At 43.2% G+C, this 518,221-nt stretch overlaps 7 protein-coding genes and 5 long non-coding RNA genes across 39 annotated transcripts; 8 read left to right on the top strand and 4 right to left on the bottom strand.

Moving 5' to 3' along the window:
- Positions 1 to 41,147: 41,147 nt before the first annotated feature.
- On the top strand, positions 41,148 to 106,591 carry LOC309350855 (uncharacterized protein). Of its 2 annotated transcripts, none has more exons than XM_081878154.1 (5): positions 41,148 to 41,161; positions 42,327 to 42,454; positions 87,255 to 87,380; positions 95,748 to 95,802; positions 96,605 to 97,076. In XM_081878154.1, exons 2-5 carry the CDS (start codon positions 42,431 to 42,433, stop codon positions 96,679 to 96,681), a joined length of 282 nt encoding a protein of 93 aa, XP_081734280.1. In that variant the 5' UTR covers positions 41,148 to 41,161; positions 42,327 to 42,430; the 3' UTR covers positions 96,682 to 97,076. The 2 variants fall into 2 exon arrangements, with proteins under 2 accessions (XP_081734280.1, XP_081734279.1); XM_081878153.1 differs by lacking the exons at positions 41,148 to 41,161; positions 96,605 to 97,076 and adding exons at positions 42,156 to 42,187; positions 106,035 to 106,591.
- LOC309350874 lies at positions 52,834 to 145,062 on the bottom strand. The gene is made up of 4 exons (XR_014160541.1): positions 144,968 to 145,062; positions 144,006 to 144,484; positions 143,869 to 143,973; positions 52,834 to 52,998 (listed from the first exon to the last, which is right to left on the bottom strand). It is a non-coding gene; the product is annotated as an uncharacterized lncRNA (long non-coding RNA).
- On the bottom strand, positions 112,282 to 121,887 carry ALG10 (ALG10 alpha-1,2-glucosyltransferase; the record flags this gene model as incomplete). Of its 2 annotated transcripts, none has more annotated exons than XM_081878040.1 (3): positions 112,282 to 114,840; positions 117,983 to 118,177; positions 121,723 to 121,887. In XM_081878040.1, the coding sequence occupies 3 exons, from the start codon at positions 121,885 to 121,887 to the stop codon at positions 113,785 to 113,787; spliced, it is 1,416 nt and encodes a 471-aa protein (XP_081734166.1). In that variant the 3' UTR covers positions 112,282 to 113,784. The 2 variants fall into 2 exon arrangements, with proteins under 2 accessions (XP_081734166.1, XP_081734167.1); XM_081878041.1 differs by lacking the exon at positions 121,723 to 121,887 and adding an exon at positions 118,470 to 118,543.
- On the top strand, positions 121,890 to 129,518 carry TPRKB (TP53RK binding protein). The gene is made up of 6 exons (XM_081878138.1): positions 121,890 to 121,969; positions 123,824 to 123,895; positions 124,914 to 125,097; positions 126,227 to 126,349; positions 127,589 to 127,765; positions 129,097 to 129,518. Exons 3-6 carry the CDS (start codon positions 124,954 to 124,956, stop codon positions 129,181 to 129,183), a joined length of 531 nt encoding a protein of 176 aa, XP_081734264.1. The 5' UTR covers positions 121,890 to 121,969; positions 123,824 to 123,895; positions 124,914 to 124,953; the 3' UTR covers positions 129,184 to 129,518.
- Positions 132,061 to 141,883, top strand: LOC309350876. 7 transcript variants are annotated; one of them, XR_014160545.1, is made up of 6 exons: positions 132,061 to 133,140; positions 135,409 to 135,656; positions 136,766 to 136,856; positions 137,588 to 137,781; positions 139,259 to 139,875; positions 140,347 to 140,961. It is a non-coding gene; the product is annotated as an uncharacterized lncRNA (long non-coding RNA). The 7 variants fall into 7 exon arrangements; XR_014160548.1 differs by adding an exon at positions 137,917 to 137,984 and having other exon boundaries at positions 136,766 to 137,781; XR_014160544.1 differs by lacking the exon at positions 136,766 to 136,856.
- On the bottom strand, positions 137,767 to 139,379 carry LOC309350894. The gene is made up of 2 exons (XR_014160570.1): positions 139,252 to 139,379; positions 137,767 to 138,254 (listed from the first exon to the last, which is right to left on the bottom strand). It is a non-coding gene; the product is annotated as an uncharacterized lncRNA (long non-coding RNA).
- Positions 145,063 to 150,731: 5,669 nt separating the features above from the next.
- On the top strand, positions 150,732 to 163,581 carry GTSE1 (G2 and S-phase expressed 1). 3 transcript variants are annotated; one of them, XM_081877928.1, is made up of 12 exons: positions 150,732 to 150,924; positions 153,231 to 153,316; positions 154,686 to 154,743; positions 154,826 to 155,444; positions 156,885 to 157,055; positions 157,586 to 157,724; positions 159,336 to 159,674; positions 159,845 to 159,914; positions 161,273 to 161,524; positions 161,614 to 161,791; positions 162,694 to 162,822; positions 163,200 to 163,581. In XM_081877928.1, exons 2-12 carry the CDS (start codon positions 153,238 to 153,240, stop codon positions 163,281 to 163,283), a joined length of 2,118 nt encoding a protein of 705 aa, XP_081734054.1. In that variant the 5' UTR covers positions 150,732 to 150,924; positions 153,231 to 153,237; the 3' UTR covers positions 163,284 to 163,581. The 3 variants fall into 3 exon arrangements, with proteins under 3 accessions (XP_081734054.1, XP_081734055.1, XP_081734056.1); XM_081877929.1 differs by having other exon boundaries at positions 150,732 to 150,929; XM_081877930.1 differs by lacking the exon at positions 150,732 to 150,924 and adding an exon at positions 151,018 to 151,108.
- A 3,182-nt stretch (positions 163,582 to 166,763) lies between these two features.
- Positions 166,764 to 192,310, top strand: TRMU (tRNA mitochondrial 2-thiouridylase). 11 transcript variants are annotated; one of them, XM_081878017.1, is made up of 15 exons: positions 166,764 to 166,961; positions 168,263 to 168,428; positions 170,301 to 170,407; positions 170,959 to 171,081; positions 172,107 to 172,279; positions 173,706 to 173,759; positions 173,909 to 173,975; positions 176,180 to 176,280; positions 178,457 to 178,601; positions 179,282 to 179,364; positions 181,267 to 181,395; positions 183,946 to 184,092; positions 188,586 to 188,692; positions 189,661 to 191,159; positions 191,501 to 192,310. In XM_081878017.1, exons 1-13 carry the CDS (start codon positions 166,874 to 166,876, stop codon positions 188,649 to 188,651), a joined length of 1,449 nt encoding a protein of 482 aa, XP_081734143.1. In that variant the 5' UTR covers positions 166,764 to 166,873; the 3' UTR covers positions 188,652 to 188,692; positions 189,661 to 191,159; positions 191,501 to 192,310. The 11 variants fall into 11 exon arrangements, with proteins under 11 accessions (XP_081734143.1, XP_081734138.1, XP_081734140.1 ...); XM_081878012.1 differs by having other exon boundaries at positions 188,550 to 188,692; XM_081878014.1 differs by having other exon boundaries at positions 188,550 to 188,696.
- CELSR1 (cadherin EGF LAG seven-pass G-type receptor 1) lies at positions 192,072 to 347,176 on the bottom strand. Of its 3 annotated transcripts, none has more exons than XM_081877753.1 (35): positions 343,267 to 347,176; positions 284,791 to 285,429; positions 272,312 to 272,534; positions 270,938 to 271,053; positions 264,789 to 264,877; positions 238,374 to 238,531; positions 237,553 to 237,716; positions 236,637 to 236,762; positions 234,692 to 234,858; positions 234,032 to 234,217; positions 232,884 to 232,997; positions 232,246 to 232,420; positions 231,034 to 231,175; positions 230,531 to 230,651; positions 229,525 to 229,708; positions 228,798 to 228,899; positions 227,705 to 227,799; positions 226,717 to 226,926; positions 225,699 to 225,882; positions 224,962 to 225,105; positions 223,930 to 224,131; positions 222,670 to 222,837; positions 219,696 to 219,822; positions 217,717 to 217,917; positions 214,959 to 215,133; positions 208,315 to 208,427; positions 204,607 to 204,686; positions 201,923 to 202,049; positions 201,566 to 201,691; positions 200,380 to 200,516; positions 199,936 to 200,039; positions 197,937 to 198,104; positions 196,012 to 196,254; positions 194,670 to 194,934; positions 192,072 to 194,122 (listed from the first exon to the last, which is right to left on the bottom strand). In XM_081877753.1, exons 1-35 carry the CDS (start codon positions 346,892 to 346,894, stop codon positions 194,098 to 194,100), a joined length of 9,228 nt encoding a protein of 3,075 aa, XP_081733879.1. In that variant the 5' UTR covers positions 346,895 to 347,176; the 3' UTR covers positions 192,072 to 194,097. The 3 variants fall into 3 exon arrangements, with proteins under 3 accessions (XP_081733879.1, XP_081733880.1, XP_081733881.1); XM_081877754.1 differs by having other exon boundaries at positions 192,072 to 194,089; XM_081877755.1 differs by having other exon boundaries at positions 200,422 to 200,516.
- Positions 347,177 to 347,226: 50 nt separating this feature from the next.
- LOC309350884 lies at positions 347,227 to 388,578 on the top strand. The gene is made up of 3 exons (XR_014160558.1): positions 347,227 to 347,553; positions 362,422 to 362,487; positions 388,205 to 388,578. It is a non-coding gene; the product is annotated as an uncharacterized lncRNA (long non-coding RNA).
- Positions 368,282 to 377,047, top strand: LOC309350895. Its single transcript, XR_014160571.1, has 2 exons — positions 368,282 to 368,778; positions 376,599 to 377,047. It is a non-coding gene; the product is annotated as an uncharacterized lncRNA (long non-coding RNA).
- A 3,661-nt stretch (positions 388,579 to 392,239) lies between the features above and the next one.
- On the top strand, positions 392,240 to 506,258 carry GRAMD4 (GRAM domain containing 4). Of its 6 annotated transcripts, none has more exons than XM_081877964.1 (20): positions 392,240 to 392,259; positions 424,308 to 424,518; positions 437,556 to 437,676; positions 460,429 to 460,549; positions 472,227 to 472,288; positions 476,158 to 476,290; positions 477,748 to 477,773; positions 479,738 to 479,829; positions 481,216 to 481,307; positions 484,415 to 484,463; positions 485,290 to 485,361; positions 487,036 to 487,079; positions 487,182 to 487,291; positions 488,758 to 488,912; positions 493,180 to 493,197; positions 497,582 to 497,729; positions 498,246 to 498,339; positions 501,114 to 501,198; positions 502,475 to 502,543; positions 504,310 to 506,258. In XM_081877964.1, the coding sequence occupies exons 1-20, from the start codon at positions 392,255 to 392,257 to the stop codon at positions 504,409 to 504,411; spliced, it is 1,809 nt and encodes a 602-aa protein (XP_081734090.1). In that variant the 5' UTR covers positions 392,240 to 392,254; the 3' UTR covers positions 504,412 to 506,258. The 6 variants fall into 6 exon arrangements, with proteins under 6 accessions (XP_081734090.1, XP_081734088.1, XP_081734091.1 ...); XM_081877962.1 differs by lacking the exon at positions 392,240 to 392,259 and adding an exon at positions 393,086 to 393,228; XM_081877965.1 differs by lacking the exon at positions 392,240 to 392,259 and adding an exon at positions 393,181 to 393,401.
- Positions 506,259 to 518,221: the final 11,963 nt, after the last annotated feature.

Below are 518,221 nucleotides of genomic sequence, written 5' to 3'. Positions count from 1 at the left end.
AGGGGATGTCTCTTTATTTTCATCAGTGAAATGTTGGAGTGTGTGGAACAAGATGTCCCTTTCTTCACTGGAAAAATATTGGAGGGTAAGAGCTACAGAAAACTAGTCAACTACTAAACAGGAGGCCTGACCGAGGAAATTGAATTGTTCTAGATCACGGTCACTACGCTCCCCTTGGCCCTCAAGCCATGCCTGGGGTTGCCAAGCCGTATTGTTACTGACCTTGTGGCTTTGGGCGTCAAGGCAGCTTACAATGAAACATTCTGTATTTCCTTCTGCTTCAGCTTTTGGCATCTCAAGGTTTGCCTGTCCCTAAATATTCATTGCAGCAACATTTTCCCGACGAAAATAGGGATGTCCTAAACAAGCTATTCCAATTGCCATTTCCTAGTCTCAGCCGTTGCCCTTTATGGAGTACTTAAATGATGATGATTGTAATGAAAGCATAATGGTTGTAATCACCAGGATCCTCATTATCTGTGTCTATTAGGAATAATGCAGCAGCAGGGGAAGGAAAAAGCCCACAGTCTGGTTCACATTAATCCTGCTCTAAATAACAGGGCCAGTTTCATTAGGAGTCCCGAATGCTTGCGGATAAAATCCTGATTCCTTTCCTCCCTCCATCCTGGCACATCCTGATGTCACATTTCAGGCCTGCCACAATCGACAGACCACATAGGTCTCGAATGAATGACTGCGCTCCATCAGTAAGTTTTGCTCCATTTTGCAGTGACAATACTGCTCTCAGCTGGTCCAGGATCCTGAGAAGTAAAGCTGTCGAAACAAAGCCTGGAAGATTCTTTCTCCCCTAGGAAGGGAACATTTCCTGTGTATTTTCTGCACAATTACAGTGGTACCTCAGGTTAAGAACTTAATTTGTTCCGGAGGTCCGTTCTTAACCTGAAACTGCTCTTAACCTGAGGTACCACTTTAGCTAATGGGGCCTCCTGCTGCCACCGCGCGATTTCTGTTCTCATCCTGAAGCAAAGTTCTTAACCTGAGGTAATATTTCTGGGTTAGCGGAGTCTCAAACCTGAAGCGTCTGTAACCCGAGGTACCACTGTATAATGATATTAAAAAAGAGAAGGTCTAGGAGTTTGGGACCAGTTCTGGGCACAGGTAGAAGAAGAAGAAGAAGAAGAAGAAGAAGAAGAAGAAGAAGAAGAAGAAGAGGAGGAGGAGGAGTTTGGATTTGATATCCTGCCTTTCACTCCCTTTAAGGAGTCTCAAAGCGGCTAACATTCTCCTTTCCCTTCCTCCCCCACAACAAACACTCTGTGAGGTGAGTGGGGCTGAGAGACGTCAGAGAAGTGTGACTGGCCCAAAGTCACCAGGCAGCTGCATGTGGAGGAGTGGAGATGTGAACCTGCTTCCCCAGATTACGAGTCCACCGCTCTTAACAACTACACCACACTGGCTCTCATTATTTAGGAGTGCTCCTAGTTCCATCTCTGTCACAAGGCTCAGGTGTCCTCTGTAGCGAAGATTGCCGTTATCAACTTGGGGTGGTATACCAACATAACCCCCAACATTCCTCAGATGAAAATAGGGACATTTTTCACTTCCAGCCAACTGACCCTCCTCAACCCTCCACCCCATTTTTTCCCTGCGTAGCATTTCCTATCAGAAGAAGGAGAGGTGCAGCCATCACCTCACCAATGGGACACGGAACGCATGCCCTCCACTGTCCCGAAAAAACAACCTTGAGCTCAATGTTACTATATTTTATTATTTGATAGAGTTACAGAAAGAAAAAGACACGGCATTTTAGAAAGTGGCAAGATTAAGACGTGGACACACAAATCGTACTTAAAAAAAAATCAAGACTCATTGCGCTCTGCTCCACTCCCCCTTTCTTCCCACGCAGGGCTGTCCTACTCTCTGCCTGCACCTCAGAGCAAGTGCGTCACACGGGGCTAGACCTTGGTAGCAGTAGCAGCCTCCCCCCCTCCTCCTCCTCCTCCCCCTCTTCCCTCGCACTCCAGCAGTTGCTATGAGCTCCCCGAGGGTTGAGGCTGGCAGCAATGGTCATGAAAAGGCCATGGAGAGGCAACGGGATGCATAGCTGTCAACTTACAGATTTGAAAATAAAAGACCAGCAGCCTCGAAAATAAGGGATCAGCAGCCAAAATAAGGGATTTTAGTCAACCAGCTGAAATACGAAGTTAAAAGGGACCAGATAATTTGGGAGAGCAGCGCCGGTTTTTAGCCCTTCGTTTCCAGAGGTTGCTGCTCAAGACACCAGCTGATGAAACACTGCAATTAAATAACTACAAGCAGCAACTACTTTTCACGCAAAACGAAGTCCAAGCTACGAAGATGCTGCTGCAGTTCTTTTCTCTTGTGCTCCATCTGCAGCTCTCAGTTCCATCAGGCGGGGTGGGAGGAAGAGACCGGGGGGAAATAGTGCCCGAAGTAAACTTGCAGATCAGACCATCTATGCTAGTCTACCACTACAAATCTATGGGAGAAGCGCTTGAGGACCTTCCTCCGCTTTCCTCCTCTATGGTTAGCCCTTGGAACACCTGCCTCCTCCTCTTCTCTCTGAACTGCTTTCTCTATGGTTGCCCTCGCTCTCCTCTCAAGGCTCCTCATGAATTCATAGACCATGCCAGGCTGCCCATCTCATCCGGGTCCTTTGGTGGCGCAGCCGCAGTACGGCCTAGCGGGAGCGGTGGCGGCGGCGGCGATGGGCAGAGGGGAGGCCCCAGGCAGAGATGCTCAATTTGGTGGCCGCGAGGAGGATGGCCGCCAGTCCCGGCGGGGAGGGGCTCCCAGGGGCCGAGGTTGGTGAAAGGAGGCCGGAGGGGGGCAGGCCGAACAGCCAAGCAACACAGTTGGAGCCTCCCTCCTCCCTGGCTGGCAGGGAGGGAGGGAGAGGAGCTGCTTCCTTTGAAACCCGGGAAATTTAAGCGACATCATCAATAAGGGACAGCAGCGGGACACGGCGCTGGGATAAGGGAGTTTCCCACCAAATAAGGGACGGTTGACAGCTATGACGGGATGCTCCCTTGGAACAAGCACCAGTTCATCCTCCCTGAGCTTGGCTCTGCGGGTGCTGGCAGGGGGTGGGTTACGGACGTTCTGGGATCAAATCCGAAGCTGGGCTGGCTTTCATCATTCTGAGACTGCCCCTAGAAAATTGGGACACTTGGAGGCTGTGTCCCCTTTCGATGGCAGGGTAGCTTAGCCGCTGTGATGGATGCACTGGTGACTTCAACACTGAACTACTGTACACCTCTCTCTGTCTCCCATTCAGGTAAGCAAGGATGCCTGGTAAGGGGTGTGGCCTAGGGAGAGGGGGTGTAGCCGAGGATAGTCTCAAGGGACAGGCTGAGAAATCTGGCTTATCTTCTTTGGCCCCCAAGCCTGAGGTTCCCCAACCAGCATTGGACATCTTTAAATCTAAGGTGGATGCAGATGTCTACTTATCCGATAAACAATTGAACCAGAAATAGCCTAAAAACAAAACCTTGTGGAGAACGTTCCATTTGTGTTCCCAAAAGTAACTCTGCTCGAGGAAAATAATATTGAGCTCAGACAAGAAAATCCCGCCTTTTAAGTCAACTCCACCCTTGGGAAAGGTTGTTCACTACAGCTGATATTATAGCCAAGCTACACTCCAGCCTTTGTCGGTGTTCTCAGTTGGCCGTGTTAAATGCTATGGCTTATGAACACTGGCAGGTGTGCAGAAATCCCGTTAGAAACCGTCTTGAGAAGCACTGAGTGTGGAATTGCTTCACCAGCTCAGTAGAAAATAATAAAGATGCTTTTCCTTTCTCTATAAGGGAGGAGGCAAGACAGTATTTCTTTTTTTAAAAGTGTTACTTCTTAAACAGAAACTCTTCGTTTTTATTTAGGGAGCCTCAAAACACCTCCTTGTGATGTTACCAGGTTCTAACTTAAGTTTTACTCATATTGAATGAATGAACCTAAGTTAATCATGTCTTTTAATTTCAGTGGGCCTACTCTGAGTAGGATTAACCTTGGCTACAATCCGCTGTATGTATCAGGTGACTGTTAATAAGTTTACTGGATAAAACCGATCACTTTACAGGAAGAATATTTTGCTATATTAAAAAAAATACGAAGAAAGTGTAACAAAAATGTATTGATTGGGAGGTAAAGATGGGAGAGAAATTCTGCAGAGTTCACATTTAAAGTCAAATGCACCCAATTCTTGCTTTCCAAAACAGCAAACTGTTTCCTACATATGTGGGAACCCCTGACCCATAATACTTTTTCTACAAGAGTCACAAAATCCTTGCACATGGAGAAAATCAGAGCTGAGTGAGTTGATGAAACCTGATATAAACTTACCTTAAATAGGTTTTCATATCTGTGGGCTGGCAGGTAATAGGGGCATTAAATGGACAGATTTCATGATGGGTGGGTTTAATAAAGTTAAGGAACACCCTCCCTTCAGATGTGACGGAAATAAGCAGCTATCCTATCTTTAAAAGACATCTGAAGGCAGCCCTGTTCAGGGAAGTTTTTAATATTTAATGCTGTACTGTTTTTAACATTTGATTAGGAGCCATCCAGAGTGGCTGAGGAAACTCAGCCAGATGGGCGGGGTATAAATAATAAATTATTATTATTATTATTATTATTATTATTATTATTATTATTATTATTATTATTAGAGGGATAGCTTAGTTTTGACCTGACAGGTATTAGTGGTCAACTGTACTTCAGGGTGATCATCTTTCTGAAATGATCCTTTGAATTTGATGCCCACCAATTTCATATTATTTCCTGGTCTGACAGGTTACCTGAGATGAGTTTCTATCATTCTGCTCATCCTTATGATTAACACCTCAATGGTACCCAAAGAGAGCTTGCATCCTTAGGTCAAAGACACAACGTCTCTACATTTGGCAATCTTGTGCAGTCAAATCATTATCGACATTATCAGACTGACAGATTTGCCTAGCCACTACAGGAAGCGTTCGGCAAACTAATGAATCTTTCACCAAAATTAGCTGCTACAGCAGCTCTGGCTCTTTTTCAGACAGGAACCGTTTCAGTTGTTTTATGATGAACATGCAGAAACTGGGAGCTGATCTTGAGTTGTGCACACTTGACTGTGCAGGAAGCATGCAAGGGAAGAGCTCCATCTGTTTTAGCAAAAAGAGACATCTAAGAAGCCATGCTTCTTACTTCGTACTAAGCTACCTGGCCAAGGCATAAATACAATATGTATCAAAGGGGCACACTCTGCTGAACTCACAAACGTGACAAAGGAAGGATAATATCTAATACGCAAAAATATTCTCTTATAAAATCTAATCGCATCCATACACATTTTTGGACATTGATCTTTAAAAAAATAAAATAAAATAAAAATTATTTTCACGTTTTACAATAGAATCACAAATCTGATTTTACAGATCCAATTTTAAAATCCTATCTTTGAGTCCCCTACCCACTTTCTGCGGTTACTTATGTTATATCTTTCTCCACTGTCTATCCAGTTCATATCTATCTATCAGTCATCCTTTCTATTAAATAGTGGGTGGACATAGTAGACAACACAGATAGATATATATCTATCAAGGGCATTATCAACACCTACCAACTGAATGTGGGCCTTTTGATCCATAATCTATAGCTCTGCAGCAGAGAAATAAGAAATCTCCTTTCCAGTGCTCATGGTGTTTTGCCCTCTTATTACAATGACATTCTTGCCACTTCCAGCCCGATGATCAGGTCACCCCTTGCTGTTCTGGAGGCTGGGTCAACGTCTGAGTCTTTAGTCATTCCTCTGAAAGAGAGCGTTGTACTTCTGTATGTCACAGACCAAACGCGTGGGCCGTGAATGCCAACAATGGCCTTCCTATTTCAGGGTGTGCATTTCTTCCTTTTCTTTCTGTTCTGCGTTCCACTCCCACCAGCCAAGAGCGCTCAAATCATTATGTAAACAGCCTATTTAGCCTATGGACAATCTGTTCTAGGAAAAGCGGCAAAAGTAATAACCCTTCTTTTCCTGCCCTCCGCCTCCTAGAACAGTCGACTGTACTTAAAGTCAGCCTCAGCAGGGTAACGCCGCTTTGTGGCTCACAATGGAAAGTTCTATTTTTGGTATTTCCTTCATTATTTCCTTCTGGCGTCGACGAGGGAGGCTGTGCTAGGTGGAATCCCACCGCGAAGTCCTGCGTCGGCTCCACCACTCTGCAGAACGCACCACCAGCAAGCTGAGAAGGTTGTGCGTCTTGCAGGCTTGCTCGTCAATCAATCAGTCTGGACCGCAGACAGGTCTACACCCCATGATTCGTTGGCGATTCGTTGCTCGCTTGACCTACCTTGCCCTGAGCTGCTGCTGCTGCCAATCTGGGAAGAGAGGGGCAAGGTGGCGGGGAAGCTACTCCACAGTCTCCCAGGACCAGGTGAGGAGTGAAAAGGAAGGAGCAGAAGCAGGTCACACAGGCGTAGTCTCTGCCTGAGGTCAGGGATAGGGGCTCACTGTTGTGGCAACTGCCTCATCAGGTGCACACTAACAACAACAACAACAATTTATTATTTATATCCCACCCATCTGGCTGGGTTTCCCCAGCCACTCTGGGCGGCTCCCAACAGAATATTAAAACATGATGAATCATTAAACATTAAAAACTTCCCTGAACATGTCTTCTGAAAGTCAGATAGTTGTTTATTTCCTTGACCTCTGATGGGAGGGCGTTCCACAGGGCTGGTGCCACTACTGAGAAGGCCCTATGCCTGATTCCCTGTAACCTCACTTCTCGCAAGGAGGGAACCACCAGAAGGCCCTCGATGCTGGACCTCAGTGTCCGGGCTGAACGATGGGGGTGGAGACACTTCTTCAGGTATACAGGACAGAGGCCGTTTAGGGCTTTAAAGGACAGTACCAACACTTTGAATTGTGCTCAGAAACGTATTGGGAGCCAATGTAGGTCTTTCAGGACCAGTATTCTATGGTCTCAGCGGCCACTCCCAGTCACCAGTCTAGCTACCGCATTCTGGATTAACTGTAATTTCCACGTCACTGTAGTGCCGTTGTCCGCCACTACAGCAGCGAGCGTATTGACAGCACAAAACTGGAAAGGAGACCAAATTGCAACGAAGAGGAACTGGCAAGTGAAGTTGATGGACTACGCAGAGTTGGACAAGCTGACAGGGCAGTTAAGAGAACAAGAGTACCAAAAATTCAACAACAATTGGAGTAAAATAAAAAAATATCTAGAAGACTACTGCGGCGATTTAAAATTTTTGACTGGACTAGAATGCCTCTTGTAAAGACAACTAGTAGAAACTGTGGAAAAGATGGTAAACAGAATAGATACAATTGGAAAGGTATACAACATAGAATTCTATGGACCCAAGTAAGAGATGGAAGGAAGTCCGTTGCAGACAAAGTAACAACACAACAAGTAGATAAGCAACATAATTTTTATTTTTGGTTTACGCATACATGTTCATTGGTGTAATGTTGAGAGATTTCAAATATTTATTGTAAATGTTGACGTGCATGAAAAAGATGGCTGTAAATCAATTGAAAAACCAAAACATATGGACAATGGAGGGAAAAAGTAATTTCCGGGTCACCTTCAAAGGTAGCCCCACGTAGAGGGCATTGCAGTAGTCCAAGCGGGAGACAAGGAGCTGAGAGACGTAGGATTGGTGGACATGCCTTTTCCAGACTTGTAAGTGCACTTGTGACAGTTAAGAGTTGGTTCCTCACTCTGGACATTCCAGGCCTGCCAGCTCTATGACAAATGAGATCTCAAGAGATCTCACTAGAAATCGGTACCTATTCCAGTGCTGCTTTTGTGCCAGTGGCAGAGCCAGACCCCCAAAAGGTCCCTGTTTTCCAGGTATGTCCCTTATTTAGAGAAGCTGTCCTGCTGATCACCAGTATTGATTGAAACAAAAATAACTTTCTCAGTAATATATTAATCTTTCTGATTGACACTCTGCCCAGCAACGAAAGTTTCATTCTATTTGCAAATTTCTTTGAATATCCTCCCAGGTTTTCAAATAATTATCTTTAAGATTTATATTCTTCGCTGTTAACCTTACACCTAAATACTTAATCTTCTTTTCAATCTTTAGACCTGATAGTATTTTTTTACTCTCCTCATTTGTGTTTTTTTACTAGAAGCTTGGTTTTATCTTTGTTGATTTTAAGACCTGCTATTTCTCAAAAAAAAAAAAAAAAAAAACAACCTCTCCTAATGCTTTCGGAATTGGTGAAATCGGCGCCTATTTTAGTGCTGCTATTGTGCCAGTGGCAGAGACAGACCCTCCAAGTGTCCCTATTTTCCAGGGGTATCCCTTATTTAGAGAAGCCGTCCTGATTTCTGATTTGATCCTGGAATATCCCACTTTTCCTTAAAGGTAAAAGGACCCTGACCGTTAGGTCCAGTCACGGATGACTCTGGAGTTGCGGCGCTCATCTCGCTTTACTGGTCAAGGGAGCCGGCGTACAGCTTCTGGGTCATGTGGCCAGCATGACTAAGCCGCTTCTGGCGAACCAGAGCAGCGCACGGAAACGCCGTTTACTTTCCCGCCAGAGTCGTACCTATTTATCTACTTGCACTTTGAGGTGTTTTCGAACTGCTAGGTTGGCAGGAGCAGGGACTGAGCAAAGGGAGCTCACCCCGTCGCGGGGATTCGAAATGCCGACCTTCCGATCGGCAAGCCCTAGGCTCAGTGGTTTAGACCACAGTGCCACTTTTCCTTAGGATGTCTCTATTTTCATTGGAGAAATGTTGGTGCCCTTGGGGGTGCTGCCTCGGGGGTGCTGCCCCTTGGGGGTGCTGCCTCGGGGGTTTCAGCCGCCTGAGGCAGCTGCTTCATTCCGCTTCATGGGTGGACCACCCCTGCCTAACAATAATAATAATAATGGGCATCACAAGGCAAAACCAAACCAACATACAGGCTAATTTAATTTGGGTGAATGTAAGAGAGCAGAACAGGGCCATTCACACTGTCCTGCTTTTGTCAAGTTGTCGGTCAACTTTCAAATAGCACCGAAATGAATGATTTCAGAACTACATGGAATGAATCCAGCCCAGTTTCCCACCTGCCTGCCAATTGAGCTACAGACGTAAAATAGAGTAGCCAAATAGGTCATGGTCAACAATTAAGTGTTTTCCCCCTAGCAACAATAACTCTGTATGAATTCTCTGCGTGCCTGCTTTGTTCAACAAGGAGGCGTGGCTCTGGGCTGGGAAGGGATCTATTTAGTAATGTTAATCTGCAGAGGCCGGTAGCTTATCTGAATTTCCACACCTGCCCAAAATTTGCTACTTGGTGTCTTCTTAGGGTTTGCTCTTATTTATTCCACATTTACTGTGGTTTCTTTTTAAAAAAACAACAACAAAAAACCTGGTTGATTGTGAATGCAGAGGCTAATAAGGAATTGGCTAGACAGAAATTAGGCCTCTCTCAGTGATGAGAGGGTTGGCTGGTTAGAGGAGGGGTGGAAGGCCACAGACATATGGAAATAATGACCCCAATTACAGTTGCAGAAGAGTTCAAATAATAGTTAATGATAATGGGCAGACAATATGATTATGCTAAACTAGGAAGGCCAAAATACAGCACTCAGAGAGGAAGAAGATCCAAGCAGGATGGTTCTGCTGGATGGCTTGGGAGGAAAATTTGATTTGGTACAGCAAACAGCTGCTCAACTGGGGAGCTCAGCCGCTGGATTTGGCCCAGAAAATTTTGTCTGGATGCAGAGAACCTGCCTGTCAAGGGCTGGACTGAGGAGGAATGGTGGGGGCTGCCCCCCTTCTCCTGAACCTTCTCGAAAACAGGAGAACAGTATAGATTTAGAACAGTGGTTTGCAGAAGGACATAGTTCAGAGGCTGCAGAGGGGAGAAGCTGGGAAATATTGGGAGAGGAACAGCAGGAAGGAGAAGACCAGGGGAGAGACAGCTAACAGACTCAGTGTCCTTGCAAAGCATTCCTGACCCCGCCCCTTCTCCCAGGACCAGGCGTGCATTGAGGGTAGTAGAACAGAAAGCTCAGAGGCCGCAAGCTCAGATTAGCTGATGCAGGAGTGACGTTGAATAGGAGAGACGGAGGGGGTGGGATTTTACTTGGAGCAACGCCATTATTTAGGGAAGGCTGCATTCCTTCGTCTCTCGCTTTGAATATTGAATAAATTGATTGGTAAGAACTTCTATTGTCTATCTGCTTCTTGGCTGCCACCATCGGAGGGATCAAATTCCCCAAAGCCTGCCACTGCCACAGAACATGTGGAACTGCTTGCCCCGAGCAGTAGGGTGTAAATTCCTCAAACACTGAGCCTAATAGATTACAAATGTTGGCCATCCCGGGATGCAAGGTATGCTATGGCATACCCTCCATCATTTCTCAGATGAAAATAGGGATGTCTTATTCTGTATTATTATTTTTATACCCCACCCATCTGACTGGGTTGCCCCAGCCGCTCTGAGCAGCTTTCAACGTATATAAAAACATAATAAAACTATACAGGGTTGCCTTCAGATGTCTTCTAACAGTGGCGTAGTTATTTATCTCCTTGCCTCAGGGGTTGCATAACTGCATACTCTCCAACATTTATTTGATTAGAATAGGAATGTCCTAAGGAAAAGTGGGGCATTCTAGGATCAAATCAGAAACCGGAACGGCTTCTGTAAATCTGGGACTGTCCCCGGAAAATAGGGATACTTGGAGGGTCTTATGTGGGGGAAAGACCTACATTGGCTCCCAGTACATTTCCGAGCACAATTCAAAGTGTTGGTGCTGACCTTTAAAGTCCTAAACGGCCTTGGCTCAGTATACCTGAAGGACCATCTCCACTCCCCTCGTTCAGCCCGGCCACTGAGGTCCCGCGCCGAGGGCCTTCTGGCAGTTCCCTCACTGCAAGATGTGAGTTTGCAGGAAACTAGACAGAGAGCCTTCTTGGTGGTGGCGCCAGCCCTGTGGAACGCACCCTCATCAGATGTCAAGGAAATAAACAACTATCTGACTTTTAGAAGGCATCTGAAGGTAGCCCTGTTTAGGGAAGTTTTTGATGTTTGATGTTTTATTCTGTTTTTAATCTGTTGGGAGCCGTCCAGAGTGGCTGGGGAAACACAGCTGGATGGACTGTGCTTAATTTACTACTATAAATTAGTAGTATTAGTAGTACTGGGACGTGGGTGGTGCTGTGGGTTAAACCACAGAGCCTAGGACTTGCCGATCAGAAGGTCGGCGGTTCGAATCCCCACAATGGGGTGAGCTCCCGTTGCTCGGTCCCTGCTCCTGCCCACTTGCATGTCAAAGTGCAAGTAGATAAATAGGTACCGCTCCAGCGGGAAGGTAAACGGCGTTTCCGTGTGCTGCTCTGGTTCGCCAGAAGCGGCTTAGTCATGCTGGCCACATGACCCGGAAGCTGTGTGTCGGCTCCCTTGGCCTATAGAACGCAACCCCAGAGTTGACCACGACTGGACCTAATGGTCAGGGGTCCCTTTACCTTTACCTTAGTAGTAGTATTACATGCACCAGTGCTGAGACTCCGCTTGGGCCTCAGTCCCTGGCAGAGTGAGGTAGCTTTCATGAACGTGACTAACCCTGGCTTGGATATTCTGCACTTTGCATGCAGTTGTTCTGCCTCAGGCAGCAAAATGTCATGGGCAGACCTTTGTGGTCACTGTGGTTGTGGTTATTACTAGAGGGGGGAAAGAAGTGGACAGTAGGACATTGAGGTTGAAAGATGAGCAGTGGAAGAGAGGGATTCAGGACCCTAGAAATGTTGCAGGTTTTGCACTGGGTAACGGACCTTGCAATTTACAAATACAATTCTGAAATGTTGGTTTAACAGCAGAAAGGCTCTTTCTTCCGGTGAGATGAGATTACCCAGGCTGACTGAACGCCAAGGGTGCTGTTGGAGCACACTGACCATTAAAAGCAACAGATTTACTTCCTTCCACAGATAGCAGAATATTCTCGGAGCAGATGGTATCTCTGTTTGCCAACTCAGTGAAATGTTGGCAGCTGAGCATTTCTTTAATAGCAACATCAACATCAGTTTTAGAGGTGAGTCCTTTTTTGCTTCCTTGTTCGTTGGTTTCCATGACGTCTAGAAAGCTATGACAACCAGAAAGATAGAGCAATGGCTATCATTATTTCCCTGTGACATTCTTCAAGCAGATTAAAGTTAGGGGAAGTGGAATTATTAGCTTGCGTCTATATTTAAGGCAGGGGTTGTATTATTGCGTAGACTGCTTCGTACAAAAAGCTGCAATTGTGGAATTACTCATAAACAAAGTTTACAAAATAAAATACGGATAACACACAACACTGCATATATTTAGAAAATGAAAATAACTACTGCCCAAAATCTTATATGTATATGTGTGTATTCTGTCAGTGTTCTTCAAAAGTTGTTGGACTACCACTCCCATCATCTCCAGCCAGTTTAGCCAATGGTCAAGGATGATGGGAGCTGAACTCCAATGACATCTAGAGGGCCAAGGTTGAAAAGCACGGCTTTAAAGTGACCAGGAAGCAGAAACCCAGGTGTAGGTATTAGCAAGCCTGATCTCCAGTGGCTGAAACTACCTGGAGGTGGAACATTGGTTGGTTGGTTTACTGAAAGCAGGGGCTTATCTAGGAGTTGGCCAGCTTGGCCCCCACCAAAAATGCAGGCCCAGGATGGCACAAAAATCATGCCTCTCCACTCCGACTCAGAGTGGCTAGGAGCCCAGTCTCTCATCTGCACGCTCCCTGGGCTGCTCTTCTGTAGCTCTGGGCGGCTGGGTGAGGAATTTGGTTGCTGGTGTGGACCACTGCAGGCTCCGCTTTCCAATTGGTTGGCAGCGCTATCATACCATCCAATAAAACCACTCTGTTCTGCCTTAGTCAGACCATACCTGGAACACAGTGGTACCTCGGGTTAAGTACTTTATTCGTTCTGGAGGTCCGTTCTTAACCTGAAACTGTTCTTAACCTGAAGCACCACTTTAGCTAATGGGGCCTCCCGCTGCTGTTGCGCCGCCCGAGCACGATTTCTGTTCTTATCCTGAAGCAAAGTTCTTAACCTGAAGCACTATTTCTGGGTTAGCGGAGTCTGTAACCTGAAGCGTATGTGACCCGAGGTACCACTGTACTATGCCCACAATTTAAGAAGCACGTTGACAAGCTGAAACATGTGCAGAGGAGGGCAACCAAGATGATCAAGGGTCTGGAAACCGAGTCTTATGAGGAACGGTTGAAGGATTTAGGTCTGTTTATCCTGGAAAAGGGGAGACTGAGAAGAGATAGAATAGCCCCCCTCAGATCTGCCACTGCCACACCCCGTGCGACCACACAGCTTGTTCCCCGCCTGCTCAGGGCTGCAACAGCCTGCCATTGCTGCCAAACGCACCCACCCCACTGCCTTATCTTTGCCGGCTGGACTCCCTCCTCCTCCTCTTCCTCCGCTGTTGCCACCTCCGCCACCATGACAAGGCCACTGCCGCTCCAGGTTAAAGAAGGGGGAATTTGAAAAAGCTACTCTAAACTGGACCTTGATTTTTCTCAACCCACCAACGGACGTTGGCCCCATCACTTACAAAGTAAGATCTCTGAGAGCGAACTGTCAGAGTGCAAAGATAGACTAGGCTGAAATATTTCCCACTGATTACTTACACAAGCATCAAGAAGCCAATATCTGGGTCCTTTCCAATCTTATCTTTTAAGAAGTTGGAGCTACAGTGGTTGAAAAGGTATTTGCTGGGGGAACCAGCAGCATTTATTCCAGTGAACCTGTCAAGTTCTCTGCAATTATTAGCCGAAATGAGAGCAAAGGTTTCCTCCCCCCTGGCATGTGGAAGATTGTTAGGAGTAGAGGCTAAGAGTTATCCTTTTTGAGGCTTGAGAAGGAAACAAGCCACTGGAACTGATAAACCCCTTGTCAGGGATTAGCTTGCAATGCTGGCAGATAACGTTTCCTTGCCTTGCTTCCAAGGATCACTGCATTTCATTGGTCTAAGCTTGCCAGACTTAGCAAATAACAACTCTTCTTTTTTTTTTAAAAAAAATAATATTTATTAAGATTTCAAAAAAGTTACAATAATAAAAAAGAAAAGAAAAAGAAGGGGAAAATACAAAACACAAAAAGGTAAAAAACAATTAAAAACAAATCAACCTTTCCATAACTTGACTTTCATTTACTTATTTCCCTGACCTCCTCGCGCCTCCCTTTTTTGTATTCTAGTTCAATTAGTTATTTCAGCAAATCCTTTCCATTTTTGCTTTTATCTTAATAGTTTATCTTAATATATTATAACTTTACATTCTCACCTGTTAACAATCCATCTTTAAATACTCCTTTATAACATTACTGCTAAAACCACATAACTTCATTCCAACATCCTTCTAACATTCCTTAATTTTACAATATTTCTGTAAATAGTCTTTAAATTTCTTCCAATCTTCTTCTACTGGCAAATAACAACTCTTCTTGCCCTGAACTCCATTTTTTAATGGGGGGGGGGTGTTACAGAAGAGTGACAGCAAAATACGCAAAAGCAGAGATGTTGTAGTGGACCCTGAGAACAATATTGGTACGGGGTAGCCATATGATAATAAATAATAATATTTTTTTTATTATTTATACTCCTCCCTTCCCGGTTCAAAAACCGGGCTTAGGGCAGCTAACAACAAATTTAAAACACTTAATTATAAAAGCAGCATAAAGTGCAGTATAAAAACATGAATAATAATAAAAATCAAAAATCAATTTGAGGGAAATAAGCATTAGATAATCCTCAGGGCTAGCTGGCTGAATTGGTCCTACTTGGGCCAGCGAGGAGGCCAGGGGAGAATTAGCTGTGGGGTCTCAAAGCAGGTGATCTTCATAAAAGGGGAGGGGGAGGGAAGAGAAGGGAAATAAAGGATCATGCTGAATTCAAATTAAAGGCCAGGCAGAATAGCTCTGTCTTACAGGTCCGACGGAAGAAGGTTAAATCCTGAAGGGCCCTGGTCTCATGGGACAGAGCATTCCACCAGGTCAGAGCCATCACTGAAAAGGCCCTGGCCCTGGTGGAGGATAGTCTGACTTCCTTAGGGCCCAGGACCTCTAAACTATGGTTATTCATGGACCTTAAGGTCCTCTGCGGGGCCCTCCATGGAATTGCTGCTGGGTTACAATGCCAATTGTCCTTGGCAACTGGCCGTTCCATATGGGACTGATGGCAGTTGTGTAGTCTGACAATACCTGGAGGGCACCTTGTTGCCTTAATACCTGCTTGGCATAAGCAAAGCTTCTCTCCACCATTACTCTATTGCCAGAGACAATTGCTGGGACCTTCAGGCAGAGAGTGCTATGGTAGGACGCGGGTGGCGCTGTGGTCTAAAACCACTGAGCCTCTTGGGCTTGCCAGTCGGAAGGTTGGCGGTTCGTATCCCTGCAATGGGTTCCCGTTGCTCTGCCCCAACTCCTGCCAACCTAGCAGTTCAAAAGCACGTCAAAGTGCAAGTAGATAAATAGGTACCACTCCGGCGGGAAGGTAAACAGCGTTTCCATGCGCTCTGGTTTCCATTATAGTGTCCTGTTGCACCAGAAGCGGTTTAGTCATGCTGGCCTGGAAAGCTGTGTGATCGCCACAGGGGGGTGTTAGAAAGCAATAAAGAGAGAGGGAAAATGAGAGAGAGAGAGAGAGAGAGAGAGAGAGAGAGAGAGAGAGAGAGAGAATGAATTCAGAAGGTAAGGTAACCTTTGTTGGGTGTCATACTGGTGTGGATGAAGTTTATATAGAGAGGACCGACGAAAAATCAGATGTCCTTTACCTTCTATTTCTGTCTCACAGATTTCTGGCGTTAATTGAGCATTCAATGAGTGGCCTCCCTCCCCGCCCCCCATTACATTCTCCTGTGGTCAAACCTGGGGGCTTTAGCAAGTTACAACTATATAAGATGTCCTTTTCGTTTCATTTCAGCTAATTGATGCAATAAATTACAGAGTCTTTACATTGACCAGGTGCCAACTACTAATGTAATTAGGTGTGGGAATTCCAAGCACTTTCGAGCATTAATGTGTCACCATAAATAATGCAGAATTGGAGGCTCCTTGGATTTTTGCTGCATCCAGATACGTTCAATATTGCATAGATTAGTCCCAAGATTGTATTGATTGTGCAGCGTTCCTGGTACCAGCAGAGCCAAGCAATGTTCCCATTTTCTTGGCCAGCGTCCACAGAAAAGCACTGGGATTTTATCATCTAGATGTTTGGTGACACAGTTCTGATTGCATTCAACTTATGTAAATAACCAGGCAGCTTGCAAGCCTTTTCGCTCTAAGGATGGTAACCATAGTATTACCTATAATTTGCAAGCTTAAAATATAAATAATTTCATGTTTCTACAGAGGGAATAGGGAGCGTTGACAGGCAAAGACCGAAAGGTCAGAGAGAAGATCTTGTCTTAGTTTTTAATTAATGAATGTGTGTTCAGATTTATTAATTTATTTGAGTATTTTCATTCTGCCTTTTAGGGCAAAAAAAAAAAAAAAACAGCTATCGGGGAGGCCCAGAGATACAATAAAAATATAGAATACATATTAGTTGAAATCCCAGCATAAGAGCACTTGTCTCTACAACAATACAATACAATACAATACAATACAATACAATACAATACAATACAATACAATACAATACAAGTATAATACAAGAATTCAAGTAAAAATCAGGAGTGGCAAAACCACAGCCTGCAAGATATAGACCAAGATCAATTTTCTTTTTTTTTAATATAATTTTTTATTAGTTTTTTTTTAACATATCATTTTCAACAGTAATTAAACATACTTTTACATCTTATTCAAATTTTTTACTTCCATCAACCCTGTCTGAAAATTTTCCAATCTAATCTCCCAGACCTAGATCAATTTTCAATTAATTGAAACATTTAAGGTTTTTAAGACCTGTTTGAAGCCATTTAGTGAAGAAGCCAAACAAATCAATCTATAAAGGAATGACTCCTAAAAACATCTGGTCTCCTGTGGTCACCAATATGTCGGCTGGGGCTGATGGGAATTGTCGTCCAAAACATCTGGATGACACCAGACGGCAAAGACTGGGATGGGCCATGATGGTGGTAACCATTCTTAAGGCCTAGGTAGGTCCGTAGTGGAGAGTCTTCAAATAACCTGTTTCCGAACCATTTGTGGCTTTGAAGAAAACCCCTAGCACTTTAAACTGGGCCTAGAGCAGAAATGAATTGGTAACCAGTACAGCTGATACCAAGGGACGCAGGTGGCACTGTGAGTTAAACCACAGAGTCTAGGGCTTGCCTATCAGAAGGTCAGCGGTTCGAATCCCTGCAACGGGGTGAGCTCCCGTTGCTTGGTCCCAGCTCCTGCCAACCTAGCATTTCGAAAGCACATCAAAGTGCAAGTAGATAAATAGGTACCGCTCCGGCGGGAAGGTAAACGGCGTTTCCGTGCGCTGCTCTGGTTCGCCAGATGCGGCTTAGTCATGCTGGCCACATGACCCGGAAGCTGTACGCTGGCTCCCTCGGCCAGTAAAGCGAGATGAGTGCTGCAACCCCAGAGTCAGCCAAGACTGGACCTAATGGTCAGGGGTCCCTTTACCTTTACCTTTACAGCTGGTACCCAATCCATTTTAGATGCTCTGACCCAGGCATAGGCCAGGTGTCAGCATCCTAAGAACCATGGGCCAGAAGCGGTCTGCGGAGGTCATTTGACCGGCCCACAAGCCGCCCCCGAAGCAAGCTGCCCACTTGCGCACTGCACTAAACTGGCGTGGTACAGCACGGGGACTCGCTTTCGCAGCACTGGAAACCGCATCTGTGCATGCACAGACACCAAAAATAGTGTCTGCGCAGACGCAGATGCCAAAAATTGTGGGCATGCGCACTCACACGCACCCACAATCTGGCCCAAGGAGGGATCTCGGTGGGACCAATCCGGCCCAGGCAAGATAAACCTTGCAGACCCCTGGCATAGGCAAACTCGGCCCTCCAGATGTTTTGGGACTACAACTCCCATCATCCCTAGCTAACAGGACCAGTGGTTGGGGATGATGGGAGTTGTAGTCCCAAAACATCTGGAGGGCCAAGTTTGCCTATGCCTGCATCCCTTCAGCTCCCATGGGAAACTTAGCCGCTGCATTCTACACCACTTGAAACCAATATATCATCTTCAAAAGCAGTTGCCTGTAGATACTTTATTCACATGGGCCTCATTTGAAGCAAGTTGTTGTTGTTTTGCTGAACATAGCTTGCAGACCCTCCAAGTGTCCTCATTTCTCATTTTCCAGGGACGGCCACAGATTTACAGAAGCCGCCCCGGTTTCTGATTTGATCCCAGAATGTCCCGCTTTTTCTTACGACGTCCCTATTTTCTTTGGAGAAATGTTGGAGGGTATGGAATTACACGACCCAAAAGCCAAGGAGATAAGTAACTATACAACTTTTAGAAGACATCTGAAGGCAGCCCTGTATAGGGAAGGTTTTTTTAATGTTTAATGTTTTATTATTTTTTATATACAGTGGTACCTCGGGTTACAGACGCTTCAGGTTACAGACACTTCAGGTTACAGAGTCTGCTAACCCAGAAATATTACCTTGGGTTAAGAACTTTGCTTCAGGATGAGAACAGAAATTGCGCGGCGGCAGCGGGAGGCCCCATTAGCTAAAGTGGTACCTCAGGTTAAGAACAGTTTCAGGTTAAGAACGGACCTCCGGAACGAATCAAGTTCTTAACCCGAGGTACCACTGTATTGTTGGAAGCCATCCAGAGTAGCTGGGGCAACCCAGTCAGATGAGCAGGGTAGAAACAATAACAATATTATTATTATTATTATTATTATTATTATTATTATCCCTCTTTTCATCAGAAATGTTGGAGGGTATGAGCTCGGCCACTGTTGATTTCTTGCAGGGTTTTGAGCTCCACTCTGATCCCTTCTGTTTCTGTACTTGCCCCACCAAAATGCCAGAATGGGTTCCTAATTGTAGTCTAGGAACATACTGGCTGCAATTTCAGAGAACCATACACAGAGAAATCTTTGTGTGCAGCTGGTGCTTTTGTTTACATTGGCGTGGCCACACCCCCCCCCCCGGGCCACTGCCAAATGCAACCCCTATTTTACACACAGGGGACTGGAAATGTGGCTTTTTTATTGGAAGAGACATCTAGAGAGCATGTGTGGTTCAGTTTGCAAACTCAGGTGAGCATAGGCGCTCGAGACCCAGCGATGCTCAGTTGTTAAAGAAGAGTTTCCAGAGCTTAAACCTGCGGAAAAGCTCTCAATTAAGATGTGTGGGGACTAAATGTGATTACTGAGAGCTTTGGCAAATGAACTCTACACATGCTCAAGAATATGACATATAAAATGCATTATATCATAGGAAAATTGCTGTGCAAATAGATGCATTTTAGGCAAAATTGCATACAAAAAGTATGTCTACTTCCCCCGATAATAATTTATTAGTTTTCAGTTACAATGATCCAATAATAACCTAATTATAGCAATGGCAAATTATAATACAATTACTAATGCCAATCATTCAGTTGCCAAATTATACAATTTAGGTGGCACGCACCACCAACACCCCACCCCCGCATGCTAGAATTGATGGTTTGGTTTACTTTATTTCTGCGCTCCAAAATCTTAAAGGTAAAGGTAAAGGTACCCCTGCCCGTACGGGCCAGTCGTGTCCAACTCTAGGGTTGCATGCTCATCTCGCTCTAGAGGCCGTGAGCTGGCGCCGTCCGAAGACACTTCTGGGTCACGTGGCCAGCGTGACGAAGCTGCAGCTGGCGAGCCAGCACCAGCGCAGCACACGGAAACGCCGTTTACCTTCCCGCTATAAAGCGGTCCCTATTTATCTACTTGCACTTAAGGGTGCTTTTGAACTGCTAGGTGGGCAGGAGCTGGGACCGAATGGCGGGAGCTCACCCCGCCGCGGGGATTCGAACCGCCGACCATACGATCAGCAAGTCCTAGGCACTGAGGTTTTACCCACAGCGCCACCCGCGTCCCTGCTCCAAAATCTTACTAATTTCAATTACATTCCAGTAAAAATAACAATCCCTTTTACAACAACTGCAGTTTTAATGACTTCCATTCGTATTGACACATTAAATGATTTATGAAACTACAGGTGAAGCATTCAACAGGGGCGAAGGAAGGCTAACCAGAACCTGGTGCAGGGTGTCGGGGGGCAGGACATGCGCCATGGGGTGGTTTGCTGATGGCACCAATCAAGTGCCGTATGGATGGCGGTGGGATCCCTTCACCGCTGCTGTAGCCGCAAGTGGAGGATCCCCCGCAGGCAGCTGTGACAGCGCAATGGCGGCGGGGCGAGCCCCCCATGGGGTGCCTTCTTGTCACCCCCCCCCCTTAGAGATGAACCCAGGGCAGCCCCCCTTCCTCCAGCACTGGCATTCAAACTACAGGAGACAGTAAAGGCAAAGGGACCCCTGATTGTTAGGTCCAGTCGCGGACAACTCTGGGGTTGCGGCGCTCATCTCGCTTTATTGGCCGAGGGAGCCGACGTACAGCTTCCGGGTCATGTGGCCAGCATGACTAAGCCGCTTCTGGCGAACCAGAGCAGCGCACAGAAACACCATTTACCTTCCGACCAGAGTGGTACTTATTTATCTACTTGTACTTTGGCGCGCTTTCGAAACTGCTAGGTTTGCAGGAGCAGAGACTGAGCAACAGGAGCTCATCCCGTTGCGGGAATTCGAACCGCCAACCTTCTGAGCAGCAAGTCCTAGGCTCAGTGGTTTAACCCACAGCGCCGCCCGCGTCCCCCTAAAGATTATTAACCTTATAAATGTTTGTGGATTGCAATCCAGCTACAATCTACACTATATGCAATTTAAATATATGGATCCCTATGGGTAACCAAAAGATTACGTTCAAATAAATTTAAATAAATAAATAAGAATTTATGCTCTCCTTTGTATAACACATAACTGATATGTGGAATTCACTGTCACAAGGTGTTGTGATGACCACCAGCTTAAAGGGAAAGGGAAAGGTACCCCTGACTGTTAAGTCCAGTTGCGGACGACTCTGGGGTTGTGGTGCTCATCTTGCTTTACTGGCCGAGGGACCCAGCGTTTGTCCGCAGTTTTTCCCGGTCTTGTGGCCAGAATGACTAAGCCACCAGAGCAGTGCATGGAAACACCATTTACCTTCCCGCCAGAGCGGTACCTATTTATCTACTTGCACTCCCTGTCGCGGGGATTCTAAAGGTTGTGTTCTTCATGGAAGGGATGGGGCTAAATTTCTTACAGCTTGATGCCTTCCACCTCATTTTTGCCTGCATTCCAAGCTCAGGTGTAAATACGTGAATAAATCATATTTCTCAAAGCTACGACAATCTCTGCAGTCTCTTCAATTCTCCAGACCCTGGGTAAGTGTCTGGGGATAGAACCCAATTTTTCTAACCGTATGTTCTGGTGCTGTGTGTCTTCGTTTTAGGGTTTTGATTTGATTTACCAGGCAACACGCAGAGGTTTAGCATGTTTTGCTGGAGTTATCACAAAGGATAAAGACTATGGTTCCAACCTTGGCATTTGTTACTCCTGAGTAATATGATTGGTGGAGATTGTGCACGAGCTTGTATGCTACGTAACAGTTTAATTGACATCTATATAATTTTATGACAATTTATAGTGAATGGAATTGAAGAAATGAAGCAGCAAATTCATACCATGTCACATTGGCATTGTTTTGTTATTTTCTTAAAACGCTAAGTTCAAAGAAAGGAAGCGAAAGCATTTTTCAATGCCATTAGCTGTTAACCTGAACTGCCGCATGGGCTCCAGACCTTGAGCAATGCCTGCTAATGCACATTTCTCTTCTTGACATTTAAGGAATATACTAGGGGGTAAATTAAATCTTAACTCACTTTCACAATTAATGCTTTCAGAGAATGAATGTCAACAGGTGAAAAAAAATAGCTTCCATATATATATATATATATATATATATATATGCTTTCGTAGATTTTCACGGGTACAATAGAAAATTGTAAGTTTCATAATCGACACATAGGCCCAGTTCAGACATAGTTTGAAATGATGGTCCTCTGCTTTGTGGGGAAGACTGCATAAGCCCAGGCTCTCACACTCCCCACGCCTGTCAGAAGCACCCATTTTGCTTTAAACTAACCACTGTTTCCCATGATTTCCCAGCCAAGGGAACTGTGGTTTGTTTCATAGAATCATAGAATCATAGAGTTGGAAGAGACCACAAGGGCCAAGCAGGAAACACCATCAGAGCACTCCTGACATATGGTTGTCAAGCCTCTGCTTAAAGACCTCCAAAGAAGGAGACTCCACCACACTCCTTGGCAGCAAATTCCACTGTCAAACAGCTCTTACTGTCAGGAAGTTCTTCCTAATGTTTAGGTGGAATCTTCTTTCTTGTAGTTTGGAACCATTGCTCCATGTCCGCTTCTCTGGAGCAGCAGAAAACAACCTTTCTCCCTCCTCTATGTGACATCCTTTTATATATTTGAACATGGCTATCATATCACCCCTTAACCTCCTCTTCTCCAGGCTAAACATGCCCAGCTCCCTTAGCCGTTCCTCATAAGGCATTGTTTCCAGGCCTTTGACCATTTTGGTTGCCCTCCTCTGGACACGTTCCAGTTCGTCAGTGTCCTTCTTGAACTGTGGTGCCCAGAACTGGACACAGTACTCCAGGTGAGGTCTGACCAGAGCAGAATACAGTGGCACTATTACTTCCCTTGATCTAGATGCTATACTCCTATTGATGCAGCCCAGAATTGCATTGGCTTTTTTAGCTGCCGTGTCACACTGTTGGCTCATGTCAAGTTTGTGGTCAACCAAGACTCCTAGATCCTTTTCACATGTACTGCTCTCAAGCCAGGTGTCACCCATCTTGTATTTGTGCCTCTCTTTTTTTTTGCCCAAGTGCAATACTTTACATTTCTCCATGTTAAAATTCATCTTGTTTGTTTTGGCCCAGTTCTCTAATCTGTCAAGGTCGTTTTGAAGTGTGATCCTGTCCTCTGGGGTGTTAGTCACCCCTCCCAGTTTGGTGTCGTCTGCAAATTTGATCAGGATGCCCTTGAGTCCATCATCCAAGTCGTTGATAAAGATGTTGAATAAGACCGGGCCCTGTGGCACCCCACTAGTCACTCTTCTCCAGGATGAAGAGGAACCATTGATGAGCACCCTTTGGGTTCGGTCAGTCAGCCAGTTACAAATCCACTGAGTGGTAGCATAGTCAAGACCGCATTTTACCAGCTTATTTACAAGAATATCATGGGGCACCTTGTCAAATGCCTTGCTGAAATCAAGGTAGGCTACATCCACTGCGTTCCCTTCATCTACCAGGCTTGTAATTCTGTCAAAAAACGAGATCAGGTTAGTCTGACATGACTTAATTTTCAGAAATCCATGCTGACTATTGGTGATCACAGCATTCCTTTCTAGGTGCTCACAGACTGTTTGCTTAATGATCTGCTCCAGAATCTTCCCTGGTATTGATGTCAGACTGACTGGGCAGTAATTATTTGGGTCCTCTCTTTCCCCCTTTTTGAAAATAGGGACAACGATGGTTGTTTAAACGATGGTTGGAGAACAATCCAAGACCTCAAGGAATGATTTGACCCTGACTTGTTCTCATTAATCATACTTTAAGCAAACAACCGTTTCATGAATTCCGATGTCACAGGGAGCTGTGGTTAGTTTAAAAGCAGCATTGGCGTGTGATAAGGTCAGTGAAGGAGAACACGCTAGCTTGGGGATCCCTGCAGCATACTCAAGGAGCAGGAAACCATGCTTTCTCCCATCCAGAAAAGCGCAAGGAGAAAGCAAGACACTGATGGGTGATGGAGAGAGGGTAGTATTTGCCCAGAGAGGTCTCACGTTTGAATTTCTTGAATTTCTTGAATTTGTTAAATGAAAGGGGAATTCCATTTGAGCATTCTCCTGCACAGTCAACATTACACAGAGGAAGAGAGCAGGGTATATCATGTACCCCCTGTCCACATGTTTAGAAAGGTCTGCCGCAGAGAGACTATTCTATGTGCGCAGGCTGTCCCTGTGATTGAAAAACCTGGTGGTGCCACGTTCTCAATGAGGGAGGGGAGCCTATGCATGTTGAGCAGGCCCCACACTTCAGGCCTCCCCTCGATGTGTGTGCAATGGGAGGTGGGGCTCACAGACACAGCCCTGCCCTCTTTCTTCCAACCATGTTCGCGAGGTGGAGGTCAATGACTAAAAGAGGGATCTAGAAGCCAGAACACCCAGCCAATTAATGTAAACCTGTATCTGGGATACCATTTCCCCTAAGCAATCTCTTTCATGTTGTGATAAATGGAGGGTTAACCTGGCCCACCCGAAGGCAATCAGAAGCAGCTTGCGGGAGGTATCATTTTAATTACAGCTCTTGAGCATCATTTCAGTGCTCTAGTTGCATTGCCGAGGGGGTTGTTTGTCATATTCTTTTTTTAATGAAAGATGTGATTAAAGTTTGTTGGTCAGAGAACATTATCAGAATTTTAAAGCAGACTCAGGAAGATGGCAAAGGAAGGAGATTGTGGATTCAGTCTCATACACACTTCATTAACAGCAAAGCCCATGGAACTATTTACAGTGGTACCTCGGGTTACATACGCTTCAGGTTACAGACTCCGCTAACCCAGAAATAGTGCTTCAGGTTAAGAACTTTGCTTCAGGATGAGTACAGAAATCGTGCTCCGGCGGCACGGTGGCAGCAGGAGGCCCCATTAGCTAAAGTGGTGCTTCAGGTTAAGAACAGTTTCAGGTTAAGAACAGACCTCCGGAACGAATTAAGTACTTAACCCACTGTATTATTGTTTATTAAATTTTATCATAAGATCTCAGGGAGGTCACAGAATAAACTACAAGGTAAAAACACAAGGAAATAACAAATTAAGTTCTTAACCCGAGGTACCACCGTAAGCATAATGGTCACAAATCCAATACATTCAGGATTGGCACTGGCCATAAGAAATCCAGTTGCAGGAGACTTAACTTAAACTTACAATAACTTATAATAAGTCTAAACCTTAACACTAAACATACCATGTACACCAGAAGGAAGAGAGATAGAAAGTGAAATCCTTCTGGCCTATTTTTATAGTCAGCATGGCCTTGACAGAAAGAGATAAGAGAACCAGTTTAAGCCAGCTGTATTCAGCTTCTCTGAAGGAATAACCCAAACATCATGAACCTTCTGCTTGTTTCTTTCACACGGAGAAGCTTCCAGAACCCTCCTGAATTAATTAGAATAGGAAAGATCTCTACACATCTGAAACTGTTCTTAAACTGAGGTACCACTTTAGCTAATGGGGCCTCCCGCTGCCGCCGCACGATTTCTGTTCTCATCCTGAAGCAAAGTTCTTAAATTCCAGGTTCGCAGAGTCTGTAACCTGAAGCGTCTGTAACCCGAGGTACCACTGTACTAAGAAATGCAAACTGACATGCCCAACATTTCTCTGCTTCCCACCCAGAGTCCATCAACCATCTACCACCCCCATCAGTGTAGAACCCCAGACCTAAAAAATACTGTTCTTCTGATACATGGGCTAAATATGAAATCATCTCCAGAAAATGTCCAGTCTGACTGCATGGTTATTTGAAAATCTAGAGATATGCCAGCCTTCTCTGTGTTGGGCTGAGCCTGCCTGAATGAGAGAAGGGCTTCTGCCAGAGCTGGCAATGAGTAGAAGGAACAGAACTTAAAAAAAGAGGACCAGGTCCCTGGAAAACCCCAACATGGAGCTTCAGTAAATGAGCTAGTCACCATCATTGTGTTACCAAGAGATCTCCCTGCAGAGATTTATGAATCAAGGGAGAACTGCAGATTATCGTGCCAGGGACATCTTGAAGGAGGAATCTGAGGATGACTCAAACACCCTCAAACAACCTTATACTGAATTAGACCTTTGATGCTCCTAGCTTAGTACTCTCTCTCCCTCTTCTGGCTGGCACCATGCTAACTGGGTTCCATTTAAGTCGGCACAGGTGGAATTGTGGTAGGGACTGAACCCAGGATCATTCATATGCAAAGCATATATTGAGCAAGAAGATAGATACATATTTAAGTTACAGTGAACCAGGAAGAGGGCCTTCTCGGTAGTGGCACCTACCAGATGTCAAAGAGAACAACAACTACCAGACTTTTAGAAGACATCTGAAAGCGGCCCTGTTTAGGGAAGCTTTTAATGTTTGATGCATTACTGCATTTTAATATTTTGTTGAAAGCCGCCCAGAGTGGCTGGGGAAGCCCAGCCAGATTGGTGGGGTATAAATAAATTATTATTATTATTAGTAGTAGTAGTAGTAGTGTAGACCAATCAATGCTCTTGGAGGTGTTGAATGGACGCTACGGCAAAGTACAGTGGTGCCTCGCAAGACGAAATTAATCCGTTCCGTGAGGCTCTTCGTATAGCGGTTTTTTCGTCTTGCAAAGCAAGCCCATTAACAGCTTAGCGGATTAGCGCTATTAGTGGTTTAGCGGCTTTTAGCAGATCAGCTGATAAGCGGCTTATCAGCGGATCAGCTGATAAGCGGCTTAGGGCTTAGGAAAAGGGGGGAGGGGAAAAAACCCGCAGGAACTCGCAATACATTTTCGTCTTGCGAAGCAAGCCCATAGGGAAATTCGTTTTGCGAAGCGCCTCCAAAACGGAAAACCCTTTCGTCTAGCGGGTTTTCCATCTTGCGAGGCGTTCGTCTTGCGCGGCACCACTGTACATTATGAAGAGAGACTTTGTCTGTGTGGGCAACCCTGTGTGGAGGATCTGTGCCACAATTTATTGCAGTGCCTGTTATATATAGACCCAAGAGACCAATTCATAAAACCCCTGTTTCTGAATGGAACTCACTTGAATAGGGTGGAAAGGGTGAAACGGCTGCTGAGCGATACTGATGACTTTGTAACTTATAAAGTAGCACTCTATGCATTGGCAGCTAAGATCAGGAGGAAAGAACTAGATAAAATAGTGGTCAACTGCAAAGGGAATTCGGATATTTAATTTGGCACATTTTACTAGAGAATCTTCTGCTATTCTATTTTATGCAACAAACAATCTTAGCAGTTGTGACCGTGGTTTATATTGTATGTGTGGGGCCTGATGGTTTTTATAGTTATTGCTGTTTTTCCTTTTGTTATTTTTCTGAATGATGCCATGGCCTATGGCTAGCGCAATAAAAGTCTATGATGATGACGATTTATGTGAGAGACACAGTGCTGCGCATGGGATATGGCACAGTGTGGTCTACTTTACCTTACTCATCGTTCGACAGATCACTCTTTTTCCCAGGCTGAGAAAGAGCACCCTAAAAGAAAACAGCCCTTCATGGATCACTGCCTTGCCGTGGCGAAGGGGCTTGAATAACTCAGAGAAGCTGGAGGAAAGCAATGACAAACCTAGACAGCATCTTAAAAAGCAGACACATCACCTTACCAACAAAGGTCCATATAGTTAAAGCTATGGTTTTCCCAGTAGTGATGTATGGAAGTGAAAGCTGGACCATAAAGAAGGCTGATCGCCGAAGAATTGATGCTTTTGAATTATGGTGCTGAAGGAGACTCTTGAGAGTCCCTTGGACTGCAAAAAGATCAAATCTATCCATTCTGAAGGATATCAGCCCTGAGTGCTCATTGGAAGGACAGATCCTGAAGCTGAGGCTCCAATACTTTGGCCACCTCATGAGAAGAGAAGACTCCCTGGAAAAGACCCTGATGTTGGGAAAGATGGAGGGCACAAGGAGAAGGGGACGACAGAGGATAAGATGGTTGGACAGTGTTCTCGAAGCTACCAGCATGAGTTTGACCAAACTGTGGGAGGCAGTGGAAGACAGAAGTACCTGGCGTGCTCTGGTCCATGGGGTCACGAAGAATAGGAAAAGACTAAACAACTAAACAACAACAACAAAAAAGAAAACATGGTTGGTTATCCTGAAGAGGATGCACTCCACACTAAGACATTTTGCTGCAAGCCAGACTGGTCGTTAATTACTACTGTCTGTGTACATGTTTCACTGCAAAGGAACATAAGCAAAAAGGAGAGGTTCCTTTCCCTAGGAATTAGCAATCTAAAGCTTGATAGGACAGGGAGACAGGAAATAGAGGGGAGGAGAGAAATAGAGGCAAGAGGTTGCTGTTGTTGTTTAAAGGGATGATTTAACTCAAAACATTCATCTGCAAATTAGTGCTGTGTGGTTAAGTTAAATGAAAAGCAGTGGTATTTAATACATTTTTTAAAAAAAATATATTTATACTTTTCAAATATATTTATACTCTTCACTGCTTTTACAATCATTTTGACATTTTAAAACTTGACTTCCTTCCCCCCCTTTCTGCGGTTCCTTAAATGTATTTTTAATATCTTCTGCATATCCAAATTAACTTCTCATTTATTTCTCTTCTTTATATGCTTACTCTTATATAGTTGCAGGTGATTCCTGCCAGTGTTTTTATTTGTTTACAATTTATCTGTAAATATTCAATAAACCATTTCCATTCTTTTATATAAAAAAATTTGTTAACTTGATTTCTTATTCTTCCGGTAAGTTTTGCCATTTCTGCATATTCCATAAGTTTTTGTATCCTTTGCCGGGACTTCTTCTTCTTTCCATTTTTGGGCAAGTAACATTCTTGCCGCTGTAGTCGCATACATGAATAAATTTCTATACAATTTAGGTAGTTCCATCCCTATCATTTCCCAAACAAAGGTTTCTGGGTTGTTTTTTACAAACGTTATTTTAAACATCCTTTTCATTCCACTGTATATGGTATTTAATACATGTCCTTCTTTTTGAAGGCGGAATAAATGATAGTCTTACACTGTGCATTCTGTGACATTTTATCACAAGAAGACACAATTCTGCAGGGAGCCGGGTGCAAAGGGTATTTCAGAATTGGTGTAATTGGGGTTGGAGCTATATTATACTTTCTTCTTACCAGGCTTTCTTAATAAATCGGGGACTTGGGAAGCAGGCAGCCATTGTCAGATAACGAGCGTGAGCGGCAATAATTTAGGATCCAAATTAATCGTACTGTAAATGTTAACGCTAGAAGGAGACAGAAGAAATGAACTCCTGCTGTGCCTTATCGTGCAGTCTTCCCAGCTGACATCATACTGGGGAAGTGATGTGCTAAATCTCCAGGCTGACTCAGTGCTACCACGCTTGCAAAAAAACAAAATACAAAACCCTCCCCAAAAAGCCAGATTGATCCTAGAGATAAGTAGGTGCACTCAGAATGATGTAGAGCAGGGGTAGGCAACCTAAGGCCCTGGGGCCGGATCCGGCCCAATCGCCTTCTCAATCTGGCCCGCAGATGGTCCGGGAATCAGCATGTTTCTACATGAGTCAAATGTGTCCTTTTATTTAAGATGCATTTCTGGGTTATTTGTTGGGCACAGGAATTCATTCATCCCCCCCCAAAAAATATATAGTCCAGCCCCCCACATCGTCTGAGGGACGGTGGACCAGCCCATGGCTGAAAATGGTTGCTGACCCCTGATGTAGAGCGAGGACAATTATTCCCTCTATTTGTGAAATTAAACATGCCTCTCCAGCCCTCTGTCTGACCATTCTGAACTCTCTGAACACCCCATCGTCCCCATAAATTCTCTGCCACGTGAACCTTGATGGTTCCTTGTTGTTGTTTCTTAGAAAACAAACGGATGGCGAGAGGGTCCCTTTAACGGTCAAAGTTGTTGTTGGTCTTTTTACAGCACACCTGTGTAGCAGTGGCATTTTTAGAATGGTTTCCCCCAAGAAATTAGGAAGCTTTCCAGGCAATCATGAAGTCTTGTGGCACTTTGAAGCCTAGAAAATGCACACTGTCCTAGGTTTTTGTGGACTCTTGCCATGATATATATATCTGTTAGCCTTCAAGGTGCCATTATTTTTATTCTTAATAATAATAATAATAATAATAATAATAATAATAATAATAATTTATTATTTATACCCCGTCTATCTGGCTGGGTTTCCCCAGCCACTCTAGGCAGCTTCCAACAAAATATTAAAATACAGTAATCCATCAAACATTAAAAACTTCCCTAAACAGGGCTGCCTTCAAATGTCATCTAAAAGTCTGGTAGTTGTTTTTCTCTTTGACATCTGGTGGGAGGACGTTCCACAGGGCAGGTGCCACCACCGAGAAGGCCCTCTGCCTGGTTCCCTGTAACTTGGCTTCTCGCAATTAGGGAACCGCCAGAAGGCCCTCGGTGCTGGACCTCAGCGTCCGGGCAGAATGATGGGGGTGGAGACGCTCCTTCAGGTATACTGGGCCGAGGCCATTTAGGGCTTTAGCACCAACACTTTGAATTGTGCTCGGAAACGTACTGGGAGCCAATGTAGGTCTTTCAAGACCGGTGTTATATGGTCTCAGCGGCCACCCCCAGTCACCAGTCTAGCTGCCGCATTCTGGATTAGTTGTAGTTTCCGGGTCACTTTCAAAGGTAGCCCCACATAGAGCGCATTGCAGTAGTTATTAGATTTGCTTTTGCTGCAACAGGCAAACATGGATACAGTTCACGTGAACAACAATGAGTCGAATCAAGTCTGTGAATGTGAGCATCAGGAGATAACAGCATCTGCAGAGGAGGAACCCCAAGCTTTTCAGAAGCACAAATAACAGAACTGAAGTCAACCTACCGCAGATATATGGAAGTATGAACCATTACCGTAGGGAAAAACTCAGGAAGAAAAGAGAGATTGTGTTTCAAGTACTGTACTACTGAATCCTCTCTCTCTCTCTCTCTCTCTCTCTCTCTCTCTGTGTGTGTGTGTGTGTCAGAGAGAGAGAAGTTGGGCACCCGCGGCATTAAAAAGTAGATAAAGTTACAGCATAAAAATCAGCAATAATTTCTTTAAAAATCCAAAGTTGATAATATACTCCAGAGAAAAAGCTTTTTCAGTGAATTAAAATCGCCCTCCATGGGAAATGCAGGAACGAGAAGTTATAGAATGGCAGTGAATTGGTTTCCACTTCCATCTGAATACTAATCTTCCTGCTCTGCAAAGGAAGAAATGAGACTGATGGAGAATAACATTCTATAGTTACTAGCGAGAGTCAGGCTGGTGGGATTTCAATCATAAAATGAACTCTACTGGAACAGACAGAATTTAAATGTGAAAGCACCTCTCACCCACAAAGACTGCCATTTCTGCAGTTTTCAATTGGGAATTTCTCTGTGCTGCTCTCAGTTGATGCTGTGCTCTTCTCAGTTTAAAACTTCTCACCCTCCCAATTTTAAAACATCTGGTTTCAGATCATTTGTTGTGCTCACATGAGAAGAACTGGGACTCAGAATGGTTGGTGCCACACCTCTTCACGTAGGACTCAGCTGTTGTTGTTGTTTAGTCGTTTAGTCGTGTCCGACTCTTCGTGACCCCATGGACCAGAGCACGCCAGGCACTTCTGTCTTCCACTGCCTCCCGCAGTTTGGTCAAACTCATGCTGGTAGCTTCGAGAACACTGTCCAACCATCTCATCCTCTGTCGTCCCTTCCTCCTTGTGCCCTCCATCTTTCCCAACACCAGGGTCTTTTCCAAGGAGTCTTCTCTTCTCATGAGGTGGCCAAAGTATTGGAGCCTCAGCTTCAGGATCTGTCCTTCCAGTGATCACTCAGGGCTGATTTCCTTAAGAATGGATAGGTTTGATCTTCTTGCAGTCCATGGGACTCTCCAGAGTCTCCTCCAGCACCATAATTCAAAAGCATCAATTCTTTGGCGATCAGCCTTCTTTGTGGTCCAGTTTTCACTTCCATACATCACTATTGGGAAAACCATAGCTTTTACTATACGGACCTTTGTTGGCAAGGTGATGTCTCTGCTTTTTAAGATGCTATCTAGGTTTGTCATTGCTTTTCTCCCAAGAAGCAGGCGTCTCTTAATTTCGTGGCTGCTGTCACCACCTGCAGTGATCACGGAGCCCAAGAAAGTAAAATCTCTCACTGCCTCCATTTCTTCCCCTTCTATTTGCCAGGAGGTGATGGGCCCAGTGGCCATGATCTTCGTTTTTTTGATGTTGAGCTTCAGACCATATTTTGCGCTCTCCTCTTTCACCCTCAATAAAAGGTTCTTTAATTCCTCCTTACTTTCTGCCATCAAGGACACAGCTATACAGCTACAAATATAACTTTTAAGTGCATTATACAAATGTGACACTAGATGGTGATGGTGAGCTAATGGCAAATTCAATATATGTTTTTAAAACTTTTTTTTTTTTTTTAAAAGCATTTTCACAGCATTTTTTATATGTCTCTAGATTCCACCTGAGTTTAAGCAATATGTTAAATCGCTTCTCCACTTGGAATGACTAGGCAGCCTTGCAAAATACCTGATGAGAGGAAATTCTGCTTGTGTGTTAGCAAACTAGGCCCCAAATCATCCATAATGTAGAGCACCGCCAAGCAGAATTGAACCCTCTCCATTTCCATAACCGAGTACAGTCAAACCTTGGTTGTAGAACGTAACCCATTCCGGAAGCCTGTTCATTTTCAAAATATTCGACAACTAAGGTGCAGCTTCTGATTAGATGCAAGAGCTTCCTGCTAGCAAACGGAAGCTGTGTCGGATGTTCAGCTTCTGAAAAATGTTCAAAAACCAGAGCATTTCCGTCTGCGTTTTTGACATTCAGGAGCCAAAACGTTCCAAAACGGAGGCGTTCGAGAGACGAGGTTTGACTGTACACCCACCCAGCTAGACTCACTTCAGGTATTGGAGCCCAATGGAGGGGGGAGAGGAGTTGAAATATCAGTATGTAGGAAGCTCCCGGTCTGGCTCTGGGTTTTAGAGGCTCACTGTCCTCTGCTGGGTATATTTTTATGTTGAGGAATCTCTAGTTGCAGAATTACCTGGTATCAGTTGCAGGCGACAACAAACCACCATTGACAATTCCCCCACTTTTCTTGCTGGGTAGCATTGTGGGAAATTAAAGTAGTGCTCCTCATGGGGCTACTCTGGGAAAATTTAAAATGGCGACTCACAGAGCAAGTGTTATCGCCAGTGAGCTCTGCTGTGGCCCGGCAACTTCCAGAGGATGCCACATGGCGATGCCGCACATCACCTACAAGAAAAATGGGGTGCAGCTTTCTGTGCCAGTTTTGCTCCTTAACTAAACTATAAGGGTAAGGGTAAAGGTAAAGGTAAGGGGACCCCTGACAGTTAGGTCCAGTCGTGGCCGACTCTGGGGTTGCGGCGCTCATCTTGCTTTACTGGCTGAGGGAGCCAGGGTACAGCTTCTGGGTCATGTGGCCAGCATGACTAAGCCGCATCTGGCGAACCAGAGCAGCGCACGGAAATGCCGTTTGCCTTCCCGCTGGAGTGGTATCTATTTATCTATTTGCACTTTGACGTGCTTTCGAACTGCTAAAACTATAAGGGTAGACCAAGGTTTAAACAAACTGGTCTGTCGGAGTCATGTCCAGTTTCAGCCTTAAATTCAGTTCTCTACATTCCTGCAGCAATCTGCAAGCTTTCTTTAAAAAAGTAATAATAATAGAAATTCATCCACATTTTACTGCAGATTTCTCATCATGTGCCTAATGTACCCATTTCTGCCATTCCCCTAGCATAGTGCGTCTTCAATTATTGTCACAAAGTACATGTGCGTTTTTTATGCGTGTGTTTTTGTACATATTTTGTACACATTGGCTAGAGTACCACGCTGCAAAATTCAGAGACGTGCCCTTTTCAAAGGAAGGCTGTGTTTTGGTTTGCGTAGCCTTTAAGGAAGTGTGGATTTGGTTCTCCTTTAAAAGTGAACTTAATCAAATCTCTCTCCTTCATTCCTTGCTGTGCTCCTAGCAAGAATTTTGAAGGGGATTGCTTAAACCTTCACCTCCATGTTTTGCTTCCTGAAAAATAGCTGGCAACCTGACCTCTTGGTGGCTCTGTTTAATACTATTATCCACCGCTGGGTAGGGTTGTTGCTGTTGTTGTTGTTATTATTATTATTATTATTATTATTATTATTATTATTATTATTACAGTGATACCTCAGGTTACATATGCTTCAGGTTACATACGCTTCAGGTTACAGACTCCACTAACCCAGAAATATTACCTCAGGTTAAGAACTTTGCTTCAGGATGAGAAAAGAAATTGTGCTCTGGCGGTGCGGCAGCAGCAGGAGGCCCCATTAGCTAAAGTGGTGATTCAGGTTAAGAACAGTTTCAGGTTAAGAACGGACCTCCGGAACGAATTAAGTATTTAACCCGAGGTACCACTGTATTCTTTAGATATTCTTCTTTTTTAGAAGACATCTGTAGGCAGCCCTGTATAGGGAAGTTTTTAATGTTTCGTGTATTACTATGTTTCTGTATACAGTGGTGCCTCGCAAGACGAAAATAATCCGTTCCGCGAGTCTCTTCGTCTAGCGGTTTTTTCGTCTTGCGAAGCATCCCTATTAGCGGCTTAGCGGATTAGCGCTATTAGCGGCTTAGCGGCTATTAGCGGCTTAGCGGCTTAGAAAAAAGGGGGGAAGGGAAAAAACTCGCAAGACTCATAGCAAGCCCATAGGGAAATTCGTCTTGCGAAGCGCCTCAAAAAACAGAAAACCCTTTCGTCTAGCGGGTTTTTCGTCTTGCGAGGCATTCGTCTTGCGGGGCACCACTGTATACTGGAAGCCACTGGGGAAACCCAGTCAGATGGGTGGAGTACAAATAATAAAGTTGTTGTTGTTGTTGTTGTTGTTATGGTTTGTAAAACTGCACAAAGAGCACAACAAATTCCAGCCATCGCAGCCTCCCCCATTGCTGCGTCTCCACACAGATTTCACCTCTAGAATTTCTTCTTGGCATGCAATTGTTTAAGGAGCAGGCATCTCAAGTGGAACAACGCTACGTATGTGAAAGTGAGCTTTTGCTTTCAAACCTCCAGACTTCAACACAATGTTTCCCACTCAGTTTTGTCTCTGCTTCACCTTGAGAGGAAGCAGATACGCAAAGATTGCCGCCGAACTAAAGTAAAAGATGAGGGACTGTCAAGGCAACAAAGCAGGTGTCAGCGTTGAGAATGTATTGCCAGAAAATGCTGTTGTTTTAAGTGACAAGTTCTTTTGAGGCATCATATTGAATGATTTGGAAAACCTGCTTTATCTCTGACAATTACACCATTCCCCCCCTTTTTCTCCCCCTTACCTTTTCCTCACCGCTTGCCTTTCAAACAATTTGGCGTCTTCCCAGATTCCTCCGCAGGAGCCTCTTTCCTTCCTCAATCTGTGTGTGCAGGGGGCTTATGATAATGCAGTGAAAATTCACCAGCAACTCATGGAACGAGCCGTACATTCAAATCTCCTGATGTTTCCACTTCAAGCACTGATAACTTCTTTCCTTATTTTTCCTCCTCCACCTTTCTTTCTCCCCCCATTTTAATGAGCCTTATTTCAGTCTTTTGTGTTAAATTATAAAAGATTTGCCTCTGAAAAGGAAGCCATTAATAGTGCTATTGTGCGACACCAGGAAGACCTGCCACGCTTCGGTTCTATCAATAGAAAACGCAGAAATCTAGTGAGGTCCCCAAGAGAGATTGCTTCATTTATGGCCCGAGCCCAAGATTGGAAGCCACAGTTTTTTCAACATCCGGTGACTGACTGCAAGAGTAACAGGAATCATGTAGCAATGACAATAACTTTACACATTATAGTGGTACCTCAGAAGTTGAATGGAATCCATTCCAGAAGTCCGTTCGACTTCCAAAATGTTCGGAACCCAAAGCGTGGCTTCCAATTGGCTGCAGGAAGTCACGTTGGACGTTCGGGTTCCAAAGAACGTTTGCAAACCGGAACACTCACTTCCAGGTTTGCGGCGTTCGGGAGCCAAAACGTTTGACTCGCAAGGCGTTCAGGATCCAAGGTACGACTGTACTTGGAGCCTTTCCAGACATCATTTTATCATGCATTCATATTGGTTTGTGCTCATAATGTGGTGGTTATAAATAATCTTGCTTTCAATACTGCTTGCACCTGCAAAAGTATTGGGGTGGACATACTGCTTCAATACCCTTTCTGGGAACCTACATTTAAATTCTTATTCACACACCTCCTTGCTGGCCCTAGTAGGACCAACTTGGCCAGTTAGCCCTGGTCATCTTTTGATGTCTACTGACTGGGGTCCCCCCCCGAAAAATGACCAGAGGAGGGCAACCAAAATGGTCAAAGGCCTGGAAACGATGCCTTATGAGGAACGGCTAAGGGAGCTGGGCATGTTTAGCCTGGAGAAGAGGAGGTTAAGGGGTGATATGATAGCCATGTTCAAATATATAAAAGGATGTCACATAGAGGAGGGAGAAAGGTTGTTTTCTGCTGCTCCAGAGAAGCGGACACGGAGCAATGGATCCAAACTACAAGAAAGAAGATTCCACCTAAACATTAGGAAGAACTTCCTGACAGTAAGAGCTGTTTGACAGTGGAATTTGCTGCCAAGGAGTGTGGTGGAGTCTCCTTCTTTGGAGGTCTTTAAGCAGAGGCTTGACAACCATATGTCAGGAGTGCTCTGATGGTGTTTCCTGCTTGGCAGGGGGTTGGACTTGATGGCCCTTGTGGTCTCTTCCAACTCTATGATTCTATGATTCTATGATTCTATGACCCCTGAGTTTTTGAATTTTATTGATGCTGCATTTTATGTTGTATTCTATGCTGTTTTATAGTCGCATTTTAATCAGTGTGTTATGTTTGCTGTTAGCTGCCCTGAGCCCAGTTTTTCAACCATGAAGGGCAGGGTATAAATAAAAAATTATTATTATTATTATTATTATTATTATTATTATTTCCGATCAGTGCGTATGCTGTAGCTTATTGCTAAAATCATGTAACTTTTCATAATGCAAATGTTAGGTGGGTGGGTGTGTCCCGCTTTTGTTGCACCTCCAAATGGCAATAATGCTGCCTCAAAGCATCACAGACTTACCTCTAAGTAAATATGCATAGGATTGTATTATTAATATATTGCTCAATTGCTGCTGAATAAGCAGAGGATGGTGTTGATACAGTGGTACCTCAGGTTCAGAACTTAATTCGTTCTGGAGGTCCGTTCTTAACCTGAAACAGTTCTTAACCTGAGGTACCACTTTAGCTAATGGGGCCTCCTGCTGCCACTGTGCTGCCGCCTCGCGATTTCTGTTCTCATCCTGAAGCAAAGTTCTTAACCTGAGGTACTATTTCTGGGTTAGCGGAGTCTGTAACCTGAAGCGTCTGTAACCTGAAGCATCTGTAACCCAAGGTACCACTGTACAAGGTTAGGTAATGTGTCTGAAGAGACCCATAAGACCAAGCTGTCAATTATGGATATGCCCATCTTCTGGCTTATGTCGACTCTTGCAGCTTTGCCAAAGATGGAATTTGCCTATATTAAGAAGAAACTCAAGACGACTATGTTAAACTACCAAATCAGTGCTGCTTCTAATAAACTCTACATAATTCTTCATTTCCACAGCAATAATGGCTGCATAAAGACTATTGAATCATTTCTCATTCTGAATCAGTGTTCATTCTCTTCCAGCTCTGTAACCAATCATACAATTTACTTATTGAAATTTCTGCTGTCCTAGACAATGTACAAAATACATTTTTGTGTATGTGCGGAAGAGCAAATATGCCTGTGCTTGCAACTTTAAATGAATAATCTCTTACATTCCTAAGTGGCAACGTTCCACATGTCGCCTTCCTTCCCTATGAAAACGTGGCCTTTAATAATGGGGAAGAACAAACAAAGGCACAGAAGATTCGGTTATTCACAGTATTGTTTAGATTAGGTCTACGGAGATGCTTTCTGAGAGAGGCATCTGGGCTGTTTCCTCCATATGTATAAATCAGGAGCAACCGGAACTTAATGGGAGCCAAGATTTGGCTTTGGGATACCATACCCTCCAACATTCCTCAGATGAAAATGGGACAATTCTCACTCCTCCCTAACCCTCATTTTTTGGTCATGTCCGCCAAACATTTCCTGTCAGAAGATGGACGAGTGCCACCAACAACACACCAACGGGACACGGCACACACACCTTCCATCGTCCTGAGAAACTCCCAATCCCAATTGTATTTTATTTTTTGGTAGATTTACAAAAATTAAAAAGACTCACACTAATAAATAAATTTTAGAAAGAGCCAAGATTATTTCCCCCCAAATTATTTCTATTAATTTTCCAAATTATTACAAAACTAACCAAATTACTTAAATTTAATACAATTTCTTAAAATCAGGTTTTCAGCTCCTGTTGCAAACATATGTCGACCATTTCCTCCCATAGCCACATCATCTCTTGTTTAATGTCCAGTTGTCATCCTTCACTAGTCGTTGTCCATTCTTGCAGCTGACCACATTTTTTACCTCCTTACAAACAGCACCTCTGTTACATCTTATAAATATAAAATCCATTTCCCATGTGCAGTCCTTCATATACATTGTTGTTTCGGACCTGGTGTGCTGGGAGAATTAATTACTACCTTCCGTTGTTCAGTTCTTTGCAGTGTTTATCTGGATGGGACAAGGTCACATTCCATTCCTTCCACTGTTTACTGACTAGCGCAGGGGTTGGCAACCTAAGGCCCATGGGCCAGAAGCGGCCTACGGAGGCTATTTAACTGGCCCACAAGCCACGAGTCCCCATGCGCTGCGCTAAACCAGCGCAGCGAGGTGCGGGGACTCTCCCACGGCTCTGGAAATAGCTTCTGCGCATGTCCAGATGCCGGAAATCATGTCTGTTCATGTCTGTGGTGCTGGAAATCACTTCCCCGCTTGCCCAGGCACCAAAAATTGCTTCTGCACAGGCGCGGTTTTCGGTGTCTGGGCATGCGCAGAAGCAATTTCCGGTGCCACAGACATGCGCAGATGCGATTTTCGGCATCACGCTGCACCAGTCCTCGGAAGTGATCCAGCCCATGCTCACTAAGCCTTGCTGACCCCTGGACTAGCGTACGAGCTGCAGCCATAAATAACTCATGTCCAGTCTCCGCCATTAAAATTCTACTCCGGAGTTCTTCCTCGGCACACAGTTGAAAGCAAAATCTCTTCTCAGATTCGGCCTCTTGCCAGATCGAAAGAGCCAAGATTAGATGTGGATGCACAAAACATTTAAAATAAATAAATCAAAGACTCCTTGCGCTCCGATCTACTTTTCTTTCTTCCAGCCCAGGGCGGCCCTGCCCTCTGCCTGCCCCTCAGAGCCAGTGGGTCATGCAGGGTTGGGCCTCAGCAGTGGCAGCCGCTGCTCCTCCTTGCTACCAGCTGCCCAAGGGAAGAGGCCCACAGCAGTGGCCACAGAGAGGCCACGCTGGAGGATGCTTCCTTACGGCCACCACTCATCCTCCTCTCTGAGCTTGTTGGCGGTGGCTCTGGCAGGGGAAATATTTGTTTATTTACTTTATTTTGTATACCACCCTTCATCACAAGATCGCAGGGCAGATCGCAGGGACATTCCGGGATCAAATCAAAAACCATAATTGCTTTCTCAGTTCCGGGACTGTCCCTGCAAAACTGGGAGGGTGTGGGATACATGGAGTCAAGAAACACAGCAATGTTCCTGGAAATCTACCTTCTCACTGTGTAGCCAGCTACATTTTATCAGTTTCTTGCTATTCTCCTAATAGATCAATGCTTGAAATAGTTGATAATATTGCAATATTTGAATATATGTTTTTAAGTTGGTCAGATCCCAGTGATCCCTATGCAAGTCTGATCTCTTGTTGACCCCTTTTGGTTTCCGCATGTGACAGGAAGCATGTCTATTTCTCAATGTGCATCGTTTCCCCCGGCAATATGAATAGCAGAAGGACCATATGTTGAAATAAAAGAAGCTTGTCCATATTATTCCCTCTCTGATAGCTAATCTGTCTACCCTTTCCAATGCTTGTGCGCTCTCTCTCTCTCTCTCTCTCTGTCATAGTTTTATATTCTGCTAATTGCTTCCAGCCCTTTAGGGGGTTGTCATGAAGATGTACAAAGCATTGATAGCTTAACTGTTAATTAATGTGGTAGAATAACGGTTGAGGTGAGGCACTGAACTGTCGGAAAGAAGAGGTTAAGTTGGGTGCATAAAAGCCACAAGAAGATAAAGACGGGACAGTTATCACTCCTGATTTATGGCTTCTGTTGTGACGTGGGGTTTGTGATTTCAGCTCTCTTGACATAATATGCTGGAGACAGTTCTCTAGTAACACTTCTTTATTAACGCAACAAGACTCAGACTTGAGGAGGGGAGCGCTACATTTATAGGGACAGGGAACTAGCTAGAAAGGATACATTTTGGAGGGAACAATATCAGGCAATCACAGTCCTGCCTTTTGGAGGCAACCAATAAGACAGAGGATCCAAATACAGCAGCTTAAATGAACCAATAGTAGCTGTACCCTCTGGAACCAAAAGGCAGTTACTTTACCCTAAAGCAAATACAGACAGTAATAATACAGATATAAATCCTTTGACTCAATACACAACAGCTTCATCTTAAGAAAAATGAACGGCACTGCCGGATTTCAAACATGAAGCAACCAAAATGCAGTGGTGCCTCGCAAGACGAAAATAATCCGTTCCGCAAGTCTCTTTGTCTAGCGGTTTTTTCGTCTTGCAAAGCATCCCTATTAGTGGCTTAGCGGCTATTAGCGGCTTAGCGGCTATTAGCGGCTTAGAAAAAGGGGAGGAGGGAAAAAACTCGCAAGACTCGCAAGACGTTTTCGTCTTGCGAAGCAAGCCCATAGGGAAATTCGTCTTGCGAAGCGCCTCGAAAAATGGAAAACCCTTTCGTCTAGCGGGTTTTTCGTCTTGCGAGGCATTCGTCTTGCGGGGCACCACTGTGCCTATGCTCATCACACAGTTGCTTCCTAAATGAGGGTACTGACTCTTCCTGGCGCCACAAGCGGGCAAAACAGGGCACCACCACTGCCACTGTCCCGCGCGCTCCACTTTGGGGGGCAGCAGAGGCTTTTTGGAGGGGGATTGGGGCCCGAAGGGGGTGCACGGGACAGGCAGCGGCCTTGGCAGGCCTCCCCAGCGGCCCGGAAAGTCGGCCTATGTGAAGAAATTGAGACTAGGCCCGAGTAGATTAGGCCTGGCCTTGGCCCCGCCCCCAACCCAGCTGGCCAATCAGCTGCGTGCAGCAGGCAAGGCGAAGGCAAGGCAAGGCCTGGTCTATTTGGCCTAGTCTCATTTTCCTCACACAGGCCGACTTGCCGGGACCCAGGAAACCCAGCCACCTCTCAGAGGGTAGGGCAGTAATTGTTCTTGATAATTTTGTCGCCCACCCCCCCTCTGCGATGGCACCTGGGGCAGATCGCCCCCCCCTTCGTTCGCCCCTGAAGGCAGACTGGATTCTCTGGATATTTCCCCTTTGCTTTTGCTTTTTTTTAAATACAGTGGTGCCTCGCAAGACGGAATTAATCCGTTCCGTGAGGCTCTTCGTCTAGCGGTTTTTTTGTCTTGCAAAGCAAGCCCATTGACAGATTAGCGGATTAGTGCTATTAGCGGTTTAGCGGCTTTTAGCGGATCAGCTGATAAGCGGCTTAGCGGCTTAGGAAAAGGGGGGGGAGGGGAAAAAACCCGCAGGAACTCACAAGACATTTTCGTCTTGCGAAGCAAGCCCAGAGGGAAATTCGTTTTGCGAAGCGCCTCCAAAACGGAAAACCCTTTCGTCTAGCGGGTTTTCCGTCTTGCGAGGCGTTCGTCTTGTGGGGCACCACTGTAAATTTTTATTAAGATTTTAAAGGTTACAAAAAAAAGATATAAAAAAACAAAACACAACAAATAATAACAAAAAAACAGAACAATACATAAAAACAAACATCATCAAAAAGCAAAAAAGAAGCAAATCAAACCTTTACATCACTTACTTTCATTCGCTTACTTCCTTGACCTCCTCACACCTCCCATTTTTGTATTCTAGTTCAGTTAGATATTTCAGCAAATCCTTTCCATCTTTGTTTTTAGCTTAATAATTTATCTTAGCATACTATAATTTTGCATTCTCTTCTTTCACCAATTCCTTTTTGCTTAATCCTTTATATCTTTTCTGCTAAAACCACATCATTTTATTCCAACATCTTTCTAACAATCCTTAATTTTACAATATTTCTGAAGATAAACTTTAATTTTTTTCCAATCGTCTTCCACCGACTCTTCTCCTTGGTCCCGGATTCTGCCAGTCATCTCAGCCAGTTCCATGTAGTCCATCACCTTCACTGATATTTCCCCTTTTCTTCCCCATGAAACAACACTCACACCATCTTGCAAACGGTTAAAAAAATAAGATTTACTCACTCGGAATACTGGCTGAAGAGTAACGAGTGCAGCAGCTTTAAGGCAGGCTTAAAATGGTAATTCACTTACCAAGACCTACCTTAATACAGTTTTTTTTTTGTTTTTTTATTATTAGATTTTCCACCTTAATACAGTTTAAAATGGGGTCTGAGGACTGGCATGCAAATTCTTCTTCACATTTCTGGTTCGGTGATCCGATGAAGATGAGGAAGAGAAGAAATGGGCTGGGATGTGCCCAGGCAGGTAAGAGAATATATCTGTGTCTCTCACAGAGTTCTCTCTAGCAAATTTACAAGAAAATTCCAATCATGTGCCTATCGAGCAAAACATGAATCGTTGGTTTGTCTGCATTGTAAATATCCCACAATATCTACATGCTTCTGGGAAGATTAAGATTGTGAGCAACTGGGTTCTTTGCAGTACCCCCAGCTGCTTTGGTGGGGGGGGGGGAGAAAAGATTTTTAAAATAATTAAAAGGGATGAAAGGGGGCAGATCTGGGGTTGGCACAAAAGACCCAGGATTTAGCCTTTCTGGGCCCTTACGGTTGCCCCTTTCTTAAGACAATTTCCTTTCTAAAGCTTAGGGAAAGCCTATATCTGTGGCTGGCTTGGGAGCTATCAAATTGTATGTGGGAACTATTGCGTATAATCCATTTCACTAATAAATAATACAGAGCTCCACATGGTTCTCCAGAATGAATTATGCTGTAGTATCAGAAGCTATTTCCCCAAAGGTCATTTAACAAACTGTTGAAATAAGCATCTGCGGCCGAGTGGATGAATTTCATGCAATTTGCAGTTGCACAAATACGAATTAGAGTTGTTTGTCAAAGGGACTGGCTATTCAGAAACGGGCTATTCAGAAACGATTTGTGAATCTGAAAAGCAGGGATTGCTTTTGGTCTAAGTTAAGGAAATCATTGAAAACCAGCGGCCACCTCTTGCAGGATCTGCGCATGGGGAAATGCATAGAGCATGATCTGGTTCACATGAAGCACTTTTAAATCTCACCAATTTCCATGGGGGACTGTAAGAGCTTCAACTTGGCTAAGGCAATGGTTTTGTACAACAGATTTCCTTTCCGGGGACAGTCCTGGATTTAAAGAAGCCGCCCTGGTTTCTTACTTGATCCTAGACTTTTCCACAGGACGTCCCTATTTTCATCTGAGAAATGTTGGAGAGTATGGAGTTATCCGACCCCTGAGCCATCTAATGGCAGGCGTCTATACGGAAATTTGTTAATGGTCAATGTTTTATTATGCTTTTATGTATGTTGGAAGCTGCCCAGAGTGGCTGAGGCAACCCAGTCAAATGAGTGGGGTATAAACAGTAAAATTATTATTATTATTATTATTTATTAATTAAATAGGACACCCCTATTTTCATTGGAGGAGTGTTGGAGGGTATGGCTTTCTTTGGGAGTACTCAAACAAAAAAAGGTAAAGGACATGGGTGGCGCTGTGGTCTAAACCACTGAGCCTCTTGGACTTGCTGATCAGAAGGTCAGCAGTTTGAATCCCCCAAAGGAGTGAGTTCCTGTTGCTCTGTCCCAGCTCCTGCCAACCTAGCAGTTCAAAAACACACCAGTGCAAGTAGATAAATAGGCACCGCTGCGGCAGGAAGGTAAACAGCGTTTTCACTCCATCTGGCTTCTGTCACGGTGTCCCGTTGCTCCAGAAGTGGTTTAGTCATGCTGGCCACATGACCCAGAAAGCTGTCTGTGGACAAACACCGGCTCCCTCGGCCTGAAAGTGAGATGAGTGCTGCAACCCCATAGTTGCCTTTGACTGGACTTAACCGTCCAGGGGTCCTTTACTCCCCCCCCCTTACTCAAATCAGATTTTGCTAGTGCTTCCTTTGCCTTACAACATAGTTTTTGCATATAGAAATATATACAGTGGTACCTCGGGTTACATACGCTTCAGGTTACAGACTCCGCTAACACAGAAATAATGCTTCAGGTTAAGAACTTTGCTTCAGGATGAGAACAGAAATTGTGCTCCGGCGGCGCGGCAGCAGCGGGAGGCCCCATTAGCTAAAGTGGTGCTTCAGGTTAAGAACAGTTTCAGGTTAAGTACGGACCTCCGGAACGAATGAAGTACTTAACCCGAGGTACCACTGTATCATCTTCTTTGGCGATCACTCGTAGCCGAGTAAGATTGTCTTCCATAAACATGGTTTTAACAATGAGTCCGTAAGTGACGATGGAGGCCAATTCTGGATCCACACGTCCTTCCACAGTGGGGTTTCCAGGCGGAAGTTGATCACGGTGTGGATTTGCCAAGCGTGCCTTCCTCTCAGCACGTTTCTCCCTTGCGTCCTGAATTCGAGTGTTTTCAAAGCCCATGACACCTTTGGTAAAGGCTGTTCTCCAACTGAAGCGCTCGCAGGTCAGTGTTTCCCTGTTGTTTCTACATTTTTTAAGATTTGCCTTGAGAGAGTATTTAAACCTCTTTTGTTGACCACCAGCATTACACTTTCCATTTTTAAGTTTGGAATACAGTAGTTGCTTTGGAAGACGACAATCAGGCACCCACACAACATGACCAGTCCAACAAAGTTGATGTTGCAGCATCATTGCTTCAACACTGGTGATCTTTGCTTCTTCCAGTACACTGGTATTAGTTCACCTGTCTTCCCAAGTGATGTGTAAAGTTTTTCAGAGACACTGTTGATGGAATCTTTCAAGGAGTTGGAGATGGCGTTTATAAGTGGTCCATGTTTCACAAGCATATAGTATACCCTGAGGTGCACATATAGAAATATCTATATATACCCTGAAGAAATTTGCCTTTTTGGTGTAGGGGTCAAAAATCGTCAAGAACCAAAAAATGCCACCGGCCTCTTTATGTAGCAGAAGGTGCATTGTCACAGAAATGACATCTGTAGTGTATCAAATTCCAAGCCACTGCCCTAATGTGTCATTAACATTCAGATGCCTGCATTGTGTAGTCTTTTAGAAACGGGGGCGAGGGGGGGCTGAAACGATCCAATCTTTAAGGCTACATTTGGAGCACAGTGCTCTGTAATAACTTGTGCTTTTCAAAACCCCTTTCCCCACTCAGTCAAAAGAGGGTGGTGAAGGCTGTTGTTTGAGCCACAGCTGCTCTGATATTTTGAGAAAAATGAAAAGTGCCATTATGCTGTGAGATCAGCATTCTTTTCCCCCATGCACACACTCACATCCCCATTGTATATTTCGGTTTTTTTTATATATAAGTTCTGCTCTGTTTTCCTGGCTAGTAATTATATAGGATTGCCAGGTGACTCAAATTTTAATGGGTTTTCTTTCCTCGTGTTTACTCCTCACTTGGTTTAGGTTTAAGTTACGGGGAAAACATTTGAAACAATGGAAATTAAAATAAAACAATGGAAATTAAAATAATTTTCAGGAACACAACAGTTCTTGGTTGTTACACTGCTTTTTGTTTTGCTCACAGCAACTAGCCTTATGGTACAGAAGGCAAAATGAGGTATAAATTTAAGAATAAGAAATAAGGAGCATTCAACTATGTATGTATGTGTATGTGTACAGGTATGTATGTATATATACATATACATACACATGGCGTTTTGGTGGTTTGTCACAGCCTTTTCTGTTCTGCTGCCAACCAGATGTTTTTGATTCCAACTCCCAGCAACCCCAGTCAGTATGGTCATGATGGGAGTTGATTTCCAAGCAGCTGGATGGCATCAAACTAGGAAGGCAGGGAGAAGTGTATTTTCCCATTGATCAAGTGAAATCGCGTACCCAAAATCTTGTCCCCACCTTATCATCACTTCTTTAATCTGTTCTTCTTTAAGTTCCCATTCAAGTAATAAATTATACATTTTTGACAAATTAATTTGGAATTATTTAGAAGTTCTAGCTTGAGTTTTGATTCTTTATGAAAGCCAATTTTATTATCGGGATTAAATTTATCATATAGTTGATGATATTGTAACCAAGTAGTATAAACCTGTTGGAGTTCTTCATACGGTTTCAATTTTAATTGTCCTTGTTCTTCTTTTAAAAGTTGTTTATACGTAACTCCAATTTTTTTCATGTTTTTCTTTTTATTGAGATAATTTCAGATTCAATTGTTTTTGCCTCATCTACTACTTTACTTTATCAAACCTTTATTAGGCATTATGGAAATAAAACCTTAAAAGAGAAAATAACATATAAAAGCCTTGAAATATATATAAAAAGGCAGCAGTTTGCTAAATGCATATATATATATACACATAGAGTCAGTGGTTTTCCTTGTTAACCTGCTCCTTGGAGGACTGCTACCAAAAACTCGGCTACCCCCGCCGTTACCCTTTGGTCAACGTCGGATAGGTAGAATCCCACACATTCACCTTGCTGCGGTTCCAGACCACCCAAAAGAGGGGACAGCACGCGTTGACGGAGCGTACTGTACAATGGGCAATGAAGGAGAATATGCTCTACAGTGTCCGGGACATTCATAGAGCATCTGCAGAGTCTCTTGTTTCTAGGAATGTTTTGATATCTTCCCCTGACAAATGCTGAGGGAAAAACATTCAAACGGGCCAGCATAAAAGCCCTACGTTGGGCTGGGATTATTAGTTTAGTGACGTAATTGGCTCTGCTATCTAAGATATTTAATTCATAGAATATGGGGGAGCAAATTTTGTTTACAGCTGCCATAATATTTTGTCTCTCGACATCCTTTAGTCTAGTTAGGATATTATGGGAAATATATTGCTCATTAGAATTGTACAGGGGCTCCAGCTCGATGCCTAAAGATTCAATCTTTTTTTCGAGGTGCTGATACCATCTTGATTTATAGGAGTCTTTGAGCAAATCAGCGAGCAGACTTGATGGAGGGCAGCGAAAGTGGCAGCGTAACCAATACTTTATTGAGGTGGACCATGCCCAATATTCCATTGTGTGTATGCCTATTTCTGCACACATTGTTTCATATTTGATCGTAGCTGGGAGTCCAAGAATACGTCTCAGAAAGCTAGAGTGAATCTTTTTTAAATCATTGTTATATGCTTGGACCCATAGCGGGATTCCATAAAATATCTGGGATTGCACTTTTGTTTGAAATATCTGATTTGCCGCAGGAATAAATTGATTACCTTTCTGATAATGAAAACGGGCAACTGCTGATGAGATGCACTTTGCCTGTTTTATGGCATTTGTGCGATGGGTTGCCCACCCTAAATTGCTCTGGAATAAGATTCCCAGATACCTATAGATTTTCACTTGTTGGATTTCTTGCCCTCTTATTTTCCATTTCTCTAATTTCCAACCATTCGAGAAGACCAAAATTTTTGTCTTCTCATAGTTTATAGAGAGTTTGTTACATTCGCAATAGAGGATCAGTGAAGATATAAGACGTTTCAGACCCAGGCTCGTTAAGGATAGTAGGACAGCATCGTCTGCGTATAATAAGAGAGGAACTGGTTTCTGATTAAGTTTAGGGGCATGTGATTCTATTTTTTGAAGGTAATCTGGCAAGTCTGATAAAAATAAATTAAATAGAAAGGGGGCAAGAATACACCCTTGTTTTACCCCTTTCGAGATTGGGATGTCTGATGAAAGGTGACCTTTGATGTTAAGTTTGACTTGACAGGTATTGGAAGAGTGTAGATTTTGCATTAGAATCAATAGGCGCTGATCAATTTTTAATTCTGCGAGTTTCCTCCACAACTTTGGGCGGTCAATTGAGTCGAATGCACCACGAAAATCTACAAAAGCAGCGTATATCTTAGATTGCCTTTGGGATCTGTATTTTTCAACCAGATGCATAAGTATAAGACAGTGGTCTAGTGTGGAGCAACCTTTGGAGAAACCTATTTGTTCTTTCCCTGGTAAATTTAGATTTTTCATCCAGGTAAAGAGTTTAGATAAGAGGTGCTTAGCGTAGATTTTCCCTATCACTGATAGAAGGCTTATCGGTCTATAATTCCTTGGTTCTTTTGGGTCGCCATTTTTAAAGATTGGAATAATTATTGATCTTAGCCATGTCTCAGGTATGATCCCATATTTATCTATAAGCGTAAACAGTTGGGCTAAGGGTTCTGCCCACCAATCTATATAGGTCTTAAATAATTCTATTGGTAGACCGTCTGGCCCAGGAGATTTCCCCGATTTGAAATTTTTAACTATCTCTCTAATTTCCTCTTCCTCTACCCTTGGCCACTCCTGGAGTTTAATAATTTTTTTTTTTTTTTTTTAGTGGTTTCATTTCCTTTAAGTTCACTGTGTAGATTGTTAAATACAGATGTAAAGTATTGGGACCATTTGGATTCTGCAATTGGTGGTAGAGTTAGTTGATTTTCGGCTTTCAATCCTCCATACACTAGGTTCCAGAACGCTTTGTTGTTTTTACTCTGAATTGAGTCAAATAATTGTAGCCATTTTTGGGTTGCGTATTTCTGTTTCTTTTCAGCCAGAATGTAATGATATTTTCTTTTTTCATCAAGATAAGAGGGCTCTAGTTTGGTGCGATTATTTTTAAATGTTTGGCGCAGTTTTCTTTTTAGCTGGAAACATTCATCATCAAACCAAGGGCTAGCGGTATGTTTAAGTACCCAAACTTTAGGTGGAGTACTAAGCTCTACAAACATTTGGAAGATTTCATTATAAATTTTCGGAATATCACTATAGAAATTAGTGATCTTTAAGTTGGATAATACTTGTTTTCTCAGGTTGGCTGTAAGTTTTTGCCCCACTGCTACACTCATTTCCTGGGACCATTTTAATTGGGTCATTTGTTTGTATTGAGAAGGTTCTATGGTATTGTACTTAGTTATTTTGGTTTCGTCCTTTAAGTTAATAGACAACGATAATGGCTGATGGTCGCTTTCAGTGCGCGTTCCAATTTTGAAGTCCATGATCGAATTTATAATATTATAAGGGACAAGAATATAGTCGATGACACTACATCCTCGGGGGGAGAAGTATGTAAACTCCCCGCTTCTATCGCCTTTTGTTGAACCATTCACAATCTGCAAATTAAAGTTGTTACATAATTCAAGTAGGCGTAAGCCTTCGTTGTTAACAACCCTGTCTCTGGAGAATCGTCCTATTTTCAGGGCATGTGCGATATCATTATCAGTATTCCAATTTAGTTTGCTACATAGTTGTTCATTGTTGGTTCCTACTCTGGCATTAAAATCACCTGCTATTATCAGTGAGGCATTTGGGTATTTATCGATCAAATTTTCTATATAAGAGGTTAGTTGTGACCAGTTTTCACTGCTGCTGTTGTTTTTAGTTGGGGGGATATAGACATTTACAAGTAGCAAGGGATCTTTGTTTTGGGTTAAAAGTAGAGCTTGTGCAAGTGGTAAGCATTCTTCTAGTTGCTTGATTTCAAACCCTAAGTTGTCTTTGATCATACAACAGAACCCTGCTTTCGGCCGGCCTTTCGTGTTTGTTTTCAATGCGGGTTTCGTATAGGAGGTGAATCCATTGATTTTGATATCTCTAGTTGACCATGTTTCTTGTAGAAGTATTAATTCAAAATCTTTAAAGAAGTTCATTAGGTCTGGGTCTCCGCCTTTGTTTCCCCACCCTGCGATATTCCAGGACAGCAAGCGTAGGGTCCGTTTTTGAGTTGGTGGCTGGTTGACAGCATTTAGTCATTCTAGTTCTGTTATTAAGTCTAGCGAGGGATTTTGTCTTGTGCAGATACAGCCATTTGTCGCTGCTTTCGGTGGGGAACATAGTGGTGGATCTTTTAGATTCTTTTTTAAAGTGCGGGAAATTGAAATTTCCTCCCTTTCTTGATTTTCTTCCTTAACTGTTCCTTGTTCCTGAGAAATTTCTGTGGCTGGTGGGCTGTTATGGACAGTTGGACTGTTTTTAGTCTCTACTTCCATTTCTTTGGCCTCATTTGGTGTTGAGCTCAGTGTGTCAGGTCTGTTGGAGGTCATCTTTTGTTCGGCAATGTTAAGGTCCTTTGTAGTACTTAAAGTAGGGGTACCTATTTCGTCTGAAGCTAATATTTGATATCTCAGCCAGGAATTTGTGGTTTCATTACTGGAGTTTTTCCTTGCCATTTCATATTCTAAAGGCGGCTGGATTTGAAGCTCTGCATCTATACATTTGAAAGTTCCATTAGTAGCTCTCTTTTTGACTATGCATTTTGGGGAAAAAGCTGGTAAGTGTAAAGTTTGATTGTGTGTTGTTTCTGCTGCATTTTGTTGACCCTGTTGGTGAATTTCGGTCAATCTGGCCTGTAGTTTCGTCAATTTACTGAGTATGTTTATTTGTTCTTTATCTGGTAGCTTGGTAAAGTTACTCAGCAGATCTTCTTCTTCTGGGACTGTCCAGTCTATTGTGTCAAGGGCGAGGTTGTTATTTGATGCTACAGTCGCATGGTTTGGGAGCTTGGATTTTTCTTGCGTGATTTTCCGGGTAGCTGGCTGCGGTTTCTCCCATCTACTGGGTTCTTCCACGGGAGTAGGGCAGATGTCGGCTTCTGGTGGAATGGCCTTGTTCATCTTGTTCTGTCTTTTAGATGCAATCAATGGTCTGGGTGATATATCTTCAAAGTGTCGGCGCGGGATAATTCCTTTCTGGGCTAAATGAGCCTTTTCCCTTAAGAGTTTGGTTGGAATTCTATGGCTACCAAATCTTAGTAGTACTTTTTTGGAATATCCATCGTTAGTAAGCCTCTTGACTGCTTTTAAGTCAATACTTCCACCCTCAAGGCTAAGGAGCAAATTTAGATGATGTCTGGCCCAGAAAGGTGACTCCCAATAAGGTAGGGGCCCTCTATATGGAAAAATGTGGAGAACAATCTCACATGGCCTCAGTATCAGGTTGATTGAGTGAGGGGGGCTTCCTCTAGTTTTTGGCTGGTTTAGAGACATAAATTTGTATTTGTTCTGTTTATCTCCAGGGCTTGTTAAGGATGGCAAAAAGGGAGTGAGTTGCCTCCTTTCATCTGGGTTGTCCAACTTCTTGGAGATGTTTTGTAATTGTTCAAAGATTTTTTGAACTGTTTGAGCAGTCAGTAGGCAGCATTCCTCTAGCAGCTCCACCTTTCTATCAATTAGTGCTTGTGCCTCTGTTATGGGAGTAGTAGCCTTGTCCTCATTTATTCCTAGGGATATCTCTTCAATTGTCTTTTCATGCGAAGAGTTGAGGAAGGTTTTGGGAGGAGATACGTGCTGTTTTTGAGGTAGCAGGTAATTATCTAGATTACTCTGTTTGAAACCAGAGGACTCTGTGTCAGTTTCTGTATCAAGACACCTGAGTCTTTTTGCTCTTCTCATTGCCTCATCTCCAAAAGGGCTATATTGTCCAACATCTCTTCTTGCGTCTTATTAATTTCTATGACCTCTCCTCCAACCCGTTCTGTCTCCCTCTTTGTCTCCTTCAATTCTTTCTGTGTGCGTTTCATTGAGTCTTCCACAGCCTTGGATCTCACTGCAAGTTCTTTTACTTTGCCTGACAATTCCCCCACGACTGCTTCTAGTTTTTTATCTAATGTTTCCTGTACCTTCAATAATATTTTCTCCATATATTGTTCATTCCGCTTAAATTCTTTCCTTATTTCCACCATTAAACTTTCCTAGTCTCTGATCTCCTTCCCCTCTTTCCCTTTCTCCTGCCTAGAGGGGTGTCTTTCCCCAGGGGTGCCTATTCCCTTTTCCTCATTTTTCCCAGACATGATGTTTATTTTGCCCCAAAATACTGTTTGGGTCTTAAATTGTTTTGTGTAATTTTTTGACAACCTCCAGGGGTCGTAAGTCCAATCTTTCTATTTTTAGGTCAAATTCCCTCCCGTCCCACACAATGGCAGCAAACAAAGAAAGTTACTTTCGTTTTCCTTGTCTATTACACCGTCGCGTCCAAAGAAAGCCCACAGGAAACAAAGAGCAGAAAAACCAAACTACTGTATATGAGGAATAATAATAATAACAATAATAATAAATAAAAATAAATTTTATTTATACCCCGCCCTCCCCAGCCAAGGACGGACCGGGGCGGCCAACAGCCAATAATAAAAGCAAGTTGAATGAATACAACTGAAAAAACAAGATATAAATACATTAAAACATTAAAACATTAAAAGGAAGATATTTGTAATCCAATTTGCATTATTCTTTTTCCGCCGGCTTAATCCACTGGTGACTCTGAAAAGCGCCACAAACTCCAGCAACAATAGCGAACAGGGTTTCCAATGTCTTCTTCCTCACAAAAGGATGCTGGTAAGGGGGTGAATTTTATAAGTCCCAGCGCCAAAATCTCCTCCAACACTGTCTTAAAATCCCCCAACAAAGTCCGCTGATCGGCTTAGTCCACTGAAAGCCTCAAGAAAACGCCACGTACTCCAAAAGCAATAAGGAACGGGCTTTCGGATGTCTTCCTCCTCACGAAGTAATTCCTTGCTCCTCCTGCAACCTTCCGCCATATGCCATCTTCTCCCAGCTGCCGGGATGGACTCCCTTTCTGTGCCCTGCAGTTCTCCGAATTTTAATAAGTTCACTTTTGATGCAATGGTACAATAGACTCCGCCAATTCCAATTCCAATTTGTTTTTAATTTTTGAAAGCTCGCTGCTTTCATTAGAAGCCTGAGACTGTGCAGCGCGGGGTTAGAGCTGCTCCCCTTCGTGCCCGCCGTTCGATCCCATCTCCGGGTTTATTCAAGATCTTCGACAATGATGTATTCTGGAAGAGAATGAAAAAGAGAGACTGAATTAACAGCCTCTCTCAACAACGCCTGCCAAACAATACCCAAATCCAAGGGTTCAGCCACCTCAGCTTTTGTAGCTGGAGTCAGGGCTCTGCCTACTGAGGTGAAGTGAAAAAGGCCTGCAGGGGCACAGCAAGAAGGCCTGGGAGGTCTTTCTCAGGAATGAACCATAAGGCTACTAAGTGAAAAGTCACCAGGGTGTGGAGATTGGTTTACCTTCTTTGGGTGCTGGATGAACGCGGGACCGGTGTCGGGCCATTGCCTTCTGCAGAGGAAAGAGAAAGCTGGATGAGACGCCTTTTGTGACACTACAAAACCCACCATTGACGGGTGCAAGGGAGCCCACAAGCAGGCCCAAGCCAGGAAAGAGTGGTCTCCCTCAGGCTTGGGCCCAATCCCTTGCCCCAGAGGACCTCCATGGGCCCTGCAGCCTCCTGGGCAGAGGTGGAAGGACAGCACCAGGGAAGAGGGCAGGACATGCCTCTGGCATCATCCTGACACCCCAAGAACCCATGCCACTGCAGAATTGGGGGCAAAGACCACAGTCAGCAGGCAGAGGGTCTGGGGGATCCAGTCCCTCCTCTTTTGTTTCCCCCAGTACTAACCTCAAGTTCCGGGAAGATCTGGGATAGCTTTGTCACAACTGCAACAAGAGAAGGACATTAGTTCATCCCTTTGCAGCTTCCACGATTGTTGCAATAATCTTCTCCTCGATTCGCCTGCTTCTACACTCCTCCTACAGGGGTACCAAACCCCAGGCCTTGGGGGCCAGTCTTGGCCTGCAGCCCCCCCCCCAAATGCGGCTCACAAGAGAATGTGGCCCTCTAGCTGACCACGGTCCCCTAGCCCTGTCCTATCAGCTGCCTCGGCCTCCTGCCAGATCCAGCAGTCTGGCTCTTTCGACTTTTTTTTCTTACTAGCTTTCCCTCCCCCACAAATCCTATACCCTGCGCTGCCCCCCTAGCCTATTCCTGCCCTGCCCTTCCGAAAATGGCGCGGGGTTTTTTACTTCCTCACCTGGAGTCTCAGAAGATTCCTCCTTGTGGTCCAGCGCGGCCACTTTATTGTTCTTTTTTATGCTCATGAAGGTTCTCAGTCTCCTGAGCCTAGAAGAGGTGATGCAGAACAGAAATACCTTTAGCCTAATAGAGAATTGCCAGCACATCCCTCCCAATTCCTTCCCTCTTTCTGCAGTTGAATGAACTGTAGGACTTCATAACAGCTGCAGAGAGGCAGCCAAGAGCATTCAGGGCTTGGAGAGAAAGGAGGTACCAGCTCCTGCCATTCCAGGACCGAGAGAGCCTGGCTACCATAGTTCATGCCCTGATTGCTTCAAGACTGGATTACTGCCTTGCACTGTACGTGGGGAAGCCCAGCCAGATGGGCGGGGTATAAAGAAATTATTATTATTATTATTATTATTATTATTATTATTATTATTATTATGCTTGACCTGGAAGCTGCAATTAGTGCAAGATGCTGCAGCGTGAGTGCTTACAGGAACAAGGCCTTGTCAACATACAACACCTACATTGTTTTACCTTCTTGGAAACTGCTTCACCGACAACCTTTCAGTGTATGGCCACTAACTCCCATATACAAACCCCTTTAAGAGGGGACCCTGGAATCGCCACCGTGGGGGGTGTCACCACTTCAGCCCCCCCCCCCCATTTAGGGAAGATAGATTCAAGTATTCTGCGGGCACTGCAGCTGTCCCATTCAGGGACCGAGCCTGCAACCTTGGCATTATCAGCACCACATGATAATGACCCTACGGGAATTGTTCTGGGGAGAAGGACATGGGGCAAAGAATAGGATGGGGCCCCACAAACTTACCATTCTGTCCCGCGAAGGACCAGTCCACTAAGCCTGCCTTCCTTCTGCATTTCGGTTATTGATCGCATTGCTACAGATGTCTCTGCCTCCCAATGCCTCTAAATCTCCTGCTCTCTCACCTCTCTCTCTACTGCTCCTCACTATCCCACAATGGACACCTGTAGTTGGTGGCTTTTAAGGGAGAAGCAGGAGATGTCACAAAGGAGGGCAGGTCATTGTTCCCATGGCAACCCACCCACCTGGACCCTGGGCCAAACTTGCCCCCCCCCCAATGTTTCTTCAGAACTTGGAAGCACTTGCTGTTCCATCTGCAGGTGAATCTTCTCTTTTGGAGTTCATGTTTTTATATCAGATCATTCTTCATTCAGCCCCATTTCCAAAGGGAGACAATCCCAATGTCCCTTGAAATGCAGTAGAAGACTCCCAAGTCTAGGGGTGTCCATAGCACAGGATTAGACAATCTGTTTTGCATTATCCCCATCCTCACACATAATCCTGGATGACATCTCCAGGTGGGGCAGAGAAGGTTCCCTGTCTGAAACCTGGGAGAGATGCTGCCGGTCAGTGTAGACGATGCTGAGGTAGATGGGTCAATGCCTGACACTGTCCAAGGCAGTTTCCTATGAATATTCCTCTTAAGTCATTTACCCTGAAGACAAGCATGCTAACTTCTCCACAAGACCAACAATCAATTTCTCCATTTAAAAGACAATATGGAAAAGTCCCCGATTTATATACAACAATGCAAGTACAAAAATATTGAATATGAGAGGATTCTGACCTCTGTAATGAAGCAATAGGCAAAGGGTCCTGAAGCAGAGCAATTGGATTGGGCATCTGTCAGGGACTCTTCAGCTGTGATTCCTGCATTGCAGGGGGTTGGGCTAGATGGCCTTTGGTGTGGCCCCCAGTTCCACTGTACTGGGTCCTGTTATATTTATGCACCATCACTTTTCTATATGCCTGCTTCAGTCCTTGGAGACCTAGTTCATTCACCCTTCAAAAGCATGTCTTTAATGTGGTACCTAGTTGAAGGTGCACACCTCATTCCTGGCATTTATCTACCCTGTGCGCACTACAAACACATTTGTACTACAAACAACAACAACAACAAACAAACAAACAGCAAACCACCAATCCTGCAATGAACATATATAATTTTCAGTAAATTTTCTGTTTTGCAATTTAGAATATTCATTTAAACATCCTTAAAATAGCAATGACTTCCCTTTTCTTTCCATGGTTCATTTTACATGACACAAATCCTTGCATATTTTACAGAAACGAAACCATTCAGTATTTTTTTATTGCATCCATCAAAACTTATTTATACTGTTGAATTTATCTTAATCCTGCCAGCGTTTTCAGTTGTGCACAGTTATTTCCCATATATTCAATAAACGTTTTCCAATCTCTAAACGTATGTTCTTCTTATATGTTAAGTCTGCAAGCTGCGCATATTCTGTTAACTTAAGTTTCCATTCTTCTTTGGTTGGGACCTCGCTCGTTTTCCATTTTGGGGCTAACAAAGCATGGGCCACAATAGTGGCATACATAAATAACCTCTTTTGACACCTGGGAATTTCAGTCTGAATTCTCCCCAACAGAAAGGACTCTTTATTTTTTGGGGAAAGTACTTTAGAACATTTTTTTTCAATTCATTATGTATCATTTCTCAATATTCTCTTACACCTTTACAAGTCAACCACATATGAAAGAATGTTCCCTCAACCTTTTTGAATCTCCAGCACTTATCTAATTCATACTTATACATCTTAGCAAGCCTACTTGGAGTTAAATACCATCTGTACATTATTTTCATGTAGTTCTCCTTCAAAGAATGTTGTTGTTGTTTAGTCGTTTAGTTGTGTCCGACTCTTCGTGACCCCATGGACCAGAGCACGCCAGGCACTTCTGTCTTCCACTGCCTCCCGCAGTTTGGTCAGACTCATGTTTGTAGCTTCGAAGACACTATCCAACCATCTCGTCCTCTGTCGTCCCCTTCTCCTTGTGCCCTCCATCTTTCCCAACATCAGGGTCTTTTCCAGGGAGTCTTCTCTTCTCATGAGGTGGCCAAAGTATTGGAGCCTCAGCTTCACGATCTGTCCTTCCAGTGAGCACTCAGGGCTGATTTCCTTAAGAATGGATCGGTTTGTTCTTCTTGCAGTCCATGGGACTCTCAAAAGTCTCCTCCAGCACCATAATTCAAAAGAATCAATTCTTCGGCGATCTGCCTTCTTTATGGTCCAGCTCTCACTTCCATACATCACTACTGGGAAGACCATAGCTTTTACTATACGGCAGTGGCGTAGCGTGGGTTGTCAGCACCCGGGGCAACGCAAGTAATTTGCGCCCCCTAACCCATGGATTTGCGCCCCCTAACCCGTGGATTTGCGCCGCCTAACCCTAACCCCCAGATGTTGCGCCCGGTGCGGCCGGCCCCCCCTGCACCCCCCACGCTACGCCACTGCTATACGGACCTTTGTTGGCAAGGTGATGTCTCTACTTTTTAAGATGCTGTCTAGGTTTGTCATTGCTTTCCTCCCAAGAAGCAGGCGTCTCTTAATTTTGTGGCTGCTGTCACCATCTGCAGTGATCATGGAGCCCAAGAAGGTAAAATCTTTCACTGCCTCCATTTCTTCTCCTTCTATTTGCCAGGAGGTGATGGGACCAGTGGCCATGATCTTCGTTTTTTTGATGTTGAGCTTCAGACCATATTTTGCGCTCTCCTCTTTCACCCTCAATAAAAGGTTCTTTAATTCCTCCTCACTTTCTGCCATCAATGTTGTGTCATCTGCATATCTGAGGTTGTTGATATTTCTTCCGGCAATCTTAATTCCGGCTTCGGATTCATCCAGCCCAGCCTTTCGCATGATGAATTCTGCATATAAGTTAAATAAGCAGGGAGACAATATACAGCCTTGGCGTACTCCTTTCCCAATTTTGAACCAATCAGTTGTTCCATATCCAGTTCTAACTGTAGCTTCTTGTCCCACATAGAGATTTCTCAGGAGACAGATGAGGTGATCAGGCACTCCCATTTCTTTAAGAGCTTGCCATAGTTTGCTGTGGTCGACACAGTCAAAGGCTTTTGCATAGTCAATGAAGCAGAAGTAGATGTCTTTCTGGAACTCTCTAGCTTTCTCCATAATCCAGCGCATGTTTGCAATACTTCAAAGAATAGCATACTATTAACTTCAATAGTATACGAATAGCATACTATACAATAGTATAAGAATAGCATACTATTAACTTCATGTTTGCAATACTTCAAAGAATAGCATACTATTAACTTCAAATCACTTTTCCAGATCTTTTCCCAGAGGTTAAAAATCGATATTGTGACCTATATCTATTGCCCAGTGTGTCATTGAGGCTTTAACAAACTCATCTTTTGTTTCCCAATCTAATAACAGACTTTACATTTTGGAGAAAAGTTTCTCTTTGTTTTTGTAATAGTTCTTTTGAATTGTGAGCTTTGGTCCAGAAAACCACTTTTTCCTATCTAATTTAAACATTTTATGTAACTGATGGTATTGTAACCAATCCGTGACAGGGCTCTGTACATTTTGAATGTGTTATAAACATGCAATGCCAGATGGTACTGGAGAGCAAATCAATTTTCTATGCAATTTGTACATAGCGATTTTTTCTTTTCTTATAAAGATTTAATTTCTTATCTATAGCGGGGGGTTCCCTGGTCTCGCATTCTGCCCTAACTTCCGCTTCTGGATCGAGTACAAGGGAAGCCCCATATAGACTGCATGGCAGTAGTCCAGTCCTAAGGAGTTGTAATGGGTTTTTTTGCGGGGGGTGGGGGATTGTGATTTTATTAATTTCTTGTAACCAACCTTGGAAGGATTTGTATCCTGAAAGGCGTGGTGATGGCGATGGAAGATAAATGAGAGAAGACAGGATGGCAGCTGAACTTGCATCCTTCTAATTAAAAGGTTTTTGATTGTGATGGATGGAAAACAGTTGGCAATTTCATAGCGATGCCTCTTATCAGAAAGGTGCCGGGAGGAAGATCTGTTCATGTTCTATCAGCAGTGCTGCAGCTTCTGAGACAGAAAAATTTGCCATGCCATATGTATAATCAAATGTGGCATCTGCCCCTGTGTGTGTGTGTAGCTGGTTCACCTCAGCAAGAGAGAGGAAAGGCATATTGTATTCTTCTCGTTATGAAAGCTTTGCCTTTATTATTAAGGTCAAAAAGCAGAATCTTGGAGACAACTGTGCAATAGCTATTTCAGTCTGTCAGTGCCGAAATGAATTGCTTCAAATTAATTACCCTGAAAGCAAGCCATTGGTTGTTTTAGGAGCCAGCATGTTTCATGTCTGCAGTAGGGCCTGAAGTGGGCTTAAAAAATTTGCCACAATTTTTCCTCATTTGTGATATACTGGGGGGGGGGGTTAATAGAAAAAAATGACTGAGGAGAAGCAGCCTTGACCCCGTACAAGTGGGAGTCAAGAGAAATCTTACGTGTTCAAGTGTTTAATGCATGCAGGAAATGTATGTGCTCAAAACTGTAAGTGTATGGAAGGCAAGTGCATTTTCTGAAATACAAGTCGGGCCTACAACAAAATGTTGCAGCGTGAAGTGTTTCTGTTGAGGTTTCCACCCACTCTATTCCATTGTCCCTCCTGCCCAACTTTCTGTGTCCCCCTCTCCTTCATCAGTCAGTCAGTATTCCATGGCCGCTAAACCCACATGGTCTTCACTGAGGTATTGGCAATGGACAGCATTGAGGTATTTAGGGTTTTTCCTCTTAAAAAAGATGTACTTCCTTCTACCTTTGGGTCTTCTTAACCCTGATGATACCCCCCTTGTGGTGCTGTTTTAGCAATTACATTTAAGTCCTGAACTTTAGGGTTAGATAGAATCACACTGCTAGAGGTCCTCAGTTCCGCAGAGAATTCTGTTGTTTGTTCCTATCAGAGACGGCCAGCTCTGTTTTATTTTATGTAGTGCAGCTAGGAAATGGATGAATTTGTCCATTTCAGTTCTCTACGTTTCTCATTCTTCCAATCTTCAACTTGCTTACAGTCTGCAGCAATTTCTGATTTGCTTTTTTAACCCTCATGAAGATTCATTACCATTTTGGTGCAAATTTCTCCTAATGAGCACTTCTGTCTATGCAGTTAGGCCAACGTGCATATTCCTTTAACCTAGTATATGCATTTTTCAAACTGGAGGGCCGAGTTTGGGGATGCCTGATCTAAAGCAATTCAAGTAATTCTGGCCACTGAGGCAGGAGATCCCACAGCCCCTCTTCCTTCAGTAAAAATAAAACAACAATAAGTTAAATTTTCAACAAGTCACTGTCCTTTAAAGGAACCCTGAATCACAGTCTGCCTAATGGTAGGGCCATCCCTATAAAAGTTGGTTAACCGCTGCTGATCTTCTCCTGGAATGCACAGAAGGATGTTGAGAGTTTAAGGAACTGGGGAAGAGATTCGATTCAGTTTGTATTTCAATAAAAATCTTTCAAATCCACAGTTTCCAAAACTAGATGAGACCCTGAACTCGGCCATCCTTTGGAATTCACCCTCATCCACATTTTGAAATGCAGTTCCTCTGATCAAACAAGGTTTGCAAAAATACACATAATAGGAAAAGTTTGCATTCCAATGGATTTGTTAGTAACAACAAATTCATACAACATTGCCATATTTTTAGGGAAACTGTTTGCAAAATGTGGACATAGGTTGAAGTGACAGACAAAACCATGTTTATTAGGGTAAATTTTCACTAAAATGCAGATGAATTTATATGAGGAATTTTTTTAAAAAAAAAACAAAACCCTGCAATTTGCTGTAGAAATGTGAAGAACTAAATTTAAGATTTGGAAAATGAGAAAATAAGAAGCCCCAATTGGCAGGTCCATCTGTCCCTAACTGGGATTCACTTATGGTTCACCTTGGGGCTACAGTGAAGCCAAAATGGCCCACTCAACACCTTAATTTGGAAAAGAGATGTAGAACATTCCTCAAAATGCTATGCAATATTCAGGAATTCTGTGGCAGATGAAAAGGAGCTCCTTAGCAGACAAATGAGTCTAGAAAAAGAAAGAGACCACTGTTGTAAATAGCGTGTTCCTTCTTGTGGTTTAACTGTAGCATCATCATTAAATATTTTATACACTGCTGTCATACGTCATGTACAAATGGCCACTCTTTTTTCCAATTTAATATCGTCGCCACGGTAAATCAATCTTGACAAGTTTTCTTCAGCTCGGAGGAGATATATGGCTCTCATATGTATTTTTGGAAACTACCAATTACAGCTTGACAGAAGCAGACAGCCTTCCCTCACCGCAGACTGCTGACCAAAGAGCTGCGAGGTTCAGGAGGCAAAAAGAATATTGAACACTTTAAATTGGTTTTCAACTCGGAGCACGTTGAATGGCTTTGTGCTGACATGGCGAGGTCAAAAGTTGTCACGGTCTCTCAATAACTGTGTTCAGATTCTTCCATCTTAGCTCGTGGAAACACAATAAATCACCTGAATATAAGAAAAACAACAACAACCCCAAAAGCCTTTTAGTACAGAATCGGCAAATAAGCAGGAACCTACTGAATCAGTATCATTGTGGTCAGAAAAAGAGAGGGAAAAAACCTTTTCCATTCATCGTGGTTTGCTAAGTTTTTTATTTGAATTCAATGAACTTAAATAACAAAATGTGATTATTTTTAAGCATTCTTGCTGTACTTCAGTTTTACTTTAATATCCTTGTTGCTTTACCATCCTCGCTGTGCTCTTCCTGACAACAAGCCTGGAATATAGATCACTGTTATTGCAATGCAAGACAGCTGACACTGAAAGATGGGGATTTGCTAGGTATGTTGAGCTTGAATCTGTTGATGCAAGGAAAAAAATAGGTATATAGAAAGGAGAAATTCTGGATGCCCAGATCCAAGTTTGGAACAAATACTCTTTGGTGAGAGAACGCCAGCACAGATTTAAAATCACAAAATATGCAACAAAGTAGAAGGTGGAAATAGAGGCTGTTAGACCTTTAAAATATGCATGTCCAAGTGAGTTCCAAAATAGTCCTCTCTTCCCCAAGCATTGGGGGGGGGGGGGATGGACCCAGATTTAGTACAGTAGAAGTGGTTTACTAACAAACTCTCCAAAGGTCGGATTCATGTGCTTTTCCATACATCAGTCAGAAAGGTTGCACAGGAGGGTAGTAAAACTTAGCATAAGTTCCAAAGTTGTGAAAGTTCCTAAATTATTGGTATAGGAATACAAAAATGGCTGGTGCGAGACATTAGGCTAAACTGGAGCAACCAGCTTAGCCTCTTCACATGGTAAATTTATCAAGTAGACTGAAAGGGGAACAAATGCTTGATTACCTAGTTTCCTCTCAAGGTGCATAGGAGTGGATTTAGCTAAGCCTGTTCAGACAGCTTACTCTATGGTATTAACCCCTTCATGTATTAATTAATTAGAAGTAAGTGTGTTGGTTATATGAGACTGGGTATCCCACAGAACCCACCACCCCCTGATGGAAAACACATTAATCTACTGAAATGCAGTTTAGCGTGGTTAGTTTATCTGCCCCCAAGAAGCTTCTATTGAATGAATGTATAATAGCATAGGAAGCAAGTATTAGTGACTTTACTAGACTACCCAAAGGCAACATAGCAACCACCCCAGGCGTATCAAAGAGGAAATATTCTAAGGGACAACAAAACAAGCCTTGAGCAGATGTTCAGCAAAGGGGGAGATAAACTGGGCTGATTTTGAGATATCTGAAAGCATCTTTCTTGAGAGATTTGTGCAGAAGGAACAGGAAGTAGAGAAGCAGTAGGGTGAGAACAGAATGCTACTGGGCATTATTTTAATGAGCCATGAACAAAAAACCCCCCAACCCTTTTGTTTCCTTAGTTATGGTGCTCATAAGAATTATGAATTATTAGCAGCATTGATTTTATTGTTGCTTTCAGCTGGAAGGATGCTGCAGTGTGATCTATAAACAAAACCATCTGGCTTCCATAAAAATGTGCATTAAATTAAAATGGGATTGAGAAACTAATGGGATTACTCTTCCACATACTGATAGTTGGTATCACAACAAACACTTGTGTGCATTAACAAGAGGAAGTCCTGGCTCACTTGTGTATTTAATTTAACGCCCTAATACATGAGTAGGCAAACTAAGGTCTGGGGCCTGATCCGGCCCAATCGCCTTCTAAATCCGGCCCGCGGATGATCCGGGAATCAGCATGTTTTTACATGAGTAGAATGTGTCCTTTTATTTAAAATGCATCTCTGGGTTATTTGTGGGGCATAGGAATTCTTCATATATATTTTTCAAAATATAGTCCGGCCCCCCGCAGTGTCTGAGGGACAGTGGACCGGCTCCCTGCTGAAACTTTTTTGCTGTCCCCTGTGCTAAAGAATGAAGGGAAAAGCTGGAAGCATGGGAACTTTACACGACACTCCAGAAAATAGAGAGAAATAAAGGGTTTATCCACACTTCCTCTTCTCCCAGTGCTTTCCCTTGGAAAGCTCAATTGGAACAAACAGCAATTTGGGTTATCCTTTGTTCCGATTTAGAACTAAAGAGCAGGTTTTCCCTGGGAAAGGAGTGGGACAAGGGGAAAACCCACTCTAAAGGTTTACTTATCCATAGCCCAGTGCAGAGGGGACGCGGGTGGTGCTGTGGGTTAAACCACAGAGCCTAGGACTTGCTGATCAGAAGGTTGGCGGTTCGAATCCCCGCGACGGGGTGAGCTCCCGTTGCTCGGTCCCTGCTCCTGCCAACCTAGCAGTTTGAAAGCACGTCAAATGCAAGTAGATAAATAGGTACCGCTCCTGCGGGAAGGTAAACGGCGTTTCCGTGTGCTGCTCTGGTTCGCCAGAAGCAGCTTAGTCATGCTGGCCACATGACCCGGAAGCTGTACGCCGACTCCCTCGGCCAATAAAGCGAGATGAGGGCCGCAACCCCAGAGTCAATCATGACTGGACCTAATGGTCAGGGGTCTCTTTACCTTTAGCCCAGTGCAGCTGTTAATTGGTAAGGACACAATGAGTGTATGTGTGTATTTTGAAGCCAGAAGCCAGAAGCCGAAGGATAGGTCAGGAACCCTATGCCTAAGACGGGGTTGACAACCTGGCACCCCCAGGCACCACAAAGGCTTTTCTGGTATCCCTGGGTAGGTGCCCCAGACTCTAAGCTTTATTTTTTTTTAAAGCCCTCCTAGAAAGAAAGTTGGAGGGAGAAATGTGCAGGTATGTTCTAGATAATTTCTGTGAAGTGAGTGTGATTTGCCACCTTATAGGTATTTCCTGGAATTGTGGGGTGGGTGCTGCTCCCTGTTGCTATTATACAGCAACTCTCTCTCTCTCTCTCTCTCTCTCTCTCTCTCTCTCTCTCTCTGTGTGTGTGTGTGTGTGTGTGTGTGTGTGTGAGAGAGAGAGAGAGAGAGAGAGAGAGAGAGAGAGAGAGAAATTTACTGTAGGAAGGAAAATCTGAAAACTGCCTTGCCTTGGGTTTGTTTAAGCATTGCCCATTATCCATCTCATCTCTATTTCACTTTAGCTGAAGATTTAAAATTGGGGTAGGGGTGGAATGTATTAGGAATACCGAAGGGCCTTGTCTTGTGTGTGTGTTGCTGTTTTGTGCCCAGTCCCTATGAATCGACACATCTAATTAGCTGACAATGCGAACTGTCTCTGTGGGCTTTGCATCAGTGCATGTTGTGTGCAATGTTTTATTCAGACACTAAATGCTTCCCCCATGGACCATTGAACAAGTGCAGATAATGAGAACTCTGCTTTATAGGGCCGCTTTAAAATGTCTGCCTAGTAAACCCAGGACAGGAAGAATAATGCCGAACTGTGGGAATTGCGGGGCTTACGGCAACCAGAAGACAATTTATGGTTCTTTTAAAATATATAAACAAATAGTTTGTGTACAGATAAACGGGACCCCCTGATCCATACAAGACAGCAGAGATGAAAGACTCGGTCTTAAGGGGGCCACTAGGGGGCGCATTGGAAGATGCCCGACAATACGATCTCTCCGACCCACACGGGGTAATTAAGAGGCTGTTATGGGAGTAGGCAGCCTCCCTTGTTGCCCCAAGGAAATGGGGAACACTGCCCTTGCCTGCTGTGCCCATAAATCACCCCCTAATTCGAAAGAAGGGGGTGAGGGCCCTAGGCAGAATGCCCCCGTGTGGACCTCGGCTCTCCTGGACGCTGTCTCTGATCGCGCACTAGTTGCAGCAATTTGGAATAATTAATTACAAAAGAAGCAAATGCACATATTTCAAGTGAAGACGGGGAGTGAAGTCTGCTAATTTAAGTGACCTCTGCGAAAGAAGACGACGGGATGGAGAAACAGGAATATTTTACGATGAAGATACACCAAAGGCTGGGTATGTTGACAACGGGACTGAAGGGGGGGGGACCTTTTTTACTTTCCTTTTATGTGATTTACAAGAACCCCTCCTCATTAGAGTCGTCGGTTGAACTGACCCAAGCAGGATGATTAAGGTCTGTGTGGAGATAAACTTTAACCAAAAGTATGCTTTATGGAGATAGAGAAGCAATAAGAGCTTTTGGAATGGCGCAGCAATTAATTTGGAGTCGCCATCTTGCCAAAGGATTTATAGCCGAGAGGAGAAATGGACTTGTTTTCAGACTGCATTCCTGGTGAATCTCCTCAGAAGTTTTGAGAAAGGAGGCAGATTGGTGAAGATTAATGACGCTAAGACTGTTTTGATGTATGGAAGTGATGTTATATGGAAAACGTCTGGATATGGTTGTTGGATAAAAAAAATAATATCCATGCAGGATTACAAACTGTTCTAACCAGCTTGTGGAGACTATCAGAGGTCACAAAGAGAAAGGAAAAATATATGAAAATAACAACAAGAGATGTGGAAAAACAATAAGAAAGGACTGGATAGTACTGTGAACGTCATAAGGTTAGATTTGTGGACATTAAAACAGCAGCAAGAAGCAAGAAGTTGATTGGATCCCCTTCGGAACTTGAAATATGGGTACCGCCAACAAAAATTTAAAATTCGGCTGTGTAATTTGGAATTTATGTAATTTGGTTTGATTTGATGTGTTTGGTCGGTTAATAAAAAATTATTCTTAAAAAAAAGAAAGACTCGGTCTTAAAAGAGTTTTGCTAAAAAGTAATGTGAGTCACGTGGTTAGGTAATTTTAGACTCTGGACTTAATGCATAATCTCCAACATTTCTCTGATGAAAACAGGGGTGTCCTACTCTATTGTTGTTGTTGTTGTTGTACCCCATCTATCTGACTGGGTTGCTTCAGCCATTCTGGGTGGCTTCCAAGACATAATAAAACATTAAACATTAAAAAACTTCCCTATACAGGGCTGCCTTCAGATGTCTTCTAAAGGTTGTATAGTTACTTATCTCCTTGGCTTGGGGGTTTGCATGACTCCGTACCCTCCAACATTTCTCTGATGAAAATAGGGACGTCGCAAGGAAAAGCAGGACATCCCTGGATCAAATCGAAAACCAAAATGGCTTCTGTAAATCTGGGACTTCTGTAAACCTGGAAAATAGGGACACTTGAAGGGTCCGTTAATGGTCTTATATGGGCCTTCCTCTTTAGTTGATAATGTGTATTACTCCAAAATGTATAAAGGCAGCTTTGCTGAGTTTGGGGGCCTTCCTGCTTGTTCTGCTGAGTTGGGGTTTGTACTTCTGCTGCAAAGTTCTGCACCACTCAGTGAAACAATAGTTCTTGTTGTTGTTTAATATGTATGGGGAAGGAAACCTTTGGCTCTCCAGATGCTGTTGGACTCCAAATCCCATCAGCGGCAGCCAGCAAAGCCAACAGTCCAGGACGATGGGAGTCGGGAGTCCAGCAACATCTGGGGGTCCACAGTTCCTCCATCACTGCATTTTTGCACATGGCCATTTCTCATCAAATCAGTATACAGTGGTACCTCAGGTTAATTACTTAATTCGTTCCGGAGGTCCGTACTTAACCTGAAACTTTTCTTAACTTGAAGCACCACTTTAGCTAATGGGGCCTCCTGCTGCCGCCGCGCTGCCGGAGCACGATTTCTGTTCTCATCCTGAAGCAAAGTTCTTAACCTGAAGCACTATTTCTGGATTAGCGGAGTCTGTAACCTGAAGCATATGTAACCTGAAGCGTATGTAACCTGAGGTACCACTGTACATAACTAACTACAAAGCTGCTTGCAGACTGTTGCTATTTTCAGGCGGAATTCAATCACGTGCCAACAAATTCAGGTTGTGTAGTTATAGCTGATTGGAGGGTCTAGCACACGTGTGCAGGCACCCAAAGTTTATACACTGCCCTTCCTGAAGAAACCAGAGGCCTTTCTCCTGGGCATGGTCGGCCAATTGGTGCCAAAGAAGGATAGAACATTTTTTATGTATGCAACAACAGCAGCAAGAATACTCATCGCAAAGTATTGGAAGACTCAAGATTTACCCACCCGGGAAGAGTGGCAGTTGAAGTTGATGGACTACATGGAATTGGTGGAAATCACTGGCAGAATCCGAGACCAGGGAGAAGAGATGGTGGAAGAAGATTGGAAGAAATTTAAAGATTATCTACAGAAATATTGTAAAATTAAGGAATGTTAGAAAGATGTTGGAATGAAGTTACATGGCTTTAGCAGAAATGCTATAAAGAATTAAGTACAATAGATTGTAAATGGATTAAAGGAAAAAATAATGTTAGAATTTGTTAAGTTAAATGATAGGACAGAAAATTGAGGAAGATGGAAAGGATTTGCTGAAACAATTAATCGAAGTGGAGTACAAAAAAAGGGAGGTGTGAGGAGGTCGCTGAAACAAGTAAATGAAAGTTAACAACATTGAAAGTATTGGATGTGTTGTTTTTTAATTGTTTTTGTTTTACTTTTGTTATGTATATGTAGTATTTTTGTCTGTATTGTATTGTATTGTATTGTATTGTATTGTATTGTATTGTATGTTTAACTCTTTTTCTTTTCTTTCTGTAACTTTTAAAACTTTAATAAATATTATTTGTTAAAAAAAACAAAGTTTATACACTGCCTACTTATTTCAAAATGTTGCTATGTCCAATGACCTATCTTCTGGGATTTATATCTGTATTTCAAACTATTTACAAACGCAGAGTGAAAGAGACAGAATGCTGTATCCAAAAGACAGCAGCTGGAGGTAGCTTCCTACTTACCTTGAGGTAACTACTGAAATGCCTAGATGAGGTTCTGCTTACCCGGCAGTAAATGGGCAATCGCCCCATGGAAGCAAGACATCCCGTGTGTCAGAACACATTGATGTTTTTGAGATTTGATCATGTCCCTGATTTTTTTTCCTGAAAATGCAGCACTCTAAAGAGGCTATTTGGGTTTTTTTCATCTGAAACCAATTGCAAACCAAGAATTAGGCATGATCAGTCTTGAGTTGGGCAGCTCCTTTGATGAAATCAGGATGAAACAGTCCAATAATATATATATATTAAAAAATCTCTTTCTCCACTTATTCACAGCCATTCCGTACAGTGTACTTTGGGGGATATCATGCCTTCTTGCACATCTTAGCTAGTAAAAGAGTAGATCTTTCTTATTACCCCTTGCATTTGGAATCTTTCAACCAACATTTTGATCGATATTATATGTATCAAAGGGGAAAGTATTTGACAGACAGCTGTTCCTGAACTTTGATTTATTTCACTTTTCCCAGAGACATCTTCTTTTGTAGTGATGAATACTTAGTTCCTGGGTCGTAGCTGTCCTTCTAATTATCTTCAGGAATAGATGTGACTGATGTATATAGTGCATTTGGATGTTTTCTGTTCGCTAAATAATTAAGCCTTCTGTTCGCTAAATAATTAAGCCTTTTTCCCTTGCTTACGGAACCGTACTATAGCTTGCATATATATATGGGATGCTGCATATAAATTCTCCCTTAACATTGCATGTGTGCTGGAGAAATGTCCTCTGCAAAAAGAAATGTATTTTAACAAGCTAGCAGAGTTTTAAATCACAGGTGGTCCCCAGATATCAGAAAGAAAGAAAAAGGGCCCAGTTCAAAGCATCAAGGTTTTTGTTTCTTTCCATTTGCTTTTTTGCCTTAAAAAAAATCAACGACAAATCCTTTCCGGGCAGAGCTTTGAAACAAAACAAAAAAAGCTTTTTTTGAGACCTTCAACCTCGTGAGCCAGGCAGAAACAACTAATCATATGATTTGAAGTGCCCTCCACAGATGTAACCAGAGGCGAGGACCCACTTCTTGTACAAACCTTCTGCCCAGCATTGAAAATAAGATTTATAAATAAGATTTATTTTGCCCCCTAGCAGAACCGATTCCTCAACGACCATAATATATTACAGTGGTACCTCAGGTTACATACGCTTCAGGTTACAGACTCCGCTAACCCAGAAATAGTGCTTCAGGTTAAGAACTTTGCTTCAGGATGAGAACAGAAATCATGCTCTGGCGCACGGCAGCAGCAGGAGGCCCCATTAGCTAAAGTGGTGCTTCAGGTTAAGTACAGTTTCTGGTTAAGTACGGACCTCCGGAACGAATTAAGTACTTAACCCGAGGTACCACTGTCCTAAATTAACTTGGGCAATACACAAAACCCTGAAGAATGATGTGCAGATAAGACATGTACTAGTTAGTACCTCTGCAGCCTGAATGTCTCAATAGGGTATTCCTGGGGCAGCAAAGATTCCATGGTGGCCCATCGTAATGTGTTCTATCCTGAGACTTGAGGGAGGGGGAAGTATGCATGGCAAAGAGAGGAGAAATGTTTGTGTGGCTGTTCACATGTGGAGTGTCTATGTGCATGTGAGAAGCAGGTACAGGTGTGTCTGCTCTGTAGGGCCCAATCCAAAGTGCTGGTTTTGACCTATAAAGCCTTAAACAGCTCAGGACTGCAATACCTCAAGGACCGCCTCTTTCCATATGAACCTACCCGGACCCTGAGATCATCTTCTGTGGCCCTCCTCCGTATGCCTCTCGTGGCAACACGAGAACAGGGCCTTCTCTGCATTGGCTCCCTGTTTGTGGAATGCTCTCCCCAGGGATGTTCGCCAGGCGCCTTCATTATACACCTTTAGGTGCCAGGCAAAAACGTTCCTTTTTAAGCAGGCCTTTGGTTGATCTGACTAGATTGAAGATTAAGGTATAATTATAATGGAGAACTAGATATATATAATAATTTTGTCATTTATTATTATTATTATTATTATTATTATTATTATTATTATTATTAATTTGGTGTTATTATTATTCTTTTAATTAATTAAATTTTCTGTTTTACCATTTAGAATATTCATTTAGACAACCTTAAAATATCAATGACTTCCCTTCTTCTCTTTCCATGGTTCATTTTGCATAACATAAATCCCTGCATATTTTATATAAACTAAACCATTCAGTATTCCATTATTACTTCCATCAGAACTAATTTACACTGTTGAATTTATCTTAATGCTGCCAGTATTCTCAAGTGTACACAATTTCCCCCACCAATATATTCAATAAACATTTTCCAATCTCCTTTAAACAAATGCTCTTCTTGTTATCTTATTCTGTAAGTTAGATCTGCAAGCTGCGCATATTCCATAAGTTCAAGTTGCCATTCTTCTTTGGTTGGGATCTCACTCACTTTCCATTTCGGGGCTTACAAAACATGGGCTTCTTCCTGCTATTATTGGTGTTGTTCTTAATGTTCTTTATCTCTCTGCTTCCTCTTCCTCTTCTTATTCCTCTGGATCTTTTCTGGATCTTTTCTTTCCTTTTCGTATTTTTGACTTCATTTGTTCTAGATATTACTTTGCTGTACAGTGGTATCTCAGGTTACATACGCTTCAGGTTACAGGTTACAGGTTACAGGTTACAGGTTACAGGTTACAGACTCCACTAACCCAGAAATAGTGCTATAGGTTAAGAACTTTGCTCCAGGATGAGAACAGAAATTGGGCTTCGGCGGCCCGGCGGCAGCAGGAGGCCCCATTAGCTATAGTGGTGCTTCAGCTTAAAGAACAGTTTCAGGTTAAGTACGGACCTCCGGAACGAATTAAGTACTTAACCTGAGGTACCACTGTATTGTGAAAACTTTAATAAAACTGTTTGGGGGGGGGGGAATCCACGAGACACTGTTTGCTTTTTCTGTTCTGCTTCTGCCAGGATTGGACACTCATCCACTCCTCTGTACTGAACAGAGGAGAAATGTCAAGATACGAGAGTGAACATGGCAGGGGCTGATCTAGGTGCATTCCCCCCCCCCGCCCCACTGATAGGACAACTTCAGAGTAGTGGGCCCACACCATCTTGTGTTCTTTTCCCTTTTTCTGCTCTTTTGAATATGGCAGCCATTACGCCACCCACCCACCCAGCCGCCATGTTGTGTTACGCCACCAGGTTTCCCTTCTGCCTTCTGAAGCAATAACATCCTAGGATGTCCTCACCGGGTTATTTTTGTACATCATCTGCTCTTCGGCGTACACAATATTACGGAGGACATGGGTGGCATATCTCCACACTCTCCGACGCTTTGAACTTGCAAGCAAGTGATAAGCTGTTAGCGCAGAAGCATCTCCAACTGAGCTGTGGGTGTCAGACGGATGTCAAGGTCAATTGGGGCTAATACGTGAGGCAGAAGAAACCGAAGGTGGTGGCGTGGCAGTCTGACATACAGCTCGGTTAATGGCATCAAATGGCCTAGAAAAGAGGAGAGGTGGAACTGTTAAGTGAGGCATAACAACTAAACCTGCCGTTTAATAAGCCGCAGCGGAGATCAAAAAGAGCTCCTTCCCTCTTCCCAACCGGGTCACACTTAATCCCAAAAGGCTTGTGATTTGTTGAAACATGCATTTCAAAGCTGATTACATTTTGGGGGGTGCTCCCCAATGGAGGGGATTTCAGGTGAGGCACACCTGGAGTCAACATGCTTCAAATTCTGAGGTAGAATCTCTGTTCAGTGTACAGTATCTGACACTAGATGTTCATATTTGATATCCAGATCAGAAATGGGCACTATTTCACAGCTATGGCAAGCAGATGTTGGAGAATCCAAAAGCATCACACTGCTGAGAGAATACCTTCCCATTCCTGAGTTGGGCAAAGGGGAGGTTCAGTGGTGCAAACTTCTGTGGTGTGCAATATGGAAATTTTATGTCTATTTTTTTTGTCTAAAATAGTATGTATAATTTCACTTCCTTCAATATATGGTAAGGCAGTCCTGCTGCATTTGGGGACCCTTCTGCTTATTCTCTGAGCAAGATCCTGGACTTCTGCCCCCCAAAACATGACCTGGTTGCATCACTGGGGAGGATGTGACGAAAGATCAAAAATTATTTTTTTCATATGTGGTAAAAGAGTATTGGGAAATGATCCATAATAATTAAAAAAAAAATGTTTAAAAGCACCCCCCCAAAAAAAAACCCAGAGTCCTTTTCGTTGGGGGTAATTCAGACAGAAATTCGCATGTGTCAAAAATGGTTATTTATGTATGCCACTACTGCGGCCTGTGTTTTGTTAGCTCAAAAATGGAAAACGAGTGAGATCCCAACGAAAGAAGAATGGCAACTAAAGTTGACGGAATATGCACATAAGATAAAAAGAACATTTAAAGAAGATTGGAAAACGTTTATTGAATATATGGGGGGGAATTGTGTACACTTGAAAATGCTGGCAGGATTAAGATAAATTCAACAGTGTAAATTAGTTTTGATGGATGTAATAATGGAATACTGAATGGTTTACTTTACGTAAAATATGCAGGGGTTTATGATATGAGGATCGTGGGTGTGCTGTGGGTTAAACCACTGTGCTGCTTGGGCTTGCCGATTGAAAGGTTGGCAGTTTGAATCCCCGCAACGAGGTGAACTCCCATTGCACGGTCCCAGCTCCTGCCAACCTAGCAGTTCAAAAGCACGTCAAAGTGCAAGTAGATAAAAAGGTACCACTCCAGCGAAAGGTAAACAGCATTTCTGTGCGCTGCTCTGGTTTCGCCAGAAGTGGCTTAGTCATGTTGGCCACATGACCCGGAAAAAATGTCTGCAGAAGCAGACAAACACCAGCTCCCTCAGCCTGTAAAGCGAGATGAGCGCTGCAACCCCAGAGTCATTTGCGCCTGGACTTAATTGTCAGGGATCCCTTTAACTTTTACTTTATGATATGTAATGAACTATGGAAAGAGAAGAAGGGAAGTCTCTCTCTCTCTCTCTCTCTCTCTCTCTCTCTCTCTCTCTCTCTCTCTCTCTCAAGGTAAAGGTACCCCTGACAGTTAAGTCCAGTTGCAAACGACTCGGGTTGCGATGCCCATCTTACTTTACAGGCCAAGGGAGCCGGTGTTTTTCTGGGTCATGTGGTCAGCATGACTAAACTGCTTCTGGCGAAACCAGAGCAGCGCACGGAAATGCCAATTACCTTCCTGCTGGAGCGGTACTTATTTATCTACTTGCACTTTGGCGTGTTTTCAAACTGCTAGGTTGGCAGAAGCAGGGACCGAGCAACGGGAGCTAACCCCGTCACGGGGATTCGAACCGCCAACCTTCTGATCAGCAAGTCCTAGGTTCAGTTGGTTTAGACCACAGCGCCACCCACGTCCCTATCTATCTATATCTATATATATATCTGAGTTCCTGGTGTTGCAAGGAGGCTGCCTGCCCATTGTTCTTGAAGTGGAGTGTGTGAGAGACTGATATCTTTCTGAGCGTGCGAATGAAGTAGCTATGTCTTCTAACTGAATCCAAGTTGTGTGGGAGAAACATTTCAAGTGTCTCATATATTCAGAGTTTATAATCACTGGGACACAAGAAGGTCCCCCCCCCCCCTTAAGCAGAATGCAAACTCTGACAGTTGACAGAGGTCTGTTGGGTGACTTCTGCACGTCTAGCTTTCTTTCAGATGTTGATATTTTCATACAGGATTAATGTAGAAATGAATTTGCTAGAGGACAGCATTTGACTTCGGTGAGCTAATCTAACTGAAAATTGTTTAGTACTTTCTTTTTGTGCTCCCCGGCTTCCCTTGCCCCCCTCCTCGTTGTTTTTATGCGTCTTCCCACTCTGCTTGACAGGTAGTGTCGTTAATAATTAGCATTTTTATAGAGCTTCATCTCCGAAGCATATCGTAAACATTAGCCAATTTAATCCAAGGAGCTATTTGTGTTGTTGCGCAGGGAGAAGAATGAGGCTCACCACATGTCTGACAGTTGTATAATTGGAATCAATAGCACAGAAGCCCACTCCTCTCTGAGTGGGGGGGGGGTTGCCTTGGTTTTAGAGTTATAGCCCAGCTCTCTTTAAAGGTGTGTCAAAACAGTGGGTTTTTTCTACTACTACATTCTACAACTTAGAACGACCCCAGAAGTGTGAGGAATGGCGCCCAGGGTTTGGGGGGGGGGCAGCAGAGCGATCTTCTGTAATTATTCAGATTATGCTCAGCGCGTCAGTCTTCCTCATCTCTTGGCCTGGGATTTGCACATCGGTGAGGGGGGGGGGAGGAGGATCAACATATTCCCTAAGAATTGCCGGTGTTGCTTATACTGAAAACAGAAGCAAGCAGCGACAGGAGCCCATTTGTCGGGGAGGGAGTTGTGGTGGTGGGGAGAAATGTCTGCAGGGCTCACTGTTGTAATAGGAATTTTATGGGCTTAGATATGTGGTAATATTCATAAGTGTACCAACCAAGCACAAACATAGATCAGCACAGGAAGGCCAACCTGGAACCATTTTGATTCCTAAACTGACCAAATGTTTTCTCTGCAAGGTCAAAGTGGAAAAGCCTCCCCATTGTCTTTTCCTTCACAAATCCTGTCTTAAGGGTCTTTGAATAAGGTGTGAGCCTGTGACGTGGTCCAGGAACTAAGTATTTATCACTACAAAAGAATGGCCAGGCTTCCCAGGCAATCCAATCAAGTTACCTGCCAGACAGGAGATAAACAAAGACAAGAGAAAAACATTTAAATTTCTGTTTAGACCGCCTTTTTCTGTTATGTATGTAGATGTTTCTGGGGGTGGTCTTGATCTACAGGATGGGAATTTCAAAAGTCTTTATAAGGCCTTGCATGCCATTTTTCTGGGTCTCTCCTCCTCTCCTGCGGTTGAGGGGAGCACCCTGTTGCAACAGATCAATAAAGATCAAGCTTACTAGCTGCTTTGCTTCTCAATATTCTCTGGTTGGCCTCTGTTATTTTCTCCTACCAATAGGGAACCTATGTAAGGACTCTATATGGGCTCTTGGATACCCCATAAGAGAAAAGGGAATTTTTTTATTTACAACACAGTCTTGAATTATCAAGCCTACATTTGATTTGAGTTTTCTGCCATATATTTGGGAAGGGCCATAGCTCATCTGTTTTACATGCAGAAGGTCTCAGGTTCAATCCTTCTTGGGAACGTGTTTTGAGTGGGTGGTCACAGATGGGATCTAGGCTTGGGCTAGGCAACCTAAGGCCCAGGGGCTGGATGCAACCCAATCGCCTTCTCAATCCGGCCCGCGGACAGCCTGGGAATCAGCGTGTTTTTACATGACAGGGGGTTTGGACTGGGTGTCCATCAATATACAGATGATACCCAGCTCTACCTCTCTTTCAAATCAGAACCAGTGAAGGCGGTGAAGGTCCTGTGTGAGTGCCTGGAGGTGGTTGGAGGATGGATGGTGGCTAATGGATTGAGAATGAATCCTGACAAGACAGAAGTACTGTTCTTGGGCAACAGGGGGCGGGCTGGTGTGGAGGACTCCCTGGTCCTGAATGGGGTAACTGTGCCCCTGAAGGACCAGGTGCGCAGCCTGGGAGTCATTTTGGACTCATAGCTGTCCATGGAGGCGCAGGTCAATTCTGTGTCCAGGGCAGCTGTCTACCAGCTCCATCTAGTATGCAGGCTGAGACCCTACCTACCCGCAGACTGTCTCACCAAAGCGGTGCATGCTCTAGTTATCTCCCGCTTGGACTACTGCAATATGCTCTACGTGGGGCTACCTTTCAAGGTGACCTGGAAACTACAAACTAATCCAGAATGTGGCAGCTAGACTGGTGACTGGGGGCGGCCCCCGAGACCACATAACACCGGTCTTGAAAGACCTACATTGGCTCCCAGTACGTTTCTGAGCACAATTCAAAGTGTGGTGTTGACCTTTAAAGCCCTAAACGGCCTTGGCCCAGTATACCTGAAGGAGCGTCTCTACCCCCATCGTTCTGCCCGGACGCAGAACCCAGAGGTCCAGCTCCGAGGGCCTTCTGGCGGTTCCCTCACTGCGAGAAGCAAAGCTACAAGAACCAGGCAGAGGCCCTTCTCGGCAGTGGCACCCGCCCTGTGGAACTCCCTCCCATCAGATGTCAAAGAGATAAACAACTACCTGACATTCAGAAGACATCTTAAGGCAGCCCTATTCAGGGAAGTTTTTAATGTGTGACATTTTATTGTATTTTTAATCTTTGTTGGAAGCCGCCCAGAGTGGCTGAGGAAACCCAGCCAGATGGGTGGGGTACAAATAATAAATTATTATTATTATGAGTAGAATGTGTCCTTTTACTTAAAATGCATCTCTGGGTTATTTGTGGGGCATAGGAATTCATTCATATTTTTCCCCCAAGGTCAGAGGGACAGTGGACCGGCCCACGGCTGAAAAAGGTTGCTGACCCCTGATCTAGTCCTCCAGGCAGGGTGATCTCCAGCAGGGAAGGTACAGTAGTGCCGCGCAAGACGAACGCCTTGCAAGACGGAAAACCCGCTAGATGAAAGGGTTTTCCGTTTTGGAGGCGCTTCGCTAAACGAATTTCTCTATGGGGTTGCTTTGCAAAACGAAAAAATCTTGCGAGTTCCCGCGGGTTTTTTTCGCTTTTTTCGCCCTTTTCCTAAGCGCTAAGCCGCTTAACAGCTGATCCGCTGATAAGCCGCTTCTCAGCTGATCGCTAAAAGCCGCTAGACCGCTAATAGCGCTAATCCGCTAAACTGTCAATGGGCTTGCTTCGCAAGACGAAAAAACCACTAGACGCAGAGAATCGCGGAACGGATTCTTTTCGCCTTGCGAGGCACCACTATACAGAGGTGAAAGCTGTTTCTGGATTCTGCTGGATCTCTCCGCGGCTTTTGATACCTTTATCCATGGTCTCCTTCTGGACTGCCTAGGGCGGCTGGGTCCCTCAGGACTCTTCCCCATGCTTTTTAACATCTGCACGAAGGTGCTTGGATGATTTGAATGGCCTGCTTTGCATTGAGGCTGTCGTGGGCTAGCTTGTTTTTAATTGTGGCACAGTTTTAGTCTATAGATCATGCTGTGATCCATGAGGCTGGGAGCGCTGGCACCAATTAGGGATGGCAGCCGTTTGGTGGCAGGAGACCTGGAAGCACATGCAGTAGCTCCATGTGTTAGATGGAGCATATTCGATGTGTTAGATGGAGCATATTCTCAGCCCCAAGGGATCCATAGGCTGTGCCATCAGGTGTGCTCAGGTGCAACCTTTGGCTCTCACTGCCAAATATATAAATATATCTATTTAAAACTGGCTTCCTGAGGTGAGTGGGGTAGGATACGTATGCAGTGGCAGAGCCTGTGAGTCCCTTGCAGCAGACTCCACAAAAAACAGCCTGCTCCTCTTTCAGATGGCCTCTTTACTGAGCATTCCTCTTGCTTTGTTTCTGGAGAGATTACACGACCTTGGCTATTTATCGAGTATCCATTCCATTATTATTTATTTATAATAATTTTTATTAGTTTTCAGTTACAGTCCAATGATAGCCTCGTTGTAACAATGCCAAATTATAATACAGTTGCTAATACCCATCATTCAGATACCAGATTATATAATTTAGGTGGCCGCCCCATGTACTAGAATTGATGGTTTGATGATTTGCTTTATTTCTGCTTTCCAAAACCTTATTAATTTCAATTACATTCCAGTCAAGATACAACAACTACAATATTAACAACTTCTATTCGTATTGACACATTAAATCAGGGGTCAGCAAACTTTTTCAGCAGGGGGCCGGTCCACTGTCCCTCAGACCTTGGGGGGGGGCAGACTATATTTTGAAAAACAAATATGAACAAATGCCCCACAAATAACGCAGAGATGCATTTTAAATAAAGGGACACATTCTACTCATGTAAAAACACACTGATTCCTGGATCATCCACGGACCGGATTTAGAATGCGATTGGCCGGATCCGGCCCCCGGGCCTTAGTTTGCCTACCCATGCATTAAATGATTTATGAAGCTACAAGTGAGGCATTCAATCTATATCCTTATTCTTCCTGTGTGTGGCAATTATTCTGTCCGTGATGTTTCTTCCTATCCTTGTAAAATGTTATTTCTATCTTTTCCCATTTATTGCTGTTCTCCATCATGCCTTGGGCAGAGAAATATCCCACTGTTGTTTCAGAGATTCTCCATTGCTCTGCCCCAGGCTTCATTGTTTTGCAACTCTAACAGCAGCTGCAAAAATCACACTGTCCAGCATCCATTCCAATTCATTTGTGAGGGGATTATTTTTTAAAAAAAATAACTTATTAATTTTAACATATAAATTATAATACATACCACAAAACTTCACCACTTATACAATCTTTTTTGGACTTCCATCAGCACCTCTGATGATCTACTGTTTTTATCACTTCTTATGCATTTCTTAAATTCATATTGCCTTTAATTATCTTAACTAACCATCCTCCCCTTTATTCATTTTTGCAATCGTTCCAATAATTCACCTCACAAAACTTCTTGCAAACCTATAGACGTAATTTGATCATCACAATTACTTTTCAAATAGTCTGTAAATTTAGACCAGTCTTCTGTGAATCTCTGGTCCCACAGATTTCGAATCCTTCCTGTTAGTTTGTCTAGTTCTGCATAGTCCATTAATTTCATCCTCCATTCTTCTTTCGTCAGTAATTTTTCTTGCTTCCATTTTTGTGCCAATAATATTCTTGCTGCCGTCATTGCATATAAAAACAGCTTACAGTCTTTTCTATTTATGTCACTTCCTACAATGCCCAGTAAAAATGCTTCTGGTTTCTTTATAAGTGTATATTTCAACATTTTTTTTCATCTCATTATTAATCATTTCCCAGGAGCTTTTCACCTTCTTACATTCCCACAACATGTGATAAAATGTTCCTTCTTTTTCTTTACATTTCCAACATTTATTACTACCTTTATACATTTTAGCTAATTTAACGGGTGTAATATACCATCTATACATCATTTTCATCACATTTTCCTTTTAAGGCATTTCATGCAGTAAACTTTAAACCTTCTTTCCATAGTTTGCCCCAATCACTCAGCTGTATATTATACCCAAAATCTTTAGCCCAATGAATCATAACCGACTTTACCTCCTCATCCTTCAAATGCTATTCAGTCTAAATTTATACATTTTAGACAAAAAAAATACAATTATTACTTAGTATCTCTAATTAAACTTTGATTTATTTTCATCAAATCCTTTTTCTTTAAAATCCTGTTTAAACATTTCATTGACCTGACGGTAATGCAGCCAATCTTTCACTTATTCTTCAATTTCCTCATATGGTTTCATCTTCCATTTACTTCCTTCTTTTTGTATTAATTTCCCGTAAGTTATCCATTTCCCACACATATTGATCTTTTTCACACTCATTGCTTCTAATGGAGATAACCAATGTGGTGTTTTACGTTCCAATAGGTTTTTATACCTATCCCATATTTTTATTAAAGATCTTCGAAATATGTGGCTTCCAAATCCTTTATGGACTTTTGTTTTATTATGCTATAATTATACGTGCCAACCAAATCTATTGTCATAACCTTCCAAATCTAACAGATCTGTATTTTCTAGTAACATCCATTCCTTTAACCAACAGAGGCAAGATGCTTCATAATACAATTTCAAATCTGGCAGAGTGAAGCTTCCTCTTTCTTTAACATCTGTTCATTTGTGAGGGGATTAAACAATAATGCATCAAGCAAATGCTATCCCACACATCCCAGTGCATTAATCCGTCACATTCCATATTTCAAAAAGTCCATGATTGACGGGGGGGGGGGGGGAGTGGATTTGTGGCACCAGAGCACCAAATAAGCTGGATTTGCTGGAGTGTTTGGAACCTGCCCCGAAATTATTTATTTATTTGTTTAGAAAATTTGTGCCCTGCTCTTCAGCCAAAAAAGGCTCCCGGAGCAACTTACACATGATCCAAACAAGGCAATCCTTACTCGCAGGCTTACCATCTTTAAAAAGAAAAACCAATGAAACACGACACACGAGGAAAAGGGACACGGGGGGATGAGGAAAATAAAAACCTGGGTGCCAATTTCTAAACAGTTGTTCCTTTAGCAACTGGCCGGTCCAGTTCAGGGGCAGGAGCTGCCTGATGGCACTGGACCTCCGGGAAAGGTGATGAAAGGAGCCCTGCTTCCTTTCCAGTCCACTGTGGCAGCCTGATAACTGTTAGCTGCCCCCAGGTAACAGTTGAGGAAAGAGGATACCTAATGGAGTGAGCCCTGCTTTCCATCTCTCCCACTGAGCCAGCCTGGGGAAATGGCTAGTAGTGACAGCACCCTCAGTTAGCAATGCTAATAATAATAATAATAATAATAATAAATAAATAAATAAATAAATAAATAAATAAATAATTTTATTTGTACTTTACTTTAACATTGTACAGGGACGCAGGTGGTGCTGTGGGTTAAACCACAGAGCCCAGGACTTGCTGATCAGAAGGTCTGCGGTTCGAATCCTCACGACGGGGTGAGCTCCCATCGCTCAGTCCCTGCTCCTGCCAACCTAGCAGTTCGAAAGCACATCAACGTGCAAGTAGATAAATAGGTACCACTCCGGCGGGAAGGTAAACGGCATTTCCATGCGCTGCTCTGGTTCGCCAGAAGCGGCTTCGTCATGCTGGCCACATGACCCGGAAGCTGTACGCCGGCTCCCTCGGCCAAAAAACCGAGATGAACGCTGCAACCCCAGAGTTGGTCACGACTGGACCTAATGGTCAGGGGTCCCTTTACCTTTACCTTTAACATTGTACGATGGACGCTCGGATTGTGAACGCGATCCGTGCAGGAAGCACGTTCGCAACCTGCAGCGGTGCACCTGTGCACGTGCGGGTTGCGATTCGGCGCTTCTGCACATGTGCAAAGCCCGATTTAGCGATTCTGTGCATGCATGACCGCCGAAACCTGGAAGTAACCCGTTCCAGTACTTCCAGGTTTCGGCGCGTCCATAACCTGAAAAAACGCAACCTGAAGCGTCTAACCCAAGGTATGACTGTATTTGATGCCTCATGACTGCCTGCACACGCACACACTCCCTCTCCAGATGTTGTTAAAAAGCCTTTCAGAGATGTGTGGTTCCCTCACCTCCAGCAAAATGCCTAAGAGCATTAACAAAGGTGGGTTTATGTGAGCAGAAACACTTGCCAGTTTTTGAATTCAAGCTGGCGTTACTCATGTGTGGAGATTGTTGGAGCGGAAAAGACGTCTTACTGGAGGATTTTCTTCTCTTTGCCTCTGTTGCCTTTGGCACGCTGCGTTAGAGTCACGGTTTTGTATTAACTCCTTTTCCCCACCCCAGAACTTCAAAGATCCCTTAAAAAACATCTTTCTATCTATCTATCTATCTATCTATCTATCTATCTATCTATCTATCTATCATCTATCTATCTATTGTGTTAAATATAAGGATGTGATAAAACAGCAAAAGAAGCGGGTTTGATGAGTGTCCAAAATGATATAAAAATAATAATGAGAAAGGTAACACTTTAAAAAGAGGATGGGACAAAGAAAACTGGGTAACTCGAAGCAGGGCTGAATTTAGGTTTGATGAGGCCCTAAGCTGCTGAAGGTAATGGGGCCTTTTATATGTCCAGCTGTCCTTTGTCAACAAAAAATTGCCGCTGTTTTGTGTTAAATATATGCTATATGGTAATTTATGGACCTAATAGGTATGTAAAGCCATTTGCTCATTCAGAATGTAGGCACCCTATATATAGAAATGAGCAAAGCAGTGATGTTTTAGGGAGCAGGCTAGCAGGCGGGGCCCATTACTTACATCATAGGAGCCTACAAAACACAAAACACTGTTGCTGTATGTAGGTTTTCTTTTATTTGTTTTTAATCTTACATTTTGGAAATGTACATCCAGGTTTTTTTCCTTTAATTATTTGTTGGGTCCCCAAGAGAGTAGGGCCCCAAGCTATAGCTAGAAGGCAGTAGTAGCCCAAGAAAGTAAAACTGGAATGAACAATGAGTAACAGTGGTGTTATTAGCAGCAGCTCAAGGGGCAGTACTGCAGCCAGCCTGCCACTGGCCCATTGCACAGGCAGGCTACAATCTATTTCCCGGGCCTGGGAGAAGCAGGGTTCACCCAAGCCTGGGAAAACCCCGTGTCTCCAGCACAGCTGCTGAATCTTGGGGCTGGCGTTGTCGCCATCCCGCAATGGTGCCCGACTTAAAAGGTAAGCATCATTGGAAGACAAGCTGTTGTCTGTGTGGCACACACACAGTTAAAGGGTGCCTGGGATGTGGCAAAGCCCAACACAGAAATAAAATTGTGCGTTTGTGATGAAATTAGTGTCCTCATAAAAAATTGAAACGGCTCGCTGAAAACCAGCCTTTTTCAGTGGGAGCTCTCTTGAATATTTCATCCCAAAAGCCTCCCACTGTTTTGCAAGGATGGCGTTTCCAAAGTATTTAAGGCGGAGACTGAAATGACCTGCTAAGTATAATGCCAATGTAGTTCGGAGACTGCCTACAACTCAATTCCTATAGGTCTTCCCCCCCATGAAGCAGTTGCTGGAACTGAAGGTCCCTGACTCATCTCTGCCTCTTGGTCTCTCTCCTCCCACCTTTCTTGCTTCAGCTTCTGCCTCTGATTCTGGGCTTCTCTCTGCCACAGATTCTCCCAGCTCACTTAAGCCCTGTTACCTCTTCAGCTTCTGACTGCTTCCCAGTCTTCTCCCTCTGACCTCTTATTGTCATCCCACCACCAATCCCCTGGCTCTGAGCCTTCTTCCCTTGGGGGTCGCCGGCTGGTTCCTCCAACCATTCATCTGCATCCAACCAGTCCATGACATTCAAGTTGGCTTCACATTTGAGGATTCTCCTTCACATAAGACACATAAGAAGCTGCCTGCCATAAACCATTGGTCACCTTGCTCAGCACTGACAGGCAATGGCTCCTCCTGATTTCAGATGCCTGAGATTGAACCACGGATGTTCTACCTGCAAAATAGATGCTCTACTGCTGAACCACAGTCCTTCCACGTTGAAGATTAAGGAATGGAAGGTTGCCATTTTGAAGGCTGAGAATAAAATTTCACTCAGATTAGAAAACATTGGTTTCTAATAGTTACTGCAAAGTTTGGAGCAGTGGGGAGCATGTTTTGCTTTCTCTTGTTGGGATGTGACTTGTTCCTTTTTCTGGAGATGTCCAGATTGGTGCGTTAAGCCATTCTTGGGCGTCTAGCACAGCTTGTTCTATTTCATTCTGATTTCTGCTTGTGAGACATTGTCATCTGGCTGTTGAGGGGTTAATCTCAAGACCACCATATGGTGTGTATGTAGGTTAATAGGAGTAGTATTTTGCCTTGAGGCAGAGGTTAGACCAGATTCTTTAACTAGGTCATAGTGCAAGGCCACAAATAAATTAGAGTAAAAATTGAGGCGTTTTCCAGTATTGAACTGTGAGTTAAATGGAAAGGGAAGAAGGCATTGCTTGTTTTACATCTATAAGTAAGTAAAATGCTATTGCATATTGCCAAAGACCTTTGTGAAACCTCTCACTCCATCCAATTCCATCATATATACGCAGTCAAAAGTAACGTGTTAACTATATTCACAAAAATCAACTACCATTTAAATCCACATTGCTTCATCTTAATCAATTCAGTTCAAACTACTGTTAAAACACTTGCATGTCATTTTCTAGCTGCTGTGGCAAGCAGTGCCACCATATAATTAATATGAAACCAATTATTTGTTAATAATCTAGTCACAGGATCCTGAGCTGTTTCCCCCCCCAGAATCCTGTGATAAAATATATGGCTTGAAAAAGAAAAATGACATAGTCATGGTGGGAGGCAATTTTGTCTAACTGGATTTCACCATAACCAGCAGCCTTTCTGTTGATGCTGAGCAGTGCAGGTATGTTGGCAAGGCAGCTATGGCAATGGCTCACGTCTCCAAAAGGGTATGGGAGAATGTGATGCTGGTAGACGAAGGTCTACCAGGCTTGTGTGTTGAGCCCGCTGCTTTATGGAAGTGAGTAGTTGTCAAGGACTGGGCAGAGGAGGAATGGTGGAGACCACCTTCCCAGCTTGACCCCTCCAGGGAGGAGGAAGACAGTTTAGATCTACAACAGGGGTTTGAGGGAGATCACAGCTCAGAGGAAGATGAGGAGGAAAGTTGGGAAATAATGGGAGAGGAGAAGGAAGAAGCACCAGGGAGGTGACAGCTGATGGACACAGTGTCTTTAGAAAGCATTCCAGATCCCCACCTATCCCAGAACCTGGTGAGCCTTGAAAGCAGGAGAGTAAAGAGCTCAAAGGCAGAGGGCACTTAGCAGGAGAGACAATGAGATTGACGAATGAGGAAGTAGGAGAGACGGAGGCTGGAGATTCACTCGGGACAATGCCATTATCCAAGAGGCTGGGTTCTATAGCCTCTCTCTGTAAATATAAATATAAAAAGCGGACGATAAAAATCATTTCCTTAGATAGATAGATAATACTTTATTCGGCTATAAGCCCACAAGGTAAAACAAATCAATAGATAAAAATAGCATTTTACAATCTAAAATATCAACTAAAATATTTCAACGCATAATCTCCATCACACTACTTACAATCTCTAGATGTACCGTATTATGGCCTTGAAGATAAAGATGGTGCATAGAGTTTACTAGATTTTTAGTAGTCATGCAGCATTCCATGAAGTCTTTTATATGAAAGAACTGAAATCAGGAATCTGGCAACCTGTAATGTTCTATAAGAGTCAATGTCCTGGAGTAGATAAGCTAGATGTAATTCAGGTGGTTTAGCAACAATTTCCAGAATGATTGAACTCAGAATACTTGATCGGGGAACAATGTATAAGGGGCAATTAAACAAGATATGATAAAGGGATTCTATTGATTTGTTGTCACATGCACATAAAACAGAGGTTTTACCGTTAGAAAATCTATTGCTCAGCACATTTGAGGGGAACACATTAAATCTGGCTCTAACAAATGCGAATCTATGCGACGCAGCCGATAAGGTAGACAGATATTGAGGTATCTGGGACATAGATGTAATGCCCTGATTTCCTTGTCTTTGTATGTTTCTGGCAACCAGCCGGGAGTCGCTGGCAGCAGCCTGGCAGTCGTGGGCGACTAAAACCATCAGGAGCGATGCCTCAGTGCCTTCCAGGAAGTTTTTGTGTCAGGAAGATTTTGGGTATCACATAGCAGGACAGTGTTTCAGACAAACACATTGCCTATGTTTGCATGCCTGTCTCAGTGATGTCTGTGCTGGCTTCGTCATGCCCACGGCATGGAAGATGGCAAAATCCCCAAAGATATGCTTTTATGGGAAGCTGGAGCTCTCCAAAGAAGAGAATTCCTATCCTTCCAGACTGTTTCCAGATGCAAATGGTAACACTTTGCATTATGGAAATAACATTGACTCCGTTCTGAAGCACAGATAATAAACGAAGTGCTTCCCTTTGATAAAACTCAATAGATTGTAGTTTAACCATCAGGGACATTTGTTGGTCCTGTTTGGCATCAGTGGAGATCATATCATCATCCCATTGAAGTATAGCAGATAGCATTGCACAATTTATTTCAAAGTGTGCCAAACTTGAGAAGCTTCCTCCCTCTCACTCCCCACCCTTCCCTGCTCCTGAGCCTTCAAGAAGCCTGCAGTCTTCTTTGAATATTTTCCCTTCACAGGAGAAAGTCATTAGTGCACAGCGGAGCGTTTTAGAACTTCTGTGCAATGTTTTATAGGTGTAAATTGGAAGCTAAGTGATGCATCTCGAGATTTTTTGTGGTTTCTTTTAAGCTGAAATCGGAGGTCATCTCTATCAGAAACGAGGGGAATCATCATTTTAATAGGTAATCTCCATGTTGTCCTACAGGCGATGTTATTTTGCTACCCTCCTGTCGTTGTTTAAGAATTACGCTTTGGACTCAGCAATGCAGCGGCAAATAAAATGTTTTATGTGTACTTTAAGTGCAATATAAAATGTGACACTAGATGGCAATGATGAGCCTTATGGAAAATTCAATGTATTTTTAAAAACGCTCTTTAAAAAAGCTTTTTCAAAATTGAACATTTGAAGTATAAAAAGTTACAAGATTTCAGTAGGAAGCTACGGGCTGAATCCCTCATTCCCTGTTCTGCTTTCTGACTTCTGTCTTGTCTGGATTAAACTTCATCAGTTCACCCTCATCCTAAACAGGCCTGAAACCAGATTGAAATGGATCTAGATGATCAGTCTCCTCCAGGGACATGCACATATTGGAAATGAAGAAGTATGGCTACCCTGAAAATAATAATAATAATAATAATAATAATAATAATAATAATAATAATTCAATGAACATTGTAGATAAGGCGGAAAGAGAGAGAGATTGTCTTGACAGAAACGATCTTTAGGAAGTTCATGAATGCTGCATGTGCATCAAAATGTAGCAAGCCAGTCCTGTTGCATTTTATTTTTGGGACCCTGCAGCTCATTCTGCTAAGGGGGCTTCTGTTCCAAAATTCTTCCCTGATGGGACCCACGGTCCCAGGTGCCAGGACAACCAATCAGGGAGCCTGGTATCTGTGGATCTGCTTGTTTTGTAGCCCACAAAGAACTAAACATTGCACATGTGATGGCCACACCTAAGGGTAAATTGCTGGACCACAAAGCGATTTATAGGGGCTTGTTTGCAAGGAAGGCTGCAGGATGTGGGAGATTGTTCCGCCAACACAGACTGCTGCTCTTTTAAGAACCCTCCCCCTGCCAAATCCTTTGCTCCCCGAAATACTTTTGGGTCTGTTGATTTACAGAAAAATTTGCATTTTTCTGTAAATCAGAAGGGACAGAGGAAAAAGGCACAGTCTAATGTGCAGGATATGCAAATGATCGCAGTTTAACTATGCAAAGCCTATTTGCTTTGGAGCAGCTCATTGGTTGCAAGCCGACACAGGATAAAATGTGGTCATTGGGTTTACAGAGACTACTGTAAAATAAATTAACTGCAAATTAATCTCTCTCTTTCTCTTCCCCCCTGAGAGATACATTTTGCACATTTCACACCTGTTAGGAGGAACAACATTTTCTTAGGAAGTTACTGACATTAAAACTGATGAATCTGAGCATATTTTAAACACAGTTTAAAATAGGTGTGCAGGTGGTGGGGGATTTGGTCGTGATTTGTAAGTTTTTCGTAAACAGCAGCGACGTCAAAGTTGCTGTTTTACAGCACATATTTTTGGCTCGAGGAGGAGAGGAAAGCTACCTAGTCTGGCAATAGCAACTATCTTGGCCCAAAATAACCACATCACTTTTTCATTTTTAATAGTGGCATCTGTTTTCCCTTTTAGACTCGCCTACTCAAAGAACAGCTTAATGCCAAAAGTTCCCCCGGCACATGGTCTCTGGGGGCTCTGAGAGAGTCAGCCAACAGACTGCTACAAGTGAAGAAGGAATCTACTGGGGGATGTGAAATTGTAAGTAAGGATAGCACATCTGCCCTAACATTTACGGTTTTCTAATTCAAACAACGCCATGGCGTTTGTCATTGCCAATGACAATATACCATGATGCAAACATCTTGACTGATCTCAAGCTGATTGCAGGCAATGGACTTAGCAAAATGGGACTTGCATACCCTCCAACATTTCTCCGATGAAAAGAAAGGTACAGGGACCCCTGACCATTAGGTCCAGTCGTGACTGACTCTGGGGTTGCGGCGCTCATCTCGCTTTATTGGCCGAGGGAGCCGGCGTACAGCTTCCAGGTCATGTGGCCAACATGACTAAGCCGCTTCTGGCGAACCAGAGCAGTCTATGGTAATGCCGTTTACCTTCCTGCCGGAGCGGTACCTATTTATCTACTTGCACTTTGGCATGCTTTAGAACTGCTAGGTTGGCAAGAGCAGAGATCGAGCAACTGGAGCTCACCCTATTGTGGGGATCCGAACCGCCGACCTTCTGATCGGCAAACCCTAGGCTCTGTGGTTTAACCCATAGTGCCACCCACGTCCTGATGAAAATAGGAACGTCCTATTCCGTAATGATGATGATGATGATATTATTATTATTATTATTATTATATACCCTGCCCAACTGACTGGGTTGTCCCAGCCACTCTGGGAGGCTTCCAACAGATATAAAAACATAATAAAACATTAAAGATAGAAAAAACTTCCCTATACAGGGCTGCCTTCAGCTATCTTCTAAAGGTTGTATATTTACTTATCTCCTTGGCTCGGGGGGTCACATAACTCCTTTGAAAATAGAGATGTCCTAAGGAAAAGCGGGACATTCCAGGGTCAAATTAGAAACCAGGATGGCTTCTGTAAATCTAGGAATGTTCCTGGAAAATAGGGATACTTGGAGGGTCTATACTTGACTGCCATTTCGAAGAGATGACCTTCAGTGTATCTAAAGATGCTATTATTACTGGTATTTTATTTATTAAATCTCTATACCGCCCTTTCATCTGAGCATCACAGGGCAGTTTACAGTATAAAATCACAAAAAGGAACAACAAAGTAACAAGCAAAAACAATACCCACCCAGAATTTAAAAGGCCATAGATCATTTATTTAGCCAAAGCCCTAGGAGCCCGGTACCTAAAGAGATGTAACAACGGTGCCTGGTGAACCTCCTTGGAGAGAGCATTCCACAAGTGGGGAGCCACCACAGAAAAGGCCCTGTTCTTGCATTGCCACCCTCTGGGCGTCTTGTGGCGGAAGCACACCAAAAAGGACCTAAGATGATCATAACAAGGTTGGGGGAGGTTCTTATGGGGAGAGGTGGTCCTATTCATTTCAGCCTGTAGGACTCTAGAACCCAGTTTAGCAGAATGAACAGAAGGCATCCCAAACACAGCAGGGGTGGCTTAATGCCATTTTAATACACATTGCCATCTAAAGTGGGCAGTCCCTGTAAGGTCATTCAGCCCAGAGGCTAACATTACCTAAACTGCATCGCTGCTTCAGGTTTTCTCCTTAGGTACTACTATACATTTAAAGCACCTTCAAACTGATAGAGCACTAGATCAATAGAACACTTTCATCTACTTTAGTTGCAGAAACATTTCCAGTATGGTGACTGAACCACGAAATACTGACAACCTGGAGGCAACCCCTAACTGTCTCATTGAAATCCCAACATAAGGTTGTCTCAGCGTATATAATCATTATTAAGCACAGGTTGGCTCATGCTCAGGAACAGATGCTGAAAAGATGCATAATTTATTTTTCAAATCCCTAAATGGAGAGGAGGGGAGAGCCATCTAGATTTGTATTGTGATGCTCCTATCATTTCCCTAAATCCCTCGATAAAACCATCTTCTATTGTTATTCTTTTGGAAGAAGGAACCAATGAGAGTATTTAGCAGAGATTGGATGCTTTTCTTAGTGTTCCCCCCCCCCCCCAATAATTCATGCCTTCGTTTGTTTCCCAAGTGTTTTGACAGGAAAACCTTAAAACGTCCTTGTCTCATCATTCTTACTCATCCAGTTATTGGGTTTTTCTGGGTTGTTTTTTTAAATGTTCTCCTCTGCTTGATTTTAAACAGCATCTTTCCACAGAAACCCTAAGTATTTTTACAGCCAGGGTTTTTAAAAGCTCTGAGCTCTTGAGAATTTCCTTTTCCTGACAGTTATGTTAATGATGCCATTTTAAATAGCTCACTAATTTTGTTTACAAAGGCACATACTGTAACGTCAGCCTCCCGGTTTAATATCTTCCAATATCATCATTGTACTGATTTGCTCAATTACCCTGCTTAAGTATGTTCTCTTTGTCTGCAAACGCAGCTCGGCCCACACGTTTCGCGGCACATGCCAAGGAGAAGCAAGCAAATGTTTCTCTTTTTCCTTTTAGAATAATGAAGTCTGGGGGGAATAGGCCAAAAGCTGTCATCTGAAATACAGGGATGCAGAAACAATCTGTCCTGGAGTGTCAACACAAGGGGGCTTGTGAAGAAGGCGCAGCAGAGACTGTACTTTTTAAGAATCCTAAGGAAAAACCATCTTCCGCAGAAACTGCTGCTTGCCTTCTATCACTGTGCCATTGAGAGCGTGCTCACTTATGGCTTATGTGTGTGGTACGGAAGCTGTACTACCCAGGACAGGATGGGGTTGTGCAGAGTTGTTAAGGCAGCAGAGAGCATTGTTGGCTGCCCACTCTCCACCTTAGAGCAGATTTATGCCACAAGGTGCCATAGGAAGGCACTGGACATAGTAAAAGATCCATTGCATCCTGGTCACTGTCTCTTCGAGCTCCTGCCGTCGGGACGGAGATACAGGACGATGATGACAAGAACGAGCCGTCTCAAGAACAGCTTCTTCTCCAGAGCGATCTCGGCCCTGAATGGGAAACCTGGACTTTGAAAGTCATCTAATCTTCCTTGCTGTATTATATTATATTGTTTTAATTAGTGTTTTTATAGTTGTTCTGATTTTGAGTGGAGTGCCCTATCTGGGTGGATGGAGCAGCCAAGTAATTTCGTTGTCCCTGAGAGGGGGCAATGACAATAAAGATATTATTGTTATTATTATTACAATGGCAGAAAATAGAATTTTTAAAAAAAGAAAAAAGGAGAAAAGGCACAAGTGAGTTTACAAAGATGGGCTAAGCAGCTTTAAAATAATATATTTCCCAGTAGTCAACAGACTACAATCCCATCCTGTTGGAAGTTTAAAGGTAAAAATGTTGAGTGATGTTGTTTCTGCAAGGCTGAATCTACACACACATATTAAAAAAACTGTGAAAATGCTTTTTTAAAAAATGTTTTGAAATATATGTGGAATTTGTCATTAGCTCACCAGCGCCATCTAGTGTCACATTTGTAGAATGCACTGAAAACACACTTAAAATGTTATCTTTGCAGCTGTATAGCTGAGTCCCAAGTTAATATTCAGGTTAGATCCTTGTTTAGGGAAGAAAATGGCTCAATTATTAGATTCTGTCTGCTTTGTAGGCAGCAGTTTTATGTTGTCAATTGCCCTGAGATTTATGGATGAGGGTCGGTATTTAAATTTAAATACTAATACTAATATACTAATACTAACGATACCTGTCTGGGGACATGATTCATGCCATTGTATAAAGAGTGTATAATGTTCATTTTTTATAATATATTTATTAAGGTTTTAGAAAAATAAATGGGTTACAAAATAGATGTCAAAAGAAAAAAAAAGAAAATAAATAGAAAAAATACAGAATTACAGAAATACAAGAAAAAAAGATTACAGAATACAAAATAGGAAAAAACAAACAGTTAAAAACAAGTCCATACTTCATTTACTTATTTCCCTGACCCCCTCACACCTCCCTTTTCTGTATTCCAGTTCACATATTTAGTTCAGCAAATCCTTTCCCTCTTTGTTTTATTCTTAATCCAATATCTTAACACATTGTAACTTTATATTTTCATCTATTATCAATCTATTTTTGCGAAATCATTCTAACCTTATTGCTAAAACCAGTTCGTTTCAATCCAACATCATTTTAACTTTCATTAATTTTACAATATTTCTGCAAGTAGTCTTTGAATTTTTTCCAATCTTCTTCCACCGACTCTTCTCCCTGGTCTCAGATTCTGCCAGTCATTTCCGCCAATTCCATGTAGTCCATTACTTTCATCTGCCATTCTTCCAGGGTGGGTAGATCTTGTGTCTTCCAGTACTTTGCGATGAGTATTCTTGCTGCTGTTGTGGTGTACATAAAGAAAGTTCTATCCCTTTTTGGCGCCAATTGGCCGACCATGCCCAGGAGAAAGGCCTCTGGTTTCTTCAGGAAAGTATACTTAAATACCTTTTTCATTTCATTATATATCATCTCCCAGAAAGCCTTAATCCTTGGGCACGTCCGCCAAAGGTGAAAGAATGTACCTTCATTTTCTTTACATTTCCAACACTTATTGTCGGGCAAGTGATATATTTTTGCAAGCTTGGCTGGTGTCATGTACCACCTGTATATCATTTTCATAATATTCTCTTAAAGAGTGTATAATGTTCAAACAAGATCTTATGGGAAGATCTTGGGAAGGCGCCATGTATCAAGTCAGACTATTGGCTCACCCAATTCAGTACCATCTTCTTTGAAGATGGCTGCGGTCCTCCTTGATGGTTCTCAACCCTACCTGGAGAGGCCAGGGAATAAACCTGCATTTTGCATACAAAGTACGCCGCAGAGCTGCTGTGGTTTTCCAAAGGCACCTACAGTAGCTGCCATTGATGAGCAGAATCAGGCAGAGTGGGTTATTTGAGGCTGCTGCTGAAAACATCCCACAAATACCTCATGCTTCTTGAACCCCGTAACATGACATGACCCTGCCCTGACCAGTGACAGCCAATGATGCAGCATAGCAGTGGGGAAACTCACAGTATGGTGTGGTCAAATTATGCTGCTGGTTCATGAGCCATTACTGGGGGTGGGGGATAATATGGTTTTCGGCAAAAGTCCAAAGTCTCCCATTCTGGCATGTTTTGCTCATCCGTGGCAGTAAAAAGCAGCCTTGAAGTGTGCTACGCAAGACTTTGAAATGTATTTCCAGAATTCCTTGCCACAGTTCACCCGACTTTTATTTAAAACCTCTGTATATAATGTCCTGTTTCCCCACGTACCACTTCTGTTCTCTCTCATTGGTCCCACCTGCCTCAGATAGCGAAGTTAGCAGGTGAGAGCTGTTATCTAAGAAACCTGGGACCTTCCACCTCTGAGCTTCTCTCTTCAAAGGAGGACAGTTGTGAGGGGAACAAAGCTATATAATCTGCATATGCAGGTTTCAAGGTCTTTATGATATGGTTGCAGACCAATACCCTCCTTGCTCCCACACCTATTGGCGTGGTTATAATCCCTCCACCTCTAACCTGGGTGTTCAAGGCGATAACAGAAATCACTGGGTTACAGCTGACCGAAAGTCCAGAAGTAGCATTATTATCAACTTACGATGAGGTGGAAGGTTCACAGGCTATGAAGGACCTGCTCACAAATTCATTGACAGATGCACAAATTATGATAGCTAGGAATTGGAAGGGGCAAGCAGAATATAAAATGGAAGAATGGTATAAAGAGGTGTGGGATATAGCTATTAATGATAAATTAACATGTGCCATTAAGGTAAGACAGGGAGTATGCAGGAGAAATGGTTTTGAGGAGATATGGAGGGTGTTTGTAGAATTTGTACTGTTAAAACGGAAAGGGGTCAAACCATCGCAAGAGGTGTTGAAATTTTGGGAGGTTGGATAGTAACAATGGAATGGTCTCAGTGGTGGGGTGCACATTTTTATTTTTATTTTTTTATGACTATTAAAGGTAAAGGGACCCCTGACCATTAGGTCCAGTCGTGGCCGATTCTGGGGTTGCGACGCTCATCTCGCTTTACTGGCCGAGGGAGCCGGCGTACAGCTTCCGGGTCATGTGGCCAGCATGACTAAGCCGTTTCTGGTGAACCAGAGCAGTGCACGGAAATGCCGTTTACCTTCCCGCCAGAGCAGTACCTATTTATCTACTTTCACTTTGATGTGCTTTCAAACTGCTAGGTTGGCAGGAGCAGGGACCGAGCAACGGGAGCTCACCCCGTTGCAGGGATTCGAACCGCCGACCTTCTGATCGGCAAGCCCTAGGCTCTGTGGTTTAGAGCACAGTGCCACCCACGTCCCCTTTTATGATTATTACTTTGTTAAAATAAAATTAAAGAAGAAACTAAGCAGACACTGTTCATTCCATGCTGCTATTTCCCAAATACGTCTTGCTGCTGCTGACGGCCTTGTACCACGGCCTTGTACCTCGGCCAAACCTATAGGCATTTTCTGGGCCTTAAGAATCATTCTGCAGCAATCGGGGCGAAATTCCCCGTTCTGCAATTCTCACATTTAGAGGGCAAATGCACCCCCAAAAGCATCCAGAACCTATATTAGGGGAAACAGCAGTCAAACACAAGCTGGGCATCTATGCTAATGAGAGAGAGCAACAAAGACACAAGCGAGCATTTCACCACAGGCAATGCAAGGCATATCAAAAGGAAAGGAAATAAAAGAGCACAGCAGAGGACAGAGATGCTTTCGGAGGATGGTTGAAAATAGGAAAAGGCAATCAAAACAAGTAGCTAAGACGGCAACTGTACATGTTCCCACCGTATGAAAGCACCTCATATCAGCAATGAGAATAAAGAGCTAATTTATTGGACCTGTATACAAAAAGCTGCCACAGTCTGATCAAACCATCCAGTGCTGATTATGAGGTAGGAAGGTTTCCGTGAAAGACCAGAGAGGTTATATGTGATGATTATAATTGTGTTCAGATCTGGTGGTTCCTTGTTTTCCACTTACATTTTGCAATCAAAAGGTAGCTGTTCCAGAAAAACGTACAAGCAAAACCAATTAACTGTGAGCGTTTCATATAGCAGGCCTCACAAGCTGACCTTTTTTAATTGTCAACTCTCATAATGCAGATTTCCTTGCTGCCAAACGAGCAAGTAATAAAATGCTGCCAGATTACATCATTCCTTCTCTTTCTGATGTTTGGGCGGTGAGCGACATTTCTTAGGAAGCTGAAACGACGTCACACATGCAGAAGACAGAAGCATTTAGCAGGATCGAGGGACCCCTAGATTCTTAAAAGTACAAAAACGTAAGGGAGGGAAAGCATTTAATTCCCATTTAATCTACCCTGTGAGGTAGGTTAGGCTGAGAGGCATTGACTTGACCAAGGTCAGCTTCATGGCTGAGTGGGGATTTGAAACCAGATCCAATGGGACGCAGGTGGCGCTGTGGGTTAAACCACAGAGCCTAGGACTTGCCGATCAGAAGGTCGGCGGTTCGAATCCCCGCAATGGGGTGAGCTCCCATTTCTCAGTCCCTGCTCCTGCCAACCTAGCAGTTCGAAAGCACGTCAAAGTGCAAGTAGATAAATAGGTACCACTCTGGCAGGAAGGTAAACGGCGTTTCCGTGCCTTGCTCTGGCTCGCCAGAAGTAGCTTAGTCATGCTGGCCACATGACCCGGAAGCTGTATGCCGGTTCCCTCGGCCAATAAAGCGAGATGAGCGCTGCAACCCCAGAGTCGGCCACGACTGGACCTAATGGTCAGGGGTCCCTTTACCTTTACCTCCCAGATCCAAGTTAAACACTCTTAACCACCACACAAATACTAGCTCTGCGGGAAGTGAAGCAGTGTGACTGCCTCAAAATTTTTGTGGACACAAATAACTTAGAACGGCCATAGGCAAACTTGGCCCTCCAGATATTTGGGACTACAACTCCCATCATCCCTGACCACTGGTCCAGTTAGCTAGGGATGATGCGAGTTTTAGTCCCAAAACATCTGGAGGGCCGAGTTTGCCTCTGCCTGATTTAGAAAGTGAGATCACATGTGACTGCCCCACTAGCATCAAGAGCCCAAATCATCATGGATGTGGAATAAAAAGGAAGCCCGTGTGTGTGTGTGTGTGTGTGTGTGTGTGTGTGTGTGTGTGTAGGTAAGTAGGTAGGTAGGTGTAGAATTCAGTGCTATTTTTGTAGAAAAAGAGGTGCCGAATCTCACCGTGAACATTCTCATAGAATGGCAATGATGTCCATCTGAAAGGTGCCGGAACTGAGTTCCTGAGAGTTCCGCCTGAAAAAAAGCCCTGGAGATGTATTTCAATATGAGTAGGAAAATGAGAGTACCCATAAACATTTTTTAGAAAAAAATGTACCTGGATGTACCTGTTCTTACACAAGCAGTTAATGGAGGGAATGTTTTCTGTACTGTCTGTGATGAACTCCTGGATCCTAGGAGTTGGCTGTATCATTTAATGTTAAAGCTACCGATTGGGTTCTATGGTTATGGCTAACATGCCTTTCTTGCTATCATTCTAGGAGCTGATTAACGGGACTTTTCAATGTTTTCATGGAGTTACTAAAGCTACAAAAGGTAGGATGCTTGTTTTACAGTTTCATAATATATTGAGATGGCCTGCCGGTTCCCGTCTCATAAAGTGAGCATGCAACTATTTCTTGCTTCAGGAAAGGAAAGCAATGCCCAAGAAGGCAGCAGCATGCTTGAGAACATTTCCAATATAATTTTCATTTTGAGTGACAGTCTGCTGCGAACCATCACATTATAATCCTCGCCTACAGACTGGGACGAGTTACTGTCACTTTCTTTAGGTGTCACTGTTTGGAATGGCGTTGCTTACACCTCGTCCAAATCCAAAAGCAAATTGTTTTGGATAGTTTGATAAAGACCTTTCTAGGGATTGTGTTCGGTTCCCAAAGTGTCGGGGAATCAATTTAATCCTGTGAAAATCAGTATTTCACATTCTACCCATGCGAATAAAGCAGAATGCCTCTGACTAAATTTTGATGTAGCTCCTCTCAAGGGTCTATGATGTGGTGAAATGCCAGAATAACAGCATGTCACCCAATTGACCCTGAAGCGTCCAGCTGTCCTGGGGGACATTAAGGGAATTTATAGTTTATATCAGTGTTGTGGGCGAAACGTGTCACATTAATTTAGATGGAGGGAGGTTGATTTCTGCAGATAACCTGGGGAATGGCTTCATCCTGAAGCAAGAAGGCAGCGTCTGCTGAAATTTCCATTTTCTAGTCCCTCAAAGCTGGCTACCTCCAACCTGTTTGCATATTATGCGAATTCTTTGCTACTTATGCAAATAAAGTGGAGGTTTGAAGAATTCCCTTTATTTATTTAACACATTTCTAGCCCTGCCCTCCAGGGAGGACCCTCACAACAGAAGGATCTGCAGCTTTTAGAAGGCCAGTCCTAGCAGCTGCAGATGATGGTGATGATTAACTCCAGCTGTTTTCGATCTGAGTCCATGCTTACAACATCTGAAACGGGGTCCTAATTCTGCATCCTCATAGGTGGGAACTTTGGGGAGTAATCCACTGGAGCAGTCAAGTACAACATTACCTGTTTTGCTAGAGTGGACATGTAGGAGCTGTTGGTCCATCCAGTTGCAACTTCCTGTTACACCTGGCTGGAGCATCCTTTCTTTGCATGTGACTAGTAGGTGGGCATGACCTTTCCAGGCCTGGTAAAAGGCCAAGTCACATAGCCATCTTCCCTTTCTCCTTTTTCTGCTTCCTGCTTCACCTGGACTGCACTGCTGGCTATGGGTTATCTCCCATATGGGGTAAACCTATTTGTACAAATTTGTAACATCAAGTCTTAAGCCTGCCTTCAGGGATCACACTGTGCTCTGCCTGATTGTGAGTAAAACGTCTTGTTGTTACTTATGAACAGTGCTTTTTTTCTATTTAAAAAAATGCTTAGGGGCACTCTCATTTTCCTACTCATATGGAAAAACTGCCCTTCAATGAGGCCAAACTTAGATTCACAAAATGTTTAGGAGTATGTGTACCTCTGCGTCCCCCCAGAAAAATAGCACTGCTTATGAATAAGACTGTTGTGTCCTTATTATTTTATGAGGGAATCAAAGAGGTCTTACCAGGAACATACTCCAATCTGGGCAAGCCAGATTGGATTGCTTATTATCTTAAGAGATTCTAGCGAGTCTGCAACCAACTTCCTGCTGTGTGATAGGGGAACGCACTGTGCTATATGAATAAACTTGCTAGCACGAGTTAGGAAGGATAATATTAATCAATATATCCTCTCCTGTTATCCACAACATTCCCACAAGAACATAGGGTGCAGTAGGGTGGTCCTTCACATCTACTTCCCAGGGCAATTATGCAGACCACCCTAAATTCCATGGAGGGAGGCCAGGATGATGTTGGTGGTTTAATATATTCCAAAACTGAGCCTTCTTTGGGTAGAGCTCAGTGGCAGATAATGTCCTGTGCATGCAAAACGTCCCCAATTCAATCCCTGGTCTCTCCAGGTACAGGTGGAGAAGATCCCTGCCTGAAATCCTGGACAGCTGCTGCCAGTCAATTCCAGACCCTCCAAGTATCCCTACTTTCTAGGGACAGCCCCAGATTTACAGAAGCCATCCTGGTTTCTGATTTGATCCTGGAATGTCCCGCTTTTCCTTAGGACATCTCTATTTTCATCGGAGAAATGTTGGAGGCTGTAGAGTTATGCAACCCTCGAGCCAAGGAGACAAGTAACTATACAATCTTTAGAAGACATCTGAAGGCAACCCAGTATAGGGATTTCTTTAAATGTTGAATGTTGTATTGTTGTTGTTTAGTCGTTTAGTCGTGTCTGACTCTTTGTGACCCCGTGGACCAGAGCATGCCAGGCACTCCTGTCTTCCACTGCCTCCCGCAGTTTGGTCAAACTCATGCTGGTAGCTTCGAGAACACTGTCCAACCATCTCATCCTCTGTCGTCCCCTTCTCCTTCTGCCCTCAATCTTTCCCAACATCAGGGTCTTTTCCAGGGAGTCTTCTCTTCTCATGAGGTGGTCAAAGTACTGGAGTCTCAGCTTCAGGATCTGACCTTCCAGTGAGCACTCAGGGCTGATTTCCTTAAGAATGGATAGGTTTGATCTTCTTGCAGTCCATGGGACTCTCAAGAGTCTCCTCCAGCACCATGTTGTATTATGTTTTTTAAAAGTTGGAAGCCACCCATGATGGCTGAGGCAACCTACTCAGATGGGTGATGATGATCATTATCATTATTATTAAATAAGATGCCTCTCTTTACATTGGAGAAATGTTGGAGGGTATGCAGTGCTGTATAGACAACACCAACACAGGTCCTTGATAAAAGGCATCTGTCAATGTGTCCTAGCACCAAAACAAATACTCCTGGAAGTAAGTAGGCTGTATATTTAAGACAGGGAATTTCTATTTAATAGTGATAATAAAACAAAAGCCTGGGTTACTCATTCACATCTTGGTAGGCATGAATGTTGAGAGCAATTAAGAAAAGGGGAAAAAACACCTAGCTGCATCCTGTATCTTCCTACAGAGAATTTTTTAAAAAAAGAAATAGACCTCTACACGGATTTAAAAATAATTCTAAAATGGCTTCCCCCACAAGGCAATTGTGACAATTCAATGCAATACCCCCCTTTTCTTCCACCCTGCCCTCATCTCCCTCTCCACTTGTGCTGTATTTTGCAAGGGATAAGAATAGAACGATTAAGGCGCTCTTTGGTATAATCTTAACCTCCCACACATGGATTGTTTGCCTCTTTCCACCCCCGCGTAAATGCTAGGTCTTGTTTCTAAAACTGTGAATCAATTGTTGGAGCTGGAGTCATTGACAACTTCCAGCCTCTGTTCTGTGCCATGGAGACTGGTATGCCCTTTATGTAGTTCCACAGAGACACTTGAGTTGGCCAACAGGCTGCCCTCCCAAGAGTTTTTGAATACAGCTCCCATCAGATCCAGCTAATAGGACTGTCAGGGGTGATGAGAGATGTAGTCTGCAGCATCTGCCAGGTACCACATTGGTTACCCCTAGTGTGGTCCTTAAGGTAGAAATGGGAGTCACGCCTACCACAGAGAATCATTTGGAAGGGGTCCCACAGGCAGTCTATTCCAAACCTTTTACTCTAGGGCAGTGGTGTAGCGTGGGTTGCCAGTGACCCGGGCTGTGCAAAGGCAGGGAAACGGATGGATTATACATGCGCATTAAACTGCCTAACGGCGTCTGCGTCACCCAGGAGATCACAGCTGCAGAAATAAGAAGAGTCGTTCCGTTGTCTGGAGAGGTCACTTCCTGGTTCGCACAGAGAAGCTGTTTTCAACGGAGCCCAGTCAGGTGTTGAAATGTTGTGCTCCCTAACCAGTTTGTGCCCGGGGCAACTGCCCCTATGCCTCCCCCATGCTACTTCACTGTTCTAGGGCAGGATCGTTTCCTCCGATATCTGATGGTAGAAATTAGGGCGGAGAGAGAGAGAACCAGTCCACGCCAAAAGCCATTGTGCTATACCGACTGAAAATTACCATATGCTTCACCTGGAATAGCTACTTGGGAAAGAACAGTGAGCAGGCACAATCTAATATGCTTAATCCTAATAAGTGCTGTTGCAAATGATGATCTTTAAATGGTTATAAACTAAGCTTCTAACGGAGACAGAGACATCTAATCCAAATTCAGGATATTCGTTACTAAACATTTCCATCCCCCACCCTGTTTAGTGGCAGCTCTAGTGAATCCTGTCTCGGTTTATAGAGATTGAACTAAATGCTCTTTTGTTCTCATCTATTTTCTGTGATTCCGAGAAGCTGTGACGGGGAAACAATAACCTGTGGGTGGCAGTTAACAGTAGAGTATCCCTGCACTCTGGCTGACAAGGCGCTTTGACTACAGTATAATTTAAAATAATTATTGGCAGCTAAAAGCTGTGAGAGGACAAGGGAGGAGCTGCCGGAAACCACAGCCCTGCCCTGATTATTGCAAAGCTGCATTGCATTAGCATCCCTCTCCATTTCCGCACATCAGAGCAAAATAATGCTAAAGGGTCCATGGAAATCTTTACCATGGAATCTGCCAGCCAACTTGTTCAAATTGTTGCAAAGAGTAATGTTTGCCACTTGAACATAAAAACATCTCTGAAATATCCTGTGATAAAAACAAACACTGCTATTCTTTTTTAAAAAAGGGAGAAAATCAGGGGTGGGGGATTTTGCCCTTTGAGATATATATATATTTGATCCCGATTAATAATGATGCTGGGATAGTCAATCCATTTTTATTTTAAATAGTTGCCTGCTTGCTATTTCTGCGATGAACCTGATGTTCACTTTTCTGCTTGCCCCAAGAAATAATAGGTCAAGATTTTCATTGAATGTGGCATGCGCTGTGATAAGTCATAGTTTTTCCATGTGTATCTGTGCTACAGCTAGGCAGTACCTGAGGCATATTATTAGACAGTTAGAAAGAATTGGTTAGACTAGGGTTAAAGTCAAAGAGAAGCAGAGATTCTCAGGGGGTGCTTGTTCTAAGGCTCTTGGTTGCTCTTTTTGTCCCAGCCAGGCAGAGAAACATGACAAGAGGCAGACAGCAAGGAGTAAATCTTTGCAAGAAGAAGAAAGCATACAGAGGCATGTCCAAAGTCCGTTTTGGGCGCCTAATCCGGCCCTCCAGTCAGTTTAATCCAGCCCCTGTGGCAGTTTATTAGTATTTCCTGGGGTAAATCCTAAAAAAAGCTCAACAACTTTGAGCCCTCTTTGAAAAAACCACGGGGTTCAAGAGAGCTTGTCTCTGTGAAAAGAGATAATATGATGCTTGTTCCAGCCTTGCCAATCACAATCCTGCTGTCACTGCAACAACTTTCTCTGTGCTTAATAGGCTGGAATTAGATGATATAAAAGTAGCCAGGGAGTGCCTGGCACTGCCTGGAAATTTTTAGGAACCAAAAAAATTGTCATCGCTAAATAGATAGTGTAATTTGTGAATTTAGGCCTGTCATGCCAAAAACCGGGCAAGCCACACCCAAGTCACATTTTGGTCCACTGTAATGATTCAAAATGGCATTGGCATCCAAACCACACACCTTTTGACCTTAGAAGTGACCCAAGTTATAGGTACTTTCCCTTCAAAGATTTGCTGTTTCTTTTCATTGCTCAAACAAAAGTTGTGGGCTTTCCTTGCTACAGAATTTTAGATACCCTGATGATGAATTGGTTCAACTGTCTTCTCATATGACTCCTAGGAGTTATCTGTTCCTCCCAAGTGAGGATTGGTTCTTACAATATTCTCTTACAGCTACTTCACATGCTACAGACCCTCCAAGTGTCCCTATTTTACATGGACGGTCCCAGTGCAGCAATTTCAAAACAAGGGTTTATGTAAGTTTTAAATGGAACCCCAGTAATCTGGTTGCTCCATTTTTTTTTTAATAATATTTTTATTAAGTTTCTTTTCTTATAGTCAAAGATATACAGAATAAAGAAAAAAGAAAGAAAACAAAAAAAAAAAGAGAAAGTATAAAGAGTCCAACTTTCCTTAATATTTTTTAACAAACCAACTGGACTTCCCCACATCCTCCAAACCCTGCATTCTTTGTAGTACAAACATCAGCAATTTGTTACCTTGTTTCATAACTTACTATATCTTTCGGTTTATCATGTTTCTAGATTCACAATGTTATGTCCCAATTCTTATGTATTTAAATTAAACATAATAAAGTTATTTCATAATTCCACCTCTTATTTCTTGTACCTTAGTTTTCATTTCACCTAATCAAGTTGCTGAAGCTAGAGTTTCCTAAATCGTGCAATTTCTTAACATTCATACAGCTTATAATGTTTTTGCAAATAGTCCTTAAATTTTTTCCAGTCCTCTTCCATTGTTTCTTCTCCCAAGTCTCGGATTCTGCCAGTCATTTCAGCCAGTTCCATATAGTCCATCAACTGCGTCTGCCATTCCTCCAGCGTGGGTAAATCTTGTGTCTTCCAATACTTTGCGATAAGAATTCTTGCTGCTGTGGTAGCGTACATAAAGAGATTTCTATCCTTCTTTAACACTTTCTGGTCCACAATGCTCCATTTTTGACCAGCTGAAGTTTCTGAGTCGTCTTCAAGGATATAGAGCACATAACTCCATACCCTCCAACATTCCTCTGATAAAAATGCGATGTCCTCAAGAAAAGAGGGGCATTCCGGGATCAAATCAGAAACCGGGACAACTAAATCTGGGATTGGTCCTGGAAAATATATACACGGAAGGGCTGCACTGTGATAATCGAATCTGGAAATTACCAGCATGGCCAAGTCATGTCTGTGAGAAGGGGCCTGTGACTATGACCCCCTCTTCCACTACCCAATTTGTCCAGCTTAGGGTTTTGACACCTAGCATTGACAGGAACCTGCGACATCTTGGTGTCCCCAGAGTTTAAAACTCTTCCCTCACATATGATTCCACTATTCATTAGGAAGGGTTTAAATATCTTTTAACAGTGCCCACATAAAAGCCGTTGGGCGTGTATATACCACCCACATTTTTTTAAAAAAGGAAAAGCAATTCTTTGAAGGGAAAGCACGTATAACTTCAGTCAGTTTTAAGATCAAAATGTGTGCTTCAGAGAGACAGCTTTAAAAAGCCATCAGAGAGAATCAGTCACAGGAAAGCCATCGCGCCGAATGCAGTCACAAATCCTTTAAACCTATTTGTGGAAAAGAAGAATGCTGACTACAAGAACCAACTTTTGATATCCCATTTTCAGACAGCTGCCGTCATCACAGATATGCACAGATACAACTGGAAAGGTTTCAGGTCTTGACAGGCAAGGGTTTGGCAGGGAATCTGAACACAAATGCATTCTGACTGCTGTGATGGGTTTCCATTTTTACATATGCCATTTATACGCTACGCATTGAAGCACATACTTTCCTGCCCAGGGTCCAGGGTTCTTGTGAGACTTCCGCCGCTGCCAGGGGAAGCTGGAGGTGGCAGCGGCGGCTGAGGAGGCAGCCTGAGGGAGGAGGAAGAGGAGGGGATGGGGAGGGATGCAGAAGGGCGGCGCTTTAGTGGCCGCGGCAGCGCTGCAACCGCCTCATGCCAGGCTCGAGGGCAGTGTGGGTGAGAGCCTCTCTCCCTCCCAGGTGGGGAAGGGCCGATGGAATTCCTCGCGCCAGGATGACGGCAGCCCCGACGTGCTGTTTAGCATCCCCTCCAACCAGTGCAGCATCTTAATGAAGTGATTTCCCCCTCTGCATCCCTTTCATAACTCTATTTTTAACAATCATTTGTCCATCCATAGTTCAAATTTTTACTACAAGTTTTCTGTCAATCCTACCAATGTATGTAACTCTTTACAATAGCTTTTCAAATGAATTATAAACTTTCCCCATTCTTTATTAAAGAGGTCCTCTTCCTGGTTCCTAATTCTGCCTGTAAGCTTTGCCATCTCAACGCTGTTCATCAGTTTTGTCTGCCCCTCTTCTTTGGTCGGAGTTGTAGACCCTTAGGATCATCTAGTCCAACCCCCTGCAAAACACTGTCAGTCACAGCCAAAGCAGCATGGCTCCATCAGTAGCGGATGTATGTATAAGCTAAGCCAAAATCCCTTATTTTGGCTGCTGATCCCTTATTTTTGAGGCCGCTGGTCCCTTATTTTCAAATCTGTAAGTTGACAGCTATGTACAGGAGGCTCTCGCTCAACGTTTGAAGTGACCTGAAGCCAAGGCGACTGCATAAGGAAGTGTACTTCACACTTTGAGAAGCGTAGACCTGAGGGATTGTGCAGGTAAAGAGGAGCATTTGTTACATTCCCAGAGAATGTAGGTTTAAAGCTAAACACGAGAAGGAAAAGAAAGTACTTTCTGGAAGAGCCAACCAAAAAGGATCATGCAAGGCTGGACTGAGGGGAGTTGTCTAAGGGGAAAGCAGGTTGGCAGGAACAGTCCTTCCTTGACCCTAATGGCAATTTCATTTGTTCCAGGGCTTGCCTGGAAACAAAACAAACCAGCAGTCTAAAATGCCATGTACTTGGGGTTAAGTGTAATCCCTAATTGCTCCCATTTTTCAACATTACACAGAAAGCCTAAAATCTTTCTCTGGGGCTTTTGAACCGACAGAGTCTGTTTTTTCTTTGTTGCTTCATAAAATAGGAGTGTGACCAAAATTCTCTTCTCCTTAGAGGCTAAATAGAATTCATTGCTGCTTGGAATACGTCTACAAACATTATTTATTTATTCATTCATTTTTAAAAACAGCTTTTCTCGGCAGATTTGTTTGGCTCTGCCAGCCAGCTGCATATGTGTTGTGTATGTGTGCAAGAAGTAAACAAAGGGAACAAAGCAGAAGGTCTTCTCGGCTGTGGTACCCTCCCTTCAGATGTCAAGGAGATAAAGAACTACACATTTTTTAGAAGACATATGAAGGCAGCCCTGCATTGGGTAGTTTCTAATGTTTGACGTTTTATTATGTCTTTATATGTGCAGGGTATTTTTATTTTTATATTTTGATTTCTACGAGCCCACTATGAACACAGGGCAGAGGTAACTGGCTCAAGGAAACGCAGCACAGGCATAGTAAGAGCATTCAGCATAAGCCTTTAAATGGGGAACTTCTTATGGTCTTTGTATTAGCAGTTTAGGGGATCTAAGCTAGAAAAAATCCAGCATCTTACTGATCCCAGTTGCTCCTGATGTTTACGTCCCATAATTCTGCATGCAGTTTTGAGCTTGTTCACACAGGGCGGGACTCAACTAAGTTTTACTCAAGAGTCGACCCACTGAAACTAATGGACCTATCTTGGTAATGTTCATTAATTTCTCATGTGTGTGTGTGTGTGTGTGTGTGTGTGTGTGTGTGTGTGTATCTCTATATATATTTGTGTGTGTGTGTAATTTTTATTAAGTTTTTTTAAATATATATATATATATAAAACATAGCGATTTCAAACATTAAAATACAGAGTTCTTTCGAACCCTTAGACCTCCTTCTCTCCTTCCATGGGTTCCATCTTTAAGATTAAATTTACTGCATCTTTTACGCGGGTGGCGCTGTGGGTTAAACCACAGAGCCTAGGACTTGCTGATCAGAAGGTCGGCAGTTCAAATCCCCGCAATGGGATGAGGTCCCGTTACTCGGTCCCTGCTCCTGCCATCCTAGCAGTTTGAAAGCACATCAAAGTGTAAATAGAGAAGTTACCTTCTCTGGTGAGAAGGTAAACAGAGTTTCCATGCGTTGCTCTGGTTCGCCAGAAGCAGCTTAGTCATGCTGGCCACATGACCAGGAAGCTGCAGACAAACGCCAGCTCCCTCGGCCAGTAAAGCGAGATGAGCGCCGCAAGCCCAGAGTTGGTAACGACTGGACCTAATGGTCAGGGGTCCCTTTACCTTTAACTATTGTATAACCATAATTACCATTAAAACAATTCCACATTACAAATGTCTTTATATCCCTGCCAAAGACTTTAACTGTTTACAGTGGTCTTTTAAGTAAATGACAAATTTACTCCAGTCTTTGGGAAATACTTGATATTCCCGGTTTCGGATCCGCCCCGTCAGTTTTGCCATTTCCACATACTCCATCAGTTTCATCTGTCATTCTTTAGTTGGTATTTCTTCTTCCTTCCATCCCTGAGCTAGTAGCCTTCTCGCTGCCGTTGTTGCATACATAAAAAGTATTTAATCTTCTCTTGGAAACTCTTCACCTATAATACCTAGGGGAAAGGCTTCAATGTTCATTAGTTTCACTGAGTTGACTGTGAGTAAAACTTATTCGAATTCACCCACAAATTGCCCTGTACCTTCTCTTTGTGTGCCTTTGCAGGGAGAAAGGAATATGAGAACTGGTTGACTGTAGTTATAAATAGCATCAGTTCCTGCAAATCCTGTGGCTGGAAGAATTGCTGCCATGCCTTACATTTGCCAGTGGATTTAATTCCTTTTATCTGCTACTTCATATATTACATATCCTTGCACGGACAGAAAATATACTTTGTATGAAACATCACCAGCTCCCAGCTTCCTGGAAGATTTTTGGACAAAGGGCTGACGCTTCAATGAATGAACGTAGTTAAGATTTCCTTTCATTTCTCCCAATGAAAATGCTCCTGTCCAGTTTGCAAGAAGATGCCACAAAATGCTGGGGAGGCAGTGACAGACAGACAATGTTCAGAGAAAGGTGCAGGTATTGGTAGGGATTAAATTTGCATTTAGAGGCAAACCTACCAAATTCAGACCTTCCAAAACAATATGCAAACTGAAGCACAGCCATACCTCAAAATTTACACTTCTCTGAATTTAGAAATGTCATTCTACAGCCATGGAACGTGCCCAAAATGCACATACTAGGATAAAGTATGCAAATTGCTGAAAAATGCATTACACTGGTACCTCGCAAGACGAATGCCTCGTAAGACGAAAAACGCGCAAGACGAAAGGGTTTTTCGATTTTTGAGTTGCTTCGCAAGACGATTTTCCCTATGGGCTTGCTTCGCAAGACGAAAACGTCTTGCGAGTTTGTTTCCTTTTTCTTATGTCCCAGGCACCGGGCGGCCGCACGGATGGGTCGGCGCTGGCGGGAGCCTCGTTTGTGGGCGCCGCTGCTGCTGCCGCTGCCTCGTCACCTCTCCCTTCCAAATCCTGCGCCCAGCGCCCGGACAGGATAGCCAGCACCAGCAGCGCCAAGAGCAGCGCGGCCGACTTTTTGCCCACGTAGAAGCCCGAGCGCAACTTGACTGTCATGGTGGCCGGTTGAAAGCGAGGGGGGAGCCTGAGTGACTGAGGAAGAAATTCAGCACAGGATCCGTGCTTCGCAAGACTAAACAACTCGCGGAACGAATTAATTTCGTCTTGCGAGGCACCACTGTATACTGGGGGAAATGGCTTTTCAAAAATGACTCCGTTAGGGAAAATCTTCTTAGGAGAAATCAGCTGATGGGTTTAAAGAATTTCCACGAGGACTTTAAAAACAATTCACAAACTGATGTGGAAATGGGAACAGAACTTATGGTTGGAAAAATGAGAAACCAAGAGAAACCAAAACTGATTGATTCACCCAACCCTGGATTCAGGACATATCCTCCATGCGGCACTAGAAATATGCCCAGAGATAATTGTGAGATTAAAAAAGAAATATATGCAACAAAATAGGAATGGGGAATGCTGGGTGAGAAAGTGAAGGCTTGATGATAAGTGGGACATCTGCTTACAGTGTTTCCTAACACTGGCCAAACTTTATGGCCAAATAACCAGATTGCTTACCCAAGCCTTCACTCAGTCACAGGCCAGCAACACAAAAGATGGTCTGTCGAAAGTAATAACATATCACAGTTAAAAGCTGTAAGGGGATACAAGGACAAGGCAGTGTTAAGCATTTCATAGATTCCACCAATTAAATATGACAGCTAATCAAAGACAAAATCAGGAAAGCTGCAGGTTTAGACAGAGCAAAAGGCACCTAATCAGTGAAAACACTGAAGGTGACAGATGTAGAAATATGAACTGTAAAACTGTAATATTCCGCGATCAATCCATTCGATTCAGACATATGGTGCATACAATGCCGAAGAATGCTACTACATTAATTTAGTAATCAAATAGCATGTAAATGAAAGATGCTCACTACAAGCCGCCTTAGTGAAATTCTTTATTATAACATCGCACCCACAATAATGCGGGTGTTCCAAAATTATTAAGGGAAAGCACACGTATAATGTAACAAAAAGACACAAGGTTACAATTTTAAAAACCAACAATTTTCCTAAAAATGAAGAGGCAGTTGCTTTATTTTATATACTCACAAACAATAGCAGTCTTGATTTGGCATCTTTAACATGAAAGTGATTCCTTCATGTTTCATATATCGTGTATTTAGATCATTCTCATAATTGAGACCAGCTACCTAGTCCCAGAGCCACTTTTTTTTCTATAAAGGGACATCTCCAGTGGCTTGCCTTGCAATTTATATGGCATCCTAAACTATCCAAAAAAGCAGCATCTTAAACCAGTGATTGTGTACGCAGTACAGTCACAGCAATAAATATACAAGGGCGTCCCCTTTCACAATACACCCCTTTGCACACACAGAGCTGCCCTCTCCACTGAAGTAAATGCAGCAGCCAAGACACACAGGACTCTCTATACTGAAGGTTAATGTACAACAAGCCACTAAGAACACAACTATTTCTTTCTCGGCACACAATAGAGAAGTTGGGTCTTTCATCGCATGGTAGCTCCACATAACATTATAGCCATTCTATAACGTTCTGTAGAACTCGTTCCAAACATTTCCGTGGAAAAGAAACCTTATGGTCAGTTTGTTCAGCCACTTTGGCCTTTAGTGGTTAGGGATCAGGCATACCCATTGGTCAAAATGGGTTCATACTTAGTGCAAACTTTATTGACCTGGTCATATCACTATTCACAGTCTGCAGGCACAATTCATAGCATCTCTCCAAACCCACTCTTTTACTTTTTTTGTTTCCTCTTGTGCCCAGCAGAGAGAAACATATTCGCCTTCTCTTCCAAGACAGAAAAGAGGCGAGTACAAAAAGTCCTGGCCCATAATCCCAGGACAGTTTTCTTATCTTTGCATTTTTTGACAGGAAGCTCCCAGGACATTGGTCCATGTAGCTCGGTATTGTCTAGAACGGGTTGCAGAAATTTATCGTCTGCTTTACCAAGCCTAAATGCCAGTAGGTGGGAGTTAGTAAAGGTAAAGGGACCCCTGACCATTAGGTCCAGTCATAGCCGACTCTGGGGTTGCGGCACTCATCTCGCTTTATTGGCCGAGGGAGCCGGCGTACAGCTTCCGGGTCATGTGGCCAGCATGACTAAGCCGCTTCTGGCGAACCAGAGCAGCGCACGGAAACGCCGTTTACCTTCCCGCTGGAGCGGTACCTATTTATCTACTTGCACTTTGACGTGCTTTCGAACTGCTAGGTTGGCAGGAGCAGGGACCGTGCAACAGGAGCTCACCCTGTCGCAGGAATTCGAACCGCCGACCTTCTGATCGGCAAGTCCTAGGCTCTGTGGTTTAACCCGCTGCACCACCCGCGTCCCTCCCAAGGTGGGAGTTAGTTGACTGCAAAACCAAGTTGACTATCTATAGATAAGACGGACCTGCACCTAGCCTTTCCATTCTGCGATCGTCCCAATGATAACTTTTCCACTTCACATACTGGGAACCTACTGCTATGTGATATGTTGGCAAAAGGAAACTATCTAGAGAAAGAAAAGGTGGTTGTGGTTGTCGAGAATTAAGGAAATGTGACAGATGTACATATTCTGGGAAGCAGACCTCCTTGGTTCTGCACGCCTCAGCAGAATGTAGGTGACATTTAACACACAAAGTCAAACTAGCAGATGGCTCCAAGCCCTCTGAGGATACATCTTTTTTAAGCCCAACTTACTCCACCGTTAAAAAATAATTAATATTTTAGAGAGAGGCCTTCTGCTCTAGTTGAACAATACGGTGCTCTTCCTTTCCGTAACAGAACTAGATGAATCCTGTCATAGCGAAAGAATGATTATCCTAAGTATAAAGTACAGGAATTTTCTAGAAATTCAACAGGATTTCTACTGCTTTAAACACTGCAGTCTACAAATACTATTAAAAAAAAAATTCACAATGCATTAAGAAAAGCTGATTTTTGAAACACACCGTTAGACTAAGATAAACACAAATTACTGGGGGGGGGGGGGGAATCACAGAACGTGATGGTCTTCAAATGTTTTAACCTCATTAACTCTAGAAGTGACATAAAATTTCTAAAAAGATTAATAAAACCCTGCTAGACAGATGAATAGGAAAGACAGCTCAACAGTGCCACCTTGTGAATTTAGTTAACCAGTATTTCTTCCTTGCTGTTTAAAGAATTTAGGGTTATGTTGGTTTTTTTATGGAATGCGTATCTTAAATCTAATCTATTTAAAACCACTGACAATAAACATCTGGAAGAGGGGGCATCTCTAATTAGCAAGTACTTCATTTGTTAAAGGGTTAGGGAAAAGGTATAAAAATTCAGTTATTCCTCTGAAAATAGCCACAAGTCCAGCCCTTAGAAACACTGATCATTCTTCTCATGCTAAACACTGAATAAAATGATAAATTCTGAATAAATATGTCTCCCTGTTTTGCAAAACAGGGCAAAACAATTAAATTGATCCTGGGGGATTTCTCAACTAGGGGTTATGCAGATAGTCCTAGCTCTGGTTAGATTATGGTTCTGGTAACACCAAGGTTGCAGGTTTGATCCCCGTGTGGGACAAAGTCTCTGATTACTTTTGGGTTGAATTTCCCGCACGTTGTGCTGCAGGGTAATTGCATCACACAAAAATGGCAAGCCTTGCTACCAAAAGTGCACAATACCTCTTACATAGTCATTCATGTCCACATTTCGCAGTGCAATACTGTCACAGTGCAGCAGGGGAAGAATTTGCCACAAAGAAGGGACTGGTGTGACACAACCTTCGGTTAAGAAACTCTGCCCAGGTTGCATGTTTTGAGAGATGAGAGATTTATGCCAATGTGCAGCTTGGTTTAGGACAAAAAACTGTAGCCTGAAATAGATTTCTTAAGACATTATTGTATGCTATAAGTCTTTCCAATTGCATTTTCTGATATAAAACTTATGTAAAGTTATAGAGAAGTTTGCTGCAAAATCATAGTAAACATAAGGTACTTCAGCCATGCCTTATTATCCACAGCTTCTGTCTGTGTCTTCAACATGTCAGGTAGAAAAAAATCAGGTGCAGTTCTTTCTAGAATGCAGATAATACATACGGACTCATTCACCTCCTGGATTTCTGCTTTCAAAAAAGCTAGTTAACATGGGGAACTGTTTTAGCTTACTTATTAACCTAACCTAGATTTATAGCCTGCTTTTAAAGTCCAAAGAAAGTGTCCCAAAGGGACTACTCTGAATGGCAACAGCTCTCAAAGGTTATCTTCTGGAACCTCTTCCCAACACTGCTCCAAAAGGATCCTTAACTGGAGGTGTAAGAAAGTGAACCTGAGACTTGCATGTATAATATGCACTTTTCCACTGAGCTATGAGTCTTTCCCAGAGGTGAAAACTCCTCCAAAATGAAGGAAACTGAAGTCAATATGCGAAAGTTACTCTACACGCAACTATTGAAAGAGATTTCCCTAGCACTCGAAGCTGCAAGTTCGGTGTTGTATTTCTGCAGAACGGAGAGATGCTCTGTGCCAGCAGTGCCTATTCCTAGTGGTGGCTGGAATGGGAATAAAGAAGTAGGAATCAAAACTTTGTATTAACCACAAGTGGCAGTTATACTGGCACGCTGAAGAACAGTAAATTTAAAAGGTTCGTGATAATAAGGAAGATTCTCGTTTTGAAATCTTTTGTAAGTTGTGCGCATCATTTCAGAAGCCCTGCGGATTTCATTTACAATTAATAGAAGCCATGAACAATACCAGTTATCTTTGTACTATTGCCTTTTGAGTTTCTGAACTGCGTTTCCAAAAGACTCCAATCAAACCCACAAGACCCATCTCAAAAACACGATTAGTGCTATTAACCATTAATGCTAGCTGAAAGCAATAACAAACAGCTCATTATTGCTTTGTTTATTTCTCCAAGAACCTTGATTAGGAAACTTCAGCTGCATCTTATTTTTATTAAACCAGTAAGCGAAGTACCGTATTTTTTGCTCTATAAGACTCACTTTTTCCCTCCTAAAAAGTCCCTAAAAAGGGGAAATGTGTGTGCGTCTTATGGAGCGAATCCAGGCTGCGCAGCTATCCCAGAAGCCAGAATAGCAAGAGGGATCGCTGCTTTCGCTGCGCAGCTGTTCTGGCTTCTGGGATTAAGAACATTTTTTTTCTTGTTTTCATCCTCCAAAAACTAGGTGCGTCTTGTGGTCTGGTGCGTCTTATAGAGCGAAAAATACAGTAATTTATTCTTTTTGGCCTGTGTTTCAATTTAAAATGTTCACATCCTGCATAGCGTAAGATGTTCCTGTTAAACCAATAAGGAAAATTCATGTTGTATTCTGAAGCCCTGTACTCTGGACATCAGCCACTAAAGTTAATCAGATTTTTTGAAATATTTTTAGTATTATTTATTATTTAGATATCTAATGGCATTTGCCTGGAAATGCTTTGAAGTTCAAACTCTTTCATTGCTAAATTTCATCCTGTTATTTCACATAAGAACTACTTGGAGCCCATTTGACTAGAAGATAACAAGAACGCCATCAGAATGGACTGGCAAATGTATATACCCTGCTCTATCTTAGGGGAGAGATGGGGAACCTGTGATTTTATTTTTAAAAGAAACCATACATTTCCAGCTGCCATAATTACAAAATAACAGCAAAAGCAAGCACAGAAACAATAAGGAAGATAATTCTACAACGTTTTGGGAGCTGGCATACACTGAAAGCGAACAAATGGAGACAGCCTTTGGAAATTCTTGCCTGTTTATCCTCAATGGATACAAAATTCTCAAAACATTGCAGAATCAATGCAATGGGTGCAAAAGTTGGGCAAGGCATTGAAACAAGGAAGGTTGAACCACTCAAGTCTTAAGGGTGTTTATGCTAAAAAAACAACAACTCTACTGGGTTCACTGGAACTTTCTGATAAGTTATTACACTTAAAACCTTGTAGCATAATCCTATGCATGCTCAGAAGGAAGACCCACTGTGTTCAGTGGGGCTTACTTAGGAAAGTGTGCATAGGAACGCAACCTTAAAATACTCAGCTATACTTTAAACTTCATTGCTTTCATCAGAACGTCTTAAAGATACGGAATGTGTTGAATGTGCTAACCTGCTGTAGTCTGGCATTCAGCATGTTAAGGGACATGCAGATTAGGTTAATTGCATGATGTGTAAATCAATTGTGGTCCGCAAGCCCACAGTATATTTCAGTCCTCTTTATTCTTGCCATTTTATTCCTGAGGCCCCATTTTCAGGTTCATTTGGGTTGCAGTAAAGGTCATCGTCATCCACTAACTTTCACGCGTAAATTTCTCCATGGTGAACAGTTCCTGCAAATGAGCTTCAACGTATTGATATGTGAGACTCAGCCCATTTTGGAGAAGACATGCTTTCCAAGTAGTAAAATCTGAATTCTTGATAGCACAAGTGCAGTAACAAGGCATCCTCACCAAGCAAAAACTATGTTTAGGAGCCGCATTGCAGTAAACGAACCATATCGAAAATTAACCTATTGGACATAAGCTACGCCACTGTTTTCCATCTTTTTGTTGCATATGGCTAGGAACACACATAGATATATTGAAAACATCCCAGATTTATAGCCCCTGCAACATAGCAAGCATGATGTAAACAAATTTATTCACATTAGTTTTTTGTGGTTTAATTTCCCTGCTCTTTATTATTAATATATTTATTAATTCCCAGGATTTTAACTGTATAAAAATGGCTTTTCAATATCTGCAAAAAACAGTGCATCAGATTTCACATTCACTGCCAGTTACAAACATCCAGAATGTTTCTTTTTTTCCTTGGTAGAGTTTCAAAGCCTGCAGACTTTTATTTGCTGCAGGAAAAGTCCTAGAATTTAGTCATCCCATTGCCCAAAATTACCACATAAACCTTTGGATTTCCTCGCTGTTCGGCCATTGGAAAGGTTTGTTCAAAAAGATATGGAAAGTCACCACGTTCACCAAAATATAAAAAGCCAATTCCAGGAAAAGTTTAGAAAGCGATGGCACAGGAATATTCAGCCTGTATATGATATATGGCAAAATGAAGTAACGGAACTCTAATAGCTTCTGGGGAACTGTGACAACAAACAAACATAAAAAATATACCAAATTCCAGAAAACAGATTTTGATTTCAGTGCATCTGTGAAACTCCAACCAGCAAATATATAGACTGGAACTAATATGTACTTCACCAGTTCGTGTCTTTGAAAGATCTTTCTCCATATGTAAAATGTGTAATGCCTGTTGTCTGCAAGCAAGTATTTGTGAGCAAACGTAAACTTCCAGACGAGGAATAGAGAGACGGTGGTGAGGATGCTGTATCGCAAAAAATGCTTCTGGACGGAACGGAGAAAATTGACCATTTTGCCAGGGGTTACTAGGTGAGGAAAGGAAAAAACAAGAGTAAAAGAAAGGAAGTAGAAAAGCTGGGGGAAATGCAGACAGGCTTCATGGCTGCTCCTGTCGCCAACAACAATGCCATCATTGAGGACCACAAAAGTGAAGAAAACCAGCACCATCATGATGTATGGCCATGTCAAGAGAAAGAGAGTGGTTAGGTTTTTAAGTGACATGAGGTAGGCCTGGAGAAACCTGAAGAGTCTGATGAGTTCTGAAAAGGATCCCTTTGCAGGAGAGTTCTTCTGCTCTTTGCTTTTCGACAGCTCTGCCTTCCAGGCCTCGCTTAGTTTTTGTGCAACGACACTTCCTCCGCAGAACACAGTCCATACAATGTTGGTCTGACGAAACATGAAGCCGCAGAACCCAAGCAGGGCCGACGTTTTATGATTGCCGTAGAGGCACATTAAATAAGCAAAGAGAGTGAAGAAGGTTGAGCCTGTGTCGGTATAATAAAGGAATGTAAAAAAATAAAGAGTTGGAAATGCTGCGAGCGTCAAGGTTGACAGAATTCTCTGGAATCCAGAGGCAGCCTAGAAAGGGCGACGAAAAAGAAGAATTAGGACTGCTGCTTCCGTTATGAATTAATAACAAAATGGACAACCACTGGAAACTTCGTTTGCGCAAGCACCACCGAATTGGACAGGCATCTCAAATCATTTGTCGCAAACCATTTTGTTTTAAGGTAACTTCCAGGATTTCAACTGCTAAAAACAGAACTGCCAACTGATTAAATAAGTTAAATTATCTTTAATCAAGTGCATTTCACTTGATTAATGTTCTGATTAAAATCATGCATTGATAAAAACAATACTTCTGAAGCAAGAAGCATGCTATTTTGTTTTTAAGTGATGCACCACTCCTCCTCCTCCTCTGAATTTATATACTGTCCTAAGGATTTCCTTTTCTCTCACAGGCAAAAAGAATCCCTGTTCTAAGAGGGTGTTTGTAATTTGCAGTTTATATAAGCATTTGTATTTTAAAAATAATGGCCTAAATCTAACAGAGAATTGGGTGTGCTTAATCCCACTGACTTCAATGAGTTTAAAATTTAGAACCATATTTTTTCTTTTAAAAAATACATTGCCTGATTAATGGAAGGGGATAACTTTTTTGCTTACTATTATTTTTTAACTGGTTAATCCTAACCAATTAATCTACCAAGCACTGCAACCCTAGTAAAACCACATTTCTGACCAAATGACCCATCAAGAGTAAGACTGGATTCCCATAAACACTTACCTGGGACTACATGGCTCTTACTTCTGAGTAGACTTATATAGGATTGCACCCAAAATGAATATTGCTAAGATCCTGAACGTAACATAGTGTAAACCATCGCAAAATCCTTAAAAAGTCCTTATGACTGCATTACAAGCCTATGAAAGACCAATGTGACTTGTAGTCACAGGTGTAATATTAAGCAGATGCATAAGTCTTTGCTTGCTACGTGCGCAAAAAGCTTCTAAAAGTACAGTGGTGCCCCGCAAGACGAATGCCTCGCAAAACGAAAAACCCGCTAGACGAAAGGGTTTTCCGTTTTTCGAGGCGCTTCGCAAGACAAATTTCCCTATGGGCTTGCTTCGCAAGACGAAAACGTCTTGTGAGTCTTGCGAGTTTTTTCCCTCCCCCCCCTTTTTCTAAGCCGCTAAGCCGCTAATAGCGCTAATCCGCTAATAGGGATGCTTCGCAAGACAAAGAAACCGCTAGACGAAGAGACTCGCGGAACGGATTATTTTCGTCTTGCGAGGCACCACTGTACTTGCTTTTAGAAAAAACAGGAAGGCAACATGGTCTAAGACAGTGTTTCCCAACCTTTTTTGGGCAAAGGCACACTTGTTTCATGAAAAAAATCTCGAGGCACACCACCATTAGAAAATGTTAAAAAATTTAACTCTGTGCCTATATTGACTATTGTCAGGGGTTCAGGGAGAGAGGCGCAGAGGAGGGAGGAGACCGAGAGTGAGGGAGAAGGATTCCAGGCTGACGAGGAAGAGGACGACAATGACCCGAGATGGTCCATGAGTCCGTCCAGTGAATCGGAGGATTCCCAAAAGGGAGCCCCCCTGGTCAAGCCAAGGGGAGCCCAAGGGGGAAGCAGTCAGGAGCAGGGGAACGTAGGGGGAACCGCCAGTGGGAGTTGGAGATCGGGACCGGCTTCTCCACCGGAACGGAGTGAAGAGGGTGGAGTTACCAGTGTGTCGGGAGGAACAGAACAAGGAGCAGAGGGGGGAAGGAGATCGGGGCAAGACGTCCTGCCGGAAGGGGCGGAAAGCAGTACCGGGAGCAGTGTGGCTGTTGAAAGGAAGGTCAGGAGCAACGTACGCGCGCCAAGTTCAAATGTGGAGGCGCGCGGAAGTGGGGAGAGCTCTGGGGAGGAGCCTGGTGCCAAAGCACGAAGGAGGGGGGAGCAGGCAGGAGAAGACTCAGCCTCTGGGGAGTCCCGGAAGGAAGGAACACAGGGGGGCAGGAAGACCCTGCGGAAAAGGAAAGAGAGGAAAAGGTGGAGCAGCACAAGCCTCTTAAATTGGTGCAGGGGAGGGACGGACTCAGAGGGGACTTCTAACATCTAAGGGTAACAGATGCGGAGCCACGGAGTTTGGATGTAATGACGACAATGATCTTCAATAAAACCTTTTGTATATAGCTTGGACTGGACTTTGGTCTCTTGTGAGCTGGGACCCAGGGTGGCTCTGACAACTATATATAAAGTAACTCTCTTTAATAGGCATCAAATAAACACAAAGAAAGTATTTTATAATTACTTTATTATGAAATAGTAAGTACCGTATTTTTCGTCCCATAGGACGCTCCGTCCCATAGGACGCACCTACTTTTTTGGGGGGGGAAATAAAGGAAAAAATTTTTTCCTTTATTTCCCCCCCCCCCAAAACCAGGTCGGGGAACAGTGGGATGGCGGTGCTGCGCCTCCCCGCTGTCCCCCGAGCTTGTGGGGCTGGCCCATGTCTGCCTGGCGCGAGGGGCGCTCTGCGAAGGGCGCCCCGTGCGTCGGGCGGCAGGCTACAGTCCGCAGCATGGGGAACCCTCTGTTTCAGGGCGCCCCACGCGCGCGCAAGGCTTGCCAACACGAGCGCGGAGCACGGGGCGTCCTCCGAAGGGCGCCCCGTGCTCCGCGCTGCCGCCCGCAAGCCTTGCGCTCTCGGGGGGAGATCCCCCGGGTGCGCAAGGCTGGCCAACACCAGCGCGGAGCACGGGGCGGCCTCCGAAGGGCGCCCCGTGCTCCGCGCTGCCGGCTTCCGCCCGCAAGCCTTGCGCTCTCGGGGGGAGATCCCCCAGGTGCGCAAGGCTGGCCAACACCAGCGCGGAGCACGGGGCGGCCGACCGAAGCGAGCGGCGATGGGATGTGGGAGGGAGCTCGCTCGCCGCCCCGCGTGTGCTCGCCGCCGCCGCCCCGCCTCTCGCCGCCCGACTCGCCCGCCTCCCTCCCACGGCACACCAGGCAACGTCTCGCGGCACACTAGTGTGCCGCGGAACACCGGTTGGGAAACACTGGTCTAAGATGCTGGGAAGATCCAAATGTTATTGCAGAAACAGAATAAAATGCAGCTACATCATAATGAAAGAGTTCAGAGTTTTGCCAAGCCTCTGACACATTAATGGTGCTACTGTGTATAGGAATGACACTCTTTTAAGTGTGATACATTTGCACTGTACCTTTTTATGGTGCATCCTGCAAAAAAGCAAATATAGTAAATAGAAGTTCCCAATGCTGAACAGAAGATTAATGAATCTGAGCATTCCTGTAGAGCAGACTATGCTTCCAGACCACCCAAAGAGCCACGCTGCAGGTTTCACAATTCCAACTGACACCAAATATAAACCAGGAAGTGTAGTAATCATGGGGTCCCACTGCAAAAAGAGAGAACAGAAAGACAATAAAATTAAACAGCTCAGAAATGTGTTTTTATAATTAGAAAAACAGAATGCAAAATTAATGAATTCAATTAAACTCCTGCTTCCTCTTTCTGTTATTCCCATGTATATTTATTATTACTATTATTATTACTATTATTATTACTATTATTATTATTATTATTAGAAACAGAGATTTGTACATCTCTCTGTGCAGAAATTAGTGTTCCAGGTATATGGGAAATTTAATCATCTTGGGAGAGAGATGAAAATCCCTGATTCACATTACATTGGCAGTTTCGAAAATGAAATGCATGTCATTTGTGTCACTTTTTTTTTTTTTTTGCTAGGGACGCAGTCTGCCAAAGTAATGTTCTAGAATTTTTGTTTTAACAGAAGACGAAGTTCCATCTTAACTGAATTCCATTTAACTGATTCTTATACAGTGGTACCTCGGGTTAAGTACTTAATTCGTTCCGGAGGTCCGTTCTTAACCTGAAACCGTTCTTAACCTGAAGCACCACTTTAGCTAATGGGGCCTCCCGCTGCCGCCACGCCGCCGGAGCACGATTTCTGTTCTCATACTGAAGGAAAGTTCTTAACCCGAGGTACTATTTCTGGGTTAGCAGAGTCTGTAACCTGAAGTGTCTGTAACCTGAAGAATATGTAACCCGAGGTACCACTGTATGCTATACAATTTGATATGTCAATATTCGACTATATGAGTCGGCTAACCCTTAATGCCAAACAGCGCTGGGTACAAGCTGGGAAATTACAAAGTAAGGCTTGTTTCCAAATCATGATCTAGTGTTATGGATGAACTGGCCCTTGCATCCTCTTAGCTGTCTCATATAGTCAACTGGGTTTCATCTCTGAAATGTCTCTGATAGCTCATTCTGAACTGCTAGCCAAGAATCTGGTGGTTTTTTTCCTGACATATTATAAAAATTTGTCCCTTTCTGACTATCCCAACTGCTAAGTCCATGTAAAGCCGATCTCTGCATCACTGCATGCTTACTGCCAAACAGTTGCAACAGGCTAGAAAAGTTATATGTGCTAATCCCTGCATAAAAGCTATTTGGGCAGCAATGGGGAACTTCCAGCCAGCTGGCCTAACTAGGCTGGCACAGGTCCGAATTTGACACTTGAGGCCAGTTCCCACAAGCTGCCACTCTGCCCCACAGCCGCAGCTAGCAACTGGCTGCATAAGGTGAGGCCCTCATTGTTCCTTTGCAAGCAGGGTTCCCTCTCAGTACTGATCAACTGATCACCATTGATCATAACAGGTAGGAATGGGCCAATATATATGTAGACTGTCCCTGGATAAAGTGAATTTTCTTCTTTCAAGTTCCCAAAGTTCTTAACCTAGCTCAAGGTTTCATCAGAACTAGCCAGATGCTTAACGGATCGCAGTCAGCCAATCTTTTGCAAAATATGACTTTAGAGCTGTCTTGCCCCAAAATGGCAATTAGACATTCTGTTTTGGTGAGAAGAACTTGTGCAGTCTAACGATTATTCTATTGCTACTTATATCAGGAAAGTGGTAAATTGCGTGGTAATAGTCACTGGATGTGAAGCAAGATCTGAGTGATGTTTCATATTCCATTTATTGAAAGTACATACCATTTTTAAGTGCATATACCTTTTTATAAGTAAGCTGCCACTGAAATTATGCTATTATTTCTGAAGGAAGGCTTGTAGGTGGAGCCTATGTATAAATTGTGGGTCTTTGAAATAACTGTAGGCAGGAATTTTGCCTCATACAACAAACCTGTATCACTTACTTTGGAGTAAGCCCAATTGAACTCAATGGGATTTACTTCTGAATACCCATGTATAGAATTGTGTTGTTAATGCACTCTGCTTCGATGTTCATGTATGATGTGCACAGATTGCTGCTGCAGACTTACTGGGGACAGTTGAGGGGGAGAGTAAAGTGGACAGGGAAGGATTTAGAAAGATTAGGACTGTAATCCCTTGGGCTGCACAAATAAAGGGGGGAAATGGAGTTTCTAAGGAACTGCAATTGCAGCACCGATGCAGCTCCAGAATCTGTTTCCCATGCCACGGCTCAGACGGGAAACATGTAAATTGATTTTTACAAAGGGAGGAGTCTCTGAACATGAGCAGATCGCATTGTACAATTCCTCACCAATTAGGGCTGGAATTGGGGGTGGACTTTCAGTGTCAAAAGGTACAGTTTAGGGGCACTTTGAGCCCCAGCGCTTACCTTAAAAATCAGAATTATGGGACACAACTGGGCACCATCAAGACCTTGCGGTGCCGTTGGGAAAGTGAAACACATGAAGAGCTTTGCAGACTGAAAGCAGCCCTTTTACGCACATGATTTAGTTCTTATAGCTGTATATCAGAAGTTGTCCTTCGCCACCTGTCTTGTATAGTATAGGATTGCCCCATATTTCAAGGTTTTTACTTCCTGTATCGGTAACAGTTTTGTCCTGCATTTCAGGTCTTCCCCTCTGTTTGCCAAGTTAGAGATCCTCTCCCAAGGCACATGTTTGAAAAGCTGTGCATTTAAGCACGGACAGATCTACAAATTCATGTGTATGTGTGTGCATGCGACAAATTCCAGACAGGCCACCCTAAAAGGCTGCAATAGATGGCAATGGATTGCTTTGAAGTCACTTGGGGGAGGAAAATCATCATCATCACCAGTGATTTTTTCTGGGGGGACGCATACCCCTAAACATTTTGTGAATCTAAGTTTGGCCTCATTGAGGGGCAATATTTCAATATGAGTAGGAAAATGAGAGTATCCCTAAACATTTTTAAGGGGGAAAAGCACTGATAATCACCCAACAGCCCCACCCCGCCCTGTATTTTGCCAGAACATAAGTGGCAACCCTAGTTCTAAACCCTGATGGCCAAATTCAGATTTGCAGGGCTTGAGTAGTAATAATAATGATAATAATAATAATTTATACCCTGCCCATCTGGCTGGGTTTCCCCAGCCACTCTGGGCGGCTTCCAACAAAACACTAAAATACAATAACCTATTAAACATTAAAAGCAACCCTGTATCAGGAAATTTTTAATATCTAATGCTTGACAATTTTTTAATGTGCTGTAAGCCGCCCAGAGCGGCTGAGGAAACCTAGCCAGATGGGCGGGGTATAAATAATGAAATTATTATTATTATTTAGCATAGGCTTCCCTGCACCCCTTGACAGACGCCCTGCAAATCATAAATGGAAAGGTACGTGCGTGAGGTTTAAAACCTACAAGATCCGACAAACTACCCCTCAGCTTTGACTCAAGGCGGGGTCTTAAGAGCAGGTGGAAATGGACTCCATCTCCCATCAACCCCCGCCATCAAGAGCCACGCCGAGGGATGATGGGAGTTGTAGTCCACCCGATGCCCGGCGAGTTCCCCCTGGACCTAGCCGCCCCTGAACAAACCCTTCTAGTCGCCTGGGATAAAAGAGGGCGAGGAAGGCGGCCGGGGCAAAGAGAGGCGGCTTGGTTATCCCCTCAGCCCGAGCGGCTTGCCGCCGGCCCGCCTGGCCTACCTACCTACCTACCTGCTGGAAGCGCCCCTGGCAGTAGGCGTGCGCCTGAGGGACGTGAAAGGCCTCGTCCATGTAGGGCGAGCGTTGCTGTCGGTTGAGCGCCGAGAAGAGCAGGCAGGAGGCGAGGAAGGCGCAGCTGAGCGCCGCCGAGAAGTAGTAGGCCTCGGAGCGCTCCATTGCTGGCGCCGGAGGTCGGGAGGGGAACCGGGCAAGAAACGCGAGGCCCGCCCGCCCGCCGCCTCAGGATAAGGCGAGCCCGGTAAGCCTGAGGCGCTGCTGCCTCGCGCGGCCGCCCAACTCCCTCTCAGGCGGGGGAAGCCGCTGCTTCAAGCCGAGCCTTGCGGCGGGGAAGGGGCTGCCGGGGACCCTCTCCGCCCCTCCTCCGAGAGCCAGGCCGGGCGCTTGGCGAAGAGCTCCCTTTTTTGTCAAGCTCGCCTTGAAAGGCGCTTTTTGTGTGTGTGTGTGTGTGTGTGTGTGTGTGTTGCCACACTTTGTGCAACGGCTTCCGTGTCGCGTGTGAGCTTTAAAAAAATATATTTTTTTTTTTAAAAAACACCTTTCAAGTTTACGCATTTCACCCATTTTTATACCTTTCACTCATTTTACAATCATTTCCTCCTTTTAAAAAAATTATTTATACTTTCAAGTTTATGCATTTCACCAGTTTTATACATTTCACTCATTTTACAGTCCTTTTGACATTTCAAAACTTGGACTTCCTTCCCCTTCTTTCTGCGGCTCCATAACTTTATTTTTAATACCTTCCGCGTATTGCAAATTAACTCAATGTCCTCATTTATTCATCTTTAAATATATACTCTTATGAAATGGCAGGTTATTACAATAATCCTGGCAAATGTTTTTATCTGTTACCCAGTCAGATGGATGGGGTATAAATAATAAAAAAATATTATTACAGTATTAATAATCTGTAAATATTCAGTAAACCATTTCCATTCCTTTTTTTTTTAATGTTATCTCGATTTCTTATTGTTCCAGTAAGTTTCACCCCATTTCTGCATATTCCATAAGTTTTTGTGTCCATTTTTCCTTTGCTGGGACTTGTCACCCGTGAGCTCCCTGTGTGCAGATTGCAGACCCTCCTGATATAGGCAAAAATAGGGGTGGTTGGCTTTTGCTGCCCAACTCCTAAGTCCAGGATCGGTCAGAGATGAATGGATAGAGGCAGGATCTAGTGGAAACCAAGGCGAATCTAGCAAGGAGGCGAAAGAGACCCAAAACATCTCTTTTCAGGGTTTGCATTTTGGCTGGAGAAGGACATGCCCTCTACAAACAGTCAGAAATTACATCCCACCCAAGGTGGGGTTACTGTGGCAAATCCTCAGGATTTGACAAGTTTTACATAGTTCCAGTTTACACAAAAACATTAGCATTTTATAAGACCATCAGGAGGCCTGTCAGGCATCCCTCAATCTGGGCAAACAATGACAATTAATAAAAAGGAGGTTCATAGATAGAGGAGATGAATCCTTTCAGGAACTTCCCTTGATGACTATCTGATTACCTGTTCTCAGGCAAGGGGGATTAAGGAAGCAGAGGAAATATTTGCAGTCTTTAGGAGAGCCAAGATGGCTTTTGGATTGCTCTCCTGTACTATTTTAGACATGTGGTTCGTATACTTATGTATGTGTGTTTATCTTGTGCAATCATCAACATTTATTCTATATTTGAGATCTTAGAATTCCTATAGCACTCCCAAAGGTTCCTATTTTCAAGGGATTTACAGAAGCCATTGCACTTTTCAATTTGAGCCCTGAATGCCCCGCTTTTACTTACTTAGGACATCCCTAAGGAGGTTTGAGACTGAACATCTTTTTCCTGTCATCAGCCAGCCAGTCACTTTATTCAGAGGTAGACTGTCCCTGAATCTTGAGGTTCCATGCATTTTGATCTGATGTGCAAGGGGCGGAGGAGTTGCAGAAATTGTTAAATGCCAGAATATAAACAAGGGTCTAAATTTGAGGCCCCCTGTGAGGCCACAGGCCAAAAGACCCTCCTGCCCCACCCCTTGGCTGTGCACACATACATAGAAGAAAGATAATTGTCTATTAAGATCTTATTTGGTTGTTTTTGCTTATCTGCTTCTGCACAGGACCAACTGTGACTCACTGATCCTACTCACAGGATCATCTTGGAAAAATTAATTGGATCACAAGTGCTAAAGGTATTCATTTATAGAATTTATTTAAAAAGTGACCCCATTGACAGCAAAGATTGCATCAGAATCATCCCTTTGTCAAGTGAAAAGTTCAAGAACACATTTGGAAACATTTTTTTAAGCTTGCAAATGGGATGTGTGTGTGAGAGAGAGACAGAGACAGAAACAAACAGAGAGACAGAGGGCAGGAAGAGCATATTTCATTTGACCCATCACTCCTGAACTCTCTTTCCGTAATGAATGTCTCTTATTCTAAGCAATAACATTTCTACGGAATTTTGTAGATTTTTTTTTTAAGAAACACTATGCACCAGTTCACTCTGTGAACAGACTCTGTCCAGCACAAAAGTCACGGCACATTGCAGAGAACTCGGGGGGATAGATCTGCTGTCACTTTGTGTATGGTTTGGAAAATAAAAAAAGCAGTGATAACAACTCAGGCTGCCTTTTGCAAAAACACAGTATTGCTGTTGGAATCCATGATCTGCAGGGTTTTCCAGAGAATGGGTCAACGACAACTCCAGATAATGACTGGCTGATCCAAAATGTATAAACACTGAAAGCAACGTATTTTTAAATGTTGGTTTGGCCGTGAAAGTCATGTATGTATTGTACTTCTGCACAATGAGAGGGTACGAGTCTTACATTGTTGTTTGAAGCAAAAAAGCTCAATATAACTATAAAAATTCGTATGAGCAATATTCCCAAAGCTGATGCACGTCTTGCATTTTTGCACTGTGTCTTTGTCGAAGAATGGCAGGCCACATGTGTACTTAACAAGATCAGACTGCTTAAATCAGAATAAATTTAGAGCATAAACTTTTCAAAGTAGTTCAGTTTTTCCAGCTGCTGACATGGAACACGGTCACTAGGCCAAGTTCATACTAATCTTGTGCAGACGTGACAACTTTTGAAACGTCTCTATGGAATGTAGCCTTAAGCTTAATTAAGTAAAACTTCTAGGCAAAGAGCAAACACAGAAGTATCAACAATACCCATTGGTCACTTTTTAGAAATGTTCCAGGTTTGACTGATTCAGAATCAGCGTACTGCTGTGTTGCAAGATGCAGTGTTTAACACATCGCCTGGAACTGTTTCCTGACTGCCTTGTTACTCTTATCCTGTTTAATGATGTGAAAAATGCTGCCACGCTAAGAAAAAAAGCAATGGAAGGAGCTATTGATGGAGCATTAATTAATCCTGCAATGGTGAGCAAATAATTTTTTTGTGTATTCATTACTGTGGTAACGTAAGGTTTGCAAAACTCACAGAGCTATTGCAATCCTGCCTGTGTGAAATTCTGAGTTTCAGGAGCTGTGTTAGATTTGAAGGAGAAGGCAATAGATTTCTATTCAGGTAGGAGCAGGTCAGCGAGAATGTTAACTGTGCCCAGTTGGACAAAGGTACAGATTTTTCAGGAAACTTGTGAAAGGTTGTATGAGAGAATGGATGGAACATTTACCGGGGCGCTCTGCCCTTTCTGTAGCAACTTTCCTGCATCCAAGAAACATTGTGTTTTGCTGAACACAGAGTAAAATGAAAGGGGACTTTAATGGGTGTGTTCGTTCTCTATCCATCCTTGGTTCAAGCCAACCGTGTTTGATCTCTATGGCTCCCTCTGTCTCCCAGATGTCTTTGCAGGGAACTGCTGTGCTGGCATGGCTAGTGAGTAGAGCAGACAAATGAGGAAATACTGGATATGTTTTGATGCTGATGGCTGCCTGAAAGTGGCCCAAAACCACTGTTTGAGAAGCACTGCCCTACTGGCTGTATTTTTGCTTCTTATTTGGACTTTGGTTTATTTGTCCTCATATTAAACCATTTTGAATATGCTAGATCAGTTTCTCATTTTTTAAAAAAACTGCAAAATAGAAATTTCACATCTGGGTGAGAGAAGAGCTTTAGAAAAGTTTTCACTTTCCTCAGGATTTTAAAATGTTTATCCACATTTTCTCATGATTTTTTCTTCTTTGTTTCTTCTCAATATTCTTCTCAATATACTGCTATACTCTCTGCAAAAGGCTTTTTTTCTGGTTCTTTACAAGATAGTGAGAGCTGTATTAATAGGATTCCAGTTTCCCCAGGTAGAAATGTGATGTGTGAATTTAATTTTCATTTAAATATCTACTTGTACTGTTACTACTGTATGTTTAGACCTCAGACATGGTTTTATTGATAGACCAAAGTGCCCCTCCTTGCTGCTTGTTTCAACATTTAATTGATGGCATAACTGGCCACTTCTAAAGTATATTTTTCCTTGTTGAGCTAAGGAAAGCAGTGGGTCTATTTTGAGGCCTACCCATGGAAACCAAACTTTATTCTGTATTTTTTTGGCAGATTGTTGATCCATTTCAGTTACTCGTGGCAACGAATAAAGCTGTACATCTCTACAAGATCAATAAAATGAAGACAAGAACTCTTAACGCTGAAATAATATTCAACCTTTCCCCGAACAATAATGTAAGATGGCTGCTTACAGCATGCTCTGAATTCTTTTTTTCTTTTTCTTTTTTTGCAATAATAGCACAATAAGAGCCCTGCTAGATCAAGCCAAAAGGCACATTTAGTCCAGTATTCTGGCCTCATAGGGAAGAATTTGAGCAGGACCTCCTGACTGTAACAGTGAAATAAGATTTGCTTGTCCTCGAAGAAGGCTGCTAATTGAAAGGTGTCATGTATATTATTCACCACACAAAATATTTCCTGACCATCAGTTTGCCTGCACACATAGCCTTTATTAAGCCACCCTCGTCTGTGCAAGACTGAAACAAGGTCTTAACAAAGCATTCAGTCTTAGGCTTCACAACTGCTGCCCTTGTACTGAGTTCATAAAATATGTAATCTGGATACTCATTTTATGAGATACTATTTTTTTTTCGTTCCCATTCAGGAATTGCCTCTGATTGTCCACTATAATCTGCCCCTACCCTGGTAAATAAGCACTGTAGGAAACAGTGTTTTTGGTTCTCTGGCTTTTCTTTTGGCTTGAGAATCCTCACAGAGGTCTGACCTATAAGAAGGCAGGCTTTCCTGTACAGGCCTGGACACTTTGTGAAACCCCTATCATCCCAGGAAAACATAACCCAGCCATGTATTTTGCCTTGTTGGCTCCCTTTCTTGTTCTTACAGACCTGGGTGGGTAGCAAAAACACTGGAGAATTGAGTTTCTGGTTGATAGTATTTTGTTTGATTGCTTACAAGTTGTGCAAGTCTGCTCTACAGCCCACACATGCAATGTGTCCTGGGCTTCCTCCAGACTCTTCCTGCAGTAATATTAGAAAGAACAAAAACCAACCAGAGGTTATCATGTACAGTATTTACACCACAAGGATACCTACATAGAATGTGTCAACTAAGGGTCTTAGAAGTCCCATAACCGTACAGGAAGTTTATACCACTCCTGCCTATCCCTTGCTTTGACACAGCTTATCATTCTTTAAATCTGACATTAAAAGCCTTTGCATGTCCCTCATATAGTGACTTGAAAACACATGAATGAATATTAAACTGCCTATGATAAAATATGCCCACATTTGTTGTAAGTATTTATCTTGTGAGATAGTTAACATTTCACTTAACAACTAATTTAATCTTTTCAGAGCTTTGGAACCAAATCAATGGGAAAATATATTTTGTGAGATGCTCTGGGTTGCTAGGATGTGACTGATGTACATAAGAGCACACAATTCTGTGTTTTAGATTTCAGATGCCTTCAGAAAGTTTGGCATTTCCGACAGTGACACTGCCGTACTTGTTGTTCTGGTTGAAGACCAAGAGAAAACCGTGAATCTGGACGACGTAATACATCAAGTGGAAGGCCAGCAAGTCCCCTTAGCAGATCTCCCCAAAATAACAGACCTACAGAAAGTTAAAAAGGTTTGTACAAGGTTGTCCTGGGTTAAGGGTTGAGATGAGGCAAAATATAGCATTTTTTTTTTGCTTTGTAATTACAATTTGCAATTGTAATTTTGCAATTACTTTTAATACAGAGCGGGGGAGGGGGGTGACCTGTGACTCTCTAGATTCCCACAGCCCCAACTAAAAGGACTGTGGCAAATGGGAGTTGAAATTCAATTTGTACTGTGCCACAGGGTGTTCATTTCTGAGATAGATGGACATACCTTAAACACATTTATTTAGCTCTCTAAAGCCAGTGGGATTTCCCCCCACCTAAGCATGGGATGCGGGTGGCGCTGTGATCTAAACCACTGAGCCTCTTGGGCTTGCCAATCAGAAGGTCAGCGATTCGAATCCCCGCAATGGGGTGAGCTCCCGTTGCTCTTGCCAACCTAGCAGTTCGAAAGCATGCCCCAAAAGTGCAAGTAGATAAATAGGTACTGCTCTGGCGGGAAGGTACGCTGCTCTGGTTTCGGTGTTCTGTTGCGCCAGAAGCGGCTTAGTCATGACCCGGAAAAACTGTCTGCGGAAGCGGACAAACGGCGGCTCCCTCGGCCTGTAAAGCGAAATGAGTGCCGCAACCCCAGAGTCGTCTGCGACTGGACTTAACTGTCAGGGGTCCTTTACCTTTACCTTTAAGCATCCTTAGCAATGCAAGCATACCCCTACATTTTCTTAATCTTCTTTTGTGTCTTACATTTTTCCCACTCTGTATTGAGTGTTTTGACTGCAAAGTACATAAGGGTGCAGTCCCATGGTCCCTGGAGAGGACATCCCAGCAGCCATTGATGTTGCCATTTTTTGTGGATGTAGAGGGAGGTCCAGAAGTAGAAAAGTAGGTCCACCCCTGGAAATCTTCTCAATTCAACCATGGAGACTTCTGAAACCATCCCTCCTCCACTGTTGGCGCTGGGGGGATAGAGAGAGAGAGAAGGAGCAAGTTGGGGCTGAATCAAGGGAGATTTTGGATTCATAGAATCAAAAGTCACTCCATTAACCTAAGAAGTGTGCGAAAAAATATGGCAGCCTTGGAGCTGCCATATTATTTCCGCTCTAGCTATCTCCTCCCCAGCTTTGATTCCTGCATTGCAGGAGATTGGACTAGATGATCCTCATGGTCCCTTCCAACTTCACAACTCTGTAAGATTTTATTATTTGCTCTAGCAGGGCATTGGAAGTTATAGTAGCTATGCTTTGAATTCTCACTTCTGCCTGCCATGGGATTGCTTGTGCCCATTTTTTCAACTTGACCTATAAAGCTGGACAATCTTTTGCTCCTCCAGAAAGTGACTATTCCATTTTCTTTGCAGTTGTACAAGCTAACCCCACAGGAGGAAAAAATAGGCACGCTGCTGGATGGCATCATTTGTAGAATGGCAACTAAAGATGTTTCATGAAAAAAAAAGTTAGGACATTGGAACAGTTTTAGCCTGAAACAAATGTTTATTTCAATTTTTCTGTTTGGTCAAACCAGTGTTAAAATGCCCTGAAGTCTAACTCTTATTTTGTTTGAAAACGGAAGCTGTCACAATTTTATTACAAACATGGAAGGATGTTTGGGTATTGTGATTATTTTATAATCAAGAAGTAAAAGTTTATTGTTCACTGTATTTTTGCATATTGCCCTTCTGGCAATGTACGGCAGGTGGTGCACAATTTAAAAGACTAAAAGAGAGAGAGAGTAAAAGATACAAAAAGCAAAACAATAAAATGACAGCATTCTCTCATGTTATTGGTCTTGCTAGGTGCGAATGGTATGGGCATTGTGGCCTGGCCTTCTCCTTCCCCCTTGGTTAACACAGTTCTTTAAAGTAACCCTTGGGGTGTGGTGGAGCTAGTAGCACTCCTCACCGTTTCCGCTGGCACCCATGCATTTTCCGACTCAGGCTCCCCCTCCCAAGCCACTAGATACTCCACCTGTCTTCCCTTCCACCTTGAATCTAGTATCTCCGCTACGTGACTGCTGCGCTCCCTCTCCTCTACCTGTGGGTGTACAGGAACCTCTCCTTCTCGTCCCTGAAATTTCCTCCCTGCCCGGTATGGTGAGAGTAATGACCTATGGAACACTGGGTGTAGTTTCATGTTGTCAGGCAGTTTGAGCCTAAAGGCCACCGGGTTCACCTGCTGTGTTACCTCGAAGGGTCCCAGTCGCTTAGGCCTTAATTTCTTGCAACCTCCCTTGAACGGTAACCCTTGGGTTGACAACCACACCCGGTCCCCCACCCTTATGGTCTCTCCTTCCCTCCTGCTCCTATCTGCCTGCCTTTTGTACACTTCCTTAGCCCTCTCCAAGTTCATCTTAAGCTGCTGGTGCAGGGCTTCCATCTCTTCCACAAACTGTTCAGCTGCGGGCACACTCCATCTCTCCTCCCCTTCCCCTGGGAATGCCCTGGGGTGACAGCCATAATTGGCCATGAACGGGCTCATCCCTGTGGACACATGCTCCGCGTTATTGTAGGCAAATTCGGCCAAGGCCAATTTCTCTACCCAGTCATTCTCCCTCTCGCTGACGTAGCACCCTAAGTATTGTTGGAGTATACTGTTCGCTCTTTCCGCCTGCCCGTTGGTCTCCGGGTGCCTGGCCGTCGAGAAATTGACCTCTACATGTAGTAGGCTCATGAGCTTCCTCCAGAACCTGGAAGTGAATTGTTTCCCTCGGTCTGATAAAACCCTCAAGGGGGCGCCATGCTGCCTGAAAATGTGTTCCACAAACAGCTTGGCGGTTTCCTCCGCCGTCACCGCATGCGAGCAAGCGATGAAATGGCACATCTTAGTTAACAAGTCGACTACTACCATGACGGCTGTCTTGACTTGGGCAAATCGGTCATAAAATCTATGGACACTGCCTCCCATGGTCTTTCTGGTGTGGGTAATGGTTCCAGTAACCCCGCGGGTGCCGCCCTCTCCCCTTTGGCTCTCTGGCAGCGGTCGCACCCCCTTATATATTCTCATACATCTTCCCTCACCTTTGGCCACCAGAACTGCCTGGTGACTAACAACATGGTTTTGTGTTGCCCAAAATGTCCCGCCGTGGGGCTGTCGTGCAGTTGTTTGAGTACTCTACTCCTCAAGTCCCCCTCTGGTATATACAATGCCCCCCTGTAATACAGTGCCCCATCCTTTTCCTCAAAACCCCCCGGGTTTCCTCCTGCCCCCCTGAGTTCCCTGATCTTGCTTTGGGCGTACTCGTCGTCTGCTGTCCCCTCTGCAAGCTCCCGTTGCCTCGGGTATCACATGTCGTTCTTCCGGCGCTCCCTCTCCTTCCAGATACTCTGGCTTCCAGGAGAGGGCGCCTGCTCTGACGTTTTCCTCCCCCGGTACGTAACGAATCTCAAAATGGAATTTGGAAAACTCCTGAGCCCACCGCACCTATCTCTGATTGAGTACCCTCGCCGTTCTCCAGTATTCCAGGTCCTTATGGTCCGTGCACACCTGGATCTTGTGCTGCGCCCCTATCAGCAAATGTCTCCAGCGTCGAAACGCTTCGTAGATAGCCAGCAGCTCCCGGTCATACACCGTGTAGTTCTGCTCCGACTTGTTCAACTTCCTGGAGAAAAAGGCACACGGTCTCCAATCGGACTGGTTCCCCCCCGGCTGGAGCAGTACGGCCCCCACCGCTCTGTCTGATGCGTCGGTCTCCAGCCTCATTGGCTTCTGCAGATCCACGTGCAAGAGCTGCTCTTCCGAAGCGAACGCCTTCTTTAGCCTTTCAAAAGATTGCTGCGCTTCCTCCGTCCAGACAAACTTCTTGCTACTGAGGCAATCTGTGATGGGTGCCGTTAAGTGGGCAAAGTTTTTGATGAACTTCCGATAGAAGTTCCCAAACCCCAGGAACCTCTGCACGTCCTTCCTGGTCTTGGGTGTCTTCCATTCCAGTACCGCTTGTACCTTGCCCGGATCCATAGCTAGGCTCTTGTCTGACAATCGGTACCCCAGGAACTCGACCTCTCGGGTGTGGAACTGGCACTTCTCCAGTTTGACCCACAGCTGGTGCTCCTGTAACCTCTTAAGCAGTTCCTGGACATATCTGATGTGTTGCTCCTCGTCCTCCGAATAGATCAACACGTCATCTAAAAAGGCCACGCAGTTCTTGTACAGCAAGGGTCCCAGAACGTGATGCATGAAAGATTGGAAACACGCTGAACCCGCTTGTAGTCCGAAGGGCATAACGAGATACTTGAAGGCCCCCAGAGGGGTGAACATGGTGGCTTTCCATTCATCTCCCTCCCTCATCCACCCCCCTGAGCTCCGATGGCAGTTCCCTGACAATGGATATTACAAAAAATCATATGAATGTTACAAGGGAAGAGCATTAAGAGGAGTTTAGGATATACAGTTGTACCTTGGTTGTTGAAGGCCTTGGTACTCGTACGTTTTGGATCCCAAATGATCGAAACCCGGAAGTGGGTGTTCCAGATTCTGAAGGTTTTTTTGGAAGCCCAACATCTGATGCGGCTTCTGCTATTGTTTCCGGCGCGCTTGCGCAATCGGAAGCCACACCTTGGTTTCCAAATGTTTCGGAGGTCAGACGGCCTTCTGGAACGCATTCTATTCTAAAACCAAGGTACAGCTGTATAATTTATATCTTTTGTAGCTTATAGATTCTGAGAATGTCAGCCTGTGCAACTTGGACAGTGTGCTGAGTCTTCATTTTTCTCCCATAGTTGTACAAGAAGCTAAGGGTAAACAGATTTGCATATGCTGTAGTATTTTGATAAAGAATGTCCTCTCATACTTGGCCTTAATGCCAAGTTTGCTCCTGGAACGTGATAGTATTATAACTGGATAGATCTGATGCACAGGTTTTTTTACAATGACATCAGCAAAATGGCCCAGAGATCATTTAAGCTTTGGATCCAACACTTTATAATGTATACAGTGCTTGTATTTTGATTAACAAGGGAAAGTTAGACATCTTTCGTATATTCCTAGGAAGTTAGGTTGTTTTGAAATCAGAAAGGCAGCTGTATATGCAACAAAACCCACATGCTTGTACAAATCATAACAAGATGATGATCTGCAGATGCTTCTTCTCAGAGGGTATTAGAAAGCTGGAAAGTACCAAAATTTTGGGCTACCATTTAGTACCCTACCCTCCATTAACCCCTGTTGCATCCCCCACCCTGCAAAAACCAAGCCTGTCCAAATCTGGCCACACAGCAAAGATGCACATTGTACAATAATTGCTCCCAACAACTTTTGCAATGGGCTGTGCTTACACACTACAGGAAAAGAGGAAAAAAACCATGAGGACACTTGCCAGTCTGGCCCAATGAAAAATGCCATCTTTGTTTGCCTGAAAAGGAATATTGGATCTTGAACGCAAACAAACACCTTCCACCAATGGTCTCAAGGTAAATTCACCTGGTTATTAAATGCCCCCTTGCCCCTGATTATTACTGTTTCTGGTGTCCCAGGAAAAATGGAAGGGAGCACATGTTAGCTCTTTGAGTGGTGTAAGTAACTGGCAGCTTGCACACATTTAAGTTGGGCACATTCAGCTTTATGCATTTGGCAAATATATATATTTCAATATAGATATATATAGAACCCAATGAGTTTCTACTATACACCATTTGGGCATTATGCGATATCCCCGAAACGTAATCCCAGCATAAGCCGAGAGTCACCTGTATTTATTATACAACACCGTTATGTATATATTTGCATATAAGCCCTGAAATAGGCCTGGCTCCAGCCTCCATATGAGCGCAGCAGCTGTGAGTGCTATTTAGTTTGCGCATGCCCCTTGATCCTACCACAGTTCATCTGATCCAGTCAGGGACGCTTGCATGGCACTGATCAGGGAGAGGATAGAGCTTGCTGGCCTCTGGTTTGGCATTCTCTCAGCTTTGAGGTCATGAGGAATGTGAAGCCAGCCACAAGCCAGTCATAGTATTAGATCAGGGTTTCCCAAACTTGGGTCTCCAGCTGTTTTTGGACTGCAATTCCCATCATCCCTGGTCCTGCTGGCAAGGGATGATGGGGAGTTGTAGTCCAAAATCAGCTGGAGACCCAAGTTTGCAAAACCCTGTATTCGATGGAGAAGTAAACAGAAGGAAGATTAACTGACATGTTGCAGGGATGTTAATAGTCATCATTTGAATGAATTTGGCAAAAGGGATTGAGAAACTTAGAATCTGTCCTATTATTAAGGTGTCAATATATTTTCTCAAACAAATAAATCTCTGGTCTTATTATAAGCTTCCCTTACCCCCTAAACATTGGAAATACTGATGGGAGCTGGCGTTGAAAAATACCTAGAAAGCCATATGCTCCACATCTCTGTCCTGTAAGATATCATGCCCTCTTCTTTATTTGTTAAAGATTGCTGGTTTAACCTTAATACAATAAACATATTACATTAGGTATATGCAATGCTAGACGAGGAACTAATGGTTCCTCTTTTTTCTGGATTGCAGCACACTATACAGTAGTTTGCAGTTACGTCCAAACTAACATGGACCGTGAACCATAATTGCAGACTTGGGTTTAAACGTGGTTTCCAAGGCAAATACAAACCATCATTTACTACTTGGAGGTGATGTTTTGTGAGGGTTTGGTGCTGAGATCACACCTACTCCAAATTTAATATTAATAATAATAATAGTATTAGTATTAATAATAATTTATTTATTTATACCCTGCCCTTCCCAGTTCAGAAAACCGGGCTCAGGGCGGCTAACAACAAATTTAAAACACTTAATTGTGATACCAAAAAAACCCCACAGCATAAAATACAACATAAAAGCGTGAATAACAATAAATTCAAAGTTCAAAAATCAGTTTTGGGGGAAATCCATCCAGTAAGCATTAGATGGTCACCAGGGCTAGCTGGTTAAATTAGTCCTATTTGGGCCAGCGAGGAGGCCAGGGGAGAATTAGCTGTGGGGTCCTAGAGCAGGTAATCTTTATAAAAAGGGGAGGGAAGGGAGGGGAATAAAAGATCAGGCTAAATCCAAACTGAAAGCCAGGCGGAATAGCTCGGTCTTACAGGCCCTGCAGAAGGAGGTTAAATCCTGCAGGGCCCTAGTCTCATGGGACAGAGCATTGCACCAGGTCAGAGCCATCACTGAAAAGGCCCTGGCCCTTGTGGAGGATAGTCTGACTTCCTTAGGGCCTGGGACCTTTAAACTATGGTTATTCATGGACCTTAAGGTCCTCTGTGGGGCATACCAGGAGAGGCGGTCCGATAAATACCACAACTTTGCCACTTTAGGCTCCTTCAGGCAGGAGGGTGTGATGAAAATCTAACAATACTAATAATAATGCTAATAACAATAACTTTGAAGAGCAGAAGCCCTAAATTTGACTTATGAGGAGAGTAACTTGGTATTTAAATGGAGAGCTGGTCTAGGAAAGATGTTCATTTATAAGTGTTCCCTAATTAGGAATCGTTTAGTGATCGGTTCTTAAAATAAAAGTCACTTAATTATTTGGCAAGCCTAGCAGCCTTCCCCTAAGCTCCTGTGTTTGCCAAACTTAAAAGAAATAATACATTAACGCTAGAAGAGAATTCTTGCAAATTGGGACCTCATGCTAAAGATTATGCTAGCTGCAATATTTTCCTTTGAAAGGGATTGGAAGAAATGGTAGTGCCAACAATTTCGTTGTTTTCACAGGTTTTCAGGATAATCTGTCTTTTCAAAAGCTGGACCGGTGTGGGGGTGTGGGATCTGTAGGATAATATCTAGAGCTGGAAGAGGGAAGGATCTGAAGCTTCTGAAACAACACTTCAGCAGTATTATCATGGAAAATTAAAGGCTTGTTTTCATTGCCTGACAAAGCAAATGGCACATGGAATATATCATCCAACTTCTTGGCTGGAGAGCAGACACTATTTTTGGTAGTTTGAACTAACGGCAAGCAGGTACGTTTTAAGTCATATCCTTTTTTGAACATGTGTGAAAAATCACTCCAGCCCAGTTAGCATAAACAGAAGGGATCGTAAAACCGTTCCTTTTCACCGCTTGTGCCCCTAGAGTTGAAACACACCAACAGTACCTTAGGGTTTGCATGAATGCTTTTGCTGCCCTTTAAGTAATACACCAGCTATGCTTTGCTCATGTCTCTTTTGTTAGAAGGATGCTGTCAAGAGAGCTGTGCGGATCATTTTATCCTTCTAAAGGGAAGATAACTTTTATTGCTTTGAAGCTGAGCTGATGGTATCTGAGGCAGTGGTACCAAACTATCCACCTGTAATGAATGCTTTTCACATCGCCTTATCTGGTGATGAATGCCTGTATTTTGACAGAAAATCCTGACACATGCAACCTGGGGTCTTCCAGATGTCTTGGGCCACAGCTCCCAGCTGCCTCAGCCAGCATGCCAAATGGTCAGCAATGGTGGGAGTGGCAGCCCCCAACATCTTGAATGGGCAACAGGTTGTGGAAATTTGCTGGAGGGGACACATTAACCCATGCTAATAGTGCAGGGGATGACTTTCAAGTTGTTTAGCACCTAGTGAAGGCCTATGGGGAGTGAGGGAAAATGTTTTCTCCTTCCACAACTGACCCCCTCCACCCCACCCCTGGAGGTTTGTGCAGGGCTACAGGACTCTTCTCCCAGGGGGGCTGGAGCTATAAACAGGAGCTGTCCTCTTGGGGGTTTGTGATCCACTGCAGTATTTTGTTTCAGGTCTCACACAGATCTTCAGGTTTATATCCCCTATTGTTATTGACATAAGTCTATACGGTGCAGCCAGCCCCCACAAATTAAAATGAGAGGCAATAAACGAAGTGTTGACCTTCTAGGAAAGAAGTAACATTACAGTCATAGCATATTTAAACATAACCTTTAACACAGAAGCTCGGCGCTTTGGTAATGTTAATTAATTCACCTCTCCAAAAACCCAGCAAGATGAGCAAGTATTACACATTGACGTTACAGATAAAATAAAGAGGTTAAGGGCTTTCTAAATGCCAGCTACTGAGTCAGCAGCGTAACTGATATGTAGATGCAACTTCGCCTTTCCCACAGCACCAACGTCTTCCACTACAGAATTGAGTGCATAGTCTAAATGCAGCAACCTTGTGGAAACTAAGCAGGTCTGGATCTCATCTACATCTGGGTGAGGAACTAGCAATATATGGACGAGCTCTCCTTGCGTGATTCTCCTCTTCATTTGTGCTCCTGCTCTCTCACATCATGCAAGAGGATCAGATAATAATATCAGTGGTACTCAGTAGCAGGTGTAACCAACGTGGTTCCTTCCAGATGTGTTGGACTACAGCTCCCAACAGGTCTAGTCAGCATTGTCAACAGGTACTCGGGGGTGATGGGAGTTGTAGTCCACAACAATCAAAGAGTTTTATGATGGTTACCCTTGTTCAATAGCATCGCTGGAATTTGTTCATGATGTTTGGGCCTGATGGGTGATCTGTTCTGTTCCACACTGCGTGCACACCCCACAAGAGATGGAACAGTTCTAACTGGAAAACGCTGCGCGTTATGCACACACACTTTCAACATGCCCAGGGGTCGCCTGAACAACTTAGCTGCCCTATAGATACCTAATGAAATGTTCTTTCCTATGGCTCAATGCATGTGTGGTTTGTTCAGCAAATTGCTTGGTTATGAGAAAGAAGACCATCTAATTTCGGTGGGGTGGGTGTGTTCCACTAAGGCAGAGATTCACATGGTCTATGTGCTGTGCCCAGAGAGAGCCTGATTTGCACCTGCAACTTGCAGCCAAAGCATCACACAATGAATTAAATGACAGCAACATCAAGTCTAGTTCTCTTATTACCATTGTGCAGCAGAAAGAGCAGTCACATCCTTGTTGCCATTGTCCTATTTTAGGGATTGACAAAATGTTGACGTGAGTTATTAGATAATGAACCAGGTCTACTGAGATCCAATGAAATGATTAACCACACCGTTTCCACTCTTTCTGGATGACCCCGCCCAAGTTTGGTTCTACGAAACTGGGAGCCTGTTAAATCAAAGACGAAATTACACCAAGCGAAAACACTGACCCAGCCTTCTTAAAATAGGTATGTTTTATATTTATATTTTACATACTTTACATTTACAGGATTTACAGAGCTGCATCATTTTACGATCATCATTATACAAAGCAGTCTCGAAAGAATCATCACTTTGCATTCTTTTCTCTCTTGAATTTTGAGCGTTGCCAGAAAAAGGGGCAGAGAGAGACTTTGCATCCATCAGCAATTGTCCTTCGATAACAGTTCCGGTGTGTATAAGCCGAGCGTTTTGCCCTTCCTGTCCCTAAGAGGGTCTCTCTGAGCTTTTGATATTGAACATCTTCCTTCAGCATACTCAGAAATCTTTCCTGGCCCAGACTCCCCAAATTGCAATTAGGATGACCATGACAATGAGTGTGTAGAGTGTACCGACGGTAGTTTGCTCATTTCGACACCACTGTTTGCACCCACAAGAATTCTGCACTGCCTCTCCGGTGGTAGCAGCAGGTTTTGGCCTGTGAGCACGAAGGCAGTGTATTCTGCCAAAAAAAAAAAAAAGAAAATAGATTTAGCCTGTTGCCACTACTAAAGTTTAAGGCGTTACTTTACAGAGAGCCTCTCCTAGCTCTACCTAAAGATGCTAAAGATTAAAGCCTAAGCCTAATCTTCTGCATGCAAAGTAGATGCTCTCTTACAAAACTATGGCCCTTCCTTCCCCCAGGAAGTGTCCTAACTGTGCTACTTGCGTCTTAACAATGTTGTATGAAGACACTCTTAGTTCCTTCCATTGCATTGTTCCCGACACACACACACAAAACCAAACCCCATGTCAGCAGCCTCGTTATTTATTCCCTAGTAGGTCTTTCAGCACAGTAGTCTGAAGCTGCATATAAAATATAGCACCATCCCGATCTTATGTAATTTGTAGCCCCATCTCAGCTGGAATCCAATATGGGTATGACTTTCAGATATCCTCATACCTTAGGAATTTGTCTGTACCTACCTATCAGTGTTTATTTACCAAAGCCAGACTAAACGTATTTCCCTCAGAATTTCTAAATGGCAGACTGAGAGGCATCCCCTATCAGAACAGGCTTTGGTTATGTTCCCAGGACATTCATTGCATGAAGCAGATCTTTCTGTATCGTGGGCAATATGAGCAAGCAAGGTATCGTCTGATCAAACCCTCACTGGCAAATTTGCCGGGAAAATCCAAAGCCTCCCATATTAAATATCTTTTGGAAGACAGGTTAGATGATAGTACACTGGCCATGGCAAAGTTTCTTTTGGAGATGATAAGAAACAAAGATCATTATGCCCTAGATAAAACAAAATGACTGCCTTTGTTTCTTCCTTCTGTCTGTCTGGTCGTTTTAACCGTATCTAGTTTTGAAATTGTTTGGTGGGTCTTTGGACCGCAATAAAGTTTTGCTTTGAATTTAGCACCAGCATCCGTAACATTTGCCTGTCATGATGGAAAGCTCTGCATGACGTGCTCTCCTTCTGCTTTCCCTTTTACCAACGTGTTTCACCTACCTTCTAGAGGCATGCATTCTTTTTCCTTGGTGGATTGCTCTTGCAACTCTTCCCTGAAAGCCCGAAACCAGCCGAGATCCCGTCAATCAGTGACCTGAAAGCCCTCAGTCGGTAGCAGTGATGCTGACTTTGCACAGCTGAAGGAGGAGCGGAGAATTGAGATCCTCCAGAATACAACTTTGGAGCTGCTGCTGCTGCTGCTGCTGCAAATCATGAACTAACTAAACTAATAGCAAGTTCTCTCCCCTCGCTGACTGCTTGGGCCTTTATAAACAGAAGCAGCTAAGTCTCTGCCAAATGTGGAGCAACGAAAGAAGCCCTCCCCGTTTGTAGCATGCGTGCGTGCAAAAGGGAGATGTGCGAGAAGTGGGGGAGACACTTGACTGACAAAATAGACCGCTCTGTTTTCATGCCGCCCCTTATGCACGACCCAGACACCTTTCCACGATTCTTCTCTTGCGATACGAGCACGGGAATTTCTCAAACTGAGATCTCACGGGTACCCCAAGGGCTCGCAATAGCCAGTCTGAGTGGGAGGCTTATTGAAAGTCACTTCTCGGAAGTTAACTTCGGAATCTACACAATGGCACGTTTCTACTGGCAATGTACCACTTTGAATGACAGGTGTTGTTGTTGTTGTTTAGTCGTGTCCGACTCTTCGTGACCCCATGGACCAGAGCACGCCAGGCACTCCTGTCTTCCACTGCCTCCCGCAGTTTGGTCAGACTCATGTTTGTAGCTTCGAGAACACTGTCCAACCATCTTGTCCTCTGTCGTCCCCTTCTCCTTGTGCCCTCCATCTTTCCCAACATCAGGGTCTTTTCCAGGGAGTCTTCTCTTCTCATGAGGTGGCCAAAGTATTGGAGCCTCAGCTTCACGATCTGTCCTTTCAGTGAGCACTCAGGGCTGATTTCCTTCAGAATGGATAGGTTTGATCTTCTTGCAGTCCATGGGACTCTCCAGAGTCTCCTCCAGCACCATAATTCAAAAGCATCAATTCTTCGGCGATCAGCCTTCTTGATGGTCCAGCTCTCACTTCCATACATCACTACTGGGAAAACCATGGCTTTAACTATACGGACCTTTGAATGACAGGTGTGTGCCCCTAAATCAGGGTAGGCAACCTAAGGCCCATGGGCCGAACGCGGCCCAGTCGCCTTCTCAATCCGGCCTGCGGACGATCCGGGAATCAGCGTGTTTTTACATGAGTAGAATGTGTCCTTTTATTTAAAATGCATCTCTGGGTTATTTGTGGGGCATAGGAATTTGTTCATTTTTCCCCCCTCCAAAATATAGTCCGGCCCACCACATGGTCTGAGGGATGGTGGACCGGCCCATGGCTGAAAAAGGTTGCTGACCCCTGCCCTAAATAAACAAACTCCAGCAGTCCTTCCCCAATCCTCACACAGTACGCTGCCCAACAAACATATACAGCTTTATACCAGCAGGTTTGGAATAAAAGGAGTACGATTTCCTACATTACCTGCTCAGATCTTCAGTACAGTAAGGCTTCTTTATTTAAATCAGGGGTATACAAGTTGCGACCTACCAAACTGATACCCGCCAACATTTCTCTGATGAAAATAGGGACATCCAATTCAATAATAATTATAATAATAATAATAATTTATTTATACCCCACTGGGTTGCCTCAGTCACTCTGGGCAGCTTCCAACAGATATAAAAACATAATAAAACATTAAACATAAAAAAAAAAACTTCCCTATACAGGGCTGCCTTCAGATGTCTTCTAAAGGTTTTATCTCCTTGGCTCGGGTTGCAGAACTTCATACCCTCCAACATTTCTCTGATGAAAATAGGGACGTCCTAAGTAAAAGCAGGACATTCCAGGATCAAATCAGAAACCGGGACAGCTTCTGTAAATCTGGGACTGTTGTTGGAAAATATGAACACATGGAGAGCCACCTTCCTGGTTCCTTCATCCTGTACTTTCTAAATGTTCAGTGTGAAAATCCAGCTATTCTGGCTGGCCACAGATAGGAGAGAGAACAGAAGAGGGAGAGCGACATCAGAGACAGCGCTTTCACTCAAATCTTTTTCTGAGGGGTGGGGAACGTATGTCAAGTTTGCCTCTCCGCTGCCAAAAGCAAAAATAGAAAGATGGATTTTCTTTCTCTCCAACAGAAGTTCAAAAGCCATTGTTATGCTCTTTGTCATAGTTTTTCTTGGCTTGTGCAAATGTGAGCCGGCAGCTCTGACACATTTTGAAAAGCCCTGACATTTCTGTAGCATACATTTTCTGAGCCAAAACAAATTATACTTCACCCACAGCTAATAATGTGAATAGGAGCAGCCATCAAGAGATTATTTTTTTAAAAAAAAAATGTAAACAAACAAACAAAAACTGGTGTGAAGGGTCTTTAGGGCTTGAAATTTATGGAGAAACTTTAAAATGATTCACACAACCTATAAAAAGCACTGTGCATTTAAACTCAAAGTGAGACTTGCCTGGAAAACTTTCATGAAAGCAATCCATCATCTGCTCTTCTTTTCTAGCGCTCGTAAGTGGAAAAGGAATCGTAAAAACCAACAGTAAAAATCGGGAGAAGGTTGCAGAAATGGAACCGAGGTCCCAAGATGAAACTGATAAGATATTTATGAAATCATCTCCGCACATATTATTCCTAATTGCAATGTATGAAACAGGACAAATTGTGCTATGGCTTCAGTGACGCACTAAACATGCTTCATCGTTCCGGACTGAAAGCCAGAATAAGTATCGTGACTAAATTTATGGGCTGAAAGCTCATAGCTGAAAGCTCGGTCCAGCCCCAAATTTGCTAGATGGCCTTATGAGAGCCTTTACCTCAGCCTTGCGCCCCTTGCTCCATGTGCAATGCTGGAATAACAGTCAAATCTGCATTTAGAGCACATGGTTTGCCCCAGTTCAGGATCCAAGGTGCCACAGGCTAGCTTACCCACAGAAATCCCTGTTTTGGGGAATGCTGTTGGCGGCTGCCACCAGGGACCCTGTTCCCACACATTCAGCAAGTGGAATAGTGGAGCACAACACTGGCATCACAGAAGGCAGCAGAACAGGGCCCTGATCCAGGGCCGGCCCTCCCAAGAGGCAAGGTGAAGCCTCAGGTGGCATGATCTACAGAGGCAACAGATACCAATGTAGACCCTGGGCAGTTATCTTTCCACAAGGACCGACACTGATGCCAAAATCCAGCATTGGCTCAGCTCTGCGAGTGCAGCTTTCTCCCAATTGAAGTGCAGAGTGTTTGAGGACTGGGACATTTGCAGGGAACCCCAAATGCTTGTTTACAAAGCTATTGTACTACCAACCTTACTGTATGCTTGTGAAACATGGACCACTTAGACACACCAGCTCCAGCTGCTCGAAAGATTCCATCAGTGGTGTCTCTGAAATTTTTTACACATCACTTGGGAAGACAGGCGAACTAATTACCAGTGTACTGGAAGAAGCTAAGATCATGTTGATTGCTTCAACATCAACTTTGTTGGACTGGTCGTGTTGTTCGGATGCCTGATTATTGTCTTCCGAAGCAACTACTCTATTCTGAACTTAAAAGTGGAAAGCGTAATGCTGGTGGTCAACAAAAGAGGCTTAAAGAATGTCTCAAGGCAAATCTTTAAAAATGTAGTATAAACACCAACAATTGGGAAACACTTGCCTGCAAGCGCTCCAATTGGAGAACAGCCTTTACCAAACATGTCATGGGCTTTGAAGGCACTTGAACTCAGGACACAAGGGAACCAATGTCCCCACTGTGGAAGGACGTGTGGATCCAGAATTGGCCTCCACAGTCACTTATGGACTCATTGTTAAAACCGTGTTTATGGAAGACAATCTTACTCGGCTACAAGGGATCGCCAAAGAAGAAGAGGTATCGTGCTATCCCTGGACTCCAGATTCCTTCCCTGCTTGTTTATATGGTGGATGAAATTTGGCAGTGAGATACTAAGACCCTCCACATCATAAAGCCACTATGATACCAACTTATGATACATTCTGAGGTTTAGAGTTCTAAATAGACTTCATCCCCAAAAGGACTAATTTTTTTTGTTGTTTCCGGTTTCTTCCTGTCACAGTAAGGGTGAGTCAGCAGTCAGCATTTGTCCCCACCATTTTCACCTCTCTTCAATCCTTTCTCCCTCCTTCCCTGTCTTCATTTGCCTTCCTGCGTTTCTCTCCTCCCAACTCTCAAGGCAATCTCACGTCGTCTTGCCTCTCCCTCTCCTGGCTCTTCTCAATCTCATCGCTCTCGTTCTCCCCTAACTCCCTTTTTCCGCGATAGGGTGTGCTCCACCATAGCAGAGCACCTTCCCTCGACCCGTCTCTGAGCGCAGCACACCAGAAGCTCATTCTAGGTCTTCAATAAGGAGGTCCTCTGGAAGAGAATGAAAAAGAGAGACTTTCTGTATCCAAGAAAGGTATAACAGTTCTCCAAATCAAAGTCATTCTATATCTTCGACAATGATGTCCTCTGAAAGAGAATGAAAAAGAGAGATTGAATTGACAGCCTCTCTCAATTAAGCATTCTAAACAATACCCAAACCCAAGAGTTCAGCCACCTCACCTTTTGTAGCTGGAGTCAGTCGGGGCCCTGCCTACTGAGTGAAAAAGGCCTGCAAGGCACAGCAAATACAGCAAGAAGGCCTGGGAGGTCTTTCTCGGGCACGAACCATAATGCTACTAAGTGAAAAGTCCCTAAGGTGTGCAGATTCATTTACCTTCTTTGGGTTCTGGCAGCTGATTCATTTACCTTCTTTGGGTTCTGGCAGCTGATGTTCGGCTGTTGTTTTCTGCAGAGGAAAGAGAAAGCTGGATCAGACACCTTTTGTGACATTACAAAACCCACCACGAACGGGTGCAAGAGAGCCCACAAGCAGGCCCAAGCCAGGAAAGAGTGGCCTCCCTCAGGCCTGGGCCCAATCCCTTGCCCCAGAGGACCTCCATGGGCCCTGCAGCCTCCTGGGCAGAGGTGGAAGGGCAGCACCAGGGAAGAGGGCAAGACATGCCTCTGGCATCATCCTGACACCCCAGGGACACAAGCCACATTAGTTGCATTATTTGCTTTGGGAGCCTCTTGGAGGGTGGGGGTGGAAGGATTCAGAGACTGCAGAACTGGGGGCAAAGACCACAGTCAGCAGGCAGAGGGTCTGGGGGATCCAGTCCCTCCTCTTTTGTTTCCCCCAGTACTAACCTCAGGCTTCGGAAGAGTCTCGAAGAGCTTGGGCACAACTGCAACAAGAGAAGGACATGGGGTCAGGTTAGTTCGTCCCTTTGCAGCTTCCAAGATTATTCCAATAATCTTCTTGATTTCCCTGCTTCTACACTCCTCCTAAAGGGGTGGCAAACCCCAGGCCTTGGGGGCCAATCTTGGCCTGCAGCCCCCTGAATGTGACTCACAAGAGAATGTGGTCCTCTAGCTGACTGCTGTCCCCCTGCTCTGTCCTACCAGCTGCCTCAGCCTCCAGCTTCCACTAGAAATGCTTCCTCTCCTCTCTCAGTCAATAGCATCTTCATCAACCCCACAAAAGTGGCTGGCCACTGGGGTGGGTTTCCAAATGCTGGACCAGATGAGCCTTGGGTCAGATCCAGCAGTCTGGCTCTTTTGGGTTTGTTTCTTACTAGCTTCCCCTCCCCCACAAATACTATACCCTGTGCTGCCACCCTAGCCTATTCCTGCCCTTCCAAAAATGGCTCAGGGGGGAACTTCCTCACCTGGAGGCATAAGCTTCTTCTCGCGCTACAGCAGGGCCACTTTTCTGTTCTTTCTGAGGCGATGGCACCTCTTAGAGCATTGGGCACCCCCGATGGCACCCCTAGGAGGGCGAATTGCTCCGTCACAGTGGGCAGATCGCCCCTCCTCTGGGTGCCCGTCTTCTTTGATGTTCTGGCTTCCTCTGCCACTGGCCACAGGCTGTTCCTTGTGCTGGAGCGGGGCCACTTCATTGTTCCTTTCTGGCTTCATGAAGCTTCTCAGTCACTTGAACCTAGAAGAGATGATGCAGAACAGAAATACATTTAGCCTAATAGAGAATTGCCAGCACATCCCTCCCAATTCCTTCCCTCCTCCTGCAGTTGAATGAACTGTAGGACTTCATGACAGCTTCAGAGAGGCAGCCAAGAGCATTCAGGGCTTGGAGAGAAAGGAGGTACCAGCTCCTGCCATTCCAGGACCGAGAGAGCCTGGCTACCCTAGTTCAGGCCCTGATTGCTTCAAGACTAGATGCCATGCACTATACACCGGGCTTCCCTTTTGTTTGACCTGGAAGCTGCAGTTAGTGCAGGATACTGCAGCATGATTGCTGACAGGAACGAGGCCTTGTCGACATTGTTTTACCTTCTTGTAAACCGCTTCGAGGTGTGAGATGTATATATACACAATGAAGTGGTATATAGATTTTATGAAACAAACATGGGAGAGATTTTTGCCCCATCGAATAGCAGAGCTTTGGGTCATTCATTAACATCAATGGGCACTTCTTCACATAACACTTACTTGGTTTGTGAAATTGGCAGCCAAAAGATGTGCAAAGGACGACTGCCTTGCAAGGTTGGAAAGAGGGGGGGGGGTCACACCTATTCATTGAGGAAGAGGAGGAGAGTATTTGCGATTATGATCTGAAATAGCTGCAGTATGTAGAACTTCCAGGTTTAGAGGCAGTCTACCACTGAAGCCACCTGTTAGAGGACAATCAACAGGATTGGGCTATTCCTTGTGGGCTTCCTGGAGACATCTGGTTGGCCACTGGACCAAACAGGCTTTTGCTCTCCTTTTCCTGCTATGCTATATCCCATGAGGGATTGCAACACTCCACCCCAAAGGAAAGAGAAGCATTGCCAGCATTTAAAGGCTGCCTCTGCCTAGTCTTTGAAGGACAGCCCTGCCCAGAGAGGGAGGAGACCGTTAGGTGGGTCCTCCAAGCATCAATGGGTCCAAGAAGAGGAGCAGAAAAACACTGGGCGTCTGAGAGAGGAAGGTGGTGGAGTCTTGCTTGCAGACCCACAGAAAGGGCTTGACGGAGAGATGGAAGTGGGGAGACATGTAGTAGTTAGAGTGCTGGACTAGGGGGACCTGGAAGACCAGGGTTCAAATCTTCATGAAGCTCACTGATTGACCTTCAGCCAGTCTTTCCCCCCTCAGCCTAGCCTACTTTGCAGGGTTGATGTGAGGGTAAAAACTGGTGCCGGGGAGAACCAGGTATGCCATCTTGAGCTCCTGGGAGGATAGCTGGCCTATGAATGTAAACAATGAATGTAATTGATGAGATGGGAGAGGAGAGGAAATAGGAAGGCAGGGAAAGAGTGTGGAGGAGCTGAGCTCTTTGGGAGGGGAGTGACTGGTCAAGACAATTTCAGGGGGCTGAGGCTGTGCAGGGGATTCCAGGATCCCACCCCAGGAGACATAGAGAAGGGGAAGAAATACTACTTACAGTTTGAAGTTGAACATGGTATACAGAAAAAGTCCCTCCTTCCTGGCTGTACTACCTACGCCAAACCGTACCTCTCCAACCACCTCTCCTTCTGCCAATCACACACACTCCTCTCTCTCCTGATCTCCTCACTAACCCACAATGGACACCTGTAGTTGGTGGCTTTTAAAAGGGAAGCAAGACATGTCACAAAGGAGGGCAGGTCATTGTTCCCATGGCAACCCACCCACCTGGGCCAAACTCCCCCCCCCCCCCGCAATGTTTCTTCAGAACTTGGAAGCTGCTGTTCCGTCTGCAGGTGAATCTTCTCTTTTGGAGTTCATGTTTATATGTCAGATCATTCTTCATTCAGCCCCATTTCCAAAGGGAGACAATCCCAACATCCCTTGAAATGCTGTAGAAGACCCCCAAGTCTAGGGGTGTCCATAGCACAGGATTAGACAATCTGCTTTGCATTATCCCCATCCTCATAGATAATCCTGAATGACATCTCTAGGTGGGGCAGAGAATGTTCCCTGTCTGAAACCCGGGAGAGATGCTGCCGGTCAGTGTAGACGATGCTGAGGTGGATGGGTCAATGCCTGACTCTTCCCAAGGCAGTTTCCTACGAATATTCCTCTTAAGTCATTTACCCTGAAGACAAGCAAGCTAACTTCTCCAGAAGACCAACAATCAATTTCTCCATTTAGAAGACGATATGAAAAAGTCCCTGTTTTATATACAACAATGCAAGTACAAAAATCTTGAATATGAGAGGAAGCAAAATTCTGGCCTCTGTAATAAAGCAATAGGCAAAGGGTCCTGAAGCAGAGCAAGTTGGGGGGGGGAATGTATCTGTCAGAGACTCTTCTGCTATTCTTCCTGCAGGGGGTTGGGCTAGATGGCCTTTGGTGTGGCCCCCAGTTCCACGATTCTGTAATTCTAGGTTTGTACTCTGTACTAAGTCCTGTTATATTTATGCACCATCACTTTTCTATATGCCTACTTCAGTCCCTGGAGACCTAGTACATTCACCCTTCGAAAGCATGTCTTTAATGTGGTACCTCATCGAAGGTACACACCTCATTCCCGTGCACACCTCTACCTTGTGCACACTACAAACAACAACAACAGAAACAAACAGCAAACCACCAATCCTGCATTGAATACACACACACACACATACATAATTTTCATTAAGTTTTACTTCCCTTTTTCTCTTTCCATGCTTCATTTTGCATAGCATAAATTCCTTCATCTTTTACATAAACTCAACTATTCTGTATTCTGTATTACATCCATCAAAATTTATTTACATTGTTGAATTTATCTTAAAGCTGCCAATGTTTTCAAGTATACACAATCCCCCCCCATATATTCAATAAACATTTTCCAATCTTCTTTAAACGTATGTTCTTCTTGTTCTCTTATTCTATATGTAAGGTCTGCAAACTGCATATTCCATCAGTTGAAGTTGCCATTCTTTAGTTAGATGTTAGCCCTACCCCATAAATCTGTTGAGTGAAATTCTGTTCCTCAATTTAAAAAAAAACACCCTGTTTATTTCCCCCCCAATGTGTTCCCTTGGGTGTAACCAGTGTGTGGTGATCTTGTGGGAGTGGCCCAAAGAGCCACAATAAATGTGATAATGTGTACTCCTTTAAATCCTTGAGTGTGCTTCTAATAGAGAAATTATAGTAGCCTGTTACTTTATGAAACTGATGATTTTTCAACATGTGCCGCCCTCATTGGGGGCAGAAATACAACTAATATGTAAATCACAAAGATACAGCGCAAAGCTAGAACATAAGTTGCTACATGATGCAAATGGCTACACGTGATACAGGTTCCCAACATGCACACTAACACAATGTATTCCTGCAAGGTCATCACAGAACACGGTGGGAATCAGAGCTTAGTCAGCAGAAACAGCCAATGCTTATGCATATGATTGGTCTATCAACTTAAATGAGGCAATGATGTATGATTGGTGGAAATTGAAATGCTTTGTTTGAAACTTTAGGACCACTGGGCTGAGTTGCAACTTTTGCAAAGCTATCCCATTGTAACCTATAGTTTTGCAATAAACAACATTGGATTTCTACCCTGCAGTCTCCTGAGTTTTCTTCATTGGCATAACGCAGGAGATAAGGCATTATTTGCTTACAACAATCTGAGTGTGCGTTTGTGTGCATGTGTGCATTTGTTGTTGTTTAGTCGTTTAGTCGTGTCCGACTCTTCATGACCCCATGGACCAGAGCACGCCAGGCACTTCTGTCTTCCACTGCCTCCCGCAGTTTGGTCAGACTCATGTTTATAGCTTCGAAGACACTATCCAACCACTTCTTCATGGATCACTGCCTTACCGTGGCGAAGGGGCTTGAAGAACTCAGAGAAGCTATGAACTATGCCGAGCAGGGCACCCAAGATGTGTGCATATGGGCCAATAAATCATGGCATATGCCCCCTACACTCAGCAGACGGTACCACACTTCTAAAAGATAAAGAAGCTATTGCACCGCGCTGGAAAGAACATTTCCAACATCTCTTTAACCACAACTTCCCCGTAGCTGCTGAGGTCCTCTCACAAATTTTGCAAAAACAAGTTAGAGATGAGCTTGCAGTATCTCCAAATCTGGGAGAGTTGTGTACTGCTATTAACCAAATGAAAAACAACAAAGCCTGAACTTTAAAATGGAAAGCGTAATGCTGGTGGTCAACAAAAGAGGTTTAAAGACTCTCTCAAGGCAAATGTAAAAAAATGTAGTATAAACACTGACAACTGGGAAACACTGGCCTGCAAGCACACCAATTGGAGAACAGCCTTGACCAAAAGTGTCATGGGCTTTGAAGACGTTCTAACACAGGACACAAGGGAGAAACGTTCTAAGAGGAAGGCACGCTTGGCAAATCCACACCGTGATCAACTCCCGCTCGGAAACCTATGTCCCCACTGTAGAAGGATGTATGGATCTAGAATTGGCCTCCATGGTCACTTACAGACTCACTATTAAGACTGCGTTCATGGAAGACAATCATACTCGGCTACGAGTGATTGTCAAAGAAGAAGATAGATCTTTATTCCCCTTTGTTTCTGATGTCAATCTTCACTCCTCTCCTTCTTCCCCTGGCAGTGAAAGGGACCCCATTTCATGGTCCGCCAGGTGCCAAAATGCATTGGGTCTGCCCTGCCCTAATCCATACACACTTGCAGCCCCATACATGTTTGCAGTCTTAGGCTTCAGCCCTATATACACCCTTGCTAGGAAGAAACCCTCATGAAATTCAATGGGACAGACTTCAGAGTAAATGCACATAGGATTGAGCTGCAAAGTGGCAAACCAAAGCACGCTTACTAAGGAAAAAGCCCATTGAACACCATGGGACATTCTCCTGAGATAGCTAGCATAGATTGACAGTGTCATTCACAGGCAATCTGGGCTGTGATTCTATCAGCTTCTCTGCTAACCCAATCTGTTTGAAAAACACGAATCTAGACACAAAACACAAAACAGCAGCTCATGGATTTAAGAGATTGCTAACATGCACAATTATTGAATCATGCATTAGCACTTATCTTGCTGACAGCAGAGAGGAACACGTATTTATTTCCTGAATTTATACGATTGTTACTTTGCACCGTTATGCATAAGAACCTTTATTTCTCACGACAGAGAGTAACACGGATCTCTCCCCTGGATTTATTTCACTCGTTTCCTGACAAAAGTGTGCAAACTTAGTTCAGTTTTTCACATATCTATTGACCCCAAATAGTGAGCCCCACTGAATCATTTGAACCCAACGCTGTTTGTATCCTGTTGGCCTTTCACAAGCAATCGGGTCACAGAACACGCGTCGACTTTCAGCTGGGCGAAAGCCGGCAGGGGGCGCTGCGAGCGGTCTTTGCCGGGACTAAGCACCAAGACAACGGCCTCTCTGGGAATTCAAATCTCCAGTTCTCCACGGAACGTCGGGCGACGGGGAGAAAAAAATAAAGTCGTTTTCCTAGAGCGGCCGTTTCACGCTGACGACGTTTCTTAACGGGGGGGAAGGACGTGAACTACAACTCCCATCTATGCCTCAGATGAGAGTTGATTGCGGGGCGGAGTCCGCGGCTTGGTTGCTCTGCAATTGGCCGCGGTCGGTGAGCGTCGCTTAAATCCGCCAATCAGGAGCCGGGCAGGGCGGGGCTGTCGTTTCAAATGCAGCCGCGAGAAGCTGCACCGAGCGGACTCATTCCCCTCAGCGTGTCGCTTCGGCCAGGTGAGGTGAGGCGGCGCTTCAGGGACGGACCTAGGCCCCAGGCCCCAGGCCCCGGGGGTGGGCGTAGCTCGGCGTCGCCGGCGCTTGGAAGGGGAGAAGCGGCCGAGGCGCCTTCTCCTGGGTGTTTGTGCGTGTGGAGTTTTGACGCTCATGCGGCTAGTCCATAAGGAGGTCCCGCCCGGCGGTGAGATTCGGGGTGGCGCAGACTCAGGCCTGTGGGAGGGCAGGCCTGCTACAGTTCAATGAAGAGGGAAACTTAAGGGTTTTTATTTTTATTTTTATTTTTATTTTTTGCAAAAGGGATGGTTTGGAAGTAGAGTCGCCCCCTTTGTTATGGGGGTGGGCGGTGATGTTTCTTTTTAAAATTTCAAATTAAATACAGTGGTACCTCAGGTTACATATGCTTCAGGTTACAGACTCCGCTAACCCAGAAATAGTGCTTCAGGTTAAGAACTTTGCTTCAGGATGAGAACAGAAATCATGCTCTGGTGGCACGGCGGCAGCGGGAGGCCCCATTAGCTAAAGTGGTGCTTCAGGTTAAGAACGGACCTCCGGAACGAATTAAGTACTTAACCCGAGGTACCACTGTACCTTTATTGCCATCACAACATAAAATGTTTCAGATCACTGGGATAATAAAAAGGACAAGGGTGGAGCTGTCAAGGGTTATAGGGTCACACTGTGGTCGTGTGCACTAGGTGTGGAAGTGACTTCAAAGCAGGTAAGGTGAAAGGTAAAGGACCCCTGGACGGTTAAGTTCAGTCGAAGGCAACTGCAGTGGTACCTCTGGATACGAACGGGATCCGTTCCGGAGCCCCGTTCGCATCCAGAAGCAAACATAACTAGCGGCGGCACGTCTGCGCACACGCGTGTTGCTTTTCGCCCCTTCTGCGCATGCGTGTGACGTCATTTTGGGTGTCTACGGCAAAACCTGGAAGTAACACGCTCCGTTACTTCCGGGTTGCCATGGAGCGCAGCTCAAACGTGCTCAACCCGAAGCACATTCAACACGAGGTATGACTGTATGGGGTTTCGGCACTCATTTCGCTTTGAGGCCGAGGGAGCCGGCGTTTGTCCACAGACAGCTTTCTGTGTCATGCGGCAGCCAGACTGATGACTGGGAGTGGCCACCGAAACCACATAATACCCGTCCTGAAAGAACTACATTGGCTCCCAGTACATTTCCGAGCGCAATTCGAAGTGTTGGTGCTGACCTCTAAAGCCCTAAACGGTCTTGGCCCTGTATACCTGAAGGAACGTCTCCACCCCCATTGTTCGGCCCAGCCACTGAAGTCCAGCTCCAAGGGCCTTCTGGTGGTTCCCTCACTGCAAGAAGTGAGGTTACAGGGAACCAGGCAGAGGGCCTTCTCGGTAGTGGCGCCCGCCCTGTGGAACGCCCTCCCATCAGATGTCAAGGAAACAACTACCCAACTTTTAGAAGACATCTGAAGGCAGCCCTGTTTAGGGAGGTTTTTAATGTTTGAAGTTTTGTTCTGTTTTTAGTGTTCTGCTGGGTGGCTGGGGAAACCCAGCCAAATGGGCGGGGTATAAATAATAAAATAATAACCACCACCACCATCATCTTATCTGACTCCAAAAGGCAAAATAACCAAATAATCCTCACAAGAAGAATGCAAGTAAGGTCAATGCACAGCTGACTTGCAAGCTTTTCCTTTCTACTGTTCAAAGCCTTGAGCTTCATAATGCTATTATATCCTTAAAACTGAATGCTTGCAAAATGCATTTTTAGATACATTTGCAAGGAACACAAGTCTGCTGCAATTTCCCCCTCTGTATCTTGTTGAGTAAAGAACCGCAACTGCAAACTTTGCACAGCAGCCACTATTCTCCCCCCCCCCCCCGCCCCAGATGAAATCTGGCTGATGGGTTACATTCAGCCATTGGGCTCCCCCCACCCCCCTTTTTACTGTGTGCAATAGCTGCTTTATGTACAGCTGAAGTTGTAAGACCCTACTGCAACAAGCAGCAAATATTGCTTGTGGGATTTGACACTCTACCAAAAGGCAGTGTACTTCTCTGTAAATTAACCTGTCGAATCCGGATTGTTTGCCATAAGTGGATATGAGGAATGATGGTGTAGTTCAGTCCATGTGTATCTGATGCCAAGTACTGGCCAACATTTTACCACTGTTCTGTTAGTATAGAAAAGATTCTGGTATAGATACGTATGGGTGTGCAATGGTGGTGACTGTAGTGAAGCAGCTCTTTGAAACGGGAATAAACATAACTGGTGCTGGATTTTTAAAAATATAATATTGAGCTGGTTTACCTAATGTGTTTTGCAGTCGCATCATGGATGACAAAGGGAAAACAACCTTGCATTCAGAATGTAAAATGACAGAAGCCAAACCCTATGAGTGTGTGAATAATGGTAGGTGATAAAAACAACATTGCGGTAAGATATGAAGCACATTTGTAAATTACTGTCTTGTTTGTCATGAGACACCTCTAAAATAGAGTGCTCTTGAGTGGGAGGAGTAATTCAAGAGACTGGTGGTATTCCTATTGGGATAAAAAAGTCAGGCAGCACAGTGCTATGCTCAGGACTTGTAAGGCCACCCTCTACCTATGGCCTACACCCACGATAGCCAACATGGTGCCCTCCAGGATTTCTGGACTACAGTTCCATGACTTGGCCATGTTGGCTGAGGGTGACGACGGGTGTTGTAGCCCAAAACATCTGAACAGCACCAGTTGTCTGCCCCTAGCCTACACTATCTAATCTGCAGGCAAAAAAACTTGCAGGGTGTTCAAGCTTGTGGCAATCCTGCTTTTAATACTGCTGAATATTCTGCACACACAATTTGCTGTAGAATAAAGTTACAAAAAAAGGATAACTATAGGCTGCTTTAATGATGACTTACCTGTCATTAGGGATATGTAGTTTTAGGAATAATACTTGATCAAATGATTCTAATGACTTCTGACTTTATAGCTATTCTGTTTTGAAATGGGTGCCTGAAATTTCTTATCAGAAATACTGATCATATTGTTACATTGTATCCAAAGATAAAGACACACTGCAAGAATCTGATAACAATCTGCATAACAAATAGGCTCTGATTTAAGTTTATATTATAAACGTCTTCATTCTGGATTACTTGCAACTGTTTACCAGGAATAATGCTAGAAATAACTGCTATAGTGTTTAACTCTGCGCTCACTATCAAAGGTGATATGAAGAGCTTGCATTGAACTGTCCCTTGTGACCAGTTCGGTAATGCTTTGGCTTTACTCAGCTTAAGTACAGTTTAATGCTGGCTGGGCTCTAGCCCTGATCTAAAAACCTTCAGATAACAGTGGGCTACATATGAGCAGTGTCTGCCCCAAGGAAAACTCTCCATCAATATGATCATTGCTGTCAGCTTTTAAGGAGCCAGTTTTGTGGGGGAAGAAAGGGAAATGTGGGTCCCGTCCATCAGTACCCTAGCCTTAGTGCTGGTTATGGGATCCAATATTTGTATGAATACATGTACTCACACAGCATCTGATTCAGAAGGGTATCTGTACATAGAACCCTTTACGCACAGACCATCCTTTCTGGATTGGGGCACGTGTTCCACGCTGTATTAGAAATTAATTCTCTGTTCTGTCTTGCGTAGACTAGAATAATTTGAAACCAAAAGTAGTAGCAGAAGCTGAAATATCCGCAAGGCAAAGTGGAATACGGTAATATATCTACCATAAAAAGGTCAGCCATGATTAGTATAATAACAACTGATGCTCTGTTATGATTCCAGATTTTCGCCACCTGTCTGATGAAAAATTTGACTTTGACTTTTCGCTGTCTCCTATAAGGTAAACAAAGTATCTAAAGCAAACTGTATTTTTAAAAGAGCAAGCGATTTGGAGGTGTCTGACTAATTTGTCTTTATTCTAGTGAAAACGAGGATGAAGTTTTTGTCGGGCCCATGGGCCATAAAGAAAAATGCATTGCGACGACCCTTGAAGCCCTTGAAGCAACGAAAGACACAATTCCCCCATCACCACTTGTGGATGAACTAACATGGAGCCCCGTTTCTGAGGAGAAATTTGTGGAGATTTTTAAGGAAGCTCACCAGATAGCAGTCCAGATACAAAGTGGAACCAAAGCAAAAAGGAACAACGGTCGCCAGCTGGAAGAACGAAAGACAGAGGCTGTAGAAAAATTTGTGCAAGAATCTAAATCAAAACTGAAACTCCTTGAGAAAGGAATAGTGATGGATAAAACCCCAAAGGAAGTTAGGAGAGAGACTTACTGTGTGTACGAAAGTCCAGTCTCCCCACGGCCACCTTCGTTTCAGAAACATTTAAGGCAACCGATCGCGGGGATGGACAGCTCTCGTTCTCCACAAATTCCTCTAAATACTTCTAGTCCTGCCAGAATGGGCAAATTGCCCCACACACCGCTTGCATCTTTAGCGCAAGGGAAGAGTGACAAAACAAATAACAAACTGAGCACAGTTCAGACTGTAAAAAATGCATCTGCATTTGGAAATAGTCTCTTGTCAGCGGGACAGGTAAAGTTTCCCCCCCTCTGGATAGATTAAAGCATAAAGGGCAGTCATCTTGCCACATAAGAATGGTAACTCCCTGCTAGTTCCCAATCATTACCGTTTCCCCCCTTGTTTTTGGAGTTTCTTACATAGAGAACAAATAGCTGCATGGTTGTGATCTTATTTAAATTTGTTGACCCGAGTGCATAATGCACTCTTGACATTTCTGACTTTTATAGCTAGCGAACTCTATTCATACGCCTTTCAATAAAACTATAGTGGTATTGGTTGCTAAATATGACTTGAGGCTAATGAGAAATTGGTGGTCACCTCAATGCCTATCAGTGCTGCTGCTTCTGGAGTGTAGTCAGCTAGAAACGTCTAACCAGGTGCTGTGTGTCTCTTGCCTCGTTTGCGTGTCATATTGAGTTGCCAACAATAGCCATGGTTTATTCTTGGCTAATTGTTCAGGGGTGCAAACCCTGAGGCTGGTTTTAGATTTCACCACAAGCCAGACCATGGCTTAATTTCCCAGGAGGAGGGAGCAGAGAAGGCTATGCGCATCCACGTTGAACCGTAGCTTGTTTTTAACTGATTTAATGTGACATACAAATTGTTGTGAGGTGTGTTAATATTAGAATGCTGCTTTGTTTGTCGCCTTGACTTCCAGCAGATGGTTCTTCTAAACTTAACTACTACTACTATTATTATTATTATTATTATTATTATTATTATTATTATTATTAAATTTATATACTGCCTTTCATCAAAAGATCTCAGGGTGGTTCACAGACTAAAATATCATATAAAACACAGTAAATAATTAAACCCCAAGCAACATAACAATAACTCCGCCTTCCCACAAATGCATTTCAAAGGCTGTAGAATATTAATCAGCCAAAGGCCTGGTTGAAGAGGAACGTTTCTGCCTGGTGCCTAAAAATATATAATGGAGACACCAGGCAAAGCTCCCTGGGGAGAGCATTCCGTTTGCTTAAAGGCTCTTTGAAATCCACTTGCAGGCATGGAATCAAACCACCGCTGCAGAAGGAAACGCTTCTCCCGCCGAGGAAAAATATCCATTTGCAAGTGTAGTTTGAATCCATGTCACACCTGTAAATGGACTTCAAAGGTGGGTGCTCTCAGTACCCATCAGCTGATTGCTCTTGAGGGAAAACCTCATTGGCTGCACTAGGGAGTCCCTGATGAGGCGGCCAATCCTAACCACATGTTTGCAGACCCCTCACTTGCTGTCGAATATGTCAGTTTCAGGGCAGTTGGGTGTGCTTTGGTGGAAATGGCCTTGCAGGCTTTATCGGGGACCTGTGCTGGGCCTGTGGGAAATTAAAGTGTTGGTTAGAACCAGTTTATTGAAAGGATATTTTAGTTTAATGGGCAAACACTACAATAACATTACTGTTGACATTCTTTGGTTTACAAATGTTTGAAATCTGAACCTTGCAGCCAAAACAAGGGAAGCTGCCCAGTATTTCCAGCTGGAATAATTTGAGCAGTATGGAGTCGTCAGAAGATTTACTCTCTGACAAATCAAGTTTTGCTTCAGATGCGGGAGATGCATCCTTCTCTAACAGTTCAACGGGGAAAGACAAGAGAACTCTTTCAACTTCCAGCAAGGTAAATGCTCTTAATGAATAACTTCTGCCTTTGTAATTCTTGGTGACATCTGAAACCAGATGTTCTAGATTTGTGATACTGGATTAGCGATCCTTGGACCCAGTGTACTCTGTGGTACATGAGGAAATAGGCTTAGCAAAGAATCCAGTGATGCATATGAGTGATTTATTGAAGTAACAAACTCATGGTCTGAATCGACTTGACCCTTGCTGCCAAATTGAACGGGGAGGGTTCTATATGCTGTTGTGGAATGGAGTGGATGAGGAGGGTATAAAGCTCTTCATGAGCACACATAATGGAAATAATTTCCCAGGAAAACTTAAGGGTTTGAAATCACTGATCTGCAAAGATGTAGTATCTTAATTTGAAGGAAAAAAATGTTTAAACCCTTATTGCAGGAGCATTAGGGCTGGATATGCTTTCTTGTAGCCACACAGATGTGAACATAAGGAATATCGGTATTTCAGTAGGATAAAGTCTGTTAGATGTTCTTAGGGGTACCTAAATGACCTCTGCTACTGTCTTTACAGTTGGGGATCAAGGCAACGCAGCTGAAACGTCCTAGTAATATCCGTATGCGAAAGAACACTTCAACTTCTTCTTCTTCGTCCTCTTTTTCCAGCATAAGCCTGAATTCAAGTCTGTCCATCTCTCCTAAGATAGGGAAAGGTAACAAGTCCAATGTGGTTTGATTCTGGTTGGCTCTAACCAGAATTGGAATAAACAGTTGCAAAATGGTGGCCACTTGTCAAAATGGCCTGCTGAGTTGCGGGGAAACCTAGGTTCTACACACACACATGCTTCTTTCTTCTTCTTCTTTGGTGATCACGCATAGCTGAGTAAGATTGTCTTCCATGAACACTGTCTTAACAGTGAGTCCGTAAGTGACTGTGGAGGCCAATTCTGTTTTTGTTTTTTTTAAATAATATTTTATTAATTTTACAAAAAAGAAGAATTACAATAAAACAATAAACATCAAAACATCAACAAACACCAACATTCAAGCAACAAAAACAAACAATCAAAAAACAGAAAAAAGAAAAGTATTACAAACCTAAAAGAACTTAAGAAAAGTTTAACATAAAAAGGAAAAAAGAGCTCTTTTCAAATTCATATCCTTCATAACCTTATTTTCCTGACTTCCACCGCCCTCCTTTCTTGTATTCCACTTTAAAATTCATTTAGCAAGTTCATTTTTATTAGTTTTATCCTTTAAAAGTTCCTTCACATATTGTATTGTTCAAATTTTCGTCCAATATCTATCCCTTCTTTCATACTCTTATTTATCTTATTCACTAGAACCCCTTCATTTCATTTCAATGTCCTCAACATTCAAAAATTTTACAATGTTTTTGTAGGTAGTTTTTAAACTTCTTCCAATCTTCTTCCACCTGCTCTTCTCCTTGATCTCGTATTCTGCCAGTCATTTCTGCCATTTCCATGTAGTCCATTACTTGCATCTGCCATTCTTCCAAGGTGGGTAGATCTTGTGTCTTCCAGTGCTTTGCAATGAGAATTCTTGCTGCTGCTGTAGCATACAAAAAGAAAGTTCTATCCTTCTTTGGCACCAATTGGCCAACCATGCCCAGGAGAAAGGCTGTGGAGGCCAATTCTGGATCTACACATCCTTCCATAGTGGAGACAACACACACACACATACATTTTGCTCCTAAGAATACGGAATCCAAGCCCCAAATATTAAGTGATAGCAACAGTGGCTGAAATGCATAACTGCTGAGTTCTTTTGAAGCACAAGTGAGAAACTGATTTAATAAAATTGGTGCTCACTAACTTAAATAGTAATAGTCTAGTAATTATACAATTTGCATATTAATGAATATTTTTCATACAGAGTTCTAACCTTTGCAAAGACAATTATTCTGAGACATTGCACCTGTTGCAGTTAAGTACACACTTATGAATGTGGTCACCATAGACCAAATTGAATAATTGCATTATGCGATGGCTGTAACAACACCCTTTAAATAGTTCAGTCTCTTCTCCCTTGTTGGCTCCTGTGCTTCATACTTGTCCCAAGCACCTGCACTTTTCAAAACCCATGTCTCTTTGTCCTTATCAGTTAATTCAAATGTGTGTAACGCATCTCCACATCCATGCTGAATGTCTCTTCTCTCATTCTCTTACCCTCTCTCCCAGCATTGGGAATTAGTTGCTCAAGTTTGTTGCCTTTGCTTTCCCAACACTAAAGCATTAGGTGCGTTGATAGCAGTGCATACGTATATAAACAATAGATATAAAATTTCTTTTTTCCTCTCCCAGGTAAAATAGGTGTTGCTACTAAAGTTTCTGCACGTGGCTCCCGGCTGTCCTCTACTGCAAGCAAGATTGCGATTGTTAAACCTATGAAGGGGTTGTCTGTGCAGGCTTCCCATTCTGATGCATCTGGAAAGCAACATGGGTCCACAAGTGCTCCAAAAACAAATCCTCCAATAAATGCACCCAAATACAGAGTTGCTGATAAGTCTGAGGTGGCCGGTGAGATTTTGAAAGAGGATTCAGATCCTAGTTTTCAGAAACCATTGCAGAAAAGTATATTGGGAAACAGAACAGCAACTTCAAGTCCCAAGCCCAAAGCAGTATCTGCATTCTCAAAGGAAGGTAAGAACATTGGTCTTACCCATGTGATAATTTTTTACAGTTTATCTAACTTTTAGTGTGCCTGCCCTTATTTCTATTCTAAACATTGCATTGTATGGGGGGGGGGGGAGAATAAGAACTGAGCTGAGGATCAGTTAGCTGATTAAGTCCTGTAATTGTTTTCTCCCTAGGTGTATCTGAGAATTTTGTTGCCAAAGTGTTACAACCAATTACATCACTGTCTTGTGATCATGTTGGAAGGTAATGTTCTATATTTTAATTCATACTTGTTTTCCTCTAAGCTTCTGTCATCTTGAACTGACTTGCAGGTGCTGACAGGCTTATCAAGGTGGTTTAGAACTGGGTTTTTGTATATGGGGTGTGTGAAATTACTTGTGGAGAGACCTGAAGATGCTTCATACTACTTTAACAGTAGCATGTAAAGCAAAAAAGGCTGTCCAGTGGGATTGGCAGTCCTCAATATTCGAAGTCTTAGATGAGTTCTGTCCCTTGCTGTAGCAGTCAGGAGAGGGCTGGGTTACGTTGCCGATTCAGATTTTTGCTTGGCAATAATGAAGTCTTGTGTTTCAACAGTGTCTGTGAAACTACCTACAGTGGTGCCCCGCAAGACGAATGCCTCACAAGACGAAAAACCCGCAAGACGAAAGGGTTTTCCGTTTTTCGAGGCGCTTTGCAAGACGAATTTCCCTATGGGCTTGCTTCGCAAGACGAAAACGTCTTGCGAGTTTTTTCCCTCCCCCCCCCCCTTTTCTAAGCTGCTAATAGCCGCTAAGCCGCTAATAGCGCTAAGCCGCTAATAGGGATGCTTCGCAAGACGAAAAAACCGCTAGACAAAGAGACTCGCGGAACGGATTATTTTCGTCTTGCGAGGCACCACTGTATTTGGGTTCTGATTTGCACATCAGCAGTGAACATGAGATTGGGAATTTAACGTTGCCAAAAGTCCAAGTTTTACCCTTGTATCTCTTTTCAAAGTGTGCACCCAAAAGCTTGGTTCAGAGCAAGCCAAAACATGGCTTAGACTTCAAACATACATACAAACTATAGCTTGCAATTTCTTGCTTTCATTTGTTTTCCTTTTGCTCAGCAGTCCAGTCTTGAGGTACTGGGGCATCTGGAGGTAGAGCAGCTACTAATAAATTTGTCAAATCAGACATCACAACAAGCTGTAGTTAAGTTTAATTAACTATTGTTTGCTACAATCTCTGAAATGGACTGATGAGAATTTCAGCCTGGATTACATGTGGTACCTAAGCACTTCTATAATCTCCCAAAAGATGTTTTATCTGCTGCTATATCACTTCTCTTGGTTTGAAAAACCACAGTCTGCTATTCCGAACACCGACTTGCGTTTCAGAAAAAGCCTCAGTTTGGGATAAAATCAAATATTTCAGTGGCCTGCATACAGCCTAATAAAAAAGCTGAATTGGTTTAAAATGTATCACATTGCAATTCTTAAATTGGGTTGCTGGTCGCTCTTGACTGCATTACTGAAAAGTATTCGGGATACCCTACATTTTTGAGTATGCACTTAAACTTAGAGGAATGCTTCAGTTGTGATGCATTATCGGCTTCTAACTCTTCGTGTATCCTTCTAGCAATGTTGCAGTTACTCCACCTCGCAAACTATCAGAAGACGGATTGGTATTAAATACCTGTTCTGCTGCCAAGTCTGCCTTATGGACTCCATCCAACAGAAGGCATTCTGCATTGCCTACTCCCATTGGCCGGCGTACGTCGGGAATTCCATCACTAACCCCTAGAACTGTGCCCAAAGCAAGGTCTTCTCCCGATCTTGTGTCTCTGCGGCAAGTCTCGAGTGTGTCATCCAAAAAGACTCTAGAAGCTAGGTAAATCTAGACATAACCCAAACTGACCATCTTACACCGTTTTCAAGACGGGTTCTTAGATGAAATTCTTTGTGTCTCTTCCTTTCCAGTTTCAAATGGGCCAGAGAGCGCAAGACCCGTGGGGCCTATAGCTCATCTTCAGCAGAAGGATCTCCCCCACCAGTTGCACCTATTGCACTGGATTTTTCAACAGAGAAGTCTTCTGAAGAAACAGAACAGGACCTTTCTGAGCAGGAGAAACCAGCAGAAAGAACACCCACTGTGGAGGTAGGCTCCCGCTTTGTCTCCTTTTTTGTGTATATAGAGCAGCCGTCCCAGGCAGCTTTAAAATGTGAAGCATCTCTTCTTTCAGAAATTACCACTGCTGCAGACAGTGTCTATGTTGAAAAGGAGCTGAAAGGTGTTTAGTTATATCTAGCACCCTTAATTTTCTTGGTCACTTTCCCAATGAGCCACTGCTTGTTGTGAAGTTTGTGTAAAGCAGGATTTCTCCGGTCTTTTTTTAAGTTTTTTGCTTTGCAGACGATTGTCTGCTGAAACAACATAAAGTAAATTTATCCACGTGCCAATTGTTAATGGCTGCTTCCAAATAATATCATGGGTAATTACAAATATATGGAGACTCCTGAGTCAATAGGTAAAGGTAAAGGGACCGCTGACCATTAGGTCCAGTTGTGACCAACTCTGGGGTTGCTGCGCTCATCTCTCTTTACTGGCCGAGGGAGCCGGCGTACAGCTTCCGGGTCATGTGGCCAGCATGACTAAGCCGCTTCTGGCGAACCAGAGCAGCGCACGGTAATGCCGTTTACCTTCCTGCCGGAGCAGTACCTATTTATCTACTTGCACTTTGACATGCTTTTGAACTGCTAGGTGGGAAGGAGCTGGGACCAAGCAACGGGAGCTCACCCTGTCGTGGGGGTTCGAACCGCCAACCTTCTGATCGGCAAGTCCTAGGCTCCGTGATTTAATCCATAGCGCCACCCGCGTCAATAGGAGGCTAACCCAAACCAGTTCTTGGAGAAAGAACGTATTAAGTACCGTGGATTTTTAGGGTAGCAAATAGGTTTATTAAACAGTTTTGTTCTCATGGGCAGTTCTTTTGTAATTAACTTTATTTCAGGAAACACAATAGGCAGTCAACAACTTATAAATTACTATTTTTTCCCTAGACTTTACTGATAGACATTGGAATAGATAAAACACCACTTGCCACCCAGGAATGTGAAAATAAACCCCTTATTGATCTTTTTAATACTCCTGAAATAATTCCAGTTCCTCTGTTGAAGCCTGTAGGACAGGTAAGATACCCCGTTTTATATTTCCCTTTTTAATACTGCTAGCATGCAAGGATATTGTTTCAATATGAATGTCAGTGCAGCTGTATGGCTTCTCATGCGACATAAGCTGGAAAATGTACAGAGGACAAACTGCCATTCACAGCATATTGCATATGTGACATTCAGGAACTTAGCAAGGGAATTCTGACCTTGTATAGTGACATTGATTGGTTGTTGCAATATAAATATTTGAATTTATGGCTGTGTACTGGTGTCAAAGAATGCCATTATAAGACTTGTTAGCAAAGGAGAAGTTTGCTATTGTAATGGTTCAAATATTGTTTTAGTCAATGTCTTAACTGTATTTATCTGTCTCTCCTTCCCTTCCCTCCTTCTAGCCAATAGATCTGAGCTCTCCTCTCATCAGTTTTACACCGGAAGGAAATAAAGAGAACCTGGATTCTCCTCTTCTGAAGTTTTGATTTCCTGAGCAAATCTCTTAACTTGGAAGAGTTTGAGTGCAAAAACTGATGTTTCACTAAGCAGGGTGTGAGTGGGTAACAGGCTAGTAAAATAGAAATGAAGTTTTTAAACTGAGCACTTGACAAGTGTATTGTTGATGTGTTGTTAAGGGATAATAATAATAAAGATGGCTTAAATATTGATTACTCAGTACTTTCAGGAACTGATCTCAGATGCCTTGTGTGTTAAAATATCTAGTTTGTTTTGCACAAATTTGTCAAATATCATGAATTAAAATAAAGCGAAGGCATTCTAAAATGTATATTTTCATTAAAATATAGTGGAAGCCTTTCTGAATGCTTCCACCATTTCAAGTTTACAGTTCAAAGCGCCTACTAGGATTTATAATGTGCACACTGTACACTTAGGCATTTTGGTCTGTAATTTGTGACTGGAAACTCTGCAGTAACGTGAACAATTTGGTGAGTGATTATTGAGATTTACAGTATTTGAAGCAGAACTGATTTGCTGTATTATGATTAGGATGCATTTGTACTGTTCAATTTTCATAATGTGAATTTTAGTTGCATCATAGCCATATGGATCAGAAATCTGAACAAGCTGAGAGCTTTTATGCCCAGTGAGCTCTTGCTGCTCCTGTGCATCATGCTATCAAATGAAGAAAAGGGAATGATGGATCTGCCTCTGACATCTCAGTTCCAAACATTTCTGTGAAAATGAATTTACCCGAACAGATCAATTCAAGCAAGGGGGCGGGGGAATGGGTGACTTCACTGATAGTTTGCCTTAACTGGATGCAACGATGGACAAATACTAGGCTGGTCTTCCCTTGCAGCTCGAAATGTAGTTCAAAGAACAAGTAAGTGGTAGTGACTTGGGAAGTATGGGAAAGACTTTGGCTTCAGTAAGCATATTAAAGCATACATAGTTCTAATTCAGCCTTAGCACAAAGCTCTCTTTACTGCCACTACGGAAAGTCCTTCTCTGTGAAGGAGAAATCTGTTCCCTCTCCTGCAAGCCTTCTCACATGAATTCCTTGCTGCGTTTGGCTAACAGACTGTTAAATACAAAGCTCTGGTTTATTTATTTAATCCCTACAGTCCAAGTGGCTTAAAAATAGATGAAGACTCTTGTAGCATATACACTGAAACTAATATGTATCTTTCAGAATCTAGGTGGAGAAACTGTGTGTGTGTGTGTGTGTGTGTGTGTGTGTGTGTATAACACAATTAGTATTTTCTTTTCCAACTAAGAAAAAATGTAAGAATTTATTTAGGCAAACAGGAACCAAAACATATGGTTACAGGGTCCAGCAGAGATCTATAGGTTACTATATTATTTCTAATGGTTGTTTCATAGTTTAGGTTTAATATATTATTGACAGATTCATATCAATAACTGATTCTAGACTAAATGTGAACTTAACGTAATTTAACTAGCAGAATCAAATTAAATACTGGATTGAAACTCACTGTGTCAAGTCATTGCCCCTTGCTGGGTTAAGCCATTATAAATCAGATGTTATTGTTCCACACAATATTTGGAAGAAGTTGCTACAAAGATAAGCTGGAAGTCCTGCAGAATGCAGTGAAAGTCTGCTCAATATATGCACTTTATTGTCAGAAATTGAGGTTCAGTCATTCGCAGTGCACGCTTAAGAGGGAATTATGTGAAACTTTAGTCAAGGTGCTATGTTCTTGTGTTTTGAGATATGAAACCTTTAGAGTTCTTGGTGTTTAACACGTCATTGCTTGATACATAGTTAAGCAATGAATGTTTGTGAGAGAACTGGCCTCTCAGACTAATCTGAAGGGTATGAGAGATGGCATACCTCATTTGCCTGGGCCAGACTTCCCCAAACTTGGCCCTCTAGCTGTTTTGAGACTACAATTCCCATCATCCCTGACCACTGGTCCTGTTAGCTAGGGATGATGGGAGTTGTAGTCCCAAAACAGCTGGAGGGCCGAGTTTCGGGATGCCTGGCCTGGGCTATGTCAGCCTTTTCCTTTTCAAAAGCTTGCAGCAAGCAGAAAAGCAAACCGTCTCACCTAAAGGCAGAGCTCAACCCTGTAATCTGTTCAGTGAGCACTTGCCTCAAGAAGCATCTGCTGGGATAAGAAAGTGGGGGTTCTCTGCTCACTTTAATAGCGGAGCAACTGCTGTTGGACCCCAGTTCCCATTAGCCTCCCCCCCCCCACTGGAGAAAGGCTGTTTTCCAAGACCTGCTTTGTAAGTCACTCACTTTGGCATCAAGACAACAAAACTTTATAAAAGAAACGGTTTATTGCATATTTACAAATAAACAGTGAACGGATAACATTGGCAGGATTATTGTAACTGCAGTTTTATAAGCGTATATATTTAAAGTAGACGAACAAATGAGCAAATTAAGTTAATTTGGAATATGCAGAAAATATAAAAACATAAATGTAAGGAACTGCAGAAAGGGAGAAGGAAGGAAGTCAAGCTTTGAAATGGTAAAACGAGTGTGCAATTATTGAAATGTATAAAACTGAAAATCATGAATGTTTCTGGTCAACGTGGGACTCAAAGCCATAACACCAAGATGAAGCATCTCATGCTCTAACCAACTCAGGTATGCTACCCATGTATTTAAAGGGTACACCGGCTCTCTCGGCCAATAAAGTGAGATGAGCGCTGCAGCCCCAGAGTCGGTCACGACTGGACCTAATGGTCAGGGATCCTTTTACCTTTCACATGACCCTTTACATACACATGCATTTGGAGAGGATTTCTTAACTTGGCAGAAAGAAAGAGAGAGACGACCTGAAATCAGGGCCGGATTTAACTTTGAAGAGGCCCTAAGCTATTGAAGGTAATGGGGCCCTTTCTATGTCCAGCTGTCCTTTGTCAACAACAACAAATTGTTGCTGTTTTTTGTATTGAATATATGCTATATGGTAATTTATGGACCTAATAGGTATCTAAAGCCATTTGCACATAGCAAAATATGTATTTTATCAAAGTAATTGTTGAACTGAAATACAATTAAGAAGTATATTAATAGTGAATTTTTTGGGGGGGAGGCCCCAAGAAGAGTGGGGCCCTAAGCTTTGTTTAGTTTATACGCAAATCCGGCACTACCTGAAATACAGAACAAACTATCAACACAGGACGTGGCATTTTAAGCCGAAATAAGGGGCCACCTGTTAACAGGACAGGTGGCCACCCTAAGGCTATTTAAAGCGGCGCGGTGACGTCACAGTGCAACGTGCGCTTGCTTGCTCCGAGGCGCCAATCCCCACTGGGCCCGGTGAGCCTAGGACTCGCGCTCATGAGACTCTCAAGGGGTCGCGGGTTCGAATCCCGCGTTGGGCGAAAGGTTCTCAACTCCGCCGCTAGGCCGACCTTCGCGGGCCTTTTCCAACTCGGCCAATTCTGCGACTCGTCGTCAGAAAGACCTCTCTGGTGGTGGTGGTGGTGGGGGAAATAAAAACAAAAGACCGACAAGACCGGGGCCTGCGGTGGTTGGTCTCGCGCGGCCTAGCGGAAAGCGCCGCTTCCCCGCCCTCGGCGAGCCGGGCTCCGCCCCGCGGAAGGGAGCCGAGCCGGGTCCGTGAGGGGAAAGATGTTGGGCGCCGCTCGGCGGCATGTGGCCTGCGCTTTGTCGGGCGGCGTGGACAGCGCCGTGGCGGCCCTGCTGCTGCGGCGGAGAGGTGAGGCAGCAGCCACCTGGGCGGCGGGGTTCGGACGCGGCCCGGCGCCTCGGCCTTCCCCTCACGCGAGCTCCGCTTTTTCCCTCACGGGCCGCGGGAACAGAGCCATCCTCCTTCCCCTGACGCCGCCTCACGGCCGCCGCTCCGTCGCCTATCCGCTTCTCAGCCGGGGGGGGGGGGCGGTTTGTAGGTGTTTTGCTCGCGAGTAAGCCCGAGGTTTTACTCCCGGGTCTTGAGGGTGGCGGCAGGCCTTCTTCCCACAGCCTTCACACGTGTCTCGTCGTCAACGCACACGCGAGTCTCTCTCTCTCCCCCCCCCCCCATTATTCTCCTCAGGGAGCCGTTTTCCTGGGTGGGATTTATCTTGTTTTATTTATTTATACAGGCTCGCCCTATTCATACGCAAAGACGCCCTCAAGAGAGGGTTTTGTAAGCGAAAAGACAATGGGAAAGCTTTCCAAACCATTTGCTTCTTCCCTTACTGCAGAGGAATATTTGAGGTCATTGGGAGAGTCAAAATGGCTCTCCCGTACTATTTCAGACACATGGTTTATATATTTAGATATGTGGGAGTTTATGGATATTCTGTATTTGAGACCTTAGAATTAGAACACCACAAAGTTTCTTGCAGGGAGAACAAATGAGAAAACCCTCTCAAGTCTGCCTGTGCGCCTCTGTGCAAGATCGATAAATGCATTAGTAGTATGTCTCCTTCTTGCAAGAAAGGGGCTTTTGTATCTACCGTAAAAGCCTTGTGTCACCCTCATCTTTCCACGGACATTATACTAATACACAGTGCTGTTTTTATGGGGAAAGAGGTGCTGGAATTCCCCATGAACGGCTCCCTCGTTCTCTTAGAATGGCAGTGGCACCCACCTAAAAAGTTCCAGCTGAAAAACCCCCTGCTAATAAAGCCTTTTGACTACAATTCCCACCATCCTTAACTATTGGTTAGGGTTAGTAGGAGTTGTAGTCCCAAGATACCTGGAGCGCAGGAGTTTGGGAACTGCCCGTGACCTTCATTCGTCCAGTTCCACTTTCCTTGGCGATTCCAAGCTCTGAAATGCTTCACTATGAAGCTCTACTATGAAGCCAAAATAACATGTATTCCTAATCTGAGTATACCTTGGTTTTGTTGGTTTTTTGCTTTGAAGCAGTGTTCTGTTACAGCGTGAGGCTTCGCAAAAAAAAAAAAAAGGCTTGCTGAGAATGACACAACTATTTTTGACAGCTTGCTTAATTTGCAAGGTTAGTCTTGAGTGATTCTTCATGCAAAATATTTTATTTCTTGTCCTCTCTAGGGTACCAAGTGACTGGAGTGTTTATGAAGAACTGGGACATTGTGGATGAACAAGGAATCTGTTCTGCTGACAAAGACTGTGAAGATGCTTACAGAGTTTGTCAGATACTAGACATTCCATTTCACCAGGTTTTCTATGTAAAAGAATATTGGAATGAAGTCTTTAGGTAAGAGAGTTTTCATTAAAGATTTGCCAAGATAAAGCTTTGCATGGCTGTATGCAGTAATGAAGTAAGGGAGGTTGGTATCCCCAAAGTCAGCTTAGGTCTGTGCTGTAATGCAAACCTTTCCGCATATGCACAGATGCTCTGAATGACTGACTACATTTTCCTCCACCTGCAGTGGATATTGGTGGGGTTGCAACTTTAATCTTGCTGTTTTCATCAAAATAGGACTTGTAGAGCTCCTGTTTAGGAAAACATGCCGTTATTCATGTGCAGAGTGATCATTAAAAACATCAATTACTCTTTGCAAATCTGTAGACAGGGGAAAAGGTTCTATGTAAGAGGCCCATTTTGGGGATGGGGTGCAACCAGGTCCCCCACAAAGGCCCCTTCTCTACAGGGCTGCATGCAGCCCAGCCCTGACCCAGAGAGCAGAGAGAAGGAGCAGGTAGCGTTGGTGCCCCTTTCCTCCACTTGCACCAGGCTGGGCCAGGTGCAGGGGTTCCCCTCAGAATTTCCAAATTTTATGTTTGACTTGGGGCAAAATCATTCTCCCCCCACCCATCTCCCCCAAATCTTCGCATTTCTACACCTTTGACATTTTTATTGTTATAGCCCATTTTAATCTAATAGGACTGTCTTCTTCTCCAGCAAATGCTCCTGAGGTATTTTCCATTTCTTTTAGGGCATCTTGGAGGTATAACGAATAGAGAATGCATGATGGATGTCATGGCCTTGCATCCTTGTAAAATTTCCTTAGGGGAGACTCTGTGAATGAATTTTTCATGTACTAAAGGCTCTGATGGATCACTGTGTCTGGGATGAGAAAGGGTGTGTGTGTGTGTGTGTGTGTGTGTGTGTGTGTGTGTGTAAAAAACAAGGTTTCATTTCCTTGTAGCTGATAGGTTGTTTGCTTGATACATCTGGAGATATATGCTGTAGGGCAGTATAGAGTGCTGCGAATGGTCATTTTTCTTTTATAGAAATTTGTTTTATGATTTTGTGGGTTCATTTTTTTTTGATGGGAGGAGTGGAGTGTGCCAAATCTGAGCAAGTGCCATATGCTGCTTCTCCAGATAAAGAGCTTGGCTCAACCTCTACTGAGGATTCAACCTCTCACTTTGTAGTCATAATTTATTTACAGCTGATGGTCGAGTCCATGCAGAACATTTTATTGTTGTTTGCAGTGATGGGCTCATAAGGCACTTTGAGCACCTTATGAGCTCAAAAAGCAGGACAGATGTTTAAAATACATGAAGGCACAAGATGAAGAAGTCAGTTTTCAAACCAGGTTCAGCAGAATTACCTTTGGAGGCTGATTCCTGTTCTACAATGCAAAGAAGAAGTGAGAGAAACCTTTGCAAGAGCTAGTGAATATCCTCTTATGGCACTGCTTGATGGAATAGGGCATAAATCCCCGCTGATTAACATGCATATTCATAACTGTAGACTTCATAGCTAATTATATTGCATATGTGAACATCTTTGAATTGTACAGCCATGGTTTACAAATATACAGTTTGTATTTGAAAGTTGTTGAAAGCATGCCTGCAGATTGATCTTAGTAGTAGTTCTTAATCATGGTTGAATATAATAAACACTGAACTTCATAATAAGTGCTAAATACAAGAAGAACTGCCATGTTAACCTCAGAGTTTCTGAGCATAAGAAGAAACAACTTCAGTGAAATCCAGACAGAGGAAAGCTTGTTTAGTTCTAGTCCTCTTACTGGGATGAAAAAACGAATTAGATACTTGTTTTTACATAAAATGTGTAAGATTCCTGGTAAGCCCATGTGGTTAGATTTAGGTTAAACCTTGGCAAACATGGCTCTGAATTTCCAAATGTTCATAATCATTCTAGTTTTCTTTACAGCTACCTCTTAAATGAATATGAATTGGGAAGGACCCCTAATCCTGATATTATATGCAATAAGTACATCAAATTCAATTATTTCCTGGATTATGCTGTGAATAACCTTGGTAAGTTGCTTGCAGCTTATCTACAACTTAACCAAAGGACTGTAGCTTAGTAGAGCACATGCTTCGATTGCAGAAATTATCTGGTTCCATCCCTGGCATCTTCAGGTAGGGCTGAAAAAGCCCCGTTTGAAACCATGGAAAGGCATAAAAATATTTAACTTCTTTATTTCCTGATATCCTGTATCTATTCTACCCGAGGTGGCATAAATATAGTTCCCAGGGGTCCCATCCAGGCAAGCAGTGACTTGTCTAACTTCAGCTAGGCGGTGGCCTCATAAGCATTCATACCAGTTGTCTGACTCTGTATGAGCCAGCTTCTTGTGTTTCATTCCTAAATGCCAATAAAGAAACTGCAACCAAAATCAGGAGCAAGCCCTTGAGAAAGTGATACAGATTTTAAGACTGGCCTCTTGTTTTTTCAGGATTTAGGTGTTCCATAGAAACTAGCATTGTTACATAATATGTTGGATCTTTTGTTAACATAACAGCATGTTCTAAGCTTCTCTCTGAAGAATCTCCCATAACATGCACATATTTTTTAAACCTGCCAGGAGCAGATGCAATTGCCACTGGACATTATGCAAGAACTTCTTTGGAAGACAATGAAGTATTTCAGCAAAAATACATACGCAGGCCAGAAGGACTTTTCAGGAATAGATTTGAAGTAAGAAATGGTAAGTGGCCTACTGCTGAAATCCAAATCTTATATTTAATATAATTTATTATGCTGAGAATTGGGATGAGTGGGGCATATGTAACCTACACATTTTTGCCCATAACATGTATTTTGCAAACGATCTCTTAGGATAGGATAGGGAAGGAAAAGCTAAAGCAGAGCAGACAATTGATGCAAGGTTACATTATTTGGTGAAGAAATTCTGGAAAAGCTACTATATAGTGCTGCTCATTGTAGACCCCATAATCAGGATGCTTGCCTTTGAGTATTGCCTGAACAAAAGTTGGGTTATTTACTGTTTTGGGTTGCCTTGTGTATGTTTTAGGGCTGTTGATTGCCCGGATGTACCTTATTGTTTCAGCTACTTTGTAATGGCCCATGGGTGAAATAAATGAATCAGACTTTACTTGACTGCATAGCACATACAGAAAGCATTATATTCTGAAGGACAATGTGCAGTGAATTCTGATGCAAAGTTTTCTATATTTGTTCACCCGCAGTTTATGTTCCATAGCATCTGGAATAATTCACAGGAATAGCTTCTTGCTGGGTTGGGCTAAAATCAAATGAAAGGTTTATTGCAGCTCTAGCTTGAGTTTCTCTTTGGTTGGTTATGGAATAGTTTGTTCTTCCATGGAGCTTCCTTTATTAACCATGAAGCAAACTGCACATATTTCCATAGGCTCACACTGAGGAGCTCCATGTATATAGCATCCGTTCAATGGAAGTGAGTGGGAGGGCATCATAGTTGGCAGATGAAGTGTGTACATCAGCACTTATTTTGTCTGCAAACAATTGCTGCTTTGTGCAAAGAGTGTTTTCTTAACATTTCCTTAAAATATGCATCACATTTTTTTGTAATGAGAAAATTTGGATAGTTTTCTTATTAAACTTGATATCTTTTATAATATTCTTTTTAAGTAATAGTCAGAAATACAGCGAAGGAAACATGCGAGTGAAATGGGCTGTGTATAGTCAATGTAATTTTATTTTATATCTTTTCCTTCGCCTCCCTTTTCACAGCTGTAAAACTTCTTCAGGGAGCTGATCATTTTAAAGACCAGACATTCTTTCTCAGTCAGATCTCACAAGAAGCCTTGCGGAGAACCATTTTTCCTCTAGGAGAGCTAACAAAAGACTTTGTAAAGAAGATAGCTGCTGAACATCACCTTCACCATGTACTGCAGAGAAAAGAGGCATGGTAACTCTTACTGTCTTATCATCAAAGCGCTTAGAGGGGCAGTGCTCACTGAATGGGTCTTCTGTGCCACCATCAAAAAATGAGTGCAGCAGTAGAATTCTGTCATCCTCAAATTGTTTTTGTCACCCCATTGTTCTCCTGATAAGAGCTTGTTTTGCACACTATGATTGAAATAGAGATGATTGTAACAGTTCATTATGGTTGTTCCCTGGACAAAGAAGCCACTTGTGGAGAAGGGGGAAGTTGCCTGGCTTTGCTGGGTCCACCTTCTGTGTTATGGCCCTGTTCCTGGGCATTCATGCATTGGTACTGAAATGTGCGTTGGAAAAGTCTGTGCCATGTGAGTGGGGCCGATACCAGCCATGGTATCGCGGGCATGATCACCGGTCCTGTTCTCCATGCACAGCTGAATTGGGGTCTTCATTACTTCTGGAAAACATTTCATGGTCCCAACTTGTGACGTTTTTTGTTTGAACTATTGGTATTGCTCACTGAAAAAAACTAGCTTTTGTAATGTGTTTAAAGCATGAGTAGTTAGTGAAGTGTATATTTACAACTCTTGTAATCCACACACTGAAGTACAGTGTTTAAACAAGCCTCCCAAAACATTGATATGATCGTTGCTCTGTGTCTCCATTTTAATATACCAATTTGTGGCAGTAGTTCCGAGGAAGACGAATAGAAAGGGTTTGCCAAAAAGTGCTTTAGCTTTTACCACATTTCACATTCCTTGTCCAGTAGAAGTTGAATCTGCATGACATGTCACCAGAAGGTGTTGCATGGTAGAATCAGGCATGAGATGACCATGAATATATTATAGTATTCTTGCCATAGGGTGGTCAAAGAGTGATTCTTTCTGTGATTATGTGTTTCCTGGAAGAGTTGATCAGGACGAATGTGGTTTTCCTCTTGTGAATTAAGACCCTAGTTGGTGGAGTAGGGAAGGTGTTTGGGGATCGACCCATTAATCTGGTAAGGGTTGCCATGGTTTTGTGTGATGGTTTTCTGGATATAATTAGCAATAAAGAGGTGTATTGGAATTGCAGTAATTAACAGGTGAGGTGATAATGTTCAGGGAATTAGCTTCCAGAGCAGGTATAGTGGAGAGACTTCTGCTTAACTGCTCTTTTTCATCTGAACTACACGGAATTTCACTTTCCTGCCTTTTTTAAACCAGCTGTTAGTTACTGAGATCTTTTGTAGGAGAGACCAGATATAAATGTTTTAATAAATTAATATTAGATTTTTATTTATGTACTTCAGGGAAGGATGTTGTATTTGATGGAAATTGAATTTTGCTCTTTGCTCTGCATGTTTCTAGCTATATCTTCTGTGCTGTTAAAACTTTTAAAATATCCATGCTTTTTTATTTGTTGTTTGGTCATGATAGTCAGAGTTTCTGTTCCCTTGTTTTATTTTAGAGCATGGGAATCTGTTTTATCGGTGAAAGGAATTTTGAAAAGTTCCTTCTGGAGGTAAGTAATTACGGATTCACCACATTTGTAGATAACTTGTTTCAGGTGTCTTTAAAAAATAAAGTATGCTGTTGTTTTGTTTTGCTTTGGTTTAATTTTCAGATTGTGGCCTGGGAGTGGGTTTTTACACACAGTTGTTTTCCTTGCAGTATTTGGAGCCCCGTCCAGGCAACTTTGTTTCCATTGAAGACAACAAGGTCATTGGAACACACAAAGGTCAGCTGGTATTTTGTTACTATGCTAACGTCCCTTGTGTTTGGAAAAAAATGGACTGCTCTTTTGTAATTTATTTGCATTTCACAGCACGGTTATATATAAAAAGCAAGGTTTATATCTCTGTTTTCTGGCTCTCTGACCCCGTATCTCATGAACAGGAAGGATGCAGAGGCATCAGAAACGACTTTTTTGAGTTCTGTCTTTCCTGAGTTGGCCCAACTAACAGTAGATTAAATGTTGAGCCCCGGTGCTTGTAGAACGCAATTTGTGTCAAAAGCATCTGGTTGTAAACGCTTCAGATTTGGTAGTTAGCTATTCTACTGCTGTGTTCTGCTTCTGTTTTATTAGCTGATAAATTGTAGGGAAATGAGCCTTTTTTTAGGCTGACAAAATTTTGATCCTTTAATCTCTTTAAAGTAAATGGTAAAGCAATATAAACATAAACATGCTTAAGGAAGGAATCTGTTAATGCTTGAAATTAGACCAGACATGTAAAGGGAGAACAATCATTTTCACAAAGAAAGGAATTGTAATAATTGCTGGGCTTGGCCTTGGCCTTCAGCAGCGTGAGACTTTGTGGAGGCTTTTCAACAGGATAGTTTTGCTATGCATTTCTCATTAAATGCAAAGGAAGCTGTGGGTTTTGATTCCCCAAAGTTAAGCCTAAGGTTTGGGAATGGGGTTGTGGGACTAGAATGTTCATTTCTCTGGAGGCGACTGGTCTGGGGTCTTGCACACCCTTCATTCCCTTAATACAGAGATATAGAGGTGGTTCCAGTCCTTCACGGTGCTTCTCTTCTTCATAGTTAGGTAAAGGTAAAGGGACCCCTGACCATTAAGTCCAGTCGCGAACGACTCTGGGGTTGTGGCGCTCATCTCGCTTTACTGGCCGAGGGAGCTGGCGTTTGTCCACAGACAGCTTCCGGGTCATGTGGCCAGCATGACTAAGCCGCTTCTGGTGAACCAGAGCAGTGCACGGAAACGCCATTTACCTTGCAAGATGGAATATATAGTTTCAAAAGAATTGTAAAGAGGAAGAGGCTTACCCATTCGATGGCAAAACTGTTGCATATTTATATTCTCATTTTGGTATCTATCTAAAAATTACACATTTCACATTTTTGCATGTAACATGTAAATGTGCACTTTTATTGGCTTTTGGCTATTTATATGATTTAATGCAATCAAACATATGTTCATCGAGAAATGCTGGTGTAATAAAATAGAAATGAATGTGAGTTATGAGCCATAATTCTCACTTGCAGAGCCCCACCTCTACCTTCCACTCATTAGGTGGCCTTTTTCATGCCACGATTGTTGACTTTCCAATCTGTAGCTTATAGACATTCACTTATCTTACAGGGCTTCTGTGAGAATTACTGAAATAATAGTGCTTCAAGCAGTAGAAATCTGCCATACAACCCCAGTTTGAATGTGCCCATTGGTTCAAAAGGGTTGGCAACCCCTGTTCTGTTGTCTAGCTTGTGATTTAATTGGCCCCTCAGTGCAGTTTTGAAGGCAAATGTTACAAATAACCGTTGCTGTAAATACATCTACAAATGGGTGGCTTAAATTTGTAATCTCTATAGGATAGTGGCATGATCAAACTCAGTAAGTTTTTAAATTGTAAGACAAAATGTTGGTAGAATTCTTGTCTTTGTAAGTTTTAGGTAGTTGAACTTTCTTTCATAATAACTGAGAACATTTTTTTGTTTCCTTGGTGAAGTAGAGCAATACCCTCAATTATAACAGTTTCACAAAATATGCTCATATCTCCTCTAATGCCTGCTTATTTGCCAATTTGTTATCTGCTACTTTTCTTGATAAATACTGTTCCAAAGGCCTAGAAGGGAACTTGTGCCTGATCCTAGCTAATGAAGTGTATAAATATGGAGCACTTTTTTGGCATTTGAGGCGGGTGTGGCAGATGATTGTCAGCATATTTTGCATTGTTGAATCACACTTTTAGAAAAGGTTTTTGACTTTATAGACTCAGGCTTACTTTTTTAAAAAATGAAAATGAAAATGCAACAGTTGATGAGTGTTCCCTAAGTTTTCATGAGTTACTCATTCAGAAACTATGTTTTTAATCCGTAGGATTCTGTTCTCTGTTGAAATGGTAGGTTGCGATTTCTGGAGGAACAAAAGGATTAAGCAGTGTTAACAATGTGAAATATATATTTTATTTTATTTTTTATTTTTAGGTTGTTTCCTGTATACATATGGCCAGAGAGCCAGGCTAGGAGGCCTCAAAGATGCTTGGTTTGTTGTAGATAAAAATATTGCCTCTAGGGATATCTTTGTGGTAAGTTTTCTAATTCTGTGTACCGTTTGTAATTCCTGCCAAAAAGAATGCGGTTATTATTGGCCTAAGATTCTTGGCTTTTCCATTGAAAAGAAAAAGAAAAGCCGTTAAGTTAGCTGGTGTCAAGTTTTATTACATCCTGTTCAAACTGGCTTTTGATTAACAAGATTAACAAGATTCTTTGATTAACAAAGATTGAAAAGGATGTTGGCATCAGGAATCTAATGGCATGCACTGAAAGAAATTGTTGAGTTTTACCTTAGAACTAATATAAGTTAGTCTTACCAAATATATTACTATATCTTTGATTAATAATGTTTGTCCAGTGCAGTGTAGGTAGTGTTTATCATGGTATATTGCCTAAAACCTGTTTAAAATCCCAAATTCCATAATAAAACCATGGTTTAGTTTGCATAGCTAAGCTTTGCCTACACACACACCTAGACATGTACCTTGGTTTAAGAACAGCTTAGTTTATGAACAACTTGGATTAAGAATGCTGCAAACCCAGAAGGAGGTGTTTTGGTTTGTGAACTTTGCCTTGGAAGCAGAACATGTTCCGCTTCCTGTTGAGTGTGTTCCATTTGTAAATTGAGTCCCCCGCTGCTATGGGAAAGCACGCCTTGGTTTAAGAGCACTTTGGTTTAAGAACGGACTTCTGGAATGGGTTAAGTTCGTAAACCAAGGCACCACTGTAAAAGGAGACACCCAGTAAACCTGCTTGTCATTTTGCAAAATGAGGGGCTGGAAAGGTGAGGAAAACTGCAAAACTGTTTTAGCTGTTTTAGTCATGCTGGCCAGACGCCGGCTCCCTTGCCCTGAAGCGGGATGAACACCGCACCCCATAGTCGCCTTGGACTGGACTTAACTGTCCAGGGATTCTTTAGTTTTACCTTTACCTGCTATTTACAGATGTTGCACTAAACTGTGATAGGTGCCCATAACACACACCCACTTCAAATAATCATTTCACACCCTGTTTTTTTGCCATTCTTTAGCCATTCTTAGACAAGAGGTTGCTAACCTGTGACCCTCTAGATCTGAGTTTTCCAAACTTGGGTCTCCAGCTGTTTTTGGACTACAACTCCCATCAACGCTAGCTAGCAAGACCAGTCGTCCAGGGTGATGAGAACTGTAGTCCAGCAACATCTGGAGGATTGCAGGCTAGGCATCCTTGCTTGAGATTCAGAAATCATGCTTAAAAGCAAGCAAGCCAGTTTTTATGTTTGTTGCCATCCCTTTTGTAGAAAATGTAAGTACTGAAATCTACAAACAAGATAAACCACTGTCCTTGTGATCCCAAGGTATTTTGTGCCATCTTGTCCTATAGGAAACCTTGAATCTTACAGGAATTTTCATGGTTTAACGGATGTAGTTTCTCTCTTCCTGAAAGAAATATTTGAAGCAGTGACATCATTAAACATCAGACTTTTTAAAAAAATTGAGATCGGTCCAACACAGTCTTCTTCTTTGGCGATCACTCGTAGCCGAGTATGATTGTCTTCCATGAACACAGTTTTAACAGTGAGTCCATAAGTGACTGTGGCGGCCAAGTCTTGATCCACACGTCCTTCCACAGTGAGGACATTGGTTTCCGGGTGGGAGTTGAGCATGGTGAAGGTTTACCAAGCGTGCCTTCCTCTTAGCACGTTTCTCCCTTGCATCCTGAGTTCGAGTGTCTTCAAAGCCCATGACACCTTTGGTAAAGGCTGTTCTCCAGTTGGAGCACTCGCAGGCCAGTTTTTCCCAGTTGTCGGTGTTGATACTACATTTTAAAAGATTTGCCTTGAGACAGTCTTTATACTTTTTTTATTGACCACCAGCATTACACTTTTCATTTTTAAGTTCGGAACAGAGTAGTCGCTTTGGAAGACGATCATCAGGCATCCGACCAACAGGACCAGTCCAACGAAGTTGATGTTGAAGCATCATTGCTTTGACACTATTGATCTTTGCTTCTTCCAGTGCACTGGCATTAGTTCACCCGTCTTCCCAAGTGATGTGTAAAATGTGTAGTCAAAAACCACAGTATTGCAAATGTGGCTGTGAAGTTACTAATCCGTAATAAAAGAGTGGTTTTGTAACTGTTTTCCTTACCCAAATGCTGCTTTTATTCATAATGATCAGCCATGTGATCAGCTAGTTTTAAATTAAAGTTGTTGTACCCACTTCCAAGGCACCCTCTACAGACCATCCTGCACTTTACAGAGATCTCTTGCGGACAAACAGGGTACACTGGATCGCAGAGGAACCTCCCGCAGAGCTGATTCGGGACAAAATGATGGAGTGTCATTTCCGCTTCCAACACCAGATGGCACTAGGTGACTAGACTTCATTCATTCGTTCATTTTACTTCTGTGGGGAAGGCGTTTGGTATTACAGTGGTACCTCGGGTTAAATACTTACTGTATTTTTCGCTCTATAAGACGCACCAGACCATAAGACACACCTAGTTTTTGGAGGAGGAAAACAAGAAAAAAAATATTCTGAATCTCAGAAGCCAGAGCAGCAAGAGGGATCGATGCGCAGCAAAAGCAGCGATCCCTCTTCCTGTTCTGGCTTCTGGGATATCTGCGCAGCCTGCATTCGCTCCATAAGATGCACACACATTCCCCCTTACTTTTTAGGAGGGAAAAAGTGAGTCTTATAGAGCAAAAAATACGGTAATTCATTCTGGAGGTCCGTTCTTAACCTGAAACTGTTCTTAACCTGAAACACCACTTTAGCTAATGGGGCCTCCTGCTTCTGCCGCGCTGCCGGAGCACGATTTCTGTTCTCATCCTGAAGCAAAGTTCTTAACCCGAGATACTATTTCTGGGTTAGCAGAGTCTGTAACCTGAAGCATATATAACCTGAAGCATATGTAACCTGAGGTACCACTGTACTAGGAAAAGAGCCAGTATTACTGCACAATGACATTTATTTGGATTAGGAGATAGCATTCAAATTTGATGAGAATGCGAAAGCTAGTTCTTTAACTTTTATTTTATTTTGTGTTTAGAGCCTTGCACCTTAACTCTAAATCAGGATGGGACTGTATGGGTGACAATGGTCAAGCCAATCAGGGCTCTTACCCCAGGCCAGGTAGGTACTGAAGATGCTTTTGGTTTCTTCCTGTGTGTTAAATTTACAGCCTATCAGTCAACTGGGACTTCCTTCTTGGGTGGGGAAAAATATGCTTAGGATTACAGCCTTAAGCATCTCGCCGTTTGAATACAAGAGTCCTGGACAGGTAAAAAGCTTCGTCAAAATATGTTTGAATTTCTTTATTTCTTCGGTCTGAATTGATCACAGTTTGAACTTTTAAAGTTGATCTTACATAAATTGTGCCCCACAATAAGTCTCCTTGGATTTTTTTCCTGAGACATAATGACTTCTTCTGTCAATAAGTTGCAACGTATTTTCAGTGCAGCAGTCTTATGCAGTTACCTGAGAGCAGGCCTCTCTGCATATATCGGGACATATTCTTTCATTAACCTGAGTAGGATTGAGCTGTAAGTCTGGATCTCTCACTCGGAGGCAAACATTTTCTTTTCCATCCTAGTGTGCAGACTCCTCTGTAGGCTTGTTAAGTGAGTATTTCAATATACCTATTAGAATATCTCCCGCCCGGAGGGAAATACTGTTTCTAATGGAATTTTCTTTCCTTGTTGCACAACTTTCTGATCCCTTGCAGTTTCATTTTACTAATTAGCATTTATTGGGTACTATAAATTCAGTCGTCCCTATTTCTTTTTTTAAAGAAAGTTGTAGAATGTGTATAATGGACTGCTAATTATAGTGAAAGAGGCAACACTAAGCTCTACTTCTTTCATTTTCCGTGACTCAGTGCCAGATCCTGTGGACGTCTGCTTGGAAGTGGGACCCACTGAGTTCAGCAAAGCTCACTTCCAAGTAAATGATGAGAAGGGATGAGCTGTAGCTCAGTGAAAAAGCATCTGCATTGTATGGAGAAGGTCTCGTGTTGAACTCTTGGCTTCTGTAAGAGCAAAACTGGGAATGACCTGTGCTTGAGATCTTGGGAAACAGTTGCCAGCTGTAAAAGACAGTGCTTGGCCATTATGGGCCAGTGGTCTAATGTAAAGTAGTACAGTGTTTTGAGAGGGTGCAATACCTTTTTTAAAACGGATGAATAAATGAGAACTGTAGCTGTTGCCCACTTCCTTCTGTTCCATTTTCATCTCACACTATCCTAGAAGAAATGGGTTGCGTTTTGGAAAGCAGCATAATGGCTTCAACAACCGATGTGAAAACGCTCAGAGCGCTTTCTAAACTGCAGCCTCGCATCAAGGACTCAAGCAAGTCCTAATGAAATCTTGAGAGGGTGATGCGAATAGCCAAGCGCAGGTTGTGTCCACAAAATAGTGAGACTTAAGAACACTTAACTTTTCAGAAGAGTCTTGCCATCGAATTCTCATACACAGCTGAGTAGTTTGTTTTATTTGGACCTAGCGATGTCTTGAGTCACCACCCTCCAAAACTGCAGGATGGCTTTCAAATCCTGCAAATTTAACAAAAAAGGATCTACAATACAACATAAAAATGTGTGTATGTGTCCTGGTGTGCAGATTAATTGATGCTATGGGCTGTGTGCTTGTGGTCTATTGATGGGTGTGCTAGATAGTAAAGATTAAGTTCAGATGTCAGTCTCCTAGTGAAGAGAATTTTTATAGGCACCTTTTGAGTGGTATATCAAAGGAAAAGCGTTTAACATACTTGCCATGGAATGCAACACTTGCCTTTTTGTTTATTTAGAAGATTGCTTCTTTACAACTGTATATTGTATATATATCTGTGCAGTTTTTTTATATATTGAGTTTCACACATACCAATAACTTTGATGCCCTTGCCTATTTTTTCACATTGCCATGTTCAAAACAGGAGAGCTTACATGTGACTTTGGTTCTCTGTGTTCAGTTATCTATTCCTTGCAGTTACACATAACTCTCTGTGTGCTGTAAACATTGTTGCCATTTGTCTTTTCAGTTTGCTGTTTTCTACAAGGGTGATGAATGTCTTGGCAGCGGAAAGATTTTGAGACTGGGTCCCTCGGTGTATACTTTGCAACAGGGCAGAAACAGAGAAAAGACGGCTGAGAATGGGCCTGCTGATGAGGTCAAGGTAGAACCAGCCACGTGACTGCTTTCTTTCATGCAAAGACTTTGTTACTTGAAGATGTTGAATTAAAAGAGAGAGATCAAATGGCCTTATAGTTACAAGAAGACATATGAATACACACATTGACGTATTTGTTGGGATATTTTCACGAGGTGAATTATGATAATACTTTAGAGGTTTTTTTAAAAAATGAAATATTTTTGACATGATGAATGACCTATGGTGTTGAGAAACAGAAGAAGATTTACTGTTCCTAAGTCGCTGCGGTCGTCTGCAAGGAATTCCCACACAGCAGGGTTGATGTTACCAGCCTTCATGTCACGTTTTCAGACATTTTTGTAATCCAGAGTTGGTTTTCCAATGGCCCTGGTGCCTGAAGCCAGCTCCCCACAGAGCACGTCTTTGGGGATCCATCTTCCATTCTGTGGTCATGACCAAGCCAGCAGTTGGGAAAACTCCATAGCACCTGGAAAACTAGGAAATGTGGAATAATGTTCCTTCCGGCTGTTTGCTGAATCTCCTAGATTTCTCTAACCTTGAAAGAGCTGCCTTTCCTGATCAGCTTGTGTAGCGTTCCCTGCGATAGAAGGAAATACAGCCATTTAAGCATTTTGCTTGATGTTGTTGTTGTTTAGTCGTTTAGTCGTGTCCGACTCTTCGTGACCCCATGGACCAGAGCACGCCAGGCACTTCTGTCTTCCACTGCCTCCCGCAGTTTGGTCAGACTCATGTTTGTAGCTTCGAAGACACTATCCAACCATCTTGTCCTCTGTCGTCCCCTTCTCCTTGTGCCCTCCGTCTTTCCCAACATCAGGGTCTTTTCCAGGGAGTCTTCTCTTCTCATGAGGTGGCCAAAGTATTGGAGCCTCAGCTTCACGATCTGTCCTTCCAGTGAGCACTCAGGGATGATTTCCTTAAGAATGGATCGGTTTGTTCTTCTTGCAGTCCATGGGACTCTCAAGAGTCTCCTCCAGCACCATAATTCAAAATTGATGTAGAGGTGACAATTTGGAACACAGGAAGCCCCTTATACTGAGTCCAATCATTGTTCCATCTAGCCACAGCACTGGTGATTAGCTGTGGTTTTCCAATTGCCCTGTGTAAGAGCAACATAAATAATTCTATTTATATTGTAAACTGTCCTGTGATCCTCAGATGAACATCGGTATACAAAATGAACCGATTAATTACTTAATTAAAAGACAATGAGCAAAACCTCCTGGCAACATCTGGGGAAAAGCCTTCTGTTAGTACGGCACCTCTTTCGTCTAATGAGGCTTGTGCAGGAAAGATTCTCCATGAATTCTCTCCGAAGTCTGAGATTGTAAACTTTATTAAGCTTTTTCCAACAGTGTGTTTCTTCTATGGATCAAAATTGCGCCTCTGTGAGGAAAGGTGCTAAAGCTTTTCAGGTTCAAAATTCTGTATTATTGAAGAACAGTTTCCATTTTCCACACTTGTTAAATAACTCATTTGTGAGTTCCTATGCCAACTATAAATAAAAAGCTTATGAGTTAGTATACATCCAGGAATCTAAGAATATGAACAAATGATTGAATCATGTGTCTGGTTATTTGAAATATTTTGATATGATGAGAGCATATACAAATCCCCACCCCTTATGAGGTAAATGTGGGTTTGTTTGTTTTTTTAGAGTTTTCCTTATAGTTTTGCATGTACCTCAGGGCAGCTTTTTCTGAAGTGCTGGGGATCTTGTTAGGGCTTATAAAACAACGTCTGAACCAATACGCTTTAACCATTTTCTCTATGTATGGTACATACACATTTGGGGAGAGGTGGCTGTGAGCAATGTAGGAGTGTCGAGTTAGAACAAGCTGTCCTAATAGAAAGACCACCTAAGATGATTTTGTAGCTGCTTCCTCATAGCAACGAGTTTCCAAGGTAACGAAGTTATTCTGTCAACATTTGCTTTATAAAGCACCTGCTACGAGCATACAGTTATGCCAGCTGTAGATTTAACAGCAAACGCTTTTATTTTTTTCCTTGCTCTCCCTAGCCCAGGAAATGTTTGAAAGCTTACAATAATGGTGGCTATATTGATGAATGAAGTCCCACTTTGTGTGTCTGGTGTGTAGTTGGGAATAGGTCTTGGGCATGCAAGCTCATTATCTTGCTCTTCAGGAGCGTGGGCAATTGAAATGGAAGGTGTATTTGCATGTGGGATTTTACTTGACCCTGTGTGAGTAACCTTGGCAGAAAGTAGGAGTGTTAAGGATCATCTAGACCAACCCCCTTCAATGCAGGAATCTCAACTAAAGCATCCATGACAGATGGCCATCCAACTTCTGCTTAAAAACTTCCAAGGCAGGAGAATCCACAGTTTCCCGAGGGAGACTACTCCACTATCAAACAGCTCTTACGATCAGAAAGTGCTTCCTGATGTTTAGTTGGGATCTCCTTTTTTTGTAAGTTAAAGCCCTTGGTTTGAGTCCTACCCTCCAGAGCAGGAAAAAGCAAGCTTGTTTTCTCTTCCATGTGGCAACCCTTGAGATACTGAAGATTGCTATCATATCTCCTCTTATCCAGGCTAAACATACCCAGCTCCCTCAACCATTCTTCATAAGGCTTGGTTTCCAGACCCTGGATCTTCTTGGTTGTTTTCTGCTACACATATTCCAGCTTGTCAACATCCTTCTTAAATTGTGGTACCCAGAACTGGACACAGCACTCCAGGTGGGTCTGACCAAGGCAGAATAGAATGGTACTATTGTCAGAAATCAAGCCTTTATCGGGAGAAACTGGCAACTCTCCCAGGCACCCGGCATGATTCCCTGTTGACCTCCCTGGCTGCATTCCCCAGCAAGATCCAGGCTAGGTCTCGATAGGCGATTCTTCTCAAATGTGAGAAGAACACCCCCCCCCTCTTTCCTGCCCCCTGGCAGGGAAAGAGATAGACAGAAACGTATTTACATGCCTTTATTTCTGTCTTTGCAGCGTTACAAAAAACATGGCTGCTCTCTTCAAACTCCAGCAGTGTAGAGACAAACACTTCCTGCACTTCCTGGACAGGAATATACGGAAGAGCTCATATTACACTCTGAGCTAATTCCGGTGCTTTGCACTGTGAATTGACTGTCCCTCTGTTTCCCACGGACAGTCCCAACATTCCCATTATGTTTTGCTTTCAAGCTAGTAGTTTGCAGCTGCATTGCTTCTATATCGTAACAGCTATACCTTCCTTTGATCTGGACACTATACTCCTGTTGATGCAGCCTAGAATAGCATTAGCTCTTTTTGCTGCTGCATCACTGTTGACTCACATTAAGCTTGTGGTCCACCAAGACCCCTAGATGCTTTTCACATGTACTGATAGTAAGCCAGGTGTCTCACATCTTAACCTTTGTGCATCTGGTTCTTCCTGCCTAAGTGCAGAATCTTACATTTGTCCCTATTGAAAATTGTTTAGTTAGCTTCAGCCCTGTTCTCCAATCTGTTAAGGTCATTTTGAATCTCGATTCTGCCTTCCGCAGCATTGGCTACCCCTCCCAGTTTGGTGCCACCTGCAAATCTGATGAGCATCCCCTCAATTCCTTCATCCAAGTCGTTTATAAAGACATTGAACAACAACGGGCCCAGGACAGAACCCTGTGACACCTCGGTTGTCACTTTCCCCCCACAATGATGAGGAGCCATACTCTTTGGGTTCAGTCAGTCAACCAGCTACAAATCCACCTAACAGAGAGAGAGAGAGTGAAAGCTTTAAACTACTGAATGTGAATTAAAAACTCTTCATGCAACCAAATATTTAAAGAGTATGGTTGCACCGCAGGGACGCGGGTGGCGCTGTGGGCTAAAACATGGAGCCTAGGACTTGCTGATCAGAAGATCGGCGGTTCGAATGGGGTGAGCTCCCATTGCTCGGTCCCTGCTCCTGCCAACCTAGCAGTTTAAAAGCACCTCAAAGTGCAAGTAGATAAATAGGTACTGCTCCGGCGAGAAGGTAAACGGTGTTTCCGTGCGCTGCTCTGGTTCGCTAGAAGCGGCTTAGTCATGCTGGCCACATGACCCGGAAGCTGTACGCCGGCTCCCTTGGCCAATAAAGCGAGATGAGCACCGCAACCCTAGAGTCGGCCACAACTGGACCTAATGGTCAGGGGTCCCTTTACCCTTTACCTTTACTATGCACCGTTAAATGGTGATTGTTCCGTCTTACAGCAACATCAATTTTCCCCCAGCAACATCCCATTTTAAAGGGATCAGAAAAGGTTAACCTTGATTTTGTTTTTAAATGGCTTGTGAATTAACAAAAAGGGAATGTTTATTGCATTAAGTAAAACGGCAGGTGTCAAAACTGCCCTTGTGCTGGTCATGCAAGATATTTCACTTTTTCTCTAATCCACGTATGACGTGCAACAGTGTCCTTTGCCGCTTCCCTTCTGAAGATGGTGCTTTCCTTGTGAATGGAGCAGCTGTGACACCAGCAATGGTTTAATGATTTTTGGTTTCTCATTGAGCACAGGACTTCTATGAAGCTCATTATCTGCCATGCGGGCCTCTTGGATCCACTTGAGTTGCCAACTGTTTTCATAGCCTTCCTTTATTTCCTGCTAAGCCTTTATGTGACTCTGGCTGAGAGTAAGTGAGGCTCTTGGCTGCTTCAGTTTTGCACAGAAATGACCTGCTTGGACTCTTTTCAATATACCAAAGTCCAAGCTGCTCTTTCTGAAATAATCACATTTCCCCTGTCGTGTGTTTACTAAACAGAGAAGAAAAATGTTTTGTTTTATGTTCAATAGGACTTGTTGAACGTTGCCAAAATCCTGAGAGCTGGTTGGATTCTCACACTTGATTTTGTATTTTTGTTGAAATTTGTCCTCTAGATTATATATTCTCAAAGCAGTAGGCAAGTTTTATCAGAAAAAAAGTTTTTTTTATATATTTAGACTACTTGTGCCTCAGGTTCATATAAATGCAGTTCAGAATCTTCTCCTACTACTTAATTAGATTTCAGTGGTTTTAGTGGGTCTTTTGTTTTTGGCGTCGTTCTCTGTTGTGTCTTCTGGACTGATCTGTAGCCAAAATTGATCTCAAATCTTTTACTCCAAGCAACATTTTGGAGGGAAGGGTGGTGATTATAAACATTGATTCTGAAAACCTGTGTCCCTGAAAAGATAAGAAAAATGCATGGGCGTGATTTGGCCAAGACCACTTGGTGAGTCCATGATCGTATTGGCGTCAAAGCTATGTAGTTCTTGAGACTTTTGAGAATACAGAAATTTGCTTGAGTGCTCTGAAAACAACTATATTTCCTGCCCGGGATGGCTTCCTGTTTGGTTCTACTACTTAAACACCTCTAACATACCTGCATACAGATTTTTTCTTCTGGGGATACTCTAGGGTACACCGTACCGGCACCAAGAAGAAAAGCACTGTCTGCATATATGGTCGCAGGGTTTGTTTTGCAAACCCCATCATGCAGCTTCAATATTAAAACAGGGTGTGTGTGTTTACTTGTGCCAGGTTTGAGTACTATGCCATGATATTGGCATATCTTGATTTTGAAAAATGTGTGCAAGAAGACGCTTCATTTCTGATTCATCGTAGGGATGGAAATTTTAAGCCAGGCAGATTACAGACAAGCCTGCCATTGACCCCTGGATATATTCTCCCTATACAGTGGTACCTCGGGTTAAGTACTTAATTCGTTCCGGAGGTCCGTTCTTAACCTGAAACTGTTCTTAACCTGAAGCACCACTTTAGCTAATGGGGCCTCCTGCTGCTGCCGCGCTGCCAGAGCATGATTTTTGTTCTCATCCTGAAGCAAAGTTCTTAACCTGAAGCACTATTTCTGGGTTAGCGGAGTCTGTAACCTGAAGCGTATGTAACCCGAGGTACCACTGTATATACATATATATAGTAACAATTGTTAAATGTAGAGTTGATAAACAAGTCTCTAATAGAAAATGGTCATTATTAGGACTGGGTGATATATCATTCTATCATCCAAAACTGGTTTGAAGTCTATATCATGATATCGGTTTCATAATTTTTGACCTGGAAATATATTGCAAATCACGACGTGTGTGTGCTATGCAAAAATCACAATGTGGGGAAAACCTTGAAGTCAGCCAATGCTTCTACATAGCTCCATCCTTATTACAGACATCGTGATATATTGGTATATTGTGATGTTTAGCTGGTGATATATTGTAATGTTGAAAACCAGATGTCACCCAACCCTATTATATCCCCTTATTATCCTGTTCAGCAGATTTGATTTCAGAGTGATGACAAACAAAACGCTATGTTCTATAAAACATACCCTTAGGGGGTGTTTTAAGAGCATAATTCTTGTGGCTTATTGTATCTTCTAAAAGCTCATTTTTCCACAAGCATGTATATGAAATTTAAGTCAGCACTGATAGAAATTGTTGTGCACTTCACCTTCATAGAAAAAATGAATAGATTCTATCCATTGGGGGGGGGGGACCTTAAAATTGGCCATACTCCCAAAATAGGAGGAAGCCTTTAAACAATTATGGATTGGTTTAGTCTTGATTTAGAGATGTGGTCTGTTATTGTTAGGTGTTATTTTTTTTGTAATGGAAAATGACTACTGTACTTGCTCAGTTAAGTTGGGTGGTAAATATTCTTTTCACTTCAAGGGATTAGGATTGTTCCTGGAGTAATTCACAAGGGCCATTAAGAGTAATTGCTTTTGCCAATTCTTTGCTTAGCGTTTCAGCTGATTCCTTAATTAATCAATTAAAACAAAAGTTATTCTGGCATGTTAAAATGCACATGTCAGTTTGGGAATAATTTAGTTAGTGGATGTGTATCCGTTCCCTCTACTGGACATCAGGGCTGGGAAAATCCAAAGAGGTCAAGGAATTTGAAATACTTCCCCATGCTATTTTCTGCCATTGATAGGCTAGGGGCTGGATATAACGCTAACCAAATACAAATGTTACGTGGTGCTTGGTGAGAAGCTGTAACCTGTCAGTCCCAGTTTGTGCTAGAATAGTTATTTAAGCCCAGACTCCTAAGCATGAGGGGGCGGGGGAGGGTTTAGCATACCTTGGTGTAAATAGAGTTTGCATTGAGTTCTAAAATGTTCTGTGAAAAGACAGTGACATATTTATTGGTATACGTACTTGATTATAAGCAGTAGCACATGCCTCCATCTGCAGGTGTCCTGCTCCTTCACCATTTTCACTGCCTTCCAGAACTCCAGTGTGACATCACCTTCCAGAGTTCCTTCAGCTCCTCCTCAAGACCTACCTGTTCCTTGACACCTTTAGTACAACCACGTAATTCGCTAATCTAAGATAAGGCAGGTGTGACCAGAAAAAAACACAAGCTTTTCCCTTTTCTCTCTGCCCCCATTTCCCTCCCCATTATCTCCTTTGTTGAATTTTAGACAGTAAGCTTCATTGGGCCAAATCCTGTCCTCTTGTACTTTGCATAGGTAGCAGCATTGATGCAGTCCTTTGAAAAATAATAGCGCCCCTTGTTCCTTACCCTTGTAATTTGACTTTCATGAAGTGCTACATGCCATGATTTGCATGTGAATTGGCTCATACCCTATGATTCCTGATTTATTTTCATACCTTTGGACTGTGTTGCTACTATGAGTCACCTATATATCGACTCTTAAGATTGGCATTCTTAATTTCTGTAGTAAGTGCAACTAACTGAAGGTTTGTGTATAGGCCAAATGGGCCACATAAATACTTCCACCAACAGTATATTCGTCCAACGAGCAGGTGTGTTTAATGTCAGATCACAGCCTTAGCTCTTAATTTTTATTTTTAAACCACGGCTGATAAAAGGGTTGATATCAACCCTTTGTATTTATCCACCACGTCTAAGTGCCAAAGGAAATTCTTGTCCTGGACCATTGAAATTTATATTCACACTCTGAATATAAGGTCTGCCTCATTCAAAGTTTTTAAAATAGGCTATTTGTCCAGGAACTGTATCTTACTAGGGCTGATGCCAATACTTAGGTAGATGTCTCGATTTTGCTTAGAGCTTCTCTGCTTCCCCTTCCCTGGAAGCATTTAAACTTTACTTCCAGGAGGAGAGGGTGTCTGTAAACACTTTACAAATACAAGGTAGGGGCTTGCTCTTAATACTGAACACTCAGGAAACTGAAAAGCTGGCAGGGGAGGAACTTTCTACTGCATATCTTGTTGAGCTAGAAATACAATCTGCAATCTTTTTGGCTTTCTTACTTCACTGAGTGGGGTAGAGAGATTAGAACAGAACAATTTGAAAAGCTCCATTTCACTTGTACAGATGGATTCTGAACGTCTCAGATGTGCTTACAATTGGAGAGCTTTCACCAGAGGAGGAGGGCGGCGAGAGCCAAGTCCCTGGCTGCTTAGCAACTCTTCATTGGTTATTCAGAGAAGCTGAAACCTACTCTCCGCAGGAAGGTTTGAGCTGTGTGCATGTAATTGAAATATGCATTGGTAAGTCAATGGCTGTGTTTTAGTTTGTGGGGCGTCGCATCCAATGGAATTGGTGTTCACCCTGTCACGAGACATTAGACAGGAGCAAAGACTTGTGGGAAGTAGGCGGCACTCCCTCGGTTAAATCTTTCATCTCGTCATCTGGTCCCCCCAGGAGGGAGATGCCCAACTCCGGAACGTGACATGACAGGAGGCTGGAGTTTGCTCCATGTAAAATTCATGAAGCAGCTGCCCTTAAGAGCTTCCTGTGTTGCTTCATCATGTGCCCAAGCATGCATTGTGTGGCTTGAGGACTTATTGCAATCTCCCCTCCAAGATGTGGCCCGTCAACACCAAATTCTGACTAAGCTAAAGGCTTGGGCTTTCGTGATGCCTCTATGGATTCTGTTCAGTTTTCAGCAAGAGCAGGGCATCCCAGATAACGGCTAGACGCACCTTGTGGCTAAAGAGCCAAAATGCAGATGCAGCATCTTAAGGTGGACTTTTCTACCGTTCCCTTTTCTGGCGGTCACCTTTTTGGAGAAGGGGCATTGAAAGATATCCTTATTGAATCAAAGGGTAAAAGGAAAATTCTGCTAACCCAGAGAGATGACAAGCGACCAGCTAGTCGTTTCGCACCACACGCTTCTCAGTCTCAATCCTTTTGCCCCTTTCGAACCCCAAATAGGCAAAGGGACTTTATATTCCAGTCCGAGCCCTTTTGTCAATGTTTTCAAGGGAGGCGAGTGTCCCAGTGGTTCCAGCTTCCTCAAATGCAAAGACAACCAAGCAGACTAGTCTGTGTCCCTTGTGGGGAGATCGTCTTTCCAGCTTGCTTCCTGTCTGGGAAAGGTCTGAGGTATGTTCCATTCCAATGGATACAATGCCCCACAAACTAAAAAGAACAATTGGTCTTACCCATGGGTAGGCAAACTAAGACCCGGGGGCCGGATCCAGCCCAATCACCTTCTAAATCTGGCCCGCGGACAGTCCAGGAATCAGTGTGTTTTTACATGAGTAGAATGTGTCCTTTTATTTAAAATGCATCTCTGGGTTATTTGTGGGACATAGGAATTCTTCATTTTTCCCCTTCAAAATATAGTCTGCCCCCAAGGGCTGAGGGACAGTGGACCGGCCCCCTGCTGAAAAAGTTTGCTGACCCCTGGTCTTACCTGAAGTTTTGGGAGTATTTACTGTATAGCTCTACTATACACTGTTTGGGGGAGTATGGCCTATCTTGAGTGCTAGTTTGTCATGTTCCTTGTGTTGCGTTTCCTGGCCTTTCAGATATTTAGCAATTTAGAGATTTTATTACAGAAATTTCCAGAGCCGGGGAAGGGGGAAGTCGGCAGGTACAGTGGTGCCCCGCAAGACGAATGCCTCGCAAGACGAAAAACCCGCTAGACGAAAGGGTTTTCCGTTTTGGAGGCGCTTTGCAAAACAAATTTCCTATGGGCTTGCTTCGCAAGACGAAAATGTCTTGCGAGTTCCTGCGGGGTTTTTTTCCTCCCCCCCCCCCCTTTTTCTAAGCTGCTAAGCCGCTTATCTGCTCATCCGCTAAGCCGATAAGCTTCTAAAAGCCGCTAATAGCACTAATCCGCTAAGCCGTCAATGGGCTTGCTTCGCAAGACGAAAAAACCGCTAGACGAAGAGACTTGCGGAACGGATTACTTTCGTCTTGCGAGGCACCACTGTATTTTTTCTCACTTTAGGTACTTTAGGCTTGGCGAATCCGGAAAACTGAGGGAGCGCCGCCTACTGCCCAAAAGTCTTTGCTCCTGTCTAGTGTCTCGCGACAGGGTGAACACCCACTCCATTGGATACGGCGCCCCACTCCCAGAATGACACTTCAGGTAAGACCAGTTGTTCTTTCTGCCTGCACTGTCGGAGACAGTATGCCTGTGAATGCTAATTGCAAGTAATTGCAGGTGAGGAAAGCTGAGCATCTGCTTCCTGTGGGCATCTCCTTGGCCACTGTGAGAACAGCGTGCTGGACTAGGTGGGCCCTTTGCCCAATCCAGCAGGGATCTTAAGTCACAGGAGTGGAAGAGGAAAAGAATGCCACCTTCACTGTGGTTGGTTCTGGCTTATCGAAAGAAACCCAAACACTGTGGATGTGAGCAACAGAAGGAATACCCCCTGGGAGTTGGAGGCTCTTGGGAGAGCAGCAGTTACGGGTAAATGAGGTTCTCTGCCTTCTCTTGGCATTGTTTACCAAGAGGAGACCAATGGATAATAAATGGCTGGAAGCATGAATACAAATCCACAAACTTAATTTATTGTTAGGTTCTCTCATCTGTGCTTCAATTCCAGTGTTCTGCACATTAATAAATATACATTTGTTTAAAAAACCCCTCCAGTGTCTAATCTGCCATAAACTAACAAAAAAACCACCCCAGGATTTCACCCCCCACCCCCAGGCTTAGCACAGCTGACACACTTTAACAGTTCTGATAAAAAAATTAACTAACTACATTTCATTGGGACAAAATATACACATAGATGTGAAACAGCTGTAACATCATTTAGCACATCCCCAGGTATGATAGGCAGATACGTTCACATTTAAAACTTTCTTTTTTTTACATCAGATTTTCATACAGCATGAAAGCAATACTTTTTAAAGAGCCATACTCTTTCCCGGTTCTCTGATCTTGACAGTGGAGTTGGTTTAAAAATAAAATAAAATTGAACAAAACAATTTCTGATTTGCTCTTGAAATCCAGTTATCAGGTATCCCTTAAATAAGGTAGTTTTGCAATATCTGAATGCAATCTAAATATTAAAGGGCTGCGTTCATAATCTCTTAAAACTGAATCGCTGACCTTATCAAAGCACTTATAAGGCGACTTGATTTCAAAGGGAGAAAGAACTTAGCAAATGCTCAAGTTTGTCACTGAAATCTGGGGGGCTTAACTAGGCTGCATCATGCAGACTGACTTAAAAGTTTCCCTTTTTGGGTAAATGAACAAACGAGGCAGCTTTGTGCATTCTGAGACCAAGTATCAGAAATACAAGTTACACATTTATTATTTTGATAAATTGTGAATTTGTTGTCGGCTACCCTCCCCGACCCCTGGGAGTCTAAAAGGGATTTCCACATTATGGAGAAATGCTGTCCAGCCCATTAACTAAAGGCCTTTACTTCTGGAAAGGCACTTCTGGGCATTCAGGTTATCAATTCTGCTTACAGTCCTTAACTGTGCGACACAAAAATAGTTAATTTCACATTTCCCCCCCTAAGCAAGTATAAATTTTGTAGTGCAGAAAAATAATGAAAATGTTTACATGTAGATGGAATAGTGGGGGAAAGGGCAGACTTCCTTAAAAATCACCCACAAATACTTCTGTTGTTACTGAATGATTGGCTGGCGTAGAGGAGTACAAAAATACACACTGAATCCTTTAAAATATTTCAGATTATTCTGACAAATTCTGTTCCTGAATTTAAGTTTCCAGAGATAAGTGGCAGCCTTTTTAAAAAAGACTATTACAGTTAGGCGTGATGCAGACATTAGTTATATTTCCCCACCCTGAAATGCCAAATTCAAGTACACTTGTGCAATTCTTTTTAATATAAAAAATATCAAAGCTCTTTCACAATTACTCTCCTGCTATCAAATTTTTAAGAAAACCGTCATATTACATGAAATGTACAAAAAGAAACTTTTAAAGAATCACCATATAAAATATATAAAAAATATCTACAGCTATATATATATATATATATATTTATATTTTTATATATTTATATCAAAATGATGGTATTTTAAGACAAAAGTGTCCACCACAAGCTGGCGTGGAAGCTGGCAAAGGAATTGAAAGGGCACTTGGTGTGGTTATGTTTTTCTCCTGAGTTCACAGATCCTATTGGATCCCCAGATCCCCAGCGTAGGCCGAGAGTGAGAGCAGGTAGGGCTTGGTTGAAGCCGGTATGTCTACCATACTATGGACCATTTATTCCTCAAGGATATCCTTGCAGCATTGCTATGGCTCTGTCCACTTTCCCCAAAGGCATTGCTCTCCGGTAGCGACTTCCATTCATCAGCCTCCACTTGTTTTGGCACAACTGATGCAGTCAGGCAGACCCTGAAGGTACCATAAGCTGCCTTACTGTGTAGTTTGCGGGAAATGAGGCATGGCCATGGGGTGCCGCCATGAGAAACTTTCCCCAGATGCAACATCCCTTGGCGAAGGCAGAATCAAAAGGTCCCTGGGACATGGCATCACCGGCAGAGTCGTCTCTCGCAAGTTGCAGCAGGTGTCACCATTTCCTGATGATTCAAATTGAAGTTTCATTACTGCCTCTGTTCATGAAGAGAAGCAATCATGCAACTTGGGGTTAAAATAGAGGCAGGCTGACAAATCCTTTCAGTGAAACTACCGAGCTCATTTTAATATATTAGCATGGAGAGAGACAGACAGGCGTCAGCAGCTTCACGCAGTAGGAAAGTTAAAAAGTGGGTGAAATTAATGACAGGATGTTTTCGGGCAAGGTAATTGGTAAAAAGCAAGTATTCTGTTAACTCGGGTTATGCTGGTAGGGGATATTGTGATTAATTAGGTTCCAGTATATGACTCTGGCTTACTATCCTGATGAGTCAACTGACGTTAAACCAGAGTTCCCCGTTTCAGAAGGAACAGAGAACTTTGGTTTAAAATAAAGCAGGATTGAAGCACTGAAATTGGTGCAGACGAAAAGGAGGAGCAAAGAGCCCTGACGTTTATAAGAACAAACGTCTGCAATTTGGGCCATTGAAGTGTTAAAAAGTATGGAGAGGAGCAGGCGTCAGAAACCCGAGAGAGGCAACACCACGCGACAGAGAGAAGCAATTCACAAAGAGTCACACTCACTCCGAATCAGAAGTCTCCGCAGTTACGGTTCCCACATGGACGTTCATGGCCAAACCGTTGATCTGTTCTGGAGGCTGATCTCTTCTGGGGTTTTTTATTGTTACTCCAGAATCTGAAGTGGCACGGATGCCATTGTTAGTCCCAATGGAAGTCATTCTTGGCGAGATAGTGGTTTGATTATAATCTGACAGTTTTTCCCTTAGTCTGTTCTTCATGTTCTTGTCCACCAGTGGCGGTGGGTAGGTGACTTTGTTCTTCAGTATGCCTTCCATGGAAAGAAACAGGAAGTGATGAGTGGAGAAATTCAGTATAATGAAATGGAGACAAATTCAAAACCCGTATTTAAGGAAGACTCGATGCTCCATGTATTCTTAGATTGGAAATAAGTACCGTATTTTCCGTCCCATAGGACGCTCCATCCCATAGGACGCACCTAGCTTTTTGGGGGGAAATAAAGGAAAAAAAATTCCCCTTTATTTCCCCCCCAAAACCAGGTCGGGGAAACTGAACCAGGTCAAGGAACAGCGGGATGGCGGCGCTGCGCCTCCCTGCTGTCCCCCGAGCTTGTGGGGCTGGCTGATGCGCGGGGCGCTCTGCTTCAGGGCGCCCCTCGCGCCGGGCGGCTATCCGCAGCGAGGGGAGCCCTGCGGGGAACTCCTGCAGGGCTCCCCACCCTGCGGATGTCTGCCCGGCGTGAGGGGCGCTCTGCTTCAGGGCGCCCCTCACACCGGGCGGCAGGCTGCCAATGTGTTCCCGAAGCGCCGGGTGCTCTACTTTCAGTGTGACCGGCGCTCCGTTCCGCGAGTCTCTTCATCTTGTGGTTTTTTTGTCTTGCGAAGCACGGCTATTGGCGGCTATTAACGGCTTAGCGGCTTTAAGAAAAAGGAAACAAACTCGCAAGAACTCGCAAGACGTTTCGTCTTGCGAAGCAAGCCCATAGGGAAATTCGTCTTGCGAAGCACCTCAAAAAACGGAAAACTCTTTCGTCTAGTGAGTTTTTCGTCTTGGGAGGCATTCGTCTTGCGGGGCACCACTGTACTCCATCTGAAAGGGTAGGGGGAAAGGCAGAACCACAAAATGGAGCAGGCATCATTTCTCATTGATGGGAAAAAGGCACTGTGCTTGCCTGAAGCAAAGCTCTCTGCACCTCTCCTTTGTTCAGAATGGATGGGAGGATGTCCAATTGTGACATCCAGTGAAATGTGGGTATGTTTAAGGTGGTGTGCTCAACGCAGGAGAAGCTGAAACAACGCAAACAGGGAGAGCTAACGGTCTCTCGAGCATTGTGGATTTCTGGGGATATATTTCTGGAGATATATTTATGGAGACCTTTCTCCATTACCTTTCCTCTGTTCTGGCTGCTGGTGGTTCTGTTGCACAAGCAGCTTGTTCTCCTTCTGCTGCCCTTCGTTCTCTTTATCCTGAGGTGCTTCGCTGCTGTGGTTGGTGTGGTTTTCCCGGTGAAGTTCCACATTCACCTTGGTTTCCACCTTCAGCTTTTGCTTTGCACTTGGCTCCTCGCCGTCACTTGCCGTTACACCCTCAGAAGGCCAGTAGGGTTTCACGTGATTGGGAACAGAATCTACTGCAGGACACAGGAAAATAAAACCCCAAACCAGTTAAAAACAAAAAGCGGCACACAACATTAGAGCTTCTCTCTGCAGCTTCCTCTGTTCTTGGAAGCAGCTTTGGCAACTATCTACAACACAGAATACGCCCATTAGCAATGACACATCTTTGGCCAAAGCGAACTAGTTTCAGTCTGCAGTATCTCCTGCTTGAAAACCTGGAGAGTTGCTGTCAATCAGTGTCAACAATGCCGAGCCCAGTGGACCAATGATCTGACTCGGGATGAGGCAGCTTCCTTTGCAGTCCTTTGACTCAAATCTGGTTTGTGTATAATTTCAGGTTTAGGTTCATGGTTGCTTCTTTTCTCCTTATTTGCAGCCACCCTGCTGGCAACCTTCGCTCCACAAATGAATTGGAAGCTCAGCAATGTAATCTGGGGTTGGGAAGCATATTTTTCTCACCACTGAGCATTTATTGGGCCACCACATACACACAATCCAAAATTCATTCTTCTAAATGAATGAAATGTTCTCACTTAAAAATAAAACTAGGGCACAAGAAACTTAAGGGGGGGGGGAATAGGTGATTTCTTGATCACAGCCAGGGACCAAGAACTAACTGGATTCTGAGTGATTCCCTTTTACAATAAAGGGTTTGGCGATTACTTGAGTTTCGAGTATGCCACTTTCTGAGCCCCCATTTTCAGCCAAATAAAGTGACTTGTACATTTTGCAAATGATTTTTTATAAATGAAATTAAGCCTCACTAGGTGATGTTGGGGGGGGGCAGAGATCTACTCTGCTCAGTCTGCTTGTCACTGCCTCTCCACTGACTTTCCTGTCATGGAGAGGGTGATTTGCAAGCCAGGGCAGTCCTGCTGCATTAGGAAACACTGCACTCTTGCTCTTGCTGAAATGCCACAAGAGACACAAGGCAGAGAAAATGCTCCACATTCCTGAAGAGAACAAGGAGCTGTTTTCTCTTTTGGTGGCTTCACGTGCTGCCCTGCCCTTTACTCACCATGGACCTGTTGCCTAGATTGTGTCAGCTGATTGGAGCGGCATTCCGGTGCCTGCTAACTGAGAGGTTTCTTCTTTCTTGTCCTTTCATGCTGTTCTGGGTAACACCCAAGTGTGGCCAGGGATATTTTTGGCTTTCTCTGAATTTACTGGTGCCGCAGCTTCGCAACCAACGAAGGAAGCCATTGCCCCATTCGCCTAAGTAACTGCGACAGTAGAAGACCTTTCTAGACTAAGAATCCTCTTGCGCAGTAAATGCTCATTTTGACTATGGCTCATCTCTCCTGCCCTTTTAACTTTTAAAATGATGTTTGTCTGTCCTTACAACTGGCGCGTGAGTCAGGTGGGGAATGTGAAATAACAATCCAGTTGTTCCAGGGGTGGGCAACCTGTGGCCTGAGATTCTCCATCTAATTTCATGCGCGTGAACAGAAGGGGTGGGGGATGGAAAACAGGATAGAGTAAGTACTGTAGTACTTTTGGGTCTGGTTCTGCTGGCTTCCCCATCCACTGTCAGCAAGAAGGGTCCCCCAGCCCTGTCTTAGGCCAAACCCATCAGATTTGCGGTGCATCTTCCAAGGGCAAGACCCTGCTAACTCTCTGAAGCAGACCAGCCCTTTCAAAGTGACCTTTAAGGACCCTACAGGAGGAAGCACAGTTTTAGCTGTTGCTCTCTTACCTTTGGGAGTGCTGTGGAGTGGACCCTGGTCATTGTTTTTTGAGCTGGCTGCATTCCATTTTTTCCCTGCTTCTACCCCATCTTCCTCACTATCTGACGAGTGTGAAGAGGCATAGGAGCTGCTGTGTTCGTCAAGGGACAACTCGCTGTCCGAGTCAGAATCGTTCTCTGTAGAAGTAAACGAATGAAAGTGTTGAAGCAACGCAGGCATACGGTTTACTATATGCAAGAACCGAGGGAAACAGCAAGTGCATTAACTTATCACATCCTTCAAGCGTTCTTTAGTCACAGGTGTTTGGTCTAGTCCGCTCTATCATTCCTCTTTGTGCAGTCACAGAGGACAGGGCTCTCGATGGCTACTAGCTGCAACAGTTATGCTCTGCTTCCAGTGCTTGATGCCTCTATAAATGCAAGTTGTTGGGAATCCCAAGTGGGAAGAGACCTGTGGCACTCATGTCCTGCTTCCTGGTTGGCTTCTGTGCCCTAGAGAAGCCTCAGAGGAGGAAGGATAAAAGCCAGGGGAGTGGTGGTAGGACACGATGAGGCAGGGGGCCGGATGGTTGGATGCTGAACAAGCAACAGGCTTGAGTGAGAGAGGAAGGAGAGGCAGCTGAGAGGGAGGTGGGGGCTGAGGCTGCAACAGGAGCCTGCCGGTCCCACTGTATTCAGCTCCAGTCCTCCCTTGTCTCCAAGGGCACAGAGAGCTTTGCATGGAGCAGAGAAAAGAGCACAGAAAACGGACTGAGTTTAAGATGGCTGGGAAAACAGCTGGATGGGGAGGCTGAGGGGAAAGTGGGAGAGACAGTTCTGGCAACTGCTTGAACCCCGGGGCCAGTCCTGCCTGTAGGTTTATCAGTTTGTATTCTGTTTCTTTGAATAAAGAATCAATTTTACTGCTCATCTCTGTGTCTCTGAGCTGACCTGCAGCTGAACCAGCCCTGACACCTTTGCACGAGTAACTGTACAAAACGCAGCTTTGTATCTTGCTATATTATGCATTGTGGAGGATCTCTTGTTGCCCTTTTCAACACAGTAGTACACTTACGGCTCCTGACATTTCCTATTACTACAAATATTGATTTGGTCCTGATGCAATATGGAAATTACTGTATTTTTCAGTCTATAAGACTATTTTGGGGGCCTCAAAATTTAGAAAATAGGGGGGTTGATCTTTGGGGGGGGGATTATTTGGGGGGAATGCCGAAAACCACTCACCCACCAGAATGCAGCACACAACTGCTTGCGTCGCAACTGCCTGATTGCCTCTATTAGCCCTCCTGATTGCTGCTGCGGCAGCCAATATACAGCTGCCCTCGTCGCAGCAAGTGGGAGCGTGATTGGCGGCCGCTGGCGGCAATCAGGGAGCTGATAGGTGGTTTCCACTAAGTTGCAGAAATCACCTATCAGCTCCCTGTCTATTGGCTGCCGCAGTGCCACAACAATCAAGTGGCCAATTCTCAGAATCCCTCACTCACCGGAACGAAGTGCAAGCCTGAGTTTTTAAGCGGTGATTGGCTATTTGATTTTTTTTTTGGGGGGGGGGAGATGCTGAAAATCGCTCACCCGTCAGAACGAAGTACAAGCCCAAGATTGTAAGCGGCGATTGTAAGTGACGCGAGCGGTTGTGTACTGTATAAGGTGAACCTAAATTTCGAACCTTATTTTGGGGTCAAAAAAGCTTGTCATACACGGAAAAATATGGTAGTTACTGTTGCTGCTGCTACTTAAGCCTGCCCTAATCAATGGCACCTGACAATGAGACAAACGCCCTGTAGTTTACTGAAACTGAGAAAAGCACTGATTGTCTTAATACATGGTGCTGGTTGGTGGGGACTAGAGGAGATAATAATAATAATAATAAATTTTATTTATATCCCGCCCTCCCCAGCCGACGCCGGGCTCAGGGCGGCTAACAACACTAAAACAGTACAACATTATAAAACATTATAAAAATGAATTATGTTTGTCATATACGGTTTTGAGAAGAAAGACCTCTTACCATTGGGTTTTGATGGCTTCTTGTGGAAGATGGAGGAATCGCCTTCTGTATGACCAGCTCTTGCTTGGCTGGATGACACACTAAGCTTCTGGGCGGCTTCATCTCTAAGAAGAAGAAAAGGGGGATGATAGCAAGCAACCCCACAGAGACACCTGAAATTCTAGTTTGCTGCTTCAAATGCAATGTTTGCCTGGCAGACTGTATGACATTAGTATAGCCACTGCAATGGGCATTCAGCCTATACTTAAATGGTGAAATCAAATGATGCAAACAACGTGTGCACAGGTAAGGTGCAAGATGCATATTGCACAAAAACGAATCTACAGAAGCATAAGGGAAGCACAACTTGCGCAAAAGCAGCAATGCATTTTATTTCATTTTTGCAAAAGCAACACAAAAGAGAAAAGGGAGAGGCCTGAAAGCCATGCGCCGCCACCAGATTACCTGAGAATATAAGCAAGGTAGCTATTGTGACTCTTGGCTGACCTGACGGTGCTGTCTAAGGAGACGGTGGATTCTCCAATATTGGTGCGATACATATTTGGCTCTTCTACATACGTGTCGTTACAGTTCAGAGACCGCTGGGAGAAGGGGAAAAATAAGAGGTGTTGACCAGTAAACACATACGTTTATTTTAGAAACCACCCATCAAACTGAAAGGTCAATATTATTAAAGCTGATCTATACATACAGGCCAAATCCTGCGGTGAAGCTCTTGCTGGGCTGTACCATTTCATAGTGAAATTAGGGAGGGTGCATACTTAACTACTCCTCCAATGCCCCTGAACACAGAAAAACTGGATCTCATGGAGACTTGCTAGCTTTCTTCCTGACATGCTAGTTTACTGTGTTTTTTTGGGGGCGGGGTGGGGGTTAATATGATGAGCAATCGGTAACAGGTGACACACATCTTTTTTGTAGTGGTACATCCAATCAACAGCCACATCATGTGGTTATCCTGATCATGAGCTTTGGTAGTCAAATGAGCCATACATTTTTTGTTTGGAGGAAGCTTAACTTTTAAGTTATTTGTCCAGAGAAAGGATTGGTCTCACTAATCTTTTTCTTGGGCCATCCAAAATTTGACTTTTAGGAAACGGCAAGCTTATAGCAGGAGAAACTGTGCTCCTGAAAGTCAACGTTTGAGCGGCCAAAGGTTTCCGATGATCCCTCATTTGATTAATAAAATCGGATAATAAATGTAAATTTGGGAGCTAAAAATATCACACAGGATAGAAATAACACTAAATGTTTCCTTAAAATGAGTTTCTGCCCTTAAACACTAACAAGAAAACTAGTGAGTTGCAGTAGGGTTATATCCAACTAAGTCTTACGCAGAGGAGACCCAACAAAATCAATGGACTTAAGTCAACTCCAATCACTTAAATAGTTTAATAGGAATATGGCATATATCCCAATGCATATACTTCCATTTGCATTCTAAAAAAACCAAAGCTGAATGCAGCTCTGTTTTATGTTGGTAAGAGAGGATATGTCCTAAAATAAAGAGTTCTAGGCCAACTGCTGATGGCAGGGAATCCAGACAAAATTTGGCATTAGCAATTTTGTCAGGATACAGAATTATTATGCGTCACTGCTGGGAAATGCTTCTTGCAGAATGGCTCCTTACTGTTAACAATGTAGCTCTTGTGGTGGTGGTGTCATCATTGAGCGGCTTCTTTCCAGTGAAAGTATTCTTCAAATGTTTCCTCACTTCTTTATTGAATATACAGTGGAAGAAGAAGATGAACAGGCCCTAGTTTTTTTTTAGAGGGATGAAGAGAGAAAAGGACAAAAGAAGAATATGTTTTAAAAAATAGAAAAAAGTTTGCAGGAAGGGGATCATTTAACGATTAAAGGAAGGGGAATTCACTAAGTTTGCTATTTTTACCTATGAAGCCCTGACTCGGCACTGCATAATCAGAGAAGCGATAATCCAAAGAAGTGGATCTGAAGGCACACCATAAAGACATTTTATCAAACTCACCTGTAAGCAGCTGAAGATAGCAAACAGGTAGTGAAATGTCATTACATCACTGTTCACCGCCATCAGACCAAGTAACCAGGTAGCGCTGATCAACAGTAGCAATAGGAAAGCAGTCCGCAGTACAGAGCTAGATGAAAACCACAAAATAATTTGTATTAGGCATGAAATATGGCAGTCCCTGGAGCACACACACTGCTATTCCCAATTCCGCCCCAGGAAAGAAATAAATTCTCAAAGCTCTGGCTGAAATGCAGAAGTTCAGAATGAAACACAAGTAAAGTCAAACGCTAGTTTTGTCTCGTTTGCTTCGTGACGTTGTAAAAAATGAGTTTTTGTGACTCGTCCACCAAATACACTCTAGGCAGAGATACTAACTACTGATCTGTGAATTCCAGTTTGCTGTCTCCTAGGTAGCCAGACCCCAGAGGCTTGGCTTATGGCCTAAGTAACACTCACTGCTAAAGCAGGTGATAGGTAAAGGGGATTTATTCTGTAAAGGTAAAGGACTCCTGGACGGTTAAGTCCAGTCAAAGATGACTATGGGGTTGGGGCGCTCAGCTTGCTTTCAGGCCAAAGGATCCGGCATTTGTCTACAGACAGCTTTCTGGGTCATGTAGCCAGCAGGATTAAACTGCTTCTGGTGCAATAGGACACCGTGCTGGAAGCCAGAGTGCACTGAAACGCCATTTACCTTCCTGCTGCAGCCGTATCTATTTATCTACTTGCACTGGTGTGCTTTTGAACTGCTAGGTTGGCAGAAGCTGGGACAGCAATGGGAGCTCACCCCGTCACGGAGATTCAAGCCGCTGACCTTCTGATTGGCAAGCCAGGAGGCTTGGTGGTTTAGACCACAGCACCACCTGCATCATGTGCTAGCTGTCCATGGAGGCGCAGGTTAATTCTGTGTCCAGGGCGGCTGTCTACCAGCTCCATCTGGTACGCAGGCTGAGACCCTACCTGCCTGCGGACTGTCTTGCCAGAGTGGTGCATGCTCTAGTTATCTCCCGCTTGGACTACTGCAATGCGCTCTACATGGGGCTACCTTTGAAGGTGACCCGGAAACTACAACTAATCCAGAATGCAGCAGCTAGACTGGTGACTGGGAGTGGCCGCCGGGACCACATAACACTAGTCCGGAGAGATCTGCATTGGCTCCCAGTACGTTTCCGAGCACAATTCAAAGTGTTGGTGCTGACCTTTAAAGCCCTAAACGGCCTCAGTCCTGTATGCCTGAAGGAGCGTGTCCACCTCCATCGTTCAGCCCGGACACTGAGATCCAGCACCGAGGGCCTTCTGGCGGTTCCCTCATTGCGAGAAGTGAGGTTACAGGGAACCAGACAGAGGGCCTTCTCGGTAGTAGCGCCCGCCCTGTGGAACGCTCTCCCTTCAGATGTGAAGGAAATAAGTAACTATCTTCTCTTTAAAAGGCATATGAAGGCAGCTCTGTTTAGGGAAGTTTTTAATATTTAATGCTGTATTGTTTTTAACACTTGATTGGAAGCCGCCCAGAGTGGCTGGGGAAGCTCAGCCAGATGGGTGGGATATAAATAATAAATTATTATTATTATTATTATTATTATTACTATTATTATTATTAGCAAGTGTTTTCCTCATCATGTGGTATGCTTCCACTGACACCAACTCCTCTCTCTGTCACACACACTCACAGTATTTTACTGAGCACACCAGAAGTGCCTTCCTCTATAGTGATTCAGAAAACTACAACAATCTCCAGAAACCAGATGATATGTCTTACCCTTGTTCATCACTGGGCGGTGGCAATACCTGCCTGTTATGTACACCGTTAATAAAATGGTAAGGGACTGCCTTGCCTCTAACTTGTACATATTTGAGGGTGGGACTCCTCAGGAGACAATGAGGCAAACTCCCGAACTGTACAAGCAGGGGGTGGGGGAGATTTGTGTGCAGATCAACAGAAGAGCTGCTTCTGTGCATTGGAATCTTTATCATCACCTGATCCACCTGAAGTTCATTCTAGCCCTATCCCTGCAAAGGGAAGATCCTGGAACCTGGATTAGGTCATCAATTACCTGGGACCTAATGGTAATGTCACAGGCTAGGAAGAGCCAAGATGGTCCCCTCCAGATGTTAGTAGACTACAACTCCCATCAGTCCTGATCAATGGTCATGCTAACTGGGGCTGATGAGTTGTAGACTCATTAGGTCAACACACTGACTACCCATGTTTCCTTAATATATTATGCAAAAGTGTTGAATTTTAGTATGTTGTAAGCAGCTCCGTGGGTAAATTCTGGCAGGGTATAGATAACGTTTTTAAAAATTAACATTTTATTCTCCTTGCTTACATCTTAGCAGAAGCATGCTGTCACAGGGTGTAGGCACCTTCTGGCCTGAAGGCAATTCTTTTACCTTTAGCAGCTGCTTTCAGGGAGTGCATCACTGTAATTATGCTATGGGAGAATGTGTCTCAAGATGGGGATCACAAGCAAGAGAAAACTGAAAGGGGACAAGGGAGGGAGTGGCGGAGCAAGAGCTGACAGAAGGGAAACGAAAGATTCATCAAATAGTAAAAAGAACAATGGCACTAAACAACGTTTCGAAGGAAGAGGTGTCCCAGTTTCAGTCTGGGAGCAAGAACAACGTGTCTCTCTGTCTTACCACTTCTCATGATTAGTTTCTTTCAGTCACGGTTACAAACTTACACAACTCCAGTTTTTTCCAGTGAACGCTGCCGTCGTCTGCAGGATGCTTTAACTGCTAGTATGAAGATCACAACGTTGATCTGGAGGGGGGAAGTATGGATCAGAATAGTGATGAGCAGGTGTTTTCCTTCCATGAATTCACCAAAACACAAATTTCTACCCAGCTAAGAGCCCCCAGCTAAGATCAAACGTATCCATTCTTAAGGAAATCAGCCCTGAGTGCTCACTGGAAGGACAGATCCTGAAGCTGAGGCTCCAATACTTTGGCCACCTCATGAGAAGAGAAGACTCCCTGGAGGACTTCCGGGTTGGCGCCATCGCCGAATGGCGGACTCCCTCCGAGCTCCGGAGGGAGCCTGCTCGGCAGGGGCTGGGTTCTACCGCGTCGGCGTCGCGGGGACCCTCAAAAACCATGGGCGCTGAAACCCATGGGCATGGTGACTCGGCGGGCACCGTTTGCGCCCCCCCGACCCGCGAAGGAGCCTTTTTAAAGGCTAATGAGCGGGTGCCGGGGGGGGTGCTATGAGTCCTCCGCTTCCCCTACCGAGCGAAGCCGCATGCCATTTGGCGGAGAGCGCTGACTTCTTCCATTGAAAATTCGGATTAAAAGAACAACCCGTGAGTAATTGGAAACTGGACTTAAAAAAGGAAAAAAAAATTAAATTTTAAATTCGGAGCGAGCGGGGGAGGTGCAAAAAGGAAGTCAGTCTCCCCCCGTCGTAGAGGATTTAAAGCAAAGGATTTAACAACTAAGATCGAGTGCTACCTAAGTTTGATAAAGCTACTAATTTCACGATGGAAAATTATAAGACTGGGCTGGAGGAGAAAAGTAGAATGTGAGCTAAAATGCAACCCCCCCCCGGGAACCGGGAGCGATCCGCGAGAGCGCCGGGAGAGGAGAACTAGAGGCTTTGACAGCTGTCAAAGGAGCTGTCAAAGCTGAAGAGTAAAAAGAGAACTTTGTTATGAGGACTTTGTCGGTTACATTTGTTACAAATTAGATATAAATTGTTTAAAACAAGGAATAACAAGTTACTTTGACTGTTGGGTGTGATCTGGAAGGAAACTGAGTTACCATAATCCCTCTAGAGGGGCTGTGGGACACTACAAGTATTGCTGGCATGGAATTTGAATTGGACTTTTTATCTCCTGGGAAACTGCAGAAATGGAACACTATTTTGTCTACAGAGGTCTCTACACTAAAGGAGACAATAGACTTATCTATTGAAGAATGGAAGGGACTTGACGTAAAGTTTTGTTCCTGAATAACAAAGCCTCTGTAGGGGATTTAGAAGCTTTTGGAATTGGAACATTTTTGCAGAAGAGCAGGAAAAGAAACTAGAGAAAAGTGAGGAGAGAGAATAATAAGAACAACATGAACAACAAGAATTGGATAAAGCTGGAAGTGGGAACATTTGGGACATCCAGATTTGAAAGGTCTAAAGAAACAAAATTGGAGTTTTTACTCTTAAATACAGAGATCTGGATGGAAAAAAAATAGACCTTTTTGAGATAGAGTTTTTCCAAGATTGGACGCTCGAAACTAAAGATGATCAAAAAGACGGCAAAGACTATTAAAAGACGGCAAAGTGGACTTGTGAAGGATTTCGGCCTAGATGTGGGATCTCCAGGATGACAACAGGCATTGATGGACATTGGGGAACGCAACCGGGAAAGGGGGGAGGGAAATTTGGAATCCAAAGGGTGTTAAATTATACTTTATTCTTTTTTCTATTTTCTTTTATTTTAATCTGTTCTGCATATTAAAGAGGGGAACTCGTGGAAGGGAGCAGGGTCGATTTTAGGGGAGGGAAAAACATTATTAACATTGGGTTAATTGTAATAAGTTTAAAATTTGGGGTAAGAACTTGTTGAATCTATTTGAAGGAACTGGAATACAAGAGGGGGTGGGGTGGGGAAGTCCTGGAAAGATGCTAATGAAAATAAGGTTATAAAATGGATGTTTTATTTCTTTTCTTTTTTTGTTATATTTGAAAATGTTCAATAAATATTATTAAAAAGAAAAGAAAAGAAGAAGACTCCCTGGAAAAGAAAAGACCCTGATGTTGGGAAAGATGGAGGGCACAAGGAGAAGGGGACAACAGAGGACGAGATGGTTGGACAGTGTTCTCGAAGCTCCCAGCATGTGTCTGGCCAGACTGAGGGAGACAGCGGAAGACAGGAGTGCCTGGCGTGCTCTGGTCCATGGGGTCACGAAGAATCGGACACGACTAAACGACTAAACAACAACAACAAGAGCCCCTCACTTCATGTTATGCTTTGCTTTCTTAATTCAAGAAACTTTGGCTCAGTTGTCCTGAAGATTCTGCTCTGCAAGGTTTGAAGTAAAACAAAGCTTCTGGAGCCAGCATAGCAAGAACAAGCAAGATTTTGGCCTTACAAATTGTACTTGCGAAAGGTATATACTACTGCAAATGCACAGGTACCATTATCATGGACAAGAATGCTTGTAACTGTTGCAAAAACAGCATGCCGGATAAACTAGTCTACGTCAAAGTATGGGACAGGCTTGAGGCCAGGAAGGATTCACGCAGTACGTGGGAGGAACAAACAACCAGGAAATCCCTTGGGGCACAATAAGTGTGAGACTGCTGAGCTCTGGGGCTTGGTTAATAATGTTACTGCACGCCAGTGCTGAACTCAACTGTCAAGTACTGTAGTGCAATTGCTTTATAACACAGGAGTGCTGAGGTTTGGGGGCTCATCTAGCCCTGAACATGATCAGTTTTATGCAAGAGGCCTTTTTTAAGCTATATGCCGGTGACGGTGGGGTGACAGTTCAACTCATTATGATGTGCATCCCCCAACTGGACTTCCATCCTCCCCAGGCCAGAATACTTTAGGCTGATGGATGTTTTGTCCATTTTGCAGCTGAAAGGGTCCTTAGAGAGGGGATTTGTTAGGATAAGAGGAAATGATTTCTCTTCCCCAAATACATTTTGTTCTTCAAAGAAGACCTTACAAGCTTACAGTATTCCAGAATGAGAAAGGAAAAGAGAATTCAGGGGTGAGTGATGCATATCCACAATACTATGTGAGGAGGCCCAACAGGCCAGTTGCTTCCAATTAAAACTTTTTTGGGTAATAAATGTTATTACACTTTCAAAAAGTTGACATATATACTTAAATACATAATTTTTGTTATCCTTTCCCAACTTCCCACCCCATTTTCCATGGTGTCTGAATTTCTCCCCCTCTGCTCTGCAATACCTTCCATCTCTGATACCATCACATCACTACTGTGTTCTCCAATTCCTTCTGTTGCTCATATTTCAAATCCTGCTTGCAAGTTCATTCCCAATTACAACTTCTAAGTGGGTGCAAGCCACACACATCATGATACTTAGGGGCATAATTGTTCTCTAGATTTGATTCCTAGCCAGGAAAACACACAAAAATAAATATCCAAACCTTTTAGTTACAAAAATAAGTTACAAAAAAGTTTCCTACTGTGCAGAAAGGGATGCCAAGTTTTGATTGAAATTTGTAAGAACTGATGTTGCTATCAAGGCTTTTTTATAGTTTTAGGATTTGTTATTGGAGCCCATGTCTTTTGTACATTTGATTTGAATTTAGGAATGTATACGACAGATGAATTTTTAGGAATGTTCTACAGTCAGAGTGCTTGGCAGTAATAAATTCAGCTTGGACGCATTTCACGCTGTTGGCTGATCCTGCAATACTTACAACCACAACGATCACAATAGGTCCTGCAAAGCTCCAAATCAGGGTGTCGTGAACGGAGAGCCAGCAGAAATCTGGGTTCCCATAGCCCTGTGGATCCAGCCCCACTGCAAGACCTGTATCGAAACAAAAAAGTAGAAGGAATTTCTGATGTGGAATGCCCATCAAAATAGTTCACACTCGCAATCCATCCATATCACGAGTATTGGGTAACCATTGCCGGAGAGGTATGGTCTTTCCCTCTCAGAGCAGTTAATTTGGCAGAAATAGTCTGCTTCTCAAGACTGAATATTCATTTGTGGCATTTGCACCAAAGTGGCCAAACATCTGAATCCAATATTCGCTGGCAGTTTTATTTTCTGCACATTGCCTTAACATTTTACGAAATTAAAATAGACCCAATTCTTGCCCTTATATGTGCAGTTCACCTACTATGAAAATTAACAGGAATTATAGTATTTTTCTTACGTTTGGGGCTTGTTTTAGGGCTGCTCAGAATCATATACAATGCAATGCAATAAAATACACAAGTCCCAATGGGCTTTATCCACTGGAGGATTAAATACTTTTGTAATGTCTGAAAAGTGCCAGAGAGCCTTTCTACATTTTTAGAACTCAAAAACTGTGTGCTTCAAATAAATACAAAAATAACACAACTAAAAACACAGCAACCATGCCTGTTGGTATAGAGTATGGTTGAATGGCTTGGCTCCTGAACAAACCAGCTCCCAAACGCCGCAAACTCGGAAGTAAGTGTTCTGTTTTGCAAATGTTTTTCAGAAGCCGAACATCTGATCCGGCTTCCAATTGAGTGCAGGAAGCTCCTGCAGCCAATCAGAAGCCTTGCCTTGGTTTTTGAAAGGTTTCGGGAGTCGAACAGGCTCCGAGAACAGATTAAGTTTGACAACCAAGGTACCACTGTATTCATTTTATAGAATGAGGCACAATGCAGACAACTGGATAAGTATCAAATAACATGCATTTTCTAGAGTTTAGTTACTTTTCTCAAGGAATACATCTGCAGAGAAACAAACTTGGTGGAAAAATTAGCTTTTCAGCATCAAAACAACTCAGTATAGGCTTAGATCACGAATTGATGCAAGCAATTCCCACAGTTTGAAGCAGAAGGGAAACTTCAAACACATCCTGGAGAATATTCAAGAAAAATGTTTAGAGATGTTATGCTGCTAGAGTTAAAACTTTCCGATATTTTCTCCAGTCATTTATCTTTCTCTATCAGGACGGCTCAATATTTTCAGAATATTTGTGAGTGGAAATAATCCCTTTACCCTTCACTGCCTCAGTTTTTGCCAAGGGTACCCATTTTACTGAACACCTCAAGCTTGGGCAAAAAACATTAGACTATATAATTGTCAATAATTTAATTTGACTGCAGATTATGAGGCCCTTTCTGTTGCATGAGTTTTTGTATGTGCAAAGGATTGTAATTTTACTTGTCTGTCAGCTACCAATGGAGAACAATGCATTGTTTTCTAAGGAGCCTACTTCTGAACTTTTCAAGTCCTGACTTCCTGGGAAACCATGCATGACTCACAATAAGCTGTCAGCAAACCTTATCGTCTGCTTTGTTCTGCTACTGCTGATCATTTGCAACAAATGTTTGGCTTGCATTATTAATTATTGTGCAAACATACATAAGGAGTGGGACCAGTCAAACTGTAATTTATAGTTTTGCACTAGGAAAGCAGACAATACACACACACACACACACAGTTGAAAAGTTTATATTTTATAAAGCAAAAGCTGCTGACTGCTTTGGGCCAGTGGACACATTTTGAATTTTGAGGAACTGTTTGGGGCACCAGTCACAAAATGGCTCTATTTTGGGTGTGCAGTATTACACCAAATGGCTCCATTGGTATGTGGCATGACAACAAATGAGAAAGAGTACAGTTATTTCTCCTACTGCCCTGCTGCACAACCTCATGTTTAATACAGGAGTTCCTGTTGGTCCTGATTGTGGAAATAACACGATAATGATTCCCCCCCCCCCCGCGACTCGGCAGAGTCAAAGGGAATGTATGGTGCTATTACAATTTGTTGGAAAAGAATATATAAGGAAAACAATAAAAATTCACTTGGGGAAAAAAGATAATGATTTCCCCCCAAACAATGTTGCTGTTGCTGTCGAATAACAATAGGGGACATCGCCTGGTACTAGAAAAAGTACCGCCCCGCAGCCCCACCAGGGATGTGTGGCAGGACCTGCGAAGTGGTGGCAGGTTCTGGCGAGATCTTGCAGCACACAAAAGATATTGCAGCATCTCACCAAAAGCCACCACTACTGCTGCCTCTCCAAGTGGCTGCCTCAGCCTGCCTTGTGGGTGGGCCGGCCCTATTTATTGAACTTACATACCACCCTATACCCAGATGTCTCAGGACAGTTCACAGAAAAGATCAACATAAAAATCACAATATATTTTATCAAAATAAAAACAACAACCCCCCCCCCCAAAAAAGTCCACATTTTAAAAGGTATGTCAGTCAGATCAACCAAAGGCCTGGTTAAAAACGAACGTTTCTGCTGGGCGCCTAAAGGTGTATCATGAAGGCGCCAGGCGAACTTCCCTGGGGAGAGCATTCCATCAACAGGGAGCCACTACAGAGAAGGCCTGTTCTCGTGTTGCCACCCTCTGGACCTCTCGAGGAGAAGATATATGAAGGAGGGCCTCAGAAGATCTCAGGGTCCGGGTAGGTTCATATGGAAAGAGGCGGTCCTTGAGGTATTGCAGTCCTGAGCTGTTTAAGGCTTTATAGGTCAAAACCAGCACTTTGGATTGGGCCCTACAGAGCAGACACACCTGTACCTGCTTCTCACATGCACACAGACACTCCACATGTGAACAGCCACACGAAGATTTCTCCTCTCTATGCCATGCATACTTCCCCCTCCCTCAACCCCTCTTTTCTACAGGCCTTCCATACACACAGACCACACATACAGCTCTACCCCTCTCTGACCAAATTCACCCCTCCCTCTCTTTCACAGGCCACACATGCATAGAGACCACAGATACAGGCTCCCTTCCTCTTCACTCTCATACACACATGCACATACACACAGAAAAGGGCCACACATGCACCTCCCTCCTTCTCTGCCCTCCACAACCTGTCCCAGCATCCTTGAATGAACACCCACCACCCCACATACCTGTACATACAGAAAAGCGCCTCCATGGGTGAAGGAAGTACTTGCCATCAGCTCCAAGTGGCTGGTGAGCAACAAACAGCTGAGCAAATTGGACAATCCCTGCTGCTCCTTTCTTACCCCAGACAAAGAGCTCCTTCATGGGACTGAGGCAACTTCCGGCTGCCAGCTCCATATTTAGTTTAATGGATTAAATTGATCCATTTTAAAGGATATTCCACATTAATCAGGCAGGAATTGTTTTTTTTTTTTAAAGTATGACCTAAGCACATACAAAATCGGAGGTGGCAGTGAGCAGCTTAAAAGCATTCCGCTTCCCTCGCGTAGAAGGAAATGCCTTGTGTAAAATCTCGCTTGCTGTGCATACTCTTAAAAACAAAGATTGTTTTACTCTGGTTTTATTCACATTACAGCACAGTCCTATGCTCAGAAGAGTTCCACAGAATTTATTCCCAGATAGGTGTGCACAGGACTGCAGCTTTAACTAACTGATTAAAAGTCATGCAATTAATTGGCTACCATTTTAAAAACTGCACGACAGCTCTATCAGCTATATTTATTTGAGCCTGCGGTGCACCACTAAGGATTTTTTTTATTAATGATTGCTATTTCATTAGCAGAAAAATATAGAACAAGTAGAAACCCAGAAAGTTTAATTTAAATTGTTTTTGGCTTCAAACACTGCATACTTAGTCTTTCACACCCTGTTCTCCACTCCCCCCCCCCCAAATAAACCTTACGAGGAATACATCTCACAACTCACTAATGAGACCTTTTAAACAGGAGCACAGAGGCACAAGGTAGCTTTCTTTCAGCCCCAAGCACTGAAAATCCCTGGATGCTGAACAGAACAAAGTAAAAAAAAGCCAGTGTTCCACATAGTCCAGCATCCTCTCACAGTGGCTAACCAGATGCACAAGAAACAGGTTTTCTTCTGCAGTGCTCTCCTCACCACGGAACATAATTTTGGTGGAAGTTGGGCAAACTCTGGCTCTTCTTTCTTTTAAATGAGCTTTAAAGACACCTTATTTTTTTTTAAAAAAAAGGGGGGGAAGGGGTTTGGACACAAAAATGTCATACAGGATGCTGGGTTAGAATAATCATGCTATTTGTCCAGTGCTGGTTTTTCTTTTTGTTATTGTTGAATGTAAATGTTTTTTTTTTAATTGTTTTACAACATTTTACTGATTGTTTATTTGATGCATTGTATTAAGTATCAACAGCTATGCAAGGTGATGGTCCTTAAAATGCAGCAAAGAAATCTTCTAAGTAAAGAAAATTAAAATATGCATAACTTAAAAATATGGTGAGGTAGGTAGCAACCAAGGAGAGGGTGGGTTTTTTTTGTTTTTGTTTTTTTGGTGTAGTGGAAACTCAGCTAAGGAGAACAGCTTCCTTGCAGAGAGGCTTGCTTGGTGCCTCTTCTGTGGCCTTTTGGCACCAAATAGAGACCTTTTCATTCATCCAGTCTTTTAAACTGTTTGAAACCAGGGCTGCAAGTGATTTATGCTGTCTCTGTTGTACGGAAGCTTCTGTCTTCTTTTGTTGTTGAATTGTTGGTTTTAATTGTTATACATTGCACCTCTAATGTTGTTTGTTATAAGACACCGGGGGAATATTTACTGATGGGTGGCAATACAGATGTAATTAAATAGTAAACAAAATAATAAATAATCGTCTGCAGGGTCACATTTTCTGTGCGCCTGAGGGAATATTTCTACCAGCGTAAGTGAAATCTAGAGCATGTCCGCCTCTTTCTCTTCTCAGAATATGAAAAACACTGCAAGCAACCAAGTAATTATAATAAAGTGAATGAAGTTATTCCTGAGGTATGTGTGCGATTCTTGTTCCAACTTGAATGCAGTTATGTTTTAAGTCCCTTTATCTGCACAGAAGTTACTTTAAGTAGGGCAAGAGGCACTCAGTACAAATGTGTGTCTCGTCTTCATTTTGTGCCTGGAACTGCTCCTAATATCTAAAGCAGTGGTTTTCAACTAACGCTGGCCTCTGTCCCTCTTTCCTTCCTTCCCTTCCTCTGATGCCCTCCTGTATCTCTGCCTCCCAAAGGCTTGCACAGCTGTTTGTTGCAGCAGCCCTGGCTACAAGCTCCGCAGGCGAATGGTGACTCTGGGGCTGGCCAGGGGATGCTGGTTGCTGAGAGCTATGGCGGCCTCAGAGTAAGCAGGAGAGGGACCCCAGTCAGTCCTTGCTGTTGGGAATGAACAGACAAGTGGGAGGCCGGGCAGGCAAGCAGGCAGGTACTGCGCTGGCCTTTCTTGTGCTTGCTGTGTGCAAGGCCTGCCTGGGAGCTGAGTGCCCAGTGCCAAAGGGGAGCCTTTCTGCCATGAGGGGCTGGCAGCACCCGCTGCTGCCTCCCAAGGTAAGGTGCTGGCCTCACATTCACCTTTGGCCAGTCTCTGTTTGGCCACTAAGGCTGGAAGCATCCTCTTCCCAGGCCCCTGTGGTGTGGTGTGAGGAGGCACCTCTCTTTGGGACAGGAGGGGGAGTAGCTCAGAGACCAGAGGCAGCAGTAGCGGCTGCCCAGAGAACTCGCAAGAGGGGAAATGAGAAGAGGCCGAAGGAACACTCCACAAGGGAGGGTGTTCCAAAAAGGGTGAGAGGTTGCTAGCTTTACAGGCAAGGGGCAACATAACTGGACTCCTAAGCCCCACAGGGGTGCCACAAAAAGAATATAGTTGGTCAAGGGAGCCGTGGACTTAAAAAGGTTGAAAACCTCTGATCTAAAGGCACCACTGATAAGTATAATCCTAAGGATGCAACTACTTCTTGAATTAGGCCCAGCACGAGGAAAGGGGAGTGATTATAGGGCCTATATCCATTGATTTAAAAACAGTGTCTCTCCAGAGGGAACTGGAAGTCCGTATGGAAGTGTTTCAGATATGGGGCATTATTGAACAGTTCAAAGTAAAGGTAAAGGGACCCCTGACCATTAGATCCAGTTGTGGCCGACTCTGGGGTTGCGGTGCTCATCTCGCTTTATTGACTGAGGGAGCCGGCGTACAGCTTCCAGGTCATGTGGCCAGCATGACTAAGCCCGCTTCTGGCGAACCAGAGCAGCGCATGGAAACGCTGTTAACCTGGAGCGGTACCTATTTATCTACTTGCACTTTGACGTGCTTTCGAACTGCTAGGTTGGCAGGAGCAAGGACCGAGCAACGGGAGCTCACCCCATCGAGGGGATTCGAACCGCCAACCTTCCGATCGGCAAGTCCTAGGCTCTGTGGCTTAACCCACAGCGCTACCCGCGTCCCGAAAAGTTCAAAAGCCAGAGCTAAATAGCAAAACTTAAAATGTCAGGCATCTCAAGTAGAGAACATGCAGCGATGTCACCAGGTTCCCATGACTCTTTGAAAGGAAGCCATGACAACCATACTGATAGAAGACAGTTGTAAGTTTGTAGTGTAGATATCTCCCCACCATATTAAGTTTTCCTCCTTCATCATCTAATTTTTCTTACCTGTTATAATGGCAGGAATCCCCCAGCCCATGACGTAGTAGAACCTCATGTGTCCAAAGTTGATGTTTCTCACTTCCGTCAGCATCCGGTAAATGTGAAGCTGTTCGACGAACATCCAAGCGAAGGTGCTCATGTAGAAGTAGTGCAAAAGAATGGCTATCACCGTGCACACAAACTAGAGAAAGAAAGAGGCCATGAAATTAGAAAGGCCTCTGCTGAGCCACAAAATAATCTGGCACATGAGATGGACTTCCATTAGACATAAACAAGTATCTAAACTTAGAGGTAGCCTTTAGCAATCACAACTTCCCTAATTACAGAAAGTTTATCCTAATGTAGTAGTGCTCTTTTAGAAATACTTGCACGACATCTGCCTTGCCAAGATGAATGCAGCCTCCTAGCCATGTACAGTTGCAATCGAACTGTAATCGAACCCCATTGCAAATCAGGTTTATTATCAAAATTTACAGACCTCCAGCTGTTTGCAATGAGCAAATCAAACGAAAGCAATTGAAATAGATTAACATGAATGGATGCTTCAAGTGGTTCCCCCAAATTCAGCTGAAATTGCAATTTAGCGCTTTGTTCAAGCCTAGAGAAACTGCAGCTAGCCTAAAGGGTGGTTTACTACATAGGTGGGGAACCTGTGGGCCTCCAGATTCCAACTCCCCATCAGCCCCAGAAAGCATACGGATAATAGGAGTTGTAGTCCAGAAACATCTGGAGGGACACACGCTCACTTCCCTTAGTTAAGATCAATGACAGTTTAGGGTTTGGATGTAACTCAAAGCTGATTAATCAGAAAATGGAAGCTGAAGCTTCTGATCTCCTCCGTGCAGCCATAATGGAGGAGTTGGTGGTAATATACCAGATCAAGACACCTAGGTTCATCCCTGTAACAATAAAGCCTAGTTTATCATTCCATCTGAACGCAGTCACCATCTCTTACACTGGACTACTGGGGAAGGGTGAGTAGACTGGCACTTGGCTGCCTCCTCTAATCAAGGCATTCGCAAAGGAGTCGGTGAGGAACCGAACCTCCCCTGGCAGCCCTACAGACCTGCCTCACACTTTGAGAACTATGGTTTTAGTTGCTCTGGCTAGTTCTTTAAACAAAACTAAAAATATGCCCCACAAAATGAAAAAAAAATTTTTACTGCTCTAAACCTGTGTGTGTGTGTGTGTGTGTGTGTGTGTGTGTTGGCTTCTAAAAATATTAGTTTTGTACAGGTCACCATGATGAAAACTATTATTTCAGGTATGCAACAAAGAAAATATATCATTTTTTTCCCCCACCAATCATCCACGGATGATTGAAACCTCTCCCTGCCATGTTACTGTTGCTTTACAGAAACTTGTAAAAGCTAAACCAAATGACGAGGAATTCCATTTCATGTGTGCTCCCACATTCTTTGACTTTTCATGCTCATCCGCGTGTGACTCCTTGGACAATTCTTATTCCACAAGGAAGGATTAATAGTTGCCTGAAACACAGTCACTGCTTCAAGGAGTGGCCCTTTACTGTGCAATACGTAGCTTGCTAAAGAAAATACCTTAACAAATGGTTTAAGGAACAGAAACAGGTAGTAGTATATTGTTAACTGAGGTAAAAGAGGGGCAGAAGACTGCTGTTCTCATGCTAACATAAAGGAAATTGGTTTCTGGAAATTCTATCAAACAGAAATACGGGTTTATAAAACACAAACAGGCCCTTTGAAGTGACTTGTTGAAAACGAAGGATGGGCACAATAATTTTTAAAGAACCACCCGCAAGAAAGATGATGCAGCACTTACAGCTACGGTGAAGATTGAAATCCTAAACACAAACTAATTTCCCCTGTATTAGTAATAGAGCCTTCAACCTCTGAGACCTCCTGCTGACAGAGCAACAGACCGCCAGGCACCAGAGATATTAGGTCAGGGGTAGGCAACCTAAGGCCCAATCGCCTTCTAAATGCGGCCCTTGGACGGTCCGGGAATCAGCATGTTTTTACATGAGTAGAATGTGTGCTTTTATTTAAAATGCATCTCTGGGTTATTTGTGGGGCATAGGAATTCGTTCATTCCCCCCCCCCCCAAATATAGTCTGGCCCACCACATGGTCTGAGGGACGGTGGACCGGCCCACGGCTGAAAAAGGTTGCTGGCCCTTGTATTAGGTGGAAATAAGATGGCAGCCACTGTGCCTGGTACTTCTTTCAACTCTGAAAGATGAAGAAGAAATAGTGCCAGCACCATTATTTCCCCAAAGCGCAAACACAGCTTTATTCTCCCTTTTCTTTTAAGGGCCTAGCGCTGAGAGGAGCAGCTATAACAGCCTGTCCCTGCTGCTTATTCCTGCCAACGCTCACCCCAAACCGCTGGCAAACTTACTGGGGGTCCTGATGGGATGATGCTTTGGGGTGGGGTGGGGTGAGACCTATCAAACCTGGCACGGGGCCTGGTAACAGGTACGGGACTTTTTTCCCAGTAAGCGTGCAGAGGACTGGAGCCATGAGCAACGCAGTCTTGCGCCCTCTTAACAATCTGTTAGCAGTTCTGTGTCTGCCTACGTTTGTCACAGGAACAGGGTAGGGTTCCTGCTTAAAGCCAAACCATCTGCCAGGGTTCTGCTTGTCCCAAACGGTGCTAAATTGAATGTGGGTTGGGGCCAGCACAGCCTCAGCACCAAGCATTGCTTCTGTGTTCTGTTTCGTTTGGTGCCCGGTTAAAAGCTAGCAGGAGCCTGTCATGCGAAAGGCACTGAAATTAACTCTTACCGGATTTTCTGTCTGGTTGATTCCTATCAGGAAGACTAACTCTGAGAAGAAGAGGGCAGCCACCAGGTTTTTGTGGATACTGTGCAGGTTGGAGCGCAGGGTTCGGATGAGCACAAGGAGGACAAAGGTGAGCAGCAAAGCTACCAGTGAGATGGAGACCGTTGTGTAAGTGATAATCTTCAGGGGAAGTGCCTCGCCGTTCTGTGGAGTTAAGAAGAACCATTTTTGCTACATGCCCTTTCTATGTGCTATATATAAAAAATGTTACTTAATTTCACATACACCCAATCACATAGTGTAAGGAAGTAGGAACTGTAGTGACTCCAAAGAGTGATAAAAATGTCAGGTACCTTCAACTCACTTGATGGTTTTTCTTAATAATAAAAAGAAAACCACAATTAAATTGGTTTCAAACCACCAAGTAAGTTTTTGCTATTTTTTCCTTCCAAATTTATAGCTTCCTGAGGCACAGTGGAACCTCGGTTGTCAAACAAAATCTGTTCCGGAAGACAGTTTGACTTCCAAAACGTTCAACAACTGAGGTGCAAAGGGCTGTTGGCAAATTCAATTGAGAAAATTGAAAAACATGCAGCGGAAGCCGTTTGACTTCCAAGGCATGTTTGAAAACGGAAGCATTTACTTCCAGGATTTTGGCATTCGGGTTCTGAAACGTTAGTCAATGGAGACGTTCAAGAACAGAGGTTCAACTTTATATCTGGACCAATAGGAAAGAGCATCCTCTAAATTAGTAAACTCAAGTAAACCTTTTGTGAGCCTTTATGAAGATACAATCTTTCAAGAGGCAGGGGTAATTCCATGCACTGAATACTATGCTATTTATAGGTAGAGTGCAGATTCACTCAGCTACAGCTAACCTTGCCTATAATCAGATTTTTGTGTAGAATCTGTGGCCTGAAATATGAGACTTTCAGGCTTACTTATTTCAATGTTTCTAGCCCTCATAGTTTTGGAGATAAGAACGCAATTTTGCCTTGCCGGAACATGATCAGCAATTGGCTCTTACAGTCACTTACAGAAAGCTACAGAGCAGTGTGTGCATATAAACATAAGTGTATATAAACTGGCCTGCAGAGACCTGAGCAACCATCTTGGCTATGAAGGCAATAAGCAGGGCTTATTGCCAGGGATCCGTAGTAAGGAATGGCCTATATTCGCACCACCCTGCAGCTTACTGTCTTCTCCTTGATCATGGGTTAGCGGCAGGGCAATGTCATTCTTCTCTGCATTTGGAAACATGTGGGTAACTTCCGAAGCAGCTCTCAATTCTGACAAGTTGATTATTCAGCCAGGTGCAGGGCCTGTGACTTCCCTCCACCAAGATATCCAAGGACTTAAAATGGGTAAGCATGGACTGAAGTGCAGGGTAATGGTGCCCAGGCACAACTCTGCTTATATTTGGGAAGCCAAGGTTTCCTGCCCAGTTTTTATGGCTGTCTATTCAATGGCCATTTTCATCCAGTTGGTTGTATCGGAAAAGAATCATGTCAGCTCCCAGAAGGTATGCTGCGGAGCCTCCTCATCTGTAAAATGGGAGTCACAGCAGTTCCCCTCTCAAGCTTAGGGTGAATTAAAGCTGCAGAGCAACTTGGAAATTGGAAGGGTGAAAAACTGATATTAAGGGGTGAAAATTCCGGGTACTAGTTCTGTATATAATTAGCCATCCTGCCGCCTTGTATGGGCCTTCAGGGAACGTGATGGAGATGAACACATTCAACAGGAATGTGGTGGTGATGTAACTTGTTTCAGAGAAATCTACAGTGTAAGATGGTAGCAAGCAAAATAAATTAGTAAAAACAAGCAAACTAACTGTAACAGGAATCGGTGTCAAGGCACGCCGTTCTGATAAACTGGTGATTTGCCTTTCAAGATAAACACAAAACACTGATGGAGGTCTAATCAAACCTGCTTAATTTCATAACTTTAGCAAACCATAAAAATACCCACGAAACTGCACTTACTTCACGTTTTGAAATATCCATTAGGACAGCAAAACTGGTCATATGGTTGCACTGGCAAACAATTCGGCTCTGGCTTCTAGAGAACAGCTCACATCCCTTTGAGGACCAGCCCCCAGTTTCTCCAATTCTAATCAATGGGAAATGAAGCAAAAAAACCAAGATCCAATGACATTTGTATGACTGGCTGACAGATGGAACTATTTCAATGACGAATTGCTATTTTCCTTAAATAGCCGCCTCTCCTTCACTCACCGACTATTAAGTAGCAATGCATCTGTTCTGCCAATTTCCATGTACAGAACTTTGTGAGAAAATACAGACAGGAATACAGTGGTGCCCCGCAAGACGAATGCCTCGCAAGACGAAAAACCCACTAGATGAAAGGGTTTTCCGTTTTGGAGGCGCTTCGCAAAACAAATTTCCCTATGGGCTTGCTTTGCAAGACGAAATGTCTTGCGAGTTTTTCCGACTCCCCCCCCTTTCCCCCTTTTTCTAAGCCACTTATCCGCTTATCTGCTTATCCGCTAAGCTGATAAGCTGCTAAAAGCCGCTAAAAGCAGCTAAACCGCTAATAGCGCTAATCCGTCAATGGGCTTGCTTCGCAAGACGAAAAAACCGCTAGACGAAGAGAATCGCGGAACGGATTCTTTTAGTCTTGCGAGGCACCACTGTAACCTGAATAAATTTGGTGCTCTCCATGTCTTCCAAAGAAGGGCAGCCATGTGTTCTACCATGACAGCTCCATAAGGCAAAAACAGGTAGTAGTAGCAGCAGCAGCAGCAGCAGTAAATAATAATAATGATTTATTATGTATACCTTGCCCATGTGACTGGGTTGCCCCTGCCACTCTGGATAGTTAGGGAAGCACAAGAAGCAGATGCTTAAAATAGCAAGATTGCTGCTTCTTTAAACCTTGCCTCAACATGATAAATGTCCAAATTATATGCAGGTAGCCTAAATAAACTACGTAACCCATTCTTACTACTTTATTAGGCTTAGCTGTCTCTTTGATCTTCAAATAGTATTGAATCTTCTCTTGGTTAACACACTGCAGTAAAACTCATTATTATATGTCTTTTTCTTTATTTGATATGTGTATATTTTTATGCTCTTCTATTGATTGCATAAGTGTATAGCTAGTGAAAGAGCCTGCGTTTCCCATGCTTTCAATATGCCATTTTGATGTATGGCATATTTTTTTGCAGAGGCGGTAATAGTTGTAATCTTAGCATACAGGAATGAAGGGCATGATCCAGAGAAAAGTGGGCACTTTAGGTCTCACTGACTGCACCTGGAGAGCAAAGCATGTGCTCAAATTTCTTCTGTTGAAATTATCAATTTCCTACCGAACTTAATAGCCCTCTTATCAAATGTATAGTTGCTGCTGCTCTTGTTCCCAGGCTGGTAAGAGACTGTCTAAAGTCAAGATCAGAAACTGATTGAATCAAAACTAAATTTGGCCCCAGAAGAAGTGCCACTTAGCTGCCAAATTTGTCCATCAAGTAGAGAACTGGAGGGCTGTGATGGGAACTGTGTTTCTGGTAACAGACCTGCCAGCACACAACTGAGAGAGATGTGAGTTGGCGCCTTGATTCTCCATCCTTTACTTCAAACTCAAAGTGGGCTTCCAAGAAAACTAACTGCTCACCAGGAGTCTAAAATTTACACCCATGTGAGCTGCAGAGCACTGGCACTGCAGGCAGAAGGCTCAGGTTCCGTCTCTGGCATCTGGAAGGAGCACTGGGAATGTCCCCGGTCTGAAACCCTGCAGAGCTGCTACCAGTCAGTGGAGACAATACTGATGGACCTTGATGGACCCAGTATAAGGCAGCTTCCTATGATCCTGTCACAGTTAGCAAAGATGTAGGTGACATATGACTCCCCCTTAGATGTAAAAATATATGGATAGGAAACCTTAGCTGCACACAACATATTACTCGGCTTATAGCCAAATCAAGAGATATTTAAAAATGGTCTTAGGTATGAGCCCCATGATTTTCATCACCACTACAGCAAGCAGGGGACCACGGCCCCGTTCCCTCCAGAGCTGTGATCCCAATGGTATTCGCCTGTCTTCCAGGTGCAATTAGCAATGGAAAAAAGCTGCCATTGGCACCAATTGGATTGCAAATTGCAGGGCCGGGAGCAGATTTCCATTGGGACGGTGGCTGGAGAGAGAGAGAGAGGGAAGTTCCCTGCATGCTGCGGTCAGCATGGAAATCACAAACATACCCCTTACATTTTTAAAGCCCCTGGTTTGTCTACAAGTCATGCAGTTAAAATTACACATAGGCAGTCCCTTGCTGACATCGGAGCTCCAGCAGAACAACCCTCTGCTGGGCCGCGTGAGCACAACATATATCGCAGATATAGGTATTTTATGCAAACTCCCCCCCCCTTTTTTTTTCTTGCAAGGAAATCCTTAGAATAAACTACAATCCCACCCATAATATGGATTTGGAAGATGAAATATAGAGAGGTCAGAGGTCTCACAGAATCCACTTCATTTCCGCCCACAGGCATGTATTTTTGAGCTTTTTTCATTACAACCAATGAAGATAACTAATGAGAGCAACAGCAAGTTACTGATAAAGACTTGCAGGACTGCCTTTGGGCCAACTTGCATCTTCTCCACTTGGACAGTGTGTGTGCTGTCTCTTCGTGTGCTCCCTTTAGACTCACATGATACTTGTTACAAGGCGAGACACACATTTCTTCCTAATAAGCAGCCTGCCTTTATTTTAGCCTGTCTGGACCTTGAGCAGAAATGTAATGGGGCATGAAAAACCTCCCCTCTCTCTCAGGACCAGGGCTAAACACTGCTCTAAGATTTACCCTTCCTGATAGAAAGTGGCAGCACGCAAGATTATCACTGACTCCTTTCTCAGACTAGCTGTATGAAGAAGACCCATTAACGTTAACATGTCCACATGCAATAGCAAATTTCCAAAATAATACAGATTGTGAAACATACGCAGTTGAGTGGTTCCAGAACACACAGACCGGTTTTGTTCTCTCCTCTGTTTCCAGCAATGCATGATCAATCATAATGGGGCTGTCCAGAAAATTTGGTAAAGATTCCCCATCTCTGTAAATTATTGCACTGGTTATTGGGGTGTTTATGATGGGACGATTGGGTAATCTGGAAAAAAAAACAACCAGGGAAAAAACATACCATTACAGATGTGAAAACAAAGCTATGGTATTTTGCCCAGTTTCAGATCAGAGCTCTCCACTGAATTTAGATGGGTGTCGGGAAAAAGTCTGAAGGGGTAGTTTAAATGTGTAAAGGTAAAAGGTAAAGGACCCCTGGTTGGTTAAGTCCAGTCAAAAGCGACTATGGGGTTGTGGCGCTCATCTCACTTTCAAGCCAAGGGATCTTGTGTTTGTCCACAGACAGCTTTCCAGTTCATGTGGCCAGCAGGACTAAACCACTTCTGGCGCAACGGGACACCGTGACAGAAACCAGAGTGCACAGAAACGCTATTTACCTATCTGCCATAGCGGCACCTATTTATCTACTTGCACTGGCATGTTTTTGAACTGCTAGGTTGGCAGGAGCTGGGACTGAGCAATGGGAGCTCACCCCATAGTGGGGATTCAAACTGCCAACCTTCTGATCGGCAAGCCCAAGAGGCTCAGTGCTTCAGACCACAGTGCCACCCACTGTGCATGTTTATCACATGTATGCTTATCATGTGATGACTGCAAGAATCAAGTGACAGCTTATGCATGTTACTGAGCCGTCATAAATCAGAAACCGCAGATAGAACAATAGCCCGACATAACCTTAAACACAATATTTTTAAATGGAGTCAGGTCATATATTCTACTGCGAGACAATGAGTCATTAGAAATCAGGTGATGTACAAGCATGTGTGAAACTACCCTAAGAAATCTAACAGCTTCTTACCAAAATGATATCTCTTTTAACACAAATTAATTAGATTATAATTTAGAACAACAGAGGCAGCCTTGTGGATGAATAGAGTTATGGTCAATATTGGTCCCACTGAGAGTAAACCCCCTAAAATAATGGCCAGGAATAACTTAAGTCTATTAATTTCAGTGGGTCTACTCTGAGAATTAACTTTGTTAGCTACAACCAGTACGTTTTGAAGACATATAGTATTAAAATCGCAACACATGATTGCTCTCAGGTAGCAAGACCTTCCCATTCCAGAATACAATAGACAAATGCTACCCAAAGCAAATGCATGAAGCTCAGTTTTACCTCAGGCTCCTTCGGTCAGGATCATAGCTTTCAGGCAGAAACTGCCCCAGGGTTCGATATACAATCACGATAGCAACCGCATGCTGCGCAGTGTCCTCTGGATGCCGACGTTTTCTTTTTGCAAGCACATTTTTGTTCTTCAAAAGCTCATCTTCTATTTTAGAAGGCAACCTAAGGTTTGAAGGCTTCATCGTAGGAATGGCTGAAGATAAAATCAATGCCAAATTTTACTATCATCCAATGCTGGGGTTATGCTTTAAAGACCTATTTCTGAGCTTGCTAAATATGAAGTGATTTTAAAAGGACCCATTTATTTTTGCCTTATGGATATTGTAATTTACATAAAAACAAAACATGACTGGATTTTTTTTTCTCCTCTTCAGTTTTTCATATCAAGAAGATGGCCTTATGCTGAGCCAAACCTGGGATGAGTTGGTACAAATGGACATGGTGGTACTCAGTTAATGGACAGGCAGGGGAAAACTGCTTCTTCTGTTTGTTGAATGAACATTACCCATTCTCCAACCCCATATTGGGTTGTATCCAGACCTAGTCATGTTTGAAGTAGATACATTGGCTAGCTTAAATCCTATTTACTTCACTGGGCCTCTCCTTGGGGAGGATTTTTGTTGTGAGGTGTTGTTTTGTTTTGTTCTTGTTTTTTATTATGTGTGTTTTGTTTTACTTATTTATTATTATTTATTTGATTTATATACTGCCCTTCATCGTAAGATCTCAGGGCAGTTCACAAAGTAAAATACAGGATAAAAACATAAAAGTAAGTAAAACCAAACAGCAAAACAACCCCCCTCCTTCCCACAGACACATTTAAAAGGCTGCATTTTTTCCTTGTGAACTGTCCTGAGATCTATGGATGAAGGGCTGTATACAAAGTTAACAACAACAACAACAACAACAACAACAACAACAACAACAACAACAACAACAACTGGATCCAACTGCCTTTGTCTCATAGCTGATCTGAGAATTCACATTACAGGTTTCCAAATGCCTGTAGAATAAGAATCCTACCTTTTCTATCGGAAGCTCTGAACAAAGTATCAGGAAACAAAACAGACGATTCCAAATCTCTAGGATAATCTTCTTTAATCGCATCAAACTGTGGTACTTTAGCTCCCGTAAAATTAGACTTTTCAAAGATGTCAACAGCAATAACTAAACAGATAAAAAGAGCTTGCCGTAACACATATTTCTGCCACATACAAGTCAAACATCCAGTGGTGTTTTAGTAAATGTGAGGCTTTGCTTTGTAAACTACATGGATGTTGAGAAGAAATCTGGATCTATTATTGTACATCATTCACACAATCTTAATAATATAAGCCTTGGCATTAAGATAAATGACTAAGGCTGCAGTGCCTTATTCTATGCTAGTCCTACTCAGAGTAAACCCATTAGTTAATATACATTTACTTCACTGGCTCTACTCTAAGTAGAACTTAGTTGAATGCAACCCACTGAATTCAATGGGAGGAATTCAATCATCATCATCATCATCATCATCATACCCTGTCCATCTGGGCGGCTTACAGTGTTGCCTTCAAGGAGATTGCTCTGCTAGTGCAAGCATTTCTGTTTGCCTGATGGAACAATCTACCACTCACATTGTTCTGGGGGTTCTGCTGACCTCCCCAGACCCAAAGCCTTTTTAAAAATTAATTAATCTAGCCAATGAATCAAATAAACATTGCAGGCCTAGGCCTGAAGCATTAGGAAGTCATATCTGATCAAGAACAACAGCTACTTACTCATGTTTGTGGTAACAGTTATGAAAGGTTTCATGTAGGTTTTTTTCATGTTCTTGGCTACGTTACTGAAATATTCCTCATAGTGTTTCAGCAAGTGTGCTGCGCCCCCCTCTGTCCTCTGGATGTGTTCCCAGTGCTCTTTGGCACGAGGGTCCAGTAGAGCACTACCTGCTTTTATGATGTTCTAGGAGAAAGAAAGGGGGAAATGCTAGACACAAAATGGAAGAACAATACTTCCTGTCCCCCCCAAAAATATTGTTGCTACAGGTAAACATGCATATGAAACAATGCAGACACATCCTGCTGTAGTCTTGCTTAAAGATTTTTTTTGGGGGGGGGAGGGTACCGAGGCTGTTTTATTTTAAGTACCGTATTTTTCGCTCTATAAGTGGCACCGGACCACAAGACGCACCTAGTTTTTGGAGGAGGAAAACAAGAAAAAAAATATTTTGAATCTCAGAACCCAGAATAGCAAGAGGGATCGCTGTGCAGTGAAAGCAGCAATCCCTCTTGCTGTTTTGGCTTCTGGGATATCTGTGCAGCCTGCATTCGCTCCATAAGACGCACACACATTTCCGCTTACTTTTTAGGAGGGAAAAAGGGAGTCTTATAGAGCAAAAAATACGGTATTTCACATGATCCAAGATTTATAAAAGCAACAATAGAAAAATAACATAAAATCCCAGGCTCTATAAAATAGGGAAATAGCTATCTGCATTTGTTTTCAAGTGAAATGCATTTACAAGAGATTTGTCTGTTCCATGACTTTTCCGCACGGCAGTTATTTTGGGGACTAGACGATGCATGCATTCAGTACATCCTATTCAAAGCCTTCGCAAAGTCTCACTCTTCAGAAACACTAAAAGGATCACCGTATGCTGTGCAGTTTCCGCAGCCAGCTTTGTGATGTCTCCCTGCAGGACGTGGATAGGACTGTGGTATGGAACCCATCTGCGCTATTTCTGGAGCTAAAGTGGCGCAGCCCAAGTTTTCTCAGTATCGTTCCAGCATTTCTTACCTCATTGAAATCCACATCCCTCGTTGCAGCTAGATCAAACCCCTGCTGCTCGCTTTCATACTGCAGCACCCTGAGCATCATCTGGTAGGCGGTCCGAATGTCATTCCCATAGAAGGAGCCTGTGTGGTTGGTGGCATTCTGGAGCACTTTGGCTATGTGCACTGACTTATCGCCGTCCATGTTGGTCTCGTTACGGATAAGCTTTTCATTCTGAAGACCCAAAACAACAAAGGCTCCAACTTAGCAAGCAAACTCCACCTATCTTCCATGTCAAAGGGTTTAATGGAATGCTGATTGCCCAAGTGTGTAGATCTACATGCAGCGCAGTGAGAAACTGACTCCTGGACTTGGGTATCTTGAAACACACTCCGCTCACAGCACATGCAGACTGTCATGTGATCAGGTATATGTGTGTGGTTGTGTGTGCACATCTGTATACATGTAAGAGGATACTTATGAGCCCAACACTTATTCCTGTGTTCCACCATATGCACTGCCTGCCTAAACACTGAAAGACGGTGTGAACCAGCTCTTGGCGGCCTCTGCACAATCTCAGATACAGAATCTGCACATACACAACCCAACAATCAAAAGCTTAAACTCCACCAGAGGAAATACTAGTGTTCCTTCCCGGTTTACATAATTAATGCTCTGAGCATATTCTGTGTGGCAGAGAAACTGATTGGTTCCAGTTTGAATAAGAGCGCTAAAAGTTTCTGCAGCAGTAGCAGCGGGCAGGACATGTGAATGCTCAGAGAACTCTAAAGCGAGTAACAGTCATAGGTAAGGAATTGGGTTTTCTCTCTCTTTGTGACATACCTGTAATCCAATGTAGGAATGAGCAGTTCTTACCCTGTGAGCATAGCAGTTACACGGCAATGGTTTAATGTCACAGCAACTTTTCCAGCGATATTAAAGTGCGACTATGACTACAACACAATGCACGAGTCAGCAGACATTCGGTTCTTTCAAAGCACCCTGTACTTACCATGATTTTCAGATCCACAAAGGCAAGGGTAGTACAGTTGAAAAGTTCGGGAGGGAGCCAGCCTTTCTCGCTGTTACAGTGACGAACAGCATTTCCTTTAAAAGAAAATGTGTTTGTGACAGAGACAATGGTTGACGGCCATATGCCACATTTAATTGATAAGAAAACTACAAATGTTTAGCTTTGGGTAATCTTAAAGAAGAGTATTTATTGTAACTTAGAAGGCAGAATGGGCAGGGACACAGAGGGGCAGATCTAGCAGATCCACAGCCAGGCCTGCCCTGTGTCCAAACATCCAGCAGAAGCCTCTGCTGGTGGAAACTCCACCAACAGAACCTGGTGGAGCGACACTTCCACTGAATCCAACTCCTACCAGCAGCACAGATCAAGGGTTAGGACTGCTGTGTCTAGAACAAAAACTTGGGTATCAGGAACTGTTAGAAATATTACAGGTGTTCTAAGGCATAATTCTCTATCAGTGACCAGGGGTTTGTCTGTTCATTATTTACCATTTAAAGTACATACACATCACAATGGAAAACATGCAGTGATATTGCAGAATGAAAGAGAATATATCAGCTATATTTTCAGTACAAGGTTCCCCCCCCCCCCATATTGCAGGGGTGGCTAACTCCCAAGAGACTGCGATCTACTCACAGAGTTAAAAACTGGCAGTGATCTACCCCCTTTTTTGGGGGTTGGGTCAAAGTTGTTGAGTTTTTTCAGGGAGGAGGTAAAATGTTGAGCCACAGTTGTTCAGCTTCTTTGGGAGAAGCCAATGATCTACCAGTGATCTGCCGCAGACGTCCAGTGATCTACCAGTAGATCACGATCTACCTGTTGGACATGCCTGCCATATTACAACCATTTCATGATTTTTAACGTTCTACCTCCCATTGTGTTACCTTTTTTTAAAAAAATGTATTCTTAATAGTTTCATGTTGATTAAACTTTCTGTCTATGCTATGCAGTTTCTTGTCTTCAGGCTCTAAGAATGCATTACTCTCTGTGTGTACAGCAAAGTTTTAAAATCTCACTCCCCCACCCCCTGATGCTATGATAACACTTTCAACATGTTAGCGGAAGTATTCACCTGTTGATCCTTTGGGACAGGGCACTGCAGCAGGCAGTCCAAATTTGGTCTGTGGCCACCATATGCCAGCTTCAAATGCTTTGGGGCATCCATTGTAAACCACTATGTAAGGTGGAAGGGAAAGAAAACATTTCTTTTTCTGATAATATAATAGCGCTTAAGTTATAACAGAAGGGATTCTGCTTTGCTGAGGACAAACATTTAGACATTCTTAGTTCTATTCTGGACTTTGAAAGTAGGATGAGAGGGTATTCATAAAACATGTCAATCGTCAGTTTTCAGTTTCAGTAGAAGCAAAGGATAAAGCAGCTTCTCATAAGATGCTGTAAGGTTTGTACATGCTTAAACTAGCAAGCTCATCTAAGAGGTTTCTACAAGAGATGTAGAAGGAGAGCTGAACAAAGCAGCGGGCAATTTGTTCTGCAGAAAAAGCCTCCGTTGGAAAGGCAGTTAGTCACAGCTATTTGGAATATTCTGTTTACATTAAATTTGCCCACTGCCAGGATTCTCTTTTCTCTGAAATTCCGTTTAACAATTTATTTATTTATTACAGAAATCTTTCTATTGCCCTTCAATTAAAAAAATAATTATAGGGTGCTTTACATAAGAGGAAAACATAGCAAGAATGAAAATGCAGGTGAGACAAATCAAAACAACAAAAAGAAGCAAAGATGTCGGCGTTAAAATTAAGTCTAAAATGGTCTGGTGTTGAAGTATGTATAGGTACCTTCACAGCCATGAACAGTAACTTCAGCAAAGGGATTATCACAGCGATTGCACTGTCGCCCAATCACTCCTGGCTTACAGGGACACTGCCCTGTTTCTAGGTCACAGGTGCGAGTGTGGGAACCAGAAGGGAAACAATCACACGGGTAACAGCGGTCACTGCTCTGTGGTCTGTAATGGTTTGCCTGGAAAAAGAGAGAGGCTTGAGAGGTGCTTGCAAATCAAGGATATGAGCAGTGGGTAGAATGCACACTTCAATGCGATTTAAAGATTATCTCAGGTAAAGGAACATTCATCTTCAGTAAAAGGATGCTTAAAGTTGAGCGGAGAAAACTTGCCAAACAATCTGGACCTGAGAAGGTTGGTTTCAAAATACAGAGATGCACTTCTGAACCACAGTTTCCCCTCAAGTGTGAATGACTACTTAACAGCTTTGGACAAAACAAGGGCTGTCAAGTACTCTGCATGTTTCATCCCTTTTAAATGAAATATTCCCTTTCTATGTGTGTATTGGAGGCTGAAACGTGTATGAAGTGAACAACATTTCTGAAGTAACTACATGTTTTTACTTCAACAAATTATATACACGTGGCAAGAAGTTGTGACTAGTTCAAGCATGTGTATGCATGTATATGCAAAAGAGCTTGTGAGAGACCCAACTGGAGAAATTCTTCAAAGCTTATTCTGCATACTCTTAATTAATAATGTGCAGGAGGTGCTAAGGTTATTGCCGACTGAAAGTAGGTGTACGCAGCTTGTCACAGCCAGCCCAAACAAAAATATAACCCTGTACAAGTTCATTTGGCCAATTCTCAGGTTGGCCAAATGTTTTTCTTCTTTTCCTTCTTGAAATGTAGCTATTGAAGCCAGGTTCATGGAAAGCAATGTAGAAGGCTTGCAGAAATGATAGATAACATCAACACAACTGCTTCATTTTGAATTGCAGTTATTTGTTATGCTTTAGCTTGAACTATAGTTCCACATGAAGTGAGCAATCTTTTGCTTACCTTACACCGACATATTCCATTAGTCTTATTGCAGTCAGGATCAAATCCCTTGCTGATCTCACAGTTACATGGCCCGCAAATGGGATTTCCCCACCAACCTCTAGGACAAGGCAAATCAATTCTACAAAGAAGGTGGAAAATATATTTAATGTTCAGCTTTGGAGCTACAAAAAACTAAAAGATCTACTGAAACCATTGAGGCATAGTTTGCCAAGTTATAGAAAATGGGAGAGGTGGGTGAAAAAAATTATTATTGAATAAAAATTATGGTGGCACTCGTTATATAGCACTTGATGTGGAATTTGTTACAAATATGCACATTTTGCACATTTTCTACATGATAAAAAGAATAAAGGATAATTCTGTTTTGAATAAGGCAGGCCCTTGATTGGACTGAGCATAAGGTAGCCCCTCCTCATTTCTTTATATGAATACAAGGGATTTGGGGGAGAGAGACAGAGTAGGAAAGGAAGGCTAAGAATGAGCCAGTGTCATTTGCTTACTTGCTTTCACAATATTGCCCATAATAGCTTTGCCCACATTCACAGGTGTATCCATGAGAAGAGCTTGGCTTATGGACACAGGTAGAGACATGCTCACATGGGTTCAGGCTGCACACGTCAACACATTCTGTCCCAAAGTACCCTGAGGAGACAAGGTTATAGACATATAGCAACTGCTTTGTAATTTATGACCTGCGCATCTCAGGAAAGCAATCTATTTTATTCTTATGCACTAATAGCACCTCTTTGGTTATCAGGAAATTTATCTCCTCCTGCAATACACTGTCTAGAGAGATTACTGTTAACAGCACTGTAAGGTTATACTTTTCTAAAAAGTTGGGATCATATTTAGGAGCAATTTCCACCTACACACACATTTTTTTTTCTTTTTTTGCTTAAGGCATTAATTAAAAATATAGGGTTGGGCAGAGGAACCCTTTTGCCCAATTCAACACATACACACCCCAGTGCAAGAGAGTTTGGGTTGCAGTCTTACCTCTGAAGTAAATGTGCATTAACTCAATATCATTCTGTAGGTTGAGGGCAGAGGAACACCTCTGCCTAGTCTAATGTCCCACCTAGCCCAGTGCAAAAATGGTGTGGAATTCAGCCTTATTTCTGAAGTAAGCACACCTTGGCTCAGATTCAGTTATGTAGTTTGAACTTCAAAGTCAAACCCAGTTTGAAAGAAACTGGCTTGCATAAAGACAGGGAGGATATTAAAACATTTTGAAAATTGAAACCATTTTTTTTTAATCTAAACAAATCAAATTCTGTTTTGCTTTTCCATCACATATTTAACTCTCTGATTATTTTCAAGCTCGTGTCAATCTTTCGTTTTTCTCCTGAAAATCCCGTTCTGCAGCAAGGAGAAACCTTTAAAAATTCTGCAAACTAAAACAAATGGACATTTAACAGGTCCTTTAAAATGCAGCTTTTTTAAAAATGACGTTGCAGAAGAATTTGCATTTCGGGTAGGATGCTTTTCTCCTCCAAGAGAAGGCATTCAAAATGAGTTCACGAAGATAATGGAGAGCAACAGGGTACCATCCACAACTATGATGGGTGCTTGCTATTCTTGTTTTTTATGGGATTATGAGCATGAATTTCTGCAACTGTTGCCAAGTTCTTTAAGAACTTTCATAACCACAGAATTCTATAATCCCCCCAGGCTCTCATTATTATGAATAGTGTGCTTGAAGCCATTATTACCTGGATCACAGACACATGAATAGCTGTCCCAGTCATCACTACAATAGCTGTGCTGGGGACAAGGGTTAGAATCACAGGGATTGTCCACTTCACAGCCTTCCTTGACATTAATCTTGATTGCCTGCTTCATGTTCAAAGTCGCTACATTGGTGGACGTTTCCCCCATTCTCACTCCCTGAAAAAGGAGTGAAGGAACATAAACAATGGTAACATCCAACTAGTGCCCCAGCTTTAACAGTGTTAAAATGGCAGAACAGTATGCCTCCCCCCACCCTAAAAAAAATACTTCCAGATCAGTCATGGAGAGCTAATGAACCGGAAACCATACTTCTTAAAAGCTGGTGTTAAAAGCAATCAAAACCAACAAACCACTGGATGCCATCCTGACACAATACACTTAATTAAAATCAAACGGATCTGGGGACACAGTTATGTGCTTAAAGTCTCATTAATTTAAATGGGACTTCTGCCCATTGTCCTCATAATTGCCAACTAAGTGTTCAGTGTTTAAAAGAGATGCAGAAAAACAAATGAATACCACCCCTTTCTGCCCTCTACCCCAAATCGGCCCATTCCCAGAGGAGATGAGAATGCTTCTCATGGGTAAACATCCCATCGTTACTTATTTCAGCTTTCACCTGGAGACAACCGTAGAAGCCTTGCTGAACAGAGACTTGATCTCTGGAGACGCCTCCTACAATAATGCTTTTCATTTTAAGTCCAGGCAGCTGATTTCCAATCTGTACAGTGCTCTGAAATGAAGAACATAGCAAAGGAGATTGCCACTTCTTTATATATTCTTGGTTACAATATTTCATTGATAGAGGGGACGTAATCAACCATAAACCTAAAGAGGTAATGGAAGCTGTTTTGTGTTCTGCTTCAACAAGGAAGCATTTCCAAGAGGGAAAATGCCTTTTCTCCATCAATTCAACTACAGGACAGCCAGTTCAGTCAGTCTTCTCTCTCTCTCTCTCTCTCTCTCTCTCTCTCTCTCTCTCTCCCCCCCCCCTCTCTCTCTGTGTGTGTGTGTTCTGCAGCCAGGAAGGGATAAAAATCATTTGGTGCTAAAAATTTCTTATGGGCTCCGATGTGTGATATGTGGGTTTTGGAAAAGTTGCAAAATCTAGCTTATTATAACTACAGAGACCATATTATCCTTCATGCACCATTGGAGGAAAATGGGTTCTTTTGAACAATTATTTTTATTGAAAGGTTTTCATGGATAACAAAGGTACAGTGGTACCTCAGAAGTCGAACGGAATCCATTCCGGAAGTCCGTTCAACTTCCAAAACGTTCAGAAACCAAGGTGCGGCTTCCAATTGGCCACAGGAAGCTCCTGCAGCCAACTGGAAGCTGCGGAAGCCACGTCGGACATTTGGGTTCCAAATAACGTTTGCAAACTGGAATACTCACTTCCGTGTTTGCAGTGTTTGGGAGCCAAAATGTTTGACTCGCAAGGCGTTCGGGATCCAAGGTCCAATTGTACATATAACATCTCTGTTTTCAGTTCATGCAGTCCAATCTGCAGGCGAGTTACATTTGGTGTGAGACATTGCTATCATAGGCTTTGCGAGGTTGGGGGTGAGGAGAAAGATATGGGGAATGAGAAGTGGGGCAAGGAAGTGGGTAATGATGGAAAAACAGGTTCTTGAACCCATTACAGACGTACGGTAGAACAACTTGGCCTTGGTATAGTTCACAGTTATGCCGCCATATTGTATTACTAACAGTTGCTCATTCTGGTCTCATGTTTATGCTGAAATGTTACTGATGCCACCTCACCTGATACATCCCATAATCCAAGGATACAACAGCCAGGTACTTGATGTCTTTGCCGTCTTTTGCACTCTTCAGTTCTATTAGCACATGATGCCACTCGCCATCACTGATTCGGGACTGAGTCATCCGCAAACTAGCCACCTGGTTCAATCCATCGTAGACTTCAAATACCACATATTTGTTCAGTATCTGTTGAAAACATTAACTTCGGTTCATTGCTGGAAAAAACGGGTTCTATTTCAATCCCTTGTCATGTACTAGTAACGATACCTGCAGTCTGCACTGTCTGCACGTTCACCTGGGCTGTAAAGTCTGCAGCAAACCAAAGGTTGTGCATTCCAGACTATCCTATTATTTGTTTTTAAATATATATTGAGAAATATTTGTATCAATAGTCTGCCTTCCATTTGAATGCAATCTATTATTTTCTATCAGAAACGTCTGTTTATGGCAAATGGATTGATCAGTGCTGTAGCATTTAATTTCTCCTACCTGTTTGTTCTAGACTTATGAACATAAACTGCTATCTGGAGTAAACATACTAGGGAATAAGCCTCACTAGACGCTGTTGGAGCTGCTTCTGAGCAAACATGTATTGGACTGTGCTTTATGACTAAGTACAGTATACATATTTAAGTTTGGTGCTGTGTTGAACCAGTCTACCTGAATGTTGATCTTGGATGAGACCCCTGCATTTGCTTGCATCAACATGCCATTAACCTTGCGCGTTCTAAACATGAGACCAATGTACCATGGCACAGAAATAGTGATATCAAGATCACTCCAGATGATGATGCTTTCTCCGGTGAAACGTTGAGGGAAAGGCATTACTGCAACATTGGATAAAAAGAAAACAAAACAAAGGCACAATTTTTATTGAAAGTTTTGAAATGGAGTGGGAGGACACACACACCACATAATTATTTTTCAGGACATTCTCAGTTGCACTGGCATAAATCAAAGCATGTCACTCCTAAGTGTGGCTGGCTGAGACTGTGCTCAGGACAACTCTTCCATGGAAAGTGGGATGTGGATAGACATGCTAGTGGATATTTGCCTGGAAGCACACAAAGTGGGCTTTGTTGAGTAAATTAAGGGCAAGTTGCAGTACTCAAGTGGTTCAGCTCTGGCAAAGAATCAGTGTCTACACTTTAAAGATGGCGAACTAATGGTCTTCACATGTTGAATTATGGCTTCCAAGAAACCAGTGATCTATCATGGGGCTTTAAATGTATGTGCCATGATAGCCAACACTTCCCTCAGTTTGGAGAAACACAATGCATCAACTACCAGTGAAAATCAATTATCAACTAAGAAAGAGCAGATACAGCAGGCGCTTGTATGGCAGTATATAGATTGCAACCCTTTCTGAGCAGCTGATCTGTATATCGTCCTTAAATCCACATAAATGTTTAAAAGCATTCACCAGTCTGAAGCAACAAACCCTACAGCAAGCTTGTCACAGAATAGATTCGTTCACTGCATAACAGGCATGCTGAGCTCAGCTATATGTGTAAAAAAAAAGCATCATTTCTAATATCAACTTTATAAACACAAGGTAACTAAACCCAGCTTGAATTTTATGGTTCAGATTTTCAACAGCAATATGGGTCTGTCAAGCTCTACTCTCTAGGCTGTAGTAGACATGCCATCTTATGTATCAAGGCCTACCAGATGGTTAATAAACTTCATTTTCATGGCCCCAAGTGAGCTTCAAAAAGGTGTGTGTGTTTTTTTATAAAAGACCTGGTAGACTAAAACACATGGTTGGTGTGTCATGAACATCCCAGGGCCTATATATTTGACAGCCCTCTTATAAATACAAGTGTTTCTCCAAAGTATTTGGCATTCAGCAGCCATCGTCCCCCCGCACACTTCCAATGTTTGCTTCACCTTGGTCATAAATTGCTAAGAGTTCCCTTTTATTGACATTACTTATTTCCCCTTATGCATATTTCTCCCCACAGATACGTTACGGGAAATAAGTAATTGATCTGGGGCCTCCTGACAATAAAATGAATCCAATGTTTTTCTAAGGAGATTTTTTTCCCCGCAGGAAAATCGGTTTACACAGGAATACAGAGCTATGTCTCTGCTCCAAGTGCATTTTATGGGAACGTAACGCAAAAGGGGACTAATAACCTGCTACTTAACATGAGTCAAATAGGTTCTGACTCAAATCGTGATTAGATATTAACACACCATCAAAATGTATTTTTGAGTTCATTAGTTTTACAGGAGGAAACCTGTGGTTTAATGTTCTTTTTTTTTAAAAAAAAAAAAAAGATTATTGCAACAAAGCTCTAGATCCTTTTTCCTAAGTTTGAAAAAAAGGTGTGGTTGTACACAGATTTGCTTATACTAGGACAATATAACAGAACCACACACACTACCCACCCTATTACATGCATTTGTGGACTCTCCTTCCTCGGAGGTTTTTAAGCAGAGGTTGGCTAGCCACCTGTCATGGATGCTATGATTCTACGAAAGCACCGAATGGGCCAAAATACAAGGCTGAGGGCCCAGAAGCTGCCCTGTAGCAATTCATATTTGTTCATATATTATGAGATGTTTTACATGTTAAAGGGAAAACGGACAAATTGCTCACCTTGCTCACAGTTCTTCCCTCCATACTGTAGGGGACACTCACAGGCGTAGGTATTCCATTTGTTCACACAGGTGCCTCCATTCTGGCACCAGTTGGTGGTGCAGTAATTCTTCTGAGCTAAACAGCCTGGCATTCCAAAAGAATCGGTTTAGCCCTCCACTTGTTTAGCATTCTACCGACCCCCATGCTAATAACAAGCTATGATTAATCTCATTGTTAGCTTTCTGAATGGCTGCAACTATACACAGTAATCCAGGGAGGCGGGTGGGCTGCTGCTATGAGTTATGCAGATACTGGGCAGCTTCTTTACCCCTAACTGTAGCACTGCTGGACAATTTTGAAACTTCTGGGGAGTTTTTAAAAAGCAGTTTATTTGCGCAGAAAACAAACTGCCGCTGGAAGCTCCGCAGCTTGCACACAAGCCCTTGCGGGCACCCAAAAGTTTGTCTGGAGTGTGACTCTTGGAAGTTAAGGAACTCAGAGATCATCAGCGAGTGCATTAAATAATTCACGGCGTGACATGACCTCCCCTTCTTTTCAGTGCAGGGGGTCTACCCAGGATACAGACTCTTCCTTCTCAAATTACTGAAACTGTATTGCAACAAAGGTCACCTTTGAAATCCAGTTCTTGTACATGTGACCCTTCAGACATTGTTGGACTCCAGTTCCCGTCAGTCCCAGTCGGCATAGCCAATGGTCAGGAATGAAGGGAGTTATCATCCAACAAGTGCCGGTACTCACCAGCAATCAGAGGGAGAGGGCAGCGCATAGGGGAGGGGCCTGACACCAAGGCTGGGCAGTAAGGGTGGGTTAGCTGCTCGACGCTCCCTTACCCACCCACCTACTGGGATATTTCTTCTCAATGAAACAAAACCACATTTGTTCTGTTTTCGTCCCTGCAATATCGAGTTTATACCTGCAAGAGTGCCATTGTTGGCTATGAAACTGGCCATGTCAATTGGCTTGCTGTCAATGGAGAGGTTCCTCATACATCCAACAAACTGTCTGTTGTGCACAGGAAAATCTTCAGGCAAGTTTGGAACTCCTCCAAGGAGCAAAGGGCCAGTTAGATCCAAAGACCTTAAGAAATCAGAAATCCAAAGACGTTTAGAAATCAGGTATCAGAAAATCCCCCCACAATGGCTTTTGAGTGGTGGGCAGGGGCTACCCACCTGTCAGTCACACAATATTGAATTTGGCTTGCAAGGCTGCTCATGATAAGGACTGAAATTTTAGCCTGTAAGCCTGCAGGGCTACGTTCTGTCCCCCACCCGTGTATTTTCTTTTAGATTCTATTGTTTTATACCCTACAATGCTTTTTAGGTACGTAATAAACCACGATAACAACAGTTGTCTGGCCAATAGGAGAGACTGCATCTAAAATAATTATTCTCTCCAATCTCAAATTTACTTAGAAGAAATCATCTAGTGAATTCAACACAAATGATAATAATAATAATAATTTATTATTGTTTATTATTTATACCCCGCCCATCTGGCTGGGTTTCCCCAGCCACTCTGGGTGACTTCCAACAAAACACTAAAATACAATAACCTATTAAACATTAAAAGCTTCCCTAAACAGGAAAAACCCTTTCTTAACACAGTCACATTTGAAAGTGCACTCGCATATGACAGTGACCCATCTTAAGCACACCTAAGAGATAAGGAGAAGGTCTTTCAAGGTAAGTGGTTTATATCATTTGTGAACATTAACATTTTTTTAAAGCGTCTTACTTTTTGGAGCCTGTCTGCGTTCCCTGAGCAGCACACGAGTAGTTTCCAATAAAACTTCCGAAACGAACAGCGACTGTAGTATCGCAGTCATCCACGGTTACGACTGCCACCTTCTCCCCTGAAGGTCCATGAGGAATACCTAATCTTCCTATGTTGGGCTTCGGAACCAAACAGATAACAACAACAACAGTGAGAAAGGAACTGTCAGCAAACCTGCAAACATTTAATGCAAGGGGGGGGAGCTATTAATGCAATAATTTCCCAAATACTTTTGCGAGAGATAAAATGACCAGCATAAGCAATTAGATACTTTTCCCAAAACAGCTCTGCCAAAGCAAAAACATTTAAGCAGTTTTAAAAATGAACACCCCCCCCCAATGAATATAATTCACAGCTATCTCCTAGCCAACAGCCTGGAATTGTGCTTGGGAGAAGAGGAGGAAGATTTCCAATAAAATTCTTGATTACTGTCTCCTTGATTGTGGACAACATCCCAAACCAAAAAGCCCAATTGGGTCTACCAATAAGTTGTCTCTTGAGCTCACCAATGTTGCTGTAAAACTGCTATAGTCAGCCCTACAGAGAAGTTAAGACGATTGCTGGTGGCATGGAAGGGCAGTTCAACAGAAAGGAAGTATAATCTCAATGACTGGTTTACCAATCCCAAATTTCATAGAATCATAGAATCATAGAATTTGCTTGCTTCCTTGGGAGAAAATGCCACTGAGGCTCAATGACATAACAGGAACTGCAGGAAATGTATTACTGCACCATCATTATAAATAAAAAAATTCCTTCCAGTAGCACCTTAAAGACCAACTGAGTTAGTTCTAGGTATGAGCTTTCGTGTGCATGCACACTTCTTCAGATACACTGAAACAGAAGTCAGAAAGGTCCGGTGACTTCTGTTTCAGTGTATCTGAAGAAGTGTGCATGCACACGAAAGCTCATACCTAGAACTAACTCAGTTGGTCTTTAAGGTGCTACTGGAAGGAATTTTTTTATTTTGTTTTGACCATGGCAGACCAACACGGCTACCTATCTGTAACTGGATCATTATAAATGTTCAGTAAATGATTGATAACAAGGAATCCCCACAACTGGCCAAGTTCCAGATCAGCAGACTATCTGGTTGTGGAATGGAGAGACACAGGTTCCTGTACATGGAGCTACAGCAAAATATTTAAATCACATTCACCACGGGACTGAGAATGTTAAAAAAACCCTTTTAGTAAAGCCTGGCTTCTACTCTCACCGCTAAGAATGCAAGAGAATTTTAAGTGCTATCATATCCACGTCTACCCAGAAGTAAATCCCAATATATTGGGTTATTCCTGCATTACAGGGGGTTGGACTAAATGACCCTCAGGGTCTCTTCCAATTCTGCAATTCTATAGTCAGCGGGACTCATTTCCTAGCAGGTGTGCTAGAGTTTCAGGATAGTGTTCATAATCTCGCATGTAAAGTCCTGTTGCTGTTGAAGACACTGGAGTTACTCAAATTAACAGGCATTAGCTAATATTAACCTGAAATAGTATTTACTGCTGCAGTAATTAATGCCTACAAAGCAATAAAGTAACTACTGCTTGAATTACAATATAATTCATTTTAATCCTGACAATAAGTAAACATATTGCACAGATAATCAATGTCGTATATGATCTTGACGAAAGGCAAAAGACTAAAACTGTCATATTTAGGGATAAGCCGCTCTGAAAGGATCACCACAGAATTTGTACTTTTCAGAAATTTCTCAAAAGCTGTTTCCTGATAGCAGACCATCCCAGTGTTTTCCATTTCCTCCTGTGTTTACAGTGACCACATCATTTGGCAGCTCTTCACACAAAGAGCTTGACATCTATCAGGTGACAGTAAGGCCTAGTTCTCACAAACAGAAGATGAGATAAATCTCTATGCCTGCGCAACAACAAATCATACTGCAGGTGAGGGCCTCAACTGCTGGAAAGTTCATCCACATAAAACAAAACAAAACTGCACATAGAAACTAGACGTCAAGAAGAAAACAATTCTTTTTCCTGACATCTATGTGCAGTACAGGATATTACTGTGAGCATGTGTGGCAGGCAGGCTGGGCGGGCGGGCGACAGACCATTCAATCATGTCAGCCTCGCATGCAGTACAGGCTACAAGCATTTCCACATCCTCATCTGCAGTTTTTAACAACATTTTCCAAATTCAGCGAGCAGTAGATTTAGTAACGTATGCAACGTCAGCACCAAAAATGCGAGGTATTTCATATTTCACCTTAATATTGTCATATGAACACCAAAGCTAGCATCAAAGTTCTACCGGGTATATAAAGGATGTTTTCACCTCACAGATGTTGGCATTTAGACATGAAATAGTAGTTATGTCTGTGATGCTTGCAATCTTAATGCAGAGTTTACCAGTGTTCCTACTTTGGAGCAAACAGATTGAGGGTTTTGTTTATACAGTATTCAGTTGAGCTGAAGGTGTCCTTGCTGGCATAGGGTGCTTTCTATCAGCTTAGGCTCTTGTGGTGGCCGCAGTCTTTTCTGGAAACAAGTGGTGTGTTCTCTGGAAACCTGTTTAAGCCACTGTAATATGTTGCTTATGATGAGGTTATTGAAGACAGTTCAAAAGTCAGTCCAAAGAACAGCATCCAAGATTTTGAGTGTACAGCTTGCTACTAGAAACATACTTCACTAGTTTGGCCAGATTTGCCTAAGTTTCCTTCCAAGCCCAGTTTGATGACCTTATGTTAAACATTAAACTTCTTTCATAGCTTGGGATCTGGGTTCCCCCAAGGACCGCCATATTTCATGTCAACCTACCTCAACAATAAGTCTAATTCCAGCACTGCTGCTGTTGCTACCCATGTTTTATATCCCTAGCCCAGGGGCTCATCAGTTCCCACTGCCACACTATCCCTTGTTGTTTTCTAGCTATTCCTTTACTCCTTTAGAGTTCTGGGATACCACATTTCTTCTTGCCAGAAGCCAGCCCTGATTCAAACTCACATTGTACTGCTTCTTATTTGGCTGTCCCAGAAACAATCTGGGAGACGCTGCAAACAAAATTATTCTCCTACAAATGGCTTCTAGAGCAAAATTTTCTTTACCTGTGTATTAATTCATTAGGACATTGCGCTGTTCTGTGCCTTCTTATTAGTACCCTGAAAGTGAGTTCTCACACTAGCTTCCATACTGGTTACAGATACCTGAGTCAGTGCCGTAGCTATGGGCAGGTGGAGGCTAGCTGGGTTTTTTTTGCCTCAGATGAAGCCTCCAAAGGGGCACTATTGAGGCTCCCAGCCTGTTTGTGTGTGTATGCAACTGCATACATGGTGTGTGTGTGTGTGTGTGTGTGTGTGTGTGTCTCAAATTCGGTCCTTGTCCTGGGTGAAATAAAGCCTAGTTTCACCTCTGCCTAAGGGCAGGTTTTGATTATCTCGATGCCCTCTCCCTGCTAAAGTGGGGGTGGGAGCAGGCTCTGGAGACTGACATGAGCAGAAAGCTACCTGGAGCTGAAGAGGAGAGACAATGAACATCACCTCTTCTCCAGCGTCAATGTTTCGCTGAACCACAGGATTTGTTTTGGCTCTTCTGACTGCACTGAGCGAAAGCAAAGGAAGAGGTGTAATAAGCTTGCAGCTCCCAGCTGCAGATCCCAGCTAGATAAACCTTGATCTGCTGTGCCTCTGCTTCCCATTCCAGCTTTGGGCTGGAACAGGAAGCAAAGGTTTCAGTTTTAGAGGGAGCCTGGAGTCCATTTTGCCCTGCAGAACCTGGTTTCCCCTTCACACACCAGGTATGGTGGTAGAACGGGACTCTGCTTCCTGCTCCAGCTCTGAACTTTTGGGGACAACAGTTTCTACTCCCATATCCAGCCTCAGCTCCATGAGCTGGAAAGTGCAGGACATTTCCCTCTCACATCATGCTGCATATCAGACATTTTGGGTTGGCCGGTCGACTCCTGCCTGAGTGCAAAATATATGGATATTCTAACTGTTGAATGAGTGGTTAAATTGCCTTCTTCTTCTTTTTAATACAGTCAAACCTTGGTTGTCGAACGTAATCTGTTCTGGAAGACCATTCTGAAATGTTCAACAACCGAAAAACTGAAAACGGAAGCCTCAGTACAATAGGGAAACTCCAAACGGAAGCCACGTAGCACGTTCGTCCTCTGAAAATCGTTTGAAAACAGGAGCAGTTACTTCCAGGTTTTCGGTGTTCGGGAGCCAAAATGTTCCAAAATGGAGGCGTTTGGGAGCTGAAGTGTGACTGTACAGTAAATGGAAACAGCAAACTGGAAAAGGATCACCCCTACATTCCATCTATTTTAAAACGAGAGACCAAAGATCTATAAAATACCCAGAGTTTTCAAAACATGCAAAGCACATGCAAATTACAAAATGCAGTGTGAGCTTTGTACTGAGGGCACTTTAAATAAAAGGATGCTTCTATGCTTGTATGCCTTGGTCAGCGGTGGAGGTGAAGCATGTCAACTGTATAATTTTACACTCTTCCCCCATTTCAAAGAGCCTGGATCTGATGGCTTTCAAATTCTTTTGCAAAAAAGTGTTCACTCTCCCGGGCTGACTCTATTAAGGCCCATGTTACCTGAAAGCCATCTTTCATTAGCTGGAAATTATGCCGCAGCTTTGCATTCAGGGGTAAATGCTCAGCGTTGCACAGCCAAATTTACCAGCATGACTACTATTATTGTTAATGGGAGCTATTTAACAAAGTCTGTGCTTGTGGCATTGAAAACATGCTTCTTGCTGCTTTCCTGCATACTGTTCATATGAAAATAGATTGTGATTAAGTCTTCAAAGGCCACATACTGTTGATGTAAGAGAAGAAAGAGGTGGGCAGAAATAATAAAAAAGAGGCTTAATTACTAATAATTGCCTTGAGATGGCTCAATTTCTTTTCTTTTCTCTTTGTTTCGTTCCATTACTTAACAACAGCAGTAGTCAGGTGGCAGCCTGTGGGCAGCATCTGGAGGAAGCAGACAAGGGTTGTTTCCAATCAGATGGAATCAGTTCCTATCGGTTTCTGTGCGGCCAGAAGTCCTTTGGCTGCTGAGCTTACCCCACCCTCCTCTCCACATCCAGTGGCTCATTTGTGGGCTCACAAACACTCTCCTTCCATTAAATCCATATAAGAATATATTACCATATCTTACACTATTACTATGTCTTATCTCTGAATAACACAGGATGGTTGCTGTAGCTCTGTGTCTCCTGTTAGACGGCAGAATGCCTCTGAATGCCTGTTACTGGGAAGCACTGGTTCTTCTGGCAGGCTTCCCCTGGGTCTCTGGCGTGATCCAGTAAGCTCTTCTTATGTTGACGGGTTAAAGAGAATGCCAAGGCACCCTTGCCCTTTGTGAGGATAACTTCCAACCAGCTTTAGTGAGGATTTCTTTTCTGTCCTTTTCAAGTCAGAAGTCTGTACATACTTACCTGTGAATAGGAATGGGGCAGAAATTTGCTCAGTTCACATTTTAATGCAAACCTGTCTAATTTGCGCATGTGAACTGATATACTCTTCTGACGCTATAAGCGAGAAACTGAGGTTTTGGCGGGATGAGCTGGCTTGGTTTGATGGGAGTTGGACATTGTGGAGGGCCACAGAGAACCATCTCACCCCCGATATTCTCTAACATCTACATGAAACTGCTGTGAGTGTTTCTGAGGATATTTGGAGAGCAGTGTCACTGGTATGCTGATGACACTTAGCTCTAAGACTGCAACTGGTACCCAGATGCAGTTATGGACTGGATAAGAACCAAAAGGCTAAAACTGGATCCTGACAAGATGGAAGACCTGTGGATGAGCAGTTCTCTCAGGTCTTGGAAATGGGTGAAATGCCAGTTCTGAACAGGGTTGCTCTCTGCCAGAATGAACAGGTGTGTTGTTTGGGAGTGCTCCTGAGTCTATTTTTGTCAGCTTGCTCTTGGCCGTCTCATCACATGGTAGCACAGCCTTTAGGTAGGATGCAGTAATTCAAAGCTGTGGCTGCCAAGAGGTGAGAGGACCATGAGAATGGGACCCAAATCACTTGTACTCCAAACTTTAGCATGTGGACCAGCTCTAAGAATGCCCCCCTCCCCCACACACAAACAAATGATTATATTCCAGGGTCCTGGCTTTATTTAAAAGGGGGGGGGGGAATACATCTGTATGCCCTGATAAACACAGACACTAATCTTATGTTGTGAACATTTTGCAAATGAGGATCTTTAAAATCCAGGAGATGTGGCCACTGTGTACATTGTATTATCCTTTAATCTCCAGCTCTCATCTGTACGGTGTTTACCACAATGCCATCTGTATCAGTCACAGATACTTAAGTGGCTATTTGATTGGATCAAGAATCTACTGTAAGTGAACTGAGTTTGTTAGTCAGACTGAAATCCACCAACCAGGCAATGCTTCTGTTTTCCATCTTGACTTGAAAACAGAAAAGGCAGGGAGTTTTCCTTTTATCTTGTTCAGGAAGTTTTCAATCACACGTGGGTATTTATAATCCTGTCTTTTACACTTGGGACATTTAGCTAAGTCAAAAAATTCAGCCCTGTATTGGCTCACAAAGAGACTCACACAGCCAGTTTCCTTATGCTTGTAATATAGGGCAAGGTGGAAACTGAGGAGCATATACAGAACAAAAAATTCCTTCCCGTAGCACCATAAAGACCAACTAAGTTAGTTCTAGGTATGAGCTTTCGTGTGCATGCACACTTCTTCAGATACATAGTGTATCTGAAGAAGTGTGCATGCACACGAAAGCTCATACCTAGAACTAACTTAGTTGGTCTTTAAGGTGCTACTGGAAGGAATTTTTTGTTTTGACTATGGCAGACCAACACGGCTACCTATCTGTAACCGGAGCATATACAGATGCATATAACTAGACTTCTGCCTTTCTATCTGTTCAGTTCCACAGCAACTGTTGCTACAACAACAGTTAATACACCCCTAAGGATTGGGCAGTTAATCTTTATTTATTTAGCAATTATTTATTTATTCATTACATTTCTAGGCCATCCATCCACTAAGTCCTCTGGACGGTTTACAAACTTATTAAAAATACAAAATACAATTGGGGCGAGGGGGAATAAAAGCAGTATATATAACTACATAAAAATCAGCACGAAACAACAACAATGACCTCAAAGCCACTGTAAACACATGCAGCATAAAATCAACATTAAGAACAGCAAAGGAAAAATAAATTAATGCAAGAATTTAAAAAGCACAAAAATACAGAACTTATGGATTGAAAAGGCCTGGGAAAATAAAAATGTCTTCACCTAAATTAGCTAGAGATGTATGCCTCAGTCCTACAAGGAAGACCTGCCTTCTGCATATACAGCTAATATGGATACGGGTGACAACTGTTATGGGCACGTTCAATATGTGTGCGACCGTGCATGTGTGCATCACTGTAACCCGGAAGTGGCCAGAAAAAGGGGCTTAACGGGGGCAGGGGCTTAATGGGCTTATGCATGCTCCACCGACACATGTGGGGGTCAGGAATGTAAGCCCTGTGGCAAAATGGTTGTTGTCTATACTCATTTGAGCCCCAATGAAGAAGCAGGGTGTGTTCTCTATGCATATGGGAAAATTAGTTTTATTTAATCATAAATAAATATTTTAGCCTACAACGTATAAAAGAGTTAAAAACAAAACTTCAAAACAGTTAAGAGCAGATTAAAAACACATGGCTAAGCACAGTAGAGTTTACACACACCAAAGACGACAGCAACAACAACAAAGCAGGGCATAGATGATGATGATGATGATTGATGTACCGTCCTATACCTGGAGGTCTCAGGGCGGTTCACATAAAAAGATCACAGTATATAAAATAAAAATAGAAGCAATAACCCAATAATACCCCCCCCCCAAAAAAGAGCCACATTTTAAAACGGTATGGGATGTTGATCAGGTCAACCAAAGGGCTGGATAAAAAGGAAAGTTTTTGCCTGGCACCTAAAAATGTCTAATGAAGGTGCCAAGCAAACTTCCCTGGGGAGAGCATTCCACCAATGTCCTGGCATGGGAGGAACACAGCCAAGGGAAAACTGGTGGTTTAAAACAACACCAGAAGTGAAGCAGAGACAGTTTATTGCTGGGGGATCAATTTAATGTAAAACAAGTGTCCCTATTTCAATCTAAACATGTCTAAGGGCATCAAATCATGTCTGCTGTAAAAGTAAAAGTAAACCTTAGCTATCTGATTATTTACTTGTTTATTAAAAACACTTCTAAACTGTTCTTCATCGTAAGAGCTCATATCTTATCCACTGTATGAAGTCCAGAAGCTACTGAAATGCTTGGAAATCCTAATGGCTTCCCTAAGACAGCCAAACAGGCAAGTATCTTCAAGACTGTTCTTTTGGAACGCAAAGATTACACCAAAAATAGGTTGCACTAAAAAAAAAAAAAAAGCACACAAGAACAAAGATACGAAAACACAAGGGAATGCCCTTGAAAATTAGATGAAACAAATATCATATCTGGAACAAGCTGGCCTAGTTTTCCAAAGAAATGGCATAATATGACCATTTTACTGATTACACTACTTACAAATCCACACAGGCCTAGACACTCAGATATAATAAGCACATATAGTGTAAAATGAAGTTAGCAAGTTTGGCAGCAATTGTGCACACTATTAAGTTGCTTAATTCTCGTTGAGTTCAATGTGATTAAGCTGACTGTGTCCATAACTACAGGTCCAGTTCAGATGAGCCAGAACAAGCTCCAGACTCATAAAGGGTAGCTGTAGTTTAGGACAAACAAGAACAAACACGATGGGGAAGAGTGGGAGAGCCTGAACTTTGCAGCATCTCACGGTTTGGTGTTATGTCTGAACAGGGATTTCTGATGCTAGTTGTTCTTGTTGTCGCTGTTAAACCAAACCACCCTCAGTTAAGCAGATATAACCAATAAAGACAAACAACGAGCAAAACGTTTTTTTAAAAAGTCACACATTTTTGTAAGTTATGCCAAATTTTAGGGGCTCACTAATCAGTAGTAAATCATTCATTCACTGTTTTGAATGGTTAAAGGTTAAAGAAAACCTGTTTCCTACTGACTTTTGAAAAGCTAAATGACTATTTTCTTTTCATACAGTTGTGGAGCCAGATGGGGGAAAGAGCAGCAGAAGTAGTTGCGATTAAAAAGTATCATGTTCACAGTAGTCCATATTTTTTCCCCTTGCAGCAATTAGTAGAAAACAGAGGAACCAGCAATGCAGTCTGCAGGAGAGTTGCTGGAAGCCGAGGGTGCACTTTTAGTTCAAACATGTTCAGTCTCATTAGGCAGATCGCCAGATTCAGAAAACCCTTTCATTAACCTACTGGTCTGAGCCCAAAAGACTAATGTATGAAACTGGGGGTAGGGGGGTTGGGGAGATTCGGATTCTCAGGCGATACTTCGCTGGTTCAGTGGTCAGAAATCTCATTAACTGCTTTGCTACGGACACGTTTTCAACTGAGCACAGCTATCAGAGCCAAACCTGGGTGAAAAATTAAACAAACGGGAAACAAATAAAAGCCGCAGGAACTGAAAAGGGCGCATTTGCAACCTTAGTGGAAGAAGCCGTGAACACCAGACAAGCTTTTATGCCTTTAAGTGTGGGTTTGTAGCCTGTGAGGATTGGAAGAGTCAATTAGAGGCAACTGAAAATTAGGAGGCATCAAGGCTTGCATTCAGTAAGGTGCCCTACCTCAGCTTCAGGGGAGTGGGGAGAAGGGGAAAGAGTGTTAAGAATATTTGAAAGCAGACAGGCAAAAGAGCAGGGAACCCACCACGTATTTCAACAGGAGGACACATTCCTGCTGATCACCAAAGGTATAAATGAATCCTGAGCACAAGCACTTTCCTCCTTTGAAGTGTCTCATTGGCTCCCCTCCCCTTCCACGTTCATTAAAGAGACGGGGCTTTGTGCATGCTTGTTTTCGAGTATAAAGAATGCACACCCATAATGACACTTTCCACTGAACGAGCCAAGGGCTTCACAGACCTAGGGAAGCACTTCACTATTTCCTTTCGTTAAGAAAACCGAGGGCTTCTGTTTCCCAGGTTTTTCTTTATTATTAGTTTAAAGGAAACACCCAAAGTCCTAAATGATAAACTCTATACAACTTTGTTTGTGTATGCATAGCTGAAGACGCACCTCTTTGCCCTGAACTTTGACACTATATCTACTGTATTTTTCACTCTATAAGACGCACCAGACCACAAGACGTACCTAGTTTTTGGAGGAGTAAGAAAAAAAATATTCTGAATCTCAGAAGCCAGAACAGCAAGAGGGATCACTGCATAGTGAAAGCAGCAATCCCTCTTGCTGTTCTGGCTTCTGGGATAGCTGCGCAACCTGCATTCGCTCCATAAGAGACACACACATTTCCCCTTACCTTTTAGGAGGGAATAAGTGAGTCTTATAGAGCAAAAAATACGGTATATCTATATGGGCCCACCCTATTATTGGGACTGTAACTCGTTTTAATCTGTTTTATTGCTGCTTTTTAGAATCATAGAATCATAGAGTTGGAAGAGACCACAAGGGCCATCGAGTCCAACCCCCTGCCAAGCAGGAAACACCATCAGAGCACTCCTGACATATGGTTGTCAAGCCTCTGCTTAAAGACCTCCAAAGAAGGAGACTCCACCACACTCCTTGGCAGCAAATTCCACTGTCGAACAGCTCTTACTGTCAGGAAGTTCTTCCTAATGTTTAGGTGGAATCTTCTTTCTTGTAGTTTGGAACCATTGCTCCATGTCCGCTTCTCTGGAGCAGCAGAAAACAACCTTTCTCCCTCCACTATGTGACATCCTTTTATATATTTGAACATGGCTATCATATCACCCCTTAACCTCCTCTTCTCCAGGCTAAACATGCCCAGCTCCCTTAGCCGTTCCTCATAAGGCATCGTTTCCAGGCCTTTGACCATTTTGGTTGCCCTCCTCTGGACACGTTCCAGTTTGTCAGTGTCCTTCTTGAACTGTGGTGCCCAGAACTGGACACCGTACTCCAGGTGAGGTCTGACCAGAGCAGAATACAGTGGCACTATTACTTCCCTTGATCTAGATGCTATACTCCTATTGATGCAGCCCAGAATTGCATTGGCTTTTTTAGCTGCCGCGTCACACTGTTGGCTCATGTCAAGTTTGTGGTCAACCAAGACTCCTAGATCCTTTTCACATGTACTGCTCTCAAGCTAGGTGTCACCCATCTTGTATTTGTGCCTCTCATTTTTTTTTGCCCAAGTGCAATACTTTACATTTCTCCCTGTTAAAATTCATCTTGTTTGTTTTAATAGAACTACAGAATCATAGAGTTGGAAGGGACCTCAAGGACCATCTATTCCAATCCCTGCCATGCAGAATCACAGCTAAAGAATTCCTGACACATGGCCACCCAGCCTCTGTCATGGTCATGTGACATGGCAATTAAATAGCTGCTTGGGCAGATGGCCACTGAACTCACTGCCCGGCTAGAGCTGACTCTCAAGTCATGTGGATCTTCCAAGCCTTCAAAGATGCTTCCCCCCTAATCTTTAAATGCTTTTCTCTCTTGTTAGAGATCCCTCCAGAGTCTCCAGGTACACTGCTGGTGCAGCTAAACATTCAACACTAAGAAAGCACTATTTTTCAGTTCTCTTTTTCTTTGTCTTCCACAGACAGATGTGAAATTCTTTAAAGAGCTTCTGAGTTCCTGAAGCTTACAGTGTGATTAAATGCAGATAAGGGTGCACTTCAAAGTCCTTACAGCGAATTCCTAAGGTGCCAGCTGAATGACTATATGGAACAGTGTGCCATGCTAAATCCTTGCTCCCATTAAATGGATTATAGAAAAATGCCCATCGTTACCATTTTTAAAAAATGTTTTGAATTAAAATAGAAAACTAATGCTGAAAGTCTGCAGCCAACGAATTGATTGACTTATTCACAGTGAAATTCACAGGCTCATATACCTAACCACTTCCTTATGCACCCTTACTGCTCACTTGGGCTTGCCAGGTCACAATGCTAGAGCAACAGTAGAATTTCCACTGACAGAATTCCCCTCATATTCATCTCCTAAAGGTGCAGCCCTTCTGGCAGGGAAATCTCATGAGTACTATACTGAACACTCCTATTATCCTTTGGCTCATCTGCTCCTTCTTCACAGCCTTCCAAAGTTCTCTTACTTGTCCACTTCCTGTCCGTTGGCAGGACTTCCTGTCCTCGGTCCTAAGTGAAGTTTTGCTCCATTTCCTTTCATGCCTCCTTTTTTTTTTAGCTCCTTCTCTCCACTATCAACTGTTCCAGCTGGTCCCTGCTTTTCAGCTGACTGCTTTCCTGGTCTCACTGGCTAGATAGCCTGTCCCTCAGCCAGTCTCCCAACCTCTACATATATAGATCATATAGTGTTGCTTGAGCCTGAGCATAAAGGTAAGGGACCCCTGACCATTAGGTCCAGTCGTGACCGACTCTGGGGTTGCGGCGCTCATCTCGCTTTATTGGCCGAGGAAGCCGGCGTACAGCTTCTGGGTCATGTGGCCAGCATGACTAAGCCACTTCTGGTGAACCAGAGCAGCGCACGGAAACGCCGTTAACCTTCCCGCCGGAGCGGTACCTATTTATCTACTTGCACTTTGACGTGCTTTCAAACTGCTAGTTTGGCAGGAGCAGGGACTGAGCAACGGAAGCTCACCCCGTCGCGGGGATTCGAACCACCGACCTTCTGATCAGCAAGTCCTAGGCTCCTCACTGGCCCTTCTTGCTTCACCTCCCCGTTTCCTCTGGCCCTCCCCCCCCCCCCCCGCTTTCTCTGGTTTCTCTTTCCAACCTTCATTTCTCTATCTGCCACTTTCCTACTGGGCTCCCCATCCCTTCACTCCCCCACGTCCTTTCTCCTTTTTCCAGTCCTCAAACTGGTTCACAAAGCATCTTTCATCATTAGGACCTATGAGAGGTTTCAATCCCAAGCAAACTGACCACTTTTTCTTCACACTGTATTACAGCTGTACTATAAAATGCTGTACTACAAATACAGAATTAGTCTGACAGATTTATTCTATGAGCATTCAGGTCAGCCAAACAGTGTCAGAGGCTTCACCTCCATCAAAACAGTACAATATAGATTACTATATGGTATCCATGACATACAGTGGTACCTTGGGTTACATACGCTTCAGGTTACAGACTCCGCTAACCCAGAAATATTACCTCAGGTTAAGAACTTTGCTTCAGGATGAGAAAAGAAATCGTGCTCTGGCGGTGTGGCAGCAGCAGGAGGCCCCATTAGCTAAAATGGTGCTTCAGGTTAAGAACAGTTTCAGGTTAAGAACAGACCTCCGGAACGAAAAGAGAGGACCCAAATAATTACCGCCCAGTCCGTCTGACATCAATACCAGGGAAGATTCTGGAGCAGATCATTAAGCAAAACAGTCTGTGAGCACCTAGAAAGGAATGCTGTGATCACCAATAGTCAGCATGGATTTCTAAAAAATAAGTCATGTCAGACTAACCTGATCTCCTTTTTTGACAGAATTACAAGCCTGGTAGATGAAGGGAACGCAGTGGATGTAGCCTACCTTGATTTCAGCAAGGCATTTGACAAGGTGCCCCATGATATTCTTGTAAAGAAGCTGGTAAAATGTGGACTTGACTATGCTACCACTCAGTGGATTTGTAACTGGCTGACTGACCAAACCCAAAGGGTGCTCATCAATGGTTCCTCTTCATCCTGGAGAAGAGTGACTAGTGGGGTGCCACAGGGTTCTGTCTTGGGCCCAGTCTTATTCAACATCTTTATCAACGACTTGGATGATGGACTCAAGGGCATCCTGATCAAATTTGCAGACGATACCAAACTGGGAGGGGTGGCTAACACCCCAGAGGACAGGATCACACTTCAAAACGACCTTGACAGATTAGAGAACTGGGCCAAAACAAACAAGATGAATTTTAACAGGGAGAAATGTAAAGTATTGCACTTGGGCAAAAAAATGAGAGGCACAAATACAAGATGGGTGACACCTGGCTTGAGAGCAGTACATGTGAAAAGGATCTAGGAGTCTTGGTTGACCACAAACTTGACATGAGCCAACAGTGTGACGCGGCAGCTAAAAAAGCCAATGCAATTCTGGGCTGCATCAATAGGAGTATAGCATCTAGATCAAGGGAAGTAATAGTGCCACTGTATTCTGCTCTGGTCAGACCTCACCTGGAGTACGGTGTCCAGTTCTGGGCACCACAGTTCAAGAAGGACACTGACAAACTGGAACGTGTCCAGAGGAGGGCAACCAAAATGGTCAAAGGCCTGGAAACGATGCCTTATGAGGAACGGCTAAGGGAGCTGGGCATGTTGAGCCTGGAGAAGAGGAAGTTAAGGGGTGATATGATAGCCATGTTCAAATATATAAAAGGATGTCACATAGAGGAGGGAGAAAGGTTGTTTTCTGCTGCTCCAGAGAAGCGGACACGGAGCAATGGTTCCAAACTACAAGAAAAAAGATTCCACCTAAACATTAGGAAGAACTTCCTGACAGTAAGAGCTGTTCGACAGTGGAATTTGCTGCCAAGGAGTTTGGTGGAGTCTCCTTCTTTGGAGGTCTTTAAGCAGAGGCTTGACAACCATATGTCAGGAGTGCTCTGATGGTGTTTCCTGCTTGGCAGGAGGTTGGACTCGATGGCCCTTGTGGTCTCTTCCAACTCTATGATTCTATGAACCTGAGGTACCACTGTACTGTAATCTATTGTGTGTGCTTGAACTGATAATTAGCAGACTAGTGGGTAAAAAAGGAATGAGTGAAGAAAGAAGATAACTGGATGTGTGTAATCTAGAGTCCTGTGCAGGAACTCAAAGTGTATGTTTTTAGAGGTGTGGCACAGATTGTGACTGCGCCAACTGGTCTTTGCTTATGGAGGACATATGGGCATAGTGCCCTATGGGCATAGGGCTCAACCATGCATTCAGCATATCCAATTCTTCTAGTGGACAAATAATGTACTGTATTGGCCTGAATATAAGCCTCACTCTCCCCCCCCCCAATTCTGACAGTGAAAAGTTAAAATGCAGCTTAAATTTGCGACCTTATAAAAATGGGCTTTTACGATATCGCTGCTGAAACAGGCATACATTAAAATGGAACCAAAAAAATGTTTTATTGGCGATTTGCGAGCTTGAGACTGATCATTTGCCATTTACCGGTGTGAGTGCCTGCGGAACTGTAGCAACTGAGTAGCGATTTGCGATTTTAGTGATTGTATAGCAACTTTTGCGGGCTTGCGAGATCAAAGGCTTAAATTGGCTCAGAGTTACAATTCTACCAACCAGCAACGATTTTCAGCCTGTAACCCAATTTTAAGGGAGCGGCTTATATTCGGGTATTGTCTTTTCTTCTCTCTCCCCCCCCCCCTTGAATTGTAAAGGTGCAGCTTATTTGCGGGTGCGGCTTATATTCGGGCCAATACTACCATTGCATCTACACACACAAACCACTATGCAGAAGTGCCAATGTGTGAAGTGGATTGAAAGGGGCGGATAAAGTCAGCCAGCACGTCCACAATCTCCAGTGAGTAGACTTGGAACTTCTGAACTGGGCTTACAAAACAAACGGATAAGAATCCATGACTTAATACACATTGATGTGTGTCTGTCTTTTCCCTTATAAAAAATGCCAGGTCATGAGACCATAAATTCCAGTTACCAAGATGCCAGATCACAGAGGCTGGGTGAAGGTCTGCATTAGACACAGGCTAATTGCAGAGCCATGCGGATGTTCTGGAGAAGAGGCAAATAAAATAGTTTCAGTTTTTAGTACTATTTGTCAATGGTAAGTTGTGAATTTACACATTTCACACAATGATGGCAGATTATAGATAATGCCATGTTGACTTAGGTAGGACATTCAACTCTTGTTCAAATACGCAGGCAGAAGAATTGACAATGAGAGAGCCGTCCTTCCAAGAGCTCTGCAAGGTCATGCAATGATCATGACTGACAATGGAATTTGGTCCATGGTCCACAACCAGGCCTGTAGGGATTGATGCAGGGGCACCCTTAAGGGAAGTGGGCAGACAAAGTAGAGTATATTGTGCATGCAAAATTTCAATATTATGATGAGGAATTCAAAACATCAGTCTCGGTTACAAAAAAGAAAGAAAACCTGTGTCGTGCTAACTTATGGCAATGAGTCCTGTGTGAATGGATGTTGCAGCGGTATAGTCATCTAAAAGAGTCCAGGTACCACTCTCTTCTTTCATCCCTATCTCTTGTCTAGTTCAGGAAGAAGTGATATAATGAATCAATACCATGAAGCATTATGGAAAGGGAAGGGAAGTCTCACCCACCACTGGCATATTGCAAAATATGGGTTTATTTTTTGTATAATTCCACTTCGTTTGAAAAAAAAATCTCTTCCTTTTTCTAATTGCAAAGTCTTTGATCAGATCCTCAAAACTAATCTTAGGTAACATATCTGCTTCTAAACTTAGTAGAGATAAGGCATCCAGCCTGCCTTGTTGCATAGTTTTTCTGCTGGGATTTTAAAAAATATACTACAACTGAGAAAATGAATGCTCAGCTGAGAAATTTGTGGCCACTGATGTTAAAAACCTGGGAATGGAAAATTTATGTGGTCCCCCCCCCCGCCCTAAGCATATGCTTAATGGTTAATCCAGCCCCGCCTGAAGGATATAGGAGGGCCTCAGCTTCCTGGCCCCTGATCACAGTGATGATTTCATCACTATGTGCCAGGGAGAGAGAGTTTTCCTATCCCTAAATTCTCTGTATTGTAGTTGTGACAAGATGTCTGCATATGCTATTTTTAAAAAAATACTGTAATGACACAGGCAAGGTCTGCAACTTACAACACCAATAAATATTCGTTCCATCAACTGTAGACTGGGGCAGATTTTCCTCAAGTATAAAGTACAATGTTTTGCTGATGCAGCACACTGCATTCAAAACCCTCCCTGAGCCAACTGTAAGGCTGACCAGCTAGAATATCATTAACGCAGACAAAAAAAACTTGGGGCACTTGAGTGTGAGAGCAAATTAAACATGCAAGCCTCCTGCCAGACCAAATGCATTGTGTACGATGAGCCAACAAATTTGTATCACTTGAGATGCGTTTGAGCTTTGTGTAACTGAAGAGTTCACTCCAAATTCTTCGGCAAAGCAAAAGCCTTAGCCCAGGAGTCAGCAAACTTTTTCAGCAGGGGGCCAATCCACTGTCCCTCAGACCTTGTGGGGGGCCGGACTAATTTTTTTTTTGGGGGGGGGAATGAACAAATACCCCAGAGATGCATTTTAAATAAAATCACACCTTATACTCATGTAAAAACACACTGATTCCCGGACTGTCTGTGGGCCAGATTAAGAAGGCAGTTGGGCCACATCCAGCCCAACTAGTTTGCCTACCCATACCTTAGCCTTTCACAAAGAAGGGCCCCTCTCTTACAGTTTTGAACTTTGTCAAAGGCTTGGAAAGTTTACGTCTCGTAAACCATCCCTGTTTGAAAGCCATGGAAACACGGGGGTGGGGGGGTGGGGAATCAAGTCTGTTACAAAGAAAGCTGATTTTTCTCCACCGCCAGCTGCCCTGCTGGATTACAGCTCACTTGACTAGTGGGTGATAATGAAAAATATCCTGCCACATACTAACTGCCACTAACAAAGAAATGTTTTGAAGTTAGATTTCTCCCTGGTGGGAGTGTGTTACAATTTTTCTGCTTATGCATAGTTTGATAAAGTATGTGATCAAATGATTCTATTCAGACGGCTTGTGAATATTCCTGGTTTCTCCCCGTTCCATACAATTCTCAGAACCTATGACGTTAGGCATCTGTCATCATTTCCTCATTTTGAGCAAGTGCTAGCTCCTCCTAATACAGGCCGTGGATGAGCAGCCTAGGAATAAAGGGAATCTACTTCCCGGCTTGCAAACGAGGAAGAAGGGGCTTCCTGGAGATGAAGACTGCTGGGATTGTCAGACTCCCCAAGCCCTTTCACAGATGCTGTTTGCACTGATTCTGTTTGTATCCTCTGGCACCTATTTTGAAACTCTGCATATTTCCAAAATCCTGCAGGTCCGAAGTGAAGTTATTCCAACGTTAAAATGACCACACGGGTATGCTTACATATTAATAGCTGGTATTCACAAAGATTCATGGATGTACATATGCATGTAAAATCTTAGTATTTTATTAGATGTAAACTTTTGAATCCTTCTTAGGAGAGCTCCTTGCTGGTGGCTTTCCATCTCAGGCACCCAGTTGCAGGATGCTTTCTTAATTTTCTTCAGGTGGAGTTGAAGCAGGTTGAGATGGTGGTGGAAAGGGAGGGAATGGACTGAACAACATTTGATTTGTCAAAATGCTTGTCTGTCACTTCAAGCCGTGAAGATGAGCAGGCAGCACATCTGAAGAATGTGCTGTGATCACCCTCTATAGTGAGCAACCTTTGTAATATTTATGTCTGTCTCCTTATTACGTAATATTATTCATAGGAATATATATACATAGCCCCATCATAGCAAGATTCTGTAACTGCACAAGCATTAGGATCAAAGCAAAGATCTTTTAGCTGCATAAGCACTAGAGTATGTGTTGCTACAGGTAGCAATTAATTGTTAGGGGAATTTTTTTATTTTTTATTTTTTGCCCTTTCTACTGATGGTGGCAAACACAATGTTGTGCTAGCCTTCCAGGGGTGCTGGGCTGAAAGAGGAGTGAACATATGGGGCAGTTGTTGACCCCACAACCCTATTCTGAACCCCTGTGCAGTAGCATCAGTGAGCACCTATACCCAGCACAGTATCTCTGAAGTAGTGGCGGGCAGATTGGAATCATATAGGCCCTCTGATGTTAAAGAGTTAATTTATAAGACTGGGCCTTTAGGAATCCCTTTCCAATAATCAGATGTGCATGAACACATCTGCTACCAGTTTGAAAGAAAACCACCACACAGCAGGCCTGCACAGTGATATTTAATACTGATATTTTGAATTGCCATCCCATTTATATACCAATTTACCAAGCACAAGTTTTCAAGCAGCTGAAATATCCAATTTATATCACATCCACATTCAATTCACACTCTGAAACAGATGTTATTTTCAGTCACAGCCTTGTTACAATAATCTTCTCCAATGATACTGTTTATGCAGATAATCCTTTCCAATCCTTTAATGAATTAGTTCTGAAGGCACTGGGACTAATATCGTTGATTCTCTCTCTCTGACTACGATCTCTGTTGGTGACAATTGCACCACAAATTGTGAAAATAATTGTGTGTGGAATTTCAGCCAAATCCTCATTTCAGATGTCATCCATAATTTTGTTATATGCTGCTTCTCCAGCCATCTATGTCCCGGCACCATCATCAATGAAGTCACCAGCTGACCAAGACATAGGGATCAAGACAACCAGGTGGAAAGCACCTTTATGGCTGCCTAGTCTTGAAATGTTCTTGAAGCACTACAGAATGAAGTTACAGACAGGCATCTGACACACTGCTGTATAACAAATGGAAGACACTCAAGTGTGCTAAAATAACATTTCAAAACATACCTTGTGTTCTCTAATAATCTGGTAATGTCTACGGCTATAACTCTAAGCATATTAACCAGGAAGTAAATCTCACTGAACTCAGCAATACATATTTCTGACTAGATAAATACATTGGCAATCAAATTTCCAAGCTCTAAGAAATGGAGTTGGGAAGTTTGTGGGCAAAATATTTTCATCAAGGAATGACTAAAAGTGCAACCCAATAATAGTTTTAGTTATTCTGTGGATATTCAGCTGCAGCTACAAATGGAGGAATTATAATTCAGTGGTAGAACACATGTTATGGATGCCAATCAGACAATTCTGAGAGGTATTGATCAGCAAATAAAATGAGGACAGAACAGCTATACTACAGCTACATCATACAAAGATCCATTCACTGTTCAACTAGAGTCCTTTAATGTTATAACAACATGTCACAAAATTATTAGATTTGATTAGGTGCACACTATGTTTAATTCCTTACCGATATAATACAAGTGCATGATTTTATCTGCATTCTGTAGATTGCCTTGAATTTTATCTGTTTTAAAAGGCATACAGATGAATTGAGCTAGAATTTGATACACTTTCTTAGTAATTTTGATTTCTGACTGTGCCATCTACACTGTGCTGTGCTTGGGCGTGTGGCATCATGTCTGCACAATATTGTATAATAACAGGATACTTCTAAGCACACGCAATAGGTGTATATCTGAGATGAACAGAATGTGTTCTGTGAGCTCCATCCAGATATAAAAAAAAATATTTTAAGACTTGGCACCTATCAATTGATAGATGATTAAGTTTATATACCTTTAATACTTGTATAGAATCTTTATACTAGACTCAGTCTGGCAAGCTGTTAAGACACATCAACAGTCAGCATTCTTGCATGCACACATGTTCTCTCTAGGAATCTAGAGAGACAGGGAATCACAATGATTCATTGCTTTGGCTATTTTGCATCCTTTGCAAAGAGGATGAAGTTTCCACCTCAGCCATCCCCTGGGATTGTGACATATACCCGACCTTTACCTTTATTGTAAAGGTAACTGTTGCCACCACACTTAAGACTTTGAATGTTCGTTCCTCCAGTTTACAGGTTTTGGGAAGGGAGAACAAAAAAGTTCTTGCTATGTATTGCCACAGTAGAACATGCTCCTCCTTAACCTCTTCTGGGGAAATGGCTAGACTGAATTGCCAGTGAGGGGCTGGTGTACAGCTGCAGTGTTTGTTTCATGATAACTTGTGTAAGTCACCACTATGGACACCTTCTGGAAAGAGCTCACTGCTCCTAAAAAGTGCTTTCAGTAAAAGTGGCCTAGCTGTATGGATTCTTCTGACTGCTGGCTTTTATTTCCTTGTAAGCTGGGCACATTACTACACATTGTGTAGTGAAGGTGTGGCTGGCCACAGATCTCTCTTCAACTACACATTTCCATATGGATCCTATTAGATTGTGATTATTATTATTTTTAATCCATTAGGCAAACTGCTAATCTAAACTATCTGGAATAAAAGGTGTTTAGGTTTTAGGTTGGTTGATGACTTTTCAACAAATTAAAGGTATATTAATTCCAAAACACAAATATCATTACTATTAATAACTCAGAAATCAATTCTAACTGGCACATTCTCAGATTGCAATCTAAACAATTACCCTGGTATTTACCTATGACGTTAGATAGCATTGTTCTCCAGAGGATAACAGTGAGATAACTAGGGACTGGTATACAGTGGAGCAAATGATAATCTCAGAGGTACAGTATGACTGTGGTCACATAACAGGTGACTGCTATCATCATGCAAAACCTGTTTTCCAGAAGGAAGTGAGATAATCTATCTTCCAGTTGCAGAGGCAGCCAGGGCTGCAGGATATGTTATGTTACCACAAATGGATCTTGCATTTGTTGACTGGAGATTGCAGAGGTGTATTTTTTCATATATGCTTTGCTCAAAACAAATTGCCCAATCAGCCTGTCAAGGCTGCTTTACATACCTACCAATGGAAAAACAAGCTGCAGAATTCTGTTGACTGTTACACAGCATGTTAGGATTTAAGAGGCTACTCTCTAATTTTCATTAAGTGTATGCAATTGTTAGTATTGTTCAAATTGTGTAATTTGCTTTGGCATTCCCATGAAAAAGACATGCTCAATTTAATTTTGGATAAAGCTTCACTTTGTATTAAAGAAAAGATAATTTAGTTGGTAGATTAAAGATAACATGGTTCACAGCAAGGGGATTTGGAAGCACATCAAAGATTTTAATTTTAAAAACTCCTGCTCCACAAAATCAGTCAAAGTCCTGTTTTCCTTTCAAGACTTATTGCAGGTGGTGTAATAAGTTAAAGATACCTGTGAAGCCTTGAAACTTTACAACATAATTCATCCAAAGTGGAAACACTGGAATTTCTTCCAAGTTTTAAGGAGGTGCATTTCTGTTTAAGGGATCTTTGTAACAATTGTGTCTCATTTGCCTCAAATGTTAAGAAAACAACAAAATGTTATATTTGCCTATTTCTATCATCATGAATTACCGGTATATTTATCAATTTTTTCAAATAGTATAGTAAAAATGAGATTGATACTGGAGGTTTCCTGGTGGTCACCTGTCTATTTGACTGATCTAAGAATAAAGCTCTTTTTAAAAACTCTCTCGTTATGTATATATTTGTGTGTGTGTGATACACACACATATATACAGTATGCAGAACTTGAAGAGATGCTAATTATTACAAGTGTTTCAGAGAGAGGGCCATGTAAAGAGATCAGCATATAGATAAATGCAAATATGTTTAGGGAGCAAGAGAACTTTGTTTTGCCTTGGTTGCTAACACTGGCTAAACAACATAGTATTGAACCAATTTAGTAGAACAGAGATGAAATATACAGGAAGAACAACGCTAAAACAGAAATCCAGAATGATAAGGTAATAGATTTGCTGGGAGAGGAAGGAGAAAGCAATAGAGAGACCTAGAAATAATGCAGATATGAAATTAATAGAAAAGCTGCCTTACTTTCAAACCTGCTCTATTTATGCAGTTCAAGTAGAGCAATACACTGGAGTTATTATGACGTGTCTGAGTTGTATCAAGTTTAGACATAACATCCATTTATCTTGGCATAGCCCATAATCCCTAAATTATCTATGTCTTAGCAAACCCCTCATAGTGCTTTTTTAAAATCTTAGTCCTCCTTAAAACAAGAGTCTGCCAATGAATTGCCTCCAAATACATACCACTGGAGGCAAAAGTGCTGTTCTCTGCCTCAGTCAAACAAGGGATGGAATCCTGACGAGAAAAGGGGAGCAGAAGGCAGGGCTGTGGCTTAGCCTTGCTTAAATCACCCACCCAGCAGAGGGTAGTGCGCATGCATGTGTGCCAACAATACACCAAAAGGCCACTAGAGCTTCTGTAGCCTCAGAGAGGACCAGAAGCTTCCTCTACTGTTTCTAGTAAGATTCAATAGGCAGTTGCTTCAATGCAATAATTCCGTAGCATCATCCTAACAATCTTTCAGAAAGATCCACCATGAACAAGCTTTCTTCAGATGCCACCATTTGAGGTATGGAGGATGACTATTTGCTGGTGGGACCACCAACTGTGGAATGTCTTCCCCAGACGAGCTTACTAGGCACCAACCTTGATGTTACTTCAGTGCCAGGAAAATGAATTTTTATTTTATTTCCCCTGACTTTTTCATCCTCTGTAAATTGCCTTTGTTTGTTTGTTTGTTTTTATTTTGCAGACTACTTTCATATAGTGGTGTTCTAATGCTTTTGTTTTAATCTGTTTTACTGCAATTTTAACTTCATGTACATAACCTGTTGCAGGGTGAGGAATTAAGTAAATAAAAGCTAGACATCTGCCTGGCATGTGACTGTGATCTGATCCTGAGACTGCTTGCACCAATTTTGTTCCCAAAGCAGCATATTAATTTACTTGAGCTCAGAGAGGCAGAATCTGGTTTTTAGAATAGGTGCAAAATTAGCTTGTACACAAAATTTGCAAAGCATTTTCCCACCTATTTTCAAACATGAATAATTATACTGCTAGAAGACATCTATCACTTGGGGGTGGGGAGAGCAAAAGAATCATGAAAATGAGACAAAGGTTTATTTTTAACCAGTGTGTGGGATCACTTTCCTTTTTAAAGAATACCCTGGAGCTGTCTCAAGTCCTTATCTTTTTGGCAGCTGCTTAGAATTCTAAACCAACAACCACTGCTAAGAAATCCAGACTTCAGTTGATATATGCTCCTTTTCCCAGGCTTCTTGGCCAATGGGCAGGAATGGCTTCAGCAAAAAAACTATGAATTACTCTATCATCTGTCGTTTTATCAGCTTTCTATTAAAGCTACTTTCTGAAATAACACCCAAACGCAGAGTGTTTCTTCAGATTGTAAGGAAATTTATCACGGGGTCCAAGCACACAGATAAAACAAGCTACAACAGATGAAACAAGCTACAAATATTTGTAATTGTATGGCAGGGAAGCAAAATAAGACTGAAAATAAAAATACACACAGGAATGGGTAAGTTTCCTTCATTAAAGAACTTAAAGCAGGCTGAAACAGTGGAATTGCTCATTTTGTTCACACACTGAACCATGGCTGAGGGTTACCAGAATGAGCAGCAGTGAGCCCTAGGCTTTATGTGCAGCTGCAAGGACCAGTTTGGAAGCCTTTGCTTTCATTTTTGCTTAACTACAGCTTGTTGTGATGTCCAAAGCCAGACAAACCATAGTTCATATGGTTTCTTGAAGCAAGCCAATTTCAAACCATGGGGTATGAAGATAGGTGGTTCCAACAAATCATAATTAAGATTGCTTCAGTCACAGAAGTGGTCCAGCCAGCCATTTGGAGCCAATATGTGGAGACTTCATGAATATCCTGAATCTCTATATTCAAGCTATAATATGATTTTCAATGACGCAGCATCCTTATTGATATAATTCTTTTGTCTTTTTTTCATCATCCTGTATACCACTAAACAGCAACTAATTTACCCAGAAGGCTGCTTTGAGAATGGACGCAGAGTCAGAAGGCCAAGACTCCTACGTCCTCATAAGAGGACTACTAACAAATCAGGATGCTACATATGCTACTTAATTGACCCACCTCTTTTCTTCATGGTTTGGCAACTGGCGAGAGTAAGAAAGAGTCTATCAGGGAACTGAATTTGTCTGAGGTAAGTTTTCAGCTACTGACTCCTGCTATGTGGTTTAAACATGAGAACCCTCTATATCTAATCCAAATTGTTTTGGCTACAGAAGCAGATCAGGTAACCATTTGGAGCAGCAGAATTCAATGGGAAATGCATGTCCAATCTCTCCTTGGCTTTGGTACAGTTAGCTCTCCATGTGTATTGAGACTCTCCTGTGTTTCAGAATTCTCTCGGACAACTAGGGAAATCCTGAGGTCCTCTTATAGTTTGTATCAGAGTGTCTTGCCACTGGAGTTGTCACTCTGCCCCGCCCTACCCCATCCTGCCTAAAGTGCCAAACAAACCATGAGACACCCCTGAACATTATAATACTTGAAACATTTGAAAACCCAGAGACCTGCAATACATTTACAAGCTTATCATGTGATGAAAAAAATCCTACTCTCATCATTTTGCTTCCTAAGCTTAGGAAAAGAATGCATTGTGTACCATTAAAGTGCTAATTATTCAATCAGCAATTGTATGAATATATCCTCCATCTCATCAAGAAGCAACTATATTCCTCATAAAGTTCCCAAGCAGAAATTATTGATCATGCTAATGATGAAATCATTAAGTCAAATCAGCCAGGGTTCTTGGACTTTTATCAGCTGATAATCAAGGCACGATCCAATCAAACCAGCATCTTGAAGCCCCATTTAGTGTGTGCTTAAATCTTTCTAATTGAAATTAATGACACTAAAATGTGCTTAAGTTTGACTGGATTTTAAGTGTGCCAAATACTTACTGTAAACTCTAAGGAGGATGTACTTAACTAAGACAAAGAATTCTAATCGTTGAACAGGCCAACGAAAGCATGGTGGCATCAGGGATTCAGTGCCATTATAACAAGATACAAAATTGAACAATGTAAGAGAAACACCAAACCTTATCCACCAATTAAACTCTTCAGAATGTGCAACAGGTAACATTTTTACTTGAAATGCAGACTCAAGATTATATATTTCTTAAAACCTCAGAGACAACATGGTAGAGCCAGATGCTTTAGAAGTGGCAATTATTTGCTATTATCTTCAGTCTAAATTGTTAAATTGAAAATGGCATTCAGCCAATGAATTCAGAGCTATTTCTTTGTTTATGTTGTTTTTTCTCTCCCTGGATATTTACCAAGAGCTTCTGACTTAATTATGCTACAAATACAGCAACAACAACAACAAAAAGAATCTGAATAATTGCTCTCTTTACGTTTAAAAATAAAGAAAGGCTTCCCCTGAATCAGCAGTTTCTTATGACAGGAGGAGTTTAGTGCCCAAAACAGAGCTCTTACTCTCACAAGTTGAAACCCATATTGTTCATTTAAAGGAGGATGCTGATCTGTATGCAACCTGCTGGACTTGATTTTCTAAGGCTTTACATATGCACCACTGCCTAGTGGACAGCAGCCATGGCAGCCTCACTGGCAGAGATACAGAATCTTACACCAACAGTGCTAAGGGTTAGAGCCAGCCACTCTATTGCTCTTTTAAAGCAGGGAGTATTATGTCTCAAATAAAAACTTCCATCCCAGCAACATGCTTTGGCTAAATGTAGGTCCACTGTACAAGTCTAAAGACTGGCTCTGGTTCTCTTGAGCAAATAAGCTGGCCAATTTGAATGAAGAAGAATTCAGTTCACAAAAATATATCCCAAACATGTTGCCTTACCTTGTTATAGTACTGCACCTGGACAGAGTGCCACTGCCCATCACTAACCCCTCCTGGAACAAAGGGGGCAACTGTCGTAGTGGTTTCCCCTGAAAGGTTGCATGAAAGAGAAAGAAAAACAGTCATCTTATAAAGTTCCACTACACTCTCATCTTTGTAATTAACAAAAATGTTGATTAGCAGTTGAGGGAAAACTTTCCATTCTTCTTCCTGCACTTGACTGCATTGAGGGCAGGAGTGGAGAGAGGGTTGCCTTTCTCCAAGTTATGCATTCATTCATTCATTCATCATTGGCACTGGCATCATTCTCACATTTAGAAAACAAAAGCCAAGAAGGTATTGACACTTAAATTCCTTCACAAATAAATGACAACAAAACAACTAGCTGCAGAGTATAAACTGTGTTTACTATAAACTTTGGCTTGATATAAATTATGATAATGCAAACAATATTCAAATTTGTTAATTACGCTCCTACAAATATAGAGGATTACACCCCCTATATCTAGTGTTCTGGTGCTTAAGAAGGTGGCAGTCCTCAAATTTTAACTAAAGAGTGAAAACACTTTTCCTGACAAAAGGTAAATATTTAGGGCAAATACAGATTGTGCAAACAGTTGTTACCCACAGAAAGAATGTGCGTTTTTGTGGCTTTCTTGTTTTTCCAGGCTGGGGTCTTACAGGACTGTCAGATAAGGTGTGAGGGAACAAAGAAAACATTTTTTGCCCTAGAAAGCTCCAGGAGTTCTAACCTTGCAATTAATGGCATTGCTTCCTTTCTTTTCCGTTAAAATGTCTTTTAAAGATTGGATCCGATAAAGCAGAGAATGTCAGATTAATTGTGCATACCAGTACAACCAGCCTGGTGACTATTCACTGCTGTTCTGAGGTAAGAACAAACATCTACAGCAAAAGTACACAAGGTCCTGTCAAATTGGTCAGGCAGAGTTTGTTATGAATGACTACTTAGACAAAAAGTTTCCATTAGAGAAGAATAAGAAAAGAAAACATTAAAAAACCCCGATGCATACGATAAACCACTGTATTTCTAGCTGTATTCATGCAAACGTTTCCTTCAGTTTAACATACACACCTGCTCAGTTTATACAGACAGGCGTTAAACTGAAAGAGGAACACAAATACAGCCTCTTTTTAGAGGTTAGGCATTTCTGCAACGCTGACAAAAACAAGCAACGCAGAAGTAAGGCTCCCCTTATCTCAGTCCGCCACAAATAGAAAAGCTACTTCCATAGTAGGAAGCATTAAAGTTTCATTTCATAACAGTCGTAAAATGTATGTGCTTGTCTTTAAATCTGTGACAACTTTCCAACTTCTGTTTATTTTACAACACTGGTTATTCAAACAAAGTGGAAACTGAAAGCATTTCTGTTTGCCCAAGGTAGAGCATCTGATTTTGGGCAGCCCCCACCCACTCTGTTACTCACTGCAGCCCTCTATACCTCCTACAAAATGTGCTCCTGGAAGTTGGGCAACCCTTGGGAACAGTTTGGTATATGGATTAGAATTCATACCTGGCTGGTGAAAACTGAATGCCCCGCCCCTGCCTTGCACAAGAGTAAGCACTTTCCACACCACTGAATTATATGTTGTGATTTTGCCCCATGTTGTCCCTCAGAGGCTTCTATACTCAAGAGTTTGTACATGTAGGTCATGGTTGCTGAGATGCTTTGTGACCTTTATTTGCTCATATTACAGAATGCAATGTGAATCAGATGTAAGGCTATGTGTCACTTATTTTATTAAAGGATAGTTTTAAAATGATGCGCTGCATCTATTAGCATCAGGATCTATGCCTGAGCAACAGGACTTCTTCTCCCTTTCCAGCCTTCCCAACCTGCTCTGAAACAGATTCGGGGAGGGGACTGGGGGGCACATGGGGAGAGGAAGTCCTGTTGCATAGATGGACATCCTTGCACTAAAAGGACCACTTAATTGCATACAACCCAACAGCTCTTGTATCAAGTCATCCCAAAGTAGCTGCACGTGGCAAATTGTGACCAGATGGGAATGAATAATAGCATTAAAAATAAAATTCAACCAGTTCAATGGGGCCCAAAATACTGGTATCACTTGCACCCACGCTGACTGCAGGCACTGAAATATTGCTTTATATATTGGTTTTTCTTGCTGGATCAGAACACCTGACTCTCCCCTGACTTACAAATTTTCCATTTTAAAAGGGAAATGTTTTCATGGATATGATTTTTCATGAAGCAGACTTATGATAAAGGAACACAGCCATGCTGATAAAATTTAATATCTCAAAGATCTTATGTAGTATTTAAGAATGTATATACAAGTATGGCAGTCCTCTTTTTCTCTGTTTCTTCTCTATAGTATTTTAGCACAAATCTTTCGCAAATAACGTCTGGCTTATACAGACACAAAACAGGACAGCAGCCTTCCTCTTGCATCACTATTGCTCTTTCTTAATAAAAAAAGTGCTTGAGGGTGCAGACACCAACAAATAATTGATACCATCTAGACAGAAATCTTCTCTGGTTACTATATATACCATAGGTTGATTTCCAATTAGACTTAGCAGATATAGAAAGTATTGCTTTGGGCAAAATGCTTCACATCTAATTATATCTCTTGCATGAAAGTGTAGGAGAGTGCATTTAAGGTCCAGAATACTCACACACCAAAGCTCCTATGACTCTCAGAATTGATGCACAGCTTACTTAAGCCAAAATATGTGGGTTTCGGCCTTTTTAGTTTTACTGAACTCAATAGCCACCAGCACCCAGCAACTTCCTTAAAATGTGCATTTTTATTCTTCCTTCTCCATTTCTATGAAGCCCATCCCTCTACCTGACAACCCAAAAAACTATTGTCTTCAATTTTTAAAACTGTGCCCTGGCTAACAGATCCAACTCATCTTAAAGACAAGGTGTGTTGCTGCTTAATGAGTGTAAAGGAAATACAAATAAGTTTCAGTCAACTAAGCTTTCATCAGACATGCATAAAAGAAGTGGTAGAGACCACATACGTTTCGACAGTTAACATAATCTGCTTCCATGATCACTTTCATAAACCTAAGACCATCTTAAGTGCAACTAATATTCCTATTGTAAACGGAAACATTCAAATGCAAAAACACCCCAAAGCATAATTAGATTGATTTATGCTTTTGAAAATCTCAGTTCCTTGTTAATACTTTGCACCCATGAACGGGGAAACTAACTGAATTTAAATTGGTAAGAATCATGGGTTACTTTATACCAGGATCGCTTACCCTTTCTCGACCCTTAGCCTCCTTTGAAGGCCAGCTGTGATGATGGCCTAAGTCATTTTGTCCAGCAACTGTGCCTTCAGTTTTGTGCATGCACACACATCTACACAGGCCGTACTTCAGTCCATACTCTCACTACACACGGTGTGTGTGTGGGTGTGTGTGGGTGTGGGTGTGAGAGAGAGAGAGAGAGAGAGAGAGAGAGAGAGAGAGAGAGAGAGAGATGCAGACACCCAGCAAACTCACACACAGAGACACAGGGGAAGCCGAGCTGTGGCTGTGAGGAAGAGATAAAGTGCTCTGAAGAGCAAACACAGATTTTTTTTCTACCTGCAGTGCTGAGCTGGGAAAAGAACCTCTCCTCTTAGAACTGCCCTGCTGCAATGGGAAGATAAAGTGCACTTTCTGCTCTTCAGAAAGCAAACTCCGAAAAGCAAAGATAGTGACTTTCCTCCCCATTATCGGCGGCACACTTCTCCCAGCCTACAGCTGCAATGGAAAGAAAGACCACTTGAGCATTCTTCCTCACCTTGCAAAGGTGCCTTGGTTTTCTTCCTCTTGTGTGCCACTACTGTTGGGAGGTCTTAATGCTCAGAAAACTAGCAGGAGCATTATCTTTTAAAAACAAAATTACTGTCCTGGAAGGCTTGGGGTGTCAAAAGTCATATATTCAAAAAATATGCTAGGTATATCAGCTTGGGAAGAAGAAGAGGAAGAGTTTGGATTTGATATCCCGCTTTATCACTACCCAAAGGAGTCTCAAAGCGGCTAACAATCTCCTTTCCCTTCCTCCCCCACAACAAACACTCTGTGAGGTGAGTGGGGCTGAGAGACTTCAGAGAAGTGTGAGTGGCCCAAGGTCACCCAGCAGCTGCATGTGGAGGAGCGGAGACGCGAACCCGGTTCCCCAGATTACGAATCTACCACTCTTAACCACTACACCACACTGAGCTGCTCTGAACCGTGGGTAGAATGGAGGCAATTTTGGAGGTTCTTGCTCCCCACTGCAGCCTCTAGAGGAGTTGCCAACCCTCTGGAGTACTTTTTAAAACATAAATAAAGTTTTTATTTATTTTCATGGTACAGAAGATAAATTTTGAGGAAAGAATAATTACAACAGTAAAGGCCAATAACTCGTCCTGATGAAATACAAACTTTTACCATGTCATTGTGTTAAAAGTTTCATTTGATTACTCTAAAAGATCATGCCACATTTTCCCGTGAGTGCTGGTTTGATTCCTGCCACAGTCTGAACAATTTATGTATTCAATAAAAATTTGATTATACATTATAAAAGGAATATGGATTGTGTTTGCCCTTTGCCGCTCTCACCTGGCATGTTAAGTTTCCTCTGGAGTACTTTTAAGCCGTATGTCAACCATCTCAAAATGTTTAAACCCAAAAAATAGCTTCTTCAATGATATCAGAATCAGAGTTCCAAAAGACTACATCTTTGCCTTATGCACATCAAAAACCAATCCAGCAGTTTTCAGTATTTCTGGCAGTTTTTTGAATTCCCTTCTTTAGTTCATTTAGTTACAGTGCCTGATGCCTGTTAGTTTGGGAGTAAGTCCCATTGTGTTCCATGGGGCGTACTCACAAAAAAGTGTGAATAGGATTGCAGCATGAGGCACTGAGCACAGTGGAACTTGCTTCTGCTACACATGAATAGTGTTGCCCTACTATGCGTTTTAATTCACTTAAGTCGAAAATGGGCCTACTTTTTGCTGCACTTTCTATTTTCAGCCACTGTGTGAATGGTCTGGTACAAAATATTGGGGGCATGTGCTTCAGTTTAAGTACATGAATGGTCCCATTGACTGCTAAAGCAATTTGGGAACACTCAGTACCTTATAAAATTAGGCACTCACAGCTCACTATTGTAGCAATGAATCCTTCAATGTAGTGTATAGTTGACAATGAAAACTTCTCATTCTGTTTTATAAAACCCATCATGTTCTTTATGCAATTGTATAGTGCGATACACACTTTAAAGAGCATTAAGTTGTACAAAATTGGAATTTCTGAGTAAGCATGCATAGGCTTATAATCTTATTTATTTCCCTTTTGAGCAGATCTCCTAATAGTCTAAAATCCATTTGCTTTGTGACTGTAAATCCAGTATTTGTTCCAGTGAACAGAACAACTGCAGACATTTTAGAAATACCCATGCACTAATTTGTTTGAAAACCACAGGTTTTGACCTATCATTTATATCTATATCTATAGCTGTATCTCTATATTTTTTTATATCTATCTATCTATCTATCTATCTATCTATCTATCTATCATCTTCTACATCTACTGCCTTTCTTCTTAATGGTTCATGGGATCAAAATCATACTTCTCACTCTAACACAGTATCCCCCAACTCTTCCCCACTCATGGACTAGGGGTGTGTGTGTGTGTGTGTGTGTGTGTGTGTCTTGGTGGACTACTTAATGATTTTCCACCTGTAATGTGCTGTGCTAGATGCTGCAAAAAGTTCAAATGTATTTTCACTGCTTCTTTCATTTATTATATATTGTATCTTACTGTATTGCGATTTGAATTGCATAGAATCCAAACTGTAAAGCAACAAAATACAGTGTCAGTAATAAATGAAGCACTCAAAATACAGTTAAAAACAATGTGAATATTTAATATTTACCACTTCCATCTTCAAAGAAAGAAATGGCATGAACCTCCCACAGTCCACAGCTTAGGAACCCCTGCTTTAGTCCATCACCAAGCATAGCCATGTGGAATTGCTGTTTTGTGCTTTTTTTAAAAATCTGGATACAACTGGGTGACTCACGCTACTGAGTTACCGTCCAGTTTCACTGACACATGCACACATCCAATAAGGAGCTACTGCTGGCTTTAGCAAGCAAAAAAGACAGAAATGTCTTACCTGCAGAGAACGTCAGCTGGATCTGTTCTTCAATTATTTCAAGTGCAATAAAATCATGTTTTTCATTAAAACGCCCATTGTAGAGAAGCAGAGCATTCCTTTCCCTGGTTGCAAACCTAAAACAGGTCAGGAAGCACACGGGAAGAATTATCTACAGCAAAGTTGCTCTGTAAACAAACCTCTTAAGAATTTCCCGCCACAACAGTTTCCTAAATATAATACATTGGGTGGCATTTAGTGCTAGTCCTAATCAGAGTAGACTCATTGAAGCTAACGGACATGACTAATTTAGATTTACTTTGCCAATTATTTTTTTTATTGAGTTTTACCAATTTTTAACAAGTTAACATCAAATCCAATATACATTTAAAAGTTGAATCCCCACCCTTCTTCCATGATGTTTTTGTTCCCACCCTTTCCTGCTGCATTTTTCTCCCAGTCAATTTTTGAGGGGCCTGCTATGAGTGCCAATCAGCCAATCAACAGTTACAGTCAGCCTTGCTTGTAAATGAATGAAGAGGAGTGCACTTTAAAGCTCCATATTATTTCTTCTGCAGTTGTGTCTTTATCTGCATCGTATCCAATGTCCCATTGTGGCATCAGGTACAGAGAAGGTAGCTGTGGTTTGGGGAAAATGGCTTAACAGGCCAAATTAGGACACCGCTGACTTATTATTATAGTGCTTGGAGCAGATGTGCGAGGTTACAAAAAATGGTGAGTCGAACCAGGCCACTATCATTTTCATGCTTTTTGGAAGCCCAATCTTAAATGTCTACTCAGAAGGAAGCCCAACTGTTGTGGGTGGAACTTGTAAGAATCTGATCTTAGGACTGCAGCCTGCATCAAAGACCTGCCTAGCTGTTCTGCGCTATTCGTCATGCAACCACCCATCTCCATCAAGGACATATTACTGGGATGTGTCCAAGAAACTATTTCTTTAAAACTGTGACTGGTTGGTGGAAGGAAGGAAAGGAGAGAGAAAGAAAAGCTCCTCGGCCTTATAGTAGGTGGCACACAGCTGACAAGTAATGCAGAAAATGTGACAAGACGCTTAAGAAAAAAGAAAGAGCTTTTGATGAATAAGTAGATGATTCTAAGCTGCCTCTACTTTTAATTTAGCTGTTTTTATTGCATCTGCTTTTTCAGCTGTGATATAGGGCATACATAACCTGCAGCCTTCATGCAATTTAGGAACTAGAAATTTTTGTTTAACTTGCAAGACAGCTTGTGGGCAGGTGGGTTATTTTAAAAACACAAATTGAAATCAAGTGGTGAACTTCATTAGATATGTCTTCAGCTCTTTGCCATGATTTGGTTTTGTGTGTGAACCAGGTCAGTGATTGGAAATTTTCACTAGAAAGGAAGCAAACTTACATGAGAGAAACAGTGAAATGGAAGCGTTGCCTTAATCCTTTGAAAGTGACAAATGACTCTGGGGGAAAGCTCCTTGTGGTCATCTCGCAGTAAGGTCTCTCATATTCGCCAGCAGGGCATTCGCATTTGAAGCCTCCTATGAGCAGATCGACACACCTCCCACCATTCTTGCACACTCCCGGAGCGCAGCGCCCAGAGCGAGCGTTCACTTCGCAGTACTCTCCTAAAGAAACACGACACAATAAAAAATCCATCCAGTGTGAGGAGATAATAATATGCCTCCAAAACCTTTAGTAGATCAAAAGCATTTCAAGTAGTGACTGATGAACTTAGCGAAAGAAACTATCATCTGAAATAGGCTATGTATTTATGTCTAATTCCATAAAACAAAGTTGCCCATCCTAGCCTCGTGAGTTAGCTGTTAAGTGCCATGTTCTGCTCTTGCACCTCTGACAGAAGACCCCTCCATGCTCTCCCATTACACCAGGCCAGATGTTTCATTCTTATGAAAGTAATTTACACTGTTGCAGAGGAAAGAGCTTCTATTGCATGATTGTGGTGGTGGAATTAACAGTCAAAAGGACTATTAAAATGTCATTAAAAATACACTAACATCAAAAGCATTTCCACCCACACTACAAGGATAGCACCATATCTTGCTGTCTGATCAGAGCCAATCCTTCTGTTACCTAGTAATCACAACGAAGTCTCTCAGGCTACAGTGCTTTTGTATGTTTGAACTGTTGAGAACAGCACAAACCTAAATAAATGGCTAAGTTGGGTCTTGCCCTATTGAAACTGGAAGAGTATCTACCAATAAAGCCCTGACTTCTATCTGGAGTGACATCTTACAGAGCCGATGAAAGGGCAATTGACAACAAACAAACAGGGCATTGACATGCACATATGTACTTGCAGAAACACTGCAGAATCAAGTAAACAAGAGAACAGGCAGCTGTTTGTATGGTCTGTAATCTTTAAATCACTGCCATTCTTATGGGTAGATAAAAATAGCCCTGGAGTTATTAAATAATAGCACATTCTTGAATGTAAATTTTTAATAACTACTTGGGTGATCCCTGAACATTTCACCAAGGTCAAGAATGTCTCCTGGCAAGTCAACAGACCTGTTTGCTCATTCTATTGTTTGTCCTCTGTTCCTGTTTGAAACAGTGGTTGCCTTCATATTTAAAAAACCCTCTTTCACTTTCACTCACATCTGAAATCAAGACTGCAAATTTAAGATGTTAGCAACACAGGAGGTGAAGCATAGGAATTCATGGTGGGCTGGAGTGATATTTGTCTTCAGTAAAGGGATGTACAACATAAAGGGGCTATAATGAAATACTAAGAAATAACAATAGAGTGCCAGACCTTATTTGCTCAAGGTCTGTTTATGCAGTCATTTATCCTGGGACATCAACTCCTGGACTTGACTGAACTTCTAATTTGTTTACACCTTCAAAATGTGAATGTGATTCTGAAGAAATATGAATGACTGAACAATGCCTAGTTATCTTGAGGGCTCTTGACCCTTCTCTTCTTCATAAAAAAGCCAAGTGATCTTGTAAACAATCCTATGAATGGGATGGAGGGGGTGGAAGAGTACTGAGTTTGCTAGAGATGCAGAGTGAACTGTGAAAGGCCCACAGAGTAATGGGTTTCTTCCATTGTATAGGGCAGGACTATTGACTCAGATTAACAACCCAGACAGAACCTGTGAATTCACACTCATGTAAAAACACCTCTTCTCATACTTGTTATCTCAATATGAATAGTAAGAAATAAGATAATCTTTGCTCTTTGGGGTGGTTTACATGTGTACCTGGCAGGTAAGTGGGACACAGTTGCAAGACATAGGCTTCTTCTCTTCCCCCAAAACACACAGAACGTTTAGCATGACCTGAACTGAGGTCCACATGGCTATGCCTCTCATGGGACCTTTTAATTCCTTGAACGTTTAAGCAGGATCTATTCATATACGAATTTGCATACACATGCTCTGGTACGCATAAGGTTCTGAGCTTCTGAGCCACACATCCATCGTATGTTGAGCCCATGTGTGAATCAGCTCTGCCTCACACACATTAATATAGTGTTTGCTTTCTGCACACCAATATTTTGACAAAGTTTAGAAAAATGTGACAGCGATTAAGCCTAAAAGCTAGTGCAGTTGTATTTTAGAATGCTGGGTTAGTATTTGGGAGACCAGAGTTAGAATTCTTTGGGCTATCTCTCAGCCTAACCTACCAAACAAGGTTGTTGTCAGAAAAAACAGAGAGGAGGAGAAACACATACGCTACCATGAACTCTTTGGAAGAAAGGTTGGATATAAATGTAACAATAAATTAACTTAAATTAATAAAAAGGCTGCATTGATTCAAAAATTCAAAAGCAATTGTTTCTACATAAGCATGTTTATCTCAGATTGTCTTGTGTGATTTGTGCTCATACTGTATTGTGATGGCCATTGGCTATAAACAATAAAATCTACTGCCATCAGATTGTAAGGCTTGCAAATAAAAGTTTTGGAAGGTTATGTGTCACTTTGATGGTAAGCCACTGCCGCAGAGGTGTTATTCTTGTGCTATACACAGATAAGCCAGTGAAAATGCTTAGGATTGGGATGCTAATGCTTACGCTGTGCAAATATTTAAATGTGTGAATTGGAGAAAGTGTGGTATGATGCTTCATGTCACTTTATCTCATTAAGGAGGACACTTGTCAGAATTGGAAGCTCTGCATTTCTCACAATAAATATAAACTAATTTTGGGATAAGACAACAAAAATGGGGTAATACAAGAGTGACAGCAGCAATTGGGTGGACAGGCCAGGAAGGTATAAATGTGGCAATCCATGCATATTGTTCCAGCAGAAAGAGAGCTCTCACTACTCCCTCAGATTTCTCAGAGGAGCCATGCTAGACTCAGGCATTTCACTTCTAGAAGCTACTGCAGTGACTAGCAACATTGTGCCTGTTGAACAGTTCAAGAGAACTCAAAAGCTTTTGTGCCTTTTGGTTGGTCCTAATAAAGTCATTACCCGACTGTTTTTCTGCTTATGGACCAAAACAGCTTCCCTGATTTTTTATAATGCTAATAAAGTGAGCATAGTTTACCCTTTTTAATACAACCAGGGTTTTAAAACTATAGGCAGAGATGGAGTAGCTGTTTTCTCCTTCTCCTCCTCCCCTACAGTCTCTCTCTCTGTCTGTCAGTCTCTCTCTCTCTCACTCACACACACACACGGGCAGACAATTTGGGATCCCTCTTTTCTTTTTAATTTGGATTTTAAAAAACAATTTAAAGAGGAAAGAAACAATGTATTTGGGATTACAAGTTATTTAGGGCACATCTGCTAACAGCAACAAAAACAACTCCCCCGTCAGCAGAAAATGCAAACACATTCTCAAGATTATATACTTAATTTCCATTGTTTACAAAAGGCTGTCCAGTGTCCTTAATCCATGATGTCAACAGAAGCTGTACAGCAAGCCTAAGAGCTGGCTTTATTTATTTACAAACTTACTTATAGGTACTTGCAGTATTCATGGAAATAAGTACATCATTTTTATCTGATTGGTTGTTAAATGTTCTTGCAACCAAGCCTGGATAAATAAAAATGCAAAGTATGAATAGTTAAAAAACAAGTAGGGGATCTGAATAGAAAGGAAGAGGGGAATAACAGTTTGCCTAGAAGCTTAAATTTACCCATTTAAGCCTTGTTGAATATACAGTAATCCAGGTTTCAGTTATTTGCAGACACACCTCCATACACCTGACAACTACAAATAGTTTGCCTCAAGCCAGGAATTCAGTATGATGATACCCTTTGTTAATTTAGCCTCTGGCTGTGCTGTGCTTATGGGGTTGGGACTCAGGGCCTTGCCATGCAATGTTCTAACTGAGAGCTATCTCTTCCAGATACTCAGTTAAAGGTGCCATCCTACACTTGCCTACTCAAAAGAAAGGTGCACTGAATTCAGTGTGACCTCCTACCAGTGTGTGTAGTGTGTCCAGAACTGCATAAGAGTGCAAAAAAAACCCCAACCCACTTCATGACATAAACAATAATAATAAAGCACACCGTGGTTAGTTGAATTCAGTATCTGCAAACAGTAACATGCAGATTTGAGCTACAGTCAATAACTCTGAATGTTAGCAAATCCCCAGTTTGCATTATACAGTATTGAGATATAAGGAGCAATCAGTAAGTCAGTTACTTTGAAGCAATACCCTGCTAACTCTCAGGGTTTAACACAGGATAAACATGTTTAAGATACACACATAAATATTAAAGTTATTTTCAGCACCATGGGTGATACCCAATGCTGGTGATATTAGTGGGTCTACTTTGAGTATGACTGATATTGGGGAAAGGACATAGCTCATTGGCAGAGCATCTGCTTTGAATGTAGAAGGTCCCAATTTCAATCCCTAGCATCTTCAGGTAAGACAGATACAGACTTCTGTCTGAAACCTTGGAGACCTGCTTCTGGTCAATGTAAACAATACTGGGCTAAATGGACCAAGGGTCTGGGTGGCGGAGACTGCCAGGTTACCTTGTATTCGCCATCTTGAGCTCATGCTGGAAGAAATGCATGATATAAAGTTATAAATGATAATAATTAGATAACAGGGCAGTTTCCTATGTTATCAACCAGAGACTTAACTATGCTGAGGATAGCAACAGTGTGAGTTTTTAGTATCAGGAGGAACTGGTAATAGTTGCAGCTATTATAATTTATCAGCCTATCAAAAAAGCCAGCTGAGAGCAGCAGGGGCAAGCTTTCAATCCATCTGCCAGAAAAAAGGCAATTGGCAGACAGGAGCAGCCACTGTCCAGGAGAGCGAATAGATGCATCTGCTTGTGGTGATCTTAGCTGCTCTTGCCAGTTGCTCACTGCCCACTGCCCACTCGGAGCAGCAGATGCATTCACTTACTTTCACTCTCCAGAGTGAGTAGGTAGGCAACTGGCAAGAACAGTGGGGAGAGCCAAATGTTTTGCGTCAATTAAAAAAAACCCCAAACTGATTCAAGAAATTCACATATAGAGATTTTATATCACCCGGGAGGGCATCTCCATGTCTGTGCTCTGTGTCCTTGTAATTTTGTATTCAAGAATACATAATAGAGAAATTAAAGCCCAAAATTTCACGTACAAAAATGTATCTACTTTTAATACAATTAAATCTGCTTCATACTCTTTGCGAACATGCTTTTGATTTTCTTATTTTTTGCTGATAACATTCGGAGTATCTGCTGTTGGATTATTTGCTTTTGAATGGGAGGTTAGCTCTGGTGATGTAATAAATCTAATATTTTGTTTTAATCCTTAAATATATATCATAAATCCAATCATATTAGAAGAATGTCCAGCTACGTATGTATATGTAATCTATGATAGGTAGATAGGTAGATAGATAGACAGATAGATAGATAGATACTGTATAGATAAATAATTTTTTAAATTTAAAAATGGAAATAATATTCTTAGTCAAAAAGGGGAAAAAAAACCCAGACCCAGCAGAACTGATTCTTTGGCATGGTAGCAATTTGATTAATTATTATCATGCTAGTTCAGCGCTAATGAGAAGCCTTATTGCAAAGGGAAGTGCGTGATTAGGCGGCCAGTTGGGATTCAACATCATGCTGATCAAGCAACCTAAAGGCAAGAATTCATAATACTTGTATTTGTGAGCAACTAATCACAAGAAGCTATACCAAATTCAAATCAGAAAAGACCTGCACAATATCTTCCTTTAATATTTCTCCATTGTGCACACACAGCCCTGAAGTCCCATTATGAATAACAATAGAAAGTTCTACTCGGAGGGGAAGAGTTTATGCACAGCCTTAAAGGGAGAAAAAAAATACTCAGAGGCTTGTGCAACTCAAATAAAACTCCCCCTGGTAAGGCAAAGGCACAGGTTTTGCATACCTTGGAAAACAGGAACAAGGGAAGTTGCCTTCTACTGAGTTAGGACATCTAGCTCAGTATTGTACCTCTGGGTGCTTCTCCTTAGCTGAAATTTCTGTGAGCCAGAGGGCATTCTGTGTAATAGTCTGCCACTTTCATGATACAACAGGTTTCCGGTGAGCCAGTAATGGAAATACAGTAATATTGCTAATAAAGATGCCTAGAGGTCAGGAAAAAGGGAGGCACACATCCACACTTGCCAAGACAAGGGGCAATGATCGTCCTTCTCTGTGTGCCCTCTCCAAGGGAGGCGTGGAGGGTGGCAACATGAGAACAGCCCTTTTCAGTGGTAGCCCCCTGTTGTGAAATGTTCTCCCCAGGGAGGTGTGCATGGCACCATCACTGACTGCTTTTAGGAGCCAGGCAAAGTCGGTGCTTTTCAGCCAGGCTTTTGGAATTAACTTGAAGGGATTTAGATACTGTGGACTCCAGGATCCGTTAGACCACCTTTTATGTAAATGAAAGTTTGCCATTTTTATTTTGCTTTGCATTGGTTTTAAGTTTTGTATTACATTGCAAATTGTTCTAAGCTTACTTTTAATTTTAAAAAGTGACTAATCAGTCCAGTATTATTAGTACAACGGTCAAGAATAAATGAGGAAATACAGAAGAAACTTCTAATGTTGTGTCTCTAAACAGGTCCCAAGCATCTGGGGTGATTTGACCCTCTTGACTTTGCCATTCAATTTCCTTTTTAACAATCCCTTCATTTTTGGGAAGTTTCTTCTATTGTTAACTTATTATCTCCTAGCAACAATATGGAGAGTTAATTTATTTTCTTCTTTAAAGTGTGGTGACTATTTGCTTTTGCAAAGCAATGGAAAGGTATTCCACATCCACTGGAAACAAACAAAACAATGTATGAAAACTGGCATTTATGCAATTGACTAGTATCCCCAGTTTGATGCTGATAAGCATGAATATGGGAACTGGCCCTCAGACGTCTAGGTGTTTTTACCAGTATTATTGTAATAGTGCTGTTTTTTTCATCAGGTGAAGAAGCATCTTATGACCTCAGGGTTAAAATTTTTCATACTCTCAAAATACCACCCAAAACTATTCAGCAAAGGGCAAAACCATGGACATACCCTCAACAGGAGTTATTTCTCCAGTCCGTGATGGAATCACCTATATGATGAAGGTGACTCGGTGAACTTCTGGGTTCATGGGTGGGTGGGGAAAGGAGGATTTAGTGATTACACTGATGTTAGGCATATCACTTTCAATTGCAAAGCTTCCTTAATGCCAGCACTATAAAATGCTTTTGTAACATCAGAAAACCTGTCAGACCATTTTAAAGCCTAATTAAAAAGAACAAACAAGAATGTTGAATCTCCAGAAGGGGTTTCAAAAGAAGACAGACCAGGACTTTGATCTGTTGAAACATTTCCACAGGCAAAAAGCAACAGATGCCAAGAGGGGAGGGGGAATACTCAAGGTTTTCAGTGGTGAGTGTGCATTGCACCCGGGGCTGGTTGAACAGGTCAACTGAATAGTGCTGAATTCTGTAGATGAACACCAACAGAGACATCTCAAAACAAAACAAATTCCTTCCAGTAGCACCTTAAAGACCAACTAAGTCAGTTCTTGGTATGAGCTTTCGTGTGCATGCACACTTCTTCAGATACACAGACCAACACGGCTACCTATCTGTAACTAGAGACATCTCAGTAATCAGTAACCGAGACAGAATGGAAGATCTGCAAATCTAATGGTCAGTGCTCCGTTGACAGTGCAGGAAAGTCGGAATTGAAACCTCATGGCAGAATGAAGTTAACCCCAGAGGTGATTTATGGCACTTTGACTTGAGTAAAACAGTCAACAGTAAATCAGTAATGTCAAAACCAATAAATGAGCCAAGTACTCAATAGTACAATTAATTTAACAGCTTTCTCTCCCGCTAACAAGAAACCGTCTCTCATCAAACTATTAAATTAAGCAACTTTGCGTACACAAATTGATGGTTTCAACACATAAAGGGCTAATCTGCACTACTGGATGAAATAGATTATCTGGATCCATTTCAATCTGGATTCTGACCCAGATTTGGAATTGCTTGCTGGCTCTGATGGATGGCCTATATTGAGAGATAGATGGAGGTATAGAACTCTGCTTATTTTGCTGGATATCTCTGGAGGATTTAATACCAACTAACCATGGTATTCTCCCACATAGGGTCTCTGAGTTGAGGGATCATCTTTTTTCAGCGACTCTGCTCCTACCTAGAGGGCCAGTTCCAGAGGAGATATTGTGCTACTGTATTTCAGCCCAGTAGCATCTATGTTATGGGGTCCCACATGGATCAATTTTGTTTCTTATGTTCAACATTTACATAAAGTTAATGAAGGATATTATAAGACGATATGTAATTGGATGACATCAACATGCCACTGACACTCAGCTCTACCTATATTTCCCAGCTATCTCAGGCAAAGCAGAAGTGCTGATCCAGTGCCTGGGAAAAGTGAAGGATTGGGGTTAATAAATTTAAAATTAATCCTGACAAAACAGGTGCTGTTTCTGGATGGTTCATTTGCACAGGAAAGAACCTGCCTTCTCCTTAAAATATCAGTTGTGCAGTCTGTGGGTGCTATTTGGTTAATCTTTACCGCCTGCACATATTGGGTGATATGCCCAACAGTAAATCCACTGTTTTCATATATCTATAGATATTTTTTTTTTAAATTTATAGGCTGTTTTTTAAAATAGTGTTGCTATCTCAAGCCCTTGGAATGAGTGTGTGTTAAAAACAAATATAAATAAGTACACTTTAGTCTTACCTTACTGTTGTGTAGCATAAAACAATCTTCAGAAAAGAAGAGAATGCTTAAGAACGTAAGATGAGTCTGCTGAATCAAGTCAATGGCCCCTATAGACAAGCATCTTGTTCTCACAGTGGCCTGTGGAAAGCCTGCAAGCTGGACTTGGGAGCAACAGCATTCTGCCCACCCACAGTCCCCACAACTGGTATTCAGAGGCATAGTGCCTTTGACAGTGGAGGAAGAACATAGTCCAGATTCCCAGACACAATGAACAAATGCTCTGCCTGACCTGCTAATCAAACACATAGAAACTGTAAAGAAAAGAAGTGTTTTAACTTGCAGAAGTGGGTGAAAGTTTGCTACTGACCAGCTCAGTAACTGAAATATAACTTAATCATACACTGCACAAGAATTATTAATTTTTGCATTATTGTGTTTTGCAATTCTCATGAATGTAGTACATTGTGCAACTGGCAAAATTAATCTCTCCGCCTTGAAGACTCCAGAGCATTACTTCTCACGATTATAGAAAGAGACAGAGGAAAGCCTTCTAATGACTCCAGTGCTTGAATAAAAGAACACTGTCACACAGGCACAAGCAAGTTCACATGACCACTGTATAGGATGCCGGTTGGGTTTTCTTTCTTTTCTTTGAGCACAAGCCACAATTTCCACCCCACTGTTTGATCTACTTTGGAAAGATTTGTAAGAGCAGCATGCAAAATAGCAATTTTTGTGACTAACAAACAGCTCCAGTGCACAGAACGCATCTAACCCCTGCCCCCCTGCTGTAGTAAGTAGGGATTTAATTTTTTCTCACAAAAGGAGGCGGAACAGCTAAGGAACATGGAAAAACAGATACAGAGGCTCCATACTGCAACAGAAACTTTTTTGATTCCCTGGGCAGTGACTAATTTGGCATGTTTCTTTTACTTACCTTTAGTAAACAAAGTAAAAAAAAAAAAGTTTGAACTGTCATCCTTGCCTAATATGGTATTTGCAACTGACATCCATCATTACAAATGAATGTTAAGAAAAGGGGGGAAATCAATGGGAAAATTAGAAGCTGGAAAAATTTCTGCCCACATTACTGCTGGAAACCCTAACTCTTGGACTGACATGCTGATTTTAGTACTAGATAAGTGATTTTACAAAATGTGAACATAAAATCTGTTCTCTTGCTGCTTTATGTCCAAGGAATACATATGCATCCTACATACAAGATGGGGGGAATGGGACACTTGGGAATCTACTTTATATTCTCTAGTCTATGACATGTTGTGTTTCTTCCTTACCACAAGCATCTTCATAGTCTGAGATTGTTGTAGGCAGGTATTCAAGCAAGTGAATGTACGTTTTTGGCCAAATGAAATTAAGTTGCTCCAGATCTGATTTAAACCCACAAATATTATGTCTCCTTATCACTCACCTCCCTGCATCACAGGAAGTACAGTCTGTCCCAGGTAATTATAATTGGTGGGTATTTCCATTTCAAAAATAGCTCATAAAAGCTCTGTGTAGCTGACTATTTGAAACAGAAGACTCCTGAAGACAGAGAAACTTTCATCATGTATAAATTACATCTAAACAAATGAAAAGCTTCAAAGTATTGTGGGAGAAATGAGAATGGGAGGGGAAAAGAAGCCTCTTCATTGGGATGTAATTGCCTTTTGGAGGAAATCAAGGTGTTTGGGGATAGAAGTATATCTGTAATATAATCTAAGCAAACAGATGAAAGATTTTGTGCTATTTTCTTGTAATTATTTTTCCAAGCATAGGGTTAAGTGGATTTTGAGAGCTTCCAGAGTACACTGCATTTCCTTGAGGATTACCAACAAGGGCAGTCCAGCCTTTTAAGTCTAGGATAACATTTTCAAAATGACAGCATCAGAAGGTTCCAGTGTGCACTGGCACTACAAATTCCCTACATTCTTCAACTTTCAGTCAAGCAAAAGTGAATACCCACACCACATTTTTGCCTGTATGCACCAGGGCAGCCACCATTGGGGATGAATTTTGTTCCAGCCATAAAAAGCACAGTTGATTCCTTTTTATCAGTTTACATGGTCAATAGCTGTGCTGTGGCCATTCTTCTGGCAAATATGCAGATTCTGTGGCCTCACATGTAGCTATAGCTCCAAACAAGTTTGAGATCTATGATCCAGAGTGTCTTGTCAAGGTAGATAAAGAATTTAGGAAGTGAGAGATAAATTGTAGTTAAGGAAAGGAATATCAACCATCTTTTTTAGAGCATAGTAGAGGGACCCATGGCACTCTTAACTGCTGTTGGTCTCCAATTCCATAATTCCTAACCATTTACTGTGCTGGCTGGAGCTATGGGAGTTCAATGATGTCTGGATGGGAACAGGTTCCTCATTCCTATTTTATATGCAACAACCATTCTCAGGGGAAATGTGAATATGCCTCACGCTAAATCCATTTATCTTCTATTATCTGCATCTGAGGGCACACTCATGACTTACATGGAGCATTTGCATAGTGACATGAAGATGCAGAAGTGAAGATGCATGTTCACACAGTGAACTCACTCCAACTAAAACACATAGTGAGCACACACCCAGAAACCATGGCCACTTGGGTTCATCAGTGCATATAAATGTACAATCCAATGGCCCCTGAGAGGGCACTGTAGGGGCCATGGAGTAGACTAGATCTACCCCCCCCCCCCGCATTTTCAGAGCTCACCTCTTTGATACCACCAACTTCTCTAAAGCCCTGGCTCAACCAACATTGCAGCTTCTGCACTGGAAAAGCCAAGTAGTGTTATAACAGTGGAAGGGATAGGATTCAAAGGATCCTAAGCCTTTCTGGTGCCCAGAAAGAATCAATTTAGACATAGTTACAGATAGGTAGCCGTGTTGGTCTGCCATAGTCAAAACAAAATATTCCTTCTAAAGTTGGTCTTTAAGGTGCTACTGGAAGGAATTTTTTGTTTCAATTTAGACATGCGTCTGAGTGCATCTATAGCTGTCTTTCCCTTCCCTCCTATAGTTCCCAATAGGAGGGGAAGGTGTATAAAGGAGGAACAATTTTGTGTTCCACTGTTTGTTTCTTCTCTGTGTACATAAATCTTCACAACTGACCCCAAAACTACATGATTCAATATAACTGAACTGTTCTAGCAAATCCAGATTGTATGAAAGCGTTTCCTCATCTCTTCAGAGTTGAGCTGGTGCTCTATAGCAGGTTCTGTTGGGAAGTGCCAGAAGCCCTGTTGTCCAGATACAGAAACATTCCACATATGTAGGGTGTGTGAGAATTAACCCTGATAACCTCGGCCTTGATCTCTGTGCATTTTGCCATCTTTTCTGTACATAGTTTATGACAGTTCTTTGGTCTGCACCATTCACCAGCTTCTATCACACCACAGCCATCTCAGTTGTTCAGAGGAAAGATAACAATTGAAACAACTGTGAGGTGGGATTTATATTGCCTTAATTTACTGCACTGGCCCTCCGTAGCCTATACCCCTGATTCTACTTAGACAACAGTCCAGTTAAAGAATCTTAGTTAACTGGGGATGCGAGGGACTGAACACTGGACCTTGTGCATGCAAAGCATGCTCTGGGTGCTCCTGTTTATTTATAGTTAGGTTTCAATTTGGCCTTATGCTTTGGTTTCTTTTTGGTCTTTTGATTTACCGAGAAGCTAGAAGGTTGGCCTTTCTTAACACATAACACAATGCAATGCTTATTTCACAAAAGTAAGAACATACCTGTGTAGTCTTCATAACATTCACAAGTATAGCCTCCTTCTCGGCTTCGGCAAAGGCCATTGTTTCCACAAGGGTTAGAGTAGCACAAGTCAATCTCCGTTTCACAGTAGTCACCTGTAAACCCAGGGGGACACCGACACCTCAGCCCATTGATGGGGTGTATGGGTCGGAACAGGACAGTGTTTGAGCTGATAAATGGAGCAGAGCTGTCAAATTTAAGTACGGACACACACTTCATGTAGTTTTCACAAGGCTCCCGCAGACAAATGTTGTCATCAAAAGGCAATACCCGCTGGGTAGATATCAATGTTAGGAGTGTCCTGTTGAGGTATATCTGCTCCTGAAGGTCCTCCGAGGGGAAGAACTTGTTCCGAATGCCACCAGGAAGCAAAGCAGAAAAGGTCACATTCAGAATATTGGAGCTGACATCTGTGTCGTTTTGAATATTGAAAACAAAAATGCCCTCTTTGGTTGTCGACAGCACAGTAGCCACACCTTCCACAAAGAGAGCAAGCAGTGGTGAGAGAAACTTCTCTTGAGACATGTTTTCCAGTCGTACTGTGATACTGTTGGTCAGCATGTCATCAGTAATGATCGTCACCCGCAAGGTGCAAAGCGCGGTAACACTGTGAATGCCATCTATGGAGGAAAGAGAGAAGAATCAGAGGTGTTTCCAGAAACATTCCCAAGTGCTTACACATGCAGGCACCATCAAATATGGGGTGCTGATTCATATCATGCATAAGAGCAGTAAAGAGTATGCCACCCAACATCTCAAATGGCCAGTGATAATTCAGTGCTGTAAAGACTCTACAAATGGCAGCAGCCAAGAGGACCTGGCCCACTGATAACTGTGAGGTCAAAATGAGCCCTGACAGCACGGAAATGGGTAGGATCAATGAAGTTATTTAGAATGGAACTTTCTGCATTTCAGATCAGTAGATGGCAGCTTACAATACACACTATGAAGTTCTTGCTTTCTACACAACACCCACATTATCCACTCAAGCAGCAGGCTCAATTTCAAGGAGCTAAAACCAAAAGTAGACTTCCGTCAGGAGAGATTCCAAGAGCTCCATAAGCAAAAATACAATCAAACTCTCATTCTACCAACCAAGAAAGCTTCACCAGTTCCACCACAATCCTCATATATCCGGATCTAAAGTACAAATGTAGCTAGTCTCAAAATCCAGGAAATAAATAAAACAATAACATTAAACCTTTTGATTTTGGAGGTCAATCTTATTCCCTTTCCCTTTGCCAGAAAATTATGAACCAGGAACTTTTCCAGGGCTCCAAATGCAGTGGGATCTGATAAAGCATACGCAGTTACCACATCCTATGTACAAATAAATAAACTAAATATTTGTGTATGTGTGCTTGTGTATATAAACATATGCTTCTTAAGTTTATTACAACATTGAAATTGCAAATCTAGCATTTTAGCCATTCAATAATTTTATGCAACAATGCATTTTTGAAAATAAACATTTTCCATTGAATAAAATCATATTTTAAAGAGTTTAAAGAAAAGAAACTGGGGAAAAACCATGAAAAAATATGGTGGTCAAAAATTTTTCTACCCTACATGACTGCAGTTAATTTTCTGAGATTTACTTGTGCAAGCTATATGGCCAAGATAGTTAAATAAAGCGGAAAACTAAAATACATCAAGTAAAGAGGAATTTCATCTCTAATGCCCATAGAAAATTGTTTTGGTTTGTTCTCCATCTGTTATCTCTAATCTATCTGCAGCAAAAACCTAAGGATGACTTGTTTCATCTTAAACCCCAATGTTTTTAATTGACTTGCTGCTAAGTATTACTTTAATAGTCTATTATTTATATTATTGCATTTTCTGTGAATGTTCTTAACCACCTTGAGTGCTGTTTTATAGGGGATTGGTAGGAAATAAGTTATCCCCATTAATAAATAAAATAAATGTGCTCCTCATCATAATAAACTCTTTGCTCACTTATCTAATACCTTTACAATTTTGAATTAGAGAAGCAGTAGGTGAAGGCCATTACTGAAAATGGTAGTGAAAGTTTCACAGATTAATCAACAGAAAAAACAATCTCATGTGTTTCTAGTGCGTATCTCAGAAGTACTCACAGAGTTCAACGCAATGAGGACTGCAGCCTGAGTGATCAACTCTAATCTGTTAACTGTGTATTGTTCATATATTAATATAGTAACTATATTAAAATTACCTACAAACCTGAGTAAAACAATCCATCTACTTGCCTTTAATGCTATGATGCAGTTTATCTATGTCAGTTTTGTTGCAAAATTTTAAAAAACTTTTTAAGCTGAACCATTTAAGTTAGGAAGGACTATGGATCTGAATAAATACATTAACCACACCAGCATTAAACATTTTCAGTCACTAGTGATCAGCCTAGACAGAAGTTCCTAAAACAAGCTTGTCAGGTTAACCAGTAGTGTCTTTTGCATCTTTTAACATCAATCATTCTGAAACCTGATTATCAAGCAGATGCATAGCTGGAATACTTAAAAGTATTCAGTAGCAGCGGTATATTGCAATGAGCAGGGGCATCAAAGACTTGGTGCCCTTCATCAAGTTGCCTGCATGCTTTCACTCATAGTCTGAACACCCACAACACCAACTTTATTTAAAAGGTAGATGTCTCATTGCAATTAGCATTGTCTTTATCTTGATGTGAAGAGATTGGTGAGCATTTGGATAAGTCTTAAGGGGGAAAGGAGAAAAGCCAAGTCTCTTCTCCTGAAGAGCTCATTAGTGGAAGCAACTTCCTACCCCTGCACCCCACCATATTCTCCTCCTATATTGGTCAACGAAACTGTACTTATAACGTAACATATTTGGGTTAAAACAAAATAAAAAATTCCTTCCAGTAGCACCTTAAAGACCAGCTAAGTTAGTTCTTGGTATGAGCTTTCGTGTGCATGCACACTTCTTCAGATACACACTTCTTCAGATATTTGGGTTAATTAGCTATTTAACCCATAGTGTGCTTCAACCAAAGTAAAAATTGCACCGCTGTAACTAATTCTGCAAATGGGGCTGGCTTTAACTCTGAGAAACCTTGGTTAGACTAAATATCCCCCCCCCCCAAGGCGGTTGCCAAAAATTCCAAAAGCAGAATCCGGACATGAGAATAGATCAACAGATGATGCCCATAAATGTAACCATTTCTAAGTCCCATTGATTTCAGTAATAAGGAGTTAGGGATGTGCTTGAACCACAAAGAAATAAGGAGTAAATAATTCCCCGGCTATCTCTGACTTGCCTTTCAAGCAAGGGAACCAATGCACCATCTTTAAAACTCTGAAAGAGGAAAATGACTGCTAATAATATAGGTAACCCAGAACCACTAGGAAAAAACTATGGATTTTCTTGCTGAATTCCATGGCATGTGAATTGCACTTAAAAGGTACAGTTCATATATCATTTAAGAAAACAGCAAAACTCTTGTTGCTTTTAACAATAAATGTAGATTCAGTGCATGGGCAGAGTGTGGATTTCAGCACAATAGAAATATAGGATGCAACTTATTACAGTAAATGAACACAAACAAGACTAACTAATCATTCAGGCTTACTTTGCAATAACTGCCATCTAGATATAAGCCTCAAGTTGGTTTCTGGTTCCCGGTTCCTATGCAACAGGGGGTTTGCGTGTTTTGCCTCCTGGCAGCACAATGTATTATTATAGTTCCTCTCTCATAACTACAGTGAAGAAAAGGTACTGAACAAAGAGCTTTTTTCCCCCTTAAGAAAAGCACAATGATGTATATCACATGGTATGTATACCAAGAAGACAAAATATCATTACTGTGTGAGAAACCACTGGAGTCCAGGAACTGTCATAATCAATATCAACTGTCACAATATACAAGACGGCTTCCCCAGAATTCCCAGCATCTATTCTGACACAGTTAATAAATCACCATAAAAGGCACAGCGTCAAGACACCATACAGCTTTGTCCTCCAAAAAGTGAGCACAAAAGGAAATTGGACATGAATGCAAGCAGCTATGGTGATGCTGAAATACAAACTATAAAGCAGTTTAAAATAACTTTGTTCAATCCTACAACACAAGGATAGTGGAGTATTGAAATGAAACCATATTTAAACATAAATAAAAGACTTTTATTTAAAATTGTTAGCGCAATAAGCACAACCATGTTTTTGTCAGACGACTGGCCTCTGACTAATTGCTATAGGCCACAGCATGCGATAAAATCAGTTTGTTAGAAATTGTTCACTTGAATAATAGGAGGGACTTGTGCCTAGCGCTTATGAAAGAACAATACGCCTTATTCTGAGGGCCTCCGCTAGAATGAAAATGCAATGAGCTAATAATACAACCCAACTCCAACACTTGTTGCAGCAACAAACTTGCTGAGAAGGGGGTCATCAACCTCTGCCCCAGCATGAGGCATGATGTTATAAAGGCTCTGCTGTGATGTTATGACTGCACCACAAAAAAACTGAACACTGACACAAATGCTGATGATTAAAGACTGTGCATTAAGGTTTAAGCAACTTGTTTAAACTGGGGGATATTAACTATAACTGTACATTGAATCTCAACTAAGGAAAAGTGAAAGGCTGAAATTTTTAATGTTTAACGCTGCAGTCATATTAAACACCTGCAAGTAAGTCCCACTGAATTCCATACAACATGCTTCTGAGTAGACTTGCATACTTATGTGCATTTAACATGCACATTCAGCTTTATGTGCCTGACAAAAAAAAACTAAAAAGGGGACAGAAAGGGGATGAGTGTCCAGGAAAAGACTTTGGCAATCCCACCCACTATTGAACCCAATAGGTTTTGATTATACACAATTTTGGCTTTAGACACAATCTTGGGAATGTAACCCCAACGTGAAATGAGAGTCGCCTGTACAAAATCCCAGTCAGTCACTTTGTACAACAAAGGCAGCTGACCAGATAAAAACTCATACAACTTTGGAAGTGAAATATAGTCTTCCACCTCGGGAGGTACATTTACTGTCGTACTCCAAGTATGACAATGACAGCAATCTTATTCCCATTTTCCCAGGACTAAGCCAAATTGAATTCACTAGGATTTACTTCTGAGTAGACATAGTTAGGATTGCAGTCTCTAAGTCTGAATTCAATTCAACAAAATCTTTCTGAATCCTTGGATGAAAATAATATAAACAACTGAGGAAATATTATTAAAGAAAAGTTGAAAAAGTCATTCCAACGTTCTGTTCCATTTATGTAATTTGCAGGGAGACTGTTTTATTTTAACACACAAGCACTCACCATGAATCTTTCACTGATATCTTTTTAAAAGATGAGTCATATTTATCTTTGGTGATTATGGCTGGAGATCTGGAAATGCTTCATAAAAGGGAGGCAAATGTTTTGGGTTTCTTAAAGCTCCCACTTACAAGATATCACCTTTGTGGATGTCTGAATAGTGTGACTAAATTAAGAATATGACCTCAGTAAGGAAAGGAAAACTAGAAAAGGAACTGCATTTCCTTTGCTGTAAAGGGCAAAAGCCAATTCCTTTGCCACAGGCAGGAAATGCCAGCTAAATGCAGAACCACTGTCCCTAGAATTGGAAATAACTTTTAAAAAAAAAAAAAACAAACACATTTCCCTATTTCACTCAAATAGGAGAATCTGCAGACAAATAGGGAGATTGTGATCCATGGACAATCCAGTCAGCCAGGAGATTCAGGATTGAGTCTGGTACCTAGGGAATTGAGTCTGTTCCCTAGGGAATTTGCAACATTTTAAAAAGACCTGCTTGAATTAACTTCCAATTTATCAAACATATACCGCATTTTGCAAGTGTTTCGATGAGGAACATGTGGTTCTCCAGCTGTCACTGGGACTGCAACTACCAACAGCCCTGCACACTGGTCTTATTGGCTGGGGATTACAGGAGTCCAACAACGTCTAGAGGGCCACAGGGTCTATTCCTGCTCTAAAGTCTAGTTTGCGCAGATCTGGTAATTTAGAGAACCCATAGGAACAAATCACACATACCCCAAGCCTTTCTAGATACTATGCCTTGAGCTCATGTACTCCTTCCATGCTCTATCTCACGCGGATGCTGTAATTTTCTCTTTTACTTTCTGGTTTTCACAGACTAGTTTCCGGCTACGTCCACATTGGGAAGACTGACTTGCACAATGCAATGTTTGCCAATTAGAAAACTTCTTCCAACTGTTGTTTCCAACAGTTTAAGAAGCAAACTGTGGTTTACGTACAGCATAGTTTGCCCAATTAAGACACTCTCTGGTTTGTGCAAACCAATCAGTCTCCCGCACCATAGAATCCACACCACAGTCCCCTGTGCGGGAGACTGATTGGTAGAAGTTGTAAACTATCTTTCTGGAAAGCTTTCTCTCTTGCTCCTTATCTTCTCATTGAGGATCAGTTTCTCATGAATTTCAGGATTTGACACATTTTTCAAACCATTTGAGAACTTCTGCTTTAAGCAGTCATTTTCCATATACAGTGGTGCCTCGGGTTATGTACCATCCTCCTTACGAACGCTTTGGGTTACAAGCTCTTCTAACCCGGAAGTAGAAGCTCCTGGTTGCGAACTTTGCCCAGGGATGTGAGCGGAAGTCGCGTGAAAGCACGTCTCGTGTTAAGAACAGTTTCGGGTTACAAATGGACCTCCGGAGCAGATTAAGTTCATAACCAGAGGTACCACTGTAAATAGTTTTAGCTCAGACAGTGTAAGGAGAGCAAAGTGCCTACATAAAAAGCCAACTCTTGAAGGCAATGTCCTGCTTATGAGCAGGAAGAATCTCCCCCCTCAATATAAAACATATACATTAACACTCAGAAAGTATCAGATGTCACTAATTTTGTGCAAAAATATAGCATTTATGTGTAATCTTTAACAGGGCATCCCTACACAAAACACAAAAATCACTTCCACCACGTAACAACTGATTTTGGAGTCAACTGATTTTGGAGTCAGCATGATTCACATGATTACCGTAGCCTAAATACATGGGATGCATAGGTCTATACTCTAGTAAGAGCAAACATTTGTTGCTAATTCATGTGCAACTGAATTTGTGCTCACCTTCTCTCCCCTGCACACTCAAACCAAATACACACACAAAAATGAATACAGTTTGCACCAATAACACATATTAACAAATGCAATGTGGGAAAATGAAATCCTCACATTTGTCAAACTCACTTTCTCTTGTTACAAACTGATTCACGCAACATAACAAAAGGCTGCATAATGGCTACCATTCTAGTACAAATGACCCTGGGGTCGTAGCAACTCTGTTTTATCAATGCAGAACTGCATTCTTTGCAACCCCAGCTACCCCTAAAGTATGTGCTGATAAGGACAGAAGCATCCTATCAATGGGACCATATCTCAACAGTTTTCACACACACACCCGCCCAATTCCTTTTCTTATGCTCAAATACAAGTAGCTTGCAAGCAGCTGCATTCCAGGCCTCTCTTTGCTTATGTGCTATTGCAGCTGCTGTGGCATGACAACAGTCCCTTAGCATTACGGCCTTTAACCACTATAAGTCTTGGTTTACAGCCTTTGCCTCCTGCTGACCTGGCCACAAAGCAGCCGCTTCACTCAGTCAAATGGGTTTTCTCATTGGAGTGTTAAACAAGGTGCAGGTTTTAAAACCTCTTCTCATTGTCAGAGCCCTTGCCTCTGTTTCATCCGCTGACCTTTTGATCTGCAATTACTTCTAAGATGCCTGAGGTCTTCTGCTCCAGACCTGCCTACTGAGCACATGGTGTCAGGAAAAGGGGGGCATGAAATCATCACTCAAGACGGCAAGCAGGAGTTTCTTCCTGATAAGCTCTGAATACCTTTCTCTTTCTCAAAGGTGCATTCATAACTAGTAACATCAAGCAAATACCCTGTGTCATATTGTAAGACTGGTTTGCAAACCCCAGATCACTATGCCTCTCATCTGTAGGCAACGGGAAATTTTTAAAGTCTAATGTTTTACAATTTTTTACGTACTGCAAGCTGCTCAGAGTGGGTGGGGTATAAATAATAAAATTATTATCATCATCATCATCACCTCATCCAGCTACTCACTTAGCAATTGGTTATGGAATGTGGGAACCATTCCAATGAAAAGTATTGTAGCTGATGTTGCCCAGTGTGAAAGCTCTTTCCATGGCTCTTTCTCTCACACAAGCGTGTGCTTGATGGAACAATGCATGTGTGAATCAACTTATCACATTAATATCTCACCTTTCCACTCAGGAGCTCAATGCAGTGTATGCAAGTCTCTTAGGGAGTCTCTCATTGAGCCACTGAACTACACAGCTTCAGCAAGATTGCTGCATCGTGTGCCTTCAGAACCCTCCCTGGATAGATGAGATTTCAGCTCTCTGTCTGGAGGCACCATGCATGATTTATTTCTGTTAGGGATTGAGGGAATAGAGCAGGCATAGGCAAACTCAGCCCTCCAGATGTTTTGGGTCTACAACTCCCATGATCCCTAGCTAACAGGACCAGTGGCTAGGGATGATGGGAATTGTAGTCCCAAAACATCTGGAGGGCCGAGTTTGCCTATGCCTGGAGTAGAGCATGTGTGGGGAACATTTGGCCTTCCAGGTGCTAAGCTACAACTCCCATCAGCCCCAGCAAACATGACCAATGCTCAGGGTGGGGGGATCTGTAGTTCAGCATCATGTAGCAGAACGTTAGAGAGTGCTAACTGCATGTAAAGAACTAGGCAACTCCTTCTTACGTTCTGCTTCACAAAGCTATCTTTCAATTTACAGTGTTTATTTCTGTGTAGCTTGTCAGTTACGGTTATGACATTTTCTTTTAACAGGGTGAGGCTGAAACAGCTGTAATATTCAAAATGGACTTGACAATAAATTACCTTGAATTATTCCAAACAAATAAGAACAGAGAGTTAATGTTCACATAATAATGATGTCTGAATGAATCATCTTATTTGGAAGTGGGTTTGAGGGTGTTTTTGCAAAGGGGGTGGAAACAGAATGCTAACAGTTTGAAATTATTCTTCTAACATTACAGACGCAGGAGCAAAGAATAAGTCAGGCAAATTAAATAGACACAGAGCAAGTGAGGTGTTCAGATGTGATAAACTGATTTTACCCTGCACCAAGTTTCACAATCAGCTTTTAGTACTCAAAGAAGGAGAAACTGTCACTATAAGGGAAGACAATACAGGAAAATCCTAAGTGAACCATGGTCCTCATCACTGAGACTAAAATAATTTTGCTGTGAAGTCCCATGGCTGCACTCTCTCACACACACACACCATATACAGTGCAGAAAGTCAGGGAAGAGTCATGAGTTGATGGACCAAGGAATGTAGATGACGACTGGATGAGCACCTGATGCACACCACGTCCTGCAGAAAAATCCTCAGAATGCTACACCTTTAAAGCCTGCAGCAGTGTATCTATAACCACAAACCATATTTCCCTCAGCTACTTGCTGCTTGCTCATTTTACTCAAAACAAAAGACTAGTATGGCTACTTAGCACATAGGCAGTGGAGGATATTAAAGTGCAGATTAGTTCACCTTGATTGAATGTTGAATAGAAGAAGGAAGATCATGAATAGGTCTATTTGTGCAAAAAGGAATTATTTCCACCACTGAAGTTTGCAAGAAGAAAACAAAACTCTTATTTTCATTTCCCCCCTAAAAATGTTTAAGGGAGTAGATTAAAGGAAAAGCTCCAAACACCGAAGGCAGGATGATATCCCCTCAGTACTACAACCCCACAAGTTCTGATGAGTGATCTGATCAGAAGGCTCCAACTTTGCCTTCATTGTACAGAATGACTGCCTATTCTGTACCTCTGAGTCTTTTTAATTTCGCTTTGAAATCCAAATCCCTCTAATGCATGGGGCTCTCACAGAACAAGCAAGAACAATGTGCATTTCTAAAAAGCCATCCACTTCTTACAGTTACAAAAATGGCTCCTCTACTTTCCAGTTTCCTAGAAGCATCTGCTGGAGTCTTTTGTTCTCTCTAGTTGAAAGTTTAATCTGTACAAATTCACCTCAGCCTCTGCCCATAGCCAGCATCCACCTGATTTCTTACTTACAACCTGTTCAGGGGTTGTTCTACTTGTCAGCTCTGCTTGCCACTAACTCTGGCTTTCATTTACCATTGGTCTCCCTGCCTTCTGCCCAACCAGTCTTTGTAGACATCAGCCACCACAGGCATTCACTGAACACTGAGATATCAGGCTGAAATTTGGTACACAAGCTCAGGAGGCAATTCTGCATTTCAAGTTTGAAAACCCTTGCCATCTTCACACCTGAGGAAAGTGCAGTACATAATGCAAAACAGTATCTCCCTTGAAGGCTGAGACACTGGCATCAAACTAGCTGTGCACATTCAGAACGATGTGCTGTGTTTACAGTGCAAAGCCCAGCTTGACCTCTTCCACATTCTTGAAGTGTCCAGGGGGAAAAGAAAGATGTACAAAACAAAACAGTATTTTCATTGAACACTGTATCAGAAAGAAAGTTGTTTTGTTGTTATTGTTGGCATAATGGATGTAGCCAAGCGGGGGGGGGGGGGGAGCTGCCTTCCCAGTCAATCAAAATCAATACAAATCTGAGGTTCTGCCACCCCTAACAAAAGCCTGCCCCTCTAACAAAAATTATGGCTACTCCCATGGTTGGCATCTGTTTTTCTCGAGACAGAATGGGGTGTGTCTCTGGGGTGAAGTCAAACTGCTGCGTTAGCAACACCGAAATGACCTCACCGGGGCAGAAGCCTGGGTAATATGTATAGAGGTCCTGGGCTGCCCAGATGACAAGACCCTCCTCTCAGCTTCACTGGTGTGGTCCAGAGGAAAGAAGAGCAATCTGTTTGGCACCAGCTCGGCTGCAGAAGTTGCTGGAAGGAAGCGTACAAGGCGCCAAAAATTGGTGTGCGCATTTCAAGCACAAACTACAGCTCTGCACCCATTTCCAAGGGCAACACCAAATACACAAACATTATGCAATGCAATACGTCACCCAAAGACTGAGAAATCAGAATGAAAGTTGCTGTTCTCATTCAGGAGGCCATAATCTAAGCCCTAGATCCATTATTAAGCAGGTAGAGAGAAAGTGAGGTCTTTTGAATGCTTAGCTTTACTGGCTTAATTGGTTATTTGATTTTTTTATCAGTCTTTTGATCGTCACAATTTAATATTTTGGAAACCTCTAGAGATAGATCATGCGAGCAGTTTCAGTAGATATGTATATAAATAGTGTTGAAACCAGGCCTAGTGCACTTTTCTCCCTAGCCATGGTATATGCTATAAATCTAACCCTGTTACCTAGAAAAGCAAGCTGAAAAGGAAGAGACAAAAGCAAAGATCTAGCCATGGATGTCCATCATGGTTGACGAAACTAATTGTTTCCTACTTGAGAACAGTTGCAGTCTGGAGAGGACTAAGTTCACTACAAACACATCACAGATAACCAGCAAAAACCAAACAATCAAACAGACTCTGAAACATTAAGACAAAGAGCACACTCATGCCACAAGTTATTAAAATCAAGAAGATTTTAATTAAGAAAATATGGAATACTGAATTGCATTTCAGAAATTTAATCATACATTTCCCCAACACTGTACATTCTCTTACTCCAGATGGTAAAAAAATAGATCAGATCTTAAGTGTAAATTCCATGTAAGCTCTTGTATTCAATGGGCATATACATATACACGTATAGAGCAAAGATCAGAATACAACCCATTAATGTTTACAAGCCTGGATGTATGAGATATTAAAGAGTGGAAAGATCACTTCTTAATACTCCATTACTCTAATTTCTCTTCTTAAAGCCTTTGCATGAGTAATCAGAGGTGCTCAAGCAAACCCCATACAGTACCTTTAATTAAAATGTCTGTTTCTGAAAAGCTCTATCTCACACTAATCTCTCTGTGTTTAGCTGCTAGCTTTTCAAAACAGGGCACAACAACAGATGTGTGCTATGAGAAGAAAAGCCAGATAGCAGCAGCTTAGCTCAGCAGCCCACTTGCCTTTGCTAAAGTTTTTTTTTTCTTTTAAGAGGCTCCACTGCCAAGCCATGCACAGCTGATCAGGGGCATTCATTGGCTCTCTCTCACACACCCATTGCACCTGCTGGTAGACTGAGAGCTTGGTGAACAGTCTCAGACTGGAAGACATGCAAACCAGCCCTCAGCAATGTGTACTGACACTTTCTCCTTGATTCAGTAGTAGTTGAACAATGATCACAAAGTCTGCCTGTTTGTGTGTGCCAGAACCCAGCTTTAAACTAGCAGAGCGCATCCAATCAAGTAGTTGCTCCATTTTTGAACTGGTCTTTGACTGTAATAATAAATTGTTGTTGTTGTTGTTGTTATAGTTGCTCCATTTTATTTTGCTCAATGTCACCTGTTTTTTAATATTTGATATTTTATCACATCTCTGAAATATATTTTGAAATACAGAACGAATTAAGTTTGTAACTAGAGGTACTATTGTATTCTGAAAGGATGCATCCACAACTGCATGAACCCCAACCTCCATTCTCCACCATGTGCTCAAACAGTGTTAGAAAATAGCATAACAACATTGTCAACATTCCTTGACAACATTTATTTTTAAAACTTCTCTCTTATCTTCCAGGATGAAATTGCCCAAGACAACTGCCAAAATTACTTAGAACATCCATTCAAAATATAACAATAAATCTACAATAAAAGCTACAGAAATAAAACCAGAAGAAGAGATAGAAGATAAAAGCAGAACCATCCAAAAATCAAAACAGCAATAAAAGAACCCAGCAAACACTAAATAATAAGAAAGCAACTGAAACTGCAAATAAATAACAGGAATGCACTTTCCTAATACCATTATTTCTGCTCTTAAAAACTGTCAGGTAAAAGTTAACCAGAGACTACTAAAAATTGTATGTGTTTGCTCTAGTGGAACTGAACCACACAGTGGCTAAACTTTGCCTAATTTATCTGCCAAATGTTGTGTGCTTCAACCCAGTCTTCTTCAAAGATGCCAGCCCAAGGATGCCCTTTGCAAAAATTTGTTTTATGGTCCTTCACATAACAGTATTCACAATAAGATATTGTCTAAATTGTGCATGTGTCTATATATACACAATTGTAAAAGTTAAACTGGCAATACATACTTTACAGAAGCCACTGAAATAATGATCAATCAAGCAATCTGACTGCAAAAACTTTTCCTGTGATTCCAACAATGTACAAAATAGACAGCAGGATTGTGCACTGTTTCTTTTGAGGAGACAAGTCAAAGAATGACAATAAGCATGATATATTACCCTGTACAAGGGACATATCACTCATTGTTGTCAACACAGAGACTATTGATTTCCAGGGGAAATCTTAGGTTCCTTACAGACCTTAGAAAATAAATGGGGGTAGATCATGTGACCTTTCCTAAGATCCTTTTGGTGACAAATGTGGAGAAGATTTCCTGATATTTTATGCTAGGAGACATAATGAAGGAAAGAAATTATAATTTTAATTATAATCAAGAAGTGATGCTTCTTTTGACAACCCGCCAAATATACAATTACGATATCTTTATCTTTATTGTCATTGTCCCTTGCAGAACAATGAAATTGAAAAACTACATAAAACTACATAAAAACTACATAAAACTACATAAAAACTACATAAGACATTTAAAACCCCCTAAAAACTCTAAAACTCCATGTTAAAATACACTATACTACAGAGACCCCTTATGCTGCGTTCAGAACCAGAATTGCATTTGCGTAGAAACTGTTTCTCAGGCGGCTAGTCCTGGCCTTTATAACCCTATACCTTCTTTCAGAAGGCAGAAGCTGAAAGAGATCATTTCCAGGGTGCGTACTATCCTGTGTATATATATACTATTTACCTATATATACTATCCTGTATATATATATATACTATTTACCTAGAAAACCCATCAATTTCTAAATTTAGAATCACTTGTTAACCAAATCAAGATCTTATTTAGCTAGAATGAACAAAATTCCACAATGTTACCCTAGGCATTCTATTCCCAATGCTCTTTGATAAACACTTTGTTTCCAACTTAGTACAGTCACAAGGTCTCATTTGAAGTTCAAATTACAGCTTTCAAAGCTGACTCTCTTTCACCCTAGCTCTAAGCTACTCTCTACCTTGGGTTATGCAAAAATCACTGCTTTCCATTCGTGGAATTTTGTTGCTTAGATTACTGGGACCCCCTCGGTCCACAAGCATCCTTATATCTGTCCTTTGCTTAGGCACATATTGGTTTGGATCCTGTAGACCAGGTCTCATCCACCTGGTGCTTTTCAGATGTTTTAGACTATAACTCCCATAAACCCAAGCTAGCACTGTAGTAGACTGATCTAATCTAGGAATGACTGCAAGTGGTCTTTGGTCATTTATAGATATAGGATTCAATGAACTTCACCTGTCAGAGATAGTAACTCAATGGTCACTTACCTCGGCATGAAAAAAGAAAGATATTGCTAATAATTACTGACTCTCTCCCACTTTACTTCAATCTTGTATTTACTCCTAGTACAGTGCAATCTTGACACTGGCTTCCTCCCTTTCACCCTTCTAGTGAGAACAAGGTTTTAGCTAGGCTACCATTGAGCACGGCCAATAAAGTGAGATTAGCGCTGCAACCCCAGAGTTGGCCACGACTGGACCTAGTGCTCAGGGGTCCCTTTACCTTACCATTGAGCAAGCAATAGGTTTAGTTGCATTCAGTGCCTGTCATACTGGCTGCTGTCATAGCCAGTGAATTATTATAAATACCATTTTCTTATGCAGACATGACAGAAACTCCAATTACAGCCCATTCAAGCTCAAAGAGACGTGTGTGTGTGTGTGTGTGTGTGTGTGTGTGTCCTGTCTTTATATTGATAAGAGGCCTCCCGTACACTGTCTGCCTTTACTCTTCCTCACCCATGTTATTTCTAATCTCTATGGTAAATCATATACTTCTAATTTTCTCAGAAAACATAAGAGAAACAACAGGATTGGTCCTTTAACAAACTTTTGGACACTGTTTACTGGCACCACTCTATTTATTGACATAGGCATTCAGCTAGCAAAAGGAACTCAATGATCCAGGAAATGGTTTCACTGGAACACCTCTCAAGGTCAGCATCTCATTGATCCCACTGGAATTAGCCAACTAGAAAAAAGGCTCAGACTGTAAGGGTATACAGTATGTGTAACCAAGAGGTATTCCACAGTAAAAATAGGTGTTAAATTTTTGCTCTTCATCCACAGTACAAGTTTCTTCTAAGCCCATGTTTGTGTGTGTTACAATGTCTTCAGCAGAAAGGGAGGTCAGACAATAATCACAGAAAAAGCTACAAGTGCTGCTCTTACAAACTTTCTGAAAATGTAACAATTCACACAAGAAGTGTGCATGCACACGAAAGCTCATACCTAGAACTAACTCAGTTGGTCTTTAAGGTGCTACTGGAAGGAATTTTTTTATTTTGTTTTCACACAGGATCTATACAGTGGTACCTTGGAAGCCATACAGAATCTGTTCCGGTAGTCCTTTTGACTTCCAAAACCTCCAGAAACCAAGGTGCAGCTTCCGATTGGCTGCAGGAAGCTCCTGCAGCCAATCGGAAGCCGCGGAAGTTGTGCCAGACGTTCAGGTTCCAAAGAACGTTCGAAAACCGGAACAACCACTTCCAGTTTTCAATCATTCGGGAGCCAAAACGTTCGAGTTTAAAGGCGTTCAGCTTCCAAGGTTCCACTGTACGTCAGTTACAAACAATTACACACCCAGTCACACCTGATCTTTCTAACTCCAAATATTATGGAGATAGGAAACTTGGTAAACTGGAGAGACCAACAGCATATAGCACAAAGAGATGGGAATTGAGAGCTGAGTTGATGGAAGATTTCACACTCCAAATCTGAAATAGGAATAGCAACAGTTATTGTTGAATAACTATATCTACCTAGTCACCTCTCAGTTTTTTATGCCTTAGGCAGAAAATTTATGTTTCAAGGATTTTCATGAGCAACCCTGAAGACTAGAAACTTGCAGTTTAGAATGAAAGCTTAGATTCTCCACATTCTGTGCATGCCAATCAATGATTGCTAGAAGAGGTCATGTCTTGCACAATGTCCTAGACACCCTACTCAGAAGTAAGGAAACTCCTACAACTAGTTTCCAAGTCCATTATACTTTGACCGTTTATTTCACAAAGCAAGTACAGTAGCCATGACTGCTGCTGTACAGAATGGATTCTGTTACCATACTGAGACATAATTGTGTATTTTTGTTAAACTGGTTTGGGTGGTTATACAGTAGTTAAAATCCTAATGACTGACTAATCCAGTAAAATGTTTGAAAAGTAAATGGAGCACATCTTTAAAAAAACCTGAAGTCAAGCAAATCAAGTTCCATAAATACAAAGAGTGTTGGAAGTAAAAGCTTCTGAATTTTATTTAAATATTTAAAAGCTCACCTGTACACACATGCAATCACTAAATTGACATTTCAAAAGTTATTTTCATGGAGGAGGGGGAGCTGGGAAGGTATTGAATTCTGCCCATAAAGGAAGCCTACGGCAGGCTGTGCCTCAACAGCACTTTCAATTACCTCTCATAAGCAGTTGCTTTAAAACACACACACACCCTTTGACTCAAGTATGTGTCAAGAATTTTACAACCAGTGAAAGATTTAGGAGCTTGGTTTGGCTTTTCATAGGCAATACCAGGTATATGGAGTGTGTTTTTAAACTGAAGAACAGACCCAATGATCTCACAGCTTTCTGCTCTCCCTACATCTCTGCTCACTCATCCAGCAACCTGTACGAACATATCATGATCTAACATATTCATCTGACTCACAAATTAAGGCATACAGCAAGAATTGCTTTTATGTCTCTAAAGCGAGCGGGGGGGGGGGCTGTTATCTTCTTCTAGGATCTTATGAGGAAGTAACTGATTGTTGGCAAAAGTTTGATTAAATGAAACCTTGGGAGCTAACCTTGAAGGGTAAAAAGGAACATGCGTTAAGAAAATCCACAAGCAGAGGAAGATTACTTGCCACCACCTGAAGATGAATTTTGCATTTTGAGAGTTACATCCCTTCTGAACACCAGGCAATATACAATCTGCTTCAACTGACTCCACCTAGTACACCACCCACAATTAATCCCTGGCTTTGCTAAATTAAAGACTGCCACGATTCTCTTTACTTCTACCCACATGTCAATGATAGTGGGTGACTTTTTAACCCGCACTTGCAGAGCCCCTTTCAAAGTGCTCTATGAGATAGTATTTTGCAAGGAGCTTGACAAACCCAACGTTCTCCAGCTGAATGGCAGTGTCTGCAAACCCTCTTTCAGCTGAAACAGGTTTTTATCTGCCCCAAATGATGTCAGGTATAGGGCAGCTGGGTGCAGTTTGGCCAAAATGGCCTGGTGGGTCTAATTTGGCCCACAGGCCAGAGGCTCCCCACCCCTGCTTTGCAATATATAACAGGGGTAAACAAAAGGTAGATTTGGACCTATGGGCAGATCTCAGTAGTGGTATGCAGTACAGCAGAATGGATTTGGGCTCTCAAACTAAACAACACCAACAACAAAATGGCTTTCCCCCTTCTAAATAAGTTTCTGAGATGAAGTAATCCTGGTGGGAAAAAATCCAGCAGTGGATTTTTGTGTACTAGGACTGTGTGACTACTAGAAAAAACAAATTCCTGAGCTGGGCATGTGATGAGAGTCACCCTGGGTGATATACAACTAATACTCAGTGACCTATGTCTATTGATCCTAATGGAGCTATTATTGAGCTTGGTTTCTTAGTTCTAAGAGTGTGCCCCCCATCACTATTTTGCACATGGCTCCAGTTGGTTCTATTGAAAAACCAAAGTAGATCCAAAAAGCCCGAACTCTACCTGCCCCAATGTTTATGGAAAGCATAGGCCAGTGTTTCCCAACCTTGTGCCTCCAGCTGTTTTTGGACTACAATTCCCATCATCCCTTGCCACTGGTCTTGCTAGTCAGGGATGATGGGAGTTGTAGTTCACAAGGTTGGGAAACACTGGCATAGGCAAACTTGACCCCCCCAGATGTTTTGGGACTACAATTCCCATCATCCCTGACCACTGGTCCTGTTAGCTAGGGATTATGGGAGTTGTAGTCCCAAAACATCTGGAGGGCCAAGTTTGCCTATGCCTGGTTTATGGGAACCAACACACCAATTGCTGTTCATGTTCAGTATATGTTTGTTCATAGTGGTAAACTGGGTTATGCTAGCAAATTTCTGGAACCTACTAGAAAATGTATCATTGCATAGGTATTGATATTTCAGAGGTTTCAATGTGTGTAAAAAGACACTAGCCTCCTGTCCCACCATTATCCATAAGCCAAGTAGTCACATATCTCCGGTATCTCCCACCAAGTATTTATTTAAATGCACAAGTAGTTAAGATGCCTGCCTGGGAAACATGACATGGGCTCTTGTGGCTGACAGGGCTGCCTATAGCTCTTTTATTTGTGAGAAGGAGCCAGGGGCCACTCTCAGGGGAGAGTTAATAAAAGCTGAGATGCTTTAGCCATTTGTCCCTTCCCTCCATCTAAGGGGCCCATACCAATGGGAAGATGACCATCCTCGCTGATTACACATACATGGGTTAGAAATACTGTGCTGTTAGAAATTATGTTAGGTTTGTGGTGTCTCCTTTGGCTTTTGAAAATTCGGTTGAATTTTCTTCTTCCTTCTATTTTTAACAAAGTTTCAGAATTGGACTAGTGGGATCTGTGTGTTTGCCAGACTCAGGATTCAGTTAATGGGACAACCCTAGTTTCACTCTTTTTTCTCGGACTGTAAGTGACTAAATCATCTAAGTAAGAATTAAAGAACTTAATTCAAAATGTGCACCTCTTAGGCAAATAAAAGTGTTAAACAGAAATCAGTGTGTTTCGGCTACTGGCCAAGCTGTTTGACTAAGTACTTTGTGTGACAAAGGAATAGCAAAAAGGGCTAATCAATGTATGTTACTTGTTAACTATTCATTTTGATTGCAACAACCTAATCTCTTATCTCTGTTTACTTAACACAAAATAAAAATTTGGAGAGTGGAAACGTGCTACTTGACAAATCCACTAAGTATTTTAAGGTGGGACTTAGGTTTGCTCTGTTAACTTAATACACTGTAGGTCACCGGCTTCCCTCAAACAGAGATAATGACCAAGACTTCTTATGTGGTGGGGAAATCTTGTATGGAAGTGTGGAAGGGTCTTTTCAACTATCAAAATGGAAGGGACCTTAATATTTACCCAGAAAAGCTTCAAGAAGAGTATGAAGCTGACCAAAAATGGAAATTCTGAAAGAGCTGAGGATGAAGTGGGACCTAATCTGGAAAAAGGCACTCCAAGCTGCTACCACCCACTTGGGCAACCAAGAACATCTCCTAAGCTGAGAACCTGATTCTTAAAAGGAAGCACAGCAACATCCAAAAGAGGCTGAACATTCACACTAGATCGGTTCCACCAACCAACAGTACTTCCTTCTTGCCTGGGTTTAGCTCGTTTGTTTGCCCACATTCCATCCGTCATTGATTTCTCTTGTTTATCTGACAATACTCTTCCAAAATTCACTGTTGGATTTGTTTAGGCCATGGATGGGGAAGCTGTGGCCTTCCAAATACCATTGAACTTCAACTCCAGTCAGCATCGCCAATGGCCAGGGATGATGGGAACTGAAAGCCCATCCCAAGGTATTAAGTCAGAATTGAAAATAAATTCTAATTTTAAAACAATTTTTAAAAAGAAAAAGAAAAAAGAGCTTCTGTAAAGATTTCTTACCCTAGTCATCTGGGGAGAAATTCTGCTCACCTAAAGCAATTAGGCAAGATTTTACAAGTTAGGATAGAAGATTAAGTGAGTTTACTTTTTTTAAGCCCTCGAAAGCAATCCTTCTCCTTTGGCTGTAACTCAAGATGACCAAGAGTGCAGGGCTATGCATGTCTTCTTAAGCGTTCCACTGAGTTCAAGGGCTTACTCCCTTGTAAGTGATAATAGGACTGAAGCCATAGGATGCAATCCTACAACACTCACCAGGGAGTATGTCCCACTGAACTCAAAGAGCTTTACCTTTTGAGTAAGACATGAATAGGACTGTGCTGTGATGTAAATAGGTGTGTGCACACAGGTATGGCTGCACTGCCCACTCATTATGAGAAAAGCCTGTCCCTTCCTTCTTACTGCCAGCTGTCCAGTTCCAAGTACAAATTTCTCTATGGAAAGTAGAAATGGGACACTTCAGCCTCTGCCCATCTGTTGCCCTCTAAACATTTTCAAATATCAGCCTCAGCCAGCACAATGAGGTTGGCATACAGTTAAGGGTTAATTATCTTTTCATGTTAGCACTACAGTATAATCTAACTGAAAATTTGTAGGGTAGTTATTTCACTGTCTGCCTCTTTTGTGTGTGTGCGTGCATCTGATGAAACACTCTTGTTCACGAAAACGTGTGCCATAAAAAATATGTTAAATGTGCTACAAAGTTCTTTCTTCTTTGTGCTGCAAACAACTGATACAGCTATTCCTCTGGAAGCTTTTCTTTATTTAATTTTCTTTTGCTAAAAACTGCCAGGTATTTTTTAAAAACCATTTTTATACATAAACAGAGAGAAAGCAAGTTTATTTTGAAAGTAGTATGGTACTGTTTACTGCCAAAATTGCATTTGTTGATTATTCAACTGCGCTCGAGAACAAAGGAAAGTCAACTTAATAAGTTTGGTGATTAAGATTTCTGGGCATCATTGAAAGAACTTACAGAATAATTAACAGACCTCTGAATAAGTCAATTTGCATAATTACAGTTTAGATAATTAAGGTTATTTCATTGTACATAAGGGCTAAATATGCACCACCATTCACAACTCTGTGTTTTCTATTAGCAAACAGTTAGGTTCCATATATATGGGTTGATGACATTATCTTGGGCTTAGCCAGCCTGTTAACATAGTTAGTAGCAGTTATCCTACATTGAGGGCCATGACTTTTCTTCAGCAGGGGGTTACACAATTTTCAGTGCTGGTGGGAAGAGTTTTTAAGTCCATCATCTGCTACACTATTTGCTTGCTTCAACCTGCAGCCTCAGCAGCACGTGTGAGTGTGTCTATGGTTGTGTGTGTGTGTGTCTGTCTATCGATCAGTGTACAAAAACAATCAGAGAACTATAAATAGTGTGGTTACACCTTGATGGTGGCTATAATCCAACAGAGGCCTGGTGCAATCATAATACTGCCAATCTCTGAGCCAGGGTTTAAAGGCTGGAAATTGCAAAACTACACATTGTCAGCAAGCTCGCAGTCTTCCTCTCTTTCCTCTTCTCTTCTCTTCCCTACCTGACATCTCTTGTTTACTTTAATCCTGCTTTACCGATCCATCTTCAGCAGCACTAACCATAGTTAACAACAAGCGCTTTCCCTCTAAAACCCAATTCAAACCTTGGCGTCAATTATAGTAAACATGTTTTCAGGATATAAGCCAAAGTGAAACTGTGTCCACAATACAAGTTTAGAGTGAAGACAAAAATATAGCACCTCCTCATTTCCAGCATATATATTTCCTGTTGTATCTTTGTACACTGTAAGTCACCAGTTACCATTTTCTGGGTCTTCTGCTAAGCACAGAACAAGCTAGTATGTTATAGAGGACAGCATCCTGGTCTGAAGCTCTGTGGTTTCTGTGGCTCTCCTGATGTTGGTAGACAATGACTCCCATCATGCCTGGCCATTGACCATGTTGGCTGAGGCTGATGACAGGGGCACAGATTCTAAAATGACCTAGGTTCAAATCTGCACTCAGCTATGAAGTTTGTTAAGACTGACCCACTTCATAGGCTTGCTATGAGGATAAATATCCCCATGGCAGCTACCATGAGCTCCACTGAGGATGGGTAGGATACAGATATAATAAATAATAGTACAGGCTCCTAAATAAATCCACCCTAACTGCAAAACCTTCCATCCACCCCCGCTCGGCAAATTACTAGCTCCTCGGCTTTTGCATCTGTAATGGTCATTTGTGTCCTAAAAGATACTGATTCCTTGCCCGGTCAACTGGAGACAATTTTTACTCACCACAGGTAACCAGGTGAGTGACTGCTTACAAGTCTGTAATAATAGTAATTAACTGTTTTTTAAAAACAATGACTTGCCTAAACATCGACAACACTGAAATATAAACTAAAGTTTAAGAGAGCAGCAGTTTAAAGCCAACTGTTTTCATCTACAACAACTTTACCGCAAAAAAACAGTGGAATAGCCGTTAGCACACAAACTTGGCTATTTGACCCAGTGGCTTTCTCACAAGCCCATTGAAAAAGAGCATCTCCATTTCCTAGACATAATACAGTCAGGAGGAGAAAAGCTCAATGCAATGCATTGGGGGCCCCTTTGCATAATACTGGAGCTTCTGCTGTTTGCTGCCAACAGCTTTCCCTCCCACTAAGTCAACGCAGACAGAATCTTCCCCTCCAGTTAAACAGGTGCACATGTCACAAAAGTACGTTAGCAACAGTCTGAAAGATTTGTTGCCAATCAACTTTAAGGAATGTCACTTTACTTAAGCCTCAATTGAAAGAGATTTTTGCATATTCAGAAAGAGAGGCAAGCTATTTTTAGAACCTTGTGTGTTAGAGAATTGTAACGCATGCCAAGGATTGAATAAAAGATCTGGTGTCTGCTGAATAAGGAAAGAAGTTAAATCTTACATTTCTTGCAGTGCCTGTTCACAGTAATGTAGAGGTTTGCAAGTAACTTAAAACTTGCCTGTTTGCCCCTGAAATAGTTCCATTCAGCTGACACTAATGAAATTAGGAAATGAAATTAGGATGTTTTATATTGCTTGTGGATTACACCTTGTCATAAGGAGGGAGATAATGAATGAAACAGGACATAGCATTATCCCACTCTCTCAAAAACACCATCCATATGCAGAACAACATTGCTCAGTTTGGGCACTGGACTTGTGCTCTTGACCCTCATGGCTGATTAAAAACTAGCAAGGAAGTGATGGCCAGCTTGGCCAGAGAAGTGACGACTTCCTACTTGCAAGAGGGGATGGTCCCTATTTGGCTAAATAAAGTAGTGGCATGTCAGCTGATTCAGTCCATATTTGAGTTATCTCCCTGAATTAGTTGGCAAGTTCAGACATTTTGTTATATCACATACAGTTTTTAATTTTAAACTGATGTTGGCGTTTGTTTTTCTTTCCTTTTTATTTTTGGCTTGAAAATAATATAATTCAGCAGAGATTCTATTTACTGAAATACCTTCAAAAACTTGGTTGGAAAACTACTATCAATGTTAGAACTGTGCTTAATGGCCTGTGACTCTAGTTATTTCTGCATTAAGCATAAAAAACAATGGAGCAATCTCCCTGTGTCAACCTGGAGGTAACTAAGCCTGACTTCACATGGGCTTATGTCCAAGAAAAAGAGAAAATGTTTTGATTTTCCACCATGCACATTTCAGATACAATCCACCAGTTCCCTTCAGTGATAACACACCAACTGGTTAACATGATATTCACATAAGCAATGCTCACACAATTATTATTATTATTATTATTATTATTATTATTATTATTACCCCGCCCATCTGGCTTCTAAAAGTTGCATAGTTCTTTATCTCCTTGACATCTGACCCATTCCACAGGGAGGGTGCCACTGCCAAGAAGGCCCTCTACCTGGTTCCCTGTAACTTCACATGTGAGGGAACTGCCAGAAGACCCTCAGAAGAGGACCTCAGTGTCTGGGCTGAGTGATGAGGGTGGAGACGCTCCTTCAGGTATACTGGGCCGAGGTCGTTTAGGGCTTTAAAGTTCAGCACCAACACTTTGAACTGTGCTCAGAATCATACACGATTTGATTTTTAATAATAATTAAAAATCAGCTTCGAACAAAAGTTGAAATATTTATTAAAACTTCAGGAGTTTATTTGAAGTTTTAATTTACAGTAACTGAGACTGTGTCCAAATTGAGTTATTGAAAAGCATAACAATCTAGATTTGTTCTAATGTTCCCTAAACATTTTTGGGTCAATCTATTGTGTCTTGCACAAATCCTGCAAAAAATCTGGGAATTTGACCCAAAAATGTATTGATTCTCCATTTACATAAACAGGTGGGTTGGTAAATTTTGTAGACTTGCTTATAAGCTAGGTGCATCAAGTACAGTATTAATTATGGGCAGTCACTTAGACACAGTATTCCCAATATTCAGTTCTATCTAACTGGCCCATGACTGTTGCCCAGAGAAATATATTTAAACAGCATTTTGCCAGACAGCTCTTTTTTTTTGGCCTTAAGGGTTAAAAATCAAGTGAGCATAATTTTGCTCTCAAAGCCTGATGGCTGCCATTTAATGAAGAGAAACTGCTGAAGGCAATGGGATTTCTACATGAAAAACTTGAGACAGGTTTTAGGCAACCACGTTAAAAGTCTCGTGGCACTGAAATATGTCTTCTTCTTTGGCGATCACTCATAGCCAAGTAAGATTGACTTCCATGAACACCGTCTTAACAGTTAGTCTGTAAGTGACCATGGAGGCTAATTCTGGATCCACACGTCCTTCCACAGTAGGGATATAGGTTTCTGGGCAGGAGTTGATCACAATGAGGGTTTGCCAAATGTGCCTTCCTCTTAGCACATTTCGCCCTTTTGTCCTGAGTTCAAGCGTCTTCAGAGTCCATGACACCTTTGGTAAAGGCTGTTCTCCAATTGGAGCTCAGAGACCAGGGGTGGCAGCAGCAGCTGCTTGGAGGACTTCCAAGGAGAAGGAAGAGGAGAGGAGGCTGAAGAACACTCCACAAGGGAGAATGTTCGAAAAAGAGTAAGAGGCTGCCGCAAGGGGTGACATAACTGGGCTCCTGAGCCCTCCAGGGGTGTCAAAGAAAGAATGTAGTTGGTCAAGGGAGCCGTAGACTCAAAAAGGTTGAAAACCTATGGCTTATGTTAAATGGTTAGATTTTAAATTTTCTCTAGTTATAACCTGCATTTTAATTTGTTGGAAACTGCTTCAGGACTCTTGGTGAAAAGTATAGAAATAGTGTGTGTGTGTGTGTGTGTGTGTGTGTGTGTGTGTGTGTGTGTAATATGGTGGGATCTCAAAATGCCCTGGAAATATGATTGAAGGGCAATATAAAAATATTTTTAATTCTACAATGTTGGATTCTTCCCTCTTCTGCCCCCTCCAGCTGTAGGAAACAGGGCTCTGCTACTGTTAAGGAGACAGAAAATGTAAAATGAAATGTTTGAGCATGAAGCACTGCAGAAATGCTGTCTCTTACGCCACTGCCAGTAATACCATGTTCCAATCTCCCACCAACTTCAGCACCAGCCTTCAGTTATTCTAAGTGAACAACAATCTGTGTTTGGCCTTTGGTGTCTCCTCTTGATTACAGTTGTCTGACAGCTTGTGTATCCATAATTATTCTTGTCTAAGATTATAAGTCCAAAGCGGTTGTGTTTAGTTAAATTATAGGAATGTATGTTTCCTCAGAACACATGACACGTATGCTATCTTCAAAACAAAAAGGCAGGGATCTATCTAAAGTATCTAAAAAGTAAGCTGTAACTCATGGGATGGTTTTTGCATCACTGTATTGGACTCAATCTGGGACATTTAACAAGGGGCCTTGCCGTTAACCTTTCAGAAAATTTACACTGCAATCCCATGCACACTTTCTTGGGAATAAGTGACTGAATTTATTTAAAACTTACTTCCTGGTAAACTTTTGTAGGGCTTCATGTAGCTAAATTAGAAATAGTTTTTGACAAGATTATTCTACATTGGCCAAAAGCAGATGTCACTGAAACTCATTTTCAGATCTATTGTTAAAGTTAGAACCTGCAGGCTGGATGGAGCTGAACAGAATTGCAGAACAGAACTTGGAGGACATCAGGTTTGCAAAGGCTGGCGTAAGGCAATATGTATCTCTGCAGGGGTCAGCCATCCACTCCTGAATAAAACCAAGCCAACCCCCACAAAACAGCTGGATCAACCTACAATAAGAGCTTGATAGGCAAGCGTACTCAGAGGGCATGAATACCATAATCTGTGAGGGAGCTGACAGGAAGGTATCTTTTCTAAAGGATCCCCTCAAGAACCACTGGTTCTTTTCAGAATGCACGAGACAGCTACATAACAAAAGAATATGACAGACACACAAAGTCTTTCAAATGAAACTGTGAGCAATGTTTAATCAATTAACGAAACACTGCATCATATAGCAGATCTCCCCCCCCCCCGGTCGTTTAACAATTCACTCTCCGTTCTCAGGAGTCCTTCTTAGGATATAATCCAGAAAAGAAACCACTTACTTTGTTCATTGTTTACTGAATTACAAATCTCTCTAACCATGCCGGGAAAGGTTATACTTTCATCATGAGATCAGCAGAAGAGAAGCACTGCATAGTGGGCTTCGGTAAGAAAATGGACAGAAATGATAAAAGCAGCATCAGGATATGAGCAGAACCTGATGTAATATTCAAGGGCAGGCAAGTAAGTGGCAAGGAATGAAAGAAGACAATTAATAGACAAAGTTGCTACCAATCTTTTATTGTCTGCCATGGCTGCCTGTGACAAGAATGATTTTGAGGAAATGTTCTGCATTGCCCAGATTGTGTGTGGCAGGTATTTTATGTATGTATAATTTACTAGTGGCAAATTCCTGCATCCCAGGGGGTTGGACTAGATGACCCTTGGAGTCCAACTCTACAATTCTATGATTCTATGAAATGTCCATGAGCTAGAGGGTGTTTCTTCCCTGTGGAGGCAGCACAACAAGATAGGTAGGAGCAACTTTCTTGTAAACTAACCTGGGAACTTCATTAAATTCTGGAGGGTGGCATGACTAGGTACTTCTACTTTTCTCAAAGAAGCAACACGTCTTTGACACTGAACCTGTATCAGCTATGCACAATCCATGGTGGGAAATGCGTCAGAACAACATGCCTGCCAGAGGCTCTAAAATGAGTGAATCATGCATTATTACTTGAATCCTGAGCAGGAGGAGAAAAAAAGACAAATAAGAGATGAAGGCTTAAGCCTTCTAAGTGCTAAATATCATCCACTACAGTAGGCTTTGATGAGACCTAGAAGTGCTGAAGACCTCTCACAGTCAGCTCTCTAAATAGCAGCTCTGATATCACTGTTACCACTCACAATGATTTGTCAATATGCTCTGTGATTAGAACTGTTTGTGCTCCACGCTATTAGCCATAACTCTGGACTGAGTAAATCAAAATTCTGTGGTAACAACTGAATTCAACCTACCACAACTGGACAGATTTTAATACAGTTGCTTGTTTTGCATGATACCTCAACTTCGATTGGCCAAGGGAGGGGCTATTGGAGAACTGGAGGGCTCATCCCCTCCTGACTACTGGATGTTTTAGCAGCACACACACCTTTGCCTCCTTTTCAGATTTTGTCAGCCATTGTCCACACAATGTCATGTCTATAATCACAGCTTTGAGGACTAGAAACATGCCTTTTTAAAAAGGAAAGGAAAGGAAAGGAAAGGAAAGGAAAGGAAAGGAAAGGAAAGGAAAGGAAAGGAAAAGGTAAGATGCATTCAACTCTGCAATCAAAGTCAGCTTTTGTGGTTGTGCAATAGTTTCCTCTTATGCTTAATGAGGTGAAAGAAGTGGACAGCATTGTTGAATAGAAGACTTGAAGAGGGATGGTAATACCTAACCTAAGACCAATAAATCAGGTACCGCAACTTCTTAAAAGTTATTGTGCAACTGAACTTGGCACTTTTATAACATCTTAAATTTTTTTATTGATTTCATTATAAATACAGTATATCCGAACTTCAAAACTTTTCATTCATTTTTGACTTCCTTCAGCGACGTTGACATTCCTTCGAATTTGAATCTTTAAATCACATTCCATCCTTACATATTGGCACTTTTATAACAGAAACAAAAACTGATTCTTCCCTATAGTAGCAGCTTACCATCTAACAGATGTTTAATTGCCTTAAGATACAGTCGTACCTTGGATCCCGAACGCCCTGGAACTCGGACGTTTTCGCTCCCAAATGCTTCAAACCCGGAAGTGATTGTTCAGGTTTGCGAATGTTCTTTTGGAACCCAAATGTCTGATGGGGCTTCTGATTGGCTGCAGGAGCTTCTTGCAGCCAATCTGAAGCCGCAATTTGGTTTTTTAACATTTTGGAAGTCGGACAGACTTCCAGAATGGATTCTGTTCGACAACCAAGGTATGACTGTATAGATATCTTGTACAGTACCTAGCACAACTATGACCACTTTATAAATAAAAGTGAGGATTTCACAGAAAGAGACAATCAAATATTAGTTCCTACCCAGCTGCTTTGGGCTCAGTGACTCAAAAAATAAATAAATGATAGGATAGGCTAAAATTGTGATTACACTTTCCAATTATTGATTACAAGCATCAGCTTGTCCGTGTTTATTGTCCTATACACACAATCAACCCATGGAAAAAGAAAAGGAATCAAGCTCAGCCCCCACCCTCACCTCTTTTTCTGTCATTCACCCCCAATGTCTACAGGTTGGGTATTAAATTTCTGTCGGGGTCTACAAACTCTCCCTCTCCCCCCCCCCCTCTCTCTGTGTGTGTGTAAAAGAAAGAGGAGGGGAGAAAGAGATTTAAAACTCAGGGTATTTGATATGTTAATTACACTGGGGCCTGGATAGTTCATATCCGTGCAGAAGATCACTGGGCTGGTACCAAAGGGAATATATGTATTATGTTTCAGACTAATGAACTTGAGGAAGGCAGAAAAATTAACATTATCGATGTCTGATCCATGATTCAAAGAGTATTCTCTGGCAAATATGCCAGAAAGCAACTTATAATTATCGCTGCAGTTACAAACGCGGAATCTCGCTCAAATTTCAAGTAGATTGCAAAGTGAGAGAAAAGATCCTTCATGCTCTCTCACACTCATTGCAGAGGAGAGGAGGGATGTGTGCTATTGCACAGAACGAGCCTCTGTTTCAACTGGCTTGTATCAGATAACCGTCTACATATCAGAATTGTGTGTTTTTTTTCTTCTTCTCAGAGCTGCGAAAATCCCTGCGTACCCATCCAGAATGGTCAAAGATCACATTTACAAATGTAGCACAGTTCTCTGGTTGCCACAGCAACGGGGGGAGTCCTGTGAAAGACTTGGGTCCTTTTGAGCTTAGCAGTTCTGCCAGTCAGCCTGTTTATGAGTAACTAAGGAGAACAATGATATTCACTGAACACTTGTTCAAATTACCACATGCCAGACAAGCTAAGGGGGAAAGGGAGAGGTCTAAAAGAATGAAACCACTGCATGGCGGCTGGAAAAGTTATATGACAGGAAGCCATTTCAAGCGGCTTATGGAAGAGGCACCTGTAGCTTGTCGTGATTATTATATTTAGGTTGGTTTCCATGTCTCTCTCTAGGACCACTGATGAACCTTCCCACAGCAACAAGTATCAACACTGCACATCTTTCTTTTTTAAAAAACATTTTGCTGCTGCGCTTCCAAACCAAATGTTGTAGCTTTCAGGATGAAGCCTTTTAAGATCCTTATTTCACTGCATATTTGGAAACTGTTTTTGTTGAACCATTTTTCTTCATCAGCTTCTGTATAATGCCAGGTCTAAAGCCCATTAGACAATGTTATAAGCTACATTTTCTTATTCCCTTTAAGAAATAAATCCCTTGAAATGCCAATCCAGCCAAAGATGGATCTATACTCATTTTGACATTTAGCAAATAAGATGTTACGCAGGGGTATGTTTTTTAAATACCCATTTAAGGAAAAGGCTTTAAGCAAGATTAAGTAGGAATGGTTGCATTCTCACAGGCATATGGTATCTAGCACACTGGTAAAATAAATAACTGAGACAAACAGTGCCATCTGACTCTGGCCCAGAGAAATTCAGGTCATTATTCTAAATGGGTCATTGTATGTGAAAAACAACATAACACACAGTGAAACGAACAGGTTGATCACAGGATTCATCCTCTGGATACAGAACAGTTTTGTCTAAATGCTTATAGCAGACTATGCCTAATCAAGCAGTTGCCATACAGGAATTGTCTATGCATAATCAAGCAATTGTGACCAAAGATAGATAAAAATATTCAGTACAACATATTCCAAAATTCAATAGAATTTAGTCATGAATAGGCATTCTTATAGCTTATGTATATCATTCACATTTCATAACTGCCTAAATGCAACACAAGTTACTCTGCAATCTATATTTGATCAGGTGTCTATGAGGCCATGGCTCCCAGTTTATATCCCTATAAGAAACCTATTCGCAAATATAGTTGCAAGATATCTGTTCATGATGTAGCTACTGTAATTGTGACCTGGACGAAATCAGAACAAGTAATGGTTTGATCCCCGTATGGAACAGCTGCATATTCCAGCAATGCAGAGGGTTGGATTAGATTATTCTCAGGGTCTCTTCCAACTATATGATTCTATGAAGCTTCACAATGGCTGTATGTTGTTCTAGGTGCATCCTTGAGATCACTGTAATCTTGTTCCTTCACAAGACCAGTCCAGCACAGCAACTTATGACCGACCAAAGCTGAGACCATCCCAGTCCCTTTTAATCTGCCAGTTAATATTCCTGTTTTACTATCTGAGGCAGAAGGAAAAACAGTAAGCTTATAAAACCCCACTGTGAGATCCGTGGGCTACATCCATCTTGGTGGATCACACTAAACTTTAGCGCCTGTACACAATCAGTGGTTGTTGTTTTTTTAACTGCCTTACACATTATAGTAGGAGCAAGTCCACTTTTTTAGAAAAGCAAACTCTTCACTTCTACCCAATAGCATGTGAGGCAGTTATATGTCTTTTATCCAGTATGTGCACTGATCAGAATCATACAACAGCAAGGTGGGGTCTGTGCCAACATTTCATAGTGTTTCTTCAGTGTACATGTGCTAGAAAGATAAATGCAGCTGCCTCACACGTTACAGGGTAAAAGAAGACAAACATTAAACCTTTAACATTCATCACTGCTACTATAAATGGTGAAGGATCTCTGTGAAGGAAGAATTCCCAAGCTGTGCTTTTCAAGTCTGATCATAGCTATTCAAGCCTCTGTACTAGGGTCTATGTTCTTTCTCTGTAACTCTAGGGAACCAAACTGAGATCCATGCTCGGGCCCAAAACTCTGAGCCCTGCTGCACCACAGAAAAGGAACCTTCATTCTCATTAAGACATTTCTGGATGAAAAGCGATTAAAATAAGCATTGATACACAAACCGTACTCCAGAGATCCTTTCTCTTGCAAGTGACAGAAATCTGCATTTAGACAATGAAATGGGCTCTTCAATTTAAAGGGTCCCTTACTTTCAAAAGGCCATTACAAAGGTGCATCTTGCAGCCTACTTTTCTTGAGGGATGACTAAGTGTAGGTTTCAATCACTATGGCAACCCTTTTTCTTGCGCCAACGCTTTTTCTAGCCCAGACAATTCTTTCTTGAGAAAGGGCATGTTGCAAGACTGCGCCAAAACTGTGTTCAAGCATTTACTGACAAGAGGAGAATCTATGAGGTTACCAGTTTGGTCAAACCTAAATTCTGAATTTTATGTTAATGTTGGCAAAGTAACAGCTGTTTTATGAAAAATTAATACAGAATATGAAGCATGTGATCTCAGGAAACATTTACAAATGAAACATTGTTTCCACAAATTAGTATTAGAAAATAAATCAAAACACATAGTAGTTTAAGTACTTGATGCATCAGGAGGCAACAAAATAAATGCCGAAGGTGCTCTTTATCTTTATAAAAAGTTCTCTCACATATCTCTCATTATTGCTGTCTGCCAAACTAAACATTTATTTCTCGGCATTGCACATATGTACTTGGAAGTTAGCAGCACTGATTGCAATGGAGTGTATTTTCATAGAGGCTTAAACCACCTTAGATACTGATCTGTACAACATTAGAAAAATATTCTACTGCCAACATCCTTATTTACAAATGATCTCTTAGCAGTAATATGCAGGTCATGTTGCCATGTCTTGGTTTTAATCTCATTTCTTTATCTCTATAGAAATGATAAATATTTGGGCCTAACTGGCATGTGCAGTGTTCACATTCATTCATTTGTCTTTTATAGTCTACTAAGAAAGGTTTTGGCTGGATATATACAATAGTGTTGCCTTTGTTTTAAAAGAGATATTAATGTTGAACCATGGATGTACTATTTCCCTTAGTGTGTGTTCTCTTGTCCTCATGTTATCTCGGATCAAGCAAGATTCCACCGCTTTTTGAAGCATTACAAAAACCTCAAGAACCTTTGAAAGGAACACCATAGACAACAATCTCTCTTCTGGTCATGCTATACAAATGCTGAAAGGAAAGGCTATTCCCATCTATCATGTACGTTCTGAATACGGGAATCCAGAGATTTCCAACCTAAATGTTTTAATGGAGAGGTTATATATATTTAGACATCTGCTCTTAATTGTGCGGCAGGCTGGCTTCCTTATGGCCAGCCAACACAAATATTAATTAAAAGTTCATTGTAGGGAGAGATTTTTTTAATGGCTCCAAATAAGGTGCTGCCATATTGAGGGCATCTGCCAGTAGGTAATGAAGAACATTTGCTTGGTCATATCTTACAAGCAAAACATGCCAGATGTTTTAGGATGTGAATAAAAGAGCACACCATACGTAAAACCCAGGACTCAAGAGTTTCTCAGCCTAGCTTCCCTTTTACTTGGTTTCTGCCTTGGATATTAACTACTGCCTGCCCTTAAATAAGCAGCTACTTTGAGTCCTCCTGATCCTCTGCTTGACCTTGACTATGTTTGACTGCATCTGGTCTCTCCAATCTTTGTCTGACTGCTTTGTAACCCAACCACTGTCTGTTCTACATGGCACTCATGTCGCTGAACCACTTGGACTAACAATCAACCAGTGACCCAGGTCTAAGGACCCAATGGTCTACAGCAGGACTGGGGAAATTTAAGCCTAGATAGGTATATGCAGCCCCCAGGTCTTACTATCCGGCCCCCAGGACTTTCTCTAGGTCACACCCTCACCAACTCAACTCTGCACCCTCAAGTGCTTTTGCTTGGTTGGAATGTATCCTTGAACTGCAATGACATGCCTTGCTTGCCAGATGGAGAGCTGTATCATCCCCTCTCTGTAAACATGTATTTAGCTTTTGCAGGGCTATAATGTAGCCTACTATATACAAAGGAAAGAGTCACATTCATTGCTCTTTCTGCTTTTTGCCCCACTGTCATGCAACCCCCGTAAGATCGACCGGTAACCTGCAAGGAAATGCAGCCTTTGGGCTGAAAAAGTTTCTCTACCCCTGCCCTACTACAGCCTGACCCTAGTGCAACCTGTCACCAGTCCAAATTTCTTCTGTGAGGCAAAGGTGTCATGCACAGGACTACTTTTAAGTAATCTAACCTTTGGCTGATGCTTTCCATAGTTGAGACATGGCGTGTAATAATGGTGCCAGAGCTGGACTCTCACAAGTCCTAGAATGAATTAGATCCTCATGATAGAATTTTCTTTTACAAGCCCATCAACAGATAACCAGAAAGATTTAAAAAAGCAACAAAACCTACCATACAGCAATCTTTAATGTGCTAAATAAAAGAGCATGCTTTAGGGCAATACTAATATGTAGCTAGTTTTTGTAGCCTATTAATTCTTGTCATACACTTACACAAACACATAGATAGCAGGTGTCCAGTGTATTTTGCTATAAATACCAGATAAGTGGTAAAGTGGTTTTAGTTAAAAAGACGGCAGTATGATTCTTTTGTGTGGATTTGCTCTGAAAGCCTAATCAACAAACTACTCATTCAAAGACCAACTGCAGAAGTAATTAACAATGAGTAAGAATCTGTAGGAGGAATACCTCAGGAATGTTATTAATTTTGTAAGTTCTATCAGCTGTTCTAGAGTCAGAAGCCTGGAAAATGTCACCAGCCTGTTATAATGGGAAGGGGAGAGATTATACATATGTAAGAGAACACTAAAGAGAATCTTTCAAATATTTAATGAGAAAGGATGGCCTTGTGCCTAAGACACGGTTCTCACTTATGGCTGTGCTTGCAGCACCACATATCAATTAGAAAAGGAATTTAACAGAGTTAATTAAACACAGGAAACGGGGAGGGGAATCGAAATGTTTATGTGCAAGGTACTCTTACCAGAAGAGCAGCAAGACAAGTAGTGCTATGAAAAGTAATATACTCTACTGATAGATGTGTACAGTACAGTACAAAAAATAATAATTCACTTCTGTTCATTTGATGAGAACATGTTTGGAACAGCAAAGGTTTTTTGTTTTGTTTTTAGTATCCAAAGAAGGACAATGTGAGGAAGGTCTCAATGTATAAGAGTTCAGAACAGAACTGGTTACTCATGTTTTAATTTTGAGAACCCTCTGCAGATGTGCAGTGGCGGAGCTTCATGCTCCGGCACCAGGGGCAGAGCGCAGGCAGGGGCGGGGCTGGCGCATGTCCCTGGGGCATGGCACGTTGTCCAAAGGGGTGTGGTCACATTCTGGGGGCGGGGTGCACCACCTGCGGGGGCAGCCGCAATGGAACCCCACCGGGATCGCACTGCTGGGGGCGGCGAGCTCCCCCCGCCCCTCTTCCTCCGCCAATGCAGATGTGCACACTCAGAATTCCAAGAATTAATTTACTAGAATTTTATCAGAATATACTGTTTTTATTTTATTAAATTATTTTATATACTACCTCACTGAGTTCAAGGCAGTTTTACCACAATAAAAATACAATGTGAAGTCAATAGTAACATATCAACAGCAATGTGGAAACAGTCACAGAAAGCAATAGTATCAAAAGCAATATTGTCAATCAAAAGCTTGAGGAAAGAGGCGTGCTCAGAAAAAAAAAAAAAAAACTTCAAAGAGGATAGCTGTCATCACCTCTTCAAGAAAATAGGTTCCATAAATATAGGAGTAACTGCGCTGAAGGCCCAACACACTATAAGGCATGAGTTTTTGTTTATTCTTCCCTATGCTCCTTGCCACCAAAATGCTGTCGCCACAACCCCCCAAGTCTATCAAGCAGGACAACATTAATTAATGTTTTACCTATTGAAAGCCCAAAGGAAAAAAGTCACTACACAATCAGAAGACACGTGATACAGCTCTCTTAGGACACTTAAAAATGTCAAACAGCAGTCTAGTGTTTGAATATTATCCTACCTCAGAAATCCCCTGCCTAGAAAAGACAGCATGTTAGGAAGAGGGGTTCTAGCCTCAGCCTTCTGTTTGTTTTCTTCATGCAATTGGTTGTTTTGTTTTACTTGGTGGTAGAGTGATCAAGCATGCAATTTCCAGCCTGTATTTTTTTCCTGAATGTGCATTTCAGCTCAGCTCACAGTAGCCCATTTTCAGATCTGCTTCCTCTGCAATACAGTTTCTTCTGCCATTTACTTGATTCAGGAAGCCTAATCTAGAAAAAGCCGTTAAAGGCTGATCTTCAAAGCACCCTTCTGGACTAAGCTCATTTCAATGGGGAGGCAGGGGTGGCCTACGCCAACAGAATTGCTTTGAGGACTCGCTGTGCCTGTCTGCTTCGAAAAGTCCCTGAAACTGTATCTAAACTCACCCCATACGATCTTATAACCACAAGCAAAACCAAACAAATGCTACCTCAAAAAGCAACTACAAAGAGACGAAGAGCACACAAGTGGAATCAGGATTGCTACATCTTTATAGTTTCCATATCATACTAGCTAATAGCCATTATCTTTATTAGCTCTTAACTGCTACTGTTTCCTTGTCAGAATTTGTATCCCAAGAAGCCATTCATATTTCAAGTGGTCTGAACTGAGACAAAAATACTATTTCTTATTATTTGTACTACTACCATACATGGTCTAAACCACAGAGCCTACGGCTTGCTGATCAGAAGGTCAGCGGTTCAAATCCCCACAACGGGGTGAGCTCTCATTGTTTGGTCCCAGCTCCTGCCCACCTAGCAGTTCGAAAGCACGTCAAAGTGCAAGTAAAGAAATAGGTACCGCTCCGGCAGGAAGGTAAACGGCGTGTCCGTGTACTGCTCTGGTTCACCAAAAGCAGCTTAGTCATGCTGGCCACATGACCCGGAAGCTGTCTGAGGACAAATGCCAGCTCCCTTGGCTTATAGAGCGAGATGAGTGCCGCAACCCCAGAGTCGTTTGCCAGTGTTAATATATACTTAGCATATCCTCAAAAAATGTAGGTCCAGCATTTCATTGTAAAGAGGGGGTTGCAATTTCACTACCCTTTTGCTCCAGCTGCTCTGGTAACGACTGATTAATTAACTGGTCTATCAAATTTATGTCCCTCTCATCCTCCCAAAAGAGCCCATAATGAAGTTCTTAGCTTCTTGCTGACCTTAAGCTAGGATAGTCTCAGAAGCCCTCTCTGGTTTTGATAACCAGAGTCTTGTTTCTCACTTCAGCAGGAGTAACTGCAAATCTTCTGTGAGGATTCTGCTGCATATGTGTGTGAAATACATTTTGCCTAAGACGCTGAGAAGGATCATGTACTATGTGGTATACACCTTTAATAATTCAAAGTACCAGTCTAGAAGAAGGGTGGTTGAGATACAACCCTGCTAATACAGATTTAGTATAGTTTAGTAGAATTAGTATAGTTTAGTAGAATTAAAACAGACTTTCCTTGGGAACTGTGTAAAAACACCCCTTGTTTGTCAAGGAACAATGCTGACAGCCCTTTGGCAAAGCCTCAAGCAATCTGAGCTGTCCACTTCTTCTGCAGTAGCACATTTCACTCCACGCTGACAACTGTCATGAATTCTCTTGTAATCTTCCATGTCAGTTCTTAAATGCTGGCTGAATAATTCACCACTTCATACCCGGGAAGGAAACCGCACTGGCAAGACTTTCTCCTGTAGACAGAGCAAGCATGCCAGCTAGTGCATTCTTTGAACATATTATGTGAAGAAATACCTTTCGGAATTGATAGGCAGAAGGGGCCAACAGCAAACAAGCCCGGCCCTGCCTCCCATTCTAGCACTAGTATCAAAAACTTGGATAAAGGTTGGCAAGGCTGGAAGTTGGGGGTGGAACAGTTTCCTTGTCCCCACAGGGTAGAAGACAATGAATGCCCCCAAACCTGGCTGAGCTTCCTTCATGCTGTATGTCTGCGCTTTCAGGTGCACCTCAGCTTCAAGCAGGCGACAGTGGCAGTTGCAGGGACTACCGGTAGTTCCTTGCTATTATCTTTTTTTTAAGAATAATTTTTTATTAACCAACCAATCACATCAAATCAAACCAAATTACATAAATTCCAAATTACACAGCCGAATTTTAAATTTTTGTTGGGGGTACCCATATTTCAAGTTCCGAAGGGGATCCAATCAACTTCTTGCTTCTTGCCTCTGTTTTAATGTCCACAAATCTAACCTTATGATGTTCACAGTACTATCCAGTCCTTTCTTATTGTTTTTCCACATCTCTTGTTGTTATTTTCATATATTTTTCCTTTCTCTTTCTCTTTGTGACCTCTGATATTCTCCACAAGCTGGTTAGAACAGTTTGTAATCCTGTGTGGATATTATTATTTTTTTATCCAATAACCATATCCAGACGTTTTCCATATAACATCACTTCCATACATCAAAACAGTCTTAGCGTCATTAATCTTCACCAATCTGCCTCCTTTCTCAAAACCTCTGAGGAGATTCACCAGGAATGCAGTCTGAAAACAAGTCCGTTCCTCCTCTCGGCTATAAATCCTTTGGCAAGATGGTGACTCTTCTTTCGCAGAGGTCACTTAAATTAGCAGACTTCACTCCCCTTCTTCACTTGAAATGTGTGCATTTGCTTCTTTTGTAATTAATTATTCCAAATTGCTGCAGCTAGTGCGCGATCAGAGACAGCGTCCGGGAGAGCCAAGGTCCACACGGGGGCATTCTGCCTAGGGCCCTCACCCCCTTCTTTTGAATTAGGGGGTGATTTATGGGCACAGCAGGCAAGGGCAGTGTTCCCCATTTCCTTGGGGCAACAAGGGAGGCTGCCTACTCCCATAACAGCCTCTTAATTACCCCGTGTGGGTCGGAGAGATGGTATGGTCGGCCATCTTCCAATGCGCCCCCTAGTGGCCCCCCAGTTCCTTGCTATTATCTTTCCTCATGAGTAGCAATCATCCCTGAGAGTCTTCAAACAATCCATGCATAAGGAAGCTTCCAATATGTGGTACAATGCATTTGATCAGAGCAACTTGACTGATCCCCACAGTGAGATCTCTCTCTCTCTCTCGTCTATTTATTGTGGACCTTTGTTTCTGTTTGCCCTGTGCCCTCTCTGTGAGCCTCTGCTCTGAGGCTGCTGCTTGCCCTCAATTCTGAATCACTACGCTGGCTGCCTCCTTCCAGAACCCTAACAATTCTGCCCACAATAATGTATTGTACTTGCCCTTTATTTGATTGTGCCCTAGTTGTACTCCATTTCCTGCAAATGCCCACTGATGTCCCCATGTAGAAGAACCTCATTTGGAAGAACTGTCCTAAAGATATGAGGAAGGCAAGGCTGATCGTACAAACTGAACTATTATGTGAGTAAGTCTTTCTCATACAGTCTTATGAGTAAGATTATTAGGACTGAGGCTAAAGGGTTTTTGCTCTGTGCATGTGCAAGTGCTTGGAGGTTAATCACTTCAAGTTCAACAATTAATTAGCTAGCCTTTATTTACATACACAGACACCCACCCAGGAATTACTGCATATTATATTCCATACAGTTTCTGCTGTTTTGTTGCAAATATTTTTTAATGTTCTGGTCACAATTTATGGCATCACCACAGCAGTTTCTTTTTCATTAGAAGTCACACTTTTTCAGACTTTCTAGTCAGACACATTTTGTGTTTAATGAGAAACACAGCATAAATCTGCTGTAGTCTGTTGCAATAGAAACAAATCATCCACAATCAGGAAATGTGCCAAGAAAGGCTCTTTCATTATTTACCTGCCAGAGTTGCACACCCATTTCTTTTGAAAGTAAAAGAAGGAAGTTTACTTATCGGCTAATATCAATACCACCAAGTCACAAACTAGGAATTCACACTGCACCTGAACACTCCTTTGAGAAAGAGAAATAAGTTCTTTAAAAAGTCTGTCATAAAATCTCTGTTGTATTTCATGATAGGAGCTTTCCTACATCCCCCCCCCCTTTTTCTTTCTTAGCGTAATTACAGGAGCTTGACTGCCTATTTCAAGTGAGAACTGGAATACTAAAACTCCAAATGTCTCTCCACAAGGCAAGTTCATCTCTTCTCTTCTCTTCTGTATCTGATAATGTAGGGTCCCCAATCACATGAAGCATTCTACTCATACTGAAGCAAAAGTAAATTGAAGCACCCTGCAAACCTTTGCTGCTCAATGTGAAAATGGTGGGCAACTTAGTGGGGTGGGACTCCAGCAAGTGAAAGAATGTCAGGCCCCCCATCCACACTTTGAGCAGCTGCATGTTCAGGTGCATTGTAAGTTCTTCCTAGGGGTGTTGTTTGGAAGGGAAGGAGATGAGACATCACTCTGGAGAGTTGTCTTTTGATTCCAGTTACTTAGCTCTAGACAGCCATTCAAATTTTGGTCATGGCAGCTCTAGGTTGGGTAGGATATGGGAGTCAATCTTCAATAACCACGTTTATGGAGCATTTTGCTTGAATGATGAAGAACTATGGGAATCGTTACTAAGCTTTCAAGAAGTAGTCATAGGGCAAACAAAGTGACTGTTTAATCTACCCTTAGAAAGTTAATCCTAAAAGGGAGGTCAAGATCCCTAGCTATTTACAAAGGGTGAGCCATTTTAGTCTAACGTGGATGAAAAGTTGGATGAATTATTTGCATCTTACTTTGGAATGGAAGTGTTGGGCAGATTCCAGTGCCTGAACTACTGTTGCAAAAACGAGTCTGAGGAACTGAGAGATGCCAGACTAGTCCTAATGAGACAACATCAAAACTGACAAATCACCAAGCCCAAGAGATCTCAAATGTCTCAAAGGTGAAATTGCTGATCTAACAAAAATATGTAACTTGTCCCCTCAGATCAGCCCCCATGCCTAAGGAATGGAAAGTGGCCAATGTAAAACCATTTTTAAAAAATAGGACTTCATGGGGGGGACTTGGAAATTACAGGCCAATTAGCTTAAAGTCAGTCCTGGGAAAAACTAGTATTGTTAAAGCTAAAATAACAAAGCATATAGAGGAACAAGCCTTGCTGAAGCAGAACCAGCTTCAAGTAAGTCTTGTCTGACCAACCTATAGGAGTTCTTGGAGAATTTCGAGATATTTGTGATATTGTTGACATGGTGTACTTAGACTTCCAAAAAAATTCTTGACAAATTGCCTCACCACAACTCCTGAGTAATCTTAGCAGTCAATAAATAATTATAGAGGTCCTGTTGTGCATCAGGAAAGGGTTACATAATAACAAGCAAAGAGTAGAAATAAAGGAACAGTTCTCCTGATGGAGGATGTATAAAGTGGGGTCCCCCAACAATCAGTACTGGGACTTGTGCTTTTTAAGTTCATAAATGATCTAGAGTTAGGGGTGAGCAGTGAGATGCCAAAGTTTCCTGATGATACTAAATTGTTCAGGGTTGTTATAAGAAACAAGGAGTACAAACAGCTCCAAAAGGACTTCTTCAAACAGTAGTAAAATGAGTAGTAAAATGACAAATGCAATTTAAGGTAAACAAGTGTAAAGTGATGGATGTCAGGGCAAAAAATCTTAATTTCAAGGGGTATGAACTGGCAGTGACTGACCAGGAATGAGACTTTAGGTTTGTAGTGGATAGCAAGCAAAGGCTTTTTAAATCCCACTGCCTTTTGGTTATGCCCATTCCTACTGAAGTCTACAGATTAAGAATGTGGTTTGTCTATGGTTGGTTTTTTTTAATAATGTGAATGTTTTCCCCTCCCAGATAACCATCTTGATATAAAATCCTTGTGATGAAAAGGATTGGGAACAATTTAACCATATGCAGGTAGTCAAGGTCAATGGCTATACTGACCGCACATAGCTATGGTATAGGTAAATGTATATCCCTGTTGCTCAGTGTTCATTAGAATTTCCATCTCAGATAGGAATCTTGGTGAAAAAGCATTCCTCACCCGCAACCCCACCCCACCCCCAGCATGATAGACAAACTTGATGAATGTTAGCTCTCCCCAGCATTTCAGTGAGCAAGAAAAATGGAGAATTGTTTGGGATATGGTCAATTTGTGTGCATTTCCATGCTCTAAGATTAGAAGAAATTGGGGGTGGGGTGGGGGGAATCTGTGCAACATTTAATTAATTTGAGTCAATTAATTAATTGTTGGTATTTGTGTAGAAACCCACAGTTCTGCTGCACGGATTGAGCCAATGGAAAAATGGGGGGGGGGGTGAATTTAGGAAAATGGGAGGTGGGAGTTACCATTTTTATGCTAATTTTTTGTCCATTTTAATTATCTCTCATAGAGACAGATGTATAGTCCTATACAGATTTTTTTAATATGGCAGTGCAATACCTCAAGGACTGCCTCTCCACATATGGACTGACCCAGACCCTGTCTGAGGCCCTTCTTTGTGTGCCTCCTCCACAAGAGGTCTGGAGGGTGGCAACACAAGAGCAGGACCTCTTCTGCAGCGGCTCCCCATTTGTGGAATGCTGTCCACAAAAAGGTTCGTCTGGCACCTTCATTATAAATATTTAGGCGCCAGGCAAAAACAATCCTCTTCAACCAGATCTTTGGCTAATTAATATTTGATGGTCTTCTAAATGTGTTTGTGGGGTGGTGGTATCGTTTTCTTTTGTTTTAACTATTTATTTTGTGCTTTTATCCTGTATTTTTATCTTGTTAACTGCCCTGAGATCTTCAAATGAAGGGCAGTATATAAATTTAATAAATAAAAATAATACACTTTTTTGTAAACCGCTTTGAGGTTTTTAAACAATCAAGTGTGGTGCGTGTGTGTGTGTGTGTGTGTGTGCGCGCACACACACACACACACACACAACCTTTTAGGAGACATTCCCCCACAAACTGTTTTACTGGAGTTCTTTAACCTGGATATACCTTGGATTCATACATAGAGAGCATCTGCTCTGCCTCTGAGCTATGGCTCCTTCTTCATTTATAAAGTTACTAATGTCCTTCAGCCTCCTTTTCTTCAAAGGGGTTTGAGGAAGAATAACAGAAAAGACCATACATAATTGCCACCTCCCAATGGCAAGGAGGATTTTTGAAGATCACAATAATATAATCAATAATATGATCAAAAGCTGTAATTCATTAGTTGTTAAAATATGACAAAGCACTAATTAAAAACAATTTTTAAAGTGTAAGGCATGCAAGAAAGAACACAACGAAAATTGCTTTGTTGGTGTTCTTAAATTATTAATTGTCTTGCTTTCCCAAATGATCAAATTACTCTACAGCTTTAACAAAGTGGTGTTTCAAAAGCAGCTATCAGGTTTTTATCTCTCAAGGAGCGTAATGATCTCCAATGGTCAAGAGTGCAGCACAGGTTGACTGTGAAAGAATAGGCAAAGAAAATGCATTCCGTATTCTCTCCCAATGTGGACCTGCTCTTTGACATACAGGGGTTTTTATAAATGCTCAGTGCCCAATATCACACACCATGACATGGATATTACCCTGTTTCTGTGACTAATGTCCATAGTTAGTAGACTAATGTTAAGTACATGTCCATTTTAAATGTCCTGTTTCTTTGCAATGAGATAAAAGAAACTCCAGGGAAAGGGAAAGGGAAAGGGAAAGGGGTTGGGTGTTACGCTGGCCAATTGGACAACCCTGTTTTGATGGACAACACAGCCAGGGATACCAAATACACGCAACTATACACCAGTGATGTAATTATAGCGCAGGGGTGGTGGGACCTTTTTCAGATGAAGGGCTGCCTTCCCTTCTGGGTAGTCTGTTGAGGGTCACATGCCAGTGGTGGGCAGGGCCAGAGACAAAAGTGGGTGAAGCAACCTACATTTGTGAGGTAGACTAGTTTCTACACACTTCTCTCTGTCCTCCATCCTGACTTGTGTCATGGACTGGTTGGATGCAGAGGAATGGTGGGAGGAACCAGCTGGAGAACGCCCAAGGGAAGAAGGCTCAGAGCCAAGGGATTGGTGATGGGACAACAATAAGAGGTCAGAGGGAGAAGACTGGGAAGAGGATGTGTCAGAAGCTGAAAAGGTAACAGAGCTTTGTGAGCAGGAAGAGGCTGTGGCAGAGAGCAGCCCAGAATCAGAGGCAGAAGCAGAGGTGGGGGCGGGGCAAGAGGCAGAGATGAGTCTGGCTGGTGAAGAGGCACAGGTGTCTCCCTGCCTGCTGCAACAAGCTCCCCTCCCTCCTGGTCTCTCAGAACCAGGAGAGACATGAAGAGGGTAGAGAAGAAGTTGGCTTCATGCAGGTCCAGTCTCAGATTGCTTGGGGAAAACCCTGGAGAGGAGATGACTGGGGAGGCGGGGACCCTAAGTCTTGGCAACTGCTTCATGGGGACAAGACCTGCCAGAGATTATTAAGCCTGTGCTCATTAGGCCTGACACTCCTGTGCAGATCCTGCTTTTGCTAATAAAGAGTTAACTCCAAGCAAGAGATGTGAGAATTCAAGGGCACATCCCAGTCAGATAAAAACACTCTAGGAGGATGCAGAGAAGGACCACCAAGGGGTGTGACTTGTGGATAATTCCAAGGGCCGCATGTGGAAACCCAGAAGGCCACATTTGGCGCCTGGGTTTGATGTTCCCTATCCCTTTTATAGACCAGGGCCACAATACAACATAGGCTTTGGGGGCACTTAAACTCATTGAAATAAATGTGCTTAGGCATGTTCTTTACAGGATTATGGCATTCATCCTATTTCGTATCAGATTTATTTGCAGTGGTACCTCGGTTTAAAAACAGTCCTGCTTACGAACGATTCAGTTTACGAACTCCGCAAAACTGGAAGTAGTGGCCTGGTTTGCGAACTTTACTTTGGTCTAAGAATGGTGGAAGGCCTCATTAGGGAAAGTGCGCCTTGGTTTAAGAACGGTTTTGGTTTAAGAACAGACTTCAGAAACAGATTAAGTTTGTAAACCAAGGTACCAATGTATTTAGTTTTGTCACTCAGGAAGCCGTGATTCTTCTCTAGTGTCTGTGCTTCTCCCCAAGAAAGATGCTGCACTAACAGTTCCTCACTGTAATGCAAGGAACAACACGTGGTCCAAACATACAACACATCTTAAAAACAAAAACATAAAAAACCTACCAGGTTTTATGCTTCTGTTAAGAACTGCCATCATATATTAACTTGACTGAGATTAGTTTCAGCTATATTCTACTATATTTCTATAATTCAGGGAATATTACTATGTTTCCTATTGGTTAGCTGTTCCAGTTTGGATGAGCTTTCTAAAATGCCAAGGGAAGCAGCATTCCACACGTTATTATGCACAAGAATCCTGGCAAAACATGATCTTACAATGCCTACGTAAGTCACACCATCTTGTGAGGAAGATGTTTACAGAACTGTACATTCTGGCTATACATGTAATAATTAGACATCAGGCATAACTAGAGAGCTGTCACTTGATTTCCCCCTGTAGGCCTTGAATTTCATATTTTGACAGAAACAGCAAAAACAAGGGAATAATTCACACCACTTCAGTGGCAGTTGACACTATCTGCAACGAAAGAATTACCACAGCAAATAAAGGCACTGCAGCTAAACCATTACTGATAACAAAGCGTTTGGATAGTTTTATCTTACCTTGGCATAAGGGTTCCATAGCTAGTCTACCAGCTATGCACAAACTCTCGGAGATAACTCCCTGCATTGTTAATCAGCCTTGCTCCAGAAGGCCCTAACTACCAGATGCGAGACATATGTCTAATGAAATTGTACTTGACCTTGTATGACTGCACTATGTCGAATAAAATTCCAGCGAAACAAATACCCCAAACAAAAACAACACGCACAGGTTCTAAATTGCACATGTTTACATCGCTGCAGTAGTTTCCAAAAGTACTACTAGATTTAAACAAAAAACAAAAAAACTCCCAAGCCTATGTTAGTGGCACACGTGTAAATTGCACTTAAATTTGAGAAACATACATATCACCTCCCCAAGATATAAAGCCTGACAAACTGAAAAAAATGTAAATTTGTGAAATCGGATTAATTCAGAAAAACAGAAAGTCCACAAAAAATTCAGCAGACTAGAGAGTTGTAACGCAGTAGTAGAATGCATGCCACACACACCTTGGACTGAGACCTAACAGAACTACATTCGGATTCTAGCAAACTATTTATCTGACAGTCTGATCATCTCATATATTGGTTCTTATTTATTTACTTACTTAATAAAAGTATTTATGTACCACCATCTCATAAAACATCAGGACAGTGTAAAACAGTATAAAAACTTTTTTTAAAAAAACACCTCAACCCTGATACATTACAAAACAGGAACTATGTGACTTGCAAAATAAAATCCCAGGTGATGAAGTTGGATAAAGAAAACAAGTTCACTGATACCTAAATAACATATTCTGACTAGCATAGCTCATATATTCAGAGAGCAATATGGGAATCACTCCAAAAGCTATCCCATACATGTGTTATATTGGAACTGGCCCTTATATACCATATGACATCAAGCTCCCTCATAACTATCTGTTTTAACTATTAAGTAATTTGAAGCACAATCATGTTCACATATTTTCAGAGCACCAATGACACCACAGTTTACATTACCTTAAACACGCCTATGAAAAGATGAGCTGACTGAAACAAGCACAAAAACATTACTTATTTTAGGGCTGTATGCCTGAGCCTGGCTTCTAATTCCTGGATCCAGTACAGATTCAATGGGTGGAATAGCCAGGCTATAATGACCCACTAAATATGGGTCCCAAGGTAACAAAAGAGTGGCTTTGTGCCAGAGAGCAAATGAGTGGCCCTCCGTTCCTCAACTGTTAGCTAGAAAGGCAAAGGAAGAGAGCAGAAAGTTGCAGTGCTGTGAGCTGGAAGTAAAGCAGTAAGCTGGAGACAGAGTCAGAGCAATGTTTGAGAGCAATGGTTTCTATTTGGCTCAAAGGCTGCGGCTATGGGAGAAAGATCGCCCTTTTGAGGTGTTGATGCCATTATAGGCTCAGGTTGCATATATGTGCAAATAAACCATTTATCATAATGACACCACAGTCTCCGCTGCGTCTCATTTCCAAAAGGATGCACAAACCATTGGTGAGCGCCTAAAATCTTACACAGCTCGGAGATTGGCGTGGCATGCAATATTATTAATAAAATTAAGCAAGCTGCCTTGTTTAAAATATGCATGTGTTATTATATATATTATATAAACAACTGTCTCTTAAGAATCAGCTGCAATTCATAAAAGTTGAAAACAACTGAACAAACACCAAGGACCTTCTAGTCAGGTGTAAGAGAGGATTTAAGTTAGCAAACAAATTATCTGCCAGATGGTAAGGTCATTTCATGCTATTCAAATTATACTTGTCAATAGCTTAAGAGAGAGCAATTTCTGTGATATGCTCCACTTATACCAGACAGTTTCCAAAAGCTTAGGATAAGCTTACGTTCATCTTTTGAATGCGGATGTGCCATATATTTAAGCCCCTATTTCAAACTGCTTGTGTGCCTACACATTAGTCATTTCCCCCCAAGGATGGTTCCACCTAGTCACTATCGACAAAAACCTGTAGCATCCTTACGAAATGTATCAGGCAGGCATCACTTGGGGAACTGCTGGCAAAGCCGTCAATGCCAAGAAACAAGCTGTGGCAAGCCGGCAAATTACCAACAGGCCAACCAGTAATGAGGATTAGCAGTACTTAAATAAAAAAAAGTCCCTCGTTTCTTGTTTTCTCAGCATTTCACTAGACATAAAATGCCCAACAAAGCCAACGGTGACTTAATAAAGCTGTGTCTTAAAAAAAGAGGCCATTTTACAGATCTAAAGCCTCTCGTAGCATATTAAATTAGGCAGAAAACTAATTCTGACAAGAGATAGACAAGCTTCTGGATGACCATCCTGGAACATGGTGCTGAGTTCCTACTGTGAGGAATGCCCAAAAACAGTAATTGACAGCAATTCTTGCTGAGTAATGAGGATATTGCAAGATATATGTATTTTGATGCAACACATTCTCACAGTAATTTATGTCAGCTAGCAATGAAATGTTGTGCAGACATACTTTAAAAAGCTAGTAGATTAAATTAGGATAAAAGGCAGGCGTCCTGGTGCAGCAACACAGTAGAATGCTATAGGAAAGAATACGAGCAAATTCAAGTATAACAAACAAATCCAAACAAAATTAACTACCCTAGCAAAATATAACAGTGGTTTTCAAAAGCGTTTTTTCTGGGCCACACTGTCAGAATAAAAATTTTAAAGGTAAACTCTGATTTGTTATTGATAAGAAATACATTGGAAAGCAAAAAGAAACAACTTCTAGCAGTGCTTGATTTACAACTTAGAACAAAAATACTTTATAATATTATTACGGGACATCCAGAAAGTAGAAAACAATGCAGCTACGTAAGAATACAAATCATTCCTAAAATATCCATATTCTGCTGATAAAAAAATTATACTACACTACACTGAAACAGTTAAATGCTTCTTTGATGGTCCTTGAATATTCCCACCACATTTGCCATCATCTCCTGCCGTACTCCTGCACACCACACCCTTTAAGAACCACTGTTCTAGAACTTTTAAGGTATGCCAAGGGTTAACCCTTAGCTCTATGTGTGCAAAACTCGTGCTCTACCACTAAATTATAGGCTCTTAGTTCAGGCAATAAGTTTCTGCCCTTTAACTCTTATTTCTCCAGGTCTCTTTTTTACTTGGTTTTGCTCCCATCCACCAATACATATATAGATAGTAGCCGTTAAACCTTTTATTTACGGTGGCAAAATTTCCTATCATCATAACACCTACATAACAACAACACATCTTGGGTGTTGTTGATGGGTCATCCCCCCCCCCATTTGTACTGCCGAAATGTTTTGGGCTCTATTGACACTCAGATGGTTTTGAGACAAATCATGCTTCCCCAAAGAGCACTGAAAAGAGTTTGGCTCTACATCACTTGCTTTGTACATGATAAGGATTATATGTTCATGATTACATATGTCGGCAGCAAGAGATCTATTGGGTCTTTCACTTTTCTTGTGATTGCTGTTTAGTGCTTGTCTCTCATAAGTGACAAAGTACATCACCATAGCACTACAACTTTAAATGTTGGGAGAGTCAACACCCTTCATTTTCCTAGAGTCTGCAAGTGGATTGTTAGCTCCTCTTGGAGCAAACCACACTCTTTTTTTCCAGTGCTACCAAGCAAAGTTTTTGCCACAAAATTACCATATCCACTTCACTGCTTCTTAGGTGAAATAAACTGCAATTATTATTTTTTTAAAAAAGAGACGATAGTCCTGAAAGTGCCTTCTTTCCGAAGCACCTCTGAAAGCTGAAAAAAAATAAAACACAACAGTCTAACCTTAACACAGTGGGTTTCTGTTAGGGCTGTCACTCGATTAAAGAAATATTAATTGATAAGTTAGATAAAAGACGTACAGAGCAATTCTAATGGGGGCCAGGAATGAAAAGAGCAGTGAAGTCAGCACAGCAGCTGAATACTGTCAGTTCTACTGGCCAGTGTGCAGGATGCTTTTATTTTATTTTATTTTTCTAACAACTGTAGACCTATCAGTTCAACAGTGAAACAGACTCCCACATGAGGTTCTGGGTGCTCTTTCTTTGGAGGTTTTTAAAGCAGTGGATGGATGGCCATGATTTAGCTGAGATTCTTGCATTGTGTAGGGGGTTGGATTGGATGACCCCCGGGGTCCCTTCCAACTCTACAATTCTATTATTCTATGATCCAGGTTCAAATTCCTTTGCAGTTGCCAGAGTAAAAAGGAGGCAGATCTAATCACATCTTTTAAAAATTTCTCTCAGGCTTACTAATTTTGCTTTCACCAAATTAAGCTCATACAGTTTAATGCAGTGTTGGCCAAACTTGGCCCTCCAGCTGTTTCGGTACTACAACACCCATCATCCCTAGCTTACAGGACCAGGGGTCAGGGATGATCGGAGTTGTAGTCCTCAAACATCGGGAGAGCCAAGTTTGGCCACCCCTGGTTTAATGTAACCTTGGCTATGGGAGAGTGATAATGTTGCACAACCTTGTGAAGTATCACCACAGTATATATAGCTCAGTCGGTAGAGAATGACAGTCTTAATCTGAGGGTCATGAGTCATTGCAGGGGTTGGACTGGATGACCCTCGTGGTCCCTCAGAACACTACAATTCCGCGATTCTATGAGTCACATCCTATGTCCACTCTCACACTGACAGTAATCACTTTTAGCTCAAAGCAGGCTTTGAAAGCCATGTTCTAACCTTGGTTTCAAAGCTTGCTTTAAGGACAAGAATAGTTACTGTTACCACTGCAATGCATCATGGGTAAAAAAGAAAGCATTTGAGCAAAAAAAGATGCATATGTAGGGACATACTCCTTGCAACACACTTCCACTCTCCTAAGCATGATAAGGAGAATTTTGGCTTGCATTCTAAGAACTGAGAATGAAATTCTTCTCATAGAAAAAGGCATTCCCAGCTCTTTGTCGCTGCAACCACCTGCAACTCCAGAAAGCCATTCTTGAGTGGCAGGGACCCTGTGTAATGCTTTTCAATGTAGTTCAATAAATTTCAACCAATGGGGAGAAATCAAAGGGCCCATCTCTTGCATCAACAGAGGTGGCTTCCACTTGCACTATTGGTCTGTTGGATTCAAACCAGCAGCCTGCACCTAAGCCATAACATTCACCTTTGCTTCATTTTAAGTCTCTTTCTCAGTTTTTCCTTAAACAAAAATTTGAACACCCGTAGAAGTCTATCATGTCATAGAATTAAATTCAGTGGGGGTTTTTTCATGTTATATTTATTACACAGCAGATGGTGGATCAGCGTCTCCTGCATGGGGGGCATCACTATCTAGGCAAAAGTGTAAAATACATCATGCATTCAGAAGGGTAGGATAATCCAATAATTGTATGACCTGCAGTGATATCATGGCAACAATGTTCCACACTTATGGAATTTATTTCCCTAGCGGCAAGGAGGAGGCTACTAGAACCATTTATGTTTTAATCCCTCCTTTGTTGACACCTGAAGCCAACCCTTTTTTTCCCAAGCAACAAGGTAACCGTGAACTATAAAAACAAGTCCTTGCAAAATTAGGCTGATATGTCAATCATAGAGGAACTGGTTGCTCTGCATAATTCTATCAAAACAAGCCTTCAGCACCTTCATGGAACTGCAGCCCAAAAATTTAATAACTGAAACAGGAGCAAGGTCACTTACATAAAACCAGAGTCTGTTGCAGTTGAACAGGAGTTGGTGCTTAACAAGATGTATCAATGGTCTGTCAAACCCCCTACTGCCAACCACGGTTTCTGTGCTGATAGTAGCCCTCCAGGCAGATGAGACTTTCCACCAGGCTGCCTGAGATCATTTACGGTAACTGAGAATTTCATAGTTTGATTCTGGGTGTGTAACCACCACACAAATTCTGCCTCCTTCTGCTTATAGTTGGTAAGGAGAATAGTAAATGGCTGAAAACACACTACAGGCGCATGTGTCTCATAGGCAAAGTAAAATATTATGTGTCAATCTTGCTTACTGGCTGGAAGGAAAGGACACAACAGCAAAAGGACCCTTTTGGGGAAGTGGAGGAATACAAGAAAAAATGGGTGGAACAGTAGGAACAAGAAGTTCAAGTAAATTGAAAGAACTGGGAGGAAAAGAGGAACTCAGCGATAAATCTGAACATTTGATATTTCTACTTTTGGGGAAATGAATTGGGACTCACTGTTCTCTGGATGAGGGCCAGAGCATTTTCATAACGAATCTGTACCCATAAATACGATTCAGGCACTGGGTGGGATCTAAAGTTAGTTGCAAACAGTTCCCATTGAAATCAATTGGACTTGGGTTAGCCATGCCTAATCATGAGTATTTATTTCCATGGGAGCTCAGTGCAACATAGTCTGGTATCTCCCCCCCCCCCATTGCTCATGCTAACTTTCTTGCAATTCTCACTCAGTAGCATTAGAGTTCCAGTCGCTTTCACCACAAAAAAACAATATTTAGGGAGATTTTTGTTAAAGCAAGCAAGCAAGCAAGCAAGCAAGCAAACAAACAAACCTATTTCAAACTAAAGGTAAAGGTAAAGGTACCCCTGCCCGTACGGGCCAGTACGGGCCAGACTCTAGGGTTGTGCGCCCATCTCACTTAAGAGGCCAGGGGCCAGCGCTGTCCGAAGACACTTCCGGGTCTCGTGGCCAGCGTGACAAAGCTGTAAACGCCGTTTACCTTCCCGCCAGTAAGCGGTCCCTATTTATCTACTTGCACCCGGGGGTGCTTTCGAACTGCTAGGTTGGCAGGCGCTGGGACCAAGCAACGGGAGCGCACCCCGCCGCGGGGATTCAAACCGCTGACCTTTCGATCGGCAAGCTCTAGGCGCTGAGGCTTTTACCCACAGCGCCACCCGCGTCCCTAGTTTCAAACTAGGGAAGTGATTACCGTAAATTTCGCTCCATAACACGCAGATTTTTCCTCCTAGAAAGTAAGGGGAAATGTCTGTGCGTGTTATGGAGCGAATGCCTACAGATGGCGGGGGAATCTGCTGCAGTTGTGAGCAGTCTGTGGCTTGCTTTGAAACAGCAAAGCAGGTGTAAGCGGCTCCTGTCAGCGAGCCGAGCTGGGGAGGAGGGAGAGAAGCAGAGCGGGCTTGGCTGCTTTAAAAAAAACCCGTCCTCTATGTTCCTCTCTCCTCCCCACTGATCTGCTAAGTAGCAGCGAAGCTTTGAAGCTTTTCAGCCAGCCTAGCCGGGAGGAGGGAGAGAAGCAGAGCGGGGTTGGCTGCTTTAAAACAACCCCGTACTCTCTGTCCCTGCCTGCAGTTTTTTGCTGTCCGATTATGGATTAGCCACTGTAGGGGCTGTGTGTGTGTGTGCTTGAGCTATCGTTCTCCTCCTCCTGCTTCCCCTTCGCTCTCCCTGCGCCCCTGCGCTGTCCCTCCGACTTTAGAATTGACACTCTGTGTCTGTGTGTGAGAGAGAGAGGGCTCCTTCTCCTCCTCCTGCTTCCCGTTCACTCTCCCTGCGCTGTCCCTCCGACTTTAGAATTGACACTCTGTGTGTGAGAGAGAGAGGGCTCCTTCTCCTCCTCCTGCTTCCCGTTCACTCTCCCTGCGCTGTCCCTCCGACTTTAGAATTGACACTCTGTGTCTGTGTGTGTGAGAGAGAGGGCTCCTTCTCCTTCTCCTCCTCCTGCTTCCCGTTCACTCTCCCTGCGCTGTCCCTCCGACTTTAGAATTGACACTCTGTGTGTCTCTCTGTGTGTGAGGGCTCCTTCTCCTTCTCTTGCTTCCCGTTCACTCCCCCAGCGCCCTGCGACTTTAGGGCCAGTTCCCTCTCTGCGTGTTTGTGTTTTGACCTCACTGCGTTGGGGGAGAGTGTTGGTCGCAATTTTTCTTGATTTGTCTCAGAGTGGTTACTATCATGGTTTCCTTGCCGGGGAGGAGGGAGAGACGCAGAGCCTGCTTGTTCTAAAGGAGCAAAGCCGGAGAGGAGCCTCTCCTGCATTATCAGCAGCATCCTTCTCCACACACCCCACGCGAGCTCCTTGTCCCTTGAGTTCTTTTCCTTCCCTCCCCACTTAAAACGTGGTTACAAAGCACGGATCCACATGGATCCTCAGGATTTTTGCACTAGGTCACCCCAAATTCACCATCAGATCACATAGCATATCCATGGCTACAGCCTGCACCAAAAAACACACGCACCCACTGTTTCATGGGGTCGCAATGGCGCAAAAACGTGGTTACAAAGCATGGATCCACATGGATCCTCAGGATTTTTGCATTGGGCTACCCCAAACTCACCGTCAGATCACATGTCTGTGGCCACAGCATGAACCACAAAAATCATATATCCACTGTTTCGTTTAGAATATTTTTTTCTTGTTTTCCTCCTCTAAAAACTATGTGCGTGTTATGGTCAGGTGCGTGTTATAGAGCGAAAAATACGGTAATTTGTCACATCAGTATTTGGATGACATGCATTTCAACTGGAGCATAGAGAAATTGTGTAACTAATTTAACTGGAGGTGTCAGAACAGTGAGGGGTGGCTCTGTCTAACATACTGTATGATCTACCTCTATGAAGGGAAATAAAACACCTAACTGGGTTTTATTTGAAAACACAAACAGCATTGAAAGAACGCTCCCTCCCCCCCCGCCACAAGCATTACTCCTATTTAAGCCCCATTGGGTACAAGCAGGTCTTTTTAGTACAGAGCCTAGGGTATGGGTTTTTCTTTTGGTGCTGTACCCAAATAATGAAAGCAAAAGTACTTGCAGAAGAGGAGTTCAGTGCCAAAGAAAAAATAAAATACCTAATCCATTATGATCTTTGCTGGTTTCTACATCACATTCATACAGTGAGCCACCAGACACCACCTTTCTATCAGAATAGTATTTTTGCAGAGGATTTGTACTGGAATATCCATATAACTAGCTACATTAGTTACCAGTTCACATATAAATATTCATTCTTATATTATACAATTTGAACTTCTAGAATCTAGAATAAATCAGCCTTGCAGCAACCAGTAGGTAGATTTAAAATCAAATAAATATAATAATTCAAAAGATAACACATGGTGACTACCTGGCAACTATCAACATTTTAATTTATCACCTCAGTTACAACTGTTTCTCACAGAATTCTACTAGAATTGCAGTTTGTAGCTGCTTGGTCTCTCTCTTCTTTTTAAGATATAGTGGTACTTCGGGTTAAGTACTTAATTCGTTCTGGAGGTCCGTACTTAACCTGAAACTGTTCTTAACCTGAAGCACCACTTTAGCTAATGGGGCCTCCTGCTGCTGCCGCGCCGCCGGAGCCCAATTTCTGTTCTTATCCTGAAGCAAAGTTCTTAACCTGAAGCACTATTTCTGGCTTAGTGGAGCGTGTAACCTGAAGCGTATGTAACCCGAGGTACCACTGTATTCACTTAAAATCAAGGAAAGAATAAACAGGCAAAATATTTCAAGAAAGTAATAGTCCAATTGTGTGCCAAACATTTGGGATGTGTTTTGGCTTCAGCAGTATTATGTACCTTCAGTAACTTCCTCATAAATTAACTACATTTTTAATTAATGTAGTAATATGTGTTTCATGTAGCTCTCTGTGATGAAATATTTTAAGTTTTTCTCTGCCTTTTAGCATGGGGCAAGCTTCAGCTTGCAAAGCTTCAGATCCAGTATCCAATAAGTTTATTAAGGTTATTCAGTTTCAATATGATTTAATGTACCTGATGGTTTTATGAAAAGCAAGAATTATGCCAACTCACTTATTGGGCTCAAATGTTGTTGATATGCTGATATTTAATATTTCCTGTCAGTTTTCAATTTACTTTTAAAGTTTATGTTGAAGGTGTAACAAATATCCAATGGTCCAAGAATTGATGTTTCAGTATCTAAATGCTTACAACACCTTAGCGATTCATGAACTAAAACACTGCAGTGGTATGACAGGCTGCAATCCTATGCAGCTTTCAGAATACAGTGGAATTTACTTGAGAATAAACATTTCTAGAAATGTGCTCTAAGAATATGTTTGTAGACAGATACATGAGTAGAGGATCAGGCAGTGTTAGAAATGTGCCAGATGGCATTTTGCAATTGGTACAGGTCCAATTGTGACTACAATCTCTGGATGCCAGGCTGGTGGCTGGGAAAGCAAAATGTCCCTTAGAGAAGGATCTGTAATATTTTCCTTGAAGCTTGAATTTGTTTTATTCTGGATTATTTTATTTGATGATTTAATGTGTTGCAAACAACTTTGAGATTTGTTATTTAAAATATAAAGTGGTATAGAAATGATGATAATGATAATAAATCCAATGGATAAGAAATGGCGCCTAGACATTCCACTGTGGCAACCACAACCTAGGTTTAAGGTGCCATTTGGAGATTAGCTTTTATATGTGAGTTTCTAACACTGGGATCAGGGTGACAGGATCTCATGATTTTTGTAGACATGAAGGACATCTGATGAGGCAAATACACCTTTGTGTGTTCCACTTTACATATGTGCACTGTGATACCTGATTTGGACAAAGATCCTTTGTATATATAGAAAAAAGGTGTGTGTGTGTGTGTGTGTGTGTGTGTGCGTGCGTGCAATGGTCACACCTAATCAAAGACTTCATGCTCCACCCTACCCCCCAATATGGGAATGTTTTCCATGTAAAAATTAACCTGTCTGACATAGCCCTTGTTTTGGGCCTGCATGAAGATGTTTAGGTCAATGGGGCAAACCTATGGATACAAGCAAAGAAAGCCAAATACATTGAGATCAATAGATTTGTGTACAGTGGTACCTCGGGTTAAGTACTTAATTCGTTCTGGAGGTCCGTCCTTAACCTGAAACTGTTCTTAATCTGAAGCAACACTTTAGCTAATGGGGCGTCCTGCTGCCACCATGCTGCCGGAGCATGATTTCTGTTCTCATCCTGAAGCAAAGTTTTTAACCCGAGGTACTATTTCTGGGTTAGCAGAGTCTGTAACCTGAAGCATATGTAACCCGAGGTACCACTGTACAACAGTTAAGTGATAATGTTGGAACCTTAGCATGTTTAGCTTTCTTTGGAATCAAGATGATATGCTTCCTGTCCACCCACTGAAATCTTCAGAATTATTATAGTGTGAACACTAATAAACAGCTCCTTCCTGTCTTATTACCCCAAGCAGTGGCATCTGAGGTTTGTTTTATGACCTACTCTTCATCTTCTGACATTAGATAAGAAGCTACTTTTCTCTATCAGTTGATTCAGCTTGTTGATGGCTCTGTGATTGTCACCCAAATACAAGCCACTGCAAGCCCAGAGAATGGAGTGTATTATCTCTGGAAATCTTTAACTAGCGGGGAAGTAACAATTACGTGCTAACCACAATTAGTCACTTCTAAAGTTGGGCATGAAACCTAAGTCAGTTGTCAAGTGGAATATAGCATGGTTGTTAGCACCACTTTCACTAGTCCAGCAAATATGAGGAGCACACTGAATTTGGGTGTGACTTGTGCCACTGATCTCAGTATGGCCATTCAATCCACAAGCGCTACATTCTAATTAGGTGTTGATGGAATCAGACTAATTTGAGTAACGTTCCAGGACAAAGCAGCCAGAGAGAAACACCTCCCAAAACGTTATTTACACATGCTGAAGCCATTTCTCCCCAAAGTGAAAAGACTATCTGGAGTGAAAAGCATTACTAACAAGATCCTGTTCACAATGGGTCTCAAAAGGTCAACAAGAGTTGCAGCTGCCCAGGAGACCTGCAATAAAGACAGTGTGGAGAGGGACTGCAAAAGGCTAGGCACTGCATTATTGATGCACAGTATGGGCTTCGATTTATAAAGAGTTAAGTCCACAGTTTAAAATGAAAGCTGAGCTTAAGGGCCAAGTTTTTGTCCAGGAGCTTTTTTAAAGGGTTATTCAAAATACCAATATAGGGAATGAGCCTTCAAATAAAAATTTGCAACTTTTAAGCATATCATCAAAATCACTGAATCATTTAAAAGCATAGCACTTTAACACAATAAATGCTTGCTAGCATATAGAACACGAACACACACACACACACACACACACAGGCATATTATACTTGGCTATTTAAACAGCACACAAACTGCCTTGCTGAATCACACCAAAGACAATTTCCCCCCAACACTAACCGGCCAGATGTCCTCAGGAAACTCATAAACATGGCACGAAGGAGATAATCATCTCCTGACATTTGTCCCCTACACCTGGTAATCACATCTGTCATTTCTGAGAAGGCTTCTACCATTTCTTACCAACTCCTAACCTTGGATCAGAGTGCAGACTTTACTGAAACTACATTCAAAGCCAATTTCGTGAAACCATTGCAATTCAAACCTGTAATTCAAACCGATCTGTTGGTAACAAGCCTCAGAAGCAAATACAACTGATGGAGCAGGTCTTGCCCATGAAATCTTATGCAAAAATACATCTTTTAAGACACAATCCAGCATGGATTAAGCACTTTTAAATCCCATTTATTTCAACAGAAGTGTGTTAGCTGAACATGGAAAAAAAGATATCTGAAGAAGTGTGCATGCACACGAAAGCTCATACCAAGAACTGACTTAGTTGGTCTTTAAGGTGCTACTGGAAGGAATTTGTTTTGTTTTGACTATGGCAGACCAACACGGCTACCTATCTGTAAATGGAAAAAAAGAGATATCAAAATGTGCTTAAACCTGGCACAAGTATGGTTAACTTTTTAAGTGCCATTGCACTTTATTTTCCTGCAACAGGCGATCAAGACTACTCTTTTTAAAAAATGTCCTTCAAGATCCAATGTTGCCTCAGAATATTTCTAGAGGCCCATTTAATTCTGAATGTGAACAATCTTCTTCTTTTCTCTGCTTCAGATGTAGGGTTGCATTGTTCCCACAGCAGCACCAGTCTAATCCTAATATAGCAAATGCATTTAGATTCACTTTGGCTAAGCAGAATCTGCTGTGTTAATCATCAAACAGGATGCTATGGAATTTGGCCTTGAAGTATTATCCTCTTACTAAGATGTGTTTGGAAAGAATGGCAACAGATGTACAAAAGGAATTGATTCTGGCGAGTCTTCTGTTTTGCTTTCGTATTTTGACAACTAATAATAAGTATGACCATTAATATTTACAAATTTGGCTACTAAAATGCTAAGAATGCAAAAGAAATTCATACATTTTTCATAGCTTTGTGTAATACCCCACTGTGATTTTACAATGTAAGAGACATTTTTTATGCAATATTAAGACACATTAATCTTAAAACACATTAATCTTCATATATATATATAATATCCAAACACAGGCAGACATCTCTTGTTAGAGAAGTCAGTGAAGCTTCCTCTTACTACTAATTTAACTGTTCTTTTGACTACAGCCTTGAACATATATCAAAAACTGTAACTAGGTTTAAATTAATTACCAGTATTATGCTCAACATTCAAATAGCTTAATCCTACCCAGCAGCAAGAATGCAGACACATTTAAGTTTTCTTCCTAAACAGAAATGTTTCTGTGGATCAAAATAAGATTGGTTAAATTCCACTACAAAGTAATGTCAGGGCAAAGCACACAGCTTTTCAAGTTTCCATGGCCGCTCTCCAAAAATTTACCCTCCCCCCTCAAAAGAAGTCTCAGGGTATCAAAGAGGCACAAACAGGAACAAAGTCCACACTTGCCTATGCCAACATATTTGGCCACTAAACAACTTTCAGCCACCATTTGTAGCTACTATCTGTAGTCACCAAAATTAAAAACAAACAACGTGCTTCCTTACCTGAAACCGACACTTTCATTATGGCTTCCAAGGGTCTGTTGTTGTCCAAGTCGCGGCTAAGCTTAAGTTCTCCAGTAGCAGAGTCCAAAAGCAGCAGATTTAACTCATTGCCCTGGACAAAGGTGTAATCAAGTTGGTCCGATATATCAGGATCATGAGCAGGGATCTTGCCAATCACTCCAGAAGGGAAGCTATTAGACTTATTGGTGACATAGTTGTTGAAAAGGATCTGGAAGTCTTGCAGCACAGGAGGGTTGTCATTCTGATCTTGAAGGCGTATGTGTACGGTGGCTCGGCTGACAAGTGGGGCTGAGGTAGCTTGTACCACAATTACATACTCTGTCTGGCTCTCATAATCTAGATCCATCAGGGCTGTGAGATCACCATTAAGAAGGTCAAGCTGGAAGACCTCAGGGATGTTCCCTTCCACGATCTGATACATGATTTGTGCATTAGTTCCCTCATCAGGGTCTACAGCACTGATCCGGGCTACAATGGAACCCACGGGGCTATTCTCCTCCACAAAAATGTCAAATTCATCTTGCTGAAATACAGGTGGATTATCGTTGATATCCAGCACAGTAACCTGAATATCCACAGAGGCTTTGAGGGGTGGGCTGCCCCTATCCACAGCAAAAGCCCTCAGGCTGTAGACAGCCACATTTTCGCGGTCTAGCTTGCGCAGTGTCCGTATCACCCCTGATGTGGCCTCAATGTAAAAATCACCATCACCATCATCACCACCCTGGAAGGTATAAAGGATGCGGCCATTAGGGCCAGAGTCACGGTCAGTGGCGGACACCTGCAAGACACTGGTGGAGAGGGGCACATCTTCGAAGACAGCACCCTGGTAGCGGTCACGAAGGAAACGGGGCGTATTGTCATTGGAATCCAAAATGAGGATCTCCACATAGGTGGTGTCAGATTTCTGAGGGATCCCGTTGTCCTGGGCTGTGATGGCCAGTGTGTAAGAGGCTTGGTCCTCATAGTCTAGCTCCATCAAAGTTGTGATTGTGCCCGTGTCGGGGTCGATGCGAAATTGAGGGATGTTATCCTCCAGGATGTAAGTGATCCTAGCATTCTCCCCAGTATCCTCATCAGTGGCACTGATAGTTACAATGGGTGTGCCAATGGGCTTGTCTTCACTGACACTCACGGTGTAGTGGGAACTTTGGAAAACTGGTCGGTGCGTGTTGGCATCTGTGACATTGATGAAGACTTGGACAGTGTCAAATAGAGTTCCATCGGAAGCAGTGACAGTCAGCACATACTGCCTCTCTTGCTTGTAATCCAGCGGCAAGGCCAGCGTGATCAGCCCACCTGCACTCTGGCTAGTGATAGCAAAGCGGTTCCTTGTGTTGCCACTAGTGATCTGGTAGGTCACCACACTGTTGACATCCTTGTCCACCGCCGTCAGTGTCAAGACACTGCTGCCTACTGTTGCGTCCTCATTAAGCCTGAGCTGGTAAACTTTTTCAGTGAAAGTAGGGCTGTTATCGTTGACATCGAGGACGGTGATGGACACACTGGCTGAGGAAGTCATGACAGGGACGCCATTGTCCCTGGCCTCCACCCCAAAGTGGTAGTTCTCGACAGTCTCCCGGTCAAGCTCAGCTGACACTGTAATCCACCCGGTGCTATTGTTGATCTGGAATGGGAAGCCCATGTCCCCACCTGGAGACACCGGTGCAGAAGGGTGAGGCAGCTCAATGAGTTTGTATTCCAAGCGGGCATTATCCCCAGAGTCAGCATCTACTGCCTGAATGTGTAACACTGAGTAACCCAGAGGGACGTTCTCTAAGACAGTAGCTTGAAAAGGGGTGCTTACAAAAATGGGGGCATTATCATTGACGTCCAAAACTTGAATGGACACCATCCCACTAGAATTTATCTGTGGAGGCCGCCCGGCATCCTGGGCCTTGATCCTCAGTGTGTATTCTCGGATAGTCTCATAGTCCAGGGGGTTGATCAAGTCAATGGAACCGGAAAAAGAATGGATGTAAAATTGTCCCTTGAGGTTCCCGCTCACGATGCTGTAGTGCACCTGGGCGTTGTTGCCGCGGTCTCGGTCTGTAGCTTGCACCTGCAGCACTTGGCTATTTACCGGGGCGTCCTCTGGGATCTGCACCAAGTAGCGTTTCTCGCTAAACTGCGGCGAGTTGTCATTCTCATCCTCGACTGTGATATGCACCGTGACTGTGGCGCTCCGAGGACCGGGCTCTTTACCTTGGTCGTTGGCTTCGACCACAAGATGATATTCAGAGACCTCCTCTCGGTCCACAGGGGCACAGGTCCTCACAACACCAGAGTGAGGGTCAATCTCAAAGACTCCCTCTCCAGCACCCGGTTCCAGGATACGATAGAGCAGATTAGCGTTGTCCGGGGCATCCTCGTCTGTCGCGCGAATTGTCAGCACCTCATAACCCACCTCCAGGTTCTCCCGAATGTTCTCCCGGTACTCCGGCTGCTCGAACACTGGGCCGTGGTCGTTGGTGTCACTCACCGTCACTGTCAGGAAGGTGACGGCCGAGCGGTGCCGCGGCACGCCGTGGTCCGCCGCAATCACTTGAAGCACGTGGGTGTCCTTTGTCTCGCGGTCCAGGCTGCGGGTGGTGACCACCACACCCGTGTTGGCGTCGATGGCGAAGTAGTCGTCGGAGCGCTTGTCGAAAAACGCCTCCATGGAGTATGTCAGGCGGCCCGCCTCGCCCTCATCTGGGTCGTGGGCTTCCAAGGTGATGACGGCCGTGCCCGCCGGCTGGTTCTCCGCAATGGACACTTGGTAGTTGGGCAGCTTGAACTGCGGAGGGTAGTTGGCGCTCCTCAGCGCCCGTTGTGGCGGCGATGGCGGGCCCCGGGGCCAAGAACCCCGGCTGCCCTCCCTCCCCATTTGCCATTCCTGAGAAGCCGCCCGCCTCTTCCTACCCAACCTGCACTGTCCTTCCGGCCCACCTGCCGCCCACTCCCTTCCCTCAAAATGGCGCCCACCAAATTCGACCAGGACCTCCCCGGGGCCCCTGGTCACGTGACAAAGAAGCCTCAGGCTTTTCTCGCCTTTCCCCTCAAGGCTCCTGAGGGGAGGCCCGTCGAGGCACCGGCAGCGAGGGAAACTCGTCAAGGCCCGCAGCGCCTCCAGGAGCGGCGTCTCTTCTTCCTCCGTCCCCTCCTGAGGCTCCGGGGCGGCGGGGCAGCGAGGCCGGCCGCGCAGCCTCCGCCTCAGCGCGGGGCCCGCGTCGGGGAGGGACAGGTGCGCGGGGGCTCCCGCCGCCCTTCGGTGACTGAGGCAGCCGGGCCCGTGCAGGTAGGCCGCCAGCCGCAGCGTGAGGGAAACGCCGCCTGCGCGGGAAACCAGGCGCAGGCGCAGAGGCAGCGGGTTGGGCGCCCCGCCGTCGCCGCACCGCGCGGGCACCGCGGTCCTCCTCAGCAGCCCGCCGGGCGTCACCTCCACGGCTCCCCTCAGCGCGCGCGGCGTGCGAGCCTCGTCCAGCGCGTAGAGCCAGCCGGGCCCCACGGACACGTCCAGCAGCGGGGCCCCCCCGGCGGCTTCGTCGACGTGCAGCTCCCAAGCGGCGGCGCCCAGCAGCGCGAGCCACGGCAGCCAGGCGGCCACGGGCGAGCGGCGCGGCATCTCCAGGGCGGCCGCGGGGCGACAAAATCCATCCACCCGGCCGCGCTGCTGCTCATCCGGCGGCCGCGGCGGCGTCCATGAGCGCCGGCCTTATGTGGCCCCTCCGGAGGGCAAACTTTCCTTTTTAATATCAAGTTCAAAATGGCTCCCCGTATCCCGCCACCGGAGGTGAACCTGCCCCTCTCGCCTCAGCCCGGGCGGCGGCGTTGCCGGCGGCTCCTTTCAGCAGCTAGCTGCGCCGAAGCATCGCTCCCTCAGGCGCCCGGGACTCGGGGACAGGATTCCCCCACTGGCGGATCCCAAGCAGCCGGCCCCAGTCCGTCGATCCCCTTTTCACGGAGCCATCGCAAGACTTTCAATCCCCGGCGACGGGAAAAAAAAAAAAAGCCTTTCGCAACCGTCCGGGGTTCAGTTTGGCTTCCCGGCACGTGCGCGGGGGAAAAGTTCGCCGCCGGGCTGTGGATCTCCGCTTCTCCGCTGCTGATTCCTCCACCGGAGATCTCTATGGGGATCGGCCGCTGCAAAAGCCGCCCCCGAGCAGAAGCAGGCAGGCGTCGGTGCCCGAGGAGGAGGTTCCTGCCTTTGCGCGATCTCCTCTTCTCCTCGCCCCTTTTTTTCCCTTCCCCAGCGGCAGATCCCCGGCGACGGATCCCTCCGGGGTAAGTTTGGCTTTCCCGGCACGTGCGCTCGGGGAAAAGTTCGCCGCCCGGGCTCTGGATTTCCGCCTCTCCTGTTTGCAGCTGATTCCTCCCCACCGGAGAGCTCGAGGGAGAAAAGCCGCCCCCGAGCAGGAGGAGGAGGAGGCAGGCGATCGGACGGGCGGGCAGGCAGGCAGGCAGCCGTCGGTGCCCGAGGAGGCGTTTCCTGCCTTTGCGCTCAACGGAACAGAGGCAACCTGCGCCGAGGGAGAGGCGGGGAATCTGGGACGGAGGAGCTGCCGGCGAGAGGGAGGGAGAGGCGGTCCCGGGGCGGCTCGGGCCCCTTCTGCCTCGCCTGGTCGGCAGCGGCCCCTGTCGTCCGCAGGGCAGGAGTTTGCCGGGAAGGCGCATGGGCGGCGTATAGATAATAAACATTCATTTCCGATGCCCAGAGAGGATGGTCAGAAGGCACCTTGAGGATCAGGAGCAGTGCCGGATTTACTTATAAACTAAACAGGCTATAGCTTAGGGCCCAACACTTTTGGGCCCCCCCCCAAAAAAATTTAAAGGGAAAAAACCCTGGATGTACATTTCGAAAATATAAGATAAAAAACAAAATGAAACCTACATACAGCAACAGTGTTTTGGGTTGTGTAGGCTCATATTTGTTTTGTGCAAATGGCTGTAGATACAGATTGTTGTTTAGTCGTTTCCGACTCTTCATGACCCCATGGACCAGAGCACGCCAGGCACTCCTGTCTTCCACTGCCTCCCGCAGTTTGGTCAAACTCATGCTGGTCGCTTCGAGAACACTGTCCAACCATCTCGTCCTCTGTCGTCCCCTTCTCCTTGTGCCCTCCATCTATCCCAACATCAGGGTCTTTTCCAGGGAGTCTTCTCTTCTCAGGAGGTGGCCAAAGTATTGGAGCCTCAGCTTCACGATCTGACCTTCCAGTGAGCACTGGACCCTATTGGGTCCATAAATTACCATATAACATATATTCAACACAAAAAATAGTGACAAATTTGTTGTTAACAAAAGACAGCAGGGCATATAAAGGGCACCATTACCTTCAGTAGCTTAGGGCCTCATCAAACCTAAATCCCGCCCTGATCAGGAGTCCAACCCCACTGCGGTGAAAGAGTATGCAGCTGTCCCATGGGGGGGGGGATTGAACCAGAGCAGCGCATGGAAACGCTGCTTGCCTTCCCACCAGAGCGGTACCTATTTATCTACTTGCACTTTGACGTGGTTTCGAACTACTAGGTGGGCAGGAGCAGGGACCGAGCAACGGGAGCTCACCCCATCACGGGGATTCGAACCGCCGACCTTCTGATTGACAAGCCCTAGGCTCTGTGGTTTAGACATTTCACTAATTCAGGTTTATACATTTCACTAATTTTGCAATCAAAGCTTGACTTCCTTCCCCCTCTTTCTGCTTCTCCTTAAATTTATTTTCAATTTCTTCTGAATATCTAGATCAACTTAATTTGCTCATTTATTCATCTACTTTAAATATATATATAACTGCAGATTATTACAATAATCTTGCCAATGTTCTTATCTGTTTACAATTTATCTGTCAACATTCAATAAACCATTTCCATTTGTTTATAAAAAGTTTTTTATCTTGATATCTTATTCTTCCTTTTTTAAAAATAACTCCACATTTATTTATTTGGTTTTTTTAATTGAAATTTTACAGTCACAAACATACAACATAAAGACAAAATTCTAAAGAATCTCTAGGACTGCCCTGCTCCCCTTTGTGGGTCCTATTATTAATCATTTCCTCCTGCATCTTTTATAATAATCCAAATCTTTTACATCTCAATTATATCCAAAATTCACCATTAAACTACAAGTGAGATTTTTCATATGTCCAAAATCATGCTGCAACAGCACAATGCACCATATTCAATTGTTCTGTTTGAGATGCAGAACTTCTACCCTCATACACAACTTGGAGGTATTTTAAGTATATCGTAATTCCAACTGCTTCTGAATTTGCTTCTTTGAGCTGCACCTTTCCCCCGCTGCTACAGTGGCCTCTAGTGGCAAATGAGAGAGTTGCTTTTGTGCAGCCTTCCAACTGAATTCTTTTTAAAGCCATTCTGCACGTTATTATTAGACAAAGCTGTGTTATAGGATGTTTGGCTGTCGTGATACTCGAAAAAACTGCTTGAACATTTTATTGGACTACTTATGGTGCAAAATAAGCATAGTTATGTGAAATTAAATTTCATTTAGATCACTAGAAGCAAAGTTCAGTTCAGATTAATTTTGTTAAAATCAGTCAAATACAGTCATTCACAAGGCTGCAGTATACTTACTTGGAAGTAAGTTCCGCTGAACTCTGTAGGGTTTGTGTCTGAGTAAACCTGCTTCAGAAAAAGATTTCTTTTTTTATAATTTTTTATTGGTTTTACAGTTTAATTTTATATCCACACACAAAATAGAATCAAAAAGTATAGAATTCTCTGAAATCTTGGGCTTCCTTTCTCCCCTCCGTGGAGTCTGCTAATAACCATTTTCCACTGCATATCATATCGTCCTATATTTATCCCTAAAATACTTTATATCCATGGTTCTTTTCAGAAAAAAAATTCAATTCCCACTGATTTCAACAGAATGTGCACATGCTCTCCATAATGGATTGCACTTAGGTTTCTATGGGTTGCATCTGCCGTGGCGAAATCAGTGGAAATCATGGGAAAATTACAATGTGTTTAAGGTAGCTGTTCAAAAATATCTGTCCTTGATGAAATTGCTCCCATGATGAATTCAACTGCTGTGGTCACATATTTACAATCTATTGGTTAGGAAGGAATGTTGGGGTTTGTGTGTTGGAGTTAGGTGCAATGAAGCTGCAATCAAAATTTGGAATGGAAAAATAGATCTCTACTGTTTTGTCTATGAAAGAACATAGAAAGCATGCATTGAAACAGATAGACTTCTGCTTCATCAAGCTCAGTATTGTTCTCAATGACTGGCATGAGCTCTCCTGGGTTTCAGATAGGGGCATTTTCCAGAACTATCTAGAGATGCTGGGAAACATGGGGCCTTCTGTATACAAAATGCATATTCCAACACTGAGCTACAGCTACTGTGCTCTTCCTCCTTTTATCCTTGCAAGAACTTTGTGAGGCTGGTCTTCTACTTTGGCGATCACTCATAACCGCGTAAGATTGTCATTCCATAAACACAGTTTTAGCAATGAGTCCGTAAGTGACTGTGGAGGCCAATTCTGGATCTGCACATTCTTCCACAGTGGGGACATAGGTTTCCAGGTGGGAGTTCATCATGGTGAGGGTTTGCCAAGCGTGCCTTCCTCTTAGAACGTTTCTCCCTTTCATCCTGAGTTCAAGCATCTTCAAAGCCCATGACACCTTTGGAAAGCACTGGAATGCTCACAGGCCAGTGTTTCCCAGTTGTCGGTGTTTATACTACATTTTTAAAGATTTGCCTTCAGAGAGTCTTTAACCCTCTTTTGTTGACTACCAGCATTATGCTTTCCATTTTTAAGTTCTGAATACAGTACAGTGGTACCTCGGGTTACATACGCTTCAGGTTACATATGCTTCAGGTTACAGACTCAGCTAACCCAGAAATGTACCTCGAGTTAAGAACTTTGCTTCAGGATGAGAACAGAAATCGTGCTCCAGCGGCGCGGCAACAGCAGGAGGCCCCATTAGCTAAAGTGGTGCTTCAGGTTAAGAACAGTTTCAGGTTAAGAATGGACCTCCGGAACGAATTAAGTACTTAACCCGAGGTACCACTGTAGTTGCTTTGGAAGACGATAATCAGGCATCCGAACAACACAACCAGTCTAACAAAGTTGATTTTGAAGAATCATTGCTTCGACACTGGTGATCTTTGCTTCTTCCAGTACACTGGCATTAGTTCGCTTGTCTTCCCAAGTGATTTGTAAAAATTTTCAGAGACACCGTTGATGGAATATTTCGAGGGGTTGGAGATGGCATTTATAAGTAGCCTATGTGTCACAAGGGACGCGGGTGGCGCTGTGGGTTAAACCACAGAGGCTAGGGCTTGCTGATCAGAAGGTTGGCGGTTCAAATCCCTGCGACAGGGTGAGCTCCCGTTTCTCAGTCCCAGCTCCTGCCAACCTAGCACTTCAAAAGCACGTCAAAGTGCAAGTAGATAAATAGGTACAGCTCCGACGGGAAGGTAAACGGTGTTTCCGTGCGCTGCTCTGGTTCGCCAGAAGTGGCTTAGTCATGCTGGCCACATGACCCGGAAGCTGTACGCTAGCTCCCTCGGCCAATAAAGCGAGATGAGCGCCGCAACCCCAGAGTTGGTGACGACTGGACCTAATGGTCAGGGTTCCCTTTACCTTTACATGTTTCACAAGCATGCAGTAAGGTTGGTAGTACAATAGCTTTGTAAACAAGCATTTTGGTTTCCCTGCGAATGTCCCGGTGAGGCAGGTAAGGTGATAGGCGGTAAGTGGCCCAAGATCACCCAGTTAACTTCTTGGCTGAGCAGGGCTTGCAAGAGAAGGACTTTAGCAAGATGCAAGAAGCCTACTTTCTCTCCTGTTTGTTTCTAAGAAGGAATAGCTCCACGCTTCATCTGTATGAAGAACCAAGCACTAATCTTATCGCTGTTTTTGGAAATGGCTCTGCAAAATTCCTCCCACTGACTTGTATTGTTTGAAAGCCAGGAAGAGTTTTCTCAACGGCTGACAGCCCTTATGCCAAGATTTTTTGTGCGAGACATCTTGGCAGCACACCAGCCAGCCTTGTACCTGAAAAGAAACAAGTTGCGACTCTCCTGCTGTAAATTTTATTCATCCAATAGCACGGCTGCTGTTTTTAAAAACTGCACAGGCGAAGGCTGTCATTGGCTGTAATTAACTTATTTATGTCTTTAAACCTGATGACATTCTTCTAAGCTGAATGTACCCTCAGGAGGCCCTCTCCACCCTGCATTAGCATTACCTGTGAATTTTCCACACTCTAAACATGAAGGTCAACACCCCATATATCAGTGGGGGAATACACAAGTTAAAACTTGTGTTGAAACAAAAGCATTAATTAAACAGAGACAATAAGCAACTCTGAAGCGCGGTCTCAGTCTCTGCTACTGGGGAAACATGATTTATTCATTCTCTGAGTAGATTTGAGTAAGGAATATATCTAAACATCATGCTAATGACATTTAAAACTTAAAAGAGAATGCTTAGCAGGGCTCAATTTAGCTGCAAGCAGTCTGGCTTATATCTATGCTCAGACTATCGCCTCACAATTCATGTTTGTTTAATTGTCTGGATCTCTTGAAAGGCTGATTCCAATTAATCCAGCCATGTTCTCTTCCCAGAATTGCCTCTCTTCTAGATAGACACTTCACAAAGGCTGCCCTGGAGTTCTTTCGCAGGAAAAATAAGCCCCTGAATCAGATTTTGTAGCCAGCACCTTGGCACTTTAATGTATGAACCAATGTTGTAAAGAAACTTACAAAATACAGTACATTGTGCAACTGTCAGATTTATGCATGCAAGTGTGTATACCTTGCCATTTCTGTTCAATCCCTCATTGGCAGCACAAAGTGGTCTTGTTTTGTTTCTGAGGTTCATTGCACAAAATCTTGTTCATTTACTTTTCCTTTGTGCTATCAATGTCTGCAGCAATTATTTATTTACATTTGCATCTCACCCTTCCACCAACAAGTGCAGAGGGGGCTCCACATTCCCCCCCCCCCCCCGTTTTATCATCAAAAAACCCAAGAGCTAAGCTGAGAAATGGAGACTGATCAGTCTAAGATCACACAGGGAGAAGCCCCTCACTCACAACCCACAACTCTATTATCACACTGTCTTTCTCAGGGCAACTCCAGCCTGCTGGTATTTTTGAACGGGATCCAGCTACATATTGGCAAGTTCAGATTGTGCAAGTTAATTTTGAGGTCATGTGCAATAAACCTGCTTTCTCAGAAGATCTGACCTTTCGTGATAGAGAAGTGCTCCAGAAAGTGTGGGATAATGTTTTTGTGTAATATCACAAGCAAATCGGAACAAATGCTCAATAAATAGCCAGTGTGATCTAGCCTCCCTGAAAACAAATCAGGATGAATGCTCAATAAATTGGTCATTTGGAAGTGACCTTAGCCAACGAATGACCGTTAGGTGGGATGGAGCTATGCCCAATAAAACTTGCTTTAGATGATGTTTTGGGTGGCTTTGCTCATGCCAGGGATCTTCCTGGTTGATGTCCTTATTTAGGGGAAGAAAATATCCTGTCTTTCCCCCTGTGGTCTGATTCGCAAGAGATCCTGGGATTTATTGCTTTCCCTCTTCATACATACATACATACATACATACATACATATAGACATACTTACTTGTATGCCACCTTCACACAGTTCAAACCATGATCAAGGTGGCTTACTACATGATAAAAATATATATCAAAAGTTAGTTATAAACAATAAATGAAACATTAAAAAAGACAAAACTTAAACTGAACAATTTCCACATAAATCACAACAAAATCTAAAAAATAATAATGCAAAAAAACCAACAGCAACAATCACCTCCCCCAGTCCAACAGCCCCCGCCAAAGAGTCTGTTCAGCAGCCTCCACTTTTGTAGCTGGAGTCAATCAGGAGCTCCACATTCCCAGGCCAGGTGGAAAAGGCCTGCAAGGCAAAACCAGGTTAGGGCACCAAAGGCTCATTTTGTGAGCTGCCATGAAACATGGGTTGTTCACCGTCAAATGATGCAAGGGGCCTTTTCCACGTGTTTTCACCGCTTTGGAGTGAATCCGAGGACATTGGGTTTTCGAGTTAGGGCACTAAAAGATCATTTTCTGGGGCGTCGTGAAATGTTAGGTTTTGACTGTCAAACGTTGCAGGAGGCATTTTGCCACTGCTTTGCACTGCTATGGATTGAATCAGATGATGTCGGCTTTTTGGCGAAACCGTGACCCTGTGGGTTAGGGGGGCGATGGCTCATTTTATGGCTTATCATGAAACATGGGGTTTGCACCGTCAAATGTTGCAGGGGTCCTTTGCCAGTGTTTGGCACCGTTTTCAAGTTAATCAGATGGTGCCGGGTTTTTGGCAAAACTGTGACCCTGCGTGTTAGGGGGCCTCTGGCTCATTTTCTGGGGCATTGTGAAACATGGAGTTTTTACTGCCAAACGTTTCAGAGGGTCTTTTGCAAGTGATTGGTGCTGCTTTGGAGTGAATCTGACAACATCAAATTTTTGACGAAACAGTGACACCACAGGTTAGGGCACCAAAGGCTCATTTTGTGGGCAGCAGATTTGGCTCATTCACACGATCCTTGGGATCACATAACTTTTTTTTGTTGCATGGGGTACTGTAAGTAGCATTCAAGTTAGCCATTACACAGAGTAGATTCACTTAAGTAAACAGGTCTTTATTTATGGTAATCATGACGAACTTAAGTCCTTTGATTTCAGCAAGTTTACGCTGAGCATAGGGAGGCGGGTGGCGCTGTGGGTTAAACCACTGAGCCTAGGACTTGCCGATCAGAAGGTTGGAGATTTGAATCCCTGCAACGGGGTGAGCTCCCGTTGCTCGGTCCCTGCTCCTGCCAACCTAGCAGTTCGAAAGCACATCAAAGTGCAAGTAGATAAATAGGTACCGCTCCGGTGGGAAGGTAAATGGCGTTTCCGTGCGCTGCTCTGGTTCACCAGAAGCGGCTTAATCGTGCTGGCCACATGACCCGGAAGCTGTACACCGGCTCCCTCGGCCAGTAAAGCGAAATGAGTGCCGCAACCCCAGAGTTGGCCATGACTGGACCTAATGGTCAGGGGTCTCTTTACCTATACCTTTATGCTGAGCATGACTTGCTCTGGGGGCTGGGTGATTCTATACACACGTACCTCAGAGTCATCCCCACTGAATTCTTCCCCACAGTTCGTTTGCAATCCTATACCTATTTACCTGGGCCTGGGTATAAATCCCATTTCACTCCATGGGATTTACTCCTGAGCAGACATGCATACGATTACAGTGTTACTCTGTCCAGCTTCACTAAGTTATTTATTTAAATCATTCATAGCCTGCCCATTACAGCACCAAAAATGTACTCTAGTTGGACATAACAGTCTCATAAACTTTTAAACACCATATAAGGGAGGAAGGAGCATCTTGAAGATAAATGTGAGTAGGTCATTATAACATTGTGCAAATATGCATGTGAGTTAATGCACATTCGTTTTAGCGCTTGGATGGGGTAAGTGATTTATTCCACGGGAACAGCTTCAGTACAAATAAATAATTAGGAGATTCAAAAGAGCACAGCTGGACTGATTTTAGAGATGCTTTATTAGTAGAAAGAGCCTTATGCATTTTTTTTGGGGGGGGGGCTGCATCTGTGCAGCAAAGTTGATTGAGAAACCAAAGAGGAACATTTGAAAAGCACCATTCAGTAGCACCTTGGAGAAAACAGCATTGGGGGACCATTTAAAGAATGGAAACTCAGCCACCATGTGCATTTCAGCCCCTCCAATACCCACCCTGGGTGCTGAGTGCTAACAGGAATGAGTCAAAAGCAGGTTCACTGAGGTCACTTCCAGGCAACTTGTTTATTGAGCCTTCGTCCTAATTTGCTTGCAGGGATATTAGATGACACTAGCTATTCAGTGAACATTTGTTGCGATCGCTTTGACTTTGCACGGGTTTCTTTGCGCTCCCCCCTCCCCCCAAGTTCATTTTTCCCTTGCTTCCCTTATTACAAAAAGTCCAATGTTTTGGGGAAGGGGTTTTGCTGCACAAGACCTCCAAATCAGCTTAAATTACGCAAGCTGAATTTAACAGTGTGATTGAATTCCCCCCCAACAGTTACCCAGCAGTCTGGGAGAAACAAGAAGGAGGTACTGGCATGTTTTGGGAAACTCCAAATGTTACAGAGCTAACCTTAAATTAAGAAAAATAACTAATTAAGTATCTCCCTGATACTGATCATGCCCGGTAGACATGGAAAGTTTGCTTATTCGTTCAGAGCATTTATACCACGCTCATCAGCTAGAAAAACTCCCTGAGAGGTTTTGAATATGGGGGCGGGGGCGGAAGGGGAAACTTGGTGAGCGGGGAGCAGTATGGCTTACCTGAGCCCCATGCAGCTTATAATAACAAATTATAACAAATAATTTTATTAAGTTTGATGATTTTGTTTACAGATGTTAGCTTCAGTTTAATGTATTCTTTTTGTATTTTTCCTGACTAGTTTAGACTGCCCCTTATAAACCATTTAGATGGTTTTTGTTGTTGGCATCTGTCTGTTTTGAGAGACAATGGAGCGAGCCTCTGGGGGTGAAGTCAAACAGCAGCGTAAGCAGCACCGAAGTGACCTCTCCGGGGTCCGAACCTGGGCAGTGTGTAATGGATGTCCTTGGCTGCCCAGACAACAAACCCACCCTGTTGACCTCGTTGATATGGTCCAAAGGAGAGCAGAGCAATAGGTTTGGCACCATCTGGGCTGCTGGAAGGAGGCAACTGCCATCCAATTGTCTTAGGCAGGCATAGGCAAACTCGGCCCTCCAGATGTTTTGGGACTACAATTCCCATCATCCCTGACCACTGGTCCTGTTAGCTAGGGATCATGGGAGCTGTAGGCCAAAAACATCTGGAGGGTCAAGTTTGCCTATGCCCGGTCTTAGGGCTTTACTCCTTAGCCTTGCCTTCTCCCAAAGCTATCCCACAAGGTAGCGGAGGTTTAGGACCAGAGTTTTCCTTCTCATAGATGAGCTACCTTCACACACACACACACACACACACACACACACCAATTTTGTTAAGCAAAATAACTGCCATCCTGAATAGGAGCACTCTGTTAAACAGTGACCTTATGCTGCAACATGGTGTTGTGGGTACCACTGGTAAGCCCTTAGCAAGGAATTAACTCCCTGCCATGTAGAGAGGAGCATGTTAACAATTCCCCAATTAGATTTCTAATTGGGGGCAGCAGTGTGACAACCTTCTCTTCATCAAGTCATTGACAATTGCTGCTGAATGTCCTTTCATTTGTTCACCTAGCCTTTACGGACCACCATTCATACCAAGTGAAATATACTCGGAGTCGAGTGTGAATTTCATGCTCTTTATTCAGCTCATAGTAGGAGGGAATGAAACTTTCCCTAAAATGTCCATCTATATATACGTTATTTACACAATGGGTCCCGTGTGATTGGCTGATTCCGGGCTGCTCCTGTAGGCCAACCAGGTTGCGGATTCACTTCCTCCAGAAGCCTGATTGGCTCCTCCTGCAGGCCAATCAGATTGCTGATTCACTTCATCCAGGAGCCTGGTTGGCTGCTCCTGCAGGCCAATCAGGTCACTGATTCACTTCCACCTGGAGCTGGATTGGGTGGCTCCAGCGGACCAATCAGACTGCTGCACTCTGGATCCTATTGTTCTAGGATTCAGCTCAGTACATAACACCAAGGTTGCGGTATGGTCTGGCTCATGGTTGGTGGTGGAATGTCTTTATGTTGTTGTGAACTGCTCTGAGTTGTTGTTTTGCAAATAAAGGGCAGTGTGTGTGTGTGCACGCGCATGAGAGAGAGAGAGAGAGAGAGAGAGAGAGAGAGAGAGAGAGAGAGACTGCATAGTCCATTACAGAGGAGCAATTTATTAAGTGGCATAAATGATCACTTCAGCAATGGCACTCAGCAGATTGTTAATGTGTCTGTGGGCCACACATTGTCAGGGACTGCATAGAGGAGGAATGGTGGAGACCGCCTCCCCAGCTTGACCGTTCCAGGGAGGAGGAAGAAAGTTGAGATTTACAGCAGGGTTTTGTGGGAGGTCACAGCTCAGAGGCAGAGGAGGGGAAAAGTTGGGAAATAATGGCAGAGGAGGAAGCACCAGGGAGGTGACAGCTGATGGACACAGTGTCTTTAGAAAGCATTCCAGACTTCCGGGTTAGCGCGAACGGCTAATGGCGGATTCCCTCCGAGCTCCGGAGGGAATCGGCTCTGCTGAAGACGGGTCTTGCCGTGCCGGCGACACGGGGACCCTCAGAAACCGCAGGCGCGGAAGCCTGCGGACTTGGTGACTCGGTGGGCACCTTAAGCGCCCTCCCCGACCCACGAAGAGCCTTTTTAAAGGCTACGGAGAGGGTACGGAGAGTGGCGTGGTGCTGAGAGTAGACCGCTACTTCAGTGGAGCGAAGCCGCAAGCCATGGCCGGAGAGCGCTGACTTTCTTCCCAAAATTTGGACTGGATAACAAAGGACCCGTGAGTAGTGGAATTTGGACTTTAAAAAATTTTTATCCTTTGAATTCGGCACGACCGGGGGATGTGTTAAAGGGAAGTCCGCACCCCCTCTACTTATAGACGATTTAAAGCAAGGAACGGAGAATTAAGGCGGAATGAATACTGTTTTGATGATTTAAAAGTTTTTCACAAATTTGATAGAAGAAGATTTTGTGCTGGAGAGAAAGGGAGGAACTTTGGAACTTTGTGTGTAATCCCCCCCAAAACCCGGGAGTGTCCTGTTTGGGTGCCGGAGGAAGAAGTGAAAGGAGTTTGACAGCTGTCAAAGAAGCTGTCAAACGGGCGGACAAAGTAAAGAATTTTGTTATTTAACAACTCTCTGAATTAAAGGTGATACATTTGAACTGAGGCGATTGGAAACAAAGTAGTGATAATAACAAAGTAACAGATTATTGGAAAAGGACTACTAAATAACTGAAAGCCCCCTAGGGGGAATTAGTGACATTACAATGGCTGCAGAGGGAAAATTACTGGCGGAGATAGAAAAAATGTTCTTTCTCGTGGGAATCCTGCAAGAGCAGAGTATGGCTCTGAGCAAAGTATTTATGACCTTGAATTCTGAAACAAACAACTCTGCTGAATGCACAAAGGAGACGTATGACAAAAACTCTGCAGCTGAGCAGGAAGAGATGCTTTTGGAATTGACAGAGAAGAAAGAAGGAGTGCAGACACTACAAGTGGAAAATATCAACCAGGAATCTACACTGTTAGAGTATGAGCAAGAAGACCTTTGGATTATAAACCTGCGAAAGATGAGAAAGAAGAAGAGGGAAGTCCCTGGAGTACTTGGAATATTAAAACTAAAAAGAATAAAGCAACATGATTGGGACTTTCCTCTTGAGTATGGAAAAGTAGATGATCCTTCGCAGCAAACACTTTTTAACATTCTGGATGAAAGAAAATATGATGTGACTCTGACTGAACTCCTTCGGGGTCTTAGGACCAACAAAGAGGACTACCAATATAGTTGGCAGAGAGGGACTGACAGAGAATCAGACGCCTCGGACGTGAGGAATCCGGGCTAAGAACTATTTTTTGTTTGTTTTTTGGACATTTGTTTGGGAAGGGACAGAAACCGGGGCAGGGGGGGGGAGAGAGAATAGAACTATAAAATGTTATGATTTGTTTTATTTGGTCAATGTGACCTATAATTAATATAATAAAGGGAAAATTTGTGGAAGGGAAGTTAGATCGACCTTAAAAAAAAAAAGAAATGAATGATTATAAGAGAATTGGATAAGTTGAATATAGATAAACAAAAAGAATTAAATTTTTAAAAGCAATATGAATATGTTTAAGAGGTTAGGTAAGAACTTGCTGAATTAATTATTGGAACTGGGATGTAAGAGGAGGGGGTGGGGGGAAGTCAATGAAAGTGGGTAAAGAAAATTAGGGTATGTAATTGTATTTGTGTGTTTTTGTCTTTGTGTGTGTGTTTGTTGTTATAAAATGTAAAAACCCAATAAAAATTATTTAAAAAAAAAAAATAGAAAGCATTCCAGACCCTCCATCTCCCAGAACCTGGCGTGTCTTAAAAGTAGGAGAGCAAATAGCTCAAAGGCAGAGGGCACTTAGCTGCACCCATAGAAGTGACAAATGAAGAAGTGGGGAAGACGGGGTGTGTGGAGATTCACTTGGGACCTTGCCATTATCCAAGAGGCTGGGTTCTATAGCCTCTCTCTGTAAATACTGAATAAAAAGCGGACGGTAAGAATCATTTCCTTGACTTTGTACGTTCATGGCAACTGGCCAGGAGTCGCTGGCAGCAGCCTGAGACACATATCCAATTTTTCCATGTGCTCTTCGGGGCATGTTCATCCACGCATAAATGGTTTCAACTGAATTCTGTCTCATTGTTTTCTGTCCCCTCTCCTTAGTTAGAACTTGCCCTCCCTCATTGAGTTCCAGAAACTTGAGGTCCATCATGGCCATATGCACAGGTAGTTGTTTACCTGTGCACAGACATAAAAAAATAAATAAACTGAGATACAAGTTTTCTGATATATCAGATTTGCACAAAAGAGCGGGTGAAAAATGATTTTTTTTTTAAAGATAATTTTTATTAATTTCCAAAACAGAAGACAGAAAACAAAAAAAGAAAAGAAAAACACAGAGAAATAAATAAAATGTGACTTCCCCATACCTCCCCTTCACTGCATCCTTGTTTTGCAATTTTTTAGCAACCCTTCAGTCAATTTTTTCATTTAACTTTTTTGGATTTTCTCAACTTGAACGATTACAGCTGTAATTCTCTGTTTCTTACCCCTTGACATCTTAACAGTTCGAAATTTTACAACAGTTCTTAAGATATACTTTAATTTTTTTCCAATCCTCCTCCACTGCCTCCTTCCTCTGGTCTCGGATTCTGCCGGTCATCTCTGCCAGTCCCATAAATTCGGTCACCTTCATCTGCCATTCTTCCAGAGTGGGTAGTTCTTGCATCTTCCAATACTTTGCCAAAAGAATTCTTGCTGCTGTAGTTGCATACATAAAGAATATTCTATCCTTCTTTGGTACCAATTGGCCGACCATGCCCAAGAGGAAAGCCTCCGGTTTCTTTACAAATGTCAACTTAAGGATTTTCTTGATTTCATTATAGATCATTTCCCAGTAGGCCTTGATCTTTGGGCAGGTCCACCAAAGGTGGTAGAAAGTTCCTTCAGACTCATTACATTTCCAACAATTGTTATTGGGCAAATGGTAGATCTTTGCAAGCTTGACTGGGGTCATGTACCACCTATAGATCATTTTCATTATGTTTTATTTCAAGGCACTACATGCCGTAAATTTAATACCGGTGGTCCATAACTGTTCCCAGTCAGCAAACATAATATCATGACCAATATCTTGTGCCCATTTAATCATAGCTGATTTCACCGTTTCATCCTGAGTGAAATGATTTTTAAAGTGTATGCCACATTGGACTCCACCAGCAGCCCACCAAGGAGCCTCACCAACAGAATCAGGGGACATGGCATCTAGGAAAACACCACCACATTTAGAAAAATGCTCCCCATACAATCCATTTCAGTGCCTTAGATAACATGTGATTCTGTGTTGGATTCCCTTACTGCATGGATTGGGGAAATCCCAATTAAATAGGGGGAAAGTGTAGGGCAATGTCTTGCGGCTGATGTGAAAAATACACAAACATGGGATGCATCAAATTCATCATTAAACTGCCCTGCATGTGCACAGCCTCTCTCCTTGTCCTTTATCTTGTGAAACCAAGGAAGCAGGGGAATACAGGGTATTCTTGGGATGTGCCATATAGTTTGCCTTCAGCCCAGAAAATCCACCTATACACAAGCAAGAGGCTTGCGATGGGCTCATCAGACTGGGGAAATTCTCTCTTCTTGTTATATATGCACCTGAATCCAAGCCTGTACTTGCTACCCAGATCATTCAGGCACCTTGCATCGTTTCATTAAAAGGGATCACTCAGTAAAGTTTCATAAACAGAGAGGGAAGCAACACTCCCACTTTTAATAAATTGAACTGGTATTGCTGCGTTGCTTGTCAGCTACGTGCGTTAAAGTGTAAGCTTGTTAGTTTAGCTATAATTATGTCATCTTGGGCAATTATAACCTAGGAAATTCCCCAGTGTTGTTTTTTTCCAGAATGAAAACAAACTGGCCAGCCCAAACCAGAGAAGAAATGTGGCGCTAGGTGTGTTGGGGGGGTGAGTACTTTGTGAGTGTTTGCCCAAATGGGCAAAGCAGGGTGGACCATATCCCTCTCCCCGTTCCTCACCTAACCCTGGAATCCATATCCTATATTTAGCATTATCTCTTCTTGTCCTAAGAATAAGTGAGGATTTGCTCACAAATTTATTGACAGCAGCACGAATTATTACAGCTAGGAAGTAGAAGGGGCAAGCAGAATATTAAATGGAAGAATGGTATAAAGAGGTGTGGGATATAGTTATTAATGATAAATTAACATGTGCTATTAAGGTAAGTCGGGGAATATGCAGGAGATATGATTTTGAGGAGATATGGAGGGTGTTTGTAGAATTTGTAATGTTAAAATGGAAAGCGGTCAAACCCATTGCAAGAGGTGTTGAATTTTTGGGAAGTTGGGTAGTTAACAACGGAATGGTCTTGGTGGTAAGGTGCACATTTTTATTCTTATTTATTTATGATTATCAATTTGTCAAAATAAAATAAAAAAATATTTTTTAAAAGGCGGAAAAAAAGAATAAGTGAGGATGCACAGTTTGCAGACCACGTCAACTTGATTCATTTGTGGAGCAAATGAGTGGGGACTCACAGCAACACCAAAGATAACAGGAGCCATTCCCTGCACTTCCTATTATGCACTATTCTTTTTTTGGGATGGTCTTTGTTAAATAATGGAATCAGACACAGAGGCTGCAGGCTGGAAGAGAGACAGTATGTGGACTTGAGGGGAAAGGGGTTCAAGCTTCAGTTTCTATCGTCTTTTTTTAAAAAAAAACAAAAACCCACAAATACCCAGATTACATTATTCTCAGCTGAGGAGCAGAGAAAGGCATGCCCTCTGACTCTTTCTTTGAGAGGTTCCCCCACCCACCTCACATTTAGAGCATCCCAGAGAGGTTATGGTGCTGGAGGAGACTCTTGAGAGTCCCATGGACTGCAAGAAGATCAAACCTCTCCATTCTTAAGGAAATCAGCCCTGAGTGCTCATAAGAAGGACAGATCATGAAGCTGAGGCTCCAATACTTTGGCCACCTCATGAGAAGAGAAGACTCCCTGGAAAAGACCTTGATGTTGGGAAAGATGGAGGGCACAAGGAGAAGGGGAGGACAGAGGGCGAGATGGTTGGACAGTGTTCTCAAAGCTACCAGCATGAATTTGACTGCGGGAGGCAGTGGAAGACAGGAGTGCCTGGCGTGCTCTGGTCCATGGGGTCACGAAGAGTCGGACACGACTAAATGACTAAACAACAACAACAGAGAGGTCCAAAACAAGTCCAGAGCAGCAACCAAATAGAGGAGATGGAAAAGAAGAGCTGCTTAGGCAGTGCCTCCAAATCACAGACAAATTGCTTAGACTGAGGAACAGGTTAAGAGATTAGGGCACTGCGGAAGCCCACCCCAATCCCTACTGAGCCATGCATGCGATTCCAGGAGTCTTGGTCCTCAACCAGTGTTTGCACCCCTTTGGAGAATTGAAGGTGCAGTGGAGGTTCCCATAGCTTTAAGAAATGTGACCTATTCACATATTGAATTTAGATGGGAGGAGTCCAGATCTTAGAGCATGGTCATCTCAAGATGACAGTAGTCCAAGGCATCTCTCCCAGCCTCCCTTCAACCAGCTTGCCCAGGTTGGTCTGGCCTCTCTTCAGTTATCCCATGCCTCATGCCAGAGGCCCCAAACTCTTCCTGTGACATCACGTCCAGTTACCCAGGCAACCTTCCAAATCCCCTATCTCTGTTCACACCTCAGGGTGGGGGGCAAGACTGTTCTCTTGCATTGCCAATGGTCCTCGATGGCCCTTAATGGTCCTGGCTTCGCCGGGTCATTTTGCAATTGCTCACCTCTCCAAAAGGGTATGGGAGAATGTGTTGCTATCAATGAATACCAAGATGAAGGTCTAACAGGCTTGTGTGTTGAGCACCCTGCTTTATGGATGTAAGTTGTGGGCAACTTACAACTGCCAGGAGCGATGCCTCAATGCCTTCCACATGCTCTGCTTAAGGAAAATTTTGGGTACCACACAGCAGGACAGAGTTTCAAACAAAGACGTGCTCTCCTAAGCCCACATTCCCAGCATGTTTGCACTCCTATCTCAGCGACGTCTGCGCTGACCTGGTCATGCCCACAGAAGGGAAGATGGCAGGATCCCCAAGGACGTGCTCTATGAGGAGCTGGCTTCAGGCACCAGGCCCATTGGCAAACCAACTCTGTGTTACAAAGATGTCTGCAAACATGACCTGCTGGCAACATCAACCCTTGCAGAGGACCACAGTGCTTAGAGATAGACAGGTCATGCATCCATAGAAGTGACCAGAGGAGAAATGGCCACTGGGAGGAGTGCAGGGAGAAGAAGCACAATGGTGCATCTGCCCCAGCTGCAACAAAACATGTCTCTCCTGTATCGGTCTCTACAGCCACAGCAGGCGCTGCAACTTTCCAATAGCTTGACCTCACCCCCAAAGGCACACTCCTCTGTTGTTCCCCAAGACAGAAAGATGCCAACTCTTCCTACCCAACCACAGTGGCTTTTGGGAGCCAGCGGGAGGAGCAGGCAGCTTGGCCAATGAGGACAGAATCTAGAACTCTGAATCTCTAGTCAGAGTGATTCTGTATTTCAGATCAGTCCTGCAGACTGCAAATATGTCATCAAAAATTGCTAGCCCACAAATACCTGTACTGGTCTCTCTAGAAAAACGTCCCTGTCTCATTGACTGAAAGCAATTCTTTCTTGCTTGGGAAAGTGCCTATTTATGTACCATGATTCAGAGAGTATAAATCTTCTTCAGAGCTTGGCTTCAGAGCCAAGGCATGCATTCCTACATTCTGAGCTGGCAGAGTTCACAGTTCATTGGTGCCAAATCCTTTACAAACAAAGGAATCAGGGGCAGCCTTTTGCACAATTCACATTTCTACCACTAGGTAGAAGCAAAACCTCTTAGAAAATTGCTCCACTAACTCAAACATTTCACGAAACCCCTATGGGTTTCATCAATGCAGATGTTTCCTCTGCAAGGAAAATGAAAGTAACATATATCTTGGATTCTGAGAAGCAACTCCTTTTGAATTCAGTAACGTTTACTCCCCGGTAAGTGCATCTAGAATTGCAGCCCAAATCTCATTATACTGTCAATTTGCTAAGACGGGAGTAGTAACAGTTCCTATAAATCATGCTCCGGCTATCTAGTTATGCATCCAAGGCATTAAAAAAACCTGTATTGATTTAGTTTACATACAGATGTATACCATGGTTCAGCTGCTAAAGAAAATAAGTAAAGCAATTAAGCGGAAATCAAAATTCCCCTAGAGCAGTATGTACTGTACAATGAAATATTATAGCATTCTCTGATCATAAACAGGAGAGCAGTCTGGCTAGATATCGTTACCTGATCCCCACTTCTCTGAACACGTGAGGAGGCAGGGAGGGTGGTGAGATATCAGGAGCAGTGAGAGGCACTGAAGGGTTTAGTTTCCCTGAGTGTGACAGCACTTGTTTTAGTGACACGGATGAGGAAGCTGTTGCCCTCCAGATATTCTCAGACTGCAACTCCCATCAACCCTGAGCACTGGCCATGTTGGAGAGCCGCTGATGGAAGTTGGAGTCCAACATCTGAGAGCCACAGGTTCCTCATTCCTAAATCAGAAGCTGCATCCACTGCCTTTTGATCAGGTAGCTTAGTGAAGGAGGAATGTGGGACATTTTTCAAGAGCAACGATGATCTTCTGCTGGAGCACCAGAGTAACTGATGGACTCTCCTTGCTCTGGCTAGTGAATGATAATGGAGTTTCCTCTTCTTCTTCTTCTTCTTCTTCTTCTTCTTCTTCTTCTTCTTCTTGACATATTATAATACAGGAAGCTGGAGAATGAGGGAGGGGAATTAGACAGAGGCTGGATACTGCTTGCCTTTTTATAAATGGAGTCCCTGCTTCACACCTGCTCTCTGCCAACAATCCTTTGTGCTTCTAATCCTTTGTGCTAACAGCTCAAACCTGCATTTCACCTGTTGAAGCTCACTGTTTTACAAGCTGGGCCCATGCAAGAAGAAATAGTTGTAGTTTCTGGGTCACCTTCAAAGGTAGTGCTCTATATGGGGCTACCTTTGAAGGTGACCCGGAAACTACAATTAATCCAGAATGCGGCAGCTAGATTGGTGATTGGGAGTGGCTGCTGAGACTATATAACACTAGTCCTGAAAGACCTACATTGGCTCCCAGTATGTTTCTGAGCACAATTCAAAGTGTTGGTGCTGACCTTTAAAGCCCTAAACGGCCTCGGCCCAGTATACCTGAAGGAGCATCTCCACCCCCATCGTTCAGCCCGAACACTGAGGTCCAGCTCTGAGGGCCTTCTGGCGGTTCCCTCATGCGAGAAGTGAGGTTACAGGGAACCAGGCAGAGGGCCTTCTCAGTTGTGGCAACTGCCCTGTGGAACGCCCTCCCATCAGATGTCAAGGAAATAAACAACTATCTGAATTTTAGAAGACATCTGAAGGCAGCCCTGTTTAGGGAAGTTTTTAATATTTGATGTTTTATTGTGTTTTTAATCTGTTGGGAGCCGCCCAGAGTGGTTAGGGAAACCCAGCCAGATGGGTGGGGTATACATTAATAATAATAATAATAATAATAATAATAATAATAATAATAATAATAATTGCCACGGAGTTCAAGAGCACTTACTCCCAGAAAAGAATTTCAGCTGTACAATGCTAGCCAATTATGCACAGGATTGCTAAGAAATTGGGCTAGTATATTATGCATTGCTTGCTGATGCACAGGCACCTTCTTTGGGGTTGTGGGCTCTCCTAGAAGAAACAAAACCCAGTGGGGAAGCAACTTAATTGGCTGCTAAGTGGGTTAAACGTCCTGTAGAGCTGATGGAATTATATTGTCGGTTTCATCTCCTTTGGAACAGTTGCTGATCTCTCTCTCTCCTGAATGATATGCCCCACCACCGCCAAAATATTAAGTGATCTGGTTACAGCCTTCTTGGCTCCCTCCCCTCCAAACTTGTTTGCTATGAAAAGGAGAGGTTCATTTCTTGGTGAACCTTCTCCGTTTCCCAGGAGTACAGACTGAAAGGCACTGTGACTTCAAGAAGGCAGCTAGAGTGGGTAATCGCCACATCACAGAAGGGCCGGTGCCAAAATTAATATTTACTCAGCGCTGTGAAAGATCCCGCCGGGGAAGCAAGAGAGGGACAATGGACACTCAGACTCTTTCCACTTTCTTGTGCATACGCACGTCCAGTTTTCACTGGGATTTCAGCCAGAGTCTGAAGACCATTATTGAAGAGGCGGAAATTATCCACCAACTTTCCCCCACCCTCCCCATCTAAATTTCTCTGCCCGAGTTCCAAAGCTGTCCTGGGCAGCCTATTGTCTATCCTTTATGTGGCATTCAGAGCCTACAATGTGCTAATTGCATTAATAGGTTGTAGAATTCGGCACTATGAGATGCTATGGTTAGGGTTTAAATGAGGTTTTTTTTACACTGATTCATGGAGGACTGGTTAAACCGATAGTTACAGGGTTATGACATCTAAATGGAACATCCGGTGCTATTTTTCTAGAAAAAGAGATGCCGGAACACCTCCCTTGTTCTCTTATAATGGCTATGGCTCCCACCTGAGAGGTGCCTGTGAGTTCTGGCCAAAAGAAAGCCCTGAGGACATCCATTCTGAGCACAGTACATCTGAATGTCAGGTGCCAGAGACCAGGATGGGGAAACTTTGTGCCCCAGTGGGCCAGATCCTTAACTTGTTCCACCCCTGTAGGCCAACTTTGACAGGTGGATGGGACAACCCACATGTCAATCACCTGATGAGATTATGTCATCAGCTGATTGATAGTGCAAAACAGTTTTAATCGAAACTGCTGCTAAAGCAGAGGTTTTTGAGTTTTTACTCCAATTTTACTAGTGGGTTTACTTTAAACTACCAATTGTTCCTTTGTAGCCATCTCAATACCTGCCCCATACCTGATGTTGCCTATGATGTCAGGTGTGAGGCAGGTGGTTTAGAGCATTAGTTGTGAAAACCCAAAGATCTGGCTGGCCAGTGTAGCAAACAGGAGATGGTTCCAAAGATAAATTCACAGAGGACATGACTGCTCATCATAAGGGCTGTATGCTTTCTCCAGAATCGGAAACAGCATGCCTCTACAAACCAGTTCCATGGGAACACAAGCAAGAAGGTGCTGCTATAATCTTGTGAGCTCTTCCAAAGATCTGATTGAGCAATGTGGAAAAGCGGGTGCTGAATTAGATGGATTCTGCTGGGCTTTCCCTAGCTGTACATCGGTATGATCCTTACATTTGATAAGTTATATCCCATTGACTTTTGTGAAAATCTTGTGTGAGGTCACTCTTATTCCCATTGCACAGGTGGAATGACTAAAAGTGATTGACTTGCCTGTGGATTTTTATTGCTGCAGTAGATTTGTAGCTAAGTCTACCAGATGTGGATCCCTTTTGTATATTGAACAATGTGCATGTTTGAAGCTTGAAATGTAACAAGGTTGTTTGAAATGTAACAAGGTTGGCGCTGCTTTATTAGTTCATGCAACATAAAATTTTGTTGAACACGCTACCCACAAATAATGGTTGAATAAGTGACAGGACTGGGTAGTAATTTGGCGAACAGCTCTTACTGTCAGGAAGTTCTTCCTAATGTTTAGGTGGAATCTTCTGTACACACAACAGCTGAGCCATACAAATCAACAAGTGGACATGCTTTCACACAAATACTTGTATGTGTGTAGAGACAGCTTGTTCAGTGTAATGTGTGAAGAAGCCCCATGCAAGGGAGAAATGACTGAATAGGGAGAGACAGCAGGATAATAACAAATAACAAATGTATTGCAAGTGCTTGCATTTTACATGGTGGAAAGATAACATGGATGGATTGCTGCGTGGATGGATCATTTTGCTGCCCTTTAATGATAACCCAATCTGCCTTGTGAGGGCGGCCCTCTCACGCTGCCTAGTCTGACAGTAAGAGCTGTTCGACAGTGGAATTTGCTGCCAAGGAGTGTGGTGGAGTCTCCTTCTTTGGAGGTCTTTAAGCAGAGGCTTGACAAACATATGTCAGGAGTGCTCTGATGGTGTTTCCTGCTTGGCAGGGGGTTGGACTCGATGGCCCTTGTGGTCTCTTCCAACTCTATGATTCTATGATTCTATGAAAATGCACACAAAAGACTCTCCTGCAAGGGGAGAAATTGGTCAAGCCGCCCTCCACAGCAATTTGCCCAGCAGTAGCGATCTTCTAGTTGAGGAACCTCTAATAAACTCTTCACAAACCCAATCCCCTGCCCCACTGTAAGCCCAACACAGACTGTTCAAACTTCACACTGGACTTCAAGCATCTGGCATTGTGTGCCTCCCCATTCTTCCTCCAGACTCTGGGTTCTTGGTTTCCAAATGAGATGCAAAAGCTGCTGTCATCAGAAAAGAGATTTGGGGAGCCATGTCATCAGCTGGTGTTGGTCCACTGTGCTTCATTAAGTCCAGGGTCAACGCAGCCGTCTACCAGGAGATTTTGAAGCACTTCATGCTTCCTTCCGCAGACGAGCTTTATGGGGATGCTGACTTCATTTTCCAGCAGGACCTTGGCACCTGCCCACACTGCCAAAAGTACCAAAACCTGGTTCAATGCCCATAGGATTACTGTGCTTGATTGGCCAGCAAACTCACCTGACCTGAACCCCATAGAGAATCTATGGGGCATTGCCAAGAGAAAGATGAGAGACATGAGACTGAGCAATGCAGAAGAGCTGAAGGCTGCTATTGAAGCATCCTGGTCTTCCATAACACCTCAGCAGTGCCACAGGCTGATAGCATCCATGCCACGCTGCATTGAGGCAGTAATTGATGCAAAAGGGGCCCAAACCAAGCTCTGAGTACATATGCATGCTTCTACTTCTCAGAGGTCCAATATTGGTCTATTTGCAATCCTTGTTTTGCTGATTTCATTTAATATTATAATTTTCTGAGATTGTTAATTTGGAGTTTTCATGAGCTGTACGCCATGATCATCACAATTATAACAAATAAAGGCTCGACATATCTCACTTTGCATGTCATGAGTCTATCTCATATATTAGTTTCACCTTTTAAGTTGAATTACTGAAATAAACTTTTCCATGATATTCTAATTTTCCGAGTTTCACCTGAATGTCTGAATAAGGCTAAAATGGTCCTTCCATGTTAGTGTTTAACAACCTATGAAACTGCACTTGATATTTCCAGAATGAGCAGTTCTTCCGGCCCTTGTTCTGTTTCATAATAGCTGTTCAAACATGCTCCATTTCCTTCAAATATATTCTGTAATGTATCCAAATCTGGATTAAGTTTCAGACTGCAGGGTCTTCATCAGCAATTTTCACTTTCTGTTGTGTCAACAAAAGCAGCGATATCAACAGTTTTATGTTTTCGTTCTCTTTACCATTTGGATTTGCGATAAATCTTTCAGCATTCTTTGAAGCTTAGCCACACTGTTGGGAAGCTGTTTTCCCCACTCTTGCTATTTTTGCAAACATATTCTGCCCGCCTGCCTTGGAAGAGACTGAGTTGTCTGCTAGTGTTCCTGTATAGGAACATTCATATTCAGCAGTATCCATACTGTTTATTTTATAAGGACGTTGGATTTCTGGCCGCTTCCCACAACAGCATCCCGTTGCGTAGAATGCTCGGTATTTATACAATGTTTTTCCTAAGCACGTTGCATGTATTATATTTAATCTTTACCACAACCCTATAAACTAGGCCAGTAGTATTATCCCCATATTATAGATGGCAGCTGAGTCCTAGAAAGAGAGAACGCTAAGGCCTGCTTCACACACGACTTTTTATTTTTATATTTTAATGGGAATATATAATGGAGAAGGGAGAAACTGTGTGCAGCATCACAACGTGTGAAAATAATTTGCTAAGCTGGGCTGGCTCAATACATTTTGCTGCCTGAAACAAAGACAAGATAGCTCCCTCCCCCAAGGCACATACAGAAGCCAATTTGACTGGCAGTTGAACATGGCAAAAGGACAGTATCTTCCATGGGACTTGAGGGCAGCAGGCTAGCAATAATATAATATAATATAATATAATATAATATAATATAATATAATATAATATAATATAATACAATACAATACAATACAATACAATATAATATAATATATGTTTTAATTTATATCCTGCCCATCTGGCTAGGTTTCCCCAGTCACTCTGGGCGGCTTACAACATAAAGCACAACTAAACATCAAACATTAAAAAACAAGATATCCTATACAAGCAACAAAGAAACCAACAAATCAATAACACCAATATCAACAATATTAACCACAATAATAAACATTTTACAGTTATACCCAAATTAAAGTAACCGCCAAACCCAACTAAACCAACACCAACCCGACCAAAATGAAACAGACGAACCAAAATTAGAACCATTTAAACCATTTTAAAATTTAGCAAGTTGCCCCAACCCAAGAGTTGTTCCAGCAATGTCCCAGTGGCCTCCCAGGAGCCCCTTTTAGCATAGGAGTGTCAGGGCAGGCCACATGGTACCCACAGCTCTGTCGCTTCCCTGCACCTTAGCATCTGCCACCTGAGACAGCTGCCTCAACATAGGGCCAGCCCTGTTGTTAGGTATACTCTATAAGAAACCAGTGATATACAGTACTGGCTTTCCAACAGGCACACCCTTGGCATAGCTGGTTTATTTGATGTCCATATCAGAGTTTCTGTATGTTAGGATGAAATGTGGCACCATGTTTTGGACAGGTTTCTCCTTCAGGCTGATTGCCATCGCAAGAGTGGATTTGTCTCTGACGCTACTGAAAAAGGAAGTCATCAGTACTTGTATTATTAGTGAAAAGGGAACTGATTCACTGAGAGATGCTTCAAACATGCACTCAGGATGTGGTGGTGCTCTTGTTTGTCTTCATCAAGACGATCCCCATTATGCTGGAGTACATAAGACCATCTTCCACATATTTGAGACTTCTCCCGGTGCCACTTGGACAATCTTCTTTGGCTTCATAAACCAAGATATGAGCTGCAGACTTGGACAATCTTCTTTGGCTTCATAAACCAAGATATGAGCTACAGACACACCCTATTTTTAAAGCACACAACTTTCCCCAAAGAATTCTGGGAACTGTGGTTTGTTAAGGGTGCTGGAAATCGTAGCTCAGTGAGGGGTAAATTCCAGGTCCCGGTCTTCTTTTGGGAAAGCAAAGTGCTTTAAGGAATAAGCCTTGTGTGCTACCTTGCTGCTCCTTTTGCAGAAGCTGGGAAAGAAGCCAGGAAGCCTTTAGTTAACTATAGTCCCCCATTTTCAATCACATCTGAACTATGGTTAATGGCCCTCAAACAAGTCAGGATATGAAACCAACTTTAAATTCATCCATGGTATGCTTCTCCAAATGGAGCCAATGAGTCAATTCCCTCATCGGCAGTTACAGAAATAGAAATGACCTTTCCCCGCACTGTAGTAATGAGACCAGCAAAATTATGGGCTGTAGTGTACACCTTGAGAGGACAGCAAGAGCAGAGGCCCGGGCCTTCAAATTCCTGCCATCTGCATCTGGCAAGCCTGAGAGAATTCTGCCTTAACAGGAAAAGAAAAGAAAAGAAAATGCTTTTTCACCCTTAATTTTCATGAAATAATTTAAATTGCAAACAGCCTTGATTGCATTGGCAGAAAGACAACTACAAAATGCCGCAAACAGAATAAACAGTAGGCAACATGGCGCTGTGCAGAAGTTGTTGTTGGACTCCCAACGCCCCAGCCATCACGGCCCAAGGTCAAGAACGGAGGAAGTTGGGAGTCCAGTCACATCCAGAGGGGACCATGTTGTCTACCTCTGATTATTCAGCATGGTACCCTCCGAATATTTGCCTGTTCTGAGCTGAGAAATGCACGATCAACATTTGGTGTCGAATGGCACTGCAAACCTATTTTCCCGTCAAACCAGTAGGGGATGATGTTATACATAGAATTACAGCTTGCTAACTCATAACTCCTAAAGGAAGGTTTCGCACAAATGGCTGGCTTTATTGAACTGTATTGCGACCTTTATGATCCATCTGAGAACCGACCTTGTCTGAAGGAGCTGGTCTAGTGTAAAGCTCCAGTGATGTTCCGGACACGATTGCAGGACTTCTGACAATGGTAATTTAATTCCATTGTGGCTGTTTTATTGCTGTTGAGATCTGAACGGAGGGAACAGTTGCTTCTTCCGTTTTGTTCTGCTTCCACAGATGAGATGGAGGGCTGGGGGAGAGATGCTCCAAATAATATGAATGACAGCGATGAGTCAGCAGTTGTCAACAAGCTAACGCCAGGCCAATGAGGAATTGGAGCAGATTGAGTTTCAGCTGAGAATGTAGGTGACAGGAGTCATCACCTTGGAATTTACAGGCCTGTCAACCCAGCAAATGCTTTCTAACCACAGGAGTTTCATGTTAACCTCTACTCAGCATCCGTTTAGAAGCTGCAAGCAACCTCCGGCTTTGAAACAGAGCATCTAACCGTCAGATGCCGCCATTCTTTGTACTCTCACTTGGCACTTGCTTCAGATTAAAAATCCATCGGACCACACAGTTAAACATTTAAGCTGAAATCCTATATATCCACGGGAATAAGCCCCACTTAACTCAATGGGATGTATTTCTGTATGGGATCATTAGAGATGAAGAGGCAGGGTTGGCATTTGACAATTCAGAAAGGAGAACGGAACAAATCTTATTTGTTCATTCCCAATATTTAGAGACTCCCTTCTCAGCACAGAAAGCCATTTAAGGAATCAGCAACAAAACAATTCCTCTGTCAAATAATATACATGTTTAAAACAAACAAAAACCACAGGTAGAAACATTAATTCTGTAAATAGGAGTTAGAAGCTGCAAACAACCTCTTGCTTTGGTAAAAAGGAAAGCTTTTAGGAATTGTCAAACAATAGCCAAGCATTTAAACGAAAGCTTTTAATTCCGTTTCTTAAGAGTGTAGCTAATGGCAGAATTAGGCTAAAGCTGGAAATCTTTGCACATTTTCTACCCAAGAAAAATGATACTTTCTTGTGCTGGGTGTTATGTACTGAAGTTCTCACCCTGGGCCAGCAGGGGGATACTGTAGATAGTTTTCACTCAGGTCCACATATGCAAATAAGGGATTGAAAGTGACATTCAGTGATTGGATAGTTACCGAAAGTTGTTACAGTTGCATTGTACTGGAGCTCTATATAAGCAGGCTGGCTGAACCCTTCAGTTCAGTTTTGTTCCAGCTTACAAATAAAGAGCTGCTTTGGAGAAATTGTTGCGTCGTCTGCTATGTCTACCCACTATTTAACACTGGGCATTTTGGTCCCCGCAGAAAATGCATCAGACTCGGAGACAGTCCTGACACCTCAAGCAATTATGATGTGAACTGCTGTGATGACAGTTGGCATTTATTTCCTTTATGTGTTTCTATTCCTGTTCTCCAATAGGAGAATCTAGGCAATACGGCTTCATTGAGAGGGAAGAAAGCAAAACTGTGCTGATGGAAAGAGTTGCTAGGCAGTCAAGACTGAGCTGCAGACAACTGTCAGCCAGGAGACAGGGTCCAGCTAGTCGGGCACAAAAATTAAAGTAAAAAGTAAAAATAACATTATCCCTGAAGCCCCACTCTATGCAGTGGGGCTAGCTCCCATTTAAATGAGCCTAGGATTGCAACAGAAACTAGGATGTGGAAAATACTGAAAGCATTTTATTTTTTGCTTGCGGAAGAATACATTTAGCAAGGGACTAGCAAAGACCCTCCTCCATTTCATTTCCCCAAGTTCTTTTTTTTTAATTGGGTTTTATAAACAAGAATAATGTTATGCAAACAAGTATACCAAGTTTTCTCATGTCATTTGTATATCACAAAAATAGCATAATAAATGTGGAGTAATATCTGCAACATAGGGTTCATTATTAGCGGTCAGTGTATAGGTTCCTGGTTAATGAATTGGTTTGAACAGTTAGGAAGAAAAGAAGGGGGAGAGGGGAATGGTAAGTGGGGTGGTGTCAGGTGGTTAGGCTTCTGTTCTTCTACTTAGTGTATGTGTGGGGTTTTATATCAGCATTACTTGTACGGGTTCTCTTACTATTCGTTCGTTGTGTTTCCTTGGTGGTGAGAGAGATTATGGGTAGCCTAGGGTGTGGTTGAGGGACACGGGTGGTGCTGTATGTTAAACCACAGAGCCTAGGACTTGCCGATGAGAAGGTTGGCGACTCAAATCCCTGCGACGGGGTGAGCTCCCGTTGCTCAGTCCCTGCTCCTGCCAACCTAGCAGTTCAAAAGCACATCAAAGTGGAAGTAGATAAATAGGTACTGCTCCGGCGGGAAGGTAAACGGAGTTTCTGTGCACTGCTCTGGTTCGCCAGAAGCGGCTTAGTCATGCTGGCCACATGTACGCCGGCTCCCTCGGCCAATAAAGCAAGATGAGCGCCGCAACCCCAGAGTCGGCCAAGACTGGACCTAATGGTCAGGGATCCCTTTACCTTTAGGGTGTGGTTGGTTGTTTTTGGTTGGCTGTATTGAGAATTGTTTTTGTGTGTGAGCGGGGTGTGACTGTGTATTTTTGAATCAGGTTAGCCAGATTGATTTGTATGCTGTCGGCGGATTCTTGTTGTCTTGTTGTGCTGTGTATGTGATAAAGGGGAACCATACCGGGGTGAAGGCATCTTCTTCTATTTGTCCCTGTGTCAGATTATTGCATGAGTAGGCAAACTAAGGCCCAGGGGCCGGATCCGGATTCTAAATCCAGCCCGTGGATGGTCCGGGAATCAGTGTGTTTTTACATGAGTAGAATGTGTGCCTTTAATTAAAATGGGTTACTTGTGGGGCCTGCCTGGTGTTTTTACATGAGTAGAATGTGTGCTTTTATTTAAAATGCATCTCTGGGTTATTTGTGGGGCACAGGAATTCATTCATTTTCCACCAGTATATAGTCTTGCCCCACACAAGGTCTGAGGAAAAGTGGACCAGCCCCCTGCTGAAAAAGTTTGCTGACCCCTGGTTTATTGGTTAGTTTTTCTAATAAGGCTGTTTCCCATACCATTTGATACCATTGGTCCATGCTTAGTCCTGACAGGTCTCTCCAGTGTCTGGCTAGGATGTTTCTGGCTGCTGAATTTCCCCACATTCTTGTACTATAAGGAGGATCTGGAAGATTACCTGCAACTACATTCGTCTGCATAGCACAGGCATCTGATCTCTATTTATAGCTGTATGAACACAACTGGAACTGCAGAGGTCACAAGCCGAGATGATTAATAGTCAGCAACTACTGATCCGTCAGAATGCAGTTGCACAGAACCAGTTTCCAACTTTTCCCCAAAACACCCATGACTTGCTTAAGGCATCTTTTGCTTGGCTGAATTTGGCGCCTGGCTAAGCCACCGATCGTGCTTTTTTGTGTAAATGAGTAACAAGTGTTCTGAAGACGATGAGCCTTCCTTCCTGGCTAATCTGCTTCACTGGCATAACTTGCCAGACACAATCATAGAAGGGACTGTGAGGGTCATCTAGTAAAAACCCCTCGGTTTACAAACTTAATCTGTTCCGGAAGTCTGTTCTTAAACTGAAACAGTACTTAAACGGAGGCGTGCTTTCCCTAATGAGGCCTCCCGCCACCGGTGCCCTTCCACTGTTTGGATTCCGTTCTTAGATCGAGGTAAAGTTCGCAAACCAGGACACTACTTCCAGTTTTGCGGAGTTCGTAAACTGAATCGTTCGTAAACAGGACTGTTCTTAAATCGAGGTACCACTGTAATATATTGAAGGATATTAATGGGGTAAATTATTAATGCATAATTAAATATATATGTATTATGTCTAATATATAGGTTAATGTTTATATTATTCTTTCATGAGGTAAATCAGTTAATGTGCTACACACATAATTGGGCCGGGTCACCCAACGAAACTGAACGGTGGGCAACTCCATGCAAAGAACAGATCCTTCTTCACACAGTGCAGAGTTAAACTGTGGCTTTTGCTCTGACAAGATGTGCCGACTGCCCCCAGTTTAGATGGCTTTAAAAGGGGCCTGATTCATGGAGGATAAGACTGCCAGTGGCTGCTAGTCAGTATGCAGAATGCCAGTTGTTGGAGCACAGCAAGAGAGAATTATTGCCACTGTACCCTAAATAGGGACGCAGGTGGCGCTGTGGGTTGAACCACAGAGCCTAGGACTTGCTGATCAGAAGGTTGGTGGTTCGAATCCCCGCGACGGGGTGAGCTCCTGTTGCTTGGTCCCTGCTCCTGCCAACCTAGCAGTTCAAAAGCACGTCAAAGTGCAAGTAGATAAATAGGTACCGCTCAGGTGGGAAGGTAAACGGCGTTTCCATGCGCTGCTCTGGTTCGGCAGAAGCAGCTTAGTCATGTTGGCCACATGACCCGGAAGCTGTCTGCAGACAAACGCTGGCTCCCTTGGCCAATAAAGCAAGATGAGCGCCACAACCCCAGAGTCCAGTGGCGTAGCGTGGGGGGTGCAGGGGGGGCCGGCCGCACCGGGCGCAACATCTGGGGGTTAGGGTTAGGGGGCACAAATCCACGGGTTAGGGGGCGCAAATCCACGGGTTAGGGGGTGCAAATTACTTGCCTTGCCCCGGGTGCTGACAACCCACGCTACGCCACTGCCAGAGTCGGCCACGACTGGACCTAATGGTCAGGGGTACCTTTACCTTTACCCTATCAATAGGCTTTCTTAGATGTATCTGGTTGGCCACTGTGAGATAAACTTGTGTCATCCACTAGGGACGAAACTCAGTCTCAGGTGACCGCGCCAGTATTTTTGCATGCCCCTGTTTTATCAGCTCACAAATCCCAAACTAAGTCCAAGTCATTTTTCTGCTCATCCCGCTGCTCAGAACGGCTCGGAACCTTCTCCAGGAGAGAAATGTCCATCTCACAAGGGATACATTCCCTGCAGTTAATGATGATTTGCGCCCAGAGATAGAAAGAAGAAAGAGCCCTTACCAGAGAGGAATGGCAAATGAAGCTGATGGACTACACCGAAATGGCAAAGATGACTAGAAGGCTCAGGACGAGGAGGAGGAGTTTGTATTTGATATCCCGCTTTATCACTACCTGAAAAAGTCTCAAAGTGGCTAACATTCTCCTTTCCCTTCCTTCCCATAACAAACACTCTATGAGGTGAGTGAGGCTGAGAGACTTCAGAGAAGTGTGAGTGGCCCAAGGTCACCCAGCAGCTGCATGTGGAGGAGCGGAGACGTGAACCCGGTTCACCAGATTACAAGTCAACTGCTCTTAACCACTACACCACACTTGGCTCAGGAACCAAGAGGACAGAAACTTTAACAAAGAATGGGCAAAATTTATAATTTACTTAGGAGACCACTGTAAGCAGATGAAAACATTAGAAGGATTTTAATATCACTTGTAATGTAACAGGTATTAGGGATAATATGGATGAATACAAAATATAGATTGGGAAATAATATGTAGCTGAAAATGTTCACATTAGGACACATGGAGGGGATGGGGGAAGTCGTGAGATTCAGAGAAATCTCTTTACATGGATATGTATTTGGTATTGTTATAAACTTATTTTTGTAAAATCAAATAAAAATGAATTCAAAAATAAATAGATGATGATTTGCATTATTTTGCTGAGAGCCTTATGACACCATTTTAGTAAACGTGGCCACCTAGCATCTGCACCGCATAATACAAAAGAAATAAAAGACATTTGCCTACGTACACCACATTGCATTAGTTTTGTGTAGATCACGGCACATTAAAATAGCCTTCAGTAAAGGGCATTCAACTCTTGCATGTTAACTCTGCCAGTCCAAGAACAACCTGTTCATTCAGCATTCATCCTGGTCTGCTAGCACTAAACTTGCATGGCGGTGGCATTATGCCTGTATTTATTATTATTGAGCATTTGTTTTGATTTGCTTGCAGGGCAGTTATATGACAATGAGCATTCACATCGCTTCTCGGCCTTTTGGCTAAGATCAAGTGTAGTATCTGTTCTTATCAGTTTAATATCTGATATGTCCTCTATTTGAGGACTATATATTAAATGGATTTTTGGAGCTGGGAGATGGAATGGGGGGGGGAGACAATGAGCATCCACACTGATTTGTTTGCAGGATGCTTACTCATATTCTCATTAACCATTTGTTCTTCCCACACTTTTCATTTCCTTTTCAAATGACCCAAAGTCTTTTCCCCCCCCTTTTTTAAATGGCGTAGTTTCACTTAGGCGACAGAGCACTTTGATTCACTTTAATTGTGCAAACCTAAAGTCCTGCTCTGCGCTTGAAGCCTTACAGCTAAATAGTGGCGGTCTGCAAGCACCCATAATGCATTCAGCTGTACTCCATGTTCTGTGCTCTGCTCAGAAGTAAGTGTACTGTTCTTTGACAAGATCCCAGCAGATATTTCCCTTCTTAATGCTATTAGGCTACATGTTTTATGGCTCTGATGGTTTTTCTTTGCACAATAAGAACCTTTTCATTGCTCAGTAATTGCTCAGTATTCCAAACAACCCTAGAGTGGGCGAAACACAACTTAGCTGACCGTATTCTTCAGATTTTGAAGGATGAAACGGAAAGTAGATGAGTCCAGGTATGCTTGCATCTTGAACTTCTTAGCTCACCAAAAGAAGGTGGAGATTTTGTACATTTGAGGTGATGTTAGGATTCTTTGGCTGCAATGCTATGTGTGGATCAAAGCCAAAGGATCCTACCCTCTAGTAATGGCATAGCCACGAGACAAATCAGCAGATTAAATATCTTCCAGAATAGTGATAAAAGCAACAAGAAAAGGTTCACCTGCTTATGTTGACCTGTTGTGCAGCTGCTAAAGACAATGAACAAGACACAGTGGCCGAGTGAGACATTGACTGCCGCTCATGGTTAGGAAGGAGAGAGTTCAACCTTGAGCCCAAGTTTGGAGAGCACCCTAAGCCAATCCTTGGTTTAGGTCAGGACGGGGTGTGGGGGCAGTAAGAAGGAGTGAGAAGGAGCAAAGCTCTCTGGGATATCTCTGCACATCCATGCGGTCTTGTGAACCAGTTTGGTGTACTGAGCTATGCGGACTGCATTATAGAACCTCTGTCCTTAAAAATGATGGCAACATGAAAACAAAATAAGGACGCTGTACATGAATGACTGAGTAGGTGTGCTGAATTCAGTGGCTTACTCCTAAGCAAGAGTGCAACCTTAAGACAGGTACATTATTTGTACCTGGGATGGCCCAAGTACAGTCAAGTCTCCATGCGAGATTGCCTTGTGCCTTTTCTTTCCCCCCCTTTTTATAATTTTTATTGATTTTAAATACTTTAACAAAACAAATAAAAACATTTTAATGAAACAAATTACAAATGACATATATGAAAAAAACAAAAAAACCCTCCCAAAACCAGAATATTTTTATATATAAGAGTTTCCTTCCACCTATTATGACTTCCGATCTCCCCATCGTGGGTTCCAAGTTTTCTATATCAACTGTATATTATTTATTGTCTGACTTTAGTTTTTCTAAAACATCTATAATTTATGTGACTTTGCAGGAGTCATTCTAGGCCTGCCAAAGATTTCACACGATTACAGTGTTCTTTTAAATATAATATGTATTTATCCCATTCTCTATTAAACCTTTGATCTGATTGATTCCTAATTCTCCCTGTCATTTTTGCCAATTCTACATAATCCAGTAATTTTGCCTGCCATTCCATTTTTGTTCTTTGTTCCATATTCTCTCCTTTCCAACCTTTGGCTATTAATTGTTCTTGTGGCGGTGGTTGCGTACATGAATACCCTCCTCAAATCTCTCGGTATATCTGTACCCAATATACCTCAGAGAAATGCTTTGTGCCTTTTCTTCCGCTCAATCTGCCAATGCCTGTCTTCGCAGGCAGGGGAAGTCCCTAACTCACTGAGGGTTTGAGACCCATCGACCACCCTCACTTGGTTTAGCTGGCCAGTCGAAGCCATTCCGGGGTGTGGCTGCTGTCACATGCTGCAAGCTTCTAGGAGCTGCAGGTGAGAGCTGAGTGCAGGGAGAGGGGACCAAAGGTGGACAAAACTCCAGAGGGAGCATGAAATGTCCCCTACCAAAAGTACTAAAGGTAAAGGGACCCCTGACCATTAGGTCCAGTCGTGGCCGACTCTGGGGTTGCAGCACTCATCTCGCTCTATAGGCCGAGGGAGCCGGCATACAGCTTCTGGGCCATGTGGCCAGCATGACTAAGCCACTTCTGACGAACCAGAGCAGCGCACGGAAATGCCGTTTACCTTCCCGCCGGGGCGGTACCTATTTATCTACTTGCACTTTGACATGCTTTCGAACTGTTAGGTTGGCAGGAGCAGGGACCAAGCAGCAGGAGCTCACCCGTTGCAGGGATTTGAACTGCCGACCTTCTGATTGGCAAGTCCTAGGCTCTGTGGTTTAACCCACAGCGCCACCCGTGTCCCCACCAAAAGTACTAACCCTCCTCTAATACCATGTTGTAAACAAAATCTGCCCATTTCCCCTTATGGGGTATCCAAGAGCTGGCATAGAGTCCTTACATGAGTTCCCTATTGGTAGGAGAGAATAACAGATGCCAACCAGAGAATATTGAGAATCAAAGCATCAAGTAAGCCTGATCTTTATTGATCTGTTGCAACAGGGTCTCCCCTCACACGCAGGAAAGGAGGAGGACCCAGAACCAAGGTGTGCCTGCCCTTACATAGACATTTTAAATTCCCTGCCCTGGAGCTCAAGACCACCCCTCCATACATCATACATACATCACAGAAGGGGTGTAACCCAAGACCACCCCCCACAAACATCATACCTACATCACAGAAAAGGTGGTCTAAAACAGAAATTGAAATGTTGTTGTTTTTCCTGTCTGCCAGGTTATCTGATAATGCCTTATCTGATTGCCTTTCCTGGTAGTCTGTAACCCTTTCAAATGGTGATTACTCAAATCCTGAGACAATGGGAAGGCTCCCCGACTCTCTCCCTCCTTGCAGAGAAAACATTTGGTCAGTTTGGGAGTCAAAATGGTTTCAGGTCGGTCTTCCTGTGCTGATCTATGTATGTGCTTGGTTGGTACATTTATGAACATTTATTATGAACATTTATGATGAACATTTATGATGAACATTTATGAACATTTATTATATGGTAAAGGTAAAGGGACCCCTGACCATTAGGTCCAGTCGTGGTCGACTCTGGGGTTGCGGCGCTCATCTCGCTTTATTGGCCAAGGGAGCCGGCGTACAGCTTCCGGGTCATGTGGCCAGCATGACAAAGCCACTTCTGACGAAACAGAGCAGCGCACGGAAACACCGTTTACCTTCCCGCCGGAGCGGTACCTATTTATCTACTTGCACTTTGACGTGCTTTCGAACTGCTAGGTTGGCAGGAGCAGGGACCGAGCAACAGGAGCTCACCCCATCGCGGGGATTTGAACTGCCAACCTTTTGACTGGCAAGTCCTAGGCTCAGTGGTTTAACCCACAGCACCACCCGCGTCCCTATTTATTATATATCTAAGACCTTAAAATTCTTATCTTAAAATTCTTATACACCCCATAGTTGTGTACACATTCACATGCTGTTCTCCACCCGTGTCCTCCGTTCAGGCAAGGAAGAGGCATTATCAGGCAGGCAAAACCACTCAGGGCATGGCCTGGAGAGGATTCCAAGGGCCACATACAAAGGTCAGGAGAGCCACATGTCTCTGAGGTTGCAGGTGGATAGTTAGCAAATTTTTCTGTATGCCATGAGTCCTTTTAGTTGGCTCGATACTGTGGCAAAACCAAAGTCCTGGGTTGGCTAGCATTTTTCTCCAGGGCCTCCCTGACTTGAGGTCTTCTCACCCCGCAGCTTGAGCTCTTTGAATCTGGCATGAAACGCCATGAATCGGACACAGCGGCGAGTCCTGGAAAACGTATAGATATCCTTGGCTTTCGCTTGAGTGAAGGTTTTAAGTCGATGGAGAAAGAGGAAGTTAATATTTGCCAAGGGTATCTTTGCACAACTGGGACGCCTGCCATTGTTCCTGCGAGGATGGCCATACAAAGCTCCAAAGGGTAAACAGCCAATTAAGGAGCACTAAGTAGTTCTTTGAGGGCATATCTTGTGCTAATTCATGTCACAATGAGTCCTGGTTGCTCAAGCTTATGGTGAAGTTCCTGAGGAAGAAGTCTCAAGGACCCATGAAGGGCGCAGCCTGACCAAGGACAAAGAGCCATCAGGATAAATTCCCACAGGCCTTTTTTTTTTAATTCGAAAATACCACTTTCTTCAAATGGGGAATTAGAATAAATGGCTTCAGAAATGGACCCAAACCTGAAAAACACGAAGCTGGTTTTAACACGCTCAGGACAACCCCAAGGTTTGCAGAAATATGAAAAAATCTCTTTTCTTTTAAAGCCTAAGGCAGAAAAACTCCCCCAAACAGCCCACGGAGGAGAACAGCCTTTACCAAAGGTGTCATGGGCTTTGTTTTTTATTAGTTTTCACAATATTATAAACAAACAAACAAACATAAATCATAGCCTTATTGAAAATTACACTTATTAACTTTGTTAAGTGACTTCCTCGCTTCCCCTTGGTTGAATTTCATTGCATGTCCTTTTAACGGTTTTCCAAATCCCAATTCTTATGAAATTTAACTTAAACATTAACATCCTTAAATCTTCACTTTATGGAATTAAGCATATTAATTCATCACTTAACATAAATAAAATCCTAAGCCAATTAAGTATCTGCAAGCTATTTTCAATTAATTTAACTTAACAAATTAAACTAGATAATCATTAAATTTATTCCACTCCTTCTGATACTCTTCCTCCTTCTGGTCACGGACTCTTCCGGTTAGGTCGGCTAGCTCCGAAAAATCCATCATCTTCATCTGCCATTCTTCTGTTGTTGGTAATTCTTGGGTTTTCCACTTTTTAGCTAACAAAATACGAGCAGCAGCTGTGGCATACAAAAATAATTTAACATCTTTCTTGGGCAATTCCAAACCTGTTATTCCAAGAAGAAAGGCCTCTGGTTTCTTTATAAATGTATATTTCAACATTTTTTTCAATTCATTATAAATCTTTTCCCAGAAGTCTTTCAAAGGTGTCATGGGCTTTGAAGACACTCAAACTCAGGACGAAAGGGAGAAATGTGCCAGGAGGAGGGCATGCTTGGCAAATCCACACCGTGATCAACTTCCGCCTGGAAACTAATGTCCCTACTGTGGAAGGACGATCCAGAATTGGCCTCCACAGTCACTTACAGACTCACTGTTAAGACCGTGTTAATGGAAGGCAAGCTTACTCAGCTATGAGTGATCACCAAAGAAGACATATGGTGGAATCAGATTCTGCATTGACCTCCCTGAAAGTCACCAAAATGCGTCCTAATTTTGTTGGGGACTTTCAAAAGTATGTGTGTTGGCATGTGCATGCCCTCCAACCTTTCTCTGTTGAAAATAGGGCCATCCTACCATACTCACCCATATTTCTCCAATGAAAATAGGGACGTCCTAAGGAAAAGTGGGACATTCTGGGGTCAAATCAGAAACTGATATAGCTTCTGTAAAACTGGGACTGTCCCTGGAAAATAGGATCTGCATGTGTGAATATATGACATTGTTCTAGACTGGACACATCCCTGAGCATCTAGATGACTAGCTGTGATGGCCTGGGATTTGGACTCAGATGCTGAACCTGAGGGATCCCAGCCTGCACAGGATTCCCCGCCTCTGAGCTGGGGCTGGGGCATGAGCCTGAAGGGTCCTCACCTGTGCTGGATCCTCAGGTGCAGGCATCAGCTGAGCCTGCTCTGGCTCCTGAGGTGATGGAGGACCATTGCCTGCAGGTGCTCCACTCTCAGCCCTGTCAGAGGAAGCTGAGGTCCGGTAACCCTCCAGCCTCTCCTGAGCTGCAGAGGCTCAGGGCAGGAAGGCGGAGGGAACTAAGTTCCCCCAGGAGGAGTGCTCGCCTCCAGGCCAGACCAGGAGAGGCAAGTCACCAGAGGATCGGGGCTGCCCTATGCCTCGGGGCAGATAAAAGCCAGCCAGCCCCAGTCCCAAGTTGTGGGAGCAACATTGTTGGTTGCTAGTTCCTGCCTAAATCCTGTCCTGCTTTCCTGCCAGAGCTCCTGGCCCGCCCTGGCCCCCTGCTTGCAAGCCTGTTCCTGACTTCACCCGACTCCCTGCCCTGCATCCAGCTTCAGCTACTACGGACTGCCACCGCGTTGCACCTTTGACCACGGTCCGGACTTGGACCCTGCCTTTTGGGTAACCCACGGGACCAGCACACTAGCTCCAAGCCAGCCATCATATGCTTGTGCATATAAACGGCCTCGGTCCTGTATACCTGAAGGAGCGTCTCCACCCCCATCGTTCAGCCCGGACACTGAGATCCAGGGCCGAGGGCCTTCTGGCGGTTCCCTTATTGTGAGAAGTGAGGTTACAGGGAACCAGACAGAGGGCCTTCTCGGTAGTGGCGCCCGCCCTGTGGAACACCCTCCCTTCAGATGTGAAGGAAATAAGCAGCTATCCTATCTTTAAAAGACATCTGAAGGCAGCCCTGTTCAGAGGAGTTTTTAATATTTAATGCTGTACTGTTTTTAACATTTTATTGGGAGCCGCCCAGAGTGGCTGGGAAAACTCAGCCAGATGGGCGGGGTATAAATAATAAATTATTATTATTATTATTATTATTATTATTATTATTATTATTATTATTATTATTATTATAGTTGCTGTGAATTGAGAACAAACCTGCATCACTTCCTGCCTTTTGGGGTATCTCTGGACCAACCATAGGAAAATATAATAGCTGGATTTCTCTGTTTTGTAGGCCAGCATCTCCCAGTATATCATATTATCCTCCACATCGTGGGGTGGGGAGCAGAATCCTGATTTATTAGGTGTTTGTGCTACTCTTCTGGATAAGCAGAAATGACTGCACACCTGGAACATGACCTGACTTTCCTCATCTGCCTGGGCCAGGTGTAGGAAAATAATATCGCTGGTTTTCATTTGCTCATCGGAAAATAAATACAGGAAGTGATATATTAGCTGCGTGTGTCACTTACGGTAGGCAGAAATTTGAATAATGCCAGTGATGATGTTCCTGCAGTCTCTGGCCCTGGCATGGGAGTGCATTTGCACAGTTAAATCTAGTGTGCAAGCTGCGCTTGCGCCTTGAGGCGTCTAAATTTGCCACAGCGACACGTACGCCTTAGATCCAACCCTTTTGGATTACTATAAGGCGCTCTGAGCCTTTGAAAAGTGCTCAGGAACTTCGACTGGCTCAAAGAACTGCAGCCAGATTGATGACTGGGGTTGGTTATAGGGAGCATACAACTCCCTGCTGAAGCAGCTCCGTTGCCCTGTAAAACCCAAAATGGCTTAGGTCCAAGATACCTGAAAGACCGTATTCCCTCAGACAAACCTCCCCGGGTTGTGAGATCTTCAGCAGAGGCCCTTCTCTCACTCCTGCCCCCCTCACAGGCATGCTTTGTTGGGACGCAATGGAGGGCCTTCTCGGTGGCGGCTCCCAGACTTTGGAACTCCCTCCCTGGAGAAGCCAGACTGGCTCCCACCCTGTCCTTCCTCCGGCAGGCGAAGACCACCTTGTTCCAACAGGCTTTTGGGAACTGACTGCTTTTAATGGAAGGGCTGGTGCCGTGCTGTTTTTGTTGTAATTATTGGTATGTTCCAGACCAGGCATAGGCAAACTCAGCCCTCCAGATGTTTTGGGACTACAAATCCCATCATCCATGACCACTGGTCCTGTTAGCTAGGGATGATGGGAGTTGTAGTCCCGAAACATCCGGAGGCCGAGTTTGCCTATGCCTATTCCAGACAGATTTTATATCTGTGCATAGTTCTAATTCCATTAAAGCTAAATTGTTGTTGTTTTTTCCTAGGTTTTTAACCATTCTTGTTTTTTTCCTGTAAGCTGCCTTGAGGCCCACCAGGGAAAAAGTCGGGGTATAAGTAAATAAAAATGTTAGGAAAACAGCAGGCTTTCTCAGGACTCATCTACACTAGTAAAGAAACAATGATTTGGATGCACTATAAACATGCAACAACACCAGATGGCGCCAGAGAGCAGGAAATTTTAATACACATTTTTCCATAGGGGTTTTTTATTTTGTTATGATATAATTTCTGACTTATTCATAGTGTTTTCCCCCTATGTGTAGATCCACCCTCAGAGGCCCTACAAGTCATCATCCCCCCCACCTGTAAATGATTTTGTTCTCCGTCTCAGGGGCGTGGGTCAGGGGGGAGACCTCTTGTTGGTTTCATATGTACGTGCAGAAATTAGTGTGGATTCATACCAAAAGGTAGAGGTTAGGGTATGTTTATCACAAGGGTGGGGAGCCTGCGGCCCTCAATATGTTGTTAGACCTCCCCCCAGCTCTTATTAGCCCCAGCTAGCATGCCAATAATTAGGTTTATTTTTAATAACGTGAATTTATTGTTCTGCTAAAAAGCCATAACAAACCCGTAGCAACAGTACCTATAAAACAATACAGTTCATACATCCATAATATGAGCCAACATCCATGATGTAAGAGTGACGTTACCCGAGACACCAACAAACTCACATCCAACTTGATTTCAAATTAAATCTCTTGAATCATCACAACAATTTATAGTGATTTTTTCTAACTGCTTTTATTCTGACTTCTTTTCTCTTTTCTGCAGCCAGAGGACAGAAACCTCTGTGTTACAAAGCTATTATTGTCACTCAAAAGAAACTGGACCATTTCTGCCATGATGCCCTGGTTTATTGATGTATTGCTTCTTGAAACAACTGCTGTTGTTTAGTCGTTTAGTCGTGTCTGACTCTTCGTGACCCCATGGACCAGAGCACGCCAGGCACTCCTGTCTTCCACTGCCTCCCACAGTTTGGTCAGACTCATGTTTGTAGCTTCGAGAAAACTGTCCAACCATCTCGTCCTCTGTCATCCCCTTCTTGTGCCCTCAATCTTTCTCAACATCAGGGTCTTTTCCAAGGAGTCTTCTCTTCTCATGAGGTGGCCAAAGTATTGGAGCCTCAGCTTCAGGATCTGTCCTTCCAGTGAGCACTCAGGGCTGATTTCCTTCAGAATGGAGAGGTTTGTTCTTCTTGCAGTCCATGGGACTCTCAAGAGTCTCCCCCAGCACCATAATTCAAAAGCATCAATTCTTTGGCAATCAGCCTTCTTTATGGTCCAGCTCTCACTTCCATACATCACTACTGGGAAAACCATGGCTTTAACTATACGGACCTTTGTTGGCAAGGTGATGTCTCTGCTTTTTAAGATGCTGTCCAGAACAACTAGTCCAGAACAAATAAAATACTGTAATAGTACAGAAACATTGAACTGTATCAAAGTAAAAGCAATGAATACCTGGCGCTGCCCAAATGTGCAGGTAAACAATAGCATATTTACCCCTGTTACTCAAACAATGGCGAAGGGAGTCTTTAATCTCCAGGACAGGTCAAAGGCACACATAGAATCATAAAATGATAGAATTTAGAGACAGACGGATGCCAACAAGGAAAGAACAAATCATATAATTTCCACGTGCTGTGAATAAAACTAAATCTTGCCCCCTCAATTTTCAGTCCATTTTGAGATGTATAGGGTGATTGTTGTTTTTAACCCATTACTTGTTTAAGAGTTTGTGGAGAATTTTTTTTCCCCTGTGGCAAATGTTTCTTTAAAAATGTGTGTATGTGTGTGCTTGTATATATCATGGGGAAGGGACTCCCCAATAAAGTTATCTATAGATCAAAATCAGTTCAAACCCTGATAATGTATTAGCAAATAATACATCTGTCATTCAGAATATCAGAAGGACTCTTGATGCAAAGAACCAATGCAGTATTTTTATGGCTGTGGAAAGCAAAAATGAGGTTTACGCCAAAGCTGATCTCTCTCTCTCTATTTCACGAAGGGCGCTGTGATAATGACATAGCATATCACAATTTATTACAGCAGGATCCTTCCCCCCCAACCCCCGGTAATTACATAGGTTTTCCAGAAAGAAAAAGAAAAATATGGGATCGGTTTTCTGAGCATAATGCTATATTATTATGGATCTTTGTTAACATCTTTAATCTTGACTCAGCTAAGAGGTGAGATGAGTATCTTGAACAATGTAATATGGTTGAGTAACAAATCCTGACCTTTAACCCTAGGGCAGCCATGACACTCCAGGTGTTGCTGCGCTCCAGCCACAGCCAATGGTCAGAGACGATGGGAACTGTAAGAACCTTTGGAGGTTTTCAGGTTCCTTCTCAGAGAAAATACCTTGTTTCAACCCCCCGGATTTGGGATAAGAAAGGATTAATTTCTAGGGTTCCACCATTAGCTTTACTTCTGTATAGTAGAATCTTCCAATTGGTTGGCATACTCAACAAATTTGAGCTATGCAAACAGATATGTGATATGCCTCTTCCAAAGATATGGCATTTAAATAGCAGCTTATCTAGATGCTAATCGGCTAATGCAAAATATAGATCATTTTTTTCTGATAAAGCACTTGCACAATATGGTAAATTCTAATAAGTCAGTTGGCTAAATCTGACATACTGCTAAAATTTTGTAGTAATACTCTCTGTCGCTTAGTCACGTTGTCTCTGGCTGGCTGGCCTGCTAAAAAAACAAGAAGACTGTTTTCTGTGGCTTGATTGATGACAATTCTTAGAACGTGATAAGATCCAGAGAAATTTATTCAGTGTGTGAGTCAGCTCACACATACACTCTGCCCTTTCCCCACCCCCATAAATGGGATGTGGTAAGTCCCATTTATATTGCACCTCAGTCTTGTTGCTAAAGAACCATTTCTGTGCTGCTTTTTACTGTTTTTGTTCTATGTTAAGAGTTTGTGGGTGCCAGACCTCTCTAATTCTTGGATCCAGCAAGTGTTCACATATAAACCAAGCTAGCTTCCTGTTGAGATGGTCACCTGGATGATGGGCCATTAAAAGAACAAAGGTTGTGGGAATGATATGGGAGGCAGGAGAGGATATATTGATTAATGATATCCTTCCTAACTTGTGTTAGCAAGTTCTATGTCTTAGCAGAGTTTAAAGATTCCCCTTTAAACGCACAGTGGTTTGCTTGTTGCAGGTTTGTCTGAAGCTCTCTATTTAAGATTTCTGGTAAGATCCCTTCTTGTCCCTCTTAAAAATAATATACACAACAATCTTATTAAAGTGAATATAAAAGTAGTTTACTCACATTCATTCAGTTCACAGCTAGATCCCTGAAGGCAGACTTATGTTACAAAAGTATATACACATGTGGAACTATCCCAGAAGGGAGTTAGTTCCTAAGTGACTGCAAACAAGCAGTCACTTCTCCTCACACACAGAAAAACAAAATGGAGAAGTGCCAAAAGAGAGAGGTGTGCTCCCTGTCTTGCTCTTGTTCCCGGGCAGAGAGAGGGCCAGATTAGACCACATCCTCCTTTAGTCACATGTAGAGGAAGTTTGTCGCAGCTCAGGAGGAAACAGGAAGTTTTCTCCTGGCTGGTACAAAGCATCCCCTAGCATGTTCATTCTAGGAATGTTGTACTTGACTGCTATGTGTTTCACATCCCACAAAGGGAATGGGGGGGATCTGTGCCAGATGCGAAATGGGTGGGGCCCCTCCTTCAACTCTTTATTAGAAGGACAAAGTTTTAGAGCAGAGTTTGCTGTGGCACAACCTAGAACCAAAGCAGCAAGCAGAGAGTCAGAGAGCAGTGTTGAATTCCTGTCTGAATCCAAGGTTGCGACTACGGGAAAAGCAATCTCCTTTTGGGGTGTTGTTGCTGTGAACCCCTCCATCGTAGGTTCAGGTTGTAGGTGTGTGTGCAAATAAACCATCTATCATAAAGACGCCACTGTCTCTGCTGTGCCTTATTCGAAAAGGAATCATGAACCCCAGGTGAGCACTTGGAACCCCAAAATAGCACGCTGCTCGGAGATTGTGGCAGTGTGCAACAATACTTAGTATTGTATTTTATTATTTGACATTTCACATGGGCGGCTTATGCTGCTGGGCAGCCAGAAATACAGAATTAAATGAATGAATGAATAAGGAGGAAAGGAAGAAAGCTCTGTTATATAAAAAATAGATGTCATGCACTGTTAGGCAAATAAGCTGTCATTTCTCTGCATGTCAGACCCTGGGAACAAAGGGAAAGGGTGTGGGAAATGCACGGGGGACATTAGTAAGCTCTTTGTACAAGGGGGACAGCTTCTGTGACATATGAGAAGCAAATCGGAGGGAGGAAAACAGCCGCTGAAACATTGGAGTGAAGATCCAGACCGTCCAAATAAGCTGATTTGCCAGTTTAAGAAACGTGAGCTTTACTAACAGCAAATGGAGACTGAAGGAAAACATATTTGTAAGTGACAGGTGGTGTTCCCAACGTTCCCTCTCTGTGTTTGTTCTTCCCCAGTTGAGTAGCTCAGAGCCTGCTAGAATCAATGCTTGCCTTCACTCCCTTACTGCCGCTTAATTCATAACTGCCTTATGAAGTTACTACGCAAGGATTTTATGTGAGCAAAGGACACAATGTGTTATGAAAGCCGACAGCGTTCCCGAGGACGGGAACATTTTGAGTCAGCGTCACGGTGGAGGTGGGTGGGTGGGGACGGGAAATCCCCACTGCCACGAGAAAGCAGAAATATAAAGATGACAGGACCACTTCCTGCCTAGGGACAGAAGGATACATCACTTCAGATAACAAGCAGGACCAGAGGCTAAATCTAACCCAATAATGAGGTATGGCTTATTGTTTACTCAAATTCAGGCTGCAATCGAAGTAACCTGGGAGTCAGCCCCACTGAACTCATTGCTTCTGAGTAGGTATGTGTGGGACTGAGCTGTTAGCTAAACATTTTGCAGGTAAAAACAATGAAATATATTGTCTATGCCCAAGCAGCGTGTGCTAGAGAGGGGCAGGAGAAATGCAGCGTATTTTAACAAGCGGCAAATATTGCATGGCAAATGCATGACCGGGATTTAGACTGAATTGAGCTTGTCTGTGTATGATCAGTTGAACACTGTGCCATTCAATGCAATATAGAACATCAAATAAATATGCAGTATAGAATGCAGGGCTCTGGATGCAGTTAGTTAGTCGCATTAACAGGGCAAGCTTATGTCCACTTAGAAGTAAGTACAGGCTTGTAGATTTACTCAGAAAGAGTCGGACACGACCAAACAACAACAACAAACTTGAGCTGGACTGGGGCATTTCTAGTTGGCAACTCATTTTTTTTTGGGGGGGGGGGAGGCATATACAGAATTTTAAAACAACATTTGGAACAGCTTTGGCTCCCCTGCCCCAATCAACTCATTCTCATTTATTTATTTAGCATGTTTTATGCAGCTTTCCAGACAATTATTGTTCGCATCTATTATAGATGCATTTATATAAGAGATAAATAAAAGAGAGAGAGAATAAGACTGAAAGAGACAAAAGCGGAAAGGGGTAGAAGGGAAAGACAGACGGGGGAAAATTAGTTCTTTAAGCTGGTATGAAGTCTTGATCTATATATATTGGCCTCTACTCCTGGGTGATCTCCCCTTGCTGGTGGCTTTTTCTCCTTTGGCTGGTGGGATAGGGCCAGATTATCTCTCTCCCTGCCTCCTGCTTCTGGCAGGGACAACTGACAGTTGGAGCCGAGTGTTCTTTCTGGCATGGGAAGCGAAGCCGTTGCTCCTCGCATGGCCGATGGATGGGGCCAGGTCGGTCTTCCCCTTGCCGTGATGCTATTTCTGGGAGGTAGGAGGTGCCATCTCTGGCTGACCCTTGGTCCTCGGGTCAGTGGCAAAGGCCACAGTGGGCTTCCCTCCATCTCTGAAGATGTTGGGCAGTTCCCGTAGGAGCCAAGATGCAAGCGAAGGGAGAACAGCAACAGGTGTGCCCCCCCCAATTATCTATTTGACGGGCTTATTCCCTTCTGTTTGTGTCTTGACTTCAGGCACAAGAGGGGGTTAAGAAGAGGAGAATCTTGGCTGAGTAGCGGAGGTGGGAAATAGTTCTTCGGTGGTGGGGTGGAAGTTTCAGGAGCTATGTTGGGAGCCCAGTGGGAAGCCTTTGGGGGATGATGGTTTTATGCAGTCAGCTTTCCAGTTCTCCGTTGCTAGCGGGGACAGCATGTTCTCTCTCAGTGGGACCAGCAAGATGGTTAGATGTTGTTAGCATATACCTGTAGGCAACCTCAGGATAAAAGATAAAGGACAATGGGTTTTGAATTCACATTAAAGCACAGCGCAGCATATATATTTCATACAACTTCCTTTGTCATCTGAAAGCAAGGGCAGATAAGTTGCTTGAGGGAACAGAATTCATCCTAAGAGTTGATGGCTGTTTTGGGCGATATCTGGTTTTCATCATCATGCTATATCACCAGCTAAACATCGTGATATATCACGATGTCTGAAATAAGGATGGAGCTATGTAGGGCATCAGCTGGCTTCACGGTTTCACCCGCAACGTGATTTTCCCCGGCGCCTGCTCTTGGAATTCGCTGCCCCTTGCATGAGACAAGGCCATGCTGGCTGGGGCTAATGGGAGTTGGAGTCCAGCAACTTCTGACAGCCACAGGTTCCACATTCCTGCATTAGATAAAATAAACTTTCTCAAAGAACACATGTCCTCCCTATCCATAAATCATTTATTTTCACATCCAGAAAATGCAAATGATGTATCATGTGGTTGTGCTGCTCTTTCATGACTAAGCAAAATAATTTGTATTTAGAGGTCACACACCTGGAACACTTTATGCCTCTCCAGGGCAGAATAGGAAAACATAATTGCTGGTTTCTGCAAACCTCGACATGCCAGCACCCCCTGCCTGTTAATAATTTTCATTCTCCACACTTGGAATAATAAAATGATTTATCATTTGCTTGCTGTTGCCCTTTTTCTGGTAAGCAGAACTTTTTGGTAGTTCACTTTCACATACCTGGGCTGAGGTGGCTTTGAAGGAAAGCGATGGCTAAGATCTACAAATGGAGGTGTTCTCAATCTGCCCCATCCCCCCCCCCCCGAAATAACACTCTCCATCAATCATGCTTGAGGACTATGGCCCTAGGGCAGCTGGGAGTCTAATATGTGCATTAATGGCTAAAGCCCTGCTGAATTCGGAAGATACACTTCCCATTTAATCGGACTGCAAACCTTTGAAAAGCTCATGTACTTTGGGCACAAGTTCATGTGCTCCCCTGCAGAAAGATTTCTTCTAAGATGATACCTGCTGCCATCCGAAACTAAAGGGCTGCCCCACCCACTTGAGATATGCACACCGATATAGTCACAGTGCTTGGCATCCGTCTGTCTGGAGAGACAATGGAGTGCGCCTTCTGGGGTGAAGTCAAACCAGCACTTGAGTGACCTTGTATGGAGCTCCTGGGCTGCCCAGACAACAAGACCCCCCTCTCAGGCTCACTAATGTGGTCCAAAGGAAAGCAGAGCAATACGTTTGGCGCCATCTTGGCTGCAGGAGTTGCCAGAATAAGGCCCACAAGGCACCACCCAGCTGCCTTAGGGACTCCACTCTGGATTTGTGCAGAGTTTCCTCCTTAACCTTTCCTTCTCCCGAAGTGATTTCGCAAGGCAGCAGACGTTTAGGTTCAGAGTTTTCCTTCCTCCAGATTGGCTACCTTCCCAGGTTGACGAGCCCCATTTGCAGAAAAGCCCCTCTTGACCGTTGGACACACTATTGGTCTTGTCCACTCAATCCACTAGAGCCCGTCTTTGCAGCCAGTCGAAGCTATTCCTGGGCTTGTGGTCACTGCCACATGCTGACAGCTTCTATAAGTTGGTCCCTTACCTTTCTCGCCCTGATCTGGCCACAGTGATCCCTGCGACAGTCACCTCCAGACTGGATTATTGTAACTCGCTCTACGCAGGGCTGCCCTTGAAGCTGACCCAGAAACTCCAGAGGGTGCAGAATGCCGCGGCGAGGCTCCTTACGGGGTCCTTGCCGCGGGATCACATTCATCCAGTGCTTTACCAGCTGCACTGGCTCCCGGTGGAGTACAGGGTCAGGTTTAAGGTGATGGTTTTGACGTTTAAAGTCCTATGCGGCCTAGGACCCACGTACCTACACGACCGCCTCTCCTGGTATGCCCCGCAGAGGACCTTAAGGTCCACAAATGACAACATTTTGGAGGTCGCAAGTTGGTTAGATTGGTCTCAACTAGGGACAGGGCCTTTTCAGTACTGGCCCCAACTTGGTGGAACGCTCTGTCACAAGAGACTAGGGCCCTGTGGGACTTGACATCTTTCCGCAGGGCCTGCAAGACAGAGCTGCTCTGCCTGGCCTTTGGTTTGGACTCAGTCTGACCCTTATGTTTCCCTCCCCTTATAACCATATGGGCTACTTTTAAAATAAGGCTGCATTTTAAATCGCATTTTAACCTGTATTTTAAATTGGTTGTTTGGTATAGTGGTTAAGAGCAGTGGACTCGTAATCTGGGGAACCGGGTTCGAGTCTCCGCTCCTCCCCATGCAGCTGCTGGGTGACCTTGGGCCAGTCACGCTTATCTCAAGTCTCTCAGCCCCACTCACCCCACAGAGTGTTTGTTGTGGGGGAGGAAGGGAAAGGAGAATGTTAGCCGCTTTGAGACTCCTTAAAGGGAGTGAAAGGCGGGATATCAAATCCAAACTCTTCTTCTTCTTCTTCTATTATGTTTTTACTGCAGTTTTACTGGTGTTAGCTGCCCTTAGCCTAGCTCTGGCCAGGAACGGCGGGGTATAAATAAAATTATTTATTATTATTATTATTACTATTATTAGGAACCACAGGTGAGAGCTGAGTGCAGGGTGGGGACCAAAGGTGGACAAACTACTCCTACACCAGAGACAGTACCTGTCCCCTAACACCCCATAGCACCCCATAGGCTAGTTTCTACATTCACATTCCTTTCTTCCATCCAGACAAGAAGAGGCATTATTGGCAGGCAGAACCACTTAGGCCTGGCAGGCAGAACCACTTAGGCATGGCCTGGAGAGGATTCCAAGGGCCACATACAAAGGCTGGGAGATCCACATGGCCCTGGGACTGAGGCTGCAGGGGGACAGTTGGCTTGCATATTTTTTTTTTCTTGATACACCATGAGTACTTATAGTTGGGTCGATATGGCGGCCAAATTAAAAGTCCTGTGCTGGCCTGTCTTTTGCTCCAGGGCGAGGCCGTTAGCAGAAGGTGTCCCCCACCACAGGTACTACCCATGGGTGTAGCCAGAATTTGGGGGGGGGGGCAGGACACACACCTGTTATCAACCCTTTGTCTGGGGACTCAGCTACAATAGTAAAGAAACAGCAATTTGAATGCGCTATAAGCAGGCAACACCAGATGGCGCCAGAGAGCAGGAAATTTTAAAACGCCATTTTCCATGGGGATTTTTTCTCTTTTGTTATAAAATCTAATAATGTCTGACTTACTACATTTCCCCCGTGTGTAGATCCAGCCTGGCTCTGCCTAGCTGATTTGGAACAAACTATCTCAACAACAGCTATTTCAGATTACTTTCTTTTGACCTCAAGAGCTCAGAAAAATCGGTGAAAACATTTCAAATACAGCATTCCGATTATTTCTACATTTTTATTTAGTCACTTGATTTACTTACTTATTTATTCATTTTTGCCAAATATTTTTTATCGATTTTTACAAATTACTGCAGATCAGACAGAATCAGTTACTTGATTTAGGGTGGGGCCCTGCCCACACTACCAGGGGTGCCAATTTGAATACAATATACTACTACTACTACTAATAATAATAATAATAGTAATAATAATAATAATAATAATAATTTATTATTTATACCCCACCCATCTCTGGGCAGCTTCCAACAAAACACTAAAATACGATAATCTATTAAACATTAAAAGCTTCCCTAAACAGGGCTGCCTTTAGATGTCTTCCAAAAGTTTGGTAGTTGTTCTTCTCTTTGACATCTGGTGGGAGGGCGTTCCACAGGGCGGGCGCCACTACCGAGAAGGCCCTCTGCCTGGTTCCCTGTAACTTGGCTTCTCGCAGGGAGGGAACTGCCAGGAGACCCTTGGCGCTGGACCTCAGTGTCCGGGCAGAACGATGGGGGTGGAGACACTCCTTCAGGTATACAGGACCGAGACCGTTTAGGGCTTTAAAGGTCAGCACCAACACTTGAATTGTGCTCGGATATGGGGGGGGGCGGTGTCCAGGTAAATCCCGCCCTGTTGGGGTGTGTGTGATGTCCAGGTAAGCCCCGCCCTGCACAATCGATCCCGCGCCGCATTGCATGGCAACGCCCATCAAGTTTGGGGGAGGCAGCCCCCTCAAATATTTTATGGGGGGGGCGAAGACCCCTAGCTCCTATGCATGGTCCTACCCGTCCCTTAACAGCCGTTTAATTAAAGGATCAAGAACTCATGCAACTAACAGGCTGGGGTTCCTTTAATGGGGGGGCAGCCCTCGACTCCCCCCACCCGCCCACGGGCATGGGGCAGCACCAGTGGCGTAGCGTGGGTTGTCAGCACCCGGGGCAAGGCAAGTAATTTGTGCCCCCTAACCCGTGGATTTGCGCCCCCTAACCCTAACCCCCAGATGTTGCGCCCGGTGCGGCCAGCCCCCCCTGCACCCCCGCCACTGGGCAGCACCGACCCCCGCCGCTCCCTTCCTGCCAAAGCCAGAGGTCCCTTGGAGCGCGCGGGGGCGCGCGTTGGGCGAGCTCCTCCTCCTCCCGGCGGCGCGCAGCGGAGGCGCGCGGCCTCGCCAATCACCCGGGAGGAGGCGGAGCGGCGCGCGGGCCGGCCGGCCCCCTTTGCGCGCCGAGGATGCTGCCGCTGCCGCTGCGAGCGCTGGAAGGAAGGGGGCGAGCGGTGACGGCAGCGGCGGCTGCGCAGGGCGCACGGCACGGCCTTGGCACGGCGGCGGCGGCGGCGGGCCTGGCGGCCGGAGCAGGAGGCGAGGCGGGCGGGCACCTGCTGCTGCTGTCCCCGCCGAGGGGTCCGTGGCGCAGCGGGAGCCGGAGAAGCGGAGCCGGAGGCGAGAGCGCGGACCTGGCCGGAGCGGCAGCGTGAATGAAAGTTTGGTCCGAATTGCGCGCCGGGTAAGGAACAAAGCGCTCCTGCTTCCCACTTTCGCCCGCCTATCCCACCCCCGTCTCTCTGGGCTGTGTTTTATTTTGCCTCCTCCTGATGGGGGAAGGACCCCGCAGCCCCTTCCTCATCCACCCCATAATATTTCCCGACCCCAAAGGAGCCCCCTTGTTTGGTACCCCCAACACCTTTTGTTCCCTAAGCGCCAATGCGCACCGTGGCAGTTTTGGAGAGGCCCACATTTTAATGCCCCCCAAAACCGAGCCTGTTAGTGTGAGACCCCCCACCTTCCCCCTCCGACTGACTCTTAGCCCCACATCTGTCTTGGGATCGCCCCCCTCGCTCTGTGGGTCTCCCGAAGTTCCTTAGGTCGGCTCAAGAAACAATCCCCACCCCCTGGTTTTACGCACGGCTCTCGGCTAAGCCTTTCTAATCCGCTGCTACGCTCCCTTTTTCTTCCATTTCCTCCATTATTAAGGTTGGGGAGGGGAGATCCCATTCCTAACCATCTAAAAAAAAAGCCTCGGCTTTTCCAGAGGATTGAATCCTCTTTCTGTCGGAAGCAAGGAGCTTCATCGGTTCCCTGGGAACCGCTTTTCTGTTTTCCTTCTCCTTTGACCTATTCTCAGCCATCTAGTCTTCTCTTTGCCTTGTTACTATTGTCGCTTATGCCTTTCCTATGGCTGAGTTTCCGCCTCCCCACCATCCTCTTTAAAAATAATTACATTCCTGAACCCCTGTAGGAATGATGGACAATATCTTGGCCAGAGAGATGATACAGTTTTCAGGAGGGAATGCCATTTCTTCTCCTTTTAGTGGAGGCACTGGTTCTTATGTGCTGTAAGCCGCCCAGAGTGGCTGGGGAAACCCAGCCAGATAGGTGGGGTATTATTAATAATAATAATAATAATAATAATAATAATAATAATGCCTTTTGTCCATATTTTGTGCCTCTCAGCTGTCTCCCCCCTCCTTCTGTGATATTTTTTTCCCTTGCTTTGCCATGTGGTTAATAAGGTTGTGCTCTTCTGGAATAGGAAGGGTTAAGTATGTGTGTGTGTGTGTGTGTGTGTGTGTGTGTGTGTGTGTGTGTAAAGGGCTGGTGGTAGATGTGGGGTTATTTTGAATTTTGCTCCAGGGAATAAGATGAGGGAGGACGCTCTTGTGGGTTGCATGGGAATTGTTTACTTACTGGAGAGATTCAATCTGTGTCAGGGAAAGCGTGCTGTGGTCAGTGGCGCTTTGGTTTATTTCGATTTGGCTCCTGGTGGAAGGGTCTGATCCCTGCCTGCCTTCTCTCCTCCGCTCCCCATGCAACACGAAAGGCCGGCGTGCCCTTTCATTAAAAGTTGCATTTTGCTTTGCTTTGTTTCTCCATGGGGTGTGACATTGCCACTCTCCGCATTACTAGCAGGGGGACTTTTTTTGTACGTGATGGCAAAATCTCACCTATGAGTCAGTGACTTAAGAGAACAGTGTCCTGTGAGCTGGATATCAAAGTTGTAAATTCCTTTTGTAGGTAAGTGATCCCTCCTACTCTCCCTTGTATCCCCTGATAGCTGGAAGGATTCTGGATGCATGCATGAATGGAGGCTGCTCATTGGCCTTGGGTAGAACCACTGCTAGTTTGCCTTCCCTACTTCACAAGGTGGTTGTGATCTTTCAGCCTTATTGGAGGAGGAGTGGAATACTAACGTCACACATAATTAACAGTTATTAGCAAGCTTGAGCTGCTTGATCCCTCTTGCCAGATGTAGTCACATGATTACAGACTGAACAATTTATTTGTGTATGTGTGTGCACTGCTGGAGAGGATTTTGCTTGAACCTTTGGTGGATGACGTTCTTTGTAATGCCCTTTTGCGGTTAATTGTGTTTTTTAAAAGTGTCTTCTTGTACAGTAGAGCACTCTTAACAGATCTCCATTAAGTTCACACAGTGGATAGGATTTCCATCACAAACACTGTCTGCACAAAGTTCTTCTAAAACACAGTTCCATACTCTGCCTTGATCTAAAGAAAAAGTTCTGAGTGGATTGCTGATAGAGTTCCTAGCAAACTAGTTGGGTTGAAACTGAGTTCCTACATTCTTCAGCCTCAAAGTTGGCATGTCTTTGTTGTATGTTCAGAGTTTTGTTCCCGTAAGAGTGAACAGACCTTCTGTCTATCTGTTAAAAGACAGGATAGACTCCTTTGCATTCACACGGTCAATATTAAATAGAGACTCCTTTGCTCTTGCCTGGTGGTCAAGCAAAGAATCACAGCAAGTGAGGCACAGGCCCTAGCAGCTAGATTAATCTAGAAGCTTTAAATAATTGCCATACTTGCCTGTAGTCTTTTGCTCAATTAAAGTTGGAGGGACGCATTTATTTTCCTGGTCAACTCCCAGCATGATGAGCAGATACACTCCTTGCAGCACCATGAGCTTGCCTAATTCAGCCTTTCTCAAACTTGGCTCTTCAGAGATTTTTTTGGGACTACAACTCCCATCATCCATGAGCACTGGCCCTGGTAGCTAGGGATGATGGGAGTAGTAGTCCAACAACACCTGGGTACCCAAGTTTGAGGAAAGGCTACTTAATTTTGCCCAGCCTACCAGGGTTTAGGGCTGAAATGGTGCTTTCTACACATTGGCGACAATTCTAGGACCCGTGGCACTGGAGCGAGGGGCAGGGATGGGAAAGTTGTGTTCAGACCTTGTAGGATCACAGCTCTTTAACTTCTCTGACCTTGCTGGCTGGGACTGATGGGAATTGGAATATGAATGCATACAGAGGACTTGCAGCAGGGGTCAGCAAACTTTTTCAGCAGGGGGCCAGTCCACTGTCCCACAGACCTTGTGGGGGGCCGGACTATATTTTGAAGGGAAAAAAATGAACGAATTCCTGTGCCCCACAAACAACCCAGAGATGCATTTTAAATAAAAGCACACATTCTACTCCTCTAAAATCACCAGGCAGGCCCTACAAATATCCCAGAGATGCATTTTAAATAAAAGGACACATTCTACTCATGTAAAAACATGCTGTCCACGGGCCAGATTGAGAAGGCGATTGGGCCAGATCCGGCCCCCGGGCCTTAGTTTGCCTACCCATGACTTGCAGGTTCTCTACCCATGGTTAGTCCAGTGTTAGTTTCAAAATTGCAGTGCTGTACAAAAAGCTGGGGGGGGGGGAAGTATCCCTGATGGGGGGGGGGAGCCAGTTTGGAAAGCTGTGTTTTAAATCTTGCTGGTCTTGTTTTCCCTAATCCTTCATTTCACACATTGCGATCATGTGAGTCCCCTGCCGCTGCTGGATTCCTTTGAGCTTTTTCTTTGGAGCCTGTGTTCTTTTCTGGAGTCAAGGGGAAATGGACACTTATGTAATAGCTTGGTGGAGATAAAATGTTGACTTAGCTGAACCAGGAGATACACAATGTGACCGGGTGCAGTGGAAGAAGATGTCAACTTGGAGAAGCAGCATTTTAACAGATTGCATTGTCTTTGGAGTGAGATTTGAGCCCCACTCTTATTTAAGTGTTCACACAACCCTGCTCTGCTAGACAACCACCCCATAGGTTCTTTCTCTGAAGGGCCACAGTGTGTGTTGCAAGCATGTGTGTGTACAAAGTGGCAGGCAGTGGAGAAGAATCTCTGCCTGAGATTCTGGAGAGCTGGTTTTAGTCAGAGTAGACAGCGCTGTTCTCGAGGGATGAGTATAAAAACTGTCTTATTTATACCAGGTCATACTGTGCTCCTGCACCTGCAAAATAAAAACACAACGCAAAAACCCCTGGTGAGAATAAGAGCACAGTTTTGTGGGGTTCTGTCTGTTTCTCACAAAGGCTGATTTGGTGCAGGGTTCTTAATATCTGTCAAATGGAGCATTCCCAAGAAGTAAATGGCTTTGGCCTCCCCAGTGATGCTGGTTTTCTGGAAATGAGGGCAGTTTGCATAGGATGTTGTTATGGTGCCTCGGAGAGCTCTCTGACGTAGTTCGTTACGGTTTACTTGTACCGAGTAAGCAAAGCTAAAAATCTTTGCGACCACCAAGCTTGTCTAATACTGTATTTGCAGCCGACATCCATTTGTTACCGATGAACTTAAGCAATGCAAAAATGTTCACGGGAAAAACACAGCGCTGGAAAATTTGCCGCCCACCCCACACTATCACTGGGCAGTTCTTTTGTACTGCTTTAAGGGACGCGGGTGGCGCTGTGGGTTAAACCACAGAGCCTAGGACTTGCCGATCAGAAGGTTGGCAGTTCGAATCCCTGCGACGGGGTGAGCTCCTGTTGCTCGGTCCCTGCTCCTGCCAACCTAGCAGTTCGAAAGCACGTCAAAGTGCAAGTAGATAAATAGGTACCGCTCTGGCGGGAAGGTAAAACGGCGTTTCTGTGCGCTGCTCTGGTTCGCCAGAAGCGGCTTAGTCATGCTGGCCACATGACCTGGAAGCTGTATGCCGGCTCCCTCGGCCAATAAAGCGAGATGAGCGCTGCAACCCCAGAGTCAGCCACGACTGGACCTAATGCTCAGGGGTCCCTTTAATCAACCTAATGAACTGGGATTGAGAGCTTACGGCTAGCACAGGGCCAGGCAGGTGGATGGGAGAGGGAGGGATCAGGCCCTTTGCCTTTCCTTGCCATGCTGTAAGATCTTCAAGAGACAATTAGCAATTGCTAATGCACTATATTGTACCACCACACTCCCATCTTGACATAATCTGAGGGTGGTGGGACATTCCAAGAACCTCCAGGCTGATGTTTTATTTCTCTTGTTGCAAATAATCTTGTGCCCAAAGCCTATGTGCTTTGCGAAGGATCAAGCCAAATCCAGCTCGCCAGCCATGTTTCCGTGCCTTCCAGGTTCTTGACAATCCCCTTAGGCGTGTGATGAGATCGAAGGTTTATTTACAGGGGCTGTATTCAGCTTGATAAGACTGTAGATTTTGCAGGCCTATGAGATGTGCCACACATTCTGTTGTAATGTGGGAGTCCTTCAACTCTTTGGTTGAATCTTTATAGTAGGCAACCTGGAGCCCTTCAGATGCGTTGGACTACAACACCCATTGGTCCATGCCAGCATGGCCAGTGTTTCAAGAGATGATGGAATTCAGAAGGCACCAGGTTGTGTGTCCCATAGAATAAACACACTCCTTCACTTGTGCCCTTTTGTCTCCTGAAAGAAGTAGCGAAAATGGCTTGTTCCCTGCAGCCTTTTCACGACTGCTTGTTGATATGGAAGGTTCACATGCAGCTCCTTTACACCTGCATGTCACTATTACTCAGTGCTTGGTGACTGATGGCTGACTGCAAACAAGCTGGCAAGGGTTGTTTGAGGTGAGATTGGGTGTAGCCGAGAGCTCCTTCTCTGATACTAAATCTGTGGAAGATTGGCCACACCAATCATCACATGAAGTATAGTACAGTGGTGCCCCGCAAGACGAATGCCTCGCAAGACGAAAAACTCGCTAGATGAAAGGGTTTTCCGTTTTTCGAGGTGCTTCGCAAAACGAATTTCCCTATGGGCTTGCTTCGCAAGACGAAAACGTCTTGCGAGTTTGTTTCCTTTTTCGTAAAACTGTTAATACCCGGCCTATCCGCGCTCCACAAGATGAAAAAATTGCAAGACGAAGCGACTCGCGGAACGAATTATTTTCGTCTTGCGAGGCACCACTGTAATTAAATGGTGTGTGTATGTGTCTATCTATCACATCTATCTATCTATCTATCTATCTATCTATCTATCTATCTATCTATCATCTGTCTGTCTGTCTGTCTGTCTGTCTGTCTGTCTATCCATCCATCCACCCACTCTAGAGCAGCAGAACCAATATTTAGTCATAATAAATTCAAGTCATTGTCAATGCCATTGCCAACAGCTGGGACACAAGTGTCATGAGAATACTTAGGAATGATACCACTCAGTCCACTGGTTCTCTTCCAGAATCAATAAGAACGTGGCGTTTTTGAAAGCGGAGAGCCGGTGCAGGGAAATAGGGTCAATACCTTTTGTGCCAGAAATGTTTCAGAAATGAATGAAGCCATAGAAGCTACTCTATAGCTTAGCTAGCAGATCCGGAAGAGAGTGGAAAAGATCTGGGACAGGGGTCAGCAAACTTTTTCAACAGGGGGCTGACTGTCCCTCAGACCTTGTGGGGGGCCGGACTATATTTTTTTTTTTGGGGGGGGAGAAAAAAGAACAAATTCTTATGCCCCACAAATAACCCAGAGATGCATTTTGAATAAAAGGACACATTCTACTCATGTAAAAACACACTGATTCCCGGACTGTCGGTGGGCCAGATTTAGAATGCGATTGGGCCGGATCCAGCCCCCCAGCCTTAGTTTGCCTACCCATGATCTAGGAGGTCCATGACTACACAAGGGTCCACGGTAAAGGTAAAGGGACCCCTGACAGCTAAGTCCAGTCGCAAGCGGCTCTGGGGTTGCGGCGCTCATCTCGCATTACAGGCTGAGGGAGTCGGTGTTTGTCCACTTCCGCAGACAGTTTTTCCGGGTCACGGGGCCAGCATGACTAAACCGCTTCTGGCGAAACCAGAGCAGCGCACAGAAACGCCTGTTTACCTTCCCGCCAAAGTGGTACCTATTTATCTACTTGCACTTTGACGTGCTTTCGAACTGCTAGGTTGGCAGGAGCTGGGGCCGAGCAACGGGAGCTCACCCCGTCATGGGGATTCGAACCGCTGACCTTCCGATTGGCAAGCCCTAGGCTCAGTGGTTTAGACCACAGCACCACCCGCGTCCCATTAAGGTCCACTGTAGAAAGCAAGAATTGGGTGCAACGCGACACTCTTAAGTCTGAGATACAGTATGATTGGGGGATTAGAAATGGCATGCCGATCAAAGATTCCCTGGAACCATTCACAACTCTGTAAAAATAGCTGTCCATCTTTTCTGAAACTGTTTGTGTGTGGGGGTTATGGGTTTCTTTTGTTTCTGTTCTTGCTTAGCGCTTTGATTTTGCATTTTTAGACTGTCACCCACCCTGAGATCTTTGGGTGAAGGCCCGTATGCAAATTCGTTAATTAAATAACTAAAATCGCAGCACGGAGTCGTCTCCTAGAATGGCAAGCGCAAGGGTCCTTTGCTTCCAGTTGTGAAGTGGGGGGATTTCCAGGGTCTATTCTCTGCCCTCCAGTCCCTTGGCTATTTCTTCTGCTTCAACTACTAGCTGAACAGATGTGTCACCCCAGGGGCACAGCTTGTTGCAACTGGGTGTCACAGTGAAACTGGGCGTCACAGCTGCATTTGCACAGCTGAGCTGCTGCCTATATCTTTCCCCCTTAGATAAGAAGGCCGCAAAGGGTGCGTGAGGCAAGACTGAATACAGTTGTGTTGTTCTCTCGAATGCTGTGTGCAAGGCGGCCTGCCAGATGAGTAGAGCTTTTGCTACTAAGCTTCTGCAGCCTCAAGCCTTTGCTCACGTCACAGACGCTGTTGCAAGTGACTCTAGCCACTGACTTTCTGGGTTGAGGGGTGGAGCAGACATGTCAGTTAAACAAGTCTTCTTCTTCTTCTTCTTCTTCTTCTTCTTCTTCTTCTTCTTCTTCTCCTTCCTGATTAAAGGAGGAGAACTTTGGAAATAACTTGAAAAGGTATACTTTGAAGGTCTTACGGCCTACACAGTCATACCTCATGTTATGTTTGCTTCAGGTTGCGCGTTTTCTTTTTTCTTTTTTAAATAATATTTATTAAATTTTTAACAAGAAAAGAGTTACAAAACAGTAAACAAAAAACACAAGAAACATACAAAAACCAGAATTTAACATAAAAAGAAAAAGGAAAAATCCCTCTTTCTAATATCTTACCACTCATTTACTTATTTTCATGACTTCCTCACACCTCTCTTTTTTGTATTCCATTTAAAAATTTGTTCAGCAAATTCATACTCTCTTAATTTACCCTTAATTGTTTATCCTCACATATTCATTCTTGCATATTCTTATTTTGCCTTATTACTAGAACCACTTCGTTTCATTCCAACGTCATTAACATTCAGTAATTTTACAGTGTTTCTGTAGATAGTTTTTAAATTTCTTCCAATCTTCTTCCACCAACTCTTCTCCCTGGTCTCGGATTCTGCCAGTCATTTCCGCCAATTCCATGTAGTCCATTACTTGCATCAGCCATTCTTCCAAGGTGGGTAGGTCTTGTGTCTTCCAATGCTTTGCAATGAGTATTCTTGCTGCTGCTGTAGCGTACAGGTTGTGCGTTTTCAGGTTGCATCCCGCAGCGACCCAGAAGTACAGGAAAGGGTTACTTCCGGGTTTCACTGCTCACGCATGCGCAGACGCGCAAAATGACGTCACGCGCAGGCGCAGAAGCGGCAAATCACGACCCTGGCGTGCGCAGATGTGGGTTGCGTTCTTTTCAGGTTGCGAATGGGCCTCTGGAACGGATCCCTTTTGCAACCAGAGGTACCACTATATTTCCATGTTTTGTGACTTCAAACCACCGCTGTGGTTCTCTCACCAGAGTACTTGCCCCAGACTTGGATCTTGGCATCCAGGAAATTCACGTGTGTGTTTTAGTCTGGAACCAGTGGCTTCAAGTTTCAAGAAAAGAGATTCCGGCTAAACATACGGAAAAACTGTCTGACAGTAAGAGCTGTTCAGCAGTGGAATGGTCTCCCCTGGAAGGTTGTGGGCTTTCTTGGAGGTTTTTAAGCAGGAGGTTTTCTGCTTTCTTGGAGGTTTTTAAGCAGAGGTTAGATGGCCATCTGTCGTCAATAATCTAGTTGAGATTCTTTCATTGCAGGAGTTTGGACTAGATTACCCTCAGGGTCCTTCCCATATAATCATTTTAACACTTGTGCATACAAGTGTTCATATTCGGGGGATTCGTACAGTGGTACCTTAGTTCTCAAACTTAATCCGTTCTGGAAGTCTGTTCCCAAACCAAAGCGTTCCAAAACCAAGGCGCACTTTCCCATGGAAAGTAATGCAAAATGGTTATTCCATTCCAGACTTTTAAAAACAACCCCAAAACAGCAATCTAACATGAATTTTGCTATCTAACGAGGCCTTTGATCCATAAAATGAATCACAATAACAAATTGACAGGAAAAGCCTCAAAAACATAAAACAAATAGCAAAAAAAGTGCACCAAACTTAATCCGTTCCGGAAGTCCGTTTGACTTCCGAAATGTTTGAAAACCAAGGAGCAGCCTTTGATTGGTACAGGTGCCCCGGAAACAATTGCCATCAGCCGCATCGGACGTTCGGCTTCCGAAAAACGTTTGAAATCCGGAACACTTACTTCCTGGTTTTTGGCGTTTGGGAACCAAGGCATTTGAGAACCAAGGTGTTTGAGAACCAAGGTACCACTGCATTTGGGGGACTATTAGGGGGATTCTGCAGAAGAGGCTTCAGCACCAAAGCCGTGGATCGAAAGAGTAGCATTGGTGTGACCTTGCTTAATGTGCAGCCGCTGTCTCCTTCCTATGTAAGCTCTTCAGTTGCTCACTTTCGTTTTTTGTAGCCACAAGGTCTGAAACTCTGTGTGTGGAAGAACACAAAGAGCAGCTCATATAACTGAGCTTCAGGTCCCATAGCCACAAGAGCATCCATTTAGGGGTTTGTTGGTTTTTTTTGTTTAGGCTGCTTGTTTTATTTTTTTCCCCTGTTGACTAATGATGGAGATTTTTCAATAGCCTAAAAGCGTGCTTTTAGTGCTGTTATGTACTGCCTGCAAATGAATGCTGCTAGATAAAATTCCTTTGGAAACGGTTCTGAATGGCACCAGTGAAGAAAGCTACTTGCATTCCATTACCCTGTGTTAATGCTGTAAGTGAGAGAGCGCATGCCAGAATTATGTGCAGGCAATTTAGGGGCAGAGCAATACTTGTATTTATGGATTCCATCTCCCTCTCCCACTCTCCCCCCCCCCCTTATCATGCAGTTTCAGAATGAATGACAACATGCATTTAAATGCCTGCAATTAAAATCCAGTGGATCAGAACAGTGATAAATGCAAACTAAAATGATTTAGAAAGTGTAACAGAGATGTGCAGTCCAGTCCCAAACAGGTTTAGTTGGGAGTGAGATTCTTTGATTTCCCTGGCATTTTTTTCTTTCTATAGACCAGTGATCATAGTCGTGCATCATGGAATCTGCCCGAGTTTGTGTTCTGCTTTCTTTAATTTTGTCCCGTGCAAAATTGCTTTTGCATAACCGGTCTGGCCATAATTATTTTGTTCTTCTTATTGTCCCACCCCATTGTTACAGGAGCCTCTTTCTTTTCATTTTCTAAATTCTCTTTTCATAGTGGGTTTGCACCCTGTGCTTTTCATCCATTAATTTTTTACACTGTCTGGAATAAATAGCTGCTGTTTTACTGTTTTATAGCTTAGCTGCCTTATGATCCATGCCAGTGATGTACCTCTTCTTTTGAGATTTGGGGGTGTGTGTGTGTGGCGGGGGGAGGAACGACTGCATTGAATTTATTGGTGCTATATGTTTGTCTCCCGGTATGTAGGATCATTTGAGTGTACAGTGGTACCTCGGGTTACATACGCTTCAGGTTATAGACTCCGCTAACCCAGAAATAGTGCTTCAGGTTAAGATCTTTGCTTCAGGTTGAGAACAGAAATCATGCTCCGGCGGCGCGGCAGCAGAGGGAGGCCCCATTAGCTAAAGTGGTGCTTCAGATTAAGAACAGACCTCCGGTATCTAGTACAGTGATACCTTGGTTCTCAAATGCCTTGGTACTCAAACAACTTGGAACCGAAACACTGTAAACCTGGCAGTAAGTGTTCCGGTTTTTGAACGTTTTTCAGAAGCCGAACGTCTGATGCGGCTAACGGCTATTGTTTCCGGGGCGCCTGCGCCAATTGCAAACTACCCCATCGCAGGTATTTGAACCGCTGACCTTCCGATCGGCAAGCCCAAGAGGGTCTGTGGTTTAGACCACAGCGCCACCCACGTCCCTATTAGCAAAGACTGTTGGATGACCTTATAGGACCAGCTGGATCAGTGGATGGGTTGAACGCCAGAATGTATGCCACCAAAGGGATAGTATTGGCTGAACTGGTGCCTGGAGCTGTGGAATGACCACCTGCTTGAAAATCTCCCCCAGAAAAGAGAAGGTTGGAAATAGATTGATAACTGACGGGGGAATTGGCATCGAGTTTTGAGTAGGTTCCAAATGACTGCAGATTAGCATCCATCTGGCGTCCTGCTTTCCCTGAGGGGACACATCGATTACCTCAACTGGCGAAGGGCCCAGCTGATAGAAGTCAGCCTTGACCAGACAGGAGGAGAATGGCACTAACTTGATTCCGGTTCATTTGCATGCTCCAAGCACAGCTTGTCTACCTTCCTACAGGCAAGAGTGGGTAGCTGTCTGATCTTGAAGCTAACAAGCACCAGTGATTTCCCCCTCCCCACATGTAGATGCTAAACTTTCTTTTCTGATACATTTCAACAGAAGTAAAACCCGAAAGTAATGAAAAATAGGAAAAGAGAGAGTTACATATCACATATTCTATTACATTCAAAGTTACAGTCATTAAGAAGAAAAAGTCCCTGCCAGAGAGGAATGGCAAACCAAGCTGTTGGACTGCACCGAAATGGCAAAACTGACTGGAAAGCTCAGGGACCAAGAAGACAAAAACTTCAAGAAAGAATGGGGGGAAATTTATAATTTATTTTGGAGACCACTGTAAGCAGATGAAAACATTAGCAGTATTTTAATGTCACTTGTAATATAATAAATACTGTGGATAATATGGACAGATATAAAATATAGAGTGCAGTGATACCTTGGGTTAAGTACTTAATTCGTTCCGGAGGTCCGTTCTTAACCTGAAACTGTTCTTAACCTGAAGCACCACTTTAGCTAATGGGGCCTCCTGCTGCTGCCGTGCCACTGGAGCACGATTTCTGTTCTCATCCTGAAGCAAAGTTCTTAACCTGAAGCACTATTTCTGGGTTAGCGGAATCTGTAACCTGAAACGTATGTAGCCTGAAGCATATGTAACCCAAGGTACCACTGTATGAAATAATATGCAGTTGAAAACGTTCGCAATAGGACCCATGGAGGGGATGAAGAGAAGTCTTGCATTCAGAGAAATCTCTCCATATGGATATGTACTTGGTTTTGTTGCAAATTTATATTTGTAAAATCAAATAAAAACGAAACAAAAATACAATCATTGAGGGGGTTCCCTTCCTTGCCTTCCTTGGTTCGCTTTATATTCCACTTCCTCTCGCCGCCTCTTAGTTTCCCCGGTCTTTTTCTGCTCCCCCCGTTATATCTAGTTCTAACTTATGCTGCTGAAAATACTAACAGATGCCAAACTTTCTAGGATGGGCAGTAGACAGCAGCCTGGATGAATTAAGCCACAGTATATAGGGCACCTAGACAGCATCTTAAAAAGTAGAGACATCACCTTGCCAACAAAGGTCCGTATAGTAGAAGCTAAGGTTTTCCCAGTAGTGATGTATGGAATTGAGAGCTGGACCATAAAGAAGGCTGATCGCCGAAGAATTGATGCTTTTGAATTATGGTGCTGGAGGAGACTCTTGAGAGTCCCATGGACTGCAAGAAAATCAAACCTCTCCATTCTGAAGGAAATCAGCCCTGAGTGCTCACTGGAAGGACAGATCCTGAAGCTGAGGCTCCAATACTTTGGCCACCTCCTGAGAAGAGAAGACTCCCTGGAAAAGACCCTGATGTTGGGAAAGATGGAGGGCACAAGGAGAAGGGGACAACAGAGGACGAGATGGTTGGACAGTGTACTCGAAGCTACCAGCATGAGTTTGACCAAACTGCGGGAGGCAGTGGAAGACAGGAGTGCCTGGCGTGCTCTGGTCCATGGGGTCACGAGGAGTCGGACACGACTAAACGACTAAACAACAACATATGGGGCACTTATCTGCCTCGTGGCACTTTGCAGGCGTGTTGGTTGCAAGGAAGAAAAACAACAACACCCTAATATGTTTATTTTAAGACTTTCTGTGTGCAGCAGAGTTGGGTGGCAGGTGTATTCTAGTAATTTGCCTTTCTCTTCCATTTATTTTCCATCTGCTGAGCATATTTGACAAGCGATGTGTGTGGGAAGGAGACAAAAAATTCAAGTTTTGCCAACTCTGGGCTGAATGAGGAAGGACAGAATGCCAGTCCCACCCAGAGTCAACAATGCACTCTGTAATATTTCTTTATCTTGCATATTTTCAGCAGCAACGTTTATGAAGCCCGACATAACAATGTGATCTCAATGCAGATAATCATAGTCACAGTGGGCCCATTGAAATCAGCAAACCTGGGTAACTGAAATTTCTTTCACTGATTCTACTCTGAGTATTTGCCCAATATTCACAGTATTTGCACTGGTTAAGGGAGGAAAAAGCATTTTGTTGAAACTTAGGCTGCGTACGCACCAGACCTTTAAAGCACATTCAAAGCACCCTCCCCAAAAAAGGAGAATTATGGGAGCTGTAGTTTACCTGTCACAGAACTACAAGCCTAAGCACCCTTAAACTACAGGTCCCACAATTCTTTGCAGGCGGGGGGATGTGCTTTGAATGTGTTTTAAAGGTCCAGGGTGTTTGCAGCCCTGGATATAAGCACTTAGTTAGCATCCAGCCTTCTCCTTTTACATGATTTGTCTTGGGGCCAAACTATGTGTAAGATCTATAATACGATACCATGATAGCTTTTTCTTTGCCTAAAAGCAGCTACGAGGGTTTGTATTGGTGCTGAGTGTACACACTAAACCCCCCCCCCCAAGCTGCTATTCAGCTGCTATATGATGAACGCAAGTAAAATAAAACACAATGTGGGAATCCCTTGTCAAAGTGGATGCACGTTTTGAAAATAAGCTAGGCCTCCACACCTTCAGATTTCTCTGTCTCACGAACTCCCTTGAGAGCCTTCTGGCTGTTTTCCTAATGCGGTTTGCTCATAAAATTTGTCCGGAGAAAGGCCTGCAAGAACGTTGGTTCTTCTAAGAAGGCGGAAGAAGTGAAACACATATTCCTTTACTAAGAAAACGAGCTATGGGGTTTTGTGGGTAAGGAAGTGGCTAGGTACTTCTGCTAAGAAGACAGAGCTCAAATTCCATGTCTGCCCTCGCATCGGCCAGGAAGAAAGTCTAAATGTCGTCGGTTGTGGAAAGAGTGGCCTAATTAGAAGTTGGTATGTGCAAACCTTATGCATGTCTGCTTGCAAGTAAGCCTTGCTGACTGCAGTAGGACTTGCTTACAGGTGAGTTGTAACCTAGAGATTCCATTTGAAGATGGTATACTCGGAGCAGGTCTGTTGAAAACAGCTGGCTTAAGTTACGGCTAACTTAAATCTTCTGAGTGTGACTTGGTTGGACACCAGCTTTAAACTGTGAGTGGTGGACTGGCTCTTGCCTTTTAAAGCTGAATTTTCTCAAAACCAGCGTACGTTTATTTGCCCGCTTTGTTATCAAAGCGAGCAATTCATACATGAAAAGGTAAAAGGACCCCTGACTGTTAGGTCCAGTCGTAGATGACTCGGGAGTTGCGGCGTTCATTTCGCTTTACTGGCCAAGGGAGCCGACATTTGTCCACAGACAGCTTCTGGGTCATGTGGCCAGCACGATAAGCCGCTTCCGGCGAACCAGAACAGCGCATGGAAACGCCGTTTACTTTCCCGATGGAGTGGTACCTATTTATCTACTTGCACTTTGATGTGCTTTTGAACTGCTAGGTTGGCAGGAGCTGGGACCGAGCAACGGGAGCTCACCCCGTCGCGGGGATTTGAACCGCCGACCTTCTGATCGGCAAGCCCAAGAGGCTCAGTGGTTTGGACCACAGCACCACCTGCATCCCTCATACATGAAAGCCCAACCTTAAATAACTCATTGAGCTGGAAGGAAACCCAAGGGCCGTCTAGTTCAACCTCCTGCTATTCAGGAATAACTTAGGGGAGAATCTTGCATGGAGGAAAGAACATCATGTTTGCTGATTCAGTTCAAAATAACATGAGAGTGCAGTCCAACCTCGGTTGTCGAACGCAATTCGTTCCAGAAGTCTGTTCGGCTTCCAAAACGTTCAGGAACCAAGGTTTGACTGTAATCTCTGAGCATAGTTAACCATGGTTAGGTGCTCTGGCTGCTAGGTGCTTGGTCCATGTCCTGAGTCGCATCCTCTCACATTCTTTGTTACCTTGACCACAGGTTGTCAGCACAAGGATCAGAGATGCTAGCCCTATAGCATCTGTTATCGAGCATGTGCTGATCTTGGGGTTTCTCCTGGACTTAAGTCGCACTTACAGGAGTCTGCCTGCCTGAGCTCTGTTCCTTGAAATTCTGCGGGCATCAAGCATTGCCAGCTCTTTGGCCAGTTTCGTTTCGTATACCAGATTTGTGACGACGCTAACATTGCCTGTTGCTTCTTGGTAGGACCGTGTGGTTTTTTTCCTGAGCCAAAACATTCCTTGCTCATACCATTTGCCACTGGTTTATGTTAAAGTCCTCTTACAAAGGAAGAACTTTGATGGGAACTTGACATTGGAATATCGTAACATGAGTACCATATTGGCTCGAATATAAGCCACACTCCCCCCCCCCCCAATTCTGATTGTGAAAAGTTAAAGTGCGGCTTATATTCACGACCTTACACTGCCAGCCAAGTGGCGTGGCTCCGCGCCCCTGGAAGCAGCCCGGGAGTGCCGGGTAACAGCCCCCGTCCTGTCCACGGCTCCCAAGCTTCCCCCAAGCCGCCAAATTTTAAAGGTGCTGCTTATTTGTGGGTACGGCTTATATTCGGGCCAATACGGTACATCTATTGAAAAGCTCACTGTGTGACCCTCGGCCTCAGTGTTCAAAACTAGCCAGGCACTAGGCGCATTTTGCACCTGTCGGCCACTTGCGATCAAGTGAAGATGCCTGGGTGCCAAGATGGTTCCCGACGTCTCCACCATCTGGGGATCATTGGATCTGGACTGATTTCACACATTTAATACCGCATCCTGTAGAATTCTATCAGTTATATTTTATCTCACAATCAGACTAAATTTGTGGAAGCCAAATGCCTTTTCTGTGCACCCTGAGCCAGGAGCAGTCACCATTCGGAGAAGGAGGCTGGAATTGGTCAATATATGGTTCTAGTGACCTTTCTTCTTTTAAGTTCTCTCACCTAGTTCAGTGTTGTCATCTGAACTAGCCAGATGTTGAACTGAGAATCAGTCACAGTCATCGTTTGAAAAATAAGACTTTAGAGCCGCCTTGCCTCAAAATGGCAACTAGACATTCCATTTTGGTGACTGCAAATTTGGTTAAAGGAGCTATTTGTCACCTAGCTTATACAGTATATCGTGAGTTTCTAACATTGCTGGGCCTGTCTTTGTCTCTTAGCCAATCTTGTTTGTTGTGAGGATAGTATCGTGTTGCCCATTGCCTGTGTGCGCGCATGGCCTCTGTGTGTTTCTTGGTTGACACGTCTGAGAGTTTTGGCATGTTTCAGTGCTGCACAGCAGTGGCAAAGCAGTGCTCAGGCATGTGACTCGAAGACTCCATTGCGAGTCTCTGCTTCCCACTGTTAACACAACAGAGTGTGCTGCTGTCGCCAAAATGCAAGTGATTTGCCTTGGCATGGCTCAGCCGACAATGGCTTTGGCAGCTGCTGCTGAAATCCAAGAGCTGACTAGCTCCGGTGCCCTTCTCATCCTGCAATGCCAACCAAACCTAGGCTTCTGCAGGTTGTACCACCAGGACCTCACCTTGGAGGAGGGAAAATTCCTTCTGTCATCAGCATTTCTTCTGAATATGACCTATGGGCTTCAAAACACAGGCCATGTATCGTTTTTGTATTTTGTATTCGTGACAATGGATGGAAGCCTATGAGGGCCGTATACCTTGGTTTTCGATCTTAATCCGTTCCGAAAGTCCATTCGACTCCCGAAACTGTTTGAAAACCAAGGCGCGGCTTCCGATTGGCTACAGGAGCTTCCTGCACTCAAGCGGAAGCCGCTTCGGACGTTTGGCTTCCGAAAAACATTCATAAGCCGGAACACTCACTTCTGGGTTTGCGGCGTTCGGGAGCCGATCTGTTCGACAGCTAAGCCATTTGAGAACCAAGGTAGCACTGTACTGGTTTTCAGTCTAAAATTCAGCTCAATTGTTGTGTCTGTTAGAGATTTGTGTTGTGTTGTGCTTCTGGCAGAAACAAAAATCGTTTTAGGATCAGAACAGCAACGTTCGTATATAAAAACCTAGCAGTCCATACCCAAAGAGTAGAAGTAAAGTTAACGGGACCCCTGACCATTAGGTCCAGTCGTGGCCGACTCTGAGGTTGTGCTGCTCATCTCACTTTATTGGCCGAGGTAGCCGGTGTACAGCTTCCGGGTCATGTGGCCAGCATGACTAAGCCGCTTCTGGTGAACCAGAGCAGCGCACGGAAACGCTGTTTACCTTCCCGCTGGAGAGGTACCTGTTTATCTACTTGCACTTTGACGTGCTTTCGAACTGCTAGGTTGGCAGGAGCAGGGACCGAGCAACGGGAGCTCACTCCGTCGCGGGGATTCGAACCATATGTCAGGAGTGCTCTGATGGTGTTTCCTGCTTGGCAGGGGGTTGGACTCGATGGCCCTTGTGGTCTCTATGATTCTATGATTCTATGAACCGCCGACCTTCTGATCGGCAAGTCCTAGGCTCTGTGGTTTAACCCACAGCGCCACCTGCATCCCTAAGTGTAGAAGTACTGATTTTTTTTTGCTGGTATGATATATGGAAATTTGAACTTTTCCTCCCCGCCCCATCTCCTTTTGAGGCTGAAAATGGCTCAGTTTCATCACTTATCCGGCTTGTCACTTGGGTGCTATTAAAAGGATAAAAGAGCCAAAGATGGCTTTACTCTTTTTATTTAAACCACATGTCATCACATGAGTTCCGTAGGACAGTTTTAATGTTAAAAGGTCAACGCCTTTTTTTTTTTTTTAAAAAAAAAGCTATTTCAGAAGGTAAAGGGGAAGTAGAGGGAGCAAATACTCCACCACGTACAGTAATGATAAGAGGATATATCATTTAAAAGAAAAAAAATGCTTGTCAACCAGTACAACCAGTGATTCAGTTGCATGGACATTGGACAACTCTGTGTTATAGACGAGATGAATGGTGTTCTCAAATATCTGAATGGCTTCCTATGAGTGTTTTATATAAGCTAGGATGACTCTTAATAATCTAGATTTTGAACACCGAAATAGACTGTGTGTAGGTTGGTTGTGGGAAGACTTGAGAGATTTTATTTTTTTTTAAAAAAGCACTGAGACGCCACTGTTGCTATTGCTCTCCTGCTGTGCTAAATCGAGTTGAGTCACATCCTCTTGCAGATTCCCTGAAGGGCTTTTCTCTTAATTGTTGGGATCCCTTTGCACCCTAAAAATAGATCAGGGAACACTTTTACAGGACTCCTAACCTTGACCCTATAAAGGCTCCTTTGCACAAGGGGGTGTCCTGTTTTATTCCATTATATATTTCTACCTTGCTTCGTGGCCCAGATGGATCTCCAAAGCAGCTTACATAAAATAATTAAATTTGGGACTGTACTGATATATGTTTCTTAAATCAGTATTTGTTGTTAATGTTCGGTGATAGAAACTCAGGTATATAGTCTAGTTGCCCAATGGCGCCTTAAACCTAGGTTATGATCACCACAATGGAATGTCTAGGCATTATTATTTTTTTGCAATCGGATTTAGCATACTACCATAATAATAATTTCGTTTCTATACTGCTATATATTTCAAAGAAGAATCTCAAAGAAGTTCACAACACATTGAAACATCAAATAAAACAATCCAGAATCAAAACAAATTCAGTCTGCAAGGAAAATATTTCAGATCATTCTCTATGTAACATTTTGTTTTCCCCAGTTGTTGGCCCGGCATCCAGAGATCTCCATGTGGTCGCAGTTTGACCCACGCCAGTCACAAAATGTACCTGGTGCCTGGCTAATTTCTAATGCTGGTTATAATTAATGTATATATTATGAAAAGTGGCCTTGGAGAAATTTTCTCCTAGTTTTCTATGATCATATATATTTTATTGAAAAAACAAACTAACTATTTGGGTGGGGGGTTCAATTCCTGGATGTGCATTGGCAAATTAATTTTTGTGGCTTCTGTTGAAACCACTGAGCCTCTTGGACTTGCTGATCAGAAGGCTGGTGGTTCGAATCCCCGCGAAATCATGCCCAAAGTGCAAGTAGATAAATAGGTACCGTTCCGGTGGGAAGGTAAATGGCGTATCCGTGCGCTGCTCTGGTTTCCGTGTTCCGTTGCACCAGAAGTGGCTTAGTCATGTTGGCCACATGACCTGGAAAAACTGTCTGCAGACAAATGCCGGCTCCCTTGGCCTGTAAAGTGAGATGAGCACCCAAACCCAGAGTCGTCGGTGACTGGACTTAACTGTCAGGGGTCCTTTACCTTTTACCTATTTAAAAAAAGGTAGAGGACCCCTGGACAGTTAAGTCCAGTCAAAAGTGACTATGGGGTGCAGTGTTCATCTCGCTTTTCAGGCTGTGGGAGCCAGTGTTTGTCCACAGACAGCTTTCCAGGTCATGTGGCCAGCATGACTAAGCCACTTCTGGCATGACGGGACACTGTGACAGAAACACTGTTTACCTTCCCGCCATGGAGGTACCTATTTATCTACTTGCACGGGCATGCTTTCAAACTGCTAGGTTGGCAGGAGCTGGGACAAAACAATGGGAGCTCACCCAGTGGTGGGGATTCGAACCGCCAACCTTCCTATTGGCAGGCCCAAGAGGCTCACTGGTTTTAGTCCACAGCGCCACCCGCATCCCTAGTTTGCCTTTAGCATTTAGGTAGGCACACCAAGCAACAGGTGGGGCGGGTTTCTGAGGTGCTGTGCACATGCTACTCAGGAACCGTGTCAATTGCAAAGGAGATGGGACTTGTGATCTGCAGAAGCCTGCAAGAGATGGAAAAGGAGCTGTTTATCTGGAAGTGAGACTTCCCTTCTTCTGGGCTATCACAGAGGGTGAGAGCAGTTGTCCAATGTTCTGGAAACCCAGTTCACATGTCATGAGTATAAGTCTCAGCTAACACACGTCCACCATAATGGGCGGTTTGCCTCCTCCTTGCTGGCGGAACAAATTGTGGTTTTGGGGGGAGAGAGAACAAACTACAAGCATTGACTTGGAGATAACAGCAAGCCAGGAATTGTGGTTTGTTTCCTCCTGACATGAATCCATATATGTGTGAGATAGTTGTGACTCACTTGTTCACAGGAAGTCACGATTTCTAGCTGACATGTAAATATGATGGGAGCCTGGATGCATGAATGTGACAGTTGATTAAAAAGAAATAACGAGAGACAGTTCTTCAGGTGTTCTTGTTTTTTATTTGAGTAATAAACCAAACGCGCAGGTACCTGCCCGCATTTCTTATGCTGTTTTGCTTCTTAATTTCACGTCGGATGACGTTAGTAACGCACCACACTTCTCAGAGCTCAGCGAACGTCACCTTGCGTCTTTGTTCAGGGCTGATTCATATGTGTGTGTATAGATAGATAATCTCATTACTCGCTGCCACATCACTTGGTGAGTCTTGGCTCAATGTCTTCAAAAACCATGGCTTGAGGTGAGATGGATATTCAAAGCTCTCTCTGTGTGTAGTGTCTTATTTGGGATTTGATACTATAGTCATTGGATGCCGGGAGATGCAAAGAGCTCTCTCACACTCCTGAGGTTCAGTTGGCCTTCCCTGGGGAGGAAGGCTTTAGTGTGACAAGCGCTGCCCTGTGGAACTCCTTGCCACTAGAGTTTCAGCAGGAACCACCCTTCTGAAAACCGCATTGCTTAGATAGGCCTTCCCAACATGATTTTCTCTTTTTAACCAAACAGTGCCTACTGATGCTCTTAATGGTGTTGTGTGGATATTTGCGGACCGTTCTTCCTTACCTTTCAAATGTTGTAAGCTGCCTTGATACACTTTACGAAGGTGCGGGTTGTAAATACATGAAGCAGATGAGATTGTGGTATGGACCTGTGGGTGGGGTGGGGTCCAAACTATTTTAAGTGCCAAAAGGGGCATTGTGGGTGAGGGTCATAGAATCGTAGAATCATAGACTTGTAGCATTGGAAGGGATCCCAAGGGTCATCTAGTCCTACCCGCCTGCACTTCAGAAATCTCAGCTAAAGCATCCATGACAGATGGCTGTCCAACCTCTTAAAAGCCTCCAAGGAAGGAGAGTCCACCACCTCCAGAGGGAGACTGTTCCACTGTCAAACAGCTCTTACCGTGAGAAAGTGCTTTCTGATGTGTAGTCAGAATCTCCTTTCTTGTAGCTTGAAGCCCTTGGTTTGAGTCCTGTCCTCCAGAGCAGGAGAAAACAAGCTTGCTCCATCTTCCATGTGACAGCCCTTGAGATATTTGAAGATGGCTCTCATATCTCCTCTCAGTTTCCTCTCCCAGGCTAAACATAGCCAGCTCCTTCAACCAGTCCTCATAAGGTCTTAAAATGTGGGTGCCAGATGTAGAGCAAGGCTTCTCTCCCCATGGCATAACTCCTAGGATGCTTCTCTCCTCAGCATTCATTCGATAAGTGTAGGCAACTCCACTGGGAGAAAACGTTTCCAGGCTGACGCTATGGAGTGGTCAATAGCAGATGCTTCTTCTTCTTTGACGGTCACTTGTAGCCAGGTAAGATTGTCTTCCATGAACATAGCCTTAACAGTGAGTCCGTAAGTGACTGTGGAGGCCAGTTCTGGATCCACACGTCCCTCCCACAGCGGACACATAGGTTTCCAGGCGGGAGTTGATCACAGTGAGGTTTTGACAATCGTGCCTTCCTCTTAGCACGTTTCTCCCTTGCGTCCTGAGTTTGAGCATTTTCAAAACCCATGACACCTTTGATAAAGGCTGTTCTCCAATTGGAGCGCTTGCAGGCCAGTGTTTCCCAGTTGTCGTTGTTTGTACTACATTTGTTTAGATTTGCCTAGAGAAAGTCTTTGGACCTCTTTTGTTGAACACCAGCATTACGCTTTCCATTTTTAAGTTCGGAATAGAGTAGTGGCTTTGGAAGATGATCATCAGGCATCCGAACAACACAACCAGTCCAACAAAGTTGATGTTGAAGAATCATTGCTTCGACACTGGTAGCAGATGCAGCCCCAATTATCAATATGCCTCATTTAATAGTCTAAATCATAGGTAGGCAAACTAAGGCCCAGGGGCTGGATCTGGCCCAATCGCCTTCTAAATCCGGCCCACGGATGGTCTGGGAATCAGCGTGTTTTTACATGAGTAGAATGTGTGCTTTTATTGGGCCCTCACTTGTGGGGTGCCTCAGGGTTCCGTCCTCTCCCCCATGCTTTTTAACATCTATATGAAGCCGCTGGGAGAGATCATCAGGGGGTTTGGACTGGGTGTCAATCAATATGCAGATGATACCCAGCTCTACCTCTCTTTCAAATCAGAACCAGTGAAGGCGGTGAAGGTCCTGTGTGAGTGCCTGGAGGCGGTTGGAGGATGGATGGCGGCTAATGGATTGAGGTTGAATCCTGACAAGACACAAGTACTGTTCTTGGGGGACAGGGGGCGGGCTGGTGTGGAGGACTCCCTGGTCCTGAATAGGGTAACTGTGCCCCTGAAGGACCAGGTGCGCAGCCTGGGAGTCATTCTGGACTCACAGCTGTCCATGGAGGCGCAGGTCAATTCTGTATCCAGGGCAGCTGTCTACCAACTCCACCTGGTACGCAGGCTGAGACCCTACCTGCCCGCGGACTGTCTCGCCAGAGTGGTGCATGCTCTAGTTATCTCCCGCTTGGACTACTGCAATGCGCTCTACGTGGGGCTACCTTTGAAGGTGACTCGGAAACTACAACTAATCTAGAATGCAGCGGCCAAACTGGTGACTGCGGGCGGCCGCCGAGACTACATAACATAACACCGGTCTTGAAAGACCTACATTGGCTCCCAGTACGTTTCCGAGCACAATTCAAAGTGCTGGTGTTGACCTTTAAAGCCCTTAACGGCCTCGGCCCAGTATACCTGAAGGAGCGTCTCCACCCCCATCGTTCTGCTCGGACGCTGAGGTCCAGCACTGAGGGCCTTCTGGCAGTTCCCTCATTGCGAGAAGCAAAGCTACAGGGAACCAGGCAGAGGGCCTTCTCGGTAGTGGCGCCTGCCCTGTGGAACGCGCTCCCATCAGATGTCAAAGCGATAAATAACTACCTGACATTCAGAAGACATCTTAAGGCAGCCCTGTTTAGGGAAGTTTTTAATCTGTGATATTTTAGTGTGTTTTTGGTTTCTATGGAAGCCCAGCCAGATGGGCAGGGTACAAATAATAAATTATTATTACTATTATTATTATTATTATTTAAAATGCATCTCTGGGTTATTTGTGGGACCTAGGAATTCATTCATATATATTTTTTTCAAAATACAGTGTGGCCCAAAAGGTCTGAGGGATAGTGGACCAGCCCCCTGCTGAAAAAGTTTGCTGACCCCTGGTCTAAATATTGGAACCCGCTTTCCTTTATATATATATATTGTGTCAGACCTGGTTTTAAGCAGAAGCTAGTTGCCAGAACGTGTAGTTTTTGAGCCACAATTTTAACTTTTAGTTATCTTCTGTTTCCTCTCCAATCAACTTTATCAGTTGTGGCTGTTGCGTTTCATGTTGGTGTTCATGTTTCCTTCCTCGGTGCTCATGCTGCGACCTTTGGACCTTTCATGTTAACCAGCTAAAGCAGCGGTTTTCAACCAGTGTGCTGTGATACCCTGGGGCACCTGAAATGATGGTCAGGGATGCCGCGGGCAACCGTGGCCTCTGTGCCCCTTTCCTTCCTTCCGTCCTCTGATGCCCTCTCGTGTCTCAACTCCCAATGACTTGCACAACTGTTTGTGCAAGCTCCCCAGGGGAATGGTGCCTCTGGGGCTGCCCAGGGGGTGCTGGTTGCCAGGAACTAAGGCGGCCTTGGAGTAAGCAAGCAAGCGGGCAAAGGAGCCCAGCCAGTCCACCATCCCTTGCCGTTGGGAATGGACAGACGAGTCCCAGGTCCCTGTGGGGCAGTGTGAGGGCGATGCAGCTCAGAGACCAAGGACAGTGGCAGCGGCTGCCCAGAGGACTCCCAAGGAGAGGGGATTGGAGAGGAGGCTGAAGGAAAACTCCACAAGGGATCGTGTTCAAAAAAGCGTGAGAGGCTGCCAGCTCTGCAGGCAAGGGGTGGCGTAACTGGGCTCCTGAGCCCCCCAGAATATAGTTGCTCAAGGGACCCATGGACTCAGAAAGGTTAAAAACCTCTGAGCTAAAGTGTGCACAGATTTCCTTTACACCAAAAGTGTTGTAATCTTGGTGTGGTTTCCGCTTCCAGAAGGAGAAGCGCAAATTTAGCCTGACGGAATCGGCTTGCGAGCTTCTCCGTGGTTATGTTGCAAGGCAGACTTTTCCATCTGTTGACTTCTGCATTGTTTCTTCGAATCTCAAATCTTCCCCTTCCAAGAATCTGTGAACACAGTTGGCAGACAGGATGAAGTCACCATTAGGGCCTGGAGAGTTTCTCTGTATGGTGTGGCTGTGGTAATAGGAATGCTGTGGTAACAAGAGTTTGCATGTGTGTGTTTATGTAAGTTGGGGAGTGTGGGAATTGTTCCCCAACGTGGACACAGCAAAAACATTTGCACAGATCTGTAAATGTGCAACAGCCACTCCTGATTTGCGTTAATTTCCTTTCTTAACAATTTTAATATAAGATGTTGCAATTAACAATTTTAATATAAGAGGTTGCAATGGCTACTGGTGGGGACGCTTCTCACTGTATTTCCAACGCATTAACTAGTTTCAAGGGAATATTACCGATCCAGCGCATTGCTAATTGTTAACGTTTCACTCTAGGTCATACTGGCTTAGTAATACAGTGATACCTCGGAAGTCGAACAGAATCCATTCCGGAAGTCTATTTGACTTCCAAAACGTTTGGAGATCAAGGCATGGCTTCCGATTTGTTGCAGGAAGCTCCTACAGCCAATCGGAAGCCGTGTTGGACGTTTGTGTTCCAAAGAATGTTCACCACCGGAACACTCACTTCTGGGTTTGTGGCGTTCAGGAGCCAAAATGTTCAACTCGCAAGGCGTTCGGGATCCAAGGTACGACTCTATTAGGATTCAGTATGTATCAGGGTTATTGCTTCCTAAGCTTTCCGGCTTCCTTGCTGCCATTTTTTGGGGGGAAGCAGTTTAAAAACGATTTGTATTTATATATAGCTTGTTCAGGTCATCAAATAACTCCACATACATTATCCCAGTAAACTTTACCAAGTAGCCCGTAAGGTTGAATACATCATCTCTGTATTCAAAGTCCCAGGATTGAGTTCATTACTGTTGAAATTTGAACCCAGTGTTTCCCAGCTGATTTGCACAGCTCTGTTTCCTAAATAACAATTTTATTTTGTCAACCTCTCTGAAATGTAGAATTGGTAAGGATTTTGCTCCACGAGCAAATGACACAAAACTTTGTGATGTTCTATTCCTCAGTGCTCTCATATTGTCCGTCTGGTGGAAATGATTATTCCATAAAATGCTTTCTCTATTAATAGTCACTTTTTTATTTTAAAAAGGATTTTGAAACGTAAGCTAGAGTGTTTTTTCTTTCTTTTGAAAACGGGATTACTTTTTCTGCCGCAAGCGTTCAATATGTGATTATAAGAGCACTCTGTATAATTATAATGTTTATCATGCATGTCCCCCGAAAATAATCTTTCTCTTGTCTCTGCCGCTCCCCTTTGTGTTTTGCAGGGACTCCAACCGTCATGTTAAGATAAAGCAGAAAGGAGCAGTGCTGAACATGCTAAAGAGGTTAGACAAAATAAGGTTCAGAGGTCACAAGAGAGATGAGTTCCTCGATTTAGCAGAGTCTCCTAATGCTTCCGACACTGAATGTGGAGATGAAATTCCTATGAAAATACCTCGTACGACAGGCAAAGACAGCGATGAATTGAGAGACCCTGTAAGTATCTGTTCTATTTTCTATTGACATACGTGCCAACTCCCTGGGTGCCCGAGCACCCACAAAATTCCCCATGGAGGGGCCAGACACCCACAAAATTCTGTGCCAGGGCCATGAACGCTGCATGGCGCCCATGGCCCCGGGGCCAAGATGGCACTCCTGGCTGAATGAATCTTTATTGCTAAAAACTATAAGCTGTCACGGGACGCAGGTGGCGCTGTGGGTTAAAGCCTCAGCGCCTAGGACTTGCCGATCGAAAGGTCGGCGGTTCGAATCCCTGCGGCGGGGTGCGCTCCCGCTGCTCGGTCCCAGCGCCTGCCAACCTAGCAGTTCGAAAGCACCTCCGGGTGCAAGTAGATAAATAGGGACTGCTTACCAGCGGGAAGGTAAACGGCGTTTCCGTGTGCGGCTCTGGCTCGCCAGATGCAGCTTTGTCACGCTGGCCACGTGACCCGGAAGTGTCTCCGGACAGCGCTGGCCCCTGGCCTCTTAAGTGAGATGGGCGCACAACCCCAGAGTCTGTCAAGACTGGCCCGTACGGGCAGGGGTACCTTTACCTTTATAAGCTGTCACATGGGTGGCGCTGTGGGTTAAACCACAGAACCTAGAACCTGCCGATCAGAAGGTCGGCGGTTCGAATCCCCGCGACGGGGTGAGCCCTATTCCTGCCAATCTAGCAGTTCGAAAGCATGTCAAAGTGCAAGTAGATAAATAGGTACCGCTCTGGCGGGAAGGTAAATGGAGTTTCCGTGCACTGCTCTGGTTCGCCAGAAGCGGCTTAGTCATGTTGACCACATGACCCGGAAACTGTATGCCGGCTCCCTCAGCCAATAAATTGAGATGAGTGCCGCAACCCCAGAGTCGGTCACGACTGGACCTAATGGTCAGGGGTCCCTCTACCTTTACCTTTATAAGCTGTCACAATTGGTCACGATGCGTAGGATACAAACAATTGATTTAAAACTGAACAGCAAAGCAAGCACACAAAAATGCAAAAATCACACCTACATAAGTTAAGCACTCCCACATCCCACACTCCCCCTTATGATACTTGTCTTGGTGCTTAGCTCTCAACTTACTTGCAGCCAAGGCAATTTTTGCAACCCATGTAGTAATAAATACATTATTTCTAGCCAGCAAAATAGAGATTTGCTCAACGGCAGTTCGGTTGGAAAGAGAGCAAAGGATGTAATCGAGGAATTTTTGTCTAGCGCTAATGATGTGTGTCTGTGTGTGGTCACTTTCTTATTTTGAAAAACATTTTAAGTGTTTGTAACGCGAAAATTATGCTTCATTTGGTTTTTCTTATTAGTCCCATGCACACTTAATGCTTTAACTGTGGTTGGTTTTCTGGAAGGATCATATCTGAATGTCTAATCCAGTGATGAGGAACCTGTGGTTTTTCCCATTATTGTTAAATTCCCAGCTCCAATCAGCCCCGGCAACCAGCAGTGATCAGAGAAAAAGAAATTTGTGGCTCAACAACATCTGGAGGGCCGCAGATCCCCCCCCCACATTTAACCCATAGTTAAAAATTAGCCACAAATGAGGATGTGAAATGTTTCAAGAGCTTTTTTGAGTTTTGTCAACCATTGTTCAGTACTACTTCTGGACCAAAGTGGTCCATGGTGAAGGCAATTTACTTCCCTCTTCTGCCTCCTTGTCTGCAGGGTGAGAAATAACTGTCACTCATGTCTCTGTGTACCTATCCTCTGAGCTTAACTATGAATTCATTAGACATTTGAAATCCTAATCAGAGAAGGTTGTAAATTTCAGGGTTATATCTGAACCAGGCCACTGGGAAGTGGAGTTAAATCTGATCCGTTGTTTTCATTATTGTCATCATTTTATCATTTGCTGCCTTTCAAAGAATTAAAACCATGCTCAAGACCTCTTACATAAAAATATCTACACTGGTACCTTAGTTTAAGAACAGCTTAGTTTATGAACAACTTGGACTAAGAACGCTGCAAACCCAGAAGTAGGTGTTTTGGTTTGTGAACTTTGCCTTGGAAGCAGAACATGTTTAGCTTCCTGTTGAGTGCGTTCCATTTGTACATTGAGTCCCCCGCTGCTATGGGAAAGCACGCCTTGGTTTAAGAACGCTTTGGTTTAAGAATGGACTTCTGGCATGGATTAAGTTCAGGAACCAAGGTACCACTGTACATAATTACAAACATAACACAAGTACAGTGGTACCTCGGGTTACATACACCTCAGGTTACATACGCTTCAGGTTACAGACTCTGCTAACCTAGAAGTAGTACCTCGGGTTAAGAACTTTGCTTCAGGATGAGAACGGAAATCGTGGTCTGGCAGCGCTGCGGCAGCAGGAGGCCCCATTGGCTAAAGTGGTGCTTCAGGTTAAGAACAGTTTCAGGTTAAGAACGGACCTCCGGAACGAATTAAGTACTTAACCCGAGGTACCACTGTAGTCGTAAAGAATAAATAAAACATATCGAAAAGTGCACAACCAAATTGAACCATTTCCACATAAATCGTAATTAGATCTAAAAATAAAAATACAAAAAGTTAGTATCGATTAACAGCACTCCCAAAAGAACACCCCAGCCCCAAAGTCTGTTTGGCGGCCTCAGTTTTTTGCAGCTGGAGTCAGTCCCAGCAAGGCAGGGAGCAGGTCTCGGAGCCAAGATGGTCTTCTGGCTTCTTCCGCAGCACCAGCTTTTGTTTTAGATGCTCCTGCCGGTATCTAATCCCTGGGGCTGGCGTGTTGTGTGTTCAGCTTATACAAACGGCCTGCTACCCATGTGACTACCCATGTGACTACCCTGTAACTAACCCAGTATTTTAAGACGGGCGGGTTGGCATGTCAATTCGGGCAGCGACTGACAGTGTAGGCAGGACGACAGATTGGGAATGAATGGCTATCAATTTGGGTGCTGTTGATCAGAGCCCAACCTAGTTGCCTTTAGCCTTCAAGATTTTGACAACAGCAACTGTGCCATGACCTTATTTGAGGCGGCTTATCCTAGTGGTGCTGTGTAATCCTCTTCTGGAGGAAGAGGGAAAAGAGGGGGAAAGAATGACGGAAAGATGGGGGAGAGGAAAAGCTTAGCTTTTGGTTGGCCTAGCTGTGTGCTGCCTACTCTGATTCGCTACCAGGGCTGGATAAAAATAAATGGATTTTTAAAAAATTAAAAATCATATTTAAAAAAAATTAATAAGATTTTTTTTATTTGAATCATATTTTTTATAATTTAAATTGGATTTTTAAAATAAAATGATTTTGGAGGAAAAATCTTTCTAAAGATAGTTTTCTATTTTAAGTTATATTATAGTCCATCACGAAATAAGTATTTGTTTAAGTTTTTCATGTGTGCTAAAACTCAGTCTTTTTTAAAAAAACAAAAAAACAAAAAACGTTTATCAGTTAACAAACATGGATATATATGCTATAATGTTATTGTTTTAGTTAAATAAATTGATTAAATTGTTATTAAGGAAATGATCACTTTTCTCCTTCCAATAAAGTACAGCAGAAAAGTTGTCCAAATATCAACAGTTAACTTACTAAACCTCGCCATCATTTCATAATTATCGGTCTATGTATTTCTAATATTATAACCAAATCAGTAATTTTTGATATAACTGTAAAAATTACTCTGAAAATTTATTATTCCAAAAAGGAAACCTTCATCTGGTTGCAAATATTAAGAGGCTACCAGCAAGAATGAGTCTTTCTGCGGGGAAAAAATTATTTAAATCAGATCTTACTGACTAGTGATTTAAAATGATTCGACTTAAATCAAATCCACCCTGCTTGCTACAGCTCTCCAAGATCTGACAGGGTCCCTTTTCCCAACACGGATTGATTCATGTACAAAGCCCTCTTCAACTTGGAACCAGCATAAATGAAAGCTCGTCTCCTTCCTTTATATCCCCAACCAAACACTTTGCTCTGCAGGAGAGGGCTTCATTCAGGCGCCATCTTGCCTGGAGTTCTCCACATGACGGACCATTAGTGTGTCAGCACCCACCCTATGGAACGGGTCTTCTGTTACAGATCAAGCAGGTGCCATCTTCCCTGTCCTTTCGGTGCCTGTCGAAAGCCATCTCCGTGGAGATTCTTATCCTACTCAAGTATCTGTGATGGATTCGAAATTGCTTTTAAGTGGTTTTAAAGATGCAATTGTTTTATTTTATATATGTTTCTGTTGCATTATGAAATTGCTTTGAGATGCTTCACAGGAAATAATAATAATAATAATAATAATAATAGTAGTAGTAGTAATAGTAATAATAATGATGATGTCCAATGTAGAAGAAGCCACAGGGAACCAGGGCAGCCCTGGAATATAACAAGAGTATATTAAAAATCACCCTGATTGGCTGCAGAGTGCATTTTCCCCACTGAGGAATGAAGTAGATAAGAAAGACCTACGTCAGGCTGGTCCAACTTCCAAGAGTCTGCTATCTTCTCCCACTATAAAATAACTGGCGGTGATGTACCCACTGGATTGACCAAAGTTGTTGAGGGGTGGGGGAGGGAGGGGTAGATCCCACAATCTACCACAGGCAACCCATGATCTACCAGTAGCTCACAATCTGCCTGTTGGCCATCACTGGCCTAGGCAACCCCTGGCTGGATTTTCCATAGTTTTCATTATTACCGGTACTTAAAAGCAACTACAAAGGTTTTTTGAATGGGATCAGAGCATATATGCACTGGGAGTGGTAGATTTAACCCTCCTCCTTGCACCATTTTTCTGACATAAATCTCCCCTTAAGAGTCTGTATGTTTTCTATCTCGGGGGTCAGTACCTGGGGCTGGAGAGGCACTAGAGCTCAGGGAAGTCCCTATACCTACTTTTCCTATGATCAAACGGGAAGGTTTCTAGGGCAGCTTTCATGTCAAAAACGTTAGGCGATCTGGTTCTGGGTCTTTCACGCCTCCATTGTTTTGGCCACAAGTTAATACAGAGAGGCTCCACGCACCCAAGTTTAGACATCAAACTTCTGCGACTGGCAGCTTCTATAAATTCAGCTCTGTAGAAGGACAGATCTCGACAAACAGATGTAGTAAAGTGAAGGACAATGCATGGTAGATTAAAAGGGACCTTGTGTTGAAGGTGGGTCTTAAGTCTGGAATTGCTGGAGGCCCTTGAAGTTCACTAACTCAATAAAGTCAGCGACTTGCAACGTGGTGAATGCAATGAGCAGATATTGGTGGCTGCTGATGGCCCCTTCTCAAGTAATAATAATAATAATAATAATTTATTATTTATACCCCGCCCATCTGGCTGGGCCTCCCCAGCCACTCTGGGCGGCTTCCAAAAGAATATTAAAATACTATGATACATCAAACATTAAAAGCATCCCTAAACAGGGCTGCCTTCAGATGTCTTCTAAAAGTCTGGTAGTTGTTGTTCTCTTTGACATCTGGTGGGAGGGCATTCCACAGGGAGGGCGCCACTACCGAGAAGGCCCTCTGCCTGGTTCCCTGTAACTTGACTTCTCGCAGTGAGGGAACCGCCAGAAGGCCCTCGGTGCTGGACCTCAGTGTCCGGGTAGAACGATGGGGGTGGAGACGCTCCTTCAGGTATACTGGACCGAGGCCGTTTAGGGCTTTAAAGGTCAGCACCAACACTTTGAATTGTGCTCGGAAACGTACTGGGAGCCAATGTAGGTCTTTCAAGACCGGTGTTATATGGTCTCGGCGGCCGCTCCCTGTCACCAGTCTGGCTGCTGCGTTCTGGATTAGTTGTAGTTTCCGGGTCACCTTCAAAGGTAGCCCCACGTAGAGTGCATTGCAGTAGTCCAAGCGGGAGATAACCAGAGCATGCACCACTCTGGCGAGGCAGTCCACAGGCAGATAGGGTCTCAGCCTGCGTACCAGATGGAGCTGGTACACAGCTGCCCTGGACACGGATTTAACTTGTGCCTCCATGGACAGCTGTGAGTCCAAAATGACTCCCAGGCTGCACACCTGGTCCTTCAGGGGCACAGGTACCCCATTCAGGACCAGGGAGTCCTCCAAACCTGCCCGCCTCCTGTCCCCCAGAAACAGTACTTCTGTCTTGTCAGGATTCAATCTCAATCTGTTAGCCGCCATCCATCCTCCAACCGCCTCCAGACACTCACACAGGAGTTGTACAGGAGTACAACTCACAAGTGTTGTAGACTTGCTTGTTCCAGCCTCTTGAGTTAAAAATAACCTGCTCTGTGCCATGCCACAAAAAAAAGAGTGGATTCTAGAGCTGTTATATTGACTTCACTGCGTGACCTTGACTTGTGAATTAAAACGCAGCTCAAGGCAGCTGAGTCGCAACCATTTCAGTTCACCTGTAGTGCAAAGGAGCTCCTGAGGGGTTCAAACCAAGTTTGCTTTCCAAATATCAATTGACCGTCCACTTATAAACTTATAGTCCTATAGGTCTGATAATCTTATTTTTTCTCCCTGGTCATTTAATATAACCTAGTTCAGTGTTTCCCAACCTTGAGTCTCCAGCTGTTTTTGGACTACAACTCCCATCATCCCTTGCTAGCAAGACCAATGGTCAGGGATGATGGGAATTGTAGTCCAACAGCAGCTGGAGACCCAAGGTTGGGAAACACTGACCTAGTTCATAGGCTCCCGTTCCATAATTCTGATTTTACGATTGCTTCTGAGAATGGAGGTTCGTTTAGCCACCATGCCTAAGAGCTGCCAATTGACCTGTTTTTTAAGATGGCTTTTCTAATCCTTCTTAACAAGGCATGTTTCCTCCAATAGTATGGTTAGTTTCTGCTGTCCTGCAGCTACTCCTACCTTACTTCCTGGTTATGTCCACAAATTTCTTTTTCCTTTTTCATATTTTTTTTATTCAGTTTTACGGATAATATCTGCATTGAAATATCAATCATAATCTTAAACAAAATCCTTAGACTTTCCTCCCCCCCCTTCATGGGTTCCATTATTATTCTTTTTCATTTGCAACTTATAACTTCTTCCATTTTTCCTTAAAACACTACTTTTACCATAGTTCTTGTTACATTACAAGTGTTATAACAAACCTGCCAATGTTTTCAGTTGTTTGCAGTGTTCTCCAAGATAACTTATAAATTCCTCCCATTCCTTATTAAAGTTCTTATCTTCCTGGTTTCTGATCCTCCCGGTCATTTTTGCCATTTTGGAGTAGTCCATCATCTTCATTAACCCTTCGTTTTTATTGGGAACTTTTCTTCTTTCCATCTCTGGGCTAGAAGAATCCACGCCGCTGTCACAAATAGTCTTTTCTGCTCCTTTGGTATTTCTGCACCTATAAGACCTAATAAAAACACTTCTGTTTTTTTTACAAACGTTATTCGAAACATTTTTTTTTGTTTCATACCATACTTTTCTGTGTATAAGACGATGTGTTTTTCTTAAAGAATTACATTGAAAATTGGGGGTTGTCTTACACACGGGTAGCGCATTGAGGGGACATGGGATTGGTTGCTGCTGCGAGCTGGAGATTGTCAGCGACTATTGGGCGTGTTATTGGCGGCAAAGACTGTTCTTGATTGGTTGTTGCTGCGTCAATTGGGCGGGCGGTTGTTGGCTTCCACCGGCTTGGGGACAGACGATAGAGCCACTCTGCCATTTGGAGGAGGTGGAGTTGCGGGCTTCATGGCCCCAGCCCCCGCGCGATTGGAGGGGATTCCCAGCCGCGTCACCTCTTGGCCAGCTAATTGGCTGGCTCTGGGGGTGTGGCCTGCCTTATTTAAACCAGGACGCGGCCAGGGATCTCCCTCTTTGCCGCCTGCCAGCTGTTCCTGCTTTTCCCACCCTCCTTATAAGATTTTCCTTCCTTGACCATGCTATGGACCTTGGTTGGTCACTGTTAAGGGGCCTGGTAGGAATTTCCCCACTTGGCAAATTGGCACCAGCCACTTGGTTTTCGCCTACCTCGCAGCAAATCGTCACAACTTTCTTGGTATTGGTGGTTAGGCATTGGTATTGCTGTGTAGATGGAAGAGGGGAGGAAGCGCCATCATCTGCCCCACATATTGAAGGGTAGTCCGATAAAGGATTCTGGGGGGCGTTGCCCTGTTCGAAGCCTATGGAGGTGAAGGCCTAAGGGAATCCCCCAATTGGTGGCCCTGGGGGAGTTCCTAGTTGATGTGCATCAGCAGGACTCCCCCTACTGGTAGTTAACCCTTCCCGGACTTCAAGCGGACGGGCTGAAGTTGGATATGGTTGGTTAGGACCAATGCCTAAGCCAATACCGCTCATCACCTGTAACCAATAAAGTTGTGGCCTTATTTAGCCCATTAACCTTAATAATTGTGCCATGTGTCATTATTTCCACGGGGGGCGGGGGGGCTGGAACTCGCCACGCAAGTGGCTTTTCCAGTGCGCATGTGAGCGATGTTCAGCAATCCCCCCTAAAAAAAAACCTCAACAACTATGGGCAATCTCCCCCCATTTTCTTAATTTGGAGTCCCCCAAAATAGGGGGCATGTTATACACGGAAAAATATGGTATATCATTTCCCAAAATGCTTTTACTGCCTTGCACGTCAACCACATATGATAAAAGGTGCCTTCCTTCCTTTTTCATTTCCAACATATATTTGTCGCAGTTCTATACAGTGGTGCCTCGCAAGACGAAAAGAATCCGTTCCGCGATTCTCTTCGTCTAACGGTTTTTTCGTCTTGCGAAGCAAGCCCATTGATGGCTTAGCGGCTTAGTGCTATTAGCTGTTTAGCGGCTTTTAGCGGCTTTTAGCGGTTTATCGGCTTAGCGGATAAGCGGCTTAGCGGCTTAGAAAAGGGGGGGGGGAGGAAAACCCCCCCGCAGGAACTCGCAAGACATTTTTGACTTGCGAAGCAAGCCCATAGGAAATTCGTTTTGCGAAGCACCTCCAAAACGGAAAACTCTTTCGTCTAGCGAGTTTTCCGTCTTGCGAGGCATTCGTCTTGCGGGGCACCACTGTACATTGTCCACAACTTCCACCGGTGTGGATGCATATCATGTGACATCCTGTGCCTACTTAAAGGTAAAGGGACCCCTGACCATTAGGTCCAGTCGTGACCGACTCTGGGGTTGCGGCGCTCATCTCGCTTTATTGGCCAAGGGAGCCGGCGTACAGCTTCCGGGTCATGTGGCCAGCATGACTAAGCCGCTTCTGGCGAACCAGAGCAGCGCACGGAAACGCCGTTTATTGTTCCGCTGGAACAGTACCTATTTATCTACTTGCACTTTGATGTGCTTTTGAACTGTTAGGTGGGCAGGATCAGGGACCGAGCAACGGGAGCTCACCCCATCGCGGGGATTCGAACCGCCGACCTTCTGATCTGCAAGTCCTAGGCTCTGTGGTTTAACCCACAGCGCCACCCACGTTCCATGTGCCTACTTACCTGGGAGTAAATCCCATTGAATCCAAGGGGGCTGGCTTTTGTGTAGACACATACAGGAATGCACTGTTGGTGCATTTCCCCCCCAAATTGTTGGGATCATTTATAATTCAAAACAATTTTTGTTTCATCTGTTGCTGCATCTAGAAAACACGATACAAAGGGCCATGTTGTTGTTTGCATTACAGATGAAATGAAATGTTATTTCAGGTGCATAGCTATGTACATTACATGGATAGAAATAAAGACCCAACTATAAGATGCAAGTTGTTCTCATCGTAGTTAATACATGTTGGAACCTGAGTAGGCTACCTGCATGGTATCCAGTTTCATGAGATTATATCTCATTATGCAGTTCTTTCTAGATTACTGTGTAGAGCACACAGTTTTCTAAAGGTGACTCTTCGACCCTTGCTGCTTTAAACACAGATTCCTGCAAAATAGGAATTTGCGGTTCCGGTTTTTCGGCCAAGTCTGTAGTTACAACACCAGTTTACACGGCCTTGTAAAGAAACTATTAGCCGACCTTGTGTGCTCACTGTTTCGTGTCAACCTTGTAAGACATTAGCATTATTCGCCACAGGTGAGCAGATGAACAGCTGCTTTTAGAAAACTGCTATAATTGGAAAAAAAAAAAGAAAACTACTGTAGTTTATAGTTACTATATACTTACATGATCCAGTTGAAAAGACAATGAGTATGTTAGCATGCTCAATGTTGCTTGTCGATGGAAAATATTGTAATCACATTGGGTGTTACAAATTCTTATTCTAATACAGTGGTACCTCGGGTTAAGTACTTAATTCGTTCCGGAGGTCTGTACTTAACCTGAAACTGTTCTTAACCTGAAGCACCACTTTAGCTAATGGGGCCTCCTGCTGCTGCCGCGCCGCCGGAGCACGATTTCTGTTCTCATCCTGAAGCAAAGTTCTTAACCTGAAGCACTATTTCTGGGTTAGCAGAGTATGTAACCTGAAGCGTAGGTCATCCGAGGTACCACTGTATTGGAAAATCGAGTACAATTTTTGTGAAGATTAAATGCCAAAAATAGGCACAACCTGTTTAGTGTGCACTGACAAAATGTGTCGTGATTAATGGAAAACCTTCTGTGGCTGAAGCCTTGCCACTTAGCTCTGGGTTCAGCTTGGCTATATTTAATTGCCATGTGACTTCCCTAGAGGAGCATGCACATTTTAAGGGAGGTTTACAATATTTTGCAACACAGCTGGTGTTTAGCAATAAAAAGCCTACCTTTTGTGCCCTGTGTAAATATTAGAAAGTAAAAAGTACGCAGGGAAATTCTGGTGACGTCGTCGGGATTTTTGCTTTTTGGGAAACTTTGCGATGGAACCCAAACATGGATGTGCTTTGAGACGTTGGAGCCAAGAATTTTAAGAGAGAAAAGTTTGCATTCTTCTCCTTTCCCCCCTGATTTTTCATGAAAACTCTGATGGATGTGGATGAAACTTTTTCAGGGACTGTGTCATGGCAGAAAACCCTTTTAAAATTGTGGAACAGGCTCTTGATGAATGGCTCAGAAAGAAGCTATTGTAGTAATACCTGACGGAGAGCATTTTAGTCATGCCTGCCATGCTATTTAACTACATTTGGTTTAGCATACGTTGGCATCGTTCCACAAGTAATACTGTTTGTCTTGTTCTGGGTTATTAAAGATTGCTGCTCAGATTTGCTCCATGCCCAGTGTATACCTTCCATTCTAGTTGTCAGCAGCAGGGATTTTATAATTTTTGATGCCTGCATTGTTTTGCAGTGCATAATTTACATCTGTAAATTTTGCATGTGACTCTGCCAAAGTTTTCAGAATCTATTATTGAGTGAAGGTGGCGAGCCGATCGTAGCTGCTATCGCACAAACTTGTGTTGGAAAGACAGATTAGAAATTGGCTTGGAGGGGAGCTACATAATTGACTGGCGACAAAATTGCCCCGTGAGCATAGCTGTCAACCATCCCTTATTTGGCGGGAAAGTCCCTTATCCCAGCGCTCTGTCCTGCTGCTGTCCCTTATTGATGATGTCCCTTAAATTTCCCGGGTTTCACAGGAAGCAGCTCCTCTCCCTCCCTCCCTGCCGGCCAGGGAGGAGGGAGGCTCCAACTGTGTTGCTTGGCTGCGTTGCTCACCCAATAAGGAGTCTAAGAATGACTGGGGGGTGGAGCTTGCATGCCTTGTGCCAATCAAATCGGCCGCATTGCCTGGGGACTCGCCTTTGCTCAGCACTTCCCAGCGGAGAGGTGACAGTGGTTTTCCTTGCTGCATCCCCTTTGCCGGGTTGCTGCACTGTGGGAACCACCGCTTGAGGCTTTGTTTGGCTGCTAGCTGGGCTTTCTGCCTTTGGCTCGGAGGGGCTCAGAAGTTGAACATACCTGTGCTCTGAAAATCCCCTATTTTGTCTGCTGGTCCCTTATTTTCGAGGCTGCTGGTCCCTTATTTTCAAATCTGTAAATTGACAGCGATGCCCGTGAGCCATTTTAAAATTCCATTGATATCTCACCTTCCTCCCTTCCATGGAACTCAATGGGCAAAGCAATGGGTCTTCTGTCCCCTGACATGCTTAGTTTCAGCATGTTGTTGCATCGCGTGTCTTCTGGCAATGCCAAGTTAATTAGCCACTCTTTTTAAAAAAAATATTTTATTCTCACCTTGTTTACTTCCAAGCAATATGTGTTGACGGTGCGCATCCAGAAATGTCATTTGTAGCAGGGCAAACGATAACTGATATACAACTATAAAAGTAGTCCTTAGTGGTACTCTGCATCCTGACATAGTTTGATAATTTTGACCCAGTGATGTGTTTATTAGCTCCCTGCCGACTCATTTCATGCGGTTTAGCAATCCACTTTGTCAAAGATACCTGCACACATACCTCTGGTTTTTGTGTGTATATATATTTTCCTTTGTTTACGCTTTATGTAGCTTCTCAGTTCCTTGAAAATAGCTCTCTTTTCTAGTAAGTTAATGCTGTCTGCCTCCTGAACTTTGCACTGCCGCATCTTTCCCCCTGTTTATTTTTGCACAGAAGGAAACTGGTTATGCCCAACGCGTGCTAGGTATTTAAACTTCCAAGGTTTTTCTCATATGCTCCAACCATGGGTGCTCCCCTCTACTGTCTGCCTTGCACGAGGACTGCAGTCCCTTCTTTGTTACAGCTCGCTCCATCATATATTAGCATATACATGAGACGGGATTTATGCAGCGTCAGCCAGTGTTCAGCAAATGCTTTAATTTACATGGCTGATAATTGCTTAAATACTTTCTTTGAAGGAGGGGGGGAAAAAACCAGGTCTATTGACTTGGAATGCCCATAATTTGAAAAGTGCTTTCCACCCAATAGAAAAGAGTTTTGATGGTGATGATTTTTGCTGCAGAACTCAAATCCTTTCCCTTATGGCTCTCAGAGAGCCTGTGCATGCGCAGTGTCCGAAGACGGCTGACTGAAGAGGCACGGTTTCTTTTCTTTAGCTCCTATTGATTTGTTTCAGAGAGCTAATGCTGAATAAGAGGTTTGTCGATCTGCTCTGCACTTTGCTTTTTTAAAAAAACAACAATACAATAATCCGCACCCACGTTTTATGAATCGCTTTGAGTTTTTTCCCTTTTGGAGTGTGCAGGCAACCCCCTTGAGAGAGGCTGCTTTCTTACCCACCAACGTTTTTGTTCTCTCTGCCTTCCCCCTGTATAGGCTGGTCCTGGGACCATCAACATGGCTTCGGGAGTCCAGGATTACAACAGAACGGAGTCGGATAGATTAAATGAGATCAAAGGCCATCTGGAAATTGCCTTACTGGAAAAACACTTTCTACGTAAGTACACAGGAATGTTTTTATGGCATGATAGTGGCACATGTAGCAATGATCTGGTGCATGGCCAGGAAGGGGGGGTGGGGGCGAAGGACTGTAAGAAACGTGGATTTTAAAATGTTGGCTAATCTTATGACAAGCTGTTAATGTAAAAGAACCACTCGGCGTGAATTCACTCGTTTTGATAGCTGCAAACTCTTTCAAAGTTCAGATTTATAAATGTGGAGCGATGAGGTGTTTAGGAATCGGCTAACTGTGGAGAGGGAGTGATGAAATGTCTTATCTAGGCAAAGGATGATGGCAAACACTAGCTTATTTTCAGCAAGTCAGGCGCTGTGCAGCTCGGAAGCTTCTAACTATTGATGGTGAGATGGAGGTGTGCTTTGCAGGGAGGGAAAAGAACGATTTCCTTTTCAGATGGAATCCTCAGTGTGGTTCTTTTCGGGATAGCAAGGTTTTTCTATCAAGTCCTATGAACACAGTGGCTGCCTGCTTTCAAATTCTATTGTGTGTGCATGTGCACATACTGAATTTCTACTCTGTCCCCTTTCCTTTCCTACAACCCGCATCCACTCCAGTGAGTCAGGGGACCTTCCCAGTGCAGATTTTGGTGACATGGGATCTTGCAGGAGGGGCGGGGAAGAATAGAAACTCCTTTGTGTGAATGGAAGATGGAAGTGTTAGGACACAGCCCTCTGCTTGGAGTATGTAAGCTGGATAACTATAATGCAAAACTGTTTATAAAGTGGTCAAACTGCTTCAGTTATATTACGATAACTAAAACCAAAGTATTTTGGTTTCAATCAGAAGTCACATTGGTATATGCGTTCAGAATAAGCAGGCTGTAGAACTCTGACAGATGTGAACAGATGTTTCTGTTGTTGTTGTTGTTGTTATTCTGCTGGGAGCAGCCCAGAGTGGCTGGGGAAACCCAGCCAGATGGGCGGGCTATTAATAATAATAATAATAATCTGTTCTCCCCAGTGTTAAAGACAGATGGGTATTGTGGGTGCTACTGTAGGTTTGAATTAATCAAGTAACATCTAAAAAATAATTGCTCACCATTAGTTGTCTGATTGTGGACGCATGAGCAGACAGGAGCTGCTATGACCCAGAATTTAGTTTGACTTTCCTAAAATGTTAGCTTGATGTCATTGGATCATAATTTAAAAACAAACTGGCCATTTTCAAAAGAAGGAAACGTCAACCACGGCTTCTGAAGGTTGATCTTTTTTTTTTAACCCAACCAGAGTTCATTTTAAAACATGATCCCTGGCCCAGGTGGCCCAGGTGGAAGGTAAAACTAAACTCCGGCAGAGACCTCCTCCTTGCCAAAGGGTGCGTGGGAGAGGGGAAAATGCATGAGCCGTAAGACTACTTCCTGATGGTGCATGTAACACTAAACCATGGTTTGGCTTTACACATCTACGTAGCCATTGTTCAGCTCATTCTGAACAAGACACAATTAAGGTGAAAAGCAGTGACTGTACATAAAAATAGATCCTCTGAGGCTTGTTTACATGGGTAGGAGTTCTAGGCAAGTTTTCTTTTTTTAACTGCCTCGCTGCAAGCCAAAGAAACAACCCACGGGCTCAGCATATGCGAGGAAGCATCTCCAATTTCTGGCGGCAGAAAGCTAGCGCCTTGTTACATCAGCCTGTTCTGAATAGGGGAGACAAATTTTGATACTGAGCGATTAGGAGGAGAGCTTCCTTTTTGCTTGCCAGTCAATCAGGAAATATTAGTTGGGGTGGGGCCCCTTTCCTGGAAGCATGGAGTGCTGTTTGTTGCAAGGCAAGATGATGATGATGATGATTCTGGTGACCTCGAGGCTTGTAGCACTTTGTTCTCTGCTTAATAAACACAATCCTGGCACATGGCTAGGGTGGCAAGAGTCGCCAGTCAGGTGTGGGAACATGCCAGGGGGGGTGAAAAGGTGCTTCCCCCGCCCTCTTGTGCACACATTGGGTGGCAACAGTTTGCACAGTGACTAAGCACGAGGTGAGGAGCAATTTGAAGAGGGTGTTTCTGATTTAACCCTGCTCGCTTTTGCTCCACGGTGCAGGATGAGCTTTTATGTGTGTGTGAATAATGCTGTTTTGTTTCCTTTGGTTTCTGGTGTGTGTGTGTGTGTGTGTGTGTGTGTGTGTGTGTGTGTTTTACAATTGCAGGCCGCTTGGAGGCATGCTACGCAGCAAGCAACTAATAAAACTACAGCAGCAACAACAACAATAATAAAAACCCTCTGGCTTGTCACTTCTGGTCCTGAGACTTAAGGCAGTTACGATCTGGCTCCAGTCCAGCAGAGGGCATGGAGTTTAGCAGGAGTGGCACACATACGGCTCTTCATAGAATGACAAAATCCCACCAATTGCTGACTTGGCAAGGGAGGGGGGAGCAGGGAGATTGAATCTGACCCCCCCCCCCAGCCCAGTTCCATTTTAGGATTCATAAGATTCCAGCTCTTTAGTGAAGTGCTAGAGGACTACAGAAAGCTTATACAGTCATACCTCTTGTTTTGTTTGCTTCAGGTTAAATCTTTTCAGGTTGCGTCCTGCAGTGACCCGGAAGTACCGGAAAGGGTTACTTCCGGGTTTCGCCACTTGCGCATGTGCAGACGCTCAAAATTATGTCATGCGCAGAAGCGGCGACACGTGCAGATGTGGGGTGCGTTCTGCTCAGGTTGCGAATGGGGCTCCGGAAAGGATCCCGTTTGCAACCAGAGGTACCACTGTACAGAGTCAGACCATTGTTCTACCTAGTTTAGGACTGAGTTTCCCAAATTTGGGTCTCCAGCTGTTTTTGGACTACAATGCCCATCATCCTTTGCTAGCAGGACCAGTGGTCAGGGATGATGGGAACTGTAGTCCAAAAACAACTGGAGACCCAAGTTTGGGTAACACCTCTACACTGGTTGGCAGGGACCCCCCTGCACTTTGAGACAGGGGTAGCTGCCAGGAGATGTCAGCATTTGGACATGTGGCCATCTGCTTGTATATGAGATGCTCTCCCACTGAGTTTCAGCCCTTTACTGACCTGGGGATTTGCATGTTCCAGTCTGCCAGCTGAACCATGCAAATTTTGCACACATGCTTCCTAATCCAACTGAGGATTTTGCATGCTGCCTCTAGCCGGACTGGAAAATTTCTACCTGTATCACATGGGCTTAGTTCAAACAAGTCTTTGTATTGTGCCTTCTGTCTGCTGCTGCCCTAGTGGCCTTGAGCTGAAGGCCTGCTTTTTCTTCCTTTTCAGCAGATAAACAAGCCAAAGCGTAGCTTGACAATGTTGGTTTAGACTTGTGTGTGCTTTGAATTTTGTCACCTCGCTCGAAGTGATTCGCTTGGCCTTGAATTAGAGCTCTTGTAATTGTAATACAGTGGTACCTCGGGTTACAGACGCTTCAGGTTACAGACTCCGCTAACCCAGAAATAGTACCTCGGGTTAAGAACTTTGCTTCAGGATGAGAACAGAAATGGTGCAGAGGCGGCGCGGCAGCAGTGGGAGGCCCCATTAGCTAAAGTGGTACTTCAGGTTAAGAAGTTTCAGGTTAAGAATGGACCTCCAGAACGAATTATGTTCTTAACCCGAGGTACCACTGTACTTAGCAAGGAGGAGATTTTCTCACGCCTGGTAAGCAGAGTCGTTTCTCGACAGCTGCTGGCCTTGTAGAGGCCTTTTGTGTACACCAAAGACCTCCCTCATGGTGCCGAAGGAAAAACTAACCTCTGTGTTTCCTCAACCAATGTTTGAAATTAGCCAAGCGCCAGGTGCGTTTCCCACCAAGTAAAGATGTCTGGGTGCCAAGCTGGCGCCTGTCATCACCATCTGGAGGTACATGCCTGGGGATCATTGGATCGGGACTGTTTTCACACACTGTAGAATTCCATCAGCAGTATTTTATCTGCCCAATTGGATTGAATTTATGGAACCAAATTGCTTTTTCTGTGCAGCCTGATCTGCTACAGAAAAAGAGGTCGGAATAGGCCAATATAGTATGTGAACTGTCACTGGATCAAAGTGACCTTTCTTCTTTAAGTTCTTGACGTTCTTCGCCTGAGGCGCAGGTCAATTCTGTGTCGAGGGCAGCTGTCTACCAACTCCATCTGGTACACAGTCTGAGACCCTACCTGCCCGTTGACTGTCTCACCAGAGTGGTGCATGCTCTAGTTATCTCCCGCTTGGACTACTGCAATGTGCTCTACGTGGGGCTACCTTTGAAGGTGACCCGGAAACTACAACTAATCCAGAATGTGGCAGCTAGACTGGTGACTGGGAGCGGCTGCCGAGACCACATAACACCAGTCCTGAAAGACCTACATCGGCTCCCGGTACGTTTCCAAGCACAATTCAAAGTGTTGGTGCTGACCTTCAAAGCCCTAAATGGCCTCAGCCCAGTATACCTGAAGGAGCGTCTCCACCCCCATTGTTCAGCCCGGACACTGAAATCCAGCGCTGAGGGCCTTCTGGCAGTTCCCTCATTGCGAGAAGTGAGGTTACAGGGAACCAGACAGAGGGCCTTCTTGGTGGTGGCGCCCACCCTGTGGAACACCTTCCCACTAGATGTCAAGGAAATAAACAACTATCTGACTTTTAGAAGACATCTGAACGCAGCCCTGTTTAGGGAAGTTTTTAAGGTTTGAAGTTTGATTCTGTTTTTAGTGTTCCGTTGGGAACTGCCCAGAATGGCTGGGGAAACCCAGCCAGATGGGTGCGGTATAAATAATAAAATTCTTACTAATATTCTTAACTTAGAATCAAATCCCTATCAGTCCATTGTTTGAAAAATAAGACTTTAGAGCCCCCCAAATAGCAACTGGACGTTTCGTTTCGGTGACTGTGACCTTAGTTTAAGGAACCTAGCCTATATTTCTGAGTTTTCTAGTCCTGCTCAAGGCTACGACGTGATTCAGAAGCCTATAAATGATGTGCTTTGGGTCTGCCCCATTCCTTTCTGAGCCAGTAAATAGTGTGTATCTGCAGTTGTCTGCCTCTTGCTCTCCTCTGGACCTTTGGTGCTAGGCTAATGCTGTAACAAATGCCTGACAGATACCATCAGAGCACCTACGGGTCTAGATATCTGATCCATGCATGACCTAGTAATATATACAGTTGTTGAAGACAGCTTGACACAGCACTTTATCCGCCGCCGCCGCCGTGTTAAAATAGCATTCTTGAAAAATCGTAGGCACCCTGCCTAAAGCCTTCTTAACAGAGAGGGGAAAAAGAGAGGCGATTCGCCTGCCTCCAGTATATTTGTTTTCCATTTCTCCCGTTCGAGCTTCAGTTGCTTGCTCACACTCACCCTTCTGCTTCCGGGTTGTCACTGTTCACTAGCAACCGTCACTTATCGTCTGCCCGAGTTCTGAGATTTGGCAACCTGTAGCTGTTCAAATCCATTACTTCAGTTTGTGGAACCAAAAGGGAAGCGAGCTAGAAAACAGAAGTAATTAGGATGCTAACAAAACACTATGCTTGAGACTGCAGCAAGGAGGGAAATTCCCCCCTGTTTCATGGTATAGTACTTACTTTATAATTTTATTTATAAGAGTGTTTCAAAACTGCTGCCTCGTGTGTCGTTTTTTATAATGCCTATATTAAGGAACGTAAGGGATTATCTTCAACAGAAAAAAGCTTTGTAGGATAATATAATCCAGCAAATTGGAAGTTTTTGTTTTGCATGTGTTTAAAGCTGTTGAGAAGTCTTGGGAATGTTTAGTAGAAAAGAATGTGTGAAGTGCAGTGTTGAGGGAGTCATGTGTGCTGATATTTTCCAGCCAGCATTAAAAAGGGAAACAAAGAAAGCCTGTTAGTGTTTTATTGTGGGGGGCAGGATTTGGTTGGTCTGGTTTTTGAGTATTTTCATGATAAAGAGGAAGTAAAACAGCAAGTTCATAAGACATGACTTCAGTGTATTACTTTGAAGAGTTATGAGCCTCCTTTCAAAATTGAAAACTTGTATTGCCACCTAAAAATGAGGTTGTAATTTGGGGGGAAATGCAACTCAATGTGGAAGATGGAAAATGAATTTGTTTCTATGCAAATTCACCCTTAGGGCTTTTTTCTCTGAATATTTTTTCTGTCTTCTTCTTCTTCTTCTTCTTCTTCTTCTTCTTCTTCTTCTTCTTCTTCTTCTTCTTCTTCTTCATCCCACTTTTTCCCAAGATTGGTAACCCAGGTGGCTTATAGATAAAATACACAGATAAAATAGAAAGCACTATACCTGATGCAATCCTCTTCTGCATCGCTTTGCCATTTTGGCTGCACAAGAATTCACTCTTGAGAACGAGTTTGCGGTGTGTAATTTTGCCTCTGGTGCTAATAGAAAACTGGAAGCATTTAATGTTCAGAGAGCAAGACTGAGAGCTTTGTAGATCAAAGGACATACCAGCAGTCCTGGAACGGGCCAAATTTAGTCACCTCGCAGAAACATTTCTTGCATTAGAGCTGGGCCGCGGAATCTTTTTCTGTCCGAAGGCTGTGTTCCTCTCTGTGCAATCTTTCAAGGGCCGCATGCCAGCGGTGGGTGGAGCCAGGGACAAAACCGGGCGGAGCAATGGATGTAAACGCTACCTTTTGTAGAATTGTAGCGTTGGAAGGGGCCACGAGGGTCATCCAGTCCAGCCCGCTTCATTCAGGGATCTTTCGCCCATCATGGGCCTCGAACCCACAGCCCTGCAATTAAGAATCTCACGCTGTACCAACTGAGCTGTTTCTCACCTTTGTACAGTAAGGCTAGTTTCTGCAGACACTCACACTGTCTCGGCTCCCTCCAGACAAGCAAGAGGGAGCACTGAAGCCCAAGGACACATTGCAGTCAGGGGCAGGAAACAGAGCTGGTGAGGAGCGTGGTCTGGGGAGAGTTTTGGGGACCAGATTTGCAGGGTCTGAAGGGCCGCATTCGGCCCTGGGCCTGAGGCTCCCCACCTATGTATTAAAGTGAGGGCCAGGACCATTCATTTCCCACTGGTTCCCAGAATTAAATCAGCATCATTTTCATTCTGCATGTGTTCTTTCTTTGAGCTGCACAGCCCATTAAGGTTCCAAAACAGACATGCATTCTTCTATTGTTCCCCTTCAGAGGCCATCTAGTACAGTGGACGCTTGGGTTGCGAACATGATCCGTGCGCAGAGTGCAATTTAGCACTTCTGCGCATGTGCAGCTGCCGGGGCTGCAGGAATCAAGAGAGAAGCATTGGCTGGCTTCCCGGTTTCCCCCACATTGTGATTTTTGCCTAGCGCACACCCGCTCACATCATGATTCACAATATGTTGCCAGGTCAACAATGGTCAAACCGACTGGATCTAACGTATAGAACAAGAAGAGAACAAGAAGAACATTCGTTTAAAAAGATTGGAAAAATGTTTATTGATTATATGAGGGAAAATTGTGTACCTTTGAAAACGCTGGCAGCATTAAGATAAATTCAACAGTGTAAAAAAGTTTTGGTGGAAGTGACAATGGAATGCTGAATGGTTTAGTTTACAGTCATACCTCGTGATGCGTTAGGTTCATCTTGTGTCTTTTTGGCTTGCGAACGCTTCAAACCTGGAAGTCTATACTTCCGGGTTTTGCTGCGTGCGCAGAAGTGTTCTGCGTGCTTCGTGCATGCGCAGAAGCTCTCTATTGTGCTCCGTGCTTGTAGATAATTTTTATTAATTTTCCAATAAAAACAAATTTGTAACAATTAAACATTCGGAATTCATCACACGTCTTTTTTCTTTTAGACTTCCATCAGCAAGTCTGATAATTTTCCGTCATTATTACATATCTTCACATTTCTTCATTTATATCGCACTATATATATCTTATCTTACCATGTTATTTAAACAGTATTTCTACCAAACCTTCTTACAGAGCTTCTTGGAAACTTACAAACGTTATATCATTATCACAAATATTTTTAATATAAAAACAAAACAAATTCCTTCCAGTAGCACCTTAAAGACTAACTAAGTCAGTTCTTGGTATGAGCTTTCGTGTGCATGCACACTTCTTCAGATACACTGAAACAGAAGTTTCCAGACCCTTCTATATAGTGAGAAGGTGGGGAGGGGTATTACTCAGAAGGGTGGTGGGAATGGGTGATTGGCAGATAGCTGTGATGAGCCTGTTGACGACTCTTAACGACTGCAATAGGTCTTACAGGAAAAAGCAAGGGGTGAAAAGGTGAAAAATGGCTTTGTCATGTATAATGAGATAAGAATCCAAGGTCTTTGTTCAGACCAGGTTTTTCCATGGTTTTGAGTTTGGTGATAAGTTGTAATTCAGCAGCTTCTCTTTCCAGTCTATTTCTGAAATTCCTTTGTAGTAAAACAGCTACTTTGAGATCTTGTATAGAATGTCCTGGGAGATTGAAATGTTCTCCTACTGGTTTCTCTGTCTTGTGATTCCTGATGTCCGATTTATGTCCGTTTATTCTTTGGCGTAAGGTCTGGCCTGTTTGTCCAATATAGAGAGCTGAAGGACACTGTTGGCATTTTATGGCATACACAATGTTAGACGATGAGCAATTAAATAGTCCCGAGATGGTATGTGTGATGTTGTTGGGGCCAGTAATGGTGTTGTCCGGGTGTATGTGGCAGCAAAGTTGGCATCTGGGTTTATTGCAGGCTCTGGTGCCAGTGTCCGTGTTAGGTCTGGTTGTAGTATTATTGTGGGTTAGGATAATAATTTTAATATATTCTGTAAATTTATTCCATTCCTCAGTGAATCTTTGGTCCTGTCGGTTGCGAAACTTCCCTGTTAATCTGTCCAGTTCTGCATAATCCATTAATTTCGTCTAGTTGCGGACTTTTCAGGGTGCGAACGGCACCCCGGAACAGATCGTGTCCGCTGGGATTTATGCAATGCAAAATGAACCATGGAAAGCAAAGAAGTCATTGATATTTTAAGGTTTTCTAAATGAATAGTCTAAATTGTAAAACATTTTTTTTAAATAAAAGTTAGAGAGAGAGAGTGTGTGTCAAACCGATATCACCATATATGGACTTCACACTGGTTTTGGATGATATATTGCTATATTTCCCAGCCCTAGTACTGAAGATGCTGTGTTAGTGGTTGCAAAATTAACACCACAAGGGGAAATGTGGAGGGTTGTTCCGATATCCTCTTCCTTTTACACCTTTCCCACCTTGAGTCAGAGTGGGCTGAGTGTTCTGCCTGCCGACTTCAGCCGCAAAAACAGACCGAAACCTTTACCATCAGCTCTACCCGGGTGCTAGAAACCTGCAAGTCAAAACCTCTGTTGGGGGCTGCCTTGCAGAAATCCATTTCGTAGTTCTGCAAAAAGCATGCGCTTAGAACAGAAGCTCCATAAAACATGGGTCTCAGCATGGGTCTGATGCTGCTGTTTTAAGAGAAGCTAACTGTATGCCTCCAACTAAGTCATTGTGAAGCAGAAAAAGCTCTCCTGATTCTGCCCTTAATAAACCATTTTTTTAAAACCCATGAATCTTGAAAGGAGATGTTTCACTGGGATGAATAATTGCAACTGTCAAGTGGTGTTGTTAGCAATGGTAAAATGTGAGGTAGGGCGCTCTGCACCCTTTCAAACAGTTCTCTGTTAAAATAAACAAAATCTCCTGTTGCATTGAGAAGAACTATGCAATTAGCTGCTTGTTGAAACATCCAGTGCAAAACACTCCCATGTGGATTTCTGAGCATCACAGGCATAACAACCTGCCTTTATTTTGCATGAGAGAAAGGATGCAATGCTAACAAGGCCTTGCTGTCGTGTTCACCAGTCACTTTTCCCAGTTACAGTGAGCTTTTCTGATGACTGAGCTATAAAAACTGGCCCCAGCCCCCTTGCAGACGTTGTTTCTCGCGTACTCAAGCCTAGATTGATAATTTTTTCCCTCCTCTTTGGGAACAGCACGTCTTGGTTTTTTCCAGAGGTTAGCCAGTCACTGTGAACTCTGTTAAACCCTTAACTGATGATGGATTTGTGCGACATCTCTAGTGTACAAAAGATGCCAGACTTGCTGAAGTTCCGGGATAGACCTGTCATCATTCCTGTAATAGCTCATGAGTAAAATAGTATCAGAGAAACACCTTGTGAGTTAAATAAAAAATAAAAGTAATGCTTGGTGGTTTGTAAGCATGGGAATTTGAATAGCTTTTATCATCTCCGTCCGAATTCTATCATGACACCTTATTTGTGGCATGACCAGTTTGGTTTTTATGACTGTGATCAGGAGGGGTCCTGTAATCCTGTATAATTTTGCAAATTAATGGCAAAAGCCAATAAGCCTTCCTCCAGACTTTTAGAAGACATCTGAAGGCAGCCCTGTTTAGGGAAGCTTTTAATGTTTGATGTATTATAGTATTATAATATTTTTTTGGAAGCCGCCCAGAGTGGCTGGGGAAGTCCAGCCAGATGGGCGGGGTATAAATAATAAATTATTATTATTATTATTATTATTATTATTATTATTATTCATTCCTCAACATTTCTCAGTACTGGAGAGAATAAGGCAGCGCTTGCCTGTGTGTAGCTACTTCATATAAATGTCTGTAGTTTGGGAATGTGGTCTGTAGATCGCTGCATCGTTCACCAAGGGAACAGTGCTAAATTTGGGGAGCCAGCTTAATTTAAGGGCAGATGGGGCTCGTCAACCTGGGAAGGTAGCCCATCAAGCTGAAGAAAAGCTCTGCTCCTAAACCTCTCCTGCCTTGCAGGGCATCTTCAGGAGAAGAAGAGTCTAAGGAGGACACCTGATATCCCCAACCTGTGCCCTCCAGATGTTTTGGCCTACAACTCCCATGATCCCTAGCTAACAGGACCAGTGGGCAGGGATGATGGGAACTGTAGTCCAAAACATCTGGAGGGCCAAAGGTTGGGGATGCCTGGAGTAAACCCTACACAAATCCAGAGTGGAGTCCCTAAGTGTGAGGAGCAGTTGCGTAACAGCCCTCAGCAACTCAGCATTTTGACTAATTTACTTTATTTACATATAAACACACACGGAGCACTGTAACATGGCTCTTTCTCTCTCTAGCATCAGGCAGCAAAGAGAAAAAAGGAAAATCGTCCCACTTCACGGAACACAGTAACACAAACATCCTGTCTCTGTCGCATCCCACTTTGTGGAGTCAAAACATACACTGACATGTGATAGATAACAATCCCATGACTGCAGCCATGGAGCAGGAATTCTAACACTGAGATGGTTGGATGGCGCCCTGTATGGCTCCTTCGACAACTCCTGCAACCGAGCTGGTGCCAAACGTATCACTCTGCTTTCCTTTGGACCCCATGAATGAGCTCAGTTTGTGTGCTTTATTTTACAGTTTGGCATTTCTTCTAAACTAGAGAGCTTGTTTCCATTGGCAGGCGAAAGATTGCTAAACCACCCCAGAGAACCTGTCGATCGTAAGTATCTCACAGTCAGGAGGGGGCCAAATATTCACATATCTCTAGATATTAGATATTAGCTAATATCTAATGACATCCCCAGAGACAAGAAAAATGTATTCCTCTACGCAACAGCAGCAGCCAGGATATTGATTGCAATGAATTGGAAAGGGGAGAAAATCCCATCAGTATTAGAATGGCAAAATAAACCCTGTGAGTTTGTAGAAATGGCAAAATTGACGGAAATTATTAGAGGCTGCTCAATCAGAGAACAATTAAAGAGTGGAATGGAGTGAAGGAATACATAAAAAATATGGTTCTGGAATCGAAATATTAATAGATAATGTGTAAAACGTGCAGGGATAAATAAGAAAATAAGAACAGAATTAATTGAACAATTATTAAACTATAACAACACAAGATGGAAGAAGTAAAAAATTGAGATCACACATGGGTGAAGGCGAGTGGAGGGTATATTGGAATTTATAATATCACTTATAATATACATTTTCTAATCGTGTTATATTTATATACAGCAAAGGGAAGTTTAGAGTAATTAGGTATATTTTAATTCAGGTAATTTATGTAATAGGTTTATGTTAGAAAACAAATATGGATTCTGAATTTGATGTTTGTAATTCTCTTTGGTTTAGGAATAATAAAGAAATTTGGAAAAAAATAATAATCCACATATCTCAGCACCTTGCATTTTCTTAAGCGTTTGAGCCTTCCCGCGTAAGAGGGAAATTGGCAGTTCGTCTTGCCCTTTGTCCCTGCCCCCAAAGTCCACGTGATAAATGCAAGATTGCCGCCCAGGCAGCCCTCCCGTAGCTACAAAACCCAGTTCAAACTCCATTTCAGGCTTTCAGGAGACTGTGGTTAACGTTGGCACGGATGAGTTGGCAACTGCGGTCGAGGGAGGAGAATGGCAGTTAGCGGGGAGTCTGCCCATATAAACATTTTAGTGCTTTTCCACCTGTCCATTTGCAGGCGAGCAGAATGACATGGGAAAGGCTCTGCGTCGTGAGCCTTGGATCGTTTTCGTTTGCCGTGACACTTTCCGCTGCTGCTGTTTTGTGTGTGTGGTGGTCGTAATCCGTGTTATTCCTGGAGTGTGAAGAGGCAGCCTGCCAAAAAAAAGCCAGCGCTTTAAGTGGGGTTGCCATTTGCGTATGTTATAAGTGCAGCAGCTGGGACAGGTTCCTGAAGAAATTTGTACTCTGACCTTCAGTGTGAAGATTGTAGGACAAGGGACATGGGTGTCTCCTGAGAGATAGGGAAAGGCCACATCTTTCTGTGTCACTTAGGAGAGTCTGATCTGTTAGGGGGTCTTCGGTTAGCTCTGATTTGATCTTCTTGGAGAAATTCCCCGTGCTGAAAGTGCTCGTCATCATCTTTCTAGAGGACATTCTCAGTGGCTGCACTGTCATTGAGTTTCCTGCCTAAGAAGGCCTGCTAAGCAACCTCTAGCATTAGTGGGTTTTTTAAGATCTCTAACTAAAATGTAAATACAGTGGTATTACATACGCTTCAGGTTACAGACTCCGCTAACCAAGAAATAGTACCACGGGTTAAGAACTTTGCTTCAGGATGAGAACATAAATTGCGTGGCGGCGGCGCAGCAGCGGGAGACCCCATTAGCTAAAGTGGTACCTCAGGTTAAGAACAGCTTCAGGTTAAGAATGGACCTCCAGAACGAATTAAGTTCTTAACCCAAGGTACCACTGTAATATCAATAATATTACCAAAATGTTACCTGTTTATTACTAAAAAACCTAGCCATGTTAATATTAGTAAAACATTTTTCCTTTATGCATATATGCTGATTTTTACTGTAGGTTTTGTGTGTGTGTGTGTGTGTGTGTGTGTGTGTGTGTGTGTGTATAGATAGATAGATAGATAGATAGATAGATAGATGATAGATAGATAGATAGATAGATAGTAAAGGACCCCTGACAGTTAAGTCCAGTCGTGAATGAGTCTGGGGTTGCGGCACTCATCTCGCTTTACTGGCTGAGGGAGCCAGCGTTTGTCCGCAGACAGTTTTTCTGGGTCATGTGGCCAGCATGACTAAGCCGCTTCTGGTGAACCAGAGCAGCGCACGGAAACGCCTGTTTACCTTCCCGCCGGAAGTTTACCTATTTATCTACTTGCACTTTGACGTGCTTTCGAACTGCTAGGTGGGCAGGAGCAGGGACCGAGCAATGGGAGCTCATCCCGTTGCGGGGATTCGAACCGCCGACCTTCCGATCGGCAAGCCCTAGGCTCAGTGGTTTACACCACAGCGCCACCTGCGTCACACACAGAGACAGAGTGGTACCTCGGGTTACAAACACTTCGGGTTACAGACTCCGCTAACCCGGAAGTAGTACCTTGGGTTAAGAACTTTACCTCAGGATGGGAACAGAAATCGCGCAATGGCGGCAGCGGAAGCCCCATTAGCGAAAGTGCGCTTCAGGTTAAGAACGGTTTCAGGTTAAGATACACACACACACACACTATGTGAACTGCCACAAGGTCTCCTTTTAAGCCAAAAGGAGGGGATGTATCATCCTACAAACGAATAAATAACACAACCTTCTTTAATTTCCACCCTCCTTCGTCATACAAATCTGATCTCCCCACAGCAACCCCCCAACCCTTGGTAAGCACGTTTTTTCAGTCCTGTCCAATTACATTTTATTTGTTCAAAGCTCCCTTTGTTTCAGCTGACTCCTGGATGGCTTTGCTAAGATCTACTGTACTGCTCTCCAATGGGTTGGTTAAACAGGCTAAGAGTCTCAAAGAGACCAATCATAATGATACAGGGTGTGCTGACCTACATTAACTTTTTTGGCTCCCTAATGCTTGGTACTTTGCCATACGGAGTCCTGTTATTAAACTCCCAGAGGATGCCTTGCTCTTTGCTTCATGGGAATTTTCACTTGAGGGCCGTAGAAAAGTTGGTGGTTCATTTGAGACCATTGTATTCCTCGGACCTAACGCAAAATTCAACCCAGTACTGCATCACGACACATCCTGAAATAGGAGCAGAAATACTAAATAGGGAAGTTTTAGCAGATTTAGGGAAGTTTTTAATGTTTGATGTTTGATTGTGTTTTTAATGTTCTGTTGGAAGTTGCCCAGAGTGGCTGGGGAAGCCTGGCCAGATGGGCAGGATATAAGTAATAAATTATGATTATTATAAATAAAACTGTTCCCTGTACAGTGGTTGGCATACTGGATTTTTCTCTGGGTATGCCCCAGTTCATCTCTAAGCATCACAATAGCAGCAACTTTCTGCACCATCCATTCTAAGCTTCTCTGTGGCCGTGGTGGCTGTCCTGCTTGTCCATTCACCCCCTTCTCATTGCAAGGTTAATTTTTTAATATACAGTGGTACCTCGGGTTAAGAACTTAATTCGTTCCGGAGGTCTGTTCTTAACCTGAAACTGTTCTTAACCTGAAGCACCACTTTAGCTAATGGGGCCTCCTGCTGCCGCCACGCCGCCGGAGCACAATTTCTGTTCTCATCCTGAAGCAAAGTTCTTAACCCGAGGTAATATTTCTGGGTTAGCGGAGTCTGTAACCTGAAGCGTATGTAACCTGAGGTACCACTGTACAGTGGTGCCTCGCAAGACGAAATTAATTCGTTCCGTGAGTCTCTTCGTCTTGCGGTTTTTTCGTCTTGCGAAGCACGGCTATTAGCGGATTAGCGTTGTTAGCGGCTTAGCGGCTATTAACGGCTTAGCGGCTTAGAAAAAGGGGAAAAAAGGGGAAAAAACTCGCAAGAACTCGCAAGATGTTTTCGTCTTGCGAAGCAAGCCCATAGGGAAATTCGTCTTGCGAAGCACCTCAAAAATGGAAAATTATTTCGTCTTGCGAGGCACCACTGTAGATATAAATTATATTTTTGCATTTTCTGTTTTACATAAACAAATGAATTAAAAACATAAACACATACAGCCGTACCTTGGATCTCGAACGCCTTGGCTCCCAAACAAATTGGCTCCCAAACGATCGAAAGCTGGAAGTGAGTGTTCCGGTTTTCGAATGATTTTCGGAAGCCAAATGTTTCCGATTGGCTGCAGGAGCTTCCGAACGTTTTGTTAGTCAAACGGACTTCCAGAATGGATTCCGTTCGACTTTCAAGCTACGACTGTAACCCCTTCTGACTTCCCTCCCAACTTCTTGTTGTAAGGTTAAGAACCTACATGATGGATGATCAAGCTAATGAACTATGCAGAAATGGCAAAAATAACGGCAAAGCTCAGAGACTATGATAACGAGAAATTTGAAAAAGAGTGGGAATCGTTTATTGTTTATGTGCAAAAATACTGTAAACAAGTTGATACATTGGCAGGCTTTTAGGTAAACACTTGCAACTAGTGGAAAATTAGATAAAATTAAGGGAAATAATGGAAAAAGTTTAAGAATGGAAATGCGGAAGAAATTGGTTAATATAAGGTACCAGAAGAAGGTATGGAGGGAAGTCCAGAGATTTAAAGAATCTCAAAGAGAAGGTTTGTGAAAAGGTATTTGTTTTTATTTGTAAAGATGTAACTGTGAAAAACTAATAAAAAATTATTAACAAAAAAGAAAAAAAAAGAACCGACACGGAACTGGAAATTAATTGCTCGTCACTACAAACAGGTTGACTATATTTGCAGCTCCCTACTGTTGCAGTAAATCAGAGTTTAGCATTATGAGAATCTTAACCGTTGCTAGTTACAGATAGGTAGCCATGTTGGTCTGCCATAGTCAAAACAAAAAATTCCTTCCAGTAGCACCTTAAAGAACAACTAAGTTAGTTCTAGGTATGAGCTTTCGTGTGCATGCACACTTCTTCAGATACACTGAAACAGAAGTCATCAGACCCTTCTATATAGTGAGAAGGTGGGGAGGGGTATTACTCAGAAGGGTGGTGGGAATGGGTGATTGGCAGATAGCTGTGATGAGCCTGTTGACGACTCTTAACGACTGCAATAGGTCTTACAGGAAAAAGCAAGGGGTTTCTCATTATACTTGACAAAGCCATTTTTCACCTTCTCACCCCTTGCTTTTTCCTGTAAGACCTATTTCAGTCGTTAAGAGTCGTCAACAGGCTCATCACAGCTATCTGCCAATCACCCATTCCCACCACCCTTCTGAGTAATACCCCTCCCCACCTTCTCACTATATAGAAGGGTCTGGTGACTTCTGTTTCAGTGTATCTGAAGAAGTGTGCATGCACACGAAAGCTCATACCTAGAACTAACTTAGTTGGTCTTTAAGGTGCTACTGGAAGGAATTTTTTGTTTTAACCGTTGCTAGTGAAAACAAGCAAGCTTAATTAACTATGGTTTGTATATGGATTCTTTTCATATACAAACCATTGTTTGACTGCTGTTAATCTAAAAAGGAAGCAAGTCCTTTTGGGAATTACAGGGACAGAACTACCCAGACTGTATAGAAATTTATTCACGTATGCGACTACAGCAGCAAGAATGCTACTTGCCCAAAAATGGAAAGAAGAAGTAGACCCAGCAAAAGAAGAATGGATGCAAAAACTTACGGAATATGCAGAAATGGCAAAACTTACCGGAAAAATAAGAAATCAAGATAACAATTTTTTTTTTATAAAAGAATGGAAATGGTTTATTGAATATTTTCAAATAAACTGTAAACAGATATTGGCAGGATTATTGTAATAACCTGCAGTTTTATAAGAGTATATATTTAAAGTGGGGTGGCACTGTGGTCTAAACCACAGAGCCTAGGACTCGCCAATCAGAAGGTCAGCGGTTCGAATCCCCGTGACGGGGTGAGCTCCCATTACTTGGTCCCTGCTCCTGCCAACCTAGCAGTTTGAAAGCATGTCAAAGTGCAAGTAGATAAACGATCAGGGGGTACCTTTACCTTTACCTTTACCTATATTTAAAGTAGATGGATAACTCAGCAAACAATGTTAATTTGGATATGCAGAGATATTAAAAATAAATTTAAGGAACCACAGAAAGAGGGGGAAGGGAGCCAAGTTTTGAAATGTTAAAATGATTGTAAAATTATTGAATTGTATAAAATTGAGAATCAGAAATAAAATCATTCTTTTTTAAGTGCTTCTAAGCTCCTTTTCATTGTCATGCCAGATGAGAGGGGAAGGATAGGCTCATTTTTTTGGTCATCTTATGTCCATTTGCTAGTTCTGAATGTAAATGGCATTACCAAAAGCAGCAAATGTCTCTTTGATTACAGGTGAAGGCTCTGCCCACGGGTCGGACAGTGTGTGAGGTTAGCTCAGTACCAATTATACAATACTCTTGATGCAAAATACTATTTTGGAAAGAGCCTCTAAAGAGATTTGCCATAATTAACACGGGCTTAGTAAAGCTATTTCTGTCTTGTGTTTACACAGGGAAATAGTAGCATTGATCCGCGCAGCCAGCTGACGGCATTAAACTTGCCAGTGGCCTCATTATTTAACTTGGCTTCTGCAAGCATAGCATACCGGCAGTTCTGCTTTGGTGACTCTCAATTTAAGCTTATGGGTTTGACTCTCAATTAGTTTGTGGACAGCTAATTATCCTGTCATCTTTCATTCTGGTCAGAACATTGCACAGGTACGAAGTGCCTGCTCCAGCCTGTGTAGGACGCAATGTACAGCTGTTTCATTTGTTGTTGTTCAATCGTTTAGTCGTGCCCGACTCTTCTTGACCCCATGGACCAGAGCACGCCAGGCACTCCTGTCTTCCACTGCCTCCCACTGTTTGGTCAAACTCATGCTGGTAGCTTCGAGAACACTGTCCAACCATCTCGTCCTCTGTCGTCCCCTTCTCTGTCTTTCCCAACATCAGGGACTTTTCCAGGGAGTCTTGTCTTCTCATGAGGTGGCCAAAGTATTGGACCCTCAGCTTTAGGATCTGTCCTCCCAGTGAGCACTCAGGGCTGATTTCCTTCAGAATGGAGAGGTTTGATCTTCTTGCAGTCCATGGGACTCTTCGGCGATCAGCCTCCTTTATGGTCCAGCTCTCACTTCCATACATCACTACTGGGAAAACCATAGCTTTAACTATACGGACCTTTGTTGGCAAGGTGATATCTCTGCTTTTTAAGTTGCTGTCTAGGTTTGTCATTGCTTTTCTCCCAAGAAGCAGGCGTCTTTTAATTTTGTGGCTGCTGTCACCATCTGCAGTGATCATGGAGCCCAAGAAAGTAAAATCTCTCACTGCCTCCATTTCTACCCCTTCTATTTGCCAGGAGGTGATGGGACCAGTGGCCATGATCTTCGTTTTTTTGATGTTGAGCTTCAGACCATATTTTGCGCTCTCCTCTTTCACCCTCAATAAAAGATTCTTTAATTCCTCCTCACTTTCTGCCATCAAGGTTGTGTCATCTGCATATCTGAGGTTGTTGATATTTCTTCCGGCATTCTTAATTCCGGTTTGGGATTCATCCAGCCCAGCCTTTTGCATGAATAAGCTCTGCTACATCAGGCCAATTGCCCAACGCTCCATCATTCTGTTCCCGGTGAAGGGCAACGAGATGCCTACTGTCAGCTCATAAAGAAAGCATGGTGATAATGGTCCTGTTTGTCTCCAATGTCTGGTCTTCCAGGGAGGCCTTCCACAACCAACTTGGTCAGGAATAAAGGAAGCCGTAGCCCAACAACATCTGGAAGGCATCTGGGTCGAGAAAGTTGATTTGCACAGTTCTGTGTTGATGTTGCTTGGGGGGAAAACAGATCATGCAAAGTGCTTCTGGTTGTCTTCTCTATCTGAAATGTAATACACTTCAGTACAGTGGTACCTCAGTTCTCAAATGCCTTGGTATTTGAACAACTTGGAACCCAAACATTGCAAACCTGGAAGTAAGTGTTCCGGTTTGCGAACTTTTTTCAGAAGCCAAACGTGCTTCGTTTTGAGTGTTGCGCTTCCGTTTTGAGTATTACTCTGAGGTCTGTCTGTTTTCGCTATTTATTTTGCATTTTTGTGGCTTTTTGTGGAACCCAGTTCAGCTACTGCTTGATTGATTGTGTGGCTTCAGCACATTGTCTATTGCTTTCATTTTATGGATCAGTGGTCTCGTTACATAGTACAATTCATGTTAATTTGCTGTTTTAGGGGTTGTATTTAAAAGCCTGGAGCGGATAAATCCATTTTGCATTACTTTCTGTGGGAAAGCGTGCTTTGGTTTCCGAACGCTTTGGTTTTGGAATGGACGTCCGGAACGGATTAAGTTTGAGAACGATGGTACCATTGTACTAGTCTAAAAAGTTCAGAAAATTAAAGGAAGGAAGGGGCTTTTTACTGTTTCCTAAACACCTCTGACCTCACAGATTGCAAGAAGGTGTACCTTTGGAGGAGTTGAAACACTGAGTTTTACCCATCACAGATACATTAAGCACAAAAGACAAGTTTTTCCTCTCTTCCCATCATAGCCATGTGTTGCCTCTTTCTGAAATGTTGCCTTAAGTGTTTCAGAAAGAGCTCTCTGTGTGCGACTGCTGTGCCCCTACTAAGGTTTAAGGAAGAGTGAGCACGTGAAATTCTGTGGGCGACCAAGGGGGTTGCTATTATTTTCAGTTTCAAGCATCACTCCAGATCCATTGGGGGCAGAAAGTGGTGACTCGTTTGGGAGAGAAGAGATTGTGGACACCCCTTGACATTCAGACTAAATCTTATCGTCTGGAATATATAAGACTATTATATTTAAGTATCACACACCTGCACGCTAGATGTCACACATCTAGCTTCCATGTATGATCTTCTGAAATTCAGGAGCAACGATGCAACATTTAAAGTAAAATACGGTACCAATGCAAGAAGAACCGGGGTAAAAACCATTATTTGTAGGATATGTTCCAGTGTTATAGAGTATCTGCAACTAGAATGGAGGAGGAAAATCTATCAAAGGTGTGGAAAATCTCCAGTTATCGGAAACCCAATAAGAATCGTATCCTGATGTGAAGCTTGAAGAAGTTCAAGTATTCGGTAGAATACCTCCTTTCCAGATCTCGCTGAAGAATTGAGATATAATCACCTGAGACCCTTCTTCGGGTGTCTGAAGGGTGGCAACAAGAGAGTGGGCCTTTTCTGCAATGCCTTCTAGAATTTTCTCCCCAGGGAGACTCACCTGGCACCTTCATTACATATCTTTAGGCACCAGGCACAAATATTCCTCTTCTCCCAGTCCTTTGGTTAATTAAACAATCTTTCAAACTGGGTGTGTGTGTGTATTGTTTTGGTTTCTTACTACGTTACACATTTTTGTGTTTTTATATTGTAAACCACCCTGTGGTTCTCAGATGAAGGGTAGTCTAGAAATTTAATAAATAAAGTAATTATAATAAACAAATTAGGTACACAGTATACGGTAGCATAAAAATTACCTGATGTTGCATCTTCCCTCTGGTGTTTTTTGTGAGGTTTTTTTAAAGATCTTCCTCCACAGAACAATGAGGAAAGCTTTTGAGGCCAGCATGGTATCTGAATAATTACCTTAAAACCAGAGTGTACAAACCCTTGGATGACTCAAAGTTATCCTCCATTCCCCCCCAGCCCGCTGTTTCATTTCCCACCCACCTGCATTAGTTTGAGTGACTGCAAACAATTCTTAAAAGGTCATTAAAAATAAAATGAAGGCAAATGGACAAAAGAAGCCTTTCATAAAGCTAGCATGAGCACTGCACTATGTTAATCCGGTGGGCTAGACCTTTAAAAGCAATAATAGCTTGCATTATTAGTAAGCCAGTATTGTCAGAAGCATTTTCCTTCCTAGAAAAAAGCAAAAAACAAAAAACTCCTGTGCGCACGGCTTTAGAATGGCAAAGGCATTTACTGTAGAATTTGCTTTGCATTGCCAATCGTATTCTTCGCTGGGTGTATGCAAGCTATCTATGAGATGTGAAGGAATATTCACTTCACAAGTATGACCCATATAATACTACAGCAGTACCTTGGTTCTCAAACTTTTAAAAAATATATATAATTTTTTATTATTTTCATTAATAAAACATATAAAAACATTACAATAATCAATCAAATGCATTTGCTCCGCTGAGCTCGCGACTTCCCTCCCTCCAACTAGTTTTCAGTTTCCTCATAAGTTATGCACGCCTTTCTAATGTCAGTTTCTGTCCTTTAATACAAATCGAGTCCTTCTGTTGTTAATGGTCAGATACTAATTATTACCCTGCGTTGCAGGATTTATGTCAGTCCTGCTAGTGTCTTCAAGTTTTTACAATAATCTCTTAAATAATAATTTTATTCCACTCTCTCTGGAATTTCTGATCGCCTTGGTTCCAAATCCTCAGTCATTTTGGCCAATTCTGCATATTCCATCATCATCATCTGCCACTCCTCAATCGTTTGTAATTCTGGTAATTTCCATCTTTGGGCTAAAACTTTTTTCTCAAACTTAATCCGTTCCGGAAGTCTGAATTTTACTATGTAACGAGCCCATTGATCCGTATAATGAAAGCAATAATGTACTGTACTATGAAATAAATAGGACAGTATTGTAGATGATAAAAATTTAAATTATTATTATTTCTTACCTGCACTGGTGATCCGTCATTGTTTGAATGGGAGGCTTTTACCCATTTCCGCAGTCACACAATCAATCAGTAGCTGAACTGGGTTCCACACAGCCACAAAAACAAATGAACCGAAAAAGCCTCAAAAACAAAAACACAGAATAAAGAGCAAAAACAAAAGCGCCAAACTTAATCCGTTCCGGAAGTCCGTTTGACTTCCGAAATGTTCAAAAACCAAGGCACTGCTTCTGATTGGTTCAGGCACCCCAGAAACAATAGCCAACAGTCGCATCGGATGTTCGGCTTCCAAAAACATTCGAAAACTGGAACACTTACTTCCGGGTTTTTGGTGTTTGGGAACCAAGGCGTTTGAGAACCAAGGTACCACTGTATTTGATGCCCCCATCCAAGCCTATTCCTCTTCCTGAGTACACCTGGGGAACATGAACAACCCATTCAGCCTTTTAAGTTCCTAGGTCTGGTGCTTGATTTTAGTCTGGCTGTCAAGGACGCAGGTGGCGCTGTGGGTTAAACCACAGAGCCTAGGGCTTGCTGGTCAGAAGGTCGGCGGTTCGAATCCCCGCAACAGGGTGAGCTCCCGTTGCTCAGTCCCTGCTCCTGCCAACCTAGCAGTTTGAAAGCACATCAAAGTGCAAGTAGATAAATAGGTACCACTCTGGCGGGAAGGTAAACGGCGCTTCCATGCGCTGCTTTGGTTCACCAGAAGCGGCTTAGTCATGCTGGCCACATGACCCGGAAGCTGTACGCCGGCTCCCTCTGCCAATAAAGCGAGATGAGCGCCGCAACCCCAAAGTCAGCTACAACTGGACCTAATGGTCCTTTACCTTTACCTTTTTATCAAAGACAACCCCCTTATTTTATCTTTCCTCCCTTTTTTAACAGAGGAGGAGCTCAGGAAGCTGCGAGAAGAAACGAATGCTGAAACACTGAAACAAGAGCTGGAAAAAGAACGTCTACGAAGGATAGAACTGGAGCAAAAAGTCAATGAAATACTTAAAACCAGGTAAGGAAACCTGCAAGGTGCAGTACAGCTGTGTGTGTGTGCGTTGTGAGGTTTGTGGTTTTTTTTAAGAGACCAGGCTGTTCTCTAGGTGATTTCGCCCTGGGAATGATGAATAATAAAACCTGAAATTTCTTCCTTTTGGTACTCGGTGATTTTGAAGCAGTGACATTTCTAGAATCCATACAAGGCTGTATAGAAATCTGATCTCTTTCGTTTTAAAAAAATATTTTCATGGTCATACTCAGCAGCTGAGATGCATTGTGTCATTTATTTCCTGGTTGGGTCTCAAAGTGCTGTCCTCCTCTCCCATCTAAGTGGCATTTTTGCCCTTATTAGCGACATTTGGGTGACTTCGGACATCGTAGTGTCAGAAGCCGCAAAAACAGTTAACCAGACTGAATCCATCCTTATTGAAAGCCTGCTAACCGTTAATCAAGCAGTGACACTTGGCCTCAAATTTATTATTTGGTGGGCAGATCCTGTCTTCACAGAGAGGTGAAGTCTATGGTGTTTTTGGGTGGTTTCATGTTTCCTCTATGTAGGAAAAGCAGAGACTAATGAATTGGTCTGTCTGTGAGACAACTTATATACAGTGGTGCCTCGCAAGACGAAATTAATCCGTTCCGCGAGTCTCTTCGTCTAGTGGTTTTTTCGTCTTGCAAAGCAAGCCCATTGACGGCTTAGCGGCTTAGCGCTATTAGCGGCTTAGCGGCTTTTAGCGGCTTAGCGGATCAGCTGATAAGCGGCTTAGCGGCTTAGGAAAAGGGGGGGGAAGGGGAAAAAAACCCGCAGGAACTCGCAAGACATTTCGTCTTGCGAAGCAAGCCCATAGGGAAATTCGTTTTGTGAAGCGCCTCCAAAACGGAAAACCCTTTCGTCTAGCAGGTTTTCCGTCTTGCGAGGCGTTCGTCTTGCGGGGCACCACTGTATTAAGCATTCCTGAATCATATATTATGTGACAAGGAGAACAGGTTGCCCCAGTGGAAAGTAATTCTTTTCTTTTTTGCATTTTTCAAGAGCTCCTATCATGCCCATGTAAAGAAGACATACTAAACAAGCCCAGTAGCATCAGTTTCATAGATTTATCTATAAGGATGCTCAGGGATTGTCTAGCGCTGGGTATAGCATCTGCTGCAAGAGGCACGTTGCCAACGAAACAAATGTCTAAATGATTTGAAATGGTCCGATCAGCCATTTGTCTGATGCAAATTGCATTCTGTCACTCCTGCGTTTTACAAGTTGTGAGCTAGTTTTATCGCATAACAAAACGGTAATTACAGCTAGCAGTGTCTTCCTTGCAAACGGGAGCTACCGTACTTTCCCGTCTATAAGACGACCCCATGTATAGGATAACCCCTGTTTCTGGGAACTCAAATTTAAGAAAATGGGGGGAGAGGGTACAGAGTTGGAAAGGATTACCCAGAGTTGTTGAGCTTTTTTTTTGGGGGGGGGGGGTTGCCAAAAATCGCTCAACTGATAAAGGTAAAGGGACCCCTGACCATTAGGTCCAGTCGTGGTCGACTCTGGGGTTGCGACGCTCATCCTGCTTTATTGGCCGAGGAAGCCGGCGTACAGCTTCCAGGTCATGTGGCCAGCATGACTAAGCTGCTTCTGGGGAACCAGAACAGCGCATGGAAACGCTGTGTACCTTCCCACCGGAGCGGTGCCTATTTATCTACTTGCACTTTGACGTGCTTTCGAACTGCTAGGTTGGCAGGAGCAGGGACGGAACAACGGGAGCTCACCCCGTCGCGGGGATTTGAACCTCCGATCTTCTGATCGGCAGGTCCTAGGCTCTGTGGTTTAGATCTGACTCCTGTCTGTCCCATTGCCGGCAGAAGCTGCAGATTGCCCACCCAACTGCAGGAGCACCAGCCAATCCACACCACCCATTGAAGCAGCAACCAATAGCATGCTCAATAGCTGCTGACAGCCCTGGCAGCAACCAATCAAATGTCCACCCTATGCACTACCCGTGTATAAGATGACCCCAACTGTTTAACATGATTTTTACAAAAGAAAGCATAATCTTATATACAGAAAAGTACTGTATTTCCGCTGTAGCAAGCAAGCAAGGGGAATCTTTGACTCTATAGATGTTGCTGAATTTCAGCACCCTCCAGGCCCAGCAAGCATGGCCAATGGTTCGGGATGATGGGACTTGTTGTTCAGCCATATCCGGGGGTGGGGGAGGTCCCCCAGACCTGCTCTGTAGCCTCTGTTTTCTGGATTATTTTGCTGCCATGTATAACCTCTCACCTTTGCTTTTATTTAAGATGGTTTGCAACCTATTATGCATTTCTGTATTACCTGCACTTCACCGCAGAACAGTTTTCGAGTGGGTTACAATTAAAACTTTTTAGTAATGACCTTATTATTTTGAAAAACAAGGCAGGCGAGTTGCAATACCAAGCAACTAAAAAGATCAGTACTGACATTGGATTCCACTCAAAGCCTGGGTGAATAACCAGGTCTTCTGCTGGCTTCTGAAACCTACTTAAAAGGGTAGGTGCCAGCTATGGGACAGAAGGAAGTTCCAAATTGGGGATGCCACCACTGAGAAGGCTATCACTAACATGCCTCTGCTGAAGATAGTACAGTGGTACCTCAGGTTAAGAATTTAATTCGTTCTGGAGGTCTGTTCTTAACCTGAAACTGTTCTTAACCTGAGGTACCACTTTAGCTAATGGGGCCTCCCGCTGCCACTGCATGATGTCTGTTCTCATCCTGAAGCAAAGTTCTTAACCTGAAGCACTATTTCTGGTTTAGTGGAGTCTGTAACCTGAAGCGTATGTAACTTGAAGCATATGTAACCCAAGATACCACTGTACTTTTATTTTTGGCCAAAGCTGTTGAGCTTTTTTTTTTTTTTTGTTTGTTTGGCAAAATCACAAACAAATTAGAGGTTTTTGCAGAAAATACTGCTTCCAACTGCAGTATTCTGGACATAAGGCAACCCTACTGAAGAGCCAACCTCAAGTGACTTGCCTTGGAAAGGCAACGTAGACATTTTACAAATGAGCTAGTGGTTGCGTTCCAGATTCCTTTCCCTTATATATCATGATATAATCCGGAGGAGTGCTGTTGGTTGCCCCTTGCATTACAATGGTACCTTGGGTTACAAACACCTTGGGTTACAAACACTCCAGGTTACAGACTCCGCTAACCCGGAAGCAGTACCTCGGGATAAGAACTTTACCTCAGGATGAGAACAGAAATCGCACAGCGGCGGCAGCGGTAGGCCCCATTAGCTAAAGTGGTGCTTCAGGTTAAGAACGGTTTCAGGTTAAGAACGGACCTCTGGAACGAATTAAGTTTGTAACCAGGGGTACCACTGTATAGGGACCCAACCGGCTTCGGCTGGAAAGTAGGCATTTAGTGTCACCAAAACTGTCCTGTGTAACCCTGTTCCAACAGAGATTCAGCAGGCATCCTGAGGGGTTTTTTTGCTTTCAGTTGTCTCTTGAAGTCCACGCCAACAAGCCTTTGCAGCTGTTTAATTAGCCAGTCACTTTTAATTATTATTTGCATAGTTTTTAGTGCTTTGTTGTAGACCGGCCTGATGTTTTATGATGTGGCAGTCTAGAAATGTGTCTGTGTGAGAGAGAATATCAGGGCAGGCTGAGGTTTGTAAGTGATTCTGCTGCAGACTGCTTGCCCTGCACCTTCCAGGTCCGAGCGAGAAAGCACTTGCCTCCAATAATAATAATATAATAATTTATTATTTATACCCCGCCTATCTGGCTGGGTTTCCCCAGCCACTCTGGGCGGCTCCCAACGGAACACTAAAAACAGAATAAAACATCAAACATTAAAAGCTTCCCTAAACAGGGCTGCCTTCAAATGTCTTCTAAAAGTCAGATAGTTGTTTATTTCCTTGACATCTGATGGGAGGGCGTTCCACAGGATGGGTGCCACTACCAAGAAGACCCTCTGCCTGGTTCCCTGTAATCTCACTTCTCGCAGTAAGGGAACCGCCAGAAGGCCCTCGGAGCTGGACCTCAGTATGCGGGCTGAACGATGGGGGTGGAGACACTCCATCAGGTATACTGGGCTGAGACCGTTTAGGGCTTTAAAAGTCAGCACCAGCACTTTGAATTGTGCCCGGAAACGTACTGGGAGCCAACATATGTCTTTCAGGACTGGTGTTACGAGGTCTCAGCTGCTACTCCCGGTTGCCACTCTAGCTGCTGCATTCTGGATTAATTACAGTTTCTGGGTCACCTTCAAAGGTAGCCCCATGTAGAGCGCATTGCAGTAGTCCAAGATAACCAGATAACCAGAGCGTGCACCACTTTGGCGAGACAATCCGCGGGCAGGTAGGTCTCAGCCTGCGTATCAGATGGAGCTGGTAGACAGCTGCCCGGGACACAGAATTGACCTGCGCCTCCATAGACAGCTGTGAGTCCAAAATGACTCCCAGGCTGCGCACCCAACCTTCAGAAGGCTCAGTTACCCCATTCAGGAGCAGGGAGTCCTCCACACCTGCCTGCCCCCTGGTTGTATTTGACTGCTCCAGTGGATTACATCCCACATCCTGCCTGCCTGCCTTTCTTCCTGCCTGATATCCCTCACTGACAGCTGCAGATCACTTGCAGAGACCCACAGCTGTCCATTCATCCAAGGCCTTCCCCGTAGATGTGCCATGGCTCGAGCCTCGGCCAAATTCGGCACACAGCCCTGTTTTTATAGTGCTGTTTTACTGGCTATGTGTTGTACTTTCGCTTTAAAGATGTTTGCTGTTTTTATGCCGTGCGCTGAGCAGATATTTTTAAAAATATTAAGTGGCCCGGGCATCCTTTTAGAGAGATCAATAAAATATCTCCCCAATGTTAATATGCTTTCCAGTTGCCTAACCATTGCTAAGTGTTCTTCTATACTCTAGCTGAAAAGCCTGGATTCTGGAATGCAGTAGTTAAAGGAGGGCAGCTGCCAGTGCAGAGCTGTGCTTAGCATTTGGGGCAATTGCAGTTGAGACGCAGGTGGCGCTGTGGTCTAAATCACTGAGCCTTGGGCTTGCTGATTGGAAGGTTGGCGGTTCGAATCCCCACAACGGGGTGAGCTCCTGTTGCTCGGTCCCTGCTCCTGCCAACCTAGCAGTTCAAAAGCACATCAAAGTGCAAGTAGATAAATAGGTACCGCTCCGGTGGGAAGGTAAACGGCGTTTCCGTGCGCTGCTCTGGTTCGCCAGAAATGGCTTAGTCATGCTGGCCACATGACCTGGAAAAACTTGCTGCAGACAAACGCCAGCTCCCTCGGCCAGTAAAACGAGATGAGTGCTGCAACCCCAGACTCGTTCACGACTGGACATAACTGTCAGGGGTCCTTTACCTTTCCATTTTGTATTTGCAATATATATTCTTGTTTTGGTTCTTGTGAGTTTAGGAACAGTTCCATTTCCTGCCTAGTGGGATAAGCACATGAAGCATCCATTTTTATTTTTATTTCACTTTTTCAGCGAATTGCTTTCTTGCTTTTATGTTGTCTTTTGTCCATATGCAAGTTTAGCTGAACAGGAGAATTTAAATTCAACATCTTTTTTTTAAAAAGCAATTTGCAGCACTAATCAGCAGGACCCTTGGCTGGCTGATTTTTTCTCTCTCATTTATTTATAGCCTGGCAGGCCATTAAACACTGATGTTGCACGTAGAACGGCTACTGTTGAGAATTAATTCATCCTGAGAATTAATTTGTCCTGTAATGAGATATTTTTAACATCCCATTAGCTTCCTAACCTACATGGGCATGTAGATTAGGGGAAGATAAGGCACTAAATTTGCGTACTTTTTTGGGGGGGGGGGGGGATAATAGGTCTTTTTTGTGTAATCCCCATATTTCCTAGGCAAGTTATTAATTTGTAAACAAATGCAGGTTCAGTTATTTTTGCGGGCTGTTTACGTAATACCTAGTGCAAGGTAATCTGCACGGCTAAAAATATGAGAATAGGTTCTCATATGGGGGTCCGCAAACCAATTATGGCCCATGAGCTCCTTTTTAGGTGGTCTGCCAAAAGATTGGCAGAGAGTTTTGAACCCCTGCCCCCCCAAAACCCCCATAAAATTCTGATGTTTTCACCAGAGCTTTATTCTCAAACTGGCTAACAAGGCCCTGACCTAAGGCTGGACGATACCTGGTTTTCAACACTGTGATATATCGCCAACTAAACATCACAATATACTGATATATCACAATTTCTGAAATAAGGATGGAACTGTGGAGACGCATTGGCTGGCTTCGTGGTTTCCCCCACATCGTGATTTTTGCATAGCGCACACATACCCACACCCCATGATTCGCGATATATTGCCAGTTCAAAAATTATGAATCTGATATCACGATATGGACTTCATACCGGTTTTGGACGATATATGAATATATCACCCAGCCCTAACTAAAAACCATGCTTTTCATAATGCAACACTAGTGCAGTCTGCTATTTCCACTCTAAAACTTTACCGGTTAAAGGTCCTTTTGTAGAACCTAGCAGATGCTGAAGCTGACAAGCATTTGACCCAACTTTGCTTTCAAAATCCAGGCAAAATCAGCTCCTCTATAGCACACAAATGTGTTTAGTACAAAACGTTTGGGAGTGGTTTCTCTGATTACTCATGTCTGTCAGAGTTTATTTCTGCACCTATTTAAATGCTGAAATATCCATGAAACCAGGGCTGTTTTTCTAGAAAATGAGGTGCCGGAACTCCCTTGTTCTGTTATAAAGGCAATGGCAAAGTTCGCAGGCTATGAAGGACTCACAAATTTATTGACAGCTGCACAAATTCGTATAGTTAGGAAGTGGAAGGGGCAAGCAGAATATAAAATGGAAGAATGATATAAAGAGGTGTGGGATATAGCTATTAATGATAAATTAACATGTCCCATTAAGATAAGATGGGGAATATGCAGGAGAAGTGATTTTAAGGAGATATGGAGGGTGTTTGTAGAATTTGTAACGTTAAAACAGAAAGGGATCAACCCATCGCAGGAGGTGTTGAAATTTTGGGAGGTTGGATAGTTACAGTGGTGTTGGGGTGCACATTTTTATTCTTATTTGTTTATGATTATTGCTTTATTATGGCGCCGACCTGAGAGGTGCCGGATGCTGAGTTCAGGGGAGTTCTGGTTGAAAAGAAAGCCCTGCTTGAAACTGTAAGTGCCCTCAAATACACAAACTTAAAAATATAAAGTGGTATAGGTAAAGGTAAAGGGACCCCTGACCATTAGGTCCAGTCGTGCAGACTCTGGGGTCGTGGTGCTCATCTCGCTTTACTGGCCGAGGGAGCTGGCATACAGCTTCCTGGTCATGTGGCCAGCATGACTAAACCGCTTCTGGTGAACCAGAGCAGCGCACGGAAACGCCGTTTACCTTCCCGCCGGAGTGGTACCTATTTATCTACTTGCACTTTGACGTGTTTTTGAACTGCTAGGTTGGCAGGAGCAGGGACCGAGCAACAGGAGCTCACCCCGTCACGGGAATTCGAACCGCCAACCTTCTGATTGGCAAGTCCTAGGCTCTGTGGTTTAACCCACAGCGCCACCTGCATCCCAAAGTGGTATAGAAATGAAATTAATAATAATAATAATAGTATTAATAAAAATAAAAATAAAAATAAAAACTTGGATATAAGGTGACCACTCTTTTTTTGTTTGGACAGAAATAGTGAACTTTGTTTGGACAGAAATAGTAAACCCACCAGTAGCTTATTGGCAGAATTTGCTGTCACTTACGGTAGAGATTCTACATTTTGCATGTCCTTGCTAGCTGCATTTCAGTTAACTTCATCTGATGAATCTAGGTCAGCCTTCCTTAGCTCCCCAGATGTCGCTGGGACTGCACATCCCATAATCTCTGACCCAGAGACCCATGCTGCCTGGGTCTGATGGGAGTCGGAGTCCATCGGCATCCGAAGGATGTCAGGATAGGAAAGGCTAGTCTAGGGTTTTGAAAAGGTAGAGAGGTTAGAAAGGACATTCTTAACAGAGCAGATTGTCGTTCAGCCCCTGCTTGGGACCCTTGTTTGTGGTGCTCTTTGAAGGCTGCCTGCCCTCGTAAATAACAAGTGCATCTTGGGTCAAGTTTCCTTTTCAGCTAGTGCGTCAGGGGCGCCAGCTGTAAAAATAAGAAAGCTTGCTAATTCCTTGGCACTGCTTCTCGGGTGTTTCTGTGGGCTGGAGTTGAATGGAAGTCTGCAAACCTGCACTTTGCTGCTGCGTGAAATTACATGCCATTAGCCGTTCACGGCCAGCTCTAAGCGACGTTTCACGCTACTCTTAATTGCCGCGCGACTAAATACAAATGGGCTTGAGCTGGCGCCACCAGCGCACTTGATAGAAACATCGTTTTATCAATTAAGAAAATTAAGACGTTAAGCAGATGGGACATCGTGGGTTGGAATCTTCCTGGTTTTAAAATGCAGGTCAACTAGGGGAGGTATGGAAGATTTGGTTGTGTTCAGTGTTGCCCTTAAGCCGTCTTGGCACCAGCTCTTATATTCCTGCAGTAGGTCCCAGGTGAAACCATTACCTCCCTGAAGCTCAGCGCTAGCACCCCACAGGGATATGTGTACCTGTACTGGTTGACTGTTTTTCATCTGATCCATCCACTGTAATTATTAAGTCTGCAGATGAAACTACCATAATGGATCTAATTACAGGTGGAGATGAATCAGCGTACAGGGAGGAGGTTCGAAAAGTATCTACATGGTGCTTAGAGAATAACTTGCACCTAAATGTTAGCAAGACAAAGGAGATGGTGTTCGACTTTCGGAGGAGAGAGGGGAACTAGCCCCGTTGTATAACGGGGGGGGGGGGGGCTGTGAGGAGAGAGTCTCTTCCTTTAAATTCCTGGGAGTTTACCTTAGTGAAGACCTCACTTGGAAAAACAATATAACTCAGGTGGTTAGGAAGGCCCAGCAGAGACTCCATTTTCTCAGGGTCTTGTGAAAGAACAATGTTAAACAGCAATTGATGACCTCCTTCTACCGGTCCACAATAGAAAGTGTCCTCTCCTATTGTATCACAGTGTGGTAAGTCGGCTTGAAAGCCATGGACAGAAAGTCTTTACAGAGGGTGGAGAACACAGCACATGATATCATGGGCTGTTCCCTGAGCCCGCTAGATGACATCGCAAGGGATCGTTGCCTTAGGAGAGCGAGAAAAATTCTCAGGGACGATTCACACCCCGGCCAGCACCTCTTTAATCTTCTACTCTCGGGCAGGAGATATAGAAGTATAAGAAGTGCCAACAGGCTAAAAAACAGTTTCTATCTGTGAGCTGTTAGGCTGCTGAATGGAAAATAATATAGTGCAACTGACTTTCGAGGTTGGTGTGTTGTGCGACAAGCACACAGAGTGCAATGAGATTGAGTGTTTGGAGGGGGGAGGCTCTGTTAATTTCATTGTACACAGGTTGTACATTGACAATAAATGTATGTTGTTGTTGTTGTTGTTGTTGTTGTTGTTGTTCTTATACTGCCCTATACCAGCATATTTCAGGGCATAAAATCACAAACTCTAAAAACACAAAATGCATAATAAAAACAAAAGTAACCCAATACCCCCTCTCCAACACATTCCAAAAGGGCACTGGATGTCTAATCAGACAAAGGCCTCTTTAAAGAGGAATGTTTTTTGCCTGGTGCCTAAAAGTGTATAATGAAGGCTTCAGGCTAACAATTGGGCTCTCCAGGAAGAATTGGGGAGAGGGATGCAGAACTACCCACTGCCTGTCCCTATTTCAAACTTTCTTCATGGTTTAGCCCCACCACTTTGCCCCAGTGTGCCTGCCTTTTTCTCCTTTTCCCAGCTGCCTATTAACCTGGGAACTGCAACTGCCACCTGTAACTCCATTTCCCCCTCCTATTGCAGCCCCTGCCTTCTCTGTTTCCATGTTTTATTTTCTTTCAGCAGTGCTGGGAAGCAATAGAAATTGCCCATAGCATGATGTTGCGCTTCCCAGGTAGTCAGGTCTGAGCACCTGTCTGCCTTCACAGACCATACATGGTTTTTTTTTTGATTGACAGGATCTTGTTTCAGCACTGTGGAGCCAAACCAGGGACTTTGTGAAAGTTTTCAGCGTAGAACATTAAGCATTTGGTGAATACGTGAATATTCAGTCTCATTCTTGCCAAGAAGCTGCTGTTATCTCATGTCTACAGCGCTGAAAATCGGTGGGGGAGAAATACAGCAATTTTCCCTGCTTACCTTGGATATCGGATGTACTTTTCAAATGCTTGCATGCTATTTTATATGGTGTGCTCCATATCTGTCTGTCTAGTTTTTTTGATGAGGGTTACTTAGAAGGGTACATCTTCTAAACGGCCTCAGCCCAATATACCTGAAGAAGCATCTCCCCATCATTCAGCCTGGACACTGAGGTCCTCTTCTGAGGGTCTTCTGGTGGTTCCCTCACTGTGAGAAGTGAGGTTACAGGGAACCAGGCAGAGGGCCTTCTCGGTGGTGGCACCCGCCCTGTGGAACGCCCTCCCATCAGATGTCAAGGAAATAAACAACTATCTGACTTTTAGAAGACATCTGAAGGCAGCCCTGTTTAGGGAAGTTTTTAATGTTTGATGTTTTGTTGTATTTTTAATATTTTATTGGATGCTGCCCAGAGTGGCTGGGGAAACCCAGCCAGATGGGTGGGGTATAAATAAAAAATTATTATTATTGTTATTGTTATTATTCAAGTCATAGCTGCAAAGGAAGATTCTTCTTTAAGTTCAAGCTGAGATGCAAAGGAAGAACCTTATTGCCTTTTACTGCAAAAGCAGGCCGCATTTTTCTCATCAATCTTAGCGCTGTCACGCTTTTCGCACTAAGATTAGAGATAAGTGCCTGCCTGCTCTTAGACCACAAGTGACAGCAGGCAGAGGTTTATCTCAAATCTCAGTGCTAAACACCACAGTGCTAAGATCAGGGACAAGAGAGCCTTTATCTCAGATCTTAGCACTTAGATGGGAAATGACCGCTCTCTGAGGTTCCCCACAGCTGCTATGTTTTCAAAACAAGAAAACCTGTAATCTGATTGGTAAAATTCTGACAGGGCTGCTGCTGTATCTCTTATTTTTTATCCGAATGTTTTGAATCGGCCCTTGATTCAACTGAGTCTCATAAGAGGAGACTTCAAGGTTCAGACAGACAACGCATAATATTTTTAATTTGGGGTCATGCAACGTTTTAAATCATGTTGTTGTTGTTATCTTTCCTCTTCTAGCAAGCCAATAAAGATACACCAACACACATATGAAATACAGTGGTGCCCCGCAAGACGAACGCCTCGCAAGACGGAAAACCCGCTAGACGAAAGGGTTTTCTGTTTTGGAGGCGCTTCGCCAAACGAATTTCCCTATGGGCTTGCTTCGCAAGACAATGTCTTGCGAGTTCCTGCGGTTTTTCCCCCCTTTCCCCCCTTTTCCTAAGCCGCTAAGCCGCTTATCAGCAGTTCCGCTGATAAGCCGCTTAACAGCTGATCGCTAAAAGCCGCTAAACCACTAATAGCGCTAATCCGCTAAGCTGTCAATGGGCTTGCTTCGCAAGACAAAAAAACCGCTATACAAAGAGCCTCACGGAATGGATTAATTTCGTCTTGCGAGGCACCACTGTACATGCTTATTTTGTTTTTGTGAATTGGGAGATGCTATGCTTACCTTACTACTTTTGTTTATTTGTCTTGTTGCAGAACAGAAGAATCACCACCACCTCCACAACCCCCAAAAGCACAGACACAAGCCAACGGAACAGGTACCTTTTGACCATTACTAGCTCTCTTAGGGACAATGTTAGAAACTCAGATATAATCTAATTACCAAATGGCTCCTTAACCCTAGGTTCCGGGTGCCACGGTGGAATGTCTGGGCACTGGGTTGTTGTTGTTTTTTGCAATGAGATATCATCATCATCATCATTATTTATAATGATGCTTTGTATTTTAAGGGGGGGGGGAGAGAATCTCAAAATGGTTTTTAAAAAGGCAAAGGGATCCCTGACAGTTAAGTACAGTTGTGAATGACTCTGGGGTTGCGGCACTCATCTCGCTTTACAGGCTGAGGGAGCCGCTGTTTGTCCGCAAACAGTTTTTCCGGGTCATGGGGCCAGCATGACTAAGCCGCTTCTGGCGAAACCAGAGCAGCGCACGGAAACGCCATTTACCTTCCCGCCAGAGCGGTACCTATTTATCTACTTGCACTTTGACGGGCTTTTGAACTGCTAGGTTGGCAGGAGCTGGGACCGAGCAACGGGAGCTCACCCCGTCATAGAGATTCGAACTGCCGACCTTCCAATCGGCAAGCCCAAGAGGCTCAGTGGTTTAGACCACAGTGCCACCCGCGCTGGTTTACAACACATTAAAACATCAGTTGAAACAATCCAGAGTGAGACAAATTCAGTCTTCAAGGAAAATAGTTCAGATCCTTCTCCAAGTGACATTTTGCTTTCCCCAATCGCCAAACTTGCATCCAGAGATCTCCATGTGGTCGCAATTGGACAAGTGCCAGTCGTGAAACGCGCCTGGCACCTGGCTAATTTCTAACAAAACGCACTAGGCACCTGGCTTAGGGATTTTGGTCAGGTTTTCACCTGAGCTAGAGGAATGTGTGAGAGAGAAAGGCCTAGAGAGGTTGGCCAGAGGAGTGTGTGTGTGTGTGTGTGTGTGCGTGTGTGTGTGCGTGTGTGTGTAACCTTCGAGGAGATATTTTTAGTGCAGGAATAGGTAACTTTTTTCATCCAGTGAGCCGGTTCTGTGTCTCCCCACTCCATGGGCCAACTTTGACAGGTGGGCGGGAACACTCACCTTGCCAGTCACCTGCAAAATGTTGACAGCTGGTGACTGTCCACCTGCCAAAGTTGACCCCACTTGGTAGGGAGAGGAGTCTGCTTTGCCAGCATGTTCCCTGCAGGCAACTCTGCACCAGGCAGGATTGAAACCCACCACTCCCGGCACATCAGCTGATGTTGTCCGGTGACACCAGCTGATCACCAGACGGGTGTGATGGTGGAGCATTGGCCCTGTGGGCCAAAACTGCACCCTGTAGTGCGCCAGAGTTGGTCTGTCGTCTGGAGGTTCCCAGCCTCTGATGTGGCAGAAAATGTAATTCTCTCTGTTTGCAGATACTGTTCTATGAGTTCCATGCTACTACTTTGTTGGCTGGCGATAGACAGTTGTTGAAGAATAGGTTCCACAAATGATCTTTGGAAAATGGGGAGATCCATTATCCTTGCAAAGTACAAGTGCATCACAGTACCTCCCACATCCCAGATAACTGAGATTTATTACGTACTCCTGTGCGGATTGATGGATGAGTTACTGCTTCAAGTTCCCCCCTCTAAATTAGCTGTAGTGCAAAGCTGTTTAAATTCCTATCTTGTGCTCTTTCCTGTGATTCTCTTTTTACAGCTGCTTCCTTTTTTGTTTTTCCTATCTTTTAATGTGTTATTCTCTCTAGAACTTGCTTTCTCTGTAAACACTAGTTATGCAAGCCTTAAGAAATATGTTCCCACTGCTTTTTGGAACAAAACCCTTTTCCCTGCCTACTGTGCCTCTCTAAAATCAAATTTGAAAGTATAGGAAAAAATAGATTGCGCCTGAAACTTTTAAGAGGTGGCTTGCTTTGGTGTGATGAAGGTGAAAACATTTTTTGCAACTTCAATTTTACGGCTTAAATTTGATATGCATTAAAATAAAAGCGAAAACAAGATATTTCATACCATGGAATCATGTTTGTTTTGACTGCTTTGTTGTGTGTTGTGCCACTTGGAGTTTCAGTTCAGACATCACACCAAACCATGGTTAAGGAAATCAAATCATGGTTTCTCATGATGTTTACATTGACAAATTCTGAGTCAGAACAACGTTTTGCGAGCTGCAGTTTATGGTAACAGTTGAGAAGTTGTTTTCATAGACTTCGGAAACTGCTGTGCCGTGGAGATGGAAGTGAAACTTACGAAGCTCTGTGCTGAAAAGACACACCACCCTAAACCACCCTAAACCATTTGGGTTTCGGTTCTAAAAGCTATCACAAACCATGGTTTCTCCTGAAATCTGTATTGACCCTGCTAGGCATGCCTGCAAAGCAAGATGCTCTCTCCCAGTTTACCAATGTGCTTTCATATAATACGCTGCCTTGTGGCCTCTTTTCATTGGTGCTGTAAATGGAACCGTATTAGAGAAATCCCCATGGCATCGTACTCTGCATTTGTGCCTCCTTTGCATTCTGGGGAACCTAACTCATCGATAGGTTTAGAGGCATATTTTTAGGCCTGCCTTCAGGATCACAGAAGGGTCAAGTCTCGAAACTGGGGCAAGATGCCAGGATCCAAGGCTGGTAGGGCACAATATTGCCAACTATTTGGCTACCGCTATAGGCTATGGGACAGGTTCCTCATTGAAAACTGCCCCCAGGCTTTTGCTACTGATGAGTCTCTAGGATTCAGATGGATAGATAAATAGACTAGGGTTTTTAAAAATATTTTTTTTATTTGGTTTTCAAAAAGATAAGAAAAGAAAAAAGAGAATAAATTTACATCAAAATGTCATACATATCGAGATTGCTCTGAATTGCCTGACTTTCCCCCATCCCATTCCTGGGTCCTCTTACTTTCATCTGCATAACAGTATGTCTCCAAAGTTTTCATCATCTAAATTATCTGTAGTTTCTGTTACATTACAAGTGTATTTAGAATCTTGCTAATGTTTTAAACTGTTTACAGTGATTCTTTATATAACATATTTTTCCATGTATAAGATGACCTCTATTTTTTTTAACCCAAAATTTAGAAATTAAGTTGTTTAGCCTTTTTGGGGGGGAGGGGGGAGGTCACTTCCGCCAATCACTCACTCGCCTGCCCTCCACTGCCAATCGCTTGCGACAGGCACTGCCAATCGCACTCCTCACCGCAGCCGCCAATTGTCTGCCCACTCGCCGCCACCAACAGCCCACCCGCCCACTTGCCGCAGCTGCCAATACCTGCCTGCCTCGCCACAGCTGCCAATCACCCGCCCAATCGCCGCTGCCAATCTCCTGCTTGCTGCTGCCATTAATCACATGTCCTCCCCTGTGGATTCACTATCCGTGTATAGGGCAACACCCATTTTTTGCCTAATTTTTAAAAACAAAAAGCACTGTCTTATACACGGAAAAATACGGTATATTATAAGCACTTCCCGTTCTTTTTTAGTTTCTCGTCTTCTTGGTTCCTGAGCTTCCCAGTTAATTTTGCCATTTCGGCATAATCCATCAACTTGATCTGCCAATCTTCTTTGGACTCTCTGTGTGTGAATACATTCAGTCATGGGTGGGACCAGTTGATCATGTGACCAGACCTTCCATCGATGGAAGAGTTCAATCCCTAGAGTAGGGATGGGGAATCTGTAGGAGGCCCCCCATATCTTATTGGACTACAACCCCCTTCATCCATGACCATTGGCCATGCAGGTTGGGGCTGATGGAAGTTGGGACTGATGGGAATTGTAGTCCAGCAATACCCCATTGGCTACCCCATTGGCTCTAGGGCATCGTATCACAGTGAAGACCTATTAATACGGTTGCTTTAGCTTGCATATGTTGTACTCAACTGACCTCTTAGAACTAAAATGTTGGTTTTTTTATCGGCAGATAAACGCAGCAACATGATGTGTTCACGGGTTCAAAAGTGGGTCTATGACAAATTTGGGGAATATATTGAAGACTTCAGGTTTCAGCCCGAAGAAAACACTGTTGAAACAGAAGAACCACTTAGTGCTAGAAGGTAAGTCACACAGGAGTATCAGTTTTAAAAAAAATTTAAAATATTTGAATGATACCATCTGCTAAAAAAACACATTAACAGGGACAATTGCTAAAGGGTTAGAGGCTGTTTCCACTCTGGGAATTAACTGTGGAGTAGCCGTGATTTGTTCACTCACCCTTTATGGGGCATCTGCACAAAACTGAGAAGAAAGTATTGCCCTCTCAGGTTTTCCATATTCTGCTGTTTTTAAGAGCTCGGGAAATCCAACTTTGGGGTGGGAGTGGGGAACACTCAGTAGGATAGCTGTGAAACTTACCTTCGTGACTTATTTCAATGATTTTCTAGCGTGTATAAATTTCTCTAGCCATTTTATTTTTTTAAAAAAATATATACTTATTAAACTTATATTCTGCCCTTCATCTGAGGATCACAGGGTGCTTTACAGTAAAAAAAAAAAGTCACAAAAATCATAATAACAAGCAAACAAAAAATAAAAGCCCCACAGTTTAAAAGTCCATAGATTGCTTCAGTGGCCTGGGAGAAGAGGAATGTTTTTGCGTGGCACCTAAAGATTTGTAACAAAGGCCTCAGGTGAGCCTCATTCAACAAGCGGGGAGCTACTGCAGAATAAGTCTGTTTTTGTGTTATTGCTATTTATTAAAAATGTATACTGCCCTGTACCAATAGTTTTCAGGGTTGGTCGCAATCCTCCAGACTTCTTGTGAAAGGACCTCATGTGGAGATTGCAGGGTCTGAGTTGCTTCATTAGGGGAAAGGCTGGTCCTTAAGGTATTGCGGTCCTGATCCATTTTATAGGTTAAAACCAGCACTTTACATTGGGCCCAGAAACTAATTTGTGGCCAGTGCAGTCAGACCAGGTTCAGTGTAATATGCTGTATTGTTTTTAACACTCGATTGGGGGCCGCCCAGAGTGGCTGGGGAAACTCAGCCAGATGGGCGGGGTATAAATAAAAAATTATTATTATTATTATTATTATTATTATTATTATTATTATTATTATTCTTATTATTATTATTATTATTATTATTATTAGAACAAGCCTTTTCTGTGGTGGCTCCTTGCTTGTGGAATTCTCTCCCCAGGGAGACTTGCCTGGCACATTCATTGAATGTCTTTAGGCACCAGACCAAAACATTTCTTTTTAACCAGCCCTTTTGTTTGGGCTGATTAGCATTCCATGCCCTTTTTTTAATGTGTTTCTGAGGAGGGTTTTTGGTTTTTGCTTTCATTCTTTCTCAATGTATTTTGTGTTCTCATTTTGTAGTTTTATGTTGTGAACTGCTCTGTGATTTTCAGGTGAAGGGCAGCATTGAAATTGGATAAAAATATACATGCCGAAGTTCTGACACAACACACACAATTTTTGAATAATCTATGTTGAATATGGGGTAGTAACAGAAATATGTTTGTCCCTCAAGATAACATATCATATGATCTACTATTCATTTTCCAGGCTCACAGAAAATATGAGACGATTAAGTAAGTATCTAACGTTGCTCTTACGTATATATATATATATATGGTATTTGTATATAAAATGCAAACAGTGTTGAGAAATATTTAAGTGGATCTTGTAGCAATAAAACCCATATAATTTTGTTACCTCAGTGTCACATATAACATGGAGTTAGATAAAGTATATTATTAATATTCAAAGTTACAGAAATCTAAAATGTAACAAGCATGATGTGACAACTGTGAATATTCATTTTTTGCAGTGTATCTAATTCACAGGATTAATTAATTGTCTAATTTAAAATAGCACTCAAGCTAATCCCTAGAACTTAACGTTTTCCCAATAGTAGCTTATTGTTGTGCTCTGTTGAACAGAAATAGAAGCTTGAACTCTCTTGAATATATTTATCTGACAACTAGAGTGATAATTGGACTCATAGGCCCACTTTGGACGTCATGCTTTTGGGTCAGTGAACCATGGTTTATCCTAGCTTGTAAGGAGCTATTAAACCACAGTTTCATGTTGTGGCTGTCATGGGAAACTGAGTTAAGAAGTGAGGATAGGCACACCAAACCTAGTCACTAAACAAGAGCCGAGGGGCCTGGTGAAGAGGGAGCAGCGATCTTGTTCTGATTTATTCTGCCCAATGAGTCTTAACTATGGGAACAAAGTTTAATTAATCAAGTGTTCCATCGTTAAATGATTCTGTTACTGTTTGCCAAGCCATTAAGACTCCTTGTGCAGAATCAGTTTATTTTTTCGATTCCAAAATGATCACGCTGAGTTGATTTCTGTGCTGGCTTCAGTCTAGTTTTATAAAGCTCCTTATCAGGCAAATGGAGCTGGACCAGTTCTGCAAGTCAAATGTTTGTGGGGTTGGTTTTTTTTTAGTCTATGAGAATTAGAGTTGCTTAAGATTAATCTGAAATTCCGCAGGCCCCACACAGAGGCATCTCATGCCGCAAGAATGGCCAGAATGCAGCCTTTGCCCTTGTTTGTAACCTCCCCTTTTAATACAGGCATGGAGATGAAATTGGACTGACCAGGGTGTGTGGTTGCAGTCCTGCCCATATTTTGAGCTGCCTTTGACCTCTTGCAAAACAATATTTTGCTACTGTGCCATTCCTTTCCTAAATTAGGGTGCAGTCTGAAGGCACGCGGGTGGCCCTGTGGGTTAAACCACAGAGCCTAGGACTTGCCAATCTGAAGGTCGGCGGTTCAAATCCCTGCGACGGGGTGAGCTCCTGTTGCTCAGTCTCTGCTCCTGCCAACCTAGCAGTTCGAAAGCACGTCAAAGTGCAAGTAGATAAATAGGTACCACTCTGGCGGGAAGGTAAACGGCGTTTCCGTGCGCTGCTTTGGTTCGCCAGAAGCGGCTTAGTCATGCTGGCCACATGACGCGGAAGCTGTACGCCGGCTCCCTTGGCCAATAAAGCGAGATGAGCGCCGCAATCCCAGAGTCGGCCACGACTGGACCTAACGGTCAGGGGTCCCTTTACCTTTACCTTACCTGAAAGCAGTTTCATACGGGCAGATTCATCTCTGGAGAACACGAAGGTGTGATTTGCATGTAGGAAGCGGATAAAAAACCCCACACGGCCTTATTTCACCTCGAGTGTGATCCTTCCCAGGGAGGCTGTTTGCGTATACAGCAGCTGCTCACAGAGCGATAACTTGAGTGATACTGATGCGTGTGTTGATCAGCTCTTAGATTCCTGAATTCCTAGAAACCGCAATATGCCATGCCTAAATAAGGACTATGGGAGAGTGTGTTTAATAACAAGATGCACCACTTATCTGCGGAAACATTCTAAGTCAATGACACACATCGCTTCTGCTTGTAATCCCAAGGGAAAGGGATGTTGAAAAGTTCAAGCAACTATTGGGCCTGTGTGGGTGGTCCCCTCTCCCCTTTCCAATTCAAAGTATTATGTCTTTGGAAGCATTGCTGTCTGCTTAGAGTATGTTTATTTTCTCTTCTGCCTAGAGAGAGGTGCCAAACCCGTCACAAATTTTGTGAAGAATCTTTCTGCCTTATCAGACTGGTATTCTATCTATACTTCTGCTATTGCCTTTATTGTAAGTTGTCCTTTCTCGTTCAGGTGAACTTACAGACATGAACTTCGCTCAGTTTATTGGGGGAGGGGGGAAAGCAACTTTACCCAATTCTAAATGTTTAAGCTGGCTTGATAAATATGAATCCTGGAAGTCAACAACACTCAGAATGACATACACAAATCAGCATTACAGTGTCGTGTGTTGTGACACCAAGCATGCCTCTTGGAGTGTCGGTTGTGTAGAGTTGCAAAAGTTTCTCTGTTTGTCAATGCTTGCCCATTTTTAAAAGATACACTGATTTTACCTGTTTGCTGTTCTGGTTCATTCGTAGTGTCTAGTTTTCCAGATTACTGTAACAACATCTCTTAACATCCGTTAAAGGAACACGATGGGGCTGATAATATAGAGAGAGCAGATTCTCTTCCACTTTAACAAAGAGCTTTTATGGAGAATACCACCTGGACTGGTTTACCCTGTTTCAAATATACTTTAAATGTGGGTTTAAGAATATGGTTTGGCATGGTTTTTAAGAGTTTGCAAGGTCTTATTGGGTCTCCTGCCAGGTTGTGCCTCTTGATAGAATAATGTGTCTTTCCCCTCAAAACAAAACAGAAATACTATCCTGCTTCTAGAAACCTAACATATCTGGGAGAGTATTTCAAGGGTAGCCGCCTCTTGTACATACCAGTTTTATGCAACTAGTTTTAATCTGCAATTCCATTGTTCAAGCAAAGCCGAATTGCACGATTTTTGTGCAGAAGCCTTTAAGTAACCACAGACTTCAGAATACACTGAGAATATTAGTTCAATGAAGCAATGGAGATTTTGAGAGGGTAAATTGTTGCACAGGGAATGGCATTTCATGATAATGAGCAGCTGTTCAGGGCCTTCTTGTGAGGAGAGCTTGTTGCCGTGGAAGCTGAAAGAATGTCAGAAACCTGCATTTTCTTCAAGGGGCATTAATTAAAGAATGGGAAAAAGCAGGAATGTCACTTTGTAGGGTCAGTATAATACCGTGTGTGTGTGTGTGTGTGTGTGTGTGTTTCCAAGTGAAAATGTTTGGCCGTCTGCATGATTTCAGAGCGTTGATGCCAGTTCAAAAGTATAAATTGATTTGATGGAAACCTGTAGCCTTTCAGACTCCAGGGATGAATGGAATTAGGGCTCTGCAGATTCTACTGCACTACAAGTTCCCCATCTCTCCTATACATGTTTACCTGGGAGTAAACCCCATTGAACATAGCTAGACTCATTTCCAGGTAAATATGCATGGAATTGCAATGTAAGAGAGTCTGATTCATCTCAGATCAGTACAGATGTCCTGGGAGATTGTTTTCAGCATGGGTATTGCATGAAAGCATCACTATTATTTCTTTTGTAATTCTTTATTTCTTCTTCTGTCTATAGATCTACATGAATGCTGTATGGCATGGCTGGGCCATTCCTATGTTCTTATTTTTAGCAATTTTGAGGTTATCCCTAAATTACCTCATAGCCAGGTAATCTCTCAACTTTCTTCTGTATTGAGGTTTCAGTTTGTCACTTGTTTTGGGACTACGATTCCCATCATCCGTGACCACTGGTCCTTCTGATGATGGGAGTTGTAGTCCAAAAACAGCTGGAGACCCAAGTTTGGGGAACACTGGATTAGATGCTCCTCATGGTCTCTTCCAACTCGTATGATTCTGTGGTTCTATATCATCTGCCAGACTTCCTAGGGAGAAGCAATTTGCCACAACTGCAGCTCCTCTACAGGTTGTAGCAGAGGGAAGGGAACTCTACAGAGCGTTGATTTTGGAGACAAGTCAATAACACCACCCAGAACATTATTCTAAAAGCAGGAAAAGTGACGATGCAAATCTACTCATTTCAAAGTTCTGTTACCCATGGTAACTGAACATGACAGTTTCTGCCTGTGTGCCATCAGATTCTTACATCAACACAGGTCTAATAAACTTGTGCTGGAACTGAAATTGCTTCAGCATCAGCAAGCACATTTCATCCTGTTCACTGAGTCCCTGAAGCCCTCGTCACACGTTTGTTGTGCTTAGGGAACCTCCATTTTTGCATGTCCTCCACTTCTGGAGAAGGTGGATGTCTGCAGAAAGGAACCTCTTGCAGGGTTCCCAGTTCCATGTGGACGTTCAGGACCCAGCATTGTGTTTTTTTTTTTTTAAATAATTTTTATTCAATTTTCAATTTTAAAAACAAAACAAACTTACATAAAAAAAATCAAAACAAAGGTAAAACAAACACAAAACAAAACAAAACACAACCGAATTTTCATCTCCTTCTTTCAATGACTTCCCCGCACTCCCCTGCCCACCTTCCATTTTCACTACATAGCTCAGCAAGTTATTTATTAGATCTCTTAAAAATTATTCAATTCTTTCCTTCCAATTTATCTTTTCCCCCTTTTTAACTTATCATAATTTTACATGTTCCCTTTCCCATATTGGATCTATTCTCCAAGGTCGGCCTAATTTCTCTCCCACAGACTCATCTTTTTTTTTTTTTTTTTTATAATATTAAATCTAAAATCATAATATTTCAGTTCCAAATCCCAGGTTTTTACCACCCCAAATTCCCCTCCCCCCTGCCCCCGCTTTGCCCCTATCCAAATAGATAAACAACAGCTTTAGCCCGGATTTCTGACATCCGAGGCCTTCAGGCCCCAGTTAGCCTCTCTCCGCCGATTTTGATTATAGTCCTCTTTGTTGGTCTTCCCTTCTCCATGAAGTTCTGTCAGCAGCTCCTCATATTTTCTTTCTTCCAAATCAAACAAAGGCAGTTTTTGACCAAAAACAACAAATCTCCCAAAGTCCAGCCCCAGAAAGAAGTCCCCATTGAACTTGTTCATTCTTTGTTGATTCAATATTCTGATTATTCCAGGGGCTTCTCTCTTCCTCTGGCCCTGCAGATCTGCAATCCCATAGTCATCCTCCTTGTTTCTTTGATTCCCAAAAGTTGCAGGTTTCTGTTTGCATTCTTGTTGAACTCTTTCTTTTTCTCCTTCCCCCCATAGGGTTATCTCTCCTTCTGCAGCTGCAAATTTTTTTTCCACTTGTTTAGTTCCATTGACAGAGTCGTTAAGTTTAAAACTGAAGGTCATCAACTGTTCAGTCATAATTGTGTTCTGTTTTTGCAAGGTTCCCACCAGACAAAACATTTTTTGTATCTCTGCCAGTAATTTTCCTTCAGCAGCCATTGCAATGTCATCAGTTCCCTCCAGAGGGATCTCCATCATGAATCTCACCCAACAGTCAGTTACTTTGTTGTTAAGGATTATTTTGTTTCCAATCAGTTCAATCAATTCAGTTTCAATGTAGCATTTAGTCCAGAAAAGCAGTTATAACACAGTTCCACGTTTCGGCTAGTCGTTTGACAGCTCTTTTTGACAGCTGTCAAACTCCTTATTCTGTTTCTCGGGCTCCCACACTGGGCGCTACCCGGGTCTGGGGGGGGTCAACTTAAAAAGCAAAACCCCCGGAATTCCTCTTTCTTCCACTCCTGCTCAAATTACTTCTTAATTCAGTTTATAAAAGTTCTCCATTTAAGCACCAAAGTCTTTCCGACCTGGTGCTATCTCCTTGCTTTAAATCTTTTGGTGGGGAGGGGGAGTGCGGACTTCCTTTTTAACACGTCCCCCCGATCATACTCGAATTCGTAAATAAGAAACTTTTAGTGCCGAAATTTCCTTTTACTCACGGGTTACATTTTCAGTCCAAATTTTAAGAAGAAAGACAGCGCTCTCCGGTCATGGCTCGCGGCTTCGCTCCGCCAAGGCAGCGATCGACTCTCAGCACCACGCCACTCTCCGGTCCACTCCGTAGCCTTTAAAAAGGCTCTTCGCGGGTCAGGGAGGGCGCTTAAGGTGCCCACCGAGTCACCATGTCCGCAGGCTTCCGCGCCTGCGGTTTCTAAGGGTCCCCGTGTCGCCGGCACGGCAAGACCCGTCCTTAGCGGAGCCGACTCCCTCCGGAGCTCAGAGGGAGTCCGCCATTACCCGTTCGCGCTATCCCGGAAGTCCCAGGACCCAGCATTGTGCTCCTGATAAACTTTGTACCGATGAAACCCCCCTCCTGTGAAGTGGGCTAGTTTTATTTGCATGCAAGAAGGCTAAAATGCCAAGTATCATATTTTTTTTTGTTAACAACCAGCAGAATGCTAATCCCTAATTAAAAAGCCAAATGCGGTAATCTACACAGAATGGATATTATTTGTGTAGGAACGTTCTTGCAATGCCATAATTACTGCCGATTGTCAAAGGATTGATGAGTGTGGGTTGTTTTTTTTTAATGTTAATTATGGCTTTGTGTAGTTGATAGGGTGTTTGGTTGGTTAAGAACAAACATAAGCATTATTTACATACTTGTAATCTATGGCAATCTTTTGAATATTCAAGACCATATGATTCTGTGAGGCTGCATGACACAAACTGGGTGGTTGCATTTGGGGGAAATAATTAAAATAGATCTGAAAAGATGTTGTCTGCTACCCACACGAGTTGCTTTTTTTTTTTTTTAAGCCTTACTTTTACTCTGTTAACTGAGCCTTATGGAAAAGCTAGTCTGTTTAATTAAAGTATTTTTATTTTTATTTTTAGAGGGTGGAGAATACAGTGGAGTATTGTGCCTGAAGTTTCTGAGCCCATTGTAAGTCCAAATAATTCTAGATACGTTTTATCTATTTTGCTCATTGTAATAATTGACTCTACCAGCTTTTTATGATTAATATTCAGGGATGTTGTGCCACAAACCTCCTTTTATGCTTTTCATTGAAAACCCAAATATTGCACTTAGCAACACACCATTGAAGGCATCGAGTCATGAGAAAATGGCTTTTACAGTGGACGCTCGGGGTGCGAACGTGATCCGTGCGGAAGGCACGTTCGCAACCTGCAGCGGTGCATCTGCGCATGTGCGGGTTGCGATTTAGCGCTTCTGCGCATGCGTGACCGCCATAACCCGGAAGTAACTCGTTCCGGTACTTCTGGGTTTGGGCGGACCACAACCCGGAAAAACGCAACCTAAAGTGTCTGTAACCTGAGGTATAACTGGGGAGGTTAATTCCACTGAGGCAATTCTCCAAGCAAATTTTGCTGCCCTCAGCCAAGAGCCCGTGCTGCTCTCATCATCCCTGGTCATTGGCCATGCCAACTGGGGTTCATGAAAGTTGTAGTCCAATCACATTTGAAGGGCCACGGGTTCCCAGTCCTGAGTATAGACTATAGGCTTGTGGTCCATGTAATGGAATGCACTTCCATTTAAAAAATAGATATATTTCCGTAGAAAACTGGACATCTGGTTCTTTATGGGGAGAGAATGCTTGCATGGTGGAAAATTCAGTCACGCGAGCCCCAAGTACAGGCATATCATAGTCATTGTGTTGCCACGAATCTGCTGCCCTAAGCTGATTTTTGCTTAAAAGGTGAAGGGCATGTAAAAAAATCTTGTTGCCTCATTTCTGGTCTTCTTTCAGGAACCTCCAAAGGAAGATCTAACAGTGTCAGAAAAATTCCAGCTTGTTCTGGACGTGGCACAAAAAGCACAGGTAATATAATCCCTGGTGCCTCCCATTGAAAGGATTTCTGGGTAAGATCTCAGGGCGGTTCATAACACAAGTTTTCTTGTCAGCTCCCAGATCTGTTCTTTGTGGTCCATATTTGCCTGTGCCAACCCACAAAACACCTCTGAGGAACATCTTTCTCAGCAGGCTTCTTAGTCAGACGCCTGGCTTTTGCTATCTGCCGTACTTTTCCGTCTATAAGATGCCCCCATGTATAAGACACTCCCTGTTTTGGGGGACTCAAATTTTAGAAAATATTGGGGGGGGGGTGAGATGGCTCAGGCTTTTTTGGGGGGGTTTGCCAAAAATTGCCCACTTGCCACAGTGACAGCCAATCGTAAACAGAGCCTCCCCCAGCAAAAAAACCCCTCTTACCCGACTGGGAAAAGCTGTCCGCTGACAATCATGCGCTTCCCAGAACAGCAGCCGCCAATCGCGGCAGCGACAGCCAATCCACAGCAGTGTTTGCTGCAGAAGCCAATCACCAACCCAATTAGAGAAGCGGCAGCCAATCCAAAGCAGCTCTTCTAGCAGCCAACAATCATCGCTGACAAGCTCCTACTCACAGCTGCAGCCAATCACCCGTCCACCCCATTCACTATCCATGTATAAGACGAGGCACGGTTTTGAACATGATTTTTAGAGTAAATAAAAACCCCTTGTCTTATACACAGAAAAGTACGGTATATGTATTTCTTAGCTACTGAGGGCTGCCGCCCAGTAAATTCAGTTCTGAACTGAGAATTAAACCCAAATCTTTTGGTGACTCTGACCTGTGTACCCTCACTGAAGAGAGTTAGCTTGGCCCACGTGAAAAATCAGTTTCAGAAGACTCTTTTCTTCTTGACTTCATGCCGCAATATTGCCTCTTGCAATGTGTAGACCATACAGCGTTTGAAATGTTAATAGCAGATGAAATTGGTGGAATATGCAGAAGTGGCTAAACTTAACTCGTAGAATAAGAGGCCAGGAAGAAAGTTTTTTTAAAAAAGGAAGATTGGAAAAGGTTTGTAGGATACTTGAACAATTATTGTAAACAAATTAAAGACGTTAGCAGGGTTAGAGTAAATTCAGCAGCAGAAAGAAAACTGATATAAAATGGAAAAAGAAATAATAGGGTTTAATTGGAATATGCAGCAGAAATGGGTAACTAAAATGAACCGTGGGGGTGGGGAGGAAGTTGATGCCAAATGTATGATTGATATTTTGGTAAATGTGCAAATTTTGTAAAACAAAACAAAACACAAACACAAAAACCAACAACCACTAAATAAAAGGGGGGGGGGAGTTCAGCATTAGTGTAAATGCGGTCATTTTCCCTGCAGTCATTTCCAGCGTTCAAGGGATGTTTTCTATGTTCTCAAAACAGTAAACTTTTTACACAGGATTCGCAATTCTGACCATTGGGCAATCTGTAGTTTATGGTTCCTAAAATACAAGGCACATTGGGCAAGCAAGCAGCAATTTCTGGAATGTGAAGATTTTATGAGTGTCGTACTTGTGACTGGAATAAATATTTTCTTCCACCTTTGCAATGAGATGGAACTGATTTTTTTTAAAAAAAATTAAAACAATGGCTTTATACCCATAATAGAACTTTATCATAAGTTGCACAGCAGTATATTCTGAGCTGACATTCCCTTCCTCTTTCAATTGCAGAATTTGTTTGGCAAAATGTCAGACATACTGGAAAAAATCAAAAAGTGAGTTTTAAATGTATTTATTTTCAGCATATTTGAACGGGGAAGAGAGAACAAAGTGCCGCAATGTCTCACTTCTTTCTCTGTTCCTTTTCCCCTTCACAGCTTGTTTATGTGGGTGCAGCCTGAAGTTACGCAAAAGCTGTACATTGCTCTGTGGGCGGCTTTTATAGCATCCTGCTGTATTCCGTACAGGATCATCGGCCTTTCAATGGGTAACACTTTTCAGATTTCTTGCCGCTCTCTGTGATCTTAGAAGCTCACATCTATCTTGACCAGGAACCAAGTTTCCATTATGAGCCATTAATTGGGCATGCTTCAAAAAATACTTGCATGGTGCCACACTTGCTTGGAGATGGATGTAAGGTAAAGGACCCCTGGATGGTTACGTCCAGTCAAAGGCGACTCTGGGGTTGCAGCGCTCATCTCACTTTCAGGCTGAGGGAGCCGGCGTTTGTCCATAGACAGCTTTCCGGGTCATGTGGTTAGCATGACTAAACCGCTTCTGGCGCAACGTGACGGAAACCAGAGCGCACGGAAACGCCGTTTACTTTCCCGCTGCAACAGTACCTATTTATCTACTTACACTGGTGTGCTTTCGAACTGTTAGGTTGGCAGGAGCTGGGGCAGAGCAATGGGAGCTCACCCCGTCACGGGGATTCAAACCGCGAGCCTTCTGATCAGCAAGCCCAAGAGGCTCAGTGGTTTAGACCACAGTGCCACCCGCGTCCCATAGATGGATGTAACCCCTTCTGAGAATAATTTCTTTTAAATGCTTCTGGAACCATCTTCTCAATATGGCTTACAAGTAAAATTAAAGCATAAAATATTTAAGCTGGCCATATAAACAACCATACAGGACAGAAAATGCTAGCACACAGTACACAGCAATGTCCCAACCTGAAGTGTGGGGGGCAGCTGGTAATTTCATTTTATATTTTGGGTTTTTTGCCTACCCAAGGTGGGTTATAACATTGTAAGTAATACAATTTAAAACCACCTGCCCCAAACAGGCCTGCATTAATTAACTCTTTCCAGATAGGTCATGAAAACCTTATTTTTCAGCCGTCAAGATGGCCAAGATAAAGAGGTCCATAGCTGCACCGCTGCTGCTGCTTTGCTGTAAATCAGCCTTAACTTCTGCTTTTGCAGTTGTGTGGCCGCTTGCATTTCTAGGCTCACATCTCTTGCAGACCCTATAGTTTCTGGCCTTTTATTGAAGGGTTGAAGTACGGCGGTATCTCTGGTTGCGAACGGGATCCGTTCCGGAGGCCCATTCGCAACATGAAAAGCCCGCAACTGCGCAGGTGCGTGGCGCAATTTTGTGCTTGTGCACATGAATAAAGCACAATTTAGCGCTATCGCGCATGCACGAGTGGCGAAACCCAGAAGTAACCCTTTTCGGTACTTCTGGGTCGCCGCGGGTTGCCGCAACCTGAAAAAACGTAACATGAAGCAAACATAACATGAGGTATGACTGTATCTTCGTTTTGGTTGTACAGTGACTGTATCGATAGCACAATTCCGGTTAAGCTGATATTTCGCTAATAACCTTTCTTTCTTTCTTTCTTTCTTTCTTTCTTTCTTTCTTTCTTTCTTTCTTTTCTTTCTTTCTCTCTCTCTCTCTCTCTCTCTCTTTCTCTCTTTCTCTCTTTCTTTTTCGGTCTTTCCAATTACATAGGACTTTATGCAGGAATCAAATTTTTCCTTATCGACTTTGTCTTCAAGCGGTGCCCGAGACTACGAGCAAAGTACGATACCCCTTATATCATATGGTTAAACTTGCCCACAGATCCCCAACTCAAAGAGAGAGCTAATGCTACAGTATCAAGACGGGTAAGTAGAGTTTGATGTTTTGTTTTGTTTTTTGTTTTCTTGTTTTCACGTAACCGAACGATATCCATTTGACTTCAGTGACTAGAGCACATAGAGGGGCTGGCTGGCTGGCTTTTAAGGCTGTGGACCCAATATGCACATACCAGTTGGATTTGATAGTTGACAACTCCCCCACTTAAAAAGCAGAAGGCCCCGTGAATGTAGATATTGGGTGCTCCAAGACTAACGGGTGACGTTCTAAACCCCAAGGGTCATCTAGACCAGTGTTTCCCAACCTTGTGCCTCCAGCTGTTTTTGAACTACAACTCCCATCATCCCTGACTAGCAAGACCAGTGGCAAGGGATGATGGGAATTGTAGTCCAAAAACAGCTGGAGGCACAAGGTTGGAAAACACTGATCTAGACCAACTCCCTGCATTGCACTCACAGCATAGGATAGTAGTCGTGATCCCAGTCTCACTCAGTCGTGACAATATAACACAGCAAATATAATCCCCATCAAGTCCTTAGCGATTGTACACATCCTCAGGAATTCTGATCTTGCCCACAGCCATTGCCATACTAACGCTTAATGGCAGACTACTACTACTACTACTACTACTATTATTATTATTATTATTATTATTATTATTATTATTATTATACTATGACCATGGTAAAGGAACAGGGGCAAGTCAACTGTTTTTGCTCAGTTTCTAGCAGTGTGTATTCCTCTATTGAGATTTACAGCTTGCCCTTCATTCAAAGATACCAGGGAGGGTTAAGTACAATTTTGAAACCCAGATTAAGGCAATTACATGATTTAAAACGTCGCCTGACCCCAATTAAAAGTATTACGCATTGAGTGTCTGAACTTTGAAGTCTCCTCTTATGAGACTCAGTTGAATCAAGGGCCGATTCAAAACATTCGGATAAAAAATAAGAGATACAGCAGCAGCCCTGTCAGAATTTTACCAATCAGATTACAGGTTTTCTTGTTTTGAAAACATAGCAGCTGTGGGGAACCTCAGAGAGCGGTCATTTCCCATCTAAGTGCTAAGATCTGAGATAAAGGCTCTCTTGTCCCTGATCTTAGCGCTGTGGTGTTGTTTAGCACTGAGATTTGAGATAAACCTCTGCCTGCTGTCACTTGCGGTCTAAGAGCAGGCAGGCACTTATCTCTAATCTTAGTGCGAAAAGCGCCACAGCGCTAAGATTGATGAGAAAAATGCGGCCTGCTTTTGCAGTAAAAGGCAATAAGGTTCTTCCTTTGCATCTCAGCTTGAACTTAAAGAAGAATCTTCCTTTGCAGCTATGACTTGAATAATAACAATAACAATAATAATAATTTATTATTTATACCCCACCCATCTGGCTAAGTCTTCCCAGCCACTCTGGGTGGCTCCCAATAGAATTAAAAGCACAATAAAACATCAAACATTAAAAACTTCCCTAAACAGGTCTGCCTTCAGATTTCTTCTAAAAGTCAGATAGTTGTTTATTTCCTTGACATCTGATGGGAGGGCATTCCACAGGGTGGGCGCCACCACCGAGAAGGCCCTCTGCCTGGATCCCTATAACTTTGCTTCTCTCAGTAAGGAAACTTCCAGAAGGTCCTCGAAGCTGGACCTCAGTGTCCGGGAAGAACGATGGGGGTGGAGACACTCCTTCAGGTATACTGAGCTGAGGCCGTTTAGGGCTTTAAAGGTCAGCACCAACACTTTGAATTGTGCTCGGAAACGTACTGGGAGCTAATGTAGTTTTTTCAGGAGTGGTGTTATGTGGTCTCGACAGCCACTCCCAGTCACCAGTCTAGCTGCTGCATTCTGGATTAGTTGTTGTGATAAACGGGCCCCCAACCATTTGCCCCTCCCTCACCTGTCTTTGCTCTCCGGCCAGACCAGGTTTCTGGAGCAAGGCTGGCAGACCCTTTTACTTTTCAGAATCAGGACAAAACAGAACTGGTGATGCTGCCACCACTCCATCGTCCCAGGGTTACCTGAAGGCACAGCCTAAGGGAGACGGCCGTGCTCCTTTGTTACCGGTTAACCCCAAGGGACGCGGGTGGCGCTGTGGGTAAAAGCCTCAGCGCCTAGGACTTGCCAATCGCATGGTCGGCAGTTCGAATCCCCGTGGAGGGGTGCGCTCCCGCCGTTCGGTCCCAGCGCCTGCCAACCTAGCAGTTCGAAAGCACCCCCGGGTGCAAGTAGATAAATAGGGACCGCTTACCAGCAGGAAGGTAAACGGCGTTCTGTGTGCTGCGCTGGCTCGCCAGATGCAGCTTTGTCACGCTGGCCACGTGACCCGGAAGTGTCTGCGGACAGCGCTGGCTCCTGGCCTATAGAGTGAGATGAGCGCACAACCCTAGAGTCTCGCAAGACTGGCCCGTACGGGCAGGGGTACCTTTACCTTTACCTTTAACCCCAATCTACAAGCTGCTTCCACAAGCTTGCAGGCAGAAATTCTTTGGTAGGGCGCAACCAAGAAGTTTAGGCATTAGAATTAGCTATTCCCCTGGATAGGCACACAATACAAGAGAAAGTTTCTTTCTTAAAATTTATTTTAAAAAACAAAGAAACATGCTAAAAAGCAGGCACATCTTTTAGTAGATTACAAGTACAGAGAAAATAATAATGTTGCAAAATATAACTAACTAATACTTCTACACTCTAAGGCAGTGTTTCCCAACCTTGGGCCTCCAGCTGTTTTTGGCCTACAACTCCCATCATCCCTAGCTAGCAAGACCAGTGGTCAGAGATGATGGGAACTGTAGTCCAAAAACAGCTGGAGGCACAAGGTTGGGAAACACTGCTCTAAGGCAAAGATAGGATAGTTCAGAGTCCTTCAGAGATCCCCGTTCAGAGGTCTTAGAAAATCTTCATCACAAAGGAACAAAGGACGGCTGCCAGGTAGAACATTAGCAGCCGGACAGATTGCAGAGCGCGCCTTTCCAGCTATTCTCAAGATCTTTTATTCCCAATTTGCACGTGGAACCAGAACCCCCAGGTCCAATCAGAACCCTTGGCTGCATTCAAACCCTCCAATGAGCAGCTTGTGGGCTAATAATTTTAACTTGTGACAGCTGTGCCAATTAAGGCTCCAGAGCCTAGATCAAAGGTGTGTCCTCCCTTTCTTGGAGCTTATGCAGATGCACCTCCTTTGGGCAATTAAAAGAGAGATAACATCACTGGTTGGATATACATAACTTCCCTCACAGGTGTCAAACCTTCGCATTACCCAGAGAACTCCTTTCCCATAATAAACCTTTCACACCCTTGGAGCCAACGGGTCTGCGGGTTAAAGCAACAAGACCTAGTTCCCATAATTCTCGTGGCTTGCTGATTTCCCACAAGGCCTCATTCTCTGCTTGACCAAAGAACAGCTTCTTGAAATGTACTAACTTTACTACAGTTGTAGTTTCTGGGTCACCTTCAAAGGTAGCCCCACATAGAGCGCATTTCAGTAGTCCGAGCGGGAGATAACTAGAGCATGCACCACTCTGGCGAGACAGTCCGCGGGCAGGTAGGGTCTCAGCCTGCATACCAGGTGGAGCAGGTAGACAGCTGCCCTGTCTTGCAATCGCCTGACGTCACATGTAAAAACGGCCCCTGGAATCTGGCTGGATGCAGTTCTCCATCCCTACCCTAAAGAATTCATCATTTTCTTGCATCTGGAGTGCCCAGTACTTCATTCAGAGTCTTCTCCCTGAATTTCTCAAAGGTGCAAGCGTTCTACGTTCCAGCGACACTTTTGATCTGACAGAGCCTTGAACTGCTTTTTCCCACCCATAATTTTACGTGGTCCAGTCACGAGGGGGTGTATTGCACTCTTTTTCTGAACATTCAGCTTTTCTTCACTTGAGTTGCTTTGCATATATTCTTTTGTTTGGTCTATCAAAGGAATCTATGGAGAACTCATTATCTACATTACACCGAATTAACCTTCTGCCGTACTTTCTCAGCTAATACCAAATTATAAACAAAATGAAGTGAAAAGTTACACCCACTGTTAAACAGATCAAGAGCCAGGAAGGGGAAATCTAGTTAAGGGCTAATTTAATTTTAATGGATTGAAAATATATGCTCTAACCACTGATACATTGGAGTGATTCCCCCCCCCCTTTTCCTTTAAGATTGCAATCATTGTGTGTAGTCTTTTGGAATGTACAACCTTGCAACTTCACTCAGTTCATGTTTTTTATTCTGTATATTATACAGTTAAATAGATTTCGCTTTTTTCTTTTGTCACTGTCACATTTGTGTTTGTTTGTTTTTTCCTTTCCTGCTAGCTGTCAGGGCATGAAAAGGTACGGATCTTAGCGTGCAAAACTTTCTTTCTTTCAATTGGATCATTTGTGTTCATAATGAGCTGATGCCTTTTGTGTGTGTGTGTGTGCGTGCGTGTGTAAAGCTTGTGTATTTAGTTAACAGTTACTTTGTATGTTTGTGTGTGTTGCATATATCAAATGGCTTGGTTTTAATTTGTAGTTTCTTGGAAATGCATAGTACGTGTGGCTCCTGCTAGCTGAATGATCTTGAATTAATTGTGTGCAATAATATTTCCAGATCTCGTCGATGGAGTTGTTTTGATGTGCTTGTTAAATGCCGTCTAGCGAAAGGACCCTGTTCTGATGTTCAGAGTCAGACAGTTAGAATTATGTGAGGGAGACTGGGGACAGATATGCTATCTCCAGCTATGGAAGTGGTGCCAAACTTGTGCCCTCCAGCTGTTTTGGGGCTACAACTCCCATCATCCCTGACCACTGGTCTTGTTAGCTAGGAATGATGGGAGTTGTAGTCCCAAAACAGCTGGAGGGCCAAGTTTGGCCACCACTGAGCTATGGGGAGTTGGAAGTGACACTCTTCAGTGCAGAGCCTGTCCTACACCCAAAGGCTCTCTCTATTATTATTATTATTATTATTATTATTATTATTATTATTATTATTTAAATTTCTGTGCCACCTTTCATACGATATCAAAACACAAAAATACCGTATTTTTCGCTTTATAAGACGCACTTCCTCTCCTAAAAAGTAAGGGGAAATGTGTGTGCGTCTTATGGAGCGAATGCAAAACCCCCCAAGAGCCGTGCTCCCTTTAAAGAGCTGCGCAGAGTGTGTGTGCGGCTCTTGGGGGCTTTTCCCCGAGGAGGGAGATGGGGAAAAGCCTGCTCAGCGCCGACACACGCTCCACGCGACTCGTGAAAGGGAGCGCTGAGCAGAGCCTGGGATGCATACAGGTTCTGCTCAGCGCTCCCTTTAAATAATATTTTTTCCCTTGCATTCCCCCCTAAAAACTAGGTGCGTCTTATGGAGCAAAAAATACGGTACATAGAATCTTAGAGTTAGAAGGGGCCCCAAGGATCATCTAGTCCAACCCCGTGCAATGAAGCAATCTCAGCTAAAGCATCCATGGCAGGTGACCTCCAAGGAAGGAGAGTCCACAACTTCCTAGAATCATAGAATCATAGAGTTGGAAGAGACCCCAAGGGCCATCGAGTCCAACCCCCTGCCAAGCAGGAAACACCACCAGAGCACTCCTGACATATGGTTGTCAAGCCTCTGCTTAAAGACCTCCAAAGAAGGAGACTCCACCACACTCCTTGGCAGCAAATTCCACTGTCAAACAGCTCTTACTGTCAGGAAGTTCTTCCTAATGTTTAGGTGGAATCTTTTTTCTTGTAGTTTGGAACCATTGCTCCGTGTCCGGTTCTCTGGAGCAGCAGAAAACAACCTTTCTCCCTCCTCTATGTGGCATCCTTTTATATATTTGAACATGGCTATCATATCACCCCTTAACCTCCTCTTCTCCAGGCTAAACATGCCCAGCTCCCTTAGCTGTTCCTCATAAGGCATCGTTTCCAGGCCTTTGATCATTTTGGTTGCCCTCCTCTGGACACGTTCCACTTTGTCAGTGTCCTTCTTGAACTGTGGTGCCCAGAACTGGACACAGTACTCCAGGTGAGGTCTGACCAGAGCAGAATACAGTGGCACTATTACTTCCCTTGATCTAGATGCTATACTCCTATTGATGCAGCCCAGAATTGCATTGGCTTTTTTAGCTGCCGCGTCACACTGTTGGCTCATGTCAAGTTTGTGGTCAACCAAGACTTCCTGAGGGAGACCGTTCCACTGACGATCAGCTCTTACTGTCAGAAAGTTCTTCCTAGAGTTTATTCAGAAACTCCTTTCTAGCAACTTGAAGCCATTGGTTTGAGTCCTACCCTCTGGAGCAGGAGAAGACAAGCTCGAGACGGCCCTTGAGATATTTGAAGATGGCTCTCATATCTCTTCTCAGACTCTTCCTTTCCAGGCCAAACTTACCCAGCCCCTTCAACTGTTCCTCACAGTTGAAGTTTCCTGGCCCTAGATCAGGGTTTCCCAAACGTGGGCCTCCAGCTATTTTCCAACTACAGCTCCCATCCTCCCTGACCACTGGTCCTGCTAGCTAGGGATCATGGGACTTGTAGTCCAACAGTAGCTGGAGACCCAAGTTTGGGGAACACTGTCCTAGATCACCTTAGTTGCCCTTCTCTACACACATAGTCACAAAGAAAAACAGTACTCCCCACCCAGTTTAAAAGACCATAATTTAATTAACCAAAGGCCCAGGAGAAGAGGAACCACTTTGGACTTCTTGTGGAGGAGGCATATGAAAAAGGGTCTCAGAAGATGATCGCATGGTCTAGGTTGGTTCATATGGGGAGAGGTGGTCCTTGAGGTACAGGATTTGGAACTGTGAAATATCAGCATTCTGAATTGCACCAATTATAGGTTTTTGCTTCAGAGCTAGCCTTCCAATTTTGGGAGGACAAACCATGTTGTTGAGCAAGCAGGGGATCCAAGTGAGAGAATCCAACACGGGAGAATTAAGGGGCACATGCTTGTTCACACCCTCTCCTCCTCTGGCTGGCATCCAAGGGACAGGGCTTTTTTTCAGGCGGAACTCACCGGAACTCAGTTCTGGCCCTTCTCAGATGGGCGCCATTGCCGTTCTGAGAGAACAAGGGGAGGCGGCGTTCATGGTGAGTTCTGGCACCCCTTTTTCTAGAAAAATAACCGCTGCCAGGAAGTCCGGAGCTCCAGTTGTCCGGTGGTTACATTTGTGCAGCACCCATAATGAGGGGTCGTTTTTTTTGTCTTGCGAAGCAAGCCCATTAGCGGCTTAGCGGCTATTAGTGGCTTTAAGAAAAAGGAAACAAACTCGCAAGACCTCGCAAGACGTTTCGTCTTGCGAAGCAAGCCCATAGGGAAATTCGTCTTGTGGAACGACTAAAAAAACGGAAAACTCTTTCGTCTTGCGCGTTTTTTGTCTTGCGAGGCATTCGTCTTGCAAGGTACCACTGTATGCGAGTGAACATCGAGATAGCGGCCTGAGGGTCCATTACACATTTTATTTTATTAAAAACTGAGCAGATCTCTTTCCTTGCCAGGGCCAGGACGGCAGACCACATGGGAACATCTTTTTACCATTTATTGTGATGAGACCCTGTGGTTCGGCCTCGTTTTATCGGGGTGGCTTACAATAAAAGCACGCCTGAACAGCCCCTTGCTTGCATGTGCAGCTTAGGATCGCAGCCAGCCTTTAGTAAAATACAATAGAGCCCACCTGAAGTGGCACCGTTTCTGACTGAACATGCGGCGCTGCATGTTCTCACTCTTCTCTCTTCGTAAGACCTTTCTGCATTTAGTGGGGGAAAAGTTTCTGCAAGAGTTTCTGTACTGGAGCTTCTCTTCCTGATGCAGTAGATTTCTCAAAAGTTGTGACACAAGGACATGCTCCACACAGACAGTGCAGGAGCTTTCCAATACAGTGGAATTCAGTTTTCGGTCGCCGAAAACGCGGAAGTCAATGCTTCCGCTTTTCAACGCGCCTCGGAAGTAGAATAGCTCCCACTGAGGTTTTTTTCCAGTTTTCTCTATGGAATTTGCAGGCTGCCCTTTTTGCCTCAGTTTTCAAACGTTTCGGAAATCTGGAATGGATTACGTTCGAAAACCGAGGTACCACTGTACGCAGTTCACGTCTGCGTACAGTGAGCTGCAGTAAGAAGTGGTATAGTTCAGTTTTATTGCAAAAGGCAAAGGTAAAGGGACCCCTGACCATTAGGTCCAGTCGTGACCAACTCTGGGGTTGCGGTGCTCATCTCGCTTTATTGGCCAAGGGAGCCGGCGTACAGCTTCCGGGTCAAGTGGCCAGCATGACTAAGCCGCTACTGGCGAACCAGAGCAGCGCACAGAAACGCCGTTTACCTTCCCGCCACAGTGGTACCTATTTATCTACTTGCACTTTTGAACTGCTAGGTTGGCAGGAGCAGGGACCGAGCAACGGGAGCTCACCCCTTCGCGGGGATTCGAACCGCCGACCTTCTGATTGGCAAGTCCTAGGCTCTGGTTTAACCCACAGCACCACCCGCGTCCCAAAGTTTTATTGTACCACCTGATAATTCTGAATGGATAGATTGGATCTAATTCTGGCTCACGTGGATACTCCACTCCCGACCTTTTACAACACTGGTCAACGTGGGCAAGACACGCAGTTGTGTTGGGTATCAAGCCTTGCCCCCCCCCCACCATAAATGCACATACTGAAGAATAAAGGCAGGCTGTTGTTGTTTTTCTAACGATTGCATTATGCGCTTTATGCATTTGCCGTGCATTAACGTTAATCCGATTTTATTTATTTCCTTGCAGCTTCAAACGGCAACGTCGCGAAGTTGCGTGGGCTCAAGCGCCCCGACGGGAGTAAACAGAGACGAAGACAGCAGCCGATTTCACACCACCAAGAGAGGCAACTTCTATGAAGTATTTAATCTGTCGGAAAACGAACGTCCTTTGTCAGGTAGCGGCGCATACGTAATACATGGGCGTTGGCCGTAAATAGAAGCGCATTTTTAGAAAAAGAATTGCGCGCAGTGCGACGGTACTGAGAAAATGAACTGCCCTGTAATGTTATCTGCTGTTAGGTCCTGTGAGTAAGAGGCCAAATTAATTTTTTATCTGACATCCATAAGATTCTTTGAGCGAACCTGATGCCTGCCGCTTGGTTTGCCTTTTGTGGCAGCACGAATTTGAGAGGGCAGGAAAGGTTCATAATCCTGCGAGAGAAGTAACTTAACCCACTTCTTGAAACAAATACCTCAGGGTTTAGAAAAAGTTTTGGTACGCATTCTGGAATTCTGGTACATGGCTTTGTTGCTTTTAAAGAAAGATTTGTCACCATAATTGAACAAAACATGTCCGTGTCCCGTTTTCTTTTTTTTGGGGGGGGGAATGTCTTTTTCCTGGGCTGCCACTGTGAAGGTTTGGCCCCTCGATTTCTTGCATGAAGTATAATGTGCTTATTTTCTTTTGACAGTGTGTGAGAATGGCTGGCGCTGCTGCTTAATTAACAGAGACAGGAAGATGCCCACAGACTACATTAGAAATGGAGTGCTTTACGTCACAGAAAAGTAAGTCTTTACGCGATTTGTAACGGGAGTTTTCAGCCTGGGAAAAAATTGACTACCTGGGAGCACCAGCACTTTTGTAAATTTCAAAGGGAAAAACGCAGTGCAACTCCTTTTGCAAGTGCCATTAAACCAAGGGAGAAGGTTAAAGGTATTTCACACGTGTCACCGTAAATAAATGTAACAAAAATATACAGGACGTGCAAACTAGCCCTCAGTGGATTTTCCCTCTCATGAGAATACCAGAACTTGTTGCAACAGGATTCATTGACCTTTCACATGAGGTAGAACCAACTCATGAAATAGTAGGCGTCTCCTCAAGAAATAATAAGAGAGTTGGATTTAATGGGTCAGAAAAGAGTCACCCAAGTGTAGCTGTAATATCCTGGGTGTAGTGATGTTCTTTCTCAAAAGGTAAACAGAGTTTCTGTGCGCTCTGGCTTCTGTCATGGTGTTCCGTTGCGCCAGAAGCGGGTTAAAATAATAATAACATTTGTTTGGTTTTTCAAATTAGAGTTTTACAATCAGATCTCCAACATACATAATAAAAACAAGATTCCAAGGAATCTCCTGGATTTCCCTCCTCCCCTTTGTGGGTCCTATTGTTAATAATTTCCTCCTGCATATAATAATCCAAATCTTTTACATCTCCATTATATCCAAAAATCACCATTAAACGGCAAGTGTTACTCCAATCCTACTAATGATTTTAACTGTTTACAATGATCTTTAAGATAAATTAAAAATTGCCCCCTTTCCTTACTAAAATTTTGGTCTTCCTGATTTCTGATTCATTTTTGCCATTTGAGAATAATCCATTGACTTAATCTGCCATTCTTCTCTGGTTGGGACTTTATATTCTTTCCATCTCTGGGCCAGTAACATCCACGCAGCCATGGTCGACCGCGCCAGAAGTAGTTTAGTCATGCTGGCCAAATGACCTGGAAATCTGTCTGTGGACAAATGCCGGGTCCCTCGGCCTGAAGGCAAGATGAGCGCTGCAACCCCATAATCACCTTTGACTGGACTTCACTGTCCAAGGGTAATTTACCTTTTGGGTGGGTGCGGGTGGCGCTGACTCTAAACCACTGAGCCTCTTGGGCTTGTCGATCGGAAGGTCGACAGTTCGAATCCCCGCAACGAGGCGAGCTCCCGTTGCTCTGTCCCAGCTCCTGTCAACCTAGCAGTTCGAAAGCACGTCAGTGCAAGTAGATAAATAGGTATCACTGTAGTGGGAAGGTAAACGGCGTTTCTGTGCGCTCTGGCTTTTGTCACGGTCCTCTATGCACCAGAAGTGATTTAGTCATGCTGGCCACATGACCCGGAAAGCTGTCTGGGGACAAACGCCATCTCCCTCGGTCTGAAAGCAGAGATGAGCGCCGCACCCCATAGTTGCCTTTGACTTGACTTAACTGTCCAGGGGTCCTTTAGCTTTTCCTTTCTCAAAAGACAGGTCAAAGTGAAATGGCCTGTAGTGGCTGCATTTCTGCAGTCTGAGGAGAAATGTGCACATGTTAGGCAGATCCCAGAATTCTACACTTTCATATACTTCAGAATCAGAAGACAGAGGGCTGAGCCAAATGAACTTATAAGAAAAAATTATTGGCGTGAAAGGGGGCATTCTGGGAAGCTGAAATAATTTCTCAGAAGCCTTTCTTTGTTACACCTGTGTGCTGGTGTTAGGCTACGTGCCCATGTCACCGAAGACAGACAAAGCTCTCCAGGAAGTGTTGCCGCCATTCTAAAGTATTATTAAAGTGACATGTTATATGTCTGGCTCGATCCCAAGGGCTCTGTGCAAATTGCACACATAGAAGAGTTGGGAATCTTAAACCTATCTCCTCCCCTGGGATTTTTTCCTCTGCTGGGTTATGCCAGGGCAAGCGAGTTGTGCTCCTGGCTGCCCCTCTCGAGGGATGCATATGATAGATTAATGTACACATCATCACAGAGCCCCAATATTCTCACCCCATAAACTTGTTGAAACCCCCTCACCTGCTCCTCCCAAGGCCACCACATGAGCCTTGTTGACCCTGAACCAGGCCTCTTCTAATTTGGAATGGAAACAGTTTATTTTTGCTCTCAGTGGAGTCACCCCTTAGCCAGAACTTATTTACGGTGTCACTCTTGCGAGGAAAAAGAGCATTTCAAAGCAAAAAAGCAGCACCCAAGCTGTAGTCGGTTGAGCCATAATTTGTGCTGGGTAGTTATTTGCCTTCACGGGGGTGGGAATATCCCCTTATTGCAAAAGGGGGTGTTCTTTTACCTCATCTGTAATCTTCAATATTCCACAAAACCGACAGAGCTTCAAGTTATGGGTGATACCAAACATTGTCACACTCAGGGCAGGCCAATTGATTTCTGTGGGGATGTCAATCCTTTTTTAAAAAAATAGTCTAAAAGCACCTAGTGGTGAGAAAGAGGATATTCCTGAGACTTGAATCTTTCCTGATTAATAGAAGCGATATATCTGTGTGGAATTCCTTATGGAAGGGTATTTAATATGTGCTGCTTCTAGCATTGTGTATGCACATGTTTTGGTTGTAATGTCAGTGTATGACAGTCTCTAAAACTATATAGAGCTTAATTGTTCGATTTGGTGTAACTGCTCTTTCATTATTTTTTTTTCCATTTGTCTGGCAATTTAATTATTCCTCGTTGATTTGCAAAGCTGTTTGTATTTAAATGAAAAATTGAAGTTAGTTGGCAAGGCTTTGAATCATTTTGGTCCTCAAGCATCTATATAATATATAATGTTTTCCTTTCCTTTTGTCCAGTTATTTGTGCTTTGAAAGTTCCAAATCTGGTTCATCTAAAAGAAATAAAGTTATAAAATTGACAGATATTACAGATATTCAAAAGGTAGGTCCATAATGTTTGTTTAACATTTTTTAAAATAAATAATATGGATGAAGTTTGTATTCTTGTGTTCTGAGGCAAAACATTTGAACATCACATTCGCACCTAGATTTATTCTCTTTACAGAGCCACTTCTGGTCATTGTGTTGTGTTTCTTTGTCATGATCTGTGGAACCTTCAGATCATGTGGAGTTCCTTTAGCGCAACAACTCTGAAATACTTGTCTGAGCTAACTAACCTGAGACTACCTTTCCCAGCATATTTCTGGGCCATTGCAGATCCTACCCTAGGAGCCATCCCCTAGGGACCCCCATAAAATATTTGAGGGGACAGAGCTCCCCCAAAGTTGATGGGCTTCGCCATTCAGATGATGAGTGTCTTGTGATTGATTATGCAGTGTTTTATTCAAGTTGGCACCCCTGGACCCAAGTATGCGGGTGGTGCTGTGGTCTAAACCACTGAGCCTCTTGGGCTTGCCAATCAGAAGGCCGGCGGTTCAAATCCCTGCAACGGGGTGAGCTCCCATTGCTCTGTCCTAGCTCCTGCCAACCTTGCAGTTCGAAAGCACACCAGTACAAGTACATAAATAGGTACCGCTCCGGCGGGAAGGTAAACGGCGTTTCTGTGCGCTGCTGTGGTTTCCATCACAGTGTTCCAGTTAGCTACCAATTAGCTTCTGGGCCCAATTCAAAGTGCTGGTTTTGAACTATAAGGCCTTAAATGGCTCAGCAGCACAATACCTCAAGTATCGCCCCTTCCCATATGAAGCTACCCAGACCCTGAGATCATCTTCTGAGGCCCTCCTAGAGAGGTTTGGAGGGTGGCAACATGAGAACAGGGCCTTCTCTGCAGTGGCTCCCCATCTGTGGAATGCTCACCTGGCGCCTTCATTAGCCACTTTTAGGTGCCAGGCAAAAACTTCCAGGCCTTTTGTTGACCTAATTGACATCCTATACGATTTTAAAATGTGGCTCTTTTGGGGGGGTTGTTATTGGGTTATTTCTTTTGGTTTGATTTTATATGTTGTGGTCTTGCTGTGAACCTCCCTGAGACCTCCAGGTATAGGGTATAGAGAGGCTGTCCAGGAGTGACAGTGGCCCTCAAGCCTGCAGAGGGGTTGTCCACCCCTCTCCTAGTATTATGATGTTGTTGTTTTAATGCCCTCCCTTTTGTGCTATTGACCTGAGAAGGTCTCCAGCCCTGGCCAGATTGGAGCCTTTCCCACATTGCCTCCACCGGTTCAGTATTTAAATATTGCCTTTTTCTTTGTTCTTTTCAGTACAAAGTGCTTTCCGTCCTTCCCGGATCCGGAATGGGGATTGCGGTATCAACGCCGTCTACACAAAAAGTGAGCAAGCAAATAAAAGGATCTTAACGTGTATTGCATCATCAGTTCTGCTGGCTGAAATATTAATGCTCTGATGACCTTGTCTGTTTTTGGAGCACTTAACTTGAGCCACGCAGATTCCTTTACTAAACCCTTTTTTAAAAAGTTGTTGCAAGCATCTGTGCTGCAATTTGCAACGAAAGGGAATTTAGTCATTATCTTCAGGGAAAGCGAAAACGTTTCGGGTCCTTTTTTAGCTTGCATATGCATGGGCCGTCTTAACAAAAATCCACCACAGCGAGTGTTTTAGAGCAAAAAGGGAATAGCGAGTCACGTTCTTTGTCAGTAGTAATGGAAAGAGTATGGTGATTTGGGGAAGTTAATGATGAGAAACTTATTTAGGGAAGGCGTTTGGTAAGAATGACTTGAACGTAACCTGAGAATAAGTCCCATTGAATTCAGTGAGGCTTCTTCTTTCCCCCCAATTATAGTTTATTAAATTTTCAAAAAACAACAATACACAAATACACTCCAATGCATACTATTGTTTCTTTTATTTTGTTGACTTTCCACCCTGATTTTCATGGTAGTTTTTTTAAAAAAATTTAATTGCTGCACCCTATTATTTCTCTCTTATAGCATAATAACAATACAGTTGTATCTTGGAAGTCGTACCTTGGAAGCTTAGTTCCCAAACATTTTGGCTCCTGAATGTTGCAAACCCGGAAGTGACTGTTCCAGTTTACAAACTATTTTTCGAAGCCCAACGTCTGACGGAGCTTCCATGGCTTCCGATTGGTTGCAGGAGCCAATCGGATTAATCTGTTCCAGACTTTTAAAAACAACCACTAAAACCACAATTTAACATGAATTTTACTATCTAACGAGACCATTGATCCATAAAATGTAAGCAATAATCAATATACTTTACTATAAAATACTGTATTTTTCACTCTATAAGACGCACCAGACCACAAGTTTTGGGAGGAGGAAAATAAGAAAAAAAATATTCTGAATCTCAGAAGCCAGAACAGCAAGAGGGATCGCTGCGCAGTGAAAGCAGCAATCCCTCTTGCTGTTCTGGCTTCTGGGATAGCTGCGCAGCTTGCATTCGCTCCATAAGACGCACACACATTTCCCCTTACTTTTTAGGAGGGAAAAAGTGAGTCTTATAGAGAAAAAAATACGGTAAATAAAACAGTATTGTAGATGATAAAAATTAAAATTATGTTTTTTCTTATCTGCACTGATGATAGTCATTGTTTAGATGGGTTTTTTTTTTAATCCATTTCCGAAGTCGCACAATCAATCAATCAATCAATCAATCAGTAGCTGAACTGGGATCCTCACAGTCACAAAAACAAATTAACTGAAAAAGCCTCAAAACAAAAAATGCAAAATAAATAGCAACAACAAAAGCAGCAAACATCAGCTCCAAATATCACCTTAGAACACTGCAATCAGAAACGGAAGGCTTGATTTACAATGGGAGGGGGACACAAATTAGCAGTGCAACAGGAAACACAGGGGGACGCAAATTAGCAGCGCAACAGGAAACACTGGGGGATGCAAAACGGAGCATGTTCGCCTTCCCCAAAACATTCGAAAACCGGAACACCTATTTTTGGTTTTGCAGCGTTCGGGTTCCAAATTGTTCGTGAACTAAGCTGTTCAAAAACTGAACTACCACTGTATAGGATTGCGCAGTTAATTCTTACCGATGCACTCCGTATTTCTGTCATTATTGTTACTGACTCTTCTGCTTTTCTCTTCCTCCCCCCTTCAAGCCTTTGGTGTTTGGTGCCATGGTACACAGAGACGAAGCTTTCGAGACAATTTTCAACCAGTATATCAAGATAACTTCTGCAGCATCCACCAGCGAAAGCTAGTAGATCACCGTGGGTTCTCCTGGGGAGACTTCTATTAATTTTACTCACTCGGTAGTGAATAAAAAGGTGGAACATCCTTCATCGGTTCTGCAATAATTTTCTTTGATGCATATGTCTTACGTTACACACAAGTGTATTTTATATACGCCTTCCATGTCTTTGTTTTTAAAAAAAGCTTTTGTAAAAAACAGAAAAATAAAAAACACGGCGAAAGTGCTATCATCACTATTAGCCTTGCACATCAAGCACTTTTAATGTTTATTTTACGGACATTAAAAAAAGCTTAGGAAGATCCTTGGCAAAGCTAGCTCGAGGGGCAGGCCATAGAAGCTGGCTTGCGCTACCCTGAAATCCCAGGGTGCGTGATGGTACAATCTCTGCAATGGGTTCTGCGCACAGTCCAATTATTGTCGATTTCAGTAATGCCACGTAACTGGGTGCAGAATGGCAGCCTGACTTTGCAAAACGTATTAACAGCGTGTTTTTGGGAGCCCTGATAAACGAATTCTGGAGAGCTTTTGATAAATATAAATAATATTATTCGAGCATATGGAATACCTATACGTCTGAGCATACTTTCTTGCTAAGACCCCTGTACCTTATCAAAGAATTCCCATCTTTTGGAGTCCGTTGCGCTGAGAAATAATAATAATGTTTCACGGTGAAAGTTGGCCTGCTCTTTCATCCCCTGATAAGATAAATCAGAGGAAGCCATTGTTTTCAAAAAGAAGGCACCTTTTAGTAAAACTTGTCATTTTTGTGACAAATCTCCATTTTTAGGAACTTCATTTCCCTTGCCCCACCAAGAATAAATTGGCATTGTGCTGCCTTTACAGTTTCACTGATTTTCTACTTTCTTCTTTTAAAACGTTTGTTCTAATGAGGTGGTTTTTTTAAGTTGTGAAAATTGGTTTCCTGTAGTCCAGGCTCACTCTATGAGTGCAGGCTTGCTCATCAAATTCACACAGCAGAATGTTTGGTCTCCCCTCTCCTCAATTTAGTAGTATGTTTGGGAGTGTGGGGGTGGCGTTTTCCCCCCTTATGCACAAACATACCAATTTATTTTCCGTTGCTGATTGTTCTTGCCTCTTGCAGGCTTGCTCTCTGCTTTATAATTCAATAACACTTTGTACGCGGAAGGCTTTAATCGAGAAAAACTAGAAATGGACTCCCGATTCTTCAAGCGCTAACTCCATGTTATGTGCAAATGAATATATATAACGGGTTACCAGTGGACCAATTTTGTTACTTCTAAACGAGCAGCTTCAGGGGATTGGAGATTGTGAGCAGAGAAGTAATTTGGGATCTTTAACCCTTTCTGCACTCTCATTTTCCATCTCATGATCATTTCCTCGGCTGCTTACCCTGTGAGCTCCCAAGTCAAGTCCTTAATCGGCAAAGGGCAAAAACGCAACTGGAACCCGAGTGGGAGGGAGAGGATGAAGCAGTTCCGTTGGGGAAAGGATTAAGCACATACACCTCGGTTTGCTCCATCCTAAAACTTGTATTCATTTTTCTTTTTAAAAAGGCAATAGGGGCTCTGGTTATTAAACAGTACACTTGACGCAGGAAAATGAGCTTCTGTGGACTTCAGGCTTTGTTAGGGTAGAAAACTGCTTTCTCCACATTGTTTTAGAAGGAATAAATTTGCAAGGGAAATAGCAGTGGCAGGATTTTGCAAAACACACTTTTCTTCAACTGCAAAATTCCTCTTCTCCAAGGGAATTAAACAGACTTGGAAGTTTAGTTCGGTCCTGAATTCGAAATGTCAATGCAAGATTCACAGTATTCCAGTTTCACCAAGAGCAATGTTGTAAGTTTCTCGGCCCAACACAACTTCATTTTTTTTTAAAAAAAGCAATTGGCAATTTATATACTTTTTTTTGAGCAAATATGTTGTATACCCTTTGAAACCAGCTGAAGGAACATGGGCATAACAGCAGTTGGACTTTTATGTGAGGGTTTTGTCAAGCATCAGCTCAGCAGGTAAAAAGATGGGTAAAATAAGCATTAAATCAGAATCGTAGAATATTGAGTTGTCTTTTCAACAAAAGCAGATCCCTTAGGTGTCCATGAAGTTCTCGTTTTTTGAAAAACAGATTATATTTTATACAGAGTGAGCTGTTTTTCTTATTTTTGTATCATTTTCAAATGTATTTTTTACCTTCACTCTGATCATGAAAGTACTGGTTCTGGTGAACCCCTCCCACTTGTGGCCGACTGAAGTATTGTTCTAGAATGTGGTTTCTTGAAGTCCTGTCCGGCTGTGATGTATTGCTAATGCCACAATCAGTCCCTTACCTTTTCAGAATAGAACAATGAAAATAAAATGCCAGTATGTCGTAGTTTTTAAATTTTAGTTTCCCCTCTTTGCTGTGATACTACTAATACAGGTTTGTTCGAAACAGTCTGCACTTTTAACAGTGCAAACCTTTTTAAAAAATAAAATGCTATGGTAGTAATGTATTTTGCAATCTGCAGTGCAAAGAGGGTTCATTCCATTATCAAGTAAACGAACTGGATATTTACAGATCAAATCTGCGATAAGGTGGACAGACATGCATATACTTTTGCAAAATCCAACTTGGCATTACACAGAACTACTGCAAATTTAACTGCTATGTCGTGTGATAGGCCATTAGTTACAATAACCTAAAAATAACTTCGGCAGACTTGAATACCTTAACTGCTTTTTTATTTCCTATGTCCTGAAATGTTGAGCATTTGCCAGGCTATTCTGTATTGATGTAACCACTCTTAGGTTTGGTCTGAATTCATCTCCTTCCATGGGATTTGCGGTATAGTCCAACTGAATTTAGGTTCAGTAGGGCGACTGAATGTGAAGTATTATTTTTCAGCAACATTTTTTTAAAACCACACTTCATAAATTTGCTGTATCAATATGTGTTGTTCTGACTCTATCTGTGGCTTATTGGTGAATATTTGTATTTAATTAGGTAACTTCTCTCTCTTTTTTTTGGAAGTGATCAAGTTTGAGAACCTTTTTCAAGATAAAGGCAGATGAAAGCTGATCACATTTTATCTTCCCTTTCTAAAATTGCCAGAAACGGAAGTTTTATTACACGTGTTAGTTTTGCGAGGCAAGATTTGACTCCGGACGAATTATGTAGCAACGTCGCACAAAAATCCAGCAAAAACCAATTCACGATGAGTTCTGCAGACCGAGTGAGGAAGTGCTGGAGAGATAGGAACATTTACAAACCCTTAAATCAAACCAACTTGGTAGTTTATAATGAACGATGTACATTTTTGGCAGATATTTTTTTATTTCTGCTACTAATCATTAAATAGAATGGATGTGAAATAATTTTTATGTCTGAGGTTTGAGTCTATATTTTGAAGTTGTAAATATTTCATTAGCAGTGTAACTTTTGTTCAAGAGGAGACTTGTACTGTATGAGAAATTGAACTTAAAGAAAATAAATTGCCCTGTACATTTTTTAAAGACACTTGTTTAAAGAAAAAAAAAGAAGAAGGGGAGGGGGGGGTCTTGGTATAAATTATAATTTTTATTTAAATAAAATAAACCCTAAAAATGCTTTGATGCTACCAAATGTGCCTGTTTTCCTTCAGCCTACATAGACAGTTCTTTCTTTCTCTGCTTGTGTTGGAGTTGGTGTTTCTCAGCCTTTTCAAGACATTGGGAGGTGAGACGGGGGGCTTCTGGAAGTTCTCAATCTTGTGGTTCCCCTGAAATAAATTATCAGCCATTTTTGTCCCAGATGGATGCCCTGAGGTTCTCTGAACTTGGCTTCAGGGCCTGGTCTAAGGCCACACCATTCAGCCATCTTGTTGAAGCTAAGCAGTTTGGGGTCTGTTTAGTGCATGGCCGAGAGATAGCCTGGAAACTCAATGTATGAGTTCCATGATGGAAGAAAAGGATGGAAATATTTGTAATGAGCAAACAAAATACGTTTATGAATGCATTTCTACTGTCTGTCTGTCTGTCTGTCTGTGTATGTATCTTATCTGTGGGTACTAAAAAGGTAAAGGACCCCTAGACGGTTAAGTCCAGTCAAAGGTGACGATGGAGTTGCGGTGCTCATCTCGCTTTCAGGACGAGGAAGCCGGCTTTTGTCCACAGACAGCAGGAGGCCCCATTAGCTAAAGTGGTGCTTCAGGTTAAGAACAGTTTCAGGTTAAGAACGGACCTCTGGAACGAATTAAGTACTTAACCCGAGGTACCACTGTACTTTTAAAAGACACCTGAAGGCAGCCCTGTTTAGGAAAGTTTTTAATGTCTGACACTGTCTTGTTTTTAATATTCGGTTGGAAGCCGCCCAGAGTGGCTGGGGAAACCCAGCCAGATGGGCGGGGTATAAATAATAAATTATTATTATTATTATTATTATTATTATTATTATTATTATTATTATTTGAATGTCTGAATGGTTTGGATCTGGGATATTTTAAGCACCACCTTCTCCCGTCCAAATCTGCCTGTCTACTGAGAACTTTGGAAGAGCTCTTGTGTCCCTCAACATCCCCAGAAATAGGTTTAGCAGGACCCAGGAAGAGAGCCTTTTTGGTAGGCTAGACAGTGGAACCTTGGTTGTCGATCATAATCCATTCCAGAATTCCATTTCCATGTTTGAAATGGAAGCATTCACTTCTGGGTTTTTTGGCGTTTGGGTTCCGAATCGTTCGGCTTCCGAGATGTTCAAAAACCAAGGTTCCACTGTATTTTAGGCTACTGCTTCCTTTTTATAAAGGTATTAGGAATGAATAGTTTTTAACAATCTATTCATTGGAGGATAGGGCGTCATGTTTTTAGTGCTGTTTTGTTATTTCCTTCATTGCCTCAGAAATGGTACGTCCAGAAGGCTTTAGATGGCTGCCTCCTGTCATCTGCTGTGCCTTGTAAAACGAAACATGTAATATTCCCTGCAAGGTGTAGTAGGGTTGTATATTTGCAGCCAAGCAGCTGGTTCTATGGCTGACAGTGATTGCAGCTGCTGACAAGCCTTGGAAGAAAAGCATCTTTGCTCTAATTAAAATGTACAGAAGCAAATGACAGCTACCCAACAGCTCTGGCCGACGCTGTAAAGCCAAAAGCTTATTTCATTGGACTTTAAATAAAAAGTGTCCAAATGGAGAGTGTTTTTTCTATTTAGCCCCGGGGAGCAGGAAAATTGTTGCAGCAAAATACACGTAGAGCGTAATCCGGCAGGACATTTTCCAGTACAAGATCTCTGGGAATGAATGGGAACTGTACAAGCGCCTTGTTACCCTTTCATGCAGCTCAACAAGCCTTGTGCCAGAAAAAGCTCCTGTGTGGGTTTATATTTTGGCTTGTCAAGTGCCCTACTTCATTGGACAATCAAATAATCCCACTATTATTTCAGTAAAACTACTCAAGATAAATGCATGCACCTTGGTTCTCAAACTTAATCCATTCCAGAAGTCCATTCCAAAACCAAAGCGTTCCAAAAACCAAGGCGTGCTTTCCCATAGAAAGTAATGCAAAACAGATTAATCCGTTCCAGACTTTTAAAAACAACCCCTAAAACAGCAATTCAGCATAAAATTTACTATCTAACGATACCATTGATCCATAAAATATAAGCAATAATCAATGTACTGTATTATATAATTAAGACAGTGTTGTAGAATAGATGATAAAAATTAAAATTATTATTATTTTTTACCTGCACTGATGATAGTCATTGTTTGGATGGGGGGCTTTTATCCATTTCCGCAGTCATGCCATCAATCAATCAGTAGCTGAACTGGGCTCCACACAGTCACAAAAACAAATGAACCAAAAAAGCCTCAAAAACAAAAACGCAAAATAAAGAGCAAAAACAAAAGCAGTGGTACCTTGGTTCTCGAACGAGGCCTTTGATCCATAAAATGAATCATAAAAACAAATTAACAGGAAAAGCCTCAAAAACAAAAACGCAAAATAAAGAGCAAAAACAAAAGTGCCAAACTTAATCTGTTCCGGAAGTCCGTTTGACTTCCAAAATGTTCAAAAACCAAGGCACAGCTTCTGAGTGGTGCAGGCACCCCAGAAAGAATAGCCGACAGCCACATTGAAGTGGTGCAGGCACCGCACGTTTTCGAACATTCCGAAAAACGTTCGAAAACTGGAACACTTACTTCCAGGGTTTCGGCGTTTGGGAACCAAGGTACCACTGTAGTTCTATATGGCTTAGACTGCATGTGCCAAAGGTGGATTCCAATACTGTTCAGAGAAACAGGAGAATCTGGAGCTGAGACAGAACTCTTGCTTGGTTGAATTAAAGCAGAACTCTTGCTTGGTTGAATTAAACTGCTTTCTGAATCACCAAAAACCACCAAGGCTTTGCAGGTGTCTGAATTCTTAAGGATGACTCATGCACCTGCAAGTCATTTCAACTCATAATGCAGAGCCTAGGAGATAATGGATAGCTCAATTGGTAGAGCATAAGACTCTTAATATCAGGGTCAAGAGTTCGAGCCCCACACTGGGTAACTGATCTGTTGAAAACACAACTTGGAAAAAGAGGCAATACACGTATTTGGAGATAATACAGAGCCTATAGCTCCTTCCCAGGGCAACAGAGCGATTTGTGAGCAACGTGATGAGATTACAGGAAACATGGCTTGCAGGTTGTAACAGGGCAGCAAGCCATGCTCCTGCACAACCTCTTGTGAATTGCACTTGGGCCTCCATGAGTGAAGCAGCCATGATCATCCCGCAAGTATCCAACTGACTGCAGGTGGTAGATGCTGCATTTATTTTAAGGTGTTCAAACTATGGAAACTTGAATGAACTCCTGGGATTAGGAAACTATTTGCCCTTAGAAACAGAGCCGAGCCGAGCAAATGTCCTGATCCCCTGACCTACCTGGCAGACAGACAAAGTTACAAGTGCAGAGGCCAGTCTACAATAGGAAAGTCCAAAGATCAGGAAACGCAGTCCAGGGTCAGTCCAAGAGAGTCAAGTTAAAAGTTCAGCAGTCAGGATACAGTCCAGAGTCAATCTTGAAGTAGATAGATGATGGTAGGTAGATAGACCTACCTACCTACCTACTTATCATTTTTATTTGGTTTTACAAATACGAAGTTATACACACACAAAAACAAAAACCATATCCATATAAAGAGATTCCTCCAAATCTCAGGACCATAGCTGTCAACTTTTCCTTTTTTTAAGGGAAATTCCCTTATTCCGAATAGGTTTCCTCGCAAGAAAAGGGAAAAGTTGACAGCTATGCTCAGGACTTCCTCCCACCCCTTTCACGGAGTCCCATTTGAAACATATTACTGCATATTCTTCTATACTCCAATTTTTATATCAAATATTAAAAGTTTCCCTAAACAGGGCTGCCTTCAGATGTCTTCTAAAAGTCTGGAGGTTGTTGTTCTTTTTGACATCTAGTGGGAGGGCGTTCCACAGGGCAGGTGCCACTACTGAGAAGGCCCTCTGCCTGGTTCCCTGTAACTTGGCTTCTCACAGTGAGGGAACCGCGGTGAGGGAACCGCCAGAAGGCCCTCGGCGCTGGACCTCATTGTCCGGGCAGAACGATGGGGGTAGAGACGCTCCTTCAAAGGCCATCTTGAATTGTCCAGAAGTGCAGAACCAGGGCACCTGTTTTCAAGGAATCCTGGATTGGCCCAAGAGCAGCTTCAGGAAATCTGGGCTCAGCAGAGCGCAATCCTTTTTCCTTATGCAGTCGTATAGTTGGATCTTGAATGCTTTGGCTCCTGAAAAAAAATTGGCTCCTGAACGATTGAAATCCGGAACTGAGTGTTCTGGTTTTTGAATGTTCTTTTGGAACCCGAATGTCCGATGGGGCTTCTGCAGCTTCTGATTGAAGCTCCTGCAGCCAATCAGAAGCTACGTTTTGGTTTTCGAACGCTTTGGAAGTCGAATGGACTTCCGGAACGGATTCCGTTTGACTTTCAAGGTAAGACTGTACTCTAACCATTGAAGTTGTCAAAGGGCGCATAGAAAGGCTCATGATGAGCCCTTTGGCCGTGGTGAGAACAATTGTGGCTTATTTGTGTTCAGGGCCAGCCCTCCCCTTAGGCAAAGTGAGATCAGGTGGCAGATGTTATGGGGTGAGGAGCAGACCGAGCTGTGTGTGCCACACAATCTGCCCTGCACATCCTAGGCTAACCTGCTGCCCTCTAGTGTACTGGAGGATGCTGTCCCATTTTCAGTGCTGAAGTAAGATTCAAGTGCCTCTCTGCTTGGTTTCTGCACGTGAAATGGGGAAGTTGGAGCAGGCAGCAAATTGTAGAAGCCCAATTTATGTGGGTCAGGATTGGGTGGTGTCATTTTCATAATGCAATGCTTTCCTCTTAGCTCCAGAAATGGATAGAAATGATCTGGGAACTGCAGCCAAAGAAATTCTTAAACTGTTCCCTCACTGCGAGAGGCGAGGTTACAGGGAAGCAGGCAGAGGGCCTTCTCGGTGGTGGCGCCAGCCCTGTGTGGAATGCCCTCCTATTAGATGTCAAGGAAATAAACAACTCTCTGATTTTTAGAAGACACCTGAAGGCAGCCCTCTTTAGGGAAGCTTTTACTGTTTGATGTTTTATTTTGTTTTTAATATTCTGTTGGGAGCTGCTCAGAGTGGCTGGGGAAGCCCAGCCAGATTGGCAGGGTATAAATAAAATTATTGTTATTATAGAATAGGCCATCCCTATTTTCACTGGAGAAATGTTGGGGGATTATTATTATTTTAGTCCCAATGAGGGCATTGGCTTAGAAGTGCGTTGAAGTCGAGAAGGTAATGGAAGCGAGAATGTCTAGCTGGAACCATGGCACAAGTGCAGATATGTAGAATATCAGGCAGTGGGAGAAAATGCAAAATACTGTTCCTTTGAAAAGGGCAAAGACTGGATTTTAACAAGCCTCATATCCACTGGGAAAGGATTGAAATTGGAGGTGATTTTCGTTCTTTGGACAAAGGCAGTAGATGAAAAAGTACTGTCTCTAAAGCAGAGGGCTTGGTGAATTATCTCTAGTTTGACGGAGTGAGTCAGTGAATAGTGATGGCTCTCTGCACTCACACATAGGGGGGTTATACTTTAGTGTGCATGAATGAAAGCTCATGAGAGCTTTGAGCTAGATTCACCACCTCCGAAACACCCCCATTCTCCTGGCATAATGAGCTTATATACCTAAAATCACAAAATATGGCAATGCCAAGCTGACTTAAGTTTTTGTTTCTATTTTTTTGTTTTGTTTTTTACTGCTACCTATTAATAAATTTCCAGTAGTGATGTATGGAAGTGAGAGCTGGACCATAAAGAAGGCTGATCGCCGAAGAATTGATGCTTTTGAATTATGCTGCTGGAGGAGACTCTTGAGAGTCCCATAGACTGCAAGAAGATCAAACCTCTTCATTCTTAAGGAAATCAGCCCTGAGTGCTCACTGGAAGGACAGATCCTGAAGCTGAGGCTCCAGTACTTTGGCCACCTCATAAGAAAAGAAGACTCCCTGGAAAAGACCCTGATGTTGGGAAAGATGGAGGGCACAAGGAGAAGGGGACGACAGAGGACGAGATGGTTGGATAGTGTTCTCGAAGCTACCAGCATGAGTTTGATCAAACTGTGGGAGGCAGTGGAAGACAGGAGTGCCTGGCGTGCTCTGGTCCATGGGGTCACGAAGAGTCGGACATGACTAAACGACTAAACAACAACAACATTAATAATTTTATTGTTTATTTAACATAATTGTTGCAAAATATAAGCAAAATATTGCACATACATACATACATACATGCATACATATATATATTTCAAATAAGCACATATACATGAAAAAAGGAACAAAAGAGAGAAAAATAAGAAAAGAAAAAAAGAAGAAGAAAATAGAGAAAAAAAGAAGAAAAGTTGGAAGAATTTCTCCCAAGTTTATTCTACAAATATCTCAATATGAAAATAATAAAATTTCATTGATTCACTTCCATCGCTTACACTGCACTTCCTATATACATTTTAAGCAAGACTGTATCTGTTATTCCGTATTTTCCCCATACAATCTCACACAATATTCTAATCAATAAGTTCTCTAAATCTCTCATAAATCTATTCTAAACACAACTAATACCTTACATTTAATCCTTGTCTACATAAATACTCATTTAAGCATTTCCATTGTTTCTGGATTATATTTTGGGGTTTTTGTCTTATCAAATCAGTCAACTTTGCCAATTCCAAGTATTTGCATAATTTATTCAGCCATTCTTCTTTGATTGGAATATAATTTCCTTTCCAGTTATTGGCTATCAACATTCTCGCTGCTGTTGTCACGTATAAGAAAATAGTAATTTTGTCATTCGGGATGTCTCCATTCAAAATTTTTGTTTCTAGAATCCTCCCATCCAAACAACGTAGTGTCGCCCTTTTTATATACAGTTCAGGAGGGACGAGCTACTTTTTGTTTTGTTTTTAAGAAGGAAAATAAAAATCTAAGAACAGATCGGATCACTTTGTTATACACCCACATGGGAACAATTCTTAGCTCACTTCTGGGTGGTGGTTAATAATTTTCTCTGATGTCTCATTGGGGGAGATGGCACCTGAAAAACTGAACGAGCTCCTTCTTGCATTTATCTGAGCAAGCTGGGAGGCTGAAAGCATTTATTCTTGCTACCCCTCCTCTAGTAATGAAAAAATATAGAAGTGAATTTCACAGAGAGCTCCAGAAATGATCACAGGCACACACAGCTGCTTAATTGGCTAGCTATTAATGTGAAATATTAGTCTAATAGCTCTTCTTGTGATAGAGAATCTTGACATAAGCTGAAATGAACTCTTTTAAAATGAGCAAGAGTTGCTTGGAAATAGCTCCTCTAAATGGAATGGATGAATAAGCCAGTACAGTGGTACCTTGGTTCTCAAACACTTTGGTTCCCAAACATCGAAAACCAGGAAGTAAGTGTTCTGGTTTTTGAACATTTTTCGGAAGCTGAACTTCTGATGCGGTTGTCAGCTATTGTTTCCGGGGCGCCTGCACCAATCAGAAGCCACACCTTGGTTTTTTAACATTTAGGAAGTCAAACAGACTTCCAGAACAGATTAAGTTTGGTGCTTTTGTCTGCTTCTGGAGAGGGGTTTGGGTAGTTGGCCTTCAGGTCAACTTCCAGATCTGTGATGTTACAGGACCAGTAATTAACTGACTATAGGTCACCTTAACATCTTAACGCTATTGTGATAGTGATGGTAAGTATTGCTACCACAAACATTTAAGATTAATGTGCGTGCATGCGTTGGAATCTGCAAATATTACCTGAGTTATTTATTTTCTCTGGAAGAGAGGCAGTAACACTTGCCAGCTTTTTAGGTAAAGGTAAAGTGACCCCTGACCATTAGGTCCAGTTGTGACCAACTCTGGGGTTGCGGCGCTCATCTCGCTTTACTGTCTGAGGGAGCCGACGTACAGCTTCCGGGTCATGTGGCCAGCATGACTAAGCTGCTTCTGGCGAACCAGAGCAGCGCACAGAAACTCCGTTTACCTTCCCGCTGGAGCGGTACCTATTTATCTACTTGCACTTTGATGTGCTTTCGAACTGCTAGGTTGGCAGGAGCAGGGACCGAGCAACGGGAGCTCACCCCGTCACGGGGATTCGAACCGCCGACCTTCTGATCTGCAAGTCCTGGGCTCTGTGGTTTAACCCACAGCGCCACCTGCTCCATGACAATTCAGCCTTTCTTTGTATTTGTGAAGCCAAGAAGTTTACATTTTCAAAAAAGTCCACTACTAAAAATTACTCAAACCACACACCGTTAAAATGGGATTTGATGCTGTACTGTATGTTTTTATGTGAGATTTAATTTATTTTAATGTCACAATGTCCGCTGGAGGCTTGGTACTGATTTGCTACTGCTGGAAAACAACTGGGAGAGTCTCCGGGTGGGAATTCTGCACTGTTCATTCCTATTCTTTGGTTTAATGCCTATGGCAATTGGGTGGGGTTTGTTGCTGAGCAAGAGACTTGAGGGTTCATTGGTGCCAATATGGGATTGTCACAGCTTGCAGCTTATCAAATGCCCATCGAATCTCTATTTTTTTATGTTTTTAAGCTTCGGTAGGAACAAGATCCAAGTGGCAAGCAGTCAGTCTGCTAGATACATGAACTGCTCAGCTATCCTATAAAACCAGCAGTGCAACGGGATAAAATATTCTATGTGATGTTCAAGCGCTTTACGTCTCTCAAGAAAGCAATGATACAATTCTCCACTCAGCGCCTCTAACAAACGTTTCCACTGCAATATTGAGTGACGTATAATCAGCTGGTCTTATGCTGGGTGTTTCCACTGATGTTTCGACCCCACTGATGATAAGATACGCTGATGATAAGATACACAGATCCTCTTCCTGCATTTTCTTGCAGTCGGGTGAAATTTTGTACTCTATTTTTCTCTCACGCACATTTCTGAAAGGGTTCCCCTCCGCTGCAGCCATCCAGCGCAAAAGTGCTCCTGTGGCCTTTAGAACAAAGGGTAGAAAAAAGGCAACAAGTGTGCCAATATTCTTGTAATAATAATAATTAATAATAATTTATTTAGAGGCCACCCATCTGGCTGGGTTTCCCCAGCTACTCTGGGCGCCTCCTAACAAAATTAAAAGCACAATAAAACATCAGATATTAAAAACTTCCCTAAACACGGCTGCCTATCCACGTAGCAATTTCATTTATTGTCGTTTCTCTTCTTAAGTTTAGATGCCTGCGTGTGGTTTATTTTTTTGTTCCAAGCTCCACCTCTCCAGACCTGTGGGAAACACATCTCAGTGAAAACCAGGGGCAGCCAATATGGTTCTGTTCAGATATCATTGGACTGAAGGTCCCACCATTTCTCCCCCGCCCCCCATAATTTTTATTAAATTTTCTGTTTTACATTTTAGAATATTCATTTAAACAACCTTAAAATATCAATGACTTCCCTTCTTCTCTTTCCATGGTTCATTTTGCATAACCTAAATCCCTGCATATTTTATACAAAACCATTCACTATTCCATCATTACATCCATCAGAACTTGTTTATACAATGGTACCTTGGGTTAAGTACTTAATTTGTTCCGGAGGTCCGTACTTAACCTGAAACTGTTCTTAACCTGAAGCACCACTTTAGCTAATGGGGCCTCCCACTGCTGCCGCGCTGCCGGAGCACGATTTCTGTTCTCATCCTGAAGCAAAGTTCTTAACCTGAAGCACTATTTCTGGGTTAGCGGAGTCTGTAACCTGAAGCGTATGTAACCTGAAGCGTATGTAACCTGAGGTACCACTGTACTGCTGAATTTATCTTAATGCTGCCTGCTTTTTTCAAATATACACAATTTCCCTCCATATATTCAATAAACATTTTACAATCCTTTTTAAACATATGTTCTTCTTGTTCTCTTATTCTGTATGTTAGGTCCGCAAGCTGCACTTATTCCATCAGTTTAAATTGCCATTTCTTCTTTAGTTGGGACTTCACTCGTTTTCCATTTTTGGGCTAACGAAACACGAGCAACAGTAGTGGCATACATAAATAACCTTTTTTTGGGCACCTGCGAATTTCCGTCTGAGTTATTCCCATCACTCCTGGCTATTGGCTATGCTGCCTGGGGCTGATGGGAGTTGGAGTTCAACGTCATCTTGACCTATCCCTGCATTTCCCTTCTTCAGCAATGCTGCCCATGGCAACCAGAGTAAGATCAGGAAAGACATGAGTGATATGTAACAGAAAGCAGTTCCATAGTCTGGATGAGTTTCAGTCTGCAAAAGCCTCTCGCCTCTGCAATATTGCAGCCAACCACTTGAGGGCAGTAAATGCACGAATAAACCAGCTTCGATTCTAAA

Source organism: Podarcis erhardii (genome assembly GCF_964252035.2).
Source record: "Podarcis erhardii genome assembly, chromosome: 10".
NCBI lineage: Eukaryota > Metazoa > Chordata > Lepidosauria > Squamata > Lacertidae > Podarcis > Podarcis erhardii.
The sequence above is the reverse complement of the archived record's forward strand: the minus strand, read 5'-3'. Positions and strand labels throughout refer to the sequence as shown.

Excerpts from the sequence above, each read along its gene's own strand:
- LOC309350855 (XM_081878153.1), top strand. The coding sequence starts at position 42,431 with ATGGGCTGGGATGTGCCCAGGCAG. Across the intron at positions 87,381-95,747 it reads CTACTGGGGGATGTGAAATT|GAGCTGATTAACGGGACTTT; the intron begins GTAAGTAAGGAT and ends CTATCATTCTAG. Across the intron at positions 95,803-106,034 it reads AGTTACTAAAGCTACAAAAG|GGAGAAAGGAATATGAGAAC; the intron begins GTAGGATGCTTG and ends GTGCCTTTGCAG.
- TPRKB (XM_081878138.1), top strand. The coding sequence starts at position 124,954 with ATGCAGTGTTTAACACATCGCCTGGAACTGTTTCCTGACTGCCTTGTT. Across the intron at positions 125,098-126,226 it reads CATTAATTAATCCTGCAATG|ATTGTTGATCCATTTCAGTT; the intron begins GTGAGCAAATAA and ends TTTTTTTGGCAG. Across the intron at positions 126,350-127,588 it reads ACCTTTCCCCGAACAATAAT|ATTTCAGATGCCTTCAGAAA; the intron begins GTAAGATGGCTG and ends TCTGTGTTTTAG.
- GTSE1 (XM_081877928.1), top strand. The coding sequence starts at position 153,238 with ATGGATGACAAAGGGAAAACAACCTTGCATTCAGAATGTAAAATGACA. Across the intron at positions 157,725-159,335 it reads CTCTCCTAAGATAGGGAAAG|GTAAAATAGGTGTTGCTACT; the intron begins GTAACAAGTCCA and ends TTCCTCTCCCAG. Across the intron at positions 161,525-161,613 it reads AAAAAGACTCTAGAAGCTAG|TTTCAAATGGGCCAGAGAGC; the intron begins GTAAATCTAGAC and ends CTTCCTTTCCAG.
- TRMU (XM_081878012.1), top strand. The coding sequence starts at position 166,874 with ATGTTGGGCGCCGCTCGGCGGCATGTGGCCTGCGCTTTGTCGGGCGGC. Across the intron at positions 170,408-170,958 it reads TTATGCTGTGAATAACCTTG|GAGCAGATGCAATTGCCACT; the intron begins GTAAGTTGCTTG and ends TAAACCTGCCAG. Across the intron at positions 173,760-173,908 it reads TTGAAAAGTTCCTTCTGGAG|TATTTGGAGCCCCGTCCAGG; the intron begins GTAAGTAATTAC and ends TTTTCCTTGCAG.
- CELSR1 (XM_081877753.1), bottom strand. The coding sequence starts at position 346,894 with ATGCCGCGCCGCTCGCCCGTGGCCGCCTGGCTGCCGTGGCTCGCGCTG. Across the intron at positions 202,050-204,606 it reads CTGGAAAAAACTGGAGTTGT|CTCTGTACTGCGGACTGCTT; the intron begins GTAAGTTTGTAA and ends GTTTTCATCTAG. Across the intron at positions 200,040-200,379 it reads TACCTTGCTTATATTCTCAG|AGATGAAGCCGCCCAGAAGC; the intron begins GTAATCTGGTGG and ends TCTTCTTCTTAG.
- GRAMD4 (XM_081877961.1), top strand. The coding sequence starts at position 398,555 with ATGAAAGTTTGGTCCGAATTGCGCGCCGG. Across the intron at positions 479,830-481,215 it reads CTTCTGCTATTGCCTTTATT|ATCTACATGAATGCTGTATG; the intron begins GTAAGTTGTCCT and ends TTCTGTCTATAG. Across the intron at positions 498,340-501,113 it reads GTGCTTTACGTCACAGAAAA|TTATTTGTGCTTTGAAAGTT; the intron begins GTAAGTCTTTAC and ends CCTTTTGTCCAG.